We start from the raw sequence: 434,350 nt of genomic DNA, 5'->3' as shown, positions 1-434,350 counted from the left end.
ACCACTATTGTTTTCCCTCATAAAAACATCTGGCATGAAACAAGATAAAACAAACAAGAAAAATAGCAGTATTCAAATGTTACTAAGGAAAAGGATACAGTAAAGCATTCCTCTATTTCACCCTATATATTTAATAATTGATTCAGACACTGTCAGTTGCTGCAGACACGTGTAAGCTTGTGCAACAGTTTCAATCAGTTGCTGCTTCTCCTTCATTTTTGGTTTAGATGTATAAACATTAATATTTCATAAATACATTTCCTGAACTTCCAGAAAGGTACTCCTTTCCACTTTTAAAATTTAGATTTAAAATAACTGGAATAGAAACAAGAAGGCATAAGAATGCCAAATTGCCAACTTGGATCAGTCCAGCAGTTCAATATCTTGGTTCAACACCAGCCAAGAAGTAATTAGATATATTTCTGCTTATGATTTATCATCTCTTAACTGCCTGGTCTATTACATAAAATCTCTCACAGAAACTGAATGTATCCCTCACAACTCTGAGATTCTTTATTAACAATTTCCCTTTCATCAGAGATTACATCATTCCAGGGAAATGCGTTCTATTGGTTTACCTAACTCTTACTTCTGGTAACATTCTCTTCCTACTAGAGGTTTCACTTGCTTTCCTCTGCCTTAATACATATTAAAGAAGATGATGATGAAGAGTATCATTCACACTTGAAAAACTAAGCAGGCACACACTGTTTTTTTCAAGGGATGCTAAATATTTTTACAAATCTGGGATTTGGTCATTGTTAAATAATTGCTGTTAATTCAGTTTGGAAAGAGTAGCACTGTCAATAATACATACAAGTAAATTGTTTTCAACTATCATAATTTTTTCCTTGTGCTTCTTGGTCACTTACTGCTCTTATGTTAAGTCCTGTCCTGAGGGGCCTGTGGCTCAGGCACCAGAAGCCTTCTGTCTACAAGAACTCAAGCATTTTCAGTGGATCAGATGACTTTGTACACTCAGTGTTTCGTTTTGTTTTAAGTTTTCACCTAATGAAGCTATTCATCTTTTTTCTTTTTTTATTTCTTCATTTTTAGCACTCAGCATTCATAAATATATTAGCAAGAGCTAGTATATCAAAACCTGCAGGAGCAGGTTAGGCGATTTTGCTTTTTGACTCCATTCTGCTTTTTGCTTTCTGTTATCCTACTTGATTTCTAATTTGTTGCAGTATTTTACCTTTTACAGCATTATTATGTACTTACGAAAGCTTCTGAAAGCTCAGGTAATTTCAGTGCATCTGAAGATACAAAGTAAGAATTACTTAAGGCGCAGTTAGAGGGAACCATAGAAGTAGAATCTACTTTGACGGGTATTTTCACTTACTAGAACTGACAAGGATCTAACCCTTGATTACAACTGGAGTACTTGAAGCTTCCCACTCCATTTAATATCTCCTCTCCCACTAAAATCTGCCAGAGATTAGCAGAATGCAGAAGTAATATAAAGATACTGTGGACTGAATGTGTAAGGGAAATGTAGAATTAGTGTGATGTTCCAAAACATTCCCTTTCCTTCCTTCTCTGTAAACTTGCATTACAAACTCAACACACTTCCATTACAACTCATGATAATTCATCAGCAGTAATGACACTGCAAATTATGCTGCAAAACCAAGCCATCAACAAATCTGGGGTTATAAAACAGTCAAGTTAAAGACTAATCTTCATTTTTTAGTCACAAAATTAGAAACGTATAGTGGTTTAAAACATGTATCTGCACAATTACCTAGAAGTTTTCACACAGCACATCCTGATGATTAAGTTCTTCAAAAACACATTTAATGTATAGCCATAGATATCACCTGAGTTTATATACATTACGTTAAAATTATTCATTTTTTTTCAATCTGTTGCTGTAATTCTAAAAGCAAAAGAACTATAAGAAAAAAAGACAAACCATTTTCTAGATAGTCCCCCTCAGTGTGGCATCCTAACCACCATGGATTCTGACCAGGATTTCTGATGTACATGAGAAAAGAGCATCACCAAAATGGGCATACTTATGTTAACAGAGATATGCATGTGAATGTCAAAGAATTTGCTCTGGTTATTCCACATAAGGCACAGAAAATACATTTGGTGAAAAATAAAAAGAAAAAAGAGGAGTGTGGGGGCAGAACACAAATTACACTGAAGTGGTAGTGGTAGATAAACACTCAATCAACATATGCAGTAAAGTACAAAAGGTTTACATTAGCCAAACATAAAACCAAATGTTAATACTTTGGGGTTTGTTGATTTTCAGGAGTCTTCTAGCTTCTGAAGAAAAACATATTATTAAAATTCAGCAAGAAACCAGAATATTTTGGCATCAGTATAAACTACATTTTAAAAGCTAAGAACGTGTTCAAAATACTACACCAAAAGAGAGACTTTCAACAGAAAGGAAATGGAGAAAAGAGGGGGTTTTAGGTTTTCAAGAAGGATATTTCATTTTTAAAAGTAATCACAACTCATTCTTAGCTTGGTATAAATTCTCAACAACTAAGGCTAGTCCATGAGCCTGCCTACCTCACTTAATATTTTCCAGTGCTCAGTCAAAAATATCAAGGGCTGAGATCACAGGCATAGGCCTGAGATCCTCCTCACCTCTCATGCTCCTCTAAAGCCTGGAAGACATAAATGGCAACACAAACAAGAGTCAAAACTTACAGCTCAAGATGCATTGTCCTTGTGCTCCCAGAGACTTCCACGTTAATACTTTCCTGTTAGAAAAACAAGCCCCTGTTATGAAACTGTGATTATTTTCAAGAAGAGAGTTGCCATTTACCGCAGCCTCTCTTGAAAGCTGTCCACCTGCCCTGCTGGGAGGGGAAGGGCTCCCAGCAGCCCCAATTGCCCACACCTGGGTGCAGGCTTCAGCCTCCTGGAGCACAGCCATGGCAGAGTACTGCCCCCCAGGTGGGGCTGGGACCATGGTGGGAGCCTTCCTCCAAAATCCCTCACAAAAAGGCTGGGTGACCAGTTGACAGCCCGGTATTTTGGGCCTGTCACCAACATGGGCTGCCTGAGGGGAAAGAGAAGTGCCTAGGGGAGCCTGCCCTGAGGAGACACAGCTTTCTTAGGGTGGATGAGTTTTCACCATTATTTATTTACTGTGATACATCATTCTGCTCTCAACAGTAGTTGTCAAGCAAGTCCCTATAGAGTGAAGATAGTAATGCCCCGTTACTGCCACTGACGGGCACAGCACTACTGCAGGCCATGCCTGGCAGGGGACAAGCCTTTGGGGCAGGGTTAGGCTTCATCAGTATGATCCCAGGGAAGGGTTTAAACCACATGAGTGCTGGCAGCACACAAAGTGCCCAAAACAGCACTTTGGTAGTAACTCCGTGGCACAGAAGCACCATCGCCACTGTGCAGTAAAGATGGAGCGGAAAAGCAAATGCATCCCCAGAATGAGTCACGCCCTGCATGTATCCCCATGCATGGTGACTGAGGGGCAGGCACTCAGGGCCAGCTCTTCCAGGTGCCTGAAGTGGCTGACAGGGCTACATACCTGTGTATCTACGGGCTATGTGCTACCCTTCCTTGCTGGGGAGACTCAGTAGCTGGGATGGGGGGAGGCTGCTGTGGCCCAGGGAAAGTGCTTTCCTAGTGTAAGCCACAACATGGCAGCCCAGGGTGGAGGCCTGCTGGAGGAGGCTGAACCTCATTCTCCAAGGCTGCAGGCAAGGCTTGGTCTGTAACTGGCTGACCCTCTGCCTCACCTCCATACAGGACTAAGGGTGAGGTGGCAGCGGTGCAAGAGCCACAGCACCATACTACAGGGTCCAGGTGCCATAGCAGTGCGCTGGGAGCTGGGCTCTGCTCCCCACAGTGGCTCCTCCAACCTCCCTTCAGCCACTCCCTGAGGGGACAGGGCTACTGCTTGGAGAGGGAGAGCAGGGACAGACAAGAGAATCCTTACCTCCTCCATATACACCCTGCAGGGATTTATTCCTTAATTAGTGGCTCAGTATGCACGTCTTTGGTTTGGAAATAAAGGCACACGGATTAAGAGGACTATTTTGTAGTACTCCTGTGTCACAGTACTGTTGGGATATGACAATGAAGATGGTATGAAGAAAGGTTTGTTTAGGCAGACCAGAATATTCCCAGCCATCTATATGTTACTAAATCTTGAATTTTCATAAGCAAGCAGAGTGCTTATTTTTGTCTAGTCCAGTGCTGGAGCCAGATCCCTGTTCCTGCTGTCCTGTGACAGTGGAAAGCCTCCCCCGGCTGCCACTCTAAGCATAGTTATCTCCCCAGAAGGCATGAACTACCATTAAATACTCCCCTATGTTGCCAAAGCCGTGCTCTGAGCAGTTGAAAATTGCCCCCACGCCCCAAATCTCTTTTAGCTATAGGGAAAATTGTGTTTTATGACTTGACAAGCTCTAGCAGACTCACTTCCCCTTTCTGACTGCCAAGGGCCAAGTCAGGAGATCAGAAAATATAATGTGGATTAAGAGACAATAGTGACTAGGGATGACATTGGTCCTGTCCTTGCCTCATGTAATTTCAAGTGGATATCAGGTTCTGCTTTTTCTTTCAATAGTTGTCTGAGTAGTATGAAATTATGTCTCATGCATTGTATTTATATTAAGTTGAGGTAATCCAACTAATGAGAAACTTGTTTCACCTATTGAAAAGTTTCTTTTATAAGGAGCTTGTACCTATCAAACAATGATCCTAGGCAAGTGTTTGGCTTGCCTAGGACCTTTTACTAGGCAGACGAGAAAATAATGACTAGAATTTTCAAATGCCTGCTACATAGTGCTGAACTTTCTCCCACATAATTTCTAGCTAGTGAACTAACATTTAAAATTAATGTATCTGAAGAAGCAGGGTGTCCAGCAATGCAATGTTTGCCAACTACTATGCTGCAGAACGTCCATGGGTTAGGAGTCAAAATCTTTGTGAAGGGTTTAACCTCGTGGATTTGTCACCTAAATGCAGTAATATATTTATGCACTGTGAAACAGACCTTTTTTATTTAAACATAAGATCAGCTCGACATAGCAAAAATCATAGACATTCCAACAAGCCATTTTATTTCCCTGAACACTTCCATATTCTTATCGCTGCTTTATTGTAAAATAATTTCTCAGAAGAAAAGTTACACAGAATCTTTCATAGTTACTTATATAGGAGGGGTTGGCTGAACAGCTGCACACAAAACCCTGCCAGCATTCCAGAGATGTACACATTTCAGGTCAGGGTCAGGTCACAACCAGTCTCTGAAAATCCAGGTCTCTGCAAATACTGCAGCCAGGGACTCCTATATTTGGAGCACAAGATGCTATGGTAGTATTGTAATCAAACCCAAGCAATAGGGAAGCATGAAGTTCTATTCCCTATTGCAGACTAAAAAGTAAGGTATCTTGTGGGACAGTTCCCACATTTACTTATTCAAATTTAATCTCAGACAATTTTTATTTTGAATGCAGATAGCCAGCAGTGTTTGCTAATATATGCTAAACAAATTCAATGCAACACAGTGTAGGCTGCATCATGAAGAAAATAATTAGTAAAATATGTGCTGACCAGGCTATCAAAGAAGCACAGATAAAACAGTTCCTACCATTTAAACCACTGTAAATTACAGTAAAAAATCAGAGTAAGAGTCTAAGTTAAAAATTTTATTTTCTAAGAGAATTAAATTTATGCAATAAGGGTGTTTCATCAGACCTCATAATAGCTTTTGAACACAGTAGGAAACATCAACCAAGCTTTTAAGATGAAAAAAATTAAACCCCTGCAAAATTCAAACACATACAGAATCAATATTTGGGGGGGGGGGGGGGGGTGAAGATAAGCAGAACTGTGTCAGTCGATCAAACAGGATTCGCATACACACTACCAACCACAAGCAAGCATTTCACAGGGAAAATTGAGAGCAGATGAGATTTATTGTACTAGACGATAGAGAAAGGAACAAAGAACAGAAATCTGTAGGAAACTGGGCCTCTTCATTTTCATTCCTTAGAGAAGAACATATTCTGTTAAATCAAGCAGAAAATTACATATTGTCTTTTTTGGTTTTCTTGGAAAACTCCCAGAGTACTTAATGACAGGGTTGAAAACTGTGGACTTTGATCGTATCAGTGGACCTTTCTGCATGCAGAGAGCCCAAAATGCCATGAAACAATGGCAGATTTTTGAGCCTAGTCCTTTTCTGTAGGAGACAAGGGATTAATTTATGTACTTAATGCTCTAATTTTATCTTTTCTACTGCCACAAATATCTACTAGTCTGAAAAAAAAGTTGACAAAGATCAAGTTTTTCCCAAGATTCTTCTCTTATTTTTTTAAAGATCTCAACCAGTAACATGGATTGGTTTTTAAAATGTGTAGAGAAAAAAAAAATTACCCTCTTCTTTTAGGCATCTGTTTCTGTTGTAGACATTCACAAACACACACACACACGTGGATATGCAGAGTTTGTGTAAAATAAAAAAGAAAGCTATTGATCTGCTTTCAGTTCTTTTTAAAACAGCAAGCATCCTCTTATCAATTGCCATAAATATGTTCCCCCTAGAGAGAGCAACCATGGGCAAGCTCACTTTGTAAACCACCTGGGGAAGTTTACAAAATGTGATGGTGTTGAAGATAAGGAAATAATTGTGTACGAATAGATTTAACTACTGCAAGCTTAAATTCTGAGAAAGAATGTCAAACAGTGTGGAGAGTTATAATTCAGACAATGCTTGTATCATATCTCAAGGTCTTAATTTCTTCTAAAACATTTTACTTTAAAATGTCACAGCTTAGAGCACTTTGGGAAATTAGTTATGGAACCTGAAGTAATGTCAAAGAATGATTTATGCAACAGTTGGCAAGAAAACTTTCAAGCAAATGTTTTACTATACTCTATCCCCAACCTTGCCAATATCATCATACTAAGCTTACATAAAATTATTTAGAACATAGAGTCTTTCCTAACATCCAAGCTGGTCAGCCTCATTCATCAAACGACATGAGAGATATCGTTCCTGTTTCACTTTTGTCCGGGGAACACATTCAAGTAAACAAGATTGAAATGCTCAGCAGCAGGCCTAAATTTAGCTTAAAGAAGCTTTGTGTGAACTGTCAACATAGCAGCTCATCTTTTTGTATGTGTGTACAATAAGGATGAATTATGTCCTAAGAGGGGTTATATTTCTGAATAATGTACTCAGCACTGAGGAAAAAAACACCACCTGGGGGAAAAAGATTAAATCTCCAATTAAGAAAATTCTGATGGTCTTTTCTGAGCCATCTTAATCTTACCTGGAGCGTTATTACAGGAAGTGTTTGCTATACTAAAGTAGCATTAGGCTCCCTTAGTGTAGTCTAAACAAAGAGGAAAAAATGTCACGAAAAGACACATGACTTTGAAATGGGGTATTCACATTGTCACCTGGCAATATATTTACTTGCCTCTGTGACAGAAATCTTCCCAATATCCACAGATACTGAAATATTTCAGGATATACAAAAAACTGGGTTTTAGACTGATGGTACATCTGCTTCAACATCCTGCCTCTAGCAGCTGTCAGTACAGACAGTGCTGCAGGAAACACCTTAGAGGTGTTAATCTATCATTCAGGTTAATATATATCCTTAGACAAGGGGGTTTGTTTGTTTTAGTTAAGTCTTACAACTCCAAACAATCTTGTGCTGTAATTCAGGGTGTTCACACTATCATGTTAGCTGCATTTTGAATTCACAGACGTATCAGTCAAATCTGGGACCAGTTGTACCAAACATTAAGCAAAATGCTAGAAGCATACTGTTCCTACCCCAGAAAGCTTACACTCTAAGTAGACTCACATGGATAACCTCATTAACTCAATTACATTTGTTCACTTCCCTGGCCTTTCACTGCTTTTGGTTTTACACCACAGTTCAGTAAAGAGGCATTTGACATATTTGACAAATATCAGTAGCCTTCCAGAAGTTATGAACTTGAGAAAGATTCTTGATGTGGAAAGGATAGACATCTTGGCTTAGTAAAATTAAGAGGCCATTTCATGTGTACAGCACCACACAAATAGATGTAAATGTGGGAAAGGAAAGAGTACTAAATCTATTGCCCTTTGCTTTGAAAGTATGGACAAGCTACAGAAAAGTTTAAGACAGTGCAGAGCTTACATGTCACTGACATGGGATGAATATGACATGTAAAGCTCAATCACAAAGTAGTGTTATAAGGAAGTGAAGCAAGGTAAAGGAAGAATTCGAGAAGAAATACTGAAGACAGATAGAAGATCAATCTTTTCTGCAATACATCATAAGAGAGCATTGGCTTGAAATCTCTGGTTCCTGGGTGGCTCAACTGTGGGCTTAGACTTTAGCCTTATGTTTTCATTTCATCCAATTACATGAATTCTCAAGCACTGAAAGAGCAAAGAGGACCTTTGCTGCCTCACAGGTACCTAAGTGCTGGACTTTTGCTGCCCTATTGCAGGAACACACAATTACACTGATGTGCTAAGCTTTATTTTCAACCCATACTATTATCATTGCTGCTTTTTGATAAGATGTCGAGGCACAGCTAGAGCACAACTTAGCTACAGCTGTTAGGGATAACAAAAAATGTTTGAATGAGGGAAAATCTCCCTCCTTTACTGGATGCAGAGGGAAATGTGGTAACTAAGGATGAGGAAAAGGCTGAGGTGCTCAACGCCTACTTTGCCTCAGTCTTTAGCAGTGGAACTGGCTGTTCCCTGGACACCCAGCCACATGAGCTGGGAGATGGGGAGGGGAAGCAGACAGGTCAGCACAGCTGAAGAGGAGGTGGTCAGAGACGTGGTGCACCACTTGGATGCACACAAGTCTGTGGGACCGGATGGGTTACACCCAAGGGTGCTGAGGGAGTTGGCAGATGTGCTCGCCAAGCCGCTGTCCAGGATTTACCTGAAATCATGGCTAACTGGGGAGGTCGCATTGCACTGGAGGGTGGCAAATGTGACACCCATCTACAAGAAAGGCAGAAAGGATGATTCAGGAAACTCTAGACCTGTCAGTCTGACCTCGGTGCCAGGGAAGGTCATGGAGCAGGTCATCTCGAGTGCCATTAAAAGTCATATAAAGGACAACCAGGGGATCAGGCCCAGTCAGCATGGGTTTATGAAAGGCAGGTCCTACCTGACCAACCTGATCTTCTAAAACAAGGCAACCTGCTTATTGGATGAGGGAAAGGCTGTGGATGTTGTCTACCTTGACCTTAGTAAGGCCTTTGATACCGTTTCCCACAGCATTGTCCTGGCAAAACTGGCTGCTTGAGACTTGGATGGGCACACGCTTTGCTGGGTAAAAAACTGTCTGGATGGCCGGGCCCAAAGAGTTGTGGTGAACGGAGTTAAATCTGTTTGGCAATCGGTCAAGAGTGGTGTCGCCCAGGGCTCGGTTTTGGGGCCACTCCTGTTTAACATCTTGACTGATGATCTAGACAAGGAGATCGAGTGCACCCTCAGTCAGTTTGCAGATGACACCAAGTTGGGTGGGAGTGTTGATCTGCTCGAGGGTAGGGAGGCTCTGCAGAGAGACCTGGACAGGCTGGAGCCATGGGCTGAGGCCAACTGGAGGAGTTTCCATAAGGCCAAATGCCGGGGGCTGCCCTTGGGCCACAACAACCCCCAGCAGCACTACAGGCTTGGGGAGGAGTGGCTGGAGAGCTGCCAGTCAGAGAGGGACCTGGGGGGGTTGATTGACAGCCGGCTGAACAGGAGCCAGCAGTGTGCCCAGGGGGCCAAGAAGGCCAATGGCATCCTGGCTTGTGTCAGCAATAGCATGGCCAGCAGGGACAGGGAAGGGATCTTACCCCTGGACTCGGCACTGGTGAGGCCGCCCCTCGATTCCTGTGTTCAGTTTTGGGCCCCTCACTACAAAAAGGACATTGAATGACTTGAGCGTGTCCAGAGAAGGGCAACGAAGCTGGTGCAGGGTCTGGAGCACAGGTCGTACGAGGAGCGGCTGAGGGAACTGGGGGTGTTTAGTCTGGAGAAGAGGAGGCTGAGGGGAGACCTCATCACCCTCTACAGCTACCTGAAAGGAGGGTGCAGAGAGCTGGGGATGAGTCTCTTTAACCAAGTAATAAGCGATAGGACAAGAAGCATTGGCCTCAAGTTGCACCAGGGAAAATTTAGACTAGATATTAGGAAGCATTTATTTCCAGAAGGGGTTGTTAGGCGTTGGAATGGGCTGTCCAGGGAGGTGGTGGAGTCCCCATCCCTGGAGGTGTTTAAGAGTCGGGTCGACATAGTGCTGAGGGATATGGTGTAGTTGGGAACTGTCAGTGTTAGGTTAATGGTTGGACTGGATGATCTTCAAGGTCTTTTCCAATCTAGATGATTCTGTGATACTGTAGCCAACTGTGAGTATGCAAAAGTAAAGGTAACTTTTGTCACAGGATCCATATTGACATTAAACCCTAATCTAGATCAAGGGCTCACTGGGCACTATGCACTCTGTAAGCATAGCAGAAGACAAGGTTTGGCGTTTTGAAGGGTTTGCTTGGTGGGTTTGGTTTTGTTTGTTTTGTTGTTGCTTGCTTTTTTTTTTTTTTTTTTTTTAACTGGGGCATAGAAAGATTACAGATGAATCAGTAATGAGACATATTAGAAAATACAGTTATTTCCATCTTGTCAGATATGTATCTTACATCAGTCTAAGAAACAAGGAAGAAAGACTTTGACAGTATATATCCAGATAGTTCATCCTGCTTTTTTTCTCTTCCAATCCAGTGAATTTACTGTTATTCATTCCCATTATGGACTATTCATGATGATTTGGGGTTTTTTGTAGCATCATGTCAATATATGATTAGACACAAATGAGCTTCTTCTGACCCCTCTAACTCAATACTAATTCAAAATATCTCATGTGCTGTAACAGGGTTCTAAGCAGTCCAATATTTCGGTGCAAAATTGTGTGTGACATTTTTCCCTCTGATGTGAAAGTCCACCTGCATCCCAGAGAGGAAGTCAGATGGCTTTGCACTAAACCACAGTTCTTATGGTTGTCCATATAGACAGGAATAAGTCAATTGGAAACAGCTGTGAATAAGCATCTGTTTAGAAGTATGAAGGATCTAAGATTTTTCTGAAAATAGAAGTCAGTAATGAGTATACGTAAAGGCAGCTTTAGAGAACATAACTTTAAACTCTTCATTAAAAAGATGTATGTAAACCACATATATATAGTGGGGGTTTTAAGATATATTTCAAATTCAGCTCCTATAGTCCTAAGCACAGTTACAGTTCCTTAAACTGGCATCAGCCCAAATAATTTATTAATAAAGCTGCTTTTGTTGCCAAATGAAGCCCTGATTGCATGGAAGATTTCAAAGACCTCCAGGCAAAACCCACACAAAAGTCTTCTTTATTTATAAGTATACATGTATCTTGACACAGCTGCCTTGTTTCCTCAATTAGGGTCTGCTCCAGCTGTGTCCTAGAACCCTTGATACTCCAGTTGGTGTAGCTTGAAATGAATAGATCCTGCCTGCTGATTTCTGAGGAAGGCGTACAGAGAAAAGACAGAAATACCTTGTTCATGACCTAGAAATCTATTCCATATGCAAATATTAACATGTAGCATAGCTTATATTTCAAAATGTTGTTACTTAAAAATTCTTTTAATTATAGTGTCTGCTATGAGCTATTCTTATTATTTGTGGATTATGTTTCATTCCATATTTTCTTCTGGTTCTGTTACAAAAGTAAGTTCAGTGAGGAGAGCCTTGAAACATTTGTAATGAGTATATGTAAAGTCAGCTTTAGAGAACATAACTTTAAACTCTCCACTAAAAAGGTAAACTGCTGTGCTTACAGAGTAGAACCTTGAAGAAATAGTCATAAAGTTCCGATGGAAAGATAGTAAAGGCCCAGGCTGTTGCATGAAGCAGAGAAACCTCCAGATCAGAATGTAATGATTAAAGCATTGGAGAGAAATTAATACAACAGAATGAAAATGAGTTTTCTTATATTCAGATGTGAAGACATCACCATAGAGAATTTAGCATCCAGAAGGATTATAATTTTGAATGTATAAACATTTGTTGACTTCAGCTGGAACAAAGAACTGTCTTATGCCGTAAAATGCAAAAAACGTTTGATCCAGGTTGGGGGGTGTAGACATGCAAACTGCCTGCAGAAATCATTGTATATGTTCAGTATGATGAACTTTGAAAGCTGCTGGTTTTCGGGGTATTTTTGAATTGTTGTCATCTGATGACTAAGACTGAGATACATTACAGACATTATATAGACACCAAGAATTTCAATAACTGGAAGCGATTACAAGGCTGTTTCAGAGCTATCTGAGATAATTTAATCACTATTTAAATGTCTTTTTTACCTAGCACATCTTGATTTTTCTTTTACAGAACCATTTGCCTAACTACATGAGAGTACATTCAACGTCGTTTTCTTCTGTTAAGACAATTTCTTAGTAAAACCTCAAATAAAAGATGCTTCTGAATTCTGCATTCTTAAGTACAGCTGGTTTCTACAGACACACAAATGTAACTGAACTATGTGGTATTAATTATCTCAACAGTTTGTGGCTTTTGCGTATATTTCAGACTGTTTCTGTCAATAGAAGAAATATTCGCAGAATCTGGGTTTATAGTGTTACCTCATTTATCAACCCAAACCAGATAAAATGGGTCTGATGTACTAAGCCACCTACTTGGTTTATTATTTTTAAACACTAGTTGTTTGGCTTCTTGTCTTTCATAACATTACCCCCCCACCTTGACATCTCTAGACAGCTCATAACTTTGTATCAGTTAGAATGATAAGGATGTAAGCTCAGGGAAGTCAGTTGCAGATCTTGGAAGACTGAACATGAGCTGCTGTAACACCTCATTATCTGCTACTTATTTATTTAATGCACTTATGTTTTTCTTGGAGTATTTGTGTTTAAATCAAAGTCTACATCCAACATAGATAGGGTGAGTACAAATTGTTTGATGCTACACCGAGGCTGTTTTAGAAACATGATATAAGCCTTCTTTGCTAAATTAGTTGATCACCTATTTTTTTTAGTATACCCCTATCATGTCCCCCTCTTGAGGGCACACAGGAAAGAAAAGAACTCTTGTGATGAAAGAAGTGGAAAAAAACAATCCATCCATTCAAGCAGGTACCCTAGGTCCCGCGAATATAAGTTAGTCAAGTGTTACGTGGGCAGACTGATGACCCTGCCCTGTAGTTACACAGGAACACACGTGTTGTGCTGCCAAAGCAGTAAACCTCCTGTGACTATGATGGAGGTATGGCATAGCTACTTCTCTGTCTGATCCTCTCCCCTACATAAGCACACGCTGTAAGCAGGCTACGGAAGAAAGAGAAGGGAAACAACGTACAATGGACTACAGCTGTCATATTCTGTAGTCACAGCTTGCTTTGAGAGATTTTCCCATAGCATTAGGACTCCAAGCCAACGTGGAGGAGAGGGAAGGGGCTATGCTGCCACAGATGTTTCTTCCACATAGCTGGGACCATGCAAGCAGCATTGGGTAACAATAAGTGAAGGTAGCTGGAGGTTGGGGAGAAGGAGCTAATTACTGTTCACTATACTTTTCTTTCAATAAAGTAGCATCTTAACATTTCAATGCACCCTAATTACCTGCCATACACAATCCACTGCTTGGTCTTAAAAAACCACTTATTCCTAAATGACAGATGAAGTTTAAAGTTCTCATCTGAGCCTGTAACCATGATCAACTTTTTTACAATGCCAAAAAAGCTTTTCTCTTCTGGACTGGGAGCTCCATAGGCAGTTAGAGATTCAGTTACATATTTTCTGCTATGTTTTAGACCTTCCACTTTCTCTGAAAGTATGTGCATATGTCAATGTGCTATGCCTGAAATATATTTAGCTACGCTAACACCTTTGAAGATAAAATGCAAGTGTATGTCTGTAGCTGCTCCTAGTCCAGCCATCTCTGACTAGCACACTTTTCTGTCTCTGATGCCACCCATGCAACACTCCAGATCAGTCTCATTCACATGTGCACAGAGTTCAATTCATCTCTTCTGTTCTTCGTTGCTATAAATGCTGTTTACCCTTATGCACAGCTAGCTACTGCATGGCCTTCCTTCTACTTAGAGGTCAGAAAACCTCTTAAGAACTTAAGACCATTCAGAACTGTTCCCTGGGATGGCTATAAGCTAAAACCCCAAATACAGCCTTCTTTCCTGCAAGATAATAATCCCAGGAGAGTTCCAGATACTGCCAGCAACCTGTGAGCCAGTTAGCCTTGCATCCAGCCAGAATCCTTATTTAGCAACTCATCCTGTTTTTCCTCAGTTCTTAGACCATTTCTTAAACATACCTTTAATAAAAGTAATAGTAATAAAACGGTCATAGCACACCCTTACCTTATTTCCTGCCAAAACATTCTGATGTGGATTCAGCAACTTCTGCTTGTGTTCTGTAGTAATATTTCCATACAGACTATACTTATCCGAGAGTCAGAGTGTCTGGCTTTTTTGCTCTGGGCACCATTTCCAGTCACATGAACTGGGAACAGCCTGATTCAGATGTTAACAGCCACTGACGTTTGCAGGAATGTTGGTTAAAAAAAAAAAAAAAAAAAAATCATAAATGCCTTGAGAAATCTCACTGCTTAAAAGACTGATCACAGAAATTATTGAAAATATGGTATGCGTGTTATCTGTGAGGAACAGTAACATATATAAGTGTTCATGATAACATGAGACATAGCTATATAGTATGTTAAGGAGTAAAGCATATTGAATAAAGTTCTGTCCTGACATTCATGGCTTTACAAGCTCACTGAGGTAGGACTTGTGTGCAAATTTGGGAAGAATCGACTTTTTGGTTTTAAATGGATGTCAGAGTTTGAGAAACTAAATGGGATTAATTCCACCTCTGGATGAGAAAAATTATGATTTAGAATAAACCTGTGATTGACACCTAAGCTTCCAGTAAACTCCCTTCCCTCTCTTCATTTATTTAAAAAACATCTTTCAATTTTGTAAAGGGATTTATTTTTATTACCTTAGATTTGATGGTGCTCTCCATCAGGTTTGCAACATTGGGAGGGGAAACAGATTTGTGGTTTACATTTCACAGGACTGCAGTAATGGAGACACCTGGAGTTTAGCTCTCATTTGTTCCAATTTATTTCAGTCTCCAAGGAAGTCTCATGTTCCGAAGGTGACCTCAAGGGGCATAGATATGTCCCTGAATCATTGTATTATAGGATAAGAGGTAGCTGGGTCCAAGCATCTGACAGACTCTTATTTCTCTCTGTGTAAACAGAAATTACATAGATTATTTTAAGCTGTCCTCCATCCTAAGATGCTTCCTTTCTGAACTCTCTGGTCTTTTAAAGTGAACAAAAAAATTGAAGACCTCATGAAGACTACAAGGAGCATTCAGAAGTGTAAAAATCTTTTGCCTCTCGAGATGAGCATAGACAGATTAAAGTAATACACGCACATTTTCCCTGTATAAATTTTGTGTGGTTCTGGGAGCAGAATATTGGTATTTTTCTAAGGAGAAACAGAGAAAAAAGGAAGTCATATAGTTCTTTCCCCTTTCCCCATTAGCCACAACTGTTGCACCTTCAGCTAAAGAGGTGACCAAACTCCTGTCAAACCAAGTTTCCATGCTATAAACAGGAGGGAAGAGAAAATAATAGGTGTGCAGTACTGCAGAGCAGTTGTTCCAACATAGCTAGTAAATACCTGTTGCCCAATGAATGCTTTGCAGGAAAAGCCAATACACATTTTGTGGGTGTCAGACTTCCTAACTATGCACAGATCACCTATCATACTTGTACATTAAGTCTATCCAACTTTTGTCAGAAAGAGGCTGATTTTGTATGTTTGGTATATTCGATCAAAGGAAAAAGCAAAGCCATATACTAAGGGATACTCTTAGATGCATTTTTTGGTTCAGAAGCTAATGGCAATCAAATTCAGTTATCATTTCCCTCCAAGATGAATTAATGTCAGGAAACTCCCCCTTCCTATGCATTTCAAATACAATAAGCATGTTAGACTGAATGATTATGAGCTACACAGCCAATGCTTGTGTTCCACAGAAATGGCTGGGGTATGCATTAAGTAGTGTTTCAGTAAGAGATACTATTCATGTGGTGTAGCATCCACACTGGCAGATCTGTCTGATGCTTGCAAATAATTGAGAATAGATGTAATCTTGTAATTTGTTTTGAAATTTCTCCTGAAAGATATGTAATTTGGGGAAAAACTATCTAGATCCATTATAGTGCTGTGTATACATCCCAAATGACAGGTGTAATGAGGCAGTGAGTAGAACAGTTTTTTCATTTAGTTTGAAAGCATAAGAAGACGTTACTGTTTCTTTGTCATATTTTCTATTTAAATTACTGTTACAGAAGGAAGTGTTCATCTAAAAAAAATATACAGTTTTAGCTGAAAGATGGGAAATTCCAGTACTGCAGAAGGAAGAATTCCAACAGCCCTCAAAGACAGACACGGGACCAGCATAGTATTACTGTTTCATGAGACTTCTTCCCCAACCCAAGACTGAACAGAACAGACCTAAAGAAGATTAGGTAGCTCACAGTTTTATCCTGCACATTGACTGCATCATTATTAAAACACTTAGACAGAACAAAGACATCAGAACCAGCTGAAAACGCCACAGCTCAAAAAAAGGTGATTTATCCTGCCTGAGTGTGTTAGCAAGATTATAACAAAGACACCGTTTGATATTATTTCACAAAGTCAGATCATGAAGTAACAAATGATGTGAAGATATTTGGAGGAAGAAAAACAGTGCAAGAAAGATAAGAAGCTACGTGAGGGCCAGAAAATATCTTTTTTTCAAAAAAAAAACCCAAACACCAAAACCTAAACTGCAACACAAAAGCCCCCTGGTAAGATTGCTTTAAAAATGGAATGGGAAAACTTCCTTTTTAATTCATTTTGTTTGTAGAACAGTCACAGCAGTAACTTAAACAGAGGCTGAATATGCTCTAGCTCACCAGCCTACAGAGCTCCTTCTACTTCAGTTATCAGGCAGTGGGGGATCCCCTGAATTTATGATCCAGATTTCAATACCCTAAGGAGGGCTATGCACTGATCATTTCCTGAGTCGCACATGTGGGTGGATTTTGTGTCTAAATGAGCTAATTTTATTGCAGGTGTAAGTCAGAGAAATTGCTCCTGAACCTGTTTTCCTCCAATTATCAAATCATTCTATCCTAATGTTAAGACAAGCTCGATCAAAATTGATATCCTACAAGGGAACCTCCCATATGGAGGTGTTTTGCTACAATATGTCTCTCAAGGTTCTAGTCAGTCAAGAAGGGAAAGTGGATTTTAATTTGTTGTTTCTACCTGTCAGGAAAAAAATATAGTAAAGTTGCCATATTTAGTAGCAGTGTCTAGGAAACTGCAATGCTGGAAGAGCCTGGGGACATTGGTTTTCCTGATTGGGTGTGGAGGGTTTTTTTTGGTGAAGGACACAAATACAAACCTAGCTTTGGTGAAATATAAGTAGAAGATAGTATGCATTGAAACCGTTGTCCTGCCAAAAGTCATGTCTAGGATAGAAACATAAGAATGTTTCCACTGTCCAAAGTAGTATTTCGAATGAGATTCAATAAAGGTAGTTGCCTTTTTCCCCCACAAGCTAGAAAAGTTATTTTTTGGGAATTGAGTCACCAGGTACAAAAGCTTCTGTGAAGAATAATCCTGCAGAGGTTCTTGAAGTCAGAACTGCTCTCTTTCCATAACACAATCTCCTCAGAGAAGGTGATTGTTACAGCCAAATGCCCTGTAATAGCCTTGTTATTGGCCTTCCATATGCTGGAAATGAAAAGTTAAATTAGATTTTGAAGGAACCAGGTGCCCACCAAGTTCTGATCCTACTCCCACTACAAAGTGGGGCCTTAAAACTGAAAGCCACACAACTTGAAAGTTAAGAACTGAAACTCAAAAGAACATCACTGTTTCAGAAATGCAAAGCAACAAACAAACCAGTTTTAGTATAAAGGAATGTGTTCAATAAGCACACTTTCCTTTGCTTGAAAGTTCAGCACAGAGAAAGCTCTTTCGCTGGTTTCAAATCCTGTGATATAATATTTGATCCAATTTCTCAGTCTGCTATATGTGTGATGTACCAGTACTTGTGATGATCCAGACACTGAAATTCTTGCATATAGAAAAATTTAACATTTTAAACTGAGTTTCAGATCAAGACAGAAGAGTATCACACCTCAGAAGAGGCACTCAAAGGACACAGGGAAAAAGTCAAATTATGGAGCAACATGGAGGTCTGTGCTACTGTTATTACTGCCCAGAAGTGTGTCTTACACATACAGGGAGAGACAAACAATATGTCCTCTTTTTCTTTTGTGGGCCTTTTGTTAAGTGAATCATCTCTCTGGTACAGAAACCCATAGGAAATGAAGTGATGAATCTCTGTAAGTTTGTCTTTAGTTTTTAACCTTTATTTTACCTTCTGGTAATTATTTCACACCCACTAAGAGAAATACTGCTGAACATACTGCTTCATCAGAGCTCCTACAGAGTGCTGTGTAGAGTAAGTTAAGGTAGCTATTTTGCTTAAGCAGTTTTTTATATGATATAAAGTATTCTCAGAACACTGGATGAATATTATTAAGTTTTATGGTATTCTGTACAGAGATAGCGATCATTTTATGGAGACAGAGAGAGTCATAAAGCAATTAGAGTATCATCTTGGCCTTTACATCATATTCTGCATTTCAAAGGCTGAGTCAGAATTCCTAGAAAAGTCCTACATTTTTGGGACAGACAGGACTACAGTTGAGAGCGTATATTATTACCTTAAAAAATACAAAAATCCTATCAGACACCAGAAATGGCCAGAAATAGTACAGAATATGTCTACAAGAACTATAGTACTGCAGTTCTTGCTCTCAGCCTAAAAGAGCAACTTCATTGCTCCTGTAGATGCTGTCAGCTGCAGGAAAAAGCACCAGTCAGGATTTTCTGTGGATTTTTTGGTGGCCTGAGAGAATCTTAATCCTAGTATATGGGATAAACTATATTACCTCAGAAATTAAGTGCATGTCAGTGAATATATTCACAGTTTTAACACCCTGCCTACTGGGTCTATCATTCAGTCTCTAAAAAAGAAGAATCTGTGTGATGAGAGAAAGATAACAAGAAGATAAGAAAACAAAATAAAATCTAGACTGATCATTAAGACAATGAAGTTGCTGACTTTATAGGAAAACATAGAGTTGTTTTCTAATGATTGCAAGGATTGGGAACGTGTTTCACAGTTCAAACTGAGAATTAATCCTGGCATCTGTCATAGTTTTCTGAACAGATCCTGTGTAATTCACTCAGTTGAACTTGCAAGTAATGCTTTGCATGCTCAGCAAACACGTGAATCAGAAGGGGGCCCAGAAACAGCAGCAGAAATCTCATGGATATCTTGGTATTGCTGTGTCCATTTTACAAACAAGGAGGCATGGACAGATGATGTAGCTTGCCAATAGCTGTCCAGCAATTAGGCAACAGAACTGCCTTGAGCCCAAGGCCTGTGCCCAAGTCACTGAAGACTGTGATCCTTAAAATAAGCCCATCACTTTAACTAAAGCTGTGTCTTTGTTTTGGGATCCCCAGCCGGTCCTCAGACTCCGCTTCTCAGAAAGGTCCAAAGCTGTACCTGCTTGGTAGTGCAAATTGTGCTGAATAAGGCAGACACTCTGTTTAAGGATAAAGAGGAAGATCTGGCTATAGCTGCAATCATCTCCTTTTAACTGTTCCTCAGGTAAGAGATGGAAAGGAAACTCGATGTGCAGGTGGCCCCATAGAGATACATTCTCTAAAGTTTCTTACAAAAAGTAATTCTGCCTAAAGCTGAGGCTGCAAGTCTTGCAACTGATTTTCTCACATTAACTTTCAAACCAACCCACCAACCTGAAGAGTTTGCTGGTGATAAAAACATGTTGTTTTGATGTACAGTCTATATGCTTTATGTGCCACTCCGTGCTTATTCAGTTATCTTTCTTCAGTCAGTGCTCAGTTTCTTATTAAAAAGTCAAATTTTCATACATTTTCCTCCCTTCATAGCAGCCCATGGATATTTTAAGATATATGCATGAATGACGTTTTTCCATAATATTCCTATTCTTGAACTCCATAACCTTTATGTGTTTTAGTTTGAAATAAAGCAAGTTACGTTTTGTTTTCAGTTAAAAGGTTCCTACCCTTAAAATGTAAAGCATTAGCTGTATAAACAACATTGTTGAAAAAACCACCACAATTCTGTTTGCAAGAAAGCTTCTTTCAAGACATCTTTCTGGTGTAAACAGAGATAATACTGGCTAAAAATTATAAACCCCCCGAACATTTTAACAATTTCAATTCAAATAAATATGTAAAGATATGTTTCTTAAGACAAATTCTTAAGACTCAGTAGAAGTCTGAAGAATTCAATAAAACGGTGTAAGACTTACCTTCAGAAGAGTGAGCATGGAGGCTCTTGTCTCTTTTTTACCTCGTACTTGATCAAGACTTAATGCTGACTCCTTCCACCTCTGTAGTGGTTAAAAACAATGATAGCAAAAAGCTAAGCACTCCTACAGGTTTGGCTAACTGAATAGCAGTAACAGCTGGCTTTTTGCCTGAAATTAATTGGAGAAATGTATTACAGGCTGTGCTCTTATCATCAGCTGCCAAGAAGCATTTAGATAATACTACTTTACAAGAGGAAGAAGAAAGATTTTTCTTTCCAGTGAAATTCATGTACCAGACAACACTGTCAGGCAGATAACAATTAAGAACTGACTGGTGAATATCAGAGAAAAAAGTCATACCATTTACTTTTTCCTTTAAAAAAGTAAAGGAATATGGCACAAATTGGTTTTACTTCTTTTCTTGCATCATATCCCATGGCAGGAAAGGCCTGGAGTGGCAACCATCAGCTTGGCTCCCTTGAGAGGGGTGTCCCAGCGGGCTGTTTTAGGCAATGGCAGCAGGGGCTTCTCTGCAGCCCTGGACCAGCCACGTGTCTGCTGTGCTGGTGGGGGTCAGGGCCTACTTAGCCTGGCCAGCGGGGCTGTGCAGCAGGAGAGTTGTCTCAGCACACCACTAAAGCAAGGGGCTGCACAGAACAACCACACTCTTTTGTGCAGAAGCGAGCTGTTGAATGCCTTCCCATAAGTTTGACAGTCCTGCTGGCAGAGCAGAAGGGGTTTTTGCCTCCTGACTGGTAGCAGATCCTCTCTGCTTTGCCTGCATTGTGACATACCAAACTGTGAGGGCTGGTGCTGAATTCTTCTGGACCTATTTTAGGCTGAGCAGATGCAACACGGCTTCACAGTCCAGAGCCATAAACTGTAGGCTGCCAAGCCGGCTAGCATGGTAGATGTATGATCCCTGGTCTTTTGGCACTAACGTTGATAAGCAACACCAGTTTTCCCTGTGTATACAAAGTCTTTTAAATCATAACTGCAGAATTTACCTTGGGCTGGTCTGGCTCAACTGGGCTGATAAAAGTTTGTCTTGTACACAATAACATTTGATGCATGTTCTGCAGCACTAGAGCTGTGCTCAGTAAGGTTCAGTAAACTCACAGCTATGAACCAGAGAAGGTGCTGCCCAGATAGAAAGCTGGGTGCAGGCTAAGTATTGAAAACATGAAAACAAAGTAATGTGGCACAGCACAGTAATTTGTGTAAATTGAGTGTAAACTGAGATTAATCCCCAGGAAAATCTTTTTATTTAGGCACTGACAAATAATTTGTTTCAATAAAAAGTGGTGGTACAGATTGTTTGATTATTCCCAAATTAATTTCTGTGAACATTTAGTGTACTATGAATCTATTAATTTCAGATTTTTGTTCCAAAAGAGGACATAAATGAACACACACGTAACAGGATTTTCCACATTCACAAAGTCCATTTTTTAATCAGTTGACCATTACAAAGTATTTAACTCAGCCGTGACATTAAGGGTGATGGCCTCAGTATGAGAATATATATCAACTCTTAGACTTACTTTTTAATCAAATATGATTTATTTGTATAAAGGCAAGCATGTGGATGGTTGGTTGAACAGAAAAAAAAGCTGTAGGTTGGATACCACTGGTTATAACTCTATCAGCTACACTTTCCTAGGGAAGCAGTTATAGTTAAGCTGTGAAAAACTTTGTGAAGGTTTTTGCAGTTTTGATCATAAAATGTATACCCATTCTGTTTTGTTTTCACATGTATTTGTTAGATTTTTCTGCATGGTTTGATTAGCAACATAGTGTCTTGGGAAAATAAACAGTCCACCAGCATGGGTTTTCATTCACATTTATTGATAGAGTAAACTAATTAAGTGGAGCTAGAGTTAAAATTAAAAATCTAATGCTGAAATTTGGAACCAATATCTTTGTTAGTATTGCCAGTGATGTCAGCAGGACATCATTATGAAAAGGTACATGGGCCTGCTTTACTGTTCAGTGTTATATTATTTTCTTCTACATCTAAATAAATAAGTATGGTTAAGATGGCAGTTTCTTTAGAATGAGTACTATTATTTAAATATGCCTTACAGGTTTGGAATCAAGTTTTTCTCCCCTAAACCAAGCAAATTTGAAATTTCATATAGCCATCCAGCTCTGGAAAGTTAAGCATTAAGGAAAACCCCACAGTGTAGCACCAAACACACAGAAGCTGTCAGTGCTGCCGCTTTTAAAAATCACTCTATTTCTCTTCCTGTTCCCAAGTTTTCCCTTCCTCGGCTCCTTCTCTGTTCCCTCTTTTTGTGTACCTTGTAGCTACTCTCCTTCCCCAAGACCCAGTTATTTGTTCTTCTACATCTTGGCTCTTGCTCTTACTTTAAAAGAGTGGTTTTTTTTCTGTTAAAATGATATGAAACAATTCATACCTGGAAATGAATGTGAAAACTCCCAGGGTATGGTGGTGGAACTGTTGAGTTTTCATGTGTCATTTGGGTTTACCAGGGGAAGATGACTGTGAAAAAATGATGAACCTTTGCTGCCAGGTCAGAAGGAAACAGATTAAACAGGTTAGAGGCTAATAGTTTTTGGATTAGTGGAACCAGAAGAACAGTAATGTATTAAGATAAATATTTTTGAAATTAAAGCATTTGTACTAGGGGAAAAAAAAAATTACATTTCTTGATGTCAGTGGCCCACATAAATGATGCAAAGCCTTAGAGACCCCAAGCCCAGCAGTGTTTCAGGGAACCCTATTTAGTTACACACAGAGCCTGATAGCTCATTGTCCTTTAATGTTAAACAAAACCTGCCTACATTCAACAAGCAGAAAAGCCAAAGCTTGAGATAATGTCTCAACAGTTTCCAGTTTCTGATAGATGTGTCCATATTCTTGGGATTCCAAGTACCATGTCCTCTGCCTGAAGGGCAGCTTTCTAACCAAGGAGGGCATGAACCTGTGCAAACGCTAGAGTTAGACAGTGGTACAGTGTTTTTGCAGAGCAGGAATTGGTCAGAGACGTAGGAAACCTGGTGAGGGTCCAACTCCTAGACACCAATGCCAGAGAAACTCTCTGGCCCCCACCTAGTGAAGGGCGGGAGCCAGGGGAGGCGGGATGCAACCCCTGCCTGCTCTCTGAGACCAGAGCACGGCCAGTCAACGCTGCAAGGGGCCTGTGTTGGACAGGAAAGTCAGCACTGGGGACCCCAACTCGTTCAGTGACTTGGCTGAAAAGGTGGGCCTGGCCTTCCAGTCCTTGCTTCCACCAATCTGTATGCGCAAGGGGTTACATGGCCTGTGGAAAGGGAGACGGTCTGTGGAGCAGGTATTGGGGCAACACCCACCTCAGGCACATGTCTGCCTGGGCACTCTGAGAGGTGGCAATATGGTGTAGGAGGATGTAATAAGATTAATGTATTTGCTTAGAGTGAAAAAGCCTGAGACAATACTGACACCTCCTGATTAGCTCCCAGACATTCTGCCTTTGAAGAAAACACCAGAGGAACAATGTTAAGTTGTTCTGTCACGTTTTCTTTTTTCTTGTGACATGTAATATTCAGTTGTTACACATCAAGAACCATGGTACAAGAACCATGATCAAGAACTGTTTTACCAAAGAGATATTTTCTTGAGTTTTGCTTGTCGAGAAAGTAGAATTTAGGAAGAAATACTATTTAACATAATGTGCACTTAAATTTTATTTGGATGGTGTGCATGGTATAGGTATATATAGATTTATAGATGCAGATACTCATATAGCTATGGATGTAATGTAAAAGACCACAATTAAATTTAACAGGAGAACATACTTAATCAATTTAAAACAAACTAAATAAAAAAAAAGAAAAAAAAGATATATCAACTACCTTGATGTATCTTCATACTTTCTTATAACATTTTTCTGTAACTAGACTGCTTCTGACATCAGCCTGAGGACTGGCCAGCACTTGTTCCTCAGGGAGTGGTGAGGATGTCCTGGGAGTGAGCACAGCTCTGGCTGTCACACTGCAGTCTCTCATATGATCATGCAGTGCCACCTACTTGTTGCTGCTGAGGTCTGCAGAAAAACAGTGACTACAATTGAAACCTCTAAAAGGTTATTAGTGAAGTGATTCTCTTGTCTTTTGGGAAGCAGGGGGATCATGTTATTCACCCACCCGCAACAATATGTTATTCAAACATCATTTGTTTCTAGAATATTTCAGAATTTAACTGTTTTATTTCAAACTTAGAAGGCTCACATTTATTATTGTGACATATAAAACATGTTATCTGAACAATATACAGTTACCAAGCTTCTTACGGGCAATTAAGAAGGGGTGCTTGAAAAGACCGGTTACTGAAAATGTAATTAACTAAAAAAAAACCTTCCCTCTACGTGTGACAAGATCTTATGGAAATAAGAGCAAAAGGTAGCTTACATTGCAGCCCCAGGAAAACCTAAGACTGTAAGCATGCACACGAGAACCTGCGTCAGTAACACAGCGCTATTCTTTGGGGCTACTCCTGCAGTTAATAGAAGGACACCCTTCAGCTTGTAACTGGATTGCAGAACAGCACTAGCAGTATGGTCAGCTTCAATGTAAGTATGAAGGTATAATGTAACCATAAAAGTAGCTTTCATGGTTGCTTCTTGATTCTTAAAATTACAGTGTGGGTTCTCACAGGTGTATGAAAAGTTTTCTGTCTTTCTGTACATCTGTATATCATGTAATTATGTGGTAATCTGTGCTTTCACGTAATCAAACCAAAGCCAAACAAAACAAAAATAAATACGATTCTATCACAGCTACAGGTCACAATTTGAAAACCCAGATCTTAATGGCTTAAAAACCCAACTATTAATTAAATTCCTCCTGACTTCCTTTAAAAATAAATAAATATGTAAATAAATAAACAGCCCTAGCTCTGGGAGTACTAATGCATGACCTTTCCATTTGTAATGTGGAAACTGACTTTATATCCTGGATGAAAACACTTTCCCTTCAGAGGATGTGTGTCTGTGTGTACTTGCAGCCTTTGGCAGAGGAGTGGTTTTGTACAGGTCTATATATGTCCTCTGGGTGCCCTTTAAAGCATATAATACATTGAAACAGTGGTGCATGGTATCAGCACAAATTCAGGTCCTTTGGTAAGTGAATAATTAATATTTTATAAACAGGATCTTCAGTTCCATCTGATTTTTAGATTTTTGTTTGACACTGGAATTTTTGGCAGGTGAGGATCAGAAGGTGTCTAACTAATGTAGGTCAGCTTCCTGCAAAAGTGGAGAAGCCCTCTGGAGATGTGAGGATCAAATCCATTAAAAACCCCACCAGACTATAAAATAGATTTTTTTTTCTATGTTATTTATTGGTCTGTTCAAAAGGATTCTGTTCTCTTACACAAGTAACATAAAGGCACCCTTAAAACACCCTTAAAAATGCTTTCAGGATCACCTGTTGTGTTAGAACATCTTGAAGAATATCTGTGTGAAAACATACAAAAAATCAGTGGATGGCACTGTTGGCTTGCAGGTGGAGAATCACATCCTAAATTATAAAATATACAAGTATTTTAGGGTTAGCTGTATATTGATTTATGCTTGCCCGGCATTTGGCAGAATTTGCTGTATTTAAGCAAATCTAACTTCTTACACAAAGTCTATTTCCATGCTGAAATTATCAAAACTGATGGCTATTTAATTCTGATGTTGTGTAGCTTACTTGCAATAGAAAGTGTTAGAACACAAATATTAGACTGAAAAAAAATCATCCCTACAATCACAGCAAGGAGCATGCTAGGTCTTGAAACACTGACAAATATCTGATTTTACTTCTTCAGTCCATAAACACACAGCATGAAGACTTAGTTTACTGATTTCTTGTACAAATGACACCTTTTTTCCATCCATAGGGTACTTTAGTGACTTACTGTCTTGTTCAGGCTGTGATGACTTTGTTTCAGCTGATCACAAGTTCCCTGAGAGCCCTTGAACACTCTGAGCATCTCTGAAACAAGATAAGATGGAGAAAACAACATTGCTGGAAAAGTATAATGTGGTTAGGTACGCAGAGAGGTAATGCAAACCCAATGACAAGGCAATTGTCTTCACTGGAGCACAGCACACCAAGCTAGTTTCATGCTTGGCAGCATTAATGCGGTGCTGCAGCTCAAGTGTTACATGAAGTAGAGAGTAGGGATCCCATAGTCCTTTCTTCTGCAGATCGTATGCTTGAGCAGAGGGGTAAGGAATTGCCAGGCTCGTTTGTTGTAGGTATATAGGCTGAGGCTTGCATCCTTCACAGCGGGGTTAATTCTATTAAAAATAAGTATGCTTTAAGTTCATACCTATGTTTTGAACACAATCCAAAACTCAGACTCAATGTTAAACTTAATTTGATCCTACACTGCTGATACAATCTTGTAGGCTCTGTTTGTAAGCTTGCTCAAAGGGGAAACATGAGACTCTCATCTCTGTGTGATGGATGAACCAGGCACACGGTACACTGAGGTATGATGTGCCTATGCTGTGGGCTTTACAGCATGATTTGCAGTCAAGTCAGCCAAGGGATCCTCTCTGGGGTGAGACCCCATGAAATGTGGCAATGGCATCCGGAGTTTGTAAGTAAACCAAGACTTACCTCATTATTCTGACAGTGTGGCACTTACCTAAGGGCATCCCACCCCAATATAGATGTGAGGCTATGTGGAGCTATATCAGGAAGCCTGCTAAGGCTCCCAGGAGCCTGGAAAGACTTCAATACACTGCCTACATTATGATTGTGGGTATAAGTGAAATACAACCTGAGGGCCTGAACCAGTGTATACTGAATACAAGAGACATTCCCACTGAATTTGATGGGCCACCTTTGCCCTTGGTCCTAAATTCCAACTGGGGTGGAAGGGGAGCCAAGTCCGTGAATACCTTGGTGGGGGTAGAGGGGATAGACCTTCCTTCCCTCCTTCAGTTCTTCACATTAAAATTTCAGCAAGACATTAATGTTGTTGCATTTTATTGAAACTGAAATTTTTAAAACATTTGCCATTTTAACACAGAAGGAAATGAAAAAAAAACCCCACTTTTGTTTTTTAAACTGAGTGCTGTAACTCTAATATATTAGTCAAGGTCCTAGAAAGTGGAATATAGACAGGGATCGAGTTATAGTAATTTTTTGTTTGTTTGTTTGGTTGGTTTTTTTATTCACTTGCCTTGATGAGATCACCTTGCTCTCTTGGATTAAAAATGAGTTAAAATACCCTCTAAGGGACTTTGGTTTTGAGACTCAAAGGTATTGAAGCAATCTTTTATCCTGACAGATAATGTATTTCTGGCATGTCTGTTTCATCTCCACACTGCTCTTCTTGGCACTTACTGTCGTCATGGCTACCGCTACCGTATCCATACTCTGAAAAATAATAAATAAAATCCCCTCTTTCAGAGTAAAGGAAAATCGTTTTTTTTTCTGTGTATGTGAAAGGTAGTTTTCTGCACCAGACATATTTTAATATTACAAACAATTTTAAATTACCAGAATTGTGCCTAAAAGTCCAGTTTTATTTCCACAAATCTGAAGCTGGAATATATTGAGTCTGTCTAGTCATCAACAGAGCTGACAGCTGGACACTGCTGCTGTAATAAACAGCACTGAAACCTTGAAATGTATCATAAATCAGTGTGTCTTCTCACTACCCTGTGAAGCGAAATCTCGCCCAGAAATTTGGTACTTTTTTATGCAGAAGGGGCCGAGACTCCTTAATCCATGAGGATCAAATATTTCAAGATGCAGGTAGCAAAAGATTTCTTTAATACAAGTAACACGGGCATTGGGGAGAGAGTCTATGACATAACTCCATTATATGTGGAGAGATTCAGCTTCAGAAATACAATTAAAGCGACATGTTCTAAATGTAACCTTGGAATAATCATGCTAACCAGTAAATGACTCTGCTTTGAGCCAACTCTTCTAACCTCAGGGACTGAAAATAAATAGCACAGATTTTGAATTCTCTCACTACTGAATTCTATAAAGCAAGTACTGCTATAGATTGACAAGAAGATTATTTTTATTTAAGTTTACATAAGGCATCGTGGCTTATCACTTACTGCCCACAGTCTCGCTCATGGCTGTTGGGAAGCTTTTGCGAAACTCAGCACATTCTCCTTGTCACGCCGTCCTTCCCCTATGGCTCCTTACAGAGTTCTCCACTCTATTCCCACAGCCAAATTCTCATCTCAGTTGCATTGTCAACAAACAAATACCTTCGCTGTGGTGAATAGACATCACTACATGTAAGGTGTGCAAATTGCACAGCTTGCTTTCACTTGCTACCATTCTCCAAAAAGTTCAGAGGAAGCCTGCTTACATTACTGCCTGGCAGAGTGTTTTTATAAGGTCAGACCCTGGCTTCCATGGCACTTGCATAGATTTCTTCCTTTTGGAAATGCAATAATAGCTCCTCTGCCCGGTCACATATAAACACTGTTGCTCTGGATATTGTCATAGGTGTCTCATGCTGAAAGATTTCATTTCTTTTTGGCAATAGCAAACCTACTTGCTAATACACTTTAGTGGAGTTTTAATCAGTGCCACCAGGCTGCTCACAGAGCTGCTCCTGAACATCTGCCATACAATTCCCACGTCTGACAGGACTTTTCCCAAGGCACATGCCATTTATCAAGGAAGGCATGTGATGTTGCCTGTTACCAAAACCTGTTCTCTTAATGCATGTGTAATGAGGTGGGTAATGCTTTGCAAGTAGGAGTGCCTAGCCTTAATAGGCACAGATATGCACTAAATGATACTGTAGGCTTTTGAGTCATCCTGCATAAAAAGTACATATGTATATTTGCATACAAAAAATAATTTTCCAAATATGATTAAAAAATTAATACAATACTTTTCATTTTTACTTTGCAGCTCTCTGTTAATCAGAGGAAAAGCAAAACAGAAAAATGCACTGTCTGTCACCGTTACAGTAATATTAACACCGAGACATCCACAGTACCTTAAACCCAAAGAATGCGTTAAATCCAAACATTATAAAGCTGAAAATAACCATTTACAGAGAGGATAGAATTGTTAAAAACAACGTATAAATTCTGGGGGAAGACTGCGCTGATGCGCCTGATAACCTTTCTGAGCTCAATACTGCAGACAGACAAATGATGTGTGATTTTTGTGTGTTCTGGGCAAACTACAAGTTCTTGCCTTCTCATATGAGTTCAAGACCTAGAACTTTTTTAATGACAGTCTTTAATGTTCCCTGTGATAATCAATATATGTTTTCCCTTGTTATCTTTTTTCTTAGAAGGTCAAAGCACTTTCTAAGTTACTTCTAAAGTTCATCTTTGCTGTGCAGCATTTCTGCAGGCTGAAGCTGATGTTGGGACCACACTGTCCTCCAACTCCAGAAGCCCAGGGTACTGAGCACTGCCTTCTTCAGTTGCACAGCTACCTAGATCTATATTTTCCCAGAACTCTGTCCTTTGATTTCCTATTTCTTTCTGGGATTTTCCTATAGCTATTCATCACAGATTGCTTGGTACAGACAGCTACACTCCTGCTCAGTGATTTTAATAGCAGAAACCCCAAGATAGTTTAGCTTACTATCTTTCTTACTGTGAAAACCTCCTCAACCCTGCATATTTGTCACCAGCAAGGGCCAGGTTCTCTCATTTCTTCCTTCACAAAATGCTGATGGTACAACCTTCCAGGAGCGGCAGCATCTCCCTCATTGAGTTCCCCCTGACGTGGCATACAGGGCTACAGCCACCTCCTTGATTGAGGACTTTGGGCAAGTCACTTCATTTCTGTGAGATGTCATCTATTAAACTGGAACGATCTTTGAGGATACATAGCACTCTGCCACTCCCCATGTAAGAACCACCATGTAGGCAATTAACTGATCTGTATGTTTACAAGATTAAAGGATCTGGTTTCTCTTACTAGGTCAGTTTACTCTGTTGTAATTAGCCTTATCCTCTTCTCACAATTAGTTTCACACCAAAGCCCCAGAGCTTCGTATGACCCGAACTTTGGAAATCATCAGATTTTTATCCCAGTAATGTAATGGAAAACGGAGTTTGTAAATTTGTACAACTCTGTATGTTCTACTTGCAGTATGCAAAACACTGAAAAATGCCAATTTAAGCTTAAGTGTCAGAGTTTCTACTAACAGAAGGATGCTGAATGTGTCAGGGGAGTTTCCAGAGAAATGTATGTGAAGAGCTACAGTGGGGAAGCAGACAGCCCTGTCCCAGCAAACCCAAGATGCACATACATGTCAAACCTGCCAGTGAATGCTTGGCAAAGTGATTTTAAACTGCAGCTCTTTACAGATAGGCTAGAGAGGAAACACCCTTGCCATATAGCAATTTCTGGCACTACCATTTAAACCCATCTGTAAAATTATTGTTGAGAATATATTAGAAATGGTTAAAAATATCTTTGCATAAGAAATATGTTGACCCTTTTGATGTTTATTCCACCAGAAGTTGCTTAAAAGAAGGTCAAACTTAAATATTTTCATGAACGAATCCCTTCATTAAGAGGTTAGAAGTCAGACAATTACTTCTAATACTTTTAAGTTGAATAGTTGAAGCATTTATTTTTTCCCCCATGAAATCTCTATGTAGCTCTTGAATTTATAGGTTATGACAGTCATATATATTACCCTAGCAGATAAATATATAAAATAAACCTAGATATTTAGTATATTTGTATTTTATGATATATAGATGAATAAGCATGTTTCATGCCATTTCACTTCAGGAGCAGTCATCTGAGTTTCAAGGCACTGTTTGAAAGAAAAGGGGTCTGGAACATATATTAAATAAAACATAGAATCACAGAATCACTCAGGTTGGAAAAGACCCTTGGGATCATCGAGTCCAACCATCAGCCCCACTCTCCAAGCTCTCCCCTACACCATATCCCCCAACAGCTCATCTAAATGACCCTTAAACACATCCAGGGATGGTGACTCCAACACCTCCCTGGGCAGCCTGTTCCACTGTCTGACCACTCTTTCTGTGATTTTTTTTTTTTTTTCCTAATGTTCAGTCTGAATGTCCCCTGATGGAGTTTAAATCCATTCCCCCTTGTTCTGTCACTAATCACCTGTGAGAAGAGTCCAGCACCAACCTCTCCACAATGTCCTTTCAGGTAGTTGTAGAGAGTGATGAGGTCTCCCCTCAGCCTTCTCTTCCTCAAACTGAACAGTCTCAGCTCCTTCAATCTCTCCTCACAGGATTTGTTCTCCAGGCCCTTCACGAGCTTCGTTGCCCTCCTCTGCACTCGCTCCAGCACCTTGATACCTTTCTCGTATTGAGGTGCCCAAAACTGGACACAATACTCCAGGTGTGGCCTCACCAGTGCAGAGCACAGGGGGACTATCACCTCCCTACTTCTGCTGGTCACACTGTTTCTGACACAAGCCAGGATGCTGTTGGCTTTCTTGGCCACCCGGGCACACTGCTGGCTCGTGTTCAGCTGCTTGTCAATTAGAACCCCCAGATCCTTCTCCTCCAGACAGCTCTCCAGCCACACCTCCCCAAGCCTGTAGCCATGCAGGGCATTGTTGTGGCCCAAGTGTAGGACCTGGCACTTGGCCTTGTTGAAGCTCATCCCATTGATGTTGGCCCACTGATCCAATCTATCCAAGTAGTGGACATAGTGTAGAGCCTCCCTATCTTCATGCAGATCGACACTCCCGCTTAACTTGGTGTCATCTGCGAATTTACTGATGATACACTCTGTGTCCTTATCAAGATCATCAATAAAGATATTGAACAGAAATGGTCCCAACACCGAGCCCTGAGAAACACCACTTGTGACCGGCCGCCAGCTGGATTTAGCTCCACTGACCCCCACTCTCTGGGACTGTCCATCCAGCCAGTGCCTGACCCAGCAGACAGTTCGCTCATCCAGGCCATGGGCAGCCAGTTTTTCTATAAGAATTCTATGGGGAAGTGTGTCAAATGCTCTTCCAAAATCCAGGTAGGTAATAACGATAGCTTTTCCCTCGTCCAATAGTCGGGTCATCTTGTCATATAAAGAGATCAGGTTTGTGAGGCAGGACCTGCCTTTCATAAACCCATGCTGACTGGGCCTGATCCCCTGGTTGTCCATTATATGACTTTTAATGGCACTCGAGATGACCTGCTCCATGACCTTCCCTGGCACCGAGGTCAGACTGACAGGTCTAGAGTTTCCTGCATGGTCTTTTCTGCTTTTCTTGTAGGTGGTGTCACATTTGCCACCCTCCAGTCCAATGGGATCTCCCCAGTTAGCCATGATTTCAGGTAAATCCTGGACAGCAGCTTGGTGAGCACATCTGCCAACTCCCTCAGCACCCTTGGGTGTAACCCATCCGGTCCCACAGACTTGTGTGCATCCAAGTGGTGCAGCAGGTCTCTGACCACCAACTCTTCAACTGTGCTGACCTCAGTCTGCTTCCCCTCCCCATCTCCCAGCTCATGAGGCTGGGTGTCCAGGGAACAGCCAGTTCCACTGCTAAAGACTGAGGCAAAGTAGGCGTTGAGCACCTCAGCCTTTTCCTCATCCTTAGTTACCATGTTTCCCTCTGCATCCAGTAAAGCAGGGAGATTTTCTCTAATCCTCCTTTTGTTGTTAACGAATTTATAGAAACAGTTTTTATTGTCATTAACAGCTGTACTCAAATTGAGCTCTATCTGTGCTTTGGCTCTCCTAATGTTCTCCCTGCATAACTTCACTACATCTTTATAGTCTTCATGAGAGACCTGCCCCCTCTTCCAAAGGCAATAGATTCTCCTTTTGTTCTTGAGATCCAGCCAAAGGTCCCTGTTTAGCCAGCCCGGTCTCCTTCCCTGCCTGCTTGTTTTTCGGCACCCAGGAACAGCCTGCTCCTGTGCCTTTAAGACTTCTCTCTTGAAGCATGATCAGCCTTCCTGGACTCCCCCATCCTTCAGGGCAGCCTCCCAAGGGATTTTGTTAATCAGTCTTTTGAACAGGTCAAAGTTAGCCCTCTGAAAGTCTAAGGTGGCAGTAAACATAGCAATATATGAGATTAAACAATGATATAACCTAGAGATTGAGAGGATCCTGTGAGAAAAAGGGTACTGATATGCTATACTTTATCACCAGGTGTTGCGTACAGATTGACTAGTCATGATGTTGTCTCTGCAAGTATTGTTCCTTAGGACAGAATAGTAGTCTCTATAGTCTATATACATATGTAGAGATGATGCCCTCTTATAGCACCATTCTATGGCCTGTATTATGCTGTCGTGTAATAGTTTTAAAAAAATTATTTTATTTGTTTATTATTTCATTAATATGCTGAACAATTGCAATATCAAGGAATTATTGAAGAAAGAGGTCACACACAGACTAGATGATCTGTCAGTCAGGTTAACTGGGTGGTTTTCTAGGGACTACTCAACAGCATCTGAGAACCTGGCCTGCAAATGAAGACCTGTTCTCTTCAGGGGAGAAAGAGTAGCTGCCAGATGGCTTTTGAGAAGCTTTCTTCTTTGGTCTACCCTGGAAAATGCATTCACAGCATGGTTAACAACAACATGGTTATCTGTATTGACAGATAAAAAATTCAAACTCAGCAAATTATAAAAAAGTTCAGAAGACTGATGACAAAATGTTATTCTTTCTTGCTTTCTGTAACAGTGTTAGACCAATGTCTATGTATGCTTCATATATATGTGCAGCCATCTTTGTAGTTCATTTTTATTACATTTAATAGTTCTTACCATTGAAGATCCTCCATCTCACCAACCATCTACAATCTAGTCATTCTTCTTACTTTCCTACAAACAACATATAGAGAAAGGTCTGGACATTCTACATGGCCTGTTAACGTTGCAAATCACTCATGCAAAATATATCCTTCTTCAGGAAAGGGAGAGATCAGATTTAGGCTTGAGAATTAGGACAATTTAGTTTCATTACACATCGAGTAAATGTACAGCAGCTGAATCTGATGCTAATTCTTAAAGTGAAATATGTAGAAATCCCAGATTATTTTCTTCCAAGCATGGTTCCTTCTTCTTCTCTCCCCACCCCATTTCAACAAAATACTTATGTTTATTCTCAGGAAGGAAGACATTGGCAAAAAGTGCACAGATTCAAACACCAGTCAATGTGCTCAGCCACATTTATGTATTATATATCCACAATAATTATGAATATCCTTAATGAAACCATAATTATGCATAAACCCATAATTGCTCCACATCATCCTTTCCTGCCTTCTCTGTTCTCAGTAGATCTCTCTTGTTAACAGTTATATGCACTTATTTTGTCCTGTCTTTCAACTGTGGAGTTTCTACAGGGAACACTGCTGTGGTCAGAACAGTGTACAGAGTTTTTTGCCTGCATAAGTCAGATTTGTGTCCAGGGACTTCTGTCCTGCCCTCAGTCCTTGTGTATGTCAAGAGGAAAAGGTATGTGGCAAAAAAATCTTCACAGACTAGCACATATAACAGAAAAAAAAAAAAACCAACCCAAAACCCAACAACCTGTTTCCACAGTGTCTATAGCCTTTTACTGTTACAGAGAGGAGAGACAAGAGGCAAATATTTCCTCATTTCTAAAATCTGTTGATAACATGATTAATAAATCTAAGGGACTCTTACAACTGTTCTCATACCATTAAAATAATCCAAAAGTAAGGCACATTTATACTGCGCAAGATCTGTACTGGTTTGCTTTGTGTGGAACTGCCAGCTTTAAGGTAATTATCATTCAGACTGGCTACAACCAGGATGATAAATCCTTAACACTGCAAAAAGCACCTAAAATAAAGTTGAGTTTTTTGATTACATCTTATTAGTTGAAGACGTTGATGCTACTCTTGCTCTGTATACCTGATGGACATTTTGGAGAAAAAAATCCCATCTTTTGTTTCTCAGAGATAAGCATGTTTTAATTTAAGCCGTATAAAAGTCTGTCAAAAAGCCATATTTTATAGCTACAAAAAGATACTTACCCACCATATTTCAGAGCCACAAGTCTGCCTAGTAAAGTGACTGCAAATCCTTGCTGAAATAATGGCAAGAAAGTGGGCAGAATCTTTGAGAAACAGACTAAGTAATATACTCTCAGGTTTCATTTGAGGAGCATTAGGAGCAGTATTACTTTTTGTTTGACCCCAACCGAATGAAAGAAACACAAAAAATGCTGGGAAGCATTTTCAATAAGCCAACAATTTCCCATGCTTCCCCGCCGATTTACTACTTCACAGCAGAATAAACGGCTTCAGAGGACATGCAAACAACTTGCTGGAATCCATATCTAGTTGAATTAAGTAGCACACCCAAAAAGCTGTGAAGGGTTATATCAGCTGTCTGACAGAAACACTGGAAAACCCAGCATATGGATATTTGTACAATGAAGCAGAAGTAAATTTCCATTTATAAAGCCTCATCAGAAAACAGCTTGCTGGCTGACAAAAAGGATTTGTGCTTTTACATTTTTCTTCTTGCATCAGGCAGATGTATTTAGCTGCCAAAGTGGCAGACATCACTCTGGTTACAGAGCTTATTGTTTTAATAAAGCAGCCCGAATTTTATTTATAATGAATGCAGCACAGAGCCCTTTGCATTAAGGAGAAGGCTAAGGGTGTTCAGACAATTAGGAATGAATATTTTTCCGGAAGTGATATTAGGGCTTCTGAACTGGAGCTAGACTGGATGGTTTCAAGGTGCTTGCATCAAGAGCTTGCTTTAGTCCCAATCCAGAGTTACTTTAAAATCGCTTAAAAGCATCTTTAAAACCTTAATCTAGGGTTTTAATCTATAGCTATCACTACTTTAGCCTTACTTGAATCAAATGATGTTTGAATTCAGCATCAGTAATTATCAAGACATAGGGCTTTTGCTGCTGGCATCCTGATAACCAGACCTTGACTAAAACTGTGCTGAACATTTGGGCCAGGAAGTTTGCTGGGGAGGGAGTCCTAGACTCACCAGAAAGAGCAAGCAACAGCAGCCTCCACCTCTCAGCTGACACTTCTGTCCTGTCACCTGTATCAGTCTCTCTCTCTCTTTTTTTCCCCCTTTTCTTTCTTACAGTGTAAATAGGTCAGTTTATATCAATTGAGAAGGCATTCCTAATCTGGGTGGAGATTTTCCTCTTTCAGGTGACCAGCAGTAATTGCTAGTGCGTGTTTTGCTTCCTGTCTCCCTCTTAAACTTGGCACAAGCAGCTCAGTGTAGATCAGCCAGCTGGGGTTGGAGTGACACCCTTGCTGCATCCAGCTGTACTCCAGCTGCTTGAGTTATTCTGTGATCCACAGTTCACATTCATTCCTGAAAGGATGACAATAAATCTATTCCATTCTGGAATGAAGGGAAGGAAGATAGACAGGTGAAATTTGATAGTGATCAAAAAGAAAGGCTCATGACACAAGCAGATATCAAAGGACATCCAGAAAGAAAATAGTCCACCTCTGTAGTAACTATAAAAAGCAAACAAACCCACTTCACAACATGCATTTGTTTTCCTTTTATGTTATGTATGGTCGATGTCCAGGGTTTTCTCTTTTTTTTTTTTTAGTATTTTGTGTACTCTACTATTTTATTACAGAGACCATCATATAAAGCAAAATTTATTGTTTCTAGTTCCCTTTACTATCAATACCTTTATATCTTTATGTTTATGTTCCTCAGATCAGCAAGGAGGAAAAGAAATGGAATCACTGTAGGAAAGTCCTCTAGTTATGACCATTGCCCACATGCCTTCTGTTTTACCATGGCTGTAGATATGACCCTCTGTAGATATGACATCTGTAGACGATTGCATTTCATAGCAACAAGTGCAACCCCTCCACATGGCTGGGAATTTGCAGGTACATCCAGTGGTGCACTGAGCAGGGAAATTACTTCAGCCCCCCACATTTTGTGCTTATGGAGGAAGGTGAAGGGAAACTGGAGAAGAGCTATTTTACCGAATCAAATCTCAACAGTGGGACTGATTTTCTAAGGTACTCTGTAACTTCTACTCACATTCATTTTCATAAGGAGTCTGAACACCCCTCACTTTACAGAGCCTGAATGTACTTGTGGTATGATGTGGAAACCTTTCAGTTAAAAAGTGAAACCAAAACTGGTAGGAAAAGAGGAGTTCGGACTTTTTGTTCTCATTTACTTTCTGACATTCTCTTGGGGTAATGCACTGGTGATCTCTTCCTAGGGCTTCTGCAGTGTATCCCCAAGTTCTCCTAGATGCACAGGGAAGAACGGCCCATGTATTGACTGAACACTGGTTTTACTTTTTCATATTTTTAACATACAGTTTAAAACTCAGTATGCTATCTGTTTTAGTAAAGGACAGAATAAAAGGTATTCAAATAAAGTAAAAAAAATATACTGGATATAAATGACAGCTGTGACAGGAAAATGAGAACAACTTTCATGTTTTTATTGCTGCCTTAGAAGCAATTGATAAACAGTACACTTCATATATAAATGAGCATGTGTCAATATATGACAACAAAAATAAATTACAGTGACATAGTATTTAACTTTACAAGGTTGTACAAAATTTCCAAATATGAATAGATTTCAACTTAAAAATTTGAAATAAGTTAAAACTTCAACTATTCTGAAGACTTGAAAAATATACATACAATTTCACTCAATCACATAATTTACAGTATGATTTTTTTTAAGCTGTTTAGTCTTACACACCCATATATTTTTGACTGTATTAGTGGAATATATCCTGCTATATGCAGTTTCACTGCACTGGGATAGTGAAAGGGGTTCCCTGAGGGCACAGAACAGGCTTTGAGTGTTTATATTTTAAGTAATTTGATTACATTTATTAACTAGAAATAGAAAACCAAAGCATTATTTATCTGTCCTATAAAGAGTGACTGATTGATCTGCTCTTGCTAGAATTTCCATTGATGCTAATGAGAATTGTGAAGAAGGCTTAACAGCAGGACTGAGCTAAACCAAGTCTGTTCAGCCAGGATGAATTAGGTCACATTATTTAATGAAATATTTGAAGAATATCTGTTTTGTATTAGATCTCATTATAGGCTACATAGCTAGTCATGGCTACGTGCTGAGATATTTGCTTCCACAACTAATAGGAAAATGTACTTGATATGGTCCTTTAAAGTAATAGGATGGATTATGAATCGGTATTTTTAACACCTCAATTATATGCACTTGATTATTTTATTAAATTTTATGAAGATTAAAAGCACTGGTCAATCCCCCTTGTCTGTGAGTGTGTGATAATTAAGAATGCTGAGGGTCTAATTCAAGCTGTAAAATAAGGTAAGGTAGCAGAGATACTGCAGCTGGATTTCTTCCAATACCTTAGACCGTGTAGTTAATCTAAAGCTGGTGCAAACAGACTCTGAGCACTGTCAAAAGGGCAAAGGCTTGCTAATTCAGAAGTCATTAGTGAGGAAACAGATAAAGGAAGAAATTTGAACAAACTGGCACATGTGAGAAAACTGCTCAATTGTCAAAAATACAGGAAGACACTCATGCAGCCAGAGGTGAGTCTTAAACTGTCTGTGATGAATTTGGTAAGAAAGGAAAAAGAAATCCAAGACGCCTATCTGTGTGACTGAATTTTCTCTTCCCTGAATTTGCTAAAATATGTATCAGAATGCTGCATCAGTAACTTGCAATCTTTCCTCCAAACAAGTACATGTTATATGTACATCATTTAAATGAGACAGAAAACAAAGAAGTCATAAAGGTGCCAGAGATGAGCAATTCCTCATTTCCGTTTTTCTCTAATGCTATTGGGACTAAAGGCTGTTGCACTTCACAATTAAACTGGAAATGGTTTTAAAAGTGACAGGTTTTTTTACGTGAATATGCTGCCATTGAGCAGCAGGAAGGAGGAAGGCAAGGAGATATATGGTGGCTGGCGGCTCACTGTCCTTGCTCTGTGTTCTCCCGGAGAATTTCTTTGCCGGTTGGGGCCCAGCAAGAGGAGGGTGTGGGCCATGCAGGCGGAGGTCTGGGCTGTGGAGGGGCGGCCACGCAGCAGCGCAGCCCCATGCTGTGGCGCCAGGGCCTGGCCGCCTCCAGCCTGGCGGGGGGTGTGTGTGTGTGTGTGTGTGTGTGAGGAAAATGTGCATTTCAGAAGCACAGTGGGAATCTTTCCATCAGCTGGAACTGGGCTTGGATCAGCCCCCAGAAAAGGCTGGCGTTTGCCACTGCTAAGAAAGCACAGAGCAATTTCACCGAGCAACCGACTGTGTCATTAAGTGAATTAATAGCAGCCAAAGAATATTGTAGCATATAAACGGAGTCAAAATTTCCTTCTACAAATCTGCGTCTAAAGAGAGTCCTCCCAGACTGAGGGGGATGACAGTTTCCCCAAAGGAAAGGATCTACACGGTGAAGACTTCCAAACGCTTTCTCTAGATTGTTTACCCCTCTTGCAACTTCTAATCTCAAATTACTTTAATCAAAACAATTACATTTTTCTTAATTGCTTGTTCTGTGTTTTGCCCCTATGTTGGGTTCAGAGAGGAAAAAAGAACATGGAAATATATCTCTAAAGTTCAAGCAACGTCTAGTGGTTATGTAAAGCTTACCTCACCAACTGCTTGGCACTCAGTGTATTATTGTACAATCAGATATGACTTTTATATCACATCATTTACTTTTTATCTTAACTAGCAAGCCACTCTATGAGCAGCAACTAAAGAAGTGAGTTTATCAGCTTATATTAATGCAATTGTTATCAGGGGCATACAGGGTAAAAGTCATTTGTAGATTACAATAATATATTTGCAAGGAAAGTTCCACATGGGAAGGTGCCACCTGATTAGGATTATGTGGAGGGTTATTAAAAAAAAAAAAAAAAAAAAAAGTTAAAGCATCTTGGCAGGAGGAAATCTCTTAAGAACACAATGTTCCACTGTGACAGTTCAGTGGGAGCCAAGTTTTGACAGCACATTTTGGGCTGATGCCCATGCAGTGAAAGGAGAAATGTGAGAGCTTGTAGGACACCTGACCTGGGCCAATGTGATCATTTTTCTACCAACACAGGGCCATCCACCTTCCGCCCTCAGGACTGCAGTGCTGGCAGTCATTCCAGAGGGGAGAATGCCTACAAAAGCATTGGAGTCTCTCTTCTCTTACTCTTGTTTTTTATTAGATGAGAAAGGGAAGGTTCCTCTAAAACATTGCGATGAGGAAAACAATTGCTCTCCATCATAAACCACCTCTACTCTTCCAATTAATGTGCTAGTGTTTTGCAAACCACCATCAGTAGGAGTAGGACCGATTATTCTTACTGAGAGTTTACCAACACTCAGAACTTAATTGGTCAGCAGAAGGATTACTACAGAGTAAGGCAGCTGTTCGCAAAAAAAAGAGCAACTGGGCCAATAATTTAAAAACTGCTAATATTTTGTATAGTATCTGAATGGATGGCTATGACTAGCTCAATAAATACCAGACTTTGAAAGCTCAAGCACTGTTTTTTGATGCAGCAGAAGGTGAGGGTCTCCTTTCTACTGTTTCCTAATTATTTAAGCAGTTTACACAATGTTCAGCTCCGCTGGTTTTGGCTGAAGAAAATCAGTGTTTGATAAGGAGTAAAACTACAAATTCTTTTTTATGAAAGCAATTTCTGAACCACTTAATTACTGCATGTAATTTACCCATATACTTCAAAATCAGAAAGAACCAGGAAAATGTCAACTTATTTAAAATATTCAAGCCTTAAAAATATATATTCAGATATTTTCTCTGGAACTTGTTTTGCTCCATAATCAGAAGAATGGCACAGAAAGCTTTCAAGTAATAGGAACAGAAAAACATATCAGGAAACACATAAAATATGTTCATCATATTCTGTAATGTTATCTCTATTTCTATCACAAAAATACCCGCTATCTCCAAGTAGAAGCAGGAAGCTTATGACTCTTTTCTGTAACAACTTGTCTTGACTGGTGTGGTCCGCACCCTTCCACCAGCAGCGTGGAAGGGGCAGGAGCTCACTTCCAGCTTTATGCCAGGCAGAAGTCCCACGACTGTCAGTCAGTGCTGAGGCAGGAAGACTTGGGGTAAGTCAACTGGGTGAGGGGGCACCTCTAGAAACCCAGGAATAATCTGTGTCAAAACAATTATGTCTCCTTCACTGACATCTTCTAATGTCTACAGCTTACAACTGCAAAACTTCACATTATATTTAGCATTTTCTTTCAGAAAGCAATGAATGGTAATTCATGCTTTTTTAAGCTTTAACACTTGAACAGGCACTTTTGTGCACTGAGTATATGGATTTTGATGATCCTTCCCTATGCAGTTTGCTTCTGAAAGTAGCTGTGAATCTCTAGTCTTACTCTATATTTCACCCCTAATGATGGATACTGTGTCAGTCAATATGCACTGTAGAGAGTACAAAACCAAAATGGCACATGAGCATATTTAAGCTTCTCTTACATTCAGTGGTATGGTAGTTCTTCATACTGATAATCCTGTCTCAGAGCAGGGAGCAAAATGCAACTCAAGTCTCCACAGACAGTACAAATAACTGTGAGGAACTGTGCAGCTATTTAATGTAGCTATACTATTTTGAAAACAAGTCTGAAAGGATCCTCCATCATATTCAGTGAAATGTTTGGGCAGAGCAGGAGCAGGACGCCTGTTCTGTCCTTATACACAGAGGTTTTTGTTCGGATTAGCCTATGGTCAAGAAACCACACTCATTTTGAGTAAAGAAACCAAATATTTACTCAGAGATACTTCTACAGCCTGAACAGGGGAAAGGTTTTCTCCTGATATCAGTTGTAAAATAAACATTGCAAATGAAGATATGAGGCAAGCAAATGGAATGTATTTCTAAAGCAGAAAAATTCATGCCACTGGAGGAAAAAAGCTACTTAACTCCAGCTACATCTAATTTAATAAAATTTTGCAGGTGCTAAAACCCAGCATACTTCTATACTGATGATGGAGGATATTGAATACGTATATTCAACAGTTATATTCAATAGGAGGGGACTGAATCCATATGAGAAATAGAAGTAATGAATGGAGAGAAGTACTGAGCAACAGGAAATACTGCACAGGTCTATTTTTTGAGATGTACCCACACATCACAGTGCAGGGTTCAAAGTAAATTGGGTTATATCTTTTACGCTCATGATTTAAATTCATCTGTGCCACAATGATAGTAATTCTTAAGTTGGACTCATCAATCGCAAATTAATGAAGGCCATATGCTCATCCTTTTGACATCTCTAGACTAGGTAGTATTTGAGGAGTGACTACAGTTGCCTTGGTACCCACAGATTGCAATCCAAAAGAAAAATAAGTCTTAAGAGGACTGGATATTTTGAAGCCACATAAGGAATCAGATTCTTGTCCAGAGACTTTATTTCCATGATAGAGTAAATGTTTTCAGATCTTTTGAGTATTTTAAGTAAATTAACCATACCTCTATGAATGATTTGAAAAACAAATTTAAGTTCCCTGTGTACAAACTCCTGTGCTTTTCTGATTATTAGCCATGGTTGAGTAATGATTACCAGAGTATTTCAAGTGCTCTTTTATTCCAGATATTGCATTAAATAACTTTTATCCTGGAGAGAGTAACAATTTCCCATCAAATTGCTGAAAAATGCACATGCACCCACACAAACAAATCCTGTTTTCATATTAACAGCTAGTTATTTAGTCCTAGATTGCTATAATAAGGATCATAGAGGCCTGAGTGGGGTGTCAGGCTGCTATGCCAACAATGTAGTGGATGGTGACGTTTGCTTTTGGCCTACAGAGTAATTCATATGCTGAACTTTTTTGGGCAGTGTTTACATGTGTTTATTCACCCTTATGCAAGGAGGATGTTCACATCTATAAAAACTTTAAATGTCTTGGGGTTTTTGCATGCTTTCTGCCAAGTTAAATAAATTGTATAGCATGCAAAATTAGTTCTCCTCACCACAGCTGAGTTGAATGGTTTTATCACCATTTTTGGAAGACCTTCCCTGAGGCCAGCATCATACACCCCAGTTAAACTCAAGGTTTTATTGTTTACAAAAAGAGAAGGGTGAATGATCTAGACATACTGTGCATTTCCCAGTCCTACCAGGTGAATGAGGTTTTTAAAGCTTGCACAATTTCACCTGTGGGACTGGCAAATGAAAAGCATTATTCCATGCAACAGAAAGGGCAGAGCAATGGGATGGGGTGAGGGAGGGTGATAATTTTTTCCTCTCATTCCTAATGGGAGAAGTGCTGTTCTTGTTACTTTAAATAATTTGCAAGGGTGACTTGTTTTATTTTGCCTTGATATATTTATGACATTTGCCTCAAACTGTTTTAATAGTGGCTGGATTCTGGTACCTATGGTGAGAAACTCACAGTGATACATGAACGTAGGAGTTTCTCTTATATGAACTTAGAATCTACTGTTGGAAATAGAAGCCTTTATTTTCCTATTGGGCAAAGACAGAGTGATTTTGGAGTTAAATGGAGTTAAAACCTAGCGCAGTATTGATGCAACAGCTCAATAAGTGAAATATGATCATGCATTTCTAAATTTTGAGTAATGTCTGAAAAGTCAGCATGATACACTGAAAACACCACATTCAGAAATAAAGACAATGCAATTGGAAAAACATGCACTAAAGAAAGAAGTGGAAACTTCTCTTGCAGCTAAGCAGAGTAGACTTAAACACAGTTCCACTGTCCAGTTACAACTGATGAGGCATCAAAGGCTGACAATTTCAGCATGTTGATATATACGTCCATATACAGTGCTCTAGATGTGTGTGCATCTCCCTATATGTACATGCACAGTACTATGTCATACATACGCTATCCTTCTGAGACATATGTAGTGCATAGAGATGTATAAGTACAATATGCATACTACATGGTACATGTTGGAATATCCCATGAAATAAGTAGCACTTATCTTCATGTTTTCCTGTTACCTGCACTCCTTCCATTAAACAATCTCTGTCAGGGCTAACTGGAACTCCCCTGGGCCATTTTAATATTTAAAATTAAGCAGAAAATCCTCAAGCACATCTAGGAAGGTATCTGGAAATAACTGCAACAATCTTTCTTGAGAAAAAAAATTACAATCTGTATTATAATTTGAATGTACAATGTGGGTGTTGAAAAGTAGTTAAAGTCCTGAATGCCAGTATAGCACAGATAATCAGTCTGCCAGTTAAGACTGTGAAGACCTGTCAGTGCCATCAAATACTGTGATGGTCAATCTCAGCCAATTGTGGTGCCACAGTGTATGCAATGGAATAAACATAGTCTATAGTTCCAAACATCCCCATTCATACTCGTTTCCAACAAATAGCATGATTGGATTATCTAGCCCTGTCTGCTTACTTTAAAAGCTGAAGTACAAAAGTATCAGACATTACAAATCAGTATTTTCCCCAATATCTGCCTGCAAGCTCCTAAAAGGAGAAGTAGAAAAGCGCAGAACCTACAAATGATCTATGCCTGATACAAGGAAGAAAATCCTAATAAGAAAGGTTTTTTAATTCTATGAAAACCTGAATGTCATACATGCTAGCTAAGCTTCCAAATAGAAGTGCTTGGGTATCAATGGGAGTTCAGTTCATGAGACATAAAAGGCAGCCATGATTATGAACACTTCAGCTCCACAAGATGTCTGTACATACCCTTTGGGTTGTCAAGCAGTGATCTACAAATACATATCACTTTGACCTGATCCCAGAAGCAAGTGTAGTGATATTTACATGGGTAAATAAATAAAAGATAAAAGGAATATATAAAATAGAAAGCCACAGAAGCTGGAAGTAAGTTGTGAAAAGGGACAGTAGATTTACAGGGGTCAAAGAACATTCAGTTACCAAAATGAATACGTAAGTTTTTAGAAATTTTCAAACACATTAAAATACATGATGATTCATGAACTGGATGCAGTTCAGGCAAGTGGGGGCTTGGCAGAACGGCCTTATGGGCAGCTCATTCCCAGATGCTCCGAAGAAGGTCAGGCTTGGTGCAGAGCCAACATGTGGTACAGACCATTTCTGCCAATAAGGACCTGGAATATGTGGATCCTCCTTCAGTTCTTTTTGATAAGCCTTATACATCTTTAGAAAATAAGCCCTCAACACTACAACTGCTGGAGCTAGTAATGTGTCTTCTGATAGTCTAAGAGCAGATTAACTTTGCATAGCAATATTTTGAAAGGAAAGAAAAAAGCCATAATACCAAGACAAGCTTGTAAAGCACATTTTCTGAATCTGGGAGCCATTGGGAGGAGAAAAAGTGGAATCTCAAATATAAATTTGAATAGGGATGCATAAATAGTCAGATGGTCAAGAGGGCAAGTGAAATGCAGTTTATAAAAAACTTAGCATGATACTCTATGACTATCCCTACCATATATATGGTAGCATGATGATAACTGTGTATTCAAAATTACTGATGCTGCTGACCAGGAGAAAAAGATAAAAAAATTCCTTTTGCTTTGATGTTTGCATTCTGTAGAGGCAAACTGAGTGTACTTTGGGACTGGTATTCACTTCTTATATATAGAAGGTTGATAATGAGCGAAGACTTAGAATATTCTTGCTGAAGAAGTAAGATAATATAATAATCAAGACAGCAGAATAAGAAAGTGAAGTTGTACATAATTGAGAAAGGTCACCAACTGCCTCAGACATCTGTGTGGGTATCCTCACAAAACTTCCAGATTCCTTTAGGTCATTTATTGTTCAGGATACTTAGAACCACAGGTTTAGACCCTGGGAACTGCTTAGGCCTTTCCTATATTTGTTTAGCCTTAGAATAGTGCCATACTGATCCGCAGTTTTGTAGGAAATGTGTTATGCTGGCGCAGGATGAAATGCTTCATGCACCACCACACCTGTCCTCGGATCTTTGCATCAGACATTTCTCACAGCCTATATTGGTACAGAAGCAATAGACTTCTATTACAATTTTACATTGAGAAAGCCGAGCATATTTTGTAATGTATTCTGTATTCTTAGAGATGTTCAGAGGCTGGCAGTGATTTAGGTCTATTCTACAAAGCTTTCTCCAGACAACCCAGTGGCTCCTGTCTGGCTACTGCTTCTGATTTTTTGATCCTCTTCATATGGAGTCTAATCTTATATTATTGCAATTAATGGGGATGATGCCTGGTCTCTGAAAAGCCAGCTTTCCATGTGAGGAGTGTTAATGGGACTGAGCTGTTTGTCTGCCCTCAGAATGATGCTTTCTATCATGTTTCTGTCTTGTTTTTCCTTAAAACAGATGAAATATTACATCATTTGTACTTCTTAAAAGTAGTGCTCTGTCAGATTGTACCTTTTGGTCTTGCATTGTTCTTCTGCAACCTACCATGTGCGTCTGTGTTCATAAATAATATATCCACTTTTGCATATAGCTAAAATTTTTGTTTGTGCATGGGTTTAAAACAAACACACAGACACATAAAATACAAATTAATTTGATCCCCACTGTACTTGTAACACAGCCAAATTCTTAATATTTTATAGTGCATATTCCATTAAATAAATAATAACTAAATTGATCTATGCTACAGTATGTGTATACATACACATTTTATGATGCCTGTAAATAACATTTTAAAGCCTGTTCACACATCAAAAGACAGTTTGTTTATTTCTGTGTTAAAACAATCCAAGGGTTTAACTCCTCCTATTATGTAAACAGTGGTGACAGCTGCTTTCAAGGAAGCTTAACTTCATTAAAAATAATAGTTTCCCATTGTAAAATCAATATTAATATACCATAAATCCCCCTAATGAACTCTGGTTTCCTTACATGCTCTCACATTTTGTGTATTAGGGGCACAGCACTACTCTAGATATCAGAATAATATGGCAATATATAGAGATATAGATATATATTTAAATGTTAAAACATTAGTTAGGTCAACTTGAGTAATGAATATATTTCAAATATATGTTTTTTTCTATAAATAAAGGTCATCAATTTTCTTTGAAACATGGGTGACTTATAAGACTTAGGTTATACATGGCTACCAAACTGCTAAACCAGTTCTGGGTCTCTAGCTCGAAATGCGTTTGTGACTTATAGATGAAGCTTTAACTTTTTCATGTTTTACACTAAACTTGTACTTGCAGTAGACTTGCAATATCATTTACAAGATTAGGTAGACATTTTAAACAACTCATACAAAAGAAAGATTTGTATGTCAGGAGTATTTGTTTTAGTGACAAGAAAGCTAGGTATACTCTATTCATTTCTCAAGCAGACCTTCATGAATCACTTTAAAAGGACACTACAGCTGAAGACTGAAGAGCAATATTTATCAACATTAAATAAAACATTTGGTGAAGTATGTATAAATATTTCTTCATATGAACATAACACAAAATTAAATAGTTCAGATACACAGACACCATTTAATATATTTCCACTGTTGTCAAAATCATCTGTAAACACCATCTCACACTGAATACAAAAGCAGCTTTAACATCAGTTCTGTGTTCACAACACTGATGCCCCTTTGTAAAAGAAGATATTTGTTTTCTTTTATTTTCAGCAAAATAAGAGTCTAAGCAATAAAAAAATGTTTTGGTCAGTTCAAAGGAGAATACAAAATTATCTTTCAACATGTAACTAAATCAGATTTAGAACAATAGTTTAAAGTACAATCCTTTCCCCAGGGGATCTCTTTTATAAATCATGTTTGGTGCAGACCACATCACAAATACCAGGAAATACTGGTCATGTCTAAGCTATAAATATGAAAGCCCTTTTTAAAATTTTCTTTATCAAAAATTGCCAGGTTACAAACTGGCAATATCACGTTTTTCGCAACACCGAATAACGTGGCATTAAACGGATTTAGGTGCACTTCTGATAATTTTTAAAACAGGTTCTGGAAAAGAAACACTTTTTAGTGAGCATCCTTCATGTGCAAAAATAAAGCATTTCTTTTACACAAATCCTTTGTATCTGAAGATCACCTGGGTAGACAGTGCAAGTGGGCAGGCTCCACCAAGTATAGACAGAAAATTACAACTCAAACTTTTCATTGGAAGCTGTACAGATGCTGTGCATCAAATCTGAGCTGGCTCTGAGAAGGGTGGTGCATCCACACGATGCAACTCAGGACAAGGTGTCACAGTGTCCATGCGTGCCCTGACAGCTGCGCACCTGCCTGAACATGAAATGGGGTTCCTGCTCACAGCTGCACCTGCCTGGTTCCTGAGCACCTCCCTTTGAGCACCAGCACTGTGTGGCCCAGATGTGGGGTCCTGTCATCCTACACCCTACAAAGATAACTTCATACTCTGCCCTGAATGTAGCCTTCAATTCCTTTCACCTTTGTATCTTTTAAAGAGGAGTGATCACTTTGGGGAGAGATACTCTGCTCAAGATTAAGGTTTTACTGGGCATGTGTCCCATTATAAAACTCTGTAGACTGTTAGGCTCACAGGCTATACTTTGGTTCTCTCCATCTGAAATGTGGACACCACGTTTTGCTTTCAAAGATAAACTTGAATTTGAGGTGGCAAATAATCAGATATATATTTATCATATGATTTTCTGATTTTTTTCTTTTTTTTTTTTTTTTTAATTTCACTCACATGTAATTGTGATGGGGGGCCCTGAAAAACCTAGAGCAATAGATCACCTCTTTCCTGGTATGTGTGTATTTTAGAGGTGTGAATGTATGTTATGCATACATCCACACTCACACACACATATATATAACATGAGCTGCACACATAGATACTTGGCAATCAGGAATTAGGGGTACAATTAACAATACACCAGAAGAGAAGTAGACAGGAAGCTCTACCTGGACAACAAGAAGCAATTTTGCAACCTATACAGTGTCTCAAATAATTTCATAATCCTGTTTCGCTAGCTTGCTACATCTGTATGTGATTTGAATTGAAAGTTGTTGGATTCCTTGGAAACAGAAGAGTTGGCTAGCTAGATGTGCTTACCTGAGATCCCAGAGTTGATTATAATCAGAGCTGGGCAGATCAGTAATGGGTTTATAATTGCTATACAGCTTCTTTCAAATTTGTAGGAAAACTTTATTAAGTCTTTCATTCCTTAGTAAAAACATTGAAGTTTGTTAGTTTTTGCTGAATGCAGACTTGATTTTTATATTAAACTGGATTTATTAAAAGGATACATTAGCCTGGCAGCTGCTTTCACGTCTTGATGTTTAAATGTTTGAATCAGCACCCTGGAACCACCCTCCCACCCCAGCCCATCCCTTCCCATCCTGTCCCATCCCCTTCTATCCTTTCCCATTCTGTCCCATCCTGTCCTGTACCATCCTCTCCCATCCTATGCCATGCTGTCCTGTCTCGTCCCATCCCATCCCATCATCCCATCCCATCCCATCCCATCCCATCCCATCCCGCCTTGTTAATTTTTTTAGTTGTTTAAAAAATACTATTCTATGAAGCCTCCCTAGGGATCCGCTTATGAAAAATGACGGACTGCCTTTGCTGATACTGCTGCTTGCGTCGTTTTCGTTTGTCACACTGGCACAGCAGTAGCATCTTGAAAGTGTTTCTGAATGTTTTGTTACACAGTGCATAGCACATGGGGTTCACTGTGCTATTGATGTAGCAAAGCCAGTACCCCAGGTTCCAGAAAGTTTTGGGGATACAGCTGCAAAAGGTGTTCACCAGAACCATGATGTTATATGGGGTCCAGGTAATGATGAAGGCAAACAAAATGGCACTGAGTGTCTGTGCCGCTTTCTTTTCTTTGATGAGTGACATTCGTTTTCGCTTTGTGATCTGACTTCTGGTCTTCAAGGCAAACTTTTTTGCTAGGGTAGCTTCCTTGAAGGACAAGGGCAGGGCTGCAGATGTCTTGGTCACTGATGAGATGCCATCAGAAGCTGTGGTTGTCTCTGCTGACCCTGGCTGAATTGGAAGCTTAGAAAAGCTCTTTTGGAAATTTCCACCATCCTGAACACTTTTGGGAGGGTGCAATTTTTTAGGTTTCTTTTCCTTTGATTCTGTGTCAGATTTCTGCAGTTCATCCCCTGACTCATGCAAGTCTTCTGAGGAGGGTAGTTTTGTGGAATTGAGGATGGCACTGTGACCAGGAAGCTTCAGCACAATTGAATAGATGGCTCTTGTCTCTGCAGCGATGTCTTCTTCGTCAGAGGAGGCTGAATTTTCAAGGGAGGCAGCAGCGTCATTGTTGTTCCAGCTGTCACTGCTGCTGTGCTCTTGGTCCCCCTGGTCTGTGTTGGGTTCCCAGCTCTTCATTGTGAGCCAGAAGTGGCAGCGTCTGTATTTCCTTCGGGTGGAGCGTTTCATGCTCTGCCGTTGAAGCTCGTAGCTGCTGCAGCTCCGAGAACTGCCTGTCTGGTGTACAAAGCGTGCTGCCTCTGCTTCACTGCCTGAAGCCTGTAGCCCTGCTAACTCTTTGGTGCGTTTTTCAGTCTCCTTGTAGATCCTCCAATACAAAATACTCATAATGGTGACTGGCAAGTAAAAGGCAGCTATGGCAGTGCCGAAAGTGATGATAGGTTCACTTAGAAACTGGATGAAACATTCATCAGGTGGCACAGTCCTCTCCCCAACAAAATACTGCCAGAACAAGATGGCAGGGGCCCACAGAACAAAAGAGATGATCCATGCTAAACCAATCATCACCCCAGCCCTTTTGGTTGTTCGTTTGGCTCTGTATGTAAGTGGCCTAGTGATGGAAAAATACCTGTCAAAACTTATGACAAGGAGATTCATGACAGAGGCATTACTGGCGACATAGTCAATGGAGAGCCAAAGATCACAGGCCAAGTTTCCCAAAGCCCAGTGGTCCATAATGATGTATGTGGTGTAAAGATTCATGGAAATGACACCGATGATCAAATCTGCACAGGCAAGACTCAACAAAAAGTAGTTGTTGACCGTTTTCAGTTGTTTGTTAACCTTAAATGCAACAATCACTAGGATGTTTCCTATGATGGTCACCAGTGCAAGGATCCCAGTGAGGAAAGCAATCAAAACTACTTGCCAGACAGTGTGTCCACCCAGAGGGTCTTTGCTTGTGGAATTTAGGGACATGTTTGTTGATTCCACAGTGGAGAAGGGAAAACTCTCTGTGGTCTGAGGGAAATCATAGCTGCCAATGAGTGATGCTGCTTCATCAAGGAGTCCTGATCCATGTGAATCTCTCTTCCAGAAGGAGCTCGCATTTGAAAACAGGGGCGAGGCTGAACTGTTATTTTGCATGATCATTGTGGCTCTCTGACATAGTCTGCAGCAGGGGAAAAAACAAACAAAAATCAGGTGAACAGGTGAAGATGGTAAATAGATAATCATCCTCATACCCATAAATAAAATCCATTTAGCACTGTGAAAGAAGTCTTTAAAAGCCAAGCTGCCGGTGACACTTTCCAAGTCAAACGCACACATGGTAGTACTCAGCTTACAGCTGTGATTAATCTGAGCTCTTTGTAGTAATTGCATACTGTTTCCTTTAAAACATTCAGTCACAGAAGACCAAAGTCCCAGGAGAATTTGAACTTGAAGTAGTATTAAAATGCCCCCTAACTCTAACTCTTAATTAAAACTTTCCCTGATGGATCTGCCCTAAACTCAACATCTCAACAGCCCGCTATGCTGGAGCCTTCAAAAACTAAATGTCAGACACATACAGTCAAAAGTTCTCCAGGTTTGAACCAATGCTGGTCCCCAGTGCTATCCTGGCACTTTCAAAACACAGCCCACTGCTTCCAGCCAGAGATAATGAAATGAGAAACAAAAATATTGTTCTGTATTCCTTTAAACTATAGACATGCCAGCCAGCATTGTCTCACGTGTGAAGCTACTCTAACCTGTGAGGCTGCAAAGATCTTTTTATTTTCATCTACATTTCAGCAACGTGATAAGGTACTAAAAGTTCTCATTAGCACTTTTTGCACATGCCACTATTAATTTTTCATGCACATTTTTATACTTGGACTAAGGATTTTGTACATCTAATGACTTCAAAATGTCTTTGGGGCGACACATGTTAAAATTTCTTTTGAAAATATGGTCGACAGAGTCAGGAAGAAGTGTTTGGCAGATGTATGTCAAAACAATCACTAAACACTTTAGGAAAAGAGGAAAAAAGCATGAAAGGGATTCATAATTAATCCTTTTCCCCAAGTACTTATGTAAAATAAGGACATGCTCAGAACAGAGATTTGCATTCCTTTACTTCGTTAACTTCTGTGGTCAAGTGACTAGGTTCATTGTAATAAATCAATTATATCATCAAGAAGCAAGAATCCTGATGAAAAAGTCCATCACTGACTTTATATGTTAAACAAAATATGCTGTCAAGGAGAAATGTTTGTTTGTTTTCTAACTGTGAATCCTTCCAGAGTCAATATGTTATGGCATGAGATAATGATTAGTATCACAATGCACTGGTGTTACAAAAAATATTTACTGAAAGAGAAAGTTTTGGTTTTGGTTCTTTAATTAATTTCTAAATTCTGTTTTCCCTTGAACTGTACTTGGTTTTGTTAGCAAACCTTAAGACACTGTGATTTAAAACGGTGCAGTTTCTTTGACATGTGCAGTAAACAGACCAACAATTTCTTCTTTTAGCTCATGCAAAATAAGTAACACAACCCCCCATATTTTGATATCTAGTGTGAGATATTAATTTTTCTCTTTATTAATAGGAAGACAAGGTTACAATGATACTGCCTTATTCTAATCTAGTTCAATCTACTTTTAACGCATTCATCATTGTATCACACAGGACATGAACATAATAATAACAGTAAATATTTGTCTGGGAAATCACACAGTTAAATTTAACTCTTTTCCTGACAGAAAGACTGAAAATTTGGAGCAACTCAATTTATAAAAAGAAAAAGAGTAAGATTTTTATAAAACATAAACCATCATTGATAACTGATTTTCTTAAAATCATAGTAGGTTGAAACTAAAATTATCTTTTATCAAAAGTCTTTGACATTTCAAGTTTTCTTTGTCAAGTTCATATGAAAGAAATGTGAATTTTTACATGAAATTTCAGGCAGAAATACATTCTGAAAATTTGTCAAGCTGCTGTTCTAAAATGATCAATATTTTTTACCATTTTAGTTGTTCCTTTCTAAAGAAAATCTAAATGAGCTTTTCTAACAATCTCACCATGTCTTTGCCATCTATTAGAGAAGCGGTGGGACACAACATATTTCTTGTTTCTTCCTTAAGACATACTATTTCTGATTATGTAGCTGGTGTAGCTCAGGCCACCAAGCATACAGCAACACATCCTCATTGATCCTTATCATACTGTTTCAAAGCTGAAGAAGACAAACCTGCACTGCATGAGAGAGGGAGACCCATCCCACCTACAGTAACGAATGAACTCTGCAGGAAGTCATTTGCAAGGCAAGCAGAGGTCTGGATGAGAAGCAGCTCTCTTGTTTTTCATTCATACCCCCTCAGGCATACTCATACCAACTCACTTCCTTGCCTTGACAAAAGATGATGTTCATTTACATGTCTATAAAAATGGAGATCCTGGAGATCATACTCAAAAATGACAAATGAAGGCTCAAGGAAACCCAATGTACAACAATGTTCTTCTTTGATGAAGATAGTGAAGTGGTATTCAAGTTTGGCTTGTCCCTTCCAATGGTGGGTGAAACAAAAACACAGTTCACTTGTGAGCAACCACTTCAGTAAGTGTTGACAATGTCCTTGCCAGTTGTTTATGGGCCAGGGTGGTTACTCACAGTGGGGAAAAAATCTTTGACTTGAACAAAATTGCTGGAAACCATCCTCCTTGCAATATTTTACTTAGGAGGTAGACATCTTTCCAGAGCTGTCAGTTAGGATGAGGTCAAAATCAGAATAGTATGAGAGAGATCTGAAATAATTATAGTTTCTAAATATATGCCAGAAATCATTAAAGTTATAGGGTGTAGACCTTCCTTCACTGACATTAGGGACAGAGAGCAGAGGATGAATGACAAAGCATACCCTCCAAAGACATACACTTGTAAAACCTCTACAGGGTAACAGCCATCATAGTCAAGTATTGATTGAGAAGTCTGACAGGTAAGTTGGTATGCTGCTTTTTCATAAAAAAAGTCAAGCTAGTACCTTCTAATACACAAGAAAGGACAAGGCAGACGATACTGATAAATGAAATGAAGCTTCCACTAGGACATAGAACAAAAAGCAGCATCACTTAGAAGTAATGGTAGAAATAGCGGTATTACTAAGAAATAAAAGCAGTTGATAGTTTGGTAGTATTTCTCATTTACATTGTGTAACACAATCATAAACTAACCTAAGTGTTAGCCTTGGAAGTCCAAAACAATTACCAGATAAAAGATACAAATGATATTGCAAAATTAATGTGTAAATGCTGCACTATCTATCATTAAGTCCATAAAATGATTGCAAATTCTGTTTAATTGTAGACTTTCAAATGGAGTTTCAATGTAAATTAACCAATATATCATTTTAGAAATGCTGCAGTTAAAAAGAGGCATCATGAGGAAGCCTGAGAAAACTGTACTTTAGCTGCAGTCTTTCAGACACTGAGCAAGTTCTGGAATCAAACCTTTATTTTTCAGGTCAGTCCTCCCATCCCTGGACTTCAAAGTAACTTCTCCAAGCCACTGTTTCAACAAAAACCTGCACAGTCCTTAGCAGTTCAGTAACTGAGGAAGAGGAGAGACTGAGACCAACCCACCAATAGCTCCCTTCTGTTCAGAGCAATTCTGCAAGCTGGAGCTCAGCTTTTTAAACTCCTCAGGCATTAAGAGGACCCCTAAACTCACATTGACCGGACTATTTGATAAAATGGAAGTGCTAGCAGTATTATGAGTGCAGTCTTTTGTTATTCTGGCTCTTCTACAATCTCCTGTAATCGAACCATGCAATTAAATAAAAAATGTATGACCCATATGTTCATCTGCACAGAAAAAAACTATCACTATCACCACCACCACCACCATAACATACCAGATCAGTGCAACTGGATTTTCTTCCTCTTAGGAAGTCAAAGCAAGCTAAGTTATCCATCATTTTCCAAAACCGCTATGTATTTTTTGCTTTCTCTGTAAGGAGTGCTACAGGGAAAGAGAAAGTGTCCTGGGTTCAACAAGATGACAGCGTGATCTGCAGTGCAGCTTGCCACCATCTGCCCAGCAAGCCAGGATCAAAGACAGAATGATGTGTGACCAAGTGGGAAAGCAGCCACACATAGTTTGGTAAAACAAACAGTGCAGCACAGCCTGAATGAGGCAAACTAACCAAACTGTGAAATGATTATAGGTTTATATACTAGGATAAGAGTTTACAAATCATTGGTACATATACTACATTACAATTTCAAGTCAAGCAGTAACAAAGGAAACTTTTTTTAGCCTAACAAAATATAATTACTTACCTAAGATTACTGCTACGCTGTTCACCATGGTTTGGGATTTTTTGTTCTTGTTTCTGCTTTTTACTTAGAGCTTACGAAAGGTAGAGGCCAGGGAGCACCAAAGGCAACATACACTTCTCAGCATTATTCAGGAAAGTGGAGGCCCAATACAGGCAATGGCTACACAGACACACATCCTTCCCAATGTAACTCTGCTCCCTGCACCGTTGGAGCAACTGATGTATTAGATATCCCACCAAGACCCATTGGAAGGGAAGGAGAAATCAGCTACAGAAATGGTCACTAATTTCAATAAATGGGCATAACACAGATTTAAAAGCCTGAATTTTTTGAATAGTCTAATTCATTGCACATTTCTGTAAATAGAAAGTAAAATAGAACAGTTCTGACACATTTTCACTGCATTTAATTTCTCTCTGCTTACTTCAATTTCAGAGGTTTTGTGAATACTACACATTTCAGTTTACCAAATTTTTTCCTTTCCTTAAACCTTCGTATTCACAAACACACATCCGCCATTTTTTTTTACAGAGGAGTCTATTTTCTTGCTGTCTTTAAAGGGCTCTAAGATGAATTTTCCAGGAAGTCAGAAGTCACTCTATGGGCTTGTCTATATGTGAGCTCAAAACGAGCAAGCCTTTATGATTGAAGAACTTCACATCTCATCTGTTTTCACAAACAAGAAAATTGCTTACCTTATTTTTCCATTTTCCTCTACATTGCTATTGTATATACATTAGCCTAAGCAGCAGAGAACCCCATGCAGTGAATTATAAAAACTGTTTTCTAACATAAAGAAACCGAGCCTTTGGAATGCTTAATGCAGTGACCTAAACTAGCACATAAGCTTTGTTCTAAAACTAATATTTAGTAAAATAAAAATATATATGAATCCTAAAGTTTTTCTGAAATTATTCCTAAGATTACATATACTAATATTTTTCAAATCACACAGAGCATTTTAAAAACTTGAAATGAAAAAAAAGATTTAAGTATTCATACTAGCATTCACAGTTTTAAATTTATTATATAGCAGCTCACATCACTTGCAGCTAGCGTAGCACAGTGTAAGAATCAGTGAAGAGGACCTAAGATTTACATGACTTACGTATACTGATGATTAAACATATTACCCTCAATATAATTTTGCATCTTTACAGAATGAGAATACAGAGCTATAGAAATTGATCCCATTATGAAATATCCTGGCTACCGTGTTTCACATTCACAGTAGATACAAATAACCGATATACGCTTATACTTTTATATATATGTACATATACAGATAAGAATATATACACACAAATATGTCACATATAATGAGGCAAAAGTATGTGTATATACAGCGGCAGATGAATGTATATGTATATGTCTGCTGCTATATATACACGCGTGTGTGTGTATGTGTATACGCATATGTGTATATATATATACACACACATATATCTGTGGATATATATACACATACTTTCATCACATTATCCCAAATATTGTTATAAGGAAAGACTGTATCATTCACTAATTAGCTATCAACTTGATATAGATAAAGCTCAGTCAAGCATATCCCACTAACACTTCAGCTTAAGCTCTTCCATTTTCCATCCATAAAGATGTTTTGCTTATGCTTACTGAAATTACCTAGATTTAATGTCAGTGCTTTAAAAGCACTTTTGTGACTAATGAATTAGATTTGCTTATTATTCGCTTACTGTGTTGCCGCTGTTAGTATGTGAGGTCTTGCATGAGCAAACTAGGAACTAATTTCTTTAATCATATGTGTAGTTTTCATTATTTTGGAGAGCATTTAGAGAACCTACTGCACAGCACCAAGCTACCTGATCCATCTCCCATGCTGCCTGCAGTCAGCAGAAGGAATCATCCCTCCTGGGGAGGAAAGGCAGGTAAAGGCTACCTCAAGTGTTCCTGCTGGGATGTGTAAGGACACCATGCTGGGAGCACCCGAGATTGCCCACCTGACACGGCCAGGAAATTTGGTATCTAAAGCTGGGCCATGGGAAGAGCCTCTTTTATGCCTTAATTTGACAATTAGATTTTGCCAAACATCTACCATCTCCTTCACTTGGGTTGATACGCTTACATTCACAGCACTCAGCTGTACCTGCATCATCTACTGCAGGCCTTGCTTGCTTCTGCTGTGTTTGCTTTTACAGTATTTGCTCTTCCAAACACGTTACTTCATGTAGTATGAACCCTTCACCAAAGGTTTTTATATTATGATAGAAATGTAACTTTGAATACTATTGTATTTTCATGGCCAGTGATTTCAGTGGAGACAACTGCTTATTTACACAGCTACAAAAGTAACAATAAATGCTGTGTTACTACTAGGATCAGAAAAGAAAAAAAATCTCAGACATATTGCATCTGTTGCCATTTCAAAAATCCAGATGTGTATTTCTGATCCCTTGCACTTAAAGGCTTCCATTTAAGATTAAAATTGGTACATGAACCATATAATTATTTTGCATAATTTTTCCCAAATATGCCATATATAACAAACATACATCCTAGTCTGCATAGTTAAAAGGACAGTGATTTTAACAGATACCCACATTTACTGAATAAGTGTTTCTGTGCTATTTATTATTTATTTATTCTTTAGCTTCAGTGACCCAATACTCATTCACTCTGTGACTTTTAATTTGAAAATAATCCTATCTTGAAATCCTCTAAAATTATTTCAGGGAGAAGTTTCAGAAATGAGCTACTAATCTCAGTTGTGGTATGGCCTAAGGGCAGTGAAGGTTTCTCAGGTATAGCAGCAGCAGACTTGCTGAAGGAGCGCTATTTTTCTTTCTCGGGCACATGCACTTAGTGGTTATTGTCTGAACAACTCATACAGAACAAAGTGAAACCTTCAAAAGCCTGAGCTCGGATGTGTCTAAAATTTTCAAATGCTTGAAAACCAAAGCAAATCAGGTCTTGCTTAGTTAAGATTACAGTAAACATTGACTATCAGCTCAAACAGTTCAATATACAAGGTATGTTCTTATGAAAAGAGGAAATTATTTAAATTCCAGGCAGTTTCTCTTTTAGAGAGCTGTATTAGAATTACATCCCATCTCTCTAATTAATATTAGAGGAAACAGACATGTGATCCAAAACATAGTCAGAATTACAAACGACAGCTGAGAGTTTTACTCACTTTGAGCAACCCACTGACTTCGCAGGTATCTGGGGACAGGAAGGTTTGGCTGAAGGGTTGGTTACTACTTTGAATTTAAATATGATATTAGACTGAGATGAAAGAAGAACACTAGCCATTTAATTATCTCATTTATGCGTGAGGGGTGAATATTTTTTCCTTTGATTAAAAAACTGTCCACCTTAGAGACTTCATATCAATATTTTATTATATACACTTTTTTACATAGTATTGCTTAATATTTTGTTATTTATTATAATGTTGAATTGAAATCATGATCAAAAATTGCACTGTTTACTCAGCTATCTCTTTATGAAATACTGTCCATTGACACCAGAGATCATCCTTCCAATGAGGTATTTAAAGATCACATTACAATGTCGATCATGTGAAATAAAGTAATGGGAATTCTTACAGTTAACTATATTGTCCTCCTAGATGTTGTTAAATGCTAGAATACCTTGAATAGACATGGAAAAATATCTCTAGATAGAGAGAAAAAAATTTTCAAGCCTTCTAAGTGAATTTCTCCTCTTTTACTAAAATGTCATCCTTCTCTAAAAAAAAATTTGAGCAAATTAATATCAAGAAGAGCTCGTTACCAGTGCTAGATAAAACAAGAAATTTTTACTGTGTTCATAATCAAGTCCTACTTTTTAGTGATCCTTGCCTGCATTTAGAATCTCTATTTAATGTGACTATTAGCCTTTAAGAACCTTTAGAGGGAACAACAGACCTCATTAGCAGATGTCTTTACCAGCTTTAATGAAATGGCTTTAAAGTAATCAATTGATTATGATATAAAAATAAATATGGTTTTGCTTTTGCCATTTGCTCACTGAAGCAATATATGACCAGGAAAAACTGGAAAACAGTATAAACATTTTTCAAGTATCAAGAGAAGACAGAGAGCCTGATCGCTGAGTTTTGAAAAAGCTCACCTGACACCTGACACACTTTTCTCAATTTCATTTGTCTGCAACAATAAAATGGAATGACAAAATGCTGTCAAGCTTTTAAACCAGAAAACTGAAAATCCTTTTTTTTTTTTTCTTTTTTTTTTTTCTGGATATCCCTTCCATGGAGGGAAAATAAATGGCCCAAACTAAAAAGCATAAAAAACTCAAACTACAGTTTTGATTTTCTGCCTTTTCAAAAACTATGTTCTTTGTCTTTGGAAAGTAATTTCATTTTCTGTCAACTTCCAGCTGAATCTCAAATATTTTTTTACAAATGCTGCGGAAAGCAGATCAGCTCTGCTTTATTATTTATTTACAGAAAATAATAAAAAATGTTTGTATTTATATCAAGGTCTGTCCAGACTTCATGTTTACCTGGTGTTAGGTCCTGTTATATTGAAAATCTCTAACATACATCATTTAAATGTGATAAATAGCATGACTTTAAAGTTCTCTTGAGTCTGAGAGAATCCTGAAAGGTTCTAAATTGTACTATTGCTGCCCACCACATTTTCTACTGTAACTATGGCATTGCATGCATGCGCTAAAAATGCAGACCACCTACTACTGCTTTTGTTGATGATGGACAGTTTGGGAATTTTACATAAGATGCAATAAAGTAACTTGAACAATATTAGGAAACACTCTATTAAGGGAAATTTATTGTTATTGGCTTTGGTGATTGAAATATTATTGCTACCTACTGCGGCAAAACCAACACTCCCACACTATACAGATGGTTTACTTAAAAATCTGAAAGAAAAAACCCAACTGTTGAGAGGTTTCAGCTCGAGGATAAAAAATGCTAAGAAATCGCTATTAGCTAATGAAATTTATATAGATATTTGGACACTGGAATTATTTATACAAAAAACCCAAATTTTATGAGAGAAACTTCGTGTTAGAATGTTATGGTTTTAATCACACTGTTTATTTTTTCTAAATAATGCTAAAATCATGCAGTTATAATAATGTTTTAAAGCATTTTAGTTTGGTTCCAAGTGGAAATTGGCATAGTTGGTCAGAAAATAACATTTTCAGTGTATTTATTTATGTAATTGTATTACAGAATGGAAATTCCTAACATCTGAGATTTGGGGATATCCTTTCATACTGATAATTTGATCAAAGCATAAAAGTATATGAAATGTGCTAGTGGATCTATTGTCAGGTAGGTGAAGAGCTCTGTGTGTGCCCTTTTTATAAATTATATTTCTGTAATGGAATGGTAAGCAAAATCCTACGATATAGTTGAAACGGAATATTTTTTACCTTGTTAAATAATCAGACAAAAAGGGAAAATGCTTTGTTTCAACATGTCTGGAAATATTTGTATAAATACTATGTTTCGTTATTCACTGGTATATTTTAAGTAAATTTTTCCATCTGGTTCAAAGTGTAGTTTAATACTCACTAGGTGGCGCAATAGTTATTCAGAAGCAAAAGTCTGGACTTTACAACAAAATCTTAACTTGGCTCTCATGAAGACTACGTCTTATACATGGAAATTATAACCAACCAAACAATATCTATTCTTTGATAGGGACAGCAGCTAAAAGAAATTTATGTCATCCAAATATTGGTCTGAATCAAACTAACAGCCAAATTACTGAAAACTGTTTCGTGTTGTAGCCTAATTTAACTTTATTTTTTTCCTGAAATAGACACATCTGAAAGTCCTGATGGAATTCTGTAACTTAATCACAATGGCCCATTCCAAACTCTGAGCCCCTGTACACATGCTGTCAGGAATTTGTAAGTCTCTGGGAAATCAATGCTAGCAGGCACTGAGGACTGTAATGCATGCAAGCAATTGTTCTTTACTTGGATACAGACAAGTAATTAAATAATGCTCCAATGCTATAATCTTTATTAGGGTTTGTTTACAGGGTTGGGGGGTTTTTTTGGTTGTTTGCTTTTTTGAGTTTCACAGCAAGATAAATGGAGACATGCCCAGTGAAAATAGTCCTGACAGAGAGGGAAGAGGTGCTAATGAAAAATTTGTTTTGAATTATTCTACATAAATGTGTGCTGGTAAGCCTTGTGACAGGGTCCTCTTCCTACTAGCATTTCACTGGGTTGCTTTGTATTTGTTTACTTGAATATCTGCCTTTTCTGCCTGCTTGAAATATATCTGGAGAGTTTGTAGCTTTTGAACTACAGCGTTAAAAAAAACCCCGTTCTGGTATACTATATAATACACATTCACAAAGCAGTGATCTTATTCAGTGTCCAGACTGTCCCAGAAATCAATCACAGTTGCAGAGCACAGGTTTCTTTAAGGCCCTCTTGCCTTATGGTTGTAGGAGGTATGTACTAAAGAAGACACAAGGCCAAGGAGGAAAAAGGAAGGACTCGCAATTAAGTAAATTAAATGTGAAACTCAAGTGTATTTCTAATTCTGTCACAGGGGTTTCCACACACTACAGGAAGAGCAACTTATGCAAATCTTAAAAATAACATCACCTTGCCTTCAAAGGATATGGTGAAGCTAAATTTAGTAATTCAAAGATATTCCTCGAATTTTGTATATGCATTTTTGTAAAAAGAATGATCTTGAACTATATCTTTGCAGGTTTTTGTCTGCATGTGCTTCTAAGACGTTAAAATCATTCAATCAACAAAAAAAGGACCATTTTTAAATTCAGCAACTATATATTAATCTACTACACTACATGTTTTCTACTCACTATCTAGCTAATACACTCATGGTACTCTGCACTCCCTCCTTGTTGCTGTTTCTGAGGATTCACGTATTCTGACATGGCAAATAGAAAGACATGGTGATATAATTACTTTAGCTGTAAAGGCTGCTATCTAAGTAACCGGATTTTGTTTCTAAAATAAGGTGAGGCAGACTTGTGACTGTTTGTACTTGCTCTTTCAAGCCTATAAAACCTGCATGTTGCAAACCCACTATGATCTAGGATAATCATCAAAAGTCTTAAAATCAGGAGTCCTAGCTTTGATGGGGTTGCTCAAATGACAAGTAGAATATGTTACTGCCAGGAAGGAAGTGGAAAGCTAGAAAAAATACCTCCTGCCCTGTAAGGTCAGAGGAATTTTAATGCTTGAATTAAGAACAGAGATGCACAGTGCATGTGGTTCCACCGAGTCCCATTGCCCCCCAAAAGAAGTATTAATGCTTCATTAAGTATTAAGTATTTCCTCCCATTCATCTGCCTTTATCTTCCAGCTGCTCCACTTTATGACTTGGTTTGCCAGTGAGCTGTACTTTCAGGTCTCTGTGGACCTATCTGACCGATTAGTTTTTCAGATCAGAAAAGAATTCCCTGTTGGGTTGCCATTCAGGAGGATATTTTGTTTGTTGTTTTTTTAATCTTTCTTGGCAGTCCTATAGTGACACATGAGTAAAAGCTCCTAAGACTGAGAAGTCTTAATTAGGTAAGTATCTGCAGCAATCCATGAACAAGAGACTCCAGATGAGGTAAATGGATTTTGGATTTCTGCTGGTGGACAGCAGAGCAAAGGAAAAATGGAAACCTCAGTTGCTGGTCTTAGTACCCTATTCTCCCACTTCTTGCAGGATGAAAGGTTTCCTGTAGAAAGGACAGTGTAGGCTCTGCCTCTTGTTTGCCTGCATGACCTGACAACAGCTCCCAGAGAAACTTTAAATTCAGTAGTCCCGGTCTGCAAGACTTGTGAGCTGGTTCCCTGTGTTCATAGATAAGTCTGTACTGTAGTGACATTGTGTTCTCCTAAAAAACCTGCCCTGTGGGCCAGGGGATGATGTCCTTTGGAGAGGAAGAGGTGCAGCTAGGGTTTGAACCCAGGTCTGGGGTACTAGGGGAAAAGTAAATGATTATCATAAACTGCATGTGCTTGTGAATGCTTGTGTGTTAAAAGCTCCTGGAGCCCTGCGTGAAATTTCATCATACGAACAACAACAATCTGGATGAAGATAAAAGGAACATATATTCTAAAATATACTGGAAGTAATGACAGAAGGTACAAAACTGAATAGGTAGAACGTGGTAAAAAAGTTATTGAGATGCAATCTGGTAACTCCATATGGGAACCTGAAGTCAGCATGGAAAGCAGGGAAGGCATGTAGGCAATCATTCCTTTTGGGTAAAGGATTCTCGTATCTCAACGTAGCAACAAAATCACTTGAAATAAAAAGACATTTCCATTAGTTGGACCAGCAATTCTGTCATCAGTCCCCTCTTCCTATGGTAGCCCTCATGGCTTCCTCTGTAAGAAAGTGAGGTTATTACAACCACAGCTGTAGTTAGGAGAGGAGTCCAGGTGTAACAGAGTGAAGATGTCAAGAACATCTGTGGCATGTAACCCCCTTCTAAAGAAATAAACGTGTACAGTGGTGTGTTGTTCAGAATTACGCAAGAAAAATAATTGCTTGAGAGCTGCTGGAAAAAATGCAACTATCCTAAAGAATCTAAACTTTTGTTTGACACAGTAGAAATACAAATTAAAAGAGTAGGAAGGGAAGAACAAGGGTTCTGATAATAATATCAGAATTTTACAGAGCAAGAAAAATGCAGAGTTGTTCTGGCATATATTATAAAAAAATCAGTGTCTTATTTCTCATATATGTGACAGCAAAAGTGCCAACGATGACCTTAATGAAGAGAAGGAAGAAGGCACACTGCCTCCTTGACTTTCAGGAAGCCCACACCTTGTGTTAAATAAATAAATAAAATAATAAATAAATCCCTCACCCAGTTACTTCAGTTTTACACCATTTTAGCTGAGACTGAGATCTGATCGCAGATGCTTGGTACAGTAGCATGAAGAACAGAGCTAAAAAGAGAATCAGGTTTCCAAAGAGACCAGGCGTTTCGAAGGAGCCAGTGACTTGGTGCAGCGAGCTGAGGCCAGGTGATGGCAGATAAACATGTGAACCTCTGAGTCAAGTCCTTCATCCTGCCACTCCAGCTGCTGCAGAGCAAGTGTCTGAGCAAAGCCACGGTGTTTGCTCCTGAAATAGTCCTTGCATGGAACCTCTCCGATTCAGTATCGGCTTATGAGAGAAGGGAGGCGGGGAAAACATAAACTCAGTAAAGCAAGAAGACATTAAAAATGACAGTCGAGAAAAAGAAGAGCAAGTTGTTCCCAGGCCTATCTTCACATCAGTGAACTGCTGTAGCAGAAGAAAGGCACAGATAAGCAGTGGTCCATCTGATACACTGATACCCCCAGTGATACCAGCAGGCAGCTAACAGATCCAGTCTGGTGCTGGCTGTGCTGAGAGCCCCAGCAGCTCCCTGTTACTTGGGAGGCAGTGGCTGTTGAAAGGGAGTGAGTGTACAGTATCTTAATAAACCCATTGGCACAAGAAAAATGCATTGTCTGGATTTATCTGTATGCACATGAAACACAGGAGGAGGGGGCAGGTGGAAGGAAACTTGAACTGGCTCCTCAATTGGGTCTGTGCTGAAATATGATAAGAGAGTGGAGTCCACATCCTGAATGGCTTCTTTATCTTTTTTCTTTAAGTGACATTCTTATTTTAGCGATAACTAATAATTTTCATGCGTTAGTCCAATAGTGATGTGCAAGGCATATAACTGTTATTATGAAAGTGAACATGTGAATATTGTGTTAACATTTGAAAAACCTTGGTTTTCAGGAGGTCAAAAACTGTTGCATTGTACGATTATTACCAGCAACAGCCAGTCAAGACCGAACAGTGTAGAAATCTGCCTGAGCTGCTATATTTATGCATGGCATTTCTAGCAAAGAGGGATTTTTTTGTAATCCTTGTAGCTACAAGGATCCTGCATCCTGATTTCTTCAGTGTACTTCAATTGTTCTCAGACATACAAACAAAAACCAACCACTGTTCCCTGCTTTGCTTCCCTTGGTAGTGCAGCAGAGATCAAAGTTTTTTATACACAAAACCTTCTATGTCACAAGGCCGATACCTCGATTCCTGTGTTCAGTTTTGGGCCCCTCACTACAAAAAGGACATTGAATGACTCGAGCGTGTCCAGAGAAGGGCAACGGAGCTGGTGCAGGGTCTGAAGCACAGGTCGTACGGGGAGCGGCTGAGGGAACTGGGGGTGTTTAGTCTGGAGAAGAGGAGGCTGAGGGGAGACCTCATCGCCCTCTACAGCTCCCTGAAAGGAGGTTGCAGAGAGATGGGGATGGGCCTCTTTGACCAAGTAATAAGCAATAGGACAAGAGGCATTGGCCTCAAGTTGCACCAGGGAAAATTTAAACTAGGTATTAGGAAGCATTTCTTTAGAGAGCATGTTGTTAGGCGTTGGAATGGGCTGCCGAGGGAGGTGGTGGAGTCCCCATCCCCGGAGGTGTTTAAGAGTTGGGTTGACATAGTGCTTAGGGATGTGATGTAGTTGGGAACTGTCAGTGTTAGGTTAATGGTTGGACTAGATGATCTTCGAGGTCTTTTCCAACCTAGATGATTCTGTGATTCTGTGATAAATCCCTCTTGACTCTACAGATGATGAGAAATATCAGATCAGTGGTCAGGTAAACAACATGTATCCCTAGTCTCTGAGGAATAAAGCAGTTTTTAGCAATTTATGTTTTGGCCTAAGAGAGCTTTTGATATTTCTTTTTAAAAATGTTGAAGAGAATGTTGAGGGCATAAAATACAACAAGATGCTCAAGCTCCACCAAAAACTCCCCCCAGTCTTAACTGTGTGTCAACGCTGTCTCTGCCCTAAAGGCTTATCTCCTGAGTACTGGTTATATTGCCAGTTTCACTCTGTCCAAATTATTTCAATAGTGTGAGCTCTCAAAGAAGACATATTAGGACAAAGTCACTCACATCAGGAGGATGTATTGTTTTCCCCTGTAGCACAAGAAGACTAATTTGAATTTGTAACAGTAAATTGAACTATAGCTGTGAATAGGAATGCAGGACCCGTGTCACTGTAATACAGTCCAACTAGAGGGGTCAAACAGTGACATAGTGGTGCAGTGGTATAACAGCTGGAAGCAACTTTTAAGGGGTTTTTGAACATGAGGCAGTTCAGCATCTCTGTCCTGGTCTTAGGTTGATCCATAATCAGTAGCTGATGTCTCCTTTCAGACACCAAATACTTATGCCAGAGGGATCTCTGCACAATCAAAATTAATATCTCTGGGAGACATAAAACTGGAATTTTTTATCAAACCAATGTTAGCAATTCTGAGCAGAGAGATAAGAAACAACTGCTCTGGTCCCTGAATATAGTTGGTTTAAATCAATAATGTACATTACTTAACATCATTAAAACACACACTATTAATTTATTTATGTTTTCAAGGTGCATTTGGTCTACATTAAGTCAGAACCAGTTATCATGTGTATGGGTACTTCCAATAGTGACAAACTCCATCATATAAGGTTTGAAACACTATGAGGGGGAAAAACTAAGATGTATCAGCCCAGTTATAATGGCATCTGAGGGTGGTTTTATTATCTACTTCATGTCTACACCACTGAGATGAAGGATTTAACTGAACTGCTCTATCATCAATAGAGCACACAGAAGGATTTTCTAGGTTTTTTGCTGTATTGAGATTTTACCATCAAAATGGTGGATTTCCCTGTCATTCTCAATAGTGTGTGCCAAAGATAGATTTTTAAACTGAATTCTTAAGGAAAATTAAAGCATTGGGAGTACTTATCCATAACTGAAAAGTACCTATTGACTTTGAATAGGCATTTAGCATTCAGTGTCTCTAACTTTTTCAGAAATCCTACCCTTAATCAGTAAATGTGACCCAATTTCAGGGATTCAGTTTAACTGCATTTCTACTAAAGTTAGTGATTAATTATGAATTCATACAGGAATTCTAAGATCTTGAAGGAAGTAATATTAACTAAATTATTGATAATAATATTAATTGTTGCCACAGAACTGGCAAGACTTTCAAAAGGCAAAATGTATCCACAAGGGACAGTTCTGAATTGGTCACTCTCCTATGTATTAATATTTACCTTAGCTTTTGAAATGGAGAATAGTGCTTAATTCTCACTGTAGACTGTTTTGATCTGAACTTGCTTTTCCAAATGTCTGTTTCCCCATTAATCCCTCCCGCTAATCTTTATTGCTGTTTCATGATGTTTCCAGCTGAAAATGTATCCATATTGTCAGTACCCTCCAAGCTCCAGTTTATTAGTGAATACAAATAAACTACCACTCTTTAGGATTCATGTAAACCTATCAATATTTCCGTACTGGCTCTGCTTTCAACTGCAAAAGAAATGTTCCACGTCTGCAGCTGCAGCCTATTAAAATTCAAAAATGAGGATTTTGATGGCACTTGTACATTTCTGCCCTTTCATCTGTCCTTTATCATTCATTTACTCCTAGGAGGAAGTGACTTTTCCTACCAAGGTAGAGGTAAACTCTGTCAGACAAAGGCAAAACCAAATAAAGATTCATTAGTGAACCAGAGGAAACAATTTCTGAGATGCGAAGTGTCAGCAGAAATAAGTTTCTACTGTTTCATTCCCGTGACCTTATTCAAAAAGGTGTAATGAACCACATAGCTTTTTGCTATTAGAAATAATTTTCAAATTATAGGCCCTAGATGAATCAATTTTTCACTAGAGCCTCTCTACTCATCAGTACTTGTTTTTCCTTTCATAAAAAAAGGAAAAGCTTTTCTGAGAAGCAGAAATAAAAATGTGCATTCTACTTGTAAAAATGTGAGCTGGGAAATAATAAATGATGATGTAACTGGAAATATTGTCCTTAATTCCAATGCTGCAATATTTCACACTGAGTTTATTTCAACACATTTTGTTTGTAATTTCAGCTTCTTTTTTCCATTTGAGTAATTTAGCACATTTGCAAAGCTTCTCACCCATCTTATTTTGTAATATGAAAAAAAAAAAGAAAATTAAAACTAGCCTTAATATTACTGAGATTGCAAAATTTGGCCACTGGAGGAAGACAAAGTGAAGACACATGAATACACATGTAGGCTTCCTGACATGGGCAAAGAGAAGGTCAGCTGGAACTGGGGGTGACATGTAACCCCTAATGTAGGAAGGAAAAAAGAGAGATACTGGGGTCAGAGGAGGGAAATGGAAGACATTTAAAGATCCAGCCATAATACAGTCCATAGTACAGAACAGTTTCAGGGAATGATGGGGTCATGGCTTACAGGGAGTTCACATTCAGAGATTCAGGGATTTTGTGCCTTATACAGTGCACAAAATCTCTAGAGCTAATAAAATGCTTGGGAGCCCTCATTACCCCAAGGAGATGAAAGACTGGGATTTTACTCTCTGTGTGTGCCAAAAAACCCCAGGTATGAGCAGCCAGTGCAGCAGGGTCTCAGGTGTGCAATCTGAACTCCAAGTTTCCAAGCATTAACTTCACTGTGCTTTCAGTTGGCTACAACTTATCCAGGTGCACTGCTGGGTTGGGATGCTTTGCAGTAAATATCACAAAGTCACTTCCCAGTAACAGCCCTCGCTATAGAGCAGATCAGAGTTCACTTGAGACTGCCAGTGATATTTGCAAGGTTTTTTCATTTATTCATTGAAACCTCTGTCAGAAATCAAGCCAACCAGAAGAACAAGAGATCAAACCTGGAAGCCATGAATCTGAGTAACCAAAGCTCAGCTGGCTGCGCTTAACAGTCCCTGTCTCAGAGGCAGGGAGCACCAGCCATAATCTAAAGACATAGGTGGAAAGAAAATCAGCACTGCTAACAAAATGTATGGGAATAACTGATATGCCCACACACCAAGGCAGGATTCTGGGATACCTCATTTTAGCAGTAATCGGAGAATGAATCTCAGAATCACAGAATTGTCTAGGTTGGAAAAGACGTTGAAGATCATCCAGTCCAACCATTAACCTAACACTGACAGTTCCCAACTACACCATATCCCTCAGCGCTATGTCGACCCGACTCTTGAACACCTCCAGGGATGGGGACTCCACCACCTCCCTGGGCAGCCCATTCCAATGCCTAACAACCCCTTCTGGAAAGAAATGCTTCCTAATATCCAGTCTAAACCTTCCCTGGCGCAACTTGAGGCCATTACCTCTTGTCCTATCGCTTATTACTTGGTTAAAGAGACTCATCCCCAGCTCTCTGCACCCTCCTTTCAGGTAGCTGTAGAGGGCGATGAGGTCTCCCCTCAGCCTCCTCTTCTCCAGACTAAACACCCCCAGTTCCCTCAGCCGCTCCCCGTACGACCTGTGCTTCAGACCCTGCACCAGCTCCGTTGCCCTTCTCTGGACACGCTCGAGTCATTCAATGTCCTTTTTGTAGTGAGGGGCCCAAAACTGAACACAGGAATCGAGGTGCGGCCTCACCAGTGCCGAGTCCAGGGGTAAGATCCCTTCCCTGTCCCTGCTGGCCACGCTATTGCTGACACAAGCCAGGATGCCATTGGCCTTCTTGGCCCCCTGGGCACACTGCTGGCTCCTGTTCAGCCGGCTGTCAATCAACACCCCCAGGTCCCTCTCTGACTGGCAGCTCTCCAGCCACTCCTCCCCAAGCCTGTAGCGCTGCTGGGGGTTGTTGTGGCCCAAGGGCAGCCCCCGGCATTTGGCCTTATGGAAACTCCTCCAGTTGGCCTCAGCCCATGGCTCCAGCCTGTCCAGGTCTCTCTGCAGAGCCTCCCTACCCTCGAGCAGATCAACACTCCCACCCAACTTGGGGTCATCTGCAAACTGACTGAGGGTGCACTCGATCTCCTCGTCTAGATCATCAATAAAGATGTTAAACAGGAGTGGCCCCAAAACCGAGCCCTGGCGGACACCAGTAGTGACCGGCTGCAACCAGATTTAACTCCGTTCACCACAACTCTTTGGGCCCGGCCATCCAGACAGTTTTTTACCCAGCAAAGCATGTACCCATCCAAGCCGCGAGCAGCCAGTTTTGCCAAGAGAATCCTGTGGGAAACAGTGACAAAGGCCTTACTAAGGTCAAGGTAAACAGCATCCACAGCCTTTCCCTGATCCAATAAGCAGGTCGCTCTGTTGTAGAAGAAGAGCAGGTTTGTGAGGCAGGACCTGCCTTTCATAAACCCATGCTGACTGGGCCTGATCCCCTGGTTGTCCATTATATGACTTTTAATGGCACTCGAGATGACCTGCTCCATGACCTTCCCTGGCACCAAGGTCAGACTGACAGGTCTAGAGTTTCCTGCATGGTCTTTTCTGCTTTTCTTGTAGGTGGTGTCACATTTGCCACCCTCCAGTCCAATGGGACCTCCCCAGTTAGCCATGATTTCAGGTAAATCCTGGACAGCAGCTTGGTGAGCACATCTGCCAACTCCCTCAGCACCCTTGGGTGTAACCCATCCGGTCCCACAGACTTGTGTGCATCCAAGTGGTGCAGCAGGTCTCTGTCCACCTCCTCTTCAACTGTGCTGACCTCAGTCTGCTTCCCCTCCCCATCTCCCAGCTCATGTGGCTGGGTGTCCAGGGAACAGCCAGTTCCACTGCTAAAGACTGAGGCAAAGTAGGCGTTGAGCACCTCAGCCTTTTTCTCATCCTTAGTTACCAATCCTTGTGGCTTTCCCTTTACTACCCCTTTGCCTTTACTATATAACATTAATTTTCTTGCCTGCACAAAGTAGTACTTGGCCATCTCTCAGTCTGATTCATATCCATATGATAATCTTCACGCATAACTTTTTTTTAAAAATCTAAACTGATATTAAATAGGAATGTCTTATTGCAAACCTAGGGAATATACAAAAATAATTTCTCCATTAGAAGGTTTCCTCAAAGCAGATTTTTTCATTAAGTAATTTTCACTGTAATGTCCACTTTAATTGACAGAAGCAAATTCAGATCAATTAGTTGTCTAGTAGGTGCATATTAGAAGTGGATGGCAATCAGGTTCTTCTTTCTTTAGGAATTAGAAAGTTACTTTTTTTCTTCTAACATATAAGAAATTTCCAAATCAGTCAACCAACCATTTTCGTTCCCTTGAACTTGTAAAAACCTGTTCAAAGGTCAACACTTCCCAATGAAAAGACCCATTCGAACATCTTCCCCTGTATATACATAAGCACAGAGTCCCTTGTGTGTGCATGTACACACACAGATGCAGTCCTGCATGGTTAGAGAAGTCAACAGGCTACACTAGGCTCTGTTCCTAATGGGAGTCACTGGTGTGTCATTCTGCAAGTCACTTTAATCCCTCATTTTTATAAATGGGTATAAAATCCATTTACCTACTTGTGATGTCCAAGTCCCAATTGAATGATTCCATAAGACATATTTACGCCTTCGGAAGAAAACTCCTTAGAGCTAATAGGAAGTAGCTAATAGCTATTTAATTTGACCTTTTCCTTAAAGCCAGGTAAATATCAAACCTTAGTTTGCATCTCTAGATGAAATTTGATTTGAGAAATCCAGGTGGAATAGTGATACTTTCACAGCTCTTGAGTGATGCTATCACACCTGATCAGAACAGCCACTCAACAGGACCCCTTTTCTGCTCCCTTTGCTCATGTTCAGCAGCACGGACATGGGCAGTGTAAGCAAAGTCAGTGGGGACATTCAGATCATTCAGCAATGTAAAAGTTGCCATCAACTGGATTAATAAATTGGTATTTAACAAGACAGTTTGATCGGACTTTGCAAGATCTCTCTCTATGTGCCTGCTGTTAACCAGCAAAGCCTGAAACCTAATCTGCAATGGGTGTTGCATGGGAGACTCCCACTGGTCCTGAGTGCAGCCGGTCGTGGGTGCTCAGAGGGTCCCTGGTCAGACTCTTCTGTCCCCATCAGGCTTCCACTAAACAACTTGGGTTCTTCACTTCCAGGCTGCTATGCACTATCATGCTCTTAACAGATCTGGATGCAGTCTTTTCAATAACAAATTAAAAAAAAAAATCTTATTCTGTTTGCCATAAGATCTTCACCCTAATCTCTTCTAAATATACATACACTTGGGAGATCCATTATATCTGTGTTAATACAATTTTCTGCAAATTTGTATTGACCTCTCATTTTTCTTTCAGCTCATTTCCATCCATGCAAAACAGGAATTAAAACCTACTGTTCTTATTTGTAATTTATTCTAATAACTCATAGACGCTAATAAATTCATAAAGTGTACAGTGGCAAAGAAGGATTATTTTTCAATTGTTTCTTTTCTGCAAAAATGTTATTAAGTCTGGCTCATAGTAAATGAAGGACAGCATTTATGTCTTCATTCAAAATGTACTCAAAAGGAAACAATCATTTCCAAATATGCTTGCCCATATAGAAGTGTTTGCTTCCCTACAAGTTTAGAATTGTAGCTTACAGAATGGATTCTGGAAAATTCATTAATAAACTGCATCAAAACTGCAAAAAAGATATAATGCACCAAAAGTTTTTGCTATATTTTCCACATTTTAACTACCCAGCAGGAAAATAATGATCTGCAAGCTTGTTATTGTCTATATGCTTGGGTGATATTTGACCTTCTGTGCAAGCCAAGATCTGAGTGTGTGGGATATACATAATAAACAACTTTTTTTTTTTTTTTTTCCTTAAGAGAACCAGTAGCGTACATCCACTAGTTGTTTTTGCAGAGAATGATGAGGACAATTGATCATGTAGCAATTCACCACTGGACAAATAAAGATGGTTTAGTCCTGAACTATGCATATCAGTCAGGGATTAGATGGATGATGGCCTGAGTGCAGGAAACCAGCTGGATCACTGGCAAACATTTCGCTCCTCAGAGCTCTGCGTTCAACCCTACAAATGCCCTCTGCGTTGGCCTGTGGGCTGAGGTAGTTGCACCCTCACTACATTTCATACAACCTCTGTGGGTCAGCAGGACCTTATTCAGTCTGTCAAATTTATAATTTCACTATTTTTTACAGAATGTATAAATAATTTGTAAGCAGAAGTTTGCATGGAGGTCTGTTACACAGATATATTATATATAAAGAAAAGAACAGACCAAAACCCAAACCAGAGGTTGACTTTGGTTTCTCGCCCAGACCTGTCACTCTAAAGATATTTCAAGTTTTGTTGAAAAATCAATGCTGGTGTATTGATCAACAATTGTTTCCTGCACGTTTTTGACTACATGCAGGATTCCCACATATTTTTATATCTGTAGTTATGTTTGATAATCCCATTCTAAGATTTTGATACATCTTCCTTCACCAACAGTTTTAGAAAATTATGATTGCCCACTGATCTGCTGAATTGATATTCAAATTATCACACAATATTATATATAGCTGTAGATTGGCCAATAATAAGGTTTTACTGGAGACCAAACCAAACCACATCAAAGCAAACCAAACCAAATCACTGTCCAAATCAGAGCTGTGGTAACAAAACCATAAAACCTTTGAAACTTTAAGGTGGAGCACAATACATTTCTGAAGAGAATTGTCTGATGGAAACAGGAGTGTAGATTAGGTAATCCATGATGTGACCCTCAGTCTTGTGATCCTAACTAAAATACGGTCTTCATTAAGAAAAGCATTTAAATAAATTCTTCATGTACACATGTTCTTAAATCCATTTAAATGTGCTATAGATTTAATGTGCCTAAATCTACTATCTTTGTAGAGAGTATGTTTCCTGCAGAGACCACACACACAGTCATGACTAATAAGCCTGAAAAATAAAGCAACCTGAATGCAATGTTACACAATTTTAAAACTAAACAAAACAAAATTTGAGTGACATGTTGTTTTTACACAGGTGCTTTTAAGATTTCAAGGAAATTAATCCTGCTGATTTTACTGTTGAGCACTTTGCCCTTTCAACACCAGCCTCTGTGAATGCCCAGTCAACATGTACATGTTAAGATGTCCCTCTGTGCTACATCTTCTCCTGACTATTTGACAGCACTTTGCTCAAACATCAAATGGAAGGATATCTTCTGAACCAAATACAGATGCTTCTTACACAACCACTGCACAAATCCTGGTGGAGGCCCTTTAATCTCCTTAGCCATTGCATGGTTGCAGGATGACAAGACATACTGAACAGAGAATTGAACAAATCATAGTGAGTCAACAATTGCTTTCTTGAATACCACAAAAAGCCTCTCCCTCATAATTTCAGTAGCTTATCTGAAAGGTATGGGTCCCACATCTCCAATGTAATTTATATCTCTGATGAAATAAATACCTTGAACTTACAGAAAGTCTGGCTGCTTCCAGACCTCAGCATGGAAAATGTTTCCTTTCTGGCTTTCAGTTTTACCTGTTTCTACCGAAGCTTTTCAGAATCTACAATCTACTGTACATATAATTTTGTGATTCATGGCTTCAAAATGGTGCTCTACGAACTACAGAAAAAATACTGGCTACATCTAAAGACAGTTGTCATTTTCTTAGCTCAGTGAAAGTAGATTTGGTTTCCAGGCATCCCTGAGGCCATAATTAATTATTATCTTCAGGCAAAGGGAGGGTAAAATGCACCTGGACTTCTAAAACTGTAGTTTGACAAACAACTTTCCAGTTGCAGAGTTTTTCCCAGTATTCTTCATGACACTGCAAAAAAGTATATGGGCTTATCAGTGTAAAAACAGTATAAAAAACATGACTTTGAGCAGAGGAAGCTTTGAAGATTCATTTAGTAGAATGGTTGAAGCAGCTCAGGACAGACCATGGGCAAAACTGGGCATGTGAAAAATCCTATTTTTTTCAGAGGAATTGTTCCTTTTTTTTTTGGCTGGAATGAAAAGCTAATAGTCCAAATTTGGAAGGTTTGGGGTTTTTTTTGTTTTTTTTTTTTTTGTTTTTTTAAAATTTGGAATCCAAGCAGGTTTCAATTTTGGTAATGTAGAAAAGTTACTTCAGTGTCAAAATATTTTACTTTGAAGATGTCATAAAATGTTTTAAATATTTAAATTTTTAAAATATCAGTAGTTAATTAATTAGTAGTCTACATAATGCATTTAGATTCCCTCAACATCTAAAATTTTGGTAGAATTGCTATATTCAAGAGAAAGTCTTCCATTTTCCGAAAAAATGTATTTAGCAGTGGAAATTGCTGTATCTGAAGCTTTCTGGCCAGCTCTATCTGTAAGTCTTATAGGTGTTATCTGTTATTCCACTGAGGTGCATACACAATCACATTAGAAATGTTCAAAGTAAAGTTTTTCAGTGTCTTTTTAAAAAGGCTTTGTATCAAGCATCAGACATTTTTTTCCATCAAGCATTATTGCAGTACTGACCTAAAAGGCTTTGCAGGAGGCTCAGGAAAACAAGCTGAATTACATGATGACAGTGGGTCTCCCTTGGTCCTCTTAATGGTATACATGCCCAAATTGAAGGATTGATCTAATAGCACTAATTTTTGATCAAACCTGAAGAATTAGAAGAACCATCACCAAAGCTATTAAAGCATCAACACTTCAAAGATGTGAAAGAAATCTCTGACATGATATATATGAGTAAACCACTAGAGAAAATATTGGAATAATATCCAGTGCCAGAATCAGATACAATGTTATGCTAATTACACATATGTTTTTAGAAACCATTAACATGTGGTATATGGCATTTAAGTACTGTCCTACAACTGCAACACATACTCACATCATTCTCATTTGGATTATAACTAAAACCAAACCTCATATAACTAGTTGGAGCTGAAGATTTTCCAAAGTCCCAGGGTTTTTTGGGGATGAATTAATCAGCTTTTAAGGAGAAAGAAGTTAAAGTGATAATTTTAGGGCTAAAATTCCAATACTTCCAAAGAGGTGATTCTGCCACATGGCCTTTTGAGAAGGGAAGGAGTGGTCCTATCTGGCATCCCTAGCACTGCTGAGGGTCAGGTCAACCATTTAGGCTAGTAGTCAACTTTTTTTTTTTTTTTCCCCTAGTTCTGACAGGGATTATATGACTTTGAAACTAAATTCCTCATTTTCAAAGGTCCTAAGGCTATATTTCATCCTGAGCTATTGTCTATGAAAAGTTCTTACAAGTCCAGAACATCAAGACCAAAGATGCCTCAAGATGAACATCAAGCTACAGACTCACATAAACATTGCTTTAAGATCTTGGCTTTTAACTGTTTAGTGCCTCAGCTGACTTATCTAATAGAAAAAAAAGCACATTTATTTAGTTGGCAAGGTTATTCTGACCTATAATTATTTACAAGTGCACTGTGTCTATGTAATTAATTTTTAATTTCCTAAACTCTCAAAAAATTGTTATTTTTTCTTTCATTTTTTGTCTTTTATTTTTTAGGCTCTCTAAATACTGCAAATTATTCTTTCCAAGGAAACATAAAAAAAAGTTTCATATGGATTGAAAACCTTATTAGAAAATCCAGCAGAATTATAACAAGCAACATGACAGAAGTCATGGATCACCTTCTGCAACGAAGCAAGGTGTTACACTGCTAACTTTTTAAAGGTAATGCTGCTAATATTGTGCCAGGTTTTATTTGACAGAACACATTTCCCAGCAAGGCCAACTGTCCAGGTCCTTGAATTCCCTGCTCACCCATACTTGGCAACTTTTCCAACTTGATAGCTCATGGTGTTGGAGCTCTGTTTTATATCCAGGAGGAAACCTTTTCCTCAGACTGCCACCCTTCTATTACCCCACTGCTGCAAAGCAACCCTGAACTGGTGTCTGGTCACCTCTGTTGGTGGCAGGCAGCCAGCCCAAAGCTGTTCCCTTGTGGCTGCTGAGTTGCAGAAATAGGGATTTGAAGTGAAACAGGCACATCTTTACCTAAAGAATGAAGGTGTAACTCCAGTATGTTCTGGAACATTATCATGGACCTCTACGCACAGCTCTGCAGATGCCAGTGCTGAAGCGACATGAGTATTTTCACAGGCAGGAAGGGGTGTAAGGGGGACAACCACAGCCACACTCATGCTAGCAGCACCCAGCCCCGCTTACAGCACCCAGAAAAATTTGATGGGAAAGCATCAGTTTTGGGTAATTGTATACTCAGGTAGGATTTGGGTCCAGTTCAAATGGCAAAGGAAGTTTGTCAGAGCAGAGAGTCAGTTACAACTGACTGTGGTTGGTTATTACCCATATACTGTTGTGGAATTTTTTTCATTAATTCTTTGATTTTAGGTTTAGTTTCTAAGTTTACATTAATGGGAATAAATGTATTTAGCATGTTTGAAAAGTTTGAAAACTCACCTAGCAATTTATTTTGAAGCCTGATCTGACACATTAAAGTTTTTAAAAGTTTGACCATCTCCAGTAACTGCAGATGTAGTATCAAAGCCCCTCGTTGCACCCACTGCCTTAGTTCAAAGACTTCATGAAACAAACTTTGCTACCTTATCAGTCCGTAATTTTTTAAAAAAAGTTGATTAAGTCTAAACCAAGTTGCTCCTAAGCAATGAATGAAGATGTAATTCTTGAGTAAAACCTATTCCTCTCCCAGACTTTATCTTTTACTTTTCCAATGTGGCAGTAGATATGTATAAACCAGATCACCAGTTAGACCCTTGCCAGGGATAAATAAATCATGCATTTATGCATTTATACAAACACATACACACACTCCAACTTACTTAGACAAATAGTTTTGGGAAAGTTAAAAGTACACCGTAACAGGAGCAAAGAGAGGACAGTTTAATATATTGATTATGGGAGTTATTACTACTGGTGCTGCTATAATGTATATGTGCATTTAGAGAGACTGCTGGCAAGATTGCCTCTTTTCTCTCACACCATATCTTTAACTCCTGTTAATGGCAGTTTATTATCAGGGATAGGTTAATCAAGACTGGGCATATCAGTTAGGAGTGAAGGCATGCATGTGACAGTATGTGTATTCATATGCACACATACATATGCAGCTCTTCTAGGATGTCTTCTTAGTGATTATGGAATATTCATGAAACTAGAACAGAATGGTTATATATTTTTTTTATCGCTGGCATAATATTCTTGTACTATTTATACACGCCAGATTTTGTTTTTTCACAGCCATTTTTTATAAGACATAAGTGAAATGGGAAATAATATAGGAAGATAAGGACTCCAAAGATCTACTACATGTAGTCATCCAACTGCAACTATTCTGGGAGCAACACAATATTTATATCAGTGCGTTTCTACTACAGGATTTATTAGTCTTCTGTGTCTTTCAATGAGAGGAATAAATTCGTTGCAATTTAAGTGCTTTCCTGTAGCACATAGTTAGCTGTCTCCCATCCTGAGGAGGCAGGCTGCACAGAGATTCCTTACTTGCTCCCTGAAGAATTATTCCAGAGTATACTCCACCCAGGCATAACAGGTGCATTGGCTGTTGAGAAATAACAGGCTTTGCCCAGTTTGTTACTTTTCAAGTGATTGGTACCTCTCTCAGCACTCATATTGCAACTACCCGAGTCAGGGAGAGCAGCAGCTGGAACTGCATCGCTGCACAAATAGGAAGGCAGCAGCTTTTTGCAGTTTCTGTCCTTTCTGCCTTGAGCACCCGTGCAAGATTAGTAATAATCTAACCTTGAATATGACTTCAGCAAATCTGAGGAAGAAGCAAACTGCATCCCCAAATTCCTCCTTCATACTTAATGCTTGCAGTTGCCCAAGTTGTCTTATTTTGTTGTACCCGCTGTACTACACTAAGTAGAACGTGTAATTCCCAAATTCCTACTATTTTGAATAAATTTAGGAGTTAGGCTGGGGTAATTTCCCACTGTCTTCTTTCAGGGTTACTAATTCAGCTGATGAGGATTTTCTAGGTGGTAGTAGAGATCCTACATACAAAGACTAGAAGCTTCCTGTTCCTTTTACAGAGTGCCAAATGCTAAAGATGTTTGTTGGAAACAAACAAACCAAGAAACAACAGAAGTGCTGAAGGTGGCCTGCCCCCTTCACTTGAACACTTATCTTGGTGGGCTGCCAGTTTTTCGTTTACTTTTTCTTCTGCCTCTGTATGTCCATCTGAGAACCCCAAGGGTACTTCAGCAGAATCCCTGAGGCTTCTCAGATCTCTTCCAACCATGAGGGTTTGCACACAGGATTCCCTGGCACAACAAAAAGGAATCAGCCATGTGTAGCAAGTTTGGCTGGATTTCTCCAGCTAACAGTTTCCCTGTATAGACCTAATTCTCAGATGACAACATACAGGCAAGTGCATTGGTTGCTTGGGGGTAAAAACGTTTACTCGTATTCTATGAAATTCTAAGAAAAAGTTTGATCAGCATATACTTTATATTTCTATCACAGTAGCATATATGACTCCACTTTGCTTGTAAATGCTACTTGTAACAAATTATGCCAATTAAGCAACCAGAAACCAAAGGCAAGTGAAATGTGAACTCTCCCTTCCTGCAGGAAATTCTGACATTCTAATACTTAGTTTTGGCCCACCTTTAAAATGGGATTGCAATGATTTACAGTACTATGCATCTATACAGGAGAGTATTAAGCCGTGTACTATCTCTGCAAGTTCCATTTTTAAATTTAGGCTACAGCTGTCTCAATATTCAGAGGCAAGAAATTTCTAGGACATACTGAGTCCAGGTAAAAATAAAATTAACTCACTGCTTACTGAGTAAAATCAACCTGAAAAAATCATATTGATTTTTGCCAAAAGAATACTCTACAGAATGTTTTCGTGAAAATATTTCTACTTCTTGGAAAGTATATATTTGCAGAAAAAAAAATTATCTGCAGCTAAATCCCCAGCCAGCAAGAATAGAAGAATAAAATATTAAGTCTCTGAATTAGAAAACTCTTAAACCAAAGAGGTAATTTTGCATATTTTAGATATAAACCATGCACACTCATAATACATGTATCAAATCTGGTTTTGACAGATACTTGGAACTCAATTTCATAGTAAAACATGGTTCACTAGAAATACTATGGTACTTTTGTCCCACTTGTTAGTGAATCAGAATCCTCAAGATCAGACAGCAAGTGTATTGTGGGCAAAAGCTAAAATAATGGAGAGAAAATGGATACTAAATCGTTGCAATGGACACTGCATTAGCTGACCTCCTTTACCGTATTTGTTCAGGACCCAATGGATAGTCCCTCCACTCTACCAAACTGCTTCCCAGTAGCGTCTTTTGGAAAACTCACTGGTGCTGATCAGAAAAATTTACTATGCAAGTACCTGTGCAATTTGCCTATGTGAAAAAATTGTCTGTGCAATTGATTTTGACTTTACTGATAGAATATCAGTTGCAAATCTGAGACTAACAGTACAGAATCAGAGTATATATGAAAAGAAAATTAGTGGAATAAAGTAGGAAATAATTGTAAACATTGTCTTTCTAAGAAAGTTATTTTTATAATATTGCTATATTTCATGGTTATATTCATTTGAAATATTAACGATCCAGAGTTACTTTGTAGTTAACAGTATTAACTCTGATTTTTGGAGAAGTTACAAAAATAAATTGCTTTGGAGAGACATCTTCATCTTTTGATGTCTTTCCTTTAATTTATCTTATTTTAGTAGTTTAACAGGTGAACTGAAAACTTCACAAGCAGGAATAGATTTTAAGCTTAAGGTTTTATAATTGATTCTACAGCATTTGACATCCTTAACATTGTAAGCCTGCTTGGCAGCTATATGCCTCATACTACTTCAGCAGTAGTAATATTATGCGCTGCAGCAAAGGGAGAAAGCTCTTTCAAGGTTCTGAAGTTTTGCCATCTGAACAAAAGAAAAAAAATACATGATTTAATGATTTTTCTTCATACAAGTATGTTTTTATCCTTTAATTATAAATGAATTTCAGTTTATCTTAGACATCTTCCCGACTCACAGACTTATGTGCATTTCTGTGATACTTCATATTGAGAAGACTGAAGGCTGAAAGTTAAGTTGTCAGCCGTACCACAGTGTAATAGAGAGTTTTGTTACAGGCAACTTGATCTGTACAAGATATTAATACAAACTAACTATAGATCAAAGAAATAAAGTAGAAAATTTTGAGGAATAGCAGTCCTATAGGTTATGGGAAGGAGTGAGGAAACATTTTGTTTAAGGAAAATGACAAGTACAGGAGAAACACTTAAAATGTTGAAAAGCACCAAGTAATTTTGGAAATTGTATCAAAATCAGGGAGACATTATTATTCTCACAGGTTGTGTCTATATCTTCAGTGAAATTACTCCCAGCAATGAAGAACAAGTGGCTAAGGAATAATACACAGGCTGATAGCAGAGGCAAAAAACTGACAGTGTAGCTCCAAGAAAGGGAGGATTATACATAGTGTTATAGATAGGGTACACAGTTTTATATGAGCAGGAGGGAAGATTTACTAGCACCATGAACTATCAGCCTTCAGGACATGCCTGAAGTTCTGAAGGAAGTTCTTAAAATGCTAAACTGGCAAAAAAACCTAAACAGACTAAACTGGCAAGATGAGAAGAAAAGTACTGTAAGGAGGAAACCCATATAAGCAAGGAGATGGGCTATAAGGTCCAATGAGTCTTACCTGTCTGTTGTTTTTACAAGTTATTAAAATGCCTAGTTTTTTTTAATTTAATCTGAAAGAAGAGTTTATCTGGCACCTAAATGTTTTGTGATGGAAAAATGCAGTATTAGAGAAATGAATGACTTTTGTTCTCTGCTATTACAGACTCTGAGAACATATTTACCTTTCCAGATCAAATGTTATGTGCATCAGGAACACTGTAATGGAAAAAGCTCACTTCACAACATACACACCTGAAATTCAATAAAAATGTGATAACAGGTTTAAAAGTGTTCATCTTCTGAAGGTCTCTTATCTACAATAAAAAAGGTTTACCACATATTTTGATGCATGAATCACTTTTTTTGGTGCCCTTTTGTGCTTGTAGGATCTTGTCAGTTTCCAGTTTCAGCAAAAAATACTTCCTTTATTTTTTTGAAGTCAATTACGGTTTGCTTGCATTCATGCAAAAAGTACTAATAACAGTAATTTGAGTAATTGTTCCCACCAATGATGACTTACTGCTCATGGACTCCATCCAGTCTCAAAATTCCTGTTGCTTAGAAAGCTACAGATGCAGCCTGTGCTATGGGATGACCAGGCAGGAACATGCAGCTTTGCTGAAATAAGAGCTCAACAATTATGATAATGAGAGCTAAGGCACTTCTGTACCAGGAGCAAGGACATTTTTATTTTAGATTATGTCTACCAATGAAGATCTGTTCTTAATGATCTCTTAATCTCACGGTCCCTCTGACTTTTTATTCAGAGTCTGTCCTTTTCTCTCAACTGGGGCTGAACAACTAAATTGAAGTGCAAAGGTAATCAGAGAATATGTATAGCATTATTTGACTGGTGGAAGTGAGAAGTTGTTGAAAACCTGTCTCTGCCACAGCTTCATAAGCAGGAGAGAGTAACAGGTGAAGATGTTAGCTCCGTAAGACAGCGCTACTGTTCACCTTGCTCAGGTGAAGTGAAAGAGTGTGAACAGAAGAGTCACACCACTGCAGGTGGTGGCTCATTGCACTCCTGCTGTTACAGCCACACACTGTCTGGCTGATTGGCGGGAGGCTATGAAAGGGTGAAAGCTCTGCTTTTGCATCAAGCTCGGCCAAATAACAGCCCTCCCGACACAGTGCAAGACACACATGAAAGCAGAAATCCTGTGCAATGCAGCTTATTTGTAATGTCTCCTGTGAATGTGGGAAATCCAGATTATATAGATAAAACCCTCATCAGAGATGTGATTCCATGTCTGGAAATGAACTGGTGGAACAAACCAGTCAGACCAAGTGTTCTTACCCTGAGTAATATTTCAGTTAGTCCATCAAGACAAAGATTAGACAACAGACTGATTTGAATTATTAGTTCTTGTGTTTGCTTTTGGAGAACAGTTATTTAAATGACCTTTGCAAATTCAATGAAGAAATGCTCCTGTTAAGAATAAACAATAAAAGTAACTAAAAGGAAATACTGAAACTCCAGGTGTATCAGTCTTGTTTCATACAGTTTATATTTAATACTAAAGCAAATCAATTCTGAAGACAAAAAGCACTTGCATTACTAAAATTACTGCATTAGAACTTTATGAACTACGGTCTTCTGTTGTAAATGACATTTGAATACAACTCTTACTAACTGCAGCAAGTCAATAAAAAGTTTTTCTGAGTTCATACTGATTGCAATAAAGGAAATGGTCTACTTACAGGGATTACTTCTAACTTCTCATAGTACACTTGCTTCTAGACACTATAGAGCTAAATTTGGAAACTAAGAAGGAAACGTTTCGGGCGTCAAGGTAAAGCCTCTATTGTGTTTTCTATGTGAAAAATATACATGCTGGGAATAGATAACTCCAGTAATGACTCATTTTAAACAAAATATTTTCATCCTTAAAAATCAGCTATGAACAAGAGATTTCCTGTATTAGCATATCAACGGACAAAATTCTTAGAGTCTGGTAACTTTTTTTGCCCCTTCACTCCTACCTTCCTTTCCCCCCAGTATTAGAAGTGTGACATTACAGTGTATAATTATATCTTTAATTGTGGTTCTTCAGAGTAAAATAATAGATATCATTAACAAAAACAGTTATTCCTAGTTTTCCCACTGCATTTCTTCTCAGTATATACAAACCAATAAACACAAAAATATCTGGAAATCCCTTTTTTACTTTGGAGGCTGCATACTGAAGGCTTTACACTTGTGACCAAATCGTTACAAAGTTTTTCTTCTCTGCAGAAAGATATTTTTTCATTTGTGACAATCTTTGCTGTCAGTTTGGTTAAAAAATTTGATCTTAGACATCCTTAATACATTTTCTTCATAAGGTAAAAATGGATTTATTCCACTGAAAATGAAATGCTTCCTTTATCCTAGCACATAAACAAACTGCCAGACTAATTGGAAATATCCTTTAAAAAGAAAATTTGAGATGGAAATTCCCTGCAGGAATCAATTACAAGAGCAAGCTATTCACAAACAGAATAAAAAGAAAAATTGAAATACACTGCTGCAAATAGTGATGGTTGTGGAACAGTAGAATTTGCATGTGGATAATAGTTACAAACAAATGTTCAATGCTGTTACATTTCTAATCTTCTCCGCTAAAACAGGTTATTTAAAAATATTTTCTATTTAATTTAAAGTTTATTTGTGACACAAAGAAAGAGGAATGTGTTTTGTTCACTACCAACAGTGTAGGGTGTTAAACTGTATCAGGTTAATCTGTACGGTTATGTCCATTTTTTTCCAAGACAGCAAGAGTGAAAAAAATTTATACTGAAATACTTTTAAAACATCAACTGGCAGTCACATGGTAGCCTAACCTGTAATGGAAAAAATCATGATGAGTAGACTGACTAGATGACATTTATTTCTAAAGAGTTACCAGGAGATGAAATGTGATGTGAACTTGATGTGAACGTTGGCCTGTATCAAAGGGCAGCTGCTGATTACTTGTGAGTTCAAATGCAATATGTAAGATTGGATCTGCAACATTTCCCAGAGTACGGTCAACCACTTCACTAGATTTTCAGAAAGAAAAGCTGGAACCCATTGATGCCTCACATCAGGAGTGACTCTCTTCCCCATGACTCTTCTGCGACTTACAACCAGTTTCATTGACAATAGAGGGTAAAATACATACTGTAAAATAATATTTACTGCTGAAACAGATATTAGAAGATTTTAAGTGGGTGACTTAGCAAGGTATTAGAAAAGCAAGAAGAGGCCTTCAGGATATGAAATGCATTAGGAAACAGCTCACAACTTAAGCTGGAGGGTCTACTTCACAACATCTTACCATCTCATGTGAACATACTGCATGATTTGTATAGCTTTGAGCACTCACGAACAAGTGTTTCCCATGCTTTGTCCTGCAGTCCTCTCCACACAACAAACCATGTATTGTGTGGGGAAGCTAGGCCTGAACGTCAGCTAAAAGCACCTGAAGAAAGCTGTCTGCTTTTTCCTCAGGACTAATTGCCCTCCCTAGGCCTCTTGTGAGCCAAGGCTGGATATTGTGTTTTAAAAGTCCACAACGCCTCAGAATAATACAAATCCATGTATCCAACAGTCACTCAATTGCCTTTCAAGGCGATGTGGCATCTGCACAGATGTCACCACACTGCACAGAGCAAGTGGTAATTTTCCATCTGTGGATGGTGTTGATACAGCAGAAATCAGCCTTGCATCCAGGCCCTACATTGTGCCTACCCATAAAGCAATGAAAATTAAAGAAGAGAGATACTGCTTTAACCAACAGTGCTTCAGAACTTCTGGCCATTCACAGAGTCTCCAGCCAGTCTCAGACATGCATATTCTGTACTGATTCATATTGGCTCAGGACATACATCTCTAATATATATATATATATATATATATATATACACACACACATCTCCAATGGCAGAATACAGACAGCACATCAGAGGTGTCACTTTTGGGTGCCAGTGGCATCTTACTTGCCAAAGTTGGTAAATGCATAAGAAGTGAGGAATTATGGGATTTCATGCATGACAGAATTAAATGAAAAATCTAAAATATCAATAGACATATATTTGACAGCCTTTTCAGGAAGAAAAGAATGAGAAACTTAGAGAGGTTTGTGAGTGAAAGCAAACCAAATGAAATGCTTCTTCATCCTAATGAAATAGGATTTATGTGGCTACTAAATATATTCAGGAAACACCCATCATGGACACAAACCTCAGCCTTAGTATCGCATTTGTATAGGGCCACTGTATGTGGCACAAACCATATTCTTTATAATAGATAAAACTAGCAATTATTCATTTGTGAGATCCAGATGGATTTGGCTTGGTATGAAGTTCCTTTGTGTATGTTTTCCTGAAAAGGATTTGAATTCAAACATAAAATCTGTTTTCTGGCTATTTTAGAGTATAACTGATGGTAGCACATATTATTTAGTATGGCTTGGTAGATTTTCAGGTTGAGGCTCTACTCAGAATGGGGCTAAAGGCTTTTCATTAGTGTAAGCAAAATGAAGTTATGAGAGAAAAGTTTCTGAGGATGAGGACCAGAAACAGTTAAATTTTAATATATTGTGAAAGCTTTCATGGCAGAGTTCTCTACTTTTCTGTCAGCAAATTTGATCTCAGGTGGGGACCCAGGATTTTTCCTATAGACTTTAGCCTATAGTGATGTCACAATGTGGCTGAGACTCGACCACAATATATGGGCTGACTTAAATTTTCCCTTACTTTGCAAATAGGTGACTTAAATCTCAAGCAGCAGGGACTGCTCCCACAGGCAGTGTGGAGGTGGACATCCCACCTGAGCAGAAGGGGAAATGGAGGTTGTTTGAGAAGATAAGGAGGGAAGACGCTTCTCCATCCGCCCACCTTTAAATCTAGATGCATATATTGAAGAGAAGTTAGGGAGGAAAGCACGGCCAAGGAGACTTGTAGATACATGTAAATTACCCCAGGCAGCAAGTGAGAGATTAATTTATGACCCGTGGAGAGTAAAGTTGGGTGAGTGTCTCAGCTTAGAGAAGCCCAATGCCTGTGGTGGTCTTTCACCACAGTGCTTCTTACCACAGGCTTTAAGAGGCTGTAGAGCCTGAAGTGATAAGGGGCATCAGAGCACCAGCAGACCTGGAACATCTGCTTTGGTAAAAGTAGAAATTGATATAGGAAAATTCTATTTCCTAAGTCTTAAGGCAGGTCCTAACATAGTAAAACTAACTACAAAACAATAATTGTATATGGATACTTTAGCAACAACTAGGGTCCTAAAATGTTGTACTTGATACACCTAAGATTGTCCTTGCAAAAAATGCATTGGAGAAGCCTTTTATAAGCAGTGATTTTCCACTTCAGGGACTTCTCCACTTCTTGAATTTAAAACACAAAAGAAAAACAGAAGTTGATACATACAGTTTCAATTTTAAATTCTCTTCAATTTCAAACTCAATTTCAAAACTTAAGCTCTTTATGATACATTTTCAAATTGGAAAACATGCCTATGCACAGAGGAAGCACAAAGTTTATGCAGCAGTTAGGTCCCAGTACGGTCATCAAACTTTGACTTAAATTTCTTCCTAAAGCTGTATTAGTCTTTTCAACAGAACTTTTGTTCATCCTAAACGAATACTTTTGCTAAACCATTACCCAAATATGTATTAATGAAAATGCAGTTAATCTAAGAGTACCCCAAAAGTACCAAAATAGTACTGGTTCTTACAGTAATAGATTTTACTTTTATAAAGTGACTTCATCTTAGAAACTGTTTAAGCAGCTTATGTATGTCTTCAAAGCATATTGAGTTTCTAAGATAAAAATGTCCAGATAAGAGCAGAATATCTGTATTAGGGCTGTTACATGAGATGATACAATACAATTGCGGTTTCTTATTTACTATATTTTCCAAATATACTCAAACTATGTATAATTATCATATGGTAAAAGATGAAATAAAAGCAAACAAACAAAAACCCACCAAACCCTGCTCAGCTTTCAAATACTTTAACTTACAGTAATGAAGAGTGACTGGAAATTTAAAAAAAAAAACCAACAAACAGAACTGTGATCAAAAAATCAGAGTAATCTTTCAGTTTTGTTAGGAGCATAAATTTCTTAGAAACTTAAATCAATCATAAGTCTTAATTATTTTAAATTATTACAGAACTGTGTCCACAAGTTCTGAAATTTTCTTCGTGCAAATGTCATGGTTTTCTCTTAACCAAGAACACTGGTTTGTTTCATATCCAGCCAGGCTACCTTGGAAAGTCACAGATTCACTGCATTTGACTGGTCTGAGTTTTTCTGTAGGATTTTCTTTATTTACATAAAACTTAGGCAAAGTTTTGCAATGAAGATCTTAAAAACACTGGATCACACAGCTAAAATGCTGTATACTAAATAAAAAAAAAAAAAAAAAAAGGAAGAAGGAACAGTTGTGATTCATAGTGCTGTTATATTAGACATTCTGACTGTAAACTGGTTGTAGTGAGAGATCACCCCTTCCTTCCAGGTTTCTATGGTAGCTCCCTGGAGTGATGGGTCACCCTATGACTGGTGTCTGCAGTAACTCCAGGCCTCCAGGCACAGTTGTGCCTTCAACATATAAATGACCTATCACTTCTAGTCAAAGAAAAAAGCTTCCTGAATCCTCCTTGTGCTTCTCCAATATGGAAGGTAGACAAACCTGTCATCTCTGTTTTTGTTTGAAATGGAGAGAAGGCATAGTTACACATTTCTGAGTTCAGGTTTCAGATGTGGAAAGACAAGTCTCCTGAGCTGTGATTAAAACCGATTAATCAGTTTAACCTCCTGAGAACCACCTATTTCACCTCTTGCTGCCCACATCCTTCCTCCCTCTTCTCCCTAGAAGATTCCTGTGCTTCTACAGAAGCAACAGATCATTAAGAAAAAGCAATCCGTTTTCTAACAAACTTTTAAAATGTTTATATGCTGGCTTCATTTCCCATTGATTATAATTATTAACTGCCACTACATTTAGATCATGTTCCAAACCATAAGTAGGAAGCCCAAACTTTACTGTAAGAGCTGTTCTTCCATTATTCTTCATCTGGTTATTCACAGGAAGTGCTAAATAATCCAGAAGTTCCTTTATATCATTAAATGTTAAATCTTACTTTGCAAACACAAACAGATCCTATAACACATCAGATCCTATAATACACCACCTAACTTTAACTGCCATTATCAAAATAACCAGCTCTCTCTTAGACATGACACAAAAACGTTTTTCATTAAAAGAAAGCAGCAAATTGGTATTATATGAAAAAATGATGTCTCCTATATACCTCCAAGAAGTACACAATGAATACAGTGGTTCCAGTGTAAATGGCAGGTATCAATCAGCAGGACACTCATACTTGTGCTTGATGGTCAAAATCCACCAAAATGTTTAAAATATTTCATGTTCTCTTTACTACTGTCAGTTGAACTGACTGCATGTTTTCAGAAAAATTTAGGAATCAGATTTACAGAACCTCTGGTTAGTTTGCTGCAGTGGTCACTGCAGTCTGATAGACAGCATTTCTTAGTACCCTGTCACTGAAATTGAAATAACATGGGCTGAAATTGTGATACCAAAACCAAAGTAGCAATGCAAAATTAAATAAAAAAATAATTAATTTAATTTAATTAAATCACCTTCAAGGAAAGCCTAGAAGCAGCTAGTGTAACATTCATATCAGTTCCTTTGAACTGGATTTTAAATTTCAGTGTAGTGTGGAGATAAGTTTTGGAATATTAAAATAATCTTTAGGAACTGAAAATCTTGTGGATCAGTTTTTCTCATTTATATCACTGTAAATTTACAGCAATTTTACTAGAAAGTCAGAAGTCACTCCAAGCTTATGCTGATGTGAACTAAGGTAAAATATAGTCCCTTTAACCTTTCCTTTCCTTGATCGGACCCTTAAAGAGAAGCAACGACTAGAGGAAATTAAAGAAATTATCCAGTGGACTCTGCAAATATGTAATTTTCAAAAGAAAAGGAACGACCATTAATTTTCTGCTCTGCCTAGAGACCATTCAGAAGATAAGCACTAGGAACTGAAGAATAATCATTCTTCTCAGATAATCAGCCCTTGAACTCTCAAGACAAGCATGAATAATCACCACTAAGGACATATTAGTATACATATAGCTGTGGATACATCCACATATATGAGACTTCAGAAGGTGGAGCTAAAATACTGCAATCCTGATTAGCATGGCCTTGTTTGATGTTCATGATGGGTGATAAAATGCCTGTTTGTATCTCCCTTACTAATAGTGCAACTTGCACGAGCTCTGATTTATTCTGAATAGTTCAAAACATTCCTCCCTCCAGTCTAAATTAATTTTCATCAATGTCAAGCCTTGTCTGCATCATGAAGTAAAAACTACATTTTACAGTTGCCGTGACAAACCAATAACTAGTTTGGGGTTTTTTTCCATTATCAGAATTATTCATCGGTAATTCATTAAGGTACAACTACTGCCCACAGCTCCTCCCTTCTAACCACATCCTAAACAGTCTCCTAAAGTTTGCTTTCCAGACTCAGTCATACTCCTAACTCCTGGGTACTTGGTTTTGAGTTTTCATTTAACTGATTTGCAAGGGAGGACACCCATACAAAACATACTGCCTTCTGCAAACACTCTTTTCTTCCTTTCTCCTCTCACACACAGCTAGATCAAATGTCCTGGGAAGAAAAAATTTTAAAGCTACTATATGGAATTGAGTATTTTTTATCATATACATATGTAAACACTTTCTGATACATATAGTTTGAAATAATACAGAATTTCTTTTTCAGTTTTAATGGTCATCCAATCACCACTGAGCAATACATGACAGGTACTTGAATGCTTTTAACTACTCTTCTGACTATAGATAACAACCAGGAATATGGACCTTGGACTTCCTTTTATTTCTAAAACTATCCACTCCCAGATCTGGTGATAAAGAAGGACCGATTGGTATTAACATTTTCCTTTTCTGTCTGTACAAAGAACTATGCAGCATATGCTGGATATTTTTATGCATACACAGACCTTCTATCATAGTGTAGCATTCATAAAGTGTGACAGCTATTTCTACAGGTTGGCAAAGCAAACCAAATAGAATATAGCAACTGTAATTGAGGTTTGTAAAGAAACTTGGTGAAGTGTTGTTCAAATAAAGAAAGGTCCTGTGGTTATTTGCACTGGCTTATTCCAAGAATAATTATTTTTTCACTTTTAGTTAAGAATTCTCCTTGGGAACACAACAGAAAATGGTATATTTTTCCTTATTACCATAAGGGTCATGTACAAAATTGAGAATGACAGCCCAGGCTTTTATGTAATTGCCTTTTATTAAATGCAAAAGCTACACACAAAGAGTCCGCTACACAGAGAATACTAATCTCATTATTCATATCCCTAGGCAATAGTGCTTCTGGTCACAAAAAGAGACATTACAACATATTTAAAAGTTATACTGATATATTTTAATGGCTGTTGAATTAATAAAAAAAGTTTCCTGGCATGATACATGCAACTCTTGTCTCTTCCAGCAATGGTACTGAAGTGTTCAGTACAAATACTGCTTCTGGAAACCGAGACTTTCTAGTGCAAATACAGGTTTCGAGCTTCAAAAAAAGACATTCAAAATGACCCTGTGGATGACTTTGAAATATTTAACTGTGCTGCAGAGATTCCTGCCTCCTTACTTTTATTTATGAGGTTCCCATATAATGTCTAAAAATTCACACTTGTAGGTTAGGTTGTCACCAACAGACATGTAAATACTTGCTTTGAAATACACCAGGAGGAGATCAGCCAGAGGGTCTGCAGGCACAGCTCCTCCCCAGCTGCTGCCTCATTTCCTTTCTTGCCCTCTTCTTTCTCAGAGCCTCATGACGAAGAGGTTGGGAAATTTATGAGCACCCTGGCACCACTGCACTTCCGAATGTGCATGGCAGCCGATGAAACCCCAAACTGTGATACTGTAGGACCTGTCTGGTGCCTCTATAACCGAATTATTATCTGCTATCTCAGATGAACTGATCTCAGTTTTTAGTATGTTGCCAGGTTTTCATGGTCACCACACTCAGAATAAATAATAAGTTTGGAAAGTATTCAGCTGATTTTGAAATATGTAAATAGGAGCCAGATTTTGTTTTTTAAAAAATTAAATCCACACAGTGCCAGTGCTGCTCCGATGATTAGATGTGTGGTACACATGCAACTGTTGCAAACCTTCTGTAAAAAATAATGGTTCTAAACAGAACAAATGAGGAAGAAAATATGAAAGAAGAGAGAGTTTTTCTCTCTGCTTAGCTGGAGCTCTACACAGGAAAATGCAACAATCCTGAAGTTTGGAGGTGAGTGTGTTGACGTGTGACCCTGGCAGACTGCACTGCAGGTTGCAGGTGCACCACCAGCCTAAGCTGATTGCTCCTCTTCTCCAACACTACCCTGACAGGAAATTTTTGTTTTCTTTCAAAACAAATTGAAAAATTAAAGCAGACCAAGAAGCTATGTGGAAAGGGCACTCTGGATGACAGGGCTAGGGAAGAAAAAAGGGAATGAGAGCAGAATAGGTGAAAAAGACTTTAACGTTTCAAAAGAAATATTCTTGTCACCCTTCCTTGAGCTGCTCTTTGCAGTGAGGTTGTCAAGGATCAAGGCTATATATCAACATGTGCAAGTCACCTCAATTTTGTCACTTCTTATTTTTACAGAGCTTTTGATATTGGAACACTAATAATGGACCTTTTAACATGAAGTTCAGCATGTAATTCTGATTTCTAGTTCCTCAAAGATCTAAAGTCTGAGTTGTTTTGAGGAATCTTTTAATTAAGGATTTTTTCCTGATTTGTCCATACGAAAATGTATTTACATTTATATGCTGTATTTTCTACATGTTGCTAGTCTGAGTATATTGACCTATTTTCCATTTTTGCTAGGCACAAGATAGTCATACACTGTGATTTTAATTTATTGTAAACACAGTAATAAACTTAATTGACAACAAATAAATATATAAATAAATAAATAGTGGGAGCCAAGGACTCCAGGGGTCAAAAAGCCTGTGACAAATCAATGCTCAGAATATTTATTTCTTATAAATAGTAATACCATTAAAATATCTCTCAGACTGACATTTGGCTGAAAGTTGCATATTGATTGTACTGAACTGATTCCACAAAACTTTGCTGAGACAGGCGGTGCTAATCAAAAAGAGAATGAAAATCTTCAACAGGAATTTTGTCTTTTCAGAAAATGAACAGTAGGATGACTGTTTCTTGTAGAAGCTTTTAATTATTTCTAAATTATCAGCAGTCTTTTGACAATGAAGGAGGTGGATTATAACAATTGCTCTAAATGCAAAGGAAAACATCTTTGCCAAATGAAGGAAATGTGCATTATTGCAAGCCTGTATTGACCATGTAAGATGAAGAACATGTCGTTAAAAACGACAGAGTAAATTAACAAGTTTGATAAAACATGTGACAGCTCCCTGGATTTGCTGACTACTTTACATAATTACAATAGCTCTTCAACAATGTCACTCTCCACAGATCATTTTAGTCACTTTCCCAAGGCACATTAATTCTTGCTGCTTTTCCAATTTAACTGATTTACCTCATTCTTATTTACTCAAGTTTAGTCTTTTTTTGCTTACCCTGGATCGTTACCTAGTGTTTAATGTAAGCCAGTCATACAAATTCATGGCAGTCGTTTCAGTAAAACAGAAATGTGAACCTCCACTTATGTAAATATCATACGCAAACCAGCAGACCTGCTGCTGTGCTCCTGTCTGCTGGAGAAGTAAAGCCCTGTGCCAACATTTCCAAAACTGGATACTTATGGACCTAAATCTATGAGCATAAATCCAAGCTGCTGATTCAGAAACTCTGAGTCACTCTGTAATTGCTGGACCTCCCAGGGCACACAGACAGCACACAGACCTGAATTCTTCATTCAGCCCAACCAAAAGACACTGCTGCTCCCTCTGCCAGCTCTGCGTGCCCCGGTGACTCTAGATTCATCTTCTGCCTGCAGTGAAACAGAGGGCTGATGGTGCTGGTATTTCATGCAGCAGCAGAATACATCACAATGTGAATGTACCTCTTCATGAATTCCCATGAAACCTCATGGGAATACCCAGAGTCCTTTTACAGTACTTCTGCCACACAGCCCCAGTACACTTGCTTCCAGACTTCTGATAGTCAAATAACACCCTAGGATCCCAATCCAGCATTTCCTTCAGGTTATAATTACCTTGCAGCTGGCATTGTTTCTATCTACCTCAAACAAAAAGGCAACTTTGAAAAAAGGAGTCATTATCCACAGAAATACTGTGTGCTGAACAACTTCTGTCCTCCTTCTGCTTGCCTGGCACTGTGTGCAAAACAAAAAGAGAAGCTGTGGCAGAATTTCACAGCTTGGAAGATGTCAAATACTTGGTACAAGCAAATACTGACTTTTGTTAAACTCAAACATAGTATTAACTCAAAAATAATCTTCATATCAGTTCCCTAGATTTACCACAAATTCCCTTTTCATTTGAATGCTGCCTTTTTCTAATTCACAAACTATTGGCTAAACTTTCTTTCCTAGTTTGCCGTTACCCATAGGCTGGGAACTTCATAAAGCAAAATAATTAAACGGTCTAGTTTGGAAGAGACAAGTTAGCCCCCTCATTCCATGCATTAAATGACAGAAAGCCTAACAGCAGAGAAAGACAAAGGGAAGAGTAAACAGAAGCAGATTTCTAAGAACTCTCACAGTGTTCTTCTTATATGTTATCTTGGAGACAATCTGGATTGTTTGGCACCATATGTGATGTCGCTGGCTTTCCTGCCAGAAACCCCAGGCCTCAAGGACCCTGACAGTTAAGAACTTGTTATATGAATTGCTCCTTGAAAATTATCTTTATTAATGGAAGAATAATAGTCTAGCAAGCTAAGAAACTGCATTAAGAGCATTGTAATGCTGAAGACACTTGTAGCTCTTGTCATCGCACCCATATGGATTCAAAAATTATAACCTATGTGTGCTGCATTATACAGTGGTCTCTTGCTATGGTTGTTCTTTGTAATACCTCAATAAGCATGCAGGCAGGGCACATCATAGCAGAAGTTGTACCAAGTGCTATATTTTTATCACTGAAACTACCACACAGGTAACGATATAAGGGTTTATAATTTAGAACATCATTCAACAACCTGAAAATGCTAAGAAAGTTCTAAAATATTTTCCAAATAGATTGAAAGAGTTCAGCCCCTACCTTAAAAATCCATGCAAAAACTGTGCATAAATTCCTTTGAAGAGACTGCTAGGCTTATAAGCTGCCTGTAACAGTCAATTTTGATAATTAATTTGCTTATTAGAATCTGTTTTGCTTATTTGGCTGTGAAATTGTGTTTTTTTCCTTAAACTACAAATTCTGCCATATTTCACTTCTTTCTGTCATTTTCTTCTATTACTAACTTAAATAAATGATAAATAGAAACAAATTTTGTATTTATGAATTTTTGCTGAACATTTCAACAAAATTTCCAGAGTCATTCACTTCCTGGCAGTATTTCTTTCTGGCCCAGGGAACTACTCAGATTCATTAACTCTCCTATCTTCAGACTAGTAAGACTTTACTCACCGGTATTCCAGCAACAGTCAGAAGAATAATGTCGGCTTGCTCAACAAGCACAACACTGACACCTGGTTAAATTCTGTCACGATCCATGAAAACCTCTGAGGACCTTCTGAATTCTTATTGAAAAGGCACACACCTGTGCTCATCTAAAGTACTTCATACCTCAAACTAATAAACAGATCCATTCAAAATAAAAGCCTCACATGTTAACATAACATGAAGGTAACATATTGCACTATTCATGTTATCATTGTTTTCTTAGAAACGAATTTAGTGATGTTTGGGTTTTAATAGCAAACAGAGTGTTGCACTGAAAAATAAAGGCTTTATTCTTACAGGTATCCCAGTAAATGGGCTTTGAAATGGGCTTTCATAATGTATTAATGATATGTTAAGGGGATCTACTGTCACTGCATTTTGGCTTTCAGCTTTTCTCACTATGTTGTTTAAGTATTACAATCAGTTCTCAGAGCACAAACTGTAAACTTCAGATTTACAAGGAAGTGAAATGTGGGAAAATAAACAGGAAATGGTAAAGTGAACACATCCATCTGCAGAAGGAAACTGCCTCTCAGAACATATTTGTTTAGAAATAACTAAATGGATATCACAGAACATGATAATGCAATTTGTATTGCAAGCTAGTTAAGAAGAGAGACAAATACTAGAATAATTGCTTTATAGTTAAACATTTCCTTTGAGTCTTCACTGATTCTATGAACAAAAGTTAATCTGATTTTACTCAGACATCATCTATTCTGCCTTTAGTAAGAGCTTTGTATCAGTTAAGTCTCCTCAGGTGGCCACACACTAAAAGATACAGCTGTTGCCCAGAAGGGTGGACAATCATGGTTTAGTGTCACTTTAGAAGCAAACTGAAATAGTGGGAAGGGGATTGAGCAAACAGAAAAGAAGGACAAGTGTCAGTACAATAAAATGACAGGAAGTTATCTGGAAGGATATATCCTAGTTGGCCTAGCGAAAATGTGAACTGAAAGGCTGGAGGCAGGAAAAGGGTCCAGAATTACGTGCATTTGAAAGCTGTTTGCATAAAAAGAATTGGGTCATTCAATGAAAAGAGAAGACAATCAAACTGATATACTTTAGTTTTGGACATTCCTGTATATTCCTTTATCATTTCTTGATTTTGCAGTGAGGTTTGCCTTATATCTGCTTACTTTACAGCACATTCAACTCCTTTTGACATCAAACTTGAGACAACATCTCATGACATATTTATTCTCACAGAGTAGCTGTGCACCTCAACAACACTTGCTCCTGGGACAATCTCTTTCAGTCTCTGCCTCCATGAATAAACTAGTCTTGGGACTGTCCAGTGGCTCCAGAGTGGTGACATGGGAGATTTACTCTCTGAATCCTGTAACACACTGAAGTAAAAAGGAAGCTCTGGATAACACACTCATCTTTAGGCATTTGATCTCCCTCATATACTCACCCTAAAATATAAACTTGGATGACTGGTATTCAGCAGGCCTCAGTGCAGGCTCTGTTGTGCATGTTTTGACATTTTGTATTCATATGTACTGAAACTGTATAAAAAAAGCTAATTTAAAAATTAAAAACAGTTTTGCCAAATGTTACCCGGAAAGTATTGCTGGCCTTATTCTCTTGCATTTCACTATGTAGTGTCTTTATTGAGGTATACAGTACTTCTCAGTTTTCAATACTGCAAGCATTACAAACATCAAAATAAAAATTAAAAAGTAACTTTAAAAACATCAAATATAAACTTTGCCTGAGATCATGCTAAAATATATTATTAATGATTAAACTTTTGCAGTATTTATAAACTAAGTAAATTGCTTGTTAAAGTACATTACCATTTTCCTTTGTATTTCTTCTGGCACTTTGTCATCTATTAGCATAGTAAAAGTTCCTGGAAAATCTAACTGCTGTCACCTGTATCTTACCATGTCTGGCTTTTTTTACATTTACCCTGGCCTTGGAATTTTTTTTTTTACTTACTATCCTGGGTTTTAAGTTAATGACAACATTGTTGTTTTACATTCTCAGTTGCAACATCACCTCAATTTTGTGTGTGAGTGTGTGCCTGGAAAGTTAGTGTTTCAAGCTTCAATGGCACACTCTAAACTTAATAACATCTCTCTTGAATTAGAACACTGCAATCTGCATAAACAACGAGTCATACTTCAAGCCACCAAGGCAAGAATTACGGTCTCATTCATAAGCAATGCCCTGTTGTGGCAGCCTTCAGAGATGGCTGCACAGTGCTAATTTTCTGAACCCTGAAGAGGGAATGTGGGACATGAGGTACTTGAAAGAACAAGCCTTCACAGTCAAGAGCTAAAACAAAACCATAGCAGAGTGCCACAGAAGTGGTTCTGAAACCCTGTCAAATGCTAACTGACATCCTGTGGTGCTCAAAAAAAATTTGGTTATGTCTCACTGCAACTCCCAGAGATGGTAGAGAAGCAAATTATTTTTTTCTTCATCTTGATCTATCAGATTTATAGAAAAACCTGGGGATTATTTTATTTTATTTTATTTTATTTTAATTTTATTTTATTTTATTTTCCCCCCTTTTCCAGAATTACTCTCTGGCTGGCATTTGACAAACTCATCCATTTGTCTTAGCCAGTAACCAGCTCCAACTGTACTGGGCTAAGCTGGTCTGGAAAACCAAGGTATACTGTTGTGGTGGGTATACACCACATAAACAGGGCTCTGGCATGTGACTCTGGAGAACAGGCTGTACGCTGAGGCTCCAAGAACTTGACCTTGTGTGAAGACATGTCCTACAGAGGTGAGAAAGTTGGCTGTCAGACAGCTGTTCACAGACGGCCAGACCCCAGTTGTGCAGTTTCAGGACAAGCTCTTCCACCGGCTCGTCTGTGCATCTTGCTCAGTCTGTGGATAAGACATCTTGGTTGCTGAAGTCCGTCTAAGCACTATCTGCTGACAACTTTCCTCTTCACTCCCAGCTATGCCTTCTAGCCTCTGCCTTGTGTCAGCATTAGGATTTGAGCTATTGTAGATAGACTCTATGTATCTATCTGTAAGGTGACTTCGTGGTTGGATTGGGTCACTGAGCCACTGGTATTTGGCACAAGAGGGAGAGGAAGGGACAGCCAGGGCTAGCAGGGCAGTATTGCCTGTTGCAGCTCCACCTGACACTTTGATGCTCAAAGAGTGGACACCTGCAGGCTGCTCAGTGCTGCTGCACAGGCTTCTCTGTCCCTGAGATCATCATAGCAAACAGCATCATGGCGTGGGTAGGAGTGCTACCCACCATCAGGGACTAGTAACAGTGCAGGCCTGTGCTTGACAGAAAACTGTAGATCACAGGGAATACTGCATCTGAACAGTGACAGCTCAAGGCTTTCAATGGATCCACCATTAATGTGATCTACCCAAGCCTTACATGCATGGCATTTGCTTTAAAACAAACTGCCCTCAAGAAACATCCAGATCAGAGACTTGGTAAGGAACCTGAAATCATCTATTGTCTTTGAAGCTCAATAATAAAACTAAATACACTCTCTAAAACAACAGTAATGAATATTTCTGTCCAAAGATTAGAGATGTTAGATATGCTACAGCAGCTCTTCAGAATTCAGCTGCATTAGCAGACTCCCAGCCTCGTAATAGATGAAAACCAGTAATATGACAATTATATATGTAAATGAGACAGCACCTGAAATTCCAGTAACAAACAGCTAAAACAGGTGCATGCTACTGTAACACTCTGTGGCAGTCCTTCTGGATTTCACAGCCAGAGAATTTTAAAGGCCCTTCAGCCCTCATAAAAACAAATGATTAGAAGTTTACAGTGTCAGCTAAGATAGTAACACAGTTCTCAAGTACTGCAGGAAAAAACCAGCACACTTGAAGCTATAACATCAATCAGTGAAGTTAGGAATTACATTAACCTTGGCTTCTTTCATATATTTATCTTGAAACAGATAAGTAAGGGCTCCATGAAATCACAAAGGTGATAGGAATGGTGATAGCCTCTCCCCTGGGGTGTGACTGCTCCCTATCCCACTGAATACAACCACAGTGGGACTCCAGCAAGGAATGCCCAGTGTGAGGGTCAGACGAGCCTTCTGAAGCAAAGTCATATCAACAGCAATGACAACAGCAAGATTAAAAAATGTACTGTAAGATAAGGTTATATAGAAACACAATGGTACAGCACTTAGTAACAGCACTGACAAGACAGTGACGGTTCCCTGAAAAATTCTCAGCTCTTTGTATTTGCTTTCATCCTACATTAATGCAAACACAAAAGCTTTCCAACTCTTTTTGTAGGAAGAATTGAAGTGTGAGAAACTATACTGTACATGACTGCAGGTCACTACAGGATGATAGAAACGAGAAACTTACCTCCTTTGTCCACCTGGTTTGCAAGTTTGGGACATGCCCTGTCTCACCTTAAGCAGACTTTCCATGCTGCACAAAATTAATGACCGTATTTTTTATCTGCTTTGGTTTACTGTTCTCCAGTCCTGCAGATACAGCAAAGAACTTTAGGTATGGAAAGAGAAACCTAAAACTTTCTGAGGTGGGTTTTTTTGGTTGTTTTTTTTTTTTTGTTTTGTTTTGTTTTGGTTTTTTTTCCCCATCTAGTTCTCCTTGTCAGTTGCTTTAAGAGCTTTATCCAGCTTTCTGGAGGGCTTCTACTTCCTTAATCTTAATGGATTCACTCCATGTTTTTCTATGGGCATTTCCATCTAAATATGCCACTGCTTTATTTTTTCCTTACATCAATAACACTGAGTGAATGGCTCACTCCAAGTAATCATCAACATTTAAAAAGAACCTGAATATCAGAATAAATCCTTAGCTGACCTCACCCTCAGTTAACTAGTCCACCCCCCAGCAGGCAGAAGCAGGGCCTTCTGGGAAAGCATGTGCAGCCCTTGGGCACCAGAGGCTGTGGAATTTCTGGATCAGAAGGGTGCTGTGATATCTTTCCCCTCATAACTTACTCCTTCATTTTAATCACACAGCCCCTGAAACACAACCTATTTGCTTGGATTTTGTGGGTTGGTTGGTTGGTTTTGTTTTTAAAACAATTCTCAGGCTATAATCTGAAAATACAGTATAAACTTTAGAAGCATTTCTCTAACTTTTTGAAAACCTGACTTGTCTTTTTTTGCTTGTCTGTATTGCTCCCATAGACAGACTGAGCTGTCTTAGAAGAAAGTATTTCTTAAGATTTTCCTAAAGCTTTTTAGTCAATCTCAAAGCCTTTACGATCCTCAGGAGGGGTTACAGCTCACTGCTTGAAAAACACCATTCTGCAACCAAATATATTCCCAAGTCTTCCTTATTAAGGAACTGAATTTAAAATCTGATAATACAAGAACAATGTGTCAAATTAACTACAGGACAAGTTAAGGAAATCCTCCAAGAAACCACTTTGATTGGTACTCAGGTTACTCAGGGCTTTATTAATTGTCTATTCACCCACCTAATTAAAACACTTTCCTGAAATAGTGATGAGCAAGCATTACAGAAAATTTTATTTTAGTCTCACATTTCCCTTTCAAAAATGATGAAAATTAAATAGGATAGATTCATAAAGAGAGTAATACAGAAAACTCAGCTGAGACAATTGATTTTTAACAGCTTGTTCCCTTGTATCCAAGAGCTTAAATAGTACTCTATTTCAGCTTTTTTATTTCTTTGATATGTGCTGCTCTATCCTCTTGGAGCCATCTTCTAGGAGGCTTATTGATTTTGTGAGAAATCCATTTTCTGGTTTTCCAACAGGCTATAAAACTGTCTTTGTCCATATGATGAAATTCTTACTGGCGCTTTACATATTGGTCTTGTTTCTTCTTCCTTGTTCCCCTTTACATGTCTTGAGAAATTTCCCCGAAGGCACATAGATTATTTAACCTCTATACAGCTCCTAAAGCTGCTTCTGCACCAGCTCTCAGAACTGACAGGATGTGACCCTATGGCAGGCATGAATGTGAGCAAGTGTTTTTCATCGCATACAGTTTAACTTACATGGGAACCCTCTTGCTGCTAAGAAGTTCACCTAAAGGAAATTGTGCTGTTGGTATTGCAGAGAAAGGAACAACATTTCTTTGATTTAAAATCAAGCCAAAGACTAGGAACTGTTTTAAAAAAACTCCTAATAAAAGCATGACAATCCAGATACCAAAATGGGCCTGAATGACTCACACAGTGAGAAGTCCTGTTTTCTCATCATTTTGTATGACAGCCCCAGCCCCAGCACAGGCAGCCTGCAGCAGCTCCAGCTGTGGCAGAGGGACCTGAATGGTTTCCAGCTGCTCCTGTCAGCTTAGTTCACCACTGGTTACTGCTGAAGGTGCACTTTACCTAGGAAGATTTATATTAATAAATAAAGTGTTATGACTTGTAAGGAGAGGACTGTACAGAGTTCATGGATTTTTTTTTGGATGTCACCTGACAACACTCACTGTAGGCACTTCCTCTACAGTGCATATCAACATCTCTCTTGGGTGTCTCCAGTACAAGATCATGTCTAGTATTAAAGCAGAGGAATAGTATTTAGCCAAAAAGGGGACAATAAAATTCTGAGTCTGCTGAAATATTCACAGATTCATGTTGAAGCTTCCACAATTTTCAGTTTAAAGAAAAGCTAGGGAAAAAATATGAAAGACTCAAAAATAAGTGGGAAAATATGTCCTGTCCCAGGAAATCTGGGCACCCTAGTTCCAGCTAATTTGGAGAAAATCCACAGGTTGCCATCTGTGCTCCCTGCCTAGTGAGGATAGGGACCTGGCCAAGTGGAGTTGGCTGGAAGTGGAACAGATGGAGAAGAAAGGATCATCTTTCCAAAGGACAGTACAGCTGCCTCTCCTGTGCACACTCACTCTAGACCCTTGAAGGGAATTCAGCCAGAAATTCTGCCACGGACTTCACTGCAGTAATTGCAACTCCTCACATAAAGACCATTGCATTAAGCAATTATCTAATCCTAATTGCAGTTTGGACAAATGTCTAAAGGAAATTGTTTACAACTCTAGAAACAGAATAGTTTAAAAGAAACTGTGTGGGAATTTTGAGTCTACAGAAGTCAGAATTTTCTTAAAAGTTGAACTTAACAGATTCTTCTTGCTATGATTCTGGTTCAGGATTTTTGTATGAATAAAATAATTTTTGCAATTCTTGTTCTTGTTAAACTATGTTTCTAGCTAGCAAAAGCTGGAAGGCATTCAGAAACTAGATTTCCCACAGTTTCTGACAGCTATCCAGCCTCTGCTAGTTAAAAAAGCAGTTAGTGCTCAAAGTACTCTTTTAAGAACTAGGATAAAAAGATTAGTGCCAGACAGACAACATTTAAGAAGGATTGTTCTAAACATTTGCAAAACCTCGATGAAATGTTAAAAATTATTCATTTCAAAATTAAAATTTCCCTATTTTGTTTTACATTTGAAAGTTAATAGAGGAGAAGGAAATTCCCTATGAAAAATTTAGTTTAGCGTTAAACTTCATTTTTAGAGGAAGCTCCTCAGCTGCCTCTAGCCACAAGCAGTGGGCTGGCTGTGTTCTATACCCATTCAAGCAACAGTCTGCACTGAAAAATGCCTCTTCTGTTTTTGGTAGATGTCATAAACAGAGTCTATGTGGCTGACAGTACGATCACTTTTTCTTAAAACATGCAAACAGGGAGTCTCAGTAAGTAAAGTTTCAACTCAGATTTGATAAATATGATGTTAGTTTTTAATGTTCTTATCATATTAGTGCAGTATTTGTAGAAAGCAGGATATACCTTCTGCCTGGGACTATATAAATCTGATTCACATAAGTCTGATAGCTCCATGCTCCATTTGAAAGAAAAAGAAGTTTGAATGATTTTTCCCTTAAGCCTTATTTCTAAGCACTCTAGGGGCATTCCACAGATGCTGTGAGGCTCTATGTGTTGACATTAACACTAAATAAAGGTGCTGTTATATGCACACTTGCAACATGAAGTGTCAGAACCACTCATGTACAGAGAAAACAAATGTGAATTTCCTTGAGCTATACTGATCCTAGTAATAGAAACAAGAAATACAGACTTTGAAACAAAGCCCTATATGTTTGTTTATGACTGCTTCTTTCTTTTTTATGTTCTTATTTATTAACCAATTATATAAGCTGGGGTTGAATCAGCTTTGTTTTTAACCTCTTGCAAGGCACAGGACAAAGAGGAGCTGCCCCATGTATGGACTGAGAAATGTCACACAGTTCAAGTATCATCCTTGGTCTCCCTGGGGCAGGGACAAGAGTCAGTACAGGGCAGCAAACATCTAGCACAAACTATTTCCTCCACAGTGGAAGCAGACCAAAGACCTTAGGCAGCCCTGGAAGAGATCTCTGTCCATTCCTTTTTTTGACTAGGGACGCTGGTCTTCTTGTCCTGCAATATGCAATTCAGACAATAAATGTAAATTATGTACCCTTATTCCTCAGTGATGTACTTCCTGACTCATAGGCCAGTTTCCTGATAAAAAGAATCACATTTTTTTTATTTAGCTTTAATAGCTAAGTAAAAAAATAATAGCTCAGCTGGACAAAATTGAGCAACAATATATATCGGTCAGCTAAACGTATGATCTGTTTTAAAAACACAGCTGACTTCCCTAGGAGCTATAGACTTTTGATAACATGTTTCCTCACCCCATGTAGATGACCAGTTTAACCAGACAACCACAATTTTAGAATTTATGCCAGTTAGGAACTAAATTAGAAAACATGAGAGGGATCTACCTGACTAATCTGTAACCATCATAATAATACCCAAACAGTGAGAGTAAACCTTCTTATATAGAGAGAAACTTTCATCATTTTAAAAGAATGTGATGCTAGATCTCCGAAGCACTATACTGCCATGCAGATGACTTCACAGAAATCCCTTTCTAAAGGAATTTAATATTCAAATATTAGAATTAGGAAGTCTGGTCAATTTCTGCACCTTTATTTTGCCCTTCAGGGCATAGAATCAACATACTTCTCCAGCACTTTGATTAAAAATATTTTCAGATAGCAATCTCTATTTATTATGTGTTTATATGGAGACTATGACCATAGCTTCTGAACCTGTTCTAGACACAATGTCTTGTGAGACAGAGAAATGCTAATGCTCCCAGTTAGCAAAGGGGGATGGATTAAACTGTTTACTGATGGTTATACAGCCACATTTACAACAGAATGGGGAGGGCCTCCTATGGCAATGCACCGACCATGGCATGGATCTACCCCTCTGACTACAGCACAGATTTATCCCTGGGGTTTGGCTTTATTTTGGTCACCTCCTGGAAGAAATTTGGGCCTAACTGGAAAAACCCTGCTGTCAACTTGGGAGCCTAACAGTTCTCTGTAATTGTTTTTGCACAGCTTCTTTATAAATGTATGATAGAGTTTAAGTTGTAACATTATGAATTTTTCTATCCATACATATTATTTTCTCTTGAACAGACCCAAATGATGTGGCCAGCAGCCTCTTTCATAAATAATACTGAACAAAGTTGAGTTGAAACCAGACCAGTACAGAGCAGAGACATGCTTGCTTAATCCAGACGGGGAAGAAAATCCTTCTTATCCAACATTGTCCAACTAGAAGAATAATACATCAAAATATGCCTTATTGTTTGAAGGAGAAAACCATTATAAATCAAAAACCCCTTCATGGTGTAACTGGAGACTCATACCATTAAAGATATACCACCACAAAGAAAAAGAAAAGAAAAGGTAAGGAAATGAGAGATGTCTGGAGAATCCCTAACTTGTGTAGGTAATATCTTATGTTGTAAGATGGACAAAACAATACAGCATATTTGTGTAACAATTAGAAAACCTTGATGTGTGACATTGAGCAGAGGCAGAAATAGTAAACATTTTGGTTGTTGTAAACCAACGAATTATTCCCCTACTAAATGGGATGGGGGAACACAGTTGTAACTGTTGAAAAAGGGATATTGTCAGCATCATTCACCACTCAGAAATTTTGCTGCAGGAAGAGAGCCCAAGAAGGTGCAGCAGACTTAAGCAGAATATAACATGTCCTTCCCTTCCCAAAACTTCTACCTGCATATTCCTATTTTCCAGAGAGTTTGGCTGTCCTTTCTGTACAGATGGAAAATGGGACTTGATTTAATATGTTGCTACCCCTTTTTGCACAGTACATTTCACTTGAGTCTCAGCATGCATTGCACTAGATTTATATTCTTAGTTAAAGGGTCGTAACTTCTTCAGAGTGAAGAAGCATCAATTGCCTACCATGAATCTGTGCAATGATGTGGTCTTTTAACATTAAACAATGGATGAAATGTGCTGGAGTTGAAAGCAAAAATTCAACTAGGCCATCCATTAAAATTACTGTTCTATTTACAAATAATATAGCGATGTAGGAGAATATAATTAGGATTTTATTTCCCAGAAAATCCTGTAATTACAATGGAAAAAACAGTTGACATACAGTCAAGTTTTTTTCTCACGATGCTTGTACATGTAGTCATATCCACAGTGTGTGAGCATATGGGTGAACATTCTCCACATACAGCACAGATGCCAGTGCTGTCATGTGCTCTTGCCCTGACATGGTCTCTGTTGATGAATTTTCATTCAACCAAACGAAGTCTGTTTCTGGGGTGGCACATGGCAACTGATTAATGGCACACAATGGTGCTCGGCAACAGCATAGGATAAAGCGCAAAGGAATATGAGACTGTATTTAACATTTCTTAATGAGGGTTTCCCTGTAGCTGTCTCTCTTGTTAAGTATGAGAAGGACAGTAAACTGCACCTTTCATCCTATTTTGCCCATACAATACTGCAGCTTGTAAAACAAAACATGGTTAAAAGTGTATGGATACATATGGAAACATATAGGGGTAGGATAGAAGCACAAAGATATCTGGATATTTCTTCTACTTATGTCTTGACTAGCTGACTATTTTCCCTGAGAGACAATCAGTTAAATAACTGTTGAAAATTACGTTCTGAACCTTTCCTTTCTCAGACCCTTTTTCTTCATCTCCAGAATTTCAGCCATATAAAAGGGCTATCAATCTGCAGAATTAAAATAAATCAGCTAGGATTTTGTCCTCTGCTAGTAAACCAAGATGAATCTGACAATTTGTAAAAGGTGACCATCTAGGGAAATGATAAAGGTCTTATGAAGTTTGAAGTCTTACCATCTCACACTTTAAAAATGTCTTGAAACCTCAGTAGCTTGGAACTGAGGTAATTCACAGCCACAAGGAAAGAGGTTACACTTCATTTAGACCTGTAAATCCTTCTAATGGTATTTAACCATTTGAGATATTGGACAATTCCCACTCAGGACTGAAGGACAGTAAACAAAAAACAAAACTAAAATGGCAGAAACACCAAAAGGATTAAAGATGCTTTTGGCTGTGCTCTGGAGGTATGATCTCTATCATCCCATCTCAACGCAGCATTGAGCATACAATGTTAGGGCAGGACACTGGTCACGCAGGAATTTTGTAGAGGGGTGTGTGTATAAAAGAATTCAGAGACAAAGGGGGGAAATGCAGTGATGGACTGGGATGCTTTTCACGATCTTTTGACGACAGGGTCCACAGAAATGCAAAAAAATATTGCAAATACTGACACGAAATTATAGTGAAGAGAACCAGTTGAGAAAAAACAATCTATTATTTCAGGTGAACAAACAGTAGCCCCTGGGACTGTCTTTTTATAAATGCTGAGTCTTCTTTTAAAGACTGTCTCTTTCTGAAAGTTAGAGCTGCAAATTATTTTCCCACTCTGGTGGGTTGGTATCAAAACTAGAAATGGAGGAAAGAAGACTTGACTCTTCTTTTTACCCAGAGTTACTCAGATGGAGGACTATGACTGGGATCTAGAAGACAAGTAAACTTTGTTTGATCTGGCCAAGGTCATGTGTATGTGATGCCTCCTGCGTTTCTGTGGGAGATCCTGCCATTTTCCCTGTCTGTCTGAGAGCAGCTATGACCTGCCATCACACTTGCCAGCTATGAAAGTGGTTTGCTGTGCCTGGTTTGCTCCATAGACCTGGGGCCAGTACTAGGCTTCATGCAGAATGGCTCTCAGCAAAAATACTCACTAGAATTTGCTAGAAATTGGCAAGGGAAATAGCTAAAAATCTGTCGGGTAAACCCACATTTCCACCTTCCCCTGCTAATTCAACACATTAACTAATATCTATTTAAAATGCAGCCAAAAAAAAAAAAAAAAAAAAAAATACAGCCAATGAAGACTCTCAGCTTGCATACAAAATCACATGCATGATTCTGAAAAATTAATATTCAAAGTTGAAATTTTATCACAGACATATCTCCCCCTTCATTCAACTGTCATCACAACAAAAAGTCCCAAATGAGAAATACGGTTGGTGGCCTGAAGCTTGGGGTTGGTGAACAAGAGAAAAATGGCCACTCTTTCAGAGATCTTTCTACCACCATGTTTTTTTGTATTAGCTAAAGAGTTTCTGCCTTGTCATTTTTTTGCAGGTACAATTACTAAAAGGCATCACAGTGGCAGAGGCAAACATTACAATATCCAGATCACAGTGGAGGCATCACACATTAATTGAAGTTATCTCTCAGTATTATATCTCCTGGAAATCAGTATGAATTATGTGAAACAAATGTCATGTTCTCCCTACAAGAAACGATGTTTAATAGCCAGAGCTGGTTAGAGAAAAAATAATTGATGGAAGACTTTTTAATTAGAAAATGTTATGTCAGACTTGAAATGTCTTGCTGGAACATAACTCTTTGATTACATCATTGGAAGCATTTCTAAACAATTCGGTTCCAACAAACAGTATTTCATTTTGGTCCAATTTGCATTCAGCTGAAGTAATATATGCGATATGGCATATACAATATGCTATACCTATATTTTATATCTATACATTCTATATATTTTATTACTTACGAAAATTCTATGTTAGAGTAAAGCCACATTAATCCAAGCAATGAAATAATTAAAGGCAACCTTTGATTTTTATGTATTGAAGCCAAATATCAAAATATCAGAGTTTCTCAGAGATAACATTTGTCCACCAGTCCCTCTGAGAATACAAGACAGGACAGGTAGGACCTTTGATCTCCCCCTGCCTGAGAACTTGAATTTCCAAAGGGGAGAAGGGGAAAGAAAGAGGAGGTGGGCATGATACATTGCTAGTTTGAGACTGAAGTCTGTGAGGCTTTATAGCTGAACCTCATGCGCTACCAGTCTGCAGTAGCTCTGGGCCAGTGTGCATCCTGCACATCTACACTGCAAGAAACTGGAGCCACGTGAGAAGTGAGGCACCAGTGGGGCAGAGTTTCTAAGGTGTAACTTGATGATCCCTGTTCTCAAACTCAGGTAAGTTAATTCAAAATAAACCTTTCCAGGTGAATTCTCTCTGGGAAGAAGCCAGATGTTCCGCCCTAGTGCTGTCTGTATCTCTGGGGGATATAAGATGGTACATTAAGCTAACACAAGACTTCTCAGTGACTGTCTGGAACAGCGTGCTTTTTGTCTTCTTGTTGGTAGATCCAGCACCCTTCCACATATAGATGTTCAGTCTTTCATGTAAAGCATTAGGCTGTCTTTCAAATACTGAAATTAAGTTTTCATTTTTGCTTTGGTTTCATCAGAACAAACACACCTCAAAACCATAAATTATTAATTATACAAACTCAGAATTATTGTCTTAATTATACAAGCTTGGAGGAAGCAAGTCCACAAAAGAACACCATTTTGATTGAGATGCAAATTTGCCTGCTTCCTAAGCCTACTTCAGTATCTTAGGAGTGACTGGAGAAAGACAGTGGAAGATTTGACTTTAAAGAATAAGTCACTACCAGCACTGTGGCTAGCAGGCCTATGAGGAACATGGGTGTCAGTAAGGGCTAGTAGATACAGTGGAGCTGAACTAATAACAGAGATACAGTGGACGTAAGGACCCTTGCATTTGAAAGTAAGGAAGCTGGCTTATTGCTCCACGTCTACATTGCAGCTATACCACACTGAGTGACGATGGAGGCCTGAGACCATGGCCTGAAACCACAGCCCGAGTGACACAATGCTTCAATTGATTAGACAAATAGAAGCATCACATCATTTCCATAATTATTCTCATTTCTGGACTTTGCACTTCATAGGCACAACCAATGGTTTTGGATTGAAAATAATTTTATAATAATTAAGCTCCCTGGACTTGTTTTCTAGTTATGTCTGGGCTGAATGTTATAATAATGCAATCTGCAGTGATGGCACAATAATGCCTGCATCATTCAGATGTTTTCTCCTGGTTCTTAAGGTACTTTCGCCTCAGTAATGAACAGATACGACAATCATTTGTGGTTAAGTATTTTGTTTGTTTTTCTTATGTCTCTTCAATGCTTTTCTCTAGCACATAGGAAAAATAAATACGTTAAGGACGGAACTGGATTTGTAAGGACCAAAGGCACTTAAGAACTCTGAAGGTTTTTTAGTGTACTTTCTAGCCTTGATACAGTCATGGCTTAAGTATCAAACTGTATCTATGTATATGTATACGCACTTTTTGTGTCCTATGCTTACAAGACTTTGATTCTGTCAATTTAATTCACATTTGTTATGGAAGAAAATACCTCAGAAGTATGAAATGTCAACAAGTTGCATGAAAATTAATGTCTAGATAAAAGATCTACATCTTCAAAAGAACCTGTCTACATAGTATTCTGGAGAAATATGACCCTAAACTCTGATAGCAAAGAGGTGTTAAAAATGTCTCAACTACAGGAAAAGCATCAGAATCTTATTCAAAGCCAGAGAATCTCATCCAAACACATAGATCAATTGGGTAAAAACTTAATCCATTTCACTTCTCATATATTTTTTCTTTTTTCCTGCTAATACTATATGCCATACTCTCTCTTTGTTCACTTGGATAGCATATAACTACAAATAAAGCACGTATTTAATATGTAGTATCAGTTCTTAATTCTCCCGAAATTTAAAATCAGACCCATATATGATAGCAGGGCTCATTTTAATTTGGTATTATGTGGTACTATGCTGAGGTACAGATATAACTTCAAGGAAGAAGAGAGTCAAGTATAAAATTTTGCTTTGTATTTTAATATTCCTTTGTACAGAGATATTGTGAAAAGCGATCAAAAAGCATTAATAAACCTGAAGTCTTGAAGAATCAAAAGCCTTCACTTTAAAATCAGGGGGAAGAAATGCAAAAAAACTGCTTAGCAACTTGAGAACAGTTAGCAAATGTGATGGACCAAACACAGAGCTGTCAGAATAAATTTTCATATAAAGATCTGAAAAACCTCAAAAATCTGCTACTGTGGAAAAGGTGTCTCACTAACTTAATATGGTGTAGGAAGGCATGCTTTGGCATTAACAACAAGTACTGAGAGTCAACACAAGAGTATTTCCTCAGGTGCAATATTAAATATACTAGCACTAAGTGCCTACTTCTAAGGAACAATGCCATCTGTAATTATTATTTTCCTTTTTTTCCCAGAAAAAGAAAATTGTCTGACTCTGAATTAGTTTGTGTCAGAATAAGTGAGGATGGAATATAACAATTGCAAGAAAATGAAAATGCTGTAAGTCTAGATAATGAACAAAAGGTTATTTGCCAGTGAGTCAGCTTTCTTACCATCAATTTTTGTCCAATCTTGAAAGTAACTACTAGCCTTCTCTGAGCTGAGAGTTGTCCTGGATTTTAACTTTGACAGATATGTTAAACCAGCAATAAATTTATATTGATAAATGAGTGCCTGTATCTCTCCTAACAAAACATGGAGACCCAGGCTTTATCAAGTGAACCAAGGCAACAGTTGTGCAGATTGGTTTTACACAGTGTCCTGGTGCTGATTCAAGGACAGGAGAACTGAGCTCTGGATCTTTCTCATGCCTACTTGATTTGGATCTAAATCTTTCTTCTGACCCTTCAGAATTCACAGGACTGTTCTAGCATCTCCAGACACAGGTCATGAGCTCTCATAAGGAAAATTATATTCTGATTACTCAGGAGTTAATTAATCAGGGGTGTAATATTATCAGAAAATCACTGCATTTCTCCTTGGCCTATATAAAATTAATACTCTAACATATTTTTTATGATATGATAAAGCTCCTATTATTTGTATAAGCGGACTGTTTACATGTATGGTACTCAGAGTTGCTATTGTTATTTAAGCTCAGAGATCAGCCTTTTAAACCGGCCTGCTGGGTGGAAAGACACTGTATCTCAGTGAAATGGTTTTATCTAGAAAAAAACAGAACACCAAAGCTAGGGAAAAGACACACAGCTCCCCCTCTACTCTTTGAGCCAAAGTACAGCCAAGAATAATGTGTGATATTATCAGCAAGTGTTACTGCGGTTCTCTGTAGGTGGCAAACATAATACAAGCATTGGCAACTCAGCAAATAAACTAATGACAATTTTCAAATGCTGTAATGGAAATGCCAAGGCAATTAAAGAAAGGTCAGTAAAACATACACACACTGGCAAGGATCTAACACTTAGAAAGTAACTCGAGAAAGAAATGAAAGGGGTTCTATTCATTCTCTGAATAAGCTATTGCTGAAGGACAACCATAAAATGATTAAAAAAAAGTATGAACACACATATGTATTCATGTATGCATATGCTTAGTTATATGTCACAGGAATGTTTCAAGGATCTGATTATTGGTTGCATTTTCAAAAATAAAGGCCTTTGACATGAAACCATTTGTGACCTATTTTTAATTTTAAGACCTTATATGGTTCTGGCTGGTGTGCCTGCAATCTGCCAAAGAGAAAGCTGGACAAAGCTAAAGTTAATAGACCCTCAGTTCACCTTTAATTGTGGATCTCAGGATGGTATTACAAGATTTTATACTGACTAAAGTATACTTTACTGTAGCTGGTTTTGAATCAAATCCATCCTCTCTGGCTCCTTACACACAGCTCATGATACATTTTTCTGTCAGGGACTGACACATTGCCTCTTTTGCTGCATTCCCCGCAGGTGTGAAGCAAAAAGGGCACATGAGACGTATGTGACTTCCCTTTGAATCTGCAGGCTTTGGGAAGAGTCTAGAAGCATTTTCCTCTGATCCTTTTGTCCCTGGCTGTGATGCCACTGCAGCCAACCCCTGGGATGCTCCTGCATCGCACCCCCTATGTTGGGAACCCTCCTCCCTTCCTCACTTGAGGAATGAAACATCTCCCTCATCACCACATGTGTGCAAACACATCCCGTGGCTTGGCTTCTCTCCTTACTGTGGAATTTTCCAGCAGGCAGCAACACTCAAACACCATTTTTAATAAACAGTAACACATTTCACTCTTAAAGCATAAAGCAGATATTGTCACAGGAAAACCACAAAATTCAAATGTCCCTGTTCCAGTCACTCAATTCAGTGAGTACTTTGGAGTATAGGTTTGTGAAAGACACCATAATAAAATAAACATATGAATTCACATTTTAGAAAACTAAAAAAGCTCCCCAGTAAGAACATCACTGTGAGAAAATGAAACCATTTTCTTCCTTATTGTTCCTCCTGAAGTTTCAGATTTTCTGTAATATATTTGTGTATAGTTGAGGTACTCACACACTTGTGTGAAGGGAAATCTCAATAATTTTACACATCTGAGAGATGTGAACTGAAATATACTTATGCAGAGTAAGAAAATTAAAAATCCTACATGTAAATTGACTAATACCTAAGACACATTTTGTAGACAGTAAATAGGATCATGTGACAATGTAAATGAAGACATGAGGGGGTCCCAAAGTTTCAAGAAAGAACAGTTAGAAATGCTAAAGAAACAATTCTCATCAATGGAAAAATTATATCAAATTATATTTAATACAAATCTATCAAATCTGCTAAACGAACTGTCAAAAATGTTCTGAATCCATTCCAACGTTACCAACATTTTGAATAATATTAAAAAAATGCATTGAAAGTATTGAAATATTCTGTTACAACATATCCTGAAAAAAATGCAGTGATCCTCAATTTGGCATTAAATCTGGCTTTGATGTTTTCATTACATGCTAAACTGTAAGCATCAGAGAGTCCATCAGAAATTCAGATGATTTTGTAGAATCATTTCAGAGCATATTTTACTTTTACTGGGTTGTATGCAGAATTTAGATGTTCAATTCAAATAGAAAATGAAACTACATTTCAAAGCACTCAGCATGTTTTTCTGCCTTTCGTATAGCACTATTTAAACTTTTCAGTTGCCTTTGGACTGGTGTCAATCACAGCAAAACTTTTAGTATTCTAGTATATTTGAACATCAAGTTCAAATATACCAAACAGTTTCCAAATGACTATTGAAAAGAAAAACAATGAAACAGAAAAGGAAAGGAAATGGAGAATGATATGAGGGAAGAACATCAGTGGGAACAAATGAAGGACAGAGTAGAAGATATCAAAACAAAAAGGGAATTTAAGTGGGATTTTCCAAATTGTTCATTGTTAAAAACTATGAGTCCAGCATAAAAGAATTCAATATCTAAGATAATTGTGTAACTAACAAGGGCAATTACAATGACCATTGTTAAATTTTCATTAATTGAATATATTTTCTAAGCATTGTGATATAGAATAATTTAATTTACTCTTGCATAATCTTTAAGGATAGAGGGTTGACCATTGAGGGTAATGCACCTGAAAATCAGATTCAGTTTCTACATTTCTGCATACCAAATAATCTGGCAGAGGGGGACAGCTGCAGCTTGAGGGGGGAAAGGGGAAACAGCCTTCATGTGGGAGCCACACAGCCAGGAGCCCCAGCTGCTCCCCTTCTTACCACCTGGACAGTGCTGCAGGCTGCCCAGCTATCACCTAACCTTTGCCTTCTACCCAGCAAACTCATCCCTGCCGTACTTGCTGCATTTCTATTTCTAATAGAAAAAAAGAGTCAAATAAATCATAGAACAGACACACAGTAATGTATCAATAACAGAATTGGATTAGTGACTGCTGATAGGAAAAGTAATAAATTTCATATTACTAACCTTACACTAAGAATTGAATCAATACAATATGAAGTAAACTGCACTAGATGTACCCATTACTAAGTTAAATGTTCATGATATGGGATCACAGCTCCAACCTACCATGAATTTATTTGTGATGAGAAATATGAGTAAGGATTATGAGTAAGTACAACATATTTTGAAACAAAGAGATTGCAAGAGATGTTTAATAAATCTGCATACCTTTTAAAATGCATATCAATAATGGATAAGGTAGGCACAACAAATTTTGTATTTGTGAATCTTAAGCCACCTGCAAAATTGTCCTTTGGGCCTGAAACTAATATATAATACTGATGTTTCAAATTAGATTTAAATTGAATATTCCTTCTATACAAGAAAATATGAATTTGTAAAATATCCAGCTTTTTATTCAAGAGGTTTTTTTTTTTTTGCTATTCAAAGCCCTGTTTAAATGTTTTAATTTTGTTCTTTAAAATAGGTTCTCTGCAGCTGTCATTGTATAAGGATAGAAGGGAAACAGCCTAAAGGCATAGGTAATCTACTAATCTTCTAATTTTCTATTAGACAAATTGTGATAATTAGGAAAAGAGGACAAATTTTAGATTCAGGGTCAGATGATAATTTTCTTTGTCAAGAAAGCCAACATGAAATATATCCTGTCTCTACATAGCAGTTCCTCACTGCTGTCAATGCAAAAGGTAGTGAGCCACATGATGAATTTTACCATCGGTGTAATCCAGGTAAAAATAATATCTTCTTTTTTTAAAATTTTTTTTGTTCTTAATTTTTTATTTTGTAATGGATTCACTGATACAGTTAAGGGATTGTAAGCAGATTTATCAGAAAAGTTGAGGGGATGGCAGAATATGGTGCTGGGCAGGAACGAATGAGTTAGAGCTACCGCCTTTGGCACTGAGGCTGTTCCCTTGTGAACTTCACTATTGGCAAGATCACCACTGGCTATAGTAGAAGACCACCTGTTTCATTCATATGACGACATCCACCCACAGGCACCTAAATTTATGCGCTTTAATCTCAAACTGAATCTTACAGAAATCATGCATTACCTGCACATTAAATATGCTTTTCTTTATCATTATAAGCATCGCAATCTTAAAGCATGAATGGACATGCCTCTTGGAGAAAGACCACACAACTGGAGCCCACAGGATCTGACACTGAACATCTGAAGCACTGTCAGAGCACTGTGTAGTGGTGGGAAGACCTCAGGCTACCTGATTCAGCTCTGCACATGCTCCCAGGGAGGCACCAAGCAGGATAAAAACCCTTGAGGATTGGTGGGAATGTCTTTGCTCATTCTTATGGCTGTCAAATTGACAGGATATGCAGCTGTAAGCTGGGAAACAACCTGCTGTGCCATTCTGGAAAGGACTAGCAAGCAACAAAAATACATATAAGATTTAAAACTTCATTTTTAAATCTCAGACTTGTTTTGCTGGGGAAGACTTTACAGGAGGAAGTTTATTTTTTCCTGATAGACTAGCTACTTCTGTTCTGAAATCACTAAGAGATAATGGAAGCTCATTATGCAATTTTTGAGTCACTTTCAGTACAAAAACTCATTGTAATTGGAATCGTGTCTTTAATTAGCTTCTTGATTTGATATTTGGGATTTCTGCAAATTAGAAGAGAGATTAAGAATTCCTAATGCTTTTGCATGTAACCTTCACTCTCAAATTTCAGTTGCCTCTCTAAAGGACAGAACAAGGAAACCGAAGTGGGGTTATACAAGTATTTGTGGAGATTCATTTTGGTCTTTTAAAGAATGCTTACTCTTCCTACTTAAAGTATTCATTTGGTAGGGTTTCCCCATTACAGTTGTTCTCATTTCTAGATATAAAGCAACTTTATGTTAGGAACACTGAACTAGAATGCATCTTCTGGATCATGAAGGCAATGCTAAGAAATCAAATCATGTAACTCATAAACATATCAAGCTCCAACGTGGAGAAACCACAGAAACAAATTTGTTGCATTTTTAATCTATAATTAATTTAAAAATGAAAATGACTGCCAATGCTACAAGAAGAAGGCTCTGCTTCTCATTCCATTCCCAAGGTGCAGTGAGCAGCAAAAAATGTTTAATATAGCTCAAGCAAGATGAAAGTGAAACTAATGTACCACGGACAGCAGTGTGCTGCAGGCAGGAAATGAGTTTCTCTGTAAATATGTTATAAAAATAATACAAGGTTCAATTTTACTAATCTTAAGGTCAAGCAAACTCCTTTTGAACTTAATAGGAGCAGTTCCCCTTTGAAATTACTGCTGATTACTCAGTTGTCACATTTAGAATTCCTTCTGGGCAATATGAAAAGCTCTACGTCTTCACAGTTTCCTCCATGAAGTCAAACTGAGCATTTCACTAAAAGGATAACTCTCCTTTTCTTAAAAGTAAGTTGTTTTTGTTGGATTGTGCACCCATGTTCTAGATATCTTGACATCTACACTTTTAACTTTTTTTTTTTTTTTTTTATTTCCCCCACAGAACAATAAATAGAGGCTTTACTAAAATCAAGTACACTAAAAGCTAAATACTGGTAGAGATGAAAACAAATCATTAAATAATTCTATAAAGTGCTGCATTTCAAAGCTGTTGAAATAATATGGAATAAAAAACCCTAACATTGTTTACAGCAGACATTTTCAGGGTCAATTAATCACTTCCATTATTCTCTGTTTGATTAATTTTTTTCCTCTTGTAAATTAATATACTGCTAAAAAGTCTGAAGTGAGCAAAACTGGCCAGGTAGCTAATTAGAAAACTGTACTGTACATCTTGTGCCTTCTCTGGAGAATATGCAAACAAGATGCAAATATTTAAAAATAAATTAAGGGAATGCAGGGACTCCACAGGCATACTTTTAATGAAATTTAAAAATCTATCTATAAAAAGAGAATATTCTTTAAAGTTATGGGTGAGGCTTTCACTTTCTCATCAGTCAAATGTCAGTGGCTTTTTGATTAAATGAGATGATCCCATTTCCTCTTCTCCCTAAGGAGATATTAATGAACTTATTTACTGTGAAGTATCAAAAGCATTCTAAAAAGTAAATTATTGGATCACTATTGTTTTTAAATTTCTTTAAAGACATAGTATGTTTGATGTATTTTTCGTGTAATGAAGGAGATCTGTTGTTTCATTAGACCTCACCTAAGATACATAATAGTTAATGTAATATTACATGTTTGTTTTTCTACTCCTGAACATTCACAATTTCCAGGGAACAACCTATTTCCTGTGAATTTTACTGTTTACTGAAATATGACTGTCTTTCCACTATTACTACGGTTACCAACTAAACTTTGTATGGAATTAAATAGACCCAAAATTAACACATGTTTATTCACCCCAAGTAAAAATGAGCATGTCCTTCATCACAGAGTACTCAAAATTGCAAAAGGGCCCAATACATGTGTATTCCCTGTCTACTGCGAGGTGAAGTTTGCAGTATCCTATTCTCAGGCAAGGCTCTGAACCACAACGCTGATGCATCAGTTGTTTTTCACTTAATCAGGACTAGTCAAAACACATGAGGATCTTCACTTCCAGAGTCATGTGAACAGTACATATAGTACAAAGACACATTTATGTAGAGGCAACTTCCCCAGTCACATTTAGCAGAATATTAACCAGTCCTTTGACTGGGGGAACTTTCCTTTAAATCTCCCTTCGTTCTTTAAACTTGTGCTTTCCTGAATCTTTTCCTCTTCTTTCCTAGAATACTATCATCTCTCCAGGGTTCTCTCAGAAAGAGCTTTGCTTTGAGCCTACTTGTTTTACCTCAGTACACACTAAGGCAACATATTCATGGGATGAATACAAATTAAACTCAGACTGAGTTCAAAGGAAAGGAACTCATTTCTGACACTGAATCACCAACATAAATAAAATTTTATATAAATGTTAAATTTTAACAAATATTTTGAAAGTAGAGCATGGATGTACTATATGGAAAAACAAAACAATACAATTAAGAACCTAAACCAGACAAACATTAGTTAGTGATATGTTCAGAACACTACTGAGGCCACTGAAGCAAAAAGTTTCCTTCAAATTATTGCCCGAATCATTGGATTTCTCATTTTTGTCATCTTAACCCAATCAATGAACACGTACTGGATATCCCAGAGGATACACGTATCTTAGTGTATCCTCTGGGAACATGTATGTACAAACCAAAACTTGAAGGTATGTCATTATTTGCTGAATCAAGGTTCAGTAAGTTTTCTTTTCTATTGTCCATACTAACTTCTTCCCAACAGCAAAAGTACTTGGCAGATTTCTAGCATATTATATTTCACAAGACTACCGCAATACACAATATTGCTCCTGCTATTACCTACTTTCAGTTAATACTCTTTAGGCTGAGAAACATCCATGATGAGGATGTGTCTATACTTAGTGTGCATTTATTTCACAGTGCTAACGTTTTACAGTGGTTCATGCACAGATTCAGTTTGCCAAACATCCTACTGAGCTACCCAAGTCTTCCTTCAGAAATGCCTTACCAACAAGGAGCTCTGGCAGGGGAAAGTGAGGTGCAGTTTAGCCTCTCTGGTTTTTGCCTCTGATATGTGAGACATGCAGGACAAATGTAAAATTATTTTGGTTCAGGAAAAAAATTCCTCTTCTGATTGAACATACAGGCTCACACAGGCATGATCTCTTCGGCTGCTCGCAGGGAGCAAAACACTGACCCTTCCTTGTGATTTATTCAAAACCATGATCAAGCTCTTAGTACATGATCTTTTCTCAGTATGCTTTCACATGGCTAAATCCCATGCAAATTATGGTCCCCTTACCTGGTCCCCAAAAGCAGTGCCATCCCCATCTTGGCCTGAGTTCCTTTGTTTGAGAAGTCCATGTAATGGCCAACTTGCCAGAGTGCATAGACCTATCTTGACATGAACACAATAGCTACAACTGACACTGTCATCAGTTCTCACTCGACTATTTCTAACGATTTTTCTGCCTTTAATGAGCCAGATTCCAACCTTGGTTGTAAGAGGCACACAGTGATGGATACATTCCACTGCTATGTCAGGGCAGAGCCATACAGAGACAGGCTGCACTGGTCAGTCTAAACATAATGAGCGAAGACTTTGGTCCATTCAACACAGAAAAATGGGTGCAACATACACATAGGAGATAATCACTTGCAAAATTCATGTTTCAGAAATATCTTAATATAGTGTTTCCATAAAACAATAGCTACCCTAAGATAAGTATATTCAACTTAGAACAAGCATTTCTATTTTTTTTTTTTGTATGCTACTAGACATGCTTCTAGTCAGACAGATGCATTAAACTGGTTAAAAAAAAAAATCATTTGTGAAGTAGTTCAAGAAAGTTCTTCAAGTATCTGGGGCAGGAAGTGATTACTTTACTGAACAGACAATGCAAAGGAGGAAGGAACTTTCTTTATGGAAACACTGATGTGTAAACCTACTAATAAGACTTGTCAACCCTTTTGTAAGTGATAAGCTCAAAGTCGCCAAAAAAAGACTCCTGACCAGAATATTTTCATCCTAACTGTAAACTGTAATACATGGACTGTCCCCGTCCTCATCCAGTCACAGTTTCAGTCCAACATTCTTTGAAATAAAAGCTGTGTATGGAGTGTAGAGGACTCAGAGTCTCTACCAACAACACAGTGAGCAGAGATCCTGAGGGTGATTTTTTTAAACATGATTATCTTTCTTCATTCACACATAATTGTAATTCACTACATAACTGTGGTCTTAACAACTGCATTTTTTCAAGCACAATATCTTTATGAAATTATACACTGATTTTGATCCTCTAGGGCAGATTTTTGGTCATATTTACTGAATAGAGAGTTAAGTTTTCAGGAGAATTAAACTAAGACTTCACTGACAATCCCTACATCTTGCTGGAGTCTTAATGTAAGGTTCACACCCCTTTCTTAGATGTATATAAGTGCAATTAATTTTCACCTGATTTTCACTATGGTTCTGAAAGAGAGATTTTTAAAAATCAAGTAACTTTCCTCTTGGGAAAGCATCCTACAGGGAGAAAGAGAGAGAGAGAGAGAGAAAGCTAATTGCTATTGCACAAAATATTAGGACAAAATACAAGCCTCACATAAGAGATGGAAGAAATGTGAACACAATGGCACCAATTGTGATGCTTAGGCTGCATTTTCCCCAAACTGCTGCTCTACCTGGACTTTGCACTGTGCAAATAAGTGGGAGGAAGAGAAGGGCTGTGGGGTCAGGCCAACTACTCTGGCAGAACCCCTCTAGTGAGTTGTGATAAACATCAGCAGTGCTGCTTCCCCCATTTAGCCCCCATTGCTTTCAGCCTCTGACTACTCTAGTTTACTGGGAGAAGACTATGATTTATTCGATATTGCTTTTAAAGCACTGAAAGCAAAATGCTGGATAAATATGAACACAGATAAGCACACTGTCATGAGATTTACTCTCCTCAGCATGACTTGTGTGCTGCTTGCCCTCCAGCATAGGACCCTATACAGAATTGAACTGTAAAACTGCTTTGAGTTTTGAGCTCTATTACTGTGCTGTTACCAAAACAGGCACTCACAGAGAGAACACTACTACCACATTACAGAAGTGGAAAAGGAACCATTATGAAAGGTTTGACTTTAACGGCTCTTTGCAGAGTTGCAGTACAATCATAAATGCTATCTCAAGCTCATTCTTTCCATGACTGTAAACGAGGCAGCGTGTCCTGATTCATGCAAATCAGGGCTATAAAACATCCAGAGTATTCTAAGTCATTGCAATGAAGCAAGGCAACCTGCAGCAACCATAAATGTGGAACAGTGAGGCATTGTTTTCTTGATGTTATTCTTGTTGCCAAGACTGCCTGGAACTCTTCACTGGTCAATGACTATAGCCCTCAACTCCATTTAAGTACAGAAGAAAGAAGTGGCATTTTATTAGATATTCCACTACCTGCAGCCTTAACCCTCTCTACAGAGCGAGGCAAGACAGGTGAGGCAGAAGACCAGCTTATTGGCAGGACAAGGACTAACCACCATTTCTGCCCTTGCACCACAGTCTGCTGTGGTGCAAACGAATATGCCCCCCAAATGGATAAAGCTTTCACTAAAGGAACAACTGTGATGGCAGTTCTTGTGCACTGGCCCCAGTCCAGTTGTCTACAGGCTGGGCAGCAGTAGATCTGACACATCTGGTAGTGAAAGAACAGCATGCTGGATTTGCATGCTCTTTCAAGCTGCTGGGTTCACAGGCCTGCACACACCTGAGCACAGCTGTGTCTTAGGATGTCACTTTTCCATTATACCCAGATGTAAGCAGAAAAATCACTAGATGTGAGTCTGAATGTGTGGGGACTTTTCCATGTTGTTCTAAATTGATTTAGGGAAAAAACAGGAATCCCTTTGTTGCTTAAAAGGAGGAATAGATGCTTGTATAACTGCAATGGCTATCTCTTGCAGTCCCTCTGGGTGTTGTTTTCATTGCATCTTTACCCAATCTCATTAGAGCTCTCAGAAGAGTTCAGTTCCTATCGACTGAGGAAACATTATAAAGACAATTGATTAGGAAAACCTATTCAAGCACATCTCTGACAGGAGTAGAGTTATTTCCACTGTGTATTTCTAAACTTTTTCAGCACCAGCAGCACTTCGATAGCAATGGCTATCAGGTGGCTGAGATGATGGGACAAGAAGAGGATATAGGTGGGATACACAGACTCCAAAGATTATTTGTGGGCTGGATTACAGAAATTATGCACTTTTCCACTGCTTCTTTAGTGAATAACTGTCCACAGTAACTTTAAGGCTCAGATTTTTCAGGACGGTATGGAGAGTTCAGGTCACTGTTTTTTCTTACTTAAAGGCTCAGTAACATTCTTTCAGCCAGCAAGTTTCCTTCCTTGATGTTTTATTATATAAATAATATTATTTATAAAATTTATATAATAAATGTTTTATTGTGTTCACTTTCATTACAACAAACAAGTTAGAATGGGCTGTACTAGAAAACAAACAAAAATCTCAGTCTGAAATGCAATATAATGAAGGCTTAACACTAATGAGCATAAATTCTGCCCCACTTCAAAGTTCCCAAATTTCTCTCCTCAGATCTCCAGGAATTCACTTCGATCACTTCAGTGCCCATGTTCTAGTCAGTGACGCTCCATGTTTATTTTCCCAGTGTTGAACCACAGTGACAGAAATCAGGTAGAGAAAAAAAGTCACACAGCTTTTGCATCATAACTTTTAATATATGGACCACTAACTTTATTGCAACCAATAGTGTGAATAATGTTTTTTTAAAGGTCATCATTTCTGTCTACTACTACAAAGTTCTCCAAAATATACATTCAGCTTTGGTGTCTCTCCTGATGGAATAGGGCATAGTAAAGACACCAAATTTAGTTGTCATTCTAGCCAGTATTTTCAGATAAATCACCCAGCAAATACGGCTTCTCTTGAAGGCTGGCAGATATTAAAACCTCCTTTCATGCACTCCTGGAAATAACAGCATGACTCCTGTCATGGCTTGAATGTTCTCAATAACTGGAAACTCATCCGGTTTTTGCAAAGCATCCTCCTGACACTCTGTGTAAAATTGACCAGCATATTCAGGAAACAGAAATGTGCTAAATAAGTCTCAGCAGATCACCTCAGAATTACCTGAATTGAGAGCATATATCAGAGGGAGTGACTTCTTAAAAATGACTCTGAACACCTGGACGTGAGAGACCAAGAGGCTTAACATTATCTACTGTCAGTGTATGTCAAGTACTGTAACCCAAGAAAGATGTGTCAGAGGTGCCTGTGATAAAAACAGGGATAAATCAGGAAGCAATAGGCAACAGAGAGTAACTTTGTTCATGAAGTTAAATTATGAGATTTGTGGTGGGCAGCTTTGGATCCTGAAGGAGATAATAAAATAAGAGGAAAGAAAAGTATTCATATATTGTTTCTTAACTCAGATGTTAAAAGTTCCTCTGCTACTGCTTAATGGATAGTCAGCAATGTAGAACACAGATTTCATCTGTGATTTCTCTCTAGCTGTGTTTGTAACAATCCACTTAAAATATTCCAACAATGGGAAACTTTAATTCCATTACTACCAACTATCTGGGAGCTGAGAAGCAAGTTTACTAGTTACAGAGTGTATCAGACACTCAGCTGTTACTGTCTCAAATGCAAACCAGCAGGAGGACCACAGTTACCTAAATGCTCACTAATTCTTACAAGCAGTATCTTTATTTAAGATATGTAAGAAAAAAATGCTGACATAGCATGTTATTCATCTCAGATGAATGCTGCCTGACCTCTTAGCACTCATAATTTAGTAAATCATGTCAATCCAGTTTTCCCTTCTAAATGGGCATCAGCCAGACTGATGCAGACAGATTATCTGTGAGCACGCTACCACGTGAGCTGTATAGTACGGTTGTAATGAACAGTGCACAGGCAAGGCTGAGCTGCTGAGCAGGCTGTGCTGGTGATTAGAGAGAGACATAACATTTTGTGGGAGGATGTATATGAATGAGACTTGGGGATGACCTCAGTGTAGTGAAAGAAAAGATTTATGGTGCTGAATGTCTCTTTTCAGTCCTGTGTTATGCAGACAGTAAGGGAAAGATGCTCCAGCACGACATTTCTTAGCAGACATATACGAGATGTATTTAGTCTTTTGGGTAAGAAAAGTACAGTTTTAAGTGGAGTTATGTGCCTCAGAGGTATGGATGAAAAGGTTTAGAGGCTACAAAATTTAGCAGACATTATAGTGATTTTTTAATGGAATAAACTGCTTCCAGGGAAGGAGCTCCTGTCCAGTGCAGTTCCAAGGAAGGGTGATAGTGTATTTGTTGTGTTTGTAATAGAATACAGTGGAGAGGGCAGAGTCAGGGTATAAAGGGGTGCACCCAAGGCTTGACAAATAATGGACCGGATATTCTAGTAGGTCTCCCCAGATTTTGTGCTAATGATTTTTTTTGGTTTTTTTTTTCCCCACTGGGTGCTTTAGTCAATAACCCTAAAAAGTGGCAAATGTAAGAAACATGTCTTAGTTCTATATAGTTCTGTGTGGCACTGAATGCTATGGAAATACCATAGCATTAAATATTTGGACATGAGAGAGAAAAATGGCATTCAGATATTATTTAATTTTCTACATAAGAAAGCACTGCTTCACAGATTGCATTCTTACTCTAATGTAAATCAAAGATGGCTTATGTTAAGATAATTGTGTCACAGTAATGAAAAATGGCCTAAGAGAGGACCCTGGCACTTAGTCTTCTAAGTTTAGTCTTTATAAAACCAATGAGCTCCTTCTGACTTCCACTTTAAGACTCTTGAGCATTCAGAAAATGTTAGAAAAAGAATTCTGGACTAACAGAGATCACTTGTATGAGCCATATCTTTAAGTGACTGCACCTGTTTGCCACTGTCTCCTGTAGAACACTGGTAAGGAGAACATTAAGACAGAATCATGCAATGAACTGATTGCTTAGGTGTAAATTTCCATCCTTTATTGCTAAAGAGATGGCTATATGAAATGCAGTTCATATTTCTTATTTAGAGCTACTCAACTGAGGGCAATTTGAGTTATTTCTTGACAAAAAAAAGGAAACCATTTTGAAAAAAAAAGGACTGAAGGATTTGCACTCTTAGGTTAGCCTGACAGATGGAAGTTGTGAATGTAAACTCTTAAGACATCAGAAGCTGCATAAAATTCAGAGTTTAGCATAAAATCTCATTGAATTAAAAAAAAAAAGAAACAGGTTGCACAAACTTAATTTCTAAAATCACATATACATGAATATTGACTGTACATGGTAACAACAGGAGATGGGCTAGTGAAATAAGTGGTTTACAGGGGCTGTAAAAGCAGAGAGAAGAAAGATAACTAGGATGATGGCACATTGTGAGCTTGAGCTGTATCTCAGATCAAAGTATCATAAGACTTCCTGGTAAACCCCAGGAGAATTCAAGGCAAGATTGGTTTTCTTTCTTAGAATATATTCCTAGATCTGTAAAATATATCCTAATTCCAACATCCCATAAATGTTGCGTCAAATAGGTATTAGTGGAATAGAATAAGCTCTGGCTATGCATCCACTGCTGTTATCTGCTTATGAATATTTAAATTGATAAATAGCCTAGAGATCCTGTATCCATATTGTTTTGGTTTTGAACTGCTACAAAGTGGAACAGCTTGCAAAACAATATCCTGTTGCCTTTGTTCCCTAAGTTGCACAACACAGGCTCAGGGATAGATTTGTCCTCCCCGTGCATGTTCTTGCACTCTACTTGACCTTTCAATCTTAGGTCATAATGCTAATGTCACTGAGGATGATTGATGTGGAAGATTTATACATGCCTTAATTTCAAAGCAACCGATTGAAGCAATAAACTGAAAATACAAGAGATTAGAAGCAATTCCTATTACTTCAAAGCACACATTCCAAGTTTGTTAGCAAAATAAAAATACATCTATAGCAAAGACAGCAGTTGCTAAACACAGACATGAATTTCAGCTGTGGTCAGGAAAACATAATCAGTTGAATATAAGAGAAACCAGCGTCTCTTGAGGAATGAGATTGCAGGAACATATGAACTTTATAGAAGGAGGTGAACTGTTAGACTTGGTCCTCTGAAGATAATGAGAATCAGAATCTCATCAAAAGTGTTATGATGGAATGGGAGAAAAATTCAACCTGATGTGGACTGCAGAGAGAAGAGATGATTTGAGCTCAGTAACAAAGAAAAGTCTGCACAGCAGCTAGATGCTTTAAAGAAGGGCAAATTGAATTTAGCAGTGGCATGGAGATAATCATATAAAAGATTATTTTTATGATATACGCCGAGATGTTTTCCATGTGGGAAATCAGAATGTCAGAGGGAAAACACAGCTAAATGATTTCAGTTTACTTTTCTCTTATGTTCACTGTGAATGCATTTCTTTTGTATCCCACACAGAAAAAAAAAAAAAAAAGAAGGTATATTTCTGTCTCCAGACATGCTGCATACTATGCACCTGTTGCAGTGAGGCTGAGGAACAACACAGGTGTCAGTTAATATAGAGAAAAAAAAGAAATTTCCACAAGATATTTGCAAGAAAACCCACAATTAAGAGGAGGGTATAAACTGGGTAATGCAAGTTTACTGGTGTAATCACTTAGAACAGTCTTCTGATCTTGCTCTGCTCGTCTGGCAGAAACCTTTTGCATTAGTCTTCGGTGCTCCCTTCTGTGAATAGGTACCTTAGTCACTTGCTGCCCACAGGTTACATAAAATCCCATTCAATTGTCTTTCAGGGATTTGCCTTTATTAACAAAGAAAGTAAGATAAACTTCAACTCAAAACTTCTGTTGATGCTGTTTCATTTTATTGAGCCTGTGGCTAAGATGACTGCTTTGGGACTTCTGAGCCTACACCCTAGATTGTATCTTTTAAGGCAGCCACTTCCACCTCTTATATCCAGAAGTTATGAGTCATCTGCCTCACTGAGCCAACAAATACCTCTTAACCTTTTCCAGGCCTTAGAGAATAACAGCACAAGGAGGTGTTCAGGAAGATTCTAGTGACCTTTTAAATCAGAAAGACTCTGTGGGACAGAATTTGGTCCTAAAGGTCTTTCAGAAAACACACGTTAGAAAGTAAATGCTAATTGAGCTGTCATTTCAGATAGTATGGCATACTGAAACACTGTCTAATATCTACCAAGGAGAAGGGTTTCCAGGTCTAAAGAAGCTAAACAGAGTGAGGGTTCTTAAGCATTGGTGGCAGTGATTTATTCTAGCATGCCAATATTTCATTATAAATTTGCAGTAAGAGGGTGATCTTGCATTCTCTTCTATAGATAAAGGCAAATGACTCACTCTTCATAAGGTGTGAAGCCAAGTTTAGGCTTTGAACAAAATATGTAATTTAATTTTGCTGAAATGCCTCTATTCTAATACTTGCAGAAGTTCAGAACATTTCTTGTGACCATGATACTGCTGCTGCAAGAAGCAAGAGACCCTGTAAGCTGTTCTGTGTACAGCCAGTTGGAGGGGGGGGAGTGTTCTCAAAAAGCACCACCGGCAGATCCTTTTTCAGAAGCCCTGATTATCAGTATATCTGGACAGATGGAAGTTATCAATATGCCAGAGACATATTTTCAGGCTGCACTAGAAAGAGCTATTTCTCAACAGATAGAAGGCAGAGAAATTTCTATTAACCCACAGTATGATACACAACTATGAGGATAAGAGAATGTTGTCTTCCTACCAAGTATAAAACAGAGCTTCAGCAAGAAAAGGATATCAACTAAGGGATCTGTTGTCTAATCAGCAAGACAGCTATGACACATTCATTAGAGGAAGTATATTTAGTTCAAAACTGACCAGCCAATAGGACCATCTGGCAGAAAGTACCTTTCTGTTCTTTTGAGAAAACATACAAAATGCAATATGAAGCATGTCAACTTGAAAAGAATATGACTGTTGATTATAAAAGCTTAGTTGCTAAAGTGCTTTCTTACATAAGAAGGATGTCTATCCTGATCACTCCAGTTTTCTTAGGTAATTGTAAAATGCCTGTAAACTATTTCATGTTCATTTTATCTTCTTGTTAACACTGAAGGTCACCCCAAAACTACTGAATAACAGAGATCTCTTTTACACAATAATTAGTATGTTTTGGTGATGCCTATAAAATTTTAATCCATCAAAAGCTACAAGAAACAATGCAGTTGTCATGGATGGGACCAATTAAGGTACCTGAACACTGCAGCTGTGTCTGTGACTCTCCATAATATTGTTCGGTTACAGCCATCATTTAGTGTGATTGACGACATGTTTGCGAGTCTGTTAGACTCACAGAGTTTAATGATATCCAAAGGCAGGAATGAGAGGACGTGGGCTTCTCACATTTCATCTCACAGCATTTTTTTATTTCAGAACATTTCGATAAGATATCGAACAATTTAATTTTTCTTGCAATATTATAATAGAAAATAACTGTGAAGTTTTTTTCCATCTTGGTCTCACCACAGTTCTGAGAGCAAAACGCTGGCCACCTTGTTTAGAAGATGCAATGAAACTGTCTCCTTCTCTCGTCTTTCCCCCTGAATTTTTTATCTTCTACCTGTTAGGGGATTTATTCTCAGGACAATATGGACATTATTCCCTGCTGTCAAAGAAATCTGAAGCAGAAGTTTTGTATCTTTTCAAGGTGTTTCACACTGTTTGTATTTTAAAGCTTAGAATACAATTTAATCTTTTTCTTAATGTGTCCTGGCAATTAATAATGGTAATCAGCATTGTCAAAAGCAATAAAAAGTTTTACCTGAATTATCTACAACATTTAAATACAACTAAATACAATAACAAGTTGTAAGCCTGTACATGCCTCTAAATTTAATTGGCTTTAAATTGGTGTGATGACTTGAAAGTGTCAAAGTTAAGCACAGGAAGTATTTACAAACTTACAGGAAGAGGGGTTTAGACTACTGAGCATTATAAAGTATATGTTTTCCCTAGTGATTACAGCACTAGACCAAGACTGAAGATACACAGGTTGCTTTTCATAAGCTACTAACGTGCATTACTTGGGGAAAATCTTTACATTTACACTTCAGGTGCATTATCGCTGAAATTAGAGCCAGTGACTTTATTAGCTTTGCAAACTGGTATAAAACAGCTAAAACCACAGAAGTTCATAAATAATGTTGTGGTAATTTAATTATACAAGACAATACAAGCATAGTAGCTTCAGAGTGGAAAGATAATTTTTCCTAACTGAATTTATGAAGAGAATGTATTTAAGCAAGTACAAATAGACTAGGATACTGGAACATATATAAATATTCATTAATAGGAATCCAGTGAGACTATGTTTTGTATGTAATGTTTTACCTTCAGCCTCAGAAAGAAATGTCTCACAGACAAAACCTTCCTCTGGAGAGTTATTCACCTCATAAGCCTTCATTACCACCAATTGCTGGACAAACCACCTGTTCCTGAATTATCTCTCTAGGATGTCCACGAGCTGAGACAAGATGCCTAACTTTTACATGGGAAAACACTAGGGACTAAATGTGTGTCAGAACCATCATGATGCAAATATCTTGGGTATACCTATTATTTATCAGGCCACCTACGTTTATCTTCTCAAGTGTATTAGCCATAGAAGACAACTGAAGTCCCTAAGTGAGTTTTAGATGACATTTTATGAATAACACTGATCCCACATACCTTGGATCAAGATTTTAATTTGTCTTCCTATTATTAAGAAAAAACCCTAAAACCCAAAAAACCAGAATAATCAAGAAATTATATTATTAATGAAACAGTTTTAAAGTGTTTATTAATTTTAATTATAAAAACCCCATTAAAAAATAGCAAAGTTTAAATATTTGGGAAGGAAAAGTATTTGGAAGGGGAAAAGAGCTTGCAACACATTTCCAGAAGTATGAGAACTCATACCTTTGGGCTCATTTCTTTGCTTGTTAGTTCATTTTAGGTGAAAATGGTTTCCATTCAATATTACCTACATTTCAGCTACTATGTGCCCTGTGTTCTTCAATTGTCTGTAATTACCTACATATACTGTACTATATGTTGTCAGTGTAAAAATCACAGTGTCGTCTTATTTTTATCATTTATGGAAGAACTTCAAAAGTCTAGATTTTGAATTCAGTTTGGAAATGTAAATAGGTGTGAGTTCAGTTTCAGAAGTGGGCAGTATATCTATCAGTAAGGGCTTTGCAACCAGTCTGGTTGGTCAGCTGATAATCAACTGGAAAACCTAATTTTACTGCACAAATTCTCAAGCATCTGTATAAATTAAAGTGGTGCTGTAGATCACAGAAATTTCCTTTTAGATCAGAATTAGTTTCTGCCTTGGTGAAGTCCTGATTTCAGCTGGACCTAACCAACACCATACACAATCCTTTGTACTAGTATTCTGAGTAGACTTGTATATGTAATGCATACAACATATACAGCTTTATATTCAGGGGAGAATTTTGTTTTCAAGCTTTCATGGTTTTTAATACTAGAAAACACTTGTGAGGTATGATCCATCATTTCCTTTGTTAGCTTAGACAGTTGTATAAATATGGGATTTATGATAAATATTAATTTCAGTATTTTCATTGTGACAACATGGCAGCATAATTCAGTTTAAAGGAAATGAATGTTTTCCCTACTCTTCTCAAAAAAGCAGACTAATATAAGAAATGAGTTCTCTAACAGCCTGCTATAGAAAACCAAAGCCATGTTATTTTAACAACAAAAGACCAAAAACGCAACCAATCAGTGTGTGAAGCTACCCTGATGTGAGATGAGTATTCATGCGGGGAACAGACATGACTAGGCGTGCTCACAGAGCATATAAAAATAGGTTACCAAAACCCATTACATTCCGTAGCATTCGCAGAGGTACACAGGTGTGGGTAATATGCATACAAAGCTACTCATGATATCGGTGCATAGATTCTGCTTCTTTGTTCTCAATAAGGGGTAAATTCAGCTGCTGAGGTGTCTTCAAAGGGAGCCACAGTAGCTCCCTTTGCTTTGTGTTGGGTTTATGCCAGATTCAATTTCACCATAATTTAGATTACAAAGAAGTGCTGTATCACACTGGGTCTGTGTAAGCCCACAGCTCTTCAATGTTTTGGAAGGGAACGTGAAACATTTTTTTTCCAGCTAACGTTACAATTTTTTAAGGTTTTTGAAGCCAGGCTAGTATCCTGATAGATGAAGTCCTCAAGTACTTGGTGCAGCATAAACGAAATCATAAAACCATTCCCTGCTTAGGTGCCTCAAAATGTCTTCCTAAAGTTTTTCTCCATCATAATGACTTCTGAAAAATCCAGATAATGTATATAGATCGTGCATCTGGTGTAAGCAGAGTGAGTAGTTTTTCATTGTTTCCCTGTATTCAATTGTAAACCAGTGGGACAGCTTATCTTCTTTTCTTTTTCTTTTTGATATTTTTATTGCACTTTGTTCAAGAAGGCTCCTGGGCATTGTAGTAATACTAAAAATTAAGAAACTTTATTATGATCAGACAAGCTATTCTACCTGATTCAAGGGCAACGTAATGAACTTCAGTGAGGTCAAACTAGCTGGACTCACTTGGCTTAAAAAACCTAACAAGTAGATCAGTGTTACAACTTCAGCCCAGAAAAATTCAGGATATTAAACTATTTTATAGAGAGAGACATATATATACAGTTACAGTAGACAAAATACAAAGTGCAATCAGTAGCTGGGTGAGGAAGTAATTTTCCTTTATGGTACAGTTATAAACCAAGTACATTACTGTAGGTGCTATTATTATTAATCATGTTTGCTGCAGTAGTGCCTAAAACCATACAAAAGATAAACCTCATGGGATTTTGTAGGATACAGAGATACACAGCAAAAGACCATAGCTATCCTGAAGAGTTTATAGACAAGATTAAACAATATAGGTACCAGAGGGGAAAGTGGTACAAAAAATAGTGGTGTGAGCAATGCAGTCATGGCAAATGTTAGTTTTGCAATGGAAAAAAGAGAACAAGAGGCTAAGATCGGACAAGGGGGTGAAGGAGGCACTAAGAAAGGGGCAGCTCAAGCAGAATAGAAAAGACAAAGAAATACAGGTGAGCATGACCAGGATAGAAGCACTTGGGACAGACGTGAAGTAAAACTGAGGTGAAGGGGGGCAGCAGAGGTTTAGAGCAGACATCCACTAAGCAGAGGGGCAGAGACAAGCCTGCCATAAGTGCAGAGATAGATGAAGACCACAGGTGGCTTGCTACAACAGCTGTCTGGATGCTTTGGGCCCTCTGCGGGCCTATAGGGTTGCCCTGGAGCTGGTGGGAGCTGCCTTGGCAGGTCAAGAGGCATTTGGGAACAGGTATCTGAGATAGACAGCCTACTGCTTTGTTTTTGTATTTCTGCTCTTACATCATTACATTAGAGATGACCATGCCACAGAAAATCAGTTATTTGCAATTTTGGACCACGTAACTGAAAATAAAGCACATATGACACCTGCCTTAAAAATTATTCCAGCCATCACTCTTTGATTGAACCAAATCGTCTCTGCAATCAAAATAAAGTGAAATTAGGCACTTCATTCTTAAACAGACATTACTTTAGTGATACCAGCATATCTCAAAGTATTAGGATAACTGTCAGTCATAATGCAGCTTTGCTGTTCAATATTTACTGACATATTTTCTCTGCCCTAAGCACAGAGCAAAGAGGCAGTGAAAATCAGGCTGCACATAAAATTGTTTTAAACAAACAGCAATGACAACTGACAATGCAAAATTAACAAAAACATCGGTGATTGTTTGTTTTTTCTTTTTCTTTTGGTGTCACCAGATTACTTTCACAGCAGAGAAGCAAAAGGGGCATATTATACATAAGACTGTATGAAAATTAGTGGTAAAGGACACATAGATACAATTTCATAGGGCAAGGCCTGTTCCTGTAATGAGCTGCATGAAGGGAATTTTCTGACCCTACAGAAAATCCCACAGAAGTCCGCAGAACTTCTCTGGGGGAGTGTTTGGTATGGAAGGCTCGGGTTTCAGGATCTGCATGACAAATTATTTTAAAAGTAGTCTTTATTTACTGGGCAGGTACCCAACCTAGAAAACAGTGAATATGAAGAAGACCTATTGTTTCAAGCAGACTAACGGGTGCTCCTAGAGCAATGCCTTCATAAAGGGTTAGAACACCAATAAGCCATATGAACAAGGGAGGTGTACAGACACATGTATAGGAAGGAGGTAATTTTATATCTGCAGATAAAACTGGGAGAACTTATAATAAACAAATACATGCAATTCTGGTGAAAATATTGTAAAAGAAATATAAAATTAAGAATAGCTGCAGAATAGAAAGCTGCTTTTTTTTTTTTTTTTTCCCAAACTCTCTACCTTACTCAAAAGAAAATTGACCCATAATCTATTTAGTGTATATGTGCTATCAAAAAATAAACATACTAAAAGGATCTTCAATCTGTTAAAGAAGAGCACTGGAGTTAGTGGCCTGAAGCTGAAATAAATGTTTGGAAACAAGCAAAATGAACACATCGTCACGGAGTATAGTCATCCACTACAAAAACCATTGAAAAAAGCAACAGTTCCTCAATTACTTGATGTCTTATACATCATTCAGAAAGTCACTCTTTAATTTAAAGCATTTTAGATCAACACAAGAATAACTTGGTGAATTTTAATGATTTCTGAAAGTTAAATGAGAACATCTCTATACCATGTACAAAAACAAACAAAAAAGACACAGATGTACATTAGATGACTAACTTCTCTCACAGCTGAGGAAGGTTTGGATTTCTGAGAGTGACAATGAGAACCCCAGCTCCTTGCAGCAGTCTCCCCGAGACTTCCAAGCTTCTCAGCTTTTCACTGACCTTCTCTTTCAGTTCATCTGCCACATTTTTTTTTCTTTTAGCTTTTTTAAAGGACATTTTTCTAATATGACTGACATCCAGCTGTTTAACAATGTCAGTAAACCATAGCCAGAGCTGAGGAGTCTTTTCTCATTGCCATTCACCTGACTCTTTTTGTAGAAGACATTCCTCCTATCTTGACAGCAGGAGCATTTCTTTCTTTCTTTCCTTCTCTCTTTCTTTATTCTTTGTTAACAATACCTTTATGCCATCTTCAAATTTACCTTTTTCTGTTGAGGCAGAGTGCAATGCCAAGCTGAACAAGGAAACACTGCATAGTTATGAAAATAAACTGCATATTATCTGAATTCAGTGCCAACCTCTGTGTGTTTGCAATCAAAGCAAACTGCTATGGAATTAAATGTTACAGGTTTTCAGAAAGAGAAAGAAAAACAATGAAACTACCCAAGCAAATAATAAATGCCAATCCAACAGCCACACAGGAACAGCTCCTTGGCCCTGTCCAGTCCATGACATGACTGCCAAAGCAGAAGACAGAGACATGGGGGAATATTAAACCTTTGGGGCTTTGGGAAACTGGTCGAGCCAGCAGCATATTCAAACAGTCCAAGGCTTCCAGGGAAATGATAGCAAAAGCTGTCAGCTTGACCACAGATAATATAAGGAGCCTGAAAGCAGGAAAGGCCTTCTCTCCTTGACAGATATGAAGCTAACAAACTTGGGCGGAACTTGTACTCTTATTTTTTCTTACAAGCTCTTGTAAATAAGTCACGTGCACAAAGTACTACTGTTGTGTGACCTTCTGCTTGCTTGTGAAGGTTAAGTAATAAGTAATGAAATATGAATAATTCATTATTAATGAATAAGTAATGATCCTTTTCAGAGTGACTGGGAATGACTTGCTGATCACAGTATTTCAGAAAGTAAAAGCTTGTTGTGAAAACAGGATCATTCTGTTCAAAGAACATGAAGAGAAAACACATGGATAAAGGCTCTATCACCAAACTATTCAGACAGAAGGCAGGTTTATTTCTAAGGAGTGTCCTAGAAGCATCTGTATGGGAATGGGGTATTAGGTACAATTTCAACCTCCAAACTAAAAAGTAAATTCCTAAGCACGAAGAGACAGAAACACCGTTCTGGTTTTCTTAGAAACCCTCAAAAAATGGAGTTTGCAGAGAACATATGCAGGGACTCCTGAACAGATGCAGATCCCAGTGTGCTTGTGGTGCATAAGACTGTGTAGGCTTAGCAATGTCTCAGGCTGGCTACACAAGTGGTACTCAACGTCACTGCTTACAGGTTTTATATTCCTGTAATGTTTACCTTCAAATTCAATACTTTAGAGACACCTGACTGCATTATATCAACAGTGAGGGATTAGAGGAACTGACACTAAACAAAAATCCTCTTCAGGATCGAGGACCTAGGACAAGCATTCTTAAGTCAGGTAATAAAGAGAAGCATTATCAACATACGATACTTCTTTTCCCTACCCCCTTCTCTTCCCAGTGATTCCTCTTACCACACTAGTTCTCCTGTGCCCATATCTCCTACCTTCTGCTGCATGGTACAGCTCTGCAAAGGCCCACTACCCTTCCTCCTGCCACAATCACCTGAATTTTTCATTTGGTCAAAAAGACAAGTTATTTGCCCCTTCAACGGACTGAGAGGAGTTGCTTATCTCACAGACAAGCACCATGCATTTATCTTCTGGCTAGAAGATACTTCCACCTATTGGAAGGAGTGCTTCTCTGGCTGGGTTGGCTTCGGTGGGAACTCAGCACACACCCTGTGACTACTTCACTGATGAGGTTTGCATCACTTCAGTGGGCCAAGCAGCACTCTGCTCTCCAATCCAAGTGGGCAAAACTGGGTCACAGGAATGGGCTTCATCTAGAGAAAAAATATTAACAGTCTGCATTTTCAGGCAAGTTAATAAGGGTCCTAAACTGTTGCAAACTCATGTAACTGTATGCTTATTTACTTATCTTTCACTAACAGTTTTGCCCAGTATCAGGAAAACATGTAGTTATGAAGGTTTGCTCCAACAGCTCCTCACTAAACCGAGAGATTTTACTGTCCCTGCAAATCCTGTGCTGTTGACTTCACTTTCTCTCATTTTCACATGTGCTGAACATCCAGGATATCCACTGGATAGCTTGACAAGCAAATGCTCTGCACTGGACTCTAGAAAAACTAGGAAAAATCCATAATCTCACATTTGATTTTACAGAGCTAAGCCACATGAACTCATGACATATGAAAAATGACAAATAGGTCATGTATTTAGCTGTGAAACAAGCTCCACAGAGAATAGTTTCAACATAACATCTGTTATGTATAAAAAAGGTTATGTGCTGAGTTTATTCATACCCTTTTTAGAGAAAAGCAACTGATACATTGTCCGAATTTATTTTACACATGTGGTTTTAATTTTGGATTTACAGATTGCATCAATCTCATTTTCTTCACATCAAATGAGGGAAATTAAATATGTATTATGTTAGCATGAAACCTGTTTTCCTTAAAGAACAGAACTTTTTTCTGTTCACAGTGATTAGGGTGGCAGAACCATTGTTGTTTGTTATTCCCACAGTTTCTATTTTTCTACTGAAATCCAAATATGTTTTTGTTGTTAACTGAGTCTAAATAAGTTTATTTGGAACTTATTTCAAAGAAATGTTCTTAAAAACAGAGCCAGAGTCATTTGCCCTGAAGGAGCTAATTCAAGGCATTTCTGAATAGATTAGAACGTGGAGAGATTTTCCCTTTTTTTTTTTTTTTTTGGTCAGTGAATTCATTGTACCTTAATAGTTTCAGCAGAATGAAATATCACTAACTGTACTCTAGTGAAACAAAAGAAAAAGTGAATTTTACTATAATAATAAATTCTGGATGCAAAGCTTTAATAGAAACAGCAGTTTATCTTCGCAAAATACTAGAAGTGCACACGTATGTATATATATATATGTATGTATGTATATATTTACTATACAGAAATTGACTAATAAGTCTCTTTATACTTAAGTGCTGCACAGAGATCTACCAGTAGCACAACCTGTGCTACATGTGTTCTAAACTGTACAGGCTTAAGAGGAAAAAGCAGGAATAAAGGGTAAAAGAAGAGGCTCTCTTGTGATCATTTGATGTTAAAAATTCTAACTTTTAATGATAACTATAACTAAAGAGGTATGAGATATTATCCCTTATTGCACATAAAACTAATGCATTATCTTTTTGGAAAAAAATCTGAAGCTATATCATTAAACGTGTTCATCTCAAATCACTGATTCAGAATACAACAGTATCAATAGCTTCATTATTTCATTAATTAACAAACAACAAATGCATAAAAGGTTCACTACATGAATCTTTGTGAAGTTGTGTATCCACTGTGTGATAAATATCTAGGTTTTATTTTTTTTATAAATTCTTATGTATAGGATTTATCCTTTTTGTCTCTGAGTCCATATATTTTGGCAGTGTATCTTCACATAATACAGGTTAACACAAAGTTAACACCCAGCAGTAACCTTTTTATTTTTCTATACACACAGAAGAAACAGTTTTCATACTAATTGCCTTTATTAGAGACTATGAGCACAAAATAACCTCCTCTCTCCACCAAGACTACCACATGCACGTCTGGCATACCAGTCTATGCTGAGAGGAAGGCAGCAATGCTTCCTCATGTCACCAGCCCAGACTCCTGGCAGGGCTACTGGTGCCACACATCTATCACAGACATGGCATTGCACAGTTAGATATGATGGTCATTACCACTCGGGGGCTGCCATAAAGATTTGCATATGGTTACTGATTTCTTTTGCCACTATGTGCACGTTAAGTGCCAAAATGCCATCACTGCAGGCTACGTGCTCTGGCATTTTCTGTCCATATCTCAGCTTTAACTGCCAGCCTCGTGAGCAGCTTCTGGCTTTGTGTGAAAGTGCTGAGGACGTATCTCCTCCTTTTGTCTGACTGGGCCCACAGACATAAATCCTACTTTCAGAGACACATCAATAATTCTTACATATTAAACCTGTATTTGTCTCACAAACTGTTTCAGAAAGTGGTGTCGAGCTCACAGCTTGAGGTACAAGGGAAAACAGCAGTTAATTTTACCAAGTAGATGTCATTTGAAACACATGACTACAACGAAAGAAATGCACAATGAAGGGGTTTGGAATTGATCTCGTCATTTTCATGTTTTATTACTGCTTCAATGCAATTCAGTAAGTAACAATCCATCATAAAAACATAGAGAATACGGCTAATTGACATCTATTTCACTCTCGTAATGTAGCATGCTTCTGTATCTTAAGGAAGCTCCTAGATGATTAATGATTTTTTTTTTTTTCCCTCTCTTAGGCTAAAGGATCTAGGGCACTTTACTTTCTGGAGCTCTAAATGATATTGCATGGTCTACCATAACTGGTATTATCCGTAACACTTGATCCGAAGACACAGAAGATACATTGTTTTCTCAAAATGTCATATAAATTTTGGAGGATGTTTTAAAATTACTTCAGTGGAAGAAGTATACTGCAGATCACGTCCTAAGTGTTTTTATTACTCTAAAGAAGGACTAAACTGTCATTTAAGCATTGCTTTCAATAACTTAGCCAATATCTTGGGAGGGTGTTTGCACTGCTTCACCTGCAATTACCCCATCAGTTTTTTGCCGGGTGTTTGATAAAACAAGAGATAAAGTCACACATCAGTAGACAAACTTAATTCACTTAAGGCGCTAAATTCACTTCAGGCACTAACAGTGAACTTCAGGTTCAGTAAGAGTTGAAGAGGAGGAGTTAACTCACACAAAAAACCCACACACTAAGCACAAAGTATACTGTGATTAGAAAACAAGGAAAATTTTCCTTACTGGCTATGTGTACCAGAGAGGAGTCTCATACAAATTCCACCCTGTACTCTTCTGAATATCTAGTGATCCTCACATTTTAATAGAAAATGGTTTCAGGACTGGAAGCTCCTGAATTAATCTATGTGTCATTAATTAAAAACACATCTTTCTTAGCAAATGTTGATTGCATCAATATCACAATTATGAACAGATTAAAAAAGAAGATGGAAAGAAATGAAGAACCCAAATTTCAGAAGCTTCTACTTCCTTGGAGAGAGGAGTTCAAGCACTGGACTCAGGGTCACCCCAACAGGGTTGTGAGAGCTGTATGGGGGTTTTCTTCTTCCCCATCTCTTTCTCATGGTAGAAGGTCAGAATAACCCTAATAAGAGTGACATAACTAGCAATCAGTGCTGTTTAGTAATTCTTCCTCTGAACTGGTGATTGTCACACAGCTTACATTAAAAATAGTAAAAAAGAGTGTATTTTTCACCTGTATTTCAAACTCCATTAGACTTCTATGTTGTTCTGTTTACTGTAGATAATGTGTAATTTTTTTTCTTCTCAACACTACCTAGTGTTTCCATTTGAAGATTTACAAATAGTTAAAAGATTTTCAAAGTCCAGCTAAACCTACTAAAATGTAAGATACATCCAATCATATTTAATTGAGGAAAACAAAGAGGCAATTGCCAAAAAACTGACAGCCCTTTTCAAAACTCCTTTGGTCAGAGAGTTATTATTTTTGAATAATTTACTGAAAGCCCCTAAAACTTCTCCTGTTCTAATTCTGATGTTATTGAATTCTCTATTGAAGGCACTGAATAATTGAACTAATTTTATTCTTACTTCAATAGTATCCAAAATGGGCTATTTGAAAAGAAGGAAGAATCCAGAACTTAAGAGATAAAAGAAAAAGTTATATTACTTTTTGTTGTGTCAGTATCTGCATACTTATAAGACCATTCAAATATCTTTATTATTAGCAATTTTACATCAAAAAAACATTGAAAAATAACTTTCTTTTCATTTCAGAATATCACAAGTACAAGAAGAAAATTAATAATTAGTGAGTTAATAAATTAATTTTGCTTTATCTTTGTACTTTTCTGCTAAAAGCTAAAAAGCATTTTGCAAATCTTAAGTATCCCTTCAAGTTGACTGTTTCTACTATTGACATATTTAGAAGATTTGAAGCAAGAAAAGTAGCAACGACTGCTGAAAGTCAAACAGAAAGTCAATGGCAAAAAAGAGTATTTCAAATTCAAGCATCCTGATTACCCACCCACAGTCTTCATCATACAACGACACTCCTCTTTCTCTGTGAAGACAAGATGATTTACCACTGCCTTCTCCATAATTGGAATATTCATAAGCAATTATAGCTGCGTTCAAAGAATGTTCTTGGACTCAAGTTCCTGAATAAAACTATTATCAAGGATTAAAAAAACAGAAGGCACATTTTCACAGAAAATAGCACATACTTATTTTATCAGGTTGTTTTAATTCTATTTATGAAACCCATGTAGTTGTACAGCTAATTTACTACTGCTTCTGTGCTTTTAGAGACCTTAAGTCTGGTAACACCTGTGACAACTTTTACTCCAAATAAGAAATAAAGTCATTATGATCCTGTTAATGCAGAGCCACAAACTGAATTAACTACCAAAGTATCTTTACAGTTTACAGTACAAATCCTGCAATAAACATCAAGGAAAAAAGAACAAAATCTCTTTGGATTTACCTGAGGAAATGTAAACAATTCACAATACCAGAGCAAGTTGAAAGGGTCATACATGAGAAAGCGGGCAACTTTTCAACTTCAAAAGTTATCCTTTTAAAAGGTGTATTTTGGCACCCACTCCTCTGAAACTGAAAAGCAAGATACTGCTTATTTTACTTCAGCCTAAACCCATGGAGCCTCCAAGGGGCTTCATCAGGTTTCACCAGTCCCCTGGAGAGCTAGAATTGAAAATGAAAATAAAAATAAATGTAGTAAAAAGCTGCCACTGACCTAGTATCTCTGCTCAGTGCAAACCAGGCTGCTCTGTATTGGCTTAGCAGATCAGGACAGTTTCCTGCACTAGTAAGGAGCTTGGATTTCACTTTGCAGCACTGGGTGCTTTACCTCATGCAAAGAAGGAAATACCAGGGCAGCTTTATGCCAGTTCTACACATGTCCTGGACCTGCTAAATGAACACCTAATTTCAAAGTGACTTGACAGCCTGGGTGAAAGCACCAGAGCAGGCCGGTGCCTCTGCAGCCACCTGCCAGCAGGGCTCTTCCAAGCAGGCCAGCTGCTTTGTAGTGAAGGAAAGCAAGAGCTGTTAATGAACAGGTGCTTTCTGGACCCAGAGACTTCAGCTATATCGAATAAACATGCCTAAAAATTCCAACCCACACACTCAAACCTAGCTCTAAAGCAAACTTGAAAGGCTTTGTGTCAGTGATCCTCAGACTGAAAGGATTTTGTTTAAAACCCCGTTGCACACACTCAGCCTCGAAGCAGTCACACGACACCCTCCATCCCAGTCATAGAGCCCAGCCAGTGCTGGAGGCTCATTGACAGCCGTGCAAACCCCTCGCCTTCACAGCGTCCCCCAGACCACGCCAGTGAGACCCAGTAAAAGGTGGGTGCCGAGGCCTCCTGGGAACAGAGCTGGGAGGACTGTGGGCAGCACAGCTTCAGGTGAGCCTGTGAGCAGCCACTCCTGGGGATGCACAGTGTGGAAAAGGCTGATGCCAAGAACCCAGAGGCAGGGCAACTTCCCTGAGGGGGGAACTGAAAAGCATAACAAAAGGTCATGTTCAGGCTTCAAAGAAATAAGTGGCAAAACCCAACCCCGATATCTCTGAAGCGTTCTTACTACTCTTTAAGGAAACAAGAAAAGTGTTGCTTATGAGCAAACTAAACCGAGCCAAACTTTTGTACTATAATAAACTTTTTGTGTCCACGGGTACATACTGATAAACTTTACTACACAATGATTACCACTAACTTCGCAGATGACATAAAACTGCAAGGCAGCTATACAAACACAGAAATTCTAAAATTTTGCATGGATTCTTCTAAAGTCATTGAGAGTGCCTTTTCTCTAATGAGTCAAAATGATGCATTTTTGAAACTAATGACATCCTAAGTAGTAGAACCCAATAAAAAAGGAGTGGTAGTAGGATGTCTCTCCAGGTGTGTTTATTCACTGGCAGTTTTAAGAAAAATCAGATTTACTGAATGGTTTTATTTCAGATGTTTTCAATAATATGACTCAGCAAAAATATTCAGATGGGAAACAGAACTTATTGGTACCACATTAATAAAGCAACAGAATTATTGTTTGCAGGGTCAGAATGCAATAATGGGCTTACTTCCCATTAGAATTTGCTCTTAATGACTAAGTGAATAACCAAAAGACACCAAAAGACACGAAATCCAAATTTCAAATTGTTCAATATATTTTCAATATGAATATGCTGTATTTCACTTAAAATCACATTTTTAAAAGCCACAGGTAAATAAACAGTGTCCAACTTTCTTTCGCTGTTTTGAAAAAGATCAGTGTGATTTGATTTCTGGCAGAGAATATATGGTTTGGTTTTGATCTATGTGATTTCTAATCTGTTCCCCCTGTAAACACTGCATATCCATCATTCTGCACATTCTGGAGCATGATGCATTGGAGTAAAGCATCTGCCATACAAGGGCTCCTGAGCTGGCAGCTCTGTTCTGCAGACAGACCTTGAAACAGATAGATGTTGAGTTCACTTTGTTGGATGGGAGAATTGTTCATAACACTGCAGGATAATCTCTGTGGACCCTTCTTTTGTAATGAAGGGAGACTGGCTCTGGCTGTAAATTGTAAGAGAAATGACAAATATATACCCTGCCTTGAATTTCATGAGGATGGTGAAGACACCTATAGGGGAAAAATACTTGAAGTATTACGAGAAATTATATTTTACTAAATTTCATTGCATTTCAGTTTAGGTGTTTATGATCCTAAATTTTTCCTTTAGAGCTGGTTCAAAATGAATAAACGTAATCGCCATAAACTGGCAAGGGTAGAGACAAAGTCTTTCCATTTGAACACAAACATGTGAAGCCCAACTTTCAACTTTTGGCTGGTAAAGCTACTGCCTTAGAAAACTACTAACCAAATGCAATCAAGAAGAGAGATGCTCTAGATTCTAGTGTCGCTTGTTGCTGTATGAAGTAGTGGAGCAATAAATGTAATACAAATGGAAATGCCAAACTCTTCAGTCCAAGAGAAGATCTACACTGAACCAAAACTTTATAAGGAGCTACTAAAGAATCCAGCTGATAATTTTTACCACACTTTAGAATTTCATTTCCACAGTTTAAATTGTTAAAGTCACCTTTGACCTCAATGGAAATAGTCTAATGTCTTTGGCAGGACTCACAACATGTACAGTTAACCTCAAATTTCTCTATTGTTGGCAGAGTTTATTTGCTGAAGAACTAGTCCAATAGGTAGTTAAGTTACAGTTAAGTACAATGAAGCATAGAAAAGCATGCAAGAGGATATCCGAGGTAAAGCAGAGATACTAAAGAACACAACATGCAATAGTTATAACCACACATGGTGATGACTTGACTTTTAGTGCATTGTTCTTCCTTTCTATTTGTTCAACGCATTTGTTCGTTATTGCCTCATATTTAAGGAATATATAAAGTGACTCTTAGCCCTAGGGGGTTCAGCTCTGGGGAAATGACAGACACATACAACCCTGAGAAAAGATAATGAGGAATGAATCTCAAGAGATTCAATATTGAAATGTGATTTAATTGAAAAGTTAAAGAAGATCAGAGGAAAACATCTTTTTTTCTCAAATTATTTCAGCTTCTGCTACAAACAAAGATGAATGTTTCTCGAGTTTTAGCCATTAATAATGTTGCTGTAAAGCTCAAGTATGCAAAACAAAATTAAATAAACAGGACTGTTTCAACATTACACTCCGCTTGTTTTTTACTGCTCTGGTGAAGCATTAAATCCAGAAAAACCATGTTGTTAAACCAGCTTTATGGCTGTTCTGCATCACCGAAGTGGCACAGAGCAACTCATCACAGACATACAGCGCAAACCAATTTGAAAAAATCTCTTCCTGTTCTTCACATCTCTGTCCTCTCTACTCTTTAAGCCTTGTTTAGGTATGTTTTGTGAAAATTAGCTTGCGATGGGCATCTGAACAGACCTGCTGGAGGAGCAGCTCAGGCACTTTACAATGCATTAGCTGCAGTCGACACAGCCTCCCCTGACAGCTTCACAGGATTAAACTCACTAGTTGCCCTCCTGCTGCTTTGACCCATCCTGTACTTAAAGCTTATATACCTTTACTTTAATGTTGTTTCTCACCCCTGAAGCAACTCCACAATATAAAGCTGGTGAGTACTGAAGACGATCGCTAGCCCTGAGTTCTGTCCTACAACAGAGCCTTGGCTGCAGTCCAGCACAGAGCCAGGGCAGGACTGGGACCAGCGAATGTAAGCTGTACAAGCAGATGAACAAATCTAATGATGTGTTACTAAGAGGTACAACAAAAGGGGGGAAAATTAAACAAAGAACAAATTAAAAACCTCTGGAAAACAAATAAGCCTATGATGTGTACCTGCAATTTGTAAGATACTGCTCAGCAAAGCGCTTACACTGCTGTCGCTGAAGTTGAGCTCTCTGAAACACTTTAGCACACTTCAGTTTCAAATGAAACACCTCTTACAAAGACTTCATGACAGTTCCTGGGTGGTGAGCAAGGGGCACCCACTTCAGCACTACGCACCCAGGAGTGAGAAAAGCAGGAGGTGCAGCAATGGTTGTGAGAGCATAGCAAAGGTGCTAAATGCACTTCAGGCCCCCTTCATGTGTGAGAAACTAATCCACAGCTGCTCAATTGCATGCAAGCAGTTTCCCATGCTATACCTTTGGCTGGCTGGCTGCCAGCCCATGTCAGAGGTGGGAAGTGAAAGTGAACCTCTTTACCCATTTATTTCCTTCAGAACAGGAAACTAAATTATGACCTGTTATCCACGTCAGGAGATTACGAAGTGGCTTCCCCAGCTGCAGCTCTGCACTTTCACCAGTTTACACCCCTTTCATACTTGCAGTCTCACTGTGGCTCTCCACTTCGGCACTGCTGTTCATGGCCATGTTCACAGTGGAGCTGCAAAGCCCTCACTTCCTTATGCTAAAATGAATTTTTTTCCAATTCCAAACCAGTTTAATCCCTGTTATCAACTGAATTCAAAATAATCTTTTCCTGATATGCAGGGAAAAGAAGGAAATGGTTTGCATATCCTTAATCCCTTTTACTTCCAAAAGACCATCAGGAGAGTTCGATTCTTAGGAAAGTCCGGGGAAGTCTAAAAAGCATAGTCAAAGGCATTGTTAATCAAAATTCACCAATAATTGCACGAGGAATAATGAATAATACACAGCAAGATTTAGATTAAATATGATGGTCTATGAACCCCACATAAGGAAAGAGTTTAAATTTACTGGCATAAGGACAGGGAAGACATCTACTTAGGTTATATTCACTGCTCTCTCAGTGGATAACTTGCAAAAAAGACCTTTGATTTATTTACCAGCTAACACTTTACTCAGGAGAGGACATCTACAGACACTTACAGACTAATGTTAGACTAAAACTCTCCAGTGTTTCACACCTACAGGATAAATTGTAGGTAGGAGAACGAAGAATAAATACAGGTACACAAATCTAAGTACGAAGGCTGATGCTGACAAATTTTGAACAGCCCAGCTTGCACTTCTGTCACCACAGGTTGCATTACATGTGCTTGATACTCCTGGAGATTTATCTGAGGATTCCAGGTTCTTAGCTTTTAGCCATTCAGGTAGGATTTTCATTGGATTAAATAATCGATTCTCTGTTCAGTTACCGGCAGGATTTTCAGCTCAACTGGTAGATAAATCTACAGCATTTAAAAATTCTGAAAAGCATTTACATGGTTTTCAAGAAAATTATGCACATGCATTAAATCATTCCCTCCTGCCCTCTTTTCATTGGCTGTGATCACACTCCTTTGAAATGAGATAAAATTACAAGTTTGCATTCATGATTAACTTTAATTAGCAAACACCTACAAATCAATTATTAAATCATCACCTCATTAGCAAGAATAGTAAACTGTGAGAAGTAATCAGTGAGAAAGTTCAGAGAGGGATGAGAAAAACAGTGCTGAGTAAGCATAGCCTAGGGCCAAGTTCAGCACCACTGAAAAGGAATTAAAAGAGGGTCTAGGAAACTCTGACCTATCTTCCAGTACAATAAGGATATTCAATAATTTCTCTAAAACTGCAGGTCCCTAGGCTTCACTGTGAGTACAAGAACAAACAAATGGAGCTGTGGTACCTAGATGTTGTTCTACTGCACTGCGCTCCTCCACAGAACATGAACTCATGAATTTAGCTAACTTGATTTTCATGTATTTTAATAACATTATATCATCTGGAAAATTATTTTAGCCATATTCTAACAGGCTACAGAGATAGGAACATGTTTTGCCATCCTGGCCTCTTTGTTCTTTCCTTGTTTCATCTCCCCTCCAAATCTTGGCTCAGATATAGAAATATTGAGTGGATTCCATGGGCAGGGAAGCCAGGCTATTGGCACAACTACAGTTTCTTTTGTTGAAGTGGATGGGATCCTTGCAAGAATTCCTAGGGCCATAGTTTTGGCTGGTAATATAATAATTTATAGGCAATATGATAAAGAGGGTCTGAGCTATGCTTCACTGTGACCATACTTTTTAAAAATCAGAGAATGTACATCATAAACCATCCCAGTGAGGGAGGAAAAAATTTCATCAGAATCTGCATTTCCTGACCAGCTTATTGCATGAGCATATGCATTATATGCTATCCAGGGAGGAGGGTAAGTGCTGGTTTTGTAACAGAATAGTTGGACTCAAGTGTTCAGGTGATTTGGTCCTGACAGAGGGTATCTTGCTCAATTTCTGAAGGAAAAAAACCAAACCAAACAGATCACTCCCTTAGTGGATAGAATAGTAAAGGAATGGCACTTTTATTTTTAAAATAGTCTACTCCAGTAATGCAATTTAATCTGCAAACATCTAACAAGGAGAAAAAAAAAAAAAACAACAAACAAACAAACAAAAAAAACAAAACCACCAAACAGTTTCTTTTTGCTTTCCTCAAATGAAATACCTTGCAGAAGGACCTTTATTCATCTTTTCTCCAATACCACTATTTAAAACATTAAGTCTTTCTTACAACAAATAGAGAAGCACTACTCAGGTAAGTGGGAGTTCTAAAAATTACAATGTGCAGTGCTCTTTATATGAAAAATAATTTATTCTTTTAATATGCAGTGCACAGAACAATTCCCTTAAGTATTAGTGTTTCTGACTCGATACAAATTTGGCTTTCTCTCTCCTCAGTTTTACTTGTCTAACAAAATTATATCAGCACAAATGGCATTATGCAATGTACTTATAAAGCTCCTAATGTAAAAGCCTGTCTTAGTCTGCTTTCACCAGAGATTTCTGCCTATGCTTTAACAAAGGCAAATGAAAGAAAAATTTGGAGTCTTTGAAAATCTTTATAAAAGAGCTTAACATGGCATATCTTTGTAACAGGGGAAAGTGAAAATATGTTTTAAAAAAGCGAGTACCTAAGAATGCTTGGCCTAAAATACAAGTTTTAGAATGGACCCAAAGCCTGCCAGCTGTTGTTATCAAGACCATCAGGCACTGAAGACAACCACTGAAGACGGTTGGGGTAGTGAGCTGGCAATTTCAGTACCAGTTACAATTTCTTCTTGCTGAACTGTGCAGTAAACTTGGCTTTCAGGTAGAAGAAAACATTTTATTTTCCATCTTATTCTTTCAGAAGGCTACTCAGAAAAAGACCAAGAGCTAAAGGTTCTAATGATCTCAGAATGAGATACGAGGATTACTGTGAATAATCCAAAGTATTCACAATATGCTCTGCATTTCCTGGGCTACAGAGATGACAAAAAACCTAGAATCTGTAAAATGAAATGTTCTCAGTTTTGTTCTAGAAAGTAGTGCCTTTTTTCTTGAGAGAAGAGCATCACAAGAACAGCAATCATTTACTCAAACTGTATGCTAAGTTTTGAAACCTATTCTCGACTTAAATCTTTGCAAGGCATATGATAAGGAGATCTCTAATGCAAAAGCCAGTTGATTACCTTAATCTCTAATCGGAAAGAATTGCCGTTGTGAGTTTCATGGATGATGCAATGCCTATTTAAGACCATATGTTTGTGCTAGAGCAGTTTTCTACAATCTGCTTTTGCTTATGAAATGATGCTTCCTACGGAGGACATTACTTTTTACAGGATGAGAATGATTCATAATCACAATGTTGCCTTGATCATAATTTATTATTTTTCTTGCTGTATCTTACACTAAACTGACAGGTCAGCCAGAATGTCTGTCATGCTAGACAAAAAATACCCTCCTGTTGTACTGATAATACAAATTGTTTATTAAAAAACCCACCACCAACAAAAAAGAAAACAGGTGGAGAGATTTTTTTCCTAAAGACAAGCAGCTGAAATCCCTTTCAGGCTTATCTGCTTGAATTGAGGATTATCTACTCCTCATGCAACACTAAATATGATAAAGAAAAACATACTGCCTCGTTTCAGCACTCACACTAAGAGAAAATGATGGTCTTTGGGCTGAAATAAAAGCACCAAGAACATATTGAGCACTGCTGCTGCTAAATATTTTGTACAGACAAAACCCCTTAATAAAGTGAATTCACAGTTTTGCCCCACTGAAATATTACATTTACAGTAGTGTAACAGATTTCAGGATGAACTTGCCACAAATTTCCTTCTGGATTGAAGAACAGTGCAATGTCAATAGCATGTTTTCTACCCAAAAGCAATGTGATGCCACAACAGGCCCACACGGCTGCTTCCTTCAAATTCTTGAGAAACCCAGAATGAAAACAGAGCTCACTCCCTAATTCCACATAACAGTTATTACATTTTTAATACACAGAAAGCAAGTGTTTCCCTCTCTTACCTTTAAGAGGCATGTGCTGAAAGGATGCTCTAAGACATTTTTCAGTACGCTGGTGATAGAGGAATCCCTGACTTACGTAGGTCAGCTGCCATGGCACAGTACTAAAATTGTCAGACAAAGTGGTCAGAATTATCCAGTGGCTTGATAAAAATCAGCTTATTTCAGATCTAATCTAGAGACTGCATACAGATAGCTATGTGTTAGAGAAATGGCAAATACTACAGGAATAAAAGAATAACTAAGGAACAAGCCATGAACTTAGAGTGTTATAGCTATAATCTTTACTAGTATAGCAAATGTAATGTTATTGTTTCTGAGCCATATAAATGAGTACTATGAAATTTAAAATATCCAGAGTTCTCCTTTGAACAATTCTGTAAAAGTACAGTGTTTATGCAAATGTAATTCAAATTATTATGAAAGTACTGGCATAACTTCCCAAACTTTTTCTCATGAGAGAAATCTCCCAAATGGACTTCAAGTTCTCAATATGAAAATAAAATCTATTTACTTTGTTTGCCATTTTCCCGCCTCTTAAATTTACTAAAATAATGAAAACACCATCCATGAAAACTCCTCCATCAATTTAGCCTATGGATCAGCGAAAAACATGGCAATCTCTAATGAATAAACATTTAGACTTCTCAGAAGACTGAAATAATGACATCCCACAGGAAATTCCATCCATGCCCACTTGTGTCTCCTAGAGAGTCAGCAAAACCTCTGGATCAAGGGCAGATGGATCCAGAAAAACCTCAGGTTTTATTTTGCTAGAACTAAGTATATTATCAACCAAAGCAGCCACTCCTGTCTTCTGCACCTTTCTGCAAAGCCATGAGGCTTCTGGTCCTGGCTGTAGTCATGCCTGCTTTGACCTTTTGGACAGTTTCCCTTTTTGAGCTGCAGCATTTTTCATCAGCTATTTCATTTGGAAAATGGTTTGCACTTTAGGATACATTAACACTGCACTAGAAAAAGATAGCTAATATTACTTTCATATCTTATTGCAGCAATCAGCAACAGTGAGACAATGGTTATTTTTCAGATTATATTAACTTCATTACCTTTAAATCAGGAAAAAGTAGCTACAAAAAAAAAGTTTTTAAAAAAGTAGTTATGATGACCAGTATTTCACAAAATTAAAATAAAGCTTTTGGATATACAACCACAGGATTTCAGTGCCAACACTTATGGAAATACCACATGAACAAAAATAAACATTTTGCCATTATTTCATGAGAAATAAAGTTTAGCAGATAAACATACACTGTGATACAGCTAAACCATCTTCTATGTTTGCATAAATTGAGAGGAATTGAATCCTTGTGGTAAGTGCTAAGGTATAGCAGTAAAATAAAGATTATCCTGGCATTCATTGATATAGAGGCACAATTGATTCTATGGTTGCTATCTATTACCACTTGTAGCACTGCTAAGATAAGTGGTTAGGGATAAGTAGATACATTTACCTTTATTTAAGAAGTAATGTCTCTTCTAACTATAAGAAATAAATTCAGAACACAGCAAATACTATGGTATAGTGTTTCCTTAAGTAGGTTCTTTCTGGAACAGCTGGGAGGTTGTGAAAGATTGAACTTCTTTCTGTCAACCTGAATACAACTACAAATCCAACCAGTATAAGCAACTATCTCAATTCTCAGATGCATGCATCCAATGTGGGTACTATTGCTTTTACTATGCATTGAAGACTAAACTGTTGTCCATCTCTGGAAACTTTGCTAGCCAATGACACAAAACAGTAGGGCTGGTACTAATGAATCATACTTACCTATATACAAATGCATGCACACTTCTTATGACAACAAAGCAACAGCACACAACAGCGAGTTCTCTGTGGTAGAAAGATGATCTGTATCCCTTCCTTGGCAAAGAGACAAAATGAAGAGGGAATATCCTCCCATAGTCTCTGCTGAGAAATCTGGACAATATTCAGTCTCTGCTGTGGAATCTTTACTATTTTGTATTAGTAATCTTATAACACACAGTGGTTCTGCAGATACTTATCAACCAATACAAAAATGGTGATGAAATTCTGTTTTGGCACTAAGTCTCCTTTTAAATAGAAAATGAAGACAATCTAAATTTTCCCACAGATTTTGTATATACAAGTCAGGCTCCAAATCAAGCCCGAGAGACTGAAGAATTACTCACATTCCCAGGAACATATGAATACTTTGAATTGAGTTACTGTATTGGGTCTGGCTGAACTGGAATCGGTTTTCCCCTATAGCAGCCCTCACGGTGCTGTGGTTTATGCTGGGAGCTGCAGGGTGTTGATAGCACCCTGGTGTTGTGGCTGCTGCTGAGCAGTGCTTACACAGCACCAAGGCTCTTTCTGATATTTTCCCCAGTGGGACGGGGTGGGCAAGATCTTGGGAGGGGACACAGCCAGGACAGCTGACCCAAACCGACCAAAGGGATATTCCATACCATATGACGTCTGCTCAGTATAAAGCTGGGAGAAAGGAGGAAGGGGGTGGGGTCACCCTTGGTCCTCCGAGGCAACTACTACGCGTATTGGAGCCCTGCTTCCTGAGAAGGCCCGACATCGCCTCTTCATGGGAAGTAGAGAATAAATCTGTTTGCTTTTGCTTCCGCGTGCGGACTTTTGCTTTGCTTTGCTTATATTAAAACTGTTTTTGTTTCACCCACAAGGGTTAGTTTATCTTCTTTCCCCTCTTTACCCTGTTGAGAAAACAAAGGGAAGGGGGGGGGGGGAAGTGATAGAGCGACTTGGTGGATACCTGGCATTTAGCCAGAGTCAAACCATCACAGTCTATTCTGGCGCCCAACGTGGGGCAAAACAACGGCAGTTTTATATTAAATGTGCTGTAGCTATAGTAGTTATTAAGCAACAAGCTCTTGTGCTGGTCACGGGCTTGTTTATTGCGCTGCTTATCTTTATTTTGTTAAGCTCGGGAACATGCTGCAAGGAATCGGGAACATCATGAGTGGTTTTATTTTGCAGGCTCCCGAGGTACTTAGTCATCCTTATGTTAGTTCATTGATACTCTTTATTAATGCTGTTCGCCTGTTGTGGGTTGTGTGGAGCTCGGTATGCTCTTGGTGTAAGAGAACGCAAATTTTGAGTGAATCGGTGCCAAAATGTGCTCTGAGGCGGCCTGTTCCTGGGTGGCAGGGAGAGTGGAAGGAGTTGGGCAGATTCCTAGGACGGTTATCACCTCCTGTAGCCTGGGATCTCACCCCTGAACAGGCAAGCAACCCCACAAAATTGACACATCACCTGATAGAGGGGTGCCTTGCCTATCCCAATGAGAATCAGCAACTTCTAGCACTTTACTGGGGCCTGGCCTGTGCTTATCGAGCTGCAGTTCAGCACTCTCAAAGGGCTGTGGTTGACATGGGAACTCAAACAATAACAACAACAGAGATTGCCCCAGTAGTAAAAAAGAAACAATGGACAAGGAGAACAACAGGCCCATACCCTCGATTAATAAGGGAGGAGAAAGAGGAGGAAGAAGCTGGTCCTTCAGCAAAGGTATCAGAAGAGGGAATAACAGAACTGAAACAGGAGGCAGAAACTACCTGGTCCCTGACGTCATCAGAACTGCGAGATCTGCGGAAAGACTACTGCCGCCAGCCGGGTGAGCGGATCGCTGCCTGGCTGCTGCGATGCTGGGATAATGGGGCAGATGCTCAACAGCTAGAAGGTAAGGAAGCCCAACAGCTGGGTTCCCTTGCTAGAAATCGAGGAATTGAAAGGGGAATTGGAAAAGAGACAGCAATTTGCAGTCTGTGGAGACGGCTCCTTTCAAGTGTTAAAGCAAGGTATCCTTTTAAGGAAGATCTTATGGACCACACCCCAGGGAAGTGGGCTACTGCAGATGAAGGTGTCTAGTACCTGAGAGAATTAGCAGTGATGGAAGTCATCTATGGTGATCCAGATAATGATGAAGCCCCTAAAAATCCAGAGGATGTCCCATGCACACGGGCCATGTGGAGGAAGGTGATTAAAGGTGCGCCATCCTCGTATTCTGCCGGCTTGGCCGCAATGTACTACCCAGAAATGGATGCAGGAGAAGGACTAAGATGTACGCCAACTGTGGAGGCAGCCTCTTCCTGGCTTCAGAACTTTGAAGAGAGTCTTGGTACCTCCTCATCTCTATGGGCGAGTGCCCTGGATGTTAGGAGCTCCCCAAGAAATCATTTCTCTTCTGTCCCAGTCAGGGGGAAAGGAAAGCCAAGGCGCATGACACGTGGCGAACTCTGGTTCTTCCTGCGCGACCAGGGGGAGGACATGAGGAAGTGGGATGGTCAACCCACCTTTAAGTTGGAAGCACGTGTACATGAATTGCGAGGAAAGACCCCTGCCAACAAGAAGACGTCTAAGAAGGTTGCTAATGTAGCTGGTGTAAAACCACAAGGAAGTAACCAGCGATCTCCCAGATACAGAAAGACTGAGATCACCTCCCTTGATCCTGAAGAAGGAACCTCCGGCCTGGCACAGCAAGAGTCAGACAGTGAGTACTCCGACCAAGAACAGGAATAGAGGGCCCCTGCCTCCAGCCAGGAGGAGGAAAGGGATGATCGGGTGTATTGGACAGTGTGGATTCGATGGCCTGGCACATCAAATCCACAGAAGTACCAGGCTTTAATTGACACCGGGGCACAATGTACACTAATGCCGTCAAGTTATAGAGGGGCAGAACCTATCTGGATCTCAGGAGTGACAGGGGGCTGTCAAGAACTATCAGTATTGGAGGCCGAGGTTAGCTTGACTGGGGACAAGTGGGAAAAACATCCCATTGTAACTGGCCCAGAAGCCCCTTGCATCTTGGGCATTGACTATCTCAAGAGGGGATACTTCAAAGACCCAAAAGGATACCGATGGGCTTTTGGTGTGGCCAGTGTGAATACAGAAAAGGTAAAACAGTTGTCTAATCTGCCTGGCCTCTCAGAAGATCCTTTTGTTGTGGGACTGTTGCAAGTTGAAGAACAACAGGTGCCAATTGCTATGAGGACCGTGCACCGACGGCAGTATCGTACAAACCGAGACTCTCTGGCTCCCATCCAAGAATTGATTCGTCAACTGGAGAACCAAGGTGTCATCAGTAAGACACATTCGCCTTTTAATAGCCCAATATGGCCAGTGCGAAAGTCTGACGGAGGGTGGAGGTTAACAGTAGACTATCGTGGCCTGAATGGTGACGCCACCACTGAGTGCTGCTGTACCAGATATGTTAGAGCTCCAGTATGAACTGGAGTCAAAGGCAGCCAAGTGGTACGCCACAATTGACATTGCCAATGCATTCTTTTCAATTCCTTTGGCAGAAGAGTGCAGGCCACAGTTTGCTTTCACGTGGAGGGGTGTCCAGTATACCTGGAATCGACTGCCCCAGGGGTGGAAGCACAGCCCCACTATTTGTCATGGACTAATTCAAACTGCACTGGAAAAGGGTGATGCCCCTGAACATCTACAATACATTGATGACATCATTGTGTGGGGCAATGAGGCAGAAGAAGTGTTCAAGAAAGGACAAAGAGTAATTGAGATTCTTCTGAGAGCTGGGTTTGCCATAAAGAAAAGCAAGGTCAAGGGACCAGCACGAGAAATTCAGTTCCTGGGAATAAAATGGCAAGATGGACGCCGTCATGTGCCATTGGATGTTGTCAACAAGATAGCAACTACGTCTCCACCGACCAACAAGAAGGAAACACAAGCCTTCCTAGGACTTGTGGGATTTTGGAGGATGCATATTCCAGGTTACAGTCAGCTTGTGAGCCCTCTCTATCAAGTGACCCGAAAGAAGAACAATTTTCAGTGGGGTCCTGAGCAGCAACAAGCCTTTGAGCACATCAAACAAGAGATAGCTCGAGCGGTAGCTCTTGGGCCTGTTCGGACAGGACCAGCTGTGCAAAATATACTTTACACATCAACTGGGGAGCACGGACTCACATGGAGCCTCTGGCAGAAGATACCAGGTGAAACTCAAGGTCGACCATTAGGATTTTGGAGCCGGGGATATCGAGGATCAGAAGCCCACTACACTCCGACTGAAAAGGAGATACTGGCAGCATATGAGGGGATTCGAGCTGCTTCAGAAGTTGTTGGTACAGAAGCACAGCTCCTCTTGGCACCACGGCTGCCTGTATTACATTGGATGTTCAAAGGAAACATCCCTTCCACACACCATGCAACCAGTGCTACCTGGAGTAAATGGGTCGCGTTAATCACGCAACGGGCTCGACTGGGGAAACCCAACCATCCAGGGATCCTGGAAGAGATCATGGACTGGCCAGAAGGTAGAGATTTTGGAGTGCGGCCTGAGGAGGTGGCTCGTGCCCAAGAGGCACCGCCATATAACGAGTTACCAGAAGATGAGAGGCGTTATGCTCTCTTTACTGATGGATCCTGTCGTGTGGTAGGAAGCCAGCGGAAGTGGAAAGCTGCTGTGTGGAGTCCCACAAGACAAGTCGTTGAGGCCACTGAAGGAGGAGAGTCAAGTCAGTTCGCAGAAGTAAAAGCGATCCAACTTGCCCTAAAGATTGCTGAACGGGAAAAGTGGCCAGTATTATATCTCTACACGGACTCCTGGATGGTGGCTAACGCCCTGTGGGGGTGGCTACAGGAGTGGAAGAAGACCAGTTGGCAGCGCAGAGGTAAACCCATCTGGGCTGCTGCATTGTGGCAGGACATCGCTGCCCGAGTGGAAAACGTGGCTCTAAAGGTGCGTCATGTAGATGCTCATGTGCCCAAAAGGCGTGCCACTGAAGAACACCAAAACAATGAGCAAGCAGACAAAGCTGCCAAAATTGAAGTAGCTCGGCTGGACCTGGACTGGGAGCGTAAGGGTGAGCTGTTTGTAGCTCGATGGGCCCATGAAACATCAGGGCATCTTGGCAGAGATGCAACGTACAGATGGGCTCGTGATCGAGGGGTGGACCTGACCATGGAGGCCATCTCCCAGGTCACTCACGAATGTGAAACATGTGCTGCAATCAAGCGAGCCACACGAGCAAAGTCTCCCTGGAACAGAGGGCGATGGCTGAGTTTTCAATACGGTGAGGCCTGGCAGATTGACTATATTGGACCACTGCCACGAACACGCCAAGGCAAGCGCTACATACTCACCATGGTAGAAGCAACTACGGGTTGGCTAGAAACGTACCCTGTAAATCATGCCACTGCCCGAAATACCATCTTGGGTCTTGAAAGGCAAATTTTATGGTGACATGGTACTCCTGAAAGAATCGAGTCAGACAACGGGACCCATTTTCGAAATAATCTTATAAACTCCTGGGCAAAGAAACACGGCATTGAGTGGGTGTATCACATCCCTTATTACCCACAAGCGTCTGGAAAGATTGAAAGATATAATGGACTGTTGAAGACTATGTTGAGAGCATTGGACAATGGGGGATGGAAGCATTGGGATATAAATTTAGCAGAAGCCACTTGGCTAATTAATACCAGAGGATCTGTTAACCGTCCTGGGCCTGCCCAAACAAACCCCCTTCATACTGTGGGAGGAGATAAGGTCCCTGTAGTACACACAGGGAGGTGGCCGGGGAAGGCAGTGTGGATTGCTCCTCCCTTGGGAAAAGGCAAGCCCACTCGTGGGATTGTCTTTGCCCAGGGACCTGGATGTACTTGGTGGGTAATGCGGGAGGATGGGACTACTCAGTGTGTGCCTCAAGAACATTTAACCTTGGGGGGAAAGTAATCTGTGGGATGAGTTGTATGTTGCAGGAAGTGATGGAGGAAGTAGGAACGATGAAGAGTGAACCAGACACGTGCAATGACGACCCAAACCTAGCCGGTGCTGGAGTCCAACGGTCAAGCATACTTCTGTCCTGAGCATCTATCTTGACAGATGGAAGCCAAGACACTGAACATCTGAAGAAGTGAAGAAAGCTTATGGAATAGATAAATGAATATTATGTGGGACCTGGGCATAACGTAAATGGTATGGAATAAGGGGTGGAGACTGTATTGGGTCTGGCTGAACTGGAATCGGTTTTCCCCTATAGCAGCCCTCACGGTGCTGTGGTTTATGCTGGGAGCTGCAGGGTGTTGATAGCACCCTGGTGTTGTGGCTGCTGCTGAGCAGTGCTTACACAGCACCAAGGCTCTTTCTGATATTTTCCCCAGTGGGACGGGGTGGGCAAGATCTTGGGAGGGGACACAGCCAGGACAGCTGACCCAAACCGACCAAAGGGATATTCCATACCATATGACGTCTGCTCAGTATAAAGCTGGGAGAAAGGAGGAAGGGGGTGGGGTCACCCTTGGTCCTCCGAGGCAACTACTACGCGTATTGGAGCCCTGCTTCCTGAGAAGGCCCGACATCGCCTCTTCATGGGAAGTAGAGAATAAATCTGTTTGCTTTTGCTTCCGCGTGCGGACTTTTGCTTTGCTTTGCTTATATTAAAACTGTTTTTGTTTCACCCACAAGGGTTAGTTTATCTTCTTTCCCCTCTTTACCCTGTTGAGAAAACAAAGGGAAGGGGGGGGGGGGGGGGGAAGTGATAGAGCGACTTGGTGGATACCTGGCATTTAGCCAGAGTCAAACCATCACAGTTACACAGTCACATGCAATGTAGGTACCATCACTTTTACTCTATATTCATGTGTAAACCAATGTTTGCCTGTGGAACCTGTGCAACAATAATACTAATGGTCCTCAGTGAAAGCCCGAATCTGTGCTCAGCCCAGAGCTTCATACATTCATTCATTCAACCCCAGCACTCGGGATTTATCAGGAATAAAGGGTGCTTCGTTCTTTCTGGAGCGTAAAAAGACATGGTGACACAGTAGTTTATCGCTGTGCTCTGTAATATGCCCTGTGCAAGATAAATATACCTCTAGCTTTAGAAATAAGACGGGACAAATTATGTTACATTGCTGGAAATAGGAAAGCCGAAATGGGGCTTGTCTTTGGTAGCAGATAGCTTAGTCTGTCAGCTTTCTGTAACTTCAGAACATAAATTTCTAGTGTGGTTACACAGCAGCTACAATTCATTTAAATCAAGGCGACCACGGGCTTGCTTTTTCACGAGCCACTAGCCACATCCTCTAGCTGTCACTGTACCAGCACTGACACCTGTGAACCACAGGAGTGAGCTGAAAACTAACCGCTTTTTGTAGGACAGCACTACCTTTCTTTGAATGTAAAATGATTTCCAGCTTACTTTTGGAGGTTGGCATTAAACATAGTTTAATCCTTAAAGATTGATCATTCAGTTGTAACTTGGTGAAAAAAGGGCCACAGGCTCACATAGAAGAGTTGAATGTACAGGGACTGTAAAAGCAGTGCCCTCCTTAAAGCTGAAACGGGCTCTCTGACCATGTAATGTTATATGTCCCTAAAGCTGATAGAACAAAGCTACCATGGCAAAAGCACCCCAAGTTCCTAACTTGACACCTATGTCATGGATGGTTTTAGGGCATCTTAAGAAGTAGTCCTTGCATATTATGCACATTTTATGGCCTGTGATTCATAAAATACTCTGCCAGTCATGAAAACACTATGAGCAACCAGAAGTCAAATTAAAAAAAAAGATATTTTAGAATACAATAAACAAGTAAATTTAGAGACAATCTCCAGGAAAAGGTAAGCTCTTGATTTTATAACCCAGTTCAGGGAGCACAAGAGGGTGGAAGAGTAAATACCACAGGCACAGCTGTATTCAAATTAACTCCTTGGGCATGAAAGGACCAAGAAGGGTCTTCAAAAAACAGAAGTATAACAGAGGAAAGGGACTGCACTTTAGAGGAGGGGATGGAGCAGATCTAGCCCAAATTATGGAGCAGCTTAAATGGAGTACAGGTTGCTGCAACCCCCCCACACCTCAGGCCTGGAGCAATTACTGGTCAGCCTGGTCAGCCCCTTGCAGCCTGCTGCAATCCCACAAATGGTAGGGCCAATGCAAGAGCAGGGACCACAGCACAGAGACCACAACCCAGGGGCAGGGACAAAGGTCCTGCCTCTGCTCCCCTGCTGAGACTGCTCTGTCGAGGTGAGCTGCTGGAAAGAGCAGCTCTGGGGTGGGGACACCCTCACCACATTTACAAGCCACCTATGGCAATTAAGAAGGAGCCTTTAATTTTCTACACACAATACAACTTTCAGTGAAAGTACAGAAAGTGGTCTCAAGTTAACAAGAGCGGTAGGAGGCACATTATTTCTCAAGAAGAAGGTAACACCAATAAACAGTGTGCGGACAAAATCCCTGCAACCGGGATCAAACCTAGGCTGCTCAGACAAAAAAATAAATTTCTGACTGTGCTGTGAGTGTTGATGACTGATAACGTCAAGAGGCAGGATGCAAAGAAATCTCCCTCAGGCATGAGGTAAAGCCCTTCTGCCACAGGTGGGTGGCAGGGAGACAGCATTCACTTCTGCAGTGCTCCCTGGGGATTCAACATGCAAAGGTATCATCAATCTTAAAACCCTACAGAAACAGGAGACTTTTTTGGAGGGAGTCAAATAAGTGAAATATTGACCATTCCCTAAACAAAACTTCCATCCATTTACTGAGGTTTCAAGTTAGGTATAGACATACTTATTGAAAAAACTAAACTTCAGTTATCACCGAGTCTTAATTGTAAGGATTTTAGTCTACATCTTTCAGCCCTGTCTCTCTCTTCTCTCAGTTGTTATGCTGCTCTCATTCCCACTCTTTCTTCCCTGTATGAACAATGTTGTACAGGGAAAATCAGATCATTTGAAAAACGCCTCATTTTTACTGAGAGCTGACAAAGCATAAAAACCCTTCAAATGTATCAAAAGTAGCAAACACACTGATATTTAAAAATTAACTTTTTTTTAAAAAAAATAAACCCAAGGAAAAATAAAACTTTAAATTATTCTCCTAAAGACCTGAGAGGATGAAATCGTTTAAACCTATTAATATTTTGGCATCAGTTTGCAGTTATTAAAATCATGCTTGACTGAAGGTTTTCTTCATTATACTGAGTTATGGAGACACCACACAGAATTCAGTAACTTTATGTGCTACTTAGTTCAAAATAATGCCCTAAAGGGGAAAAAAAAACAAAAAAACAAACCCAAACAAAACCCCTCAAAACCCACACAAAAGGACCACCTTCAAAAAAAACCCCAACAACCCAACCCCCCAAAACATCTACAGAGAGAGAATAGCACACAACCCTTTGTATGACTTTCTCTGACACATTGCTCTGGGGTCAGGATTTCAGAGGAGTCACCAAACTGGCTGCAGAATTAACCAGAGATGATACAAACTGCAAATCTTTGCATTTACATGCAAATATTTAAATTACTCAGAGGGGAGGGAGGCCGATGCTCTTTGAAGGCCAGATGGTCTGGTTCTACTGGCACCACTGGCTTTTAAGCAAAAGGATCCTGTTGGCAGCACTGCTGGGAGAGCCCCAGTGGCAGCGCTTCACCCGCCTTATTGTGACAGTCTCTGGGTTCCCTTCAAGCAAATGACTTTCCTCAAACTTTAACCAATAAGCAAAAGATAGTTTTCTCGTCTAGCTATAGTGTGTGCCAAAGGGTGCTGACCGCAGCAGAAAATTCATGAGTGAAAGATGATGCTTCACTTTACTCTGCATGAAAAGTGTGCCACAGACCCCATCTCCCTCCTCAGCATTTCCTGGTGGCTCTTTTAAGCAGAATCCCACTCAATGTGATGGCTTTTTAGGCGGTATTTCCTATATACTGTAGAAGGTGCAACGTTCACATTTTAAGCTATCATAAGAAAGTATAACAGCCAAAAATGCAGTTTTGCAGTAGTCAGCATTCTGCAGTGAAGAGCTGGTTAAGTCTTGATCTGTCTAGGGCTCATGCCCTTGCCAAAAGATTAACAATACAGACTAAATTATAAGTCAAAAGTAACTATTTAATATAATTTTAATTACTTTAAGGCAGGAAATACTTTATATACATATATTGGATCTATTGTATTTGGTGCAATAGTAAAAAATGCAATATTACTTTTATCTTATGGCCTTTAAAACCATTCAGTGATTATAAAATCGTTGGTCTGATGATAATTTGGTCCTGATATTTACATAGTTTTCACCACAGTGATTGAAAAAAATATAGAATTAACTATGAATAATCTGTAAATAAGTTATCTTCAAAGACATGTAACTGAAAATATATACACAGATGCAAAGCAGTTCAGCTTGTAACTGAAGGGACACCAATAGCTGGATTTGGAGAAGACAGAACTCTTCCGTATGTTTTTTTGAAAATTAATTGTATCATCTGGAGTATGTTTATATATAATTTAATAAATCCTGAGATTAGGGAATTTTAAACATTTCTTATTATAGATAACATATAATTTCATGAGTTAAGTTTTGGCTTTCTCTTTGTCCATATAAAGCAATACCTGTTCAGTTTCAGTGAAATAAGGTTTCATTATAACCATAAGTATTAATTGAGAAATCTACCACAGATTAGTATTTTTATTGCATATACTCACTTTAACGATGTCCTGAATTTTCTAGGCAGAAATGAATTTGCCATACTAGGTAAGATGAATGAATGTAAAAAATAGGAAACTTGTGATTGTTATTATAATGTTATTTTTTTGCCCTCTGTGGTTTTTTTTAATGCCAAAAAAATAAGATAGGTGATAATAATACAAAATTAATGACCATAAACAAAAGCAAGGGTGGTAGAAGTCATGCAAACTCTAAGACCTGCACTGATTTAGAAGTGGTTATTATTAGCACCAAGGAAGACCTACTGTAAATGGCTCACAGAGCATCCTCTAAAGTAGCTTCAACATGTCTGTAACATGCAAACTCCAGAAAAATAACTTTACTTTGTATCTTGAAACACTTTCTGATGGTGAGTTCTGTGGACATATCACACGGTTTTGTAAAGTTTACTTTCCTTTTTATATTTCTATGGTTTTAATCCAGAGCAGGTTATCTTGAATGGTATCTCAGGGACTGAAACATACCAGATTCTTGCACAAATGTGGATATAGCAACATTATGATGTACCAGCCCCATCCCACTGATGCCCTGCTGACACCCGCTACTGACAACTGAGAGCTCTTGGTAGCGTTTCTCATCCCAGAGATATTTTCTGCCTCCTGATTCCTGCTGCTCTCCAGTTACAAATAAAATAAAGCAATAACTTAGATGTGTTTATATAATATCAGCACATAATAAGTCCTAACAAACAAAATCAGACAACCAACCAAAGAAAAACTTGCCCCAAAGGCAATGTTTAGGCCAAGTTTATCCTTCATCAAAGTCCAGCAAAACAGTGGTTTAGTTTTTGTTTTCTTAAATTTAGAAATGTTGTAATGTTATATAAATACATCTGGGTTATTGAATTTTTAATTTGCAATTTGAGATGGGAAAGCAGGAAACATCAGTAGAGAGAAGATTGTTTTACGTATCAATTTTGTTTTAAGAACACAGTATTCCCTTATTTGCACCCAGAGAGAAATACACAAGTGTTTTATTCCCATTTAATGAGAGTGAAAGTTGTAAATATGCTCCTCAGAAACTGAATTTGCAAAGTGAGAGGTTATTTGGTATCAACAGCTATTGTATCAAAAGATGCAGAAGATAAATAGGCTGTCTTGATGACACATATGCAAAATGTGAATCTAGAAGATTAAGTCTCAAAGACTTAAGTGTCTTTGAGAATGCTTAAAAAATAGCCCAAAACCTCAAAAAATCAACACAAAAGGCCAAATAAATCAAACACAGATGCTCTTCTAAGTTGAAAAGGGCCATTGCAGGAATTCCCCCTTATGCTGAAGCACATATCTTCTTATTAAATTCTGCTTAACCATATCATGGCATAGAATTATGAGGGGAACTCACACAGAATTTACTTCCTCATGTGACTGTATGTAAAGCACTGCATATATCACAAAGGGACAGCTTCTTCCAAAGGGGACTAAGCACAAGTAGTGAAGATGCAAGGCTGCAAATTGTGCACACCAACCATGTACCAATCTGCAGTCTTCATCAGACAGATAGAAAAGCAACCAATATGTGCATACAGACCAAAAAGTGGGAAAATAAATGTCACTGGAAGTGCATAAGATTACAGAGCAACTTCCTGCTGCAGCACAACTCTGAATTGTGTTAGTAGGCACAGTGTTTCTGTCGTTGCTGCTTAGTTGACTAGCTGGAAAAATCAAGTCTCTGAAGCTTGAAAACTCCAGAAGAGCCTACTCAGCCTGGGCTTCCTGCTGGAACAACTCAGACATGCTCTCTAAACAGAGATGACAATGTGGTTCTCCTTTTGCAGTTTGAGGCTGCAGACCCTAATTAAAAATGTATTCTGGCTGTGCTCAGAATGGCTTTGACATTTTAGATAAAAGATAAACATCAGGCCTTGCTACATATTCCCCGGACTTGGCTTTTCAGAGCCAAAGAAAGTCAAAGAAAAGCCTGCAAATACTTCCATGGATTGAGGCACTGCACAGTAATCAGCATAATTTAAAATTCAATATGGCCAATGTCAGTATGGTTTGCAGAGTACACTGCTTTAAATTAAAAGGAATCCATCATAGTACCACACTAAAGACTCTTAGGGGATGATTATTCATCTTGCATCTACCTTTAAGCATAGCTAAAAAAATTTAGATTAACTAAGATATACAAAAGTATTTTATTATAATTTTCAGTTCAAATGTCTAAGCTGAATAATAGTTCTCTGATTCCATTTGGCCAAAAATCTACTGGTGAAATGGTGAGTGCACGTGGCCCATGAAATCAATGCAAAGACCAGTGGTGACAGTCCATTTTGCATTCCCTGTTCAGCTAAAACTCTAGAAGCTTTACTGGTTACATGGGCAAAGAGACTTTAGTTTGATGATACTGAAGGTTAACGATGGCTGCGCCAACACGAAGCCCAAGGTCAGTTAACACACTGACTGCAGAGCCTGTCTGAGAAGTTGGGTAGATATGTAGGCTGCCAATTTGAACTGAACTCTCTAATTATCCCAGATCCAGCAAGTCTAAGCCAGCCATGAGATGTTTATATGAGGCACATTATCTCGAGTGATTACACCATAGATAGAGCCATCAGTTTATCATAGTCTGGTAGATGAAAACTCCATGGCCTATTTTGAAAACAGGCCAATATACATTTTACAGGACTTTTCATCATGCCCTCATGTTCTTTTAACCTCGCTAAGAAGGAAAAACTAGTAATTCAAAAATTTTAAATCAATCTTTGAAATGAACTATACCTATAATTTCTTATCAATGCTCTAGTTCTCCTTACCTGAAATATCAATGGTATCACCTAGGAAGCTTGGCAAAATGGAACCAATTCATCTCTAAACAAAGAGATGAACATCTATGGATGTTCTCACCTATGCAGGAACAATGCTGACTGTAATTATCACAAATAATAGTTACTATTTACCGAGGGGACAGCACCTCAGGGGAGGCCACTGATGTTCTCAGTGCTGTCACTGAGGCTCTCATGATTGCTGTCCTGGGTAGCTTTCATTGCTCATTGCTCACAACTTCATACAAAGAGCACCAAGAATTAATGAGCTCTACTAGGAAACAAGGCTAAAACCAAGGCTAAGTACCAGAGGTCCCAATGACACCTTGAAAATGCAAGCTGGCTTTAGGCACTTTGTAGTTCTGCAGTCATCTGCAGTACCAGCAGATGCTGTCCCTTACTGTCCTACTTCTAGACATTACAATGTGGCAGGAGTTTATGTCTCTTCTAAGATGTGCTTGCAGATGGCAGAGTGGTAGAATTACTCTCTTCCCCTTGAACCCATGAAAGATATGTTAAAAAATTACTCAGAGACACAACTGCTGTAAAATGACAACAGCAGTCTTTCACCAGTTTTGCCTGTTTCACTACAGATAGAAATACATTGTTTACACTTTTGAAATTCTATAGATTATTCGAATTTTTACTAGTATACTGTGGATTTTAAGAAAAAAAAAAAAAACAACAAAATTTATAACCATTTTTTACCTAAATAATTAATAATAACTCAACAGCAATTCAACTTTACTACAGGAAACTGAAGAGCCACGTGCATGACAGAACTATTCAGCAGGAACACAAAATATGCTGTTCTGTATTAGACTACTAGGCATCAAGTTGGATTTTTTTTACTTTGATGAAAAACACCACGTATGTGTAAACTATAGCTATTTCAGTTTGCAGCAAGGTATCATCAATTTCCTCTGTGGTTTTGTAGATCTTAACTCATCTTTAGAGTTTCACATGTCAGATGTAATTATCCTCCAAAATCTCAAATGGACATAACGAAAACAATTATGCTTTGATCTGAAAACCCACCCATAAGCCTTGGAAACTCTGTCTTGGAATTTGGCATATATAATAAATCTACTCCTGCTACCTACAGATGACTATGCAGCTTCATGTTAAGTTATTTCTTTCCATTCTTTCCCATTAATGGTTATTACTGCAAAGTTGTAAATGCTATTCATAAATAAGTTATAACAAAAGCAGTGGAATACAGGTATAAGGACAAGCAACATTAAACAGTGACTAGCAGAAAAACAAAGAGTTAATCCAAGAAATCAAAAGTATATGAAAGAGAAGTGGATCTCCTGGTGATAATATAGATCACTGCCATTTTAAATCATGGACTTATTTAGACAGCTTATCTTAACTGTCCTTGTTGCCCCACCACATGGAGACCTGGTTCCCACTATAGTTTTCCTCACTTCACGTATTTCAGCATGGACCCTCAAAGATATTAAAGCATCTATTTCCTGAAGAGGTCAGTGACAGCAAGGAGAACCCAAGCCAATCATGTTAATGTGGGCAAAGAATAAAAGAAAATGCACATTGCTCAGAGGAGACAAAAACGGATGTGCAGATATAACAGGAACCATGTATGAGGGGGAATCCAACTCTCTCTGGGCCTTCTGGATTGATCTGGAGTAAAATCTGTATCAAACCTAGAATTTATGATTGAGTTTTTCTTAATTTTTGCAAAATCTGGAAGAGGTAATGCTGCCCAGAGAATCAGATCTTTGATGCTTTTAGCAACCTGTTTATGCTAAGCAGGGGGAAAAATCAAAACAGTTTCCCACTTCCTTTGCTACTTCTCCAAAGTCAGTCTGTTATTAGATCAGTCCTTGGGTCAGCTACTTTGACTAGGTGCTCACATAATGTATTATGGAGGAAAAAAATTCATAGTCATGGATTAGAAAGTCTGAAAACATCATTTAACAGTTATCTAAACCAGATGAAAATCATGCAAGAAATGAATCTGAAAAGAGTATGTGTGATAGGCTAATCTAATCACTGGTGTAACTAGCCTTAACTGGTTAAATAGAGATGTGCTCTTTTGGGAACTTAACTGATTAGATAGAGATACACTCTTTTGGGAACTGTCATCTTGTTCCCGGAATATCTCTGCAAGCATAGAAAGATAGAATCTGACAACACCTTTCAAATAGCTGTTTATATTAAAAAAGAATCTTAAAGAGTCAGACTTCTTCCACAGACTACTTCACATTCACAGGGACTAGGACATTAAGAAAAGACTTGAAAAATTACAGCTATCTCTACCAAGGGAAAAAAAATAAAGCAAAATTTCCTCTTGTTAGGGTAGATAACTTCATATAAGATTAAAAAAAACAAAGCAGGGTGGAATCTTGGGAATAAGATATCAATGATTGTGTTAACTATATTTCTCAGTCATCTCTGTGGCTGACAGCACTGAAAAGATGAACAATAAGGCTGAAAACTTGAACCACAGCAAGATATCAAGATTCCTCACAGAAGTCCACAGATATGGGATTCCCTTTATTGAGGTTTTGATTTGTAGTGAGCACATGTTAATCCATTTAGTATATCCACATTAAAATCATGAAAGAGAAAAGTAGGAAAAGAAATAGAAAAGCTAAGAAACGCTAACATATGTTTTCAACTTTGAAATGCAGCCAATGTTTTTCCCTAGTGTAATAGGAGGAGCTGTGCTTTAAATGGGCATAACAATACATACTTAGAACTTATCTCAAGCCCATCTCTGAAAATTTCTGGAGAAACTGAAGGGCTTGGTCTTAAAACCTTGGCAGATTAGGAGGGTTTGCCGTATTATGTAAGTGCAGCATCCTTGGTCTGTGAGGAAAGTCTGAAAATGGCTCACACAGAAACAGAGCCACTGGGGGACACAGTTTCATATTAAGCTCTTACAAACAGTCTATGAAATTACCTTAGATTGGGGGTAAAGCAGACTGGTGATTATAGTGATTCTCTCAAAATATAAAACAGGATGCAGCATTTCTTAACCAGAATTAGGGTAACATAAGAAAATGTAGTAGTATATGACTCAACATGCTCTGGAGTTCTCTGAGGTTCATAAAAAGATATTATTGTGTCCACTCTTTAAATCAGAAAATGGGGAAGAGAAAGTGAAATTTTCTTTCCTGTGCTGAGACCACCTTTGAAAACAAAAAATGCATACCCCAATAGATCTTATTGGAAAACATTCTCACACACCCAAAAAGATTTGAGAGATCATGGTTTCATTTTTCTGTTCTTCATTAGGAGAGAAGTGGATTTAATTTTTTAGAAGTTTTTTGTTTGGGTTTTTTATTTTTTTTTTTTTTTTTCATTTTTAAATATAAATACAATACACAAACTTTACCAGCATATATACTAGAACAAGGTCTGGAGCTTTTACGTGAGGATACGGAGATATCAATTCAGACCCTCCACTTGAGTGGTTTATAGCAAAGTCTCCTACATAGAATCATAGGAAGAATCATAGAATCACAGAATGGTTTGGGTTGGAAGGGACCTTTAAAGGTCGTTTAATCCAACCTCCCTGCCATGGGCAGGGACATCTTCCATTAGACCAGATTGCTCAAAGCCCTGTCCAATTTGACCTGGGACATTTCTAAGAATGGGGCATCCACAATTTCCCTGGGAATCCTGTTCCAGTGTCTCACCATCCCTTATAGTAAAGAATTTCTTCCTTGTATCTAACCTAAATCAATCTTTTAATTTAAAACTGTAACCTCTTGTCCTATCATTATAAGGTAAAAATGCTTTCTCTATCTTTCCTATAAAATCCCTTCAAGTATTGAAATATCACAATAAGGTCTCCCTGAAGCCTTCTTTTCTCCAGACTAAACCACCCCAGTGTGAGTGCTGTATGCAATTGCTTTCCTGTGAGGTAGGCCAACTTTTTCTTCCTCCTGTTGGTGCTTTCTGAATCTGTGCTCTCCCTCCCTCCCTCCCTCCCTGCCTCCCCTTGCTTCCCCCAAGAAAATTTCATTGAAATCAGGTTGTTCCTATTTTTTTTTACATACAACACTGCCATCTACTCACTATCTCTATTCTTTGCTACGCTATTTACATAGAATTAAAATCGTTCAAGATTTATTCCCTTCTTTACTTAAAAAAAACCCCAACAAACCTGTATACATATTTAGGCTTAATAAGGTTCTGAACTTTCATAAAAGGTTTCTAGCATTTGAAGGTAGGTAGCCTCAACTAAGTCTGAAACACATTGTATTAGGATTTCTTTGGTAGCACCCGTGAAAAGCATAGGTATAACTGAAGACCTCATACGCAGGCAACGAATAATAATGGATTGACAGTAAGTTCAAAGAGCTTCAACTACAGGTGATAAAGCACAGAAGATGAAAGCGTGGAATATGAAAGGAGCTTATTTTGACTACCTGAATCCTCAAAGTTAGTGAACAGATAGCAATAGTCTTTTGGCCTGCAGACTGAATAACTATGGTGTGCAGATTCACAACATACAACAACTGTGATATCATGTTGATGGTACTTTTATGAAGATACTTTTTAGACACTGTTTCATTTTCAAGGCATGAGAAGCCAGAGTTAGTATTATGCTTATTTAAAGGTGACCTTGCTCCAACCGAAAGAGCAAGAAATAGAACTGATACAAATATAAAATATTCCTTGGTTAATTTGTTGTTTTTACAAATAATTTATTTCTTCTCCATCTGATCAAAGGTTAAAATCTAGTGTAAGAAGGTTTCCTAATGGCTGTGTGAGTGACACCAGCATTAGTAGTATATTAGAGATTTTTTCTAGATGTATAAGAAATTTTGAGTAGTGTGGAGGTTTCTGATGCCTCTCATTGCGTGAAAACCAAGCAATTTTCTCTTTCATTCAAAGTATCTCTCTCCTGCATGCTCATGAGCAGGAACGGAGCTCAGCAAGAGTTAATCTATTTGCTCACCAGTTTCCCAAAGTTCCTTCGGTGCTTCCACTGTGACAAATTCCCTTAACTTGCCCCTGTTTGGACTGAGTTGGAAGGGACAGACAGGATGGCAGAAGTTTTGTTTTTGAAGAAAAGCCATTTACAGAGGAAATTTCATGCAGAACAAGACAGGACTTCAGTGTTACACAGTATGCAATAGTGAATAGAAAAGAATACTGCACGATATTTTCAGCTGCATAACAAAAATTTCATAAAAAAGTGATGGCAGTATCACTTAATGGGCAGGTCCCTAAACATGATTACATTTTGACAATGCATTGTACAGGCTGATCCATCTGGGAGTAATATTTCAAATTGTCCTCTGGGGACCTGTTCTTTTTAAAACATATGACACTATTTCTTTGGCATAATAGAAATTTCTGCAGGGATACTGATTACATGGGAAGCAGACAAAGTTTTCCTAGAAATTAGCCAGAACACAAGGAATAAATTCCCACAGAAACAAAGAACAAGGACAGCCTTGCCTCAACACTTTTTATCCTTCCTTAGCAGTGTGAATGCCTAGGAAACCTGTTCCACAACAGAACACAATACTGGACATGTTTCTTTGCATATGTGATAAGTGATCAATTCATATCCAAAAGAGATTACAATATTGCTTTGTGAAGGACAGCATTAAAAGTGCTGGAGAACAACATCTAGCAAGCAATCAACATTTCCACTATAAAACAAGAAGTGTTTTGTGTTTGCAAACCCTATTACTTACTAGATAAGAGTGTGTACTATGATCCAAATTTAGAAAAGTCTCTAAACAACCCCTGATTAAGAATTTCAATGTATGTTCTATTGTTTTCCTGTTTCAGCCTTTGTAACAGGAAACAGCTTATTAAAAAAAAAAATAAAATCATGCATTAGAATGACCAGTCCTGACTGTAGAGATCAGGAAGGACCCTGAGCATAAGTATTGTTACTAAAGATTTTTTTTCTAGTGGCTTTTGAAGAACATTACACCAGAAGAACATTACATTTTGAAGAACTTTTCAACTATTAAAATGGAATAATGAATCCATATTGGCATTAGGCAGCTGTACTTCGATGTCATGAAATTTCTGTGCTACAGCAATTATGCCTTGTATTAGCTTCCAGCTTGCTCTAACGCAGTCTGCTCTAAGAAGTCATGGTTTGAACAGATCACATGTACGTCGTGTTGATTTTGTAGAATTTCTTCTTTGCAATACTGATCTATGAAAATAAGCTAAACTCCTTTAAAATTGTATTGAAGCTCAGATCATATCCACTGCTGCCCACTTCTCATACTCCTGTGTGGAGCACTAAGCATAGCAACAGATACCTTGATACAGGCAACTACACCTGTGGGTAAGAGCGAGCTGTGCTTGCCTTCAGACCGCTGTGCTCTCAAGTCCTTGCCTACTGAGATCCAATCTGAGCTGACAGTCTCCCACAGTTTATCCATGCTTCCTATCCAGTCATCATTAGAAGCGGCAGATAAAAGTCACCTCTACTATTCTGAGATTAACAGTATCATATAAATGTTCTGCTTCCTTGGTCTATTACATTTGTGAAACACACATATAAGCCCTTTCAGTCACTGTCGGCCAGATGCCCATGTTTTTCTAAGAGATGTGTTTGCACACATTAAAGGGACTGTTTGTGCTTGGTTTTGTCTGATGAAAAATAGATAAGGTGAACTATCCTGACCACACTGCTTTTCATACATCTGCACAAAAGTGAGAAATGAAGGAACGCATAGCTTTTCCCAATGCAATACTGTTGCTGCTGCTATTCAGCTCCCTGTAAATGGGGCAGAAAAATCCTGGGTTCATGTCCCTCCCACTGGCACAAAGCTCAGAAATCGTGTGTTTCTCCTCTCTGACCCAATCCTCACTTACAATTGAGTTTACAGCCATTACCAGCATCTAGTAAGCTTTGTATTTTGGGTCAGAAAACTCTCAGAAATAGGTTATGTTATTCTAAAATTTAAAAAAAAATTACCCTCCTTTAGACACTTCCAGAAACCCACAACCTAATTACGCCTTCACACAATTTTCATGAAGACGGTAGTATTACATCTGTCTTATAAAAACCGACATTAATCAGTTTGTATGCTGCTTTATTTTATTACATACATTTTTATACTTAATTATTGAAAAGTAAAGATCTGGCTATCATTTGGCATATGTCTTTCATCCACAACAGCGATCACATAAAGGTTGAAAACATAAAAATCTACATGTATAGTTCCCTAATAGCCAGACCACTGGAAAGAGCTGGAAAGGAAGCAGTACTGAAATGAAAACATTTAAGTCTAATTTACTCTATCTGCTTTTATGTGGTGAAATCTTTGATATTCTTCTGAAAACCAATGTAAATAGATAGCTCACAGAAACAATTCATTCCTAGATACAACAAGATGCTATTTAGGCTATTTATGTCAGACTATATGACAAATTCAGTCATTCAAAAAAATAAATATATTTTTTACATAAAAAAAAAATTATGCAAAAACATTTGATGTATTTGTGATGATAGAGAATGTATATACTATCACTAAAATGAAAATATGTGCTATTACATTTAATAATAAATTTCAAGAGACAAGATTTTTTCACTCATATTGATTGTGTACAATACTTTTTTTTTTTTTTTTTTTTTAAATACTGCTTTTAGATATTGTCCTGGTTCAGCTGGGATAGGGTTAAGAGAGAGAGGGGGAAGGGATCTCCAGTTGGGTTATTCATACCATGCTGATGTCAGGTCCGGGCTTGGGAGCACGGGAACTTTTTCCTTTGTGGCTTTGGTGACGGGGAGCATGCGAGAGAGCTGTCTGTAACCATTTGCGGTATTTCTCTGTATATCGTTTGTCTTGTTTACTGTTATTACTGTTTACTGCTGTTATCATTGCTACTGTTGTTGTTCAGATTGTTTATCACACTGTTGTATTAAATTTCTTCTTATTTTAACCTGGGGTTTGTGCCTCACTGCCAGCCCGACCGGCTGAGGGTGGGGGAGGGGCAATGGCAACGTGGTCTCCGGTCCCCACAGGGCTTAAACCAAAACATAGATAAAACTCGCAATATAAAGTCCAGTCTTTTTTAACTATTAAGTTAATAGGAGACCAAGAGCAGTTATATGTTTTTCCGTACTGCCATTATTATATGCTTATTTAAGCTTCAGAAAAGTGGAACAACAGAATACCACTGGTTTTAAACTTGTAGTCATAAGAGTAAATGTAACAACAAATTAAACAAGCAACAAATGCATGCATACATAAATACATAGATATGAAAAGGAACGCCTTTGGCTTAATCTGCAGGGAGTTTTCTAAATCTGATAGATAAGAAATATATATCCCTACATTTTGCCATCTTTACACCAGAAACTGAAGTGGAAAATCCAAGCTGTGTTATTTGTGCATCAAGTATCCTAAATGAAAAAGGACTGAGCAAGAAAAAAACAACCAAGAATAGCCTGTGCTTTTCTCAAATACATGACTCATAATCCTCTTGGTCCCTGCACTGAAATAATGGAGGCTTCTCACTACCTCATGGAGATACAGTCAGTTTGTATACAATTTCTTAAAGCAATGATTTAGAGGGATTTATGGCCAGAGAAAGTAGCTTTGAGATCTAATCACTAAGGTAGAAAAACCCAGACTCCCTGGAAGCAGAGGCTTAAATTCTGGCAGATTCACCTCATCCTTTCATCTTTTGGAGGTAGATTAAATTCTGTGTAGCTTTGCATATAGGAGTCCTCCACAGGACTTTTAAAAGATGAAGCCCTATCTCTTCTAAGTGTTGCTAAATACATTTTTTCTCTCTCTTTCCCCCCTCGCCCTCCCCACCTTAGAAATAAGTCCTAGAAACTTGAAATCATTTTTCTCACGATATTTCTCTTCTCCAGGCACCTCCCTACCTTCTTGTCTTGAAGGTTTTGAAGCTTTATTTCCTTGATTCTCTATTTTAGTGTGATAGACACTCTCCTGTAGAATTGTTCCACTCCACAGGCAGTAATAGCAGAAATCAGGGCCCAGAAGAATGCAGGCATTTCTTCCCAGTTCAAGATTTGCTCTTTAAATTTCTTTAAATTGGCAAAAGCTAATCAGACTCACTGCAACAACTGAAATAAAATTTAAAACTATCTTTAAAATGAGGAATAAACCTCAGCAAATATCCCTCGTTACTGACTGTCTTCAACAAATCCCTATGTGTCCTGAGAAATGGTCCAAGCAAATTAATGACAGCAGCTACTACAGAGTCTGAGCTTAAATTTTTAGAGCTAAAACTGCTGATATGTGTTGAAAGTAGTAACGATTGTATGTGTGTGTACTAGGGATCTAATTAATGCATTTAATGACATCTAATGGATTATACAACCCTATATATTTTTGGTAGTTACTTGGTTCAGTTTGTCCCAAAGGCCTCTTCAGCAATTACAGATAGCCAAAAAATTGCTAATAGAACTCCTGTTAATGCAAACCATGTTGGCTAGAGAGAAAAAAGAATGTTTGGTCCAGTAGTCCTCAGGTTTCTGAGTTTTCCCCAGTTAAAAAGAAGAGCAATAAGAAAATTGATTTGTCAGTACTTTTAATCTTTCTTAATCCTGACCGGATTTTAGGCATATAATCCAAACAGTCCCAAAAAGACAGATGCATAAAGATAATGGATAATAATAATTAGTCAACCTTGACTGCTCTTTAGAGGAAAAGGATTCACTAGGAATGGATGCAGTGTGAAGAAAGCAGAAATGTAGCTCATCAAAGAGGCACTGGTTCGGGCAAACAAAAGACCAGAAATTTAAGAGTCCACACCCTCTCAACATACACCAGGCAATACTTTGGTATACAAGGCAATTTATTTTCCGTGGAGAGAGAAATAAAACAATACAGTATATCACAGCCGATCTTTGACTTGATGTTCCCCATATGAATAAAAGAAGACTGACACGAAACACCTGCTGTTTCTTTCCTCGGAGACATTTAAGTACACCTAGTTCTTATTAACCACACAATGTCCACTAATGTTTCAGAAGGGAAGATATACTTTTAAAAATTATTTAGAGTAACAGAGCCTTAAGATCTGGCTCGTACTTTTGAAGACAGATATTATATCCATTTAATACAAATGTCACTGACAAATTGTATGTCAAAATGTTGCTTCTCAAGTTTTCTTTTTACAAGTCAGTCAAACCGGTAAATGCCAGCTGATGAGCAGCCCAGTATGTATTTTTTAGGCCACTTGAGCCTCCAGCTGTTCAAAACCCTTTGCACAGTCACACCAGGGCTGCAGCAACCTTAGATAAGGTGGTATAGGAGCGGTGCCTAGAGCTCCCCTGAAAATCAGAAATGAGGCTGAAAAGTCCTCTCTTGCAAGCTGTGTTGCCTGCAGCTCTGTCACCTAGGGATTATGTAGGAAATGCTCAATGATCACACACAAGAGTTTGAGACCCTGGTCATCAGACCCCATAGATGTCACAGAGCAGTGGAAAAATCTGTGAGGCAAATGCTAAAAAGCAAGCACAAAGACAAATAGAAACAAAGCTTGAAAACGCTTGGGCAGACTGCAGAGGACATTTGGGTTACTGAGTCCCTGTCACAGAAAGCTCTGCTCACAGTTCTACAACTTCTCTATCGATATTTCCCCAGCACCACAATACCTTGCTGTGGGTATCCCTTGGGCCACTGTGTGACACTGCAAATTTGTTGTGCTGTTGTTGAAAATACTTTTTACTTCACGTTAAGGTAAGCATCAAAGCAACAACAACAATTATTTGAATTAACTAAATGAATCCTTTAATTAATTAAGTTTGAGAAAAGGTTGAAATTAAAGAATCATAGTGAATAATTAATTTTACATTTAGGACACAACCATTCATAAGGTCCATTCCTTAGTGTCAGTCTGCCAGCATATTCAACCTGTTAATATAAATTAACATAAGGGATGGAGTATCTTCCACAGAAAAACAGAGGCACACTATTAGTTTCTTCTTTTCTATTAATCACTCTAAGTGATAAGTTATATGAACTTGCCAACAAAGTAACTACAAGTTGCAGTGAATGTGATTCTAACTCTTTTCTCATGCACGCTGTATCAGTGCATGCTTCAAGCCCAAGTTAGGGTAATCTTTCATTTTCACTTGCTCAACACAGTTCTCATCTCACAAATGTGAGATGAGATTGTTGTTCAGAGCAATGTACCCAGAACAATAGACCAGGCAAGGTGTTATCATATGTACAGAAGGCTGAAAATATTTTTAATGAAACTTTTGGACATTTTGGAATGAAAAGATTATCCTTTACACATTAACTGTCCATTTGAAAGCTGATTTTACTTACAAATAACATTGAAACAACAGTTTTGGTGCACTTGCAACTTTGTTCTCTGATTCCTCTTCTGAATAAAACACATGAATCTAGTGCCTTGCTGTCATTCAGAGCATGCCTGGGTGGCAGCCGTGTGTGTATGAAAACAGAGAGCATGATAAAGCGCACAACTAGCCAAATGGACAAATTTGCAAATTCTGAACAAAGATTCATTTTAAAGTCTTTCAGTTCATTAAAGAAAACTCCAGATACCTCACAGTTTTAGCTATGCACCTCTATGACAACTACATATAGACATTTCAGCAAAATCCAAAGATTATATCACTATGATAATGAGTAAAATTCTTCCTTCAAGTCCTTCCACATGAGGGGTTACAAGGAGAATGTGACCATCACCTCGTGTACTGTGGGTCTGAAGAGGAGTAGGCAACATGAGGGGGACAGATGTGGTGAGAGCTGGGGAAGGGGACAGAGGGACTACTACCTTCCCACTCCATCTCTCCAGTGTTTGGTACCAACCTGAATTTCTTCAACGGCTTTTGTTTCTTTGTTACGATCAAGCAGTCAGCCCTGAGAGTAGGACCTGAACTATCTTACCACACTGAGTTTTAATTGGTGATACAAGCATACATTTACCTACAGAAAGATGGACTTGCACAACAAAGTTGCACAACACTTTCAGATTCTTAATGAGGAACTAGCTTTTTATTCAGCCTACCACAAACCATCCCAGCCAGAGAGCAAAGCAAAATATGTGGTGATATATGCCTATACATTTATTAAAATAATAAAATTATTCTCTATTAACTTTAAAGTTGTTGGAAAGAGATAAGAGAGAAGAAAGAAAAAAAAAATTAATCATGGTGTACTTTAATTGCATAATGAAAACTATATTTGAATAAATTTAATAGAATTATACAATAGTTTGGGTTGGATACAATAGTTTGGGTTGGAAGGGACCTTTAAAGTTCATCTAGTCCAACCTCTCTGTAATGAGCATGGACGTCTTCAACTAGATCAGGTTGCTCAAAGCCCCATCCAGCCTGACCTTGAAGACTTCCAGAGATGGATTATCTACCACATCTCTGGGCAACCTGTTCTAGTGTTTCACCACCCTCATGTTAAAAAAATCTCTTCCTTCCATCTAGTCTGCATGTACCCTCTTTTAGTTTAAAACCATCACCCCTTGTTGTATTGCTACAGGCCCTACTAAAAAGTCTGTCCTCACCTTCCCTGTAGGGAAGACTGCTATAAGGTCTTCCCAGAGCCTTCTCCAGGCTGAACAACCCCAACTCTCTCAGCCTGGCCTCACAGGGGAGGTGCTTCAGCCCCCTCATCATCTTTGTGGCCTCCTCTGGACACGCTCAAGCAGGTCCCTGTCCTTATGTTGAGGGTCTCAGAGTTGGATGCAGTACTTCAGGTGGGGCCACACCAGAGCAGAGTAGAGGGGGAGAATCATTCAATCTGCTAGCCACACTTCTTTTGATGCAGCCCGGTTGGCTTTCTGGGCTGCAAGTGCACATTCCTGGCTCATAGCCAGTTTATCATCCACCAGTACCCCCAATTTGGAGAAAGTTAGAAACAATACAGAAAAACTCAGACCAATTCCTAGTTGCCACAGTATAGTAAATTTGGTATTTCATTACAGAGTTCATTACCTCTATTATTTAATCACATGGTTATTGTTTATAGCAGGAACAAAAGCTAGTTTTAAAATGCAGGCAAATAATACTGAAAACAAAAAGAATCTCATAAAGCAGAAAGGAAAAAGAAATGTTTTCTAAGGCTATACAGTGAACCTGTAAATTTATTTAAGCCTTAATTAAAATCTTAGAAAATATACTAAAGAAGTAATTTCTTTAGATTTTTGTGACTAAGACTTCTTGCTTTTTACATAAAACTTTCAGGTTCTGAGTCAATCGAAAATATGTCTAAGCTTTGATATTTTGTACTATCTTTTTACCCCCTCGGGGTTTACTCAGTCTAACATAAATCTCTCAGGTCAACAAAGTTTTTATTCAGTACAGCATTAGTTTTAATTACTATTGCCTTTTGAAAAAAAGCAACGATTTTATAAATTAGGCGATGATTTGTGCATGGCTTCTTTCTTTTTTATATTTCAATATTGTTAATATTTAGCTATAAAGAAATTAATCAATATGTTTCATATCAAAGCTTGTTTTAGGCTTTAAATGGGGATTAATTTGAAGTTAGTGGCTGGTTTAAAGCTGACTCTAAAGTGGGAATAAATATTGTATATGGGACTGGCCTGTTCCTATTATACAACCTGTTAAAACAGGCTTATAAGTGATTAGACTATTTCTACAGACTATATCTGTAAGCTTATATGTGCTTAGACTATTTCTACAGAAACCCATATTGCAAAGCTGTCAATATTAGAGGAGCTCAGCACTACAGATTTACTGCCTTCCATGCTGCTAAGAACGATAACTTGATTTAGTTCAGCCTGTATGGTCTCTTGTCATGGGGTGAATAAGGAAGGTGGAATAAATCATTCTTACAATTAAATAGTTCACTGAAGTTTTCCAATACTTTCCTAGTCACCCTCTCCTGGAAGTCATATTATCTCCATATCTCCATATTTAAAGTGGAATAGCCTATCAGGTTCCCATATGAAACTGAATAGGCATAAATTTATAGCAAGAAAAGAAAGGAAACCATATGTATACCAGCAAATCACACATACACACATGCATAAACACTTATGACCTTGAATCTGTAGAGACACAAAATACATACACACACATGTATGCATATATGTATGTATGTATAGCATCTCCTCTCTGCTTCCAAGCTACATATATAAGTTAGGGAGACTAACGGATTCTCTTGCTTGTGTTGAAGCCGCTGCTCAAGGGTTACCCTGCAAGCACCCTGGAAGAAGTAAGCTGCATGGTTTGAACAAGCAGACTCTAAAATATTCCAACAGAAGAAAGCCTCACACTCCATGGTTTCGATATGAAAATTCAGTCTGGTTGAGAGTCTCAGCTCCAGTATGAGTTTGGTTAAGTTGAACATACATGAGACAGAGGTGGTAATCCCTCATACACTGACTCTCAGAGGGTTAGTCACCAGGAATAAAGCAGTGAGAAGTGAAGGAGGGCAGGCAAATAAAACTACAGTGATCTGCTGAACAGAAGAAGGGCTTGGAACACAAAATCAGAAAGAATTACTTCTGTTATAATTACGATACTTTTAATTATATATATTCAATGAAAAATAAACTATTAGAGAGAGAGTAAAATACTTCCAATTAATGGAAGTAATGTAATGTTCAAACTTAAATGAAGTATTTTTCCCTTGAGGATTTTACTGTACTATTTTATTTAGCTTAATGTAATTTAAATTATAAACAGAATGGTTTTGTAAGCCCCCAGAGAAATGTATTTTATTTATAATGTATTTCCTTTGAAGTGGTTATGGAAATCATGCTCTTCCTGAAATCTGTATCTTGCATACCACCTACTGCTGCAAACTAGTCAGTCCTCACAAGTTAAACATGATCAATCTGGTGAAGTACGTGACAAGAAAACCCAATATTTTTTTAAAATGCCAGAGGAAGTAGAAATTTGTAATTCTGAAAACAGTCTTCCTTCCAAAAAGAGGTATTGAAAGATCTTTGTCAATGAAAGTTATGTTTTTTCAGAAGGAAAAGAACTCAGCCATAATAACTCCACTTGAGTTTTTAATTCATGTAATGAAAGAAGAATGTATACTATACCCTAGAGGGAGTTTCATCTGAGAGTAATTATATTTTGTATACTTAAATTTAAATACATAAATATTTCTGTCCTTCATTTAAATACAGATCCTTAAAAAAAATAATTCTAGTACAGAAAGTACATCTCTTGCAGGATGCAAATTACAAATGACCTGTTTATGTCACCTTTTTTTCCTCCACGTAATTAAAATTATTTATGAATAAATAAGCAACTATGAATAAATAAACTGAACCCCAGTCTATGTACTCACCTCACCATCAATAGCTACTGCATAGACTCAGTTAAATAACTAGAGACAAAGGGGAAGTTGTCTCTAGAAAATTACTTTTGGCCATTAATTATCTTTTTAAAGCATAATAGTACTCTATCCTCATGGATAAACCATTAGCTCAACACGCCAGCCATAGATATACAATGGTCTAAGCTGTGATGCTTCTGAAGTAATGTCAAGCCAAGCCACTTCAGAGGGACTAGGCAAACAAACACTGTAAAATTTGGCTGATTGTGCAACTGCTTACAGCATGAACTCATGACAGCCATAGTCACAAAATACATATGCTTTGAATTGGTTGTTCTTTCTGTCAAAGCTACTCTTCTGCTCTAACCTACTAAGAAATCTATGAATAAATAAATAAATAAATAAACAGAAAAATTAAAAGTAAATAAAAAATGAAAATACACATTCTCATTAGCTTTGGATTAATGTTGATTCATTTTTTAAGGGATAATGTATAGGAGCAAATATTTCTGTGTCACTACTCTATAAAACAAACATTAATGCTCTGGAGTTAACTCCTGATTGAGTTAGTAGACTTTTATCAATACCACAAAGATTCAGGTAGATATTTAAATGCAAAAAAAATCTTTTAAGCACATTTATGACTATACAAAACAAATATGAATGAATTTTAGTACGTTAATTTTTTTTTTTTATGTACTGCTGTACAAATCTTCTAAGAAAAGACATTTCCTCTGTCTCTTCTTAGATCAGACATTATCTAGTTCACACTTGAAAGTTACACCAATTGCGTTAAGAATTCTAATACAAAGTGTTAGAATAAACATTTTGTATTAGAAAGCCGACCTGCACCAGGACCTTCATCAACATCTATACTTTGCTAAAAGCTATTAAAGCACAAGTGTTTCCTGTGTTAAATGACAAATGTAGGTCATAGTGACCATTACCCTTGCATCTGAGGAAACATTTTAAAATTCTGACAGCCCAAACAGGCCTAGCAAATGTACCTTTGCTAAGCAAAATGATGCTGCTCCTTTTGACTCATGTAATGTGTTCAGATGAACTGACAAGTTCTGTTCAATGTGCTGCACATCTGTAGGTATTAAAGCATATTATTTTATTATTTCTTTATATATACACAATGCCTTAAGAAGTAGCATGACAGTGTAGTGTAAATCTAAAGCAATCCATTAGATTTATTTGCATGAATGGCTTTCTTGTTAATTTAGTATCAGAAAAAAAAAAAAAAATCTGTCTTTCTGAAAACTTTTTGACTCTGTTTCTTGTAGATGGATTACATGGTTTGGTGCTTTAACCATTTAATTTTTGCTCACTCTTTCCTCACTGTCACATCAGACTCTAAGTGACAAGTATTACATATTTGTACAAGAAGATATGGATGGTAACAAAATTTGCAGAAGTTAATTATATAAATTCAGATATTTTCTTTGTTACTTTCCTTTTAGGCTAAAACTGAATACAATTCAATTCCAGTTCCTTTGGGGTACGCCGAATTTTGGCACCCATTAAAAAATTTCCTGCCAAGGAATAGTTGTGCCACTAATACCTACAGAAAAGACAGTAGTCTCCTCAGACTCAATATCGTCTTCAGCATAATAAATGTCTTTTGGGATTGCTTTTCTGCTCATCAGTTACAACTGGGGCAGGTTTTGGATACTCACAACAGGGAACATGAATCTCTTCTTCAATCTAGAGCTAGCAACCCACTTACGAATTGTGACAATTTCAATTTGACTACAAAACAGAAAGTGTATTTTCTGTACTTTATTCATAGAAAATTTGTCATCTGAAAAAAAAAAAAAAAAAACCAAAAAAAAACCCAAACCCAAACACACAACCTTTCACCTTACACAAAATACCTGAAAAAAAAAATTCTAGGTAAAGCTGGAATATTGTCAACACAGCATGAAAGGCAAAACCAACTGTAACTGAATATGGTCCACTGCGTAACAGTGTTCAAGATACCATAGTCCTAATTTCAGGACATGAAAGCAGGGGTAAACATTGTGTCGGGATTCATCTGAGATAACTGTTTTTAGCATTGAAGCCATAAAAATTCAGCCAGTGTGCTATGAAAATGCTTTCCTGAGATGACTTGGTTAGAAGCTTTCTCCAGACAGAACTGAGTGGCTGAAATCTCGACACTCCAGAAGGAACCACAATAAACTGTCAGTACCACAGTCCCTAAAGCAAGTATGTAAGGAGAGCTTTTTTTCTGTATAAGGAGGGTGCCAGCATGTGTGATTACAGGCCATCTAAACCACAGCTACATATCAATGTTTACAGTTAATTTCCACAAAATTACAAATGCAAACCAAGGTGGAAGGTTTACAGAAATGTGTAAGGAATGTAAAAGAAACACCAGCTATAAGACAGACATAAACACTTCAGCCTACCAATTCATGTGAATTATTTTAAATGCCACCACAACTGAGACATAAAACAGCATAACATACAAGGGAGAAATCATTCGAGTGATAATGAATGCTGGCAGTTTCGTCAGAACAATTTACTTCTTTGTCTAGGTTCACTCTCACAGAGGGAAACGACTTGTTGAAACTAAACTGAGCTAGCCTATCAAAACCAGAAAGGAAAACACACCTTTGAAGAAATTGAATTTAACTTGTTATATTCTCACCTCTACTATAGCAAGACTGAATTATTCTGCAGGGAAATCCTGGAGGTGAAATATCAGCTACATTTTTTTGTGTGTGTCTGAAACTTACAGAAAACTTGAAGGTTTGCGCAGAAGCTCAAGATGATCAACAGGAATAACCTAAAGGCATCTTTCTTCTGATTACCAGTATCATCACACTGCTCTACTCTTCTTAAGACAAGCACAGTGGTTCAGCCTAGCTCTTACCCAGACTAACTCCTATTCTGCTAGCTGTGCAGTTGTAATAACAAGAAGCTCCAAACCTGCCAACTGCTTGAGAATTTATTCTATTTCTCTGCGAGGTTTTGTACCTAAACTGAAATTTTCACCACTGTAGCTGCTATTTAAGTTAGCTCAGGTACACCTATGGGAATGACATGTATAACAGTGTTGCTAGCACTCACAAAACTTAAAATAGATGTGTCAGGGAGACCAAACACACATGATGGTCTACAGTTGTGTGTCTGTTGATGATAAAACACATGGCAAAGTTGGAGGGCCTTAATAAATGATTTTGTAGTCCATAAATTCCAAAAGACCCTGACCTTGCAAAGTTACAAATGCAAACCAAGCACTGTTGCCAAAAATCAGCTGTTTCCCGATATGTTGAATACTCGGAAAGATATAATGTGAATATCTGTGTTTCTTTGAATTTTACCTACATGATCCAGTGAGGAACATCAAAGCAGCTGGTTGGATCAGGCACTGTGTAGTTCTGCAGACTCCTCTTTTGGAAACAAAACTGGTAGTGTGTCAGCATGTAGGCTGTGAACAAAACAGAAGGTGTAAGAAAAATTATTAAAATAGATTATAGACACATGGGGCAGGACAGATATATAAACCAAAAGGCCTCCTTTGGACCAAGAGAAGACTCTATTAAGTATTAACACTTCTATCTTATCTTTTTTTTTTCTTTTTCTTTTTTAAATCTTAGAGACCCAGCTGAAAATAGAACAAGTCAAGCATGCATGGATCACAGATCTGGAGCAGTGGCAATAAGATGGTACTGACAAGCCTTTGGGCTGCTCATATCTAACCCCAAAGGGCTGTGTATGATCACAGTATTTTCAGATGACTTTTCAAACCCAATGACCAAATTGGAGTGAAGATAACAATTTCTTCAAGACAGCACAACCAAGTCTGCAGCTGAATCAGCAAGGGAGATTGGCTGGCTTGTGCCTGGAAATTGGCACCTCCGGGCACAGAGATGGGATGCTGAGCCTGTCCAGACCACAGAAGCAACTCAACACAGGGGCAGAACTAAAAACTGGGCTCTCCTTTTCTTCACCAAATTATGCAGTCTCTCAAGGTAACCAATTTAGAAAGCTGGTTTAGAATATTGATTTTCATGTAAAAAATGTCATAAGCTAGAAAAATAAAACCCCTAATGTATTCCATACCTTATATTTTCAGTTGCATTTAATATATTGTTGCTTTTAAAAGTTAACACAACTACAGAGGAAGTAAAAATATCAATAATTAAAACCTAAACAACATACTTTCCTCTGCAAAAGTTGTAAATTCCTGAAGTCTGAAGCATAGGAGGAGAATTAGCCACTGACTACCATGTTCCATTTCATTAAATGTAATTAGTGTCAAGTGGAACCCTGTGCCATTATTATCTCACTTATTGCAGGCCACTGCCGCTTAATGCTTCAAGACCCCTTTGAATAACTTAAACACAGAAGAGTGATTCTGAATCAACAGATGCTCCACGTGTTTACCCAGTGTCTCAGCCTTTACCAGCATGCCAAGGGTTTTCACTCCCAGGTGTTATAAAAAGGAGGCAGCAGACCAGAGAAAACACACTGGCTATGATGGATGCTCAGTTTCCCAGGAGAAAAACCACAAACCAAAACAAGAACAAGTCTGAGAATATTAACAAACAAAACTGAGAATATATATTCCAGTCCATTTTCAGAATTGAAGAGAATACATGTTTACTACCCGTGTACATTGCTGCACGTCAACACAGCACCTCTAACACAGCTCTGATGGACCATTCATTAATCACAAAGGTCTCTCCCTCTTCTGGTAAAACACTCTCCTGGAAGACAGCCATTCTTTCCACTAATGCTGCACAGCCAAGAAGCACAATGCGTTAGAGTGGAAATGAATCTGAACACACGATCACACCAAATGAAGACAAGAGAGGGTGTATTTGCAAGAATGAGTGGAAAGGAAGCAGATCAGATAAAATACGGCCAGAAAAGAAGGAATACGCGTTATTTGTCTTACAAACAGTGCCATACAGTTCTTAACTGGAAGGAGCCCGAGCACATCAGTGTGGCAAACTCTTTCATAAGAGCAAGTTTTGATACCCTCTCAGCCCAGATCAACGTTTAGATGATAAACAATCACTCCAAACCCACTTCCTGAAGCATTTCTTTTCCTAGGCATGTCTTTGCTGAGCCATTACACCGCTACTCAGATGCTCTGTTTCTGCCAGTGCTCCCAGACAAACAATGCACAGGAAATGCAGCACAAGGAAATGCGTCTGCACTGAAGGTCACCGAAGCAAAGGAAGCAAAATTGTCTCAGAAAGAAGCAAGGAGCAGTCAGGCAGCTCCTGCGCATCATTTAACAGCCTCCCGCCTGGAAAGGGCTTTCACTCTGTAAAGTGACACAGAAGCTCCGTAAGGACATTGTGGAGTCTTTGGTGGGAGAACTCCACCTCTTAGCTCAGGAAGGATGGTTCCAGACTTTTCAAAACGGCAGCTCTGGTTTCAGTTCTTCACTCCACTGATGCCTCAGTGAATCCACACCTTACTAATTCACACATCTATTAAAACTACAATGTGCACAGCATGTACCAATCATTTAACAGAGGTCCTTAAAGGTCCTTGGTGGAACTTACATACTGTCACCCCTGAAAAAACAGTGAGAATTACACTTAAAACACTTCAAAAGTTAATTGTTCAATTATTTTTATACAGAAAGTACAAAGGATGAAACACATGTCTCATTCACACTATCAATGTGGAAAAATAATTTTAAAAAATCTGCTTCATGACCAAAGCCAGTTTTAAGTCACTGCAGTTTTAAACTGCAAAACAATTGAAAAGTGAAGCGTCTTTTTAGTTAGTTGAGCCTCCTTTTAGTTGAGGAATTAGTTTCTGGCAATTAAAACTGGAATTTTAATAATGGTTAATAATTTTCCTCTTATCAAGTTATTATGTTTTTAGCTAGCAATAAACTAATTCATTATTAAATTAGCTTTTCAAGCTATTTTCAATAAAGAAATTTCTTCCCAGTAATTTTCTGCTACATTTTAATTTCATGCCATTGCTATCAAGAATCCAGTTTTACTCCCCTAACAACAGAGGTTGTGACTCAGAGTTTTGGAATTCATTGCCCTAATTTACAATAAACTAAGACTCCTCAAATAAGCTTGTGCTGTTTGTATATTCAGCTACAAAACTAACAAACTCTACTCTTTATGAAAAGCAATCAAAACCACTTGACAATTCAGCTTGTGCAGAACATCAAGGTCCATTTGAAGTAATAATGTCAAAGTTTTATCCCCACACATCTTTCTTGGTTCAATTTGATTCTATTAGAAAAGTGACAAAGGCTGTTATCTGACACAAAGCATCTGGAGGTAGATGCTTATAGTTAATGTGAGGGTGGATCTGTAATAGACATCACAAACCTCAGTTTCTAACCCCTTAAATACCTGGGATAAAATCAGGGAAGATGGAAACTTGTTTGATTTGTATTTCACACCTAGGAAACAATGGTTTGAACCATTCTTCTCTGCTGATACAGTTCATTAGTCCTTTATTCTTTCTGGGACACTTGTCCAAAAGCAAGACTTCCCCGAAACCCCACCCCAGTTACCAGCGTGAGTCCTGGTCTTATTTAAGCCAACATCAGGCACCTCCAACCCAAATGCTAGAAAGTTTCATTTGTGGGGTGCTTCTAGGCATGGGCACTTGATCTGTGCTATTAAATTGTGAGATCAGTCACTGCAGGATTTCATTTTCGGCATGGTTTGGGAGGCAGCACAACTAAGGAACTTGTGTTAGGCTCTGCACATGTGGGCACACTACAGAGAGGAGAGGACTGAGATTTGTGGTATTACAAATACATCTGAGATTATGATACCTTAAAAGATGCTGCTGCCTAGACAGCTGGGTGCTCTGTGTTCCAGGCACATAACTGAAGATCACATGTTATGACTTGTATGATTCTTTTACTATATTCATAATAATCACTATTTAAAGCGAGAAGTGCACCTCAATGCTGCCTTTAGCTTTTTATTTATTCTTGATAAAAACTCACTTGAGACTGGACTGTCAGAAAGGACTTTAAATAAGAGAACTACTTCTGTGGAAAGCAATTCAGGATACAGTAATTTCTGCTTTGTTTACCTGATAAAATGATTCTTCACAGATTGACTCTGCACTGAGGAACTGAATTCCTGTGTTTTTATATAGAGGTGTATCACGAAGTACGTTTCTCACTATCAGAAATAAATTTCACAGACTGATAAAACTTCACAGATAATAAAGTGGGTATTTCACAGAATCACAGAATTGTCTAGGTTGGAAAAGACCTTGAAGATCATCCAGTCCAATCATTTACCTAACACTGACAGTTCCCAACTACACCATATCCCTCAGCGCTATGTCAACCCGACTCTTAAACACCTCCAGGGATGGGGACTCCACCACCTCCCTCAGCAGCCCATTCCAATACCTAATAACCCCTTCTGGAAAGAAATGCTTCCTAATATCTAGTTTAAACCTTCCCTGGTGCATTTTGAGGCCATTACCTCTTGTCCTATCGCTTGTTATTTGGTTAAAGAGACTCATCCCCAGCTCTCTGCACCCTCCTTTCAGGTAGCTGTAGAGGGCAATAAGGTCTCCCCTCAGCCTCCTCTTCTCCAGACTAAACACCCCCAGTTCCCTCAGCCGCTCCCTGTACGACCTGTGCTCCAGACCCTGCACCAGCTCCATTGCCCTTCTCTGGACACGCTCGAGTCATTCAATGTCCTTTTTGTAGTGAGGGGCCCAAAACTGAACACAGGAATCGAGGGGCGGCCTCACCAGTGCCGAGTCCAGGGGTAAGATCCCTTCCCTGTCCCTGCTGGCCACGCTATTGCTGACACAAGCCAGGATGCCACTGGCCTTCTTGGCCCCCTGGGCACACTGCTGGCTCCTGTTCAGCCGGCTGTCAATCAACACCCCCAGGTCCCTCTCTGACTGGCAGCTCTCCAGCCACTCCTGCCCAAGCCTGTAGCGCTGCTGGGGGTTGTTGTGGCCCAAGGGCAGCCCCCGGCATTTGGCCTTATTGAAACTCCTCCAGTTGGCCTCAGCCCATGGCTCCAGCCTGTCCAGGTCTCTCTGCAGAGCCTCCCTACCCTCGAGCAGATCAACACTCCCACCCAACTTGGGGTCATCTGCAAACTGACTGAGGGTGCACTTGATCCCCTCGTCCAGATCATCAGTAAAGATGTTAAACAGGAGTGGCCCCAAAACTGAGCCCTGGGGGACACCACTCATGACTGGCCGCCAACAGGATTTAACTCTGTTCACCACAACTCTTTGGGCCCGGTCATCCAGACAGTTTTTTCCCCCATCAAAGTATGTGCCTTTCCAAGACTCAAGCAGCCAGTTTTGCCAGTAGAATGCTGTGGGAAACGGTGTCAAAGGCCTTACTAAGGTCAAGGGAGAAAACATGCACAGCCTTTCCCTCATCCAATAAGCAGGTCGCCCTGTCATAGAAGGAGATAAAGTTTGTCAAGCAGGACCTGCCTTTCATAAATCCATGCTGACTAGGCCTGATCCCCTGGTTGTCCATTATATGACTTTTAATGGCACTCGAGATGACCTGCTCCATGACCTTCCCTGGCACCGAGGTCAGACTGACAGGTCTAGAGTTTCCTGCATGGTCTTTTCTGCTTTTCTTGTAGGTGGTGTCACATTTGCCACCCTCCAGTCCAATGGGACCTCCCCAGTTAGCCATGATTTCAGGTAAATCCTGGACAGCGGCTTGGCGAGCACATCTGCCAAATCCCTCAGCACCCTTGGGTGTAACCCATCCGGTCCCACAGACTTGTGTGCATCCAAGTGGTGCAGCAGGTCTCTGACCACCTCCTCTTCAACTGTGTTGACGTCAGTCTGCTTCCCCTCCCCATCTCCCAGCTCATGAGGCTGGGTGTCCGGGGAACAGGCAGTTCCACAGCTAAAGACTGAGCCAAAGTAGGCGTTGAGCACCTCAGCCTTTTCCTCATCCTTAATTACCATGTTTCCCTCTGCATCCAGTAAAGGAGGGAGATTTTCTCTAATCCTCTTTTTGCTGTTAACGAATTTATAGAAACATTTTTTGTTATCCTTAACAGCTGCAGCCAAATTGAGCTCTATCTGTGCTTTGGCTCTCCTAATGTTCTCCCTGCATAACTTCACTACATCTTTATAGTCTTCATGAGAGACCTGCCCCCTCTTCCAAAGATAATAGATTCTCCTTTTGTTCTTGAGATCCAGCCAAAGGTCCCTGTTTAACCAGACTGGTCTCCTTCCCCGCCTGCTTGTTTTCACCTGAGTGCTTATCAATCAACAAAGGGCATTTTATGGGTTCTTTTTTTTTTGTTTTTTTTTAATGAACTTTGAGAAATTTTTGTCTTCCTGTGAGAGAAAAAGTCTCAAAAATTGCAGAGACTTATTTACATATTTGTATTTTCTTGGCTAAATAATCTACTAAAAAAATAAACCAGCACTACTACACATCATGTTTATCATCCTCAAGAATGCCCACAGGTGTACCTACACAGATAAAAGGCACTTTAATATTTTTATGGATATAATCCTGATGACTTTACAAAATCAGAAAAAGGCATATTACAGTATCAGCTCTGCAGCTTCTATTTCCAGTGAACTTTAAAGGGCAGCAAATCTTTTGATTCTTGAGCTTCAGGTATAAAAAAGTCTTGAAGGTGAAGAAGGAATCTCTGCCTTCACTTCTTTCACTGGATCTCATTAGAAAGAGGTTAGAATCATTCTAGACCAATACAAGATCAAAGCTGGTTGGTAAAGAGACTGCAACTGCAATGTTTATACACTTAAAAAGCACCTCTGCACTGATATGAGAGGAATACATGATACACCAGGTTCAAGACAGATTTTCTTGCTGGGAACAGGTTTGTTGTTGTGGTCTATTTATTTTCCCATTCTTAGAGTTTATTTTTTACCTTAGAGAAAAAGTCCATTTATAAAAAGAGACTTCTCTTGTACTGTTGACAAAAGAAAACAAGTCAGTTACCAAGCACAAGCTGCTGACTCAAGCCAGTACAGGTCAGAAGTAGGTAAGAATTTTGAAAAGCTGAGTTACTATAGAAATGTACAGCTTTCTAATTAGATATCTCAAAAATTAGCACTATCAATAAATATTCATGGTCATGAATTCAGAAGAATATATGGGAGAGTCAGAAAACTGTATTAAAAAACCCAAATTTTTTAGAGATCAAAAGTGAAACAAAATTGTTTAAAATTTTCTGGCAAGAGACTAGAGAGATATTTTCAGAATTTTTTGTTATTTATTCAGAAATTTGTATTGCCAGGGTCTTGGCCTGAACTCACTTCTTGAAATTTGGAGACAAAACCTGTCAAATGGACTTAAAAGAAGCACAGCATTAATTTCAGCTCCATGTTTGTTATGGAATTAGTCTGTAAAATGATGAATCACTTGATATACTTGGAGATCTCACTTGCAGTCAGTGGCTACCAGTGGTCCCCTCATCTGAAATCCAAAACCAGGGGATCATCTTCTTTCTAACCCTAGCCCAATAAACGTAATCCATTTCACATTGAACTGTTTCAAAAGGCTAAGTTCAGAAAGACTAGTTTTAGAATATCCTATAAATGAGATGGAAGAAGGAAGCACAGGGTCATTCTACCAACTTTGACTTGAAAGATAAATTGATGTCCTGTGTCTGTTCTAAACACTAGCTATAAAGATAAATTTTTCCTATATTGTGCAAATGTCAACTAAGCCCCCATCGAACTAAATTATCTTCTGCATTTCTGAGGCTGTAGCAGAAACTCCATACGGCCAAAATTAAAGGACAAATTTAATGTCACACAACAATTCATTCAACTTGCTCAACTTTTATTTTTTGAAGATGACTGAAAACAATAATTTTATGCCTCTTTCATCCAGTTTAACTGAGATTAAAATTAATGATTATCATCCAGAATTTAGACAATGTTCTCAATAAAGAGATGTCAATTCATAGTACTGACTCAGCCAAATCTGTTTCAGCTGCTGAATAACTACGTCAGAAGGCTTAATTTTGTTTTGAAATTCAGAGGAGTATGGTAAAACAAAATCTTGACATTTCAGGTATGATTTTAATTTGGTAGCCTCATAGCTCAAAAATTGTTCAGTCTAGACACATCATCCTTTGTTTCACTCTAGAATAGTGACTTTAGCATTTTATTGGCAAGGTTGAGTGGCTATTTTGGAAATACTCAGATCTGCTCAGCATAAAAGTGTTCAGCTCAGTTCAGTTCACATAGAAAGCATCTCATAAGTGCACTATAGTGTCTGAATAAAATCTGTAGCACAAGCAGTTAGGAAAAGGGAAAACATCAGGAAAAACAACTACTAGGAGAGTACTTCAGTTTAACTTCTCTCTATTACTTATATTATCTATATATCTGATATATAATCACAAAAGCTTTTTAAAATTTGAGAAGTAATTAGAATCTCTCTTATATTTTGATTTGTTTGGGTGTTTACTGATGCTGACTTCCAGCACCGCTGTTTTTAAGAAAACAAAGATTATTTTTGTTAAACATCATGTAAAATTATACATGACACTGCAAGATACTCATGGCTAAAAAAGTCCAAAACGGAAGCTCACTATTTGGTATACCATTATCAGCATTAATAATTTAGGTGGTTTCACTTAACTCTAGATATCTTTACAGTTGTAGGCATCTACCCCTGAGCTGTACAAACTCGGTGCAGTCAACACAGGAAAAGCTGCCACATCAAAGGACTATTCATAACAGAGCTGATGTATTTTAGTTGTTGGCCCTAGGATGAAATGAAGTAAGCCTTAGGAGTATCTCATGTCCTCCATCCATTACAGAGCACATCTAAATCTGGTTTGATGAATCCCATCGTGAGAGTTCACTTCTCGTGATCATGAATCAGTATCTGTAATAACTGTTTTCACAAATCCCTTTCATCCACTGTTTAGTCTATAAATATTCTGATCCATCCAGCCATTTAGGCTCCACTACATATATCTCCGCATGGAAAAAAAACACATACCCCTTCTCATGGAAGACAACCTTGTCTGAAAAAAGATGTCCTGAGTAAACATACTGCTCTATTTCTTCTGTACAGAGCTTCACTATTAACAGTTACTCAAAAGTTTTAAGAGATTCATGACCCCCTCACTGACAGCCTTTTCTCCACCTATCACTGCAGTTGAGAAAGATGTTTCACCCTCTTGTGGTTTCCAGTGTCACTGATCAAACAGGAAAACAAATATTTAAAAAATTTCACAAAACATTAAAAATGTCAATATTTCAGGAAACATTTGGGTGTGACATACATACACAAGATACATGTCTAGTATGTTAAATCTGAGAGAGTGGCAAAGCATAAGTAAAGTTTTGAATTATCCTATGAGGCAGCTGAATGTGCTGTGAGTAATATGCTGCTTTATCAGTGGGAAGCAGATGGATTTTCCTGAAAAGGGATGGTAAGTCTGTTAATGGAAATGTGCTACCCGTTCACTGGGGTACCCAGGTAGGAAATGTCCCATAATTTGGTCTTTCCTAACTATGCCTGCTAGGCAATAGAGGAAAATCTCAGTACTTGTGAATTTATTTCAAAACTCCATTTTGTATCAAGTATACCCAAAATTACCCAACAATTGTCTTAATGAATCTTCTGATAAGAAATTATAGGGTTAATGAAGATGTTTCAAAGTACAGAGAAGAGAGAAGCTGCTGGCAAGAGGTGCAACAACCTCCCACACTCACCTACCAAAAGCTACTCTTCCACACCAAAAGAAAGTTAACAGTATGTATATGCAAACATTAACTCTCTAAATGAGCCCAGACAGTGACTGCAATGCAACTTTTACATTCAAACATATAAATCTATGCCTTTGGGCAAAGAAAAAAGGTGGTGAAGTATTAAATGTTCAACTACTTCCACACAGACACAACAGCTGTAATTGCATCTACTGGAATTAAACCTCTTTATTCAAGAAGTTGCACTAATCTACAACTTTTTTCATTTCTTCTTTTAAAGAGTCATTTTAAATCCTTACAGCTCAGAAAGGAACTGATCCTTTTAAAACCGCCATGGGGTGGAGGCATGATCTGAGGCCAGGGCCACCCCCCCATAAACCCACCAGCACTAAACCTGCCAGCCCTGCCAGTGGCCCAGCCTGGCCTGTGGGCACCAGCCCAGGTTCAGGCTGAATTTCATCTCCCTGTGGAGCTGGTGTCTTCCTGGGCCCGGGGGCAGGACCCTGGGACACTGCAATGGAGGCGTCAGCACCAGGTCCTGCAGCTGGGGCTATTCCCAGGCACCGGAGGGAGCAGTGTAAATGTCCTCCCTCGCTGGGAAGGGGAGGGAGACACTCCTGCTCTCTCTGGGGACACCAGGAAACATAGCAGCACTGATGCAATCTCCAGTGCAAAAGTAATTTTAAACGATGAAATAAATCTGCTAACAGGCCTTAGATTTATCTCTGTTTTGGATGTCTGTGCCCAGGAGCCAGTGACGGGGGCTGCAGGGAGGCCGCTGTGAGGAGAGGCCAAGGGCTGCCTGTGCTGGCCGTAGCAAGTTCCAGGGCACAGCGGAGGCCCGCAGCCACGGGTGAGCGCTTCAGGGAAAGGGTGTTTAGAAAGGAACAATGCACTTCCAAGCGTGAGTGAGTGAATGTGTCCTGAAGGACCTGTGGCCCACCGAGAGCCCAGGCTGGAGCAAGCTCATCCTGAAGGATGGCAGCCCCTGAAGGCCCCACGCTGGAGCAGGGAGCAATATGAGGAGAACAGAGCAGCAGAGAATAGCTGCCATGGACTGATCAGTCCCGTCCCCATCCCCCTGTGCCACCATAGAAGAGACTCATTAGCAGGTCAGCTGCTCTGGTCCATGAAGCGGTGCCCTCAAGGGTTGCTCTTTGAGTAGCCTAGGCTCAAAACTAACTCCCACAGGCTACAGTTCCATACAATACAACATACCCAATGAATTGGCGACAGTCACAACCCCAGACTTTATCAGGATGCTTCTGCTACCCAGCAAAGGCAGTTTTGCATGGTCTGGCAGCTGCTGCTCTCTTTGATGCCAGCGCTCAAAAACCACGTTGCCCATTTCGGGTCTTGGTGCATAACAGGGAGATCTGCACTTCTTTATGTGAAAGTCTAAATGTACTTAACCCCCAGGACTGAATACATATAGTTACGCACCATTTACAGACTACAGCAACATCTAGCATAACACAAAGCAGTGTAGGAAAAGCTGCAGATTTTGACAACCAAAATTTCTCATTGCTAAGAATGCAACATACTGCTTGCTGCTTTTCTGTGTTATTGTGAACAGCCATGCAGGTATCAGGGCTGAGGAGCAAAAACTGAGAGAAGTGCTCACTACAGGGACATCCTCCTGACCCCCTATGAAGGAACATTATAAGTAAGCTTTGGGACTGTAACACACCTTCCCTCATCTCTGAAAATCTGTTAGTCTCTGTAGATTACTTGTAGTGTGGCTGTCTGTGTAGCTGGAGTTAAAGATCTGTTATTAATTTTGTATTGAATCGGTATACAGAACTTCAATATTGGAAAAAGTAGTTCAGCCATTTCCTTCCCTATCAATATCTTGAATTTTGTTTGAATGTTTGTACAAATTAAAAAGCTAAACAGCTTTTGGCTGCTGGGAAGAAAGGACACAGAAGAAAAAAAGGAAAGGAATGATATGTTGGAAGATAATAACCCTGACATGAAACCCTTGTGTCATGCCACATTCCGCCATTAAATTCACGATTTAATCAAGAAATCATATTCCCAAAATTACAAAGTATACTATGTCATCCCAATGTCAACACTTTACTAAAACTAGACAAACAGTCCAGGGGAAAAAAAACCAATGGCTTTTCTCTCACCATTTAACTCTTCTGCCCAGATAATACAGGTTTGGCTTTGCACAGGATTTATTTAATGCTGAGTACTGGAAAAAGCTTGCAACTGATTACTACTGAAGGCAGTAGTAACCAACATTTGTTGTTGATATACATTTACTCAATTAAGTTAATATGAGAAAAATACTGTAAATAACTCTGGAAGTATATAAACTCAGTTGGGGATATATGAGATTAAGCTCTACTGAGATGTACCTATGAAAGGAACAGAATTACTTATATCCTACCAGGACAGAGAATTGGAGCAGACCAGAAGCTCTGTGCACTGTATTTAGGCTTTGACTTCCACATGCAATATCATAAGAACAGGTACTTCTGGCTGATTCACTGTAATCACTCCTGCGTTGCAGTGCTGCTTTGCTATTCTGTGATTTTACAGGTCATTATAGTAATGGAAGTGCTGTCATCTAGACAAAATGTAAAAGTACACATTTCCCTTGAGAACTGATAGCAACCCCAGTTGCATTTTCTAGCCAGGATAACCATGTTTTTTGCCTATACACATTTCTTTCCCTATTTCAATTTAAATCAAGCAGCAGTCGCACTGTTTCTATATATTCAAAGTAGAAGTGATGTGCCCTAAAGCATATTTTTTTCCTGTATATATGGTTTTCATATTGATGCTTTGGGAAGCAAAGAAAATGATTGTGTTTTCTGATAGATGGCATGAGTAGAGGTGACTTAGATTTTTAAATATAATATTTAAGAAAAATAAGATGCCTCAGAAATGGGGGAGAGGATTCATATCTGTTTTCATTTACAGGCAGAGATGAAAGCATACTGAAAGCCCATCTTCCTCTTCAAGGAAAGATTAACCAGACCAGATCAGTCTCAAAGTCATGTGAACCAATGCTGCAAGTAATACCAAAATTTTCAGGTACTTAGCTAGGTTCTGTAAAAAAAATAAAAATCTTTAAGTCAATAACCAAATCTGAAGAGAAAAAGTCCCCAGGTTAAATTGGCAGGGACTACTGGTTTTCATTTTTGTTTTAGTATTGCCTTTCCCTGGAATATGAGGTACAGTGTACTCCCTACAAATTTGTTTTATTTAACCTATTTTCTGCTTCTACGGGCACTTAAGCTACTGGCAATGGACTTAATTTCTTATACTCTCTTTCTGAGACATCCTGTAATTGTGGCTTTTGACCTTTTATTGTAAGCTGTAAATTATGTGTAAGGTCTTCACTGGGCCCCAGGAGCATATGAACAAAATGTTTGGTGAACCTTCTGAACTAGATATTTTACTGAATAATTGCAGTGTTGGGGGATAATTCTTAAAACACAGGTGCATCCATTCCTATGGAACACAATCGCATTAGCTTTATGTTTCTGCTGAAGTAATGCAATTCAAGATTTAATAACAGTATTAAATTGCGTAATTAATTTAGAGGCATTAAAGCACACTAAGATGTATTGAGACAATTAAGATCTTTAGCAACATTGCCTTATGACATTTACTGCCTCTGGAAGGCAACACATTAGCATACAGTCAGCCCAACCAAGGGCTCTCACTGGGATAAGATTTTAAATTACTTAAGAAAGACTTTACAGACAAAAAATCTACGATCATCTTCATGGAGTTCATGAGTCAAGTAAGGTCCCGATTTATTACAAGATAACAATGAAATTACAGAAATTATATATCTTGCTGACATTACAGAAAACGAGACAGAAAGCTCAGCTATTTTTCTAAACGCAATAAGAGGAACAATGTCAAAGTTGGAGTTAAAACCCCCAAGGCCGAGCTCACACAGCAGTCTTGCAGTGCCAATGCAGAATACCCAACAGAACTAATTGTGTAATTTTTTTTTTCTTGCAGAAAATAGGCCAATATAGGTAACTTCTGAATTAACTGACTTCAAGAGGAGTAATACCACTCCAGTGTTATGAAAATAACAACTACATCAATTCTAAAAACCACTGCATCCGTTCCTTCAGCAATATCCCTATGGCTCAGTTTCCCAGAGATGTAGGAAATGCGCTGAAAAGAGCTGTTGATACCATGTAACCTAACAACTTATTGTAGTCTGTGAATCATTCCTTGCAACAGCCTCTCTCCACGATCACAGGAAAAAGCCCAAAGGCTAATTTAGATTAAACATCCAACATATAGACAGAAAACTTTAGGCAAGTTGGATTCCACCCAAACCTATGTCAAGAGTCTCAATAAAAACCTGACCTTTTCCTTCTTATAAAGTGATACTGTCAAGATCTGCAGACCTTCCAAGCCACCAAATATCACCCTCTTCACAGCCATCTGAAAATAGTCTGAAATCCATTGACTGCTAAACTAAACTTCTGAAGCTTATATCAAGTCTGCCAAAACAACACTGCTTACTAAGTAGTTCCTGTATTTCTACCTGATTTCTTGGGCTATTGTTTATTTAGCAACATTTCTGAACACAAATCTAAGCATTAAACATATAATGAGAAAAAAAATTTTGACATCATATACAAGAATAGTTAACAATTTATGGTTTTCTATCATAACAGCCTCAGCCTTTGTAAACATAGGTCAATAGAGAAATCAACTGGTTTCATGATTCATGACTAAACTTTGGCTTTGCCATGAACTCTACCAAGGACAGCATGTTGTTGAACTGAGCCCTGAAGCAGAGTAGAGAGCAAGGTGATACTCTGCACATCTGCTCCAAATTCCCTCTTATTCCAGAGATAACTCATCCTTTAATCATCCTTATCCATAGGAAAGAGCCTGTCCTTGCACTGACCAAATTATTCCAAGAGCACAAAGCTACAATACCACCCATTCAGCACCACTCGTGCCACCTTTCTTTCAGCATAGGGGTCTCAGTAGTCCTGCAGACATCTTCCCCTCCTCTGTACACCTTTGTACAGCATGGCTCAGCTCCAACAGACATTAAGATGGAACTTCATGCCATCCTATTTTTTAAACAGTGCTTCCAACCAAGTAAATATATTGCTTACAGACAGGAACACTAGCTGCTTCAACTCTGAATGTTACCATATTCCTATAGTTATTCATCTCCTTTAAAAAGAAATTATCTCTATCTGCTTTTTTTCCAGTTTAAGAATTGGGTCATAATCTCATTCTACATCAAGTCAAGGAAAGAAAACCAGCGTCAACCCCCAAGAAGCAAAACCAATGTAAAAACAGAAGCAAGCATTCCTAATTGCTCAATATTGGTTATATTCTGGAAAAAAGCTTGGCAAAGCACTGATGAAACTGCTTCTGATGTCATCTATTCCTTTGAGTAGTACAGTTTTGTTATGGGGAGCTAGCCTAATGGGAGTATCAGTTCAAACAACAGCATGGTTATGCTTTAACAGCTAGTAATTTTCAAGGACATCCTTTCTACCTTGTAGCGTATAAATAAATTCCATCTACAAAAACTTTTCCCCTACCAGGTAACTTCAAACAAGAGAACTTTTCAAGGCCCCGCTGTTTGTATGGTTACACAGTATAAGAATAGCTCAGCCCAGCGAACAAAAGGAACAACTGGGACATTTTAATAAACCTGTAAATTCAAAAAGAAGTGTGAAATTATGAAAAGTGTGTTGATGCCTCAAACACTGCTATATATGCATTAGATGTAAAAACATCACCTATTTAAAAGCATACAACTCTGTGCTCTGAAAGAGAAGAAAGCAGAGTAACACAGGATAGGTAAGAGTAAGGGTCCAGCAATGCAAGCTCCCCAGTGGGGAAAGTCTTCAACCAGGTGGAATCATCTTTGTTACCTGAGGCAGAGAAAGTAGCTGTTGTTTGTTTACTTGCAAATTTAAATGAGATGCATTTTAAAGCAATGTTAGCTGAGACAGTGATTTGCTCTGGTGCAGAGAAGAGAACTTTATAATGGACATAACTTTGACAATTGCTTTTACATAAAAGATGCCTATCTTTTCACAGCTGACTAGCATTCAAATGAGTTGGCAAACTCATGATACTCTCTCCAGTAAATCAATGTGCAACCACTCCGTGGTTACTTTAGACATGACCTTTTCTTTAAGATTTTATATTTTAATAAAGAAGCATGTACCTTGTCTGGGGAGAGGGGGAAAACTCCACTCCAAACCCGTATCTTTCATAGTTTGTTTCTGTTCCTTCTAACGATGCAGCAGTACTTACTTACTAAATGACAGGGTAGATTTGCTGGGCTTTACCCTAGTTTCTTCTCACAAGTATGAGATTATTAAAAACCCCTTAAATTCACACGATGTTACTAGAAAGATTGCTCACCAGCAACATACTCTGTTGCTCTGGAGTGAAAGGTTACTGCCTGTATCTTTGCCTTCCAGTAATCTCAATTAAAGGTGCTCCAACCCACCTACTCTACTCAACCCAAAGCTCAACTCAGAAGCAAGAGGTACAAGGAAGGAAGTCACTCTTCACCACTTTTGAATGCACCTTGCTCAGGATGAAGCCAAGATCACTGTTTCTTAGAAGTTGATGTTGATACAATTTTGCAATAAATCTATGCATAGCATTCATATTTATTCACTCTTAGATGTTAAAGCTTTTAGAGGAAGGAAGAAAAAAAAAAAAAAAAAAAGACCAACTCAATTGAAAACCAACCAAATATTGCAAGGAGCAGAGAGTTTATGGCAGTGCTGAATTTGCATTGTACTGTTGGAAGGAATTTGTAGGCCTTGCTGATATAATGCTGCTGCACTAAGCACCCTGTAAGCCTCAGTGTCAACCAGTTTGTACAGCACAGCAGCTCCGTTGGGGCCCTCACACAGACCAGCGAGCCTCATGACAGGATTAGTCCCAGAGTGACAGAGGAATCACACAGGTTCTCCAAAACAAAGGCTCACAGAGAAATTCCCAGCTTCCTTGCCCTGCCCTGCCCTTCCCATAGGAACTCCTTTCCCCTAACTTACAGTGCACGATCTATGAGCTCTCCAACCTACCTCTGTCTCTTGGTTTAAGAAACTAGTTTGCTGAATTCTCCTACAAGAATTGGTAAAATGGCAAGATTGCCACACACTCTGTGGTGGCACATTTCAGAACATTGCACTGCAAGTCATATCAGAAAAATACATTGAGCTGTAGCTCATTCACTAAAAAGAAATTAATTTTTTCTTCTACCAGGGAACCACCAAAGTTTCTTATGTCCAGACTAATTGTATCTACTAACTTTAATTTTCCAAGCCACAAGATCAGACCATCAGCTACTTGGGAATTCTGTATCTGTAAGAAATTAAGTCAAAAGATAAAAAGGTCTAAAAAACCTTTAGCAAATATATAACATTGAGTAAAATGCAGCTACAGATCAAGTAATAAATAAGAAAAAAAAGACAGATATTTAAACTCTGCATTGTTATACTACCTCAACTGATGCTCAGGAGTGGGTTTTTTCACCTAATCAGACAAAAGTCTAAATGAAATCTTGTAAGAATTCTAATCATGGAAAGACCTTGTTTGCTATTACATAGAAGTCCTTTTACTTGTTCAGAAATAAGAAAAATGGCAAATTTCTACCTGAGGTTGACATGTCTTTAAATACTAACATTATAGAGAGGAAAGGAAAAAGGACAGTTAGAAAATGGTCTAATTACTCCTAATGCATTATCTGGATCTTCTCAGATGTCATCTTTTTCACTCATCAATAAAAAACAAGTTCCTCTTTATAAGATGGTATTCTTACATCAACATACTGTTAATGTGGACATTTAAAGATTACTTAAATTTCTTTTTATTGCCAAAGGAATTCAAAGAATCTAGCAAGATACAGTCTTTTTAATACAGGTTATTTCTTCAAATAGAGTCCAAGCAGAAATTAAAAGTATTTCAGTTTTATATGTTTATTCAAATTTAAATGATTTTTTGAGATTTCAGATTTTTAGCTATAATCAGGTATCACTTTATGCAGAAAGCTGTTGCATTTTGAAAAAAATCAAAACCATTTTGGAAAATAGTTGTTTAAACGACATGTACTTTTGGTTCACACATAGTATCATCCTTATTTTTTCAACATTAACTGTGATATCTAAACTTCCTCAAATTTTATCTTTTTTCTTTTTTTTTTTTTCTTTCAAGCAGTTATCAAGACAACAATCTTGATTATCTAAGACAATAATCAATGACAAAACCCAGAAATCAAGTATTTTACAAATAACTGTCAAGTCCACTTCTGTGGTTAGATAACAGTTTGACAAAAAGATATGCTCTCTATTTTTAGGTTTCCTGTTATCACTGTTAACATACTAGGCTAGTACACATTTTGCAGTCTTGAATATCAAGCATCACATTTACTTGAAATAGAAACTCCATATCGTAAAAAAAAATAAAATGCAGTCGAGTTGTACTTATATTCTCCTTTGAGGTGCCTGAAAGCCCACTAGGCTATAAAGACCTCCCGGTTACTGATCTGTAATACAGAACTACAACCTCAGAATACCTACCAAAAAGAGAAAAATTAGCATATAGGGAAAAGTCACACAAAGCAAATTTTCATTTCCAATTTAAAATTAAAATATCTAAACTTACTCTCTCTTTGCCTCTACTTTGAGCCTTACTACTCCAAAAACTTACAAAATTATTTGATACAACATGAGTGTTTTGGCTTTTCACGTGCTGGTGTGAAACGCTGCAGCCATCACAACAGACTATCCAACTGTTCACATGCCTTATGGTTGTGCAGTGCATGAGATTTACACCATACATTTGCAGTTTCCAGGTGTATAATTTCCATCTTTCTACTCTGTGGCAAGACATAACACACAGATCATTTCACATCCGAAGGGTACTTGGAGGGAACAGTACATTTAAGAGGCCAGGAAGTCACTTCATTATGAGAGTTGCTCAGAAGTTCTTCCAGCATATCTAGCCCAGCTGCCTGAGGAGCCCATCCAGAACCCGATGTTAGAAAATATCTTTCAAGAACTTGCCATTTGCATCCTGTGATTGCCATCCAAGAAGGAAAAAAGGTGGAGGAACTGTCTGATGTGACAGAATAGCTGGAAATCCCTGCAGAGTTGAATCCTGATCAAATGATTTTTGAAGTAAGAGATGAATATTAATGGATAACTAGTGATGGACAGTATGTTTACTAACAAAACCTAAACATATTTTAGCAAGGAAAATAGACATTTATTTATTTCTTTTAATCTTGTCAATTAGTTACATATTTTCGCAGTAACATAAACGTAACTTACTTGTTATACATGCAGCTAAATTCTGGGATGTTATGAATAGCTAGGATGGTAAATGTGATGGGAGTAGTTTATTTTTCCTTTGCATTAGTCTTGTGTTTTATTTTACAAAATCAACAGGTTGTTTTTTGGTTTTTTTTTCACTTGTGTCTGGGGAGACATATCTGTACTGTTCACAAGATCCCTTCTCTAGTTTACAAGCAGGTAATAAATGAATAGTAAAGTGGACAGATTAGCAAGATATTTTAAAAATTCAAGACAAGTTTTTGTTCAACTATCAGAAATAATACCGATAAATGTGTAGATATATTCAAAAAAACACTTTAAAAACTATAATCTCTTCAGCTTGTTTTACATACTTTAAAAGATTTGTTGACATCTAATAAAATGTTTATTTCTAAGGAACTGCTTCCAAATTCTACAGTTCATAAATCCAAAATAAGCAGTTTATGTAAAATTACTTTAGAATCAGTAACTATATAAGAACCTCATTCATTCATGTTCCTCACAGGAACATCTACTACAGAAAGCAAAGGTTACAGTAAGCAAATATCCCAGAGAGTAATGAGCAAACTATTGTCTACCCTGTGTGGAAATTGGTACATTTTCTCTTTCTTTGCCAAGTGAGTTTCAAACCTGAACAAATTAAACCAAACTAAATGTCTATAGCAGTCTGTTTTGTGGTCTCATTTGTGGAAAACTGGATCTTAACACTATTCTAGCTGTAATCTCTGTTCTGCTTCTCTTGTCTCTGTAACTGCCCTGAACATCGTCAAGTAAGAGACAGTAATCACAGAGAAGCTAAGCACAGTGCATTATCTATCCTGGGAGTATCACTAAAGCAGAAGCATCCTCTGTTAGCTACTCTTACACAGTATCTGCTGTGTACTAGCTCTAGCAGATCCAGAGCAAAGGAAGGTCACTGCCTCAATAGCTAGTAGAGATGAATGGAGACAGTCATTTAAAGAAAAAAAGTGGCCTGAGCATACTTTGCCTTGGGTAATTTGTCTTGTTACAAGTTCCCGGAGATATACACAGAGCTCAGAGAAAGAGACGGTCCATAACCCATGCACTCTCCTTGAACCAGCATTCCCATCAATATTTCATTCCTCATCTCTAAAACAATCAGATAACTTTCCTTTTGAGTTGTGACTTTAAAGCAATTAGAGTTCTGGATCTGAAAAACTTTTCTGATTATATACTTAATCTAATAAAAAGTAGCATACAGGATGATTTACAAAGTATTTTCCTATAAAGGATGACAATTTCTTTGGAATCTTTTTTGTTCCAAGCATCCCTGGGATGATCATTAAACCCTGGCAGCTCAAAGACTAGCTCTATGTATTTATCAGATGTTACTCCAGCTCTTACAAGATGAGATGAAAGGATATTGTTACTAGCCAGAGTCAAGAGTTATGGCAGTCTGAAATGCACAGCACTTTACTTGATAACAGATTTTTTTTAAAAAGAATTTTGAGTGTTTTTTTGTTGTTGCTGTGGGTTTGGTTTTTGGTCAGGCCTTTTTTATTCTTCTTTTTTTTTTTTTTTTCTTCCCCTAAAGTAAACGGAAAGGGACAGTGTTTTATAAAGAGACAGCTAAAGTGGTCCAGTACCTATATAAACAAAAGGAAAATTATAAAATGCATGGGAGGAAAAAAATCCTAATTTTTGTACAAGAGTCAACAGAAAACATAGGTGACTTCTATATGAATTGTAATTGGTGACAAAACTTGGCTTTTGTTCTCAAAAGACATCCCCCCCACCCCGCCCGGTTCTATAGGAATTTGCTTGCAGTATTAAAAGCTACCTGAGACTTTCCTGAGAAGTGTGTTTTGATTTCAGATCCAACATTTTTTCTCTGCAACTCTCTGATTTTTCTTCCCTCTGATTATGTTTTGTAGCACACTTGATCACATGGGTCTCTCCCATGAGGATGCTCATACTAAACCCATGACCAATCCAGTTGCTGACTAGTCCACTGTGGCAAGACAAGATAGCAACACAATACTCCCCTTTCTCTCCCAAAATTAAGTAGGATATAATATTCAAAGAACACTTTGAAAAGAAAAAGCTAGTAATGGTCTGAACCCCACTATATCAAACATCATGCTATATTTGAAAAAAAAAAAAAAAAGAAATTAGCTTATAATATAGTAATACAAATGCAATAATGAAGTCTGTGTTGTCTTTCATCCTTCTTTCCCTTTTGGCCTTACTTTCCCTTCCAATCCTGTAAACAATTTCAATTTTTAACTTACCTTTTCTTGAGCTGCAGCATTTTCTTTTTGTGGGTGCCTCTAGTATTCTTCAGCCTCTAAAATCTCTTTTTTATTTTCATAGCCTTCCCCTCTGTCTCTCCCTGCTACTGAGGTGTTCCCTGTTCCTTTTCTTTCTTCCCACTATATCTCATTTCTTTGAGCCATTTCTCTCTTTTAGCAATTTCTTGATACCTCTCTTGATGATCTTCTTTCAGCAACAAGTAGTATCTGAACTGCTGCATCAGTGCCACAGTAGTTTGGAAGATGTTTAAATCATGTGTTTTGAATTCTTTTGGCATAGTCTACTTTGTTGACTTATACTTTAAACTTTTGTACTCTGAATGGGACATTTCATGGGGATTTTGAAGGAGAACGAATGTGGAAGCAAAAGCAACACCATAAAAGAGATGGAGGCAGTTTGTAAACTGCAATCTCAAAATAAGAGAAAACAAACATATTGCTTTCATCCTCAGATAGCTCCCACTGTCAGGTGCCCTCAGAAGGGGAAGAGGTGGCCTCTAACTCAGTCAGGACATGGAGACCCACCACCATCGTGTCCAAAGGAGCAAAGGCGGAGTAGAGCCTTCATTTGTCTTCAAGTAGGGAGTAACAAGGACATTTAGAATTTGGACTTATTTCAAAGAGATGCCCTAACAGTGCCATGGAGAAAGATAAGGAAATGCATCACCCCTGCTCTAATTTACTTTTCCAATGTATAGGTTGGAGTTATTTATCTCTGCATATATCCCTTATAAACTATGGTAAGGTGGGCATGAACCTGGTGGTGAGGCACACTACACTAAGTTGTGAACTAAACTATGAAACCTGTAAAGAAAAACCCTGGGAATCAGTGTTGATATAAGGCATAAAGAGAAAAGCAAGTCCAAGAATTGTGACATTTATTCATGGGTATTTACAGATCGCTAATATTTTATCATATAAGACTTGAATAGAAAACTAGATATGCTATTTTCTTTCACAACTGTTGAAAAAACAATGAAGAAAGAAAAAGAAAAAACAACACAAAGTTTCAGTTCCTTGGATTCTTTCTTTTCAGTCTAGCCTGGAAACCAGTAATGAAGACAAGTGGATATAATCCAAGTTACAGGGACTATATCTGCTTTCTCAGATGATAACATGATAAATCTTGACAAGATATTTAATTTTCAAGAATTCTCACATATTCACAGAAAAATGGAAATCTAGGAATTAGTATATCTTGGCAAGAAAAGGCAAGACAAAAACACCCAAGTAGATCAGAAAGAACAACCAAGCATCATTAAAATGCTTGAGAATATTTCTTTCAAATGGAAGTTCTAAAAATCAGATGAGTTGGTCTGAAAAAAACTTGCTGAAAAATCAGAAAACACTAGAAAACTCTGAACCAGCCAACCATCTAGCTGACAAATTTTCTAAGAGTCTTCTAAGATTTATTTTCTTGTGTTAAGCCACAGATTTCTACAGTTATGCCCTTGGGTAAGTATTTCCATTTTTATTCACAAACATGAAAACAAAGTAGGTCTAAGCCTCTAAACCTCATAGGTGTAAGACAAACACCAATCCAACACACAAAAAGATAGCGTCACATCATATTTTCTATTCTCTCATTTTCAAAGCCAGCTCCATGATTGTGGGGGGCCTGCTTCATTATTCTGATTAGAGTTGGGCAGTTCTGGGAAATTTAAGCTAACATACTTCAAGGAGTTCACAGAAAGAAAACCATCAGTGAGACGAAAACTGAAGCCTGACTTGGCTAAAGAGGTACAAGAATCTGCCTCTAAATAGAGGCTAAACATAGAGAAGAGTATCTTACATCCCATCCTAAAGAGCATGTCTGCTGATAGGAACAGTGCTTACACGGAAAGCACAGTAACATCTTTAGTAACTGATATAAAGACCAGTTAAGGAACTAGACCATACACCAAACTGGAAAAGTAGGTAAACTGACTCAGTTCTTTCTAGCTATTGCCAGCCTTTGGGTGGCAGCACTGCTGGCAATCAAAAATACAAGAAAATATTTTTTTCTGTAAACAGATTAAAACATACCATTGTTTGTGCAACTTTAGCATTACTTCCACAGAGGCATTCAAATTAGAGCTAGAAGCATCACACTATTAGAAAGATGACTAGGTTTTGGTTACTAAAGAAGAATCAACTACCTACTTTCTTTTTTTTTCTTTTTCTTTTTCTTTTATATTTTACTTAAGATTTAGGTGCTCTGTTGTGCTTTGAGTGGTCTGGTTCAGTGCTGAATATTTCAGGTAGTTTAAATGCAGTACCCCATGTTTTAATGGCTGCAAAATAAAACTCAACAGAGTTACTCCAGAATAAACTTTCTGACAATGTCCCTCCCAAAGATCTTTTAGCATCTGAACTAGATTAGTGTCAGTAGATGTAGACTAGAGTAGTAGACTAGTATCAGATTAGTGTCATCACTACTCTTGTGCATTTTCTTCTGTTACATGCAATTAAATCGCTTGTAAAAAGCCAAAACAAAAAACTTGTCCCACCATATCTAATGCAAGCAGCAAGGCAATTCCTGTGCAAAAATGCCTGTCATTCACGTTTATCTCCAATCTTAGCTCCAGAAGAAAAACAACATTCAAACTCTGAAATTTCAAAGTAAATGTAAATTCAGTTAAGAGACTTAAAGCATACAAGAAGTATGTCAGAAGTTTTGTTTTGATACAAGCAAGTCCACTTCTGATATCAGTGGACTGATTTTTTTGTATTTAAAGCAGATTAAAGCACTTCCTCAGAAGATACTAGTGATATGTCATATTTCTATTGAAAATTGATAGGATGTTACTGATCACTTGATAGTATCAGTTGATACTATTGCTATGATTGTTTTTGTTGAAAATTATTGATTTTTAATTCTTAGCATCAGCTTTTCAATTGATTGCAAATATTATAGAAAAAAATATTTGTTCATCCTCTGCCCGACTAGCTCATATTAAGTCTCTTTATGTTCCACAGCACTGTGCATGTCAAGGAGCATGTTAGGACAATACCATCTTCTCTTTTTACAAATTTTATAACAGTGTAATGCCTGTTTCATTACAGATTCTGACAGGGCGCACCATTTGGTCTCTTATTCCAGTTCTCCAGAATGAAGAACATGACTACAAGTAGCAGCTTCTCCATTTTTCACAGAATAACAGTATCAATTGAATGTCACAGGAAAAAGGTATAATTGTAAGTTGCTTTTTGAAGTGGGATCAACAGGCAAATGCCAGCTATAACAGATAACAGCAAAGTATTGAAATTAATCTGAGAGATACTGGCACTGACACAGCTTGCTTTAGCACCCAGCCTTTACTCCACTGCAACAATCATTAACTATTTTTCTGTTTTACATTTCATGCAGCATTCTTACTCGTCTCTCACAAAACTATGTGTTTGATGTTGACTTTTACTAAACAACCAACTTGGCAAATTGTGAGATGCTCACTTCTGGACTAGAACGGTCTTAAGTGAATATGTTTAACCTTCTGCTTTCAATTCTGTGTGTTTCTCTTTGCTCCTGCATGCCTGCTGTACTGTTCTGAGGTACTGTGACATATTGAAGGATAAAGGTGGTAGAAACCTTTACATAGGTTCACAAGTTTGAACAGAACAAACAAAAGACCTTTGCCTCTTCTTGGTGTGGATTATACCTGTATTTCTGGGTGATCCTGCAGGGCACAGATTGATTATAAATGACTACAAAAGTACAGCCTAAGATGTTGAAGTTATAAACACTTCTATTTAATAATAGATTTTTTTTTTTCCTCTTTATAAAAGAAAGTGTTAATTGCTGGTACCATTTTTATGAGCACTATTAAGCTTTGAAGTCTGAAACCAGTGTTCTGTTGGTTTGGGTTAATGGCAGCTTTACAATTAAATGGCAGCAGCAACATTATTCACAATTTGACAGTTACATCTTTCTATCACAAGAAACATATAGTATTTGACCCGTTTTTAACTTCACACACTCTGTTCTAGAGATGGCTGAAAAATGCTTCTGAATGATGCTTTAAATCTTGTAATTTATTTTGCTTTTGTCAAATGGAGGTTATAATCAGTAAGCAATTTCTCTAGATGTGTACAGAAAGATTTAAACCACGATCTCTTGGCAATCTTCTTTCTTCTTTTTTCTACCTCTCTCAAGAAATAAAGATGAATCACTTTTCCAATCTGTTTCACCACATAGCTGCACAAAAAATTTTGTGGTAACACAGGAACATGTGACAGGCAGAAGATACCAGACTTCAGCATAGCTGGATATCTGTATTGTGAAACTCAAGATTGATACTGCTTTGAAGTTGTCAGTGCTGCTGAGACCACAGAGTATACTTGCCTTCACATGACGTTACCGGACACAAATGAATTATTCGGCGTTCTTAAAGTTCACCATCTACCTCTGCAGAAATGGAGACCACACAATTAAGAAACGATGCAGAAGCTGCTCGTTCAGAAGATCTATCCCTTGTTTACTGTAGAAGCAACTTTACTATTGGCACAGTTGTTAACTATTGTTAATAACTCATAATGACACTGCAGAACCATCATACTCAGAGAAGATGGAAATGGATAGGAAATAGTTAGCAATTGCCTCATTATCGTTCATGATTAAATATAGAAGAGAATCCAATTAAAACTCTTAAATCCCAGGTCGAGTTAGAAGTAATATCAGTTGGAAGAGATCTCTATCTTAACAAACTATAGATATATTTCACTAGGATTATTAAATATCTGACCTTATGTGGACTTCACCATGAGAATTTCCATGAGAAGCGTGATGGACAAGTTTTATAACTGGAAAACTAATTTGTGTATAATGATTTCTGGAGTAATCTAATGTAAACCAACTTTTCCTTTCAAACCAGAAAGAAGACAATTCCCTTTTTAAATCAACAAACAATGCCAAATTTATGCCTTTTCCACAAGACAAGATTTTTTAAGCTAGATTGTGAAGCACTGCGTTTGATAGAGTGCCAGTTGGAAATATAGAAAGACAGTATCTGAAGACCATCATGAACATTAATTCTGAAAATATACCTAGGATATTTCTGAAATGACTAGTGAATCTGTTTTCTCTTGTCCTGGGTTGAATGCTTGAACAACCTTTAGCAGACACCATATGCCAGTCTTGGCCATGCTGACTTGTAACAGCTGATTCAAACATTGAATGCCATATACATGCACAAAGTAAAGAAATTGTCATTTTGAGAAGAGTTTTAAAAGCTTTTCTCTGAGTTTCATTCACATAGATAATGACAAGTAAACTCGACAGCCAAGAGGAGTAAAAAAAAATCTACTCTGTTTAAAACTAATCTAACAGAATTGTCCTACATATATTATGCACTCCAAGACTTATGATAGATGGTGTTAAAAGCTTTTATAGCCACAAGATTGGACTGCATGCATTGCTTGCAAGTGGAAAAATATTGCAGGAATGATGAGAATCACATCAAAAAGTACATTAAAATCTTTAGAATCACCTTAAATACTATGGCCATTTTCTTTGCCTCTGCTTCAGCATTTTAAAAAGAATGAAAGGTAACAAAGTTACTGTACCAGTAATACTGTATTATATACTTCCCCCCCCACCCCAATCCCCACCCCTAACAGAAATCTCCCAAGACATGCCTTAACAGCTAATTGGAAAATTTCTAGTTCATATTTTACTCTTTGGACTTGAAACTAGTGTAACTATTACATCAGCCAGAATAAATCAGAGCAAGTCAGAGCCTTGGTCTATGAGCCGAGTTGGTTTTTGGCTGCTTCTGAGCGTAACTATGGATGGAAAGTACTTATATACTACTTATGTACTTCCCCTCAGTATTCCAACAAATCTCGCATATGCCTCTGAATTAAGCTTTTAAAAACATGGCTTGTGTAATATTCTCACAAGCAGCACAGTTGCTAAAGTAATTTGAATTTATCAGACTGTACTAGATGCAAGTATTTAATAATGGAGTATTATTTTCAGAATAGCATATTTAATTGCATACATCACCTAAGAAATAGAATGCATGCTAAATACATCTTTTTAATAACTTTTGAGAGTTATGAAAAAATTGCAGTTCAGTAAGTTCCTCTTGTTCTACTGGTTTATTTTATAAAAATACCCTAATTAATATTCAATGCTTCACTGTTTATTGTTGCATTCAGTTCTTATCTTAACCCCTTTTTTTGCTAAAACTGTGAAATACAATATATATTATGGACATAACTCACACATAATGATATACTTTATAATGATGTGTTGGTAAGAAGGATGTCAGATCATAGCAATTTTTTGCAATTAGAAAAGTATTCATTCTCATTTCCAGTTCAATTAAAAAGAAAAAGGCATACATGAAAATCTAACAAGGTTCCAATTAACTTTACTGTCTTCTTTTGAGTATTGCAAAATGAAACATATTAAGTTGCAAACTCAGTAAATTAGCACAGATCATTAAAAGCAACCTGCTAAATTCCTCAAATCCAAAAGCCATTATTAACAGCTATTTTGCATTGTAACTAAACTGAAATCTGGACATTCTGAGTTGGTGGCAACTTCTGCCTTGGTGAGACTACACAACCTAAATGTAGATTCAAAACAAGAAAAAATGAGGCACCAAGAACTGCTCAGGTATTAAATAAAGAGCAACATTTAGTCACAAGACTACATCCTGGCAAAATTCTTTGAGGCTTTTGTTGGAACAAAACACACATTTCTGATGAAAAAGATAAAATCTAGTCCATTAAACATTTGTGTGTCAACCATGTTTAGCAAAAAATCTTTGCAGCTATGTTTGTGAAATTTAAGTTGTGCCATATATCATTTCAATTACATAAAGATATTGAGTTAGCTAACCCTTTTTGGGGGGGGTTGGTGGTTTTTTTCTCCCCCCTTTTCAATCTTAACTGGTTGTATGCTGACTGTGCCAACAGAGTAGACAATGGGAGAGAAATTCTCTGTAAGAAAAGAAAAACAAACCCAAAACCATACTGAATAGTTTCCAGTTTCTATTTGCTGGCAGGAGGATGTGGGGACAGAGTGCCTTAACCAAGAGGTGACAGACAATAACTCCTTAAAACCAGACAGGCAATGGAATTCTCATATCTAATAGAAACTGAAGGCTTAATTTGAAAACACCTCATTATTTAGTCATTTCTGTATGGGTAAAGAATTTACTTACTCCGTTCTTCACACTTATCTCTGACTTTCCGTGTAGTGGTGGTTATATTTCAAGCCCTTAATGCTGCTCTATATTTCTTCATGTTTAAATGTACTGCAAGGTTACATATCTCTGACAACATGAAAATTCCTATTTATGATGAGAACAAGTCCAAGATGTGAAGAATTCCCCAACTGTAATCTCAGCTGGAGAAAACTCAGCAAAAGAGAATTGCCAAAAGTCACTGCCATCCAAAATGCTCCTTAGAACCAATTTTCCATTTTGTTCGAGCTGGGAAAAAGCTGAAGCTGTAAGAGCAAACAAGATTCATAAGCATCATTCCCCACCTTGACATCATTTTGCTGTTGACATCCTTCCCCAAGTCCTAAAGGAGGTCAATTACCCTCCCTGCTATGTCCCCCCAGTGCTCTGGTTTGGTTGTGCAAGAGGAAGAACAATCAAGATAAGAAGATCTTTGGAAGTGAGTTTTGGGAACAGCTGCAAAAGTCAATTATATATTTGAAAACACTTGAGAAACACAGAGAACAGTATATGGGATTACTCCTTTGATAGCATATACTCTCAGCACATCTCTGGACTGAAGAAGTATTTCTTTGAAATGACAGCTTGCTCTTTCTTCCTGAACTTTAGATTAACTGAACCAGAGAATTCATATATTTTATATCTCTTTTTATATATACACATAGGATGTAAAGACACCATAAAAGTTACGGTATAAAATCAGATGTCACCACCTGTCATCTTTAATATCAGCATTGCTTTTCCAAAACAGAGTAATCTGCTTGAGAATGACAGGCGATCTTCCCTTATGGCATGACTTACACGTACTTTGCCCCTTCCTCTTTTCTTCCATTTTCACTCCCTTTACTTTGATTACAATTGGCCAGAAAGCGCACTCTAATAAAACTTAGCTAACCTGCATTTCATATTCAGCCCAACTTTTAGCAAAGCAAGAAAGCACTCCTGCAGTGAGCTAGTGGGGTAAGGAGAGGGCTGGGGAAGAAGAAGCAGATGAGGAGCCCTGAGATGCCAGACCAGTCCCAACTTCTGCTGTTGCCACACCAGAGTAAATTAATCATGTGATGAGTCGGTACAGTTTACTTTCTAATCTCTTCGTATTAGTAACACCTCACTGTCACACCCACTGCTGACTACAATGAATTAACATGAAAGGCTCTGCAGTATGCATTGTATACTTACACCTAACAGCTAGATATGACACGTTAATACTCTTACATATATATATAAAAAAAAATCTTCCCTCAGAAGGCAAAAAGACAGAATATAAATTCATGTCAACTTCAGGGAAGTCAGTGAGTTTACACTATCTCAAGAGTTCAAAAGGAAGAGTTTGGAGTCCTGCCTGGGATCTTCTCGAGACTGAAATTCACTCTGGCTGTCAGACCAGTGTAAATTTTGAGGAAGCCCACTGCATAAATGCATACATCAACATAACACAGATTGAAGCCTTTTTCAGGATCTTCTCCTACTGCCTATAGAGACACAAATGAAAATACTAAGAGGTTTTCAACTTAAGGATTTTTTAGTAACATCATCATTTAGCATGTCATATCCAAATGTCACTTTTAGTTCATATAAGTGTCACCTAATTAGTTCATGTAAATACTTTTTGTGAAATTTCAGCAGCCTTAAAATTTTAGTAAGGTCAGAACTGATAAGCAGAGGCACATATATTCTGTCTGCCCCTGTTTACAGTTACTCTGCAAAAATACCAGGTGGAGAATGTTGTTTCTGGTATGTAACGTAAATAAGATGCCCCTGAGACTATGTTTTACAGACACACGTTGCAGTCACTCTTCAGTGGTGAGATACACATTATTCAAACAAAAAATTAGAAAAGTAAAAAGTACCAAGTGATTTCATACTCCTTATTCACTGTCCTACTTATTCAGTATCCTTACTAGAAATGAGAAAAAATTAAAATGTCACCATAGCTTCTATATAGATACTTCAAGTATTTTGACGACTTTTCCAAATACATAGCATTTTTTCCAAATAAAGCAAAATTTAGATCACAGAAGTGATCTGCTGAATTTCACCTGCCTTGTCAAGTCCTCTTACATTTAATTGCAGGATTTACCCTTTTGCATTTTAAATCTGTAGCCTGAAAATAAGCCCAGAGCTTATTGGAGTTGGATCCCAACAATGCATCCTTAGCAAATGCTGATAAAATAGGCCACAAAGCATGGCAACAAATATTTCTAATCCTACATATATTATATCAAAACTCAGATAAGAGGTTTTATAGTCTTTAATCCTGCATATCTCAAAACTTAGAAAAGAGGTTTTGTTGTCTCCAACTAGATATACATGCTTCAAGACTGATTACAATTTTTATTTCTCTTACAAGAAGGCTTGAAACAATTGCTCCCATAATTGGTTTTCAGATGTAATAAATACAAAATTTCAAACCAAAGACAAGGGATAAAAGGAATAAAAGACTGAAAATCATACAGATTTTTAAAATTACCTATGGAATATTTCTAAAATTAAAGGCTTCATAAGGGGACATTCTTAATATTAATGTGAAATGAGTCCATCAATCAAAAAAAAAAAAGTAAATAAGAGCCCTTTTGTTTTCTCTATCAAAATTAATGCTGAAAGTCATTCAACAAAGAGTAGAAGTGTTGGAGTCACAGAAAACTAAATTCTGCTTTCTGTCACCTGCGCATAAAACAAAATATTGCAGAGCATTATTTACAAAAAATAAAAAGAAGTAAATAAGACTAGCTGAATACTAATGTTTGTTTTAGTGGTTGTTTGGTTTGTTTATTTGTCTTTTTAATCTCTGTATTTCACATGTCGATCACCACCTAGAAATACTGGAAACACGTTGCATTTGACTTTGGACTAACTTCAGGCTAAAATCAATGATTGCGACCCATATCAAATGTCTTCTGCTTCATTGCTCAGTGGAGATTCAAAGTCACAACTGAAGCATTTCAAGAAAGAGGTTACAGTGAATTAAAGCACATGAAACATACAGAATCTCCTAAGTCCTTTACTTAAAATTTTGGCTTCTAAACTGCATTTTCCTTCCAGTTTAGTTTCACCACAAGCATCTCCTTTGCATGTGCCAAGGTGGCTTTGCAACATGAACAAAACTGCAGATCAGAAGATTTGTTCCAAAGGTGCACTCTTGAACTAAACTAAAACTCTCAGTAGGCCAGCAGTCACTGAACAGACACAGTTTATTTCTATCAACAACCTTCCTCCTACAATTATTCCTGGGTTACGGAAAATGTAAGCAAGATATCTGTATATACAGTCACATTAGACAGTTACAATAATAGAGTGTGTGACATTTGCTTTTGAGTCTGCTGAACTGCAGAGTCAAAATCCTTGCTCTTATGTGATTATAAGAATATAATTTATATTTGTATAAACTTGCCCACCTAAAGCTACTTGAGGAACAATGAGAAAAGACCAATATTCACTTCAACTGAAGACAGTTCAACTGAAACAGGGTTTCCTTTTTGGCTAAGCAGCACATTTATGTTCTAAGTCTTCCTTGTTTCTCTCTAAAAATGGGAAGAAAAAAAATGAACAAAATATTCTAAGCTAAAAAGAATCTGTGTGTCTTTGCTTTAGTGGTGTGCATTCTTTGACCAAAAAATGGTCATGCACCTCCATAGGCGCATGAGAAAATGTGACATATATCTTGTCAATGCTTTGTTAAAACCCCTATTCAAGATAGATTTTTAAGAGAATTAGGCAGATTTTTAGTCTTTGTTCACTTTCTGACTTTCAGACTCTCATGGTGACACTGGCTCATACAGACTGAAGTTACAAGCTAGGATACTGATGGCCTAAATCATTGAAGCAGGAAACAAACTAAGAAAGTCAGACAATGTTTCATTACTACAAATTAATTTTGATTATTCCACTGGATAGGATAGTGATTCATTTTTCTCTCAAAGAAGGAGGTGTCAAACCAGCAGCTCTACAATTCTGGAACAGTCAATATCCCCTGAATCCACAACAGCAAACACTTTGTCTCTGGAGTCCAAAAGAAGGCAACTGTAAAAACAGCCTGGTACCATGTCAAGATGCCAATGCTAAACATGTTTAATATGGGTAAATAGGCTGAATATGTTAAACATAGGTTTAAGGTTCTTAAATCTCCATTCTTGTTCATGCAGCACTTGATCCTCATTCCTGTATTTTCCTCTCTCCTGTCCTTGTCTTCTGCTTAAATCAAGCAGACAAGCCTGACAAGCTTAGCTGAACTCTGAAGTGATATAATTGCTGTGATAGGCTAAAATGCAGTAAGCAGCCTTGCTTCAGGCCAGGAAGTCTAGGGATAAGTGACCAAACTATATTAAAGTCAGCTCAGGCGCAGGAGGGGTTCAGGAGCACAAAAGCTAAAGCACACTCTATTGTAACTGATAGCCTGTTCACTATATTTTGCTCCTTAGTGTAAGAAGCAAACTTTGGAGACAGACTTCTCCTTACCATCCTCTCTTCCTTTCACACAATTTTCCAGATGGTTAGGCCATTTGGGAGAATAATTTTGAACCGCCACTTGAGAGACTAAAATCTATAAGGAAAATCTGTAAGGAAAAAATGCTGATACCAGCACTGGCATTTCTTGACTTCAGGAGATACGACTTTCAATAAAATTATGCAGATAAATAAGGAAAGGAAAATTTTAACTTTCAAATGTTAATAATATATTTTTTGTTGTTTTCCTTTTCTGTTTTCATATGCCATTAACATAAATGAGGGATATCAACATATAAGGTGACCAATTCCTATATGAAATCAAACTAGCTTCATGATAAACCCTGATGCAATTTCTCGTATACTACAGATTATAATACTGAACTTTCTAGCTCTACACAATTTTCTCATATGGGGCATGAGAGGAGCTGAATATGACTGACTGGCAAATGAGATAGGTCAGAAAGCCTAGCCTATTCTTTAAGATGAGAAAAGGAAGAGACACAGGAGTCCTTCCATTTTTTTGGACGCACCTGAAAAGGAATATAACTGGCTTGTTTCAGACTAACAGGACACATACTTTTAAATCTTCTTTCTCTCTCTTTGTAATAATATCCTAATAGAAAGACACTTCCTAATCTAAAACCACATTATATCCTTATAATATAAAGATTATAAATTACTATGTAAAGGATATATATGATATATACACTTTATACAGTTATTATATATGTTATAAAATATAATAAAGATTTTAAAGCTAAAAACTATATATATAAAGTAAAACTAATATCTATAGAAATGGAGTAGAAATTAAAATCATATTGGAGGAAGTTAATAGCAAGATGCACGTATTTATGTCACATTCTTGCAGTTTCCACTGTTTGCTAAAAATCTTCAAATTAAAGTATGGGGAGGAATTTTTTTTGTTTAATATTTACATGGATACAATTAATGGCTTACTACCACTGGTTAATTAATATAATGCCATAAAAAATGTTGAGGGTAAATATTGCATGCATCTATTGCCAGTTATTTACTACATATGTAAATATATTTTCTATAGTATATGTAAATATATAGGTATAACTAAATATAAGTTCCTGTATAGTTTTACGATTTCTTTAAGTACAAGCTCTATATGAAATCCAGTGTGATGACAGAAAAAAAAAAAAAAAATCACCTAAATTTTTTTCTGTAAAAAGGACATGTAAATGTATGTGATAAAAGCAAGTATTCATAGCAGGATCAAATGTAAGGAAAACATAGGTAACCCCTCTGCAGTGCAGAATAATGTTTCTCCAAATGAGAAAATGTAGTACAACAGGTCACATGGACTGCTGAAAGTCAAACACTCAGTGACAACAGACACTATAAGGACCAGATGCAACATCAAAAGCACTGTAAAAAGTCTAGATAAGAGCAGTTTTTCTGGAAAGCAATCCTCTGCATCTCTTTTGCCCTCGCATAAATAACTATACAATCTAACAGTACAATCGGCTCGCTCTCATCTGCCTTTGTCCTGTTCTTGCATAACCATGATCAGCATCTCAGCTCTAATGAGTGAAGTAGGGGAATTTTATCAGACAGAGGTGGAGAACAACATGAAGAGCAAAATAGATTTTAAAAAGGAATCTAATGAAAAATCAGAGGGGAAAAAAAACTTGGTTTGTTTTTGGTTTGGTTTTGTTGTTTGTTTTTTTTTTCTGAAGACATAATCAAAACCAAAACCACCAAGACAATACACATGAATTATGTCATGGTGATAAAAGTGAATATCCTGAAATAATTAATGTCAAGAATTCTCTAGGGCAAAGAGATTTGAAATACTTTGCTTTACAATAACTCATCATTCTCTTTACCTACTTTCACACCGGCTTCTGTTATCTCAGAATCACTTAATTGCCTTTTTCTTTCTTTGCTTCTTTTCCTACTGTATTTATGCTGATTGTACTGGCTACTCCTGGGTTTGCTTTCTTGAGCTACAAGTTAAATAATCTTGCTAACAAGCTGAGACTGTGAAGTTTGTTTCTGGCAAAACAAAGCTCTCCAAACATCTTAGCTGTATAAAAAAAAAGGATTACTTTCTTTTGACATTTAAGAAACAAAGAAGTTTAACGTGAAATGCCTCTGTGAACCAATATTTCTTGTTAAACATGGTGAGGATCTCTAAAGATACCAGATAGTGAAAATATCCCACATAAAGATATCTTTTCAGTAAGTATGACAGCAGTTTGCACATAACTTTTCTGAAAGTAGCAGTCTCACTCTCAATTCCTCTCTATATCACTCTCTCAGAGGAAGTTAATGGGGTATAAGGCTGTAAAGTGTGAAAATATTAGAAGTGGGAAGGAGCCTCAGCACTGTAACATTAATCAGTAGTGGCACGTCTTATATGTATAACCTTACCATTAAAACATCATTGCTGTATTTTAGAGATGGTTCTCTTTCTAGATTTGGAATTTAGTCAACTTTTCAAACCAACTGCTAAAGTAGCCGTGAGATCATATGGTATTTCTATGAGTAACATGTTATGCAATGACTATAATTGCAGTTAAATGGTTTTTTTAACCTCAACTTGAGATGAACTTCTTATGGAAACCAGTTACCTTACACCTTCATCTATCAATATAAACCATAAAAGCAACCCCCGGTATGTAATTCAACATATTAGGCTTACATGATTTATTCCATTAAGGACATATTTTTGAACCTAAATAATAGCCAATAGATTATATATGCTTTTAAAAATACAATTCTATGTTCAGATTAAATTATTATCATCCAGAGTTAAAAAAATCCATTACTGAAAAGAATCCTAAAATAATTTTAATATTTGTTGACAGAATGAAAGGTTTTTTCCTAATCCATTCTATCCTTAAATTTAATAGAAATCACTGTTATTTTAGTAATCAGAGATTAATTTTGTTAGATAAAACAACCACAATAGTGTATTTTTAATAAAAATATAAGGTGACTAATAAAAAACAAACCTTCTTTCCAGGGACAAATCTCCAAACAATCTTAGTCACTACACTGAAAAGCAAAGCTTTTCAAATTACCTCAATACAGTAAATTGAAGATACTAAAATTATAAGGCAACTTACTACAGCTTAATAATAAAACTAATTGAAAAATACTCAAGAAGCATATATTCATATCTGATGCTGTTTTAGCAAAGTGAATAAGTTCTCAGTACTGATTTTTTTTGTTTGTATTTTTAACACAATGTGCTAAATTACTAGTAGGGATCCCACTGTACAGTACAATATAAATACACATACTATAAGAAAGTGGTAGCACTTTCCTTAACAGATTAAGTTTAAGCATCAAGCTTCTTTCCAGCCTATCAACTTGAAATTTTTAGTCAAAACACTGGGTAAACTGCAAGGGAAGTGGCCACATTGTTACTTAGAGCTGACAAGTACAGGAAAAATTCATATTAGTTGAAAAAAAGTATAAACACCCCCATAATTCCTTAAATACCAAATATAGGTTTGTTTTGGTTTGTTTTTTTTTTTTTTTTTTTTCCCTCTACTAATTACTACTGTAGATATCTCTTTCTTCTATATTAATTCAAAGTGCACTGGAAGTACTTACAGCATCTTTCCCAGATGAGAACAAGGTCAAAGACCTAGCCAAAGAGAAGAGCAATGGGTAGGTCTTTCCAACACTTTAGAGAACTTCATTAATACTACTTCTGGTGGCATGCACAAATGCTACTTCCAGTTGATCCTCCTTTGTGCTACACTGCACCACTACTGCTGCTACATTCCTTTATCTCCTGGACACTTTCACCTCCTGTTCCTTCTGTGAGCTGTCCTCTTCTCCTTTCACTCTGCCTTCTGGTCATTTTTTTTTTTTTTTTTTATTATTACCCTTCCCCCAAGCTCATTAAAGTCTAGACATGAAACAAACAGCTACTTCAGTGGACACACAACCCAGAAAATAATCTTTCTTCTACAACTTCAGTTGACACTGGGTTTACAGAACCATACAGGCCTTCAAAACCCTTGTGACAAAGTCATTCACAGGACAGCAAAAATAAAGCCAACCAATGGCCATAAGTGGCATGCACCTGCATATGTGACTAACACATAGATAAGGGATGGACTCGCAGTTACTAAAGTAATTTGTCTCTAAACATTGAGGTTAGGGTCACAAAAGGCACTACACCATCCACAGTAGTAGTAGTAGTAGCACCTGCCTGAAAATCAGTTCTGCCTCTACAGGTTTTGCCATGATTTTCTCATCTCTTCATGTGTACGAATTACTACTAAGAAGCATCTTCTGGGTCATGCAGGACTAAAATTCTTGAAGCTCACAGCAAACCCACAGTATTGTACTTGTCTTCTCTATAACTACAAATACAGAAATGCTGACAATTATCCATCTTTTTTTTTTTCCCCTGTATTTCCCTCTAGCCATTTGTTAAGTGGACAGATGGATGCTGTTCAATAGCTCACTTACCCTCTGTCATTACACCCATAGAACAGATTATGGGTACACAGTACTAATGAGACCCTCAGAACAAAATATTAAATGTCGGTCACCCTTGGAAACACATAGCAAATTAAAACTAATTTCATGCATACACCACAGAATTACAAATTGATTTTGACACAACCAGAGTAAGATAAAAAGCCTGTAACAGAAAGCAGGAGGATCTGGACTTTATAATCAAATAAAACACAGAAGCACATTAGAAAAAATAACCCAGCTTAGTGACTCAGCTACATCTCATGGGTACTATTATGATGAATGAAGATGGCTGCTGGATCAGTACAGAGTTCTTACTCAGACACTCTCCCAAATCAAATTACAAATCAAAACAATAAGGACACACCTCAGAATAGCCTGTAGCCTGATGATTACGACTAACAGGGATACTACAGTGAGGTGTTTTAATTTCACTACATCTTTTCTGCCCCACTCTAGCAGGGAGGGGGTCCTTTCACCTCTTGCTGTTTTAAGAGCCTGTTGGACCAGACATTACCGTAAGTGTTCAAGGTCAGGTTGGATGGAGCTTTGAGCATCCTGATCTAGTGAAAGAAGTCCCTGCCCAAGGCAGGGGGTTTAGACTAGATGACCTTTAAAAGGTCCTTCCAACCTTATTCCACAGAATTGGGAAATGCTGGGGCAGGCTGCAAGGAAATACTATGTACACTGATATGTTGCCTGAACTTAGAAAGATCTGGCCTTTCATATGACAAATACAAATTCAGACTGCTAGACAAAGCCCCCAAAGGGAGTCAATAAACTCTCCGAACAGCATCATCACCATGTAGATGTTACAGTACACTTTTCTTGTAAAAAAACAGAAGGCAGAGAACTGCTTATATGCTCAGAACAACCAAATGTGCTTGGGGACAGATTCTCCACTTCACTGCCCCAGAATTACACTGGTATGACTTCACTGAAAACACTGTTAAACAGAGTATAGACGGAGATAGCTATAGAATCATAGAGAGGTTTGGGTTGGAAGGGACTGACCTCCTCTTTGTCAGGATGCATTGCTCCTAAGCTTGGAGGAAGTGATCTTTGAATATTAACCAGCTTTCTTGGGCCCTCTTCCCTGAAGGGCTTTATCCCATACTACTCATGAGATACCTTTAACACTCAGCTAGACTGTATTTCTTTTATGGATCTATTGGTGGGTGATCTAACACAAAAATTCCTTTTTTTCCATGAAGGCAGCACAAACACTACCAGAGTCCTAGTAAGACTCATTTTGATAGTTCAGTGGGACTTCTGTGGCTTGCATTATCTTATGCTATCAATGTTCAAAGAAGCATTTCTCTGAGAATGCATATACATCTGCACTGCCCAACTGACAGGTCTTAAAAATCTTCTGGTTCTTCTAAAATATTTTAAGCTAGTTCCTTTTTAAAAAGGAGGAAAACTTTCAGCACATCACTTTTCCTGAAGTGAAAAAGTATTAATAGTCATAACTTGTACAAAATGAGAGCTTCCTAAAGAAAAGAGAGAAACAAAATACCAATTACTTCAAAGATCATATAGTGCTTTAACCAGAGTTCTTCCTCTGGTCAGCTAAAGTGATAGAATTGAGCTATGACACCATTACAGAAAAGGATCATTTGAAAACTGCTAAAGTTTTGGTATCAAAGCGGGAACCATAGGATTTCTTCCCTTTCCCAGCAACACAGCCTGAAACAGGCAAACCTGAGATGAAATCATTGCCTGTGTTCAGCTTAGGCCGTCCTAAATTACCCACTTTGAAATTATCTACTAAATTTTTTTCTAAGGATTGCAACATGTGATGAATTGCACACAATCAGGTTTGAAATGCTATCTAACAGTCACTAAATTTTCAGCATTCAAACACCACCTGTAAAGGGAAGGGAAGATGGAGATGGACCATAACAGTAAACATCTCACATTCTTTAGAAATCACTGCAAAAACTTAGTTTTCAAATATTTCCGACTACTGTTAACCACGTGTGCTTGAGTGAATTAGTACAAAAGATAAAATGATATACAGATCAAAACATCAAACCACAGAATTACCCGATCTTCAGCTTCTTAGGACTCATAATCTCTCTCCTGAGGCATGAACATGTCTCTTTCTTAAATCTTACAGTGTGTCGAGGTTTTCTTTGCACAGCTCATGATTTCAGAACAAAGTAGCACATTACTGGCCTTCTAGTCCTTTCCTGCAACACTCTCCTTAAATATTTGGAGCCCAGGACATCAAAGGGAGCTGTCACTCCCTCAAACTAACCCTGACTACAGAACACATTAGGAAAGCTCTCATCTCTTCAAAAGCTTGTCCCGTATGATGTGTTTGGGTTTCCATCCAGCAGCATTTTATTGAAAGTGTTTCATACTCACTTTTCAGCTTCCAGGGAAAAAGAAAAAAAAAAAAAAAAAAAAAAAAAAGAAAGGGGGGGAAAAAAAAAAAAAAAAGAGGGGAAAAAAAAATCCCTTAGAAATGTTCTTTGTCTCCTGGGCTTTGAAGGCATCTGTCTCCAGAGAGCAATCAGAGGCTACACCAACATCAGTAAGTGCTGTGGCACACAACAGCTGGCACAATGCAGCAGAGCAGCTGGTGCTGCGAGCAGGGCACATGCAGGCACCACCAGGCTTCTGCCTCACAGCAGTCCCTCATCTCCTGATGAAACCTCCTTGTTCAATGTGTGGCTTGCAGAAGCCCAGAGAGCAGCCACCCCAGAAGCCTCTACTCTCATTCAGGAAAGCACACACTGCTGGCTCTACCCACAAATGTAAAGCAACATGTCTGAAATATACCCTGAGAGGGAGAAGTTCTTTGAAAACATCATTTGCTTTAAGGTCTAAGAGAGCCCTGTTTTCACAGCTGTGAATGAGGATGAACCCTATCCATGTAAACAAAAAACCTCTGCCATGAGCACTGACAGTAATGAGATGTCCATTTGAGAGAGACGTTTGGGGTTAGGGAATTTTAAATGGAAAGGGGACTCTTCCCTGCCCCAGCACACGTGCTCCCTCCCACCATGCTGATGGGCTAAGAGGAGGCCATGCAGCCTAAACAAGGAGCAAGTCAGCATTTATGTTCCTGAGCACAGAGACTACTGCTCAGAGACTAATGCTTCAAACCAACTGCTTTGATTCTCGTTCTTCAAAGAGAATGCTTTATTATGTGTCTAAGGGAACATCCTCTACAGTGGATAATTCAATTATTTCTTATAAAATACATGTAAATAGCTCACTATAGATATATTATATGAAACAGGAGGGATTTCACACACACACATTTCCATGGTTCCATCAGAGCTGCTCTTTTTACCGGTAAACAATTTTTTAAATCACATTTTAAATGTCTATAGTGCTTCAAAAATATGCTTATGTGCATTAAAAAAAAATCTCTGCATTGGATGAAGCTCTTCTCTTTTAAACCAAAAATTAAAACAAAAGTTAGAGGCAATAACCCTAATTCCCTAACCTCTTCAGGGAGATACAATAAAGCCTCTTCTCCAAAAAACAAATAAACAAAGAAAAACCACTCAGATGAGAATGGTTTAAATTGCCTATTAAAGGCTGGTGATGGCATACAATGGAAGAGAAAGCTTTATCTTGTACTACTTTGCATATTTAACAATACGCTATAAGCATTAATTCTCAAAAGAAAAGTCTAAGGAACCTAATAAAGAATTTCTACTATGTTGTAAGGAAAACTACAAGGGAGATGCAAAATCACCGTCTCAGGACAGAGAAGAGGTCTGGATACAAACCCTGGCTTAAAATTGATCCTTTGCCCTTGAGACGCATGGGACCAGCCATGATTTATAGCCCTGCAATGAGCACTTCATCTCCTGAGGCTCTGTAGCCACACACTGCCTCTCTCCCCCAAAGCCCCTGAGGATGCCTTCCCTCAGGAGCAGCCCAGCACAGCTGCTTGCCGTGATGCACTGAAGGTATGAAGGAGAGGGTAAGGGAGCCTATAGAAAAGGAAGGGGTGTGCATGTGCGGGGCAACAGCCGAAGGTAATCATGCATCCTTGCTCTCTTCTGCCTGCAGAATGGAGATTTGCCCCAGCAATTCCTTACCAGGTCTCTGGTGAGATTTTGTAAGAAAAATGTGCTTAAAGAGCCTGTTATGTTTCCTGTTGTTAAAGTTCAGTTCCATGCCACAAAAACATAACTTTGGTCTCATGGCTTCAGCAAGGCTTGACGAAACGAGAGCACATTGCTTCCAGCGACTGGTTTTAAAACACGCCATAGAGCACTGGGAAACATGAGCTATAAAGAAAATTAAAAATGAGTGGTATTAACCCACCCGTGTTTTTGGCCTGAAATGAGAACAGATTCAATGAGCGGGACATACCATATAAGCTTAATTTTTGCACTGTGGGTAATTTCTCTAGAGAAATTTTCCTCTACTGTATAGGCAATCAAAAGAGAACAAGCACCTAAAATTACTTAGTTAACTAGACCATTCTCACCCACCTCAGTCAGCCCAACCTTTTAAGTTCAATAAAAAAGAAGATTAAAGGGCAAAATGATTGGTCTGTAAGGTTTCTTCTTACAAAAAATATTCCGTTTTGCTGTCTCAGTGATAGCATTTAGACAAGATATGCAAAGTGGTTTGTCTTCAAACAAGTTGGACAATAAGATACTTCACAAAAATTCATACAGATTCAACACCAACAAGTTTAAAAATCAAAACTGCCTAGGATGGGGATGGCATCTAAAATGTTTTCCAACGGGGGCAGAGAAAGTATCTCTGGTTCAGCTGAAAACAACTAAGGATATTGCTACAGCCTGAGAATTTTTATGATTTCAATGCTCTCTCCTGGCTTCAATCTGTGAATGATTCTCATGTTCACTTAGAATGCAAATAAGGATATTTTATACGTACAGCAGGACTTTTTATTGATCAATGCATTATTTTTCAGTCTGCAGGAAGATGCCACAACAAAATCTTGATGTATGGAAGCTAACAGAAAGTCTATCCCATCTTTCTAGAAGCAAGAATCTTGTTCTATGATCCTTATTCTAATCCTCCAAAAGTCATTTTCGGGCATGAGAAATGTACTGGTGAAAAATTATGCAAGATATTGACAAGGCTGATCGTTAACGTTAAATGACTTGAACAATTTCTTTTTTAATTATAACTTTACTGTTCAGCTCAACTAAAAGTTTTGAAGCTGCATTATTTTTTCCTGATGTTCAGACCTTTAACAAGTAACTAGTCTCTCCGTATTTTATGGGCTATGTTAATAGCTCTCCAAGGTGTTCTGCGTAGTTGCAGGCCAATGTTTCTTAAGCAGCATTAAGAACCTCCATCAAGCATACAATACATCTCTCAATGTTTAGAAATGATGCAAGCAGACAATGGCCTTCTCTGTCCCTTTTATTTCCTGTATAATTATCCCTAGAATAAATTATTAATATGATCCAGCATTTTATTGACTCATCCGTGCACTCATTTCAAGATATGTGATGTAATACTTTGAACAGTCCAATACTGTAATTCATTGCCATGGCCTAAAGACAAAATTTTGGTGAATTATTTCTCATGCCAGTCACACCTAGGAGGATGGGGAAGCAATCTCAAAGAGAAAAGATGAGTATGCTTAGGTACTTCTGAGATTAGCTTTGCCACACGACAAGTCAACATACTTTGCTTTCTCTACAAAGAACGTTGGTGCATATTATCAGTGCGACGCAGAAAATATTATTGAGTTTCAGTCATTAACTTTGTAGGATGAGAATGTACCTCCTGAGCTGCTGACTGGGGTTCCCTGTTACTGCATACACTCTATTACACAACATTTATCAACATGGTCAAGATCAGTAATTGTAAGGGCAAATCTTATAATTACCTCTTGAATAGTACTTTCAAAGCTTGTTACACCAGCAAATCAAACTTCATATGTAAGTAGTAAGAACCAAATAAAACCCAGTAAAATACTAATATGATGGGGAAAAAAAAAACCAACCCACAACTCAAAATCTAGTGTTTAACTGCCTTGAAAGTAATTTAAAAAAACCCAACAAAACCTACACTAATACAATAGGCAATGATTTAAACAGAAAACTATTTTAAGAGCTAACTCCAAAAAATTGTAACAAGAAAGATCCAGGACTAGTGTGTCTGGATGTCTGAATATATGGGCACAAAGACTGTTCCAGATCTATCCTACCAAGATACTCCCTTCTACACTTACATTACAATCAAAATATCTGTGCTGTCTGGCACAGCTTTGAAAGTATCCAGAGAGGAAAATGAAAGTCAGGGATGGCATCCAGCTGAAAGTCAGCTTGGATGTCACAGCCTGTACAGAAGTTCCTGGGCACCACTGCAACACTGACAAGGTGCCTGGATTAATAGAACAGACACCAGATATCAATTAATGTCTTCAACAACAGAAAAGGCAAAGGCCTCAAGGAGGAAGGGATGTTAAGAGTTGATGCACAGACTACAGGAGAAAAGCCACTGCACCTTTTCAAAGGAAGTTGTTTCTGAAAGAGAGAGATGGTGCTTGGCTGCCTGGCATACGCTTTTCATCTCTGGGATTCCAGAGAAAGCCTGCTGAAGATCAGAACTAGGCTTAAAAAAAAAAAAAAAAAAAAGAAAAAAAAAGAAAACAGAGACATGAAAAGGAAATGAAAAACCAGCATGGAAGAGACTATTTGCTTTCTAATATCATGTAAAAACACCAGAGCAGGGAGACTGGACAGGAGTTAAAAGACAAATTTTGCTTTTGATTTTTAAGTGCATGGTTGCAAGCTTACCTCTGACTGATGAAGAGGACTACAGCAGACGTGAGAGGTGAGGAAAGGATGGGAGACCATTGTTTGTACCCATCAGCCCAACCCTTAGGAAGTAGGAGGGCCAAGGAGTTAATGTTTTCTGCTATGAGAATGTGAAGAGGAGGCTCCAGGATTCCCTCTGAGACTGTCTTTATTTGTAGCTCCCTTGCTCTCTCCTGGTTACCTTCAGCATATCACACCAGGCAGCTGCGTTGGGCTGCTCCTGAGCAAAGGCATCCAGGGTCTTTGGAGACGAGAGGCAGTGGGAGCACATGGCTGCTCAAGGCAGGCAGCTGCAGAGCCTCAGGAGGTGAAGTGCTCATGGCTGGGCTGCAAACTGTGGCTGGCCCCATGCATCTCAGGGGAGGATGAATTTTAAGCCAGGGTTTGTATCCAAACTTCCTTTCTGTCCTGGGACAAAACTTTTGCATCTCCTTCAGTTTTCTTTCATTAGTTTATAGTACAAATGGTCTATTAAGTTTCTCCAACTTTTCTTTTGAGAATTATTCGTATGGTGTCTTGTTATATATCCAAATCAGTATGTAAGGACAGGGACTTTTCATCTGCAGGAGCTTAACTGAGCTGAGTATTTCTTACTCCTCACTCCTTTTCACTTGTACCTAAGCATATGGGCACTTCCCCACCCCCACTTTTTCCAGAACAGACTGAAGAACTGTTCCTGTAATTAATTTGCAGGTCTCAAGCATTTCCTATACAGCCTCTCTGCTGTAATGCTTCGACTTCCAAGAGACCTAAGCCATTTTCTGCATTGCTCAACACGAATGGAAAGTTCAAGCAGGAAACTGGAGTCCTGCCATGCCTCCTCCCAGATGATGGCTGTGTCAACTCTCCATTTCTGAGATATCCTTCACCAAGGAATTAGGACATTTTTGTGCTGGATGCCCAAGTTTCTGCTCAGTACTTCATTTAAGTGTGTTGTATGAACTCAGTTCTATGAAATGTGAATGTGTACATATGTCTATTATCAACTAAGGTAACAATCACACACAAAGTTAAAAGCTTTGAATTCTTTGATCTTACGCAAGTCTGAAAGTTTCCATAATGCTTAGTCACAGGCAATATATTATCCTGATCCCAGCTGCAGACTGCAAGATTCTCATTAAAGATAGCATGCCATGAAAAGGCTTTATAACCATTCGCCGTTTCATCAATACTTACTGTTTTGCAGCAGAAAATGACAAACTAGGATACAGCACTTTGTGAACAATTACAGGTAACTTAAATGATAAAACAGCTTAATTCTAGATGTTGTTAGACTTAAATGGTATTAGAGATATCTCTCTGTATTAGAGATTTTGCCTTTCTTAGAAGTTATTTATTATGAGAAATATTACACAGATTATTAAAATTACTTCTACCCTCCCAGCACCTGGTAGAAGACACATCTTTAGCATACAGCAATCAGAATAAGCTGCTGAATCCTTGTTAGCAAACTTTTATGCCTGATACTCTCATAGAGATACAAAAACACAGAAGCCTGCAGAAAACAAAGAAAACTCTGAGTGTCACTACTTAATTTAATGTCTCTTTTGTGCTGCCTGGAACAATAATATAAAAAATAGAATTTTTTTTGTTGTTGGGTTTACTTTTGGTTTAGATTTTAGTGCTATTTTATTGAAGAAGAGGAAAAATTCAGAGCTCTGTAAAATAACTGCAGCACAAAGACTTGACCAAATGCAGAGTCACTTTATCAAAGGTTTGCATTTAGTCAGACTCTCAAACTTCATTGAGGTATCTCCTCACAATCACATCTCCAGTATCACCCCAAATCTTATACAAGATTTCTCTCTTTTGTCACATACCTATACTCCTTCTCCCTCTGGAGGTGAGCAGATCACTCAGAATGACCATAAGGAAAAAACAGCAGGTTTATAGGCATTGCTGGACACACAAGGACTGTAACCTGCTTAAGTGCTCTAATGCAGATTAACAACGCTGAGCCCCCTTACAAATTTCTGTAACTTTTATTACAAAGTCAGGCTATTACAACTGCTTTCTGCTAACGCTCCTGGAAGGGTGGCTATCAAAGGAACACTTGCTCATACCATTTCAGAACAGGCATCTGTCCTGGTTTCCACTGGGATACAGTTAATTTTCTTCCTAGTACCCAATACAGAGCTGTATTTTGGATTTGGTGTGAGAGTAATGTTGATAATTAGCTGATGTTTTAGTTGTTGCTAAGTAGCACTTATCCTAAGTTACAGATTTTTCAGTTTCCCATGCTCTGCCAGAGAGGAGGTACACAAGAAGCTGGGAGGGAGCATGGCCAGGACAGCTGACCCGAACTAGCCAAAGGGATATTCCATACCATAAGACATCATGCTCAGTATATAAACTGGGGAGAGTTGGCTGAGGGGCAGATCACTGCTCTTGCATTGGTCAGTGGGTGGTGAGAAATTACACTGTACATCACTTGTCATTTCTGGGGTTTTATTTCTCTCTGTTATATTCCTTTTCATGACTATTATTATTATTATTATTACATTTTATTTTAGTTATTAAACTGTTCTTCTCTCAACCTACAAGTTTAACTTTTTGTTTTTTCAATACTTCTTCTCCCCATCCCACTGGGAGGGGGAGAGCAGTGAGCAAGTGGCTGCATGGTGCTTAGTTGCTGTCTGGGGTTAAACCACGATAGCACCTAAATCGTTCTAAGTGCAGGAGATAGTTCATGATATGATTTGCTGGGAAGAGAAAACAAATATCTTTCCCAAAGTACCCAGAGTCATGAGTAGCCTCTGAGATACTTTCCAGGACAGGCAAAAGGGGACCCTGCTATGACCATGCATTTAGGTGACCACACAATGTAATAATCTGCTCCTACATGACTAGAGGCTTGGCCTTGTAGCCACCAAGGAGGAATATCCCCTGGGGGCAGCCCTCTTCCTTCTGAGGAATGGGCCTTTCCCTGCCATGAGCTCTGTCCTCCCCAGGCTCAACATGCTGCCATACTATAGCTAGAGAAACCCCAGAGATGCTCCAGATAATTCAGCAAGATGCTTTCATAAGCATTAACCTTCATGATCTGACAGAATGGGTTGAGGCATTTACAGAGCAATGGAAGGATTTAGCAGGATTTTAAAGCAAATTCAGAAAAGAGACAAAAGTGACATGAGCTAATTGAGTGGAAACACAAACTGCTTTCTGACATCATTATTCTGTGGTTGTTGAGCTCCTTCAGAGGGAGCTCAGTGGAAAACACATCTAAAGCCTGTCATTATGCTCCATAAAAAGAAGGTAATTGGCAATCCTACTAATCAGTCTTTTGTGGGATTACTTATATCCACAAACATCAGCTTACTCTTTCTCAACAACATATCCTTTAATGGTAATAAATATTGACTGTTCAAATCATAAACATGAATACCACATGCAAAAGCTTATTATATTATGTAAAACCACTACTGCAGTACCGTGTAGCCTGAAATATCTTGTAGGGTGTTGGAGGGTAGCTCAGTAAGAAACAAATATATTTTAGTACCATGGTACTACAGTTATTTACAACGGTTTGTGACACTGAGCAATTTTTGACAATTGGCAGTGATAACCAGCTTAGCAAAGATATAGCACTAGTGAAAATCTACATAATCATATTTTATTGCAAACTTGAAAGACATCACTTAGCACAATTTATGGTATTCTGCAAAGATTTTGCTGTTTAGAAAGCTCTTAATCTTCATAATAATTAAAGAAGATTAAAGTTTTTTTTCCCTTTGAAAAACGTGAGCATTGCTTTCTAGCAAGGTAGCAGTGTACTCCTTCCAGATTTTAATCAAAGCAATGGCACTTGCTACAGGAAGTGGAAGGAACCTGTTTATTTCATCTACTACTTTGCTTTTCAAATCTTAAAGGAGCACTTTTGTTCTTTCATCTCTGAGGTCTTTGTATTTCTGATAAAAAGCTCTGTACTCTTCCTCTTACAGGTTTCACCTGGTTCTTCACAGGCAGAAGGTGACTCCTTTACCTGCTTCCTGGAGGTGCTGGTAGCCAGAAGAACCCAGCAACACCACACGGGGACCAAGAGGCCGAGCATAGGCAATGGCAGAAGCCAGGGAGGGCGGGAGGCCCCACCCCTGGACATTTTCAAAGCCTGAGTGACCAAGGCTTGAGGCACAGCCCAGTCGAACTATGAAGTAAGCCCTGTTTTGAGCAGCGGACCGAAGAAGGTACCTCCAGAGGTCCTTTCCACCATAAAGTAGCCTTTGCTGCCTTTTTTTTTTTTTTCCCCCCCTGAAAAGTGCAAAGGTCTGAGCAAAACAATATTAGCTCTTTTTGTTTTCTGCATACTTCCATGCCAAATTCTCTTCATGCTGAATATAATATCTTTTAAGGACTATTTAAATGTTTTCCAAATAGCATACCGGAAGATCGCCCTAGACACAAGAATGAGTTTCTCCGTTACCTCTTAACCTGTAGATTTTGGCAAGCATGGAAATCACATATATCCATCAAACAACATAATGGCCAATAAGTACCTTTTTGGACCTTTCACCTATTTTAGATTTTGGATCATTTTTCTTCATCCTCTATTTTTATTAGCACTCTACAATAAAAGTTTTCTCATGAGATCACTGGAGTTCATGCACGTGACTTTTTTTTCCATTAATTCAGTGAAAATTTTAAAAAAAATGTAGAGAGAAGGAATTTGATCTCTGCTGAAAAAGGGAACAGAGGGAGAAAAAGGCAAGTAATGGTTTTCAGAATGACTGTGGAGAAATAGGTATGATTGACAAGTACAAAATGCTGCAGAGGATACCAAAAAGCACAAAACCTGGCTTAACAGTTGTTACTTCACTACCTACAATGTCAGAAGAAAAGAGGCAAACTGTATGCTCTGTTTATTTTCATTCCCTGTAAAGCACTTTGCACTTAGCAGATGCCAGCATATGTTTTGACTAGAAACACACAATTAAACTTGCCTGGAAATAACCAACTACAAAAGGTAGGGGAATAAATAGAGTTGAGCCACTTCACACTAGCTCACAGGCAGCAGTACCACCCAGCAGGACAATCTATCAGCTACAGTAGCCAAAGCAAGTTGACTGTAAGGAAGTTCATTTGAGTATGGAACTGTAATTGTAGAAGGGGTGAAAAGAGCCCACTACACAGAACAAAAGCCACCTATGTTTCTTATACAGAGAACCCATTGCAACCACTCTGAATTGCTACTGTATTTTCAATATTATTTATACCTCTCCATCACCACAGTTGAGACTACAGGATTATTTTTTTTTTTGTTTGGTAGGTTTCTAGTTGAGTTTTTTTGAGGAAAATCCCCAAAGTTCTAGACATTCAGCTCTGGCCCTCTGCCGTGTTGCATTCTGCAACTCCCAGCCCTAGGCCTGCCCCATTTCCAACCCTTTGTTTATACATTTCAGTTTTTGTATTTTGACTAGCTTTGCTAGCTCCATACACTCCATTTTATTTTTGTCCTACACCCATCATTTCATCCTCTTTCACCAAGCCAAGAGATTCCCCTCAGGAGACTGGAAAGCCACTTGCCCCTCTTCCATGGTTTACTGACTCAGTAAACACAGTTTCTGAATTTTGCTTGGGTAGCACTGTAAATATTCACCCCAAAATTCCTGAGCACTGGAGTTAACTTGTTCAGCCCAGTCACATTTGAAACAGGCCAGCATTGGCAAGCACAAGAGAAGAAATATCCTCTGGAAACCAACAGTTCAAAAAAAGCCTCTTCAGTATGCTGTGTAACAATTTATGTAAAACTGTCTCAATGAAAAAAAAAAGAAGAAAAACAAAAGCAGAGCAAGAGTAGACCAGACAACTAAGCAACAGAACCAGCCACCCAGAGTTCACAGATCAATAAATAAAGTTTAACCACATACTACTTAACATCAACCTTCATCTTTCTTATCTTCTGTCTTTAGATATCTTATCCAAAGCAAAATAACACAGATTTTTATTCAAATGAAAGTCATTAATGAATAAAAAGCATGTGTTTCAATTATCCCCCTAAACAGAAAAAGTTCTCTCACAGACATTGATAGAAAAATAGAATATGTATAAAACTACATGTTGAAGATACTACTTGCCAAAATACATGTCTGAACTATATCACAGTTTATGTCACTACTACTATGGAAAAAAACACACAAATTGCTTTGCTGATAAGGACCCTGGAATGCCTCTGTGGTCTAACAGGAATAAAAGAGAATGGAGACTCTACCTGCCTCCCTCTGCTTCCTCAGTAGCAATAATGTACTCTTTGTGCAGATTAAACCACAAATTCCATTTATGCGATATTAGTGTGAAGGAGTTTAAAGCCCTTGTAACAGGAAAGAAGGTTAAGTTCATGTTTCAACAGCAGGAACAAATTCAAACATGGTGATGAGAAAATTAACTGACCAATTCATTAGGCACAAAACACCTCATTTGACAACAACTTTAAAAAGCATTACGCCACAGGCATTGCTTCTTTTGCATTTGTATTTTCTGAATCCTCACAGCACTGTGACACTTCCTTTAGAGTTAATCCTGATTTATCCTGGGCTAGAGAAGACTATACATTAAAGAAGCATACACACTTAGGGCTCAGCCCTGCAACGTGTGGAGTGTTCTGGCTGCTAGCCACCAGTGCACTTAGGCATATGTTTTATTTTAAACACACAAGCAGTTCCACTGAAATTCAGAGACAAAGTCACAGTATGGATAGAGCCAGATTATGTCCCCCAAAACGTGAAGCCATATTTTAAAAAAAAAGGACAAAGCACAACTTAAAACTAACACAATCATTTTGCTGGGTCAGGTAAATCTGTCCTAGCAGACAAGCTGTTCAATAGGGTCAGAGAGGTGTCTCAGCCTGCTCATGGCTCAGGTATGCTCCTAAATGGGCCACACATGACAAAATGATTTTGCAGAAAGCACTGTAAGCATTCAAAGGAAAGTTCATCAATATCACCCCTAGCTGCCAAAACCAAAAAGAAAGGCAGAAACTGAAACCTGAAGGATATCCTTAATTCTCATCTGGTGGGCAGGGCTCTGCATCATGAAGGACGTGTGCACCTTTCACAGAGTTGTTCAAGCCTACACTGCTTTTTAACAACTACTCAGGTCTGGCAAATTTCTTTCCTTCTTGACACTTGACATAAGCAATAGAACTCTATGAAATATTCCCCTGAAAATGCTATTAACATTTCAGTGGTAAAATTACACTGTGTCAAGAAGCAGACAAAAATACGTTGCATTTCAGAGTACAGAAAATTTCTGTAGACTCAGTGCTTCTAGGATAGGATTAAAAAAAAAAGAGATCAAGACCACTTTTACTTGTGTGCCTAAATATTAATTTACCTTTCAGATGACAAAAATGAAACTATTATTGTATCCTATTATGATCAGAAATTCTGAAATGTGAATCTTCCATAATGCACCAATTTTATTTGAAAACAAATCTGTTTTTAATTTCAAGATCACAAATTAATGTTAGCATATTTAATATCCCTTGCTCAAATACATCTACAATTTAAATAAATTTTGTTACATACTGCAATCTGCATCTTGAGTGACAACCTCTGCACTGGTTATCAGCCTAGAGGGATGAGATAATAAATAACCCCCTCGCTTCAAGAAGTATTTTATAATGCAAAATGTCACAGCTCTGTAAAGCAGTGTTAGCATATCTGAGCAAATTGTTGTATCAATGACATTTTAAAACTTTAGAGAATAGGAACTTTAAAGTAACAGATCAAGAGCACACTGTTCTTGATTTTACAGCACATAAAAATGTAATGCTTCCACCACTGCAGCTGAGTGTTCCTCAGCTTCTTCAACACCATTGTATTAAAAAATAAAAATAAATTTTTAAATAGAAGAAAAAATCTAATTAGAAAAGCTTTCACTAGCTTCAGTCACTACTAGTGTACACAATATTCCCACCTTTTCCCTGACTAAAATTCTCACTTGTTTTACCAGGTTTGCTGGGAAACAAGTAATTGAGAAACTTGGTTCAAAGCTTTAAGCACCTTGATGAAAGGATCAAACAACACGCATCTGAGCTACAGGTTGCACAAATCTCTTGGATCTGCACAGCGGGGACGAAAATCTTGCAGCTTAGAGGAAAGGTTGGGACAGGATCCTGAGAAGAAGGCTCCAGGTGGCAGTTTGTGCCAGTCTTTGGGACACAGCATTTCTCCCACCTACCTGGGCCGGGGGACACAGACCCACCACCCTGGGATCCAGATGAGGATCAGTCACAGAATCATTGAATCATAGAATCATTTGGGTCGGAAAAGACCTTTAAGATCATTGAGTCCAACCATTAACCTAATACTGTCAAGTCCACCACTAAACCATGTCCCTAAGCACTATGTTTACATATCTTTTAAACACCTCCAGGGATGGTGACTCAACCACTTCCCTGGGAAGCCTGTTCCACAGTTTGGTAACACTTCTGTTGAAGAATTTTTTCCTAACATCCAATCTAAACCTTCCCTGGAACAACTTGAGGCCATTTCCTCTTGTCCTATCACTTGTTACCTGGGACAACAAATCAACACCCACCTTGCTACAGCCTCCTTTCAGGTAGTTGTACAGAGCGATCAGATCTCCCTTCAGCCTTCTATTCTCCAGGCTAAACAACCCCAGTTCCCTCAGCCACTCTTCACATGACTTGTTCTTCAGAGCCTTCATCAGCTCTGTTGCCCTTCTCTGGACACGCTCCACTCCCAACAAGGGCCCCCTTCTAGTGAGGGGCCCAAAACTGAACACAGCACTAGACGTACGGCCTCACCAGTGCTGAGTACCCCAGTCCTGCTGGCCACGCTATTTCTGATATAAGCCAGGATGCCATTGGCCTTCTTGGCCACCTGGGCACACTGCTGGCTCATATTCAGCCAGCTGTCAATCAACACCCCCAGGTCGTTTTCCACCAGGCAGCTTTCCAGCCACTCTTCCCCAAGACTGTAGCGTTGCATGGGGTTCTTGTGACTGAAGTGCAGGACCCAGCATTTGACCTTGTTGAACCTTATACAACTGGCCTCAGGCCATCAATTCAGCCTGTCCAGATCCCTCTGTAGAGCTTTTCTACCCTTGAGCAGATGAACACTCTCACTCAACTTGTGTCATCTGCAAACGTATTGAGGGTAAACTCTGCAGTGCCTCACCTGCTGGGAAAGAAAAAGCTGCCATAAAGTAACGTCAAGGCATACAAGTACAGCCTCCAGATGTGATAAAGAACATAGCAAAAGCACAGGGTATAATTTGTTTGTGCCCCATCAAGATAAAAGAGAAGTTAATGAGTAAATTACTGATTTGCCTCTATGGATTGCATTCAGCTGGCAGTTCCATGCTACAGAGGGATTATCTTTTGTCATGGCTGCAGGAGTCGCTAGAGTTTAGAAAGCTGACAAATTTTCAAGAGGGAGAACAGAGATTTCAGGTTAAAAATGAGTCTTAAATGTTACAGAGTCTGAGAAAATAAAGGGGTGGAGGGGATGGGGGGGAGGACTTAAACACAGGGCACAGTCAAAGAGAAGGAGAACAATTTCATCAGTGAATTTGGCTTCATAATTACGTGCAGTATTAGCTGAGAAGAGGAACTGTCTGCACAAGAAAAGGTAGGCACGAGCAGGAGGGGGATACTTGTCAGTCCCATGAAGGTTTTTGTCAGATGCAAAAGTGCTTCAAAGCTGTAAGAAAAGGCATTTTTCATATATTTTAACATATTCCTTTTTAACATCTAGATCTGTGCATTTTTTTGTGCTAAGACTCTTTGAGTATATTGTAACATACCTTTCAGGTGCTGAAATACTCCCAGCCATTTCCGCCACTCTGGCAGTTGTGATGTATACTGTTCAGAAGGATGGGTTCAATATACTTCCCCAGTGCTGTGAGACCTCTGTTTATAACTTTCTTTTTGGCCCTGCCCTGTAGTGCTTAACTCTATCAGTTATCATCAACACAACAGATTAGATTACTGAGCTGTGACAGCCTGTAGAAAAAGACTCAGTCCAAGGTACTACTCTATCTGCTCTGCTTCTCCTGATGCCAGTAGCTTCGCTGTTAAGAGCTGCAGCTAGGAAGTTCTGTATTTGTTTGTTTTAACGGGTATCCCATATGGATAAACAACACCGTTCTTCAGACCTGATTAGATTAGTTGACAAGGAATCAGTCCCATTATGTTGCTATGCCCCAATGTTTTACTGTTCTCCAATAAATCAGTAAAGCGGTCATGCCTCTAAGAGCCATCCCGTTTCCGTGAATGGATTGTATATGTACAGCTCTAGAAAGGTGAGCTTCAGATACTGAGATGCTCAATAGCAAAGGGTCATATGATCCATTTAATGTATTTATCAAATTCATTATTTGTATTTCTGAGCTGCTGCTTAGTCCAACTGCCCTAATGATTAAGAGCTTCCCTTCTAACTCCTAAACTACATTTATACATAGTTCATACCATTTGGTCTTGTGTAAAAATTACTCTTCTGTTTAATAAGGGTTGGTCTTCATTATTTTCTTTCAAGGACAATGACAGTGAAAGAAAAACAAAACAAAAAGAAAACTCACCCCAAAACAGCACCAGCACCTCATTAAAAGTCAAGTAGTTTGTAAAGCAACTGTTGTCAGCAAACAAAGCAACAATCAGTTTTGAATCCATAAATATATCCAGCAGTAAATAGGGGGAAAAACACATCCTGAAATATCTTTCACAAGAAAGAAGAAACAAGGGTGGTAGTGACAAAAAAAGCCTGCATAAAAGCAGAGACACAAATGAAGCAGACTTAGCAAAGTCATCAGAGCTTATTCAGGCCCTCCCACAGAGCCAAGTAAATATTAAAGAGGTCCGTTTAAGAAAAAAAGAAGGGTAAATTTCTATTTGTATTGAAGCCCACTATAAACCTCATTTGGATGGCAATTTAATAATTATTTCACCAAATTGCTAAATACAGATAGGAAACAAAGCCAAACCCAATCAGAACTTACAAAAAGTACTGAAGTAACAACTCCACTGTTACCACTGACAATTTTGCCCCTTTCTCACCGACAAACGAGGGCTCTGAATGAACTGAGAAGCAAGGGACACAAACAATCAGACATTGTTGGCAAACAGAGGGATAGGAGCTGCATTGCAAAGCAGTGACAAGTCTGGACAATGTCCCCTCTGCACTACACCTGCCCAGACATAGCCTAGGGACCTCATGCAGAAAGCCAGGTTACAAATCATGGCTTCAAGGCACTGTTTAACCTCTTGTTGGAGTGCTTCATTAAGCTACACTGGCACTGCACATCTCAGGACTGCCTTTCTATCCTGCTACCCCTGTCTGGTGACACAGTTGTAGCTGCCACTGCAGCCTGGGATCAGATTTTGGGCAGGCACACTAGCAGACAGCTGATGCCAACCTCTGAAGAAAAGCAAAGAGATGGTGGGCTGAGGAAAGTTAACCAACCATGTTAGCATCATAGCTGATGCATGGTGAAAGCAACAGCTTTCATTTTGCTAATGCTTGGACAGGTAGAGATTTCAGCACGTGCAAATGGAAGGAAATAGTAGATGTCGTATCATATCATACCTTCCACTATGAGTTACTGTAGTTCTTTCTGCAACCAATATGAGAAGAGTTCCCTTCCTGAAATAAAAGTTACTTTCAAACTGATTTTCAACTGATCAAGACAGCCCAAAACACTTTAATAAGGTTAATAACTGCTCTCCTGACCCTACCAAAAAGATCATTATCCTCAATCAGACTAGACATGGTTAGAAAACCAAATTACAAGGAACATATTTACAGACTTTTACTAAAGAAAAAGCTGAATAGCTGCATAATTCAAAAATATCTCCACATTCCACTCAATCTCAATTCGATGAATTTACAGATTGTAAATTTGATACGCTGTCCACTTCTCTGTCTAAAGTCCTGAAAAACAGTCCTGTACTAATCAATATTAGTCCACATACTTTCTATTTTTCCAATTAAATTGAATGATAAAATCTCCATGTTGAAACACAAAAAAGTTGACACAGCCACCTCCACTCTGGGAAAAATTAACCAAGCAGAGTTAATTAAAGCACATTTGAACAATTAGAAAAATATTTTTTTTAAAAAGTAAATATATATACAGTAGAGTCAACTGCTTTGATTATATTTTGTGTGACCAACAAGATGTGTCTAGAAAAAGACTCACAGCAGGAAAAAAAAAAAAAGAGAGCTCAGACAGCTAATTAATACTGCTAATTTACCTTGTACCCTAACAGGCCACTTACTGTCATCTGCACTCTGTCAAAGAGTAGATGGTGACAGTTCTCAAGCATTGCTAGTAAATTATTTTCATTTTGCCCTTTCCCTCATAAACAAAACACCACAGTGACAGAAGCTGCTTGACCTACTTTCTAAGGAAAAGATTTCCAAAGAAACACTCCCACCCTAAGAGGCAAGCAGAAAGCCTTGAAGAGCAGAAATTTCCCAACTTCCAAACAAAAGATATTTTAAGTACATATGCAGTTTTTCTTTCCCTTTGCAATGCCCCTCCACCTCCCCCCACCCCTTCAGCCCTATTATGCCTGATTTCTGCTCTATTTTCTTTATACCTCCAATATATGTAAGAGCACACAAACTAGCTACTAAATTGAGCCACTGGTCTTTTCCAATCATGTCACAGATGTCTTAAATTAACTTCACCTATTCTTTTCCCAGATTATGAATTTTTATTTATCCATATACTCCATATGTGGAAGCCCCACAACTGCAGTGAAAGCATAGATATAATGATAGTTTATCACATTAGGCCACAACACGTTTTCTCCAGATCTCAGGGACCTGCAGGACTTTTAAGAGACTGCAAGAGTTCTAACAAACTTGCTGTGTTACTTCACAGGGGTGAAGTAACCTCCTGGAAAAGTCGGCTTCTCTTAACTTGTAAATAATTCTCTTAACTGCACTATTTCATGCCTGAACAGCAGCGAGTCCTAAAGTCATAAAATGACATTCTGCCATGGATCTTCCCTTTGAAACCTCAGTGTTAGTGACTGCTGTGCAACTACAATTTCAAGATGGCCAGCCTTGGTTTATCCTTGCTTTTTTTATCCCTATTGTTGTATCCCAAAATGCCCGTTCCTTCCATTTTCCTCCACCTCAACACTCTCTAAAGCAATGACAGGCTTTTCCTAATGAGCTTGTGCTGGGGCACAGCAACCACTGCCCTCTCAGTTGAGCCAGGGGAGTATGATTCTTTGCAGAAATGAAGTGGTTTACAGCCAACAGTTGCTCATACATTTCAGAGTAAATTCTTTGTCCACAAAGAAGCTCCTACTTCTTACGCTTAATGCAATTACTCACATAACTGGGTGGCACATGAAGACCCACACTGTAACAGCTATTCATGGATAATGGGTTAGTTACACTACCCATATTAAATAATGGGGAAAGGTGATGGTTTATTGGTTTTAATTGGCATAACACAAAATTCCATTTGGAAAAAAACATAGTTTTTGAATTAATTTATTTGAAAAGAAGCATGGATTTATATAGTAAGAGAAAAAAAGGTATTCACAGAATTTAACTGTATTTTGGGATGCAGGAAAATGTTACTATGAGTTGGGAAACTTACAAAAACCTGTATTCAAAAACTTCCTGGAATCTCCCTGTTCCTAAGGACTGGTGCAGACAAGCAAAATATTGCTGGAAGTTAGTGACATCTATGCTGCCTGGGGATCAGACACAGGGGAGGAGGGAAAGGGGTAGCACATTCAGCTTCAGTGCAGAGTGAGTCCTTCTCAAGTCTGCTGGGATGGCCAATCATGCCATCATGAAAGCATTTCTCCAATTAGTTTATTTTTCACCTATCACATCAGAGAACTGAAACCTTAAGGATTAAAGAAAGCAATAGTTATATAGTCCATCAAGTTTGAGAAGTGTCCAATTATTCTAATAACTTAGTTCAGACTGAGCACAGGCAGCTTTTTAATTGCACTGTATCACATACCTTCAACAAGTTAAAGCATTCTTAACAACAGCATGACCAGATTGTGACAAATTTATTTGTACATGAATATTGTTGTCTTGCTTTGGCTTTCTTCTCTTACATGCCTAAGGGAGAGGACAGATAGAGCAAAAGAGCTTTAATTCATTCCTTCAAATATTTAGGAGCTTATCAGTAATCAGACATCTTATAATCATGAATTCAATCCAAAATTCATAGAACACTGGGAGCAAAAATAAAAGTCAAACATAATCAAAAGCTCTGTCAACAGTGTTACAGTTCACAGAAATGTAGTATAAAAACAGCTGTGCAAAACATAGTTTACAAGCAAGGTTTACAGCTTTCTTTAATGAAATAGAGGGGAAGTCAATGTTAACAGTCTCATACTCAGTGAAGTGATGATAATAAGACAACATTATTTATCCTCTGAAATAACAATGACTCTTCAGGAACAGCTGATTTGTCCCTTCTGTTATAAATGGCTCAGGATTATAGACATACATAATGGCAGACGGTGCATGCAGTCCTCTCAGGGACAGCATGAGTTACAAGCTGCTTCTTTCTCTCATCTGTGTCACCCACAAAAGGATGGAAGCTCAGGACAGTATCATGCCACGTGGAGTCACCATGTCCATTCTAAACACAGAAATTAAGGCACCCCTTTCCAACGCCACATACTTTTAAAATGGCCAAAGGTTCTCTCTCTTGTTCAGCTAGATTACACCCAAACACAATGGACAAGAAGTTCCTACATCTTGCAAGAACAGGAAGTTTTTTTCTTGTTCCCCTGCCCAAATAACCCATCGTGCTTCTTAACAATGTTAATATACTTGAAAAGGATTTAAACAATTACCTCTACATACACTCCAAGGTGTCTATTTATGGATTTATTTGAAAGAGCTGTTCTTTCTTATTGTGTAAAGGACAGAGAAGTGGCAAACCTCTCATTAAAAAAAATATATTTTGAATAGATTCTCATCAATTAGGCTCTAGTTCAGGTTTTAAAAATTTGTATTAGAACTTTAACAAATATGGTGAGCTTGTGTTTGATCAACGCAACTACGTAAATTTTCCAAACAGAAGAAATCTGAGTGTTCCTGCTCCATAGCTGACTCACATTCAGAACTAAATCATATGCATGACTATTTTATGACCTTGCTTGGAGTCAACACAAAGTTGAGTTGCACTGCAATTTAAATTACTTCTAAACTTCTTTTGGCAAGAACAATCCCTTGACAGTAACTAGCACTATTCTTTAGAGGCCTGATTTTCTAACACCAACACCTGCATTCATTTAATCTGAGCTTTTCAGACTCATTGGCATCACCTGATGTAGATGTTAATGTGTTGCTTCAGGCTCTTGTTGGAAAGGTTGTTTGATGCCTCAATTTTCATAGGATTCACCAGTTCGAGACAGATCCTTCACTATCCCTGAGTATTGTCACACCCACAAACCCTCTCTCAAAAGCCTTCAGCAGCTCTTTGACTGCTACATAGCTGGGCAGCCTATTAAGCAATTAAATGCTTTTCCTAACATGAAAAATGCTCTCTCCTTCTAATGCAGTGAAGCCAAAATATGAACAATCTTTCAGGCAAGAAAAGGTGGACCATGAGATATTTTAAATACCTCTTATATGTTACTGTAGTGTTACCTATTTCTAGGTGGAATCATTTTTTCCCAGGCATTTGGAGCAAAGCCACCTGGAGGAGGGAACACAACAGCTGCTCAACTGTGCCAAGCAACAAAACAGCTCAGAGGAAGAATTAAAGAACAGCAGACTATATAACTGAAATGTAGCAAGAATGTTATTACAAAAGATGTAATACAAGCTGAAATCTGGTCAGAATAACCCCAAATGGCACATTTTCTTTTATTAGTACAAATGGTTGAAACCTTGCCGTTATTTCTTATCCAAAACATTTCAGCTTTAATGCAAGGCACTGATGAATTACCACTACATAAGAAGGTCTTGTGTAGTGGCAGTCAAGCCATTCACTTCAACCTGGCTGAAGATAAAACTCAGACTGTAAGTATTAAATCCTGAATAAAGCTATATATTCTCCAGTGGGATATAACTTCCACACCACTAAAATGCCCACATTGCTATGATGAAACGCTATTTAACAGAGCACCACAATACTCCTTCAATTAGGAGAGGAAATGAAGACTATCTAACCAATTGAAAACTAAAGATGCGTAAACACATTAAACCAGTAAAGAAGAGCGGACATGGCGAAGACACCAGAATTAAAAAGTTTTTGGATAAAAGCTACTATATTGAATAAACACAGGCAAGACTCTAGTTTGACACTACGCTGAAGCATCGCTGTACTTTTATAGTTGATCCTGTGTAAGGCAAAAGAATCTGGGGCAAAGATTCTTATTAGCTCAGTTCGTATAGGCAACATGAAAGACAACAAGCAGCAGGAGCCTGACCAAAATAAAAAAAAAAAGAGTAAAAAAACCAATAAAATAATAAGATGGACTAAGATTTTCTAGAAAAGGAAACACAGGATTCAATATAAGAGAAATTATATCGCACAAACTAGTTAAATGAGTATTATTGATACACATTACTCTTTTACAGTAACAAATAGAAAAAGTAGAAAATAGTTCAAAAAGTCTTGTTTCTCCCGATCTCATTTTTATTGCAAACAAACTTCTAGTTTTAATACACGTTCTGCTTATATATAAAAAGGCAGCAGGTAGAATACAACATGACAAGTGTGCTGCTTCTGTGAATGTTGAACAATCAAGCAAATAAAAGATATGAAGAACACTACTGTTTTGGATTAAATACTATTATAAATGAAAGCTTTTTTTTTTTTTTCTTTTTTTCCTGTGGTACATAATAATTGTGGTAAAGTATTATATCTTCTAGCTTGAAAGTTTCTATTATTTTAAGAGAACCTTTATGTACTTAAAATGTAGAATTCACTTGAACAAGTGCAGTTGCTCCTGGGATGCAATTGGTATAGCTCAACAAAATAAAAAGAACTATATCAAGCACTGAGTTCTTCATGCTTATCTTGGCCGTTTTTTAAAATAGGAAATAACAATATTGCATGCAAAGCCAACTCCAGAGAGTAATATATCACCTTCTAAGATAAGTATCTAGGATAGATATAAGAGAGGAACTGCCTTCTGGAGCTGCATGACTCTCCCCATCGACAACAGAGAAACACCAGATGAATCCAACCTTTATTATAAAAGATCTGTGTAATAAGAGATGCACGGTAATGGATTCAGAACAAAGATAAAATATGCAATTTAAAAAAAAAATAGAAGTTTTATTTCAAAGGAAAGAAATTACTTTCCAAGTTTGCTCATCTCTCACAATGATCCTCTTTCTTTCCCCCAACTTCTTTTTTGAAGTGTATTTATATATTTTAAACTACTCCTTCAACTTCTTATGTATGTGCACATGTCTATATATATACACCATGCAAAAAAAGACATCATTTAATGACACACAACAAATTAATGTTGAGACATAACAGTATATATTAATCCTTAGAATAATAAATATTATGTCTCACTATTATGCAAAAATCAGTATTCTGATCTATCTAAATTATTGTTTCCTTAATATTAGCATGGCAAAGAACTACTTTTAATACCAAATCTATTCACTGCAGCATTTAAGGAAATAATTTAGCAGAAAAATTAAATTTTGCCAAGAAAAATGCTTACCCACATAAATTTATAGCCCAGATTAGTTGTTATAAACCACTGTAAAATGAAATCAATTAACATAAAATGCAGTCAGAAGACACGTTTATGTAAAGCTGTAGAAAACAGTATAATACAAAGGGAAATAAAATGAGAAGAAAACTGATAAGGGGAAGTGTTACATAATATTACAAAAAGCAGACATTAAACTTAACATAGGAGGATATTAAAGATTACGCTGCTTTTGTCAAAAGCCACTCCACAAAAGACGTTCTTTAAAGTATTGAGGATTTTATGCTGGTTTGCTCCAATTTTGTCAAGGGTATCCAATAGCATTTCAGTGTAACCAGGGTCTGAAAAGGTGAACATTATCTACAAACAGTAGTTACTCTACCAGAAAGTATGACCTATCTACTTGTAAAAATCTGCACTGATCTAGTTTTCTAGCAACAGTTCTGATCTCAGTGAGATAGTTCTAAGCTCACAAATTGCCGCTATCTAGATGCTTTTACTGAAAACAGTAAAAGGGAAAAAAAAATAGTCCCAATTTCTGAATAAATTTACTCAGATTTAACACAGAGCTCATCTAAAAGCAATGAATGCAGAATTGAACTGTGGATGCCTGCTGTAACAGCGTGAATTAAACTTATGAATCACATTCCTCCCCTTCTCAAGCACTTCATTAGTCCTTTCAAAAGCCTAGATTTTGTTTCCCTAAGCTGAGAAATGTAAATTGCTTTTCAGAAGCTGTGCCTTTTCTACCAGTATCTTTTCCCCCATTTCTCCTATTGCTGATGCTGGCTGTGAGAATAATCAAAGTTAGAGGACATATAGGTACTGTATGCATTTAATCAGCTGGAAGTCACAGAACTGCAGTGATTTTTACCAATTTTCTATATTGTACTTTGCAAAGCTACTTTTCGAATGAGTCTTAAAACGATTATGCTCAATTTGGGCACATATCCTTATAACAATTTTCTGCTATCAGATAAAATATGTAATATTGGTCTGTTGAAAATAATTAAAAATACCTCATTGCATAAGTAAATTTCAGTGGCCTATATTGTTCAACAGCTTCATCAGTGACCTGCTGGTTGTCAAAGCAGTCCCACTGGCAAATACACAACTGACAGTAAATTAGGAGTGATGACATGGCTGATTTCAGAGCATCTATTTGGAAAGATCTTTAATAATCTTGAGGTTTGGGCCAACACAAACCTCATGACAATCCCCATGTGCCCAGGTGGGTTCATGGCACAGAATAACCCCTGGTGTGAGTAGGGACCAGGAGCAAAAGGGATTGGGCAGCCAGCCCCGGCATGGGCAAAGCCATGGCTACCCTCATCCAAGTGTGTGATGGTCCTGTCTGAAGTGGGAGGAGCCCTCCAAGAGCCTTACAGCCAACACATCCCTGGGTTTTATTAATACTCAGAGGTAGTCTAATTATTTAGATTATTGGTGGGGGAAAAAAAAAAAAAAAAAGTAATTCAGTCTTTTTTAAACTGCTTTTTTAAATAAAATATTTGCTCTGATTATCAAAGGCCTGCTTTTCTCTCCCACAGTTGAGGCCACATAGCTTTTAAATATCTCAATATTTTCTTGTTTATTTCAGAATTATGGTCATATAAAAATCTAGTTGAAAATATATTTATGTAACATCAAACTCAAAAAGCTCCAAAATAATAATCATTCAGAAATAAACTTTTCCTGTTAACTATGAAAGAACGAAGAAAAAATTGCTGATTGTTCTAAGCAGCATATTACTTATACTATTTCTTTTTTCAGAAATCTTTGTGGAATCCTTTGTGTGAGAAACTCCAGGAGTTAAACTCAGGCTTCTCAAGCATACAGGAAGCACAACCTGACTCCAGCAGTCAATGTCCACCAATCAGGGGACTGATACATTCATTTTTTCTTAAAAAGAAACAATTTTCCATTTTCTAGGCACATATTTGGGTAATTAATCCTATGTAACTTTAACATCCTCAATTTTCATAGTAAGCATTTAGTATATTTTTTCAAACTAGGTATCCATAATTAAAACTGTCTAATCAATTACACTGTAGACCAGGCTGCTGTACAGGTCAGAAGTTGCTTACACAGCAAGAGAGGTGACACCACATGCAGTGATGCCACATGCTGCCTCCTGCCAGCCCCACCACCTTGAGGAATATGAAAGGAGAACACACCTGGCAGCAGATTTACAGAGGCTAAAGTAAGAAAATTCTGAGGTGAATAATCAAAAAACAGCAATTCATATAAATCATATACCATATAAAAGAACTTCCCAAAATTCATCTGTCCCTACCAGCTACGAAGAACCCAAGAGAAGTGGTGAGGACACAACTGCTGGCAGCATCTGGCTTCCAGACTTGCACACAAGCAATGCTGGCCAGATCACCTGGACATGTATTTCATGCTGTAAGAGTATCAGCGTGAGGACACAAATGGGCAAAACCAACTCAGTTGCAGATTATCCAAACTAAAGCCACCTCTCCCTTCAAAAAGATCTATCACTGATTAAGTTGCACTAATTTCCTGCAGCTCAACAAGGTCTAACTTTGAGGGGAGGAGCTGGTGCTGCTAGGGCATCAAGGACAGTCGATCACTGATACGGCTCTCCTAGATCACACACCATTTAAACTCTTCCAGTTTTCCAGCATCCTCCCCTATCAAACTGGTAATGGGTTGGATAGTTCTCTGTATTGCATCTTGGTTTTCCATTAGCAGTGTTACCTTCATAGAAGGAGAATAAGAAAACCAAACAGATCTAAAGTGCTTGCAGTATATTCTTGTATCACTAATTGTTAATGAGAAAAAATACTAGATTAACATTCTAAGGAAAAACACCAATCAGTTTACTAGCATCTGCATGTGACTTTTTTTTTCCCCCTAATAAAATTGGCAAGCCCTCAGTCTTTCGTAGAAAATGGCTGCCATTTCTTTTATAATAGCAGAGTAGAAAGGCTAAAAATTAAATATTAATTCATGGCATATATTTTCAAGCAAGTTTGCTGAAGATTTAAACCCAGCACTTTTGTTAAGAGCCTGGTGCAGTTAAAGAGTATAGAATTTAAACACAACAGTAATGTTACCACAGAGCCTCTTCTCATTCCAAACATCTTTATTCATTTACTATTTTTTTTTAAATGCAAAAAGCCCACAGAGGTAATTACTTGGCATAAATAATTTATGAATTCAGAAGAAAACTATGCACAAATTCAAACCTATAGAAAGTGAAAATATTCTCCTGTCTGCATACAGATAAAGAAATTGCTTGCAGCAGTTCATCTAAAGTCAAATCCTATCACACATTAGAAGGATGTTCTTTAAGAGGAAATAAAATTACACACTGATCCACTGACTAGCACATCAGTCAGGACAGGCTGATAGAGAATCATTAGTTAAGATTCCCTACTAACAGAAAAACATCAGTAGAGAGCACATCAGCAGTAATGCCTCCTAAGTTACTGAGCCTTCTTTTAACCAGTACCTAACTTTGCGGCTAGTTTCTCTGTAGCTTTTGAATCTTCTGTGGCAAAATTTATTCAAGACTCTTGACATGGTGCAGTCCTGGATCACAGTATTAGCTTGAAAATGAAGTTCACAGAAGTATGTGGAAATGAAAGTAAAAGTGCAAAAGGAAGTTCTTACTTTATTTGAATGCACTAAGGCAGCATTAAAAATCTAGTTTAAATTCACCCAAACCAGAAATTTTCAAGACAAACACTAATAGCTATTCCTTTGTTTCTGTTTATTAGCTGCAGGCATCTCAGTTCAAGATATATCTCAGCAGGATTGTAATCACTTCCATAAATAATGCATGCTTCATTTTGATTCTCTCAGTATACCTGCTATGCCATTTATTCTGGCATCCAAACAAAGCCTGTGATGTGTTCGGACAGCCCAGCTAGCAGGTGGCATGGAAGGACAGACCCAGATTCACTGAATGCATCTGTGTGAACTCTGACAGAGCAATGCTCCAAGCAAGATTAGTGGCAGTCTAGAGAACCCTGAATTTCCACAATAAGGAGAACGCAATGGAAATAACAAAAATTGATTGCTTTTAATACTTATTAATGATTATTTACAATTAAAATGGAGGACTTCAGTTATAACACTATCTGTAAACTGCGATGAGCCCTTAACACAGAGAGGCTGAAACAAGAGTTTAGAAGCAGAAACATCCAAAATATAAGCTTCCCATTACTTAGTATTGGTATAGGAGGTTTCAGTACATGGTTCTTGACAGTTGTGAGTTGAGAAATTGAGATCCAGGGCTAGACTTTCTCCATGTTTTCTTCTTGTTGCCTTTTTCTAAGTCAGGTAACAGAACTGTAATACTACCTAGCAGTTTCTGATGCTGTTTCTTTAAGTTGTTGTCTATATTACATAACACTCAGACAACACTAAGTATTAGGACTTTGGGATACCTACTACAGTTTTTATTGAGCTTCTCAGACTTATTTTCAGTGTGCCCTCCAAGTAAGTTGATGTGATTATGTAATAAAAACTCATTCTTTATTCTTATAACAACATATGGTCTGAACCACTTATCTTGTTTGTAGATGTCCTGACCTTTAATGTTTTATATAGTCTCTTTTTAATTATCATGTCTCCTAAACAGCATCTGGTTTTTGCTCTTTATTGCTTGTCATCCTGTGCTGACTTTACATATTCAATATCTTTTAAAAAATCCTTTCAATATTCAAATACTATATGACGTTTCTCAATATATATAGGAGAAAATTAACATTTTCCACTTTTTATTGTTGTTAATGTGTTTGTTTGTTCATCTCAGTAGACTTGACTGCTTTCCAGCCATAAAAAAACCTGCTGAAGTTGTTATCAGCTGATCCACTGCAGAATGAAGATACAGAAGACACTCAATAACTAGAGGCTGATGTACAATATTGCATTTCCAGTACTTCCTTGTAAGAGATACCATTTCCCTTTCATGTAAGTTCTTTTCATATCCTACCATCTAAAAGCCTGACTTCATCATCTTAACGTATCTTTCTGTAGTAGGTTTCCCTGGTCTAGCTGACAGAGTATAGGATTTGGGAACAAACTAGAACTATTATTATCATCAGTATTATTTTACGGATTCTAAGTATATATTACAATTTTGAATATCATTTCTTCTTTTGTAGGGCTTGAATTTGACATGCAAGTCTTATTTAGCCTCCCGATGTCATTCCGTGAGCTACTGTAGGAAGGGTAGAAAATCTCTAGGTTTCATATCATGTGTGGTGACATTCAGTTTACTGTTTGATGTCCAGCTTAGCTTTAATCTGGTTAGAAAGAAGCAGTGGGCTATTGACAGCCTATGTGAACCTTGTATGAATACAATAGCGAGGGGTGGTAGAGGAATGAAGATGCCCTTTTACGCACACATCCTCTGTGATTAAAGAGTTTGACTGCAAAGAGGAAAAATTCTGACAAGTAAGACTGCCAAAGCAAGCAATGGTTTTTTGTCAGGGCAACACAAACCAGCATTTCTTAAACAATTTAAGACGTGATCACACTTTCTTTTTTTTTTTTAGTTTGCCCACAAAGGAAACACTGTGGACTGGATTCTGTTCTTATGCTGGTGGACACAGGGAATAATTGCAGTAAAACGTGGTGTAGCAGACCTGTGGAAAAGAAGACAAAATCCTGCAGTGTTTACACATATGAAATAGACATCCTTTTCTCTGTTTAAAGAAGTTAGTTCTTCCATCAGACCTGTCACAAAGCTTTTATTTCATCATGAATCAGTGCACATTCAGGATGCAAAAATAGGCTCAGAAATGTATGGCACATTGCTGATAAGGAAGAGGAGAAAAGAAAAGGTCAAGTCTTTGAAGCAAATTGGCTAATTCGGCAAATAAAAAGCCTGGTTGGGGAACAATGCAGAACTCAATGAATACCCGGGGAACTGCCTCGCAGAATCAACAGGTGCTAGATAACCCATCAAACAATATCTTTCTTTCTTCCTCAATACTTTGCCAGCGGAAACAAGTGAGGTGATGTTTTCTTTGCTATTTATCTGGCTCCCTGGTTTCAGAGTTGTATAGTTAGTACCTGGGAGACATATCATTTGAAATGCAAAGCCAGCTGAAGTTGGTAACAGTGAGGCAGGCAGAAGATGCCCTCCAAAGGATGGAAAAGATGTGCTGTATGTCTCTCCATTTCACTGTATAAATACCTACCTCCACCAAAAATAATAGCAACCGTTTTTTCTGTTAATATCTCTATCCATTTATATAGGATATTTAAACACATCTTTCCATTATCAAGCACAAACACACACGTCTGGAAACTGCATTGCCTCTGTCTTTTTGCCCTTTCTATTCTCAATGTTTGCATCTGATTTTCTCACTACTTCTGCATACCTCTAAGAACTTCGAAATCTGGAACAGGAGTAGAAAAGGTAAGATATGCTTCATGCTGGCACGTCATATGTTTTCTAACTTGAACCCGAGACAGACTTAAGTTAAAAAACATTTACAGACAGATTTTAACAATGGCTAAGCAACTCTTCCAGAAAATTCAGTACCATTCACAAACAAGGTTTGGCGTGAGAGCCATGTCCACACCCTTAAAAAGGAGAAGAGGAAGACAGTGGAGATTTTAACCTCAAATGCTTAATCTGATATTTAGACAGGCAACTGGGCTGCTATTTCTGGTGTGTTAAAGAGCTGTCAGTGGAACATTTTGATATCCAAATTTGGTTTGTCAATGCACTTAAGCCAAATGAACAACTAGTGCTTTGGAACTCATTATTGCATGTCTGGACACTGTAAATCAGAAGTGATAGTTCAGTTATACTACGAGGAGCCTTGCTTTTAATATTATTGTTTATACAATACTTAACATTCCTCAAGAATACTATAATAAGATTAATTGTAAGCACAAAACATAGAACCAGTGCAAAAATAAAACTGAAAACTTATTTCTAAATATTTTCTCCAATTTATTTTTTTCCCTATGTTTTGAATTAAATTTGTAACAGTTACAGTTATTTTGTTCCTGAATGCATCGTGGTATGTGTCATACCAAAAAGAACATTTGCCTGGAATGTAATTTTAACTAAGACACTCCACATGGAGGTGAAGTTGCTTTCAAGCTGAAGGGAAAGATAGCGTTTCAAGCTGTGCATCAGGATCTTTGCATGGCTCTAAAATCATCCAAAACAAAAAAGAAAAAATTCGTACGGGTATCTTTTTAACTTAAGTTTTATAAACATTCTCAAACGGCTTAAGAAAAAGAACTGGCTTTTATGTATTCAGTAAATTAACAACTCTAGGCTAGTCCATATGACAACAATGGGAACAACATCCAATGAAGGTCACTGCAAACTTTTAGTTCCTTCCCTGAAGTCAAGCATTTAATAGGCATGTACAGGAACAAAACTTACCATGGACAAGGAAGAGAAGTATATATCATGTTTCAGATGACTGTAAATCATCCAACCGGTAGCCCATTGTACCATACGCCGATGAAAGATTTTGCCATAACCATCAAGATCTTAAAAAAAACCAACAAAAAACAAAACACATAAAAGTTAATCAGACATTGAAACAGGGAAAACTGAATGTTTCTTATTTAAAATACAATTTCACTATTCTTTAAATCATACTATCAAAAAGACTGTTAGAAAAGAGCCTGTTGTACACCATCACCATCCAGCGAGTTTCTTTAACAACCACTGCAATCGAATACATCACTTGCAGTTCTTTTATAGGTTTTTTTTTGGCTTTCAGCTGACTTTTCAGGATTCAGATCTTTTATTCATTGTTGTTTAATGACAATAGTTTTATGCATTAGCATTTTATTCAAAACAACAATTACAAGCTCTATTTTATTTTCCTATTTGTTTCTTTTATGCAGGACTTCACAGTGCACCTTCTACCAAAGCATAAAATCCACATGCCAAAACTAAGTGCAAAGGTGCATGACAGGGAAGAGTACAGGTGCATGTGAGCAGGCAGCCTGGCTGGGCCCATGGCCTGGCACATGTATCTGCAGGCAGCCAACAACGCCAACAGCTCCAACACAAGGTATACTGCTTAACTTGGGTTAGGAGCGCATGCAGAACAAGGAACATCCATCATCCCATCAACAGCAACATATGCCTATTAATTTCTTGGGTTTATTTCACTAAACATGAAGGCCAGAGCAATACAATGCTTATTGGAGGATTTGATCTCGAAGTTGTATTTTTAAACACAGATGATCGCCAGAAAGGCAAGAGAGGTGAGCTCCAGGCCAAGTGGCTGTATAGCACTGAGGTAAAAGCCAATGGAGTTTCACTGAATAACATATAATGTCAGCAATCTTGTTTTCTGCCAATAAATCCTAAGTACAGCTTGAAAAAAATTTTTACAGAACCATTCTTTCATAAGTCCTGCAAATTCCCAAAAAATTTCAGCCACTTAAACTGAAACACTGGCTCAAACTGAAAATTTGACAAATCCAGATTTGTTTGGACTTTTGGTTGTTTCTTTATTTTTTTCCTCCAAGCAAAAAGGAATGAGAGAGTTCTACCCCTCTTGAAGAATCCCATTTCAGTAGTTTCAGATTTAAATATTTCTTCTTAAACTTTATAACCAAAATAAAAAGGCTTTTTATTTTAGTTATATTTAATGTCAAATCTTAGGTTAAAAGAAAGTCAAGACTGAAGTTGAAGTGTGATCCCGGCACAGTGGTCCCTCTTTCATGGAACTTTTTGAAAGTGGTGGGTTCCAAAACACTCTTTTTAATCAGGTACAGAATGAGATTTCAAAGCTCTCTCTGAAGTGGGGTTTTACATTTTCCATAGAACTGAAAAGATCTTAAAAGCTAGGGATTTTATTTTCTTTCACCTTTAATAAGAAAAGCTTAATAGGTACAATGAATATGATTTTCTGACCATTTCCACAGATATTTGTCTGCATGAATCACACTTTTTGTTTACCCCCTTCTGCTGAAATTCTACTTCTAAATTCTGTTAATAGCTTAAAGGCAGCTACAGGACCGCTCTAAACATTTAACCTTTCTGGTCTGCCTGTGTTCTCTAAAAACCCAATAGAAATGCTGAATTACAGACTCAGCCAAGCGATACATAAATTTATGAAAATTGGATGGGTAGAAAATGTCAGCACACAAATTTACTATAACCAACTCTTATCCAGATTTATTTTACAAGGAAAAAATAAATTCTTAATTGTCTTAAACATGAGAATATTTTAACATAGTGGAGACCCTGCATATATTTTATCATAGTGGAGACCCTGCAAGAAAGTCAAAACAAATGCTTAGGAAAAGGCATTCTAATCACATACAATAGTTTCTGATGTGTGTGTTCTTCTAAATACTTTTCTGCACTCATTTTCTAACGCTCTTTCAAAGGACAAAATTACCTATTTTCAAGTACAGTCAGTCTTTGTTCAGACAATCAGCAACTTTAAGCAGATCCTACACCAGGCTACATACAGCTGCTAATTATCCAGTCCCCGCTGTCTTTTTAGCACAAGGGAACAGGAGCAGGGAATTGGTGCAACTCTAAAATAACTTGCCAAAAACTTTTTTTTTTTTTTTTAATCCAGTATGGCAAGTTCACAGCTTTGCTACGTCAATGTGTTATGCAGTACAAATTTCTAAAATTTAAGGCTTTCTAAAGACAAAATTAAATTCAAATAAAATATGAAAAATGTGGAACAGAATGGATATGGTTATTTGGGGTCTTTAACGGGATATTCTCCTCTTTTTTTCCTCTCAAAGTCTGCAAAAATCAATATTTTTTATGATAAGCTCTTCCCATAACTTATTTAAAGTGATCTATTTCTTATTTTATTCGAATTACTTTTTTTCCACCATTTCCAGCTCTGAACTTATGAACCTGTATCAGCCTGGACTTGCCAAGACAGTAAGGTGGCTAATCAGATAACTAGTTTTTCGCCTACACTGCTGCTTGAACAGGTTTAGATTTCACTGAACAACTTCCTGCCAGGTTATTAAAGAATCAAAAAAACCCCACTGTCCAACCACTCCTCCCCCCCATCCCACTCCCCCCAAACAACAACAAAACTAGAAGAAAAAAAAACCCTGCAATGTTTAGAAGTTATGTTTAAGAAAACTGTGAGAAGACACTTTTCCAATCTCCTAGTTCTTTCCTATAAAAGATATAAAATTAATGTGAGAACTCCAAGAGTTTTTTACATCAGCACGTGCTTTCCACTAAAGCAGTATCTTCCCCAGAATTTTCACAAACTTTACATATACTTCTTTGCAGTGTGAGAAGCTGTAGAATGTAGAAAGCCATCAATGTGCATAATGAACAAGGCCTGGTCAGATAACTACTGCAGTCACATTATAATTTCTGAATAACTACACCTTTGTTTAAATAATTACACCGCCAATTTGAGGTAAACTTTCAATTTAAGTAAATGCACTGTATGTCATATGTCAACGTCCTAATTACAGAAACACAATCAATCACTGCATCCCAAATGCAAGAGAATTGACTTAAAGCTATGAAGTACAAAATTACTAAAACATTTTAACAAAGCTCCTGACCATCATTCAATCATACAATTTCAGGGTCTTGTCTTGTGGGACTAGATTCCCAAGCTGCTCTTAAGGATCTTTAGTGACCCCCTGGAAATGGTGTTTACACATTCTGCTGACTGCTGTAATCCTTCAAGAAGATATCTGCAGAGCCAAAACAATACAAATTTTGGCCTTCCTGTGGTATTTTGACTGCCCATAAAATTAAAAGCTATAAAAAGACTTTGATGTTTTCAAGTACTTGAAGAATATGAAAGAAAAACAAACCTTTCAAGGATTAACACTGTCATTTTTTTTTTGAGTACACACAAAACCAAGTAAGGTAGTATTCACAGTATAGAGACTTTTAAAGGAAGCTACTAAATATTACTGAAAGTCACAAAACACCTGAAATGCAAACAACTAAAAAATCTGCTTATTGTAGCGAGTCTTAATCTTTTCCCAGCACTTAAGTGGCACAGGTAGACAGTAAGAGTGTATTTGTGACTTCACTGCTGGACACAAAACTTCTGGTTGAAATTACAGTCACACATACAACTACATGAAACACAGCAGTCCCTGTGCCACCAGCATTATATAGTGACTGCAGGTCCCTGCAACCAGCCCCTCCAAGGTGCCCCAGCACAGGTATAGGAGGGACTGGAAGCAGTAACCACCCCCAGCACAAAGCGCAGCATGCTTCGAGAGCCGTGGTTCTAAGGTCAGTAGAATACAAAAAGTCTCAGACGGTCTCCAAGGGTGGAGCAAAAAAATTATCCTGGATTCACTTCTTAGAAATGTGGAGACAGTTTTAGACTGTGCATATGCCTCGCTGCCATTTCCACAAAAGGGCAATTTCGTTAGTACCCTATGCAGCTATATGAGAATCCAGATGGAACATGAATTAGCAATTGATGTCATTAATGAGAAGAGTTGCTTTGAAGGAAGTGAGTATTACTGACAGAAGTAGTTTGCAAAGATTGTTCTCTACTGAAATCTAAGCTGTCATTTCAATAAAGGCAAAGGGTTTTTTTCCTAGGAAGCAACACGCACTGAAAAATAATTAGAAGCCACAGGTATTTTGTGTGTATTTCAAAACCAGAGAAGGGCTAATCTCAAAGAGCTAACTGCAAATGGCTCGGCCTGCACAGATAAAATTAATGAGTCACTCGCACACTTTAGGGTCAGGTTATACAAGCCTGTCCCAGTGATGCTCACGTTGCAAGGGGAGCCTGGCCTGCGAATGTTCACGCAGTGACTGCCTCTGCTACTCTGCATGTAACCCTCTGAGCCAAAATACATATTTCGTTGTTGGATACATTAATTTTCACTCATCAAAGCTTATCACAGAAGACAACATTGTGTGTACCTGTGCCCCCAATTCTAAGCATAATTCCTGACCCTTGTTTTTCTTTTTTTAAAATAGTCAAACCCATGGTTATTACCTGGTACAACGTAATAAGAGAACACAAAAACCCAACAGTGCTGTCAGCTACATACTGTGCAAACTAGGATGGACACACTGTGTCTTTAACACATACAAGTGCTAAAGAGCTTTCATGATAAAACACTCCACATTGTTTTAAATCACTGACTAAATTCAAACTGATTGATATTTATATGTTTTATTTATTTAAATGAAAACCTCTCATTAGGCTTGGTTATGCTAAGATTTGCCTCAGCATGCTAAATGCCAATTGTTTATTACAACATATTGAATAACAAGATATTAATTGTTTACAACAGGAAAAGAAACTTGATGCATTTGTCCCCTTACAATGAACAAAACTGGATCTTATCCAAATAACCAAACATTTTCACCCCTGGCAACTACTGTAACTGTTGCTTTAATCAAACTTTGTTTAATGTTATGAATATGCAATATTTAAAAACTGTGGAGTAGCATATTATTGCTTGAGGCTCTCAAGTTTAACAGTGAGACCTTACAACCACAATGTCTAACGAGTACTGATAAAATGCTTTTTAGTCCTTATACAAACTCTACTAGCCACAGACCTATTTTCAAAGTGTAACCAAATCTGCTACTCAGAGGCCAAAAAAAAATGATTTTCCATTAAAATGCTATGTTCCAAAAGGAAAAAAATGTCAAAAAAAAGTAACGAAGCTGCATTTGGAGCACAGTTCATTAAAAGTGCATCTGACAGCATGTATTGGTAAAAAAAAAAAAATAAAAAAAAAAAATTCAATTTTCACTAAAAATTTACCGATACTAACTTCTCAAACAATAGATTTCTGGTCTCAGGAAAGAAGGACTATTACATGTGATCTCTGAACAGTGAATACTGCTTGTAATAGAGCAAAAGAAACTGAAACAATTTACACTTCTCTTGCATCTTTCTTTGTTTTTTTTTTCTCCATAATGATCCCTCACCTTACTACAACTTCATTCAGGACTCCACATAGTCACTATTATTTCTGTTGAGTATTTTTTACAAGTATTTCGATAAAAAATTTTGCTCTTAATTTCCCATTCAAACCGTTCTCAAATTCTTCTCATTTAGACTATTGAGCAGTTCTCCACAAAGACTTGCAATGCTATGTCAATATCTGTCTGCATGTTTTTAAGCTCTTTGTGGGAAAAATACCCATTTTGTTGCTGTAAGGGAACAGAACAGAGGAATCAACATGTCAGTTTTTATCAATAGGTTCTAAATATCACTTCTTATATGCATAAACTGTGCATTTAATATCACCCGAGTATAATTTTTAAAAGACGTGTAATTTTAAAAAGACTTTCCTCCTATATCAGTCCATGAACTTCCCTTGTCACTCTCTCTCCCATTAGCAGGACATCAGGTGAAGAAACAATGCTCATTTATTTCCTGTGAGAGCTCTGCTCTGAGCAAGTATGTAATGAAAATGTGACATTCATTCTCCAGTGCTGCAGTGCACATCCTTTCTATGATGCAAGATTAACTTTCATGGCAGCATAGAGTCTAACAGATTCTTGACCAATGGATGTCAGGAACAACTGTGCTCTGTCCCTCTCAACAACCTATTATTTCTTTTTACGCTAGAGGAATAGCTTTATATTTTTTTATAACCTTGCAGAAAATGGCTGACCCACCAGAATATTTTTACCGTATCAGCAACAGGAAGATGTCATCACATGCAAAAATACTGCTTCTCAACACATTTAAAATCTGTGAACAGCTACTGATATTGCTTGGCAAAGGAAAGATTTGTACCTTCATATTCTATGAACCAAATTATATTCTGGGGAACTACATAAGTTCCTGTGCAGACTGTTGTACAACACAACAGTTAAAACCCAACCCAGCTTTTTTCTGTACTGTCAATTCATCACCTCTTACCTCTGAGAGATATGAATAAAGCAGGACAGTACCAAATAAAGTCAGAATTGATGGTTTGAGCAAATATTCTACCCATCCAGCAATACCAGTCCATTAAAAGAACAAAATCAAAAGAAAATTACTCTTTATCCAGGAAAGAATCCTTATCCAGGACTGACTGTAGACTGAGCCTGAGAGCAGCACAGGGTTCCCTTGGTCAACTTACTCTCACGTGGCAGAAACGTGATTGAGCTTAGTATGTGACTCCAGAACTAATCCTTTAATGAACGGGGGTTAATTAACAATAAAGCTCTAAATATGCCAGCCACATCATCACTTGTGGAAAAAATAAATAAAGCTTAAAATACCACCTATATTATATTGTAATAAGACCTGCCTAGGAAAAATGAGGTTGAAACAGCTTCATGGCACCTCCTCCTTAATGCATATAAACACAAGCAGTGTGGACTTGAACTCAGAAGTAAGGGGATGACTGACTGGTTTTAACTTCCTCAGAATGGTCATTCATCCTCCTCTTCTCTGGTATGTATGACACCCAACCTGGTGCAGCAGATAGCCATTACACACCCTAACTGGGATTACAAAATATGAAAACATTCCTGGTTTCCTGGAAACAAAGATAAATTTTAAGATGTGGCAGAAAGAAATCCATTTCAGAGTCTGTGGATTACAGGATGAAGTCTCACTATATAAGGTAATTTAAGTAGTCGGTAATTGACTATTATGTAGTGCACAGATTGATGTTAATCATGACCTTATAAATAAGACAGTTCAACTGTCTTTCCATTCATGGCCTTTATACTAGTTGTGTCAATTGTATTCACCTGGCAACTTTTGATGTGACACGTTTGTCTAATGTTCATTAGTTACAATTCCCTTATGGTCAGGTACTCGGTTGCTCTAAGGATTTTCTCTGAAGTCTCAGATTTTGCTCAATGCTTTATTCTACAGATGCAGGTGTGAAACGCTGATTCCTGCCCCCCAATCCCCCCCAAAATACAATGAGAAGGAAAAAAAAAAAGTTTCACTTCAGAATGGAAAATAACTTATCTGTGTAATCTAACCTGAAGAAAACTCAGTAGGGGCAACATGAGAAAGTAGTTATTGCAAAATTAAAAGATTTGAGGGTTACTGGCAAGACAAACTTCCCTGGTACTTTTTCTTTCAGAAACACATAGAATAGTCAAATATGTTCCCAAAACTTCATATCCTGCTCAGTTGACTAGCAATAAAAGAGGTACTGAGCTCTCAACTCCTCCATGCATTGGTGCTGCTTTTTTTCTAAACCATACTACCAGCATGGCCAGCATGTATGCACTCACAAAGGTACAGTCAAGCATCAGCCAAAAACCCTCAGAAATCTTAGAGGTTTAAGCCAGAAACATACTGGTACTTCTCAAAGGATGCATCAGACAGTACTGGAGAAAAAAATAAAGTTTAAAAAACTGGTTCAGAAGTTGAAAAGTGTCAATATTGTGCCTCACCTACCTTGTACTTGGATGACTTACTGAACATCTGAAGTCTTGCCTTACCCTGAAGCTTGCTAGTGATGCTCTAAGCAATTCACAGTCCACCTGTTTAGAGCCACAGGTTAGCGAGAGGGAAGGTTAGAACCTCAAATCAGGGAATACAGAAACCAGGAAAATTACTCTCAGTCTCTTTGGAAAAGGGAGCCAGCTGGCCCACATCAGAGCTCTTTCCTCTGAGGGACCAAAAAAATAATGGAGATAGAAGAGGCATAGTTAGCAAATTTTCCTCCCATTCCTAGAATTCTATTGGAAGCGGCATCCTGAAAGTAACAGGAAAATCACAAGAGATGGGAAGAAAGTAGAGTTAAAAAGTTTTGTTACATTTATTTTTTCTGTGAAAATATCACATAGCAAAATCATAGAATCACAGAATGGTTTGGGTTAGAAGGGACCTTAAAGATCATCTAGTTTGAACCCCCCTGCCATGTGCAGGGACACCTTCCACTAGACCAGGTTGCTCAAAGCCCCGTCCAGCCTGGCCTGAACACTTGCAGGGAGGGGGCAGCCACAACTTCTCTGGACAACCTGTTCCAGTGTCTCACCATCTTCATATTAAGAATTTCTTCCTCATATCCAACCTAAATCCACCCTCTTTCAGCTTAGAGCCATTGCGCCTTGTCCTATCACTACACTCCCTGAGAAAGAGTCCCTCCACACCTTCCCTGTAGGCCACCTTTAAGTACTGGGAGGCTGCAGTAAGGTCTCCCTAGAGCCTTCTCTTCTCCAGGCTGAACAACCCCAACTCTCTCAGCCTGTCCTCATAAAGGAGGTACTTCAGCTCACGATCACCTTTGTGGCCTCCTCTGGACCCGCTCGAGCAGGTCCATGCCCTTCTTATGCTGGGGGCCCCACAGCTGCACACAGTACTGCAGGTGGGGTCTTTCCAGAGTGCAGCAGAGAGGCAGAATCACCTCCCTCGACCTGCTGCCCACAATTATCTTGATGCAGCCCAGGATACAGTTGGCTTCCTGGGCTGTGAGTGCATACTGCTGGCTCATAGTCAGTTTTCCATCCACTAATACCCCCAAGTCCTTCTCCTCAAGGCTGCTCTCAAACCACTGATTGCATGATATTGTCCCAACCCATGTGCAGGACCTTGCACTCGACCTTGCTGAACTTCATGAGGTTCACACAGGCCCACCTCTCCAGCCTGTCCAGGTCTCTCTGGATGGGTCCCTTCCCTCCAGTGTGCCAGCCACTCCACACAGCATGGTGTCATCGGTGAACTTGCTGAGGGTGCACTCCATCCCACTGTCCATGTCACCAAAGATGTTAAACAGTGCTGGTCCTACCACCAACCCCTGAGGAACGCCACTCATCACTGGTCTCCACTTGGACATTGAGACATGGACCACAACTCTTTGAGTGTGACCATCCAGCCAAATCCTTATCCACCAAGTGGTCCATCCGTCAAATCCATGTCTCTCCAATTTAGGAACAAGGATGTCATGCAGGACAGTGTCAAATGCTTTGCACAAGTCCAGGTAGGTGATGTCAGTCGCTCTTCCCTTATCCACCAGAGCTGTAACCCTGTTGTAGAAGGCCACCAAATATGTCAAGCACAATTTGCCTTTAGCTAAGGAACAAGTAATTTTGCTATAATGAATAAGATGTATGAAGTTCAGAAGGCTTTGAGGTAACAGAGAATATCCATCAGTTCACAATATATGCAGCTCGTTAAATTGCTGAGCAAATTAGTTCAGCAGATGTCTTCTGTTATTAAGGCATAAGTACATATTGTACAAATCCCAGATAGTCAAGTTATATTACTGATTTTTATATGGATGATAAAACCCAGTGTTTAAAAACCTATTTTTATTACAGTTTTAGCATAACTCTTGTTGTAACTCAACCTCAGGCAACAAAAAAAAAAAAAAAAAAAGAGAGAGAAAAAAAATCAGCAACCTTTTCCTTCAAGATTAACACTGCTTCCCTGACCACCAAGATGATGTTAGTCAAATCTGAACATTCTTATTCCACATTACTCTTGCAAGACCTTCCTAGACAGTACTCCACATTACTCTTGCCATTACTCTTGCAAGAGTAATGTGGAGTACTGTCTAGGAAGGTCCGTTTTTTTGGGAAATAAGAAGAGACAGGCAGTATTTTTTCTGCTAATAGGATATAAACAAATAAGGTAAAGAATTCTGATACTACAAGGATGCACTGTATTTTGCTATGTGGTAGCTTTATTAGTAATAATTAAGAATAAGTTACACACAAAAATCATTAAAAAGAGATTAGATGCTTAAGCTAAACCTATAAAAGCTATGACCTAAAGGCGAACCTTCAGATATTAAAAAAAGCGCTTCCAAAAGGCAAGCAAGAACATGCTTTATATGGAGGGAGAATCACTTCATAAACTTTAGGTAGATGCCTGAAAGACCGTTATCATTCTTGTTTTGTTTCATCAGAATAGGAATTAGAAATACAAATTGAAAGAGAAATCAGTTTTCAGTATTGACAGACTTCAGTAGAACACTTTTCTTTGAAACTCCTCTTTATCCTGTACCTTTTCTGTAGATGAAACAGGTACAAACGCTTGTGCATAACAGACAACAATATTTGTGCATTCAAAGTAAAACAACTCCTCAACCTCTCTTCTCAGTGGACCATAACTTTGTTAATTCAACCAACCGGGCTATAGACTTTTAAGACAATGGATTTCTTCTACATTCAAAGACCCAGAAAGATTGTTTTAGACATTGCAAATTTATACTTTGAGGAAACCCCAGAATACCCAGCCCAAATGCTGACTTTATTTCCTTGCCTGGTAACCAGGCTTGAAGAGTTCAGCACATGGCCTACGTGCTCAGAAACATCCCTGTGAGCACAGCAGCAAAGCATTGCTCCTCCTGCTATGGACAGGCCGACAAATTCCTACGTACATTAAGGAGGTCAGGCAGTGAGCAAAGAAAACTGTTTTAACATCATGTTTGAATGTTAAGCACAGCTATGTACTGTCACAAGTTTTCAGTGATACTATCTTACTAAAGGAGAGTATAAACATTCAACGCTTGCTGTCACTTAACAGCTCAGAGAGGAGACTGATTGCAAGTCCGGTGAAGGCTTAAAAGACAGGTTAACATTCTTTTTCTATATTCTATTTCAAAATCCCATAATAAAACAATTAGAATAATTCAATAGAACATCAACAAAGAAAGATGCTTTCATTAAAACACAATACTCTTCTGTGGTCACAGCTTTATTCCTCTATCCTTATTATTCACGATCATTATCTCATAGAACCCACAGAATCATGTAACTTTATAACTCTGCTTTAGACAAAATTACAGGAAAATTGTGTTCTTAAATCCTACAGAGTACAAAACTGTGATCCTATATTGCAATTGGTATCAAAAAGGTAAGAGGGAGGGAAAAAAAGCAGCTATGATTGCTTTACCCTGGCAGAATACTACAAACTTTTATTTATTTAAAAAATACAATCTATTTATTGTCTTTTTTTTTTTTTTTCCCCTAAATAAATCAGAATACATGTAAAAAGTTATTTCTATTTCATTCAGACACACTCCAGAGCATATGGTAGACTGGAACCTGCAATTTTTAAAACTCCAAAATTTTGTTTGAGACATTTTTTGCTCAAGAGACATCCTTTTTGCATAGAAGATGCTTAACTGTATTTTTTAATCAGCTCTAAGCTTTTTTAAAGTATTACAGGATTTTGAAAAACTAGTCTGAGTTTTAAATACACTCAAAACAGATTTGTGTGCTTGTTTCCAAATAATAACTTAAAGAAGGACATGGATTTATATTTTATTTAGATTTGTGTTTTATTGGTTTTGTGTTCTAAGAAAATGTGGAGTCTTCGTTAAAAAAAAAAAAATCTGATATAAAAATGCCTTCTAAGAGTTTCATTTTCATTAGTATTTTTATACCACTCTTGTTTATCTTAATAGAAAAATTATGTTCTTCACAGATATTCTTCACATAAAGTCTGTTGTCTTTGTGTCTATTCGTTTTGCAACTTGCTTCAAAAAAAAAAGTCATGTAAGCTACAGAAAATCAAGATCTCAAATACTACAGCATTCCACACAGTACATCAATAATGCAAAAATAAGATCATATAGAAGGGCATCAAATTTAACTCTATTCTCCACTGTAAATAATTAGAAGGATACATCTGAAATTCCTATAAATCATTTAGATACTCATAGAGCATCCATTGCTAGGGAACAAAATTCAAGTTCAGCAGCAAATTTCAGGCAATCAAAATAATAGAAATATCACATTAAGCTTATTAAGCTTTCAACCAAAATGTGCAATGACTAGCTGCAAGAAAATTACAGCACTGAGTTAAAATCTTATGTTTTCTCCATCCAAATCCTATTGGCATAAACTGTAAACGTGACAAAACTACAGACTGAGAGGAAATGTGGATTACATTATGGTAAAATAAGTTTAAGGGTAGGCTTAATACTTTTTACTGGCAGTGATCATGACTTCACTAGACAGTTTTTTAGTTTTAAAATCTGTAGTTCAAAATCAGATGGATAAAAGTATATGAGAAGTAAATAGAGTAAAATGAGTCCCAGTGATTTAATTGCTGTCTCAAAAGGGATAATTTGGCTGTAACTAACAAAAAACCCCAAGGAGTCTTCTATAGAAGAAAAACCCTAATGTCAGGTTGTAGTTATCTTATTTTCACTAATAATTTTATCGAACAACATACCAAGTATACAGAGAGAGACAGAGGAGCTAAAGACTGCGCATTCCATTAAAAAAAATAAAAACAAAACCAAAAACACCAAAACAAACAAAAACCCCAAACCCCAACCCTTTATTTTAAAGCAAATTACCCATGAATTAATGAAAACAATGAGACGCTCAACAATCCTGAACAAGTTGATGAGGAAGTACATGCCAAAATCATAACAACCCTAGGGTTACCTCCAAGACTGGCTTGTAAAGGTAAGATATCCTGGGGAGGGAAAAAAAGGAAAAAAAAAAAAAAAGAAAAAAAGGAGAGAAATATTGATTATATGTGTGTAGTTTAGTTTCAATATAGCCCAGTGAAATCAATAAAGATCAATACTATTCTCACCTGTAATTGCAACAGTATATGACAATTCTGATGGGGGTGATCTGGAACTCACTGACTTTTCCCTCCACATAGAGTTAACCAGCAATTCCTCAAACACTCTGGTGACAGGGAACTGTTTTCATATTTTAGATGGTGACCATAATAAATCAACAAACATTAATTACCATCTCTTTCCAGGCAAAACAAACTATTTTTGTAACAGATTTTGTTTCTCCAAAAGTTTTTAAAGAGAGTAATTGCAAATGTATTATTTTAATCTCATCTTGTGGAATTTGTGAAGTTCACTTTGTACATCCAGCCAAACTAAAGATTTTCCTGACCAGTGACCTGAAAACATTTGATTCTCCCAAAGATACTAACATCTTCCTTTATAAACCAGAGCATAGGCCACTGAAGTAAGACAGCTGAAGACTTCCTAATAAGAAATACAGGCTTACACATTTTATTGCATATAAAATATGAACTACATCATAAATTTGCCATATTATAGTTGTTTCTTCCCAATTTATGCATGGGTGGTTTGTTTGGTTTTCTTTCCTTTCATGCTTTTTCTTTCCTTAGTACTTTGTCATGCTTCAAACAGCTTTTCTAGCTTTTAAAACACATTGTCTTTTCAGAAACTTGTAGGAACGTAACAGTACCACACTGCCTCAAAAAGGGATCCAATGAGCTCACTCTCACTTCCAACAGTAGCCAAAAGCAAATGCCCAGGCAGTAACACAAGTGATTCCCAAGCATACTTCACCTTTTTCCCCACCTCCAGACACATGACAAAAATCACTGAGCCACATGTGGCAGTGGTTTCTGCGTATGTTATTATCTCCTAAAAGCCTTCTTCAGTTCTTCACAGTTTCCCTCACTATCCCAAATAAATTTATATTATCAGCAAACCTTTCCACTCAGGATGCTCTCCAATGAAATAAATGTTCACCTGAATGAGCAGTTCCAATGCCAGGTTAATCAATTCTTGTAACATCAGTTACAATACAATCGTGATAATTCAAAACAAAGAAACATCTTCTTTACAATGTGGGGTTTTTTTCCCAATTTTCAGTGAAAACTCCAAAATGGAATGCAGATGTGAGTTTCCAAGTTGTGAGATTTCTACAAGTTTCAGGATGAATAGGTAGTGGAAACAGACATTAGTAACGAAAGAATGCTTAGAAAAAAAGGGGCAAAAAACACTCAGACAATCTATTTTGCCTTGAAGCCATTTCATCGGCTGGCACCAGGTACATCTGCAGTTCTGTTTTAGGACTGTCCTTTCTGAATTGGGTTTATACAGAGAGAGGATGATAAGAAGATGCAGATGGCGTAAGACAGAAAACAAATCCACAAGAAATAAAGATTCATTATTTTCTTTGCTTATGTAATAAACTGTTTTAAATTCCAGATCTAACTGAACATCCTTGTATTAGGAAAAAAAGATCTTCTTTTATATACTAGTCTATAAACCAGCCAAAGGTAATGGCAGTATATTACTAACAGATTAATTTTCTGTGCAAGTATGCGAGAAGGCTATGTAACAGAACTTAGAAAGCAGATTTTTATTCTGTAAGAAAACACGTCACAAAAGGAAAACCCCATTGCTGTGAAAAAGGAAGAATGGTCTATCTGTTACTATTCTCCTGTGTACAGAGACTTTATTGACTGAATATTAGATACTGAGAGAGGGGAAGATCTGCATCTACACTGAGCACTGCCCAAAACCACATGTGCCTGGGGTCAGACGGACAACTTGGAGAACGGTCTTCATCTTATCGCATCGTGGGCATCCTGGCAGTCTCCCATGGCAAGTTAAACAAGGCATCTTGTGGTATGTCTGATGGTAGTGGAGCTTGTCTATACAAGCACCTTTCCAAGCCAGATGATCTTTGCCTTTCTGGTGAAATCTGTTGGAGCTCTGTATTTCCAGTGGAGACAGAAGGGCTCCAAGCAAATGTCCTTCAGGAGCAGAGCAACACATGGGAATCAGGAAGGAATAGGACTGACACGGGGTGTCAGATGGCAGAAACCTGTATTCATGTCTACAAAGTTTTTTTCAGCTCTTCTATCTTAATATTTCAAGGCTCTCAAAGCATTTTAAAAGTAAAATAAGCAAGTTAACTTTTTCAAAAACTGAAAATTAGTACAATACAAACAAGAATATCTCCAAACTTGTATCAAGCCTAGGCAAAATTTCTTGTTTTCCATCATTGGTAAGCTTTCAAACAACCTTTTCCTTTTCAAGATCATGTGTACCACCTCTAGAGTAGCTCATTCTGCAAGAAATTAAGTACTATGTCATTGGCACAGCTCAGGAAAACAAAGTTAATTAGGCAGTTGTGTTACTGCTTGCATGATTGCCTCTTGGACCTCCCCATATGCTACTGAATACACAGCCTACTACAGCTGCATCATGTGTATGTGTCCATAAATACGCAGGAAGTGTTAGAGAAACACAAATAAGTAAATATCAAATCCCCAGCTGGGATTCTGTAGCCTAACAAATTCACGGGAATCTCCCTGATTTCAAAAAGCTGATACCTCCTTAAACTAAGGGACCTTAAAGATTAGCACCCTAAAGGAAAGCAACAGAAAATGCGAGAATAGATATAGGCAGGAAGCAACTGTGTGGTAAGAGGGGAGAAGAATTACAAAGGGAAAGGCTATGAACAATATCTAATCAGATTTTGTGTGTTCATCTCACCAACTCTTTGAATTAAGGAAAGTAAAAATCAGTGCACACTTCAGGGTGAAGGGGAGGGGGCTGCTGCTGAGCAGGTACTGGCACACCAACTGAATGTCAGGAAATTTGTCACCTCGTCCCCCTGTTGGCAATTGTTCTGAACAAGATGTGCAGCCACTACCATGGAAGGCAGAAATGACTTAAAGCTCTCAAGATCAGCAGCTTGGTACTTGTATGGTATTTACAGGGGAATGCTGCCAAGACGTTGACCTCCGACAAAGCTGAGAGTGTGTGAATCAGTGATGTTCAGCATAATCCCCTCATAAAATCTGATGGTGAGTCACCAGGAACAAATAGCTTCCTGCAAACAAGGAGGCGGCAGGAAAGGGAAGAATGAATGAATAAATGGTTTGTATATTTCTTTTCTCTGAAATTCTGGCTCTGAAGAGGATACAGGCAGCGGGAAGGCAGAAGTGGTACAAACACAGAAGTTGCATGTGGGTATCCTGTATGGAAGAGTCACAGTGAAAAACAAACATAAGAATGGCTCCGGGCAGGAAGAATAGTGCCCTCTTCAGAGACTGATTCTCAGACATATTTTCAGCTTAAGCATTGCTCATCATTCTTAGGCCTGAACAACTAATATCTGTCTTCTCCACTGTATAACTTCTGCAGTCTTCCTTCCCTAACAGGTAAGTACACTCTGAAGTGTAGCTTTATAGCGTGCACTGAAAAATGTCTTTCTTCTTCAATTATTACAACTATTCTGGGTTTCCAGATAAAAGTATTTAAATGACCCTAAATATCATAAAGGGCTTTATGAAGTTATGACTGGACAGACAACTCCAGCTGTACATACCCATATCAATAATAAAAAACCCAGCCATCTACATTTCCTAAGAGCAAAGAATCAAAGAGGTCTACAAAATCCTTTAAACTTTAAGATGTGAAAAGGACCTATCAGGTATCCACATACAAAACCACCTTCAAAGCCGTGTGAGAAAGTGACTATTTGAAAGGATGATTTTTCCATATGAATAATAAAAAGACAAAATTTTCCTTACAATTTGTGCCAGGTAGGGAGCTGTAGCTGTACAACTTTCTCTAAAATCTGTTAACATCTCACAGGTAACTTACCTATTTTTCAGCTCATTGCTTGGTTAGAGATACATAACTTAAATCTGGACATTTCACATCCTTGCAGTCACCTGTTTGTACCAGAAGAGCGTCAGGAAAAGATCTGCTTTCAAAGATAGCCGTGTCAACAGATGTCATTGTGATTACAGTACCAGACTGATTTTCACCAGAAGATGATCCATTCCTTGCTTCAACAAACATTCCTTGAGAAAGTCCCTTAACTACTGCAGACTTCACCTCTGAAGAGGATTCAGATTTGTGAGAGCCTATCAGGTTATAGGAATTATATCAAGAGCTCAGTTTAATCAGGCTGAAACTGGATTCAGATTCATCAAATCTCCTTAAAAGGGATTCCCATTTTTTAAAATTGTATTTTGACTTCTGGAAAAGGTGGAAGTTTAAATATTTTTAAATGTTTATTATTGCTTACTGCTGTAAATGTGTTGATCAATTCTGAAGCACTTAAAATGCTTTGGCATGCAGACAAATAATATGAAAAAATGAGATTTCATTCATATAATTTTCCTTTTTCAGTCGTCAAAATGCAAGTTCTCTCTGCTTTATCATTTTCTGGCAATAGCCAGTTTTACTAATCACAGATATCTACAGAAAACTCATTTGGCTATTTAGAATTCCCTTGTGCTCTATAAAAGGCAATTAAAATAAAACTTCATGTTAAGATGTCTTTATCTCATCAGATGCATGGATGATTCATTTCTACTTTATTACTTTGATGTCCAACTGGAATAAACTAGGTTTAGGATAGCAGAAAGAACTAGAGGAAATGAACCAAAAGCAATGGGCAAAGGAGGGGAGTAAAGGGACACAACACTTTCATCTCAGAAATGCAGATGCCTGTTAGAGCTACAGGAAGCCTTTACATATCAAATCACCTTTAACCTTCCACATTTTTGTCAGAAAGACACAGAGAGGAGACTCAGATCCAGGGACAGAAAGCCAAGAAAACATAAAACTGCTCTGCTCCATTCCAGTGAAGGAACTTACAGTGCCTCCAGGTGCCTTTGCATGACCATGGCAATTCATATTGGAGGAGCTGAAGTCATAGTTAAGAATTCAAAGACTAAAACTAAGGGTAAAAATACTTATTTTGGCAATCAAAACCAATTTGAGTTTTGGAAAATGTTTATTCAGTGAATCTGTGTGTCTGCCTACTAATGCAGAGAGGTGCTCCAAGGCATATATATACTTCCGGATTTGTAACAATGTAAGTGATGTGACAATCCAGATTTTTTTTTTTAAAATGCTTATTAAGAAAGAACAGCTCCCGAGTCACAAAGGAAAATAAAAACCTAAAGGTGTTTGTCATTCACAAAAAATCCCACATACCATAATTGTTGCTGTGTTATCTGACCAGCATTTTTACTATTACTTTATACTTGGGTATTTGTAAAGTAGCAATTAAACATAGTGAACCAGTTTTCACTCATTCCTGAAAACATCCAAAGCCATCAATAATGCTTGATGTACAGTTATCGGCAGTAGAGAGGACAGGGGGTTAAGCCTTACAACCACAGTATTTTTACTGTTTAATGCTGCATTTCATATCTATTTTGAATCATCTTGCCTTGTAGAAAGCTTTTCTTCTTTTGTCTCTCTTTCTCCCATTTTATGTTTTCCCCAATTTTCTGTTATGTTCAATACATTATAATTCCTTCTGCACAGATTTATGCCAGTAAACTTGTCTACATGCTGTGATATCTGAATATTAGTAATAGGAAAAGAATTTAAATTTGTGAGAAGTTTTCTAATTACTGTACTGACAGGCATAAATGAAGCTACACCACAGACACAAATTTTTTTCTTTGCACCTCTAACCATTCAGTAATGACACTGTCAATATCCCATACAACTGAAATGATATCTTCATTAGAAGTTACAGCCTGAAGTCAGAAAGCAGGGTTTCCCTTTATAAAAGATCTATGAATTACATTGCACTTCCTGAAAATTTTCAGGAGTGAATCTCATGCAGGGAATAAGGAACAGGTACCAATTAATTTCCTTGAAATCCCTTTACCAACTGGTGGCAGAGGTAGGCATGAAGAGAGCTTTTCTCTCACTTTGGTGCCAATCACCTGGAATATGCCAAACTGTTTTTAAATTCTTCCATACTTGTATTTTCTTGTTGTGGCACATGTTACTGAGGCATGTTACTGGAGTAAACACAAAACTAGATAAAGGACATTGTCACAACACACAGTGCAGCTTACACATAAAACACAGAACCCCTCAGGATTACTATGATTAACTGTGACTGTACTGCTCAGAATTTGTACATTTATTTTTTAATTCAGAAGTAGAGTGGTAAGTGGTAAGAGCATAACAAGACTATTATTAATGCAGTGATTCATAGGAGAAGAAAGCCCTACGTGTCACTCATTCCCAGACAAAGTCTTCAGATAAGTGCACTAGGAGCGCACCCTGTAGCAAAGAGCCTATCTTGAGCCTGCAACAAGCATTTAACTCTGGGTTTGTCCTGGCCTTTGTGAACATAAACTATGGTTCTTGAGACCCCACTGTTGCTGCAGGTGACAAGCAAGGTACCCAGCACCAAAATACATCCCAAGAGGAATCTTTTGTTTTGTAGTACTTTCTCCAGGACCGTGCCCTGTCCATGGCCCGCCGGGGCACCCTGCCAGCCTTGATCGTCCCGGATCTGCAAGGCATTACTGGCATCACACCTGGCCACCCTGGCACCTCATTGCCCAGACAGAGGACTGCTCAGAAAGTTCTGTCCTTGGTTTTAGGCCTGAGCACCTAGAGAGAAGAGAAGAAGAGGTGCATGAAGTGAGATGCTGTGGCTAGGATGACACATGGACCCAGAAGCTAACAACTTCTTGTAGCGTAAGGCTATGTCTGTTACTAAAATATGCACAGTTGGCCTTCTTTGAAAGAAAACTGGAAAAGCCACCTGATGGGGGGAACAAAAGAAGCCACAGAAAAAGCCTGAGTAGGGGACTGCTTTAGCAATAGCCACATGATGCCCCCGTAACACAGGGAAGGCCAGCTGGCCATACAGATGGGATATTGCCACAAAATACATTTAGTAGAGCACACTGATATATTGGGTCTATCATGGGAAAAATAGAACCAATGAGCTGCAGGCAAAAACCAGCCAATTAGAAATAACTCAGAGGATACATCAGTCTTAAAGACATAAGCAAGATTACCAAAGCCAGTTTAAAAATATTTGCAAAACAGAGAGAGAGAAGCATGTGATGCTTATAGAAATAAAGGGTACTGTCTCCTTTCCAACACAAGCCACAACAGGCAAAAGCCCTAAAAGCATATTCTAATAAACTAGCCATTGCCCAGAGACTTACTCATGTGCTAGAAAATGTCACCACTCAACAGAGAGCAGGCAGGTCAGAACTGGAATGATTTCCTTACGGTGACATTTCAGCTGTCAGTTTACAGCAACTGAAGCATAAGGCATGCACAGGGCACTGCTGCAGAGAGGCTACCCACCTGCTCCGACAACAAGGTGACCCTTACATTAGACATCCTTCCTGAAAAAACAGTATGGATGCTCCCCATCTCCTCCCAAAACCAATGTTTTTTGGTTTTTGGTTTTTTTTAATAACATCACCTGTCAAACACACTGTTGCAATCTATTTGGAAAACCTAATTTTGTTTTACTTTTGCTTGATTTCATGTTAGATGTGCACATCATCCCAAAATGCACTCAGGTTTGTTTTATACTACTAGACCAGCTCAGTCCATCAAATGTGTTAAAGCCATGCCCCCTCCTGCTTCAGTAATCATAGAAGGTTTTTCAACTGCTTCTTCCACTCAAAATGCAGCAAGGATAGAAGAGAAGACGAAGAAGCCTAAGTAAAAAAAAAACCAAAACCAAACAAAAACACCACCCCACCACCCCCCCAAAAAAAAACCACCACAAAAAACTCCCAAAAATCTATGTCCCAGTATTCCCCGCATAAACATCTTTAGAATGACATTTTCTTTTCCTAATGTAGATATTTGTCTGCTAGGACTTGGAGAAGACTCTGAAATCTGCAATTTATGTAAACTACAACTGTGTAGCTTACATAACATGGACTGGGACAGGAAACACATGACTGAATACGCTAAGGCTAAGAGGAAGTTTTTGAACTCTTACATTCTTCACCAGAAAGCATCCCTGTACTCATATTTTCATCAACAATGTTTCTCAAAAGATCAAGAACATATGCTTGCAAACGAGGGCTTGCAAGAACAAGCCCAGCAAGGCCAGAACAAGGACTGAACTGAAGCTGGGTGTCCCAACCAGCACCCCACACTCCACTCTACAGAAAAAGGGGGGGAGAAGAAAGGAGAAAGTGCACCCATCTTCTCTTTTATCAAGATAAATTGGAGACTTTTCATTTTTTGTTTCCTCCTTGGAACAAAACCACAATTTTGAACTTGCTTTCTTAAAAGCAATCTTTTTGGTTTTCAACCCGTGCTAGCAATAATCCTTTACAACACTTATATCAAGTGTCATCATCAAGTGTTTGAAAGATGTAGATCCCATCAGATGTTTGTCTTTACATGGCAAACTGCTGATTCATTTCTGATCCACCATGCTTGATGTTCACATCCTCTCTTAATGGAGCCCAGCCCTTTCACTTCTTCTCTGCACTTTCTTAAATAAACTAAAATTAATTGTCCATTAGATATAATGTGTTGAGGATAATACTGCAGCGTATTTCAATTGCTTTCATAAATCAAAGGAAAGAAAAATGCCTGTTCTATCTTCTTAAAGGATTTTTTATGGCTCTGCTATCATTTTACTTCTACAATTAGCCTACCAATTAATTTTCAAGTTCGCATAGGCTTTATAACTAATCAAACTCTAACAAAAAAGACTAAATACATATGTAATTTCTGTACCAGTATAAGTTGAAACTTTAGTTTCCATTTCAAAATACACAGGCAAACAAACATTAATTTTCCTTCTGAATAGTTTCAAACAACCCACTAGTTTATATATATATATATATATATTATTCTTAAAAATTATAAATAGTTGCCAGGACCATTGTGAATTTTAAAGAAAATCTTATTCTCTTTTGAAGTGCTTTCCACAGAGTGAATATGTCAAAACTCAGCACTAGAAAAATGCTGTAAGAATCAAAAGATGAAACAGCAAAAAAAGGGCAATTAACAAAAACATTAATTTAAAAATAAACTACCAAGGGTGGAAAAAGAAATATGAAGCACAATTCACTATGTTTTCTATTTTATCTGCCTTAATAATTATAAGCCAGATTTAAGAATTCAATTTTATTATCTTTCTTTTTAATTAATTTTATTACCTTAGTCGTTATTTATTTTATTAACTTTATTATTTATTTTATTCATGTCTTAATTTTATTTTTCCTTTCTTATTACCTATTTTTTTGAACAATTTTATCATCCAAATCATGTAATTATCCTATGTAGAAAATAGACCAGGATAAACTCCATTGGTATGAATCTGAAATGGGACTTCTGGTTTAATATCCTCTGAGAAGCAGCCAGTTCATGCTTGTCAAAACCAGGTAATGAAGCAACATGCACTAAACAGACAGTAAGCGGGGACCAGTAGGGAATTTGCATTAAAACCACACCACTGATCAAAAACAAACACTAATGGGTATGCAGCTGGTGATGGATAAAAGGACTGAAATACTGAAACAGAACAAAATGATTTTTTCTTGAAAGACAAACACTAAAGCCATGCAAGAAGCTATAGATGTTCTTTAAAGAAACGGATTTACGCAGAATCAAATTAGCTTTACTATTTAATTTTTTTTAGTTACATTTAAAGAGGAGCTAGATGCCTGGCACTCTGTTCATTGCCTTCTAACTATAAACCACTTCTCTGCGCAGAGAAGAAAAACTGAAAACACGATGCTACAAATCCTGCTGCACGGCTTTGTGGAACAGGGAAAGACATGGGACCAAAGGATATCTTAATGGTAGAAATAATATCCAAGAGTCATTACCAATTCATTTTCTATTTTATTCAGATCAAAATTCACAAAAATTCAAATATATAACCTGGATAAAGGCACGTTTTACCTTTTACCTGTTACTAGATTTTATCGATGTAGTGTTATGTAAAAAAAGAATCTCTACTGTCAATGAAGCACAACGTCTAAAAATTACTATTTGTCAATCCACCTAAGCAACTAGATTTCTAAGATAGCTAGGCTTCTTAGAGCTGCCTTGATTCTCAAAGTTGCTGGTTACTAAACAAGTTTTAAAATATAGCCATTTCTTCTAAAGCCAACTTATTTTGCAAAGCCAAAATACAGTTCCTTGGGGGGTGGGGGAAAAGCAGAGCTGACAAAGAGTAAGACTCAGGCAAGTCAGTCCCAAGGCTACTGGCTTTGAACACTCCCGCAGGGAAATAGTATCAAACATCAAAGTTGCATGTAGATGAGTTTGCCCCATCCTTGGAACTTGTTTTTTTATTAACTTTGTTGACTTGATATTTTATGTCTTTTCAGCTTTGTCAAAAATTTGCTATAATTGCTGTTTCATGAGATTGATAACATTGCAACTAGTGCTCAACTTGACACTTTATTAATCAGAGCAAAGTACTCTTCTATAAATCTCCACAATGCTTATGTTTGTGATTCAATAATCTTTGTTTCCTCCTCTGACAATTAAAGAAGGATTGTTTTCCTTTAATATACAGGTCTTCTAAAAGCTTTACAGTTTAAATTTCATAGAGAATGGGTTTACCCGAATATATGAGGGTAGATTTTTGGAAAATAAATTATGCCTAATTGTCCTGGTCCATGAACAATTGCCATCCTTCTGCCATTCAAGACACATGTATTTATGAGCCGGCTTTCTCTGAACTGCAATTTGGAAGAAAGAACTCTAATTATCAAGCCTTTCAAAGCAATTCAAGCAGAATAAAGGCTAAACACAAAACAGTATTACTACAGTAGATTACGATAGCAAGGAGATGGAAAATATGCCACATGTTAACAAAGTCTAATACTTAACATTCTTTTTAAAATAAATGTTATTTTAAAGACAGGAGAGCCTCTTAAAAGTAGTTATATGGGAATAAAAGTACTACTGCTTTGAGTAATTTGATAGAAACACTGTAACTAATATTTTTTCCTGTTTTTCTTTTATTCTCATTAAAATATTTTTACCACCATCTGATGATCTTTAGGACTTTAATTCTCTCAGGTGGGCACATAACACAGATCCTGCTATCCACCATATCACACAGCAACTGAAGAACCTCCCACAAGATAACTTTACTGCTTCAGTTTTCTGATAAATATCAATTGCCATATGTTTAAAAAAAAAATACCCAAATAAAGCTTTTGGACATTGAATAGCTTTAGAGATCAACTATGAAATATTGTATTCTCTAATAAATTCATTAGCTTCAAATTAAGTCAGATCAGTAATGACCTAAGGCTAGATGAAATAAGCATCACAATTTTTAAGTCAAGTGTTCACAGAAAAAAGAAAGTTCCATAGCACAAGTACACAAAGGAACTGTGATTTTTATTTTGAAAAGGCACTCCCACACTAGTCCAACCCTCACTGTATTGATCAAGAGAAGCTCTGTGTGACAAAGGCAGCACTAAAGCTAAATTTAATTTTACCAGAACTGACCTCAAGAAGCTGGAGCTCAATAAAGTACATCCACTGGGCAATGCCAAGCCTGATTTTAAACATCACTTTTTCCTGATTATTTCAGCACCTTCAGACCTTTTAATAATATACATCTGCATTTGCAGTAAATGAAGTATTTCAAGCGTTTTCCCCTCCCCCCTCCAAAAGCAATTCATTACACTGATTTCCTAAATTGCCCAGTCTTTACAGGAACTGTTCTTCTCTGAACAGGGATAATAATTTCATTCCATCCTGTAAGCCAAACCAGTTTCCACAGCCCTTCCCAACCACATTCCCCTTACACTTGACATGAACTTAAGTAGCTGCTTTAATGAGTTATGGTAAAAATATTTTTAACTTATGTATAGAAGCTATCCATCTTTGTTGGTTCTGTTTATACTCAGGCCAGTTAGCTTAATTAAGTGGTAAGCCATTACAAAGGTAGAAAGTTAAAGAGATTCAGCAGAAACACATACAGAAATGTTGTGCAGAACAGCAGTAAAGTAGAAAGGTGATATAAGAGATGCTGATCAGCAAGAGGGTTTGGCATGAAAACACTTTCTCCTGCTAATAGTATAATTCAAATTATCTGGCTGCATCAAAGAGAAGCAGAAGCTAGTGTCTAAAATGATGAAGCTACTGAAACCATAATAAAGATTTGCATTTATGAGCAGAACCATTAGATAAAGCTAAGTGCCATAAATTAGTGTCCCCTTAACAGAGCATTTGGAAAGACAGAGTTATCATCTACCACCCTTTTTATGGCCTTGCTTAAGCTATCAGGGTCTTCATCATAACCCTTCTCAGAGGATGAACAGAGTACTGTTCTTGGGCCCCTGCATACAGAATCACAGAATTATCTAGGTTGGAAAAGACCTTGAATATAATCCAGTCCAACCATTTACTTAACATTGACAGTTCCCAACTACACCATATCCTTCAGTGCTATGTCAACCCGACTCTTAAACACCTCCAGGGATGGGGACTCCACCACCTCCCTCAGCAGCCCATTCCAAGACCTAACAACCCCTTCTGGAAAGAAATGCTTCCTAATATCTAGTCTAAACCTTCCCTGGCACAACTTGAGGCCATTCCCTCTTGTCCTATCGCTTGTTACTTGGTTAAAGAGACTCATCCCCAGCTCTCTGCACCCTTCTTTCAGGTAGCTGTAGAGGGCGATGAGGTCTCCCCTCAGCCTCCTCTTCTCCAGACTAAACCCCCCCAGTTCCCTCAGCCGCTCCCCATACGACCTGTGCTCCAGACCCTGCACCAGCTCCGTTGCCCTTCTCTGGACACACTCGAGTCACTCAATATCCTTTTTGTAGTGAGGGGCCCAAAACTGAACACAGGAATCGAGGGGCGGCCTCACCAGTGCCGAGTCCAGGGGTCAGATCCCTTCCCTGTCCCTGCTGGCCACGCTATTGCTGACACAAGCCAGGATGCCATTGGCCTTCTTGCCCACCTGGGCACACTGCTGGCTCCTGTTCAGCCGGCTGTCAATCAACCCCCCCAGGTCCCTCTCTGACTGGCAGCTCTTCAGCCACTCCTCCCCAAGCCTGTAGCGCTGCTGGGGGTTGTTGTGGCCCAAGGGCAGCCCCCGGCATTTGGCCTTATTGAAACTCCTCCAGTTGGCCTCAGCCCATGGCTCCAGCCTGTCCAGGTCTCTCTGCAGAGCCTCCCTACCCTCGAGCAGATCAACACTCCCACCCAACTTGGGGTCATCTGCAAACTGACTGAGGGTGCACTCGATCTCCTCGTCTAGATCATCAATAAAGATGTTAAACAGGAGTGGCCCCAAAACTGAGCCCTGGGGGACACCACTCATGACTGGCCATCAACCGGATTTAACTCCCTTCACCACAACTCTTTGGGCCCGGCCATCCAGACAGTTTTTTACCCAGCAAAGTGTAAAGCGCCCATCCAAGCCTGGAGCAGTCAGTTTTGCCAGGAGAATGCTGTGGGAAACAGTGTCAAAGGCCTTACTAAAGTCAAGGTAGACACATCCACAGCCTTTCCCTCATCCAATAAGCAGGTCGCCCTGTCGTAGAAGATCAGGTTTGTCAGGCAGGACCTGCCTTTCATAAACCCATGCTGACTGGGCCTGATCCCTGGTTGTCCATTATACGACTTTTAATGGCACTTGAGATGACCTGCTCTATGACCTTCCCTGGCACTGAGGTCAGACTGACTATAGCTATCAATGTTTCTCCAAGACAATCTTTAGGATGAAAGATCCTTTGGTATGAGCACGCATGTGATATCAAGCCTCTCTACTATTTTTAGGAAAATAATTATCTTGCTTTAAGTCTCTCTTTTACTCCTAGCTACTGTCAAGCTAGAATATATGGCTCTCATTCACTCCTCAGTACATTGAAAAGACACCTAAAATATCTTTTCTGGTATCTCCAATTTACCTAACCTATGTTTTGGTTTCACACACAGAGGGTGTCCTTTGCCCACTACAATACCATAATATGAACGATCAGCAGATTTTCTCCATTCCTCCAGAGAGGCTGTCCTTGAACAAATTTGAACCATAAGAGAGAAGGAAATTCTAAGAGAAAGTATTCTCTGACCCTGAAATTTGACAGCACATGAAGATTATCAGGGCACTGATCACGATTCCCCTAACCGGCATGTTGACAACTGATTATTAGGCAGCCTACACTGTCTCAACAACCACACCACTTATAAGGGATATGCTGCTAATTGCTACATATAGAATGCTACTTTATGCCATCACGGTGATGTCACATATTACATAAACAGTTGCTTGTGGCTTAATTAAGTAGGGAATTTTTTCAGCACCTAAACAGCAGATTATCAAGTAGATAAATCCTGGATGTATTTTTCCAAGTTGTGCCATGACATCAAATCCTGTCAGCTGGAACTGTCCAGCAACTTTTTTAAATGTTAACGGCTAAAACAAAATGTAAATTTTGAGAAAAGAAAGATGGATTTTTCTTCTGAAGTTATGGCTAGAAGGCAAATCTGATTAAGACTAAATCTTGAATAAGAATCTTTAAAGAACTGACTTTGCATCTATACAGAAATATTTACAGTTATATCAAGTTATAGAACCATTAAAACAAAACTAGAATTTAAAAGAAAAAAGCTCATCTATTTAGTCTACTTTTTTAATGAAGTCGGCTCAGAGTCACATAAAACAAGTTATGTATTCACGGCGTTGTGGATCTTCTTGAGGCAGATAGTTTTAGTCTTTAAGTCTCTTAGCTCAGGTTCTAGATCATACAACTGGGATTAACACAATGTAAATATATTAAAAATTCCATATAATATAATAAATGTTGTAGCTTTAACCATTCAAATATAAACTTACGCATTTCTTAGAAGAGGTAATATGTAGAACTACGTATTTGAATTTCCCTTGTTAATGTCTTCTATCAAATGAAGAAATCTCATTTGACTGACAGCCCTTCAGCTGTTTCTCATACAGGTCAAAAAGATACATTTTAAAGTAAGATTTCAAGGAGATGACAAGAAACACACAAAAAAAACCTAGGACAGGTATAATTACTAAGTGGTTTTTGTTTGTTTTACTTTCAGGCACACAATAATGTTGCATCTTTCAAAAACCCACTGATGTATATGGGCATGCTCTTAATATAAAAAATACAGAGAAACATAATTTTGAATGTTTAATTATTTCTCACAGAATGGTGTGAGAAACTGAAATGTCAAATTATTATCTCAAAGCCTGTTTGTGTGTGTGCTTTGAGACAAAGGGTGGTGTAAGTAATGCCTGGAACACTCATCAAGGACCAGCTGTGGTCTTTATAATTAGTCTAAGGCATATCACCCAAGGAAGTGGAGGTGTATGGAAGGATGCACCCTCCCACACCCTTGCAGTTATATTGACAAACTCCTTAGATAAGGCTCAAAGAGGGGGAAAATTCACTGAGTGAAACCAGGTGTTTCTCATCAAGCACAAGGACCTCTTATCACTGGCTCCATTGTGTAAGCCCAATACCTGGTGGCTCTATTGTGTACGCCAGATGCCATTCATGCCTTGCAAACAACTTTGCGACCTCACCAGTGAGGAGGTGATAAGAACTGATAAGAGGTGATAAATTTTGCCCCAGAAGCTGGATGATTGCTCAAGAAGCACGAAGCCAGCAGATCTGTGGGAACTGATGCAAAACCAAAGGTGGGCAGGGCGAGCATGACCACCGACTCAATTGCACCCTGTTCCCCCTCAATGTATGTGCAGAACCCATGCTTCACCTTTTTCCTCATCTCTCATGGAAATGAGTTTGTGGAATACCTCCCCCTCTTTGTCTACCTTGCAAATCAGCTGATAAGATGAGCTTAAAAGGTGACAGAGAACTTCTCTGTGTGCACCTACCACCAATGAACTGAAGACTGAGGACCAGCTGGACACTGCTGGATCCATGGTGGTGAGCATTCTTGCGACTCTATTCCAGACACTTGCTTGATTTCTGTTCTTTTCCTTCTATTCTGTCCTATCACTACCCCTCTTCACTTTTAATAATAAAAACTGGTTTGGGTGTATGGCATTTGACCTCATTTGTGTATTAATTTTGCTCTTGGGATCATATTGAAACCTCCCTGACATTGGATCAGGACAAATGGTAACTGAAAAATAATCTGAAATCCAAAGGTCCAAACTCACCGAAATTGAGTTGAATCAAAAGCACAATGTGAAGAATGCAGCTTAGTTAATATTAGTACAACACTCTAATTAGCACTGCTGAGACATAGCATTCAACCTGAGCAGAACACACACCTGACAAGGCTACACTGCTTTTTCAAGGTTAAATCCATTATTTCACATGGCAGAACACTGTGCATATAGATGTACCAGGACTGCTGGTCCTCCTCAGGGAGGAGGACCATAACAATAGTATTTTTACTACTTGCCTTTAAGAAAGTTAGGTGTCACTTCCTATAACTGTGTTATAAATAGGTATTGTAAATTTTTTTCTTTAGTCCTGATGTTAGTAGACAATCAAGACAAAAAGATCCTGGATAAACAGAAAAGTTACTATTTGCTGGCATTTTCCAGAAGCAAGGGACCTGTTTGCAATGAACACCCATCTGTTATTAGTGACTCTAAGAATGAAATTCAGCCAGCGGTAAGATGTAACTCCTCCTGTAGACCTTGCTCTGGCTTGGAGAATCTTAGGAATAAATTGATCTTTTGTCACTGCTTTAGGATGGTACTCACCATTGATCCCAGAGGGATCAGGCAAATCATGCCTTCAGAAACATGGGCTTAATATCAAATACTAATCTTTATTTAACAGTGTTCGCTTGTCTTCTGTTTCACCTGTGAGTTGCTTTGCACATACAAATTTAGACCTTTCCAGTCACTTGAGCTATTTGCTGTGAAGGACCTCAGTCTATAAAATCAGAACCATGAGTGGCTTCCTCATCAGTTTTACTGTATTTCTGAGGAACCAAAACCAAAGAACTAGAAATGATTATTTCTTTTTGTCATTGACCGTCTTTGCTTTTGTCTATCTGAACAAAGCCACAGCTCCTGACACTGTCAGGTTCTCATCACACTCCTCCTTTTAAACTGGCAAAGCCCTCTCAACCCAGGTATTTAAAATGAAATGTTTAGGTTCAATCAATTTCCACTTTCAAAAGATATTTGCTGTTTGTCTCTTTTCAGAAAATTTCTAACCAGCTTTAAACAGTGTAAATGTCTGTACAGTGGGCTTCTCAGAAATTGTACTCCAGCATGATCTCAGGTGTTAAATAATAAAATTACATCATTTAATAATACATCAAGGCTAAGAAGTATTATTAAGATGAAAGGCAAAGAATAAATGTGTTTTCAAGTCATCTTTGGAAAAAAATTTCACTAGAATATTAAATTCATGAGGCATTATCTACAAATGAAGTAACGGTTTAACTTGCAGAAATACATGCCACTAAGAACAGAAATATAGAGAAGCACAAAAAGGAAGTAGAGGAAAAAAGTTTCTTAAAATAAACCAAGAGAACCCTACTATGCATAAGCAGAAGTGATGTTTTCAGGATTATTGTTTGCACATTTGTGCTCCACAGGAGAGGGTTGGCAACTACACTTTGCACATACTAGAAGAGAAAGTTTTGAACCCTTTCAGAAGCTGTGAGGAAGGAAACACAGCCAGGCCACCAGCTCCTTCCCACTTCCCCAGCTCCCAGGTACAGGGTAGCTGATTTCAGGCCATCTCCCTGAGAGACAGCCAGTTTACAGACAGTGACTGGGTAGCAGGACACCGCTTCTCCAGATGGAAGTGAGACAGAGCTTGCTTAGCTTCTCATTCAGCACATGGCACCACTTCTCACAAATTTTCTTTCAAATAGCCCACAGTTTCACCAGTGATAGGGGTGTGCTAGCACGTTGCAATGAGGCAAGCCTTTTTTTTTCCCCTTAAGTGGCAACATACTAAAATAAAAACCACAGAGAATCTTAACTAAGAATTTGAAGCAAAAGTACTAAACAGAGCTTGAAAACCATCTTGCTCAGAGACTTTTTTTTCTTAGCATTTATGAAGATAAAGGTAACTTGTACAAGAAAGTCATAGGAACCTAAGCAGAGTTGAGTATCATCTGAATAAATCACATAACTTAGTCAAGTTTGGAGATATAGTTGAGTCAGAAAAGCCTCTTTCAAAAATAAATCTGGAAGACAAAACCTTTGAAAATGAAGTTGATGCATAGTAAGACTAAAAATTACATCACACATTTTACAGAGTGTATCACATGCTAGTCTTTCCTCGCACATATGCCCATCTTGCAAATGAAATTCAGGCAGGTTTATGTGCTAAGAAGATAGACTGTGATCCTAGAAGGAAAATAAAAGATAAACCAACCCCTTTTAGTATTGTATCACCCCTTCTTACAGTGCTCAAAGACACAGAACTGTAAGAAAATGACAGTTGTCAATCATAATTAGTCAAATCTTTTCTAATCAGAAGTTTGTTGGAATGGATATTTGGCAAGAATATTTCCATTTTGACAAGACTTTCTCCAAGTTAAGTTTCTCTGATACTGTATAAACTCCAGTACCTTTGGTGGAACAAGAGACTGAAACATCTACTAAAATGTAGTAATGGATATACATGCCCTCCCCCCCTCAAATACTAGCCTCAGCATCACTGCTAAAGCACCCTCTAGAAAAACAAAACCAGGCATGAGTGTGGGTACAACTTGACACCAGATTTCGTGTGCATTGCTAGTTTACTGAGAAGATTTACTCTAGATGGCCTAGATTTCCTCAAGAAGACAGGAAGTTTCTGGGAAGAAACATCCAAAACAAAACACAACCAACAAACTATTCAAAATGATAAGGTTTTTTTAGACACAATGCTCAGGAAAAAGGTTCAAAGGGATAAGCATATGGATGTTCCTAGGGTAAAATGAGATATCCATTATCTCTCTTCCAGTAAAAGGAAACTTAACACATTTGAGAAGAAAAAAAAAAAAAAAAAAAAAAAAAAACAACATGGAAAGAAAAGTGGATATTTACGGTAGCTGCTAAGACTCTAAAATAAGAGCTGCAGTATCACTTAATACTTAGTGTTTATTGTTGTGGATGGAAAAAAACCCACAAAGAACCGTTGTTTTTATGAGTGACACTTTTTTCAGTTTCTCATCTGAAACATAAAAAACTATCACTAAAATTTGTATCTTTTAAGGGAAAATGGAACAACACCTAAGTAAGCCCATGTATGACTTCCTGCTCCATTTGTATTTTCAGAGAACAACAAAGAATGATCAGCTCGCTTTGAAAGAACATCTAAGAATTAACATTTTCTGAAATATGCCCCTTGATAAAGAGGAAGCAAATAATGTTATTACAGATAGTGTAGGCGAAACAACTTCAAGCCCAGTCTCTTCATATGCAGTATGCACAGAATAGAAACCACAGTTAATGTGTCTACATTCAGATTTAAGCTTACCGTTCCTACTAACACCATAATGATTCTGACTTAACTTTGTTTTCGCATATGTCTGTACAGTATCATAACAGTCACAAATTGTTAGATGCATTATCATATTTGCACACAGTTTCATATAGTATGCACACTGACAGAATGGCACAGATTCATGCATTTAAATCCATGCTGGATTATCTCTTACTGGTGATAATTCTTAATAATGATGAAATCAGTCCTGGTATTATACATAAATATTGTGTGCGTTTTGGCATCGTTTGTATGTTAAAATTACAGTTTGAAGTAAGTAAAACAAACCAATTTGACCAGGACAGCAAAAAAAACTTTGTTTTTTCTCTTTTTCTGAGGAAAAGAAAAAAGAACTGTTCCCATTTTTGGCTGTGCTATCTCTTTCAGAATAAAAAATTGTGTCCGCCCCAGCTGTCTGAAAGAATGTATCCACATGCTGCGGTCCAAATTTATATTATTGTAGTCTAAATAATATACTTCCTTTTTTTCTTCTTCTTTATGAGTTTCTGACAATCATTGCTTTTAATCACCTGGACCATTTTTTCCTAGGCATTATCTACTGCACTGATGTTGCGACCACAGCTCTGAAACTGCAGGTTTGAACTGAGAATCTATAATAATTTATTTTAAACATAACAACAACTTAGGTTACTTGCCCAACTAGGGATAATTTTTCTCAACTTTGAATGCAAGACGAATTCGTCTATGTGGTTTACAGCGAACCCCTGCCATAAGTAACAATGGACTTTTAGGTGCTCCAATACCCACAATGTTTACCCACTCTGCAGTGACAGCTATCCTGCCTCATCGGAGTGCAAGGGAGATGCAGAGTTTCACATATGAAGTTATTTATTACCAAAACATAACCCTGCAAACTGAGCAGTATTTCTGAAGATTGACAAATTCAGTTAATGTCTTTCAAATGCACAAACTTTGGAATGCAGTCCTGTCACTGAACACCTTTAAAGCAGACTCAGTGTATAACCCCTAGGACCTGAAAAGCACTGGCTTTCTCCACGCAGGGGCAGACCACCTGCAGGCATGCAGACAGGACAGGGAACAGGCACACTCTCAGCCCTACCTATACCAGCGGTTGTCAGGAACCTCTAGCAGCTGAAAAAACTGAGCTAGGGTCTGGATGAACCTAAGCCAGGCTGGAATTAAAACCAAGAAGCCTCCTGAATAGAAAAAAAAAATAATTCCAATAAACACCAAAAACAAAAATGGCAAACTCAGGTAGATAACAAGCAATGATTAAAGAGCTTGAGGACAGTGAGAGAATTTTAAAAAAAAAAAAAAGGGGGGAGGGGTGGCCTGCAATGTGGTCATACAGTGGAAGGAACCAGAGAAGGGCTGCCTGCCAACCCCCCATGCACCTCTGCTCTAACATGTGTGCTGACACCAAGGAAGAGGGATTAGGAATCGGCTCTCTCTGAGCATCCAGGCTCCACTCACCATCACAGGAGACAAGAGACACCTGCCCAAATGTCCCTGGAACTGCTCCACCCATTTGTGTACCCAAAAAAAAAATCCCTTTTTTTTTCCTCCCCTTTGCAAAGAGTGCAATAACAGGAACAGTATGACCTGCAGAAATTATGAGGGCTGCCAACAGTAATCAGCCTTTAAAAACACCTAAATTTCCTATAGCCTCGCAGTCACTGCATCGTCCCAGGGAGGAAATACCTTTCAGGCAGAGGAAGGAACCGAGCCCAAGTTACAGAATTATTTTATAAAAAGACGACAATTACTTAATCTGTGGCAGTTTTGTTAACACATCCTTCCTTTTCTGTTGCTTTTTTTGTAACCAAAACAGTTATTCACATTAGCTTTATAAAAGCTCTTCCAAAATATCATTTGCTTCATTAAAGAGACAAGAGCTTGGTTGCAGATGGGGGAGAGGAAAAGGGTCAGCTGCATGGCACACACAAAGCCTTCCTTCTTTGCTTAATATTAGAATAATCAACATGCATTTTAAATATGGTCCACATCTGTGATTTGTTTTCTCATCAGCTCTATCATAAAATATTTCCCATACTTCCATGACTGACCATAAACCACCTTTCATTATAAAGGAAAAGAGTTAGTCACAGGTTACCCTTTACTTGTTCTTAGACATAGTTAAAATAATAATCGTAGCTGTCAGCTTGATTACAAATATTAATATTTTTCTTTCTGATTAAAAGCGAAAACCAGCAAGGAAATAAACTGTGGAAAGTCTTGTTAATGAAAGGTTAAGGTTGCCATCCATGGCGTAGGCCCTTTCAAACACCTCATATAGTGATAAGAGAAAAATATATCCAGAAAATAAAGTTTATGACCAGAAAGACATTTAACACTACTCTTCTTGAATAATACTTCAATAACGACTATAACATTCATAACCACCCACGGTCATCTATTTTGATCACTCTTTTTATGGCACTAGACCTTTGTCAGAGAAATATATTTGTCACCAAGTAGATTTCACTGTGGAGAAAAATAACATTTTATTTCTATTCACTCATATAAATATACCTATATGCAGTAACAAAAGGATAATTTGGGACGTAACAGTAAGAAAAATCTTTAGTGGTTTATATTACAGCAGTCTTTTACTTTTCAGCCATTGAAATTTCTGAGTTTCGTGGGAAGTCTCTGGAATTCACTGGGGGAAAAAAAAAATCCAAATCCAATCCTTTCCCCTAAAAAATCACAAATCCACAGAAGAAAAAGAATGGCCTGAAAAGTTGAGGATTCTAGCCCATATGAGTGAGAAGGGTAAATCAGGTGTGCTGAAAAAAGGCAGGGCACAGGAGAGAGAGAGAACATATATGTAACAATGTACAACTACATTATTAGTAGATCAGATGCTACCATATGAGTTAAAACAGAGCAGCTTTTACAAGTGTGTCCTCTGCACAGGTGTCACTTCCTTCCTGTGTATTTTAACTGGGAAGACAACTGGTGCAATTTATGCTGTCACACTGTTTATAATGTTTCCTCCTTCAGTAATCAGTTCACCAGCATATGTGGGAGTGGGAATCAGCTACTCTCGCAGGAAGGAGCTGGAAGATGCCATCTATTCTCTTGGCTCTTTATTTTTTCTCTTTGTAAATTAGTAGATATTTGTCTCTGTCATCTGAATGTTATCAAGACTTCAAAGTCTCATCATTAACAACTGCAGTGGGTTTCAACATTTTCTGATATCTATAATTATACTTTGCATCATTAAAAAACAGTGTTGTTAGTACAGTATAACAGTGAGAAAGCATCAGGATTAGTCACCAACAAATAAAAGGTTGATCTGTTTTACTTTGTGGAGTTCAGATAACACAAGCCACACTTAACTGGTTCATTACATAGAAGTGCATAATAGAGCTGTAAAACTAAATGAATTGCCAATACAGACTAATCATTTTATATTTACACAAGATGATAGCATTCAGACAAGACTACTGCATTGCAAACCAAATTTAGTAACTAAGTATTATATTTCATATTATAAGAATGTATCTGTTTTACACTTATGAGTTCTGAAGAACATGAGCAAGTGTGAAACAACACTATCGATAATAGGCCATGTCATGACCAGAAGGAGTTATCAAGTTTAATGTTGTAGTGTAAGGATCCAGTCCAAAAAGATGAACACATAATGGAAACCAAGGAGAGGGTCAATGAAAATACTGGTTTGCATGCTTCCGGGGATTACTATGATGGCATAAAAATGGAGTGATTTGTGCCTGTATTTTTCCCCATTAAGAGTTTAGCTTAATGCTTCCTTTTTACTTTAAGTGATCTCAAGAAAGATATTAAGACAAGTTTAATGTGGTAAGACAAACGGTAGTGATGTGCTGAGCAAGCTTTTATGTACTTCAGCCTTGACCTGCAGTTTCCCTGACACTCAAGCCAACTGAAGCAGGAAAGGACAATTATTCGGCATTATACTTTGTTATGGGACAGAAATTAAAGACTACACTAAGATTGCCAAAGTAATTTTTTTAATTCTGTCTCATAATGAACTTGAATGCAGATTTTAAAGACAGAAAATTCAGTACATGAATATACCCTTTCAGCAAAACTACCAAATGGCAACAAAAAGGATAATGACAAGGTTATTAGAACAGCAAATATAATTAAGAATTGTATAGCTTATAGATAAGCAAGAATATCTTAGAGCATTTTGTGAATTAATGACAGGCACTCAAAGGGAAAAGTTTTCGAAAAGAGTTTTAATGTAATTTATTGATTGATCACAGTGCCTTACATCTAATGAAAATAAGAATCTAGGAGAAATCCATACTAAAATGGCAGGGAAAGAATCAAGGAAGGGCATGAAATAGAGAGATAGGAAAAAAATATATTCAAATCTGAGGAAGGAAAATTAAGAAATGAATGGAAACATCCACTGACAAAGACATCAGAAAAAGATACAGAAAGTCCAGAAAAGGACAGCACATGGGATTGAACATTTTAAGCTCAGGTAACACTAGAAGTGTTTTACAGAAATAGCAAATGAAAGATTAGGTTGAACAGCAGACCTATTTCTTAGAACACGCTTTTAAAAAGGTATGTGGCTATCTGGTTATATGGATAAAACCCTGGCTCTTTTCAGAAATCACATGCAAGAACGTAAGAAAGTTGCATGAAGAATATTTTTCATTTTTCCATAAAATTTAGATGTGAACTTGAACTACTACAGAAGGAAAGATATAATGATAAGCTGGTGTATTTGCGAGTTAATGAAACACACTGAGAAAACTGCCCATTCTAATTTGTTCCTGAAAAAATCTGTGAAATACTATATAAAGAATATGTTAAAATGATAGAATAATAGTTATCATCTAGTTGTCCTCATGCCAATGTGAAAGATGATGTGCTTGTGGATATTTTTATGTTTGAAAATGTGATTAATTCAGTGTCTGATTTTAAGAGTAAAACCAATTCTACTGAAACAGACCAAATTTAATCAAATATTTTATTTGTAATTGAAAAAAAAAAAAATCTTTCCAACGATGGGCTGCTTCTCCAGAAAGTACCTATGGGTTACTGTACATACAGTACGTACATACTGAGAAACCTTTGATTAGGTTTGACAGCATTTTTACTCTCCTTCCAGACTGTAAAAACTACTTTATAAAATATTATTACTTTTACAAGCAGTAACTGACAAATTGCAGAAGTTACCAATATGTAGATCCAAGTCAAGCAATATTTAATATGTATTTGCTGTTATGATAATATGTAAGAAGAATGCTAAGGAGCAGTTACAACTTTGTACTTTTCGTCAGCAAATTTAAACTACTACCTGTCAAAAATTTTACAAGATCTGGCCATCCACTCTACCACTTGGAATTCAGCAACACTTCCAGAAGACTGAAAGCAATTATGGCACAAATATTTAGCAAGGTTAATGAGGAAGCTAACTACAGGCATTATAAATTTGCCAGACAACAACAGAAACTGGGATAAATTAATCAAATGTGGTAATAGAAGTGAACACAATTAAAGTTTACTCAGTATCGGGTTTTGAAACTTTTGTCAAACTTATACTTAACCAAGTCTATAATCATAGATATATTACCACTGTAACTTTGTTTTTATTAAGACCCAATACAACACAGTATCTTGACTGAGAAACTAATATAATATAAAAAGCATCACAACTTTCACTGAAATGCTTACAAACTTAAATTCAGAAGATACCCTGCAATCCTTACCTTATCCTGGTAAGTATTCACAAGTATTCACAAGTTTCCATTTCTTTGTTCTTTCTTTTCCTACTTGCTCTGTCAATTTAAGACATAAAAAGCCAGGTTTTTACTATTTGCTTAACAATTAAAGATGGAATAAAATAAGGTGTTATAGAACGGTAGTTCTTGATGAGGTAGTTATTGTTTTCAAAAGTATTTCTCTCTTGAAATAGGCTTTAAGCACCTATTTCCAACTGGAACTTTTTGCCATGGTCTCTGTACCTCATATCCATGTTACAGCTGGCGACCTACTAGGATTTGTGAAATCCCGATAATGTTGTGAAAATAAATGCATTAAAGCCTAGAAGTGGACCACTGGCTACTGCACCACTTCAGATTAATCAGTGTTTCTTCTCACTTTAAAAAATATGTTTCTAAATTTAAATATTGTGGCTATGCAATATTGTCCAACTTACTGTGGCAGCCTTAATGGAACCTGATGTTACAGAAGTGAGGCAATTACTTCACTTAAAAGCTAACCAACATTTCTGATACAGAAAACTGTAAATATTTAGAATATTTTTAAATGACTATTTGAATTCTGAGTGTATAGGATGCATGTAACACCACCAAGTGAATGAAAACATGTACTTTATTCCAGGATAAACTTATGCCTCCTCAAAACGCTAACAAGCTTCCACAAATTTCTGGGAAAGAATAAAAGGAAACAAAAATTGCATATAATTGAAAATAATGCTATTTGGAGGACATTTCCCTGAAATTACAATTTAGACATCTCTTAGACCAAGGAAATACGCACACTAAGAATCTTCCACTCTCCAAGTTTAAAAAGAGTTTCTTCAATACTGCATACAATGCATAATTCAGCCTGATATCATTTTCCAGTAATGTCAGAAGCCCTGGCATGTACAACAGAGAAGTCATGTTAAATACCTTGCTCACTTACTGTAATTTAACCTCACTATGCAAGATGAGCCTACAAAGAAGAGCCTAAGAATTGGTTGTCTTTATCTCAAAGGAAATTTAAAAATTACTTTGCAGCTTCCCAAAGCTGTACTGTTGAAACAGCTATTGTTCATTTGGTGGGCTTATTACTTATGCCTTCTTTAAAAGAGCTGTTAACACAGTAAGAATCTCATTATTTTCTGTGAGCTGGAAGAAAAAAAAAAACATCAAATAAATGTTTGTAAGAAAAAAAAAATTATGGGCTGATCACAACTGACAAAGTGCAGAGCTTCCAAAGCAAGACATCTGGTTCCTGAGACTGACCCACTCATTCAGATTACAAATAAAGAGAAGATTATGAAAAATCTGGTCCCTAATTCAATAAAGTATTCAAGTATATCTAGCTTTACATATTCAAGTTATTGTACCAAAGCTAATGGAATTACTCACTTAAAAAATTATCTGTATGCTCGCAGACCATACCAAAGGAGAGACTGAAAGTGACTTCATGGAGAAAAAGTAAGGCAAAGCATTTCAAGGTGTCAGGCTGCACCTTGCATTGAGGAGAAGCTTGATGAGCCCCCTGTTCCAGAAAATAAGCAGATTTAAGAACTTTGCTGCTGCCTGGCTTCCCTGTCTTCAGATAAGTAATAAACCCCATCAGTGCAATGATCACTTCCAGGATCACCTAACAAACGGTCCAAGCAGCTTCGCTGAGGGATAAACAGCAGCATAGGTTTGAAAAGGAACAGCTGGAGAGAGGAGTTCTTAAGCAACTCCAAGAATCCTTTCCTTTGGAGGACCAAGTTGCAGACACTAATTTTCTGTGGGCTTCAGGATACATCAAAGCCAAAATTTACTAACAATGGATCCTTCTTGCACAGCTTTTTCTCCTTAGGTACAGTAAAACATACATGTGGACAACTTTAAAAAGAATTAAGGTATTACCAATTGCCTATGGGAAGATCACTGACACGTTAAAAGTGGCTTACCAAGAAAACAAGTGTTAGAAAATAAATTAGCCAGAATGCCATTGTAAAATTATTTAAAGTTGAAGAATAAGTTATCACTATTCTTTTTTATAATGTGGTAACATTTCCACATTTTGAAAAAAAATGTTGTGCAACAGAAATAAGACAGTTTAGGAATATTTAAATAATCTGAATTTTTTGATTGAAATAATAAATATTCCTTGATATTCCACATAAGAAATTGTTTCATTTCCATTTGTTAAACTAAGTGAAAATTAAGTTCAAAAGCAGCTACTGTTAAAAATTAACTAAAATGTCAAGCTACGTACTCTTATCAAAAATGGAGTTCAAGGAAGTTGAAATGAATCTCAGGAAATCATCATCAAACATTTTGTTGAACTGTAATAAAATTCTGTAGGCATATTAACAGAAGAAACTATCTTGAATTAGGTTAGGCTGAAACTAGTTTTCATTTTTGCATCTACAGTTTCCAGCAAAATTGAAACTTATCAATAAAAAAGTGAAGAAACATAATATTTAGTCATAAAGTATTTCAGTGGAAATAATTAAACAGCTCTCAAGAGCATGGATGCAGGAATATCAACAACAAAACAAAAAAAAAAAACAACTTTAAGACAAATCCATATTTTCCTTGAACTATTTTCAACCACTGAAATAAAATTAGCCAAAACTGACTCAAACTTATGTCAAATATGGTCATCACTTTCAATTCCCTTAATCTACAAAGAGAAACTTCAGTAAGTCAAATGTTGCTATTTTCAGATTTTTTTCATTCTATTATAATTTGCAACTAGCAGATGACATAGGCATAGAGGAGGTCTCCTCTTTACTTACGCTGCTTGTTCAGCTGTCGCCCACTACTTTCTGTTAGTACAAAGTAAAATTATGATACATACCAAGTCAATATAAATTAACTAACTTATCTAACATATTCCAACTCTTGAACATTTATGGGATTTAATTGTTTGTTTTATACAGGTACTAAAAGAGATTGACAAATGGTGGCAATCAAAATTGCTTACTCTGATACCTAAAAATCTTAGGGGCCCCTTAGTACCCAGCTTTTGGGTAGCCTAAGTAGTAGTCAAAAATTAATAGGTGAGAACAGTAATTTTCTTCAGTTTAGCACCTCTGCTCCCTTTTTTCCCCCCATATATGCATGCACATCTGCCTGTTTCTAAATTTCTTGTAATAAATTATATAATGCATAATTTTTGCCTTTTTTAGTTCACCTTTAAAAAAACAATCAACTTTTCATTAGGTTTATTATTAATGAATTTAAGAAAGAAAAACACCATAAAGGACTGAAATGAAAGCATCAAGTGTAAACAAGCAGCAACTACCCTGTCCCAGACTGGTTGTTGATAGCTATTAAAATGACACAATTGGTTTCCTTCAGCCAAGATAAATGAACAGGTTCAGTGAAAGGAGGCAAGAAGAAAAGCCATAAGGATATTCCTCCTTTAGAATGTAGTATAAGTGAGGATTTAGCCTTTTCTTTTTACAATTAATATTAAATATAAAAAAAACTTTAAAGTGACATAACTTGCCACTCTGTTCTTCAGTATGTGCTATCTCATTTACACTGTTAACAGACTGAGTCAATAAACTTACAAGCACTGCCTACTATAATAAAATATTAACTAATCTCCTTCAAGGTATGTCTTCACGACTGACTTCTCGGTCTGCAAGTTATGATGTCAAGTTTACACAGGTTGCAATTCCTAATAATTGCGAAGGACTCAGTTTAATAAGATGGGAGGAGGAGGAGATTTTAAAAGAAAGGAATTTGAAGGATGACGTTCAGGTCACACACCCAGCTCTGTGCCATCACCTGCTGTTTTATGAAGTACAGAAATCTTCACTGGAAGAATAGAGCATATGATTGTGAAAGACAACAATCACTCAGTTACATGGGAAAGTGTTGGAACATATTCAGAGTCACAGAAAACCCGAGGCTCCACAGCACGACATTTAAATTTTGTACAAATGACTAAACTGACAACTTTTAGAAATGTGGGTTTTGATCATACAGAGTTAATACAGACACAGGGCTTGCAAGCTGCATTCAGAAATACAACAGTATTTCTTCACTTGATTCCCCATGGCACACAACATCCAGTGTCTGTGTTTCCATAGTCAGGCTGCAGGGCCCTTTCCCGTGGCAGCAGTGTGGGCACTGTGCAGCCCTGCCCGCCTGTGGCTCAGCCACTGCAGAACTCGCGCCAGTTCCAGCATTTGGGGCTGGGGGCAGGCAGTGATCCAGGGCAGGGAAGCGATGAAGATCGGAAACAGCTCTGTAAAAACATCTATTCTTAGCCTCCAGCCATGCCTTATTATAGTCCATTGCTCAGTGCTGTGAGCCATTCTGCATGACAACTGAGGAGACCATGCAAGGGGACAAGCAGTGTGTGGCAAGTGCCAGGTGAGCCATCAAGGAACCGCTGAGATGAATGACCCCCAAACCTGTCACACACACACACACACACAGCCCCAACCTGCCTGCTTTTGAACAGAGACAAAACCTGCAGTGTCAGAAGGGTCAACATCCACTTCAGCCAATAGAAGCACATAGAAATATCATATGTACTACCATCTTCCAGGTAAAACCTATTATCATTAGAGACATTATCCAGCTCCAATTGTAAATAAACAAGGGCTTTTCTATTGATACCAGCTACTTTTTAAATTAGCCATTGAAGACCAGATCATGGAGACCTGAATGCACCAAAGACCCTTCAAAGCAGAACTGGGTTCCCAACATCCCACTGGAACAAGGAGGTTTAGAATTTTAGCAAGATGCACTTTAAACTTAAACTTTTGAAGAGAATCTATTAAAATCTCTTTCCTTTAATATATTAATGAAAACTAATTTACATTTTTCTTCTGTTGAAGTCTTGTTTATAATTGCAGCTTTAATGGCACACAACATCAGGGAGATAAGTGGATTCAGGAAGAAAAAAAAAAGGTCACTATATTTTTCCCTCTTCAAACAACATAACAAAATTCCCAGTGATTGTGTGTTGGGAGCAAAGATCACATCTGCACATGATGCTTCTTACTGCTGCAGTATTCTGGGACTCAAAAGCATCAGGTTAACACTGAAATGAACCTCTAGTTTTCCTCACAAAGGGGTTTGGTTTTTTTGGTTTTGTTTTGGTTTTTTTTTTTTTTGCAAGAATCATTCTCTCTAGATACGGAAAACAAAGTTTCGAGTCACCCACATATGGCTTTTAGGCTCAAAGGATAGATTCTTCTGCCATCTAATCCCCTATCCCAAAGGCAAGTAAAAGTCAACACAAGGTAAAATAAGCACTTGTTAAGGAAACATCATTTCAAACAACTCCTCAAAGTTTAGATAAACTCCAAAAGTTTCTGGTGCTTCCTTTATGTAATCATACTAATATCATCAGTCTAATTGGTTTCTGTCACCTACAAATTTAAGGGAAGATTCATTTTTGTTTTAACTTTTTTTTTCAGGGTTTTGTTTTGGATTTTTCTGGTTTAGTTTGGGTTTTTTTCATAGATTCATATCTGAATCTGACAGAATAAGAAACCTAGGTACATGATGTTTATATTGTCAATGAGTATCTGTGAGTAAAAGAAGATAACAAACTACCCATTTTTCACAGAAAAACTGAAGTCAGAAGAGACCTCTGGGGATTGTCTAGTCCAACCCCCCTGCTCAAGCATGATCAGCAAGGTAGTCCAGGACTCTGCCCAGTAAGGTTCTGAGTATCTCCAAGGATGGAGGATCCACAAACTCTATGGGCAACTTCTGCCAGTGCTCAGTCACCCTCACAGTAATAAGATATTTCTTGATTTTCAGATAGGAACTCATATGTTTTAGTTTGGGCCCATCATCTCTTGTTCTGTCACAGGGCACCACTAAAAAATGTCTGACTCTCTCCTCTTCATTCCCCCACTTCAGGTACTTGTATACATTGACGAGATCCTGCTAAGTCTTCTCCAGGCTGGAGTCCCAGCTCTCTCAGCTTCTCCTCATATTGGTGATGCTCCAGTCCCCTAATCATCTTTGTGGCCCTGTGCTGGACTTGATCCAGTACGTCCACATTGTACTGAGGAGCTCAGAACTGAACCCAGCACTGCTGATGTGGTCTCACCAGTGCCAAGTAGAGGGTAAGGATCACCTCCCTCAAACTGCAGGCAACATTCCTCCTAATGCAGCTCAGGAGGCCATTTCCTCATATTCTTTTCAGTTAGACTGGAATTCATGGTCTCCTGGCTCCCTGAGGCAGCCCCAACAGAACAAAAATTCCTCAGATGAAGCAAATAAACATAGCAGCACTTTGTCTCTATGATGAACCATGAAGGTCTTGGTGCTTGACCTACCAAAATATCTTTTGGCTAATCACTCCCTCTCTGCAACTGAATGAGGCATGGTCCAGTTATACCCTGTGGAAAAATTATATGCCAGTGTGATAATTTCTAATTCTACAGGCCAATTGGAACTGTCTCCCATGCATAAAATCTATGTAAATGGAGGAAGGGAGGGGTAATGAGAAAATGCAACTCTCTAGCCTGGTGGCTAGATTAGTCACTTGGGAAATAAAACATCTGGTTCCAGTCCCTGCTCCCCTCAATGTTTAATTTTGTATACAGAGCAGCACAACAGACCTTATTTTGGAGTTATTTCTAGCCTGGTTAACAGAGCAGTTTCTTCAGAGAGCGGAGTTGTGTGTTCAAGTGTCCTTAGGCAAAAAACTGAGTTGAATCTGAGTCTACTATGTCTACTATATGACCACCCTCATCACTGGCCTAATAGTTTAATGCACCATCAAAAGCAGTACCCAGCCACTTCGTTCTTTCCCTGTTTCACCACTATTATAATACATATTTTTAATATAATAATTAAAAACCCAAAAATATCCAACCCTAATTGTTTTGCTTCAGATGAATGTCATATTTGACATTTTTCCAGTAATAATTTTGAAATTTAACTTCTTTGAGACTGGATGTGTCTGGGTTTTCTAATAAAAAGAGTGTCATTACATAGCTTTGGTGTTTATTTAATTCATTATGTCGAATCATAGTGGGCTTAATAAAAAGGATAAACAGAAGAAGGGACCTGTCCTTCCTGAACACTACTCTGCCTCCCACTAGCCCATATGTCTGAAACACACCTTTTCCTGCACTGCCTTCCCATCCTGCCTGAAACCTTGGATTAAGTCCTGTTGTCGTTGCAAGATTAGACTTGCACCCAGATATCAAAGCCTCTGCTAGCTGTTTACACAGGTCATGGCAATGAACAGGAGAGTTTTCTTGCATGAAACCTGCAATTTTCTAGAATGTAAATGTAAAGAAAAAAGAATATATAGACAAAATAGTAGGAGTATGTGTTGTTTTATCAGATCAGAAAATTATGGTAAATCCTTCAGCCTAATATTGCATGAAGTATGAGGTACAAAAATAATATACCAGGGCACTTGATATGATTAAAAACAAAGGCATTATGAACAGACCAGATATGTCAACAGAAACAATTGTGAAAAGATTGGTATATAGTACACAGATAGCATCATCCTTCAGAAGTATGTGATTAGATATTTTATGTAGAACAAATACTTCCAGTCAAGTCTGATTCTTTCATCTACAAAAACCAAGGCAATGAAAACCCACTTTCTTTCAACTGATAAGAAATTAGTATATAGGAAAAGTGTCTTCCCAAGAAACATTCAATCACAGCATAAAATTTTAAAAGTAGCCTAACAGATTCTGGCAGACAAATCCCATTAAAATTTACAGGCATCTACCACTTAACTCTGAAGCATCCCATCTGTAACTGCAGGGACAGCAGCAGCCCCATGTCCTCAGGGACAGTGAGAAACAGGACACTGGCGGTGCAGGCACCCTTTGTGGATGTGGGTTCCTGAAAACTGTTCACATGACCAGAAGTGAGAAAGGTGACGTTTTAAAAACATGTAAAAAAATCTAGGTTAACTGTCTAACCTGATGTTGATATAGTGGTGATATACAAATCCTCTAGATAAGAACAAAGTTTCTTATAAAACCAGATACTTTGATAGGTAAAAACTGCATTTTGGCTGGTAGAGTCCTCTAAAGATTTTGGATGCACGTCCATTTTTAACGGTCACTTTTTTTTTTGTCAACAAGCTGTATTGGTATGTGCTACATAATTCAAACAAAGCCAGAATTAAGAGAAACAAGCGTTTATCATTGGCCCAGGCAGAGATCAATAACAGCATCTAAAAGGCTGCTTAAATCACAGAGGTAATGTATTTCTCCAGTGCCTGTATGTGATTCAAATTCAGTCCCCAAGATAACTTTCCCTGAAAGCAGTGATAAGCAGGAGGGTAAAAGTGTGCCCCAGTCCTCTCCCAGTAGACATGCACAAAGGCTGTCTCTGCTGAGCTGCTACCATGGGAGCAATTTTTAAGTCAGTCATATGAAAACCTCTAAGTATCCATCAAGGAATTTTATAGATGAACACATTTTTCTGTTACTTTTGTTTTCTCCCTGCCTAATTCTCAGTTTAAATCATGCACTCTTCTCTGAGTCCTTATGTCCCCTTCCGCTCTCTGCACAGGAAAGAGCATCCTGGTCTATCAGCATGCCCTACAGGACTAAACCCAATTCCAGGGATATTTTCCAAATGTAACCTAAACATTAACTGAAAGCAAAAAATAGGCAGAACTCCATGGATCATTCTTCCACCAACTGCAACACTGAATTCAACTGTAAAAAACAAAGTAAAAACCACATTTATAAGCTAAAATAAATTCTGGACATGGATTACCTTGGATACTTTGACAGAAATACAGCTTTATAGCTTTACGCAGATTAACTGGGTGTCTTAACTTTTCATTAGGTACTGATATTCTACCAAAATTAACAGTTAGGGAAAAGGACTGAAAAGTTAGAAGAATAACACAGACACTAAGAATCTCCCCAAGGCATTCACCAAAAATTTCTTTTTGATAGCCTAAAATATTAAAAATACATGGTTTTTACACTTCTAAAAAGTGTAAAAACAACATCAACAACAGAAAAAAAAACCACCATGAGAACAAACAAACAACAAATACCAACCACACAAGAAAAGCCCACAAAAAACCCACAAAACAAAACCAATAAAGCCAACCTATATTTCCTTCATACAGTGAAATGAAAGTCTGGTAAATTCATCATCATCTCACTTCATCTTAATATTATCTATAAGCACTATAAAACTTTTATAGGTAGTTGTCCAGATACTCAAACCCTATTTACTATGTCAATAAGATACATACCAATAGCAGATATTTTAAAAGCATGCTGTTTGGACTTAAAAGTCCACTGGTTAAAATTTATTTTTAAAAAGTGTTATTAAATCTCCTAATCCTTGTATTTGGCCTTTTCCAGGGAAAAAAAAAAAAAAAAAAAAAAAAAAAAAAAAAAAAACCACAACAATTAAATTGAATACTTACATATCTCAGTACTTATGCAACACTTAAAGGAAATGTTACAAAAGCTATTTCTTAAACATAAAGCCTTTAAATTAATAGTGATTTAGATATGCAAGAAATTACAGCAATGGCAAAAAGCCTTGCTCTCCATGCCTGTGTGTCTTAGATATTTTAACAGCTCCCCTATGACATAAAACTTTCTTTGCTCCCTAGCTAAGACTAACCTCTGTTTCCCTGCTATTTTGTTTTCTAGCACTAGCAGGCTTTCCTTACCTGCATGTCATCATAATAATTTAGGATACAGGGAGAGGCTGAAAAGAGTAATAAAAACATCATAAAGTATAAAAATTGAACTGTCTATATTTTGATCCCACCCATACTAGGATAGCCAAAGCTTGTTTCCATTAGAAATGTGGCTGGAAAACTGCTACAGATAGGTCAAGCAATAAATAATGAGCAAGATGATGGAAGAATTTACTTTGAAAAAAACCTAATACACATGCACAGAAATATGCCCAACTTAGATAAGGAAAACATTCTAAAGTCATCCCAGTGCAAGAATAAAACTTTTCATGTAAATCCTGATGGTTTAATACTGATAACAATGAGATTAAATGAAGTAACTAAGCAGTGAATGAAAAAATTTTACACATGTATATGTCAAAGTAAAGTACATAAGGGAAATTATGAACCGGGTGGGAGATGCCATGGGTGAGAGTCCATTTTTTCACATTGATGAGACAAACTGGAGTCCAAATTTTTGTCATAACAAGGGGGGAAAATATTCAAACAAACAAAAAAAAAAATCAAGAAAATGTGTCAGTAGTAAATCTGCAAAAGGTATTAATAAACACTGACAGCAAATTTGACCTTGTGCCATGGTTTTTAAAGAGAAGAAAAAAACCTAGATATACTTGCTTTATGTTACAATGAAAAATGTCAAGCTTCTAGTGCAAGGTCTACTTTGAGATTTCCACACCTATATTTAGGTGTCTACAGGTCTGCTAAATAAAATAGACATCTAAGAGCCTAATTGTTGCTTAGTTAATTAATCTCTGTTGCCTAATCCCAGGTACCTGGTGTTACGTAAAACACACTAAGGCAAGTGAGATACCTCCCAGGGCTTCCAGAGATGGCCCAGACCATGGGCAGCCCCACACCCTCCCAGGAGTCCATGGACACACAAACAGACTTAAGACAGACAGACTCAATACCAGAAAGTCACTTTATCTACATTACTTGTTCAAAGTCTTCAACTTTTCTGTTTGTCAGATTCAGAGCTTTTTGTAAGCATTATCTGATAAATGCATAAATCCTTCCTACAGGGTTCATTAAAATTTTGCCAAATAGCAATAAAGTATCAAGTTCTGATTTCAGTTAGGTTTTCTGACAGAGAAACCAGAGAGAGGGGTCAGGTAGTATCAATCTGTATTTGTATTACAATTTACAGAGCTGCAGACACATTACACAGATCATTTCATCTCACCTTTAACATAAATGGCAAACTAATAGTATTTTCTAACGAAACTTCAGATCAGCATGACTTGTTTCATGCAAAAAGTCTTCAATAGTAATGATGACTACTAAACTAATATATTATCTTATTTGATAGCTAAATAGTTCATTTTTAATTACATAAGAGCCTTTATATAAACTAGAAAATACTTATTTTAAAAACACTCCACAGTACTATAATTTTGCTACAGGAATTAAAACAATATCACACTTCTAACATGCTTTCAGATAAAGGAAATCCCCTCTGGTAGAAACATTTAAATCACATTTTAGTAATTTCTAAGTTTACTTATGAGATTTGTTTATTTTTTATTTATTAGTATTCTTTGCAAGGTTTTGTTCCATTGAAACATAATGGGAGCTTCCTTCTGGAAAAAAGAAAACACTGCATCAACATTTAAGTATTAAGTAGGGTATAACATTGACAAAAAGAGTTTACAGAAATGCGAGTAAGCTGCTCCAGGAAAAGAATAGGAAAATAATGAAAAATAAGAAGGAAAAATGTAAGCAAACAGTTAATAAAAGTAACATATTCAGAGTGATCTGCTAGAGGGCATAAGAGGAGTGCCCCCTTCTGCTCCCATTCCCCCAATTATTTAAAACTATAGTAATATCTAGAGTTTTTCCAAATATCAACTCTTAGTTTCCATAACCATTAGTCTCACCCACTCTGCTGCCTTCTACAAGCACTAAACCAAACCTGAACACTGAAGAAAATTCTTTGAAAACAGACTGAACAGCGCACAGAGGACCTTTAAACAGATGTTACCACACTACAGATGCACAAAACACAAAGTTGTAACTGAGAAACACATCCAGTGGGGAAGAACACAAAAAGCTAAGTGTGGATCACAGCACAATCAACTGAGGATAGCAGAGCTAGCATTTCTCTTGTGCTCGCCTATATACTGCAAAGAAAAGTGTGCATTGCATTGTGGAAGGCATGTAAAGTTTCCTGTAAATGAGGGAGCTTCTGCAGATAAATAGGGGGGATTACTTACAAATGTTTTTTTTTCAGAGAAATAAATATAACTTTTATCAGATAAATTAACTATAAATCCTGTAAATGTTGTAGCTAGATAGTTTATAACTTCAAATAATATTGAATTTGGTGGCTCAGAACACCTGATGGCATGATCCGGGGGGGACTTCAGCATATGGTGTCCTGCACAGGGAGGCAGCTGTGTGCAACTGTAGCATCCCTCTTCTCTCAGGACCCAGGCTGACAGCTCTTAATGAACGGGAACTGCATCAGCTTGAGCAACTAAAGGATGAAATGTTTACAAAAGGAATAGGTTACCCTGTGTTTTGTCAAACAGCTTTTAGAGAAAATGGGTAGAAAGAAGAGCTTAACTCCAAATACTTAGAGCAAAATGTTGCAAATTAATTCTACCAGCTCTATCCTTACATGAAATGAAACTATCCTTTTTCTTTTTAAAGGAACAGATATTCACAGAAGGAGTTATACCTGTATCATGTCGGATGTAACTTAATGAAAATATTATATAAAAACAGCATGGACTGTAATGTTCCACAGCCTTTATATCTGGAGTGCAGATATCTTCGCCTTTATCTAAACAGAAATACTTCTTCCCTGCCCTTACTCCCTAATTTATCAGCACTGCAAATTATCCTGGAACTGAAAGTTCAGACTCAGTTTTTCCTTCACAGCTTATCTGTCACCACCACCACCAATACTACAGGCCAAATCATTCACTCAATTGCACCTGTTCAGCTCAACCAAAGCTGAAGCATAAATTCACTGATTTTCAAAAGAGTGCATTTGTATAACTTAGAAGATGAAACAGCCAACACTTTGTGTGTGATTGCACTCGGTCTTTTAATTTATTCCATTTTGTGGCTGTTCATCTGTTATTGCAGGACAGGAATATATTTCAAATGGTTATTCAATATTGTTTGCAATAGCACTGCATTCTAAACACAATATTTAATATTTGCTTATCCTTTAAATATAGGAACAAGAAGATAAGACTGGCTTTCATCTATTTCCTTTCTTACATGGTAGGTTTGATGGTGCCCCAACAGAAAATTCAACGTAACCACTTCAAGCAAATATGCTTAAAAATATTAATGTTTTTCAGTTTGCAGGAGAAAGGAAATCATACAGTCATGAGATCCCTTAATTTATTTGTATAGCAGAATTGTAAATGCAGCAGAAAACAGCTTACTGTAATGTAAATAAAGCCTTGCATGCAGCACTAACAAGACAAGTTTATTTAATATAACATATTACACTAAGACACCATTGCTACCTTTCAGTTTATACTTCTATGGTAACAAACTGTTATAATAAACAGAACCCTTGTGGTAAAATCCACTACAAAGTAGCAACACTGATCTTTTTCATACCTTAATATTGTTTAGCTCTTTTCACTTTGTAGTTTTAGTTATTAAAATGAGAATTAGTTCAGTTATTAAAGAAAATAGTTTATTTAACCTATGCTAATAGTCTAGTTTAATTATTTAAAAAAAACTCTCAGAAATCCAAAGTTTCAATTTAATTCTTACTTTTGTACATGGTTTACCTGTAAATTTAGTTAAATTTGACCATCTCTACAGGTTGTGAAACCTATAGAAAAATAATTATATTCACATCCAAAGTCTAGCAAACAATAATGCTCAGTATATGTTCAGATATTCTAAATTTAAGCTTGATTCTGAATGTTGTATTCTACAAGTGAGAAAAGGAAAAATAATCCCTGAAAACCTTACGTTGTTGGATTTCCAGACACATACAACACTCAACAGCAGGTAAACTAAGTCCTTTAAATAAAGCCCATGTAGAGTACTCGGCACTAGAAGCACCAAGATGCCTAGGCATCTGAGTTTTAAACATTGTGAGTGTTTATGAATTTGTGCTTCAGGTCCTCATTTGTAAAACTGGAACAATGAAAGGAGCCAGTGGAGGAACCCATTAGCCTGCAGAAGCTCAATTTGTGATCCTTAAAAAAAAAAATTTAAAAAAAAATAGAAAACTAGCTAAATCCTCAGGTAAAAACTTTAAGAGGTCTGATAAGGTTAGATGATCCAAGAATTCAGGATACTGGAGCAGCTGTTACAATAACGACTGCATAGCCCCACTTCTAGTTAGTGACCCTCTTGGCACCCTGAATCCCTGAATTCTGGAGTCTGGGACTCCAAAATTAGTCAGTATTTGTGTTTAGGTTGTCTATACACAACTGAAGGAAAAAATATTTCTTTCTTCCCTCAAAACAAAAGGGATATTATCACCAGTCTTCAGAAACACCCTACAGGCACAGATTAAATTGATGAGGCAGGGAAGGAGGAAAAAGGCTACAGTAGGGAAGATGTAGGGACACGCTATTGTATGTTCCTCACCTCCTAGGGCAGAGCAAGCAGGGGAAGGCCACAGCACCCACACTTGTCCTAGCAGCTGGACATGCCTCCTCACTCACAGGTGCTGCAGAGACCTCAACCTGCTTCTTCCTAGATCATCCCCAACTCCTGCCTGGGGAAGACACCTCCAAGGTGGCCAAAGCTGAGGGGGCATCAGTGCGAGAGGACAGCCAGCTCACAGCCCACCCCTCTTCACCCGGCTCTGCCTCCATGCCCAGCACAGGCATCTCCTCCCACCCAAAGCCAATGGGGGCTGGGCTCCTCCAAATGGCTCCCTGCTGGCCTGTATCCCTGCACAGCCTCTGCAACCGGCTATTTAAGAATTTTTTTTTTTTTTTTAAAGTAGTTTTGCTGAGAGTATGCAAAAGAAAAAGCAGGAAGGAGAAAAATAGAGAGATGAAAAAAGAGGCAAAAAAAAGCACATGGCAAAAGGAATTATAATGTGAGGGGGAAAAAAAAAATATGTCCAGGTGTTTTCTATTCAAGTACATGAGACTCTTCTGGAGATTTATTATTCAGACACATCAGACTTCAGCTCTTAAACAGAAGACCTTCAAAGCTCACTCTGAGTTGGCACTGATGCCTGTAAAAGGGACAGTTGTGCTCCGTGTCCTCTGCTCTAACACCAAGGGAGAGCTGCCAGACATACCGTAACCTGAAGACACAGAACAATGTGGGTGAGGGAGGGAATGATCTCCAGTACAAAAAGGATTCAAAACTTGTGTTTTTCTTCTTCCCCCTCCTCCTGGGAGCACCTGCAGGTCAGAGGACTTTCTCCTGCACCGCTGGGCTTTCTCCAGTATACCCCGGAGCAAAGCCCACCTGCGGGCCAGGCCCTGTTGAGGGCACTGAGGCCTCAGCTCAGGCTAGCTAGATTAATCCAGGGTGGGCAGGAAAAGGAAAGAAGCAAATAGCCATGTCAGCCATGGCACTAAGAAAGGTAGCCGCTGCAGGGATGGACATACACACTGCCTGGGCAGGGGAAGGCTGAGCTGATAGGGAAGGGCCAGAGCCAGGCACCCCGAGGTGTCAAGCAGCTGCCCTGCCATATGCTGCCAGGTGTCATGAGCAGGAGAGGAACCACTAACCACCTGCCATGCCCAGCCTCCTTCGTAAACACACTTCAGGTGAGATCACTGAACAGCATCACTCTGCTCTAATCCTGCAGGCACCCCACCCAGCCACCGCTCCAACAAAGGCAACAGGTCAGTAGTTACAGACAGACTCAGCCAAAAGGGAGGTTTCTCCAAGGAACCAGAGAGTAGCTGCTGCAGTCCAACAGACCCTGATGTGAATAAAACCACCCAAACCCTTCAACTTTAGGTATTATTTCAAATTTTCAGCCCTGGAGACCAAGAACGAGCAACATGGCACCAGGTGGGCTTGTGTTGGGCGTTTCCCTCTCTCCCAGGCTTCCCATTGGGCTCAACAGAGCTTTTCCAACCTTTCCCCCTCTCCAGGTTGGTCTTAAGCCACACTGGATACCCCTTAACATGTTTCCAGCAGACCATAGCACCACTGATAGCAGATAGGGGTGGTAGGGAAAAAGCAGGCTGCCCAAGAAGTGGGGAGTAACTCCAGCACTCCTGGTTACAGGAGACACAGTCAACTAACCAGACCCATAGGAATGTCTGGCTAGTAAAGATCATGATTGCAGCAGAGGTGGGCAGATGGGAAAGAGGACCATCTGCCTGCTGGTTTCCCCCTGTCCCAGGCTCTCCCAGCTGCCCAGGCATCTTGCAGCAGTTTGCAACTGGGGCTGAACTCACGGACCAGACAGGTAATGACAAGCAAGAATGATGCCTCAGCCCACTCCTGCTGCTTGCAAAAGGAAATTAAAGCTTCCCCCCTCCAACATTTACATTTTTTCTAGATCTACAAGAATGCAGTTTGAAATACACAGCAGCGTACATTCCAAGGATAACAGATTCAATTATCCTATTTATATTTGTCTTGTGTTTTTAAACTGCTTCGCAATTTCAGTCTCAAAATACAATGGCCTTCTTGATAGCAGGTAAGTCCTTTTGGATAGAAAGAATGTATGGTTCGTACATGTCTAGCTATTGCACATAGCCTGACCTTTGTGCCTCACTCTTTAAAGTTAGATAGGTTTGTTTTGGAGTTTTCCATTAATATTTTTTTCTCCACAAGTATTTCTTCAGTAAGAACTGCACAATTTCAGTCAATGATCAGACAAAAATAGCAAGTTGTTAGTGATCTCTCATAAACAGGAAACTTATACACCTATTTTAATGCTTTGTTGAGTATTTATGGGAAGTGCTGACCAGCAACTAGAAGATGGTTGTAACACCAATCCTGTTTCTCTTTATTGTACACTATGTACAGGACAGATAGGTCTGTGTTTTCTTGGGGAAACAGCCCAGGACACAAATAGTCCCTACATTTCTCAGTGCAGCTCTCTCCCTCTCTTTGAAGGCATTTACACCAGCCACTGGAATCACTGCAGAAGAAAAGCAGAGGTAAGGGAAAAGTTTACCTCAGCTGTGAATGTGGGCCTTGGACTTTTAGAAAACTGGCTAGACCCTATTGAGCTTAATGATAAAAAGATTTATGTAAGTCTCTAAATTCTTCTTTTCAAATTTTAAACTCAGAAAAGTTTACCAGCTGCTATAGAGACACCAATGTACAGCAGGTGCTATGGTAGGATTTCAGCTTAAAGGTGCTATGGTAGGATTTCAGCTTAAAGGGCCCAGGACCACCAACACTAGTGCTTGCCTTTACTCCAGAAATGGTTTGTAAGGAAAATCCAGGTTGCTTACCCCACCTCCTTCAGTGTGGGTCAATAAAACTCATATTGCAGGAGCGTAGGGAATGGTCACAGCAATCCCTTACTTGGAAGTTTCTCAAAAACCAGAGAAATACGCTAAGACCAGAGGTGGCTTTCACAGAGCAGAAAAAGTTACCAGTATTACAAGGTAACAGAAGGGCCTAATAGCTGTGGTCCCATATTGTGGCCCAGCTCTAGCACAACCCACAGTTCAACAGGACTCATTAGGAATGATCTTTGGAGTTTCAATAAACTGATTTTTAAAGCAAATACTTCCCAGAGTGTTTTATAGTATATCTCAATACACTTTTGTTTTTCTGTATCCTTAACAATGAACATTCAACTGGTATTGTGCATCGTTGCCACAAAGGCACACAAAACTAGAAAAAAATCCACAGAAGTCTAGTATTCCCACTGCCAGGAAATAACAGAAATGCTCCTGGTTGCAGATGTTGCAAATCTTTGTGCAAAAAAAGTCAAACTTTAAAGAAACACTGGGACTAGGGGGTTATTACAGATACAAACACCCTACCATAGGGTAAATTACATCCTGAACTTGCAACTTGTCAATGCCAAAGTACATTCCCATATTCCCCAGTACATACAATCACCATGTTTGTATAAAAAGATATTTTCCTTATTTTCCCGTAGGAGGCAAGGAGCCCTGGAGTCAAGTTAGCCTAGTTTATCATATTCGTACAATAATCAAATGCATTTGGACCCAGTTGTCTCTTCAATTTTTTAGAGAAAGTATAAAAGTATTACAGTTTTGTTATATTTCTAAAAGTTTCAGCAAGAACAAGGAAGCACTTAAAGTTTGTTCCTGCGTTAAAACTGTAGTGCCAAGTAAGCAAGTTTATCTGCAACAGGAGCTCTGGCAACATCTTTCATAAAAGAAATATACTGAAAAGACTTCTCAAAAATAACAAAACCAGTAACATCTTGAATTCTTTTTTCTTTGTTTGCTTACCTGACAGCAGTTTTCATCCATTTACCATACAACTGGTTTGGGGATAGGACCTGGTATCTGGCCATGGACCTAAACCATCAGGTATTTATTTGCCAAGGTCCAGAGAAGACTTTACAGATGCTGTGGTAAATAATTTTTGACATGAAGTTTAAAACCAAGCTATACTAATGCAAAAACAGTCCCAGAAAAGTAATAAAGGAGTTAAATGCTTTCTTTGACAAAAAAAAAAAAAATGCTTCTTCTTAAAACACCCTCCTTCAGGAAGAGAGATTGTTGCCCCTCCACTACCACATAAAAGTCTTAAATTTTCCATAAACACATTTGTGCTAAATGAGTAGGATAACAAGCAGCTGAAACACAGAATTATAAAGGAATCACTCCTGCAAATGGGTGCAACATATCCATAGCCTTGTTTCTCATCAGCAGAGTGTGCTGTGCAGCTCTAAGAGTACAGGGAGAAAGCAGATCTTGAGCACATCCTTTTCTCAACCACTATCAAGCTTTTCATTCCCTCACTGAAAGCCCAAAGGCTGCCCTTAAACAGGCTCCATGAAAGAGCACTGTACCTGTGGCTGGTGTTCCTATAGTGCATGCATGAGGATCCCTTCCAGGGAAGGGTCAAAGCCCCCCTCCCTGCCGTCCTCCCCCTTTCTCTTTGCACAACCTTGTATTTGAGGGGTTTGGCATTAAATGAGCCCCAGGTCAGCATTGTTTACCTCAATTTCCACTACAAGTCCAACAGGGTTGCCAAACTGACTCACAGAAACTCAAGTTAGAGTAAGAAAGTAAAGGCTTTAACTAAATAATTATTCCAAAATCAGAAAATCATGCAATATACTTCATGACCAGATCTCAAATTTCAATCCTAATTTAAGTGAAACAAGAACACCGAACAGAAGCTAAAGCTATAACAAATATATGCACTAGTTTGGTAGAAGTCAACCACCTATACATTTCACAGATCACTTGTATGGCTTTACAGTGTTTCAAGGATTTACTTTTATCAGGATAGTGACTGTACACATTTTGCTTAACAGTCAATACCACAAAGTCATTGCTATGAGTACAAGGTAATCTTTGTTAGTCACACAGTTTTAAAGTGGTTATCGTGGGGCTGAATTTCCAAAGGCCCTTAAAAAAATCTGTGCCTTCCCATTTATTCAAGTACATAGAAAAACATAAACAAGATGTATGATCAGCTAAAACTCTGGTCCCTAAAATGAACAGCAAGGTTCCCACTGGCCAGAGTTGGTCCCATTTATCTTACCTGCTACGGCACAAAGGAAAGAAGGTGGTTGTTGGAAATAACATATGAAAAGGAAAACACAGTCTTAACAGAATGAAAAGCAGTAACTTAGAGCTTAACTTTAAGATCTTATTAACTTTGTGCTTTCTGTCCTTCTTTCTTCTATGGTTACAATATGAGAGGAAAGAGTCCTGTGCTATATTAGATTAAAGTACTGACTTGGGAAAGATCATTCCCAAATGGTAGTTCCAGCTCCAATCCTCACATACTGCAGCAGGGCAATTCAATTAACCTTCTTCTGTATTTGCTTACCTTCCTGTGTAATGGGGATAATATCTGCAGAAAAGGGCTCTATAAAGCTTAATCTTTATAAAGCTCCTAAGATGAAATGGAAATGTGCCATACAAAATAAAATGTTCACAAATAAGCCACTTCATACTAGAGCTAGTTGGAAAAAACTACAGTCAAACAATTACCCATCAGAGAATGCTGCTTTATTAAAATCAAAATGCTTCACAAAAATCACATTCACTGTGCAGGCATTTAACTTCAAAAGATTTCTTTTTTTGACAGTTTTTGAAGTGTGTGTGTGGGGGTTCATTTCCAATTGGAATGAAAAGAAAACCTAACATTTTAAAGTCCTCCATAAAGTGGCATTTATTTTCAATAATTTTATTTTTTAAATGCCGATACGCATACATACTTTGGGAATTTTAAGTCAAAAACCTTTAACTCTGCTTTAAAGCATGTTGTTCGCTCTGAAATTGACTTTTTGAATAAAGTTCTTTGTAATCTGAATATATGAAAAACTTAATCTTCAATTTCAGTGTTAACAACATTTCCAATTGCGTGCTGCCACACCTTAATAAGACTCTTGTCATGTCAGTTAGTATCATTAGATTTAATTAAATTATTTTAAAATCTATGAAGAATAGTTTTAACTTTTTTATATCTAAGAATTTATTCATTAAATTTAACTGATGAATCTAAAGAACTTGATGGTGAATTAGGTCCTATTCCCCAAGTGAGAGCATTAGTGGTTTTTTATTCTACATTCTTTCTACAAATAGTATGCAACCTGAATTCACACTAAATATTGTAATTTTTTTTTTTGCCTCTGTAGAGCTTTAATTTTTTTCTTTTCAGTCAATATATATATATGAAAAACAGCCCTTGGAAAAATAACTACTGTAGTAAGATTTACTGATTGTCTTTTTTCCCTCAGTTAATTTTATCTGCAGTTACAAAGTGAACTGGAGAAAGGACAGACAGAGCAGGCCTAAGAAGTTATTACCTCAGACTTCTGTAACCCATCATATTTTTTTACTGAAATAAGCATGATTATCACACCCTGAAGCACACTTAGAAAACATCACAATATATTGGATGCATTAGAGTTGCTCCACAGGGGCTACCTGTTTTATGAAAGATATTTAAACCAATCTTTTTTTCCTGTCATTTAGAAAGATTTTTATGCTTTGTCCTATGAGGTAGGTAGGCCCAGATCAACAAATGGACTAGAATAAATTCAGGTATATAGGTTGAAAGCAGCAGCCTAGTCCCTGAGCCTCTATGGGATTTTTATTTTCACAAGCAAGGTCTTTAAATGCCTAATGTCTAATTTCATACATTCCTTAGTTGTCCAACATGTCAAAACAGTAACAGTCTCCTCAGATCTTCACTATCCACCAAACTGAGCCCTCCCATTACCTTGCAAGCACTTACATATTTCTTTTAATATTTTAAAAAAAGTAGAGGGGGGAGGGTTGGAGAAGAGAGATATCACCATATCACCCGCTGCCGTGCAAGCAATAGTTCCCTGGCTAGAGGAACTACTTGACCCTGCATTAGAGTCCCTCTGGCAAGGATGGGTTACCAAGGTTTCCCCTTCTTCCACATGTAAGCACTCCAGGGCTCAATCAAACACTTGCCTGCTCCTGATTACAGAAGTCTTACTCTCAAGTTTCAACAACTGCTGCTTCCATTCTAGTGTAGAATGGAAAGGTTTGAGGGTCTTTTGTTTATAATTTTAGCTACAAAGTTCGAAGAATGCACAACACTCCAATCTTTACTTCTAACACAGAGAACTACACACCTATTTCCAACAACTCAGTTGCTGCCTGCATGCTATAAACACATCTGATTCATCAATAAAAGATAGTTAAATCCTTTTTACTGAAAATATTAAATAAAACTGGTTTGAATCAAATTTATGGAAACATCTGAATAGACACATCTGCCTGCAGTTTAAGATTATATTTCAGTCTAACAAGATGCATTTTAAGTTATAAATAAATACATTTTTTAAAGACTTAAAACTAATGTTAAACAAGAGTTTCCTTACACACGTAGGCCATTCCAAGTATTTAAATCAAGTACACAAAGCTTTATTTTCTAATTATTCAAGAACAGTGACTCAGGGGATCAACAGGCTCTCCAAGGTAGAAACACTCTGCGTGGCAGTTAAGAAAAAAAAAAAAGATTATTTGCAGTCAGATGTGGTTGGATAGTGATTCCAAGAGATCTCTGAAAAATTTGTCTTCTTGTGGCTTACTCAGATGCTGTGAGTCAGGTAATCCACAGTCATCGACCAGGTCTTATGTCCACTTTCAGTTCCTTGCAAATTCAAGGAAAAATGCAGCTCCGCTGAACTACATTAACTCATTATGGCACAGTACTTGGGTGAAATGTTTGGGTCATAAAGAAAGTGTAGCAAAACCTAGTTTATAAACACCAACTTGTTTGTTTAATCAACGTTGTTATTTTGTCATCTGCTCCATTAGATCAGAAGAACAACAAGAAAATAAAGTTCTTCACTCTAGCCAGGAGCTATGACTGGCTGGAAAGGTTCAGGGAGATGTAATTACCAACACTAATGAATTAATCCTTTTCCTTCAAGGTACTTTTAAATCAATAATAAACACATAAGTCATGTTTTTAACACAACAATACAGAGTCTTTGTTCCCCCTTCCCCACCCCAAACATCAAAATAGACCTTGCTACCATATTCCTGGAGAAGTGTGGATCCTTCCACCAAACACTAACAGATGAACATCAAGCTTCTCTCACCAGGGACCCAGAAATACACACACAGGAGTGTCTTAAGCAACTGCTTGGTTTTGTGTTCCTCTGGAAAGCAGGACATGCACACACATCCAAAAAGCTAGGAATCTTCCCAGAAGCCCCAATATTTACCATGCATAAATGAGGTCAAAATATTTTATTTCCCTTTCCTTTAACAAGACTAAAATAAGACCCATGTTAAGAATTCTGATTTATCATCAATAAGAAATAATAAATGATTAAGCCATAACACAAGACATCTGGATTTTTTAACAAATTTCACTTTCTACATTCGGGAGATAATTTTGAAGTAACAGCTATTATTTAATGCAAATGTAAATCAGAACCCCTCTTCACAAAACTCAGCAAAAAGCCAAAAGAAAGCTACATTGAATTATTATCTATTATCGAGAAGAAATCAGCTCCAGAGTTTCCTTCTGGACACATAGCACTGTTGATTTCTACCCTATTTGCCTGCTGCAGTCCTTATGAGACATTACCGCTTATTGCTTTGGTCCGGACTTTTCTAGAAAAAAAAAAGAGTGCATTCTCCTTTCCTCATACCCTAGATAACCTAGGGTGAAATTTCAGTAAATAAGTAGTAATGAAATTGATCAGTACCTCATTTTTGTGTGGACCTCTGCCAGTGGTTTTTGGAACATAGTCAATGCAGCCAATATCTAACCTGCTACTTTAGGAAAGCAGAACGAACTTGCAGTTAGCCCCTCGCCCTTTTCCCAGATAACACAAACACAACTTGAGAAAGTCTGACGATGTGGCAAAGTTTCCAGCTCTCCAGTAGGAGAAAAAGTGTTCTCAATTTGACAGAAATGGTGCTTCTGTGATTCACAGCAATGTGTACAACAACCTTTACCAGAGAGTTTATATAGACATTCTTTATGACTCTGCAGTTGTGTTCACAGCTTGGTGTCTTATGCCCACAAGTCTTGGATAGTACTTTCAGTAAGTGGTGACAGAGAGCAATGCAGAAATGGACCCCCTTGCATGAAACTGTGATGCAGCTGTCAAACCAACACACACAAAACTATCGACCCAGCCTTCAGACAGCCTCACCACAGCAGCACAGATCAACTCTGGAAAACCACTGATCACAAAAAAACTGTGACCTTATGTGCAACTCTTTCTGATCAGAATACCATCGTAAAGCATTTATATTTACCTCTACAGTGAAGCTGAAGATATTTAAAACTTTTTCTGCTTGGGCTGCCCTTTCCTTCCCCAGCCCCTTCTTAAGGTCTAAGTCTGCTGGCTTTGGAATTTCTTTCACCATTATGTGCCTATCATTTTGAGCTATGAAGGTTTAACTGATGTGATCTTCAGTCACGGTGTATTTTTTTATTATTATTTTTGTCTGTGGTGCAATGCCCTGCATTCATTCATCTGTTTTTGTTTTGTTTGTTAATTTACTTTGATGTGAAACATCCCTACTTAGAGAATCACATGTCACCAGAAAATGTCCTTTCCAGCATTATACTTTAACTGCTGTATATACTCACACTGTTACAGTCTCCACCTGCTTTCAGCTATCAAGTGTACTACTTTCTCTGTCAACTACAAATTTAGCTACTACACCACAACTTTTACTTATGCTCACACAAGTAGATTTTACCTTCAACCGCTTCAACTTTGGCTATCTAACAACTCGTGTTTCAGTGTCAAATACATAAGCAACACCCATGTTCCATCATGTTCAAGGAAATTATTCCAACTAGGGGATGTAGTAGTTTATTAAACAAATCACTTCATTTTGCAGGATATGTACACTTTTGTTTCTTTTTTAAGGTACATTATGTTCTTTTCTGCTCAGTTTTGTAAGAAGCAAAACCATCCTACAAATCCAGTCTCTGTTCAAAGAGAAAACACTGCTTATGCCAGTATGCGTGCCTCTGCCCCATGTTCACACTGCTCTTTTCAAGCAAACTGTTTGCATTTTGGAGATTCCTCTGAAGACTTTTTCCTTTGCCTTGCTTCTGTTTGTTTCTCTGAGAGAGATACTATGCATGTTTTGGATTAAAAGTCAGATAATGTCATTATGTCAGAAACCTTTTATTACTGGCAGAAATCTAGAATATTCTTACTGTATTTCTCCCTCCTAAATGGAAACTGGGATTTCCTTTTCTCAGACTGGTTCTTTGACACCATTGTGTTCAGGCATCGCTACGGAGGTTGTATTCACGTGCTTCACAATCCCATTTTTCATTAGTCTGAGCAGATCTTTGAGCTAACAGCACAGATATTTTGAGTGCTATATTACTCATATTTCTGTAATAAACTGACATCTGATTTGCTGTTCTTTCCTGAATTACTAGCAAACAGCTCCTGGCTTAGCAAAACACAAATAGATACCACCTTCCTGCAAATCTTCCCTTTCAGTAATTCGACTTGTCTTTACACAGCAGCATATGGTAGAAAGCACTAAATGATCAAGGAGTAGAACTAAAGTTTCAAAACATTATTTTTTACTAAAATCCATTACTAATCTGTTTATAGATACAGCCTTCTGTTTCTTCAGCACCTCTATTACTATGAAGCCTTTAACATAGTAAGTAGCAGGAAGAGGAGAGGGGAGACATGCTCACAAAGTTCTAATAAGAAAATGCATAATACACAGGGGCAGAACTGCTTATGCTATTACAGTTTCCATAATAAATGCCCATCCCACACTATTCCTTTCATATAGTGTATCACAAGGACATGAACACATGATCTTTTAGATCTGTGTCTGCCTCCCACAGTAATGGAGAAGCAACAACACAGCTGGCTGCACCATGTACTGAAGATGCTCATGGCTAACAGCTAGCATGGGACTTTTTTTTTTTCCTTAAGACATCCCTTCTGCCCACACTTTCCTGTGCTGCTAGTTGTAATATTGTATCACCACAGGACAAGGGAAGGTCCACTATTGTGGTTCCAGAGCTACTTGCTCATCTCTAAAACAAAACTGTGCCCTACTAAGGAAGCTAGATGTTAACAGATACCACTGAACATGTATTTTGCACGTTCATGACAGAAGTATTATGAGATCAAAGTGTGATAAACAGCTGGTATTTGAATCCCATTTTAAACACTCACTAAAATGATTGCATGTAATACCAATCAGTTAAATATATAACAAATGCTAGTTTTTTAAACAACATTAAAAATGAGACCAGAGGCTTGGGTCAACAGGGATTGTTAACTGCCCAGAACAACCAACCTCAGTTTGTAGAGGAGAGACAAGACCACCCAGTCTTATGGCTCCCATCCCATACCACCTTTCATTTTCCATTTACTAAAAGCTTTTATTCTAAGGAATGAGTGAATTGGGGGGGTTTTTTGCCTTTTTTTTTTTTTTTCCTTTTTTAAATGATGACACTTAGCATAACAACCAGGCCAAAAATATTTTATGCAGGGTTTGTTGGGGGGTTTTTTTGAACCAATTCCAAAATAAGTGAGAAACTGATGGCAGAGATAGCCTACTGCAGGTATAAAACAAAATAGGGGGGAAAAGCATTGACAGCAGCTGCAGGAGCACCACAGACCTAAAACCACAAATACTTAGGAGACTTGCGGAACTAGTCAAGTATAGATTAGGTGAGTTCCAAGAAGTTCATTGGAGAAGCAAAGGTTTGGGAGGTAGGAGCATCATGTGGTTCAAAGCATGTTCACAGAACTTAAGTGAAAACTTATAGTTTGAGAGTTGTTTTTCTTAGAGGCAACAGAGTACTTGAGAGAAAATTCTGACATTTTGATATTCTGCCTTACTACCATCCAGATCTACGATACCATAAGATTTCTCTCGGCATTTCACCACGCAAGAACTTTAAGAAATCCACGGTGCAGTCATAAAGTCAGACAGCCAGAAGAAAATAAAAGACCTAATACAATCATGAGCAGGAAAAGATTTAACCAGTGAACAGAAAATAATGCAAAAATAAGTTCCCTGTCCACACACATGTACTGACATTAGGAAATGCACTGTATGTGAGGTTAGAAGAGAAAAAAAATAAACAATAAATTTCTAAATGCTATGGAAGTCTGCTTTCAATAAATATACAACACTTTCCTGAAATAAAACCAAACAAAAACCCACAAAGATTAATAGCATGGTGATAGAATAAACCACAAAGCACACGAGCCTTACCTTCCCATTTCTCCCTTCCACACGGTGGAAGAGCATAAAAAGAAAAGTACTAACAATACTGCTGTGTGATCAGTGCTGAAAGTTAACAGCCTCAATCTTTTTTCTTTTAATGCAACAGGATTTCTATTGTACTAACATATTCAGAGCAGCTACTGAATTAATGTTATCTGAATTAATTTTTGATTCCTTATTTTTAAAAATTACTTGAATAATATAATGGAGACCGAGCTGACAGAGCTGTATTTTGACGTTTTCTTTTCAATTGTACAGAGGCCACCCATCTATTCAGAGATGCTGAATGGGAACTGATGAAGGTAAAGTAAACAGAGGTTTTCTTCTTGAAGAACTCTACCTTTTTCTTAGACAAGATATAAGGCAGTGGCCATTCCCAGCTGCTCAGCATTGAATGAAGAATCCCTGGCAGCATTTGTGAGAAAAAAAAAAAGCATCATTTGTGGATACAGACCAAGATGGATCTCCCTCTGTTCTGTGTCTCCCATTTAGGGTTGTTGTGATGAGAAGGAGAAACAGTGGTTTGGGAAGTTCAACCAAGAAAAACAACCAAAAACCCCACACAACCACCACTCTTTAGTAACATAATTGAAAGATTCTTTAGGCAAGTAGTTTACTGCTATGATAATACTAGAAGCAACTGAAACATCAGCATTTTTAATTAAATCTCATTAAATTTTTAAAATATTTTTGTGGTCTTAAAGCACAGGGGATGTTTCTTGACTGAATTATTTTTAAGTGAATAGAAAGTATTTAAGCCTTACACAATTTGAACCCTTACTTAGGCATTAATATACAAATTAAACATAGTTTCTTGGAAGGAAACTTGAAATTTAACATCTTCTGATGTGAAGGTGAAAAAATGATCCTCCTTGAGCTCTCCAAAACAAGTAGCACACTGAAGTTGTGTCATTATCTTCAGTTCTCCTGAACCGTGACAACAGGGGTTTAGACTAGGGCCTTCATTAGGTCTTCCTTTGTATTACCGTTCAATGAGAAATCAGATGTTATGGAGAGGTATTTCTGCTCCACAACCTGTTAAAGAAGGAAGGAGGGGGCACACAGATTTGGGAAGATGCGTTTTATTGGTTTTAAATTTAATTTTAAAAAAATGTTTCCCCACTTCAAATAGCACTTTCTAGATTTCTGTTCAAATAGTTGAAGTTAGAGCTTCAGCACAGAGCCCAAATATACTAAACTGAGAGCTTAATTTCCACAAGATATTACTTCAGAAGAAATACTGAGTCATTCTCTTTAACGAGCAGTACTCAAAAGCTTATAAAAAAATACTCAATGCCAGTAATATCACTATTCAGAAACATCTCAATACATAGACTGTGCAGAGAAAATAAAATGTTAATTTTTACCTTTCTGAAAAACCTTTTTAGAAAGATGTTCAAATAGGGGAAGTTTTAGTATCATTTTCAAGATATAAAACCAAGGCAAAAACAAATATAGACTTAAACTGAATCAAATTTTTTTCAGAAGAGGGTATATTTTTAACTTTTATTTTGTGGTAATAGTAGCAATTGTTCTACAAGATGAATTCAACCATATGTCATGAGGACATAATCAGAAAGTGGTCTGTGAAGAGATACTGAAGGCACTAAAAGAATGTGCCCAATATTGACAATAACCAATACAGTGCCACTGATACACATTTTAAGCCAAACCACCTTTTTAGAAAGGCTGTCATACAATTTCTGTAGAGGCATATTCATCATAGAACGGTTTGGTTTGGAAGGCACCTTTAAAAGTCATCTAGTCCAAGGCCTCTGCAATAAGCAGGGACATCTTCGACTAGACCAGGTTGCTCAGAGCCCTGTCCAGCCTGACCTTGAATATTTCCAGGGATGTGGGAATCTACAACCTCTCTGGGCAACCTGTTCCATTATTTCACCACTCTTATCGTAAAAAACTTCTTCCTTAAATCTAGTCTGAATCTACCCTTTTTTAGTTTAAAGCCATTACCCCTTGTCCTATTGCAACAGTAGTCAATAATCAATTTAACTGTAAAATGTCAAGAATGTTCCTTTGAGGTATAAGAACATCTAATCAACCTTAAGTCAGAAGAGACTATATCTTTACACAAAGATTTTTTTCTGATCTCCTGCATGTTACAAATCTCATTTCAATAGTTTATTCTGCTGTATTTAATTCTGCTAGTGCTAGCTTGCCAGAGCAGACCTGCCATCATGGAACGGAGGCATGATGACGGAGCACCAGGGGCTGAAGAACCTCCACAGATTCTGGTAACTCATCCCTACTAATGCTAAAATCTGGACCACATTCTCAGTCATCCTGCATCTGTTTGTAGCACTAGAGAATGATTTAAGATTTGGTTTTCTGTCCTCAAAAGTCTTCTGCACTATTATTTTGTTAATTTCCTATCTCTGATTTGGTTAGCAAACTGCGCTCTGAAGTTTATTCAGAGGCATTTCCCCAAACTCCTTGTTTATGTGTTCTTTTCAATCATTTCTTCCTCCTTCCCTAACACTGCTTTTCAATACACATACCAAAAGGGTGTGTTGTCTAGGGTCAGCTTCATCAATCTGCACCAGTTTCTATACATATTTATACAGACACAGAGGTCTATATATATTCTGACATATATATTCTTGCATATATATTAATGAATATATGAATATCACTAGCAATTTCTTCTACAGCACCACCTAGGGGACATGAACTTGCTTACTGGCCCTTGCAAAATCCAAGTGTTTCAGACTGTGATTCTTAGCCCTATGACTGGGGTCTGACTTCTTCAATTTTAGAAATTGGCGGCTTCAACTGTATAACTTCTTTGATTTCACTGTCATAGTCATTTACTGCTTTGATAAAACAGCATAATTACGCAGCATAATTGTCAACGATTTCATCTTTGTTTCTAGATTGTTAACAAAAATTATTTTAAGCTCTGAAGAGATGGACAGGCTTCTTTGTGAAGACACACTTTTAGGATGGCAGCATATTCTTAATCCATTTAGCATATGCTTTTGATAATGTATGTTATGACAATAAAGTGATGAGCATATTCCCAGCTTCCATTCTTTGCTTCTGGAACTGCTTACTCATTTTATATTAGGACTCACTAGGTATAACGCATAACCTGTCCTGGAAGGAAGGAACAGAAGCTCCTCTCTCCCTTCCCAGTGAAGGCCAATGGACTGCAAAGGTCATGCTGCTTCTGCTGCCTTCCAAGTCAGTACAGCTAAGGTAACTCCCAGCAGAGGAACAGCTTTCAACATTTCAGGCTGTTACAGGGGACTGTTCTTACGACTTTCTTCCACAGGCAGGTGATGTATTCCTCAGGCTCCTTGCATGTTTTCCCTCTGTGTGACCTTCCTTCCCTTCTTGGCTATGCAGCCTGGGTTGACTTCCCAGCACCATCCTCAGCCAGCTCTCTAAGCCCTTACCAGGGCAGCCAGAATCTCAGGAGTGACTAGGGCCACCTAAAGCTTTGGTAAGCCTGAAGGAGTCAAGTGAAGAAATGCTCTCCTTCAATTTAGAGAAAGGCCAACAATCAGAAAGACGCTTTTATTTTCCCTCCAGCTCACACTCATTCACTGCAGACAACGTTGGGTTTTTTATTCCTCCCTTCCCAAAACACTTAGTACTAGTAGGCGTACAGCCTTCTGCGTGCTGTTTCGCTTTTCCCTTTGTAGTGGTGTAGTCCCTGTATAGTGGAGTATCAAGACATTTTCAGCCCCTATCACTTAACAAGCAAGGTATGAATTTCTTTACAAAGAGATTCCTGAAGTCTGAGCTGCACTTTAGGTGCTCGTTTCTTCTGTTGCATACCATCTTTCACTAGAGACTGAAAGTAGTGCCATAAAGCAAAATTATTCAAAGGGATAGTAACATTAAAATATATTGAAAGGGAGTAGGGGTCTGCACAACGATCCCATGGCTGAAACCTAAGCCCCTTATCTTACAGACTTTCCATTAGTGCGCCTTAAGAACTACATAGGCACAGAGTGGACTAATTTAACTAGTTACAGTTGAATTCACCTCCAGGTTGAATTTAAAAACTAATTAAAGAACTAGCTTTTGAAAAATAACCAGTTTCTAGAAAGTGGCAGAGACATTTTGGGTCAGCTTTGATTTCTGAACAAGCCAGGACACAACACATGTTAATGACGACTGTGCATTACACAGGTAAAAGCCACTATGGGAGGCAGCGCAGCAACTCTCATATCAGAATTACTCAGAGATTAAAATGTCAGTTTCAACTAAACTGACTGCATTCATTCCAATTTTTCCTGATTAAACATGCCTATTTCTTCCTCTACAAAGTTTCAGAATGTTATAAATTTCATTTATTCCAAGAAACATTTCAGACCGAGAAAGTTGACTAGACTTGTATTAGACTATGAACACAATTGGAGGCACTAAAGAAACAAGCAAAAACTGCAAATATCTCCTTCCACTTTTATCCAATAAATGAAACATCTCCTAAATGTATCAACCATAAATTGGAAGTATCACTTTAAAATTATTTTGAAGAGCACTAAATTTCAACATAATTTCAAGCAAACTAAACAAACCTGAGATCTTTTGACACAAGCATATTAGAGGTAGTTCTAGATACTGGCCACAGTCTTTGTTGAAGGCTTAGATTCTAATCAGTATTTTAAAGTTTTCCTGTGAACATCTGAAACTGGCATCATGATATATTATTTCACAGGAAACTAATCCAATAAGCTAAAAGCATAAATTTCTAAAAAGAAATCTTGAATTATTTTTTATAATTGATTTTTTTAAAAATACTTTTGAGCAATAGAATACAGTAAGTTGAAAAGACGGATTTTTAAATTTTTTTTTTTTAAATCAGTCCTTTCAACTTACTGTATTCTATTTCTCAAAAGTCACGTTCGTCTTTTCTATTAATGGGCATACATATTTTAAAGGAAATATGCAGTTCGAAACTCACGAGCTTTTCAAGAATAACAGTGAAAAATAAGAGCAAGGTACACTAACAATTTATTTTAAGATAGATGTGTGTACCTGTGAGAAGATTACCATATGGTGATGTAACCTTTGTTTATGCTTTTAATAAAATAAACAAAAATAGTCTGCCATAGCCCAGGAGAAAAAAAAAAAAAAACACAATGGTGTTCATGTCAAGTAAAAATATTTTGTAGCAAAACAACTATCAATATAGCTACATAGTAACAAAACAGATGGTACAGGTGAGGAAATGTTGAGGTAAAACATCAAGCTCTTTTCTGATGTGTATTAATGAATAATACCACCTATCTGAAGACAGTTTCATCTAGTCTTAAGAAAGAACAGCATACCTAAGTTGGACAGAAGTATCTCATTGACTTTACAATATCTCATCTGTGAATTACTTTTTAAAACTAGCATTTTTTAAAACTTTATGAAAGCTTGAATGCTTTCACAGCATTCCAGTGTTTAATAAATTCATACACTGATGAAAAAAATTATGCAAAACATCGTACAATAAAAATAAGCTAAGTACTTCACACCATGCAAAAAGGTGTGACAAATCTGGGATATATCACAGGTATAAGCTTTGAAAGGGCAATGAGAAAACACACTTTGCACTAGGTAGGTATTTGAGTGGAAGAGAAACGAGCAGTATACATGCAGTGGTATCTTTATGGATATCGCCATTCATGGGTGTCAGTACTGCACCAAAACTATGAGCCTGTTAGTGAGAATCATTACACAGGTGAAAATTTTGAGTTATACTTTCAAAAGCTGTTCTTTGTTTATTTGTAACTAGATATCTGATGTCATTCGTAGGGATGAGCCTTAACCTTGAACTAGCAGCAAAATTTCATTTTAGACCACTGCATCATGCCTGCAGTTGAAATGCATCACCTCCAAACCTAAACTGTTGTATGGCATATGTGTAGGTTTTTACATTTCCTATGTATTGCTTCAGAGGCAGCTATGCTTCAGGAGTGAGGTGATCCTTGTAGTCTTTAAAGGTTCAGCTCTAACAGAAATCTTTATGCTTCAACCATACCCAGTCTGATTATAGCAACAGCATTCCTCCTGCCTGCTACCTTTTAATCTCCTCAACATACGTGGATATTACTAGACTAGCATAAATATGCTTAAAGTATAATTTAGCCCAGTTTGGGAGCTAGAATGAGGTATGGAAACACAGAATTACCAATGTCACATGTTTCACAGAAAAACTTTATTGCAATAATAGTATTGATAATTTCTCAAGTACATATCAGAATGGATTATTAAAACATAACATTTGTCAGTACTTGTTGAGACACATTTTGTACAGTAATTATATTGTTCAGTTTACATGGTATTCATATTTGTTTCAACTCAAAATGGTTTCTGCTAGTAATAAACATTTCTTAAACCAGCTATGCAAGACAAAAGAATCATTCTACTGTTCACAAAAATAAGCCAATAAGTCTTTAGCTTACCTGCTACATTCTTTCACTTTTCCAAATTGTAATTAATTAAAACAGAACTTGAAGAAACAAGAGAATTAAAGAGAAAATGTCCATTACACAGAAAATTCAAACCATGTTAAAGTGGGAGTGTCTTCCAAAAATTGAATGCTTTGATTCAGGCTGCTCTAGTACTGATGCTATAGCTCTAGCCTCAAAATAAACTGAACTTTAATCCAGGTATTCTTACCTTACAGGCTATCATGGTTCAGAGTTCAAAACAGCATAGTAAAAAGGTTACTTTAGAGATTAACACTTCTCTAAGACTAATTAAACATGATGCTAAGAAAGAGCTAAAACAAAAAAACAAACACCCCACCAATCCATCTCAGTTCTTGCACAGATGCTGCAAACCTGGAAAATTGAAAGTTGTGAATAGTGCAGCTGGAACTGCACTAACATTGCTTATAGACCTGGATAGTAAGAGCCACTAGCTTTCCCTCTTAAGGTGTCAGGAAGAAATTCCAGCCCAACATAATAACTTTAATTGGACCCTGTTTCTATAGAGGCAAATTAATTAATTTTTATTGGCTCTTATAAAGGAAGAATTCAGCACGTATTTTCCTCAAGCATACTGCTGGGAAACGACTGGACACATCATCTGAATTGATTCCAGCTTCATTCATCTCGGTTAAGCACCTGATGATGAAAGGGATGTTCGACTTATCTCTCACAGATCTACATCAGCACCCCAGAAAAGGCTATTTAGTACCCAAAGTGACAAATTGAGATCATTATGAGCTTCATATGATTGTTTTACAACTCTCCTACCACTGATTAGTATCTGTTGGCTGTCATCTCTGTAGCAGAGTAGCGTACCAAACTTGACATGCAATTGCAGGCACCTTATCTTCAGTTAAATGTAAATCAAAAACAGGAGTCGAGAAGAGGCATACCAGTAATTACAATTTATATTTTGACAGTGGGTAAAAAGCCAGCATCCTGCAAAAAACATGAATATAAACAAAATGATACATTTATAACATAATAGTAAGTAAAGAGAGGTTTGGGTGAGATGACAGTTTTTCTAGGCTCTAAATGTACAAAGCATCTAGAAGAGATGAAAAAGCAGGTGAAGGAAAGATGAGACAAAACACAGTAAGCAGTTACAATTTTTAATCAAATGCTTTTGTCGTTATTCAGTTCCCACCACCAAAGCCAACAGCCTTTGAATGAAAGAGTAAAGGTTTCCGCTCCTCAATCTTCTCAGAGAAGCATTCACCCCCTCCCATTACCTCAGGGAAAAGCCAACAGTGTTTTGCAATAATATGCATATCCAAAAGAAGCAGTGAAGCTATAGTGAAGTCTTACAAAAGCAGTTTATAACCCCAAAATTGAACTTCAACTTGAAAGCTGTTTCAGTTTACATTTCAACTCATTTCACCCATGAAAGTTTCCACTTGTTGCTTAAAATAGCAAAGATGGAACATTTTTGTTTACTTCCACACAAGAACAAAATTCCCTGCGATATCAAGACAATGAAGAATATATGTACGTTAGAGAGTGGAACAGCTTCTGTGGTCAAATTATTCAAGTACTTTGTATATGGACTTAGGTGTAGCAGGGAGAGCTTTCTGTTGTTACTTTTTCGCCTATTGGTAGAAAGTAATTATTGACAAATTAATGAATGCAATTTTCATATTCTTGCAAACAGTTATGAAAAAAGAATATTCTCTTAAAAATGCAACTACTGTACTTATATTAACCTACAAGTAAGCATATCTGCCCAGACAACTTAGCCTTGACTCATTCCATCATTTTAAATGTAATTATGTAGGTCTCAGTGAAAAGAGCTCTTTTCCTCCTACTCCCATTTGCTCATCACTGCAAGAAAGCTATCATCTGGTCCTATGAGCAAAAAACCTCTCACATAACTATGTGACGGTAAGAAGGGAATTTTGAGCTTCTGAAGACCTACTACATCTATGCACATGTAACTAAACTGAAGAAGTGCAGTCACCATTTATGGAAGCTTCTGCCGGACTCCTGCAGCCCTGGAACAAGAAGTAGGGATTGCAGAACTGTACTTACACACACATACATTTATGTATTTAGTCATTACTCCTGAAAGAAAATGCCAGTAAACAAACAACTCCCAAGAATATAACTTCTGCTAAGATTACATGTGAAGGGTTTTGAGTTAGGTGTTTTGGGTTTTTTTGGGGGGAAGGGGGGGTTATATTTTTTTGCTGTGATTTTTGTCAGCAAAGACTTGAATTTGCTTTATGTCTTGAAGTAACTCAACTTTTAATCCTCTCACATTGTTTCCTATATAAACACACAAGAAACTCAGAAGTATAAATCTTTTGTCTTTTAAATAAAACTGTGAAGCCAACAGATTTGATTAATTTTGGGGAGCTCAACCTGAATTACTATTATTCAAGATTTCTTTCTGGCAAAACAGAGACCAAATTGAATCATCTTCTGTCAAACAAATACATTATACTCAACCAGCTAGGAAAAGGTATGTAAATACAGGCTTCAGTTTGAAAGAAAAGCCCATGCACAAAGTTTACAATTGTCATTCAGGCCAAACGGTATCCTCAGAGATAGTAGGGAATTGTGAGTTCAAGCATATATTTCTGACTTCCCAAGAACACATTTAAGTTTGACACTACACTGTTTTCTTTGACAAGCCTTTTTCCAAATGCTTTGAATGATGAACAGGAACAAGCCACACAGAGACTGTCAGTCCTAGCTGTGCTCCTGCCTGTGCTTCACAGACAGCCTGGCTACTCCTGAGGTATCTCCAGGATTTTTGCATTTTATAGTCAAACACTTTCTGGCAAAGCAGCAGTAACTTCAGTTCTCCTGAAAACCCCGGGATAAAGTGTGACATTTGGAGGGCTGCAGTGGGTCTGCAATGGTGACAGCAGGGGGCACAGCTATAGGACAGTCATCTCCCAAGTCACTCACATGCAACTCCTCCCCTCGTGAGACAAAGGCACTGGACCCTCCCATTGAAGATATACCATGTGATATGAAACGAATATGGAGAAATAAAACATCTGACTCACAATTAGGATAGAAAGAGGGATGCTTGCTAAGGAAGAAAGAGGGGATGTAATAGCAAGACTTCATTTCTTGCTCAGGTGGATGCTAGCTGGTTGTACAAGGTGTAGGCATGGCCTGCAAACAATACAAAGCAGAAGAGCTGGATGTTTTGGGGCAGCCTCCAGGGAAATGACCACAATGAGATTCAAAAGAATTTCTCAGAACAAGACCTGTGACACTACCTTGTATGGTGACTGATTGATCTGTTCTAAACTAATGATTTTCCCCTTCTTTTCCAGTGATATTCTTAGAGTGATTAGTTTTATGGATGTGCAGATGTTGAGTTAGCCTGCTTCTAAGCATTCCTGGTCCAAACTCTTCTCCTGAGAACACATTTTTTGCCTGATCGACTCATCTCTTGACCTACAAAGATGTTCCACCCAGCCCTGGGGCTAAAGAGCAAATCTGTCCAGTCCAAAGAAATTTTGTCACTTTGCTTGCTGAGAAAGCAGAACAGCTCTTAAATTATCTTTTCTGTTTCCTTTCCAGTATTCAACCTGACTGCTTTCTACAGTTAAAAGTAATCTCATAGCAGAAACTCTTCCATTCACCCCCAAAGGGGATTAGGACTTCTTAGAAACATTTTTAAAATAAACAGTTTCCTTACTCTGTTTAAACAATGATTGTTTAAGCCATGGAGTCAAAATGACTCAGAGTTGTACTTGTCATCGTACAATATTCAGCATGATCTACAATGTGACCAGACAACAATGACCTGTATTAATCATGGGCCAAAGTATAATTAAGGTAAAATTAATGGACTGTGATGGTCTGGCAATTGCTGTCCTTGTTCTCACCCATTCTGCTGGCTTGCCAGACTACTGTGCTTCTGGTAGAGAAGTGGTCTGCAACTGAGGTCGAGCACAGGAATCCCTTTTGCACAGAGCAGACTCATAAACAGACAAAAAAATGAACTCAATTTGTGTGAGCATACGGAGGAATTCTTTCCACCCTGATTACAGCAACAGCTATTGGGCAGAAGAGCACTGACAAATCTACCTAATTTAAAACTGCCCTGTCACTATGATCAACATGAGCTAGAAAATTGCCTGCTAATGTACTAACCTTGACTGGAAGGGAGAAAACATTTCACTTCTGATCTGCTATGTGATTTAAAATACCATGTCTTTGAATAAAGAAAGTCTATAATCTTCCAGTATCAACCCTAATGCTACTTTTCTTCCCCTGTACAAGAGCTCCCAAAATGCCTTAGTCCAATCACCCATACACAGTAATTTTTTCCTCCAACATACATGATTTGCTTCTCTCCTGACATACTTATGGTTCTGATTGCAGTTCACATTAGTGGTGAAACACCTACTCTACTGACACATAGCAGTATTGACTTAAATTTGTCATTGAAGGATTTTTCAGCAACCCAGCTTGGGGAAATCTTTGACTATATTACAGCCTTATAGTTTACTGAGAAATATACTGCAGCCTCAGAAATAACAAACAGCTCCAAGAAAAAAGCTTTAAGAGATGGCTGGGAAACTGGAAACCCACTTCCAAACTACTTCCTCTTTCCACCCAGAAAAATCATCACTTGGCACACCTCAGTCAACGTCACATAGAATCAACTGTCACAGAAAAAAAAAAGCTAATTTGGCGGGGGGGGGGGGGGGGGGGGGGGGGAAGCTTTTTGTAGAAACAGATTAGCAGCTTCATTTTTCAGAGGGCAAAAAATTGAAACCCTTTCCATAAATGATTCATTAGTAACAACTAGTTTACAAACTCACAAGCATACTGAGATCCAGCTGCATTCCTACCATGATGGCATAATGTTAGGATTATATACAAAGACTTCCAGGAGCCAAAACTGACATTCCTCCCTCATTGAGAGGTGTCGGTGTGAACGCTTACATGTGTCCAAGCCAGGAGTACATGCTAGTAAACTATTTCAACACCACTGACCATTATCTCACATCTGCCATTGCCTTCAGGCTCCCAGTCCCTCCCTATCAGACAACTTGTACTGTCTCATGGAAACTGAAAATATCTATCTAGACTTTGAAGGCATAATGGTAATGCCGAAGTTTTAAAGCACTGCTGCTTTGAATCCATAAATGACAGAAACTTAAACTTCCGCAATTCTTCCCCACTGACTAGAGTTATTATAACCTTTAAACTCTCTTGGGTGGCCAACTTGTCTCTGTGGTCAGATAACTGTCCTCATCTCCTTTCTCTGAATTTTAACTAAACAGAGAAGACTAATAGAAATGGCAAAGGTGAAATCCAACAGCACTAACTCAGTGAAAATTAGACAGTATTGTGTCCATCTGTTCTCTAAGCTAAAGACTTTAAAACTTAAAGTTTTCTGAGGTGGTAATACAACTATTACAGAACTGCAGAGATCTATTGGTCACATCTGAAAAATCAGGTAAGTTCCATTGACTGTAGCTCATTGACTAATTTTTACAGGCTTTGTCAGAAGAATAAACAAATTCCTCAGTCCAGAGTTATTTCTCTCAGGTTTTTGTACTAAAGTTATTATGCAGTAAAGCCACTTTGCAGTATATGAAGTTTTGTTAATTTAAGTTCAACTCATCACAACAATTTTAAGGAACTCCTGAAATACAGGATTGGCAGTCAAAGCTTGTAAATATCAATATGGGAATTCACAACTCAATATTTATGCACTTGCTTTTCCAATATGGAAACTGCAACACTCAACTTACATTTTCAGTAACTTTCATCTCAGAAAGATTAACAAACAACATAGAAGGAACAGAGAAGTGTAGGACAACAAGGGTGTGCAAAAGAAAACCAAAGCAGCTGGTACACTGTCTACATAGTCCCTTTTTATATCATACACACACACACACACCCCAAAAGGCCAAAAATCTTCAACTACAGGTGTTTAAAATTCTCAGGGCTGGCAGAACCTAGGCACATAGGAGGTGTTCCGTGCAAAGCTAAGATGGCTTTAGTGACCTTAGATGACATAACTAAATGCGAGCTAATGGGACATGGTGAATTCATACCCACCCAGACACTAGCCCACATTTCTTTACATTAAGCTCTTAAGGATAAAATGTTGCAATATATCACTTCTACAGCTGTTTGCACACTGTATTGCAGTTACAAAAGGAAAACTAGACTTCCAGTCAAACCTGCACATTCAACTTTCTATCTTCCAGTGACAGTACAGACTCATGAATAACTTCTATAATGGATTTTTTCTTTTCCCTAATCAGAAATTTTAGTTAGCTTTACACGAACATGAATTTAGGTAAAGTTCAGATGATTAACACTCATAACTGGTTTGCTACATGTAGCTATGTAAAGCTTTAACAGTCATTCATCCATTTTAAAGAATTCTGCACTACGTGCTGAAGCCATTTTCACATATTTACATGATATCCCAGTGACAACTATGGTAAGAGCTCAAGTGGACAGTAACATTTCACTAAATCCAGATAGTAAGGATTTAATAGCAAGGTAAAGCCTTGCTGCTAAATAACGCAGTCTAGCAATCTATTAATATCATTGAAACACTGAGTTAAAGCTGTTGAAAGCTGCTTAACTAGTAAGAGTCACTAGATGCTCATCTTTTTATGTATTATTCAGCTTTCAGTCAGCATTCTTTCTGTCCGAATTTTGCTGAAAAGATAAAAAGCCAAAACATCACAAACCCATTAATTAATTTTATTTCTATTACAGCAATATTATATCAAGGTGCTTTCACTTTTACAGGCTGCTTCAGAATATTACTTTCTTAACTTCACAAGCATAATACAATCAGGGTTTAATCTGTAGAACTTCAACTTTATTCCATGTATGCCATTTCACTCAAATTTCCCCAGTGATTCATGTTTATTTCCACACTTGAGATCTATTAACAAGCACAATCAAAACCAAAAATTCCTACCTGAGGCTGTGGATAATAACCTCTATTATGATTTTGTGCTTAATTAGCTGTTTAGTGTTTGCTCCAGTTCCATGATTCTAACAACTAAAAGTCTTAATACATATATGGATCACTGCATCAGAACCAAACTTATAAATAATATACAAACAAGAATGTTTGGAAAAATTATAGAGCTGACCAGCAGAGGAGGAAAACAAAAAACAAAAAAAACCAAACCAAAACAAAAAAAAAAAAAAAAAAAAAAAAAAAAGGAGACCAGAAATTCAGAAGGGAAGTAATAATCCTCAGATGAAGGGTTCTGGCCTGTTTGTTACTCTGAACTAGGATCAGAGGAAGAATATTGCTTAAGCTTATCTTCACAAAATAGCCACACATATTATAGGTTTAATCACATTTAAATTAATATAATTTAACTGCTGCAAATAGTTTGGGGATATTTATTTCAATTTATTTTGCTTAAGTTGATTAGGACAGGCCTTGAAGTACCTTTTGCACACGTACACTCCATGGATTGTTAGCCAAAACAAGACCAGCTGGCCACATATTTCTAGAATTTGCATGTCTATTTCATTTTAACTAGGAGATATCATCTCTGGTAGAAAAAAGTGGGAAGATTTTTTGAACCGCTGTTACTGGAAAGCTCAAAGAAATGTTATAATAGAAAATACACAAGTAAAACTGAACCCAAAAAAAGACATTTTTCATTGTCCAAGCTTAAAAAATGAAAGAAAAGGAAAGTGAAATACAGGCTGAATTGAAATCTCAATTTTCTCTATTCCAAAACAAGAAACCCCAACCTTTAGTTTAGCAGTGCTAGATGTCACCCCCCATCTTTAAGTAAGATAGAAACACAGCCAGATGGTGTATATCACCATCAGTTTTATGAACACGTCTATACTACTTCCTCTTAATGTTTTACTTTTTAGGTTTAACCTTCTGCATGAGCTAGGCAAGCATGATGAATGAAACTTTTCTGCATCTATTCATTGCTCTTAATCATCAATAACCCCAGACACTTCACATCAGTTTGGGGGGTAATGGGAAAGATGTCAGCCCTGAAGTTTTCTAGTATACATGTTCAGGTCAAGCATAATTTACTATCTTAACCATTAGAATAATCAAGTTTCTTACAGAAATGTTTATTTTTAGGACTTCTGTCAAAACCAGTATGGTAACTATCTTGCATTCCCTAAACTGCCAATAATAACCTGAAACTGGCCATGAGTTAGGTGCAAGACTTTCCATGATCCACGCAGACATTAAATTAATAATTTAATACTGTAGATTCAACACAGCTGCCAATGGATCCACAAAGTCTTGTAGTTGTTTGTTTACACTGAGACCAGAAGCAGCAGCATTACCAACTGAAAAACCCTGTGAAAGTTCATCAAAAGTTATTTTTAATACAGTAAAAAATAAATACATAATGCAGGAAAATAGCTGCTAAACCAAAAAAAACCCACACCACCACAGTTTCAAACACATGATTAATTAAAAAAAAAATCTGAGTAACTGAAAGGAACAATCTTGAAATTCAGGTTTTTTGGTATGTCCAACATTAAGATTTGAAAACACTCTCCTTATGACATTGGAACGCCTGATTCCAACTACAATACAGAAAGCAGGATCAAAGTCATGCAAGTCACACATCCACAAAAGGCTACAACACAGGCATTCTTGGTATTCAATTGTTCTTCTCATATAAATTAATATACAATGCAAATAATTTCTTACCCATCCCATCATGTGAGCCATATAAGGGAAATGCTCCCACCTTATAAAAACTAAAGCATAAAGTTTGTTGTTTTGGTTTTTTTTTTTAAAAAAGGAACCTTTGCTCTCCATAACAGAGAAAAAAAACAGTAACAACAATTAAATTTAAGAGAAGCAGAAGCAAAACTGTAATGCTGTTGAGAAATGAATGCATTATTCCTAGAAACAAGCCAACCAACCAACATGTCAAGTGAAATAAATTGATGAGATCTGACACTGAGAAAGATACTGATCACCCATATGACTCACTGCACCATGAAAAGTTTCAAACTGATTTAAAAATGATAAGAAATCTGCATGCTAATATTGGTAAGTTGTTAGGTATTAGACATTAGATACATTAAAAAGTAATTAGTACATTACAAATTGTTTCAGTTGCAATATTTTTTTCTTGGAAACAACATATCTGATCATATTTGTCTTTAAACTTCCATTTTCTTAACTTGCAAATATGACACCAAGTTAGAATTGTGTATGTGTGCTAATGTTGTGGGAAATAAAGTAGGCAAGATGTGGGGTTTTTGTGTATTATTTTCTTTCAAGTGAAGTTCAGTTGAGATCATATCTGCTTTTTTAGGCCTCAACACCTTCAGCTATATCCTGGATCTTAATGCATCTCCTGATCATTGCTGTCAGCCTACAAGAGTTGCATAAACCTCATTCTTCTGTTTCATATATTTAAAAGTTTGATTTTACCATACCCATGATTCCAGAGCTGCTCCTGGAAGTTTACATCAGCAGCAAATTTCCTCATGAGTGCCCTGAAAAATTTCAACATGTAATGCTTCACAAAGGTTCTGCACTCAAAGTACCTGTTTACTGAACCACACTTCTGTATGGCAGATTCAAAATATACTTACTTGAGTGGCTGAGATCCCTACGCTCTTTTTTTTTTAAATCTAATTCATTTTTTCAACCTAATTCAAGAAGGAGTTTAGTACAAATCTATAAAAACTAAATCTATGCTTGCTTAGCATTCCTGAAGAGAAAGTCTTTCCAGAATCATGATTTTCATTTTACAGCTTAACATTGTTATTTGGAAGGAGGCAGGGGAGCAGACTAATATACACTAGTAAGAATCATACTATCTATTAAGCTTCAATATTTTAGTCACAGATGGCAATACATCACACTGAATGCAGAAATGAACATGACAAATGACATTTTTGTTCCCCAAACTGGATGGAAAGGTAAATAGCTTTAAAACTTCTTCGCAGATTGTAAGAATGTGCTTTTAACAATGGACACTTGGATTGTGCTTATGAGAAGCATAGCTCATATAAAATTTGATCTTCAGAATCATAGTAATGAAAATTAGATTTGAATGAATACTTCAATGACATTGTTACCAGTAAAATAAACATCCAATACCTTTGATCACTGGGTAAACATCCGATATCTTTGATCTCTGGGTAAACACCCGATATCTTTGATCTCTGGGTAAACACCCGATACCTTTGATCGTTGGGTATGAATCTATGAAAGTTTTATATCAGAACAAAAAACTCATCAGTTCCCAATGACTTTGGACATTAAAGAGAAACACAAAGAAATAGAATGTCCAAATTCATACAGATTTGTAACTTAAAGTTCTATCCATGAGATCCAGCTCAAGCTGGAAGTGTTCAAGCTAACATGAATGAAGAGGAAAATCCAAAATTTCTAGACAGACTGCAGCAGAAAGTGATCACATCTCAGGCAGTCTTTAAAGACTAACTGAAAGGTTTCTATGTATTAAACCCTCTTCGCCTTTTTTTTTTTTTTTAAATCTCCTACCATTTTTCAAGGATGAACAAACCTACTGCTATTTTTAGAAATCTTTTTTCAATATTGGTTGCACATTTTTGCCTCTTTAGCATTCCCTTTGGCAAACAAATACAGCTTTCATTGAGTTGAGCGAGAATGAAAATTACTGACTCAGTAGTGAACAGTATAAACACCGTCTGCTCCTTCTAAAAAGTACAGTTCATTTCACAAGTATCTGCACCTTCCATGTACTAACTTTCACAAAACTACTTAATTTTTTGAATGGAGATATGGAATGGGAGGAAAAGTAATAGTAATTCATGTTTTTATTTGGAAGTTATTTGGAAGTCTTAGTAGGCATTATGGTTTTTCAGTGAAAGCTGCATGTATGACTGAAAAGGAAAAATCTGACAATCCAAGGCATATATCTATGACTGTCTATCAAATGGAAAAATCAAATGTTGCCTTCAGTTTTGTTGATTTATTCCCTTATCACGCTGCAGTTTAAGCCCAAAGAAGAGGGGAACCAATACATCTGCCTACCATGTCATCACTAGCCAGTAGCTACTGAACAGCAGTTTCCAGAAATGGAGCTACAAATTATTCTCACTGCTTTTCTATTCATATTAGTACCCTTTGCATTGTACAGCAATATTTTAGCAACTATTTTGTACATCACAACCCTTTACCCCTAGAGTTGTAGCCCTGTAAACTTCTCTTCCCAATTTGAAGATTAGCCAATTCAACTGTGCTTCAGTGTAGACCTTTTCCTTTCTTTCAGCAGCACTTGTTCTAAAGTCATTCTTTGTCAGCTTTTTTTATGCTGCATTCAGACACTAGAGATCATATTTTTCTGTCTTCCAAAGAAAATCTATATCCTTCCTCTTACAAGTGAACTTTTCCATCTCTTTCCACAGGAAATCCAAGATAATTTTATACAAAACAGTAACTAGAAAAAGAATATGAAGAAATTTGAAATAAACTACTATCCCCCACCAAGCCTCCTTACTAGATTTAAATCCTCCTGAATTTAACTCAGCAGCTCCAGACCCAAGATGGGACTCCATATTTTCTCTTGTTTTTCAGTCCCCCCTAAGAGACGCTTTGTTAAAGTGACTTTGCTTCTTCTCTGTGTATTGGGAGATGCTTTCTGCAATAGGTATTGTAGAAAGATGTTCACACACGTAAACATTCCAGGCATCATTTGTCTTCCAAGAATCCTGGATATAAAACACACTCAGCATTTCTTCCCTATAGGCTTTTGTAATGCTCTTTTAGCTTTTGTTATAGAATTTTCTTTAAGATCTCCCAGTTAACGAACTGGGATCACTAGGCTAATTAAAGGAACAAGCAATAGATACAACTTGAAGAGAGATTTCAAGCTCTGACTGCTTGAAAATGGCAACTTTGACATTATGCAAAGGGCTCCAGAGGGGTCTCCAAGAAGCGGTGTTCTGACAAGAGAAAACTGTGGATCTGTGGCCTTGGATGCAACTGTATTTTCAATATTTGCCTTCTACCAATTATTACTTGCAAGGTTCATGGTCTGGCCAGGGGAACCAGAGAACGTCTGGTGGGTGGCAAGGGCACTACATATAAGGAAACATACTTTAGTAATATACAGAAAAGTCAGCCTTGTCATCCAGTGAAGCACCATTATGAAGAAGCCACCCACTGCATGAGGGGAAGCAAGAGCCCATACAGTGACCCCTCCTTCCCAGGAACCTGCTACATCCTTCCCAGGATGTCTGGCACAGGCCTGTTCTTCTCTCAGCACCTGGAGTCATGTTGTTCCGTTCTTCTGTCCTTTTCCATCCCCCTTCTTTTCTCTGTCCTGCAAGAGTCACCAGCTCCTGGGATAGTCCTTTCAGACTTCCCTCCTGTAATAGTAGTGCTTATACTCCTCTTTTGACCATACTCTTAATTTCCTTAATTTAGTTTTCTTGTTCTTACCCTTCATCTTTCCTTATGCTCCCTTCTCACAGAGCCTTCTTTCACTGCAGTCAACATCCTCAGAAACGTAGTTCCCCCTAAAAATGTATAAACTTTCACTACCTCAAAATCTATCACAGACAATTATACCAATCATGGACTTGCAGTGTGAGACAGTTACGCTTCATTCCACTGTTCCTCAGGTATTTGGCACTTCCACACCCCTTGTGTCTCCCGATTTGTGTGTGCATATATGGATAACTTCCTTTGTCTGCCTGTTGTAAAAGAAGATGACAAGGTAAAATGCAAATAGCAATCCATTTTGATGAAAGAGAGAAGGATGCTTCAGCTGGTGAAAAAGCAGAGATAAAGCACTACCTAATTCTGACTTCATAAATTTGGATTGTTTGATGTCCAGCTAATCCCGAAACCTACATAGGGTTTTCCCCACACATCCACTGTCAGGGCTGAAGAAGAGCTACCCTTTGAGAGAAGATGCAGCAGTTTATGGTGCAACATCATTGTTAGAGATAAAAATCTGCAGAGTATTCCACAGTGTGATGTACTTGATCTCCGAGGAGACACAGTGTGCTGTAATTATTTTGTTAGAAGCAAGTATGCACCTTTGTACAGCAACTGGAGATGATTAATAAAAAGACAAGTCTGAAAACTTTCAAGTTCTGTTCTTCCGTGACAGTTTTGAGTGTCTGCATTACTCCCCTTCTTTTAAAAAGAAAGTTCCTTAATCCTTTGAATATTTCTTACTATTGTGCTTATTACATATTGAGAGTGCAATCTCCTACTAATTGTCTGCAGTGAAGTTCGAAAGGATTTGTTGCTATAGCAATACTTCGTGTTGATTCAGAAATTAATGATAAAAGAAGTGGCAATTAGTACTATTAATTTTTACTAGAGAAACATGTGAGTGCTAAAAGGCTTGTGGCCAAAAAAAGCAGTAAAATTTTGCATAGGTGACCAATATAGAGCTTGCAGCTATAAACCCAAGTATAATGGATATTTCATGCTTCAGTACATGCAGCATGAATGTTGCTGCTTTAATACTCCAAGATGGACCCAGGAAGTCCTACGAGAGCACTGGAATGTGTCTCCTTTCATACACAATGGCACCCTGTGGGACAAGCCCCTTTACATTAGTATAAGGGAATTGAATAATTTCCCCACAGATTTCACACTGTTCTTTCAAGTGTTTTGCAGAGACCTTTCTGTTACAGTTTTAGTGAATGCAAGTGTGTTGCTTCAAGATAATGACCTGCCTGCTCTCATTCCTGAGTAATAGCCACGAAGGCGATAAGTGTTATCCATGTCATAAGAAACCAAAAGTAGTAACCAATATTCCACACTAAGACTTCTATTATCTCAACAAATTATTTGGTTTTGTTGCAGCCCAGTACCTTCTATTAAGCATTTAAGGTTTTAGAGAGAATTGTCTCTTTTTTTTTTTTTTTTTAGTCTTGAGTTGCTATTTCAATCCCATAAAGGATAGTGTGTCTCTACATAACTGTAATACAAGGCTGAAGGAAGTGAAATGCTTTGCTGCTTCAGTCTATATGTAGTAAGATTTTTTTTTTTAAAGTATGATTTGACAGCCTTAATAATGTATTTTCTGCTACTAGAAACCCACATAATTACCGAACTCAATAAAATTTACTTATTTCATAATGAAATTATAGAGTTGTAGGCTAGTGGCAGATTACCCTCAGAGCTATTTTATAAATCCTTGTGGATGATAGATAACTTTTTTTTCCCTTCAGAACTATCAGGCTTATTTCCTTTAGATGCCACAGATGATACCTCAGAGCTCCATGCAGGAACGTTGGGAAGATTTCTCAAAAACCATTAACACTAGATGCTGAAGGGGCCTTCTCCTGCTTCGGAGGACAGACAGAAATAAGAGTGCTGCAGAACAATGCATGTTGTCATGATTCTATAGACTTCACATGGAAAAAGGTCCCTTTACACCTCACATGAAGCTCTAACACCCACAAAGCGCCCTTGGCACCCGGCTCCAGTACATCTAATGCTGTTAAGTAAGGTAGTAATGGACAGAACAGTACGCATGAACACAGCCAGAACTAAGCAGACAAACAACATTGCCCATAACACTTTAGCCAACCACAGGCTTTGGGATAAGATCATTTTCTTTAACAGAAGTAAGGCACATCAACAGAGACATGTCCTAGAAACTCCAAGAATTTTTTTTAATCCTGTCTGCCCCCAAATTTCTCAGTCCTCTGTGAATTTATAAATGAGAGGGAAATCTCTGACTTCTTGTATTATAAGCTTTTGTATGTCACGATTAATCTTTTTTCAGGGCAATATACTGGGAACGCGCAAGCACAGATTATCGTCTACACACAGTGAGAGATTATCCTTACATGTCATCACACTGCCTTCTCACTCAGAGGGGGAAAGAAGAAAAAAAACAATCAGATATATTCATTATAAAGCACAATTCCATCAACAGTTGAATGTAACTGGACAATCCTGAATCCCCCAATCACATTCACTACACTGACAAGGACTCACTACATACTAGCAGAGCAGCCACAACCTCTTGGAGATCAGTACCAGGCATAATGCTGACAACAGGGACCGGACAGATTATCAGATGGTTGGTGTGCATGGAGCTCTGTAACACTATGGCTACGCTACTGTACTGCACCTGACTAAATGAACAAAAGCCTAAATTTGCTTGCTGGAAAGATTTCTAAATTAAACAGAGCTTTGTTTACTCCAACTTAAGAACAAAAGCACAGAAAACAGAGGAGGAAAGGTAATGGCATTGACAAGTGGTTGCATTTTCGAATCATATCCAGGAAAACATTTTCCCATAATCCATACTGTAGCTGTATTATTAAATATTTCTCTGTAACTATATCCATCAAGATTAATTTACAGAAGTATCAAACTGCCTCTAGCTCTCATTTCAGCAACAGAATATTTATCATTTGTAGTATAAATTACATCTTTTGTTTTTCCAAAAATCTTCCAACCGTAGAAAAGACCTTGCCTTCAGTTTGCGAACATCTGATGAAGAAATCGACTTAAGTCTACCTTCCTTTACACTAATTGATGCCTCCAGCATGAAACCACATACTTGGACTACGCGAGAGGGTTAATCTTCCATCCTCTCCTACTTTACACACAGTAATGTCAACAATTTGTATTCAGAATGGCTTTTTTTCCTTGCCCTCACTGAACCTCCAAGCCAGGCTTGCATGCAGAAGGTTGTGTTCTGATAGCACTCAACCAAGGCACAAGGAGTAGAAAGCATCACAGCATGCTCTTATCCTCTTGTAAAACAAACATAAGAGAAAAAACTCCTGTGTGTGAAGTCCCAATCTAAATGCCAGGTTTATACTAAATTCATTTATTCTGTTTTGCACCCCAACACCATCAGGAACATAGCACAGCTTATATTCTACAACACTTTGTTGGATGGACTAAGAGGCAGTCTGTGCATCTAGAGGTATAGTTGATATACACTCTCTCAGCATCTCTGACAGTTTCACACATTACAGCAGCTGTGCAGTCTAATAGAACTGATGTTCTTTTATTGAAGAATGAAGTCATGGAGGATGTAGCAACATTGTTGAATGAATTTGCAAAACAGATTACTTTTGGTATTACCAGGCTCTTTCTTTTCATTCCAAGCTTACAGCTACATTTAAACTTCTGTTACATATTCACAAACTAAGATACTTAAATATAGCTGAGGATACTGATAGAGATGGCACTGCAGATCCTCCCCCACATATTCTTATCCATACTGCTCCTTATTTTAAAGCCTAATTATGTCTTCACTAAATGAAAAGCTGCCACTACAGTAAGGGATACTAATAATATTAGTAAACTGTTCTATCATATTATGTACTAAACTCTGCAACTATGCATTTACATACACTAAGCAGATCTTTCATTGCTTTCCAATATCTCACAGATACTTTGTCTCATCCTCAGAGCACCAGGTCTTCGGCAAGCAAGCCATAATAGAATAATGGACAAAGTTAATTAAGGTCATCCAGATGACTTCAAACTTTCTTCTAGTGTCAAGCACCTTTTGCCCCCCTTCCCCTTCCTTTTTGAGTCATATAACACTGCGTAAGCACAGTAATTGCTGTCACAAAGTACACATTTAGGCTGTCTGCTAAAATCCAGACTGAGGGAGGAGTGAAGGTATGAACATAAGATCCATAATGTTGTAGTATTTACGTAGCAGAAATTCCCACCTCAGTCATCACAAGATTTTTCTTTTACATTTCAGGATTTGAGCCTAAAAACATTCATAGCACTAAGATGAAAATCCAAATACTAATGCAAGAAAGGGAGGTTGGATAAAGTAGTAGCTATAGCTTGAGAATGAAGAGTATCTTAAGTGTGACAATGTTTCAGACCAGGTTACAAATTAATCAAGATATTTTAATCCTTACATCCCTAGAACTGTAATTTAAGACACCATTGATGGAGCACTGTGTCTGTGATGTTTCATATGGTCATGATTGGTTTTCACCATGAAAAACCTTCTCAGACTGCTACTCTAAAATATATTGATAGGCTGTTGGATGCAGACTATATTACAATAGTACAAGCAATATGAAGTTTAAACTTCCTTTAGTAACAGAAATAAAAATGGATTGCACTTTACCATATACAGATATATGATACAAAATATGCAATCGGCTGCCTTCAGTAAGTTACTCTTCATCTACTTTAAAATTACATGAATTCACATCTCGCAAGTTTCTGTAATAAATTAGGTTCTATTTCTTTTGAATGAAATGTGAAAGGATACAAAACTGAATTTCTGGGTTTGGTGGTAGAGTGAAGCTGGTAGAAGAAAAGAAGAAAACTTGCAACCTGTTTTGATATAGCTGGCAGCAAGTCAGATGAATTTCATACTGGATTATTCCTGGAGTATTTCATTGCTTTACTACTAAAATCTAGCAAAACTGCTACATCCAAAATAGTCCAAGAGAATGGTGTTCAGTGTTTCAGTTCAAGTCAACTGATTCTTCTTCCCTAAAGCTGAAGTTACCCTGTTAACACGCAGACAGCATTGAAGCAAAACCACATTACTTTGAATGAGATTCAGGACTCGAAACTAATCTTCATAATGCTCTACAGAGCAATAATGTACATGTAAAAGCTTCTAGTAATAACAGAACTACTAAAAAATAAAGGAAATAATAATAATAATAATAAAAGAGGAAAACAGGAAAACTTTTTAGGACACACAATATCAGAAAACCCTGCAATACTTCTTCCTTGCCACGGAGAATTGCTACCGTACAAGTGACCGGCTCGCTTCTAAGCCGAGGCACATTTCTGAAAAGCCACCGAACCGGGCTTCCCTTCTGGGAAAAGCAGCGTTACCTACTGCAGTCCTGATCCAACACAAGGAAGCAAACCAAACACTGTCAGATTAAATATACAGAAGCAGATTAAATAAAACTCAATATATCATTCACTGGCTTTGAGGTGTATACATATGTAAACAAAAAAAGTATGAACATTTCAGTTAGTGTCAGGTGTAAATAGAGGAAAATATATTGCTAGGGCAAAAACATCCTCAAGACACGTCCCGGCTTCTGTTTGCCTTTTTTTAAAGTTTCTTGATGCGTGTCAGCAATATTGAAGTTAGAGTTCTTCTGTCTGTGACTATTTCTATATATGGTCAGCACAGATATTTGCTGGGATTTGCGTTTTTCCAAAAGTAGTCCCAGACAATCAGAAGCCTGTTAATCGGTAAGAAAACCCACACGAGCAGATCCATAGCCCTGCACACATGAGCCCGTGTGGGTTTCTCTGCCCTGAGACTCCCACAGCGACTGGAATAGAGGTAGCTCTGGTTTTAAGTAAATACTTGGGCTCTGCTTCAGATAATCCTGTGGGTGCGTCGGCAGCGCACACCCGGCCCACCGATGCCCTCCCAAACTCCAGCTGCACGACAGCCCGCTCTCCGGTACGCAGCCCCGAGGAACCCGCTTCTCTGGAAGGGGAGAGACACCGCGCACAGTGCGCGGGGACGCCGCGGGGGCACCGACCGGCCGGGCGGGGGCCGCAAAACCGCTCCGCACTCCCGCACTGCCCCAGCGGGACAAGCCCGGCGGCCGGCGGCACGTCCAGCCGCGCTCCGGGGCTCCCGGTGCGAGCCGCCGCAGGACGGGACGCCCGCGGTCCCCGCTCCCACCGGCCGCGCCGGAGTGGGGAGCCCAGGGGAGAGCACGGCGGGGCGGCCAGCGCCTCGCCCCGCTCTTCAAGGGGCGCGGCGGCCCTCGGGAGCGGCCGTTCCTCAGAGCCCCGCGGGGAGGGGAGCAGCCCCGCCGCGGTCCGCGGAGCCCCCCGGCGGCCGCCGCCGCTCCCGCCGCCCCAGGCGCTGCCCCCCACCCCAGGTGGACGGGGAGCAGCAGGCAGGGGGGCCAGCGGCTGCTCAAGCGGCCCCGCCGCAGGGACCGTCCCCCAAACTTTCCCCGCGGGGAGCCCCGCCGCGCTGCCGGCCCGAGCAGCCGCGCACGCCGCTCCCCGCCACCGGCAGCCCCGCGCGCGAGAGAGGAAAACGGAACAAAAGCCCCCCAGACCCTCCCGAACCGCCGCTCCTCTTCCTACCTGCCCGGTCCCCGGCGACCTCGCGCCGCCCGCTCCGCGCCGCGCCGAGCGCTCCCCGCGGCGCCCAGGTGGCGTTAGGAGCGCGCTTCCCACGGGCGGCGCGCCCCCGGCGGCCGGCACATCCCCCGCCGGGCGCCGCCGGGAGGAGGGCGCTCCGCACCCACCCGCGCCGCCGCCGTCGCCGCACCTGTGCCCGGGCAGCGGCACCGCCTCCTTCAGTCTTGCCCCCCGGGTGGGCGGGGGCGCGCCGGGACCCCTCGCCCCGCGCCCGCCGCCGCCCTCCCCATGCAGCCGCCGCACGAGGGACACCCCGCCGCCGCCGCCCGCCGCGCCGCGCCGCTCATTGGCCCGCCCGCCGCTGACCTCACGGGGCGCAGCCCCGCGCCGCCCCGCCCGCCGCCCCCCGCCCGGCCCGGCCCCAGCCGGAGCCCCGGGGCCGCCCCGCGGGGAGCCCGGCGCGGCGGCGGGGCGGGCGGGCGCGGCCACCGGGCGGCACCTCCGGGGCGCGGTGCCCGGCGGCCCGCAGCGTCCCTGAGTCGGTGGGACGCTGCGGGAGGGCGAGCGGGGGTCCGCCCGTGGCCACCGCCTCGGGGTGCGCGGGGGTCAAAACAGGGGTTTGCAAAATCCACCCCCTGCCCTTGCAAACTGCCTGCGAAGTAGAAAGGACTCACAGAAAATGAGATCAGGTGGGGAAGTCTTCCATTCGTCTGCGATGGTTTCTCCTCTCCTTTTTTTTTTTTTTTTTTTGTTATCTGTTTTTACTGGGTTTAATTGAGACATATGAGCAGCTACTGCTTGAAGAGTCTGGTCCTGTTTGTGGAAAGTAAATAATTTTCCGTTGTATATTAAATGTCCCTCTTAATAGGGCAGGTAACATCAACCAAGTTAAGTATCATCGTATAGCTCCCTAATGTATATTAATATGGTATTGATTCATTACTAGCAGTCTCTCAAAAGACCTGCTTAAAATATTCTCCCCTTTCAGCTAATCAGGGTATGTTACAAACTCACAGCCAAATAACGCATTAATGTATGCTTATGCACCATTAAAACATGCTGAAACAGAAGAACGTAGGAAATCTTTCGTATTTTGAAAGACCCTGTACATGTACACGATAAACATCAGTCTGAGGTCTCAGACTTCCATGTTTCTTATGTTGTAAAAGATTAACAAATTTAGCTTGAAATCATTCAGCATGGAGAAAGTTGAGAATTCAGCACTTGTTTTTGCAGTCCGCATTGCTTGCCGTGAAGTTGTTCTGGCATAAGGGAGCAGGGTGTGTTCTGTTTGCCTGCTGGTGTATTTCTTGGTTACATGCAAGAGAAAAGTTTACCAACTGGTGCTCTGGAAAATATAAACAAACCTGCAGTGTATACTTTGGAGGGTTCTAATTCTCTATTAATTTAATAACTAGTATTATTTCAATTATCTACTACCGCCAGAAAAAATAAAAGATAAAAATTTAAAAACTTGGGGTCCATCTTGCACCTTCTGCATTCGGTGAGGAACGATTGTGCGAGGACCCCTCCTCTGCTGCCCGCAGGCAGCCAGCCCTGGGTGGTGGGACTCCTCTGGCCCCGGGGCGCTGCACCAGTGCCACACTGGGAACCAGCATCCCCCATGCCAAGGGCTGCGCCCCACACCCTGGCGCCAGGATTTTCACAGAACATGCCGCAGAATCCTTAGTGACAAGCAGTCGTGACCAAAGCCTGTGAAAGAACATAAAAAATTTTCAACACTTAAAAAAAAAATTATCAAGCTGCTGTTTTTCAATGAATTCAATGAGGAATTCATAACGCTCTAAAAAATACCTGTGGGATGAAAAGGCAAAAAAAAATTCTTACACATGAAGAAATCAAGACTTTCCGGTGTGCAAAGATTCTTCTGTTCTTGAGCTCTGCATATGTTTGCTTTACTGCCCATCGATGCTTTTCCTTTTACCTTGCATCTAAAAATAGTGTCAGAACTAACGCTATACACTAGGCTGGGGTTTCAGAGCAGCTGAGAGTCTCTGTGACGGTGTTGTCTCAGGTGACCCTTCAGGGCGTGCTTGTCCTTGGAGTTCTGCACCTCCGCTGCCAAGGGCTCAGCACTCCAGCATGTCAGAGATGAGGTCACAGTGTGCACCCCTGCTTTTTAAGATTATATTAGAAGTAGTGTATTTCTTTTTATGCCACTAAAGCTGTAGTTGAAGAAAAAGTCTGTATCATTTGACCGTCTTTTCCCCTTTGTCTCTTTCATTAGCTGTTATATTTGCTTAAGGGCTTCCCAGTTGTGAGCACACAAAACATAGTTAAGATGACCTCAGGCTGAAGTGGATAATATATGAACACATGGACCATTCATATGGGGTGAAAAAATATCCTGAATGGTAAATCACAGTATGGTCAGACCAGGGTCAAAAAGTACATAGCTTTGTATCTACCATAACCTCATTAATTTCTGAGGCTGTGGCAGAAATCATCTATGTATATAATGCAGAATGTATTTTAGAAAATACATTTTTTTAAGATTCAAAGCAAGCTGAGATCAGCTTGGCTTTGAATTTTCCTTGCTTTAAGATGCATATCAATACTTTATAAATCAGGACCCAGTTGCCTAGTACAACTGTGTGCCATAAATATATTTAACCTTGAGTCATGCAAAATGGGCCTTTAAAGCAAGCGTATACACATTAAAATCAATGATCCTGGAAAACGCATATTGGATAGTGTCTTGTATAAAGAAGTGTCAAGACAGTCAAGGAACTGTTTAGGAAGCCTAAGGTAGGGGAATAAATTTTGCAGTGACACTGCTAAATAATACCCTTTATGGAAAAAATCTATTGACTTTAACAAGAACTTTGGCTGAGCAGAGACCAGAGGTTCAAACCTGCATAGTAGGTATAATATGGGTCTTTACAATGCATTGTTAAGAAGGAACAGAGGCGAAGATTAATTGGAAGACTGTTGTTTTGTTGACTTTTTTTTTTTTTTTTTTTTTTTACTAGGAAACATTACTTAATTATCTTTCAAGAGATATCTGCAGGAAAAAGAAGCAAATGCGGTATCAGAGGTTGCACATCTCTCAATGTCTTGATTTATTTCTCCTCTCACTGAAAAACATAGAACTTCACTGTGGTGTGGGACGCCCTGAAGGATTAAGATCAAGTCACCATGAGCGTGCCAGCCCTTGCAGAGAACAGCGCTGCAAGAAAGGTGGAGATGTACAAGTGAGTACCATGCAGTTGTACGACCAGACAAGCTGATGCACAACACACTTTTTCTTGAGGACCACTGAATTTACATTCTTGTCTTTGTTGATGCTAATCCTGCATCTTTGGCCTCCTGCACTTCTTGTGCCTGTGTGCGTGCCACTGCTGTTCCCAGAGTCTGTGCAGTCATCGTCTGGATGCTCTGCGATTGTGTATTTGCAGCTGAGATCCAAATGAGCTCATTAAGAAATCAGCTCAGTCATCTCTGTTGAGCACTCCTTGAAGTTATCCTTGAAGGGAACACCACTTCCTCGTCTGTGGCATCATCCATCACACGCAATCAGGAATCACATAGTTTCATGCAGACAATTCAGATGATTAAGATCATCTTTTACTTTTTGCTTCCTCTCTTTTTACTCCTCTGGAACAGTAGAACCTCATGTCTGTAATAGTTAGGAACTTCTAATTTTAAGCCTCAATTTATTTCTGAATACTTTATACCCATCTGTCTTGCCTGACAATACTGGTCTTGACTTGATCTAGCTCACCGTTTTCCTGTGTTTTAAGATCTTTATAATGCCCCCTCAATGATTTTGCTAGGCTAAACCTGTGCTCTCTTAGTCTTATTTTATAACATGGGTCCTCCTCTCTTCTGCTTATCCAAGCTGTATTTGTGTATCATTTTTATTTTTGAGTTGACTTTCCTTCAATGTGGGTGAAATTATATACCAGTTTTAGAGAAGGTACTAAATATGACCGGTTAGACAGAGCTCAGAAGTGGTAAGAGGGCCCTGGATTGTAAACTGGTGTTCACCTTGCCGTTCTCACTGCTCCATCACATTGCTGCCTAGTAGTTACCCACTGACCAAATAGTACCAACAGGTATTTTTTTTGCTTCTTTGTTTCCAGGTGATAACACGCAGCGCATGACAGAAATGCCTGTATTTAGCTCCTACGTCTATTATCCTATTTCACCTCACTGTACTTCTCACTTTTTGACTTACTGTGACCTTATGTTCATTTTTTTTTTTTTTTTATCTGATCACCAGATACTCACTGGTCATCATTGGCAGTGCCTCTGAACATCATCTCACCAACAGTCTCAGCTGGTAGACCCCTCCCTTTGGCCAAGGCTGAGCAACTGCTAGTCACTGAGGAATTTCACCAGCAGTATGTATCTAGCCCACTGGTTTGTCAGCACAACACACCCCATTGTCTCCCCTTTGGCCTCTGCCTTACTGTATTGACATTCTTGTACTAATCCTCATCCTCTTCAGCTTCACTAACAATTCCCCATGTGTCACTGTGCCAAAAGCTTTACTGAGCTCCAAACAGATCAAGTCTGCGGAATTACCCTTGTCAAGAAAATTATTTATCCTGTCTAAAAAAAAGGGATCAAGTTAGCCTGGCACAATCTACTCAAGCTGCATTTTATCTGGTCTTCCATCGTGTAAACCACACACCACTCCATAAAGTCAGGTGAGCCTTGTGGTACAAGCAAAATCAAAATTGTGTTAATGGCTGATGATCAAGGTTGCACTAGAGCCAACCACTAAGCACATCTGAAAAAATGAGACAGAATTTTTGGAGTTTTCTACTGTTTAATACCTCTAAAGAACACGATCACATTCATGTTTCATGACAGTTTCAGAGAATGTCCAATGAGGATGGCAGTGGTTCACAATTTTCTAAACTGATCAATTATTTCAAACGTCATTAGATATAACATCTGACTGTTTGTGAGAAAAACATATAGAAGCAGACAAGTGTGTTTCAGATGGAGCCTTGTCTACATAAAACTGGTCTAGTCAAGACTGAAATTCAAGTTATTGGTCTATTATTTGGTAACATAATAATTTGATTTTTATAACACTTTGATTTCACATAAGGGGGAACACTACCAAAACAATTAATTAATGCTTTCAAGACCTTTGTGAGCTTAAAGTCATTATTCCTAAATTTTTAAATGGATTCAACAGCGATAGCAGATCTAACAATGAGGTAAGTAGAAATGAAGTTGTCTTTCTTAATGTAATACAATAAAAACATATATACAGTGCTTTCCTTCTTTGCTGCCTGTTAATGCCCATCAGAAGTATAAATTGAGTGTATACTCCCTGTAACAGCGGTTCTTCCCTTTTAAAAACAGGTTTTCCATAGCTCATTTTCAGCGTCAATGATTTCTCATATGCTTTTACCTTGCTTCCACCTCTTTCTGTGCTGAGAGGACAGACTCCTAAGAATGTCTCAGCTCAGCCTGGGTGGGACATGCTGCACAGAACAGGTGAGGGGAAACTTCATGAGGAGAGACTCCAATGAGCTTGAAGGGGCAGTTGGGCTGCAGAGCTGGAAGGATGGAAATCTGTGGCAGCCCATGTGTCCCTTGCCCACACAGAGGGACCCACAAGAATTGTTGTCCTCAAGCATGCTATGTTGCCAAAACACAACCAACATAGGGACTCACTCTGCATGGAGACAACAGTTTCATGACAGTATCTAGTCTTTCTTTTCCTTTTTTATGTGGGTTATTTTTTTCTTCCTCTACTTTTTTATTTTGCATGACAGTTTTACACTACTCTTCATTTCTCAAAGTACAGAAATTCTGTCAAGTGGACCTTTTTCTCATAATGAGACCCATATCCTGACAGAGACATTAGCTCCTGTCCATAATCATTGTTCAGGGTCAAAAGAAGAAATGAAGAAAAAATAGCAGAGTGAAGAGGAGGATTGTTGAAGTCTTTCTTGTGGAAAGGTGTTCTGGCTGTTTTACACAGCAACTAGAAGCATTTTGTATTTATGGTGTAGGAAGGTTTTGCAATCAAAGTAGTCAGAAACTGGAAAGACATTTAGGTAGGTACACTTGTCAAGGGGCCAAACTTCCATATACTCTCAGGGAGTATGATCCAGAATGTATTCAGTACATATAAATATTTTAAGTTAGGTGAGGAAACCAAAAATATTTTTGTATTTGTTAATTGCCTTAAAGACAAAATAAAATTTGTGAAATACTAGCAGCCATGAGAACTATTTTAACTTCTAGGCAAATTTTCAGTTACTAAAAGACATAATAAGGGATATATCAGCTCCCCTAGACTGCATAGAATGACAAAGCACACAAAATAAAGAAGACAAGTTTAACGAGGTAGGAAGACTCTCAGTGCCAATGCAGAAATGCAAAAAGTAGATCAGCATTGGAGTCTCAAATTATCTCCTGTTGCAAAGTGAGTATGCACAGGCTACTTAGAAAATAAATTATGCACTCAAAGCTGATAGAGGCATGCTGTTCCCAAGCAAAACACTTCTTAGCATGTAGTCCCATCAAGACACTTCTCTGTTAGTCAGACTATAAAAGGTACAGATCTGACACATCATTATGCAGTTGCAGCATGCCTAAACACTTCTGGTAACTGCAGATTGAGAGATATTTAATCCAACTGCAGAATAAAAAAATACAGAGTTGAAAAAGTAGAATGTCACCATAGTAAAAGACAGATCAGTAACTCTGTTATGACTCAGTAGCTCACAATAAATTATTTAAACCACTTGTGCTCAAGAATGACCTTTCAGCAATCACAAGACAGGAAAAATATTTTCCTTTTTTAACCTCCACAATTCAAATCCCACTCCTTCCTTCAAAGTCAGGTGACCAAGACGTGGGAACTTGATCATTAATCTCTGACTTGGAAGTATTGAAGCGCCATCAGTCAGATATAGATGGTGACACAGTAACAGTGAAACTGGGAGAGGGTCAGCTGCGCAGAAATCAGAGGCAGATCATGTTGCTTGGCATAAATTTCTAAGCATTTATGACCAAATACTTTAAACTGATAAAAATCTTTCTGATTATCCAAGATTCCGAGTATTGGTAAGGTTCAAGCACATATTTTAATTGATTCTAAATTGTAAAAAGAAACATTAGATAAGCATTATTCCAGTGCATTTTATGAACATCTGATGCACGTTGGAAATGTGTAGGCCAAGCTCCGTTACCTCGGAGTATCTATAGCCTCATCCCTTTAAGATCTGTTTAACATACTTCATATGCTTTGTAAGATGTGTCTGTGGTTGTCTGACCTTGGCTAAATGCCAGGTACCCACCAAGTCGCTCTATCACTTCCCCCACTTTCCCCTTGTTTTCTCAACAGGGCAAAGAGGGGAAAGAAAATAAGATAGACCAATCCTTGTGGGTAAAAGTAATTTTAATATAAGCAGAGCGAAGCAAAGGTCCGCGCGCGGAAGCAAAAAAAAAGAAAATAGATTTATTCTCTACATCTCATGAACAGGCGCTGTCGGGCCTTCTCAGGAGGCAGGGCTCCGATACATGTAGTGGTTGCCTCGGGGCACCAAGGGTGACCCCACCCCCTTCCTCCCTTATCCCAGCTTTATACTGAGCAGACGTCACATGATCTGGAATATCCCTTTGGTCAGTTCAGGTCCCACCGAGGGGGGGAAATGTCAGAAAGAGCCTTGGTGCTGTGTAAGCACCACTCAGCAGTAGCCACAACACCAGGGTGCTATCAACACCCTGCCAGCTCCCAGCATAAAACACAGCACCGTGAGGGCTGCTAGAGGGGAAAAACGATTCCAGCTCAGCCAGACCCAGTACGGTGTCAAACTCTGCATTTAGATCTCTATTTACCTCTCGTGTCAGGAGAGTCACTGGTGAGATGCTGTCGGTGGGGGCTGCAGGGCAGCCTCTGTGAGAAGCCGGGGCTGGCCGTGTGGGGCACGGCCAGTTCCAGCCCTCTCCATCGGCCCCAGTACAGGGCACAGCTGAGCCCCGCCGTCACGCTGGCGGTGCCTCAGGGAAAGGGTGCTTCGAAAAGGGCAAAATGCTTTCAAATTTTTAAAAACTGTGAGAAAAAAAAATATGAACAACAAAGTGAGAGCAGAAGGAGGAGGAGACAGTGCTTCAGGCTGTAGGAGCAGGGTTTTACCTTCAGCCCCTCGGAATATCACACCGGAGCAGGTGGACATGTCCCAAAGAAACTGCGGCCTGGAGCGCAAGCTCATCCTGAACGAAGGCAGCCTGCAGAGGCCCCATGCTGCAGCAGGGAACCTGAGGAGTATGGAGCAGCAGAGAGGAGCTGCCATGGACTGATCAGTCCCTGTCCCCATCCCCCGTCACTGCCCAGGGTTGGTGGGCAAGGCAGAGAGACCGGAAATGAAGGGGTGAAGTTGTGCCTGGGAAAAAATGATGAGGCGTGGAGGGAAAGTGTTTTAGGTTTTGCCTTTCTTTCTCACCCTCCAACTCTGTTACTAAGTGTCAATAAATTAAATTCATTTTTGCCAAGTCAAATCTGTTTTGCCTGTGAGGGTGATTGGTGAGTGAGCTCTCTGTCCTGACCTGCAAGCTTTTAATTTTATTTTCTCCTCTTTTTCTCTTGAGGAGGGGGATTGAGAGAACAAATGGGTGGGTGTACAGCAGCTGGCCAAGGTCAACCCACCATGTTTCTATAGGTGAATTTACAAGTGCTGCTGGGGGATCTATAAGGACAGCAGCCACCTGTGGTACTTGGTATATACTGTATGTGGAAAAGCCAGCACATCTACTGGCTTACTTTTGGATAATACCTTGGAAGAATGAAGTTTGTTAGTTTTGAAGGACTAAAAGTTAATTTTGGAATACTCTGTGAGGAAAGACAAAACCTTAGTATCTTTACACCTGAGGTATTTTTTCTGCTTAAGCTAACATGAATTTCATTTTAGACAGGTTTAAAAAAAAAATGAAATGTTGTTTTTGCTATGATGAATTAAAACTTTTTTTTTTTTTTTCCCAGAGGTATCTTTCTCACTAATGGAAATTGATTGAGTCCAGTTCTCATACGGAGAACACACTGAAGAAATTCTTCAGCACAGTATCAAATGGAAAAGATACTTCACATTGCAACAGAGACAAATCAGCCAATTCATGCAACTCCACCTTTAGGATGCAGGTAATATTTTTTGATCATTGACCTGGAAATTTTTCAAAGAGTATGTGTTTGCTACTCCTTCTATTAAATAATTCACTTTCCATTATTTCTGTTAGAAACGATGAAAAAAATCTATAGGAATATTTTGAAAGTGTAGTGACTTGCACAGAAATTGAGAGCAGAAAACGCTTTAAAGGAATTGGTCTGGGAAGTGTACCAAAGTTAAGTATACGCATAACAAGTCTGTGGTTATGTGGCTGCAATGTTAGCCAGGATTTCAGCACTTCTGGGGTGTTCTGTAAAAACCCAGGTTAGTTATCAAAACATGGAAACTGTTCACGTAAGTACCCAGAACATGGTATATGAAACTATATAAATATGATAAAATATCTGATTCATTTCTAGAGCCTTAAGGTTGATATGCACAGATCTTCAAGAGTATATAATTTTGATACCAATAAATAATACTGGGTACTTAGCACTTATATACAACTTCCATTTCCATGGTATCATAAGAGTAGGGCATGCTAACTGTGAGTGGTGATTCTGAATGCTGAAGGGAACCCATGTGTGACAAGCTTTAGTAAACGCTACCAATTTTGAATAGATTAAAATCTGAGAGTGATAGTGAAGAGGGAAAAAAAAAACATGGAAAAGTTCAAACCTGTTTTAGTTAGTGTATCCATGAGTTAAGTAGAGGGTGATGGGAAAGTCCCTTTATATACTTACAAAGGCTGAGGCTGAACTGACAAACACAGAAAATATTAGTTGGCTGTTAGTGTTCATTGCTTGCCCATCCCAATCTTCAACACTGTTGTGCAGTATCCCTTTCATCTGAGTGAGGCTATTGCTGATTGATGGGAAGCTGAAGCCTGAGTGGAAGTTTGTGCCCTCCTAAAATAAGTACCATGGAACATGTGAGACAAACTCATACAGCTTCAAGAAATACTGAGTACATTGGTATTGCTTCTTAACTTCTCCATCACAGAAGCCAAAGCAGAGATTTAGTGGTGGGAAACATGCCACCTGGCCACCTGCAATTCCTGTTCTCTCTTTTGGACCAGAGCAACATAACAACAGGGAGGCAAAAATCCTGCTCTGGTGATGTCTCCTTCTTTCCTCCCAGAGATTTTCTGCAGGCTTCTGTATTTTGCCCTCCCCTGCCCAGGAGCATACAAGTGAGTATAAGGAGGACTGGAGCCTGTATGGTGTGCTCTTGCTGTACACCAGCTGTCTGTTATTCAAGAAATGTTGTAAAACATCTCAGGCAGTCTATGACTAACACAGTTTCAGTAATGATCCAGAAACAGGCAATAGAGCAGGAGTAAATTAGCAGCCGCCCGGCAGCACCGAAGTGAAATGGGAAGAGCCTGTGTTTAAAACTCCAAGCCTTCTCCAGTCCACATAATTCACATTCATCACTCACTGTAGAAAAGCAGGCACTTAACTGTTTGCTTCTTCAAGTGCAAAGCCAAAGCAAGGCAAATCTTTTCATAAGCTTTGTAGTACCAGCTGCTGTAGTGTCCTTTTACAGCTAATTAAAAACACATGATTTTCCAATTCACTCAATACAGGAAAATGTGTATTTCTGTGCCATATCACTCCAATAGAGCATGACATGCTGCAGACTAGAGAGCAATGCACAGTCCTGTTGAGAGCTGAAAAAAATAAAGACAATAATGGTTGTCCTTCATCGTCAGGAGTTGTAACAAATTCTCGTAGAAGTCCCAGGAGGTATAGTTAGGTGCCATCTCTGCAGCAAAATCCCTGCAGTTCAGCAGTGTAGGAAAAGGATTTGGTGGATTCCCTAAAATCCTTACATTCAAGTGGAAATCATCCATATGGAAAGATTGATCTGTATGGCTGAAGATGTTTCCAAGGGCCCCTGCAAAATGCTTGCTCCTGGTCTGGGGCTGTCAGGAGAATCAGTCGTCTCTTGAAAGGTAAGATGGAAAGAGGTGGGGCAGGGAGGATTTTTTTTTTTGGGGGGGGGGGGGGTGAGATCCTGCATTGTAATAAATTAATATTTGTGATCTATTTTAACAGCCCTGAATAAAAAAGGCAATGTGAATAACCTGTAAGTGCTGAGGTTCCACTCTTCTGAATTTGTGGTATAATGAATTTTATGGGAATTATGCAGTCAAAAGGTTCACAAATCAAGTTGGGGTTTTTTTAAGTAGCTTTCAATATAAGGCTAATTATCTGCTTCACAGTCAGTAGTGGATTTTTCATACTTTTTCTATGTTCATATTTGTATCCATGTGCAAAAGTAATTTCCATAAAATAATATATTCTTCTAGGGCATTGTAGCAGATATTTTAATCAGTTAGGATAATTGATCAAGAAACTCACAAATTTGAAAAGCACTTTAATACAGAATAAGATTCAGTTGGAGGGTGCAGCACAATTTATATTAAAAAAAACAAACAAAGCTGGAACTTTATCTCACTTTTTTCTTGTATTTTACTCTGCGTGTTACGATTGTGATTGAGCCTAACTTCCACCTTCCCACACATTTCACTTTGCTCATGGTGACCTCTTCTCAAAGTAGGGTGCACAACTTTTTCTAGAGATGATTTATTAGCAAGGTAATACATCTATGAGAGAAGAGTGATGATTTTTTTTCTTTTAATCCCAAGAGTTTTAAAAATGCAAGCAAATGGTTGTGCTGACACTGACATGAATTTATTACACACTAGTGTTAAACATGAATCACACCAACAAATGGAGGATTCTATTGTGTATATTTGTAAATATTTGGTTTCATTGTTGTGTGAAGCCAAGGCCTAAAATGTACATATTTATACTGATAAGCATGCATATGTTCATAGAGATCATGGTCAGTTAAAGAGTAGGAAATGAACTACTTCAAATCTATGTATTAGTAGACAGTGGCTGCTAGATGTGGAATGCTAACAGAAAAAGACAAAGCATGGAGTTATTGGATTAACTGCTCTGATTAACTTCCTTCTGTACTGTGTTCAGAATTTTTATAAAAAAGTAAACATAGGCTCTTTTGGAAGCATTTGAGGAAGCCCTCAGGAAAGCAAATCCTGGATCCTGGTGTAAGAGCAGTAGTAATGAAATTTTACAGTCTGTAGAAATATTTTTTTTAAGAGCTCTGTACCTTGTAGCCTTTAACGGTGCCACTGCAATATTAAGGCCGTAACTGTAAATGCAAACATTATGATTTAGTGTAACACAGTCTGTTATCTTTTTGCCCAGCAGGAGTATTGTGTATTACCTTGAGAGAAATATGTCTGGAAAACCTCTGACTTTGTAGCATATCCAAAGACTTCTGTCAATACAAGTTATACCACGTAAACACACCCAAATCGATATGAAAGCAACGTATTAGTGTTATACATTGCACACTGTGTCTATGAAAGTACTTCTGAAAAACTGCAAGTCTGCTACATATCAAGGTGCAAATACCATAGAAAACATAAAAGAAGGAGCTACAAAAGGATGAGCCTATGAAGCGCAGTGCTTTTATATAAACTGCCTTAATGCAGACCTTCCTGAACAAGTGATCAGAGCAGACTGCACTCGTGGTGTTTCTGCCTGCTGTACCTCTGCTACTACCCTATTATTTGATGTTCATTCATTTAGTCAACCTATAGGTGTTAAAGCGTATAAGATTATATAAAAATAGTATAAAATATCATTCAGTGAGAATAAGCTTAGCAATGTGACAGAATCCATTTTACTTCACTTAAGATATGTAATGGGAAATTATGTGACAGGGAAACACCAAACATCAAACGTTTCAGAAGTAAGAAATAAGCCAGGATAGAAATCACAAAGGTAGTTTAAAGATCTTATCTTTATATACATATGGACATCTTTTTAGATTAAAGATAGGGATTTATTTACTCTAAAAGGATTAATTTTATGTTAGCATCAACGAAATGTTTATTCTAATATGGTATCTCCGTGGCCTTGAAGCTCTGTTCAAGCTGAGATTTTCCATCTGCACATATCCTCAAACCTTTGAAATATAGCCTCTGAACTTAGGTAAGGTTTTCTTCCTCATAGGCTAGTCATATTTTTTATATTATTTGGGGAACAATTCTAATTTTAAATGTAAATGGTTTTTATATGTGTTGTCCTTATTATCTATTATTTCATACTCATAAATTTTATAAATTGTCTGTATAATGTATTTTCTTGTTATGTTGTTCTTTATTTACTATATTTTAAGTCAAATAATAATTTTAAGTCATGCATCCAGCTGATATTCAGCACTACCCATCAGATTATAAAAGGAGAGATTTCTCTGACTTGACTGGGAGAACAGTCTTGGTTTTTGCTCCTGACTTGTATCCCAGGACCCAGTAGAAGCCATATTACATGAATTAACCATTTTCAAGAGGGTCAAAGAGTGTATAATATGGAACAAATAATGTATCATAAAGCAATTCTTTACTTTTTTTTTTTTTTTCTGAAATGACACTTTACAGATTCTTACTGCAATTAAAGACAATTTATCACAGAATCACAGAATCAACTAGGCTGGAAAGAACCTTGAAGATCATCCAGTCCAACCATTAACCTAACACTGACAGTTCCCAACTACACCATATCCCTCAGCGCTATGTCGACCCGACTCTTAAACACCTCCAGGGATGGGTACTCCATCACCTCCCTGGGCAGCCCATTCCAAGGCCTAACAACCCCTTCTGGAAAGAAATGCTTCCTAATATCCAGTCTAAACCTTCCCTGGTGCAACTTGAGGCCATTACCTCTTGTCCTATTGCTTGTTACTTGGTTCAAGAGACTCATCCCCAGCTCTCTGCACCCTCCTTTCAGGTAGCTGTAGAGGGCGATGAGGTCTCCCCTCAGCCTCCTCTTCTCCAGACTAAACCCCCCCAGTTCCCTCAGCCGCTCCCCGTACGACCTGTGCTCCAGACCCTGCACCAGCTCCGTTGCCCTTCTCTGGACACGCTCGAGTCATTCAATGTCCTTTTTGTAGTGAGGGGCCCAAAACTGAACACAGGAATCGAGGGGCGGCCTCACCAGTGCCAAGTCCAGGGGTAAGATCCCTTCCCTGTCCCTGCTGGCCATGCTATTGCTGACACAAGCCAGGATGCCATTGGCCTTCTTGGCCCCCTGGGCACACTGCTGGCTCCTGTTCAGCCGGCTGTCAATCAACCCCCCCAGGTCCCTCTCTGACTGTCAGCTCTCCAGCCACTCCTGCCCAAGCCTGTAGCGCTGCTGGGGGTTGTTGTGGCCCAAGGGCAGCCCCCGGCATTTGGCCTTATGGAAACTCCTACAGCTGGCCTCAGCCCATGGCTCCAGTCAGTGTATCAGTATATCTGTATATCAGTAGTGATAGACTGAATTTTAGGATTAAGCTCTGTACTCAGAACAGAAATAAAAGTTCAGAAAGCTTATCAATAGTGCTTGCCTTCAATTTCTTAAATTTATAGTATATCAAAACGTATGGATTGATAGACAGACAGATGGATATAGAAAAACCAAACCCAGCCCAAAACAAACAACCCCCAAACCCACTGAGTCTGGCCTTGAAAAATACTATAATTTTTCATATCTGTATATACCAAGGGATTGTTACAAGTGCAAGAGCTGGTGTGGTCAGGAATCCACACCTTGTCACTCAGTCCTGTTGGTGCTGGGCATGGGCCAGGGAGGTGATGCTGGAGCACATTTGTTGGTAGAACACAGTCAAGCAAGTTCAGAGATGTCATGGCAGCATTTAAGATTCTTGGACAGCCATTGCATGACTACCTGTAAATAGATAATAGGAAAGCCTCCAGACGATTCTTTCTATGGGCATCAGTTTACAGCTCATAAGGAAGGCATCCAGTATTGAAACAAGGTGTTCAGTTTTGCTAACAAATTAACATGCATTTTGAAGCGCAACTTGTTAAAATCTCAGTATCGCCCATTTCAGGTCTAGACTCCTCATGCTGAAAAATTCTTGTGTTCAAATAACTTGAGTATCCAATTGCATGTATGTAAAAGTATTTATTTTATTTTTAAATAATGCCTTTGCCTAAAAAGTAATTATTTTCCTGTTATCTAAATGATGACTTAAATAATATACAACATCATAACCACAATAATATGACATTTCATCTAAACTGTGTCAGGCCTTAATCTATTATGCATAGAAATGGCCAAGTAATATTTTGAAACAGTCAAGATTGTTCAGAAAAAGCTTAGCTGAAAGGCTAGTAGTCTTTATAATTTTTTTTTTTTTTTTAATGAAGAACACATGATTCATTGTGTTTGTATATCACAGAATAGGGAGCTCTTGATCTCTTTGTCATGCAGGGTTTTTAAAGTAGCAGCTTGGGGAAGAGATACTATTTCAATTAGCAGAGATAGTTGGGATCACAGATGCTTGATTGGGCTTGTACCCTTTCAATAATTGCTTTAAAATTTATTTTCCAGTAGTCAAAGGTAACATTTGATGACAAATAAAGAAAAAATACTCAAGAAGCTATCAGCACAAACCTGTGCTATTTCTAATAAATATAATTGCTGTAGATCTCTTAATTTACACAGTTTACATGGAGCTATTAAAGATTTATCATCTTCTCAAATGATTTAATCTTTCTTCATTGCTTTTTTTATATCTTCCCAAAGTGCAAAATATTAAAACAAGAAAGCAACAATTCATATCCCCTTACCTATACATGACTACAGAAGACAGGCAAGAATGGAGCTCACTAATGTCTAGGATTTTCTCTGCATGAGAAGGGTGTAGCTGTGATCATGAAACAAGAGTTTGTCTAGACTGGATCCAATAGAAGCAATAATGAGAACAATGAGACAACAAGCAGAATGACTTTAGAGGTGTTATAAATTACTGGCCATGTTTTATTTATGTACCAAGGGTGTAAAGGCAGAGTGAAAACTGGGAACACTCCCTGTCTTCTCTTTCTCAAGAACTACCCTCAGTCTCAGTGAAGACAGGAAAATATTAAGGCAATTGCAATTTTGGCTCAAGTCAAAGCCAAGCCAGGTGTTTGAAAACTACAGGTGTCCTCAGGAGGGATGTGTGAACAACTAGCACCAAAAGCCAGTCCTGCATTAATAAAATGAAGCTAACTCATTGCCATGTGAACTTCCAAGAAGCTGGAAAGTAAAAGAAATAGGACTTAGCTTCGAAGGGGAACAAATGTGATGAAACTGAGTAGTAAGTAATGTTTTGTTGGCTTCACCAGGAAACGAGGGAGTAAGAAAGGCATTTCAGAGAGACTCTTTGGAGATCCTATGAACTACGTGTTGGACAAAGCTAATTCTGTTCACCGGCCTTTGGTGTTTCCTTCCTACTTATCCTATGACTATGATATCTTAGCCAGTTTTATGTTCTTTATGGTAAAGGACTCTATCTCAGGCTCTGGACATCTACTGTCTATGCATTTTGTTCCAAGCTGTGCCAATTAACCCTATGGATACTGTGCAGTCTTCAACACATCCCTATCAGATGTATGTCATTATACATGCTACAGTCTGAATGAATCCAGAAATAATTACATCTTTTTGCCAGCTGAACAGACATACTCTGTCACTACATTGACAGTTTATACATGAGGTAGTAGGAGCTGTGTGAGAAAGCAATGAACAATCATTTGGACTAATTAAAATCAATGGGATTAAGATAAATTAATATTGTTGAAGGAATCGTGGGCTGACTTGTTGCTAAGAGGAAATTGTTCTAGCACTGTATATTCTTAGAAGGTATGTCATGGATGCATCTGAGGATATGCCATGCTGCTGAGAAGAAACTGCAGAGAGATGGAGGGGACACTCAGCATGGAGCATGTCACATACTCCAAAACTCTAGGTCTGTGTCATACAGCCCACCTGGTCAACTGAAAGCCACATCCATCTGGGCACTGAAAACTCTTGTTTCATGACATATAGATGAGTACACACGTAATGATGTTGGTTGGTCAAATGTGCCCTCTGTTTTGCTACTAAAAATTTTGGTGGGAAAATGTGTTTCTTGACAAACATTTATGTGGAAAGTGCTTGCATCCCTTGAAAATATTCCTTGAAAATCCTTGAGGGGAAATAAAAATGAAAAGTTCCATTTGAAGCTTTAAATTTATTTTTTTTTTTAGTTTTCAGATTTTTTTTACTTAGAATCTTTGGTGGTTCATTGTTTGTTTGTTTCCAATTAAAAAAACAAAACAAACAAACAAACAAACAAAAAACCAAACAAACAAAAAACCAAACAAACAAACAAAAAACCAAAAACACACAACAAACTCCAGGGAAAGAAATCTTTTTAATGGGCATTTACTTCAAGAAAACCACACCATTATGCCAAACCTGACAGAGAAGTCAAGAGACTAACTCAAGGTCATGTGGTAAGTCAAGGGCAGAACTGGGAAGTAAATTCCTACCTACTGTATATTACTTTAAATATGAGCTTTTGATTTCCAGATACTCTGAAATCTTTTCTTCTCTCTAGGTCTCATTCTTTAACTTCAGCTCCTGTTCTGAATGCATCAAGCATACTCTGTTCCCAGTTTTTTTGTTAACTCACATGATTTATCTTCTCCATTTGCCAAAGGCTATAGTATAATTTTCATAGTAAGTGTCTCCTCTGGTGACTCTGACTTTGCTAAAGAAATTTCAGGAAATGCTGCCTTATATCTTTTGCTGTATCCTGCATTAAATCATATTAAAATCATACAATCATTTATTTCTCTCTGTATATTTATGATGCTCTTCAGGATTTGCATTCTGTGTGAGTACTGGAATACACAAAAGCTTGCTTGTTTTACTGAGGATAGGGAAGTTATACTTGAAGATGTTATTTTATGAAATCTGAGCATGACAAAATAAACTTCCTTGTATTACTGCTATTGTTGAAGAATGTAATTCATTGTAAATTGTAAGTTGAGTGCTTCTGATTATCTGAGGTCACAAACCCTGTGTGTATCTCTGTATGGTTATACAATGCTTAATGTACGCTTAGAGAAATTTATCATTAATAACTGATCTTTTTAATTAATAAGTTGTATTGGTCTTAACAGAGGTCCTCATATCTGCTGTGAGAGCAGTGAGTCCTGGGAATCTGAACACTATACTGTCCTGTGGTAGCAAGAAGTTACTACGTTGGTATCTGTGGGAAGACAGCTGCCAATATTACTCACCTGATATTACTAAGGCAGCAATAATACAATAAAGCAATAAAGAAGAGGGAAAATAAAGTTGTTATTGTTTGTTTTACTGGCATGAAAGTAAAGAAAGCTACACGGAGGGATGCCAAATGGTTACTCACAAGTAATACAGCAGGCAGCGTGAACGGCTCAATACTGACAGCACCATGCAAGTCCCTGCAGAGGGGCAGGCACGTTGTCAGATCCAATCACAAAACCAGGGCCCAAGACTAACTTGTCACACATATTAGGTAAAGATTAGGAGTTCTAACCACTTGTCTGACTTGTTCATGTTAGAATAAAAATCAAGAAAACCAGGAAAAAACTAAGCAATGCTGAAAAAATAAATTATGCCTGGACATGGAGGGGGAGGAGGAAAAAGGAAGTTGTGTACAGAAAAAGTGAGACTCTCCTCCCAAACCCTGGCTAATACACCTTGCTAGGATGACATAAAAGCTTTCAAAAATATAATAGCTTCACTCTAAAAGCAAACAGAAAATCAGGAATCTTCCTGGTGGAAGAAAACCTTCATAAACAGGTTTTCCCAATGAATCAGGGCATTGTTCATTTGAAGAATATGTTCTTCTTTTGAAGAATATTATTCCAAAGAAAAATCCAATAGCAGTTATATGTCTCAGAAAACTACAGCTGGAAATATTTCTGAGATTTCAGCTTTTTTTGTGTTTTGTCCAGAGACTGAAGCACGCTGTTTTTTTGTGAAGTGTGGGAAATAAATGACTTAGACCCTGATGGTGAAGGCTTGGGATGATACTTAGTATAATTTATCTGATCTGGCTCAGAAAAAGTAAGGATTTAAGTCTAACTCTCCTGATCTCCCAAAAAAAGAAGCTTTCTCTCTGTTTCTTTTTTGTTTTGTTTTTGCTGTTTTGTTTTTGTTTGTTTAGTTGTGGGTTTGTTTGTTTGGTTTTTTCTGGTGCAAAATAGAATTCCTCTTACAAGTTCAGATGCTTTTAAAGCTCTAGGTCTTCCAGGTACACAGTACCCAATAGGAACAGCAGTTATTGAATTTCCACCTTTAAAGCCCTATGGTTTGCTAACAGTAGGTAAAAATTGAGTGAAAAGGAAATCTATCAGGGACTGGATCAATAAATTGCTTTACATATTAACTTAATTTATGCCCAGACAATGTCTTTGCTCAGACAGAGTCTGTTGTACAGACAAACACAGCTGAACAGAAAACGTTTGTTGCACAAATTGTGCTGGGGAACACAGTACAGTTATATACAGTTTTTCTCTTCACAGGTGAACACACAGAGACACGTGCTCACAAGCACACATGTATACATGTATACTATATATATTATATGCAGACCACATATGAAGCTATAGTATACCAGCGCTTCAATTGTATTTTACCAACAGTGCACTTAATAAGGCATCTAGGGAAATTGTCCCAGTCTTAGAGTTCTCTGAAATACTGGTGCCAGGACAGTGGCATGGGAAAAAACAGACCACTGTCCAGGATTGAGGCACCACCCAAAGTGATCACTTTATCACCAGAAAGGAAAAATATTAGTTTCTACCAGTGACTATTTGGTATCCTTCCTATTCCAGTAAAGCTTCTAAAAAATGCTGAGTAAGACACTACTAAATTAAGAAGCCATCTGACCATTTGATCACAAGAAAGGAAAAATATGTTTCTACCAGTGACTATTTTGTATCCTTCCTATTCCAGTAAAGCTTCTAAAAATTACTGAGTAAGACACTGCTAAATTAAGAAGCCAGCTCCTTACTTCTTCTGTACCATTAATTTTTTGATCTGAAAAAAAAAAAAAAAAAAGGAAACAAAAAGCAATTGGTTTTGGTAGGAACTGTGAGGCCTTGGAACCCTGTCTGGGAAGCTCTGTATGATACTTGGCCATGACAGTTTATGCTGCTTAATCCGTATTGTTAAACTACATTTCAAAAGGTATCATTGCAAAAGCTAAAGTTCAAGCCAGGCAGCCATGTCATAAAATTAGGCAGTCGTTTGTCTGGCTTAGACCTGGAATCAGTCCCTTGACTTGATGATTAAGCCATATATTCAGAAAAATTAAGTAGAGGGTTGTAAGGGAATCTATCAGGCTAGGGCTGGCCACCTTGTTTCAGACAGATACCTGCCTTATAAACAGAATTCCTTATAAGCAAATTTAGCAATCCAGGACATTGCATTGGAAGCCTTAAGGTTATGTGTCTCTTGAGTATGAGCAACATATCTCATGATGAACACATATTTTCTATATGTTTAATGATTCAAATCTCACTTGGCTGATCTATTTATCTTTTATAGGGAGTTTTTGGTAATGCTATTCTGATTAGGAGGTTTTGATGTACAAATACATACACGGCATTCCCAGGACATTTTATTTAAATTATCCTGAAGTATCTGAGAAGTAATATTTTTTCAAAAATTGAAGTTCTAGAATTTTATTAGTGAATAATCTCCAGATTATATTTGAAGATTATACTTTAAACATGCTTTAGACAATGCTTTCCCTATCTTTTGTATAAGTTTGTAGGACATTGAAATAACATAGAACACTTAAACTTTCATTTTCTTCTCAATAAATTTTAAGAATCTGTTCAAAAAATAGATTTTAAAATAATCAGGTAGTAGCTTTCTGTAGTAACCCAATGAAGGAGTCATGTCTGCCTCCTGAAAAGATATAACAGCAGCGAGAAGCAGGGGAAAAAAAAACACAAAAAAACAGAAAAAGTCATAGGCAAGGTGGTGGTTCAAGTCCTGTGTCAAAGGTATGGTGAGTGGAATCTAGTTGGTCTGATGAGTCAGGAAGAGGCCTGCACAACATCTAGACACTGTTTAAGACTGGGGTTAGGTTATCTGGATTTACGTTTTTGAAGCATCTTCTTTCCAGGTATCTTCTCAAATCCACCTGTCAGGTAGATCAACAGGTATTACGCTAACTTTATATTTCAAGGAATAGAGACATTGTGTGATTTCCTGTGAACTCACTGGAATTCACAGTAGTCATGACTGTAGGAATAAATATTAGTTTATCATACAGTTATTTTCTCCCCCAAAACAGTAACTTTCAAATGGATGGGTTTGATAGTAGTCTTCATATTATCATAAGTGATACACCAGAACGCAGTACCAAGAAAGACTTTTGCAAATATCACTTGTATTTTCTGGGTTTTGTGAATTTCACTACTCCATCCTAACCCCCAAAACCATCTTTTTGTTCTGTATTAATGGGAAAAAATGTCTTCTTCATTCTAGTTCTTGCTAAAATCAGATGCATTATCATTTAGAAAAAGTGGTTTTAGTTACAGCTTGGAGATCTGTAAAGTTCTGCTGTAGTTTAAAGATTGTATGATCAAGAAAATGCTCAAAGCCCCCACCACACCACAAGAAGCTGGATAGTCCTGTACCTTGCTGCTTAACACTGTTCAGTCTTGTTTTCCACAGGCCCTCAACAATCTAGTCTGCAATAAAATGACATGTACAGAGAGCAGTTTAAATTAAATTTGATTAAAAAAAAAAAAAAATCAGTACACATGAAACAGTCTCTCACCTACTACTGCACATATAACATTTGTTTGGTTTTACTCCTTCACCCACCAAAATGCTTTGAAAATAATATGTTTGTTCAAGATGTTGGAACTAAATTCAGTAAATATTCATCTGAATATTAGTCTTAAGAGCATTTTGATACAATTAAAGAAAGCAGAAATAATAGAATAACCTGGATTCACATATACTAGTATGCTAGGTTATCTCTCTATGCATGATAAGGTTCAGGAAAGAAATCTAGTCAAACCACAGACTGCGTGAATACTCTATGGTGTTGGAAGCTGTGATAGTGAGAACAATAGTAGATATGGAACGAGGGGTGCAGGCTTTGCATTCAGTAGAAAAAGGCACTTTTGCCTCTATAAAGCTAAAGTCAGCTGAATGTAACAAAAGCATTTTGAAGGAGTGATTTTCTTTACAAGAAACAAAAGAGCAAGTCCACCATTCTGTAAAACTCTCAAGGAGTGACAAAACCAGAGGGCTGCTGCTGCACCAGATCAAGCGCCCGGCTACATTTTGGTGGGCGAGTACAGGTCTGTGGCTGTCCCTGTGCAAGATTCCCTCTGGACCTGCACCAGCTGAAGGGCAGCCGGATAGAGCCATTAAGAAAAGATTGTTTATTTTTAACCAATGTTCTTGCCAATTATCTGTCTGCTGGAAAGAACACTGATTCCTGTATATTTCATATTTAGGAATATTTATATCTCTTTTAAGAATTTTGCGAATCTCCAAACTTCCCATAGCCAAATTTAGTTCGATTTTTTAAAAAAATTGAGTTTTACCAGGAAAGGAAAACTGTCAGTCATACATTCATATTTTTGGTTGCTTCATCTCACCAAAGTGCAAAAATGCTTCACTAGTTACTATCTGCAGTGTTAGTAGGAATAATAATTACTAATTCATAAGTCAATTACTTTAGTAATAGTACTGTTGCTATAAAACCAGAGGAAATTTTTATAAATATAAATATATTTTTATAAATATAAATCTGAAGACCTTTAATATTTGTTTATGGATACAAATAACTTTCAGGTTACCACTAATATTTTTAGTAATTGCATCAGAGAACCTGCCCACATCTTTTAGTAATGAGCTGAGGTGTTCTATTGGTCAGAGATGTTCTCCTTCGGTGAAGACTTGCTAACTGTCCTAAATGATAAACAGAAATTATGCAAGCTCTGACTAGACCTATCAGCTTTCTAAAGAGACTATTAAAAAGCAAATTATGCACAAGACTGATGATGGCATCGTAGAAGTAGTGCACGTTATTCAAAGAAAATGTTTTCTGAAATCTGCAGTTATATATGTTGCTGGAAATATTCCCAAATAAACTTAATTTTTGGAGCTCATCCTCAATAGATATCATTAACACAATGGTATTATTTGTAACAATTATCAAGGGAATATCGGAATTTATTTTCACAGTTGAGTAAATAAGGAGCGCTTTCCTGGTAACTGTTGCAGGCCTAAGTTCATATTTATCATATTATATTACTATATTATCAGTCAAACAGCACTTGGAGTAATGGCTGTAAGAATAACTACTTTCTAAAACTCAAGAGATTTTTCTCTGTTTCAGACATCTTCAATATAAGCAATTGAGATAGTTAGTTAGATAAACATGTGACCAATAGGTGTGCCAGCCTATCTACTATGGCTTTGGTATGCTCTGCAGATCTGCTTCTACTGCCCTGACGTTACTTGAAATTTGCTTCAGTTGATTATTATGTGATTATGCTGGAGAGATGTCGCTCTGTCTCATAAAGTGATTACTCTGGATTTAACTACACTGCTTTCATTAAGGTTGAAGGAAATGATGACTTATGTTTCTAATAAAGCTTAGGACAGGAGACTGTGTCCCTAGCCTGGGAAATTTTCAGACGATCTCAAGATGTTTTCTAGTCTACCTGAGAAGAAATCTTTAATTTTTTTTTTTTTTTTTTTTTTTTTTTGTAAAAAAAAAAGGTTTTGCATGAGGGGTCTTTCAGCCTGCCCCTTGATTCATCAGGAATCAAGAAACAATAGCATTTCACTATGGAAAGAATACTCCTCAAATCTGGGCTACATGAGTGCACATGAGTAACATTTGAGCGTGTTGTCCCTCCAATTATGCACTATGAATATGAGAAAATAATCTATTTGCCCTGACAGAGCATTCAGCTGCTTTCTCAGTGTATGCAATCTTAATTAGCTGACACCAGGACCCAATTTAACTTTTATAGTATTGGATAAAGCAATTGTACTTACCCTCTCAGGGAAGTCTGTTAAGCGTGATTGAGAGTGCCTATTTCTCAGCCAGAAATGAATCAGGTCACTACAGTGAAGAAAGAAACCTGTCATCGTGACAGTTTTAAAAACTCCTTTTGTAATATTTTTTAGCGGGTTTCTATTTTGCTAAGGAAAAACAAAAAATCAAAGAAATCTGAATGGGAGAAAACTCTCTCCCAGAATATGAAAAAAGCTGTGGGTTCACGGATGTTCATTCTTAGCAGAGGTTTATTTAGATATAAATTACCCTTTCTCCAGATTGTTAAGTGAATTTGATTTCTCTGGAAGTCTGCTTCATTTAATTTCTTCTTCATGATTATATTCATTAATTTACAGAAAATCTGCCACGTGTTTTTCAAATGCATTGTCTTTACAGTTGAAGTAACTATGCTGAATCCTGAAATTTTCAGTCAAGGTACCCGCTTAAACGCTTTTGAAGCACAACTGTATTCCAAGAAATGACTGTGGAAGTGGCACTGCAGATTCCACTATCATTTTCTCTCTGAGATTTGCAGATAAAATTACTGTTCTATTTTAAAGGAAAGAGAAAGTAACCTTCTTTCTAAATGTCCTGTTCAACAATCCCCAGATGAATACTGAAATCAGACTGGGCTCTTTCTGACTCCCTGATATCCAGCCCCGACTTCTGCAGCGAGACCCTGGAGAACGACTGATGCAGCATCTGGGTTACAGCCCAGACCCTGATATGCTTGCTGGCACTTCTAGTACATTGCCCTTGAAAAGGAGAACCAAACCCCATTCCTGTTAGGTGTCTGATAATTAACTGACTGCTTTAAGCACAAAGTCTTCTGAGCAGAAATCAGACAAAGTTTCAGGGACTCTTTCAGATTAAACCAGTTTTAAAATAATGGCATTTGCTCCACTGAAGTCGTCATTTTGGAGGGAACATTCAATGTATTTAGAACTGTAAAAGTGAGCCAAAACCAGTGCTAAGTAGGCTCCACTGTAGGGTTCGCATTTGCTGTTTGTGCAGGAGTTAAGTTTCCTGATAAAGTTTGCAGGATACCTTGTTTTAAAGGTACAGGAAGTTAAAATGCAGCAGTAAAATAAACATCAGAGGTAAAATCCAGGCACGGGCAGTGCACTGAAAGTGTTTAAAGATTTCAGTCTCACTGGTGAAGAAATATTTGCAGGAAAATGATAGAAATTTGACAATAGAGTATTCAGGGCTCAACCTTGACTATGTGGCATGGTGTGCCAGCTGAGCTGTGTACATGCTATGTGGGAGTGTTCCTTGAGGTAACCCAAAGGGTAGAAGTAAAACTCACGCAAATTCACATGGGTTTGAGTAGGGAACTTATTCTTGCCAACAAATGAGATTCTTTTTTCAAGCAAAACTAGAAGTTTGTTTAATAACAGTGTATCACATCAACTTTAAACATCTTCACATAGTTTGATCTTGTATGTTATTTTGTTTCACAAAGCAAATAAACTGACAGTCTTTATTGTACAACTTAAAAACGCTTCATTATGTTCAAATTGTATAATCCTTTTATGCATATGTGTTTCTTGAGCTCCTTAGATTAGTGCTTTTCAGTAACCTAAGAACAATCTGGAGAAAATATAAAATGTCCTTAATGGAAAAAAATAGTAGATAGCACGAAAACTGGTAAAATGCTATATGTTGCTGAGGACAAAGTAATTATATAGGTTTATCAAAGACAAATGCCTTTCAGCATATCTAAATAAAAAGTCAGACATCTAGGAGCCAAATAATTTGCATACAAATTCCCATTGCATGGTTGAAGCCACAACAAGGTGAACACAGTCCTTGGACATTTGAGCGGAGGATTGACAGGAAGGGTAGGGATGTGACAGTTGTGTGTCATCACGGTGTGGCTCCTATGGGGTGGAGGCATGTCTGATTCTGGACATGGTTTGGAAAAGGATGCTGAAATATTAGAAAAGTTCAGGAATGAGCTACAAACTTGATTTGAGGTCTAGAGAGAATTAAGAGACTCAGGGTAGTTAATTAGTCTAACACGTGATGTGATCATGGCCTTCAGAAGTACCTCTGTGGAGAAAAGACTTCCTATAATGACTTCTTTAATTTAGTAAAATAAGGATAATGAAATCCAATGCCTGGAAATTGAATTTAGACAAATTCAGAGTAGAAATTATATGCAATTTAGTAGCAAGAGTAAAAAACACTGTACCAATTTACCTAGAAAAATACAGAATTCTCCATTCTTTAAAGCCTTCCATCCAAAAGGTAGTCTGTCTAAAAGATAGTCTGCAATGTATCTTTTAGAAACATGGTCTATATATGTAAATTATCAGGGATCCTCTCTGGCCCTTATTATTCAGACTAGATGACATTCTGCAGTAAAAATCACAAAAGCTGGGAGAAAAATCTTTTAAATTCATCCTGTCATTTGGACTATAATTGCTTTTGTATATGTGGGTGGACAGAAGGAGGGTGTGTGCACTCTTGCCTGTATTACTCAGTTCATCCATATATCTGCTCCATGGGAAACAATAAATGTGAAAAATACCGAGATATTCTTTTTATTATTATTATTGTTATTGTTTTGCCTTTGTGTGTTTTAAAAATAAAAACATTGAGATACAAAGAGGTGTTTTGTGATGATTAGCCTACACCCGCAGGCACAGAGATTGACAGAGTCCCATATGGTTAGCTGTTTTCATTTTATTTATTTTTGCAAAGTTGGATGTATTGTGCTTATTTATTTCAGGAATGTAATTTTGGTGCTTAAATTTCTGTGGTTTTTTTTTTTTTTTTTTTTTTTTTTTTTTAATTAATTTTTTATATGATAGCCTGCTAACTGTGGACAAGTGAAGAGGGGAGTTGCACCTGTTCTCAGCCAAAAGAATAAGCCTCTGAAATTATCTGTAAAAGGCTACTGCTAGGGATTTGCCGTGTTTGTATGAGAGAAAGAAAGCAGGTACAAGAGGCAGAAGTAGCCAATTAAGCACTGCCACCAACAGACAAGAGTCAGTGATGCCCAGTAATACAGCAAGAAACATCATGAAATTGATATTTCTTTTAAGAATATACTACCTGTATATTTCTGAATCTGAAGTATGAAATCTGTATATTCTGATTCTGAAACTGTTAGCTTCTATGAAATTCTGTTTTGTAGGAGACAGTCCTAATGCTTATTTTCCCGTTTTTTTTTTTTTTTTCTCTCTCTATTTGTTGGATGCTGTAGTGCCCAACTTTCAGATACACAATCCCCAAAGCATGTCATTAGCCTCCACGCCTCCACTGCAGATGCCAAACTCAGATCAAAAAAAATTCTTCAGTTAAGTAAGGTAATATCCAGAGCTATCCAGAAAGGACATCAAAACCCCCTGGCTCAGGGATTCATGGAGGTACTGCTGCCAACAGGCACTGAGCCTCAGCAAGGACTTCTGCCCTGATTGCTGTTATCTCAGTGGACAGAGCAGTGACCCCATACCTGCAGCGACCTGGAAGAGGGTTGCTGGAGGAAAAGTGATTATTGTATCCTTTCTTATGCCAGAGTACAATTGCTAAAACATTTGTGCAGGATGCTAGGGACTGAAGTTAGGTACTGTTTTCATCCTCAACGTGCCCAAGCAATGTATCCATCCCATTTTTAAGAGGATTTCTACAGGGTATATCTGTGTTAAAAGCTTCATTTGGGCCAAGAGTGCACCTTCAAAGCAAATGTCCTCATCACTCTTTTGCTATGCCTTGGATTGCAGTATGAAACAGCCTGAGAGCACACAAACTGGTGTCCTGGGCAAAACTAAGCCAGAGAACATCTTCAAGGAGCTTATCGATAGTGCTGTAACTACCGCCAGGCTCCCAGTCCAAGCCACAGGCTTTGTAGTGGGTCTTATCAGTCCCTCCTGCTGTGACTATGACACTGTGTAGAAAGGAATGAAAGATTCAGAAAGCAATGAAAGGTTTGCGATGAAAACCCAAAACCATGAGCAGGAATGTGGCTGTGCAGGCCCAGTTGATAGGCTTCGTTACACTGGTCAAAGATCAGAAATAGTTCTGGGAGCAGCTAGCAAGACTTTTTTTTTCTCTCATACCTAACTTCTGTGCACTTCTTCCAAGGACTGCACCCTAGGTTCCCTCTTGAGTCAACCCTCTAGGACAGGTAATATACAGGTCTGCATGAATTTTCTAACCACTGACAGAGGCCGTGTCTACATTTCATGAGAGTTTGGGATGAAAGCCCACTAGTGGACACATATTCCAATCTAGTTTAATCAAAAAAAACCACCACAGTTCACATGCTGTGAGACTGCTCTATCATGGCAGGCCAAACCTTGGTAGATGGAGACAAACAGGAAATTCACTTTTCTTGATCCGTACTAATATGTGAATGTCAATATACCTTGAGTATAGACATGCTTGCTTCTAAATTTGCTCAAGTGTTAGCTAGAATCTTGACACCAAGATGTTCAAATTGCAGAGGATGTTCAGAGGAGAAGAAATTAAGACGCTTAACTAATTTCTTCATGTGGGAGATATAGAAATCAAACATTTTTAAAATTAATAGCATATTTGTTCAGATTGCAATTTTGACTTTATATATCTGATTTTTTTGTACGTTTTGTGCAAATTATATCCTTTTTTAGCTCTTTTCAACTTTATACAGGTAACAGATTTAGTAGTGTTTAAATCCACAGAATTAGCTACAGTGAGCTTTCAGACAAATTTTGAGGAGACATCAAGTTACAACAAATGGTGGTCAGTCATATGGCATCAGAAGGATTTAAGACAGAAAACAGAAAAAGAAAATAAATCTGCAGCATTTATGATTACCTTCCCTTAACAAAACAGGTAATTACTGTTTCTTTTAGGATTAGCATCCCGCATGGAATTTAACATTTGAAGAGTTTGGTCTGCATAATCCCTGGTAAATCCATGGTGTTATTTTGGACATTTTCCCCTGAAATAGGTAAGTCAAAATCCTTATTAGCTTTTATTGTGGAAAATTTGTTCTCATCTGCCTCAAAGTTTAATCAGACATACCCAAACAGAAACAAAGATAATGAATAAAAAGAAGGCATTTAACCCTTAAATGCACTGTTTTTGTTTTATCTTTTTGTTTCGGTTGTTGAGGGTTTTTTTTTGTGACATCTTGTTATCAACAGTGGCAAGATGACTGATCATGGCTTTGGCCACATTAGTTCTGATCCTTATCGCTCTCATTATCCCGACACATTTTTGATCTAAGAGCGGCTTTGGTTATTAACTGCAATATTTTCAAATGCTGCTTTAGCATGTAATTACATCATCCACAGAAAAGGATGGCTTATTTGTTTTGTGGCATTTTGGAAATAAGAGGAGAGAGTCTTCCAATAGACCATTCTTTTTAAACATTTATATGTATGGACACTTTTACAATAAAATCTTGATATTTCATAAAAGATGTCTTCTGTTAGCCCAACACTGTCTTTTAACTCCATCCTTCAGCTATTTATAGACCATCATGCTTTTGCCATCCCACTCTCCTCAGCCATCTGTTAATCAAGGCATATACATTTACATTTTCTTTTGTTTCACTCTATCTTTTCATTTTCTAACTTGGCCAAGACCTTTCTCAATCAAGCAAGCAAGGACACAGAAGTGAGCACAGAAGTGAGCACAGCAAAAGCACATCTCAAAAACTCAGAAGGAAAGGAATTAAAACCACTTTGCGGTAGAGCAATGCAGTTCTCTTTTTCACAGAGAAAGAAAAACATTGAAAAGGTGGTTGTGTGGAGGTTTTAGAGATGTCCCTCCCCATATATCGGGTTTCATTGTGAAACCCTGAGGTCTCACATACCAGTCCCCGAATGCCAGAACCTGGCAGCTCAGGGTAAGAGGAAACAAGCACTTGGTGAGTAAGTCCTTATTTCTCTCAAAACTTTATCTGCCTGCTAGGTCAGAGACCTGCTCCTTTTCTTTCTAATCTTCATAGAAATTAAACTGTGTGAAGTATTTAAACTGAACCAAACATCATTCTCTGGAAAAAATTCTGGTGGGTGGGTTTCTGCCTGCTTTGGCTTTATGGTTTCTTAGCCATAGCCTGTTCCAGGAGCTGTGGTATATTGTAGAGAACTGGGGCAATTGTAACATCTGAATGTGGCCTGCAAGTTAACATGAGCCACCAGAAATCTGTGGCACAAACTATGTACGCATGAGCATCCACCTTCCCCTTGAGTTCTGAAAAGCCCCTGGCAGCTCTGCATGTCCCCACCTGGGGGTCCCTTACTTGCTTCAGCTGCATGTCAAACTCAGCAACTTGTCCTTGGTGTCTCAGCAAGGAAGACTTGCACCCAGTCTCTCCAGGGAGTAGCATGTGAAAGTAAATATTAGGAAAAGAACAAGAAGAATTAAAATCTTGAGCTGCTTCTCATCCTGTTATATTTCTCTCCAAATGAATCACTGCATTTCCAAGGGGCAATACATAAAAATACTTTTAAAGGCCTTGTACTGGAAGAAACCAAACCTAGTGTCCCTCTGCACTGTTCCAGCACTGTTTTTAGATAGTACCTATAAGTGACAATAGGAGTTTACTTGCCTGCCTGAACCAAAAGACACAGTACAGGAACAATGTAAAGTGCTATTAGGTATGATCCATTAGGCTACCATTGTGACAATGAAGGGATGAAAAGGGCTGTAGATGAGTCCATGAAGTTAGATCTACTGTGTAACAGGAATAAATTATTATTTTATTTTTAATCTATAAATATTCATTCTGAAGAAAGGCTATTAGGTGATTATAATTGCAGATCATTTCTGGTCAATATTTGACTGAACAAAGCAATCAGTTATTCCAGCAGTAGCAAGAAAATATTAAAATGAGTAATGATGAATACAGATTATTTTAATTTAAGTTAACTCAACTTCGAAACAACTTACATATTTAAGGACAACACTTGAATGCTACCAACAGATTTGAAAGCATACTAAAATGCAACAAATGCATATGGCAACTTCCTTATCTTTTAATAGCAAAAATCATTAAACAATAAGACAGTGAATTTAGTCATGTGGCATGACAGAGCATCAGAGTTCCTAACTTTAATTAAAGTTATAGTGGCTTCAAACTCAAAATTCATCACTTCCGCTATTTCTGTCTGGCAGGTAGTATAATGCAGTTATTATTTTTGCCCTACATATGCAGCATCTTTGTCAAAATAATAGAATCTAAGCTGAAATTAGAAATCTCATGTTGGGATGAATCAAATTAACCTGACAAAGTCATTATGTGAGCATACATTTTTTTTGAGTCTGCGCACACACGCTCTGCCTGAAGACAGAAAGCAGATATCATATGGACTATAACTCTTCCACTTGAAAGCCCACACTTCCCTCTTAAAATAGCTCAGAAAAGCCTATGCAGCCTTGAGTACTGCTTATCTGGAGATGTATAGCAAATGTCATCACACCTACATTTATGTGCCTGCGGCCAGAACTAGAACCCACTGTCCTATGTTAGACTTACTTCTTGTCTAGAAAATGTATAGTGATTGTCTACACAGAAGACTGTTCATGTTAAACAGCTTTCATTAGCCAATAGAAGACACTGAGTGTGACTGAAATACCACTTTGTTTCAGTGTAAAGGCAGATTTAGAGAGCTTTTCAAGGCTTTGAAACCTAAGTTTACTCCCCTTAGAAGCTGTCTCTTTTCCCATAGATGTCATCAGTACACAAAAATGTGATCTTAATGCAGGGTTAACTGACAGCAAAGGTATACGAGTAAAATAGAAGCTGCCTGTATCATCTCATTGCAATCAACACAACCATATTAATTCTAAAAAAAAATATTTTGTAAAATTTTGGTCATCAAGAAGTGTTGCATAATATCAAACACGTGAATAGTCTGTCAGATTTATTCTAATAGATTCCAGGTTCTTCCTCCCTCCCCCCCTCCCCCCCCCCCTTTTTTTTTTCCATGAAAAAATACATTAAAAACTCTCCATCTAGAAATGTTTGATCACAGTGAACACCTATCCATGTCCATACTAGCATTTTTGGATATGAACTGTCAGGTACAGAGACCGTTTCATACATTGTCACAATTTTCACTGCATCAGGGAAAAATCATCAGCTGTTATGTAGAAACACCATTATCACATCTCATTGCAGCTTTTGGAGACAAGGCAAGTGCTTCATTTTCTCACTTCTGAAATTTGAAGTCACTATGCTAGATTAATACAGCTCATGTGCCAAAAAGGAATCAAAGCAAAGCAAAAGAAACATAAAAATCTGGAGCTGTACTGCTCAACGGCAGAAGTCAGTCCAGGTGCTTGCCAAGGAGACATGGCTAGCTTAGACACTTCCACCAGTAGGTCTTTTCTAGTCCAAATAATTTTCACAGAGAAGAGGTAAGGAGTGACAAGTCACACAGTTATATCAGCTTTACTGTGGCCAGATTCACTGGGTGAAGTCTATGTGTCAGGTAGCTGGAGGTGGTCATCTTTTCATGACCGAACTTCAGGCACAGGAGGACATAGGGCTGGAAAAGAGTTACTCTGGGTTCTTTCCAGTCTAAAAAGAAAAAGCACTTGGAAAATTCCCCATTTACTCAGATACATTTTTTATAATATTCAGAAGATCAAAGTTAAAACCCTGATGTGGGATCAGATTGTTTCAAGTAAGACAGGCTATATTTTCCACTTTCCAAAACACACTCTTTAACAGTGTAACAGGAGGAAACGCATTACTTATTCTTTGGCCCAGAAGGAACTATTAAGAGTTGAATTTCTGCAGAAATCATGGAATTAAACTATTTTATGGAGTTTTTTGGAGTTCACAGGAATTTTTTTTTTTTTTCTAAAAAGAATACTGAAAATAGAAATAGCAAATTAAATTAATAGCTCTGTGTTTCCTCTATGCAAGTTGATCAAGATGGGTAGCTGGTGACTGTACATGAGGAGGAAGGCAACAATTTAAACTTACATTTGAGTTGTGTATGCTTTACATGATTTTGAACAAATTACAGAAGAATTTAAGACAGAACAGGTTCTAGAAAAGCATTATTAGTAATGGAGACTGGAAGGAGTTCTGCAAAGTCCTAGGGGCCAAAGTGTGCTATTCAAGAAAGAAATATGAAATATTAATTGCCAGACACTAAGTTCCTTTGTTTTAGAAGAAGGATGGTTTTCTGACTGCTCAATTAGAACAGAAGTTTCAAAATTTTTTTAATTGTTAATACCTTAATTACTGAAAAGCTTATTCCACCAGTTCAGTGAGGTCAAATGAGTTGGCAATGTTAAAGAAATGAGTATCACGACAGTACAGAGAAAATCACTATCAAGTATGTCTCCCTCCCAAACTCCCTACAGGGTTTCCTCCTCTCAGAATTTTAGGTTTAGTACACTGTGGCCTGCATTACCTTTCCATGTAAAGGCTGCAGATTCAGCCCAGGATCGCAGGGGAGAGCAGTGCTTTTCTTGCTTGCCCCAAAAGCTCCCTCCTTCCTCCTACCCTTCAGTCATGAACACCAAATACTGAGGTCATTCAGTTTAAGGCTGAAGGAGGATATGTTGCGATGTTCATCCTTCCACGTGAGTGGGAAGATGATTTTGGACAGCAAAAAGGCAAAGAAGGCAGGGGAAACCGTTTATCTGACTACTGCTTTGATAGATTGTGTAATTAATAATTTGGTAGGAGGAATGTAGTGGTTAGCCAGCCAAAAGCACTAATGCTTTGGAAGATGCTATACATCCAAAATGAAAAGTGCATTTCATCTTGGGGACAGTTCAAGATTGCTTAATGCCATAAATAAATATTTGTTTTGTGTTTTTAGTTTAAAATGTAGCTGTTTTAAGAAGCACTTAAATCATCATAGCCAGCATTATCTGATTTCTATTAATGTTCCTGAATTACTGTCATCACTAATTACTTACAAAGAAGACAGAAAAAAATCTTTAATTAAAAAGAGTTGTTCTAACCCTTCAGTGGATCTAAAACTTAACTGGAGGATGCAAATTGCAAATTTGAAGTCAAGTACAATCAAGCACAAAACTGTATAACAAATGAGCCTGGCTGGGGGAGTGATGAGGACTAGATGAACTTTAAAGGTCCCTTCCAACCCAAACTATTCTATGATTCTATGCAGGAATGTGTTGGAGGAAGTTCTTGCAGATGTAGGAAAGCTGGAAGTCGAGAATGTGCAAGTATAAATTGCCCAGAATGTCAAGAGAAATCGATGCAGTTGCAAGCTTCTTTCTCCTCTCTACTTCACTGTAAAAAAAAAACAACAGTTAATCAGTAAAAAAATTTGTTTTGATTTGTTTTTCCAGGCCAAGATTTCCTGTAACTAGTGACTGTGGCAAAGAGCACAAACCAGAAATGAGGTGGACACAAAACAATGTCCAGTTAAACTAATTTATCTGGTTTTGTTGCAATCTTGATCAGGCCATCAGAGGAACAGAAGAGAGGAAAGGGTTTAAAATAAGGCTGATGGAAGCGAAGAACCTGTCTGTGTGGCTGAAAAACAGCTAAGCTCAACTAAGACAGTAAAAATAACCTAAGGGGGGGGAAGGAGTTGCTTGGTTCACCTTCCCTACAAGTTTTATTGTTTACTCTTAGTTTGGAAAATGATGATATTTTCTTGCACCAAAGTAAGTGACTGCCCCTCAGCTTTTTTGGACCACAGATTGTTCTGGGTCAAACTCTCCGTAGCTCTTGCTGAAGTGAAAGGTGACTCTGCATGGAGGGAAGACATTCAGAAAATTACTCTGTAGCCTCATGCTGTGGGCTGTCACGTAGGAAGGGGAGATTTTTACTCCCCACCATGTTCTAATAAATGCCTGTGAAGGAAGTTCTTGAACAGGACTAGATGTTTCAGGAGACTGATTAAATATAGTCTGTAATTTTTTTCTTGCAGCATCCAATTTAAGTCTAGATGAAGCTAGTCAGGAGTGCAAGAAAGCTCTTTGAAAGACATCATGCATGACCATCACTGATCAGTGGGGCCTTTGCTGTGTTTCAGCAAAGTTTAAAGACACAGGCTTCCCAAAAGTAAGAGAAAATGCAGAAATAATCAGCATTACTGGGGCAAATTTGTCTTTTGCTTGGGAATTTCAACATGAGTACATTTTCCCAGCTAGGTCATTGTCAAGAGCTATTTCTACAGCAACAAATTCTGTTTAGACTTTTCAGAGTTTTGCCTTGGTGTGATGCAACAAAGATGAAAAAGATGGAGATAGCTTATCAGAAGGGACGCCTGTGTAAATAAACTGTTTCCAGTGCCCTATATTAATTGAGACCTATGGTCACAGTCAGGACTTGCAAGATAAGCATAAAAAATTACTTCTCCTTGCACCTCTGTGAGTGGTCTGTGCAGTCCAAGGCTGAAACACACCAATTCAATATAGTGGGGAGGTTTTACCACCACCTATGGTGTTCCTTTTCTAAAGACAGCAGGTTTTTAATTGCCCATCCCCAGGAAGTCTCTCAGTTCAAGATACTCATTTATATTTTGACTACCCTGTTGGCAGGACCCTTGTAACATGTTAAATATTGTTTAAATGATGTTGCTGGCAAATAGTTGGCGTGCTTGACTTATTACTAAGGCATACAGATTTAAACTTATGAAAATTATGATGTGAGTGATCTCACTTCATTACCTTTGCTGGAGAGGAGTCTGTGTCATACTCTGAGTGATACAGTGAAGCACTGTCACTATAAACTGAGGGAACAGAAGAGAAAATATTTTCTTTTCTGATCACACAATGCATAAGATGTGAAATGAATGCTATGGTTGATGAGCAGCAGCAGGCAGTATATTTGACACAACACTCAGGATTTCACTGGAATTGCTGCATCTCACCTTCTCCAGGCACTGACATAAATGACTCAAATGAACAAATGGTGTTCTATCTTTACTTAAAAAAGAAAAAAAAAGAAGCTGTTGGAGTTTGGCAGGCACTAGAACTTCCATGATAACAGGCTGTTTGCAGAGACTGTGCTTTTTTTCACTGAATATTTAAATTTAAATTATCTTAAGTACTTTGGAAAGATTTTTTTAACCTCACTTGTCCGAAATCTCAATCTTGGATAGTTGTTCTGACTTTTATGAAATCAAGACAGTAGTCTCCAAGAATATAAAAGCACATACACTCCTTTTTTGTCCTCTTAAAAAAGTCACATCTGTTGTTCTAAAATCATGGTCATGATGCCCGCATTGCATTTTCAAGTAGCTGAAAATTAATGAAAAGTGACCACAAAATCTCATCATATAAAATCCATTGCATGCACTTCATTAGCTGTTCTTTGTTAGAGGATCTTTTGGTAGGAAAAGAAGTGCTTGGAGTTATTTTGTAGCCTCAGCAGCTGATATAAATGTGCAACTGTGTGAAAATGGAAAATCCCATAAGATGGATACAAAATCTCCAGACCCACACCCCAAGTGAGGCTCTGCACTGGTGTGGGCATGTGCGGGTCACAGTGTCCCCTCCCGGATACAGCACCACATAAGTCCAGAGCAGATGTCTAACTTAAAAAGTGATTAATTAGAAAAAAGGGAAAATATCCAAATCACATGAACTGAAAACTTAACCAACTCATTGCCTAAAGCTTATAGGAGAATAAATTCAAAAGACGTTTCCTCTTAAATGTGTGCCCTAGAAACCACATAGGACTGTGAGAGGGACTGTCACTGACATAATATGGTGAGATGGCTGAAGAATAAGTGCATTAAAAAAATATTGCTGTCTAAACCTAACACCCTTAATATATGGCCTTAAGTACATGTGCAAGCAGCTACACAGGAGATTTAGTTGTCATGAGTACCAATCAGCTAACTGAAATTCTTCTGGCTTACTAACAATTTTTGAAAGGTCACTGTAAAATCCTTCTATAAAAGAGAAGGACAGAGTTATACACACATACACACTCACATGCATCAACCTGGAGTTTCACATTTTCAGACCTGTCACATCTCACACATTAGCTTGCTGCCTTACTGCCCTTCTCAGCCCCCTGGTGCTGTGCCAGCTGACTAACATTTTGCACGCATACCCGTGCTTTCCCCATGGAAGGAAAGAGCTGTCGGCCACGGGGCTGCCCTTCTGCTCTGCCCAGGCACTTGAGGTTTTAATTTTCAAAACTGTTTTCTGCTTCCCGGTTCCATGCGATCCATTCCTCTTCTCTGCAATAGCATTTCTCTGAAGCCTGGAACAGTATTCTAGCCTCTTCTGCTCACTGGGGAGCTAGGGAACTGTAGTTACCTACTTTATGCACTTTGTTGGTCTTCATTGTGTTATGCCTGTCTAAAAATATATATGTAAAATAAATAGTGAAATTAATCATTGTAGTTTTCATTTCCACTGTCTTCAAATATCTTTCCCTTCCTGGCACTATAAAAGCATTCTTTTATAAAGAAACTTGACATTTGGATTGTGAGTTGTTTGGAAAAATTCAAAATTGTTTCCAAGCTTCAAAGTTACATCTCTTATGTCACTGTTTTTCCCTGTCAAAAATGGCAGTCACAAGCATAACAGTAGTGTATGCTAATGCTGTTGGGATGTCCTATTTTGATTTTATTCTTGACATGGCTAAAGGGAGCTGCTACCTCACTGAAATATTTTATCTTATTTTTCAGGCCAAACACACCCTTTTTGTTCTCTTATATAATCCAGTGTTCAGTTTTTAGTTGCAATGCAAACAAGTAATACTTGTGTATTTAAAAAAAAAGAAGATCCCAAAATAGAAGAGGACTTTGACTAATAAATTATCATGACCTTTCTCAAAGGACAGAAAAAATTATGCCATATTTAAATTTTTTTCAAGAAAATTAAATTTGAGAATTCAGACAAAAGCAGTATGATTATTTTAAAATATGTTTTGATGAAAAATTCCCAGCCGTCAGTCTACGGGAGTAAACACCTATTAGCACTGCAAACACTTAGTCACTGTGACTGTATCATAGCTGTTGCTACAAATCCCATCACAGCAAGGTGTCTTCTTATTTCAAAACTATGATTTCCAGGTTTTGCTGCACTTGTATTTTCTTCCTTTTTAAAGCCTGGATAAAACACATTCCCACAGAATATGATCTTATTATTTAATCTCCTGCATTTGTTTCCTTAATTAATCCTAAATGTGTAAAAGATATGAAGTGACAGAAAGGTGTGATTGTGGGTGAGGAAGAACCATTGCACCACCCTTCCCCCATCCCGCGTCCTGACTGCTGTGTTTTAAATGCTCTACCAAAACCAGGCTGGGAAGGTTTGGAACACCATTAGTCTTGCACTTAATGCAGACCTTCATCATCATTTGCAGCGCGCTTGATGCCTGTAGGTTACATTTTGCATGTGCTGCAATCATATTACCCATGACATTTTAATTCACTTGAATTCCTTTCTTTTTCCACCCTCCGTGAGTATGCACATGTGCATACATATACACATATATAGCGAAATGCACACACATGCGCACGCACAATCTATATCACTCCAGCTCTCCTCCAGTTATAAAATTAAAATTGCATTTGCTGTCAGTGGGTAGTCTGCAAGATAAACATAGAAAATATCTGCATATAAAGTGCCTTTGAGTCATTGATCTGTATGAGTCATTTAATTGAGAGGTGCACCAGCATGTGATGAAATGTAGGCAACATTTTACAGCAAACCTATTTAATATATTTATGTTATCTATAAAATTCCACTCCGTAAGGAAAATGGCAAAGAGAAAATCCCATAAATATGTACAGAAAATGATAAAGCTGTAAGCAATAAGCAGCATAAATTCGTCCTGATTGCTTTTAAGAGAAATATAAAAATCATACCTGAAGGAAGAACAGTGAGTATTATACAACAAGAATTTTGTAAAGACTGTGGATGCAATGAATTAAAGAAAGCTACAGCAGAGCATTGCTAATTGTTTTAGCTGTGTGCACTCTGAATGAGAAAGTTTGGGGAGACAAAAGACTAAAGAGATTGCACAAATAAAAAGGCTAGATGCTTCTGTGGGGGACATCTGCAGGTGGGCTTGTGCCAAGATTGGGACACAGTCTGGGCCAAAGTCAGCAGGAGTGATGGAGAGGATGGGATGCAGGCATGATCCCCTTCCCCAGCCTCTTTCTTACCCGGTCCTCAGGGGCGAAGGGGACAGGAGGCAGTGCAGCTTGCTGTGGGAGAGGGCAGGGTTCCTGTGGTCAGAGCAGAGAGGTGGGGTCGAGGAGATGAGGGATACTGAAGGGGAAAGAGTGAAAAAATAAGAGGGCAAGTAAGAGGGGAAAGAGAGGAGCAACATCAAAATATACAAGCACTGACACCTCAAGAGAGGACTTGTTTAAGTACCAGGGAAAGCTGTTGGTGGCTGAGAGGTGGGAAGGCACATAGGTTGTCCTTGGCACAGACACTGTCAGTCTCTGGGTACTGGCTTCCAGCTTAAGGGGGAGGAAGATGTGTTTGGGACAATTGCTTTCAAAAATTATCTTTTATTATTACAGATAAATAATATTTCACATCTTTCAGAACATTTGATGGGAACTTTCATCTCCTCCTCACAGCCAGTGAAAGAAGTTAAAGTAGTTAATCTAACGTATTTGCAACCCCTCAGAGAGCTATAATGGAAAGTCAGCCTCAGATCTCACAAGTCCTTGTTTTTGTTTTCAGTTTTTATTTTTATTTTTAATTATTCTTGGAAGTTATGAAAAATAACTGACTGTATGGGAGCTGCTGGGAAAGAGGAGATTCACACACATCTTGTGATGTAGCATGGACAACTTCAGCGTGGATATTTAAGGAACAAATATTTGAGCTGTAAATAACTAGAAAAAGCTCTGAGCACCTTCAGAGAGGTCAGAATGCCTGGAGGAAAGGAATACAGCTGTCAGTTAATTGAGTTATTGAAAAAAATAAGGCTGTTTTACAATAGAGGGGAAATTTGAGCTGCTCACATCTTCTGCTCTGATAATTGTTCAAGTCCAAAGCATTGCTGGAAAGAATGAGATGTGAAAAATGAGCTAGAAAACAGCACAAAAATTATTATACTGTCATTACAAGGATCAATTATAGGCTCTTCTTTGAAATATTTGGATCACTTTTTATCATTCTATCTCAAAAAAGGATATGACAGCAATAAAAGAGGTTCACAAACAGACAAGCAGTGTTATTAGAATTACAGAAAGGCTACTCTATAGAAGGAAATTGAAATATTGTTTCATTTAGAGTGAAAAAGAATAAGAGGAGATATCCTATAAAGATATGTTATAAAGCAAATGTAGAGGGGGGCAAATAATATAAAGGGGGTAAATGTTATATTACTCTCACCCTGAGCAGGAAAGCAACTAAAAAACTATATCTAGTTAAACTACAAAATAAATAAGCTCTCTTAACAAATCTAGAGATCAGTCCAGCTGTAGAACTTGGTATCAGCAGTTCCGCAAGGTTTATGTGGCAATTTTCATCCACCTAGTTTCTTTTAAAATCTTTAGATTTTTTTTTTTTTTCTAAAATCAGTTGTAGACATTTGTAGTTTCAGCTCCTGTGTGTCATAATTTGCAGTTTTCTTTCTTTTACAGATTCCTAGTCTTTTATATGAAAAAGCTCCCACTTTCTTATTCCCATTCTTCCAGTTACCTTCACTGGGGAATGAGACTGTTCATCCAAATAAAGGACAAGAGTCAAGAAAAACTCATGATCACAACAAAAATACTTTATAACTTTTTTTGATGAGGAAGACACTATAAATGTTAACATATTCATAATTATATGTTGCATAAATGCACTATTTACTTTGAATTGATAAATTCAAAATCCCCTCCAGGGATTTTAGTGTTAGAGGAGGCATTTCCGTGGATGAATCCCAAGAATAAAGAGGCACTTTGCTATCTGCTACTACCATACTCTTAACTTTGCCTCACCATTTGAGTTGCAGACATGAATCTGAATACACAGATAGTAAATGCATTGAAATGTCACAAACCATCAAAATTTTTCTTTTTGAAACTTCAGTCTGTACACAGAGATCATTAGTAACATTTTTGTAGTAATTTGTCCTTCATGTAAGTGAACACATTTGGGCCTAATGTCATACATATATCTTCCAGCGTCACAGGAATACATTCTGGCTCTTGGGTTTGGTTTGTTTTTTTCTTTTTTTGTTTTTTTTGCCACCATATTATTTATAAACTCTTTTTTAAAAAAAGTATTTCTATGCCATCATTTGTTTGATCATATGAACCGAATCAAGTGATCTTCAGAACTCAGTGTTAAGTTTCAGTCCAACCAAGCACTTAGCAATTAGTTAGCAATTGCTGTTAATTTATTCAGGGAGAACTTGGTAATCTGTATCTAAGGCTGGATGCTTGGATGGTCATGCTCAAAGATACCGCTTTGTTCTCTGCACCTAATAATTTTGCAGATTCCTCCCACTAGCAAAATCAACTAGTGCAGCCAGTTCTGCTTTGTCCTGTGTGATAGACAATACGCAGGCAATGGTTCAGTGTCATCTGTGCTGATGTCCCTTTGCAGCACACACGCCAGGGACCCTGTGTCCCATCAGGAGCTGCATGGGGCTCTGTAAGGGAGGGTAAACTGAGCTCACACACTACATGCTGCTTCCATGTGACAGAGACAGCAGATATGCAGAAGTACAAATATATCTCATGTTTTGGGGTTTTCTTATGTGTGCAAGCCCAAAGCCTATGACTTGGACAGTAGCAGTGACACTTTTTTCACTAATGTTTCAGGGATTGCTCCACATAGGAATAAAACTTTGCATTCCTATACAGAATCAAAAATTCAATGATTCCATGCCAGTGACACTGTTCTTTAGTCCCTCTCTCTCTCTCTTTTGTAAACCTCTTCGCACTGCCTTCCAAGATTTTTCTTACATATTGAATACTCTCCTCTCTAATTGGTCCAAATGGGTCTCTGTCCTTTAAACCTCTCTTCAGGAGGATTTAGATTCAGCCTTTCTTCACATTATTTCCTATTGGTGACCTTGGATCCCTCACCCACACCTTAGTGTTTCACAGTGCCACTTTTGGATGAAAGCTGTCACCCAATCTCTGTTAGGAGCCATCCAGAGCCTCGCTGTAAAAGAAAAGAGTCTAGAAGGACACTTTTCTACTTAGATAACACTGCACTCTTAATCTTGTACTGATGAGGGATATGTCGAGTTCATCTGGTTGAGGAGGTGCATTTAACTTGGGCAGAACAGGTTTCCCACTTGCTACATACGGCACTTACTCTGACATGGGGGACTTCTTAGCAGTAGCTCAGCTAGAGAGTTTGAATCAGTGGTGGCGGAGCCTTCAGCAGTATTTTATGGTCAAACCATTGTGCCATACTTGTTCATACCTCGATAAAATCCAGGCTGCAGTGAAACCAATAAAGTAATCCATATGGCAACTGTAAGTTGATGCATTTGGGCATTGAGGTTGTCATGTTTGTGTTTTAGAAAAGTTTTGAAAATGTGTCTCTCATTGGAGCAGTGACTTTCCCCCTGGAGGATTAACTCCATTTCCAACTTGCCTTCCTTCTGTAAACAGCTCATGTAATTCTACATTTAATGAAAAACAGTCTCTCATCTTGCTCCATAAGGCAAATTATTTACCCTTTCACAACTTGCTTTGCAAAGAACTGTAAATACACCACAAAAACGGTGAATACTGCACATGGGATTCGCTAATGGCTTTCATTGCAAGTATCTGATCACCTGTCAGTAAGAAATATGAAGCTTTTTGGAACTACAGTTTGATTTATTTCAAGTTAGTCAATTATATAAATAAATAATTTGGAATATTGATCTCTTTCTTTCCTAATAAAGTCACATTTTACAGTGCTTTCACCAAGAGAGTTAGAGAGATTGGAATGAGGGAAAAATCTACCAATGTTGGACACCCCCCCAAGCTATCAGGATTTCATAGTCAAGTCACTTTCACACACTTTATATCAAATGCAAAAGACAATAAATAAGAAAGATTTTTCTACCAAACAGTTAAGTAAACTAAGAGGGAATTTGGATTCCAAAACAACCAAAAAAGTATCCCTTCATTGATTTATGTATTTTAACTTAAGCTTAGGGTTAAACTAAGGGATTATAACATTCACTAGAAGTATTTCAGGCAGGGCAATTTGACGTGTATAACAAAAACAACACCCTTATTTCAGTCCTGGTAAAGGCTCTTCATCATAACTTGCACAACAGCTGCCCGGAGCCCGACTCAATTACATGCCCAGAGCTGCTACAGTTTTATTTGACAGTTGGTCCTTAATGAATGCAGTGACTACTGAAAAGTACATGATACTGGTTTAAATTTGCAGGAATTTTAAGCCATCCAGAAGAAAAAGTATAATAAATCTCTTTTCAACGATTCTGCATAAAAAAAAAAAAAAAAAATCCTTTGTCCTTTCCAGTTCCAAGTACGTCTAGCCACTGTCCTGATTGTTTCTCACAACGTTTTCGGTCTCTGTGTTTGCCTGAAAGACCTGGTTCTCATTTCAAGTTCTCTAAATACTGATTATTATTTTGTCCCAGGCCTATGTCTCATGGAGTTAAAAATCTGGGGTCACTGATTCCTCTGCTATCAGATGGAACCTGTGCCGAATGGCTCCCAATACAATATTTTGGTTTGAAAATCTGGCCAGTTGTTTGGCTAAATAGTAAAAGAGAACACACATACTGTAGTTGCTTTTAACAGCAGAGGGATTGTATACAACAATAAAGCAAGTTCTTTTGATTCCTTTAAGTTTTGAAAACCTGGTTCTGGAGGTGCTGAGCATTTTTCAGTCTAGTTCCAGAAATCATGTGAAAATAAATTTCTAACACAGCTCGCAGCACTAGCTCACTTTAAACTTGTTCATGTAACTATGCAGATGAATAGGAAAAGTAAAAATCAATTTAATTCACAAGACTGTTAGAAAATCCCAGAACAGAATTAGATTGATTCATGTGAGGGGACATGAAAGGCTGTGATTTAACTTGTTCAAATTTAATTAGAGATGGCAGTAACTAGCCATAGTGAATCTCTAAGAGTCCCTGAAGGGATGTGAGATGAGAGAGGTAGTATGTGGGATACTTCTGCTATCTCTGTTTCTTGGTTGAAGGGCATGTCGTCCCTCATAAACGACACAATAAGAGCTCCAGCTTATTGCAAGGTGGCACATGATGATGAGATCACATAGCACTCAAGTTGTGTTTTCTGCCCATGAAAGAAGAGTAGAGCAAGATTTTCCATCAACACACATGCTATGCAGTGGGTGTTCATCTGCAGTAGCAGTCCGCCTCCGAGGCAGCTGGAGACAGCCCCTCAGTGCCCTGCTCAGCACATGCAGCACATTCAGGTGTGGTCACAAACATGTCAAATTCCAGAAGAATCTGTTATATAACAATTTGAACAACTTTCAGACCTTTCCTTAGTTTGGATATGCACAATGCTAATTTATAGATGCATGTATATTATTGATATTTGACTCATTTTATTAGCTGTGTTTTCATTTGATGTCTATTATCTTTTTAAACCAGAAAAACAGCAAAAAGTCAAATGGATGTAGGAAACAATAAATGTTTATCACAGGCTATGAACTACAGCTACTCAATCACCAAAGAAGCAGATAATCCATTGAAAGTACAAAATTTCCATTGGTAATATGTCACCAGTGAAAAGACTTCTCAGCACAAAATCCAATTGCACAGTTATTTTAAATGCATGATTCATAAACTTTTAAAGTGTTTGTGGTCAAGGTCCACAACTGACCAGTAGTAGATCCTTGAAAAATAAAAAATAACTTTCAATGACACAGAAAGCAGTAGTCAAGAGAGGGTATATCCCCATTAGATTTATTTTCTGTATAGATATTCTAGCACTTATACATACAAGCAGCATCGTGTTTCACTTAAAAAAAACCCTCTTAATATTTTTCTAATTTGTCTACATGTATCCTTTTAAAAATATAAATGTTCTGTTTACTGCATACTTTTTCAGTAGTGTTTTGTTTTCAAAAGATCATATTAAAAAATGGATGCATCCCATCATCCCTATGGATCCACTGTTATCCAACTGCTAGTATGCTGAGACTTACCTTCTACATAAAATCTAAAACTCACTTCTTTTTCAACATCTCTGTGGCTGTGCTGAGCTCAGTGATATTTTACATCTTCTTCTGGTGGCACTGCCCTGAACAAATCACTAGTCTGTCTTGTCCTTCTTGCCTCACAATATTTTGAATTTTCTGAATAAATGTCCTTACTTCAACATGTCTCAAAGTATGATGCTATGATTCAGCTCCTCCTTTATGTTAGGTAGGGTAAAACTGTGCAGCAGGGGTATGGACCCAGTTTCTGCTGGCTGGAATTAAGTGCTAGAAACAACTCTTTATCAATGTTGTGCCTGAACATTTAAAAAAATCCCACAAACCTTTGACTGAAATACTCCCAGTTAAAAAAACACAGAAAAGTCTTTTTACAAACGTAACACTCTGATATTATTAAACCAGTCTTACTGTTGTATAAATTTCCAAGAGCTCTTCAGCTTGTGGATTAATCTTTGACATCTAGTTTTTCTTTGTCATAACATACTAGTCATGTTTGTCAAGTAGATCTTAAAAAAAATCAAAAAGAAAGTAAAACCCAGACACTTGGAATCACAACATACCCCAGATCATATACCAAGGAAAGACTTGTTGGACTCCAGAGAAAAGAAGCCCAAGATTTTTCAGAATTCATGACACATTTTGAAGTACTCAGGACAGAGAACTAAAAGCCATTTTCCAGAATGACTTTATTCCTTTTTAACCAAAGACCAAATTTTTGGGCTCTCTCAAGGTGCAAAAATTGCCTGTTTGGTCCTTCTACCTTTCTGTTCAATAAACTGTACTTCGTAGAAAATTTAAAGGAACTGAAAGTCGTCTTTCAAACACAGGAAAAATGAGGAAAGCCTACTGCTAGGTGTTGCTGTTAGAAGCCTTCAGTGAGTGCTCTGAGACATGTTTTAAATGAATTCCACTTTAATTAGAAATCAATATTAAATATAATATGTGGGGAAAATGTATAGGAATAAGCTGACTATGTTCACAGCTTTGACATAAGTTGGTCAGAACACTGATTTTGTCATGAAAATGTTTAATTTTAGAAACTTTTATGGTCACATATAGTCTTGATCAGAACACTGTGTCATGTTTTGGTCTTTAACACTGCTGAAATTCCACTGACTCCATAGGGGGTTTTGTCAATATTCAATCCCCTTCACTATCAAGTCAATATCAATTTTGTCTTCAGACTTCAGCAGCCACCAACCTGTAAACGCCTGATGCACTGTACAGTATTTGGGTTAATTTTGCCTTGCAGCCGTTGCAATTTTGAGGTTTAGCACAAGCCAGCAGGAACACTACCTACTTGTTTTAGCTTTGCACTATTTAATTTTGCAATTGGTGTTGAAAACAAAGTAAAAGTTAAGGAGCTAGATGAAGCTGCAGAGGTGCAGGGGGAAAGCAAGAATGGCAGAGCTGCCATGTCCCATGAGTGGAGGGCGAGGCTGGACCATGGCCCAGCTCTGTGGGGCTGGCCTGACAGAGACAGACCCAGGGAGTAGCCCTGACTCAGTGCTCAGACAAAACTCTGAGCCACATGTGGAAAGAAGAGGGAAAAACAAAGGGAAGTAAACTTCCCAGATTTTTTGTGTATAAAATAGGGATTCCAGTGGAACTGTAACTCAGTAACCACAGAGGGAGATCATAAAAGTTAAGAGTCAACTTCCAAGCTTTTGCTTTGCAGAACAGATGGGAAAGCTCAGTTGTAGTTGCCCAGAAAAAAAAAATAAAACCTGCAAATTATGACAGAGAAAGATAAATGACCCTCTCAGATGTAGCAGTATACCAGAAATGCTAGTGCAATGCTAGTGCAGTGCTGCTCTTGTGGAAGAGGTAAAGTAAATGTATTTTATTCTAGATCTTACTTCGGAAGTCTAAGAACTTTTGAAAGATAAAATACCATTTGGGCTGAATTTTTTTATAGTTACTCTCTTCACGGTAACTTGAAGCAGTTACAAAAAAAAAGAATAATCTCAGCATCATTATGCATGTACTTATATGCTAAACTACATTTAAATGCACAGAAATTTAAAAAATAAAACTAAAAATCATTATTATTATTTAAACGAAGTAAACAGTTTCTCAGATTTCCCACCTGAGGCTGCATCTGCACAGTCATTTATTGCATGGATACATTTTTACTTCTGAAAGCACAAGTAATAAGCATTGTTGTGGGGAGCATACGTAGTTATTAGTTAGACAATAGTTTTATTAGAGGGACCAAAACTCTTACATTCCAGCAAGTCTATGATAACCTGCTTAAGACTGAATTTTCTTCTAATTTACCACTACTGCCTTCCTACTGAAGACAGTAAAACAAAAGGAAAAGTTTCCTTGCTAGAAATATAAAGACAATATTGTAAAATAAAAATGTTTGGACATTTATTGGGAAAGGAGATGGGTTTTCTCAATATACTCACTATTCTATTAGAAGAAATGGGAAAAAAGATTTTGCATGGGATCTACAGATTACAAACCTCAAATATTTAATAATAGATATCTGCAGCTTTGGAAATCAAATATATTTTTATGACACATTTGCAAATAGCATTTCCAGACCACATTTGGACAGATTGCTCACCCAAATGAAAGAGGCATAATGAAAGTCTAATTTGGCTAGCCTAGAAAGAAAGGCTTATTCTTTTCCCTGCTGTTTATTTGTCACAAAATGAAATCTGGGAGAATTTCTTTTATTTTTTTTTTTCTGATCCAGAAGATTTCCATTTGGAGTGGTTTTGTCTCTTAATGACACAGCTATATTTTTCTATGAAGTATTCCATAAAATGTTTCACTTCATAAAAAAATTCTGTTGAAAAGAGTTGATAGAAAGATTTTGGCAAGAAACATGACAATGTAGTAATGTTATTTATTGCATAATTTATAATAGTAATGTCTAGACTTGCAGCTGTTTTAATTTCATATAAGCACTTCCCCTCAGATGACTAATATATGAAACATCAGATATCTAGAATTCTTTGAGAATTTGTTAATATTTTTTCCAATGAGATTTTTTTCCTAGATAAAAGAAATAATTGAAAAATATTATTATTTACGGCCTTGATTAAGTGTCTCCTCTGCAATAGACAAATACAACAACAAATACAAAATGTACTTTTTGCTAGGCTTATGCTGCACAAGAATCAATGTTAATTGATTGTCTCCAGCCTCCTTCCTGTTATATAGTTGACAGGTTAACTGCTAGATAGAAATGTGAGCAATGAGGAATCTGCATTAGCAGTGGGAAAATCAGTGCTGTTCAATCTTTTCTTCACCTTCAGGAAGCATCTTTTCCCACTCAGCTGATTTCCTAACATGTTAAACATGTTTCTGAAAGTAAACTTCAAAAAAATATTCTAGGGATGATAGTATAGATATTATTGCATCCACAATTTTTAATTGTGGTTGTTGGTCTGAGAGATCCCCATAATTGACAATGTCTGGTCTGCCAAAAATGTCACATTATGAATGAGATACTGAGAATATCAAGAAAAACCATTAGGCTGTAGTCCTAAACCATAAACCTGATCTGGGTATATTTAACAGGATCAGCAGCAAACAACTGTGATCAGAAAGCCACAGATAGTTTTTTGTTTTCTCTTGAATCCATTGTTCTCTTTCCTAGAACAAAGAAGTAGCATTTAGCAAAATACTTGGGAGCTCAGAGCACAGCAGCTTCCCAGTCTTCTCCCAAGCCCTCTGCAGACTGAGTGCCAAGTCAGCTACCCATGTTCAGGGGGCATTGCCAGGCACGGTGTTCACCTGCAGTTACTGCCCTTCTCAGCCCACCTCTGCTGGGCTTTGCTTTCTGTGTAAAAAGGAAATGCAGTCTGCTATTCAAGGAAACAGCCAGAAAGGAAGATCAGTGAATGATAGATGTGAACTTCTACATCCAGGACAATTTAGACCTTTCACTTATCCTTCATTTTTTCCTTGCTGCACCTGACAAACTTTTTTTTTTTTTTTTTTTTTTTTTTTTTTAAATCTATATATAGTTAAGCAGAGCACATGTTGAATTTTGTGGAAATCCTCTGGCTTTGGAATGTATTTTTTTCAGGTGAATAGAAAGCAAATCCTCTACATGGTTGCCAATACAATAAGGGAAAGAAAGTACTGCAGCTAAGCTATCACAGAGAAAGATCATGAGGAGATCCACTTTAAAATCAGAACAGCTATTTCTATTGTGTGATTTCTGACACCTACTCAGTTTGATTTTCCCCTATACAGGCACTTAAGTTTGCCAGACAGACATCTGGTATCAGGAATTATTTGTGTGGAAACACAAACAAATTCTGCTCAAGTAATTCTGCATGCTTATTTCCCTTTGATCTTTTACTGTATATTATTTTACGTCAAGCCACTCTGGTTACAATCATTGAAGAAGTACACAAGTGTGTTTATTATTTAAATTCCCATAATCTGTGTAAGTAATATAATAAAAAAATTACCTGTGACGTCATAAGGTCAAAATAATAATGTGAAAGGCAAAATGAGCAATATTCAGTGTAGCTTTTGGAGCAAAACATTTAAAAACTAATGAATAAAGACATACTAGAAGAGATGCTGGTACCAAAGTCACTACAAATAGGACAGGAAAAGCTGGACATACTTGGGCATTATAAAGCTTGCGTGATATTGCATACCTCTACAACACTTCATCAGTTCCAAGACAACAGATAAAAGATCGATCCTGGCTCACATCCCATCATAGCACAGCAGTGATTGAAGAGACGTTATTGGGTCTAAGAATAAAGTCTTGAAAAAAAGAAAAGACAAAACAGCTGGGACTATTTGACTGCTGCCTTATCTGGGAATAATGCTGCCCCTCATGTCACAGTGAGAGCAAAGACAGTAACACATTCACAGAAAGAAGAAGAGCATCAAAGTGTAAAACTTAGGGAGATACAAAAAAAAAGGACTATCACCATGGTAAAGGCTGTAATTTAAGGCTTATTTTTATATCACCCAAATGAATGTATGTTTTAAGGACTGAATTTCAGAGATGAGAGGAGAACTGCAGCACGTGGGGAAGAACAGTTTCTATTCCTGATTAGCATCTCAGCATCCCACTGTCCTACTTTATTGTTGTGTCTCCAAACAAATGAGTCACAGAAAAATCTCAGACAAGAACATTGCTGTATTGAAATATTCACTTCTTTCTTCTCACTCTGCGTCCTTTCCTTCTGTCCTCCTCCATCAGCCTCCTTGATTTTCAGTTAGAAAATGCAGGGTCTTTCCTTCAAATTATATTGTTTTGAAAATTTGTAATATTTAACTGCAACTTCAAAGAAAGCAGAAGTGTGTATGTTTTCAATTGGATCACAGAGGAGACATCTTTGTCAGGCATTATTATCTGCAACCTTACACTAGACTGAAGGCTGAAAGAAGAGAAAGTCTGTTTTTAACCAATTTTATTCTCCCTACTATTCTGTCTTCTTCCCAGGACACATGTATGATACAGAGTGCATGCACACACACTGTGGGAGGTGACAGCAATCATTTCTTAGAATCAGCAGTATAAAAATAATGAAATACATGTAAGTAATACATCCAGGCTCCAAGACATACTTTCTAAACTAGAAATAACCAAATACCAATTAAATGGCAGTGCAGTTATTGCTTTATTTCTCAAATTTCTAATGGTCTTACAGAATTTGTTGCTGCCCTTGTTGGCTTAAATATTGGATCAAGAATGAAAAAATCCACAATGATACCATGACCTTTATCAGGCATAACTACTGAATTCCTCATCAATAATGTATCCAGGAAAAAAAAAAAAATCTGTTCATTAACCTAAGATACAGCAACTTAAGTGCATATAAAAAAGAAAAAATGTACAGCAAAAAGTCCAACATGATGTTGTTTTTATGATGTCACAAAATTGTTCAACAGTGATAAATTGCTACCATTAGTGTACAAAATTACTCTAAGATAATCCTTTAAATTTAAAAGTAATTAGCACAGTTTTGACAGTTCTAGATACAGAAGTTGATGAAAACTCAAATTTCCAGCATTTTGATTCGTATTTTAAAGCCCCCATCTTAAAAATACTTTTAAAAAGTCTTGATTCCATGTACATGACTAATATAGCTGTGCTGAGCTTTAACCCCAGTAAGAAGCTCAGCCCCCAATGGGATGGAGGAGCAAACTGGAAGAGTAAAATTGGGAAAACTTGTGGGTTGAGGTAGAAACATTTTAATAAAAAGTAAAAAAGAACAAATAAAAAAACCCCAAACAAAAACTATAAAGAGGAAAAGAAACAAAATCAAGAAAAACAAGTGATGCAAAAAAACCCCAATTTCTCACCACCAACCAACTGATGCCCAGTCAGTCCCTGATCAATGGCAGCCCCAGCCAACCTCCCTCCCTCCTGTTTTATTAATGAGCATGATGTCAAATGGTATGGAATATCACTTTTGTCAGTTGGGGTCAGCTGTCCCAGCTGTGTCCTCTCCCAACTTCTTGTGGACTCCCAGCCTATTCACTAGCATGACAGTGTGAGAAATAGAAATAAAAGGCCTTGAAAGTGTGTAAACACTGCTCAGCAACAACTAAACCATCAGTGTTTATCATCAACACTGGTTTGATCACATATCCAGAGCAGCACAGTGTGAGTTACTATAAAGAACATTAACTCTATCCCAGCAAAAAACAGTACATCTGTACAGCTTGTTTCACAGAACCACAGAATCACTCAGGTTGGAAAAGACCCTTGGGTTCATCGAGTCCAACCATCAGCCCTACTCTACAAAGTTCTCCCGTACACCATATCCCCCAACAGCTCATCCAAACAACCCTTAAACACATCCAGGTATGGTGACTCCACCCCCTCCCTGGGCAGCCTATTCCACTGTCTGACCACTCTTTCTGTGAAAATTTTTTCCTAATGTCCAGTCTGAACCTCCCCTGTTGGAGTTTAAAGCCACTCCCCCTTGTTCTGTCACTAATCATCTGTGAGAAGAGACCAGCACCAACCTCTCCACAATGTCCTTTCAGGTAGTTGTAGAGAGTGATGAGGTCTCCCCTCAGCCTTCACTTACAAAGTCCTGTTCAGAAGTAACTTAAGTTTATGTGGCAGCCAGCATGACTGCTATTACTTTCATTCATTTGGGGTTTCATCTCATAATCCTAATCAATGGGAAACTCTGTTCTTGTATGTGAAAGCCCCTTTGGCTACCAAGGCCACTTGCAAGAATGAAGAAGTCTGTGCTGCCTTTGAGGGAGGTATCCAGTACCGGGGCCTCTGGGAGGACTGGGTCCCCAACCATAAAGGTGACTCAGTTTGGGCTGGGGCAGGGTGTCCACTGTCTGAATTACAGCTGAGCTGCTGGATGAACCTCCCCTTTTAGCTCCCTTTTATTGTTAGCTAAATAAAAAAGCAAAGCAACATAAAGGCAATTTCTTGTCTTTTGGTAAACTAATTTCCCCCAGGATGGGCGTGGAAGAGCTCTTAGTGACATTGTCTTCTTGAAGAGGCACAAGAAAAATGTGTGTGTCCATGCTGACGTGAGGACACCACACCAGAACGATAAAAAAATTGAACTGTTCACTTGGAGGGTGAATTTTTTATTTGTTTGTTCTGTTCCTGGAACACACTCAAGTTTATATTATTAGGTTTTCCGTCTACATATAGACTGTGTGTCTCCCCTTTCACAATTTCATTCAGAGGTTTCTAATTGGTGAGCACAGCAAATTATAGGGTACAGAGAAGAGAGTGGATGCATTTCCATTCTTCGGGGGACTGAAATAGCAAAGGCCAGCTCTGGTTAGAAAAGCTGCAGATAGTTCCAGACCTCCTGTTAATGGCACATGAAATTGTTCCAAGAGGACAGGAAGAATTTTTAATGAGATAGTCAAGTTGCTGCAAGGTTGTTGTTGTTTAATGAAAGCTGGCAACTAAGCACCACCCAGCTGCTCACTCTTCCTTGTGGGATAGGGGAAAGAATCAGAAGAGTTATAGTGAGAAAACTCATCAGTTGAGATAGACAGTTTAATAGGTAAAGCAAAAGCTGCATACACAAGAAAAACAAACCAAGGAATTAATTCACCACTTCCCATCGGCAGACGGGTTCAGCCATCTCCAGGGCTCTGTCACGTCTAGCTAACTTGGGAAGTCAAATGCTATCACTTTGAATGTTGCCCCCTTCCTTCTTCTTCCTCCAATTTATATGCTGAGCGTGACATCATATAGTATGGAATATCTCTTTGGTCATTTGGCTCAGCTGTCCCAGCTGTGTCCTCTCTCAACATCTTGTGCACCCCCAGCCTACTCGCTGGTGGGGTGGTGTGAGAAGCAGAAAAGGCCTTGACTCTGTGTAAACACTGCGCAGCAATAACAAAACATCTCGGCATTATCAACACTATTTTTAGCACAAATCCAAAACAGAGACCCATACTAGACACTATGAAGAATATTAACTACCCCAGACAAAATCAGAACAGTTGTCATTAAAAAAATGAGGGATACTGATTTTTCTGTTGGTTAATATCCCTGATTGGATTATTGTTTACTGGATTTTGAAACATTTAAAGACAAGTTCTTCAGAGTTGTTTGTTGTTTTTTGTTTTGTTTTGTTTTGTTTTTGTTTTTTTATAAAATGACTTTACAACATCAAATAATACAATAGAGTGAATGAAAACATCATACAAGTTCATCTTATTAGAGTACCTAAATAAGAATGTCTGTAACATATGTATGAAAATCAGGGAGTCAAATCATAAATTCTTATCGGTATTAGAAACATCATAGTCCTAAAAGCTAGATACTTAGAAGTGAAAGATATCTGTTGTCAGCAGCAAAATGCTTCCGTGCTGCTAAACAGGTGGCAAAAAAACCAGGTGGTCTTAAACCTTGTAAATATTTTCACTGAATTCGATGGGACCAGTGTCCTACTGTTATGGTGTGTTCTAGGACATCTAGAACAAAGATCTACGACAAGGAACAATATTATATAATGCAGAAATAATGGATGATATAGTATATGAAATCTGTGAGAATCTGTGGATAGCAGAGTATGCTAAAAAGAACTTAAATTCTGTGACCTGTAATAGTCCCAAGTGATCACAACCTTATGTTTTTTTTCTGTTTCTTTGAGGCATAGAAGCTTTAGTGACATATTAAAGCACCACATGATTTTAGTGCAGAGAGGGGATTAATTACACTTTCTGAATGTCTTCTAGAGCAAATGGACTTTTTTTAGAGGCAGCCCATCTGCACATTGATCCAACATGCATGACAAAATGCAGAGATGTGTATTTACAGAGGTATCAGGCCTTGGGAAAAAAGATATAAATAATAGCCACCAATGGTGCAGGTAACTCATCATGATATCTCACAATGTATGGAATTCCATCCCTTCACAATGAATGGGAACCATCAGACATTGTTTTAAATGAGGCCAGCTGATGTTACCGCAAAAGGTAATTAACTTTTACCATAGAATTGTTTTTAATTTCCAGAAATACGCACTGTGATTTGAACATTTTAGTGTGATTTATAAAATATCCTATGAAGGTTTGGTGTTGGGCTTGATTTATAAAGTTGGTTCCTAAAGCATTTTTTTTTCACGCTCCAAAACGACTCTTCTCTTTAGGTAAAGCATGTCTAATAGAAAATATTTTGATAGCTCTATAGAGTTAGTATTAGGAATGACCCTGGCCACAAAGAGCACCAGATTTCCTAACAACAGCCTTGTATGTCTGAGTTTTGGAATTAGCTGGGAAGAGCTGGAGATGCATTTGGAAAGTCAGTTTATTAAAAACAAAGTCCTTTGTGCCATCCCACTGTGGGCACTAAGCCAGCACAGTGCAAATGCATCAACTTAAATGATCGTTTGTCTTAAATATACTCTGATATTTTGATCTTCATATTTGTCTTGTAGTTGTTCTAGTCTTTGTATTAGATTTAGTGTGCTGATAATAGGACTTAACTACTTAAGTATCTTTGAGAACCTTGTGGAAGAGGTGTCGATAAATACTGGGATATCTTTTGTTCTATAATCCCAACATGAATATTTTATTTATAATGCAGAAACAGTCTACAAAATTTACACACCTTCAGGACCATGTGTGAGATACTACGGAACTATAAAAAAATGAGATCGTCTTGTAGAAAATATATCATTATATATCATTAAAGTTCCCAAACTTGAAAAGATGGTGACTAACAGTACTCAAGATGCTTGTTCCCATTTCTCTTCCAGAGAATAAAATGAAGCATGGCCTCTGTCATCAGGAAGAGGTAGAAGATGAGAGCTATATGCTTTCTCATTGATGATGCTGGAAGAATTTTGAGATACAGATGAAAACTGGCAGTGGATAAATGGAAGGACAGTTTTCTGAACAAATGAAAGTCAATCTACTTTGATTTCATGCAGAATACAGCTGAGAGAGTTCATGCATCTATTCTGCATTGGGATACCGCATCTAGTACTTGGCCCTAAGTAAATTTGTCAAAAAGAAAAAAATTATCTAATTGCTGCTGCAGAATTTAGGGAGACCCAGTGTTTTTTTCCCAGGTGGATACTGAAGAGAGGATTTCAGTTAACCCCAGTGATTGTGGTGGGAATGCTCCAGTGATCTGGTACCCTGGTTAGCCAGGACATCACCAGCACAACCACACTCTCTTGCTGCTCAATAGCAGCACTTTTCTGACAAACTGAAAACAACCTCACCTCCACTTGAACCTCTTCTAAATAATAATAATAATAATAATAATAATAATAATAATAATAATAATAATAATAATTAGTTTATTCAGAATTTAATGAAGACTTGGTCAAAGCTTTTGCTTTACCTTTTCTGACAGTAGCTGGATTATAGTGAAGAGGAGCATATCTCCAGTTGTAGGCAGCTAACTAGTCCACTGTATGTTCAAGAGGTTGGTGGCTTTGGGATGGCAGGGCTGGAGTCCAGACCTGGCTCATGAGATGCCTGCATGGTGGATCTGGCAAATAAATCTGTCTGTAAGCACACAACTTTATTATACTGGACCCCAGTTTATTTAATTTGTGAAATACTACTGAATCACCAACCCAGACAGTGTGACAAAATTCATAGCACTACATTCATTTCTGACATTATTTCTTTTATTAGATTTATTGTGACCGATCGCTATTTTCTGCATAACTGGTCATATATGAAGATATATGAAAATATTTTCACTCGTGGACATACCTCCAGAGTGTGTTGGCTCATTGCAAGCAAAACAACTGTAAAATAAAATTATTCATAGCTACAGAAGACCCATTTAGCAAAGATCTGTCTGGAAAGAGGATCCTTGTGTTATATTTTTTGTCGTGAGCTTGGATGGATTTCCAATAGAATGGAGTTCAGTAGGGGCATTTTGTGACAGAAATGGGTGATATGATAATAGAATTTGTATTCTTGTTGCTGGTTCTCATTTTCCTCCTCTTGCTTCATCATTCTACATGTTCCTTTTTGTAAAATTTTCTAGTCATGCTAACTAAAAACGTAAGTATTTAATACTGTGGATACTGAAAGACAATTCATTTGAATAGTCAGATAACTACTGTTATAAGCCTACACACATCTTTACCTACTCTTTGCAGCCTCCTTTAATTGTTTAATTGTGCAATTTGAACTACTTGGTTTCACTATTATGTATCCATTTGCTTTGTTTCTTGAGTGACCAACAGGGTTTTTTGTTCCCTAGAGCTGTACTCTGAAAGTTAAGTTTAACATATCTTTTGGGTACAAATGTAATTTGGTAAATTTCTGTCAAAACTTCAAGCCTTTCATGACTTTGTGTGCTCAGAAATGAACCTCTGAAATACTAAGAAGCTGATGCCTAAGTATAATAAAAAGAGAGCTTAAGTTAAAAAAGGGAAGATCCCTCTCCTCTCTTGATATTCAAATTATTGAATGACATGGAGAGAAAGTTACAGATTAATCAAATGAATATGCTCACCATTTCTTAGAAAATTTCCAGTTTTTTTTAAAGGGCATTAAGTCAAAGACTATTTCCTTTTTACCAGTATAATACAGAAGATACCCAAAGTCCAGAAGGGTCAAAATAATAAAAAGTCTGGCATTTTGACTATTGTTTACATTAAAAACATCTTTACAATTTTGCTGATTTGGTGAAAAAAGGTTAATACATTATTATATGTACGTTTGGTCATCTAAGAATTTCAGGGTGGTAGAAGCCTATTAACTAGATATGGAGGAGAATGCAATTAAACGCGTTACAGTTGCCCATCCTCAGTACCCATTCTATCTATTTATGCCATATTAAAACAAATGGAGCATGTGTTTGCTATCCATCCAAAGACTACTGATTATGTAATATGTTTTTCATTAAAAGTCATGATAATTTTGAAAGTGAATTTAATTAATCTAACATTAGATTTAAAATAGGATGTGCAAAAGATCTTATACCTTTCGGACACGATGTCTAGGTGGTGTTTATCGATGCAATATTTTTGAAAATGAAGACATTCATTTGATATTCCTTTGCTTTGTAGTGGTTTTCATCTGCACTTGGTGGTGGAAATGGGAAACATTCCTAAGAACTGTTCATATTTTACACTAGTATGTAACATAGTATGTTGCTGTGCACCCATCCCAGTGCATGTGCTTATTATGCATAGCATGCAATTCTGTCATTCTTTCTCACAACTGTTAAGTTACTCCCTGATCTTTTTTCACTGAAAGCAATGGGAATTCTGATGTTGACCCTAGGCAAAGCAGCAATCAAGTCCTTGCTCAGCAAGCAGTCCCACTGATTTCACTCAAACCACTTGCAGGTCATGGTACTACTCAGCATGTATCAGTATAATTGAATAAAGCTATAGGTCCCTTTTCTATGTAAGGAAGTACAATAAAGCATAGAAAAAACCCTATATGAGCCTCTCTCCTCAGACTACCTTGACATCAGGTCCGTTTCTATTATGGATACACAGCTTTTCACTGTGAAATATGTTTGTCTTAGTATGATACATTAATATTTTTATTTGGCAAATGCAATGCTAGCAGTGGGAAAACTACTACCTGTTGTTAGGGCAAACTTAAGCCATACTCACATGGCACAAGGTCATATCTTTTGTTTATTCCATAAATTTTTTTAATTGTCTATGAAATATCTTCTTCTTCATTGTCTGTGCTCTCATTTGCTTCTTAACAGTACCTTGTTTCCCATCTCCTGGTCTTTGTCTTCTTTTGTTTTGCTTTCAATTTCTTCCATGACATTCTTCATTCCCATTCTTTTTGTTGTTATTTTTCTTACTCCTGCATTCTCCCTCCCAGTCTTCTCCTTGTTAATGATTGTTTTTTCCATCCCAATTGATACATCTTCAAATTTGCTGTTCACTTTCTCAGGTAGCACTGTTTTATTTCCCCTCCAATTCTAACTTTCCACTCCCCCCTCATTTACTCTAGTCTAGCTGTTGAGCATGGTCTGCCTTATTCTAACTTATTTTGCACTTCCACTACCACCTTATTTCACTTGATCCTCTGGCATCTTGCTCTGTGTCCCAGAGGAACACAGAAGGTGAACATGTTATTAAAATAGCACAATAGAGGCAGACGAGAGTTGATTAATTCCCTCCCACTTCCCTTCCATTCTTCTGCAGTTGCCGTGCTGAGAGCTTGAGAAGTGCGACAGAAATGTGGGAAGATAAGAAATTGCATTTTCAAGTGTGATCACTGATGTTCTTCAGACTACATAGTTATTACAGTCTTGATTGTTCTTCTAATGGGGAAGCAGAAATCTTTAACAGAGAGTTTGGGGATGATAGGTTTTCTTGAAAATCTAGCCAAGACTAAATGTAAGGTTTAGTTACTACAGGAATAATGTCAGAATATGCACACACATAATATGACCCTAGTTCCAATGGATTTACAATGAAAAAACCTACCCCAGAGCCTAAACTAAAAGATGGAAGAATAAAATGGACATACAAGTTGAACAATTATTTTCATTATCCAGGCTTTAGCTATAGAGCTTATTCTTTCATGATTTTTCACAGTGAAAATTTGTTAAAATGAAACTTATCAGTTCCAAGAAGCCCATGCTAATTTCATATCAATAACTGAGTTTTGGATAATTACCCAAATTAGATCAAAGTAGTAACTGTTTCAGGATTCTTCCAGGTAGAGAATTTTTTGTACAATTTCTACACAGATCGTCAAGCTGAAGCAGTCTGAGTTCACACAAAACAGTTTCTTGAGAACAAGCAGTAAAATATTATTTTATAAAGCAGGCCCAGTAATAGATTTTGTGTTCACATAAATGACTGAACTCATGGAAGATGTCAATGGTGACCACTGCATATCCTAGTTCAGGAAAAAGAAGCAGTCTGAATACCCTCTTCCTGTTCTCTTACATGTCAGAAAGAGCTTTGTCACTCCAGATGATAGTATCACTCTTCTGTCTTATCCCTGAGCCCACATTTCAACATTGCTCATGCACCGTAAAGCCCTCTGGAAAATTTAAGTTGGGGAACTGATATTTCCGCTAAGGCTGTATAATCCTTGCATGCCACAGCTGATGAAAACCATCATTTGTGATAGTTTGCCAATTATTTTCCAGGTGCCATGGTAACAAAGTAGAAGATGACCCTGCTCCTCCCTTCATCCCAAATCCCTGAAAGCATGATCTTCAGGTTACCTTGGGGCTGACTTGGGAGATCCAAGCAGAATGCAAATATGTTGAAGCAAACTACTCTCTAAAAAGCAGCAGGGAAAAGAATACTATTTTCTGTTACTTACGCATTTAGCAACATCTGAAGTTTTAGTTTGGCATGGAATACTCTACTGAATTTAGGCATAAATTGGTGTTCTGGCCCATGTAAACATTGGTGTGTTTACCTTTTACCCCAAGCCATGACGTACTCCACTACATGTTACTTTGCAGCACATTTAATTTCCATAGCTCTATCAATCAAATTCCTTACAAACTGGGGTTATTTTCCAGACAAAAAGTTTGCTTAGGACTTCTGTTTTTGAGTCAAGAATGCATTAGCTAAAGATGTTTTAATTAGCTCACTAAAGGTAGTTTATTTTGTTTTATTTTTATCTCTGGATTTTCCCTCTTACCAACAGGTGTAGTCAAAACAATACATTTTTCAGAAATACAGATTCACTAATGGTAGATGTGAATAACACACCTTTCTTGATTGCCTACCACAGACCACAGAATCTTCCCATGCTGGCTCTGGCTCAAGCTTGGTAACTGTTTTTGTCTAAATCACATCTTCTGGGAAGACATGTGGGACTGAAAAGGTAAATCCAGTGCCAAATTATGTAGCAGATTAAATGTATAAGTCTTTCATGTCTTGAGATTTAATTTAGGTTTTGATTCTGAAATTTAAAAATGCACCAAATAAATACATTTATAAATTGTTGGAGAGTGGCATGGATGATATATAAGCAGGATGGTGCACAAGTATTGGGGACTCTAGATTTCATATGCAATTGCCTTTAACTGAGTAACAGACAGACTTAGAAAGATGTTGAAAGAAGCTCACATATCACCAAACTGTTTTCTAGAAGTCAGGATAACTTTGCAGTTAGAAAATCTTTTGCTAGTATGATACAATATTGCTGGCCATAACTCTGCAAACTAATTTTTCAGCTCAACAGTGGAATGGAAGGAAAATAAAAATTTGTATCAGGCAGACACAATCATTCTTTTGTTCTATATACTGGTGGGATATACACCAGTCTCTGTTAACATGAGTTAGTGCAGTACCTGCTCCCACGTGGATGCATTTCCTCCTTCCTCTCCTTTCTAGACATATATTATATAGCTTCATTTTAGTTATTATTGTTGCATAGACAAAATTTTAATGGTCAATAAGGGTTTATACTTCACAAAATATTACCAAATATTGCTTATTTTAATCAAAAATTTTGCAAGAAGTTGACGAGTTTCATCTTCTTAGGAGATTGTGTTACTCAGGGTCTTTGAAGTACTCCCATTTTTTCGTACATGTTTTATCTGACCCTTAATAGAGATTACTTTCTGCTGCTAAATGAAAGTTTTTGTCCTTTAAGTGGTTGTTTATGACCAGCTACATAGTCTGCTGCATACTTGCCATCACTCAGTTACTGTTGCTTTGCTCACACAACAAGGAAGCATCTTCCCAGGTTGAGGTGTTGCATTGGCAGTCCATGAACACAAACATGTGGAAGCTCTCCCAATTTCTAAGTATAGTAGCACTGGTGAAACCAGAATAGAATTAATAAACAGAAAAAAAGGCAGTGAAGATAAAAAAGGTACAAGATAACAAACACCCAAACTTGCTTTATTTTCTTTATGTCCAAATACAAGTGATTGACAAATGTGGGTTATGGGGGTTTGTTACAGGTTTTGGTTTTGTTTTTGGTTTTGTTTTTTTTTTATTCCTAGCTGTATTGTATGTGGTGAGTGTAAACTGTAATAAAGGAAAATTATTATCAGTAAGATTATCTTGCTTGATTTTGTCACCCAACTGGAATGTAAGAGGAGACTTTGTTCAGTGAGTGAGCTGCTGTGCATTCAGACATCCTCTGGTAGTACTTGGTATATTTTACACTTTTGACCAGGGAGGGAGACCTACTTTCATATATGTATTTCAGTATTTTTTAAATAGTGCAGAATGCCTTTTGTTTCCATCTTTTGCCCTAGACCCTTTCTAGTACAATCCCTGTTTTACTTGGGAATGCAAATGCCCATGTAGAGTCTTGCAGGTAGACAGGATGGTGACAGCAATGAGATCTAATTTGGAGTGTTTCATCTAGAGTACTCAGCACTGGATAAAAGCATGCTACCTTTTAAATCGTTCATGCAATGGTTCAATATAGTTTGCATGATCAAGAATCCCTAAGCAGGCTGAAAATTACAGCCTTCAAGATATAGTGGTTGAGAAAAATGACACTTCTATTGCTTAGCACATCATTATTTCAGTGATTTGAATTCTTTTTCAAGAAGAGCAAAGGGGCTTGCAAAGACTATTTTCTCAGTTTGTATGTTTGATCAAACTCATATTTTCAGATATTGCAACTTAAGAAAAAGTAAAAGTGACCATTTAATTTTGCATTCATAGCAGATATATATTATCCTCTTTTAAGTAAATGTTCTTAAATGTTTTAGATTTGATGTGCTCATAATTTCACCCAAACATGTAGTGAAAGACTAAAACCAATAATTGCTGGGCGAGGCTACTGTTCGTTTATGTTCTTTATGTTTCCTGGGATACTGGTGGTTTCTCTAGGCTGGTTCTACCTCACCTTTATTTCCAGAGTTTCTATTTCTAAAACAGCTTTTGTAGTTACAATTTTGGATGCTGCCATGTTCTCATAGGCACTAGAGACCAGCAAGGGAAGGGGAAAATAGAACAGGAAATGTTCCAGCACACTACAATTTCAAAAAGGCCTGAAAAAAGGTTGGGAGCAGACATGAACTGAAGGGTTCTTTACAAGGGAGTGCTACAACTTCTTCATTTTGCACCTTTCTGGATCTGTAATATGCCAGAGGTGTTCCTTCAAAAGACAGTTTCTGCACCACATCCGATCTCCCACATACACTTTTGCATCCCAACGTATATTACCTTGTTATCCTTGGAACATATTGCATAAGGTTTCACTTACATACAAGAAAGTTTTCATTTATCTCTTACTCGACAATTCTATGCCATCCCTCTGTGCCAGGAGAAACAGAGCCTGTCAGACTTAAGCTCTATTGCAGTATTAGAAAAATGGAAAATTAAATGGAGTACCCTTGTACTCTGCACTGGTGAGGCTACACCTGGAGTATTGTGTCCAGTTTTGGGCACCCCAATACGAGAGAGATATCGAGGTGCTGGAGCGAGTGCAGAGGAGGGCAACGAAGCTCTTGAAGGGCCTGGAGAACAAATCCTATGGGGAGCGATAGAAGGAGCTGGGACTGTTCAGTTTGAGGAAGAGAAGGCTGAGGGGAGACCTCATCACTCTCTACAACTACCTGAAAGGACATTGTGGAGAGGTTGGTGCTGGTCTCTTCTCACAGGTGATTAGTGACAGAACAAGGGGGAATGGCTTTAAACTCCAACAGGGGAGGTTCAGACTGAACATTAAAAAAAAAAAATCACAGAAAGCGTGGTCAGACAGTGGAATAGGCTGCCCAGGGAGGTGTTGGAGTCACCATCCCTGGATGTGTTTAAGGGTCATTTGGATGAGATGTTGGGGGATATAGTGTAGGGGAGAGCTTTGTAGAGTAGGGCTGATGGTTGGACTCGATGATCCCAAGGGTCTTTTCCAACCTGAATGATTCTGTGAGTCTGTGAGATTTTTGAAAAGGGATTGTAACATAACAATACATGTGCAGTGATACAGCTACTTAAGTTCTGCAAACCAAGAAAGTTTTGCTGTGCCTCGTCTTAAAAGGGAGACTTATGTAAAACTTAACTGTTCTATTTGTGAAAGCCATGAATAATGTTTAATCTCCATATTATTTCATCTTCCACACCCACACCCGCCCCCCTTCCCTTCCCCAACACCTTTAGTTTGACCACCATTCAGTTTCAGTAAGAAAACATCCAACAAATCCTCTGGTGAATTCTTAAATTATGAGTGTTTGTCATAAATCCATAAGATCTTTGTTTTGTTTGAACTCAGAATTTTATCACTTAGAACACATGATTTTAAAATGATTAATTAATGAAGTTTGGTAAATTCACCACAAACCTGGCAACATCTGATGATTTTCAAGAAGCCCCAGCTGCTGGTAGAACTTGCCTGTTTGTAAGTCTTACCATTCCTACATCCTGTGTTTTCTATTCTCCATAATTTCTGAGGCAGGTTTTCCATTCTAAAATCTAGAGAATCAAAATTGAAATAAAATATTAAGTACATAATTCTAAAGTCAGTGTAATGATTAGAATGCAAATCTGATATCTGAAAATATGGAATCTGAACATTTTGAAATGCCTTCATTTTTGTTTTGTTCGTTTATGTTTAAGGAAAGGAGAAAATTCTGGTTGGAATTCAATATAACACTTTTTTGTTAGTTCATTGCTATGAGCACTGCACTGCTCTAATTCCTCATATCTCTCACTGGAAAAAAACCCCTACCTGTTCCCTTGTGGAAGGTGCTGCAGGTAGGTGATAAGAATTTAACTTTCAGAAAGACAGCATTCAGTAAGTGGAGGGTGGACTACTGCAGCTCACAGCAGACTCAGTGAGGTGAAGTTTACAGTGTACCCTTTGTCCTTTGCCCAAGGGCTTCTTCTGAGGATACAAAAACCAATATGATGTCAAACCATCATGGACTTGACAGTGTCTGCATTAAGATCTACTATGTTTTTCAAGGATTGCAGCTCCCACTCTTTGTCCAAAACCAGTTTGACACATGTGCATTAACCAGAGCAAGGACTTGAACTTTGGTTTCCTGTATTGCTGGTGAGTGATGTAACTGCTAGATAACAGAGTAAGTCACTAGAGTAAATTCTCCATTTGGGCCAAGAAGTATTTAGTTTGTTGATATAAAGTAAATCAGCTTCAATAAAAGAAACTAAGAGCGAGATAAAACTTCTACCAAAATAAACCTGGGCATGACTAATTAAGGGAATTATTAACTTCATTATTGATGAGCTAAGGTGTCTAGCCTGTGTTCAAGAAGAAACCTAGCTCTCTTACATCCTGGATGAGTGCTCTGACTGCCAGAGTGGTTATCTCTCATGAAAGAAGGATCCTCACAGACTGCATTCTGAAGGAAAGAATACTCCTTATTAAAAACTGATTATATTGAAGCTGATATATATAGAGTCATAGAATTGTTTAGGATGGAAAAGACCTTTAAGATCAAGTCCAACCATTAACCTAGCACTGCCAGGTCTACCACTAAACCATGTTCTTGAAAGTGCCACATCTACACATCTTTTAAATATCTCCAAGGATGGTGACTCAACCACTTCCCTGAGCAGCCTGTTTGAATGCTTGATAACCTTCTCAGTTAAGAAATTTTTCCTAATATCCAATCTAAACCTCCCTTGGCACAAATTGAGGCCATTTCCTCTCATCTTGTTGCTTGTTACTGGTTAGAACAGACCAACACCTGCCTCGCTACAACCTCCTTTCAGGTAGCTGTAGAGGGCAATGAGGTCTCCCCTCAGCCTCCTTTTCTCCAGACTAAACAACTTCAGTTCCGTCAGCTGCTCCTCATAAGATTTTTTTTTCAGAGCCTCCACCAGCTTAATTGCTCTTCTTTGGACACTTCTCTGGCATGCATGTGTAGACACATACATGCATAAAATGCATGTATGCTTGCAGAAAATTTTGTATTTGTTGAATTTGTATTTTTAAATGAAAAGATTTCTGCCAGGATGTTTCAGACCACCTGAAATAACAAAACAGTCATTGTGACTAATTCTGCCACCAGCATTTTACCAGAGCTCATATTTGATAATACTTGACATCGCTTTTCACTCAGGTTTGCTTGATAAATAAGTGTGATTTAGCTGGAGAACAGTATAACATTAGATTTACCATATCATAAACCTGTTACTTATGTTTCAAATTAGTAGTTTTGTAATATGTTGTACTGTATGTTCAGAACATGTCCAGATTTTTAAATCATTAGTATCATTAGAAATTCAGTAAATGTTGTGATAAGTAAAACATGTTCTTATAGCAAGTATTATCATTAAGTATCTAGGCAGTTCAGTAGTATGGTTCCTTGGGTGTAGGGAAACATTTATTGTGCAGTTGTGAGGCAGCCAGTTCTGGAGTGAAAAAACATTCAGTTTAGAGCTCCTACCAGGAATAGAGAAACTTTCCACAAAGGCACTGGAACAATCCTCCACTTACAGGAAATACCATAGTATTTTCACACAGTAATTGCAAAGGAGGTAATTTCCGAGGATGGCATTTGAAAATGCACTAAACAACAGACTCCATGGTGCTCAATTATTCCATGGAGTAGGAATAAAGTCACTGTGCCTTCAGGGAGTTGAAAAGGAAAATCATACCTGATATTTAGACTACAGTTATCTCAATGCCTCTAGTTGGAATTTGAGACATTACTTCAGAATAACAGAAAAAGGAAAAAGAATAGTGGGGTGGGGGTGGGGGTGTGAGGAAATTATGATGGGGGAAAAGGTAAACATGGCTTACCTGTGACAGGTGTCTTCTCTCCTGTTTACTTTATCCAATTTAGGATCTGCAAAAGCCATGGAAGGGAACACATGCCAAAGGTAGCACGTAGGTGCTGGAGCTTCCTTAACCTTCATTCAGAGTCTGATGGACACCTAAGGAAAAAAAAGAAGTAGAAAAGAAAATAGTAACCTCATAGCACTTAGATGTTTAAAGTTGTTGTGTGTAATGAAACACTATCCAGATGTGATCATATTCATTCCATTGTATATGCAATACAGTATTTCCATAATGACTGGATGGGACATTGCATTTACATCGTTCTGTACTTTAATCTTAGAATTGTTATTGATATCATCAACAGACACCATGGTATTATGAGAGTTAATGTCTATAAAGTCTCTCTACAACCATCCAGCTGTTTTTGGCTCTCAGTTCATCAGATGTTAAACATTATAAAACAATGCAGGATTGTTCCCACCTTGAAGTCCAACATTCTTCTTTATGCATATGACTAAATGGGTCATTTTATTCTTCTTTGTTTCTCATTAAGCATAATAAAAATTCTATTTTACACCCAACAGCCTTTGTTAGTAATGATCTCCTAATTTCTCTGATGATGGAAGTTACCATAATGAAAAAAAAAATTGGGATCCAGCTCATCTGCTGTTGGCCCAGATTTTCTGTCATGGTCCACTGTTAGATAATTTAGTTTTTTATTTTGCAGTTCAAAGATTATGAGAAGTGGATCCCTAAAGCTGTTGCATATTCAAGGCTCTTACTCTACCAAATAAAACTCCACATGTATTTTAGTTCTACTTAGGAACAAAGACCTATGGATCCAGATTTCAGAAGCCTTGTGAAAAAAAGGCAGGCCAGCAATTCCCCAGTGTGGCTGAAAGTTGGGGGAATTCTAGAGGATAAAGATGAAGTTTATCTTTTGACTCATGTTTCAGATAGAGATCTATACTACAGAGAATTCACATTTCAGTTAGAAACTCATGGCTTATGCAATTGTATTCATGATCTTCTTACGCACAAAGTTAATGAGATAGAAAGTTCCCTACCTTCTTAGCAAACACCAAAAATACCTGCCAGCAAATAAATATTTATTCAATTTTTTTTAGCAAACATTTATTCCAGTTATTGAAATAAATTTCTAGTTAACTAAGATGCATCTCATTTCACATGCTTCTGCTATGTGCCAGACATTGCTAAAAACTTGCAACATAGGTAACAGAAACTGTTCTCCTGGACTTAGAATGAGGAAGCCAAGGACACACTTTAGCTGGAGCCACCCTGCTAAACGATAGCTAATGATATTCTCGCCTCTGTTCAGCTAGGACTTCCTTAACTAAGTTGATCATGACCTGGCAAAAAAAGAACCCTCGCCAGAGCTGAATTAAAAAGCCAACTGGTTTCAGCTGAATAAATATTTTCTATCAAGATACCTTTATTTTTTTGCAGTGGCCTTTTGGGCTAAAGCACCTCTGCATAAACCATAAAGAAACATTTAAAAGCATTTTGATATAGGTAGAGATGCACATTTTCCCAGTCTCTACATTTACACAATAAGAGATACAGAAGAGGATGAGTTTTGCTCTGGGGTTTAGTATATTCCCTGCTGGCAGCATGCAGTAAAAAGGCCGTAGGGTAAACCATTTTTCTGGGGGAGAGGGGGAATTTTGGAAGCACTATTTTGCAGTAAGGCCCAAAATAATGTGGAAGGAATCTAGTGTGTTTTAGCTCACATCCCACACAGGGTTTCTGCAGGTATATAGGTGACAAAAGGAAGACTAGGCAAATTGTGGGTTCATTGCTCAACAAGATGGGGGACTGGGTTACATGGGACATGGAAAAGGCTGAACTACTGAATACCTTATGGTATTCTGGGTTGCATTAGGAGGATCTCATCAATGTATATAAATACCTGGTGGGAAGGCACATAAAGGACAGGGCCAGGCTCTTTCCAGTGGTGTCCCGTGACAGGCAGAGAGGCAGTGTGCACAAACTGAAACACAGGAAGTTTTGTCAGAACACCAGGAAACATTTCTTTACTGCAAGGGTGTCTGAGCACAGGCACAGGTTGCCCGCAGAGGTGGTGGAGTCTCCCTCCTTGGAGATATTCAAAAGCCATCTGGACATGGTCCTGGGCAGCCTGCTCTAGGTGGCCCTATTTGAGCAGTGGAGTTGGACTAGATGACCTCCAGATGTCCCTTCCAGCCTCAATGTTTCTGTGATTCTGAGATCCCATTTGTAGATCAAAGGGTCCCTGATTAAGGCAAGTGAGAGCCATTCTTTTAAGCAAGTGAAAAAATTAGGGTACAGGCGTCTAACATAACTTCAGCATTCTTGTGTTTCCAAAATTATGCCTTAGAGAATAAATTTACCTTCATGGTATTAGAAGGGAGTAATTGTTTTCTCAAGTAATTCTTTCTCTCTAAATGTATTTATGAGAAACACACTGACATCAATAATGTAATCTTTCACATGCTTTCTAGTAGTCCATAGAGTCTAGTTACATAGTAGACCATGAAATTAAGTTACCATTAGACACAAAAGGAAAAACTGTCTGTGCTGTTATTACACAATAAAGAAAGCAATCACATCACCTTTTCCCTGGTCTAAACTTGAACTTTATCACAATATGGAGACTTTGTGTTTTCTTGTACCTGTGAGTGGTTGTAATTAATGCAATACCTGTATAGCATAAATACCTGTAAATCAGATGTCAGGACTGACTAAAAAATCTTCAGTTTTAAAAATCACATGTTGTCACAGCCTGAGAGATAAAATATCAATTCCCTATGAACATTATTTAAAATGCTTTTTAAAGCATTTTGCACATGTATTAGTGTATGACAGAGGAGGAAGAAACAATTGTAGGTTATGCATAAATGTATCGTTTCAACATGGGCTAAATATAAATGAGGAAAAAAATACTTTTCCCTTCTATCCTTTTGTTCTGTGTAGCGTTCTGTAGTTTCTCTACAGTTGAGGAATTATTTGAAGTAAGTATAGGAAAATAATAAGTAAACTGTACCCCTACCGTACTGTAGTACACAGTAGCAAACATTGGAAGGAGAGAAAGGGAAGATGAAAAAAGAACAGAACAAAACCCACCAAAAATTTATTAAATTGATTTTTTGTTTTTCCAAAACCAAATAAAGTATGTGAAACAATGTCTTTCCACAGGAAATCTTACATGGAAAATGTGGATATCCTCTAGGACTTAATAATTTTCTTCACTATCCAATATCTCAAGAACTATTATACGCGGAAAACCCCACATAATGCCTATGGACAATTAATCCCATAATGTACCTTTGTAGATTTCTGTTGTAGCATCTGTGTAATTCTGCAGGAAGTATGCTAGGATCACTTGCCAATAAGGTACAGGAACATACAGACAGATTTATGTACTTGAACGGTTAGCAAGATGTTTAGGCACACACCTGAAAAAGGGCCTGTGCTGAATGTATTTAGCCCATAACTGTTGGGTGACCCCAAAAAAGATGTTCATTTCTGTTACCCAACTTCTTATGACTTGTCTTCCCCCACGCAACAGTGCAGATAACGTTGTTTAATTTGATGAAGAACATTGCGGCCCATGCACAGGACTCTGTGGTGGCTATTATCACTTCAAGAGTTACGTGTGCTCTTTGCTGATGGCCCTCTCTGGGGAAATGCTGAACAGCATGTCTCCCACAGACTCCAGGAAAGCAGCAAGCATTCAGCCCTCTGATAGTATTTATAATTTTTTTTTTCATTTTCATTTTGTATTTGAATATTCAGAGCAGACAGAATGTATAAGTTCTTAGAAAGAAAAAAAAATATTTAATTCCCACCAGTGTATGTTGTACAGTGTACATTCAGAAATTAATGCATTCGGTAGTATCATGACCTGTGAAAATTAGTTTACATTATATGACAATTAAATATAAAACTTAAAACAAGCATGTATACCTGAGGGGTTTTTTTTGTAACCACAAAATTAAATGCTACTCTAAAAGAGAGCTTTAGAATGAAGAGACTTATCACCCCTTGTTGAAAGGGCCTAGGAAAATTGAGCTACAGAGAGAAAGAAAACCCAGGTAAATAAGATGGGATCACAAGCAAGGAGACTAAAAAGTGACTATTTTTCAGTCCTTTTTTCAGGTCTTCATTTGCCTGGCTTATCCAGGCAGATGCCATTGCTTTTTTGCCTCAATATATGAGTGAGGTCTACCCATTGCCGTCAAAGTTTATGAGTTTTATTCTGAAGACTGCATAGTTGGCTGATGAATGTAGCATCTGTTTATACACTGACAAAGACACAGAGAGGCTGCGTTTCTACAGGAGTAAGAAAATTTAGTCAAAGTTCTGTAACTGAAGTCAAAGAAATGGCAGGTATTTTAAAGTGCAGTGAAAGAAAATGATTTTTAAAGTGTTGTATTTACTTGCATAGCATCATAATTATTTTTAAAATGTGTGTTAAAACTACACGAAATGCAAAATGTTGAAATCTGTTATCAGGGTGTGAGAGGACAGCAGTTACTTCTGGTCATTTGCTATGTTTAACTGTGTCAGCAACATGTTCGTGGGAGTCTGGTTCTTCATACTGTGCATTTTCCCTTCATCTCTCCTTCTACTCTGAAGTTAAGACAGGCTTCTGACCAAGGCAATATGTGAATATTTGATCCTATATCCAAAATAATAATCTGGATTCTATGGCCTTTTAAAGACCTATCTTAGTCTACTTTATAATTTCCATATTTAAGTGGTACATAGGAGATAAAATATTTAAAAATATTTTTTCAAATCAAACAGACAAGATCTCTACCTAACTTCAGATATCATTATTGTCTGTAGGGATCACTGGCGTCCAACTAAGAAATGAAAGGAGGATGGGAAAGACCACTTTCCTGTCAGGCTGGCCTCTGTAGGATATATGTATAGGGAGATAGGCACTGCTCACAGGAGCCTGAGATCAAGTGCTTCACTTCTGCTGCATGGATATGAAATGTGTAACTGTGTGGCAAGCAGTCATCATGCTCATTTCTGCTTGATCCAGAAGTGTGTTCAGAACCCAGCATCAAAGTTGCTAATTTAATCAGGCGTTACTCAGACATTTGTCATGTGCTTAATTTTACAGGAATTTTGCTTACAAAACTTAGAAGACTTTTTCTAAAGGACCATACACTTCGCAAAGACAAAGTTTAAAATTTCTTTCATATACCAGCACAAATAAAATTTCACAACCTGCAACCAAGTTCATGGGTTTGCTTCCAAATGAGAAAAACAAACTAATAAACCAGTTAGTCATTGCTAATGAATTCTATGGTAATTAGAAGAGTAACAATTGTAAAAGCTTTGGTGTTGAATCTCTCATTTATTTTCAAAAGAACAGTCTGATGCTTGGATCCAAATTGTTCTCTAACATAGACTTCTTAATATCCTGCTGTTCTGAAACCATACTTTATCAGCCTCATTATTGACTTGTAGATCCATTATAGCTGAAAATCAATCTGGATACAAATCTTAGTCCTCAACAAGCCAAAATGGTGAGAAGGCTGAGATTTCTATCCCAATATTTCAATTCTTCCACATAACTCAATAAAGAACTGTAAAATATCCCAAATTTCCAAGTTTATCAGTGATGTCAGGAAGAAGAGGTGCTGAGGATGAAAAGGTTTAAGAAAGCTAGAGTGAGAACAGTGAATTAGAAAATGTTGTTAAGAACCTATAAACAAAAAAATACTTTTAACATTTACGTTCTGGATTAGATGTGATGTTGCTCTCTAGTCAAGTGTATTGTGTGCTATATAATTTTACAGCAAGGGAAAATGAATTGTGATGTCTTACTAAATCCTCAGAACAAAAAAAGCATAAGATAGTAAATGATCCTCTCTTATTCATCTTGGTGGAAAGTTAATTTTTAACACCGATTTTGTTAGTTTTAAGAGAGAAGGAACTACAGAGATAAGTGGAATCAGTAATAAGTTCGACTGAGATTAACAACAGCAGAATTTCCATTTTATTCTATATTTACCACTTCCTTGCTCTGCAGTGACTTAAGTTCTTTTGTGTTACAGTTTCACCAGCTGAAAAACTTACACACTTTCTACAGTGATCTTTGCCAGGTTCTGTCTGTGGCTTTCTTTTCCTAAGAGTGGAGTCAGAGGGGTTTTTTTGTGAGCTGCCTGAAAACTCTCCAGCACATTACCTGTTACTGAAGAGAAAGAAAACTATTCATGTTACAATATTCAGGTGACACAGTAAAAGCTCTTGAGAAAAGAGGTAGAATGAAGCCTGTTGATCAAATTTACTGTAATGGAATCTACCCAAAGAAAAGAGAATGAGAGATATGGAGTCCTTTAAAATGAAATATATGAGAAACCTGTGCCCATCACAGATACAGTGGAGCAAACTTAGCATCTTATGAGGAACTAAGGGGGCTGAGCAATAAAGTATCGTTCACACTCACACATGCATGGTTTAAGATATTATGACCCTGATCTTTCAGCATGGATGAGATACTTCCAAGATAATTATCACTGTCATCAGACACCACCTTGTTTTCATCTATGGAAAAATAAGTCTGCTGCTTTCCTGACTGGGATTCAGAGCAGCAGTCTACATGAAAGACTAGTCAATGTATAGAAGCTACACAAATTAATAGAGGTTTCTGGTTTTATTCTGATAATATTTTGGACACTTGAGTATTTCAGTAAAAGTTACAAGGTTGTTTTCACACATCATGAGTTATACCATCCCGTTTTGCAGTAAGACTATTTAGATATAACAGCCCTAACCGTCTTTGAGATTTGAACCAAGGTCAGTTGGAGTAACCAAAATTTAATGGAAAATTCCAACAGATAGCAGTATTTAACTCTCTGAAGTTGCAAATCCTTGCAACAAGTTTGTTTCCAGATAGCTTAACTATCTAACAGAGAAAGTTCAGATTTCTAATTCATTTTTTTCATTTATCATTTCCTTTAAAATGAGGGCAGATCTGTAAAGAATGTAAAAAAACATCAAAGGGAAAGAGATATTTTTAAAGAATATTTCTGATAAAGAATATATCTAAGATCACTAAATGCTAGATGTTTAGTCTCTAAAGTGTGACTGATAACATGTAATGGCATTTTAAATGTAGATGCTTTAATGTAACCAGGGATAAATCAGAACCAAGCAGCCAATAATCACACAGTCTGCTATCCCCATAGTTTGTTTTGCTTTGTTTTCTGGTTTAATATATTTTAGTCAACTACCTACATTGATCAGTACAGAATTAACCTGTATGTAAAGCAAAAGGAAAAGACCTTTTGATAAAGCCTGAGATCTTCCTCTCCTCTGCCTCCATTTCTGTCCCCTTCATCCTCTTCTCCCCTAAAACAGATGTGAGATCTAAGAAGAGAGCCTAAGGAGCAGAAAAAGTATTGCTGGATAATGGTTGGGACTTAGAAGTCAAGAAGCATAAGGTTCAACTGAGAAAACATTTTCAACATGAATTAGAAATTACAAAAGAGAGTATAAAGTTCTGGAAGACAAGTAATGAAGAAGCAGAAGACAAGACTAAAACTGTAAATCAACACTAAAACAATACTTCAGCTTCAGGATCGTGAATGGGAATTAGAAGATGAAACCAATTTGATCACAGCTGAGCTAGAAGCAGAAATCAAAGCTTACATCTACACTGCAGTGGTAAAGCAAACATGAGGCACACCATGCATTTGAGATCTCCACTTCCTTTGTAACACCTGTATGTCCTGTTCTGCTACTAAGCAATTAAATCAATTTCATTCAGATAAATCAGACACTTTTCTTTGCCCTTAAGAGGTGGTCGTTTTGATCGTTGCTCCAACTTCTTAAGTTAATTTATCAGTTGTGTGAATATGATGTGTTTTGAGTATGGACAAAAGAAAAGAAATTAACAAAATATTGACATTTCATTTGGTTCCTCCAGAACAACTAAGCCCATCCCTGCACAGCAGGAGCAAGGTGGGACCCCCAGCTGTCCAGGTTGCAAGATCTTTCACAGTATTTCATTGTTTCATCTTTTCTTTATGGCTCTCTTCATTAAAAAAAAAAAAAAAAAAGAGAAAAAAAAAGTGTGCTTTAGGCACTCAAATAGTCATTGTGTGGCTTGACTAGAACAAAAGCAGAGTTTGTTCTTTTTCAGAAGAGGCATGAGGTGAATTCTGCTTGCATCTTTCTACTCACCCCATGGCTGTTGCACATGGGCAGCAGCCACTGACCTCAGGCAGGGACCATGAGGTTGCAGAGTGCTGTTTCATACATGCCTCCATCATTCAGTGCCTCACAGCAATCTGGGTATCATTAAGTATACGAGATACAGGATTTTCCCATAACTCTGCCTCCCCTGCTGATAGGCATAAAACCAACTATGATTCAGCAGAGTTCTCACTGTCATTGCTGGAAAGTACTGATGTGAAAACTAATTAACTGGGCTGCCTTCAAGAACAGACCATGTTTGTTTGGGTTAGAAATTTAAATTGTTCCAGCCTGTACCCACTGGATGAGATAAGACATTTGGGAAAAATCTGTTTTTTCATCATCTTGCCAATAACAGCTTTGTTAGATTCAAATGATAAACAAAAAAACTGTGTTGCCTTGTGTCATTCTGCAGTTCATCCCCTCCTGGTTTTTTTTTTGTTTCTGTTTAAGCTATGTCAGTACCTTTTATCAAAATGCAAAAATGCAGTTTCTCCATCTACATCCCAGGTAAGGTCATTCTATTGCATTTTAGCCATTCCAAACAGATTTCTCACAGGCACCAAGGCTGTAATTCCCAGTGTAGGACATACTGGGGTTTTACAACTGTACTTATTATACAGTTTATTTAAATAGGTACTTATGGCCTGAAATTCTAGTTTTTGGCTGAGATGTGTGAGTCTGTACAAAACTGCTTTGTCTTTATGACAATTTCTTTCAGCAGCTTCCACAGAGAGGACCACCAACTAAGTGCCAGCTCTCGCAAATCCAGCAACTGATACAGCAATGAGGTGGACAAGCTTCATCACCAAACTGATCCTAACAGGCAGAGGGCTTTTTCCCTCTAAGGAAACCTTCTAAGTGGAAAATACTTCTGGTTTTGCTACCAATTTGATGATGAATGCAGACAAAATAGGCTTGATTCTATCAATATTTTTCTGCTTTTTCAATATGGCTATCAGGCACCTTAGCAATCTAAGAGAGAGTGCTCTAAGTCACACCTGTTATCGCCTGATGCCTGCAAGCCTTCCTGGCTCTCTACCATGCCCTTTTTCTATGCAGCAAATCTACTGGAAATTAAGAGCTATATGGAGTTCATTAATGAGTAACAGATCTAGATTTATGATCTTTCAGAGGAAAACTTCAATTTCCTCCCAGCTTCCTCCCTTACAGAGCATATTGACATTAGAGGTAAGAGAAAGAGAAAACAATGTTTTTATATGCATTTCTTATCATATCTTCCTAAACCATATGGAGATGAATGAGCTATAGTTTTCACAGAAACAAAAAGCAGTTGCAGCAAAGTTTAGTTTATTTTGCAGCTAGGTGAGAAACAATGACAGCAGAAGCAATGACTTTAACTATATTTCTTGTCTTTCATTTAACTATACATTATATACACTATAAATACATTCTCAGAAAATGTGGCATTTACAGATACACCTAACTCTGGCAAACTTGAGCAGGAATTACGATTTCTTATCTATTCTTGCTCCTGTTTCTGTTCCTCATGTGCCCAGGCTGTGTGATACCTGAGGACAACAGAGACTGAAGAGCCTGTACAGTTGTGGCAGCTTTGGCAGCAGAGAGCAGCTAGTAGCCTGCTTTAGTAGCTCACAGTTTGGGCAGAACGGTTCTGCCTTACAAAGGGATGCTGCAATTTTGTATCTCCAAGCATAAACAAGGAGTAAGATGAAAAATAACACCTCTTTGAGACATGCCAGTGTTCTTCCTCAAGGGTGTTTACTTCTACTTTGCTTCTCATAGGTGGCCAGAAGCATAGGATAGCCCCAAGAGTAGTTCTTAAATGTGATAAAATCTGTGTGGGTCAGCATTAATAACAACCAGAAAAGCTTGATTTCCCCACTAGATAATTTAGAATTGCCTGAGATTTTTAAACTTAAACAAAATCCTTCTATGTAAACACCTGACACAGACTAAGAACAATAAAAATGGTAAGAGCATACAAGGCACACATTTTTTATTGTTTTGAAAGTCAATAGTGTAATTCAAAATATTTTTTAACTTAAAGTAGCCTAGAATCTCTAGCACTTAGGAAAATTGTTGAATAAAGGTTTTTTTCGTAAGTTATTTTTACTAACTGACCTCCACTCCCAGCAAAGCTGTAGAGCTATCGTAAAGTTCCAATTATTAAGATACATTTATTCAGAAGAGTTACTATTGAGCCCTGCTAGGAAATGAAAGAATAGTAGTCCTTATTCAGAACAGCAACAGATCTTTCACTTTATTAGTAGCCCTTCAAAGTCTCTGTCTTTTGTACAGCATTGAAAGTCTTAGACTCAAGACTAACTTATTCTGACATTGTTTTGGCTGTTGTGGTTGCACCCTTACACAAGGAGTGATATTTTACAGGAAAAAAAGAAAATTTGGAAGAGAATTCCTGGGATTCCCAACTGATGTACAGTTTTCATGGAGCAGGATATCGTACAATTTTTGTCATGGAGAGATATGCCAGTGGTGTAACAGAAAAGAGCAAAGTCAGCCAGTACATCTGAAGCATGTGAGAAGAGAGTAAATGTTACTACACTCATTTATTCTTTACTGTACTACTGACCTACATATCAAATGGCTTTCCTGCTGCTCTTCCAAGTTAATCATGTGCAACAAACTGGTTTCTTTAGTTGGTTGACTAGTTAGTTAGCTGGCAAAATTTCAAATTTAATCAACTCAAAAGCAAACAAAAAGTCAACATTTTGACAAATCACTATTTTGTATTTAGGCATAAGTTTTATTAAAAGTCTTTACATTCAGATTGAAAGAAATGTCAATTTCTTTGAAATGTCAGCAGAAGACTTTATAATACCAAAATGAATAATCCAGTAAAACTAAAATAAATGAACTAATTTTCCATGTCACTGAATCTAATTCCCATCAAAAAACTAGTTAAAATAATTTTTCTGTAACAGCTCCAAGTGAGAAATAATTTCTTAGGCATATTAGGAGACTTGGCTCCTCAGTTCAAATCTGCACGTCCCCTTTCCCTGCTCATGAACTGAAAATAAAAAGTTCAGAATACCTTTGTGTTTAACCAGCTATGAAAATTACCTTTCTGTATAAAATATTCTTTAGTAATTTCTGTGTAATAATGTTAATAAAATAACAAGGTTTAAGAATAAATACAATCTGTAGAAGTATACTGCTGGTAACAGGTATTTAAGGGTATTTTTCCTCTAAAAAAAAGACACATAAGGCATAATGTATCTTTCTTTCCTTCTACAGATTAGAAAACTGTTTGGTCTCATCTTTATTCTTCTCTGTGCCTTGGAAACATGTCCTTACATACATTAGCTGTATCTAAATAAAAGTTTTTATTGAACCAGGAAGCACTAGGTTTGTTATACTTTGTTCTTTCAGCATATCTTTTCCATCTCTGCAGCAATACTGAATCATTTGTGAGAGAACCTCACTGGTTTGGTGGCTGGGGTGGGTAGTTGCAGGGTCCGCTCTATGCTCCCTAACTTGGATGTTGCTGTGCTTGTTGCACAATCAAGCTTTGGCAAACCTGGGATGAGCACTTGTGCTTTACTTCTGGAAAGCACATCACAGAGTGCACAGCAGAAATGAAGGGCAAGCAATGGAAAGCCTGAGCAGCTCTGGTAAGCTGACACAGTACCTGGTAGAAATCTGAGTTCACTCTTCTCCATAATGAGCTGGCATCTCCTTTGTCACTGTCAGGATGTCCCACTGCAGGGGCACCTCCAACTCTCTTCAGCCTTCAACAAATGCCCAGAGTGCCCCACCTTGTACTCCTGCTTCTGCCCATAGCAGAAGCCCATAACCTCTAATAAAACTTGCAGACACCTAACAGTATCACTGTTGTGCACACAGCAGGGAACTCCCTGGTTCTGCCTCGTTTTTAACAAGTTTGGCAAAAAATGTCTGTATCAATTCTGTGCCACGTTTGACATCTAGAATGTTGAAAACATCTCCATGGTAGACAAAATACCATGCACCAACAAGATTTTAAAAATTCTACATTTATCATTAAAAAAAAAAGACCCATAAAAAATATGCTGCTGCTCATATGACAAAAGTCAAGTGTCAATATTTAAATGGCTATATGTTTTAGTTACTTTACTGCCAAACATCATTTTACTTGATATTTCTTGGTTTACAGTATGTGTGAGTCAGCTGTCATCAGGAAATCATGCTGCTCTGCAAACAAAAGTAGACAATCTGCTCACAAAATAGAATGGATATGTAGACAGAAAATGATTTCTCTTTCATTTAAGCCAAACTGGTTAATGCCAGCCTCCAAAATGGAAGACATGTCAGTCAACAATATCTCTCACCATCGTTTATTAATTCAGGCCTTGATTATTCCATCAAAGTCAAACTGGTAGTGGATCTATGGTTACACATATAGTGTTCATAATAAATCACAATGATTTTTCATTTACTTTAAATGGTTGTTTACATAATAAATTAATCATAAAATCTTATTACTGACATAAGACTGACAAATATTTTCTTGTAGAATATTTTTTCTACTCGTTATTCTCCAAGGAAAGGAATCGCTAAGCGCTCTTGATTTTAGTCTCCTCATAACTAAGGAAATATTTTTTTGCTGCTTCATTCAAGACCTCTTTTCACAACGTTGAACTTACTCATCCAACCTGATTTTCCTACAATCCTCACTTTTTTCACTGAGTAAGATTTTTCCTAAGAAAAATGACAGAACATGACATAATCTTATCCATCCTGTGGCTATTTTTCCTTATGCAGTGGCATTTTCCTTGTCACAGTTGCAGAATTTTCTTGACCTATCTTCACGCCTCATATGTTCACTTGAACCTGAAGGCATCTCTTTGCAACTTTTGAATGCTCATCCCCAAGCTTTCTCACATAAAGATGTGAGAGTGCTGAACTGCATCCCCAAATATTTCTCATCTGTTTTAGAGGAGCCAGCTCAATAAGCCCACATTACTTACTCCTTCCATTTGCAAGCCTGCATCTTTATGCTCTGTCCTGTGCTGCCCTTCCCAGGCCTTACTAAAATGGGTTATTTAGGGGAATATAGTTGCCAGGAGCTACTTAGGTAAGATGATGTGTGGGACACAGAATTGCACCTGCTTGCTGGTCTGCATGGAGGTGCTGGGATAAAGGGCTGGCAGTAGGAAACCTGGCAAGGAATAGAAAGAGGGTCGTGCAAAGTCATTCAGACTCTGGGTGAAGGGAATGAATCTCCTGAGCAATGGACTTGCTTTGTGCTCTCCTGCAAGCCCTATTTGCCTCACACTTCATTTCATTCCCTGGGAGAAATCACCCATGTATCCCATGCTGAAACACTGTTCAAAGAGATTGCCTTCATGATGGACCACCAGCACATCTCAGGCCATGCTCTCTCCATGAGACATGGCTTCAGCTGCGGAAATGGCTCCCACCCTCCCACACAGCATAGTGGGCAGAGTTCCCACTTCAAAGTCAAAGATTGCCATACCTATTGAACACCTCCTTCCCATGTTATGCAGGACCCCAGCAACAGGTGATGTCCCTGTGGCCTTTGCAAGGAGGGGTCGTAGCTGCTGGAGAGGTGGGCAAAGGCAGACAAAGTGTTAGCCTGGAGCAGTGCTACAGCGAAAAGCTTTGGGGAGTGCTGTCAAATCGGGTTTCCAAAATGAACCTAGCTCATGTACACCAAAACTGGTCTGAGAACCAAACCACAAAGGATAAAAAAAACCCCAGAAGATTTTCTTTACAGCTATACAGTGCTCTCCCTGAATCAAATTGCTAATGCAGGCACAGCATACATTGTTGAAGAAGAGAGATGCAACAGTTCAAAAGGGGCAGCTCAGATATGGGGTGTCCCTATTCAGGGGTGCCCCTCATGCTCTGTTGACTTCACTGGGAGCTTAAGGCAGTGGTGCTTTTAAGGCAACAGAGGACTAAAAGGCAGAGGGAAAGACTAGAGGATATCCTGCAATGATTCCTTATTCTGTTGCTTTCCTGTACTGTGTCATTATTCAATTGCACTTCCCCACACACTGACCTGATATAAAAATTCAGGACTGCAACTCATGTCTGTCTTTCGTCTTCAGAGTACAGAGGTACGGTGGTGGAGTAATGGGGTATAGTAAAGGGGAAATAGTAAACAGGATATAGTAAAGGGGCAGCTTTACTAGCAGCTCAGGTGCCCAAGAATGCTCTCAGAGTCTGACACTATGTGAATAGTGTTTTAAAATTTATTTTTAAATTTTATATTGCCAGGGTTATCTTCACACTCTCCAGGCACAGTGACTATGAGGCAATGGAAAATACAGAATTAGGATGGAGGAACAATGGCCCTTTTCAATGAAAAAATTTCTCTTTTGGAAACTGCTCCTTTCTGAGTATTGCTAAGCAAAGGAAATGAGATCTCTCTTAGCTTTTGGTTTCAGGAACATGAGGGACAGATTGAGGGCAACTTGGATTATAAACCCTGAGAAAGGGGCTAAGTCCTCTGTTCTAGTGATAGGGGATGGTAGAAAAAGTCCTGTGCTCATTGGGAAGTTAGAAGAAGATCATCTTATCTTATAAGGTCTCCTGTCTTCACTTTCAAGTTGCTAGTTTCTCATCCTCCTTAGCAATAAAAACTTTTCCCACTGGAGGTTCACCAGTTTCCTGGTTTATTGCCCTTTCTCCCTCTGCCTGTCATGCTTAACTTTAGTTTTAGAGGTCAGTGGGAAAGATAACTATTTCTGTGCTTTAGGTATTCAAGAATCACTCGATCTTGCTAGCAAGATCCCGCAATCAGTTTAGATACTGTAGGTGTGTATACTCTGCCTTCACCCTTGGTGGCTGCATAAACGATTTTGCTTTGAGCCTAAAAAGCTGGAGAAGCCTTTTGCCAGCTTGATGTCAGATATTAAATGTGAGTTTTAAGTAAGAGTTCTCATAACAGCTTGCAAAAGCAGGTAGAAACTCCTTGTGACAGGAAATTAGGTTACTGTTGGTGGGTGTGTGTGTGTGTATGGGTGTGCGTGACTGACCGGGTGTGGAAAGGTTTTTGTTTGTTCTGCACATTGAATACAGCTGCTTTGTTCTTTTTGCTAAGTCTGCTTTATTCCTTTAATGCCTAGAACTCACCTGGAACACATGCATCTCATGCTGAGTTTGAAAATACTTGAGAAAAATATTTTTATATCTTTAAGATGGATTCTGAGAGCAGAAGGAAGGGCTTGTGTGTATTAAGGAAAATAAAAAAATTCAAGTCTATGAATCTTTGTTTTCTCTAATGCAGCACTACAATACTGGATCCAGGTATGAGTACTTCTTTTGCAGTGAAGAGCTATCATTATTATAAACATATCCTCAGTTTTTGGCCTTCTCATGTCCGTAATAGATAGTTAATATTGACAGGATCTATATGGTCCTTGGGACAATGTATTACAAATCTAAGCTACAATTACATTGCATTAGAATTTCTCCAAACTGATAAAAATTCCCTTATAAACATGAATATTTCCCACCGAATTCAGAAATTTCATTGAGAAATAATCATACAGAAGTTTCTCTCAACATTTCAGAATGGAATTCATGGGATCGTGAGCATTTTTAGCTACCTCACCGTGCAGCATCTATAAAGGCAACGGTGGAAGGAAGAATATGAGTTATCCAAGAAGACAAGTGGACCTGCTACCAAAGGACAAACTTGACTGCGGAGATGTACCAATTTTTGTAGGAAAATATGTTATAATCAACATCCTCCTTCTGAAGACTTTGCCTCTTCAAATCACCATTTTCTAGCAGAAGACTATTTCCCTGAAAAATTTATGATTAGCTAATTAGGAAAAGAACAGTTTCACTTTTTCCCTACGAAAGCTTAATAGCTTTGTAATTATAAAACTGCTGCCAAGTATACCTTGAGCATGAATTTTTAAGAAGCTTGAGGTAGGCAAAGGAATTGTACTTGGAAATGCAAACCCTGTACCAGCTTTTACTGACTTTTCCTTTGTGCTGTTTAAATCTAGCTTAAAGACAGTTTAATTATTTCTGTCTGAATCTGGAGGTAATATTCGATTAAAATTCCACATCAAACTCATTTTGTGGAATCAAAATTATGGAAGTGTAAAATAAGCCAGATTTTGGTTGTAACTATGGAGAGGCTACCCATTATTGTCCAAACAGATGAATAATTATTTGAACTGTTTCCTGTGCTCAGACAAGCTCAAACACATGGTAGAGTGGATGGAGGAGCAAACACTGAAAATGTAGAAGTAAGTGTTAACTCATTCTGAAAACAAATAGTGGTGTTGCACAGCCTTCACTATTAATGGCTGTGCCATGTGCACTTTATTAAGAGAAAAGATTGCCTCTGTTAGATAAGGTGTAATGGAAGTGCAGACATATGTCTCTGTTAATGGGCTTTTTGTACGAGTCTGATAGGGAAATAAATGTGCCATGCTCAGAGTGAATCCCTAGCACAAATATGAAACACGGTTGGCTGAAAGACCTTGCTGCGTGACGATCAGGCATCACAGCGTCTGGAAGGCAAAGCAGCTGGGGTGCAGGGGGAAGAAAGGGGTGCTAGGGGAGGTGAGGGGGCATGGGGCATTCCTGGATGGGTGAGGGCTCTGGGATGGAGCTCACGTGTGGGAGCTTGCAGTGGGTAAGGGTGTCACTGGAGGGTTGCAAGTGACAAAGAAACAATTTTGGGGGGGTATCCTGGGGGTGGAGGAGCTCAGGAATGTTTTGAGGTGCTGTAGGAGATGGAGAGCTGGATTCATCCCTCCAAGGGGACCCCTTTCCCCCTGCCCCCGTGCCTTTCCTGGCTCCTGGCAGCATTTTCAGGTACCACAATGCCAAAACCAGAGTCAGGGTCTCATCCTGTTACTGTCGGAATAGAAAAAGTTGGGATGAAGGAAAGAGGAGGGAGCTGCAAAGGGATTGCTGCCTTTACTGCTGTGGAGGCTGCCTGCATGGCAGGAGCTGTTTCTGCCCCTCCATCCAGGCGTGTCCTTCAGCACTGAGAAGAAAAGCCTTGAGGACTGGCCTTTTCCCTCTCCCCATCCTCAGGCACAGAGCAAGCTGACAGCTTCCCACCCTGGCTGCTCTTGAGTGTCCCCTGAGTGGGGCACAAAGCCGGAAAGCCTATGGGATGGGCAGTGAAGGGGGAACCCATCTGGTTTTGATTTAATAGACATTTTTCAGCTGGGAATGGTTTAGGTATAGTTTATTGTTCTCTGCAACGTGGAGGAGGGTGTAATGGGCTACCCCTACTCCTGTATTTTCCGCTATTATTTTTTCTGGGAAACATCCTTGCTATCATACTGCTCAGAGAATACAGACAGTTTCCTCAGTTCATTTGTCAACAGCAGCAGGTGGTGAGATACTCTGTCCTACCTCATATCACTGAAAGCATCTCAGGCTTTTAAAATTTCATTTCTTCTGTTAAGTTTCTGAAATGTATTGTGTTTTCTACCTTGTCCTCTGATGTGATTGAGCCAAAACAAATGAATAGCGGCTTTGAATTTTTAAGAACATGGCCTCTTGGCAGTAGCAGCTGGAGAGGATGAGGTCTCTGGAATATCTCTTGCCCAAATTATTTACATCTCAAGAAACTCCTCTGAGCAGTGCTCCCTGACTCACAGGAGGGTATGCTCTTGCCCTTTTATGCGGCATTGGAAGTGGCCAGAGACACTCCCTGGTTGTTCTCGGTAGCGTTTGCAGACAGTTTAGAGCAATTTATCCCAAGGAATGATCTAAGCTGTTGAAAAAAAAACCTGTGTGAGTTGCTATGGCAAAGACTGCTTCTCACAGGTAAGGGTGTTATTTTTCAAACCACTGAAGACTGTGAAAAAAAATATTTCCACTGGATTTTTTTTTTCTTGAAGTCACATAATCATACAAGTTCTGGTCATGCTGCTAAACATTATATTTAATCATCAGACACATTTTTTGTTTTATATCTGTGTTCCATTTAAGTAAATACTAAGTTTTACTCGCTAGAGAAGAATTTGACCCTAAATTAAGTATGCAGCACTTTAGAGACAGCTGAGTATATTGTGGCTCCTTTGGAAATCACCAATAAATAATATTTTCTGCATATAATCTTCTAAGGGCACAGTGGCTAAAGAAAGATTAACAATTTTGCCACTGCTTTTCTACCATAACTTGTTTTGATGCTGCTGTGTATTTCTATCTGAAGTTACACAATTCAAACAAGAATTAGGTACTAGTATAAAATTACAGTGTTACTGTTTGCCTGCTGCATAAAGACAGTTCTTGAAAGGAATGAAATTATGATGGACACAGATCTAATTGACTCACATTTGTTCTGTATGCCTGACATTTATTCAGTAAAAAGAAATGTGTGCACTTCTACATGTGTGCCGTATGAGTATGCTATTGGTGTTTCAGGTGGTTGTGGCTACTGAGACTGAAGAAAAGGTATTTTCCCTGTCCTACATAATAATGGTATTTAATAAAATTTTAAAATTCCTATTTAAAATTTTTAGAAATTATTATGGAAACACCTTTGAGAGATCATCTCAGGAATACAGGAAGGACATGTACCAGAGTTTCCTTTGTCGTGAAGAGTGCCATGACTGCTGAGTCCTTGGCTATATTCTATACATCTTGTTCACTAATTTTGTTTTTCATTTTATTGGAATTCCAGACTAAACTTTTTTTCCAGGAAAAATTTTAAATTAAAAGTTACTTAACTTAAAAATTCCTATCAAGTTTTACCGGACAGGTTTGTAATATAACACAGGTCATTTGGATTTGACCTTCAGTACAGCTTTAAATGTCAAATTAAATGTAAACCACAAAATCTCAATACTGTGCACTGAAAACATCAGCAATATTATTCCAGTTTAAATTATGTCAGCAATCCCTTCATTTTGTGAAGAAAATATTTTAATAAAATACAAACAAAAAATTATTAAAGGGCTGTGTTTGTTTTACACTAATTTCCTTTGCCCGGTTTTTGTCTTATTGGAGTGAAATCTGCAGCTACTTGTAGGATCAGCTAAAGAGTATATGCTGTTCTGATCCATTAAGTGATCTACTTGCTGCTTGCATGATGGAGACTTGCATTAACTTTAGCTGCTCTTTTTGTTAGAGTCCAAAGACCCCAAACAATGTGGATAATTGTGACGTGCAGGAAAATGCAATCTGAGGGGCCTGTCACGTGTTTTTATTTCAGCAGCTCCAGAATATAAAGGAACAGGAGCTGAATTTACACTGCACCCGGCACTGAGAGACAGATATCCAAGGGATTTTACTCTCCAGTCAGAGAAGGGACAGGGTGCTGACACACCATGGGCATTTCTGCACAGATGTCAGAAGACGGACATGAACTCACTTTACTTGTGTGCTTTAAACTACTTGGACTGTATCCAGGCACGTGGATGATTGAAGCCCATGCTCAGCACCACACTACTTGAGACCAGAGATGGCCTGTGCCTGGCCAGACTGGAGAGCAGGGAGATGGGCTGGGGCCTCCCCACTGCAATCCTTGCTATCAACAGGGTGACTGACAGCAGCATGCTCAAAGACAGAGGCTCATAGCAGTTTTCACCATCTCAGAAATAGTTTCTGCTTCATTATTGTCTTATATTACAGTCTTATTATTAACTAACTTATAGAGAAAGAGTGAAAAATATTGGTCTTGTGCAGTGTCAGAATCCTTTCGCATTTCTTGTACTGAGTAAGTTTAGGCTGTCTTACTGCAGCATCTAGGACTGGTCTTAGCTATAAGTATTAGGTATAGTAACACGTCATCTAGTGTATAATTTAACATATCCTTACAAGAAATTGTCTTCTTAAATCATGGTCTTTATTCACGTAGTTACTTACTGTTCTCAAAGACATTCTGTGCTAGTGAACTTTTTTTTTAAAAAAAAGGTTCAATTCCCTCCATTTTATTTATTCATAATCTGCAAACCATTTTTTATATAAGAAAAAGATATCAGCAATTATCCTTCGAAGCCCCATTTTTAGCGAAAGTCAATTATGCTGTACATTTAGTACCCAATTATTCTATGTCTGTTCATACTGACAGCAATTCTTCATTCCAGAGATTTGAATAAAAAGTGTTTCATAAAGCAGTATCTTTCCCCACGTCCTGTGTAAATTAACAGTGCAATGGCAGAAAGCCTTTGGCTTTCCACATACTGCTGAGCATATCTGAGCTGCACTCAACCACCAAAGCGTCCCTCAAGGCAGAAGGGTGGCACATAAAGCTCTCTACAAAAGAGGCTTAGAAACCTCATAGAGCCATGCATGGGGTGATTTTAGTAAAACAGGAAGGTGGGCAGGGAGGATGGCGAGTGCAAGATCTTTGTAACACGACTTCTCCCAATCCTGTTTCCACTGAATGTCACTCTCAAGCCTCAGTGAGGAGGCAGGTTGGAAAGGCACATGTGGATGGCAACATGGGGTTGGGGTTTGACAGAGGCTGACCAAACAAGGACCAAGACTGAATGTGCCATTGTCCAAAATCCAGAAGCACATTCCCATTTTAAGAGATAATTAACTATAATTTAAAGAGAAGTTAAAAATTTTGGTCTTGTGCAATGTCAGAATCCTTTTGTATTTCTAGAACTGATTAAATATATTTTGTTTGCCCTGTGTTTCTCTTCACTTACTAAAATTTCCTTCTCTACAATGCAGAAGTCTTTTGTCCTTACATATGTGTTTAAAGAGATACTTTCAAGTAGTTTAGACATTATATTTCAGCTAACTGGAATGAGTACATCTATATTTAAAACAAAGTTCTATCATTGTCATCCCAAAATAAAATAAGTAATAGCAAAGCCATTAGCCACTGTTAAAGCTGTGACACGCAACACTGCAACAGAGGTATTCCTTGAGACACCACAGTTAACTCTCAGGAGCTGTGCTACTGGTGAGGAGTCATAGCTCTGACTTCAGCAGCAAGAAGCATTAAGAGCTATCACTTCCAGATCAGCATTTAGTGTCGTTGATGAGTAGAGAAGAGGGTCAGATTAAGAGCTCATGTTACATCTGCTGGGTGTTGGATACATCCTTATCAGAAGCATCAGAATTTCTCAACCATATGATATATCTTGTCTCCTCCTTCAGTTTAATTTATTGAGCCAAAAACTTGCCCTTGTAAACACAAGGTTTATATCTTGCTTGAATTCACATCACAGTAAAACGTGACTGGGATATAAACAGTATGTAGGTGTTGTGCTTGCTTTTTTGCAGGAGGGGAGACTTTTTACCCTGTGTTTCATGTTTCAGTGCAACTGTGACTCCTGAGTGTAGCTGCGGCTGTGCACTTCATGAACTGTCATGGATAATTACGATGAAGCTATTCTTTTAAATTACTCCAGAGTGATTTTGTACTGCAAAATAAAAGAAGGCTGGGAAAAACTTTTGTACTGGACTCCTGCTTGTCCATATTAACTTATTCCTCAATTCCCCTGCAGGCTCACATCAACCAGCTCTCTCCAAGGACAGTCTGAAGGTACCTCAACCCAAGGATGGATCCCAAATGACAGTGTTCACAAGACTGAACTAGGTTTGGTGTCCAGCACTTCTCCAGAAAGTTTTGTAGCACCCCATACCTTTGTGGCAGACCTCAGGGCATGCAACACAAATCCTCAAGTTCCTGCTCTGGGAAAAAGACTTTGGTGGGCTTCAACATCACTTCAGACATCTTGAAAACAAAAATAATGTTTCTGTTTGAAGTGTCAATCCATGTCTCTTGATAAGCAGACACTGGCTCATGATTCTCTTATTTATCGAAAGAGGAGAGCAAATATTCTTTCAGGACCCATTCTTGAAAGTTAGTCCCTGAAAGTATTAGATTATAGACAATATCAATTACAATACCATCATAAACTTTGGGTTTTAGGATGGAAATAATATTTTTTCTTAATGCTTGTTTTAGGAATGTGAAGAAGATGTAATTTTAAAAGTCCTTAAATATCTTTAGAATTCCCTGTTTTCCTGTTTTCCTGTTCTGACCCAAACCAGTGTTGTCTTTTACTGCATAGGGGTTTTCAAGATGAAAGACCAAAACACCTATCCTCTTTCTCTAATCAAAGAGCGAAGGCTGAGGTATCCAGCCATGTAAAAACCACAGTGTCTGTGCCGAGCTCTCCCTGGATACTTTGCTCACCTTGCTGAATTTCAGGGCTTCTCAGCTGCACTGACCTTTCTGCTACCTTTTTAGTAGAAGTCAAGCTGCAAAGATGGTTCATGGAATGCGCTTCTGGGGCCTTGGAGGCATGGGCATTGAGTCACTTGAGCCTGAATTTAGAACATTGACAGCTCAACTTCTTGGTTTCAAGCACAGCATCCTGTTAAGCAATCTGATTTCTGTGGTTCCTACTACAAGGTGTCTGTAGGAAGCCTGAGGACTTTGGCGCTATAATGGGCTCCAATGCATGGAAACATTCAGTGCCTAAGTCCCTCTGAAAAAAAAGACAAACTTGGATTTCAAGTAAATAACACTTCCTGCAATATCATAAAACCCTCTAGAAAACCAATCATTCAAATGCATAGCATGTTTCAGACACAATGTGGAAAAAAAATAGTTTTAAAATTAATAAAAACAACATATTAGAGAAACATACCTTGTCCATTCCACTCAGTGACAGATGAAAATAAAGACTGTTTTTCTGAAGGGTAGTTTATATTCACATTATCTCATCAGTTTAGTTGCCTTAGATAGCAGCCTGCTAGGAATGAACACAGTGCAAAACAACTGTAAAAACAATGTGCAACATGCATACCAATGCAAGTTTGGGTTAATAAACCTTAATCATGTGTCTTATAACGATATGGTCATTTGAATGCAAGATGTAAAACATTTTGGCTTAGAATGCTCCTTTATTTTTAAGACTACTTGTTTAATTATTTTACATTCATTTAAGACAACATTCCTTCCTGAGTTTAAAAAGTATGGTTCTAATATTCTTACTTCTGTTATTATGAATGCTGAAAAATATGTTTTCTGCTAATTTGAAAATATTTTACTGGAGAATTTGTCTAACTCTGCTGATCCAGGAACTTGATATCTCTGAATAGTTTGAAGCCATGTTCTTGAACATTCACTGTTATGCTCCATACAAAAAGAATGAAAAGAAGTTAGATATATAGATTCCCATCCAGGTCTCTCTGAAATACCAGGCTGCGGTTAGATTTGCCCATTAATATGTTTGTTTCTTCATGTAGGGGAGCACAATTTTATTATTGTTCTAGGTATTTTGATGGAAGGTGGTATTTGTCTGATCTTTTCCCTAATTCCGAGACACAGAAGAGTGATATCACAGACATATTTTATTATTAAAATAAGCAAGTAAAAATACGAAATGCAAAACTTTGTATTGGTCTCTGTATGCCAAGTCAGTGTATATGCTGAAAAAGAAATTAATACATAAGGCCGCTCCAAGGAGATAAGTACTTTTAAATCCAGTCAGTTCTCTATCAGCAAGAAAAATTCTGCTCTTCGCAGAAACAGGTCCAAATGTCAATTTTCAACAGAGATTTAGTTAGTGGAGACAGTGGAGGGTAAAGAGGCAGAAAGGTAAAGACAAGTTTTGCTCTCTGCATGTACTGCCCTTTTGGCAGTATGGATCCCCCAGCATGCACACCACTTCCCCTGCCTTCCCTTGACATCATGTCATGTCACATCTCTTGCACTGCAAAGAGTCCTTCAGCCAATAATATGGAATTCTTATTATTATTCCTTCCTGAAGCTGGTGCTTATGTTCTTTGTAAAATGTTTTATGTCAATGGCTGAGATATGCTTTGCAAGACAGATATTACTGTAATTACACTTTGCAATCACTAAGTTTTCAGTTCACTGGCTGCACAGATAAAATGTTTTATGTTAAACAGAATGCTTATTAGCTCCACAATGAAGAGTTATGGTTTTTTACAGTTTTAAATCTCTTTAAATTTTACACTATAGTGACTTATTATAATTTCTTTTCCACCTTTGCAAACACTTTTTATGCCATTTTTAGCATTGTCTTGAAATAAAATCTGTGATATAGATTTATTGCAAAAAAGGTTAGATTTAAAAAAAACCCAACCCATAATCCAAGAGATAAATCCATGAATAAAACTAAATGAATATGTTAAGTATATTTTTTCACCACAAAATTAAGTAATAAAAAATAAAATACTTAGATTTATTTTGTCAAAATACCCTGAAGGCTTAGAAGAATGCTCTGTTTAGAAATCTAGCTACTTCATTAAAAGTCTTTTAAATAAAACTAGAACATTGTGTTTAAGGTGGGGTTTTTTTGACTGAACAAACTATGTTGTTGACTCCAAAGAGCTGTTTTCCTTTTTTCTAAACCCAACTCATCTGAAGACTCATTTATACAGCTGTGTTCAAGCAGAGGTGTTTTTAGACTGAGCACTTTGAAACAGAGTCACTTCTTTACACCATAAACTGCATTAAAAAAAAAAAAAATCTCCATATAAATAGTGGTATGAAATCTATAAAATGCCATGCTGAGAAGGATTGTGTAGGGGCTAAAAGTAAAAACCCCTGGCATTGCTGCCTGAGCTGTACATTGCAAATAGCATAGAAGCGCCCTCACAAAACACTTCTTGAGACAGAAAAATCTCTCTTGAGTAGATAGAAAAACATGTTTGAGAGTCACAGAGCTGGGTCAGGAGTCAGGTTTTACTTTTACTTTTACAGTTGTCAAGAAATAGTGTAAAGCTAAGAAGCAATAATGTACCAGAAGGTGAAAAGGCTGTGAGAGTGTCCCACATGCCCATAGGCAAGGCTGCATGAGGTGGAAGAGGGCTGACTTGGTAAACTGGCAGAACAGAAGACAGTGAGCCATAGGATGCCCCTATTTTTGAAGTGTGATATGTGGGCCTAAAGGCCAGTGCAACAGGAACTGTCAACATGGCGCATGAATGCTAACCAGGAATTTCAGGCTCCCTCACCCCGATGCCTTTTCAAGAAAAAGTAGCAGGATAATTGTGATCTGTCAGTTCCTCTTGTTGTCTGTGTGAGAGGCCTATTGCCATTAAAATCGAATCTAATATTGTCAGAGTTTTGCCTCTGAAATGTGCACATGATTTATTTCTTTCTTAACTAAAGGTGGTAATGTTAGCATGCAGGTATTCAAAATGTGCAAAATACCACCACGTTAAATTTTCAGAAGACTATTTCTTGTCCAGAAAAGAGAATACAATGAAATTATTTTTGTATACTGCAAACACACTAAATTTAATTTTTATCTAGGAGCCTTTTCTTGCTCATAAATATGAAAATTAGCACATAGGAATTGCCTCTTTCACTGTCATTTATACTCATCAAAAGAAAATAAGACAACCTTACAACTTTTCTATCTATGTCTTTACTGGAATATGACCATCAAAGTAGAAAAAGGGCAAGAAAATTTAAATTCTCACCACCTCTGTGACACTACTGCCAGCAAAGTTCCAGCTTTGTGAACAGAAACTTCCCTTTGAAGTCTCATGTTTGATGAGACAACCTTATTCTGTATCTTATCCTGTTCCCATTCACGCCTGCCCAGGGAGTACAAGCAGGCAGGACCGTCCAGACCCGTCAAAAACAAAGTAGAGCTGTACCCACAGGCACAAACGGCTCGGCTCTCACCCTGTGAAAAGCAAATAGAGGGAGGCTTGTGGGAGGCAGTATGCCAAAGCACTGAGCAAATTTTGAGGTACTCGGGTTCAAGGTCTGCCCTTGCCTTGCTGGGCGAAATGCTTTCTCTGTTGGCTTCTGTTTACAGCAAATAGGGGTATTGCCGCCCACTAACATTATGCCAAAGAGATTTCAAACAAAAGGTTTAGACTGTTTAGCAAAATTGCCTCAGAGATTAAATCAAAGTTATTAAGTGGTTTTAATTTTTATGGTGAAACACACAGAGATCAATACACCCGAGAACAGTCAATAGTCCAGTGCAAATGCCTGAACAGAGTGAAGGAGAGGAGGGCTTTTGGTGCAGATCTGTCTTTTAATTAAATGATCAGACCAGCCAAATATTGAAGCATTTTTTATTTACAGTTTGATCCACTTGGACTGAAGAAAAATGTTTTCAACTGATTCCTAAGAACTATAGAGCTAACCCTGTTAAGTGCTTGCGGATCTGCAGTGCAAAACATGTGAGGACCTTACACTGTCACTGTATCAGAGTTTATGGGACAATTTCATAAAGAA

The 434,350-nt window shown here is 38.2% G+C and overlaps 1 protein-coding gene across 1 annotated transcript; it reads right to left on the bottom strand.

The window, feature by feature from the left end:
• Positions 1-49,815: 49,815 nt before the first annotated feature.
• CHRM3 (cholinergic receptor muscarinic 3) lies at positions 49,816-342,140 on the bottom strand. Its single transcript, XM_074925456.1, has 4 exons — positions 341,870-342,140; positions 251,831-251,940; positions 183,013-183,115; positions 49,816-51,671 (listed from the first exon to the last, which is right to left on the bottom strand). The coding sequence occupies exons 3-4, from the start codon at positions 183,108-183,110 to the stop codon at positions 49,850-49,852; spliced, it is 1,920 nt and encodes a 639-aa protein (XP_074781557.1). The 5' UTR covers positions 183,111-183,115; positions 251,831-251,940; positions 341,870-342,140; the 3' UTR covers positions 49,816-49,849.
• Between the last annotated feature and the right edge of the window lie 92,210 nt (positions 342,141-434,350).

Source organism: Athene noctua, chromosome 1 (assembly GCF_965140245.1).
Source record: "Athene noctua chromosome 1, bAthNoc1.hap1.1, whole genome shotgun sequence".
Classification (NCBI taxonomy): domain Eukaryota; kingdom Metazoa; phylum Chordata; class Aves; order Strigiformes; family Strigidae; genus Athene; species Athene noctua.
Note: the sequence above shows the minus strand (reverse complement) of the source record. Positions and strands in the feature narration are given on the sequence as shown.

What these genes read in the sequence shown, in the direction of transcription:
- CHRM3 (XM_074925456.1), bottom strand. Translation starts at nt 183,110, where the DNA reads ATGCTGACACACTACCAGTTTTGTTTCCAAAAGAGGAGTCTGCAGAAC. An exon ending in GATGTTCCTCACTGGATCAT is followed by an intron (nt 51,672 to 183,012) that starts GTAGGTAAAATT and finishes CCCCTGCTGCAG; the next exon opens with ACTATGTCAGAGAGCCACAA.